The sequence below is a fragment of the Salvelinus fontinalis genome, chromosome 3, assembly GCF_029448725.1.
Source record: "Salvelinus fontinalis isolate EN_2023a chromosome 3, ASM2944872v1, whole genome shotgun sequence".
NCBI lineage: Eukaryota > Metazoa > Chordata > Actinopteri > Salmoniformes > Salmonidae > Salvelinus > Salvelinus fontinalis.
In genome coordinates, this window is record NC_074667.1 from 45,763,541 (window position 1) to 46,271,114 (window position 507,574).

The following is a 507,574-nucleotide window of genomic DNA, read 5'->3' on the forward strand; positions in this document are numbered from 1 at the left end:
TATATTTCTTGAACTACATTGTTGGTTAAGAGCTTGTAAGTACCCATTTCACGGTAAGTTCTGTTGTATTCGGCGCATGTGACAAATACAATTTGATTTGAACCATTCATGAGAGCACCAGCTGTTCCGGACGACTGTGTGTTCACGCTCTCCGTAGCCAATGTGAGTAAGACATTTAAACAGGTTAACAGGATGCGTACTCAGAGCATGCAGTGACCCAGTCTGTAAAACCTATATGTTTCAAGCAGACCTATTGCCCCGCAGCACTCATGAAATGCTTTGAAAGGCTGGTCATGGCTCACATCAACACCATTATCCCAGACACCATGGGCCGACTCCAATTTGCATACCGTCCGAACAGATCCACATATGACACAATCTCTATTGCACTCCACACTACCCTTTCCCACCTGGACAAAAGGAACACCTTCGTGAGAATGCTGTTCATTGACTACAGCTCAGCATTTAACACCGTTGTGCCCTCCAAACTCATCACTAAGCTAAGGATCCTGGGATTAAACACCTCCCCCTGCAACGAATCCTGGACTTCCTGACGGGCCAAACCCCCGGGTGGTGAGGGTAGGCAACAACACATCCGCCACGCTGACACTCAACACAGGAGCCCCTCAGGGGTGCGTGCTTAGTCCCCTCCTGTACTCCCTATTCACCCACGACTGTGTGGCTGTGCACAATGCGAACACCATCATTAGGTTTGCCGACAACACGATGGTGGTAGGACTGATTACCGACGACGATGAGACAGCCTACATGAAGGAGGTCAGAGACCTGGCAGTGTGGTGCTAGGACAACAACCTCTCCCTCAACGTCAACAAGACAAGACAAAGGAGCTGATCATGCTATGGGGATGTTTTTCAGCGGCAGAGACTGGGAGACTAGTCAGGATCGAGGGAAAGATGAACGGAGCAAAGTACAGTAAGATCCTTGATGAAAACCTGCTCCAGAGCGCCCTGGGCCACAGAATAGGGTGAAGGTTCACCTTCCAATAGGACAACGACCCTAAGCACATAGCCAAAACAATGCAGAAGTGGCTTCGGGACAAGTCTCTGAATGTCCTTGAGTGGCCCAGCCAGAGCCCGGACTTAAACCCGATCGAACATCTCTGCAGAGATCTGAAAATCAAATAAAATCCAATAAAATGTTATTGGTCACATACACATGGTTAACTGATGTCATTGTGAGTGTAGCAAAATGCTTATGCTTCTAGATCCAACAGTGCAGCAGTATGTAACAGGTAATATCTAACAATTCCACAACAAACCTAATATCTAACAAATTCCACAACAAAACCTAATACGCACAATCTAGTAAAGGAATGGGATAAGAATATGTAAGTATACAATATATGGATGAGCAGTGACAGAGCGGCTAAGATGCAATAGATAGTATAGAATAGATAGTGTAGGATACAGTATACAGAATATACATATGAGATAAGTAATGCAAGATATGTAAACATTCTTAAAGTGGCATAAAGTGACTAGTGTTCCATTTATTAAAGTGGACAATAATATCAAGTCTGTAGGTAGGCAGTCACTTCTCTGTGCTAGTGATGGATTAACAATCTGATGGCCTTGAGATAGAAGATGTTTTTCAATCTCTCTGTCCCAGCTTTGATGCATCTGTACTGACCTCGCCTTCTGGATGGAAGCGGGGTGAACAGGTAGTGGCTCGGGTAGTTATTGTCCTTGATGATCTTTTTTGCCTTCCTGTGACATCGAGTGTTGTAGGTGTCCTGGAGGGCAGGTAGTTTGCCCCCGGTGATGCGTTGTGCAGACCGCACCACCCTCTCGAGAGCAGTTGCCGTACCAGGCGGTGATACAGCCAGACAGGATGCTTTCGATTGTGCACCTGTAAAAGTTAGTGAAGGTTTTCGGTGACAAGCCACATTTTTTCAGCCTCCTGCGGTTGAAGAGGTGCTTTTGCACCTTCTTCACCACACTGTCTGTGTGCGTGGACCATTTCAGTTTTTCGGTGATATGTACACCGAGGAACTTAAAACTTTCCACCTTCTCCACTGCTGTCCCTTCGATGTGGATAGAGGGGGTGCTCCCTTTGCTGTTTCCTGAAGTCCACGATCATGTCTTTTGTTTTGCTGATATTGAGTGAGAGGTTATTTTCCTGACACCACACTCCGAGGGCCCTCACCTCCTCCCTGTAGGCTGTCTCGTCGTTGTTGGTAATCAAGCCTACCACTGTTGTGTCGTCTGAAAACTTGATTGAGTTGGAGGCATGCATGGCCACGCAGTCGTGGGTGAACAGAGAGTACAGGAGGGGGCTGAGAACGCACCCTTGTGGGGATCAGCGGAGTGGAGATGTTGTTTCCTACCTGTACCACCTGGGTTAGGCCCGTCAGGAAGTCCAGGACCCAGTTGCACAGGGCGGGGTCAAGACCCAGGGACTCAAGCTTAATGATGAGTTTGGAGGGTACTATGGTGTTGAATGCTGAGCTGTAGTCAATGAACAGAATTCTTACATAGGTATTCCTCTTGTCCAGATGGGATACGGCAGTGTGATGGCGATTGCATCGTCTGTGGACCTATTGGGGTGGTAAGCAAATTGAAGTGGGTCAAGGGTGACAGGTAGGGAGAAAGTGATATGATCCTTGACTAGTCTCTCAAAGCACTTCATGATGACAGAAGTGAGTGCTGCGGGCGACAGTCATTTAGTTCAGTTACCTTGGCTTTCTTGGGAACAGGAACAATGGTGGCCATGTTGAATCATGTGGGGACAGCAGACTGGGATAGGGATTGGTTGAATGTGTCTGTAAACACACCAGCCAGCTGGTCTGCACATGCTCTGAGTACGCGGCTAGGGATGCCGTCTGGGCCGGCAGCCTTGCGAGGGTTAACAAGTTTAAATGTTTTACTCACGTCGGCCACGGAGAAGGAGAGCCCATAGTCTTTGGTAGCGGGCCGCGTCGGTGACACTGTACTGTCCTCAAAGTGCGCAAAAAAGTAGTTTAATTTGTCTGGAAGCAAGACGTCATTGTCCACGACGGGGCTGGTTTTCTTTTTGTAATCCATGATTGTTTGTAGACCCTGCCACATACATCTCGTGTTTTGAGCTGTTGAATTGCGACTCCACTTTGTCTCTATACTGACACTTTGCCTGTTTGATTGCCTTACAGAGGGAATAACTACACTGTTTGTATTCGGTCATATTTCCAGTTGTCTTGCCATGATTAAATGGGGTGGTACGTGCTTTCAGTTTTGGCGGATGCTGCCATCAATCCACGGTTTCTGGTTAGGGAAGGTCTTAATAGTCACAGTGGGTACAACATCTCCTATACACTTCCTTATAAACTCGGTCACTGAGTCAGCGTATACGTCAATGTTGTTCTCTGAGAATACCCGGCCATATCCCAGTCCACGTGATTGAAGCAATCTTGACGCGTGGAATCCGATTGGTCAGAATAGCGTTGGATAGACCTAAGCACGGGCGTTTCTTGTTGTAATTTCTGCCTATAGGAGGGGTGCAACAAGATGGAGTCATGGTCAGATTTGCCTAAAGGAGGGCGGGGGAGGGCCTTGTATGCATCGTGGAAGTGAGAGCAATGGTCGAGCGTGTTGCTCGCTTGTGTACTGCAATCAATATGCTGATAGAATTTAGGTAGCCTTGTTCTCAAATGAGCTTTTTTTAAATGCCCAGCTCAATAAATACAGCCTCAGGATATATGGTTTCCAGTTTGCATAAAGTCCAGTGAAGTTCCTTGATGGCCGTTCTGGTATCTGCTTGCGGGGGAATATTTCACGGCTGTGACAAAAACCGAGGAGAGTGATCTTCAAATCAAATCAAATCAAATGTATTTATATAGCCCTTCGTACATAGCTGATATCTCAAAGTGCTGTACAGAAACCCAGCCTAAAACCCCAAACAGCAAGCAATGCAGGTGTAGAAGCACGGTGGCTAGGAAAAACTCCCTAGAAAGGCCAAAATCTAGGAAGAAACCAAGAGGTATGAGGGGTGGCCAGTCCTATTCTGACTGTGCCGGGTGGAGATTATAACAGAACATGGCCAAGATGTTCAAATTTTCATTAATGACCAGCATGGTCAAATAATAATAATCACAGTAGTTGTCGAGGGTGCAGCAAGTCAGCACCTCAGGAATAAATGTCAGTTGGCTTTTCATAGCCGATCATTCAGAGTATCTCTACCACTCCTGCTGTCTCTAGAGAGTTGAAAACAGCAGGTCTGGGGCAGGTAGCACGTCCGGTGAACAGGTCAGGGTTCCATTGCCGCAGGCAGAACAGTTGAAACTGGAGCAGCAGCACGGCCAGGTGGACTGGGAACAGCAAGGAGTCATCAGGCCAGGTAGTGCTGAGGCATGGTCCTAGGGCTCAGGTCCTCCGAGAGAGAGAAAGAAAGAGTGTGCCAACCCAGACAGGAAGATCACGTCAGTGACTCAACCCACTCAAGTGACGCACCCCTCCTAGGGACGGCATGGAAGAGCACCAGTAAGCCAGCCCCTGTAATAGGGTTAGAGGCAGAGAATCCCAGTGGAGAGAGGGGAACCGGCCAGGCAGAGACAGCAAGGGTGGTTCGTTGCTCCAGAGCCTTTCCGTTCACCTTCACACTCCTGGGCCAGACTACACTCAATCACATGACCTACTGAAGAGATGGGTCTTCAGTAAAGACTTAAAGGTTGAGACCGACTCTGCGTCTCTCACATGGGTAGGCAGACCATTCCATAAAAATTGAATTCTATAGGAGAAAGCCCTGCCTCCAGCTGTTTGCTTAGAAATTCTAGGGACAATTAGGAGGCCTGCGTCTTGTGATCGTAGCGTACGTGTAGGTATGTACGGCAGGACCAAATCGGAAAGATAGGTAGGAGCAAGCCCATGTAATGCTTTGTAGGTTAGCAGTAAAACCTTGAAATCAGCCCTTGCCTTAACAGGAAGCCAGTGTAGGGAGGCTAGCACTGGAGTAATATGATCAAATTTTGGGGTTCTAGTCAGGATTCTAGCAGCCGTATTTAGCACTAACTGAAGTTTATTTAGTGCTTTATTTAGTGCTTTAAGTTTATTTAGTGCGTTTTATTTGAGATGACTGTACAACCATCAAGATTAGTTGTCAGATTCAACAGAAGATCTCTTTGTTTCTTGGGACCTAGAACAAGCATCTCTGTTTTGTCCGAGTTTAAAAGTAGAAAGTTTGCAGCCATCCACTTCCTTATGTCTGAAACACAGGCTTCTAGCGAGGGCAATTTTGGTGCTTCACCATGTTTAATTGAAATGTGCAGCTGTGTGTCATCCGCATAGCAGTGAAAGTTAACATTATGTTTTCGAATGACATCCCCAAGAGGTAAAATATTTAGTGAAAACCATAGTGGTCCTAAAACGGAACCTTGAGGAACACCGAAATGTACAGTTGATTTGTCAGAGGACAAACCATTCACAGAGACAAACTGATATCTTTCCAACAGATAAGATCTAAACCAGGCCAGAACTTGTCCGTGTAGACCAATTTTGGTTTCCAATCTCTCCAAAAGAATGTGGTGATCGATGGTATCAAAGGCAGCACTAAGGTCTAGGAGCACGAGGACAGATGCAGAGCCTCGGTCTGACGCCATTAAAAGGTCATTTACCACCTTCAAGTGCAGTCTCAGTGCTATGATGGGGTCTAAAACCAGACTGAAGCATTTCGTATACATTGTTTGTCTTCACGAAAGCAGTGAGTTGCGTCACTTTTTCCCACAAAAAGTGGGTTGAGTCACTTTTTTAAAAAAAATTGAGAGGAATGGAAGATTTGATATAGGCCGATAGTTTTTTATATTTTCTGGGTCAAGGTTTGGCTTTTTCAAGAGAGGCTTTATTACTGCCACTTTTAGTGAGTTTGGTACGCATGCGGTGGATAGAGAGACGTTTATTATGTTCAACATAGGAGGGCCAAGCACAGGAAGCAGTTCTTTCAGTAGTTTAGTTGGAATAGGGTCCAGTATGCAGCTTGAAGGTTTAGAGGCCATGAATATTTTCATCATTGTGTCAAGAGATATAGTACTAAAACACTTGAGTGTCTCTCTTGATCCTAGGTCCTGGCAGAGTTGTACAGACTCAGGACAGCTGAGCTTTGGAGGAATACGCAGATTTAAAGAGGAGTCCGTAATTTGCTTTCTAATGATCATGATCTTTTCCTCAAAGAAGTTCATGAATTTATTACTGCTGAAGTGAAAGCCATCCTCACTTGGGGAATGCTGCTTTTTAGTTAGCTTTGCGACAGTATCAAAAATAAATGTTGGATTGTTCTTATTTTCCTCAATTAAGTTGGAAAAATAGGATAATCGAGCAGCAGTGAGGGCTCTTCGATACTGCACGGTACTGTCTTTCCAAGCTATTCGGAAGACTTCCAGTTTGGTGTGGCGCCATTTCCGTTCCAATTTTCTGGAAGCTTGCTTGGGAGATAATACCGTCGGCATTTGATTGTGAGGAATTCTAGGTCACGTGAACAAAAGGACTTGAGTTCCTGTATGTTGTTACAATTACATCATGAGTCATTAATCATGAAACATATACCCCGCCCTTCTTCTTACCGGAGAGATGTTTATTCCTGTCGGGAATGCTCCCTATCCAACCTGACAGAGCTTGAGAGGATCTGCAGAGAGGAATGGGAGACAATCCCCAAATATTGGTGTGCCAAGCTTGTAGTGTCATACCCAAGAAGACTTGAGGTTGTAATTGCTGCCAAAGTTGCTTCAAAAAAGTACTGAGTAAAGGGTCTGAATAATTATGTAAATGTGATATTTTAATTTTAATTTCTTCACAAAAAAAATAATAAACTGTTTTTCTTTGTCATTATGGAGTATTGTGTGTAGAATGATGAGGGGGGGGAAACAATTTAATACATTTTAGAATAAGGCTGTGAAGTAACTGAATTTGTGGAAAAGTCAAGGGGTCTGAATACTTTCCGAATGCACTATATGTTTTACAAGTTTGGACATCACAGTACAGCACAGCAGAGCACAGTAGAGTACAGTTACAGTACAGCACAGTTCAGTACGGTAAAGTATATATGTTCAGTACAGTACAGTTTAGTACAATACATTATACTGTACTCTACTCTATTGTGCTCTACTGTACTGTACTCACCTTTTCTTTACTGTTCTGTACTGTGCTGTTCTCTACTGTGCTGTACTGTAATGTATTGTACTGTCCAAACCTTCTCATTACACAAATTTGCAATTTGGAAAAGAGTAAACTGAAGGCCATGACATGCCAGTACTCATACCCAACAATATTCAGCAAATGTTTTCAGTGCTGTAAATATGAATGCATCAATTCGTTTAGATGTGTAGTAAAAATGCACATACAAAACACTTCTATCAGGAACATTAAAATTGATAAGGAGCGTATAAGGTCTTATTGTTCAAATCAAACTACGCAGCAAAGTAATGACAACTGGTATAGGTCTGTGTTTTCGCTGTATCATATTGCCCTCTGCTGTATTGAAGAAGGCATTACAATAACAGTTTAGGTACACTGAGGGACTTCGATTAGACTGAACTGGGGTGAACCGAACTATGGCCCGTCAGCGGGCAAAAGCGGCGAGGCAGGATTGCTCAAATCGAGAATCACCAGGCCATAATTTTAAAAAAACTGCATGATGAATTGTTGAGAAACATGAAACATGTATTTTCCGTAAAATATTTTCAAAATAGTTTTCCTTGGGAAGTCAGGTAATGCGTTTTTATTATGAGCAGTGAGGGAGGATCGCCCTGCTCAAATCGAGAATCACCAGGCCATGTCAACAAAACTACATCATGAATCATTGAGAATCATAGAACATGTATTTTCCATCAAATGTATGTTAACATTTTCAAAGTCATTTTCCTTGGGAAAACTGAATCTAAACTCATTACTCCACGTGCTTTACGTGCACTTGTTTTCAGCCGACATCGCTGTTGGCTTTCAATATGGTACTTGGCTCACCCCCAGGGTGCAGGCCAGTTTCAAAACTAATGCAATCAGTTTTAAAACGTCGCAAACTCCTCTCACTGGGTGAAGCGGCGAGGTAAATCGAACTCCCTCACTGGCACATGAACTTTCCTTCCGGCTGCCTGCATACCAAAGTAAAACTTTCTCCAATAAGCAATTGTCCCATACAGATTATTTGTATACTAACACAATAAGACATTGTGTAATATCCCCCCACATAAAAAAGTAATTATGTAAGACACTATAACCTATAGCCTCCTACTTACTATAAGCTTCTAAAATCCTATAGGCCTATTTTACTATCACACATTATGGAGGATGGTATATCCATGTGAAGATGTTTATTTTGAAGCCTGAAGGGTTTATATAAACCCCCTGCAGGCCTACTTGCATTAGTTCCAATCGATGCGTTAACGTCGAGTGGTTTGCGGTAAACTGGGTCCCATCGCCATGTGATGTCTTCCAATGTTTGTAAACATGCGTCAACCACATGTGATTCCAACGTAGGCAAAATAATACCAGAATCTGGCCAACTAGCGAACGGAGGCGTGTCATGGGCGGGGTTCGCTTTGGAAAAGTCGATGGGGATACTGTAACAATGTGAGCAGTGCTTCAAGATAGAAAATAATGACAACACGTTCATAGAAACAGGTGACAACCCAGTTTATTGAAAACATAATCTAGCTGAATGGGTCCCCAAGGGAGGAGAGAAAACATACTTTGAGGTAAGCTATTTCAGGCTGTCCAAGTAGGCAAAGCCATGTTTTTATTCTAGGAAATACAGAAATCTATAACCTATTTCAGTAGCCTAATTCAAACTACATAGCCTAGTAACGACTGTTAAATTACTAAAATGTAAATGTTATTTCAAACCATTTCTTAACAAAGTGTATAGGGTATAGCATATAATAAAGGCATTATGAATATGATGGTCCTCTCAAAATGTTCTTCATCTTCCAATCTGAAAATGGCAATTTAGTAAACGATACATAAGTGGAGGTAGACATCAGTCAAATAAAAGTACTATTCTCAATTGGTTATGATCGATAGGTAACTAGGTACATTTGACTGCGTCAGAGGAGCAAGTGCTATTGCGACAAACGCAATGGAATCCGGTGGGAATTGAAGTCAAACCACAGATCCTGGAAACCGCTTAGAAACATACCTTGGGGCGATTAAACCTTTACTGAATATAGGATATTTTTTTTGAATAAAGGAATGTCAGGTAGGCTAAAATGTTGTCGACGAGATGGCGTGTGAAGCCGGGATTGGGAATAGGATGCTGCGCAAGAGATGAATGTGTGTAAATAATGTGTTGTAGGAGCGAGGAGGATGTTACGCACTTCATAATGGCAGGTCAATGATGTCCTCGTGGCCAGAAACATTATTATCAAACACAACACATTTCAATGATAAAAATAAGAGATATAGAAAAAGAACATGTTATAATATTGTTATAACAAATAATCTGTTGATCAATTAAGATGGTACCTATTTTTATAATCAGTAAATTCGTGTTTGTAAAGGACTATCGGTGATACTAGCGTTGTTAAATATTACTATTATAGCTGTATATGAATGAAGGCCATAATGACACTTATTTTGTTGGGATTGCATGACAGTGCGCACTTGATCAGCATCTGCTAAATGACCAAAATGTTAAATGCAAATATAGATGTAAAGAAACCAAAACACCTTGTTCCTATAAGGATGGGGGCGCTGTTCAGCAATATTCCCATGACGGTGTTGCCTTTTCTCCATTCATGGTATCATATTATCATCTCTAGGTAGGTACTTTTCATATTAAAGAGATTTTAGCACCATATTACAATCATTTACATACATAATAAACAACTGAGGGGGCCTAAATAAGCTCAGTTTTATAAATGTGAAAAATAATAGAAGCTAAACCCCTAGATTTCTCCCCTTCTGTATTGGAGGCATGACGGGGTATCCAGACAGGTTAAGTCCTTTAGCAGGCTTGGCTCATTTCTATTGGGAGCAGAATAAAACTTACACATGCCAGAAAAAGCCCATATCACAATAGGAGCTTGACACACCTGTTGTGATGCCACTATTGTTGACAGTCAAGCCACAAGCTTCCCAGTCCTGGCTAATGACCCAAACGGTCGATGTCTAGCACCACCCCACTGCTTCCCCCTGGGGGGAAGGTCATGAAACTACACAGGTGAAAATGTCCCACAGTCACAGTACAGGACCATCACTGACTACACCTGCCAAGTAGATCTTCCCAGTCAACAATAAGAGGCAGTCCGAATGCTTTATGCCACCTCAGGCTAGAAATCTTGTATATGAAAAATAATGGTGTGTTAAAAGAACTTCCCCTGTTATATTCTGAATAGAAATATGCATTCAGCATCTGTGCATTGAAAGCTTGCAAGATGTCGTAGACTCTGTTTCTTCAGATTTTGATATAAAAACCAACACAAAATAGTTGTTTCATAACAAATGATGCAAATATTTATCATATCCTCCCTCTACTGACCAGTTTATGAACTGACCCACTTTCAGAGACAATACTTGACCACAGTAGCAGTTTTTCTATTATTCTGGGAGGCTGCTGTTCCTGCCAAACAAAAAAGCAGACACACATGCATATCTTTTATCTTATGTTTGTTATTTAGTAAGTATTTCAGCTTTTATTTTCATTGTTTTTTATTTGTTTTTTTCCCTGTAAAGCACGTTGCGTTGCATTCCATGTCTGAAATGTGCTGTATAAATAAAGTTTGATTTTGACATCGAACATCAATGCTTTTGTTGAGGACTATGAAAGAAAGACATGTGCAACTAAATTGAGTTTAGAAATAGTAAATGCTATTTTTGTCTGCCAATACTCAGTATCTCTTAATCTGTAGCAATGGCAAGAAAACATCCAAACTAAATGTTGTTGTTTACTGCAGGAACTGAATCACCTGTAAATTCAGTTTAGAGAAAACAGCGACCCTGGCACGTGTCTTTACAACGGAGCCTTATCCCTTCTACATGGAGATGAGAGTTTGGGAGGTGGAATACTGCTGAGAGATGAAAGTGTTAAAATTAAACCCCACTGCCTGCTGGATGATGATGTATAAATAGACAAGTGGGAAGAAGCAGTGTTCGTTCACAGGCATCATAATCAGCTATGCACTTAAAGTGCTGCTGAGGGGAAAACCTATTGTGCCCATATTATTAAATGTGCATCGCTTTGTTATTTTCCCTGTTAAAAATACCATTCTTTCCAATACGTCAGTAAGATGCACAACTCCATTCCAGTAATTCCCTGCATATACAGCAGTAAGTTCTTTCATGTTAAGCCTAGTGAGTTTATAGACTACAAAGTATTTGTACGAAACAGATAGACCTCATAGGCAAAAAACTGCAGACAATTTGTCTTCCACTCTGTGATGCACACAAACCACTGCTTTGATCATGTGATGTGCAGCTTACATTTCACTACAGACAGAGCAAGAGGTGGAACAGAGTGTACAGAGTGTTAGCCAACTCTTCCGTCAATAGCCTCGCTGCTAACCCCACCCTCCTGCCAGCAAAACACAATGTCACGCTTATCAGGAGCCTGAGCAGGTTGCCCACTATCTCATCTCTCACAGAATATCTCAATTCGTTGCTTTTCCTTTCAGAGTCCCTGGGGTATCACTGCACCTCAGCAACGTAGACAACAAAGCTTTGCTACACCTTCTCTCCTTCATTGCAGAGTGGCTGATGTCTAGAGAGGGTAGCTATTTCTGTAATTTACCATATAAATCAATGTGCCCCCTCCCTCTTACATTATACAGCATATAAAACATGGGAATATATTAATCATATTTTTTCATAGGATTAACTTTTGAATGTACATGTTTGAATGTTATTATAGTCTCTGTCATCTCATTGCATGGCAGATAAATTAGGACCTCTAATCTATAAAAGGATAATCTGTCTATGCTTTTTTGTCACCTGCCCCCCTCCACCCAGCCCTCCATGTTACGTCTGGAGCCCATGCAAATGCTCTAGCCTTGAATGACCTGTACCAGTGCCTTTCCTCTTCTCAACAACAGCCACTCCTGCCTCATCATAGACAATGGGATGTCCTAAAATGAGTAAAGTATGCCTTAAAGTATAAATGGCTCTACTAATAATGTACGTACGCTATATCAAATGACATCAAATTGTATTGGTCGTGAACACATTTTCAGAAACAATTGCAGGTGCAGTGAAATGCTTATGTTTCTAGCTCCAACAGTGCAATAGTTAAAACTATAGGTTTTGCAATAAAAACTGGCACCCTGTTGACCGCCTAAAAAGGGCCACAAAATGGCCTCACAAAACCAAAACAGGCCTTTGTTTTGGTTTAAAAGGGTACGATGCGCCTTTAAAAGCAGTAGACAGTCAGGTGACTTGGTAAGCAGAAGCAAACTCAGCTCTGAAGCAGAAAACAGAGCAACTGCGAACAGTAGAGAGAGGGAGCGCGAGAGACCCAGTTCACGATGACAATGTTAAAGCTGTGAGGAAAGAGAAGAGCAAAAACAGGGAGAGGGAAGAGAGAGTACGAGCTCGAGGTGGCTCTTAAACTAGATGACGATGTAGTGGTGAGTCTGCCAGCCTGAGTAGTTCAAATAGCTGCATTTGTTTTTAGGTATACAGTGGGAATGCTTGGAGAAAGAACAACTGCATCACCCCATTGGAGAGACTGTGTTTCTGTTTGTGAGTGAGGCTAACTGTCAGACTAAACTTGTATTGTTGACGTGAGAAAATTAAACAACCGTAGCAGTCAGTGTAGTGAGAATATGGCCAGATGGGGGAGAGACAGGAAATTGTGACAGGGAGATAGAGGGGGAGATTTTGGAATTAGTTGCTACGTCAGTTTTTCCACATCCGCAGGGCAACAGCATGTTGAGACCAGGGTCATTTTATTTTTGATCAGGCAGAACTTTAAAGCCTGGGTTTACCTTGAGGGTTTACCTTGCTGTGCATTTGGTTATGTTTGTATTTATTAACTGTGCTCTACTGCATTGTCATTTGAGATTCTGTATTCTTCCAAGGAAGAGTGTGGATAAGCTGCAGGATGCTGATTGTGTGGTGCACATTACCCGGGTTGCAGCCAGATTTTCAGATGTACTTATTTGGAATGAATATCCTTGCAGTGAGAGATATGTTTTCTTCTCATTCCAGATAATTTCTCCTCTGAACGACTCTCACACCTGTAGTGAAAACCTTGATGGGTCAAAAAAGTACACGCATGTCGAGTGGACAGAGGGAGGCTCAGGGGAGGATACATGTACAAGGCACGTGTTGATTTTCAGGAAATCCGCAGGAGACCATGAAGAGATGGGTAGAGGACATTTTTTTACACTGGCTTGGGTTCGTCCATGGTGCCATCCAGTTGCACCCGCCCACCGCTTTTCCTGCAGTGAGCTCTGGGGTGAGTGGCGTACTTCTCCTGCCAGGAAATTAGTTGCTGTGTGGCTCTTGAAGGCCCATGCCTTGATGCAGTGATCTCTACTTCTCTCCTCCTCAGTGTGCCAGCAGAGGGACAAGCTGGATCTGTGCCTTGTTCTTCCCTCGTCTCTCTCACTTTCTCCCGTCCTCTCTTGCCATGTCAGTCAGTCAGGGGGGGATCCGAGTTGTGCTTCCTGGAAGAGCTTCTCTCTTAAAGCGGCACAACAGAGTCCTGTATATCATGGTTCCATATGAGAGGAGTCGTTAAACTTGCTCGCTTGGGGACTCAACATAAGCAGCAGTCGTAATCGGATGGGATACTTTCTCATGCAGCAACTGGACCACAGGCTAAGTGGATGCATTTTCCCCCTATTAGTCTATGAGGAGGACCCTGTGTCCTCTTATTGGATGACAACAAGGAAGTGGAAGATGGCCACTAATTGGCTTTAGAGGCATTGGTTTTTTTTGTTTTATGGGAGAGATCTTTTAAAATGTAGCCTGATTGAGAAAGACAGTTAATATTTTAACCCAGATATTGTGTTCCTAGTTCTGCGTACAGTTAGATACTTTTATCCTCTTTCTCTCTCCAATTCTGCATAACCAACACAGTAACTCATTCCTTGAAACACACACTCACTTAAACAGTGAAGATGACACTCATCTCTCTTATGTTGTCTCTGGCAGTGCTGAGATCCCGTCGTGGCCAGAAAGATGGGATGTATCCCAGAATGCTATTAAGCAGAGAGATGGGCCTGCAGTTCTCTACTTGACAACATGCATCTGTACAAGGTAATCAAATGTTCTCTCATACAACTTGGAGCTGAAATCAAATTCAAGCTTACCAACAGACTTAGTGAAACTCTACACATGATTCCAAGCCATGAACCTCTGTGATTTAGTTAACTCCATAAGGCCTTACAGTTTGATTGGCTAAATAGTCTCTTGAGTTTCTCGTCATCATATCTGGGAGATTCTATGCCAGCGTAGCCGGAAATTATTTTTGGTATCACAAATTGTTCTGGCAATTTTAACATAGAAACTTAATTGGGAGGAAGGATGTTTGACATGCTTTTTACATTTGTATCACACACAACAACAAAAAATCATGATGAAAGGGGCCATTTTAGGCCATTTTTAGACCTATACATGCCTCCTGTAAGAGATTATGATCTGTAGATCGTACATGATACAGAAAAATTATCTATTTTTAAAAAATATATATATATTACTATCTCAAAAGTACCCTTTTTGATTGTGTTTATTTTAAGACATATTGTTTGGAACAAGTACATACAAATTTCAGAGTGGGCTCTCTGCAAATTCTGAAGGTATGATCAATTTTATGTGTACCACCAACACAGTGGATGGGAAAATGGATTCAAAGGGAACTCCCTCTGCTGGTGATTTGCTGAAAATGCAATTCTAAAGGAAGGAATCATGTTTAAAAATATATATATATATATTTCACCTTTATTTAACCAGGTAGGCTAGTTGAGAACAAGTTCTCATTTGCAACTGCGACCTGGCCAAGATAAAGCAAAGCAATTAGACACATACAACAACAGAGTTACACATGGAATAAACAAAACATACAGTCAATAATACAGTAGAAAAATATAAAGTCTATATACAATGTGAGCAAATGAGGTGCGATAAGGGAGGTAAAGGCAAAAAAAGGCCATGGTGGCGAGGTAAATACAATATAGCAAGTAAAACACTGGAATGGTAGATTTGCAGTGGAAAAATGTGCAAAATAGAAATAATGGGGTGCAAAGAAGCAAAATAAATACAGTAGGGGAAGAGGTAGTTGTTTGGGCTAATTATAGATGGGCTATGTACAGGTACAGTAATCTGTGAGCTGCTCTGATAGCTGGTGCTTAAAGCTAGTGAGGGAGATAAGTGTTTCCAGCTTCAGAGATTTTTGCAGTCCGTTCCAGTCATTGGCAGCAGAGAACTGGAAGGAAAGACGACCAAAGGAGGAATTGGCTTTGGGGGTGACCAGTGAGATATATATATATAGATATATATCTATATATATATATATGTCAATTTCATCATTAAAAGTAACAGAGAGCCCACTGTTGAAATCGTACGTGTTGTTACGAATTTGACGTATTGTATTGTTACAAACAATGTGTCCTGAAAGAAGCTAATTCAAAAAGGGTCATTTTGAGATATTAATGTTTAATTTTGAATAAATTAACTTGAAAATATTTATTTCAGAATCTAGACATACTCAATATTTGAGAGAACACTATAAGGAGTATAATGACACCAATAATTTTTTTTTTTTACCAGGTAAGTTGACTGAGAACACATTCTCATTTACAGCAACAACCTGGAGAATAGTTACAGGGGAGAGGAATGAACCCATTGTAAACTGGGGATGATTAGGTGACCGTGATGGTATGAGGGTCAGATTATGAGGGTTAATTTATCGTAACACCTCTACAATAAGTGCCATGGGATCTTTAGTGACCACAGAGAGTCAGGTCACCTGTTTAACGTCCCATCTGAAAGACGGCTCCCTACACAGGGCAATATCCCCAATCACTGCCCTGGGATATATAAACAAAATTACCAGAGGAAAGGGTGCCTCCTACTGGCCCTCCAACACCACTTCCAGCAGCATCTGGTCTCCCATCCAGGACCAATGCTGCTTAGCTTCAGAAGCAAGCCAGCAGTGGGATGCAGGGTGGTATTCTGCTGGTGGTGTCTGTATGTATGTATGGTTCACAGAACGTAGGGTCTTACAGGAGGCATGTATACGTCTAAAATGGGCCTAAATTGCTCTTTGACAAGATCAAATCAAATTGTATTTGTCACATGCGCTGAATACATCTTACTGTGAAATGCTTACTTACAAGCCCTTAACCAACAACGCAGTTAAAAAAATTGAGTTAAGATATAGGAAATTATATATTTACAGATCAATCGTGATGTTAAATTGGCCATGCTATAATAATTGCAAGGGGAAAGTACTGAACATATAAGATATTGTTAAAACCTCTTAAGGATCATACCCTTTTTTAAATTTCCACCTAAAATGACATACCCAAATCTAACTGCCTGTAGCTCAGGACCTGTAGCAAGGAAATGCATATTCTTCATACCATTTGAAAGGAAACACTTTGAAGTATGTGGAAATTAATGTAGGAGAATGCAGAGATAGCAGGGGTTCAAACTGTAGAACCCAGTTCCTACATTTGAATATAAAATGTATTTTATCAAACAAAACTATGCTACATTTTATCTCTGGGACCCTCAGGATGACAAATCAGAGCACGATTACTGAATGTAAGTACATTATTTACCTTCAGAGGTGAATGTATCAATCTAGTTGCCGTGATAATTTTTTGTTGTTGTTGTGCACTCTCCTCAAACAATAGCATGGTATTTTTTCACTGTAATAGCTATATTATGTCCATATAAGACATGTCTATGTCCTGGAAAGTTTGCTGTTACTTATGTCATTCTAGTCACATTAGGGCACGTTAGCAACAACCCTCCCAGTATAGGGGCGCTGATCCCGTAGATCCTTAAGAGGTTTTAATGGGGTGGCGGTGTTGTACCTAACCAACTGTGGAGGCGGGATGATGGACAACTGCTCAATTGGTGACACTGGGCATCATCCTCCTTGTAAGGTATCCATGATGATGGTACATGTGCACCCTGGCTTTGGTACCCATCCTGCAAAGATGTCTTAAATCAAAACCTGTTGATACAGTGCATTCGGAAAGTATTCAGACTCCTTGTCTTTTTCCACGCTTTGTTACATTACAGCCTTATTTTAAAATTGATTAAATAAAAATATTTCCTCATCAATCTACACACAATACCCAATAATGACTAAGCAATGACTTAGAAATGTTTGCACATTTATTTAAAATAAAAAGCAGATATTTACGTAAGTATTCAGACCCTTTGCTATTACACTCGAAATTGAGCTCAGGTGCATCCTGTTTTCTATTGATCACCCTTGAGATGTTTCTACAACTTTATCTACAACTCTGTAGCCTCTACCAATCAGGCCTTTATGGTAGAGTAGCCAGATGGAAGCCACTCCTCAGTAAAAGGCACATGACAGCCCACTTGGAGTTTGTGGGCTGTCATGTGCCTTTTAAAGACTCCCAGACCATGAGAAATAATGTTCTCTGGTCTGATGAAACCAAGATTGAACTCTTTGGCCTGAATGCCAAGCATCATGTCTGGAGAAAAACTGGCAGCATCCCTACGGTGAAGCATGGTGGTGGTGGCAGCATCATGCTGTGGAGATGTTTTTCAGTGGCAGGGACTGGGAAACTAATCAGGATCGACAGAAAGATGAACGGAGTAAAGTACAGAGAGATCCTTCATAAAAACCTGCTCCAGAGCACTCAGGACCTCAGACTGGGGTGAAGGTTCACCTTCCAACAGGACAACGACCCTGAGCACACAGCCAAGACAATGCAGGAGTGGCCTCGGGGCGAGTCTCTGAATTTCCTTGAGTGGCTCAGCCAGAATCCGTACTTGAACCCGATCTAACATCTCTGGAGAGACCTGAAAATAGCTGTGCAGCGACGCTCCCCATCCAACCTGACAGAGCTTGAGCGGATCTGCAGAGTAGAATGGGAGAAACTCCCCAAATAAGAGAGGCTGTAATCGCTGTCAAAGGTGCTTCAACAAATTACTGAGTAAAGGGTGTAAATGTGATATTTCAGTTTTTTATCTATAATACATTTGAAAACATTTCTAAAAACCTGTTTTTGCTTTGTCATTATGGGGTATTGTGTGTAGATTGATCATGGAAAAATAATAATTTAATCCATTTTAGAATTTAATGTAACGTAACAAAATGTGGAAAAAGTCAATGTGTCTGAATACTTTCCGAATGCACTTTACATGATAGTACTAGTAATAATTTTGACAAATTCAAAAGAAGAGATGAGAAATGCAAAAATCTGTAATTAGTTTTTCTGCATGATGCCAAAAGTGATACATTGATGACCTGATGATGGTTGAGTAACTGAAACGTTTGTCTATGCACTTTTTAGCCCTTATGATTGACATCATGCTATGATAAATTGCACTTGCCTTTTAAACCTATTTTCATGCAAATGTGGCTGATACTGTTCAATAAGGACTGAAAGCAATGCACAGACAGCACCCACTGTTTATTCAACACTTGATAGTAACCATTTTTATTCTGAAACTTCTAAAGGGCTGGATGACTTGGGAGGCCAATGCAGACTCATACACAGCCCTGTTCATAACTTCCCCTGGAAACTGGTTTCAGACAGTGTTTTAGAGTATCAATAACATATCTAGCACCATTTGAAATCAGTGGTCTTGGTGTAAGAAGGACACAGTTTAAAGCAGGATGGATGAAGGCATACAGTAGGCCTACATGGTGGGTATGGTGGGTATTGTTAACGTAATTTGTTGACTGGAACACATGACAATAAAAACATTGCATTCCGTGTCCAATGATGTAAATGTCATATGTATCACTAAAATATGTTCTGGGAATTGTAGCGCCACCACAGCCGGGGGGGCTGTGGTGGCGCTACAATTCCCAGAACATATTTTAGAGATACATATGACATATGTACATATATACATATGACATGCGAGCGTCAGCAATCTCACGATCACACCTTGCCGCCCCCCTTCATGACCCCTCTTGCCAAGGTTGACCATTTTCTTTTGGTGTTTAGAGTCTCCTCTATTTCTAGCACCATTTGAAATCGGTTACAATGTCGGGGGAATATCATCTGAACAGAAGATGAAAAACACCCTTTGATTCACCCACACATTTAAGAGTTGTCCTTGACCAGCTCACATTCTTTTTGCTCAAAGTTCAAGTAGACTTTACCAAAGGTGAGCCAAGGGCCGCAGTTGTGAAATGTTCCTTGACTTCACCATGCAAAGCTTTTTAATTTTAATATTTTTTCATGTTGCACATTATGAGGCATAATGAAGGACATGTCGATGCAGGTGAGTGGTTTTCAGGTGAGTTAGCTGTTACCATAGACTTCCAGTCATTAGCATTGACTTTAACTTAAAAATGGAAGAAGATAAAGGGCTTCCATGCCAATATCCCAAAGGATCCCTTTAAGCCGTTTATCAGGTTTTGACCACAGGTTTATACAAGGGGAGGGAGAAAGTTTATTGTGTATTTGAAACATGAAAGCAAACCATCTACGACAGGCATGCACCCCTTTTTTGAAGGCCCTCGGATCAATTCCCCCTCCCCCCAGGCAGGGTCTCAATTTACTGTTGCTAGTTAGAATGGTATAATACACAAGGTGCAATTTCAAAACTTGGTTGTGCATCAGCAGTTTTTCTCTCATGTCATTCACTGATTGTCACTCTATAAGCCCATGTCAGCTAAACATTTTTAACATTTATCTCCACCCAATGACAAAAAGTTGTAGAATTGCAGGAAATTAGCTGTAAAACTGCTAATTTTCCTCTGCCCAATGGCAAAATGAGTAGAATTACATGAAATTTGTTGTGAAATTGCAAACTCTTCCCTCAGCCTTATGGCAAAATGTGTATAATTTCAGCATGTCACTGCAGCCCCTCATGATGAGTTCAGATTTTTTTGTGGCCCCCACCAACATCAAAGTTGCCCAACCCTGATCTATGGTGTTCCAGTTTGCATTCGCACAGGAACTTTCTGGAAAGTTGGACACGTGGATGGAGGGAAAGCCTTGCTGAACCAGAAGTGTATTCATTACATAGATTCTGTTGCAAAATCTTTCACAACAGAAACCGTTTATTCCAAACGTAAAATGTTTTGCATCGAAAACAAGAGTTTCTATTGGTCAAATTCAGGTAGTTCCATCCCCGTTTCGCTCTATTTGGTGTTTGCTTCCGTTTGATTCTTAAACGGTTTTCGGTGCAACACTTACAATGAATCCCAAACCATCCCCTCATTCACATTACCAATAAGCATTCCGTTATGTTGCGCCGGATGTCATGCATTTCAATGGGGATGTCCAGAAAGGAGTGGAAACGTAACACCCTTTGCAATTGAAGCTTCCATTGCGAGACGTAATCCACATATATTGAAAATGTTTAAACTTTTCAGTCTTCATTCCAGCCAGAGTCCTATGGAGTCAAATTCACACCATATGTATTGAATTCAAAATAAAATAAATCCTGAACATGAAAAATAAAGTTGAGAATGTAATCATTATATTTTCAAGGACTGGTGAAATAATGCATGTTGAAATCAAAAACCAAACAATTGGAAGCAAAATGTATATAATTGTAAACAAAAATAAGACATCAAACCCCAAAACTTGCAAGCAAATAATTTTAAAGCGAGAGCAAAACTCTGACAAATGACTCCCATCAGCCACTCCTTGGGCTATAATACCTATTTTACCAATTGGCCTGGACCCCTTTTACTGCCGACATGGAACCCCGCTGACCCATCACGACTGGACTACCGACGTAATTCGCCCAAGGTTTTTTTTCAACTGGCTCCTTCGTCGCGACGTCCCCTGAATGCCCATCTGCTAGCCTGCTAGTCGAGGCCCACTAGCTGTCTAGAGCATATCGGACTGTTAGCTGAAGAGGCGCATCGGACAAATTCTTTGGCCACTATACCTATTTTGCCAATTGGCCTGGACCCTTTTACCACACGGAGCCCTGCTGATCCATGACGACTGGTCTGCCGACGTAACAGCACGAGGGGGCTACAACAGACTTCTTCCGTCGCAACTACCTCTAAGGCCCTTCTGCTAGCTTGCTATCCCTGGCCCGCTAGCTGTCTGAATCGCTGTGTCTCTGGCCCGCCGAGCTACTCACTGGAACCCTATAATCACTCGGCTACGCATGCCTCTCCCTAATGTCAATATGCCTTGTCCATTGCTGTTTTGGTTAGTAATTATTGCCTTATTTCACTGTAGAGCCTCTAGCCCTGCTCAATATGTTAATAGTTAACCCTTTAGTTCCACCATCCACACATGCGGTGACCTCACCTGGTTTAAATTATGTTTCTAGAGACAATATCTCGTTCATCGTCACTCAATGCACAGGTTTACCTCCACTGTATTCACATCCTACCATACCTTTGTCTGTACATTATGCCTTGAATCTATTCTACCGTGCCCAGAAACATGCTCCTTATACTCTCTGTTCCAAACGTACTAGACGACCAGTTCTTATAGCCTTTAGCCATACCCTTATCCTACTCCTCCTCTGTTCCTCTGGTGATGTAGAGGTCAATCCAGGACCTGCAGTGCCTAGCTCCACTCCCATTCCCCAGGCGCTCTCATTTGTTGACTTCTGTAACCGTAAAAGCCTTGGTTTCATGCATGTTAACATTAGAAGCCTCCTCCCTCAGTTTGTTTTATTCACTGCTTTAACACACTCTGCCAACCTGGATGTCCTAGCTGTGTCTGAATCCTGGTCTAGGACCACCAAAAACCCTGAAATTTCCATCCCTAACTATAACATTTTCCAACAAGATAGAACTGCCAAAGGGGGCAGAGTTGTAATCTACTGCAGAGATAGCATGCTGAGCTCTGTCTTACTATCCAAATGTGTGCCGGGGAGAGAGGGATGAAGTGAAGGAGAGAGACAGTTATTGAGAAAATAAGGTAGTTAAAGGGACTGTGTTCAAAAGGAATCTGTGTGTGTGGCCTCACCTGGTGTCCACACTAAGTGGCCAAAGAGTATTTTATGCTGAAAAACATGCATACACATGAGAACAAACAATATAGCGTAGTTATAGAAATAATGAAGTGTCTTACTATTCTGTAGGGTTGGCCCTCTTGCCTATTCTTTGAAAGTGGAAGGAGCCACAGTTATACACCTGAGCCTGAATACTGCACTACACAATCCATCAATCCGATTGATATATGTGTGTAGGTGTGGGGTATAAGGTGCCTAATTGTTCAAAATGTTTTTTATTATGGGTGACTTTGTTTTTGTACAGACATCACACCCTTACCTAAACAGCACCCTCACCTGAGAAGTGGAAATCAAAGGGAGAGAAACTGGGAATTTAATAACTGCAGTTTACATAGCTAAGTAAAAGGAAGAATACTCTTATTGAAATATGGATGGCTCTCAAAAGAGCCTTAGGTTGTGCATAGTGTAGTCTATGGTGTTGCCAGGGAACAGCACCCTCTTCCAAGAAGTAGGAGGTGAAGATCTCCCGCACACAGATTGCCTCTCTTGCTGCGTTGTTGGACCCCATCATTAAAACATCCTGCAGAGCAGCAGGCTTCTCCTCTGGCACAAGGTGGCGAGCTGCAGATCCCCATCTGGTCCTCGTGTCCATCCTCATTAAGTTATGCAGGACACAGGTAGCCTTCACAAGCCTGAATTCCTCCAGGACACAGTCCTAGATGGCCCTGGCCACCCAACCTTGCAGTCCCCTACATGGTAACTGTAGGCAATCGTTTTGAAGAAATTTCCAGTTACAAGGTATCTGTAGGAATATGGAAGATAATGTCATTATTAGCCTTTACATCACCAGGCCATTGTGGATTACTAAAGTATAATATACATTATAACAAATCATGATAACATTGGATTGATAGATGCATGTGACAATAGTAGGCTGTATCAAGGATAGCATCAAATTTGATTTAACTAGGCAAGTCAGTTTAGAACAAATTCTTATTTTAATGACTGCCTAGCAACAGTGGGTTAACTGCCTAGTTCAGGGGCAGAACAACAGATATTTACCTTGTCAGCTTGGGGATTCGATCTTGCAACCTTTCAGTTACTAGTCCAACGCTCTAACCACTCAGCTACCTGCCACCCCACTGAATGAATGAATACATGAATATCACTTGAAGCTTGATGATGAGTTGATCATTTTAATCAGCTGTGCAGTGCTAAGGCAAAAACAGAAATGTGCACCCCTTTGAGTCCCCAGGACTGAGAACCACTGGTATTCAGTGGGACCTCTTCATCTGCAGACAGGCTTTCACAGCACTGTATCTGAGGACAGAAAACCTCACAAGAAACAGACTTCAATATACTCAAATTAGACCGCACTGAATATTATGTTACTATTATCTCTGTCCTCACTTCTAGGGACTGGAACTACACAAAGTACCTGCCCTATCCAGAATAGCCTACTCTCTCTGTTTGACAGTTGGGGCTGCTATCCTTTCACCCTCCTCCATGGCTGTTAGCTAGCTACCGACAAATGCATTTTGAGTTTTTTCCCCCAGTGATAAATACATCAGGATAGCTAGCTAATATGAAGTTAGTTAGCTGGTGATATTTAATTCACTTAGCTAGCTATCTATATAATATGTAAAGTTTGCTATTCACAAGAGGCATTGCCTGATGTGAACCATGCCTCGAACAAAAGCAATCTCAGAAGACCTAAGATTAGGAATTGTTGACTTGCATAAAACTGGAAAGGGTTACAAAAGTATCTCTAAAAGCCTTGATGTTCATCAGTCCACGGTAAGACAACGTGTCTATAAATGGAGAAAGTTCAGCACTGTTGCTACTCTCCCTAGGAGTGGCCCTCCTGCAAAGATGACTACAAGAGCACAGCGCAGAATGCTCAATGAGGTTAAGAAGAATCCTAGAGTGTCAGCTAAAGACTTACAGAAATATATGGACATGCCTACATCTCTGTTGACGAGTCTACGATACGTAAAACACTAAACAAGGTTGGTGTTCATGGGAAGACACCACAGAAGAAGCCACTGCTGTCCAAAAAAAACATTGCTGCACTGAAGTTTGCAAAAGTGCAGCTGGATCTTCTACAGCACTACTGGCAAAATATTCTGTTGACAGGTGAAACTACAGTTGAGTTGTTTGGAAGGAACACACACACTATGTGTGGAGAAAAAAAGGCACTGCACACCAACATCAAAACCTCATCCCAACTGTAAAGTATGGTGGAGGGAGCATCATGGTTTGGGGCTGCTTTGCTGCCTAAGGGCCTGGAGAGCTTGCTATCATCGATGGAAAAATGAATTCCCAAGTTTATCAAGATATTTTGCAGGAGAATGTTAGGCTATCAGTCTGCCAATTGAAGCTCACAGAAGTTGGGTGATGCAACAGGACAACAACCCAAAACACAGAAGTAAATCAACAACAGAATGGCTTCAACAGAAGAAAATACACCTTCTGGAGTGGCCCAGTCAGAGTCCTGACCTCAACCCGATTGAGATGCTGTGGCATGACCTCAAGAGAGCAGTTAACACCAGACATCCCAAGAATATTACTGATCTGAAACAGTTTTGTAAAGAGGAATGGTCCAAAATTCCTCCTGACCGTTGTGCAGGTCTGATCCGCAACTACAGAAAATGTTTGGTAAAGGTTATTGCTGCAAAAGGAGGGTCAACTAGTTATTAAATCCAAGGGTTCACATATTTTTTTCACTTTTTCCACCCTGCGCTGTGAATGTTTACATGGTATGTTCAATAAAGACATGAAAACATATTGTTTGTGTGTTATTAGTTTAAGCAGGCTGTGTTTGTCTATTGTTGTGACCTAGATGAAGATCAATCAAATTCTTGCCACTGTATGTTAGCAGCACATTTGAGTTAGCCTGCACTGTAGCTAGTTAGCTACTAATGCATCGTGTTTTTTACATTTTCAAAATGTATTTACTTACTTGAATAGGTTCTCCCAACCATGTGGACGATTGGAAACAGGGCAGCATAGCTAGCTAATTTGTCCTGGTACATAAACATTGGGTTGTTATTTTACCTGAAATGCTCAAGGTCCTCTACTCCGACAATTAAACACCTCTTAAGGATCGAACCCCTTTTTTCAATTTTCGCCTAAAATGACATACCCAAATCTAACTGCCTGTAGCTCAGGACCTGAAGGAAGGATATGCATATTCTTGATACCATTTGAAAGGAAACAATTTGAAGTTTGTGGAAATGTTAAATTAAAGTAGGAGAATGTAACACATTATATCTGGCAAAAGATAATACAAAGAAAAAAAGGCAATTTTTGAGGGCTAGATGGGATGCTAGTGCCCCACCTCGACAACATCCAGTGAAATTGCAGAGCGCGAAATTCAAAATACAAAAATCGTAATATTAAACATTCATGAAAATACAAGTGTCTTACATTGTTTTAAGCTTAAATGACTTAGGACTCTAGGCGCAATTTAGATTTTGGCCACTAGATGGCAGCAGTGTATGTGCAACGTTTTAGACTGATCCAATGATCCATTGCATTACTGTTCAAAATGTTGTTTCAAGTCTGCCCAAATGTGCCTAATTGGTTTCTTGATACATTTTCAAATTCATAACTGTGCACTCTCCTCAAACAATAGCATGGTATTCTTTCACTGTAATAGCTACTGTAAATTGGACAGTGCAGTTAGATTAACAATACTTTTCTGCTTTCTGCCCATATCAGGTATGTCTATGTCCTGGGAAATTGTCTTGCTACTTACAACATCATGCTAATCACATTAGCGCACGTTAGCTCAACCGTCACGCAGGGGGGGACACAGATCCTGTAGAGGTTTTAATCCACAGATAAAACGGTAAACCGAATTCGTTTTTCATCATCTCTCCTTCCTTCAGGCTTCTTTTTCTTCTTTGGACTTTATATGGCGGTTGGCAACCAACTTTACAGCATTACTACAACTGACGAGATTGTGGACCTAAATTCATCTTTCAATCACCCATGTAGCTATTTGCTCCTAAAAACCAATGTGGAGATGACATGTGGGTATATGCTCCTAAAAACCAATGAGTAGATAGGAGAGGCCGGACTTGCAGCGCATTGAGCGTCACAAATAGAACCAATTTCTATTTTAGCGCCTGGCCACGCAGACGCTCGTGAGCAGTGGGGGTGCAATGAATGAATAACATGTACAGTATGTGTAAATGTATTTTGCATTGCTCGCACACGTGACGTTAGCAGTGTGGTCAGCATGTAAAGCCGAAACCACACAGAGACGTCAACAGGGTCAAAATTTGCGTGCGAGAGTAAAGAGTGTCAATTCCCATACACTGCATAGTGTATGCCAACTTCATTCTCATGAATGTCCATAATAAACAGTTGTATTTATGTTCGCTATGTACCAAATGTGACCGATCGCCTTGATTTGGTCTTAGGTTAAAGAAAATGTGCAATTGTTTTTTACATTTCATTGGATTAAAGCAGAGACACAGAGCTACAACATTATACATCATACACTGTATTTTGAGGAACAATGGGAAAGTAATTCTGCTTTGAAAGTTGATAAACTTGTAACCTCACGTTTGAGAAAATAGCCTTTGAATGTTTTGGTACCTACTGGAGAGCTCTCCTTTGTCTACATCCATTCAGCATTGTTCACACCCTCTTAAGCCAGCCCCACCCATCTTTTTAAGCATTTACGTGTGAGGTTACGTGCTAAACAGTGAGTAGTGTAGTAAAGATTTAGACTAAAAGTGGTACGAGTAGTAGCCTACAATAAGGAAAAATTCCAGGTAAACAAAGGGTCCAGATAAAAATATTTTATAAATATTAGATGACGCTTACCCAGACACACTTGTCTAACTTGATGTGTCATGTGAAAGAAATGCTATAACCCCCAGCCACATCTTGCTAAATGGATGGGTCTCTACAGGAGGTGTAAACGATACAGCCAAATGGTTACTTGCATAGTAGCAACATCAGATATGTATAGTGTCAATATATAGAAAATAATATACAGTATGTACAAGAACAATATCAATGACGATATCAGGGATAGATGAGGTAGTTAAATGCATACAATCAGGGGTAAAGTGGCTGAGCAACAGGATAAAAACATAAATAGTAGCAGCAACGTATGTTAGGAGAGTCATATGAATAGATGCACTGCAGATAGTGCTGATGGCAGATCCATCCGAACCACACATGGAACAAGGGAATCTATATTCGGAGAGCCTGTTTCTGTCCTGCCCTTGACTTTGGTGCAGGGCATATGATGACCCCTGTCACAGTGCTGTTTCACAACACCAGCAATCTCAGACAAAGTGTTCACTCTGGTCTTTCTGAAGCGCTGCTTGATGAGGCCGGAGCACCAGTCGGAGACAAACTTGATGTGGCCTGTGATCAGGAAGTGAGGGTCCAGACTGTGGTGGAGCCTCTGGAAAATACAGAAATAATGTGAGGTCAATAAAAGTAGTACCAATCATGTTGGAGGTCAATGAAATAATCAAAACGTGTTTATGCTTTACATACCAAGTGTTGTCATCGATTCCTTGTAGAGATGCCACATCACTGCTATTGTCACATGGGATGGCAGCAGCTTTCCACCGAAGTGTTTGTGTCCTGGGTGGTGTCCTGGTAATATTATTGCATTATCCTGTGTAGTTGTTGATTAAGTTCACAACTCGCTGCAAGTCCTAATGCTTGCTTAGGCCAGCTCTCTTTTCAATTGGAGGCATTAGACCATTCTCCATGTATGACTGGTGGAGGAGAGCCAGGTGTGTTCTACTGATGCTGAAAGACAAATTCCAGATACAAATATTTTAGCATTATTATACAATAGCCGTATTCACCGTCAGACACACCTGGCTAACTTGATGGGTCATGTAATCATCTGCTGTGGCAAATAAGCCATCCAATATTTTGTTGACCTAACTTTACACTCATTGACCTCCATGCAAAAACTCCTTGCTTGGTGGGCAGAAAAAACGCCACCTGCATACTGCAGTTATACTGCACTCTGACTGCAATCTTTTATTCGTAAGGGTGGGATCGGTTGCTTGTCTCCCGAGTGGATCTATTTTACTTACCCTTTGGAAACATCACTCGGTATGCAGAGCAGTGCAGTTTTCAGATTTATCACTAACCCGTACTAATACCACAAGGTGGAAGCCTTTCACTGTGAAGACAGGCAACACAGCCCATCACCATCATACACTAAGTATGGTAATAAAAAATGTCTAATCAGTCTGTCTAATTGACAGACATTGATTAATCTAAATTGGCAAGAATATAATTTGATTAATTTGTTAAATCCAAATATTTATTATGTGTATTAACCTTTCAACTGCTATGCATTAGCCTACACGTTGTCCTCCCTCCATCCAGCCAACCAGATGACAAAGGGGGTTCTTATCTACTTCAAAACACTGTTCTACCGCTCCATCAGTTTTGAGGTTATTGTTTGTACCAACCCAACCCCAGCTGCCTGTGAAGTGCCTATACCCCAGATTTGAAATGCAATGTTTTTATAACACAGATAATTTGACTCTGTACGCTAGTGTGATCTTGCATATACGGCTGTGTTCTTGTACATCTGTGCACACAGTGTTAGACCCCAGCTGTACTGTATGTAACAAAATAATGTATCCAGGAAAGAGATGGCAAAATGTGCCTTCATAGGCACAGCTGTTGTTGTCTAAAAATACTGATTAAGTTTGTTAGAGTACTCTTAAAAAGATGATTGTGAAGAGATGGCTAAGACAAAAAATGGCCATCAAGAGAAACTAAATTTAACAGGTAGTGAAAATATAAATATTTACATTCATTTCCCCACCTCTTAACTGTGTTTTTCTACTAGGAGGGTGAGTGTCTAGCAAGGGGTTGCAGCCAGCCTGGACACCCCTTGGGCACTGATGCTGGAGACAAGGCAGTCTGTCCTTCTTGCTCTGCTTACTCGCAGGTCTGTCAGCACATTTAATAATACTGGAGAAGGCACTATCAACACTTGTAGGTTGCCAACGGTAAGCCTCGTCTTATATACCGAACAAAAATATAAATGCAACATACAACAATTTCAACAATTATACTAAGTTACAGTTCATATAAGGAAATCAGTCAATTGAAATGGAATTCATTAGGCCCTAATCTATGGATTTCACATGACTGGGCAGGGGCACAGCCATGGGTGGGCCTGGGGGGGGCATAGGCCGACCCACTGGGGAGCCAGGCCCAGCCAATCAGAATAAGTTTCCTCCCCTAGAAGGGCTTTAATACAAACAGAAAAACTCCTCAGTTTCATCAACTGTCTGGGTGGCTGGTCTCACGACTAAACCGCAGGTGAAGAAGCCGGATATGTAGGTCCTGGGCTGGCGTGGTTACACGTGAACTGCGGTTGTGAGGCCGGTTGGACGTACTGCCAAATTCTCTAAAACGACATTGGAGGCAGCTTATGGTAGAGAAAATAACATGAAATTCTCTGGCAACAGCTCTGGTGGATATTCCTGCAGTCAGCATGCTAATTGCACGCTCCGTCAAAACTTGAGACACCTGTGGCACATTTTAGAGTGGCCTTTTATTGTCCCCAGCATTAGGTACACCTTTTGAAATGATCATGTTGTTTAATCAGCTTCTTAAAATGCCACACCTGCCAGGTGGTTTGATTATCTTGGCAAAGGAGAAATGCTCACTAACAGGGATGTAAACACATTTCTGTAAATTTTGAGAGAAATAAGCTTTTTGTGCATATGGAACATTTCTGGGATCTTTCATTTCAGCTCATGAAACATGGGACCAACACTTTACATGTTGCGTTTGTATTTTTATTCAGTATAGATGACTGGACTACAGAGCGGGAGACAAATCTCTACACTCTTGATGACGCTATTTATATCAAGGCGTCTGTAACTGGCCAAGTCACCAATTCTTCTGGATGCCTTCCGCTTTCAAAACATGGACATATCAAAAGTGAGATAAAATAAGTTATGAAAAAAGTCACACACGCCTAACATCATATACTGTATCTGTGGTGGCCTATCGGTAAAGACCCATGGCCATTACTTGTTGCCTTATTGTTGTGTTGCAGGTTTATATTAACTGTACCTTGAGAGCAGCTTTTGCATTTAGCCCTATAACTGCTGTCAACAAAGCCTACACATATAACCAGTCTACATCCAGGTGAGGGGGAAGGTACAGTATGAAGGTACTTTTAGCATAATTTCCTGCCAAGTTTTGTACTTACATTCACATGTGTTTTACCACTTCAATACCCATAATTGTTGTAAAATGTGACATGAGTGAGCAGTCAGACCATCAGAGCAGGGTCATGTGGCCTCCGTTTCCATAGATGGCTGTCTGTGCATGGAGCTGAGGTGTGTGAATGCTGTGACTCCGGCTGTGAAAACATAAGGACGAGAAGGGGCATCTAGACGAGCGACTGAGGGTAATGCAAGTTTTTTTGTACAATAACATACTGTAGCCTACATGTGTACATTTGTTTATTTTGATGATCCATGAAATACATATGTAACCAGAACAGAAAAAATTATTTGCATCATTTAGGAATTTACAGTACAGTCCCCTGTTGTGAAGCGTTACTTATTGATGTTTTGCCTCAATGTCTCCATTGCATCAGATACCAGAAGCCTCATGCAGGGACCTGCAATCACAAGAGCCACAGTTCAAGGCTCTAAGACCGTAGACAGACACACAATGGAGGAGTGTAAGCACAGTGCAACGAGGGGCTTTTCTGGCCATGTGTTCAAAGTCAGGTTTATATAATGGCTTGGTTCTTCCCAGTAAGCATGGTTGTGAACGTATCTATTGAGTTTCTCCATTTGCCAGTGATTTGGTTATTTTGTTAGACTGGTTTAACATGCTTTAGTCTTTCTTTACACCCGTCATAACAGACATATCAATTGACCTATCATGCATTCCTTCATTGCAATGGTTTATAACGACAACATGTTTGTCATTTCTGCAAGCCGATGTGAAAATGGTGTTTAATAAATCAAAGGCAGCAGTCTGGCATGGTTGATCTCCTCTCTCATGGCTATTGTTGTGGCCACCGTATTACTGTGCAGCTTTCTGCTTTTGAGCAACAGAAAGAGCCTTCTAAACAGCACAGACGTAAAAAGTATTATTTTAACAAGTCCCTGCAACCAAAACTTTCGTAATGTGTTTATCTTGAGAAAACAAACCCCATCATTAGAAAATGTACATACTACTTTAATATTTACACAAATGTCTCAAAAGGAGAAAAAGCAGTTTATCATAGAATGACTTGAGAGATTTTAAAAAGGAATTAAAATATTTTAAAAATCCACCCCAAAACACTAATTCACTGTGTTAAACACTAATATGAGAACAATATTTTTTTGTGATTTGTTTTAATTTTGGCGTTATAATAGTTGGGAGCAACATAGAAAGTCGACAAAAAAAAAATGCAACGCTCTATGGGCTAGCCTGCAAAACGTAGCTACACACAATAATACCAAAGACAATATCAGCATGTAACGTAGCTAGTTAACTGTAAAGTCGCCTAAACAAACTACACTATCAATTTAAGAGTCTACGATCTCATCATGTTCAACCTGCAGATCGATGTGCCTCACAGAATGGAGTATAACATTCGCAACGGCAGATGTACTTTTGAGGAGATAGGAAACGCTGACAAAGCGACACCAAGGGGCCGCGCGGTGCATTCTGGCCAATTCTGCGACAAGACGCGCTCTCCTTGATGTGAATGCGAGTCTATTGGGCACTAGCTAGACAAAACGACATTAGCACGAATTTCTATAAGATCTTTGGCAACAGCACCATGGACTAGAGGCAAATAGGAACAATATGCTAGACCATTCGTCAAATTATACATTTCTCAATGTAGAAATATCGCAAAAATATGATCAATGGCTCATTCGAAAGACATCCTCCCGAGTTATGACGTCGGCCAGTATTACAATCGGACATGTATGATAGACATTTGCGATCTAAAAGTTGTATTCCTATTAACTTCCAGTGTAGAGGGACTTTATCACGGTGCTACGTAATACCGGCCACGTCTGCCTGCTTGAACGCCATTAACTCGGATACACGTGAAAAGACCCAGGGAATCGATAGAACATCACTCAGATGCACCAAAAAAAATATAACATTCAAAATGGGCGAACCTTTCCTTTAAATCACACATTTGGGGCGAGGAAATGAACATGAGCTGGTTTCCCTGACCCACGTTGAGCCTACTTGAAAATAAATACAGTAGATTTAACAGGAATGTCCACTTTACCAGACCCAGATTATTTTCCTTTGAGCCGCAATCATTCCGTACACATTTAGGAATGTCAGAGATGATCAGCCTGAGGATTTCCTCAATCATACATTTTGTTTAGTGCATTAATCTTATTACAGGGCCTTCTGCCCACTCAACACAGCTGACTAGCAACTTGTAGACAAATATGGTATTTGACAATGCAAAAAGCTTTTTATTACACATGTTCCAGTTTTGAATATAAATACATAAAAAAATATTTAAATATTATTCTTCAAACATTGGGTTAAAACATTTACACTGACTTTCAAAAAATATTTACATCTTCATGACAAAAGTACAATTATAACTTTCATTCGATAATGTCACATACGTAAAGGCACTGTAAATTAAGTGGCTTTGTTCAACCAGGGAATGGTCTGAGACAATTACTGGGCACTTCTTTTCAAGGACACAGATGCAGACAGGAGCAGTCCTAGCCCTGAAAATAAATTAGATATTTTAGACAAAGCATTGACTCAATGGAGCAGTTGGCAATAGTTTCACTATTTAGATTACTCAAGTTCAAAGACAACCACAAACTGTATAGTCATACGAGTAAGACTTTGGTTAAAAGATAGGACATTTGTTTCATAATGGGTTTAAGAGAATCATGTATGAATTGTAGATACCTTGGGTAGGCATTCAACTTAGTCATTTTGAAATTGTAATAACTCCTCTTTTCTTCTTGAGTCTTCTCCTGTCTGGTAGGAGCTATGCAACATTTTCAAATAATGAAATTGTCAGGATTATCATGTTTACATATAAATAATAGTGCAGTAAGGAAACACAGTAGATTATGCATGCCAATCTCAGTATTTTAGTGCTTAGTTTGGTAGCTGTGTTCCAGTGTGGTAGTCAGCTGGTCAGTTTAGCACGGTGTATGGTAGGTCTAGCTTCCTAGCCACCTCCCTTTTGAACACCATACTATACTCTCTTTTTCAATACCAATATCTCTGTCCGAGAGTGCCTTTGGAAAGGATTTCCCAACTTCCTTGATTTTTCAACACCCAGCAGGAAAGACAAAGCTTTAGCGGAATGGCCAAAAACAGGCAAAGGCAACTATGGCATGTACAGTAGCAAGTTGAAGTATCTAGCAAAAAGTTTGATCATGCAAATCACAGGTATCGTAGGGAATACATGAATATGAAACGCCAGACTGAATGTTAGTTCATGGGTTATGTAATTCCGTAAACAGCATTGTTTAGTTCAATTAATTGGCCAGCCGTATGGCTAGTTTATCCAAATAATTCATTTGTGTAATGAACAGTGTAAAGTACATTAGCAGAAGTTGTAGTGAATGCATATATAGTTAGGGGGAAAATAATAGCTGTGATTCAGTTGTAGGTGAAATCGTGCACTATTTTCTAGTAAGAGAAATGATCAAATGTAGGTTCTCACCCTTTCATCTTCTGAAAACGATATAATACGAACAGCACAATAAGTGTAACTGCAAAAGATAAGGAATCAATCATAAGTCCCCTGTATGATCGTGGTCAAGAGGTCAAAAATGGTCAAGAGAAAGTGTAATACAAATCTGATAAACATGGTAACATTGGAAAGTCAGCAGTTTGACTAGGCCTACTAGTGTAACAGATCAAGTAATGTGAAGGTAATTCTTGATGAGTCACAGAAGGGAATGTTTTCCCCAGTACAGTATACAACAAAGAATCCGGTTAAGTTAGAACACATCCTTACATGCTGACTATAGGGCACGTGAGTGCATCCGCATGTTGATTTTGTCCATCCACACTAGACGCGATCAGAACGCCAGGTTGAAATATTAAAACAAAATCTGAACTATATTAATTTTGGGACAGCTTGAAACATTCATGGACATTAGCTAGCTAACTTGCTGTTGCTAGCTAACATGCGGACGAACTGGGATAAACAATGGGTTGTTATTTTACCTGAAATGTACAAGATACTTTTTTTTTGATGGATCTTTCTAGAATTTTGAGTCACATTGTGTGTTCTCTACTCTGACAATTAATCCACAGTTGAAAAAGGGGAAACCTTGTTAGTTTCTAGTGTTAGATTCTGGGTGAAACTTGGAACATTGTTATACGCAGAAGCATATTATATAAAGGAGTGAAAGGGACTGGTTTTACATCAGAAGTTAATGGTTATCTGTAGGAAACAGATGGCTTTGGAATGTGTTGGGTGGACGGGAGGAAGTCACATGATTGCTATAGGGAAAGCGGATGGACATCTATGGATTAGGCGAAGGAGCTGTTGAGGTCAAATCCCCTGAAGTGAGAAATTATGGTTTATTACACTCTTCCTGTCGAACCATAAGATGTAAGGATCGGAGAGGAGGAGGAGTGCCTAAAGTGGAGTATATATATACAATTTGGTGGTAGAAACATGTTTGTCTGAATCCAGCTGTATCGACCCTTTGGGAAGAATTAAACTTGGGTTAAGCTTCTCTAGTGTCTGTGAGTTATTTACTCTAAACATTAGAACCTAATACTAGTAATATGTCCTTGTACAGTCTTCTTCTGTGTATTTTATATGGTGGTTGGCAACCAACTTTAAAGGTGCATTACCACAACCGACTGGAGTCTGGACCTCATTCATCTTTCAGTCGCCCCCGTGCGTATATGCTCCTAAAAACCAATGAGGAAATGGGAGTGGCGGGACTTGCAAGAACCAAGTTCTATTTTAGTGCCTGGCTACACAGATACTCGTTCACACATGCAAGCAGTTTGAATAACCTCTATAATTTCATCCAATGTCTAAATGTATTTATCAACGCTCGCACATGCAACCTGGGCAGTGTGGTCAGCATGTTAAACTCAAAAGCCTATTGGACAAATTTTACCAGACACATATCTCCCTCTCAATTGTGATTGTTTCAAATGATTTATTTCTTACCTATGACGAAGCCGATCACACTTCCCACGACTGCTGCATGTGAGCTGGAAAAATCTATAACGACAAAATAATAAATCACTTGAAATATCTTACTTGTAGTTGCGTTGATGTCATGTTCACCAATACCATGATGCCTCCCTGAAACTGCAAATACAAAATTACTATATAAATCATGGATAGGGAGTGAAAGTTATTACCATGGTCTAGACTCTAGAGAACTCTAAAAAAAGTTGATTCATTTGATCATCAAGCCCTTGATTATATTGGGCTAGATTTACTCTACCTTGTATTGTTGGTGGAACAGTCGATGTTGTTATTGGTTTCAAAGGAATGGCATTGACATCTATGAAATAGAAATGCACAATGGTTATTTTGTATTGCACCTTCATGCAGTGCTGTCATTTTTGTTTATATGTGTACACCTAGTACTATGGTCACTGATGCAGACCTCTGGAACATCTACATTTTAAAAAGTCTAATAAATCCATGTAATATAGCCTACACCATCACAATCAATCCATTATTTATTTTAGACAGGTCTACAGAAACATGATATGAAGAAAATGTAGTAGATTCAGAAGAACAGAATAGCATACTGACTTTTCCTTATGTTAAGCACTGATCTGGCTATGCCATATGACTGTGGGCGAGACTACCATAGTTAATTTAGCAGACAAGATTTGCTTTATATTCCGTGGCATTATTTTATAGTATGAAGAATACAATTGAACATAGCTGAATAGAAACAATATTTTCTCAATGATTTGAGGGATTTGCAACTATTCTGTGTTGAGTGGTTAAAAAAGAAGTCCTCCTACAGTTGAAGTCGGCAGTTTACATACACCTTAGCCAAATACATTTAAACTCACATTCACAATTCCTGACATTTAATCCTCATAAAAATTCCCTGTTTTAGGTCAGTTAGGATCACCGCTTTATTTTAAGAATGTGAAATGTCAGAATAATAGCAGAGAGAATTATTTATTTCATCATTTTCCCAGTGGGTCAGAAGTTTACATACTCAAATCGTATTTGGTAGCATTGCCTTTAAAATTGTTTAACCTGGGTCAAATGTGTCAGATAGCCTTTCACAAGCTTCCCACAATAAGTTGGTTGAATTATGGCCCATTCCTCCTGACAGAGCTGGTGTAAATGAGTCAGGTTTGTAGGCCTCCTTGCTCGCACACACTTTCAGTTCTGCCCAGACTTTCTATGGGATTGAGGTCACGGCTTTGTGATAGCCATTCCAATACCTTGACTTTGTTGTCCTTAACTTCACTAGGGTAGGGGGCAGCATTCGGAATTATGGATGAAAAGCGTGCCCAAATTAAACTGCCTGCTACTCAGCCATAAAAGCTAGAATATGCATATAAATTAGTAGATGGAGAGAAAACACTGAAGTTCAAACTGGTTGAATGATGTGAGTATAACAGAACGCATATGGCAGGCAAAAACCTGAGAAAAAAATCCAACCAGGAAGTGGGAAATCTGAGGTTTGTAGTTTTTCAAGTTATTGCCTATTGAATATACAGTGTCTATGGGATCATATATTCCACTAGATGTCAGTCTTTAGAACCTTGTTTGATGCTTCTACTGTGAAGGATGGGGGAATGAGAGCTGAATGAGTCAGAGGTCTGCCAAAGTGGCATGAGCTGATCACGTGCGCTCACGTGAGAGTTAGCTTGCGTTCCATTGCATTTCTACAGACAAAGGAATTCTCCGGTTGGAACATTATTGAAGATTTATGATAAAAACATCCTAAAGATTGATTCTATACTTCGTTTGACATGTTTCTACGAACTGTAATATGACTTTGTCTGGACTTGCCCGCGCCTCGTGAATTTGGATTGTGTACTAAACGCGAACAAAAATTTGGTATTTGGACAAATGGACTTTATCGAATAAATCAAACATTTATTGTGGAACTGGGATTCCTGATGAAGATCAAAGGTAAGTGAATATTTACAATGCTATTTTGACTAATGTTGACTCCACAAAGTAGATGTCCTAACCGACTTGCCAAAACTGGCTTTTTCCTTTGCAACTCTGCCTACAAGGCCAGCATCCCGGAATCGCCTCTTCACTGTTGACGTTGAGACTGGTGTTTTGTGCGTACTATTTAATGAAGCTACCAGTTGAACACTTGTGAGGCATCTATTTCTCAAACTAGACACTATGTACTTGTCCTCTTGCTCAGGTGTGCACCGGGGCCTCCCACTCCTCTTTTGGTTAGAGACAGTTTGCTCTGTTCTGTGATGGAGGTCGTACACAGCGTTGTACGAGATCTTCAGTTTCTCGCCTGGAATAGCCTGCATTTCTCAGAACAAGAAGACTGACGAGTTTCAGAAGAAAGGTCTTTGTTTCTGGCCATTTTGAGACTGTAAGCGAACCCACAAATGCTGATGCTCCAGACACTCAACTAGTGTAAATTAGGCCAGTGTTATTGCTTCTTCAATCAGAACAGTCTTCAGCTATGCTACCATATTTGCAAAACGGGTTTCTAATGATCAATTAGCCTTTTAAAATGATAAACTTGGATTAGCTAACACAATGTGCCACTGGAACACAGGAGTGATGGTTGCTGATAATGGGCCTCTGTACACGTACGTAGATATTACATTAAAAAATCTGCCATTTCCAGCTACAATAGTCAACATATGCACTGTATTTCTGATCAATATGTTATTTTAAATGGACAAAAAAAAGAAGCTTTTCTTTCAAAAACAAGGAAATTTATAAGTGACCCCAAACTTTTGAACGATAGTGTATGCCTGTTAGGTTCTACACCTGTTGTAGAACTGATTAATGTGCTTACTTTTAAGAAGGTATTTGGCCACTTAACAAAACATATGCCTACATGAGGTGTGCGACTATGATTTTTAAAAGTCGCAGTTTCTTGCCTTACTGCACACAAGCTGGGCATCATTCACAAGTGATAGGCTAATATTGTCACCCATCAGACTGTTCTTGATTTAATCTCATCTTTACATACAGTGCATGCGGAAGTATTCAGACCGCTTGACATTTTCCACATTTTGTTACAGCCCTATTCTAAAATGGAAATCGTTTTTTCCTCTCAATCTACACACAATACCCCATAATGACAAAGCAAAAACAGGTTAAAATGTTTAGCAAATGTATAAAAAATAAAAATACAATTTTCATAAGAACTCAGACCCTTTACTTTGGCAGGGATTACAGCCTCTAGTCGTCTTTGGTATGATGCTACAAGCTTGGCACACCTTTATTTGGGGAATTTCTCCCATTCTTCTCTGCAGATACTCTCAAGCTCTGTCAGGTTGGATTGGGAGTACAGCTGCATAGCTATTTTCAGGTCTCTCCAGAGATGTTCAATCTGGTTTAAGTCCGGGCTCTGGCTGGGCCACTCAAGAACATTCAGAATTGTCCCGAAGCCACTCCTGCGTTGTCTTGGCTGTGTGCTTAGGGTTGTTGTGCTGTTCGAAGGTGAACCTTCACCCCAGTCTGAGATCCTGAGCGCTCTGGAGCAGGTTTTCATCAATAAATCTCTAATTTGTGCAATTCATCTTTCCCTCGATCCTGACCTGTCTCCAAATGTAAAACTTGGCATTCAGGCCAAAAGAGTTCAATCTTGGTTTCATCAGACCAGAGAATATTGTTTCTCATGATCAGTCCTTTAGGTGCCTTTTGGAAAACTCCAAGCCGGCTGTCATGTGTCTTTCACCGAGTATTGGCTTCGGTCTGGCCACTCTACCAGGCCTGATTGGTGGAGAGCTGCAGAAATCGGAGAACCTTCCAGAAGGACAACCATCTCCACAGAGGAACTCTGTCAGAGTGACCATCAGGTTCTTGGTCACCTCCCTGACCAAGGCCCTTTTCCCCCCAATATTTCCCCCCAATTAAACCGGGCGGCCAGCTCTAGGAAGACTCTTGGTGGTTCCAAACTTCCTCCATTTAAGAATGATGGAGGCCACTGTGTTCTTGTGGACCTTCAATGCTGCAGAAATGTTTTGGTACTCTTCCCCAGATCTGTGCCTCGACAATCCTGTCTAGGCGCTCTACGGACAATTCCTTTGACCTCATGGCTTGGTTTTTGCTCTGACAAACTGTCAACTGTGGGACCTTATATAGACAGGTGTGCCTTTCCAAATCATGTCTAATCAATTGCATTTACCACAGGTGGACTCCAAGTTGTAGAAAATTTCATAACAAAGGGTCTGAATACTTAGGTAAATAATGTATTTCTGTTTATTATTTATAAAAAACAGTTTTTGCTTTGTCATTATGGGGTATTGTCTGTAGATTAAGGATAAAGTTGTAATCTAACAAAATGTGGAAGGGAAGGGGTCTGAATACTTTCCGAATGCAATGTATACTAAATAATATGTTTTGATTCATAATGGACCATTATCACGCACCTGTCTCAAGACAGGGGCAGGGGAAAACAATACATGTTATCGATGCACTTATATAGGGAATAGAGGACGCTTTTCCTGTGCCAGCCAGGTAGGCTATACTTCTGTTGCTTCTCTTTACAATGTGCTTAATATTAGGAAAGTTTAAATAAATAGTAGCTGATGGGATCCTCTTTTTAAGAGGCCATCACTCAGTTTTGTCACGCAATTGCATAGCTTATAGAAATGTTACGCAACATGCTCTCATGAAGTGTTTAATTAGATTTTTGAATACATTTGCATTGATGTCAGTGATTAGAGGGACAATAGAGTGCGGAGTACCAGGCAGTTAGCAAGTTTGGAAGGCTACTAATGACCATCAGCAGCATCAGCGCTTGGAGAAGCCTAATTACTGTGACTAAACGGTCAAGTGGAATTTGGCTGCCGTCATGACTCGTGATCGCCAGTAATACGGTCACCATAACAGCCCTATGTACACAAATGTTAACATTAAAATAATCACTTGAATTAGCTTACTTGTAGCTGTGTTGGTGTCATGTTCACCAATGCTATGATGCGTCCCTGAAACTGCAAATAATTATATAATCATGCATAGGGACAGAATGTTATTACCATGGTCTAGACTCTAGAGAAATCTAACGTAGTTGATTCAACTAATCGTCAAGCCCTTGATTACACTGGGCTAGATTTACTTGGATTTGCTCTACCTTGTATTGTGGGTGGAACAGTCGATGTTATTGATGCTGATATGGTTGTTGGTTTCAAAGGAATGTCATTGACATCTATGAAATAGAAATGCACAATGGTTATTTTGTATTGCACCTTCATGCATACACCACTGTTACATGTTACACAGAGGGATTTAAAGAAGAAAGATCAATGACAATGTTCCTTATCATAGTCTGATGGTGCAACCCACTGGGCACGCAGTTGAATCAACGTTGTTTCAAAGTCATTTGTCAACCTATTGTGACATGGAATCTATGTTGAAAACACATTTACCAAAAGGAGTCACTGTTCAAGCAGCAATCGTTGGACTATGGCTTCACATTTTACTTCAATATACCTCTTTAGTTAGTGGCATGACATTGAATCAATGACTTTGATTCAAACATACCATTTTACTATCAACATTGAAAGGTCAAATAAATATGTCTAATCAAATATGAAATTAATAATAATTTCAAACACCCAATCTTGACTATAGACCCTTTTCCAGTACACGACACACTGATGTCATGCACAGATGCTCGCGACTCTTGGCGGCAGTAAGAAAGCAATTGCCATCTGCGCCCATTCAACATAGCCCAGATTTAGGTTTTTATTACTTCTAAACAAAATGTTAGGGTTCTCATACGCTTACAAATACGTCTTGATTCTTGCTTGAACAGTCTAATATTATTTTTTGGTTGTGATCTTTGCAAAATAATTATTTTGGATGCAGTAGTTAGCTGGAATGGTAACGCTCATTGACATTGGCTAGCTTTTGCTACAGCCTAAGAGACATTTTACTAGTTGAAGTTGAAGTGTTTTTAAAAAAAGTATAATGCAATTGATATGCAATGATAATGACAAACATTATATTCATACAAGCAGGACATTCATACGAGCCATAAAATCCAATTATAATCCAAAAGTAATGTGAAATGCACTCGGAAGCAACATGTAAAGAGGCTTTTTTTTGCTGGCGTTCTATAAGAACTGCATATTCTGCCACCAACTTCCATGCATCGCCCTCATGCAGCAATGTTTGCAAACACAGAAAGGGTTCTATAGGAAGGAAAAGATTTTACATTTCTACGTGGAATTTTCTATGCAAATTTCAATAAACATTGTTCTGATGATTATGTTGAAATTTGATTGATGTAACAACCTGTTAGTCAAGTAATTAATTGTATTTAATTTGAAGTTTTAGCTAAATTACAATGTTTACAACACTGGTTGGAATAACAAACAGTACTGGTTGATTACCTTTTGCAAATCCAAATGTGTTTTCCATGTCACTCACAATAGGGTGACAAATTACATTGAAACAACATTGATTCAACCAGTGGATGCATGCAGTGTCTAGATGTAGGGTGTTCGCAGATCATTTATCAAACATAAATGGAATTCATACCTTTGCATTCAGGACGGAATGAGTTGTATTCACCATCTTCATCGCACTCAATGGATTTGTTTCCAATGAGGGTGTAACCTTCATCACAGGAATACTGTATGACATCCCCATACTCTGGAAACTGTTTGTCAGGCTTCTCTGAGATCATTCCATTCATTATATCAATAGGTTCTTCACAAGTTACCACTGAGGGAGACATACATGGGTGCATTATATTTGTTAGTGCTGAGCGACTAAGCAAATGATAATTTTTGGGCTATTAAACTACTAATTGACCAAAGTCTTTTTTGTGAGCCAGATTCGCCGTTTCTCTAGACCGAAATCAAATCATTCACAATAGAAATCAAGTCGAGGGGCAAATCGCAATTGCATACTCCTTGCGTCCCATCTCCTCCTCAAACCCTTTTTTCTCTCTCATCCAATATTTTTGAGAAGGAGAGGACGTGAGGACCATGCAATTCAGATTCTCCCAAGAACTATGTGGGATGCTGGGCTAAAGGAAGTTGTAGTTTATTAACACTACATTCATGTGAATTGCAGGGCCCTAATTTTCTGCCTGATTCCATTGAATTTCCCCCAAAATTCTATTCTGTTTTTTCCAGGTTTCTGTTTCCCTCTGTTTTTCAGGTTTTCCACAAAAAAAAAAAAAAAATCGCTTTAATAGAAAAAAATATTCTGAACAAAATGCAACTATTTAAGATTTTACTGAGTTACAGTTCATATGAGGAAATCTGTCAATTGAAATAAATTCATTAGGCCCTAATCGATGGATTCAACATGAATGGGAATACAGATATGCATCTGTTGGTCACAGAAAAAAAAAAAAGCCTCAATGGGGCTCAGGATCATCACGGTATTTTTGTACATCCAATTGCTAATCAATAAATGCAATTGTGTTCGTAGCTTATGGCTGCCCATATCATATTTTTCACAATATATATATATTTTTTTAATAAATAAGAATTAATTCTCTGGCAACAGCACCGGTGGACATTCTACAATCAGCATGCCAATTGCACGCTCGCTCAAAACTTCTGTGGCATTGTGTTGTGACAAAACTGGACATTTTAGAGTGGCATTTTATTGTCACAAGGTGCACCTGTGTAATGATCATGCAGTTTAATCAGCTTCTTTATATGACATACCTGTCTGGTGGATGGATTATCTTTGCAAAGGAGAAATGCTCACTAACGGGATGTAAACAAATTTGTGGGCAAAAGTTAAGAGAAATACGCTTTGTGTGTGTATGTAACATTTCTGAAATCTTTTATTTCAGCTCATGAAACGTGGGACACTTTATATATTTTTGTACAGTGTAATTTTGATTTTCTAAGTCCGCAACAGTGCTTCAACCACAACAGGAGACCACTTTTAAGGTCTGGGATTATTATTAAATTGTACTTGTTACCCAATTGGTAGTTACAGTCAATGTTTTGGTAATTGAATGGTCACTATTTTTGGCTCTAAAATAATAATCGAACGGAAACGGCAGTAATTTGTGTTATTCTTTCAAACAAGTTCAATGCCTTAGATGTCTAAGGTGTGTCAATGGCAAATATGTAAGATTTACCTTCACATCTTGATCTTCCACTCCAACCTGTGGCATAACACTGCCTGTAACTTGATCCCTGAACTTGATAGCTAGAGGTGGAGAGAGCATGTGTGTGTGAGAGAGAGAGAGGGGGGGTCTGGCATTGAATCTTTGTGCAAAATAATTCCCCCATACTATGATGATACATCAGATATTGAAGCATACTCACCCTTTATCACAAATTGCTCTTGCTGAAGCACCAAAAAGCGTCCCTCCCTTATCAAACTCATATGTCAAATGTGGCATCTCCTTGGGTGCACCGCAGTCTTTATCTGAAATGAATAATCAGCGAGGTAATGGAAGCATTAAAACAATCAACCAACAGTAAACGCTCAACAATCGCACTTGACAGAAGAGGGGCTAGTATTTTGCCGCCTACTTTTGCAGATTAATTCCAGGGTGCTCCACTCTCCACTCGTGCAGGTGATGCTTTCAGATCCTTGCTCTTTCATGTAGCCGTTGGCACATTGAAACGTGACTTCCGAGCCCTCCGGAAAATCGTTCTTTAGGAGCGCATCATTCGTTAGAAAGACATTTTGATTTCCTTCCACTTGAGGTTTGGGACATTCAGCTGAGGATATGATACAGTAAAATAGGTAAACTCCACACACAGATAGAATTACGTTAGCCAGTTCAAGTTAGCAACGTATGTAGCTAGCTAAGCAAAACATTTTCAGGTAAAACTTCTATCAACCTTATCTAGGAAAGGGTTACCATGGCTAGAAACTCACTCACAATCTCCACTTGTTATAAAGATAAGGTATATCAAGCACTTGGTCCATGAATTTGAATAAAACATTTTAAAGTCGAATTTATGTGAAGACAAGTCAGTGTCTCGACCTAACAATTTCTCTATCCTTGTTGAGTATCTATAGCTTACTAATCAGTCCCAGACCATCGACGACTTCAACTGTGTGTTGATCATTTTACTTTATAGCAACTGTGCGGGGCTTGACGTAACACCACGCGCAGCGTGCCCCTCCCGAACCAGTGACGTACGGCGGTGAGTTAATCTTTGTTACTCATTCCAATTCTTTGGACACGCCACACCTCTATAGATTAATGCCAAAGTCTAGACCAGTTTGACTAATTCACTACGCAAACACCATATAAAATAATTTGTATCTGAATAATTTATTGGAGACCGTAAAAACGAAGTGAAACGCACTCTGAGACCATCAAGACCCATTTCTCACCCCATTGGCCCTTGGTATAAAGGCTAATAATAATAATAAATTGAAAGTAATAACCTAATAATACATCCCAACGTGGAAATGTGGGTAATATTTGATTGACATGTTGATCAATGACATTTCAACCAACCTATTCACCTATTTTACATTCCCAATGTGTTATAACTATATGCTTTCAGCCATCTAAAAAAAAGCACAACAAAATTCCAATGAAAACGATCAGATTTTTGGTTTAGTTGTCATCTAAATGTGTTATCACTGTGCTTTCAACCATTTGAAAGCACAACAAAGTTCAAATGGGAATATAATGTCAGATATGTTGTATTTATACAACAATTGAATGTGTTATGACTGTGCTTCATCTAATAGCACATACTGTAGTGCAAGTGATCAGTGCTGTTTGAGATTGTGCCGATTATTATAGCAATTGTGAAGATCTCCACAGACCTGCCACCTTGCATGCAATCCAACCTGGTCTCAGCGCAAAACGTATTATATTATAATTAGCAACTACTTAGTGAGTTAGCTAACCCTTCCCCTAACCCTATATTTAACCTAACTCCAAACCCTAACCTTAAGCCTAACCTAATGTAGCATATCATACTAAAGTAGTCTAACATAACATATCATACTGTATTAAACAGTGGTGGCCGTTGCCGTTTAACATGCGGCAGGATTATTTTTTAAATTTATTAGCATGTTCTTATTTCTATTACATTATATTGGATGACTGTCTTTCATATTCCATTCACCCAGCTCAATGTAACATCGATAGATTTAGGCTACTACATGATACTTGAATTTTGCCTATACAACGTAGGTGCACAGCTTGAGAGAAATTTGAATAATCAAGGTGACAGACATTGACACATTCAATACCGCCTTGCACAATCTTGCCTGCATGTAGCTGATCTAGGGTGTAGTCATTCGTCCAACAGTTGCAAACTAGTGTTTCTATTGGACAAATTCAGGCATGTTTATCGCCGTTTCATTCCGTTTGCTTCTGTTTACGAAACGTTTTTCAACAGAATCGGCGGAATGAATACACTCATGATCACAAACAAAAACAGTTAACATTCATAACAGCCACATACAAACACCATGATCCCTTTCATCATTAGATCATTTATTCTCGCATCAATGCGCTCTCCTCCTCACCTTTTCACTTTGCTTGTGGACTTCAGTGCAAAACACATCAGCTGTCTGTGACCAGGCAAAAAAATAATAATAATTCCAAGCCAAAACATCATATCACAACCGCTAAACGCTACACACAGCCTACATCGTTGTCACCATATTATCTAAAGTCTAGTCAACATAGCTACTAGAACTAAAGCGTTAGTAAACCCGCTACAATCATGCAGTACAGTGTACAGTTAGCAAGCAGTTTAGCAGTTACACTGGCGAGCCTCAGTGGCAATAAATTAATAAAACCAAAAGTATCATGGCGCCGGAGGGGATTGCTGCTGTCTTATCAGCTTATTAACCAACCATGCTATTTTTTTTACATCGTTCATAACTTGTTTTGTGCATAATGTACACTGCTACCGTCTTTTATGACCAAAAAGAGGGACATCAGAATTGCGATTACTCACCTCAAATTGGACAAAGAGTTTTTCTTCAATGAGTCCGCCAGGAGGGATATACTACAGACACCCGACCAGGCTCAGATCCCCGCCATTCACTGAAGAAGGACACTAAGATTTCGCAGAAAAAGATCAGGATGCCTTGTGAGGATCAGGCGACGAGTGGCTAATCTACCTTTGCCTTCCGTCCTGCTAGCTAACTTTTAATCGCTGGAAATTAAATATGATTAACTGAAAGCCCGAATGTCCTACGAATGAGACATTAAAAACGAATATCTTATGTTTCACCGAGTCGTGGCTGAACGACGTTATTAAGAGCATACAGCTGGCGGGTTATACACTATCGGCAGGATAGAACAGCAGCCTCTGGTAAGACACAGGGCGGGGGCCTATGCATATAGGTAAACAACAGCTGGTGCACAATATCTAAGGAAGTCTTGAGGTTTTGCTCACCTGAGGTAGAGTATCTCATAATAAGCTGTAGACCACACTATCTACCTAGAGAGTTTTCATCTGTATTTTTCGTAGCTGTCTACATACCACCACAGACCGATCCTGGCACTAAAACCGTGCTCAATGAGCTAACCCCATAAGCAAACAGGAAAACGCTCATCCAGAGGCGGCGCTCCTAGTGGCCGGGGACTTTAATGCAGGGAAACTTAAATCTGTTTTACCTCATTTTTATCAACATGTTAAATGTGCAAGCAGAGGGAAAAAAATTCTAGACCACCTTTACTCCACAGACAGAGACGCGTACAAAGCTCTCCATCGCCCTCCATTTGGCTAAATGATTCCTGCTTACAAGCAAAACATTTAAGCAGGAAGCACTAGTGACTTGGTCTATAAAAAAGTGGTCAGATGAAGCAGATGCTAAACTACAGAACTGTTTTGCTAGTACAGACTGGAATATGTTCCGGGATTCTTCCAATGGCATTCAGGTGTACCCCACATCAGTCACTAGCTTTATCAATAAGTGCATCGAGGAAGCCGTCCCTACAGTGACTGTATGTACATACCCCAACCAGAAACCATGGATTACAGGTAACATTCTCACTGAGCTAAAGGGTAGAGCTGCCGCTTTCAAGGAGCGGGACTCTAACCCGGAAGCTTATAAGAAATCCCACTATGCCCTCCAACGAACCATCAAATAGGCAAAGCGTCAATACAGGCCTAAGATTGAATCATACTACACCGGCTCCGACGCTCGTCGGATGTGGCTGGGCTTGCAGACTATTAAAGACTACAAAGGGAAGCACAACCGTGAGCTGCCCAGTGACACGAGATTACCAGACGAGCTAAATCACTTCTATGCTCGCTTCGAGGCAAGTAACACTGAAACATGCAATAGAGCATCAGCTGTTCCGGAAGACTGTGTGATCACGCTCTCCGCATCCGATGTGAGTAAGACCTTTAAACAGGTCAACATTCACAAGGCCGCAGGGCCAGACGGATTACCAGGATGTGTACTCCGAGCATGCGCTGACCAACTGGCAAGTGTCTTTACTGATATTTTCAAGCTCTCGCAGTCTGAGTCTGTAATGCCTGTGTGTTTCAAGCAGACCACCATAGCCTCTGTGACCAAAAACACCAAGGTAACCTGCCCAAATGACTACCAACGCGTAGCACTCACGTCTATAGCCACGAAATGCTTTAAAAGGCTGATCATGGCTCACATCAACACCATTATCCCAGAAACCCTAGACCCACTCCAATTTGCATACCGCACCAACAGATCCACAGATGATGCAATTTCTATTGCACTCCACAAGGCCCTTTCACACCTGGACTAAAGGAACACCTATTTGAGAATACTATTCATTGACTACAGCTCAGCGTTCAAAACCATAGTGCCCTCAAAGCTCATCACTAAGCTAAGGACCCTAGGACTAAACACCTCCCTCTGCAACTGGATCCTGGACTCCCTAACGGGCCGCCCCCCAGGTGGTAAGGGGAGGTAACAAGACATCCGCCACGCTGATCCTCAACACAGGGGCCCCTCAGTGGTGCATGCTCAGTCCCCTTCTGTACTCCCTGTTCACTCATGACTGCACGGCAAGGCACGACTCCAACACCATCGTTAAGTTAGCTGATGACCCACAGAGGTATCACCGACAACGATGAAACAGCCTATAGGGAGGAGATCAGAGACCTGACCGTGTGGTGCAAGGACAACAACCTCTCCCTCAACGTGATCAAGACAACGGAGATGATTGTGGACTACAGGAAAAGGAGGACCGAGCACGCCCCAAATCTCATCGATGGGGCTGTAGTGGAGCATGTTGAGAGCTTCAAGTTCCTTGGCGTCCACATCACCAACAAACTAACATGGTCCAAGTACACCAAGACAGTCATGAAGGCACGACAAAACCTATTCCCCCTCAGGAGACTGAAAAGATTTGGCATGGGTCCTCGGATCCTCAAAAGGTTTTACAGCTGCAACATCGAGAGCATCATGACAGGTTGCAATCACTGCCTGGTATAGCAACTGCTCCGCCCCCGACCGCAAGGCACTAAAGAGGGTAGTGCGTACGGCCTAGTACATCACCTGGGCCAAGCATCCTGCCATCCAGGACCTCTACACCAGGCGGTGTCAGAGGAAGGCCCTAAAGACTCCAGCCACCCTAGTCATAGACTGTTCTCTCTGCTACCTCATGGCAAGTGGTACTGGAGCACCAAATCTAGGTCTAAGAGGCTTCTTAACAGCTTCAACCCCCAAGCCATAAGACTCCTGTACAGCTAATCAAATGGCTAACCAGACTATTTCCATTGCTCCCCCCCCCCCCCTCGACGTTGCTGCTATTCTCTGTTATCATCTATGCATAGTCACTTTAATAACTCTACCTACATGTACATATTACCTCGACACCGGTGCCCTCGCACACTGACTCCTGTATATAGCCCCGCTATTGTTATCCCTTAATTTTTAGGTATTTTCTTCAAACTGTTTTGTTGGTTAAGTAAGCATTTCACTGTAAGGTCTACACCCGTTGTATTCGGCGCATGTGACAAATACATTTGTTTTAAAAGCTTACCTTGACTTCCAGTGTTGGATAGCCATAGCCAGCTAGGTAACATAGCATCCCTCTGTTAAAGCTGGGTGTTTGAGTAGGCTCTATTAGCTAGCTGCATTCGCTAAGTAAGTGAAAGTGAGAAAAAAAAACTAAATATAGCTAGCTCTCACATTCTCCTTCAATTTTGAAGAAATTCATTTGTTCAAAACTGTCGAACTTTTACCTTTCTTTTTGAGTCATCTACTCACCACATGTAATGCACTGCAGCGCTAGCTAATTGTAGCTTTACTTTCAGTACTAGATTATTTCTCTGATCCTTTGATTGGGATGTCAGTTCATGCTGCAAGAGCTCTGATAGATTTAAAAAAGTAATTAGGACATCCTCCAACCTATGGAAGGGGCTGAGAACCACGAGCCTCCTAGGTTTTATATTGAAGTCAATGTACCCAGAGGAGGACGGTGACTAGCTGTACTCCGGCTACACCTTGGTGCTACCGTACATATTTCTGTTTAGGCTACTGTACAGTGTGTTTTAATCAATTATTTGGTGATGTGAAAATATTTAATATAATAATTTTTTATGATTCACTATTTTGTATTTTTTCACTGAGGAGGATGGTCCTCCCCTTCCTTAGAAGGGGAATGTCAAATGTAATATATCATACTAAATGGGTCATAGCAAACTGGTGCGATCAAGATTTTTTATTTTACCTTTATTTAACTAGGCAAGTCAGTTAAGAACAAATTCTTATTTATAATGACAGCCTAGGAACAGTGCCTTGTTCAGGAGCAGAATGACCGATTTTTAAGCTTGTAGATTCGATCTAGCAACCTTTCGGTTACTAGTCCAATGCTCTAACCACTAGGCTACCTGCTGCCCCAATGGTGTTTGCGTAGTGAATTAGCCAGCAACTAGTCTAGACTTGGCATTGAAATCAATAAACAGAGGTGTGGCTTGTCCGAAGAAATGGAATGAGTAACGAAAATGAATTCACCCCCGTAGGTCTTTGGCTTGGGGAAGGGCAGAGCATTGATGTCTATGAGGCAGAATCACTGTTAGAACCACTGTGCTGTTACATCAAGTGCAAACACAAATGTCCTAAGGGTTGGGTATTCGGTTCGGTTGCGTATTCTAACCCTTCCCCTATAGTTACAGTGACCTCAAAATGTTGCCATGGATAGCTTACCCATTTTAAGGTTGAATAAGTACTGTGACATTTGTCACAGGCCGGCTCAGCCTGTGACAAAAATGAGGGGACAAGAACAGGTATAGGCCAATTAAAAAGGTTCTTTATTCTAAACCAAAACTATTAACTTTAAACAAAGAAAAAGGAATGAGGTGTGGAAGTATCATAATGTAGGGTGTATGTAAAGTGCAGGGATGCGTGAATCTGTGTGTGTGAATATGACTGAGTAAAAACTATGTACAACTACAAAGGAACAAACAAAACAGGATCATACCTGGAGGAGCAGAGAGAGAGAGAGAGAAGTGATTAGTGAAACAAGTTTAAATACCCTGAGCCTAGGTGGCTCCAATCACTAACGACCCTCCTCTGCCTGCAGGAGGAACCGCAGTTTCAAATCAAATCAAAGTATGTGTCACGTGCGCTGAATGCAACATTTCACCTTACAGTGAAATGCTTACTTACAGGCTCTAACCAATAGTGCAAAAAAGGTATTAGGTGAACAATAGGTAGGTAAAGAAATAAAACAACAGTAAAAAGACAGGCTATATACAGTAGCGAGGCTATAAAAGTAGCGAGGCTACATACAGGCACCGGTTAGTCAGGCTGATTGAGGTAGTATGTACATGTAGATATGGTTAAAGTGACCATGCATATATGATGAACAGAGAGTAGCAGTAGTGTAAAAGAGTGGTTGGCGGGTGGTGGGTGGGACACAATGCAGATAGCCCCGTTAGTAAATGTGTGGGAGCACTGTTTGGTCGGCCCAATTGAGGTAGTATGTACATGAATGTATAGTTAAAGTTACTATGCATATATGATAAACAGAGAGCAGCAGCAGCGTAAAAAGAGGGGTTGGGGGGGGCACACAATGTAAATAGTCCGGGTAGCCATTTGATTACCTGTTCAGGAGTCTTGTAAGATAGTCTTAACTTTAGGCTATTTACTGTATTACAAAAGTAATATTGAATTGTGTTTGGTTGACAGAGCAACCAAATATAATGCTTGGATAGTTTCATCTGAGCCACTGGCTTAATTCTATTCTTTAACTTTAATTTTGGTTTAGTTAGAGACGTGAATCCAACATATCATTCGTTAACTTAACAAATTAATAGGCTATTTACTGCAAAAGTGATATTGAATTATCTTTGGTTGTCAATGCAACCAAATATTACCATTTGAAGGAGATGTATCTTTTGTTTCACTGACTTAGTCTGTTTTTAATTCCAGTTTGTCTACAAATTAATAATTGATATGTTGGAGTTAAAGAACAGGACTAAATCAAATCAAACATTTAAAGTTAGATTTGATTTAGTCATTTAGTTGAGATGGAGATATGGATCCAACACATCAAGTATTAATTTGTAGAAAAACTGGAATTAAAGCCAGACTAAGTCAGTGGCACTATCTAAGCAGAAGATACACCTCCTTCAAATGTTGATATTTGGTTGCATTGACAACCAAACACAATTCAAAATCCTGTTTGTGTACATTATATGTTGGATTTACATCTCCAGCTCAACCAAAATCAAAGTTAAAGAATAGGACTAAATCAAGTCTAATCAAACTTTAAATGCACTTTAATCCTTGAAAGTCTATTAAAGCCGATGGGAAGGGGGGGGGGGGGGGGGGTCTAAGCTGACATGTGGAATTGTTTGAAGGTCATGCCATGGACCATTTACCTATTTGATTTAGAATTTTAGGACCTCTTTAGGTGTAAAAACATATTTGATAAAATATTGAATTTGGCCTTTACTTTAGTAGCCTATAGAAACGCATTGAATAACACATTCATAAATAGCAAAAAAAATACAAAGAAAATGTATCATAAGGAGTAAGGTTTTGAAGTGTCTGTCCTATATTTTGAAGATATAGGAAATATGTATTTTTTACACATATTTAACCACTTATTTTTGTTGGCACAAAACTACCTCCATACTTCCATTCATTTGTATAGCTTACTTTTAGACGAGTCCAGTGACACTTGTGGGGGTAGTGCAAAACAGAGAACAACATCCTGTTTGGATGCAACAGATGGTTTTGTGAGAAGTCCTATTCTTTGTTTTATTTTTGGTTGAGATGGAGATGAGAATCCAGCCTACAGTATTGATATTAACTGAAGATTACATTTGAAATCAACCAAAGCATGAAATACTAGGCCTATTGTCTATTTTTAGTTGAACCCTGGGTTGAATTGAAACAATAGCTGTTGATGACTTTGCAAATGCGATATAGGACTAAATAGTATCATTGATGATATATGACTTATAAAGTATGGTTACATTTCATTTTCTCTTTTAAACTGACCCAATTGAATGACTTTGATAGCAACAGTGAATCTAACTTTCATGACACACAGCTTTACATGACACACAGCTGTACATTTCAATGAAACATGGTGAAGCTCCAAAATTGCCCTCGCTAGAAGTCTGTGTTTCAGACATAAGGAAGTCGATGGCTGCAAACTTTCTACTTTTAAACTCGAACAAAACAGAGATGCTTGTTCTAGGTCCCAAGAAACAAAGAGATCTTCTGTTGACAATTATTCTTGATGGTTGTACAGTCATCTCAAATAAAACTGTGAAGAACCTCGGCGTTACTCTGGACCCTGATCTCTCTTTTGACGAACATATCAAGACTGTTTCAAGGACAGCTTTTTTCCATCTACGTAACATTGCAAAAATCAGAAGCTTTCTGTCTAAAAATGATGCAGAAAAATGTATCCATGCTTTTGTTACTTCTAGGTTAGACTACTGCAATGCTCTACTTTCCGGCTACCCGGATAAAGCACTAAATAAACTTCAGTTAGTGCTAAATATGGCTGCTAGAATCCTGACTAGAACCCAAAAATTTGATCATATTACTCCAGTGCTAGCCTCCCTACACTGGCTTCCTGTTAAGGCAAGGGCTGATTTCAAGGTTTTACTGCTAACCTACAAAGCATTATATGGGCTTGCTCCTACCTATCTTTCCGATTTGGTCCTGCCGTACATACCTACACGTACGCTACGGTCACAAGACGCAGGCCTCCTAATTGTCCCTAGAATTTCTAAGCAAACAGCTGGAGGCAGGGCTTTCTCCTATAGAGATCCATTTTTATGGAATGGTCTGCCTACCCATGTGAGAGACGCAGACTAGGTCTCAACCTTTAAGTCTTTACTGAAGACCCATCTCTTCAGTAGGTCATGTGATTGAGTGTAGTCTGGCCCAGGAGTGTGAAGGTGAACGGAAAGGCTCTGGAGCAACGAACCGCCCTTGCTGTCTCTGCCTGGCCGGTTCCCCTCTCTCCACTGGGATTCTCTGCCTCTAACCCTATTACAGGGGCTGGCTTACTGGTGCTCTTCCATGCCGTCCCTAGGATGGGTGCGTCACCCTAGGAGGGGTGCGTGATCTTCCTGTCTGGGTTGGCACCCCCCCCCCTTGGGTTGTGCCGTGGCGGAGATCTTTGTGGGCTATACACAGCCTTGTCTCAGGATGGTAAGTTGGTGGTCGAAGATTTCCCTCTAGTGGTGTGGGGGCTGTGCTTTGGCAAAGTGGGTGGGGTTATATCCTGCCTGTTTGGCCCTGTCCGGGTGTATCATCGGATGGGGCCACAGTGTCTCCTGACCACTCCTGTCTCAGCCTCCAGTATTTATGCTGCAGTAGTTTATGTGTCGGGGGCTAGGGTCAGTCTGTTATATCTGGAGTACTTCTCCTGTCTTATCCGGTGTCCTGTGTGAATTTAAGTATGCTCTCTCTAATTCTCTCTTTCTCTCTTTCTTTCTCTCTCTCGGAGGACCTGAGCCCTAGGACCATGCCTCAGCACTACCTGGCCTGATGACTCCTTGCTGTCCCCAGTCCACCTGGCCGTGCTGCTGCTCCAGTTTCAACTGTTCTGCCTGCGGCAATGGAACCCTGACCTGTTCACCGGACGTGCTACCTGTCCCAGACCTGCTGTTTTCAACTCTCTAGAGACAGCAGGAGTGGTAGAGATACTCTGAATGATCGGCTATGAAAAGCCAACTGACATTTACTCCTGAGGTGCTGACTTGTTGCACCTTCGACAACTACTGTGATTATTATTATTTGACCATGCTGGTCATTTATAAACATTTGAACATCTTGGCCATGTTCTGTTAGAATCTCCACCCGGCACAGCCAGAAGAGGACTGGCCACCCCTCATAGCCTGGTTCCTCTCTAGGTTTCTTCCTAAGTTTTGGCCTTTCTAGGGAGTTTTTCCTAGCCACCTTGCTTCTAAACCTGCATTGCTTGCTGTTTGGGGTTTTAGACTGGGTTTCTGTACAGCACTTTGAGATATCAGCTGATGTAAGAAGGGCTTTATAAATACATTTGATTTGATTTGATATTTAGTCATTAAGAGATCTCTCCATAGTCATTCTCAGGATACCACGTTGGTAGTAGTCAGTGACGAATATCAAAGATAAGCAGGGCTTGGTTAAAACCCTGGATGGGACACCACATTAACAGCTGTACATAGATCAACTTACCAGTAGGTTGGTGCTGCCCTCCAATAGGCTGGGTGCTGCCCAGTCTATGGTTTCTTTTTTGTCTGATAGTGGACATAACATTGAAGATCTGAAGTTGTTTCAAAAGTACAAATTCAGCATATTTTATACAAGGTTTGTCTATGTTGAAAATTGGTTACCATGATGACACAATCCTGTTGATGAAATTTCACCCTCAAAACAACAGTTTACGTTCCTTTGCTAGAAACTGCACAGGATAGAGGTCAGGGATTTGGGCAGATTTGGTTAAAATATAAAATACCCACAGCACCCTTCTTCCCGTGGCTATGGGAACAAGTATACAAACTTCCATTCTGAGTGACAACAATTAATTTCAAGTAATCCATCAAATAACAATGATATTGTATTTTCAATTTCAAGCATTGGAATAGTTGAGCTTTTTCTTCCCAACAGTTTGAGAAATATAAGTGGATCCTCCCCTAAACTGGTGGAGATGTCTCCAAAACATCCCCATTGCCATGGTAAGTAAACAGTCTTTAGATGAAGTCTCCATGATGGGGAACTCTGTGTGTTTAAAAACAGAAACAGATTTATTACGTAAGAGCCACTCAAGGGTGTTGCCTGTATTACTCTAAAAGAAAAAAGAGGGGGATTTCTATAGCTGAATAATTTGTTTTTCATGTGTCCATGTTTAATTTCCTTTCCATCCACTTAGTCTCACTGCTCTGCCACTGTACATTCTCCACTCTTAATTCAGAAAACTGAAAGAGAAGTAGTTGGCTAACACAAAACTGCTACATTAATTAAATTACCGTCATGTTCATTTTTATCCATCTCTAACTAGATGACAATGGTGAGAACTTATACAGGTCAGGCACGTTCTGCATATTGATATTGTGGTCGAAAGGACTGTTAAAATGTAAGTGACACCTTGTAGTTATGTAGGCCAAGTTGTTTGAATACATCAAAACATGTGGGAGGCTTGTTGATGAGAAACCGGTCTACATGAGTGACTCTTATGAGACATACTAGCCTCAGAATACAAACACATACACTGAGGTCTTGTAAAAACATTAAACAGGAATAGTTTCCATACGATCTCAACCACCATCAACTATTTTGGCTATGAGTCACTCTCTGAGGTTGTGGCTTCCATTGTCATGGAAACATTACATCATTTACAGTAACATGAGGATCCCTACCTCAAAGACTCTTGGGTAAATTTAAGGGTGTTAACTCCAAATTCATTAAAACCTGAGTAGCTTGGTGACAACTGTCCTCTGTCCTACATTTAGATTCGCTTGATAAACCTGGCTCAAAAATAGTTGATAAACTACATGCTGTGTATCATATGAGGTATTTGTGATGGCTCGACAACAGCAGAATCTGAGCAATGTGTATACAGTATGTTGATAGCTCTCATATGAGGGAAGCTCTGGAATGAAAAGAGTTCACCATTTTAAGTGAAGTTAGTCACACTCCCTTAGAATTTAACATGATAAACCTTCCCCAAAGGCATGCTGCCACATGATAAATTTAAAATTGAAATATGATGAAACTGCTACAAAATTTCTGGAGTTAACAGTCAAGATAATGTTTTAGCATACTAAATACTTCTCCACATGCTAACCTGTTATTGGACAGAACTTGTTCATCGTCCCAGTCTCTCTATTGTCTCATAAAGTCTCTTCCCTTCCCAGATACTTTTACCTAGCTGACAGTCCCTTGTTCACCTTTTCATGACCCATATATCCCAATCTCTTTATAAGGCTTCATCATTGTGTTAATGTCAGTTTTTAAATAGTCACATTCTGTGCCCTTATAGAGTGCTGACACACTGCAGGCACCACTGTTATCTGGCCCTGGATGTGAGGACAGGGCCTGTTGCTACTCATTGATACTGTGATGGGGAATTTATTAACTCCCATCCGCCCAAAGGGTTTGAGTAATCTAGGCCTAGCTGGATTACCCACACTCAGGCGTGCTGAGGATGACAACTGTTAGTAGCTGCAATGCCATTATGAGGAAGTTCAATTTTGGAACCATCAGTTATGTTTCAACTTTCTTGCTGACATTGATGCTTATTGACCTCCTATTTACATAAATAGACTGGAATAGGATATGACCGTGAGTAGCACAGCGTTTGAATGCAATTCAATAGTTCACTTGTTAAATGCAGTGACATCTGGTGGAATTAAATGAAAGTGATACATGTGAAACACTAGGCTCCCTGTGTCAGTACTTTAAAATAAATGATCACTTATGACAAAGTTGTTCCAAATATGCATGTCAATAATACATTAGTTCAATAGCTATTTGAAATAAAAATGTCTATTGAATATTCCCTTCAAGATTAATTCTAAACTGTCTCTCAACAATTGTTTTTTTAAATGTTTTTTTAGGTCTTGTAATAAATCAATAAAAAATTCTGTGGTTGTACTTTTTTCTTGTAGCTTCCGTAATCAACCCACTTATCTATAGAAAATGACACATGTGTTTGGTACATAACTAAAAAAGCCTATGATTTTGGGCAAATTTTAGGATGTGTAAAGAGTCAGCGAGGATGTCGTCAATGTATGCTATCCTTCCACTGTGACATTAAGTTTCCTCTGCTAGAGAACTGATAACCAAACTACTTTGCATTGAAGTCACTCCCCGTGTCCACAATGTGCAAACTCAGCTCTCATCACAAGACTGAAGTTGAACTAATTCATTATTGAGATCATCTGCCTCTGAGTTCTGTTGTAAGAATGTGCACTTGCGCAAAGCCTTATTTTTCTCATTCCCGGAGGCAGTGGTTCGTAATTGTCTAAACATTGAGACAGTGCAGACAGAAATATATAAACTCAGCAAAAAAAGAAACGGCCCTTTTTCAGGATCCTGTCTTTCAAAGATAATTAATAAAAATCCAAATAAATTCACAGATCTTCATTGTAAAGGTTTTAAACACTGTTTCCCATGCTTGTTCAATGAACAATAAACAATTAATGAACATGCACCTGTGGAGCGGTCATTAAGACACTAACAGCTTACAAACGGTAGACAATTTAGGTCACAGTTATGATAACTTAGGACACTAAAGAGGCCTTACTACTGACTATGAAAACCACCAAAAGAAAGATGCTCAGAGTCCCTGCTCATCTGCATGAACATGCCTTAGGCATGCTGCAAGGAGGCATGAGGACTCCAGATGTGGCCAGGACAATAAATTGCAATATCCGTACTGTGAGACGCCTAAGACAGGGCTACAGGGAGACAGGACGGACAGCTGATTGTCCTCGCAGTGGCAGACCACGTGTAACAACACCTGCACAGGATCGGTACATCCGAACATCATTCCTGCAGGACAGGTACAGGATGGCAACAACAACTGCCCGAGTTACATCAGAAACGCACAATCCCTCCATCAGCGCTCAGACTGTCTGCAATAGGCTGAGAGAGGCTGGACTGAGGGCTTGTAGGCCTGCTGTAAGGCAGGTCCTCACCAGACATTACCGGCAACAACGTCGCCTATGGGCACAAACCCACCGTCGCTGGACCAGAGAGGACTGGCAAAAAGTGCTCTTCACTGACGAGACGCGGTTTTGTCTCACCAGGGGTGATGGTCGGATTCACTTTTATCGTCGAAGGAATGAGCGTTACACCGAGGCCTGTACTCTGGAGCGGGATCGATTTGGAGGTGAAGGGTCCGTCATGGTCTGGGGTGGTGAGCCACATCATCATCGGACTGAGCTTGTTGTCATTGCAGGCAATCGCAATGCTGTGCGTTACAGGGAAGACATCCTCCTCCCTCATGTGGTACCCAGCCGGGATCAGGGCTATTCCCCCCAGAAATGTCCGGGAACTTGCAGGTGCCTTGGTGGAAGAGTGGGGTAACATCTCACAGCAAGAACTGGCAGATATGGTGCAGTCCATGAGGAGGAGATGCACTGCAGTACTTAATGCAGCTGGTGGCCACACCAGATACTGACTGTTACTGTTGATTTTGACCCCACCTTTGTTCAGGGACACATCCCCCCCCCCCCCCCCCCTCTCCACTGGGATTCTCTGCCTCTAACCCTATTACAGGGGCTGAGTCACTGGCTTACTGATGCTCTTCCATGCAGTACCTAGGAGGGGTGCGTCACTTGAGTGGGTTGAGTCACTGACGTGATCTTCCTGTCTGGGTTGGTGCCCCCCCTTGGGTTGTGCCGTGACGGAGATCTTTGTGGGCTATACTCGGCCTTGTCTCAGGATGGTAAGTTGGTGGTTGAAGATATCCCTCTAGTGGTGTGGGGACTGTGCTTTTTGTAAAGTGGGTGGGTAATATCCTGCCTGTTTGACCCTGTCCGGGGGTATCGTCGGATGGGGCCACAGTGTCTCCCGACCCCTCCTATCTCAGCCTCCAGTATTTATACTGCAGTAGTTTATGTGTCGGGGGGCTAGGGTCAGTCTGTTATATCTGGAGTATTTCTCCTGTCTTATCCGGTGTCCTGTGTGAATTTAAGTATGCTCTCTCTAATTCTCTCTTTCTCTCTTTCTTTCTCTCTCTTGGAGGACCTGAGCCCTAGTACCATGCCTCAGGACTACCTGGCCGTGCTGGTGCTCCAGTTTCAACTGTTCTGCCTGCGGCTATGGAACCCTGACCTGTTCACCGGACGTGCTACCTGTCCCAGACCTGCTGTTTTCAACTCTCTAGAGACAGCAGGAGCGGTAGAGATATTCTGAATGATCGGCTATGAAAAGCCAACTGACATTTACTCCTGAGGTGCTGACCTGTTGCACCCTCGACAACCACTGTGATTATTATTATTTGATCCTGCTGGTCATCTATGAACATTTGAACATCTTGGCCATGTTCTGTTATAATCTCCACCCGGCACAGCCAGAAGAGGACTGGCCACCCCTCACAGCCTGGTTTCTCTCTAGGTTTCTTCCTAAGTTCTGGCCTTTCTAGGGAGTTTTTCTTAGCCACTGTGCTTCTACACCTGCATTGCTTGCTGTTTGGGGTTTTAGGCTGGGTTTCTGTACAGCACTTAGAGATATCAGCTGATGTAAGAAGGGCTTTATAAATACATTTGATTTGATTTGGATTTCATTTCTGTTAAGTCTCGTCTGTGGAACTTGTTCAGTTTATGTCTCAGTTGTTGAATCTTGTTATATTCATACAAACATTTACAATGTTAAGTTTGCTGAAAAAAATCGCAGTTGACAGTGAGAGGACGTTTATTTTTTTGCTGAGTTTACATATGCATTGAGATAACATCCTCATTTTAAACGTTTCAGAGGTTCATGTCAGGCCACATGGGAAAACAAAATGTGGATATATGAACATTCTTCAGAGACAAATTTAACCCTATAGAGCATATCTATACGCATGATATCTAAAAAACAACATGGTGATGTAATATTGTTACAGCTACATTAGATCCCTTACATACTGTACAGTGACAAATGCATTACTAATCCTAAAAATATACTGAACAAAAATATAAACACAACATGCAACAATTTCAACAAATTTACTGAGTTACAGTTCATATAAGGAAGTCAGTCAATTTCAATGAATTGGTTAGGCCATTATCTAGGGATTCCACATAACTGGGCAGGGGTGCAGCCAATCAGAATGAGTTTTTCGCCACAAAAGGGCTTTATTAGAGACAGAAATACTCCTCAGTTTCATCAGCTGTCTGGGTGGCTGGTCTCAGATGATCCCGCAGGTGAAGAAGCCTGATGTGGAGGTCGTGGGCTGGTGTGGTTACACGTTGTCTGCAGTTGTGAGGCCAGTTGGACGAACTGCCAAATTCTCTAAAATGACATTGGAGGTGGCTTATGGTAGAGAAATGAATATAAAATTCTCTGGCAACAGCTCTGGTGGAGATTCCTGCAGTCAGCATGCCAATTGCACGCTTCCTAAAAACTTGAAACATCTGTGGCATTGTGTTGTGAGACAAAACTGCACATTTTGTACTTTTATTGCCTCCAGCACAAGGTGCACATGTGTATTTATCATTCTGTTTAATCAGCGTTTTGATATTCCACACCTGTCAGGTTGGATGGATTATCTTGTCAAAGTTTAAATGTTCACTAACAGGGATATAAACAAATTTGTGCACAGAATTTGAGAAAAATAAGCTTTATGTGCGTATGGAAATTTTCGGAGATCTTTTATTTCAGCTCATGAAACATGGGACCAACACTTTACATTTTGCATTTATATTTTTGTTCAGTTTAAATCAGGCAAAAAAATAACCTGGACCCACTGTCAAAAAATAATTCTGCCATCTCTGGCCGGTAGCCTATAGAGCATTTTCTATAATTGCGGGTTTGATTACATATAGTCCTGCGGTTGCGGATGGGTTATCAGCAATTGCAGCGAGTGCGGCTGAACAAACAGCTGACCGCTAATATGGGTAGTGCAGTTTTTAGGGAATAGTGTGGCTTTTGGGACAGTACTATAAAGTAGGTCATCATGGAGGATAGTCCTCTCATCATACCCTTCACACAGACTATCAGCCATCCTTCATTCCAGCCATAATCAGACTGTTAATTAGACAGGTAGTATGGAGAGGGGGGGAGGAGAGAGAATAGAAGGAGGAGAGAGGAGAGCGAGGGAAAGAGTGGTTCAGTACCAGCCCAGCGATCCCTGGTGTGGGAGTTTTAGAGAGATCGGGGGGTGGAGAGAGTTTGTGATACTTTTGAGTACCTGTTTGTGGTACTTTTGGGTACCTGTTTGTGGTTGTTTGAGTTGTTTTGGGTATCTGTTTGAGGTGGTTTTGAGTAGTTTTAGGTTGTTTTGGGTCTCTGTTTGTAGTTGTTTGGGGTATTTGTTTTTGTGGTTCTTTTGAGTTGTTTGGGGTGTGTAGTATGAACAGCTACACCATCACCAGACACCATTTCCATAGACTTACAGTACACTTCATGGTTGTAGAGCCAATAAGTAAAGAGCTTTGGAATATTTACTATGGATGGACCAGTCCATATACAATACATGTTTTCAGTAAAACTTTATTTTTTTCAGTGCATGAACAGAACACCATGTCAAACTCATTTCCTTTTAATCTACTTTAAATAAAAAAATAATGGAGCTTTCTATATATCTCTATTTTCTTCCCGAAAGAGCACTCAGCGAGTTTTTATAAAGGTGCTGTACAATATACAAACATTTACAACTACTGTACCCACATAATGTAGAGACCACAAGGATTCGTTTTTTCTAATGAAGCAATGAAAGGCCACATTATGATACAGAGACTAGATAAGAGACTGGGTATAAATTAATTTGAGGAGCCATACCATGGTGCAGAATACGTAAGTACTGTAATATATGAATTATTTATTTCCAGTCTGTAACATGTAATTGCTTGCTACTAGCAGCTTCAAGAATCACTGGAGGTTGAGGGTGCTCATTCATACAATCAACAATCTATTGCGCAGAAAATGCCACTGGATGGCTCATAATGAATAGAGTATGTCCACTCAGAGGCCTAGACCTTTCTATCATCACACACTGGACCAAATTCAGAGCAATGTTGATATCCGGTCAAATCTGGCTTTAAATTGTAACTTCATCACCAGTCATCATTTGCTACTTTATTGCATTCCCTGAGCTCAGTTATAAACATGTCTTGATCCTAACTTAATTTCAACTTTTGACACAACTTATGTCCACTCCATTGTCCGTCAAGGTATGACCCCATACAAAAACAATACACACAATCAGTTTTCGATATAACATTTCTGTCTGAATGTAGCCTTACTTAGCCTAATCTGGTGTTTAACACAATCACATACCAAAACTCTCACATACCAAAACTCATTGCAGACAAACTACAATTTGAAATTATGATATTGGCCATCAACAGTAAAACTACTTGAAGGGACATGGTTCCATAGTCGCAGGAAGTAAATAAATCACAAGAAAAAAAAGAAGAAAAAAGAAGAACTCAGGCTTTATTACTCCTGTATGAGCGGAGAAAATTCTCCTCAGCAGAGCGGGGACAAAAAGACCCCCCCCCCCCCCCAAACAGCTTCCCGCGGCCATGCATGGTTCTGGTAATTTTATCAATAAGCAATCATTTTGGCATTTAATAACAGAGAAGTTACTTATCAAAATCATTGCTAATAGCACTGTAATGCATTGGCAACAATGTTAGGCATAACAAATGGTTATTTTCAAAGGAATCAAGCTTATCATAAAAAATATATATTGTAATGCTACAAGTAGTTTATGTAAAATATTACGACGTTCACATATTTTTCCACAATAACACATTTAGAGCAATGGCAACTTCTGAAACATATGGCAGTCTGCATGTAGTACTGCACTGTATAAACAGTGCATTCGGAAAGTATTCAGACCCCTTTATTTTTTCCACATTTTTTTACTTTACAGCCTTATTCTGAAATACATAATTATTTTTTCCCCTCATCAATCTGCACATAATACCCCATAATGACAAAGGAAAAACAGGTTTATAGAAATTTGATCAAATGTATAAAAAATAAAATACAGAAAAATTACTGACCCTTTACTCAGTACTTGGTTGAAGCACCTTTGGCAGCAATTACAGCCATGAATCTTCTTAGGTAGGACCCTACACGCTTGGCACACCTGTATTTGTGGAGCTCCTCCCATTCTTCATTGCAGATCCTCTCAAGCTCTGTCAGGTTGGATGGGGAGAGTCGCTGCACAGCTATTTTCAGGTCCCTCAAGAGATGTTTGATTGGGTTCATGTCCGGGCTCTGGCTGGGCTACTCAAGGACATTCAGAGACTTGTCCCGAAGCCACTCCTGCATTGTCTTGGCTGTCTGCTTCGGGTCATTGTCCTGTTGGAAGGTGAACCTTCGCCTCAGTCTGAGATAAGGAGCTCTCTGGAGCAGGTTTTCATCAAGATTCTCTCTGTACTTTGCTCTGTTCATCTTTCCCTCGATCCTGATTAGTTTCCCAGTCCCTACCACTGAACAACATCCCCACAGCATGATGCTGCCACCACCATGCTTCACCGTAGGGATGGTGCCAGGTTTACACCAGATGTGACGCTTGGCATTCAGGCCAAAGATATCAATCTTGGTTTCATCATACAAGAGTATCTTGTTTCTCATGGTCTGCGAGTCTTTAGGTGCCTGAGGAGTTCCTTCCATCTGGCCACTCTACCATAAAGGCCTGATTGGTAGAGTACTGCAGAGATGGTTGTCCTTCTGGAAGGTTCTCCTATCTCCACAGAGGAACTCTGGAGCTCTGTCAGAGTGACAGTCGGGTTCTTTGTCACCTCCCTGACCAAGGCCCTTCTCCCCAGATTGCTCAGTTTGGCCTGTGTGCCTTTCCAAATCCAGTCCAATCAATTGTATTCACCACAGCTGGACTCCAATCAAGTTGTAGAAACATCTCAAGGATGATCAATGGAAACAAGATGCACCTGAGCTTTTGAGCTTTCGAGTGCACCTTTCGAGACTCACAGCAAAGGGTATGAAAACCTATGAAACCTAAGCTAAGCTAAATAAAGTATTTCTGTTTATTTTTTATGAATTTGCTAAAATAAAAAAAATAAAAAACAGTTTTTGCTTTGTCATTATGGTGTATTGTGTGTAGATTGATGAGAAAAATAAATAATTTAATACATTTTAGAATAAGGCTGTAACGTAACAAAATGTGGAAAAAGTCAAGAGGTCTAAATACCTTCCGAATGCACTGTATGTCATGAACGATGAAGACCCATGGCAGTTGCTACCACTAAAATGCATTAGAAGGATGGCACAAGATGATTCTGGGCAACCTTTGAACTCTATATCAAAACATGGAATGGCCCAGTATGGCTACATACAGTATACATACAATATATATATATAAATATATATATATATATATATATATATATACACTACCGTTCAAAAGTTTGGGGTCACTTAGAAATGTCCTTGTTTTTGAAAGAAAAGCACATTTTTTGTTCATTAAAATAACATCAAATTGATCAGAAATACAGTGCAGACATTGTTAATGTTGTAAATGACTATGGTAGCTTGAAATGGCTGATTTTCTTTATGGAATATCTACATAGGCGTACAGAGGCCCATTACCAGCAACCATCACTCCTGTGTTCCAATGGCATGTTGCGTTAGCTAATCCAAGTTTATAATTTTAAAAGGCTAATTGATCATTAGAAAACCATTTTGCAATTATGTTAGCACAGCTGAAAACTGTTGTTCTAATTAAAGAAGCAATAAAACTAGCCTTCTTTAGACCAGTTGAGTATCTGGAGCATCAGCATTTGTGTGTTTGATTACAGGATCAAAATGGCCAGAAACAAAGAACTTTCTTCTGAAACTCGTCAGTCTATTATTTTTCTGAGAAATGAAGGCTATTCCATGCCGAGAAATTGCTAAGAAACTGAAGATCTCGTACAATGCTGGGTACTACTCAAATCAAATCAAAGTTTATTTGTCACGTACGCCGAATACAACAGGTGTAGACCTTACAGTGAAATTCTTACTTACAGGCTCTAACCAATAGTGCAAAAAAGGTATTAGGTGGACATTAGGAAAGTAAAGAAATAAAAACTACAGTAAAAAGTGAAAAATAGTAGCAAGGCTATATACAGTAGCGAGGCTACAAACAGACACCGGTTAGTCAGGCTGATTGCGGTAGTATGTACATGTAGATATGGTTAAAGTGACTATGGATATATGATGAACAGAGAGTAACAGTAGCGTAAAGAGGGGTTGGCAGGTGGTGGGTGGCGGGACACAATGCAGATAGCCCGGTTAGCCAATGTGCGGGAGCACTAGTTGGTTGGACCAATTAAGGTAGTATGTACATATGTACATGAATGTATAGTTAAAGTGACTGTGCATATATGATAAATAGAGAGTAGCAGCAGCGTAAAAGAGGGGTTGGGGGGGGCACACAATGCATATAGTCCGGGTAGCCATTTGATTACCTGTTCAGGAGTCTTATGGCTTGGGGGTAAAAACTGTTGAGAAGCCTTTTTGTCCTAGACTTAGTACTCCGGTACCGCTTGCCATGCGGTAGTAGAGAGAACAGTCTATGCCTGGGGTGGCGGGGGACTTGGACAACTTTTAGGGCCCTCCTCTGACACCGCCTGGTGTAGAGGTCCTGGATGGCAGACAGCTTAGCCCCAGTGATGCCCCAGTGATTTACCTTGCGGTTGGAGGCCGAGCAATTGCCGTACCAGGCAGTGATGCAACCGGTCAGGATGCTCTCGATTTTGCAGCTGTAGAACCTTTTGAGGATCTCAGGACCCATGCCAAATCTTTTTAGTTTCCTGAGGGGGAATAGGCTTTGTCGTGCCCTCTTCGCGACTGTCTTGGTGTGTTTGGACCATTCTAGTTTGTTGGTGATGTGGACACATGGGGGCGTACTCGGTCCTCCTTTTCCTGTAGTCCACAATCATCTCCTTAGTCTTGGTTACGTTGAGGGATAGGTTGTTATTCTGGCACCACCCGGCAAGGTCTCTGACCTCCTCCCGATAGGCTGTCTCGTCGTTGTCGGTGATCAGGCGGTTGTCGGTGTCCCCTCATAGAACAGCGCAAACTGGCTCTAACCAGAATATAAAGGAGTGGAAGGCCCCAGTGCACAACTGAGCAAGAGGATAAGTACATTAGAGTATCTAGTTTGAGAAACTCACAAGTCCTCAACTGGCAGCTTTATTAAATAGTACCCGCAAAACACCAGTCTCAATGTCAACAGTGAAGAGGCAACTCCGGGATGCTGGCCTTCTAGGCAGAGTTGCAAAGAAAAAGCCATATCTCAGACTGGCCAATAAAAATAAAATATTAAGAGGGGCAAAAGACCACAGACACTGGACAGAGGAACTCTCGAGTTTCAGAAGAAAGTTCTTTGTCTCTGGCCATTATGAGCCTGTAATCGAACCCACAAATGCTGATGCTCCAGATACTCAACTGGTCTAAAGAAGGCAAGTTTTATTGCTTTATTGCTTCTTTAACAGTTTTCAGCTGTGCTAACATAATTGCAAAAGCGTTTTCTAATGATCAATTAGCCTTTGAAAATGATAAACTTGGATTAGCTAACACAACGTGCCATTGGAACACAGGAGTGATGGTTGCTGATAATGGGCCTCTGTACGCCTATGTAGATATTCCTTTAAAAAATCTGCTGTTTCCAGCTACAATAGTCATTTACAACATTAACAATGTCTACACTGTATTTCTGATCAATCTTATGTTATTTTAATGGACAAAAAAATTCTAAGTGACCTCAAACTTTTGAACGGTAGTGTATATGTATATATATATACAGTATATACAGTACCAGTCAAAAGTTGACACACCTAGTAATTCAAGGGTTTTTCTTTATTTTCTACTGTTTTCTACATTGTGGAATATTAGTGAAGACATCAAAACTATTAAATAACACATATGTTAAACAAATGAAAATATATTTTATATTTGAGATTCTTTTTTTCTTTTATTATTATTTATTTTTTTACCCCCTTTTCTCCCCAATTTTCGTGGTATCCAATCGCTAGTAATTACTATCTTGTCTCATCGCTACAACTCCCGTACGGGCTCGGGAGAGACGAAGGTCGAAAGACATGCGTCCTCCGAAGCACAACCCAACCAAGCCGCACTGCTTCTTAACACAGCGCGCCTCCAACCTGGAAGCCAGCCGCACCAATGTGTCGGAGGAAACACCGTGCACCCGCCCCCCTTAGTTAGCGCGCACTGCGCCCGGCCCGCCACAGGAGTCGCTGAAGCGCGATGAGACAAGGATATCCCTACCGGCCAAACCCTCCCTAACCCGGACGACGCTAGGCCAATTGTGCGTTGCCCCACAGACCCCACGGTCGCGGCCGGCTGCGACAGAGCCTGGGCGCGAACCCAGAGACTCTGGTGGCACAGCTAGCGCTGCGATGCAGTGCCCTAGACCACTGCGCCACCCAGGAGGCTTATTTGAGATTATTTAAAGTAGCCACCCTTTGCCTTGATGACAGCTTTGCACACGCTTTGCATTCTCTCAACCAGCTTCACCTGGAATGCTTTTCCAACAGTCTTGAAGGAGTTCCCACATATGCTGAGCAATAGTTGGTTGCTTTTCCTTCCCTATGCGGTCCAAATCATCCCAAACCATCTCAATTAGGTTGAGGTCGGGTAATTGTGGAAGCCAGGTCATCTGATGCAGCACTCCATCACTCTCCTTCTTGGTCAAATAGCCCTTACACAGGCCGGAGGTGTGGTTGGTCATTGTCCTCTTGAAAAACAAATCATAGTCCCACTAAGTGCAAACCAGATGGGATGGTGCATTGCTGCAGAATGCTGTGGTAGCCGTGCTGGTTAAGTGTGCCTTAAATTCTAAATAATTCACAGACAGTGTCACCAGCAAAGCACCCCCACACCATCACACCTCCTTCTCCATGCTTCACGGTGGGAACCACACATGCGGAGATCATCCGTTCAACTACTCTGCGTCTCACAAAGACACGTGGTTGGAACCAAAAATCTTAAATTTGGACTCATCAGACCAAAATAAAGATTTCCACCGGTCTAATGTCCATTACGCATGTTTCTTGGCCCAAGCAAGTCTCTTTTTCTTATTGGTGTCCTTTAGTAGTGGTGTCTTTTCAGCAATTCGACCATGAAGGCCTGATTCACGCAGTCTCCTCTGAACAGCTGATGTTGAGATGTGTCTGTTACTTGAACTCTGTGAAACATTTTTTTGAGCTGCAATCTGAGGTGCAGTTAACTCTAATCAACTTATCCTCTGCAGCAAAGGTAACTCTGGGTCTTCCTTTCCTCTGGCGGTCCTCACAAGAGCCAGTTTCATCAAATCACTTAATGGTTTTTGTGACTGCACTTGAAGAAACTTTCAAAGTTCTTGAAATGTTCCAGATTGACTGACCTTCATGTCTTCAAGTAATGATGGACTGCCAATTCTCTTTGCTTATTTGAGCTGTTCTTAGCATAATATGGACTTGGTCTTTTACCAAATAGGGCTATCTTCTGTATACCACCCCTACCTTGTCACAACAAAACTGGTTGGCTCAAACGCATTAAGAAAGAAAGAAATTCCACAAATTAACTTTTTTTAAAGCACACCTGTTAATTGAAATGCATTCCAAGTGACTACTTCATGAAGCTGGTTGAGAGAATGTCAAGTGTGCAAAGCCGTCATCAAGGCAAAGGTTGGCTACTTTGAAGAATCTCAAATATAAAATATATTTTCATTTGTTTAACACTTTTATTTCTTACTACATGATTCCATATGTGTTATTTCATAGTTTTGATGTCTTAACTATTATTCTACAATGTATAAAATAGCAAAAATAGAGAAAAGCCCTTGAATGAGTAAGTGTGTCCAAACTGTTGACTGGTACTGTATATCTATATTAATCTATAATTTCAATAAATTACACATAGGTTATCATACACATGGTAAACAATATCTTAAACCACAAGTCTCTGGTCTTTTGTAATGATATATTTTGTATTCACGAATCATGTCTATTGTCTTAGAACAGTCTAGAATCCTTCGTAAAGCTACTGCTTTCTGAATAAAGTCTGAAATTTCTACATGGTGTTAAGGTCAGAACTTCGGCATCAGTATTTTCACATCAGGTGAAAGGATCATACTCAGTGGAGTGGTAAAGGCGTGCAATAAAATAAACGTACGGACTGCATGCAGTTGAGCAAATCCCTTGGGAAAAGAGTTCCATGTGAAAAGGCCAATCCCAAGGTGCTTGATGTAGATACCCAACATGAAAATAAAACCTTTACTGACAGCTTAACTTTGTGTGTGTTAAAGACCTTTCTGCTTGGTTGCATATGGGATAATAATTGCATTATAATGGGTGAAGTATGGTTAGTATTCATTCCACAGGATGTCCAAGAATAGGCCCTAAACATTCCAAACATGCGTATGGCGCAGATCAGAGATGTCTGAAGCAGCACACGAGGCAGGAAGAGAGATGACAGCGTTGGCTTTACATGCCATTCCTAATGTCAAAGGCCAATAGAGCTTAAAAAAGTCCTCTTCACGGACACAGGTGGACATGACACATGGCCGATAAGGTTGCCTGCCATTCCTTGTCCATCCCTCTCATTGGAGAAAGAAACAGACAAACAATATACAGCATGTTGTGGTACAGCTCAAGTCTGTGTGATTATGTGTCCACACAGTGTTGTCCATACTGTATCAGTAAGGGGGATTACGCAGCACCTCAGCCTGGGAGAGGATTCTGCCTGAGCTGGGGACTTTCCAGGGGCCAGGGCTAATCTGACCCTTTTGGTTCAGAGGATCCTGCTGAATGGCATTTGGAGAGGCCTGTGTGTCTTTTATACTCGTTTCCTCTGTTGTAGAGGCCCCATAATATTTTCTAGTCTTTCCCTCTTTTAAGGAAGCCCCGATGTATTTTTTGCTTGTCTGCTCTTTGCGTTTTTCCTTTTCTCCATCTCGAGGTTTACTCTTCTCTAGAGTAACTTTCAGAATAGCTCTCCATGCCCCTGTCTCCATAGAGGTTGGCCTGTGATGTCCTGCCTCTGTCCCCACTTTCTTTTCAATACTGACCTGGCCATGGGCAGCCGTGGTTGTTCCCGTTATCCCTTCTCTCTCCTCTGTGCTTTTCCTGCCCTTTGAATCTCCCCTTTTGCTGTTTTTGTTTTCATCAAAGGGCTCCTTGCTGGAAAGCTCCTTTGATGTGCTCTGCTGTACCTGCTGTTTCTTTACATGCAGCTGGCTCGAGGCTTCCTGTCTTTTTCGAGAAGACTTCTTGGGGCTGGGTGACCGACTTCCTTTCTGTCGGTGGGACTTCCTGTCTTTGCTTGGCTCTGCTTCCTGTGCCTTCCTCTCAGACTTTTTGGGACTCTGTGAGTGCTCTTTGGCTTTAGAGAATGTTTCACCTGTTTTCTTTGGGCTGCTGGGCTCCTTGGAGTCTTTAGACCTGGTATGACCTGGTTTGATCTTATAGAGGTTGATCTGCTCAGGGGTGATGGGAGAGAGCCTGTCAGCCTGCCTGTCTGCCCACTCTCCATTCCACTCCACTGAGCCAGTGCCCCTGCTGCACTGGGGATGGAGCGTTCGGGGGGACAGGGAGTTCCAGTCAGGGGTCTCGCTGGTGAAAGAGGAGGAACCTGAGGTGAAGGTGCAGGTGGAGAATGGAGAAGCGAGAGGGGATGTCTCTGAGACAAGCGCCTCTCTAGGAAAGCTTGTGGATGAAGCGACAGTTGGATCCAATTTACCTAGAAGTAAAATAAGTCATTACACAGATGTAAAATATTTATAGAGTGGCTCACAGATCCTTATGAAAATAACGTACAAGAGCAAAATTTAGATGAACTAGTTTAGACAGATGAAAGGAGGAAGCAAGAAGAAAATTATAGGAATTACCAAGGTAAAAGAGGACAGGCCAGTAAAAACAGTGAAGTGGTTAGTGGTGGTGTTCGTTTGAGTAATAGCACACAGTAGAGGGGACGCAATCACCTGCAACAGGGGGAGGAGAGGAAGTGCCAAGAGTAAGCAGTTACAGACAGCAGAGGACTCCATTCATGAAACAACAAACATCCCCAACATAGTTAGGCACTCAGTTTGGGTGACATTTCACATTAAGGGTACAGTACATTAATTAACATAAATTAATGAAGTAGCCAACAGAGATAGCTAAATCATTAATTAACGTGTTTACAAGGCATTGCTGCGTCAGTTCATGTTAATTAGCTCACCCTTGTTAAATGCTAGTAACATGTTATAACGCGCAACAACAAACAAGTATATTCAAACACCCTGCATCTCATACCACAAAAAAGGTAAATATGATCTTCTAGATCTAGACTTCTGTGTGTACTTACTGTTGTCTTGTACCAGACCCTGCCCTGGCCTTAACAGGAGCAGCACTTTGCTGCCTCCAGCCTGGATCAGCTCGATGGCGCGGGTATGGGTGATCCCCTGGGTCGGCTCTCCATTGATCTCCACTACCTGATCCCCCACCTGCACATACAGGCACAATCTAGATGATCAACTCCTCAATGGCAACAACATATGTAATTAGTCTGTTATAAGACATGACAGAACCTTGATATCATGAATAGTCTAGTAACAGTCATTTGTGTGGATGTTTCCTAAGGCACCGGGGGTCAGACTTACATGGATCCTGCTGTCCAGCAGGGCAGGCCCCTCCTCAGCCAGTCTCAGGATGTACAGGCCCATGTTGTACTCTGTCCCTCCCCTCAGACTGAAGCCAAAACCCCGGGACCCCCGGTCCAGCTCCACCGTGATACAGCCCTGCGTGGCGCATGCGTACACACACACATATGTACACACACACACACACACACACGCAAGCATGCACACACACACACACACACTCACATGCACGTAAGCACATGCACTCACACACACACACGCACGCATATGAACACACACACAAGCACACACACAAGCACGCACACAGACGTTATAACTTAAGTTATAACTTAGTGCAGTTTTTTCTGAGTCATATATTATTTAATTGATGTAAAATCTCTAAAACACCAGATAAAAACAATGACAGTAATAATGGTATGAGCCTTGCCTGTTTGGGGCCTGTAACACACATTGTTCCCTGTTCGCTCAAAGGCAGAGTTTTGTAGTCAGCCCAGGTAACTCCCTCCCTCTTCTCCTCCTCCAGATCTAGGTTATAACTAGAACAGACAACAGCATTCAGTAACACTATGTTATATTTTCAATAATGTACAGCAGTGTCTCCGCTGGGGGCACAGAGAACAAAGCAATTTTAATCATTAAGATGTTGTGTCAGACATAAGTCTTTGGGTTGTTCTGCTAAATGCTGAAGCAGGGATTTAATCCGTGTCTTGGTGTAGTAGTGAGATCAGGACCTTACCGCTCGTCATGCATAGCTGACCTCTGACCCATAGCTCTATGATGAGGGGCGGGGCTCTGCTTGGCTGAGCTGGCTCCAGAGGGAGGGCCCTTGTATTCTGGAACAGACAAATACAAGTCACACCATTATGATAACAAACACAAACCAACCATCCCACACAGAGATCATTGGTGTATGACTGGGAATACTAGGCAAACCAACACAGTCCCATCCCATGGGTGATACTACTGGTGAAGCTTACCGTCCTCGGGGACCACAGTAAGGGTGACAGCATTGCCAGCATCCTTGATGAGTTGAACAATGTCATTGTGAGACAGCCCCACGATGGACCGCCCGTTGACCGCTGAGATGCGGTCGCCTACATTCAGCAGGCCACAGCGGTCAGTGGGGCTGCCTTCGATGATGCGCCCGATCTTATGAGGGATCACTGCAAACAGAGAGATATCTAATAATAACACACCCATCCCACCTGATAGATTCAGTCAGAAATATACAATAGGTATTTAAGGGACTATATTACTCAATAGTAAAGAAGTAATAATCTTTTCACAGGAAGAACCTTCAAACTCTGTTCCCGGCTAATTTGGGTGATATGATGGTATAGAGGAGAGTGGTGTGTGTGTGGTTGTGTCTGGGATAAGCAGTGGTAATGCTGGGCATCGGGTCCATTCTCACCTCCTAGCGGGGGCTTGCTCTTGGAGGTGAGGATGACGAAGCCGAAGCCCTCACTGTCCTTGCGGTGGAGGGTGATGTCGAAGGACTCGTGGTCCACCACACTGGGCATCTGGATACGAGGGAGTCTGGGGGAGCCGTTCACCAACACTGGAGCCATGTGGAGCCCTGCCTCCTCCTCAGTCATATCTGATTGAAAAATGCATGGAGAGTATAGACTGAAGTGCAGTATCAAACACATGTGTACTCTGTGTGTGTGTGTGTGTGTGTGTGTGTGTGTGTGTGTGTGTGTGTGTGTGTGTGTGTGTGTTAGAGATCAAGGTGTAGAGGTTCCAGGCAGTCAGTGAGTGAGTGCTCACCTCTGTAGATGACTTTCCGACGCACGGTCAGCATGACCTGACCATTGCGGGCAGCGTTGGTCATCAGGTCCAGAACCTGCTTGTGGGAACGGCCCTTGACCATGATTCCATCTATGCCTATGAGCTCATCACCAGCCCTCAGGCGTCCATCCTTCTCAGCTGCACCAAGGTGCACGATGGCACCAATATACACCTGTCAGAGAGAGTTACACTTTGAGTCAGAAACACTGTCCATAGAAGACACAGTAGGCAATAGGCTTTCCTGGGTGTTGAAAATTAACAAAGACAATCTAACAGGGAGGAAGTTCATACTTCGGTACTCACTGGCTGCTCTGGACCTTCTCCTCCCAGAACACGGAAGCCAAAGCCAGTCTCCTGGTCCCTCATGATGAACACATCCAGGTCTTTGGTGTGAGGCTCTGTGGACAGGGGTTACTGTGGTTAGATAGGGTATCATAGAGGTGAGCACCACCCAATCATCCGGTCAGCAGGGTGAACTCACAGGCTTATCTTGCAGCTCATATTGATACTGTATTCACAAATGTAGGGTGACCCTTAACAGATGGTCACGAACTTACAAATTAAACACTGGCATCCATTGCAGAGCTATGGATGGAATAACTGAGCATAGGAGTACTAGGCCTCCTCTGTCTGTCTGTGCAGCTACAGTATGTGCACTCACGCTTGCTCTCCAGCAGGGCCTTGGACTTGAGGTACATCTCTGTGGCGTCTCGTTTGGGGGAGTTGTTGCGCAGGGTTGAAGTGTTGGAGTGGTAAGGGAGGGCCTGGGGGACAGAGTCTGTGACACAGTCCAGAGTCTCTGTGCTAGATGTCATTTCCTGCCTCTGATGGGGCCACAGGGCCACAGACAGCACAATTAGAGCACATTAAAGACCACACAGTCTACGTACATCTCATTACCCAGACACATGTAATCGCGATTGAATACTAAAGGAACAAAAGGTCATTCCACCGCAGGCTCCCGCATTGCTTTCACATTACCACCGCAAGCTCAAAAGTAAACCTAAGGCCGATGGGATTTGAATGTAATTTACCATTCCCAGGCTAAAAAAGAGTTCCCTATGGCGCTGACAGGCTTATTCTGTTGAAAAGGCCAGCTTCATAAAGCTGTCATACTGATGTACAATATTATCTAAAGAGGCTATGTGCTTGATTACCATTGAAATCCCCAGACAAAAAAAGGAATGCTGAATAGAAGTAATTAAGAACATTTTCAAAGCAAACATAATCAATATTCAAATGTATAGTTATCAATTAATGTGATGCAGTGGGGCTTACTGGTTAACTGCTTTACACTCAAGGACAAAAGGCTTTAATAAGAAATTGGGGGATAAGCGTCTGGGCACACAATAATAAAACACAGAGTATTATAAAACTGTGTCTGCTTTTACTCACAGGTTTCAGGCTCTTCACAGGAGATGCCTGACCTGTGAGAAACACAAGGAAGAGTCATGGGAAGTTTTTTTTTTTTAAGTACTAATGAGACATCAACCAGTAGATGGCACTGTCTACCTAACAGAGAACGAGAGCAGTGAAGGAATAACAGTTTCAATAGTCTAGACTCAGGAGGTTTAAAACAGTGTTGTAGCCTAGTCCATCAAGAAGTATGACTACACTGTGTTAAAGATAAATAGGAGATATGTACATTTGAGAGAGAGGGGACCTACATGAGAGAGGACTAGCATAGTGAGCGAGACAGAGAGAGACAGAGAGAGAGAGTCATGCATAAAAACCAATGAACAATAATGTTAACTGTACAGTACACACACATGTTCCATCTCTCACGCTCAGATTGTTCCCACTGTTAATATAGCTCCAGCATTAAATTGATTCACGAGCATGATATAAGATGATAATGTTCACTCACTCTCTCAATTCAATTCAAAGGGCTTTATTGGCATGGGGAACATGTTTTTACATTGCCAAAGCAAGTGAAATAGATAATAAACAAAGGTGAAATAAAAAATTAACAGTAACCTTTACACTCACAAAAGTTCCAAAGTAATAAAGATATTTCAAATGTCTTCTGTCTATATACAGTGTTGTAATGATGTGCAAAGAGTTAAAAGTACAAAAGGGAAAATAAGTCAACATAAATATAGGTTGTATTTGCAATGGTGTTTGTTCTTCACTGGTTGCCATTTTCTTGTGGCAACAAGTCACACATGTTGCTGTTGTGATGGCACGCTGTGGTATTTCACCCAATAGATATGTGAGTTTATCAAAATTTGATTTGTTTTTGAATTCTTTGTGGGTCTGTGTAATCTGAGGGAAGTATGTGTCTCTAATATGGTCATACATTTGGCAAGAGGTTAGGAAGTGCAGCTCAGTTTCCACCTCGTTTTGTGGGCAAGCCTGTTTTCTCTTGAGAGCCAGGTCTGCCTTTGGAAGCCTTTCTAAATAGCAAGGCTATGCTCACTGAGTCTGTACATAGTCAAAGATTTCCTTAATTTTTGGTCAGTCACTGTGGTCAGGTATTGCTAGTTAGGAATTGCGCTAACTCTAGTTAGCAACTTCCTTCAAACTGCACGCAGAGACATAAATATGTATCCACAAGTTCATCTGACTATGGGGAAGCAGACAAAATACTTTATAGTCATAATCTTGAAGAGTCCATTTAAAGGGCCACGGATATAGAAGCATGCAGAAATTCTCCGTGCCTCCGATGATGATCAAAGCCAATCCGGGCTCATCGACTTGTGTACCATTTCCCCAGGGTGACTGGAGATGGATGTGTGAGACGTTTGAAGGGTGCTTTCCCCTCCCTCTCTCCCCAGGAGCAGAGCAGACAGAGACCCGTGCTTATGCAACTTCCCTTCCCAGGCCTGCAACAGACTGCAGTATGAATGTCTGACTGAGAGAGAGCCTTAGTAGAGGCTGTGAAGCAGCCTGAAGAGATACAGTATATATCCTGTACAGGGAGATGTGGTAGAAATCTGTGCATACAGAGAGGTGTTTATGGGAATATGTGAAAGGTATATTTGACAGGAGAGTTGGGTTGCATAGGGTGACTCTACAATTGTCATTACTACGTGATAATTTATGCCAAAAAGGCAACAGTCCCTCATGCGTTCACCTATTGCAGACATAGTGACATCATCAAGATACCATACCATAGTGTGTGTGTACATGAGTGGTAGTTGACCCAATCTCTCACCTCCTAGTATCAGCACATTGACCTGACTCACCAAGGACACTGAAGAGGTCACATTGAGATATCACTGTATCACACTGATGCTGCGGCAACAGTGATGTCGTAGCAGTGGTACATGCACAGTGTTGGTGTTATGTAACCACAAGGCAGTGTTAATAAGAGACTCTGTGACTCACCTCCTCTGAGCACCAGCACGTTGACCTCGCTCCCCACCTGTAGGTCTTTGAGGATGTCCACCACCTGGGCGTGGCTCAGAGTCTGAACATTCTGACGGTTGATCTCCTTGATCACGTCCCCTTTATGCAGGCCGCGGCACCACTGGGCGTCTAGGATCATCTTCACCTTCTGGCCAAGGGGACAGTCTGCGATGGCAAAGCCAAACCCTCCCGGGCCCTTCACCAGGGGCACGCTCACCAGCTCGGGCTGCAGCAGGCCTGTTCCCCCCTGCTCAGAGAGCCTCCCGTTGGGCAGCGCGGCCACCATGGGCCGTCCGCTGGCGTCGGTGGTGACATAGTGGAGCTCCTGGGAGGAGCCGTGCAGCACGTCGCCCTTCACCAGCAGGGGCTGGCCATTGATGAGGGGCACGGCCGTCACCACCTCGCCCCCCTGTAGGGGCGGAGGAGGTGGGGGGTTCTCGGTGTCCTCCGCCACGTCTGGGGGCAGCGGGTAGCCGCGGCACAGCACCATATCAACATACTGACTTACTGGGATGGACTGGAACATCTGCACCACCTCAGGGTGGGTCTTCCCCAGCACACATTTCCCGTTGATTTCCACGATCACATCGCCTGGCGGGGAAAACCACAGAGCGAGAGAAAAGAGAGAGGGAGAAGAGGGAGAGGAGAGAAAGGAAGAAGAGAGAAGGGTTGGAGAGAGAAGAAACAAGCCTTAGCAAACAGTGAGAATATACAGACATATCCATGGGCGATGTAATGATTGTTATGGCAATATAGTAGCTTGTTAGCTAGATGACTGTCCTGTTTGTGACGGACTGAATTGACCATTCGCTAAGCCCAGCCCAGAATTTTGGGCAACCAATTGCAGAGCTCCAAGGGATAGCAACTGTCGCTGAGTCCGACACCTCGGACAAGCTCAAGTTTAAATTGCATGAAAGCCAGTGAGGGCATTAGCAAAAATTTAGTTTTATTCAAAATATAAATGTTTAAATGGCTAAATAATTTAACAGTGCACCAGGAGTACTTGCTATTGTGATTCCTGAAATGCAGAGCCTGTTGATGGAGTATTTTTCTAATCCAAAATTATACTTTTGTTACATTGTTTGTTAGCTCAGCAGTTTAGCTAGCTCTCAGTCTCCTTAAATAAAATAGTCATTTAGCAGAACCTCTTATCCAGAGTGACTTACAGGAGCAATTAGGGGTAAGTACTTTGCTCAAGGGTATATCAACCAATTTTTCACCTAGTCGGCTCAGTGAGTCGAACCAGCGACCTTTTGGTTACTGGCCCAACGCGCGTAACTACTAGGATACCTGCCGCCCAATGACCACCAAACGTTGCCAACACTAGCTAGCTAGCCACATAATATAGCTCTTGTTTTCTCAAAATGTATGTTAGCTAGCTAAATTAGCAATGATGTGAATACTCCCATCTGCTGTCAACATCAGGATACGATTTGAGAGTACTACAGTCAACTCCATCAGTGATTATAGCTTTGACTGCAAGCTGAGAGTGAATTCAGAGCCATTAGGTGGTAGCTACACTAGCTACAAAACATAATTTTACCAGGTTTCTGTGTAGCAATTGTAATGACAGTCCACCACAACATACCCAAGAGTTTCCTGATTAGCAAGTGGAAGTACGTGTTTCATTTCATTGTGTATTAGAAACACAGTTTGAGATTATTGTGATAGTTGCCACCCCATCTTTTCTTCACGTTCATTCATCCTCCCATCTCTCCCAATCAGGGTTTGGCCCAATTCAGAATTGAATTGAGAATGCCTCAAATTTCAATTAAATTCTTGAATTTGAATTGAAGTAGTTAATAGGATACAGAAATGCAATTTGAATTTGAATGAAAGCAAATATAATTGAATTCAGTGAAATTCAAATGCCTCTTCTATTCTATATTAGGTGTAGTCTATACAAATATTAAATCAAATTGTATTAGTCGCATACATATATCGCGGGTGTTGCGAAATGCTTATGTCCCTATCTCCAACAGTGCAGTAATACCTAACAATACCAAACAATACACGCAAATTCCAAAAATCTAAAGAAAGGAATCAAGAAATATAGAAATATTAGAACGAACAATGTCAGAGTCCGGGATATAAATATATATGTATATGATGGTGTGTATAGACATTATGGACAGTATATGACTAGAAAAGGTGTGTTCAGCATTAGTTATATAGGATGAGCCTTGACAAGAATACAGTATATGCATATGAAGTGGGTAAAACAGTATGCAAACATTATTAAAGTGACCAGTGTTCAATGACTATGTACATAGGGCAGCAGTCTCTAAGATTCAGGTTTGACCGGGTTGTAGCCGGCTAGTAACCGTGACTAAAGTTCAGGGCAGGGTACTTGGGCGGAGGCCAGCTAGTAGTGACTATTTAACTGTCTGTTGACCTGGAAATAGAAGCTGTTTTTCAGTCTCTCGGTGCCAGCTTTGAATGACCAGTACTGTCTCTGCCTTCTAGATGGTAGCGGGTGAAGAGGCTGGTACTTGGGTGGCTGAGGTCCTTGATGGTCTTCTTGGCCTTCCTGTGACACCGGGTGCTGTAGATGTCCTGGAAAGCAGGCAGTGTGCCCCTGGTGATGCATTGGGCTGACCACACCACCCTCTGGAGAGCCCTGTGGTTTCCATACCAGACGGTGATACAGCCCGACAGGAAGCTCTCAATAGTATCTGTAGAAGTATCTGTAGAAGTTTGTGAGGGTCAAGACAAATTTCTTCAGGTTCCTGAGGTTGAAGAGGCGCTACTGCTATTGTGCCTTCTTCACCACACTCTCTGTGTAGATGGACCATTTCAGGTTGTCAGTGATGTGCACACCGAGGAACTTGAAGCTTTTCAGCCTCTTCACTGCGGCCTGTTGATGTGGATCAAGCCATGCTCCCTCTGCTATATCCTGAAGACCACGATCAGCTCCTTCATTTTGTTGACGTTGAGGGAGAGGTTATTTTCCTGGCACCACTCCACCAGGGGTTCTAGCCAGGCAAATCATTATTGCATGTACTGTGTCCTTTTACATCTTACCCTGACAGCTGGCTCAGAGAACAGCAACCTCCAGCCCCTCTCAGCTCACACAAGAAAAGCTGCTGAGGATGCAGAGCCCCAGACAGCATCAAAGCTAAAGGAAGATCAGAGTGTGCAACAAAGATACTGGGCTACACACAGAATACACCATAACCTGTCTCTCTGACATAGCCGCGGGAAGTCGTGTGGGGGGGAATGTTTGCCCAGTGCACTACTTTTGGGGGAAAAAATAAAATTTAAAAATATGTATTAATAATAAAAACATATATATATTTCAGGGGGTGCTACAGCACCATCAGCAGCAATACTTCCAGCGGCAATGCTCTCTGCCTAAAATGATCCCCTTGAACAGAATTTCTGCTCTCCCTTTCACTGTATCTCTTGGGGAAGTGTTAGGGTAAGTGCAGCCCCTCTATAGGGACCAACCAGGTTTTAATTAAGTTCACTAGCTACCTTTTGAGCTGGTAAAAGTGTGTGGCTCCGCACAGGGCAGTGCAGCAGTGTACTTCTCACCGGAGGAGATCTTGTTGTCATGGGCAGCAGGGCTGTCGCTGAGGACGTTCTTCACCTGCAGGAACTCGTCATGGCGGTCGCCCCCTATGATGGTAAAGCCAAAGCCCTGGGAGCTTTTCCTCAGAGCAGTGTGGAACATCTCCCCCTGCAGCTGGGACGGGTCTGGGGTGAAGCCTGACGCACCCCCCTCACCTGCAACGTAAGTATGTCACAGTGGGAGAGTTAGAGGAAGTTGCATAACTAAATAAGGCGTGAAAACATCAACATAGTAACAAAGTAACAACCTTAAGACCAATGTAGTCACAAAAGTCACATTTTCTTTGACTAAAACACTGCCCTGTATGATAACTAAAACAGTAACAGACAAAAGATTATACTATAGCTTTAGTAGCTACATTATTAGTCTGACGTTCATTGTGGGATTCATTAACATGCTGTGGATTCAAACAGTGACATAACACCTCTGAAATTGTTCAGTTAAGCATGAGGTCCTTTCTCATTTTCTCCCTATAGAGCCAGACAAATAAAGAGTCAGACAAATAAGTTTTGAACGACATAAGGTCATTGGCAGCATAAATATGACAGTGGACACACAGTCCAGTAAAGAACAGGCTGTCAGAGGTATACTGCATTAAATGGGCCAGCTGAGCGTTTCCCTCACTGGCTTTACTGTCCTATCAGCACTTTATAATAGAAGCATACCATATTTTCTCTCTGCTTGACTGTCTCTAACTCTGTCCAGGCTAAGGTGGATTTGAGATACATTCCAGTCCTATATGATGTAGCAAAGCAGCCCTGTGCTGACTGTATGGTACTGTATGGCCCATAGAGAAACTGAGGGGAATTAAATACAGTGTGGATGGACTCCAGCTGTCGTGTTCAATGGATCAAGAGAATCTAATTTACATATTCACAGTCAAATTGCTTGATGAACTCAACATGGCGATCTCGTTTTTCAAACTATGACAGTGATAAAAACAGTAATTCTGCGTATGTCTAACGTGTGTGTGTGTGTGTGTGCGTGTGTATTAGACACAAGACAGCTCTCTGTGATAACATGTTGACAGCATTTGAAGGCCAGAACAGAAGAGGCCAAATCATCCTCAACAGCCATGATGTGTAGAATATTTAATACATTTCACCACAGACATCAGTCACCATGAGCACAGACAGTCTTGTTCATTTGATTAAAATAAAGCTGCTGGTCGTGTTAAAAAAAGTTGGGGACTGAATAATAGCCATATAAGGCTTGTCAGTGTCAGTCTAGTTGAAATGCTGAGGGATTACCATGGCTCTAAGTAGTATGGGTCTCTAGGCAGGTTGGAGTGGGGAGCCATGTCAAAACACTTCTTAAAGAGCATCTCATAGGCATCTCAACCATCTCACCTATACAGCCAGTGTCTGGTCTGATACATAGACCATGGTCAGTAAGGTCCAGAGGGTGTAGTATTGCACTGTGGGGATCTGTAGGTCAAGATCATGTTGTTGAAGATTTGTGTTAGAGGAAGTAAAGGTCAATCCAGGGGCGCAACTTTCACTGAGGACAGGGTGGACATGTCCCCCCCACATTTTGAAATTGCATTTGTCCACCCCCAAGTTTTATCATTGGAATGGGATACAAAACAGGCCAACAGTGTGCTTTAGGACCATGTGGATGCCTCCGAGAGGTCGGGTAGGGTGTTTGAAGTGTTTATCCGACTGGATAAAAAAATATATAATTATGTCCGCCCCACTTCTAAAACCAAAGTTGCGCCCCTGGGTCAATCCAAGCTGAGGTATGATGAAATGGTCTCCACTCAGCTCCCTTGGCTGGTAGACACTGCAGATGAGCCTCTGTGTGGCATTAGATGCCCTGGGAATCTGTGGGCTTGGAGTATTGTAACGGGGGAACTCTAGCCTGAGGTGCAACTGCTGTTGTTTTGGGTACATCATAGCAACCGTCTGACAACAGTCTGGTGCAATCACAGGGTAGATGCCTATCTCAGTCCCTCCCCACCTGGCTAGCAAGTAAGCTAGTTGAGAGATGGCCCTAAAGATGTGCTGTTCCAACAGCTGTCACAATTTCTAAGAGCCGCTCCCCTTCCCTCCCTACTCTCAACCAACCCATATGTGTAAGCTTCAGCAGCAAAACATGACTGTCAATCTGTACTCCCGCACTGTAATGAAAGCATGTGTAATTCATATTGTTTATTATGGCAGAAGAGTGGCTTGTCTTCCACCCCAACCCTAGTGTGAGTGGGGGAGAACTTGTCCTCTCTTGGACACAGAGTTGATCATACATGGCTAGCTGCAAACGGCTATTTATGCATGACACTTGACACGACATCGCTCCTACAACCTTGAGCAAGGAGATGGCTGTTACATTTTTCAAACCTATTCAACACAACACAGAATTAATGAGGTGTAGGAGGTCAACACACAATCATGGCATTGTTGAGTTTGTTTTCAATCTGTCTGTATAACAGCCTTCAGACAGCTATCCAGAGCTGAATAAAGATGGAGGTAAAGAAAAAGTTAGGTGAGCAGTGTCTACCTGGAGGAGGTGGTGCCCCCTGCTGGATAGAGACAGTAGTCTCCTGACTCAGCTTCCTCTTAGCCTCCAGGACTGGGTTCTCAAACTGGGTTCTCTGGTTGATGTGACTGAAACAGAAACAATCCATTAAATGATTTACATTTTTGACACCAATTTACTGACACAGACACATACAAGTTACCATGAACCATCTGTGTGTAATTCTGTGAACCACCTGTGTGTGAATTATTCTGAACGAATTATTCTGAATGGTTAAAGCATGTCTTATAGAAGGGACTATACGTTAATTCTCAATCCATTAACAATAGGGATTCTCTTTAGTGAGATAATAACTGTCCCTCTAACATAACAAAGCTAAATTGTTTTACACAGAGTTAATTTTGAACTGGAACACTGGCAGCAATAAGTCCCCATCCATTTGTCTTTGACGCTCCTTGTAAAAACAAACATTGTGAGTTCCTCTCTCTCCCCCACGGCCTCTACCAAGGAGGGACTTTTCTACAATACCAGTAATAAAAGAAAGAGTTTCCTTTCCTTTTCATCAAAACAGACTCCTCTACCTCTCCTCGCACCTCCTCTCCCTCCCTCCTTGATAACTCTCACAACCCTCCTTCTCTCCCTACTGCTGCCATAATGACTTGGTTTCAGAGATGTCCTGCTGGAGCAGCCAGTACTCACACATCTTCTGTAAACAGACTCACACACACACACACACACACACACACACACACACACACACACACACACACACACACACACACACACACACACACACACACACACACACACACACACACACACACACACACACACACACACACACAATCAATGCTGTGTTTTCACCTGGGTAAATGTCATGTAACCAACAGAGCTTTAGTTTAGCACCCACTGAAAAACCAATACAAGCCTTGATCATGGAATAGTATTGTTCTCAAAATGTCTAGTAACACGTTGCATCCCTGCTATCTATATATACTGAGTGTATAAAATATTAAGAACACCTTCCTAATATTGAGTTGCACCCCCCCCTTTGCTCTCCGAACAGCCTCAATTCGTCTGGGCATGGACTCTACGAGGTGTCGAAAGCGTTCCACAGGGATGCTGGCCCGTGTTGACTCCAATGTTTCCCACAGTTGTGTCAAGTTGGCTGGATGTTCTTTGGATGGTGGACCTTTGGACTTTTCTTGATACAAACAGGAAACTATTGAGCATGAAAAACCCAGCAGCGTTGCAGTTTCTTGACACAAACCAGTACGCCTTGCATCTACTACCAAACCCCATTCAAAGGCCCTTAAATATTTTTTCTTGCCCATTCACCTTCTGAATGGCACACACACAATCCATGGATCAGTTGTCTCAAGGCTTAAAGTCTCCTTCCCTTCATCTACACTGATTAAAGTGGATTTAACAAGTGACATCAATAAGGGACCATAGCTTACACCTGGATTCACCTGCTCAGTCTATGTCATGGAAAGAGCAAGTGTTCTTAATTTTTTGTACACTTAGTGTTTAGTGTAACTATAGTTAGTTTTTGATCTATGGTATTGCTGGGGAATACGAGTTTGCGGTATAGTATCTCTCAGATGTACAGGCAGACTGAACAGACTTACTCTACATAATATGTTCCATACTGTGGGTCCTCTATCTCCTCCCAGCCATACGGAAGCTCTGTGGATACAGGAAGAGACGCATTGTGTTCAAGTACTATCACACAAAACATGCAAATGTACAGCACTGCAGGATAACAGGGCATAGTGACGAGAAGAGACTAGCAGACACCCGACACAATGATTTGGTTAACATTTTACAGTTTTTGCAGACAGGCAGTCTGGCTCTTCACGCAAGAGAGAGCTTTGGAGCTGCTTTTCAGAGGCAGCACACCAACTAGCATTCTGCCTGCCTTTAAAAATCCATTAGAAACAGCGGACCAGAGCCCTGTGTATCCCCCATACTCCCCACTCTCTCCCTGCACTTAGCCCAAGTCACAGCCACACACCCTGGGAATGGACAGGCAAACGAGTGGGCACTCCTGGTACCCCTGGCATTCAAGTTAATCAGTCAAGCTGATTAACTCCTTGTTGAATAAAAACTCAACATATACAGTGCCTTCAGAAAGTATTCATACCCCTTGACTTATTCCACATTTTGTTGCGTTACAGCCTGAATTCAAAATTAATTTAAAAAAAAATAATCTCACCCATCTACACACAATACCCCATAATGACAAAGTGAAAACATGTTTTTAGAAATGTTTGCACATTTATTGATATTGAAATACAGAAATATCATATTTACATAAGTATTCACACTATTGAGTCAATACTTTGTAGAAGCACCTTTGGCAGCGATTACAGCTGTGAGTCTTAATGGATAAATCTCTTAAGAGCTTTCCACACCTGGATTGTGCAACATTTGCCTATTATTCTTTTAAAAAAAATTCAAGCTCTGTCAAATTTATTGTTGATCATTGCTTGACAACCATTTTCAGGTATTGGCATAGATTTTCAAGTAGATTTAAGTCAAAACTTTAACTCGGCCACTCAGGAACATTCACTGTCTTCTTGGTAAGCAACCCAAGTGTAGATTTGGCCTTGTGTTTTAGGTTATTGTCCTGCTGAAAAGTGTATTAATCTCTCAGTGTCTGGTGGAAAGCAGACTGAACCAGGTATCCTCTAAGATTTTGCCTGTACTTAGCTCCATTCTGTTTCTTTTTTTGTCCAGAAAAACTCCCCAGTCCTTAACAATTACAAGCATACCCATAACATGATGCAGCCACCACTATGCTTGAAAATATGGAGAGCGGTATTCAGTAATGTGTTGCATTGGATTTGCCCAAAACATAACATTTTGTATTCAGGACAAAAAGTTAATTGCTTTGCCACATTTTTTGCAGTATTATTTATTCAGTGCCTTGTTGCAAACATGATGCTTGTTTTAGAGTATTTTTTATTCTGTACAGGCTTCCTTCTTTTCACTCAGTCAATTAGGTTAGTATTTTGGAGTAACTACAATGTTGTTGATCCATCTTCAGTTTTCTCCTATTTAATGGCTCACAGCCATTAAACTCTGTAACTGTTTTAAAGTCACTATTGGCCTCCTGATGATATCCTTGAGCTGTTTCCTTCCTCTCTGTAATGACCACGAGTGGAGACAGAGAGCTGGGTTCAAGCGCAGGGCGCAGCAGGTGTTTATTGCAAAGGACCACAGGAGGAAGCAGATAGCTGGGCCCAGGGGCAGGCAGAAGGTTATACACAAGGGATCCAAAAGGGCAACAGTACAGGCAGGGAAAAGGCTAGTAATGTAGTCCAGGAGATCAGACAATAGGTAGATAACAGGAAATGCAATAGGCCAGAGTACAGGCAGGGAATAGGCAAAAACTATCATACACAAGACAATCACAGGAAACCCAGCTCTCCAAAAGACATGTGTCCCAAAACAAACAATACCTCACAGTGATGGGATGCAAAGAGCTGAACTAAATAGTGTGTGACAATGACATACAGGTGTGTGAACAGGTGATTAGAATTCAGGTGATTGGGATCTGGAGAGTGAGCTGCGTTCAGGGGATCTAGGTGTTTGAGAGTTTGAGCTGGAAAGTGGGCTGGAAAGTGAGCTGCGTTCAGGTGATCTAGGTGTTTGAGGGTGTGAGTTGGAAGCAGACGTTACACTCTCCGGCAACTGAGTTAGGAAGGACGCCTTTATCTTTGTAGTGACTGGGTGTATTGATACACTATCCAAAGTGTAATTAATAACTTCACCATGCTCAAAGGGATATTCAATGTCTGCTTCTTTTTATTTATACCCATCTACCAATATGTGCCCTTCTTTGCGAGGCATTGGAAAACCTCCCTGGTCTTTGTGGTTGAATCTGTTTTTGAAGTTCACTGCTGGACTGAGGGACCTTACAGATAATTGTCTGTGTGGGGTACGGAGATGAGGTAGTCATTCAAAAATCATGTTAACCACTATTATTGCACACAGAATGAGTCCATGCAACTTATTATGTGACTTGTTAAGAAAATGTTTACTCCTAAACTTATTTAGGCTTGTCATAACAAAAGGTTTGAATACTTATTGACTCAATACATTTCAGCTTTTCATTTATTAATTAATTTGTTAACATTTCTAAAAACATAATTCCACTTTGACAGTATGGGTTATTGTGTGTAGTCCAGAGACACAAAATATACATTTAATCCATTTCTAACTACCACAACATAATGTGGAAAAAGTCAAGGGGTGTGAATACTTTCTGAAGGCACTGTACATGTAGGCAGCCCACATGACACTGAGCTGGGGACATTTATTAAGGAAAGTACCATCATGTCAGAAGATGTTATACAATCCTGTCTGTATGGGAACGTAAAACTCATAGGAATAGGTGTCTATCTCCTGTTTCTGTAGTGTGAGGCAGCTTGATGTACAAGTACACCCCCTGGAAAGGAAGCATGCCCTACCCCCAATCTATCTCCTTAATGCTGAGTGCCAGGTCTTTGGTATGACTCAGCCGGGTATCAAACCCCCACCCTTCCAATCTCAGGGTAGATACTCTAACCACAAGGCCACTGAGTTGGGAATGTAGTCAAACAGTACATATTTATTAAGCTGTGTGTATAGTATGTGTATGTGGGAAATAATGCATAGTATACTGTAGGGCAGGGGCTGATAAGCATAGCCATGTGTAAAGCTCCATGTGTGTTCTGCAAGAACTTCGTGTATGTATGGTCCATTTATACCCTACAGAGACAGAAGTTTCAGAGTGTAGCGCAGTGTCGCAATATTGTTTTTCGTCACAAAAGGGGCGGCTCATTGTAGTGCACTCCGACATTCAATGTACTCCCGTGCCACATGCTAATTGTAATGTAAAGCCTTGTTCACAATACCCATAAGCACTCCGTTACGGTTTGCCTGATATCATGCATTTCAATGGCACCGTCACAACGGAGTGAAAACGCAAGCGTTAAAGGCTCCGTTGTGAGACGGAACCACATACTATGACTTTTTTCAAACTTTGAGGTTGTCTTCAGTCCAGTCAGAGTCCGTTGAAGAACAGGAAGTTTCCAAAACAGTGAAGTAGATGAGAATATGTGGTTTTCGGTGAAGGCTTTATGGGATAGCTAGCAACTTTTACCCATTCCTATAAGTGAGTAGTATACAGTATATTTTAATAGTAATGTTAAATAATACACAATGGCTTTTAGGTGGAGGTCGCTAGCTACAATGGTATCTTAAACCTAGCCTAGCTTTTAGCTCTCTAGCTAGCTGCTCTACACTGCAAGCTAGCTTTACCCGCAATAAAGTTAGAGAATGAAGTTGAGGAAAAAGTTAAACAAAACATTTTATTATTGCCTATATATGCCTATATATACAATATATGTATCCTGTCTTAAATGAAAAGGTCATATTTTGCAATTTCCCCAAATATATGAGAACTAGAAGTACAAGCATTTCGCTACACTCACATTAACATCTGCTAACCATGTGTATGTGACAAATAAAATTTGATTTGATCTCTGACGAGAGAGGCTCTCCTCCATCTTGCGTTACAAACATTGGACTGGTCCATTCAGTAGCAGGGCAAGACTCTGTGAAGATGACGTACAGCGTAATGAAATATGTCAAGATGTGAACAGGGCATAACGCGCCATATCATTCCTATGAAGCTCGCTCGGTAATGAAGCTTGCTTGGTTCCTTGATCTGATTTATAGGCTATACATCAAAGTAGCCTATTTTGCATTGATAAGCAAATATAATCTCAGCGACTGTTCAAACAATAAACCAAACAACATTGTAGCCTTATTAGAATCCCCCCAAAAGGTATTTTGTTTCGAAAAAATTACTATTTATTCCAGTCTATTGGTAAAAACAACAGCGAAAAATGTGCTTTTTCTCTGCGACCAAAACATGATGACGTTCTATTTTTAGCTGATGGGAATGAATACAGTCAAGCAGCATATCAAACTGGGATAACATTGTAGGTTACACCGGCAAGTAAAATAATATTTATCAGGGATTATTCCACATGGAGAAGTGGGAAGCTGAAAGGCTAGCTAGCTTTTAGCTAATCAATAAACGAAACAACATTGTAGCCTTAGAATTAGGAATTAGAATAAAAATAATAATAACGAGCTGAGTTAGTGTGGGGGTGCTGACTAACGGCGAATAAACTATAAACGATCAAAATAAAGAAAGTCGCACACTCCATGTATAATCTACCAGCAATTTAATGGGTATTTACCAATGACTGTGCCAATGACTGTGCCTTCCTCAGGGTAATGTCATAAATACTTGAACCAGGTTATGTAGGTACACAGTGTAATTAGTGTAACCAATGACAGTGGTGAGGAGTGTGTCATAATGATTAAGTTAATTAAAATGAATTAGTGAAAATGTTAACAAAATAGTAAATGGCATATTAAATATATTATGCTATTGTCATCATATAGAAACATAATGGAATATTGTACATCATATTAGCGTCAACATACATTATTGTTTCATTCAATTTCACATAATTTTGTATTTCATTTTTGTTACATGTAATATTGATTCAACCTTAATATATAATGAACATCCTCAACAGGGGGAACATATTAGGTGTACGCTAATAAGCTTTAAAAATATTTTTTACATTTATAAGACTTGTTCATAAAGGAAAATGTGTTCATAAGAAGGGCTTGAGATCAAAGTCAATATTCAGACCACTAGGGGTCAATGTTTTTAGATAGGATATCCAGTAAGCCTCTCTTTGTAGTAGTGGGATCTCAATGTTACCTCATTCACCTCCTCTCCTTGGTAGAGCAACATGCTCAATGCCTGTGTATTTGAGAGAGGGGATGGTTAGCTTCAACAAAGTGAGCTCCTACTGGATAGTCAATGTTCTTACACCTGATTGAGCTGCGGTGTTAGTAGAATCCCCCAAAAGTTATTTTGTTTAGAAGTGATAGCGTTATTCTAGGATATTTTAAAACATAAAAACAGATAGCCATGTGCATTAAAATTATGTTTAACCCATAGACATTAAAACCAGTAGATAGTGATAGCGCTGATGTCATCCAAGTGTTTCTGTAGAAAAAACCCTTGATGACACATGAAGCCGGAAGAACTTGAATTTGAAGCACACCATATTGTTGAATGGGGCTGAATGGCAACAAAAAATGGTTAAAGTGGCCGTAGCTAGCAAAGGATCATAGTCGATGTAGTCGTTTTCATCCTGCCTGAGGGAGTCGATCTTAATGTCTATGGCATGAGCCTCATTGTAGCCTGCCGGCCTGTGATTTGTCTGTGTCAGCACGTAGTCCTATGTGACGACGAATGTAGTAGTCAGAATGGATCACTATTTCATTAAATATCATGATTTGTAGCAAACTTTAAAATAATTCACCGTGGGGATCGAACTTGATCATAATAAACCAAATTTAGAGCCCAAAACAGCCTTCGGGGCTGTTGGCGATCGTCATTTTAGGCTTTATAGGTCAGACCAGGGATTTTGACACCGCTAAGTCGCTAATCAGTAACCGACCAGCAGAGCTTGTGACTTCACGCTCCAGACTGGACACTGGGGGCCTGGTTTAGCCAACTTGCTTGCAAAGGAAGACAACAAGACAACAAGAGAGACTCTTCTTTAGCTTTCACCACAAACGAGAAGACAAGAAAACCTCTGTTGCCCCATTGTGAATGTTGCTATTTGGGAGTCTGGACCGGCAAGGTATCATGTTACCAAAAGATCTATGCACATAAAGCTTGTAGAGTCCCTGAAGTCTTACCTCCATCCTCACACTTCTCTGGGGGCTTGGCCTTCTTGGCCAGGCGGGGGTCCAGCCAGGTGGTGGTCTTGCTGTTGTGACTGTTAAGGGCAGATAAGAGAAGCATTCAAAAACCTGAGCCAGCTACTGACACTGGTATTTTCATGATAGTAAAGGTAGACAGTCATGTACCCACCTACTCTATATTCTGTTATACTTTCTTTGAAAGCTACACAAGTTATATATAACTGATTGACACATTTATACATCCTGCTATGCATTCAAATGAAGGAAAACTGAAACAGAGTATTCATTATGATATTGTGGCGATTTTTTATTTTATTTTACCGTTATTTTACCAGGTAAGTTGACTGAGAACACGTTCTCATTTGCAGCAACGACCTGGGGAGTAGTTACAGGGGAGAGGAGGGGGATGAATGAGCCAATTGTAAACGGGGGATTATTAGGTGACCATGATGGTTTGAGGGCCAGATTGGGAATTTAGACAAGAGTGGCTGGAAGTAGAGCATTGTACAGGCATGAATTTTAAGCCTGAGCCCTACCCATGCCGGCGACGTTCAGGCCCTACCTTGCCAAGGCCAGATTGCTTCTGCCAAATTCAAGGCAGAAACCCGAAATCAGAAATAATTTCCATCTTTAGTAAATTCATTAGCTGTTCTTCTCGGCCTGTCACTCGCTTCCTGCACACAGTTCGCTCTGCATGCGCTCTGCTCGTGGCACTCTGAGTCTGAGTATCCATATCAACGGCTCCACTTGGGCTGCTCAATGAAGAGACATGAGAGAGCTGTTAGCTACTTTTCGTCACTCTAAACTCCAAAACTCAAGGAACATTATTATTTTCTATGAAATAATCTCTCCTGTCTTATATTTGACAAGGTTGAAGCACTTCTGACACCATGTTATGATCTTAGTCAGATATGACTGTACTGCTCAGCAGAGCATGAGCAAACGGCTCAGCTTCAAAATGTTAGTGATCAATTTAGTGATACCCAAGCTCTACCCGTAACTAGTTATTGATGAAAGAAACTGCCTCTAAAAAACTGCCTAACCCGTCGGGCTCGGGTCGGGTAACAGAGAAATAGCTGGAAGCTAAATCTGTTTACAAAAAACTCAAGGGCTTCTGAGAGAGCTATATTTACTAAATTGTTCCTAAAACACAGTATTGATTTGTCGGGAAGTTGTCTTGAAGAGAAACCATCAAATTCATTAGCTTAGACCAGAACCACTTTCGGAACAATCATGTAGGCTAGGGCTGTAAGTCAATATAAGTAGATTTTAAAGAGACCCACACCAGTCCAGGCCTTGGCTTGTTTACCTAAATAACCCAAATCCTCTGTCTGTTCGGCATGGCTTATGTAACACCTGTGCTGTGTGCTTCACTAATCTAATCAACAATGTCATGTCATGATACTTTGCATGATGCTGATCAGTTATAGTCATCCATGCATAACCTGTAACGTACATAACATTCCACATTCAGTCTAGAGCAGAAATGCATGTTCTGCATTTCAAACATATTAAGCTCATATTAATGAGCTTTGAACTCTGGAGTTATCTATGCACGTACAGTGTAGTAGCACTGTGTAACCAACCAGGACTAAAAGGTTGTCTCTTTGTCCTGTCCCTGAGTAGATATACAGGAGCTGGTGCAGTACTCACTCTATGAAGTAGACCATGCCCGTCTCAGTGTAGGCCATCTCCCAGTTGAGAGGCAGGGGTTCCAGGCTGTCATCGCCGGTCAGAGAGCTCCACATACGGAAGTCCATGGCACTGCTGGACTGGGTGTAGCTGGGCACCGCCTTCCTCCACGATGCCCCTTCTTTGTGCTCTGTAGCCCAGGAGAGAGAGAGAGAGAGAGAGAGACAGAGAGAGAGAGAGCAGAAGGTTAGCCTGCATGGACACCTCCAGCCTCCCAGCATGCAGTGGGAGGGGGGAGGGTTTGATGTTGCTACAGGATTTGCATGCAAGAGATGGTGTGTTCTGTTCACCAAGGCTCTTTTTCATTTGCATGTACGTGTGAGCGTATTTATGCATATGTGGTACCCTCCCCCTGGATTTAAATGATACAAGTAGCTGGGGTGGATTCATAGTAAAAATGCCATTTGAGGCAATTTTGGCACAATAATACTGTCCCAATGCTCTTTATGGTTATTTCTATGTAAAAGAAAATGTGTGTATTAAGTTAATGAGAACTGCAATAAAAGCACACCAATCAACTTTGCACCCAATTGGTCCTTGCAAACTTCGGCCTACAAAAAGCTGCCAAATGAAACTTATACACAAGAGTCTTCTAATGGAGGGACTGTTTGTGTAATGCTAACCTCTGCACAAGTATATGATACAATGAGGCTCAAGGCCATACAGCTTATTCTAGTGTATTCCCCAGAACTGATGCAGCCCATAAGCGTGTCAAATTTGTGCATGTGATTCTGTATTTCAGTAAATACTACACTACCGCATCCATAAGACTTGCTAATATTTACAACATATCCCCTATCTACTTGAAGGGTGGGGAGGAACTGGCAAACATCTCCAAATTAGTCTGACTCCCCATGCTAATCTGACACACACACACACACAGTGGATGCTTTGACTGGCATCATGTAAGCATGCACAATTGGCAGCCTTGGGGCAGCTCCTTGTGGAGAGTTCAGAGGGCTGAGAGCCTGACAGCTCACACTATACTGACTGCACTAGACCAGGGCTCTCCAACCCTGTTCCTGGAGAGCTACCCTCCTGTAGGTTTTCATTCCAACCCTAGTTGTAACACCTGATTCAGCTTCTCAACCAGTTAATTATTAGAATCAGGTGCGTTAGATTAGGGTTGGAGCGAAACCCTACAGGACAGTAGCTCTCCAGGAACAGGGTTGGATAGCCCTGCACTAGAAACATACAGGAAGTCAGCCAGGGGTCAGGGTTTGTCTTTCACACAGAGACCAGGGAAGTTCAGTCAGGAGTTTGGGCATTACGCTTAATTTTTCCATGAAACTTCTGACCCATTCATAACTGTTTCCATCTATGGTTGGTTTAGAATGAAAAGTTCCTAACACCCACATTGCTGCAGTACAGCAGACATGTGATTTATTTTACTTAGAAATACTTGTTCCTGTCCATCGTACATGCCTGATAATAAAACAGCAGAAGGCATACTGTAACCCATTTCTCTTAAAGTCAGGCTATCCTTGGGCACATACTTTAATTTGTTAGTCTTATTTTATTTATTTTTTTAAACTGCATTGTTGGTTAGGGCTTGTAAGTAAGCATTTCACTGTAAGGTCTACACCTGTTGTATTCGGCGCATGTGACAAATAACATTTGATTTGATTTGATTTTGACTGCTCCTTTGAGAGAGAGGTCCTGATTGATCACACACACAGAGTCTCTGGTCTCTGGGTAAGAAGTCTGCTGCCTTCAAGGTAACCTGCACTCCAGTAGAAAGTGTTACTGATACTGAATGTGCTTGAGGCATAACTTTGAGATGGAGCCTGCGGGAAGTGGCTGGCTATACAGACAGAGCATGACAGATAGCACAGACTGGGAGTAATGGGGAAGATGATCAGAGCTCCATAGGTCAATATATATAGGGCAGAAATGTATAGAGCAGAAATATATTATAGAGAAAAAAAATTATATTGTCCATTGCAGGGGTTGGAACAGTTTCAGGCAAAAGAACAAAACAAATCTCAGAACGGAAACAGATCTGTAGTGTTCCGGAACAGAATCGTTATTTTAAAATCTTGAGAATCGTTTAATAATGTTATTTTTTGTTCCAAAAATATTCTTAATATCTAGTATATATTTATGCAATTCAGTGTAGTTCTGATGGTAATAATAGCCGAAACACATTCCAACTCATGTCAGGTAATGATGTTCAGCGCTTCATGCCAAGCCCCCTACATGTCCATCCCTCTTTCTCACTCTTCCCATCTCGCGCCTGCACTTCTATGACCAATCAAACATGTAAACAACTAGCTTACCCATTCCGTAGCAAGTTTCTCTATCTACTGTAAATGTAAAAACTATTCTTTTTTGTAGGTTCAGAACTCTATGCTGGTCGGAAACACTGGAACGGAACGAAGAAAATAGGGGTTCTGTTCGGAGCGGAACGATTGGAAAATAATTTTGCTTCCACCCCTGGTCCATAATCATCATAATGTAGAGCTAAAAGTAGAACATGAGAGACAGATACTGGGAGATATATGTGAGGTACAACAGAGGACTATCCTGAGGAAAGAGAGAAAGGGCAGGAGAGGGGTTTTGAGTATGAGATGTACTGACCTGGGAGGCCGTTGGCCAGAGGTGGCCTCTCATCATCGTCTTCTTCCTCAGGGACCACGCTGTCCTTCCTGTCCATCTTGCTGACGGACGTGGTGCGTTTACGCTGGACCTCGTTGTCATAGTCCTCATCAAACAGCACCTGATCCACCAGGTCAGGCTGCACCAGTGTGGGCTCCGCTGGGGGCTTTGGGGTCCCATAGTAGTTACCTAGAGATAGAGAGCGAGAGAGAGACAGAGACAGAGAACGAGAGAGAGAGAGAGAGAGAGATATGAGTGTCTGACACGTTCCCTATTCTCAACCATACCTGTAGCTGGTATGCAACGCTGGTATGCAATTGCCATTTATTGTGCATTTAGGCTATCTGAAAAATAACTGGTTAAGTAAGGGGACCACAATCTTGGGATCACGGTACTGTAACCAATATGGAAAATGGTCCTCATTTTGTACATGAACACGTTGCTGTCTTTTAATACCAATATGCATGTCAATTTTCTAGTGTCACTGTTCAGTAGCATGTTAGCTAGCACAACAGCTAAGGTAGCAACAATATCAGCTGACATCAAAGCAAAACTTCCCTTTTCCAGATGGATCCCCTTCCCCTACCCGTGGTGTTGGAAGAAGCTGCATTGGGAAAAGGATCGGTAAACACCCAGGAGTAATGTTTATGGTGCACTCACTCATAACCCTTTTTGTGAGGGATAAATTAGTGTATCGTCTTCAATCTTGATAAGGTAAGAAAATGTCTTATTCTATAAATGGAGCCTATACATTCCTTATTTGTAACAATTAGATCTTTCATTGCTTTAAACTAGCAGCTAGCTCATCTTGATCATGTGTTGTTCCTTCTTTCTTTCTTTCTTTCTTTCTGGAAGCAATCAGTTACAAGGCAAAAGGACAGATTGAGGCCTTCAATCAAACTGAGGACCGAGAAATGTGTGCACCAGGTCATGGCTTCTTACATATATGGCTTTGAGATGTAAGTTAACAATTAGTCATTTTGGAAGAATAATATGATTTGCCAAATTAGGCTAAACTAAATTTGATGTTGCTTTTGTATTGTTATCACAGGCTGAACACTAACATTTTTTGTAGCTTTCATGAGGCTTACACAAGTGTATGGTGGCAATTCCACCATTTTCAAACTCATTTTCACTCCAGCACAATACCAGTGTCTATATTTGTGAAAATGTAACATTCTCTACATTTTTTTTAACTGCCTAAAAATATACAGTGAAGATAACAGAACATCATTTGCTAATTTAGGTCATGGATGGATCAATCTCTGACTAGCTGCTGAACACTCTCGGTATCTACATTTATGCAGAAAAAACATAATTTTTCAACATTCATTAAGATAGTTGAACACCACCATTCTTTTAGCTTTCATGAGGCTTACACAAGTGTATGAGTTCCTTAAGAGCCTATAAGAATACCAATGTTTGGATAGTTACCACTTTGATACATTATGTAAATAATACTATTATTATCAGTATTATTATTATATTGCAATATATAACGTGCAAAAATATTCAAAGAACATTTTCATTTGCAGCATACAAACTTAAAGGGCAACTTTTCAACCTAATTTTCATTATCTCTAGCACAATACAGATTTCTACATACAGTACCAGTCAAAGGTTTAGACACACCTACTCATTCAAGGGTTTTTCTTTATTTTTGCTATTTTCTACATTGTAGAATAATAGTGAAGACATCAAAACTATGAAATAACACATATGGAATAATGTAGTAACCAACTAAAGTGTTAAACAAATCACAACATATGTTATATTTGAGATTCTTCAAAGTAGCCGTCCTTGCCTCGATGACAGCTTAGCACACTCTTGGCATTTTCTCAACCAGCTTCATGAGATAGTCACCTGGAATCCATTTCAATTAACAGGTGTGCCTTGATAAAAGTTAATTTGTGGAATTTATTTTCTTCTTATTGTGTTTGAGCCAATCAGTTGTGTTGTGACAAGGTAGGCTTGATACACAGAAAATAGCCCTATTTGATAAAATACCAAGTCTATATTATGGCAAGAATAAGCAAAGAGAAATGACAGTCCATCATTACTTTAAGACATGAAGGTCAGTAAATGCGGAAAATTTCAAGAACTTTGAAAGTTTGTTCAAGTGCAGTCGCAATAACATCAAGCGCTATGATGAAACTGGCTCTCATGAGGACTGCCACAGGAAAGGAAGACACAGAGTTACCTCTGCTGCAGAGGATAAGTGCATTAGAGTTACTAGCCTCAGACATTGCAGCCCAAATAAATGCTTCACAAAGTTCAAGTAACAGACACATCTCAACATCAACTGTTCAGAGGAGACTGTAAAATCAGGCCTTCATGGTGAATTGCTGTGAAGAAACCACTACTAAAGGACACCAATAAGAAGAAGAGACTTGTTTGGGCAAAGAAAAATGAGCAATGGACATTAGATTAGTGGAAATTTGTCCTTTGGTCTAGAGTCCAAATTGGAGATTTTTGGTTCCAAACGCCATGTCTTTGTGAGACGCAGAGTAGATGAACGGATGATCTCCGCATGTGTTTCCCACTGTGATTTATTTAGAATTCAAGGCACACTTAACCAGCATGGCTACCACAGCATTCGGCAGCGATACGCCATCCTATCTGGTTTGCGCTTAGTGGGACTATCATTTGCTTTTCAAGAGGACAATAACCCAACACACCTCCAGGCTGTGTGAGGGCTATTTGACCAAGAAGGAGAGTGATGGAGTGTTGCATCAGATGACCTGGCCTACACAATCACCCAACCTCAACCCAATTGAGATGGTTTGGGATGAGTTTGGAAGGCAGAGGGAAGGAAAAGCAGCCAAAAAGTGCTCAGCATATGTGGGAACTCCTTCAAGACTGTTGGAAAAGCATTCCTCATTTAGCTGGTTGAGAGAATGCCAAGAGTGTGCAAAGGGTGGCTACTTTGAATAATCCTAAATCTAAAATATATTTTAATTTGTTTAACACTTTTACTCCATGATTCCATATGTGTTATTTCATAGTTGATGCCTTCACTATTATTCTAAAATGTAGAAAATAGTCAAAATAAAGAAAAACCCTTGAATGAGTAAGTGTGCCCAAACTTTTGACTAGTACTGTATGTGAAAAAGGCGCTTTTCCACGTTTTGTAGAAAAATATATAAAGTAAAACATTTATGCCTCAACATTTTTTAAATATGTGATTTTCAAACACTTTGAGATTCGCAGTGACATGGAGATCAAGAAAATACCCTCCTTCTGGCTTGAAACTCATTGCAGGTTTTGAAAATCACAGTTTTTCTTACTTTTAATCCTACCCTGTGATGTCACAGAGAAGCACTTTCTTCTTATCTTTTTAACCACAGATCATAGAAACACATATGTAGACATTGCTATGGTGCTGGAGATAATGAATGAGGTTGAAAAGTGGCGGAGTTGTCCTTTAATATGATGAACAGGAATAACATTTACTCTCACGGGTGGCCAGAAAATAACTATATGAAAGCTACGCCCCTGAAAATAAGCCACGCCTCCTGAAAATTCTATAAAAAAATACCCAGCTGCCGGGTCAAACCAGCATGAAAGTGAATGAGCGCATTTGAGTGGTAAGCGTAAAACTAGACCAAAGTCTGGGTAATTCCAAATTTGGGTAATCCCAACAACCCAACTGGCTGGGTCAAAATAACCTGGTGTGTGTTCTGTCCAATATTTACCCAGTGTTGGGTTACCAAATAACCACATTTGTAACCCAGCATTTTTTTGGTGTAGTTTTCACATTTCATCTAAATGTTGTAGCTACATAAATATATGAAATAAACAATTTATTTTGGAAATATCTCGTCTTTGTTCTTTTCTTCATTGGAATGCTGATGATTTCAAGTTGTATTGGATTTATTTTTGACCTGTTAAGGCATTGAATACATGTTGTTTAATGTATTTAGAAATGTTTTGTATTTTTAGTTTACTCTGTGAGAAGCAAGTTCTTTTAAAGTTATATGTGATTTGGTTTATGTAGATACAACATTTCAATGTTGTTTATACACAAAGTTGCCAAAAACCTGATTTAATTTCCATATTCATAATGAGTTTGCAGCAATTTTTTAGCAATCAGTTGAATGTTCACCACAAGTTTCTCAGAATTGCTTACCAGAAGTTTGCAAATCTCCGCAAATTGGCCGCAACAGTTTGCCACAAAACTAATTTGCATGTGAAAATATGATCTTGCTGTAAATTTGCATCAAATTGGGCCAAAGATTTGCCACAAATGTTTGTCAGAAGCCTGTCTCCCCACTCCCCACTAGAGATTTTTTTCAGCAAACAATTGCACTGATCATTGAATATAGCAATGAACTATCTATGAGAGTTTTTTCTCCCATTGAAGAAAAACCCTGTGACACTGCCTATAAATATTTTGTGAAGATAATAGAGCATAATTTGTGAATTTAGCTCATGGGATGATCAATCTCTGACTAGCTGTTGAACACTGTGTATAAAAATGAATGCACAGAAAATGTTATTATTCAACATTCATTAAGATATTTTTTTATTTTGAGAAGCCGACAATATTTGATGTGTATTTGTTTGCTAAACATGAGAATATGTTCATGGGAGTAATATGGAATTATATTTAGGCAATATTACATTTTAAGGTCAAATACTTACATTGCTTTACAAAAAGTAACAATTACACAGAGCCTATTCAGTGGAAACATATTTAATAAGCAGCTTAATTAAAGAACCGGGAAAAGATGCCACTGGGAAATAGGGTTTTCAGCAAAATAATTACCCCTTGTAAAATTGATCTCCTTTTCATTTGAACTGCGCTTATTCTCATCTTATAAACATTTCATCTATCTCTCCACCTATTAAAATGTAAACATTGCAGGTACGTCTATTATAGAAGATATGCACAAACTCAAAACACAGCTTTATTTTCTCTTTATAAGGTAACAAAGTGGGGAAATAGGACAAAGACTTAAAAAAAGCAGTGCAGCAAATACAACACAATGCTTGGTGGAAAATCCTTCCATTTCAATGACCACGCAATACTTGTTCAGTTGTGTCTTTAAAAAGCCCCATGTCAGTCAAGAGCCCCTAACACGCAGAATGACAGTAGCTACAGTATGGTAAAGTGGGTTAATGCAGATGTGCTCATCTCCTTCATAGCAGTGGGGATGAGAAGCCTGGATCAAAACATCTCCCTCCAATTGTCATGTCTCGTGCTACGGGCTCACCACTCACCACCGTTCTCCAAATGACACTCATCCGCATTTTTCAGAGATGGATTCATTAACACCGGTGGAACAGAGATAGCAGGGAGAGATTGGGGGCCGCTCGCTAATCCCTGCCTGTCTCCTGCCATTCATCAGTCAGATGCTGTAGCACGTTGATGAATTACTTACAAAAACATATCTCTGGGTAAATGTGTGTCATAAATGTGAAGGAGTGTGAAAGCGCCCAGTCAGGGGAGATTTCTGCTATAATGTGTTATTTTAAACTACGGGGAGGCCTCATAAACTGACAAGCAGAGGGGTGGCTTGTTTGACATGACTTAAACATGGCAAATGCCAAGAGGTTTATGAGTCACCTTACTGTATAATTTCATATGTACACTCATATTGTATGTACTCACAGTTCTCATAGGAATCAGAATCATGAACACAGTGGGATTCCCTGGCCCAAGAACATTTGACAAGAATTTGAATTAGACAGACTCTCCCATTTCCTGGTAACAGTTATGTCAGCAGCCCCAAACCATGTGCTTTGTTCATTTCTGGGCAGCTGTCCCTGTGCTGTGCTGCCTGACCCGACCTGAACCACACAGAAGAGCAGCGCCAGAGTGAGGGTTGAGCCCAGACGGACTCCCTCTCAGAGCCTGGCACAGATGGCTGTGTCTGCTTGGCATGAAACCTGGGACCCTGTGGGCCACCCTGGCACGAACTGCATTCCAGCAGCACCGCCTGGGTGAAGGAAGAGGCCTCAGCTCACTGGGCAGGGCAGGTCTGGTATTGCACTGGGTGAGTCTGTGTGACAAAGCCCCTACTTAACAATGGGGGATATACAGTGCCTTGCAAAAGTATTCATCCCCCTTGGAGTTTTTACATTTTGTTGCATTACAATCTGTAATTTAAATAGATTTTTATTTGGATTTCATGTGATGGACATACACAAAATAGTCCAAATTGGTGAAGTGAAATTAAAAAAATGATAAAAAAAAAAAAAACGGAAAAGTGGTGGGTGCATATGTATTCACGCCCTTTGCTATGAAGCCCCTAAATAAAATCTGGTGAAACCAATCACCTTCAGAAATCACAAAATTTGTTAAATAAAGTCCACCTGTGTGCAATCTAAGTGTCACATGATCTGTCACATGATCTCAGCATATACACATGTTCTGAAAGGCCCCAGAGTCTGCAACACCACTAAGCAAGGGGCACCACCAAGAAAGCGGCACCATGAAGACCAAGGAGCTCTCCAAACAGGTCAGGGACAAAGTTGTGGAGAAGTACAGACCAGGGTTGGGTTAAAAAAAATATCAGAAACTTTGAACATCCCACAGAGCACCATTAAATTCATTATTAAAAAATGGAAAGAATATGGCACCACAACAAACCTGCCAAGAGAGGGCCGCCCACCAAAACTCACAGACCAGGCAAGGAGGGCATTAATCAGAGAGGCAGCAAAGATACTAAAGATAACCCTGAAGGAGCTGCAAACCTCCACAGTGGAGATTGGAGTATCTGTCCATAGGACCATTTTAAGCCGCACACTCCAGAGAGCTGGGCTTTACGGAAGAGTGGCCAGAAAAAAGCCATTGCTTAATTAAAGAACTGCCAAAAGAGGCAGAGTTAGCCTGCAGAGTTCTGTCATACTATCCAGGTCTGTGCCCAAAGAATTTCAGCTTCTATTTTTAAAAATCCACCTTCTGCCCCCAGCTGTGCCCTGGACACCATATATGGATTGACTGCCCCCTATCTATCATCAGAACTCGTACTGTTTGGTGACCTAAACTGGGACATGCTTAACACCCAGTCCATCCTACAATCTAAGATAGATGCCCTAAATCTCACACAAATTATCAATGAACCTACCAGGCACAACCCCAAATCCGTAAACACGGGCACCCTCACAGATATCATCCTAACCAACCTGCCCTCCAAATACACCTCTGCTGTCTTCAACCAAGATCTCAGCGATCACTGCCTCATTGCCTGCATTCGTAATGGGTCTGTGGTCAAAAGACCACCCCTCATCACTGTCAAATGCTCCCTAAAACACTTCAGCGAGCAGGCCTTTCTAATCGACCTGGCCCGGGTATCCTGGAAGGATATTGACATTCTGTCAGTAGAGGATGCCTGGTTATTCTTTAAAAGTGCTTTCCTCACCATCTTAAATAAGCATGCCCCATTCAAAAATTTAGAACCAGGAACAGATATAGACCATGCTTCACTCCAGACCTGACTGCCCTTGACCAGCACAAAAACATCCTGTGGCGTACTGCATTAGCATCGAATAGCTCCCGCGATATCCAACTTTTCAGGGAAGTTAGGAACCAATATAGACAGGCAGTTAGGAAAGCAAAGGCTAGCTTTTTCAAACAGAAATTTGCATTCTGTAGCACAAACTCCAAAAAGTTCTGGGACACTGTAAAGTCCATGGAGAACAAGAGCACCTCCTCCCAGCTGCCCACTGCACTGAGGCTAGGAAACACTGTCATCACCGATAAATCCACGATAATTGAGAATTTCAATCATCCTTTTTCTACGGCTCAACAGCCATGCACCCCCCACAGCAACACACAAGCCTCCCCCATTTCTCCTTCACCCAAATTCATTTAGACGATGTTCTGAAAGAGCTGCAAAATCTGGACCCCTACAAATCAGCCGGGCTAGACAATCTGGACCCTCTCTTATTAAAATTATCCACCACAATTGTTGCAACCCCTATTACTAGCCTGTTCAACCTCTCTTTTGTATCGTCTGAGATCCCCAAAGATTGGAATGCTGCCGCGGTCATCCCCCTCTTCAAAGGGGGAGACACTCTAGACCCAAACTGTTACAGACCTATATCTAGCCTACCATGCCTTTCTAACGTCTTCGAAAGCCAAGTTAACTAACCTCCAGACGAGCTTCAATGCCATACAACTCTCCTTCCGTGGCCTCCAACTGCTAAAACGAAATGCATGCTCTTCAACTGATCGCTGCTTGCACCTGCCCTCCCGTACAGCATCACTACTCTGGACGGTTCTGACTTAGAATATGTGGACAACTACAAATGCCTAGGTGTCTGGTTAGATTGTAAACTCTACTTCCAGACTCACATTAAGCATCTCCAATCCAAAATGAAATCTAGAATCGGCTTCCTATTTCGCAACAAAGCATCCTTCACTCATGCTGCCAAACATACCCTCGTAAAACTGGCTATCCTACCGATCCTTGACTTTGGCGATGTCATTTACAAAATAGTCTCCAACACTCTACTCAGCAAATTGGATGCAGTCTATCACAGTGCCATCCGTTTTGTCACCAAAGCTGCATATACTACCCACCACTGCAACCTGTATGCTCTCGTTGGCTGGCCCTCGCTTCATATTCGTCGCCAAACCCACTGGCTCCAGGTCATCTATAAGTTTATGCTAGGTAAGCCCCGCATTATCTCAGCTCACTGGTCACCATAGCAGCACCCACCCATAGCACGCGCTCCAGCAGGTATATTTCACTGGTCACCCCCAAAGCCAATTCCTCATTTGGCCGCCTTTGCAACCAATGACTGGAACAAATTGCAAAAATCACTGAAGCTGGAGACTCTTATCTCCCTCACTAACTTTAAGCACCAGCTGTCAGTGCAGCTCACAGATGACTGTACCACTGCAGCCCATCCAACTACCTCATCCCCATACTGGTATTTTTTTGTTGCTCCTTTGCACCCCAGTATCTCTACTTGCACATTCATCTTCTGAACATCTATCACTCCAGTGTTTAATTGCTAAACTGTAATTATTTCGCCACTATGGCCTATTTATTGCCTTACCTCCCTTATCTTACCTCATTTGCACACACTCTATAGACTTTTCTATGGTGTTATTTACTGTATGTTTGTTTATTCCATGTGCAACTCTGTGTTGTTGTTTGTGTCGGACTGCTTTGCTTTATCTTGGCCAGGTCGCAGTTGTAAATGAGAACTTGTTCTCAACTAGCCTACCTGGTTAAATAAAGGTGAAATAAATGTTTTTTTTAAAGAAACAAATAAGCAAATATGTTTGGTGGTTGCCAAAAGCCATGTGGGAGACTCTCCAAACATATGGAAGAAGGTACTCTGGTCAGATGAGTTTAAAATGAGCTTTTTGGCCATCAAGGAAAACACTATGTCTGGCGCAAACCCAACACCTCTCATCACCCCAAGAACACCATCCCCACAGTGAAGGATGGTGGTGGCAGCATCATGCTGTGGGGATGTTTTTCATCGGCAGCGAGTGGGAAATTGGTCAGAATTGAAGGAATGATGGATGGATGATTGACATGGATTTAACAAGTGACATAAATAAGGGATTATAGCTTTCACCCGGATTCACCTGGTCAGTTTGTCGAGGAAAGAGCAGGTGTTCTTAATGTTTTGTATACTCAGTGTAGGACACAGGGGAAGGAAGGAGTCAGTCGGTGTAGGAGATGGGGGGTTAACGGCCAGGGATGACAGGAAGTAAGGGAAGTGAGAGAGGATAATAGTGCTAGTTCTCTGATGGTGGATTGTCTGGCATGTTATTACAAATCAGCCAGAGAGCAGGGATGCAAGCTAGCTAATGACTAATGGGTATTGGAAAAAACATTAAGATTAGTTACAGATCACATTGAAGAGTAATATGATCACAACCTACTCTAAAAGTCAATTGGGCGAGTCAAATCTATGGGTATTTAATGTAGGACATAAAATAAACTAGAGGGCTCAAATACAGCAGGCGATTCCAGCGGAATTGGGTCTTGTTTGTTGCACACACTTACTCAGAATGTATACTCAATTTGGCAAAAAATCTAAATGGAAAAAAATCCCATATAATTTTACGTTGTAATAGCTCTGTACTGTACCTAGTTTACTCATTGTGCAGTGAGACCACAGCTATGTGCCAATACCCAAACATGTTTGTGCTGTCTCTGTTTCTTTGGATAACGTGTCACTATCAGGGCCTTCAATGCACTCCAGCGGACAGCAAAGTGCAGCCTAGAACCCTGGAAAGTCAATACACACATTTGCACCCAGCCAAACACTGCTAGTGTACAGCTTTGAGAGCTTGCCATCAAGAGCTGACTCTGGGCACAGCTCAGCTGAAGTCCTTTAAATCTATCCTTGGCCCTCTCCCTTTCTCCTTCCCTCTCTCCCCTAATCTCTCTCTCTCTCTCTAGCCTAATCAAATCATTCAGAATATGTGCTTTACCGTGTTATCTGGCTGCCTGTAAAGGTGCAGAAATCCCACAAGTCTGGCTCCAGCTCAGAGATGAAGGGCAGCTAACAGCCGTGGGTGGCTGTCCCTTGACTTGACAGCTTCTGAAACCTGCAGCCCCTTTCTTACTTTATGTGATCTCAATTCTGTCTTCCCCAACAGGGCTGGGATTAGCTCAAAGTGTGTGTGAGGAGGCGTCAATGCCAACCTGCTGTCTGTCAGCTGGGGGTTGACTCACAGGGAGAACCTCAGGGAGTATCTGGAGGGACATCACATCAGAGGGCCCAGGAGACGTGGTGTGTGGTGCCGGAGCAACAATCTCTCCCTCAACGTCAGCAAGACATTGATCAGAGCTGATCGTGGACTACAGGAAATGGGGGGGGGGGGGTGAGCACGCCCCCATCCACATCGACACGGCGGCAGTGGATCATGTAGACAGCTTCAAATTCCTCGGTGTCCAAATCACTAAAGAATGAAAATGGTCCAAACACACACTCACAGTTGTGAAGAAGGCACGGCAGTGCCTCTCCCCCTCGGGAGGTTGAAAAAGATTGGCATGGCCCTCAAATCCTCAAAAGGTTCTACAGCTGTACCATTGAGAGCATATTGACTGGCTGCATCACTGCTTGGTATGGCAATAGCACCTCCCTCAGAGGGTTGTGTGGACAGCCCAGTACATCACTGGGGCCGAACTCCCACCATCCAGGACCTTTATATCAGGCGGTGTGAAAAGAAGGCCTGGAAAATCGTTAAAGACTCGAACCACCCAAGGCATAGACAATTTTCTCTACGACCCCAAGTAATACGATAAATAGCTAACAAAATAGCTACAGACTATCTGAGTTATTGACCTTTTAGTTCTCTATGCACACTCACAGGGCCCTACACACACTGTCACTCCAACACACACACAAACACTCACTCCATCATTTTCAAACACAAACACTCACTCCATCATCACCCTTGACTATTTACACATTTTGTTACAGCCTTATTCTAAAATGGATTAAATTGTTTTTCCCCCTCATCAATCTACACACAATACCCCATAATGACAAAGCAAAAACAGGTTTTAAGAAACACACAAAAAGAAAATATCACATTTACATAAGTATTCAGACCCTTTACTCAGTACTTGGTTGAAGCACCTTTGGCAGCGATTACAGCTTTGAATCTTCTTGGGTATGATGCTACAAGCTTGGCACAACTGTATTTGGGGAGTTTCTCCCATTCTTCTCTGCAGATCCTCTCAAGGTCTGTCAGGTTGGATGGGGAGCGTCGCAGCACAGCTATTTTCAGGTGTCTCAAGAGATGTTCGATAGGGTTCCTGTCCGGGCTTTGGCTGGGCCACTCAAGGACATTCAGAGACTTGTCCCGAAACCACTACTGGATTGTCTTGCCTGTGTGGCTTAGGGTCGTTTTCCTGTTGGAAGGTGAAACTGCTCCCCAGTCTGAGGTCCTGAGCGCTCTGGAGCATGTTCTCATCAAGGGTCTCTCTGTACCCTGCTCCATTCATATCTCCCTCGATCCTGGCGTGTCTTTCAGTTCCTGCCACTGAAAAACATAGCGAGGTTTCCTCCAGATGTGATGCTTGCCATTCAGGCCAAAGAGTTCAATCTTGGTTTCATCAGACCAGAGAATGCTGTTTCTCATGGTCTGAGAGTCCTTTAGGTGCCTTTTGGCAAATTCCAAGCGGGCTGTCATGTGCCTTTTATTGAGGAATGACTTCTGTCTGGCTCTATCATAAAGACCTGATTGGTGGAGTGCTGCAGATGTGGTTGTCCTTCTGGAAGGTTCTCCCATCTCTACAGAGGAACTCTGTCAGAGTGACCATCAGGTTCTTGGTCACCTCCCTGACTGAGGCCCTTCTCCCCCGATTGCTCAGTTTGGCCGGGTGGCCAGCTCTAGGAAGAGCCTTGGTGGTTCCAAACTTCTTCCATTGAAGAATGATGTAGGCAACTGTGTTTTTGGGGACCGTCAATGCTGCAGATATTTTTTGATACCCTTCCCCAGATCTGTGCCTCGACACAATCCTGTCTCGGAGCTCTACGGACAATTTTTTGCTCTGATATGCACTGTCAACTGTGGGACCTCATATAGACAGTCGTGTGCCTTTCCAAATCATGTGCAATAAATTGAATTGACCACATGTGGACTCCAATTAAGTTGTGGAAACAGCTCAAGGATGATCAATGGAAACAGGGTGCGCCTGAGCTCAATTTAAAGTCTCATATCAAAGGATCTGAATACTTATGTAAATAAGGTATTTCTGTTTTAAATGTTTAATACATTTGCAAACGTTTCTAAAACCCTTTTTTGCTTTGTCATTATGGGGTATTGTGTATAGATTGATGGGTAAAACAAATATTTATTCAATTTTGAATAAGGCTGTAACGTAACACATTTTGGAAAAAGTCTGAATACTTTCCGAATGCACTGTATCTACCTCCATCACTCCAGTATCACTGCGCATTGCAAATATGGTATTGGAACTGTATATTTCCTGTATATACTATGCTTACTTACTTTATTGTGTATTTCACATTTCTTATTTTACTTTTTTTCTTGTAATAATGTACGTTATTGGGTTTTGAGTTGTGCATGAAACTTGAACTTGAAACTGTCAACAGTCAGGACCTGCCAGTGCCAAGCTCCTTCATAGACCCTGTGCGTCTGGTTGGTAAGACTCTTACTCCAGATAAAAGACACTGGAGAGAAGGATATGTGATATGGGCCAATCACTAGATCAGAGGTGCTCCTCTAACATTCAAAGCCTGAGTCCATTCTGATTCCACAGCAGGTAGCTAGAATTTGGTGTATGAAAGACTGAGCTTAAAGAGAAGAGATTATCATGTTATTGCCATTATCATCGGACAATGTGAGAAAAATCCTCGGCTCCAATTCTTCATGACATAAATACTCTGAGACTATTCAACCCCATAATGCAGGGTGAGTACTTAATGTGCCATTGAAGTGCTATTAAAAAGTAAAACTGTAAAACTGATTCAACTCATTCAACTGTGAGTGACTACATACAATAGCAGGAAAACCCAAAAACAGCCATTCTTGTGTCAACACTGCAAATAAAATATATATGTATTTTACTATGTATGAACTGTCGTCTGCTGCTATAACAACATTTGCTATGGTTACATACAGGAGTTCACACAACAGCCAAGTTCAGTGTGTCATCACCAAGGCACAAACTAAACTGATTTTCCTTTATAAAGAGGACACCTCTTTTGTCGGAGAGGATACCGGAAGGATGGGAGGCCATATAAAGAGATCTGGTAGCTGCCAGTAGTTTTTGGAAGCATGCAACCTCATAGGTAGAGAGGGCCATCAATACATGAATAAACCATAGATAGCTTCTCCTCTGCCTCTGCAGTAGTGGAGTCAGCTGGCCAGACACAGTTCAGCAGGTTAAAACATCTACAGAGGATCTACTGAGGTTGGTGATCAGGTGGGGCAGCCTTTCAGCACATTGCCGCTCTACAGATTAAAGGAGTTCTTAATGGATAGAGCAGCTCAAGGGCTCTTGAGTATCCTCGCCTCCTTTGAATCGAAGGTTTCAGTTCTAACAAGCCTCTTAATAATGTTTGCCTGATAAATCTATTTAGCCTTGGCCAATGCAATTCACTCTTGCCAACTGTAATTAATTCAACAACTGACTACTAAGTTTATTAATCAATTATTGAACGCTTTAGTGAATCCTCACCATCGTAGGTTCCACTCTCCAGCAGAAGGCCACTCTCCTCCAGGATACGGAAGTCTTCCACGCTGATGAAGTTGTAGTCCACACCCGGTACCTCCCGTTCTCTGGGCAGCCGCGTGGTGCCTGTTAATCACACAAACAAATACAAACATGAGCATATGAGAATGCAACAACAATTGAATATAGAATGAGCCCATGAACACTGATGCAAAGGGTAGGAAACATATGGAGGGAGGGCCTATTTAGTGCTCACTGGTATCACAGATAGATCAAAGAAAAGGACATGGGGATTGTGTGATATTAGCATTAGGGGGTTCACAGCATTCTCTCATTAACAGGATGTCTGTTTCTGTCTTCTTATGCCAACTTTAGTCCCTGAAAATGTCCCCCATAAGGCAATTACTGAGGGCACCGCTACATGCCAAGCCTCTATCTCACTTGCAGCATCATTTAGATGTCACACCAATATTGCTGCTACTGTAACTATTCCATTGTCAACCTGTTGAGGGAAACATGAGGATGAACTGTGCTTTGCTTTGAGGGTGCTGAGTATCTACTTGGGAGCAGAGTCTTTGAGCACACTTTTAACTTTTTACCCCCAACACAGTCAATAAGGTCGTTCCATATGAATTTAATCACTTTCGCCTCCACCCATTTCATTTGAATGAAATATTCCATACATGTTTGCTAATGGTAGAAGTGATGATACAGTTACTTTTTGGACCTGAATGTCAAAACATTCAGGAGATAGAGGTGTTCAAAGTTGACCCATTTTGCATACTTCACCCAACCATCAGATATCCATGTCTTCATCACTGAAAAAACAGTTGAGTTTGATATCATTTGAAAGTTTACAAAGTTTACAAACAGGGTTGTCAATCTATTTAATGATTTATAAAAAATATATATATACACAGTACCAGTCCAAAATTTGGACACCCCTACTCATTCACAGGTTTTTTCTTAATTTTACTATGTTCTACATTGTATTATAATAGTGAAGACATCAAAACTATGAAATAACACATATGGAATCATCTAATAACCCAAAAAGTTTTAAACAAATCCAAATATATTTTGGATTCTTCAAAGTAGCCACCCTTTGTCTTGATGACAGCTTTGTGCACTCTTGGCAATCTCCCAACCAGCTAAATGAGGAATGCTTTTCCAACAGTCTTGAAGGAGTTCCCACATATGCTGAGCACTTTTTGGCTGCTTTTCCTTCACTCTGCGGTCCAAACTTATCCCAAACTATCTCAATTGGGTTGAGGTCGGGTGATTGTGGAGGCCAGGTCATCTGATGCAGCACTCCATCACTCTCCTTCTTGGTCAAATAGCCCTTACACAGCCTGGAGGTGTCCTGTTAAAAAACAAATGACAGTCCCACTAAGCACAAACACGATGGGATGGCGTATCGCTGCAGAATGTTGTGGTAGCCATGCTGGTGGTAGCCATGCTGTGCCTTGAATTCTAAATAAATCACTGACAGTCTCACCAGCAAAGCACCCCCACACCATCACATGTCCTCCTCTATGCTTCGTGGTGGGAACCACACATGCGGAGATCATCCGTTCACCTATTCTGCGTCTCACAAAGGCACAAAGGTTGGAACCAAAAATCTACCAAATTTAGACTCATCAGACCAAAGGACAGGTTTCCACCGGTTTAATGTCTATTGCTTGTGTTTCTTTGCCCAAACAAGTCTCTTCTTCTTATTGGTGTCCTTTAGTAGTGGTTTCATTGCAGCAATTCAACCATGAAGGCCTGATTCACGCAGTCTCCTCTGAACAGCTGATGTTGAGATGTGTCTGTTACTTGAACTCTGTAAAGCATTTATTTGGGCTGCAATCTGAGGTGCAGTTAACTCTAATGAACTTATAGTCTACAGTAGAGGTAACTCTGGTTCTTCCTTTCCAGTGGCGGTCTTCACAAGAGCCAGTTTCATCATAGTGCTTGATGGTTTTTGCGACTAAACTTGAAGAAACTTTAAAAGTTTTTGAAATGTCCTGTATTGACTGACGTTCAAGTCTTAAAATAATGATGGACTGTCGTTTCTCTTTGCTTAAGGCTCCCGAGCTTGAGGCTCCCGAGTGGTGTAGCGGTCTAAGGCACTGCATCTCAGTGCAAGAGGCGTCACTACAGACCCTGGTTCGATTCCAGGCTGTATCACAACCGGACGTGATTGGGGTTCCCATATGTTGGCGCAAAATTGGCCCAGCATCGTCCGGGTTTGGCCGGGGTTGGCCGTCATTGTAAATAAGAATTTGTTCATAACTGACTCGCCTAGTTAAATGAAGGTTACATTTTTTTTTTTTTATAAACATTTAGTTGTTCTTGCTATAATATGGACTTGGTCTTTTACCAAATAGGGCTATCTTCTGTATACCACTCCTACCTTGTCACAACACAACTGATTGGCTCAAACGCATTAATTTGTGGAATTTCTTTCCTTCTTAACTTTTAACAAGGCACACCTGTTAATGGAAATTTATTCCAGGTGACAACCTTATGAAGCTGGTTGAGAGTATGCCAAGAGTGTGCAAAGCTGTCATCAAGGCAAAGGGTGGTTAAGAATCCCAAATATAACATATATTTTGATTTGTTTAACACTTTTTTGGTTACTACATGATTCCATATGTGTTATTTCATAGTTTGATGTCTTCACTATTATTCTACAATGTAGAAAATAGGAAAAATAAATAAAGACCCTGGAATGAGTAGGTGTGTCCAAACTTTTGACTGGTACTATATATACACTACCGTTCAAAAGTTTGGGGTCACTTAGAAATGTCCTTGTTTTTGAAAGAAACGCACATTTTTTGTCCATTAAAATAACATCAAATTGATCAGAAATACAGTGTAGACATTGTTGTAAATGTTGTAAAGGACTATTGTAGCTGGAAACGGATGATTTTTTATGCAATATTTACATAGGCGTACAGAGGCCCATTATCAGCAACCATCACTCTGGTGTTCCAATGGCACGTTGTGTTAGCTAATTCAAGTTGATAATTTTAAAACGCTAATTGATCATTAGAAAACCCTTTTGCAATTATGTTAGCACAGCTGAAAACTCTTGTGCTGATAGAAGAAGCAATAAAACTGGCCTTCTTTAGACTAGTTATGTAATATGGAGCATCTGCATTTGTGGGTTCGTTTACAGGCTCAAAAAGGCTAGAAACAAAGAACTTTCTTCTGACACTCATCAGTCTGTTCTTGTTCTGAGAAATGAAGGCTATTCCATGTGCAAAATATATATGTCACTTTTTACGTCAATTATCCAAAAATGCATAAACTCCAATTTTTCATGTTTGTATACTACATTTTGTATCTTAGACCCTCATTTACATAATCTGAGGTGTTTGTGTTGTGCCCGCCATCTGTGGAGACACAGCATACTCTTGAATACAAACTGGGTGTCATGATTTGGCTAATACATTTACTAAAATGTGAATTATATTGAAATATCTACTTTTAAATGGTACAACAAAGATGGTTGGAGATCCACACACCAGAGAATGCTTACTTGAGTGAAAATATCCATTGTTCTAAATTAAACTGTCCATCTTCCATAGGAAGAAATCACATAAATATATACATCATAGAATAATAGAATAGAATAAGACAATGGTGTACCAGCTATTGCAGTGGTCTGAAGGGATAGGTTCATTCTATGAATTATATTTCTATGATTGAAATGAAACCCATCCTGTATTCAAGAGTATGCTGTGTCTCAACTGATGACGGGCAGGGTATGCAGATTGGGTCATGGGTCAGGTCATAGGTTAGGTACGGTTTAAATGATGAAGTCAATCTTAATGTGACTTGGATTTTAAAGGATTAGCGCCTAGACTGGTGCAAGAAATATGTTGGACCAATCACACATGGAGCAATTACACAACAGCGCCTCTTCTACCGTCGACTGAAGAAATTCGGTATGGGCCCTCAGATCCTCAAAAATGTCTACAGCTGCACTATCGAGAGCATCTTGACTGGCTGCATCACCGCCTGGTATGGCAACTGCCCCGCCCTCAACCGCAAGGCTGTACAGAGGGTGGTGCAGATGATCCAATACATCACTGGGGCATAGCTCCCTGCTCTCCAGTACATCTACGCCAGGCGGTGTTTGAGGAAGGCCCGGAAGACCACCAAGGACTCCAGTCACCTGAGCCACGGACTGTTCACTCTGTTACCATCTGGCAAGCGGTATCCGAGGAATGGGTCTCAGACCAACGGTAGAACACAATAAAATGTACGTTGTGGAGAACGTGGACAGAATCATGAAATCCAGACATTAGAATGGAATTCAACAATGTTAAAAAAAAATTGAACTTATTAGAAAATGCATTAATTTGGCCAAGATTATTATAAGACATGAACAAACTGCATCAGTGATCCATATTTTCCTTCAACTTTCTGAAGAGGCAATGGCATAGGAATGCCTCTGTCTCTGTGTGAGTGCTTGTCTGCCTTTTTGTGTACTCGTTTGTGATGTTGCTAATGTAATGACAACTGACTTCTAGTAGAGGGAAAGGTCCCCAAAAACCTTCTCAATGAAATGCTAACTACAAAGTAGCTATGCCTACCTGGCAGAATGATATCATGATTATTTTCATCAATACAGTGGCCATTTGTTTTGCAAACACTGCAATCACATGAGCGCTACAGAATCATCGCTAACCAAACAACAGTCTCTGGCTAGTGTGAAGTTGAATTAAGGGCGACTACACCCAGACCTCAAAAGTGGTCTCCTGATGTGGTTTAAGCATTGTTGAGCACTTAGAACATCCAATTTGTCTGTTTTTCTATTTAAAAAGTGTGATTTTGAGACCAAAAACCATGAACAACAAAACACAGAAAACCGATTTTGAGAAAAAAATAAACGGAATCAAGCAAAAAAATCTAAGTGATTTTATATGGCCCTACAACAATGATCCGAGACAGCTTCTACAACCAGGACATCACTGCTGAACAGCTAACCATATCTGTCTCCCTGCACAGACCTGCACCTTAGTGACTATCTACACCTAAGAGACTATTTGCACAAAAGAGACTAGTTCATTGAGAAGGTTTTTGGGGACCTTTCCCTCTACTAGAAGTGAGTTGTCATTACATTAGCAACATCACAAACGAGTACACAAAAAGGCAGACAAGCACTCACACAGAGACAGAGGCATTCCTATGCCATTGCCTCTTCAGAAAGTTGAAGGAAAATATGGATCACTGATGCAGTTTGTTCATGTCTTATAATAATCTTGGCCAAATTAATGCATTTTCTAATAAGTTCAAAACATTTTGAACATTGTTGAATTCCATTCTAATGTCTGGATTTCATGATTCTGTCCACATTCTCCACAACGTACATTTTATTGTGTTCTACCGTTGGTCTGAGACCCATTCCTCGGATACCGCTTGCCAGATGGTAACAGAGTGAACAGTCCGTGGCTCAGGTGACTGGAGTCCTTGGTGGTCTTCCGGGCCTTCTTCAAACACCGCCTGGCGTAGATCTGTGGAGGATCTGAGGGCCAAGCTCAACCTATATGAAATATCGCCAACACCTGGCATTGTTTGCCGGCAAGATTCAAAAACTTGAAAACCCCATTAGATTTTTTCCTAAAGTTTAGGGGGACCATAATTCATGATGGTTTTTATTTTAGTTAGTTTTTCAGTCAAATAAAATCATTTCTGTATAGTTTTAGTTTTCTCAAACTGTTTTGTTAATTATTTTATTTCAGTTTATAAAATAGTTTTTTCATGATTAATCTTTTGTTTTCATTTATTATAATAATCTTGATTCACATGGTCACGTTCATCTGAAGCAAGCACTTCTCCCTCAGCGGTGTAAATCTTGGCAATGTGTGTGTGTGTGTGTGTGTGTGTGTGCTACTGTGTGTGTGTGTTTGTACAGTATGTGTGTGTGAGAGAGATAATGAGAATGCATGAATATGTGTCTACCTTGGACCCAAATTGGCACTCCATCAAGTCTTTCATAATCTCTCCCTTTCATATACTGCGGTCCTACTTTTTTAAGACCTGGCTAGCATCGATGCCACAGACACAGACAAAGAGTCACGCCACAGCAGGGACATCAGAGGCGGTTTCACTCAGAAAAAGAGAACCAGAATAATAACATGGCATTTTTTTGCATTGTTTCATCTTGGCACTTGAAAATGCCACTGGGATTCGTGTGTCAAATACAGAGGGGAAAAAGTATTGCAAAAACGAGGAGCCTCAGTGCTTTTGTGGCCATAGCATTTACTTTGAAGAAGAGAAAATGGGTTAAAGATACATTTTTTATAAGTGTGCAGGAATTTAAAACAGCTTATTCAAGAACTGTCCCACTGGGCACACACTGGTTGACTAAACGTTGTTTCCACGTCATTTCAATTAATTACATTGAACCAACGTGGAATAGATGTTGAATTGGCGTCTGTATCCAGTAGGGTATTACGTGAAAACACAAATTCAGGAAAATCATGTAATTCAAGGCCATGGCCTGTTTCTTATAAAGATCTCAGAATAAAATCTAATTTTGCGTGGCACTGAACTATATTCATGCCAAAAACTAAACTCAATGGTATTATATCACCAAGAGCACAATCAGCAGAGCCAGTTGCCTTTCGACAGCCTAACTGATGCCACACACTGGCCGGGTGCAGTACTGCACTCCCCTCTCACCAAGTCAACATAAGCCAGCAGAAAAAGAGAGTGCACTGAGAGGGAGCTCAGGAGGCTGTGTCTCCTCAGGGAAGGGAAGTCGTACTGGGACTGAGTGCGACCAAGGGCCCTTTTCCCTCTCGGAGACTGCCTCCCATCTTTGTCCCCTTATGAGCTCTTAAGAGCTTCCTGCTGCGCCTTTGTTATATTGGAAGATGTGGAGGCAGTCTGAGGCAGTCTGAGGCCCAATGAAGGAGACTCAGGGATTACCATGGCATGCGGTAAGGTCCTGTGAGCACTCTTTCTCTCTTTCTTTCTCCCACTCTCTCTCTCTCTCCCGCTCCCCTCCTGATTGTCCCATCTTTCATTGCCCTCACAGAGCCCATAATACTGCTGTGCCATGGTCACGCCAAGGGGAGTGGGTAATGTTTGGTTTTATAACAGAGCATCATCTTTATTATCATCCCAAAGTGATAGAAAGCTAGCTCTCAAAAGCACAAGGACAGAGTAGCCTTCCAGGACTGTATACTACACAGATGCAAAGGACAGATAGATAGATGTTTCTGACCAACAGCACTTAGAGCTGTGGAATTAGGTCATTGGCACAGTGACATGGGAGCACACCATATTTACTACCATCCCACAAACCAACACAAAAGGTATGTTGGTTTGTGTGGTAGCAGTGTATTCTAGATGCTGGAAGCATAGACATGAATAAAATGCATGTTTGAGTGAGGCTTGTTAATCTCTGACTTCTATTAATCTCAGCATATTGAATTAAAAAATATTCAGAGTGAAAGAGAGAAAGAGAGAAAGAGAGAGGGATAGAGAGGGAGTGAAAGTAAGAGATATGGAAGGCAAGAATGCCAAAAACAGAGAGACGGAAAGGGGTTAAAAGAGTGTGATGGAGAGTAATTTAGTCTTTCTGTCTCAGTCACTCTAGTCACTCACTCATTAAGACTAATTCACAGAGGGAATTATGGATTCACAGTGATGCGGTGAGGCTACAGAGGCTGATGGATGGTGGATTGCAGCTCTGTGATCTAGAACCTTAACTGTAGGACTGGGAGAAATATAAAACAAGATACTGTAAACGTGTGGAGGAAGACAAGTAGATCCCTGAAATAGACATTTAATTCTGCAATTAACAATTGTCGCCATCCGCTAATAAGTCTGTAAAATTCCATATAGCCATGAGATGAGTTCTAAGGAGCTGTGTCCATCCCCTGAGAGATCTGGCAGGTTAGTCTCTGGAGAAAACACACCAACTGTCACGCTCGTCATCCTCCTCATCTGAGGAGGAGAAGTTTGAAGGATCGGAGGACCAATATGCAGCGTGGTAAGTGTTATCTTGATATTTATTAACACAGAGAACATTTAACGAAACTATACAAAAATAACAAACAACGAACTTGAAGCTAATGAATAATAGTGCTGACACAAAAACACTACACATAGACAATCACCCACAACCCACAATGACAAAACAGGCTACCTAAATATGGTTCCCAATCAGAGACAACGACTAACACCTGCCTCTGATTGAGAACCATATCAGGCCAAACACAGAAACAGGCAAACTAGACATACAACATAGAATGCCCACTCAGATCACACCCTGACCAAACAAAACATATAAACATACAAAGCAAACTATGGTCAGGGCGTGACACCAACAGAGAGACACAGTGAATTCTATTACAGCACAACATAAAACATTCAGCACTGATAGAATGATGCACTTACTAGCTCAACCTTTAACCTGAGAAAGAACAGTTTTCACTCTGCCAGCTAAAGTAAGAAAGACGAAGGAAGTATACAAACTAGGAGCACAGACTGGACACAGAAACTGTCAGGCACAAACAGGTGTACAGTGCCTTGCAAAAGTATTCATCCTCCTTGACGTTTTTCCTATTTTGTTGCATTACAACCTGTAATTTAAATGGATTTTTATTTGGATAACATGTAATGGACATACACAAAATAGTCCAAATTGGTGAAGTGAAATGAAAAAAATTACTAATTTCCCCCCCAAAAATATTACAACGTAAAAGTGGTGTGTGCATATGTGTTCACCCTTTGCTATGAAGCCCCTAAATAAGATCTGGTGCAACCAATTATGTCCAGAAGTCAAATAATTAGTTAAATAAAGTCCACCTGTGTGCGATCTAAGTGTCACATGATCTCTCACATGATCTCAGTATATATACACCTGTTCTGAAAGGCCCCTGTAATGGCTTCTAGGAGTAGTGGGTGGAGGAGTCAGGCGCAGAGAGCAGGATAGTTCAAAACGTGGATCTTTATTCCAAGAACAGAGTAACGGTCCCGCCAAACACAAGGGCCCATAAAATACCCAGTCCAACAAATAGGACGAAACTGTCCAGGAAAACAGAATCCATAATAATCCACACACCATGAACAGAAAATCAAGCCCGCACAAAAGCCGGCGGGCCTACCGGGTTTAAATAGCCCAAAACAAAACCGAAACAAGAAACAGGTGAAACTAATCAGACAAAACTAACTGAAACAGAAAAGGGGATCGGTGGCAGCTAGTAGGCCGGCGATGACGACCGCCGAGCGCCGCCCGAACAGGAAGAGGCACCATCTTCGGCGAGATTCGTGACAGCCCCAGAGTCTGCAACACCACTAAGCAAGGGGCACCACCAAGCAAGCGGCACCATGAAGACCAAGGAGCTCTCCAAACAGGCCAGGGACAAAGTTGTGGAGAAGTACAGATCAGGGTTGGGTTAAAACAAATATCAGAAACTTTGAACATCCCACAAAGCACCATTAAAACCATTATTAAGAATATGGCACCACAACAAACCTGCCAAGAGAGGACCGCCCACCAAATCTCACGGACCAGGCAAGGAGGGCATTAATCAGAGAGGCAACAAAGAGATAACCCTGAAGGAGCTGCAAACCTCCACAGCGGAGATTGGAATATCTGTCCATAGGACCACTTTAAGCTTACACTCCACAGAGCTGGGCTTTAAAGAAGAGTGGCCAGAAAAAAAGCATTGCTTAAAGAAAGAAATATGTTCACCAAAAGACATGTGGCATGTGAGACTCTCCAAGCATATGGAAGAAGGTACTCTGGTCAGATGAGACTAAAATTGAGCTTTTTGTCCATCAAGGAAAACGCTATGTCTGGCGTAAACCCAACACCTCGCATCACCCCAAGAACACCATCCCCACAGTGAAGCATTGTGGTGGCAGCATCGTGCTGTGGGGATGTTTTTCGTCGGCAGCGACTGGGAAACTGGTCAGAATTGACGGAATGATGGATGTTGCTAAATACAGGGAAATTCTTGAGGGAAACCTGTTTCAATCTTCCAGAGATTTGAGACTGGGACAGAGGTTCACCCTTCAGCAAGACAATGACCCTAAGCATACTGCTAAAGCAACAATTGAGTGGTTTAAGGGGAAACATTTAAATGTCTTGAAATGGCCTAGTCAAAGCTGAGACCTCAATCCAATTGAGAATTTGTGGTATGAATAAAGATTGCTGTACACCAGCGGAACCCTTTCAACTTGAAGGAGCTGGAGCAGTTTTGCCTTGAAGAATGGGCAAAAATCCCAGTGGCTAGATGTGCCAAGCTTATAGAGACATACCCCAAGAGACTTTGAGCTGTAATTGCTGCAAAAGGTGGCTCTACAAAGTATTGACTTTGGGAGGGAATAGTTATGCAAGCTCAAGTTCTGTTTCTTTGTCTTATTTCTTGTTTGTTTCACAATTAAACATATTTTGCATCTTCAAAGTGGTAGGCATGTTGTGTAAATCAAATGATTCAAACCCCACAAAAATCTATTTTAATTCCAGGTTGAAAGGCAACAAAATAAGAAAAATGACAAGGGGGGTGAATACTTTTGCAAGCCACTGTACGTACGTTGACTGTCCAAGAGAAGGCAGAAATCTTCAACTCACATATGATCGAAAGTGGTTGAGAGAAGGGATTGATTGATAGTGGGATAAATATTCCTCCTCTCCAAAAATGTAAATATACATGAGAGGTAAGTGGCTTACTTCCCATAAAAATGTCCCCCTTCTGCCTACAATTCCCCACTCTACAAGAAAGAGCATCTTCCAGCCCTGTGGGGGAGAGCAGGGAGCCTATCGCTGTGTTTGTGACAGTGCAGTGCAGAACTGTCTGCCATAGCCTGAGGAACAGTGGGACTGTGTGTGACTAAAACCAAGAGGTATGCTCAAACATGTTGCTGTTCTTATTGGAGATGGTCCTTCTTTGGAAAAATGAAATGGTAAATATTATGCTCTAAATGTTGTCACATAATGTGTGTTAATAATGACATAATTACTACATCATTTGGAGATAAGGTTTCTGTTCTCCATGAATGTTCATCCTGTCTTCTATCAGAACCACATTCCTTTCCTACTCTTAGCACACATCTATTATGACCATTGAGGAGAGGCTAGCACCTCTATATCTATTCTTAACTGAAAGCTCTAACGGTCATTCAGACCAAAGTTAATGCAAATTGAAAGTAATTCTCATTGAAAGTAATTCAGATTGAAGGTCATTCAGATTGAAAGTAATTCAGATTGAAGGTCATTCAGATTGAAAGTAATTCAGATTGAATGTAATTTGCAGATTGATTGTTTCAATAACACACATCTTGCACCACTCAGAATAAAAGATTTCGTATAAAAGACCACAATCACAGACTGCAATTTGGAGCAACGTCTGGGTTTATGAGTATTTCTTCGTTTTTGCTGTCATGTTGAGCTTTAGGTGTGTGTGCGAGACCTGGCTCGATGAAGTGTGTTGTGTGAGGGGTGGTGTGAGTTGTGGTGTTGTATGGGGTGGTGTGAAGGGTGGTGTGAGGGGTGGTGTTGTAAGGGGTGGTGTGAAGGGTGGTATGAAGGGTGGTGTAAGGGGTGCGTATGAGGGGTGGTGTGAGGGGTGATGTTAGGGGTGGTGTGAGTGGTCCATGTGAGGGGTGGTGTGAGGAGTCCGTGTGAGGGGGGGTGTTAGGTGTCTGTGTGAGGGGTGGTGTTAGGGGTGGTGTTAGGGGTCCGTATGAGGGGTGGTGTGAGGAGTCCGTGTGAGGGGTGGTGTGGGGGTTGGTGTTAGGTGTCCGTGTGAGGGGTCATTGGGGGTGGTGTGAGGGGTGGTGTGAGGGGTGGTGTGAGGGGACCGTGTTCGGGGTGTTGTGAGGGGTGGTTTGAGGAGTGGTGTGAGGGGACCGTGTGAGGGGTGTTGTAAGGGGTGTTGTGAGGGGTGGTTTGAGGAGTGTTGTGAGGAGTCCGTGTGAGGGGTGGTGTGAGGGGTCCGTGTGAGGGGTGGTGTGAAGGGTGGTATGAAGGGTGGTGTAGGGGGTGCGTATGAGGGGTGGTGTGAGGGGTGATGTTAGGGGTGGTGTGAGGAGTCCGTGTGAGGGGGGTGTTAGGTGTCTGTGTGAGGGGTGGCGTTAGGGGTCCGTATGAGGGGTGGTGTGAGGAGTCCGTGTGAGGGGTGGTGTGAGGAGTCCGTGTGAGGGGTGGTGTTAGGGGTGGTGTGAGGGGACCGTGTGAGGGGTGTTGTGAGGGGTGGTGTGAGGGGACCGTGTTCGGGATGTTGTGAGGGGTGGTGTGAGGAGTGGTGTGAGGGGACCGTGTTCGGGGTGTTGTGAGGGGTGGTTTGAGGAGTGGTGTGAGGGGACCGTGTAAGGGGTGTTGTAAGGGGTGTTGTGAGGAGTCCGTGTGAGGGGTGGTGTGAGGGGTCCGTGTGAGGGGTGGTGTGAGAGGTGGTGTTGTAAGGGGTGGTGTGAAGGGTGGTATGAAGGGTGGTGTAAGGGGTGCGTATGAGGGGTGGTGTGAGGGGTGATGTTAGGGGTGGTGTGAGTGGTCCGTGTGAGGGGTGGTGTTAGGGGTCTGTGTGAGGGGTGGTGTGAGGGGTCCGTATGAGGGGTGGTGTGAGGAGTCCGTGTGAGGGGTGGTGTGGGGGTTGGTGTTAGGTGTCCGTGTGAGGGGTGGTGTTCGGGGTGGTGTGGGGGTTGGTGTTAGGGATGGTGTGAGGAGTGGTGTGAGGGGACTGTGTGAGTGGTGTTGTGAGGGGTGGTATGAGGAGTCCGTGTGAGGGGTGTTGTGAGGGGTGGTGTGAGGAGTCAGTGTGAGGGGTGGTGTTAGGTGTCTGTGTGAGGGGTGGTGTGGGGGTTGGTGTTAGAGGTGGTGTGAGGGTTGGTGTTAGGGTTGGTGTTAGGGGTGGTGTGAGGGGTCCATGTGAGGGGTGGTGTGGGGGTTGGTGTTAGGTGTCCGTGTGAGGGGTGGTGTTAGGGGTGAGGGGTGTTGTGAGGTGTGCCTCTGAAATGTCACCCTATAACTTCTAGTGCATTACATTTGACCATGGTCTGCATAAGGCTCTGGTCAAAAGTAGTGCACTAGGAGATAGGGTACCATTTCACATGCAAGCCTAGGAGCAGAGATTGAGGAGACTTACAGGGGATGGTGCGCAGGTAGAGGTTGTCTCGGATGACCTGCTGCAGCTTGTGATCCAACGAGCCCTTCTGGAACTGCAGGCTAAGGTAGTGGCGCAGGTCTGTGTTCAGAACCTTCCCTGAGCAGACAGAGAAACACAGTGTTATTACAGGGCCAGTGTACTAGAGTTACAGTGTCAAGAGGTTAGAGGTCAAACAAGAGGTTAGAGGTCAAGCAATATGCCTTCCCTTTCCATCAGTCACTCCTGTGAAGGCCCCTCATCTACACAATAAAACTGACAACAAAAAGATTTTATATAATATGCATACAATGATAGACACTCACCGCAACAATGACAGCCAAACATAGGCCAAAAGCTTATATTCCAAAGGAACTGTGAAGTCTCAATGGAAAGATTTGTGTGAGAGTTTTTAACGGAAAACTCTCAGGAGCATCTCCTAGCCAACCCCCCAATGACTTTGTAAAAACAGAGGAAGTTCACAAAGTTTGAGAGGAGACAGGAACTTGAGAGTCATCCTGTGAAAGCAGGTGAAAGTTTGCTGGGAGTCGGAAAAGATGAAGAGGAGAAAGAAAGGAAAGAGTGGAGCGAGAAGGAAGAGACAAGATCTTCAGTGTCTTGGATGTGAGCCTAGTCCCCTGGCTGACAGTGGGGGGAAAAGTGGCTTTGAAATGGCTCGACTGGCGCTGAGCTTCAGTAATCATCATGTTCCCTCTCTCTCTCCTCTCTACTCTCTGCCGGGCGGACAAAACTCTGCTTAACACAACTCTGTATGCATGGCTATGAATACTAATACATCCTTTCAGAAAGGAACAGCCCCCTACAGTAGATATAGCTGGTGATACATTGGGGATGCAGCGTAGGGTGTAATATACTGAACAAAAATAAAAAAAAAATTTTTTTACATGCGCCGAATACAACAGGTAGATGTTAGGAGGGGAGGGGAGCAGTTTTACGACCTTACAACCACGTCGTAAATACCACAGAGACTCTCCCTGACCATGCAATTGAGAGAGAGTTTCACAGTAAGACAAAGGGATTCTCCCGCCCAATTCCACTACATCCCAGAATTTGAGAATTGAACAATACTCCTATTTTGGAGAATGTGTAATCAGTCGGTGGAGAAGCCAACTACGACCTGGTCCGTTTTGTTTGTGACCTTATGAAAGACAATACAGCCACATTACGCTAACTCTGTTCATACAGGTCCCTCAGTTATGAGGTTTGCATCTAATTCTTGTATAAAATGAATGAGTAAAGATGAAGCTATTTGCGAAATGATATAATGTGATGTTAACTTTTAAAATTAGAAAATCATCTTCCCAGTAAAGTTTAACTACGTCAGTAGCCACACCCAAGCGAATAGGCATTCGTTGGAAATTATGAACCACCCTGTAACGGTCGTCCTCCTCCTCTTCGGATGAAGAGGAGGAGTAGGGATTGGACCAAAGCGCAGCGTGATAATTTGACATAATGAAGTTTATTAAAGTAAAGACGAAAACCGAAATAACACTTCAACAAACTACAAAATAACAAACGAACGTAGACTGACCTAAAACATGTGAACTTACATATAACGAAGAACGCACGAACAGGTACACGACTACAAACAAACAATACAGTCCCGTGTGGTAACATATACGGACACAGGAGACAACCACCCACAACAAACAATGTGAAACAACCTACCTATATATGGTTCTCAATCAGAGGAAAACGTAAACCACCTGCCTCTGATTGAGAGCCATACAAGGTCAATTAACACTGACACTAAACATAGATACACAAAACATAGAATGCCCACCCCAACTCACGTCCTGACCAACTAAACACATACAAAAATAACAGAAAACAGGTCAGGAACGTGACACAACCCCTTTTCTACATTTCTATAAGAGCCCCCGTGACCCAATTTACGTTGAACTAAGTAAACCCCAGCGTGAGCTGTGGTGGCGAAAAGTTGAATATCCACTCTACATAACGAAAAGTCACTCAAGTTCCGAATACCGTTAGGATTTGTCCTCACGTTTAAAAGGGCTAATTCTAATGTCAACCATACAGGCCAGGAAACATGGGAGCTTGCTCTCCACGTGAAATGGTAGGAACTCTGAACTATTGATCACTCAAGAAGAAGTGAGTCCTAGATGACAGCCCTACAGACTGCAGCTGGAACGGTAGCAAATCTAGTACGAGAACACTGACCGACGTGGACCAATCTCTAGAGTGAGATGAACCTCTCAGACCATGTGAACTTCTCACACGATGACCCGGAAAATTCCACAAAGGACAGGGCAAACCAGAGCATCACATCACCAGCTTCACGTAAATACAATGCATTGCTTTTCCGGATGAGCGATCATTAGTGGCATATGTATTTATGTGAGAATAGCTTCCCAGGTCCGATAAAGACCAATGTTCCTTAGTCTTCCTTCCAAAACCCCCTTCTCTTCTCTCTGAATCTATAGTGTTATAACCTAACTGTTTTTGTTTAGTCCACTAGGGATGGTATAATGTTATTATGTATTGTATATTCTGTGATTGTTTAATTAGTTAGTAAATAAATAATTGGGCCAATTGGTGTATGGATGATTTATAGTAAAGACTGGGTTCGTGCAGATAACCAACAATTTACGACGTTCAGATGAGACTGACGAAGGTACTAATAATAATTAATTATTATAAGAATAATTGATCAGATATTAAAGTATCTGAAGAGTTATATTAAGAAAATTCTAACTTTGTAATATGAAAATTTTCCGTGGTGCCCTGACATCCTGGTTAATTACATTTACATGATTAGTTTAATCACGTAATAATAATAATTACAGAGAATTGATTTGATAAAATAACAGTCTTCACCTTTAACGATACTAATAACACGACAACCCCCCTTGGCATTTTTCCTACTTTGTTGCCTTACAACCTGGAATTAAAATTAATTTTTGGGATGTTTGTATCATTTGACTTACACAACATGCCTTCCACTTTAGAGATGCAAAATATGTTTAATTGTGAAACAAACAAGAAAGAAAAAAAAGAAAACTTTAGCATGCATAACTATTCTAACCCTTCCAAAGTCAATACTTTGTAGAGCCACCTTTTGCAGCATTTATGTCTCTATAAGGTTGGCACATCTAACCACTGGGATATTTGCCCATTCTTCAAGGTAAAACTCCTCCAGCTCCTTCAAGTTGGAAGGGTTCCGCTGGTGTACAGCAATCTTTATGTCATTCCACAGATTCTCAATTGGATTGAGGTCTGGGCTTTGACTAGGCCATTCCAAGACATTTAAATGTTTCACCTTAAACCACTCAAGTGTTGCTTTAGCAATATGCTTAGGGTCATTGTCCTGCTGGAAGGTGAACCTCTGTCCCAGTCTCAAATCTCTGGAAGACTGAAACAGGTTTCCCTCAAGAATTTCCCTGTATTTAGAGCCATCCATCATTCCTTAAATTCTGACCAGTTTCCCAGTCGCTGCCGATGAAAAACATCGGCAGTGTTCTCGGGGTGATGAGAGGTGTTGGGTTTACGCCAGACATAGCGTTTTCCTTGATGGCCAAAATGCTCAATTTTTGTCTCATCTGACCAGAGTACCTTGTTCCATATGTTTGGAGAGTGTCCCACATGCCTTTTGGCAAAACACCATGTTTTTGCTTATTTATTTCTTTAAGCAATGGGTTTTTTCTGGCCACTCTTCCGTAAAGCCCAGCTCTGTGGAGTGTACAGCTTAAAATGGTCCTATGGACAGATACTCCAATCTCCGCTGTGGAGGTTTGCAGCTCCTTCAGGGTTATCTTTGGTCTCTTTGTTGCCTCTCTGATTAATGCCCTCCTTGCCTGGTCCGTGAGTTTTGGTGGGCAGCCCTCTCTTGGTAGGTTTGTTGTCGTGCCATATTCTTTCACATTTTTAATAATGGATTTAATGGTGCTCCGTGGGATGTTCAAAGTTTGTGATATTTTTTTATAATCCAACCCTGATCTGTACTTATCCACAACTTTGTCCCTGACCTGTTTGGAGAGCTCCTTGGTCTTCATGGTGCTGCTTGCTTGGTGGTGCCCCTTGCTTAGTGATGTTGCAGACTCTGGGGCCTTTCAGAACAGGTGTACTGTATATATACTGAGATCATGTGAGAGATCATGTGACACTTAGATTGCACACAGGTGGACTTTATTTAACTAATTATGTGACTTCTGGACGTAATTGGTTGCACCAGATCTTATTTAAGGGCTTCATAGCAAAGGGTGAACACATATGCATGTTGGGGTATTTCTAATGATTGCAGTCAGCCAAGGTGAGAGAACTTCACCTCACATTCTTTGCTCTACCAGCTCTCTCTCTCTGTGCACTTCTTTACACCCCCCCCCCCGTCCTCTGTACCTGTCTCTCTCTGCCTCTCTCTGTACTCTTCTTTACACCCCCCCCCCGCTCTCTGTACCTGTCTCTCTCTATCTCCCTCTGTACTCTTCTTTACACCCCCCCCCCGTTCTCTGTACCTGTCTCTCTCTATCTCTTTCTGTACTCTTCTTTACACCCCCCCCCTCCCCCCCCGTTCTCTGTACCTGTCTCTCTCTGTCTCTCTGTGCACTTCTTTACCCTCCCCCACTCTCTGTACCTGTCTCTCTCTATCTCTCTCTGTACTCTTCTTTACACCCCCTCGTTCTCTGTACCTGTCTCTCTCTGCCTCTCTCTGTACTCTTCTTTACACCCCCCCGTTCTCTGTACCTGTCTCTCTGTATCTCCCTCTGTACTCTTATTTACACCCCCCCCCCCCCCGTTCTCTGTACCTGTCTCTCTCTATCTCTTTCTGTACTCTTCTTTACACCCCCCCCCCCCGTTCTCTGTACCTGTCTCTCTCTGTCTCTCTGTGCACTTCTTTACCCTCCCCCACTCTCTGTACCTGTCTCTCTCTATCTCTCTCTGTACTCTTCTTTACACCCCACCCCGTTCTCTGTACCTGTCTCTCTCTATCTCTCTCTGTACTCTTCTTTACACCCCCCCGTTCTCTGTACCTGTCTCTCTCTATCTCTCTCTGTACTCTTCTTTACACCCCCTCGTTCTCTGTACCTGTCTCTCTCTGCCTCTCTCTGTACTCTTCTTTACACCCCCCCGTTCTCTGTACCTGTCTCTCTGTACTCTTCTTTACACCCCCTCATTCTCTGTACCTGTCTCTCTCTGCCTCTCTGTACTGCCACAGTACCTATCCATTTCCTCCATCTATCTACAGTGACTCTTTCCATTACCGTACACGCTATTGGAAGCAACAAGGGGAACCAGAATCCTTTCCAGGTATTTCAATCAGGGCATGATTCATAAAGATAGATTCCTTTGATTAACAGCTTTTCAGTCAGTCTCTATTTTTGTACCTGTTTATTACACTCCCTTTTCATCCTCAAATTCGTTACAGATGAATGAGTCACTCACAGGAATTATTCAATATCTCTTTGGAGTTTTCTTTAGCGTCAGCAACCCAGTAATCCTCTGTAGAGCCTGTAGCATCTCAGGGCAGATGCCAGCAGAGGGGAGAGAGGAGGAGCAGACGGAGCTGAGTCAGGTGTCCCTGGTGAGGTGCTTGACTCAGAGCCTCCACACTTACACTAACACCTCGCTACTGAGGGAAGAACATGCTCGCAAGCACACACACAGACACCCACACAAAACACACACACACACACACACACACACACACACACACGGCAGCATCTGACTCATGCAGAGAAGAGCAGGGCTGAGGGATGTAGAGCTGGCACTGGGTAAAGGAGAGACAGATATCACAGTCACCTAATTGGTCTGTTTCCAAACGACACAGCTATGCAGCTTATGGTGACTTGTTGTTCTGTTCCACATCTCTCGTATGTGGAATTCTTCAGGGAGGTCATTTATTCTGTTATCTGAATGCCACAAACTGAAGATTCTCCTAAACCAACAGGTTTAGTACCAGACCGCAACATACCAAGGCATCTTCTCCATTTGGCCGAAAGTCTTTCCTAGATAAGTCCCAAATTTGTGTAATACAGAGGACATGCACATCCATTCCTTTCCTCCATATGGCTGAGTTCTTGCTGGCCCCAAGGCGTTTACTAGCATAGCAGTGGGTGTTGTGAAACGGGCTGTAACACTGTTGTGCTCCTCCCTGTGAGACATAAACTAGCTCTATGCCACAACACGGTGAGGCCCAATCACAACACTACATCATGTGATTAATGGCAGGCTGTTGGTGTCCTGTTCATCATGGCTTCATATTCCTCTCTCTCTCTGTAGGTGCAATGCGGGTCAAGCTGCAACAGACAGTAAACGGTGTCTGGATTGAGCCTGTGTAGGAGTAGGAAAGGCTATCGTCTCACTTCAGCCCTGTAAATGAATTCTCTACGCTTATATAACCAGCACTGGGTGTAGGCTTCAGCAGCTGCAACTATCTAATTGAGTACAAGCCCTAGAATAGAGCCTCAACCTATAGCAGTATTTGCAGAGCTTGCTGAAGCAGGCTCACATGGTCACAGCTGCACCCATATTAAAGTTAACCAACCATAAGCTACCTCCATACCTCCCCCCGCTGAGCCAAAGAGCACTGGAGAGGAGGGATGACCTTCCTCCTCTCAGGTTCATGATTAGCAGCAGTCAGCAGAACAGTGACTGTAATAATGTGAGGAGAGAAAGAACAAAGGATCACAGCATCCGTGAGGGGGCGAGAGGGAGGAGAGGGTTACCCTCGGGACACTGACTCGTGGTGTCGCTCTCTCTCACTCTTTATCACATTTCCCCCCTCTAACTTCTGTTCTAGTTTGCTCTCCTTCTTCCTCTCAGTCATTCTGCCTCTCTTCATTGTACATCTCTCTGTCTCCCTGCTGTAGGCGGTCCCTTCTTGTTATATCATTTGTGGGTCCGTGGAGTCTGATACAGCTGGAGAGTAAAACACACACACCGACCCCATCCCAGTGAGGAGCCTCATTTAGCATCTGGCTCAGATCGACAGAGGAATCAGTATGACTACACTCACATGTGAATGGAGCACATTTATCCACCCAATCCACTACAGTGTAACATATTGGCCCATTTCTCTCTCACACACACACCCAGACAAACATGCACGTACGTACGCACATACTCATATTACCGCAGCACACTGCTGAAGAGAGACAGATGTGAATTTCATAGTTCTATCCAAAAACAAGTGTGACTCAAGTAGACTGTGTTGTTCAGTATGGTTCAGAAAAGGCCTTCGTCCTAATCCCAGGCCTGTTGTCAACTCATGTCTCCGTAAAAGTCATGTTTCTGTGAAGCAAGAACACGGCCAGATGTACTCCATAATTGAAAAGGAAAAAAAGAGAAAAGAAATGAGGGAAAGCAAACCGGCATTGAGAACACGGTGAGGAACATGGGAGAGAGAAGCACAGTGATGCACAAACCCTGCCACTTTCCCTGACTTCAGTTGACACATCATCAGACAGAGTGGCAGAGTCACTTCCCCTCCAAGCATGCCCCTTTCCAACCACAACACATACCACAACAGAGAGAACATAACGTAACACTCACATCAGGATGTAATCAACCTAGCAGGCAGCTGCAGGAAGAGAATATGATTGAATCAGAAAGCATTTACAGGGCTGTTTATTTGTTGCTATTATACTGAGTGTCTAAATCAAAACACTAAAAGGCCTTAATTTGCAATCTCTTCAACTGCATCTCATTAGCTTTGGCACATATGGACTAAAACAGTAAAAGATAATAATGAGAATAATGTGGTTGAGTCAATCAATCAGTACCATCTCCCGCTGGCTGGCTGGCTGGCTGGCTGGCTGGCTGGCTGGCTGGGTTCAGCATTAGTGCTGTCATCCGCTAGTGAATGATGAGGGAAATGTGGGATTATATCACAGTCATCATCCTCAATGGCCTCAGATATGAGCCTGACTGCAACGTGCTTATTAACCGCGTGCCATTGTGACGGGGAACTAAAGGCCAATCAGAGGAGATGGATCCTGGTCTGAGGCATGACTGAAGAAACTCCAATTATCATCGTAGCCATTGCTGTTACGAACATATCTGCTCCAGTTACTGTTTTGTGGCAGGCAGCCCTTGAGTGATGCACAGGCTTCATTTCCTCTGTGAACTCTCCACTCACTCACTCACTCACTCTCTTCCATTGTGAGAACACATCCCTTCCAAGGCTACTGATCTATGTCAAGGTTTCGACTGAAGGAGCTCATTTCTAAATGAATTTAGGTGCGTGCTTCTTGACATTTAGATGAGACTGAAACAAGAGTAAAGGATCTGTGCAGCAAAATAAGTGTCTGCTGCTACTCTCTCTGTTTGACCACAGGCCACTGCTCCTCTGTCTTTTGTCAGCGTCTCGTTGCGGGAGAAGGGCATTATTTATGAGCCTCTTGAAATGATAGGTTATCGTCCCCCAATGCTGTGCATTTCATTGTTGAGTGAGCAAAAAGCATCCCGAGGGCTAGCGGCCGTCTTCAGGAGAGTGAGGGATTGTTGTGAGAGCTCGACCCCACTGCCCCACCTCTTCCTCAGTCTTCTCACAACATAATGTTGTGTTGCTTGGTGCAGAGATCCTTTGTTTGGCTGTAGCGCTGACTTGAGAAGAAGTTCAATCTGAATGAGGCCATGACGAGTCAGATGAGACCATTCCTAAAATGGGTCCTCTTTGGCTGTGGACACTCCTAATGTTCATCTCATCTTAATCCCTATCCAAATCCTATTACCCAAGATTAATCAAAAATCTGTTTTGAAACGATACTCTAGGTGAAACAAGTAAATGGTTTAGGACTTTACAAGACTTGAATATATACCTTCACATTCATTAGGTGTTAAACCTGGCCTCTCCTGCTGTTACTGTAGGAGAGGGAAGGAGAAAGGATGGTGTTGTGTGCCAGGTTAATAAGACAGCAGATGAATAGCACAGGGACGTTTGCAGCAGCCTAGCTCTTACCTGCCCATCCCCATCACAAGGCCTTATTGGGGGGACTAAGCTGGTTAGCTAAACCCATAGGGAAACATTTGGACTGGAAACAGAGAATGCACATCTGTAATTGGCTGGGTGCTGGGCCATCCACTACTGCTGCAGACACCTTAGACACCTCGGCAGGAGCGGGATAACGAGCTCTATGAACCACAGTCAGGCCTAGAAAAGCACATGGACATGTAAAATGAGTCAAAATATAGCTGTATAGTAGCTGCACTTGATTCACTAACCATAGCACAGCAAATGAGTGCAGAAGGATGTGGTGGCTGCAGAGACATGATTGCAACATGGCTGCTCTGCTGGTTGTGTGGCTTGCTGGCAGGCAGAGGTAGGCCGTGGTACACAGCTGGGGATAGCCCTTTAAAAGAGAAATGCTCCACTAAGCCACTTCTCTCCAACACCACCTAGCTCTGAGATGTACCATAGACCTGCAGAGAGAGTCCCTAGGCAGACCCTTAGCCCTGTGGCGCTGTAAAGTGTAAGGCGGTTATCATGGCCGCACTCAGAGGCACTCAACTGATACTCAACACATGACAGAAAAGGGATTTCATGTTTCCAATGAGGAGCTGAGGAAAATCAATCATGTGCTCCGACGGCCGGGGACGGGGGCCTGCCTGCCACCCAGCTCCCTGCTGAGGGAGCTCTGCCAAGTGTGCTGACACTTACAAGCCTGGAAGTGGATGGGAAAGCACTGAAGGCTTGTCTCTACAGTCTATGTCTGTTTCTTAGTGGTGCTCTTGGCCCTACTGGACCCTGTCAATTGTAATAGACAAAACGCAGAGATAGAAAAGGTGCTGACTGTCTCCTGGGGTCATCTCTGTATGACTCGTATGAAAACCTGGCTCAAAGGTTCAACTGGAAGGCCAGGTTTTTGACATGACCTTTGTAAAGGTGGTGAGTAAAGAGTGGTGAGTAAAGAGTAGATGTGTTGTATGATAAATGGGAGAGAATACTGAGAGGAAGAGAGATGTACTCAGAGACACCAGAGATGGAAACTTCCCTCCCGAGGACTACAAATGTTTCCACATGGGCCACTGCACACACAGATACGCACGCACACATGCACAAACACGCCTGTGTACACACACACACACACACACACATGCATGCATACACTCTCACTTTCACACACACACCAGGTTTCAGGGTTGGTTCCACCGCAAGCTCCACTTTGACCACCAGAAGGATGCCCACAGCTTATAGGAAGCCTTGCGCTTAGAGCGTTGGGCCAGTAACCGAAAGGTTGCTAGTTTGAATCCCTGAGCCGATAAGGTGAAATGTCTGCCAATGTGCCCCTGAGCAAGGCACTTAACCCTAATGTCTCAAGGGTCGCCGTTGATATTGGCAGACCCTGGCCGTGACCCCACTATCTGAGGGTGTCTCAGGGAGAGAGGAGATATGCAAAAAACACATTTCCAATTCACATGTGTAATAATACACACTTGTACATGTGTGAAATAGGATAAATATAAGTCCCCAACAAATTATTACAAACAAACATACACACAGTCTGTAGCTGTGATCTGCCATGTAGAAATAATATGTTTTCATATGAAAACCTGATCTGCTGTAAACATTAAGAAGAATTCAATTTCTGTCTCCAATTTCACGTGGCCAAATTCATAGGGCCTGCTAATTCTCTGAGGGGATTTCGATGATAGATGCATAGTCGATGGAGACATATTCAGGTGCGGGCCATTGAAGGGAGATGGAACAAGCTCTTTCTGCAGACACATTACGCAACAGACCTCTCCTCTGGTATTCTTAGAGCAGTCTGACTTGAAAATGCATTTCAGTAGGAATGTCTGCTGAGCAATTGCATGATATAACGTGATGAATCCCTGGAGACATGAGGGATGAGATGGAAATTTGGACATTTATGAAAATGCACACGTCTCTCTCAGGCTCTTCTGCATGCGCTGATGCAGAGGGCATGCCTCTCTCTCCTCACTCCCCTCACTACAAGGGCCTCCAACCTTCTACTACCATACACAGACAGGGGGATGAAACAAGGAGTGTTGGCAGCCATTATCCTAATACTCATGAGGGGGGATGACACTACGAGTGCTGCTGAGGAGTAATTGCTCCGCCATAGTAATTATCAGGCGTAAACACTACTGGCTGCTTGGCCCTTCAGAAGAACCACCAGCTGTAATTATTTCCTTTGAAAGGGAAGTTTTGATTTCCTTCTATGAAATTACTTAACAGGACTGTAACTTTAGGTTTTCACTAATGTAATGAAAGGATTTTACTATTTAATACAGCCTCTGCAGCCGTATGCTCTGCCATGGCACAGATGAGCTGGCTTCAGATCAGAGAGAGAGAGAAGAGGAGGAGGAGCAGGAGGAAGGAGGGTGAGAGAGTATGAGAGAGTATGAGAGAGAGAGAGTATGAGAGAAAGAAAGAAAGAGAGAGAAAGAGAAAGGGAAAGAGAGAGGGAGAGAGAAAATGAAAGAGAGAGAGAGAGAGAGAGAGAGAGAGAGAGAGGGGAAGAGCAGGGGGAGGATGAGGAGGAGGGACAGTGTTTATCTTGATCATCTCAAGGTTAAGTTAAGTATCCTATCTGTAAAGCTTCATTGGGCATGTCCTCTCTTTATGGGCCATAACACCCATAAACCCCCCACATCCCATAGCATGCCTCCTGTACAGCACCACCCCCCCACCCTCACCTCACAGTGCTAATCAGCCTGTAACAGGACAGTCTATCATATCCATAGATTAATACTAATAAGTACAGAACATAGCAGTCAGTCAGTGTGGCAGAACCTCAAACACATGCAGCATTCATCAGAGCACAGAGACCACAGCAATCTAATGGTCAATCAATATATAAGACACATTTATGTGACGAAAAGTATTTGATCAACTGACAGCTTTTTTCTATTACAGCTGGAAATCAGTTTGCCATCACTATATACAACACTGCCACTCACTCTTAGCTTGGTCTTCCCCTGGTGTGCAAAGGGAGCATACATACAATACATCACACCCAATTAACATAATCAATTAAAACCTGTTATTAGCCTAGGAGCAGTTATTTATGAATCAAGTATGAGTGAACTTTCATCCAGACCATGCAGCTCCATAACATAATCCTTGCAGCTCCACAACATTTCACACAGGATTAGCACCCGAGGGAGCCTGGCTGTGAAGAGTGAAGAGGGACGGATGCAGAGAAAGGGAGTTGAGAGGGAATGCAGTGGAAGAGAGGTAGAGATGACATGGGTGGTGAAGTGGTCTGAGGGACCCTATGGGGGATGAGAGAGGGAAGTAAGGCCCTAATCCACACATAGCGGGCTATGGAATAGGAAAAGAGAGAAGAAAAGATGTGTAATGCTTACAAAATGTACAGCTGTATGTGTAGATAACATATTCACATTGGTGACTTGCAGGCATGAATAAATTATTTAAATATTTGGCAGATGTTATCGCGGGTGTAGTGAAATGCTTATGTTCCTAGCTCCAACAGTGCAGTAATACGTAACAATACACACAAATCCCCAAAAGAAAAAGAAAGGAATTAAGAAATATAGAAATATTTGAACGAGCAATGAGTACAGCATATAAATATATATGCAGTGCATTCAAACAGTATTCAGACCTCTTCCCTTTATCCACATTTGGTTACGTTACAGCCTTATTCTAAAATTGATTAAATCATTTTTCCCCCTCTAGTCTCCCAGTCCCTGCCGCTGAAAAACATCCCTACAGCATGATGCTGCCGCCACCATGCATTGTAGGGATGGTGCCAGGTTTCCTCTAGACATGATGCTTGGCGTTCAATCTTGGTTTCATCAGACCAGAGAACCTGTTGCAAACTCCAAGCGGGCTGTCATGTGCCTTTTACTGAGGAGTGGCTTCGGTCTGGCCACTCTACCACAAAGACCTGATTGGTGGAGTGTTGTAGAGATGGTTGTCCTTCTGGAAGGTTCTCCCATCTCCACTGACAAACTCTGGAGCTCCGTCAGAGTGACCATCGAGTTCTTGGTCACCTCCCTGACCAAGGCCCTTCTCCCCAGATTGCTCAGTTTGGCCTGGCGGCCAGCTCTAGGAAGAGTCTTGGTGGTTCCAAACTTCTTCCATTTAAGAATGATGGAGGCCATTGTGTTCTTGGGGACCTTCAATGATGCAGAAATGTTTTGGTACCCTTCAACAGATCTGTGCTTCGACACAATTCAGTCTTTCTGAGCTTTACAGACAATTCCTTCGATCTCATGGCTTGGCTTTTGTTCTGGCTTGCACTGTCAACTGTGGGACCTTATATAGACAGATGTGTGCCTTTCCAAATCATCTCCAACCAATTGAATTTACCACAGGTGGACTCTAGTCAAGTTGTAGAACCATCAAAAACATGATCAATGGAAACAGGATGCACCTGAGCTCAATTTCGAGTCTCATAGCAAAGGGTGTGAATACTTATCTAAATAAGGTATTTCAGTTTTGTAAAACCTGTTTGCACTGTGTCATTATAGGGTATTGTGTGTAGATTGATGAGGAAAACAATTCATTTAACATAACAAAATGTGGAAAAAGGAAAAGGGTCTGAATGCTTTCCGAATGCACTGTATATGTGTATGATGGTGTGTATAGACATTATGGACAGTATATAAATAGAAAAGGTGTGTATAGAAGTAGTTATATAGGATGAACCTTGACTAGAAAACAGTATATACTGTACATATAAAGTGGATAAAAAAAAGTGTGTAAACATTATTCAATTGACCACTGTTCAATGACTATGTACATAGGGCAGGAGTCTCTAAGGTACAGGGCTGAGTACCGGGTAGTAGCCAGCTAGTAACAGTGACTAAAGTTCAGGGCAGGGTACTGGGCAGAGGCCGGCTAGTGGTCCTCCTCAGACTAATATTATTCTGTTTGTCCTGTGGGTACCTTTGCCACTGTTCCACCCCTTGTGTATTGCTCTGTCATGGTGTCTAACAGTCTGATGGCCTGGAGATTGAATCAGTTTTTCAGTCTCTCGGTCCCAGCTTTGATGTACCTGTACTGGCTCCGCCTTCTAGATGATAGTGGGGTGAACAGGTCATGGCTCGGGTGGCTAAGGTCCTTGATGATCGTCTTGACCTTCCTGTGACACCGGGTGCTGTAGATATCCTGGAGGGCAGGCAGTGTGCCCCCGGTGATGCGTTGGGCTGACCGCACCACCCTCTGGAGAGCTGTGCAATTGCAGACAGTGGAGTTGCCGTACCAGGTGGTGATATAGGCCGACAGGATGCTCTCAATGGTGCATCTGTTGAAGTTTGTGAGGGTCTTAGGGGCCAAGACGGATTTCTTCAGCCTCCTGAGGTTGAAGAGGAGCTGTCGCACGTTCATCACCACACTGTCTGTGTGGATGGACCATTTCAGGTTGTTAGTGATGTGCATTTCGAGGAACTTGAAGATTTTCACTCTCTCCACTGTGGCCCCGTCGATGTGGATGAGGGCGTGCTCCCTCTGCTGTCTCCTGTCCACGATCAGCTCCTTCATTTTGTTGACGTTGAGGGAAAGGTTATTTTCTTGGCACCACTCCATCAGGGCCCTCACCTCAACCCTGTAGGCTCTCTCGTCGTTGCTAGCAATCAGGCCTACCACTGTTGTGTCATCTGATGATTGAGTTGGAGACGTGCGTGGCCACACAGTCATGGGTGAACAGAGAGTACAGGAGGAGGCTGAGCACGCACCCTTTGGGGCCCCAGTGTTGAGGATCAGTATAGCAGAGGTGTTGTTGCATACCTTTACCACTTGGGATCGGCACATAAGGAAGTCCAGGACCCAGTTTCACAGTACGGGGTTCAGACCCAGGGCCCAGAGCTTAGTGACGAGCTTGGAGGGCACTATGGTGTTGAAGGCTGAGTTGTAGTCAATGAACAGCATTCTTACATAGGTATTCCTCTTGTCCAGATGGGATAGGGCAGTGTGCAGTGTAATGGCGATTGCGTCATCTGTGGATCTGTTAGGGTGGTATGCAAATTATAGTGGGCCTAGGGCAGTGGAGGCTGCTGAGGGAGGACAGCTTATGTAATGGCTGGAACGGAGTGAATGCAATGGCATCAAACACATGGAAACCATGTGTTTGATGTATTTAATACCATTCCACTTATTCCGCTCCAGCCATTACCACAAGCCCATTCTACCCAATTAGGGTGCCACCAACCTCTTGTGTCAGGTAAGCTGGAAGTGATGATCCTCTTAACTAGCTTCTCAAAGCACTTAGTGATGACAGAAGTGAGTGCTACGGGGCAATAGTCATTTAGTTCAGTTACTTTCACATTCTTGGGTACACAAAAATGGTAAGTCGGGACAACAGACTGGGATAGGGAGAGATTGAATATGTCCGTAAAACACTCAAGCCAGCTGGTCTGCACATGCTCTGAGGATACACAAATGCTATGATGCTCATGCTCTGGTTCACACATGAGTCATTCTGTATATCTGGATTACAGATATGAACATGGGTAGTGTTGCCTACAGTATGCGATTGCAGTAGAGTTTTTCTACGTAGAGAATTAGAAAGTGTCATAACTGATTACTCTATTTACAGTATGCAAGCTTTCCTTAATTACAGTCAATTATGTCTGTCGCTTGGGGCTCAGCTCTAGAAGGCCCGCCTCTGGCATATAACTCAACTTCCTATTTAAAGCAATCAGGCAGAGGTGTGATACTGCCAATGGGGGTGTGCCGGGTTGGCTGGGGCTGGCTGGGCCGGGTGCTGGAGCCTTTGATTAAAGCCCTCCATCCCTAGCCTCATGTCCTGCCTGCCTTCCCCTGAATTATTCACTGGCTTTGTGGAGTGGGCTGGGGGTGTGTGTACTGCATGCTACAAGCCTGCTAAGTGTGTTAGCCAAAAAACATAATGCAATAAAGCTCAGCCATGCATAATGGCTGGGATCCCAGGACCGCCGCCCGCCATGGGAATCCACAATTAGAGGAGGGATCAGGAGAGCTCAACGGCAATGTCACCAAAACATTGGTCTCCTGTGTCGCCCCCGTTCTCCGTCCATCCATCTCTCCCTTCCTCCCTAAAACACAGTTTAAAATGCTCCATCATTGGACAGTGATTCGTCAAAGTCAGCATAGTTTTCCTTTCTTTGCCTCTTTCCCTTCCTCACAACCACTATCTGTAAGTGCACAGGGCCAAAGCACTTATGTGGGGTTCAGAGGTGAAGGGTGTGTGTTTGTGTTTCTTCACCATATAGCATGTGGAGGCTACAGTAATGAGCCCTACTCTCATCTCAGGTGGGCAGCATCCTCGGCTGTGCCTCACATAAAGGAAATGACCCTTCTGACACACAGACAAAAAAATCACCTAACAGTGGCTCCCTCTCCCACAATCACTAATTCACACTCTGTGTCTCAGACATCACTGGTATTAATGTACTCTAGTTGAGGAACGCCATTCCCTTATATCGAGGTGGAGTTGAGTATTGATAACTGGTCGCGTGATTTTCTATTAACAACAGTGAGTCACCATCAGTCGTAAAAATGTAAATTCTAAAAACGCTTACCGGTACCTATGTTTGTCCTGTACAACTGTGGCCCCTCTGCGGGGTGCTGAAATTCATACTTTTGATTAAAACTTTTATTGATTACAACCACTGACTTTTTCCTTGAGTCAGAGATCTGTATATAAGGACGAGATGCTCATGTCTCTGCCCTAACAATGGGAGTCGTTGTGCCAAGGTCGGGAAGGCAGGCGACAAGCTTAGGTCCAAAATAAGCCCATAGAAAAGCATTGGGTTATTTTTGACAGATTTTGGCAAGAGTGAAACCTTTCGCTTCGCCTCTTCCTCTCTGCTTGTGTTGCTCAAAGTTTTTAATAAAAGTATGAATTTCAGCACCACGCACGTGGAAGGACCGCAGTTGTACAGGACAAACAAACAGTGCCTTGCAAAAGTATTCAGACCCCTTGGATTTCTTCATATTTTATTATGTTACAAAGTGGGATTAGCATTTATTTAATTGTCACTTTTTATCAACAGTCTACTGAAAATACTCTGTCAAAGTGGAAGAAAAGTGGAGGAAAAAATATATATTTTTAAAGATTAATACAAATTTGACAACTAAAACATTATCATGGCATAAGTATTCAGCCCCTTTGTTTAGGCAAACCTAAATCACATAATAAGTTACATGGACTCACTCTGTGTGAAAATATAGGAGTTTACATGATTTTTAAATGACTAACCCTTTCTCTGTTCCCCATACATACAATATCTGTAGGGTTCCTCAGTCAGTTATTGAATTTCAAGCGCAGATTCTACTACAAACACCAGGGAGCTTTTCAAAAGCCGCATAAAGAAGGGGAGTGATTGGTAACAAATCAGATATTGAATATATCTTTAAGCATGGTCATATTAATAATTATGCTGTGGATTATGCATTAAATCACCCAGACACATTAAAGATAGTCATCCTTCTGAACTGAGCTGCAGCATAGTAATGAAACTGATAAGGGATGTTACCATGAGGCCATTGGTGATTTTAAAACAGTTACAGAGTTCAGTGGCTGTGATGGGAGAAAACTGAGGATGGATGAACAACATTGTTGTGACTCCACAATAATGACCTAAATGACAGAGTGAATAGAAGAATACAAATATTACAAAACATGCATCTTGTATGCAACAAGGCACTAAAGTAATATTGCAAAAAGAAACACAGCAAAGGAATACACTATTTGGCCTAAATGCAAAGCCTTATTTTTGGGTCAAATCCAACACTTCGCTTAACTGAGTAACTGCTTCCTTATTTTCAAGCACGGTGGTGGCTGCATCATGGTTTGGGTGTGCTTGACATCGGAAAATACTGGGGAGTTTTTTGGGATAAAAACAAATGGGATGGAGCTAAGCACAGGCAAAATCCTAGAGGAAAACCTACTTCAGTCTGCTTTACACCAGACATTGGGAGAGGAATTCACCTTTCAGCAGGACAATAGCCTACAACAAAAGGCCAAATATACACTGGAGTTGCTTACCAAGAAGACAGTGAATGTTCCTGAGTTGCCTTGAAAATCTATGGAAGGACTTGACAGAGCTTGAATAAGTCTGAAAATAATAATGGGCTAATATTACACAACCCAGGTGTGTAGAGGTCTTAGAGACTTACCCAAGGTGTTTCTAACATGTATGGACTCAGGGAGATGAATACTTATGCAATTACTATATATTAGTTATTTCATTTCTATATTTAACAAATCTCTTTTTAAATCTTCCACTTTGACATTACAGAGTATTTTGTGGAGACTGACACATTTTTTTCAATTAAATCTATTTTAATCCCACTTTGTAATACTTTTGCAAGGCAATGTAGGTATAGATAAGCGTTTTCAGAATTACCATTTTTACGAGTTTCAACTGATGATGGTGACTCAATGTTGTTGCTAGCAAATCACGTGACCAGTTATCAATACTCAACTCCACCTCGATATAAGAGAATGGAGATGAGAGTTCCTCAACTAGCATTATTGTAGGTTAGAGGACTACTAAACATAGACACATTTAAGGGCATTGGACAGGAACATGGGATTGGTAGGAGAGCATTACATCTCCCAATCAATGTGCGGGTAGTAGAAAAGCTCCATCAGCAATTCATTTAGTCTGGCAGCTGCCAGAGAGATGGCAGTGTTGCTGTGAATGCAGGGCCTGGGGTGTCTATGTAGGAGCTGACCACTCAGACTGGGGAAGATGTTTTATATGCTGTGCCAGGTAGAGCTGTTAGTGAAATGACCAACAAAATCAAAGCCACTGTTGAGGACCCTGAATACATCCCTAGTAAGTCACAAAGAACTGTGAAATACTAGTATGTGTATGACAGTATCCAGACACGGACTGGAATAGGCGTATGCACTATGTACACTATGTAAATATTGAATAAACTAATGTAAAGCCTAGCAGAATGTTACTGAGCATGCATAAGCCCTTTTTATTCCTTCTCAGATCTTCTTTTACATGACCATTTATGAACAAACACACCACGTCTGTATAAGAACATGTCACAAATAATTATAATTTAGAGATTATAGAACAACTCACAATGACAAAATCCATAATAATAATAATAATACCTGGGAATTATATAGTGCTTTTCAAGGACAAAACATTAGACTAAACAAAAACAGGAATAAAGAGAGGCAAGGTGGTGAAGGGTTTTGTGGGTCAGAAGGAGGATCTTGTAATCAATGTGTTGGGAGCCAGGGAGCCAGGGGAGTTCACAGAGGACAGGGGTGATGTGCTGCCAGGACAGTGTTGGCGAGGAGTCGAGCTGGAAAGTTTTTAACCATTTGGAGCTTATGGAGGGCGCTTGAGTTGATGCCAGAGAGTAGTGAGTTGCAGTAGTCAAGACAGGAGGAGATGAATGCATGTGTGAGGGTTTCAGCGGCAGGGCGGGAGAGGGAGGATCTGACTTTGGCAATGTTGCAGAGCTGGAAGAATGAGGATTTGACAGTCTTATGTGGTGATTAAAGGAGAGGGTGGAGTCCAGGGTGACGCCAAGTATGTGTGTAATACTGCAAACTACAATTACAGACGTGTTAGAGTCATCATGGCTAAAACTCTGTCGGGCTTGGAAGCTTCTTAACTTACTGAATAATGTTCCCCTGCAACCCAGACATCTTCCAGTACTTAGTCTGACAATGCTCTGCTAAGGAGAGTAGCTGTTGGCATAATATAGTACATTAGCCTTTCACTATACTGTAACTGGCTGGCTGCAGAAACTACTTCCCTGGGAATATCCCATCCTCTACACTCAACTGCATTCAAATGTCTCATCTATTTATTTAAAGAGAGCTAACTAAACAGGGTCCCAGGCTTTTAATGGCTGCCTCACTAATCATTTCAGCATAATAACATCATTTATCTGGTCCCAGATAAAAACACAAGGCAATTATTCAACACAAAGGAAGTAAAGCTTTAAATAAATATCCCAAACCCCTCCTGTGTATTTGTCAGAAGTATAAATAAAAGGGGAAATTGGCAGCCGACGCATGTTCCCCAGCAGGGTTTGAGACAAAACAACGCTGTCGAAACAAGAGGAAGCGAGTACACATTGAGCAACAGTTTATGATAAAAAGAAAAGTAAGAAATCAACTGGCAACATGCGTGTCGAGAAGAAGAAGAAAACAAGCGGAGGATCAATGGTAGATGAGTGTTGAATGGGCATCCGTGTTAGGCCTGCTGTGGTGATACTGGCAGACAGATGGGGTGCTATGAACGTCTGCTGCTAACGCTTGTGGACACCACTGTGACGCCAGTCTGGAGCCGAGAAGCATCCCAGTCACACAGCAACATGGCGGAGTGTGTGAGCGTTTGTGTGTACATTATGTGTGTGTGGATATGTGTGTGTTTGTGTGTGTGCATGCGTGCCTGTGTGTCCGCATGGTGGAGTCATGGCCTGTCACATCCTGTTGGAACAAAGACCCAGCACCCTGGGGAAAACAGCCCTGGGGAAACAACCAGGTCATGGATTAGCAAACATTTATCCACCCTGCTGCCCTATCACCAAGCTGATTGGAATAAAACATGGAATAGAGCATTTCATTGGTACTCTATGGTTATCTGTTATTCTTCCACAATTAAGAGGTTGACATTCAGGCTGGCGTCATGTCAGAAGTGAATTCAAATTAAAGGGTATTGGGGTAGAAGATTTTTTGAAATTATAAGATAATTTCACCATCTCTGTCTCTGGCCGGGGGACAGGTGCAGCGGTCAAACCAATTGGCCTGCGATAATTAAGGTACGATACACTCTTGACCCTCCAGCCTGGAGAAAAACAAAGGCCTAGTGAGGTTGTCATCCTGGCATTGTTTACTGAGCTCATTAAAAGGCTCTGTCTGGTCAACAAGACAATGAGCGGTAGAACAGACAGACAGAGTGAGGAAGCGATAGAGAGAGAGAGAGAGAGAGAGAGAGAGAGAGAGAGAGAGAGAGAGAGAGAGAGAGAGAGAGAGAGAGAGAGAGAGAGAGGAGATAATGCATATCAATATATGTGATACATCCCATGTACACTGTAAAAGAGGTAACAATCCTTTGCATGAACAACTTACATTTTTACAAATATGAATTGTTAATTATGGAAATTAAGATCAGCAGGATTTGTAATATATATATATATATATATATATATATTGTAATATATATATATATATATATATATATATATATATATATATATATCTTTTTGAATAGCTATACATAATGCAAATTGAGGTGAGGGCGATGGAAATGCTTTTTGCGGTTGATCTGCCTTTGTTCTGTGGGTGGCACTGTGTGCTCTTTTCCAAGGATGGGTCCCAGTTTTTTGGGGATCCGGGGGGACGGGGGTGGTCTGCCCGTAACTGGGATAACAACCCAACTTGGGATGGGGAGGGGTTTTAGCTGGTGGAATAGGGGGGAACAATTGGAGGTTTACTTAGTAGCAATGCAAATATCATGGTATAGCTATATGGACACTCAATCACTATGGTCCTTTTAATGGTGAGTTTATAAATATATATTATGATAAATAGATTTTAAACTTGTATTTCGTTATGGTAAACAAGCTATAATTGTAATGGCTTAGCAGATAATAAGAAAAGACGGTCAGTATTTACCTGGCAAAAAGAGGAAGGAATATAATATCTATTGTTTACTCATTTACAGGAAACTCTGTGAGGAAAAAAGACTGGGGGGGCGAAATATATTTTTCACATAGGCAAAGAAATTCAAAAGGGGTGATGATATGAATTAAACAGTAATTTTGATCCAAATTAGCAAATTGTCCAAACAGATCCTCAAGGTAGATGGATTATTTGAAATATATTATTGGTCAATAAACAGATACTGCTCATTAACCTTTCCGGACCAAATAACGATGATCCACACTTCTTTGAAAATATATATAATAAATGGTCAACCTTACAAGCAATACAATACTCTATTATTATGGTGGGAGATTATAATACAGTTTTAAATATCTCTATCGACCAAAAAGGAAATCACACTACAAACTACCTCATGCACTTAAGGAAATCATGAATGTCATGGATATATTGGAATTAGTGGATATATAAAGGCTTAAATATCCTGACCTAGTGAGATATACAAGGCGGAGGCTTAATCAAGCTAGTCGTCTTGATTACTTTCTTATGTCATTTTCTCTGGCACCAAAAGTTGAAAAAGTGTTGATAGGGGACAGAATGCAGTCGGACAATCGCATAATTGGCATATATAGTACTCTTACAGAATTTCCACGTGGGTGAGGATATTGTAAATTTAATCAAAGCCTATTGGATGATAACTTGTTTTTAACTAGGACAGAATAATTTATAACTAACTTTTTCAAACATAACATAGGTACAGCAGATCCCCTTATTGTATGGGACACTTTTAAATGTGCCTTTAGAGGCCATACAATGCAGTAGTCATCTATAAAACAAAAGCAATTTAGATCAAAAGAGTCTTTACTAACAAATGAAATAGAAGGTGTAACAGAACATATAGATAGCAATAAAAACTACCATTGAGGCTCAGAATAAGTTTGAGGAAAAACAAAAAGAAATGGAGGAACTTATTCAAGAAAGATCCAGTGTAATATATTATAAAATAAAGTGAACTGGATGGAATATGGGGAAAAATGCACCAAATTATTTTTTAAATCTTCAACACAGAAATGCTACCAAAAATAATTTACTGGAACTTGTCACAAATGATGGAGTAACCCATGATTCACCAAACAATATTTTGAAAGAGGAAGTAAAGAACTTTACGCATATGATTTTGTTTTCAGTCTCCTCCATCTCCACTAACCAATGCTAATTGTATGAAATTGTATGGATTTCTACCATTTGGCCATACCGTTTACACCTTCTGTAGAGACACATCCACTTAGCATAATATTGATATATAAAATAAATATTGATATCTGTGGTCGTAACATGATTTTGTGACATCCCACACAGACTCACTAAACACAAATGCTTTGTTTGTAAATTATGTCTGAGTGTTGGAGTGTGCCCCTGGCTATCCGTAAAAATGAATAAATAATATATATATATATATATATAAATAAATAAATAAATAAATACATAAATAAATAAATAAATAAATAAATACATAAATAAATAAATAAATATATATATAAATAAATAAATAAATATATATATATATATTTATGGACACTTTCTGTTTACCTGGAGTTTTTCCTTGTTGTAGGCTACTACCACTTTTAGTCTTAAACTTTACTACACTACTCACTGTTTAGCACATGACCTCACATGTGAATCCTTAAAGAGATGAGTGAGGCTGGCTTAAGATGTCACGCCCTGATGTGTTTCACCTGTTCCTGTGATTGTGTCCACCCCTTCCAGGTGTCGCTTATTTTCACCAGTGTATTTATCCCTGTGTTTCCTGTCTCTCTGTGCCAGTTCGTCTTGTATGTTTAACTTCTCTAGGATACGGGCAGCATTTTCACTTTTGGATAAATAGCGTGCCCAATTTCAACTTCCTTCTACTCATCCCCAGAATATAAGATATGCATATTATTAGTAGATTTAGATAGAAAACACTGAAGTTTCTAAAACTGTTTGAATCATGTCTGTGAGTATAACAGAATTTATGTAGCAGGCAAAACCACGAGGACTAACCATACAGCTTTTTTTTTTTGAGGTCACTGTCTGTTCAATGATGTTTCATTGGGATACTAGATTTCTAAGGGACTTGTTTGCAGTTCCTATCGCTTCCACTGGATGTCACCAGTCTTTGGAAATTGGTTGAGGTTATTCCTTTGTGCAATGAAGAAGTACGGCCAGCTTGAATCAGTGTAACGTTATGTGTACTGTTTGAGAGTTGCGCAAGACTAGAAAAGTAGAGTTAGTTTGTTGTCCTCCTGTATTGAAAACAGATAGACCCGTCTTCAATTTGATCGATTATTAACCTGTTGGGGATGGGGGCGCTGTTTAGACTATTTATGCTAATTTGGCTAATTTTTTAAACGGCTTCCCACAAAATCCTTGATCGTACAATATGCATATTATTATTATTATTGGATAGAAAACAGTCTATAGTTTCTATAGGAGTTGAAATTTTGTCTCTAAGTGGAACAGAGCCCATTCTACAGCAATTTCCCTGACATGGAGTCAGATTTGAGAAATGTTGGCCACTCTTCTGAAGTCAGTTAAAAGGGCACTGTCGTTGCTATGACTATACGGACACTTCTTACGTCTTCCCCTGGATGCCTTTACGTGATGACGATTCCAACGGGGTCGATTGCGCGTTCACAGGCCCTACAAATGAAAAAACCCTGAAGCTAGTCATTCTTTGGGAGCTGCGTCATGAGCCTAGAGGACACCGGCGCGCACCTGTTCCAAGCGTTAGTTTAGCCTGTTATATTTCTCCGGTCATCTTTTCACTCGTTATAGGAGGTAAAAACATCATAAGGTAGTTAATTTAAAGCGTTTTATAGCAATTTATATCCGTTTAGTGCGATTTTGGGACATTTATTTTTGCAACGATGTGAAAAGTTGGGCACGCTTTTCAGTTCATCCCGAACGCAGTTGACATTTCCACATGGCAAGAGGACAGCTTTCCACCAAAAGACGATTTCTCCCAAGAAAGGATCCTTTGCCCAAGATACTGATGGAAGAACAGCTCAAGGTAGGACATTTTTATTATGATAAATCGTGTTTCTGTCGAAACATTTTAGTGGCTTAGGACGCCATGTTTTTTGACGTAGCTTCGCTTGGCGCAAACTGTATTGAAAAGTAAGGATAAATTAAAAAATGTAATAACGCAATTGTATTAAGAATTAAATTGTCTATCAATCCCTGTCCACCCTATATTTTTTAGTCACGTTTATGAGTATTTATGTATAAGAGTAGATCACTGTCTAAGTGGCGCAAGGACTTTTTCTTTACCAGCTTGTCTACATTTCACATTGTCTAACCATGATTTTGGTGGCTAAATATAAACATTTTCGATCAAACTGTATATGCATGTTGTAATGTGATGTTACAGGAGTGTCATCGGAAGAATTCTGAGAAGGTTAGTGAAAAAATTAATATCTTTTGGCGATGTTGACTTTTATCGCTCACTTTGGCTAGAATCAATGCTGGGCTGCTAATTGCTATGTGCTAAGCTAATATAACGATTTATTGTGTTTTCGCTGTAAGACACTTAGAAAATCTGAAATATTGTCTGTATTCACAGGATCTGTGTCTTTCGATTCGTGTATGCTGTGTATTTTTACGAAATGTTTGATGATTAGTAGTTAGGTAAACACGTTGCTCATTGTAATTATTCTAGTCCATTTGTGATGGTGGGTGCAATTGTAAACTATGCCATCTACCTGAAATATGCACTTTTTTCTAACAAAACCTATCCCATACCATAAATATGTTATCAGACTGTCATCTAATGAGTTTTTTTGTTGGTTAGGGGCTATAAATATCTTAGTTTAGCCGAATTGGTGATGGCTACTGGTGTTGGTGGACAAATAAAAGATGGTGGATTATGCTAATGTGTTTTTAGGTAATAGATGTACATCTTTACATATTGTGTCTTCCCTGTAAAACATTTTAAAAATCGGACAAGTTGACTGGATTCACAAGATCTGTGTCTTTCATTAGCTGTATTGGACTTTAATGTGTGAAAGTTAAATATTTAAAAAAAATATTTTTTTTGAATTTCGCGGCACTGGTTTTTCAGTGGGGGGGGGGGGGGGGTGTGCCGCTAGCGCCACGCTGATCCTAGACAGGTTAACGTTTTAAAATACCTAAAGATGTATTACAAAAGTAGTTTGAAATGTGTTGGCAAAGTTAACAGGTAACTTTTGACATATTTTGTAGTGACGTTGCGCAAATTGGAAGCTGTTTTTTTTCTGGATCAAACGCGCCAAATAAATGGACATTTTGGATATATATGGACAGAATTAATTGAACAAAAGGACCATTTGTGATGTTTATGGGACATATTGGAGTGCCAACAAAAGAAGCTCGTCAAAGGTAAGGCATGATTTATATTTTATTTCTGCGTTTTGTGTTGCGCCTGCAGGGTTGAAATATGCTACACTCTTTGTTTACTGTTGTGCTATCATCAGATAATAGCATCTTATGCTTTCGCCGAAAAGCCTTTTTGAAATCTGACATGTTGGCTGGATTTACGAGTGTAGCTTTAATTTGGTATCTTACATGTGTGATTTAATGAAAGTTAGATTTTTATATAATTTTATTTGAATTTGGCGCTCTGCATTTTCCCTGGCTTTTAATATCCCAGAGAGGTTAAGTCAAGTCAACCAGCGTGTTTTTCCCATAGTCCTTTTGCTATTCTCCTTTTTCTAGTCCTCCTGGTTTTGACCCTTGCCTGTTTTCTGGACTCTGTACCCGCCTGCCTGCCACTCTGTACCTCCTGGACTCTGATCTGGTTATGACCTTTTTGCCTGTCCACGACCATTCTCTTGCCCACCCCTTTGGATTAATAAACATTTTAAGACTCCAACTGTCGGGGTAGCAACAATACCTCTCGAAGTTCCCCCTGTTGGCGAGACACCTGATACAAAAGGTTATTCTTGATTTGGAAATGGGGGTATCGCCAGTCACTCACCCCCGGAAGTAGCTGTCCATTCACTGCTATCACTTGGACTGCGGCGGCTTTCAAGTTAGGGTCCTCCCACTGGGCCGTCCTGAATTGTCCCCTCAGTTGACCCCCAGGCGGTGTCTCGACTGGCCCCTCGAAATCGAGGAGGGGGAGGCTGGTCTCTTCCTCCCGTGGTTCCCCAGAGGGGTCGGGTTCCGGCACCCCCTCCGACTCCAGACCCATAGATACAGGTTGGTCAACCGTTTGCTCCCAGGCCGCGCAGGCGATGGGTCATCCTCACTCTCATCTTTGGACGGCTCGTACCTTCTTCCTCAGCTCGTGCCCCCACAGGACTGCAAACAGTGGACAATCTCGTCCCACTAGGAGATGTATCGGCAACTCTGGTACTGCACCCACCATCATCTGGCAGTTTACCTTGTGGCGTCACGATGTTGGCCCATACGGTTGTCCCCGTGAACACAGGAAATGGACATCTCCCTACCACGTTCGGTCTCCTGGTTCAGCAGGCTCGTGTTTACGAGGGTAACCATACTTCCGGGCTCTAATAGAGCTTCCTTGTCGTGTCCGTCAACCTTCACCGGGACCATGGGTGCAGTTGATTCGTGGTGTGTCCAACAGGAGGTGACGTAGTTCACTGCGTGACCTACCTCGCCTCCGGGGCTTGCTGATGGCATCGACAACTCTCGAGCTGGGCAATTCCAGGCAATGTGCCCCGGGGCGCCACACTCAAAACACCTCCTTTGGTCTCCATCTACTTGGGGTCGTAGGTGGCGCGTCGGCCCTTCCCCAGCCGTCTCTCCACGGGTTTGCGGTGTTTGGCCCTGCTGACTGTCGGTTCGGAGTACCCAGCAGTGGGGCTGTCTTTCCGACTTCTTGAATGGGTCGCCGACTCGGCCCTGCTCCCACTAAGCAGGGCCTGAGTGTTCAGATGCTGTCCACTGCTTCCAGGAGGCCCTCCAAGGTCTGGGGCGCTCATAGACTCGCTGCCCTCTTCATGTCGTGGATAGTGCCCATAGGAAGCCATCCAGGACCACTTTGTCTAGGATGGAGAGGGTGGGTACGTTGGTTAGGAGCCATCCCCTGGTGACGCGCAGTAGGCCACTCATCTGGGCTCGGGAGGATGCGTCGGCTACGACCTCCAGTTGTGGAATAGCTGAGCCCAATGGGCCAGGCTGTACCCGTATCGGCTGAGTATCTCCCATTTGAGTCTGTCGTAGTTAGCCGCCTGTTCATCGTTCAGGTCGAAATACGCCTTTTGTGCATTCCCAGAGAGGAACAGAGCCAGCAGACTGGCCCACTTCTGCCTTGGTCATCCTTCCCGTAGTGCTGTCCGTTCAAACGTACAGAGGTAAGTTTCGATGTCGTCATCTTCTGTTAGCTTGATTAAAAACTGGTTTGGATGTGATTCAGTAGACGCTCCTCCTTGTAGCTTCCTGATTTCCTCAATGAGGCGTTTTGTAGCCACTGTTCCTCCAGCATTCATTCCTGAACTGCCTGTTGGGCTTGTTGGGCCTGTTGGGCCTGTTGGGCCCGGATGAACTGAGCTATCAACTTGTCTATCAACTCGTCCATGCTGATGCTGCATAAACGTCAACCCTGATCTGACCACATTGTCAGAGTGCCTGCATTCTCCACCACTTGTGGCAGACCAGGGGGTTGGGTCAAAACGTTTACACAGATCAGACACGGACAGAGTAGGATTAACTCAGTTTCAAAGGTGTTTATTAATATAATTGTCCAAAAGAAAAGAATAGGTCTCCCCCAAGAGACCCTCTCCAGGATACCGTCTTCTGGGCTCCGGGTCTTGCTGTATCCTGTGGGGATCAAAACTGAACTCCCTCATGTTACCTTTGGTACCGTCCCTAACTATATGGGAGGAGTCCTTCTCTCCCCCAGTCCCTCTCCTTGTGTGTTGCCCTTCTGGCAGCTTTATGTGACTTGTACAGCTGGTGAGCAATCAGCCCTTGATTACTCACCAATCCCCAATCAGCCCCAATTAGTCCTGGCTGGAGAGACCGTCGAGACCTGGCACGTCCAGCAGATGAAGCCATCGCCTCGTGATGTATATTCCGTCTGTCACCAGGCCTCGGCGAGTCGTTTGCCCCTGGTGATGCGTTGTGCAGACCGCACCACCCTCTGGAGAGCCCTGCGGTTGTGGGCGGGGCAGTTGCCGTACCAGGCGGAGATACAGCCCAACAGGATGCTCTCAATTGTGCACCTGTAAAAGTTAGTGAGGGTTTTCGGTGACAAGACACATTTTTTCAGCCTCCTGAGGTTGGAGAGGCACTGTTGCGCCTACTTCACCACACTGTCTGTGTGTGTGGACCATTTCAGTTTTTCGGTGAAATGTACAGTACACCGAGGAACTTAAACTGTCCCGTTGATGCGGATAGGGGGGTGCTCCCTTTGCTGTTTCCTGAAGTCCACGATCATCTCTTTTGTTTTGCTGACGTTGAGTGAGAGGTTATTTTCCTGACACCACACTCCGAGGGCCCTCACCTCCTCCCTGTAGGCTGTCGCGTTGTTGTTGGTAATCAAGCCTAACGCTATAGTGTCGTCTGCAAACTTGATGATTGAGTTGGAGGCGTGCATGGCCACGCAGTCGTGGGTGAACAGGGAGTACAGGAGGGGGCTAAGAAAGAACCCTTGTGGGGATCAGCTTTGAGGATAAGCGGAGTGGAGATGTTGTTTCCTACCTTCACCACCTGGGGGCGGCCCGTCAGGAAGTCCAGGACCCAATTGCACAGGGCGGGGTCGAGACCCATGATCTAAAGCTTAATGATGAGTTTGAAGGGTCCTATGGTGTTGAATGCTGAGCTGTAGTCAATGAACAGCATTCTTACATAGGTACTCCTCTTGTCCAGATGGGATAGGGCATCAATAAGGAATCATAGCGTTCACCTGGATTCACCTGGTTAGTCTATGTCATGGAAATAGCATGTGTTCCTAATGTTTTGCACACAGTGTATGTATCTTCTCTGGATTAGTATAATTCCTTACAGTTCCAAGACATAGCATCCATCATCCCTACTCTGAGACAAACAACGAGCTCAAACCCACTGTTCTCCATCATCATCTGTGACAGCAGAATACAGATCTCTGGCTCTCTAGCTCTGAACCATGGAGTGAGTCTTTGGCAGACAACTGCATTCTGGGAGCCCCCTCACACCTGTACTGCACTAACGCAAAATGAGCACCCCCTTCCACAGGGATGTTGGCCCATGTTGACCCCAATGCTTCCTCCAGTTGTGTCAAGTTGGCTGGATGTCTTTTGGGTTGTGGACCCAAATGAGCACCACCTCCACTGATTTATCAGTTTCATGTAGATGGCTATTAGTGTAATATACTACAATAATTACTTCTCCAACCTATAGGAAATAAATCCTATGTTAGGAAGATATGGGGTTGTCATATCTCTGTGGTTGCCTTCCCGCCTGGGGGTTTACACATCTTTGCACCACTCCAAATGTTTGGAGAGCAGTATCAGTGTGGGGCTGGGCTAAGAGGGGAGGTGGTGAAGGTGTGATTTGACGCCCCCCCCCCCCAAGACCACCCACTCCAGACTCACGTGTCTCCGGCATGGCCAAGGCCATTCACAGGAGATGCCACAGAGGCAAGAGAGAGCAGCAGGGCATACACACACAGACACCTCTGGCATCTGCCAAAACGCCTGGCGTTTTAGGGAGTGAAGCTGTAGAGGGAATGCCAGCACTCATCAGCTGCTGTCAGACATGTATCAGGCTCCACCCCCTTCCCGCCCCTTCTGTCACCCACCTCCTTCCGCCAATAACACCCCTATGGTGTGTCTGCTACTGCACCTCTCATGGTAACGCATGCAGATGGGGACAGATGTGTTGTTTCACAGGGACTGGTGGAGCTTCACCAAGCGATATACTGCTGGAGCATCTGGACTTGATATGACACCCTAAGAGGCATCACAGTAATTATCACAACATCCACCATGTCTGAACACCATGCAGCTAACCCAAACACAGAGGACTGTACTGCAGCAGTGTACTGCACTTAACCACAGCTGTTCACGTGCACCCTGTCTACTACTCCTCCCTCTCTCCTCCTCATACTCTCCCCCTCCCTATCACTTCCCCCCTTTCTCCTCCTTCCTCTCTCCTCCTCCCTGTCACTTCCTCCCTTTCTCCTCTTCCCTGTCTCCTCCTCCCGTTGATCCCAGACAGAAAAACATGGAAAATGTTTGATATTTTTCCTCTCTGGCCAAACAGAACCCACCGTACCACCAACACCACCATCCCTCCGTCTCTATAGCCCTTTACTTCCCTCCATTCCACTAATAAGGCTAATCACCCCTCGGGCTGGTGCAGCCCTGGGCCTGGGAGAACATGTCAGAGAGGGGAGATCAATGGACCACATCAAAGGCTGGAGCTGCACACAAACCACCCCTTGCAAGGCTCTGAAGATAAGGCTGCTCTCTACATTTTTCATGAGCTTATCCAGAAGCGCTGTTCTGTTCCTTGCCTGTGGATGGAGCGGAGCCTGCCTATTTTATTGAGCAGGGGGCTGCAGCCCAGTCATACAGCATGTGAGTATACACACACACGGGTGTGCACGCACACGAACACAAATAAAATTTGCTTGGTTGCTACACACCCACATGCAGACGTATTCAGTGCACACACACGCACATACACACAAACACTCAGGAAGTAAAATAAGCAAAGGCTGAATAATATTATGACAGGGGAAACTAAATAATGTAAGGTGAGGGTGTGTTTCTCAGAGTGCATGTGATTTCTGCCCTAGAACATTGGGTGCCAGTATACTAATTTATACTCTTCGGAACACTGAATAGATGTTATACTCTGAGTCGGTATTCATGTCATAATAAGGAATTCCCCTTGACCACGCCCATTTAACCTCATTGTAGAGGGGCCAACTTCGTAGTCAATTTTTGTTGTTCAGAAATAACAAACATGCCGAAAAGCTGCTCCCACGTAGGGAAATACAGCCTGCGAGAAGAACCCTGTGGCTTCAGGCTATTCGATGTGGAGAGTGAGAAATTGTGGGGAAAGGCAAGACATTTAACTCGTTTATTATTGTCCGTTTGTAATTCCACTCACTACTTGTAGCTTTATAGTCCGTTTGTTTGTGTTGTTGGTCTTGGCTAGCTTAATGTTTCTGGTTGGTAGCTAGCTAGCACTCACGTGGCTAACGATACTGCTGTCGTGAAAAGGGGGATGAGGGAAGCTCTACAATATACGTTCTTCTAAGTAGTGAGAACGCTTGGGAGTGTTGAAAAGTAATCTTTTGACATGTTGTACTTTATAAAATGTAGTTGTGTAATTGACTGAAACAAGCAGACAACAAAATAATTAAATTTGAAAAACATTTATTTTTGCTGTGAGACAATTGGGTAACCAAGGTAACCACAGGTTGCTTTCCCCACAGGTGAGCGGGGCCGCAACATTGTATTTAATACCGACTGGAACTATGATACATTCTGAGAAGTGATCCCTTTTCACATATGACACCTTGGTCAAATTGGGCCAAGGTGGAAGATCTACATCTTGTATTAGCTAAGAAAGGTCAAGCTGCGGACCTCAACAACGTAAAGAAGCATCTCATTAGAAGGAGCCATGGAGCTACTGTAGGGTGTGTTTCACCACCAGACTGAAAAACATGTCTCTTCAACACAGCCATAAAGCTGCCTTAAGTCTCAGTCTAAATATATCACCATGCTGTGAATGGAACATACCACCACCACTGGTAGGAGGGGGACACTTTAACTAATGGAATACACAGAGGAATGAGTGGCGTTTGATATCCACCTCTTCCACATCACACCTTATTCGCAAGCAGGTTGTTTTCTGCTGATAGAGGAAACAAATATACTTTAATCAGGAAATTACATTTTGTGACATTTTTCATATGTCTGAGGGAAATGCCATGAACTGCAGCAAATAGTTCAGATTTGATTAACAAATATTGACAGAAATGATAATTAAAAGTAACTGAGAAGGGCAGATTTTGTAGATGGTTTTATACCATACGTGGCCATGCACGTATGTAAATGCAGCAGATCCTAAATCTCCCTATGTTCATTATATGATGTCAGTCAAACTCCCTGTGCAGCTGAATCAGTGACAGGTACTAAACAGCTGTCCGTCCCTGTTAGGCTCAAACTACAGGACTAAACACTGTTGTGTCAGATGTAAAAATTAAATATATCTTTGTTTGACTTTTTATCTGTTGGATGTCAAGTCCTCATCTCCACTGATTTTCACATGAACTCGTCCGCATGGACACACACACACCCACACACAGTGAAGAGCAGCCATTCTGAAGACTTTACTATACTGTGTTCCTCATTACTGCCCAAGTTCCATAACTACAAATGTACACTCTCTCGCTCTGATGCTTCCACACAAACAACCCTGTATCTCTCTGATCTCTATCTCATCTTTTTATGTGAATATAGAGCCTGTCAAACAGAGCTTCCTTACCATATAGCCAAACTCCCTTGTAAATCCTCCAAACCCGTGTGTTGAAATGTAAACGAATCCGGACCATCGCTCTGGACAGAGCCTTACTGATTTACTGAACACACATCATACACAGGCCAAAAACACCCAGATTTTACATTCACCAGCACACACACATTGTTCACTCTAAAAGCTGTCTCACCAAGCCATTCATGCATTGTGCTTTTTGTAATTATCAAAAAACACATTTCCTGTTGTGAGGATAAAATCCAACCTCATTTTATGTGATGTAAGTTGAATGTGAATCAATTAATTCACGCACTGGATGCATGGCCTACTTACAGTGCCTTGCAAAAGTATTCATCCCCCTTGGTGTTTCTCCTATTTTGTTGCATTGCAACCTGTAATTTAAATTGATTTTTATTTTGATTTCATGTAATGGACATACACAAAATAGTCAAAATTGGTGAAGTGAAATTAAAAAAATTACTTATTTCCCCCCCCAAAAAAAAAAGTAAAACAGAAAAGTGGTACGTGCATATGTATTCACCTCCCTTTGCTATGAAGCCCCTAAATAAGATCTGGTGCAACCAATTACCTCCAGAAGTTACATAATTAGTTAAATAAAGTCCACATGTGTGCAATCTAAGTGTCACATGATCTCAGTATATATACACCTGTTCTGCAACACCACTAAGCAAGGGGCACCACCAAGCAAGCGGCACCATGAAGACCAAGGAGCACTCCAAATAGGTCAGGGACAAAGTTGTGGAGAAGCACAGATCAAGGTTGGGTTAAAAAAAATATCAGAAACTTTGAGCATCCCACAGAGCACCATTAAATCCATTATTAAAAAATAAAAAGAATATGGCACCACAGCAAACCTGCCAAGAGAGGGCCACCCACCAAAACTCACAGACCAGGCAAGGAGGGCATTAATCAGAGAGGCAGCAAAGAGACCAAAGATAACCCTGAAGGAGCTGCAAACCTCCACAGCGGAGATTGGAGTATCTGTCCATAGCACCACTTTAAACTGTACACTCCACAGAGCTGGGCTTTACGGAAGGGTGGCCACCATCCCCACAGTGAAGCATTGTGGTGGCAGCATCATGCTGTGGGGATGTTTTTCTATCGGCAAGGACTAGGAAACTGGTCAGAATTGAAGGAATGATGGATGGCGCTAAATACACAGAAATTCTTGAGGGAAACCTGTTTCAGTCTTCCAGAGATTTGAGACTGGGTCGGAGGTTCACCTTCCAACAGGACAATGACCCTAAACATACTGCTAAAGCAACACTTGAGTGATTTAAGGATAAACACTTAAATGTCTTGGAATGGCCTAGTAAAAACCCAGACCTCAATCCAATTGAGAATCTGTGGTATGACTTAAAGATTGCAGTACACCAGCGGAACCCATCCAACTTGAAGGAGCTGGAGCAGTTTTGCCTTGAAGAATGGGCAAAAATCCCAGTGGCTAGATGTGCCAAGCTTATAGAGACATATCCCAAGAGACTTGCAGCTGTAATTGCTGCAAAAGGTGGCTCTACAAAGTATTGACTTTGGAGGGGGGTGAATAGTTATGCATGCTCAAGTTCATTTTTTTTTTTTTCTTATTAATTGTTTGTTTCACAATAAAACATATTTTGCATATTCAAAGTGGTAGGCATGTTGTGTAAATCAAATCATACAAACCCCACAAAAATCTACTAATTCCAGGTTGTAAGGCAACAAAATAAGAAAAATGCCAAGGGTGGTGAATACTTTTGCAAGCCGCTGTAAGCCATATACACAAACACACGTACACTCAAATACACATGCATGCAAACAAACACCCGACTGAAACTACAGTGTGGTGTGGTGACCAATTTATGTCAGCCTACACAGCACATTGCGGGTGTTAAAATCTCAGTGTTGAGGTAAAAAGTGTTATCTGAGGGTTGATTCCACTGGGGTTAACACCAGTGGGATTGCAACTGACACCACCTGCAGTGAATTGGGGAAGTGTTATTTGAATCACAGTGGAATCACCACCGCGTGGTGTTGTTGTTACTCAACTGTGTTGAGTTCATTTCTGTTAAGGGCAATCTCCCTCAGTTTTTTATGTGTCCATTTTAAACTATGTCTGCAGAAAGAATGGAGTGCCAATTATGACATGACACACTGATTTTGAAATATTTTATTTTATTTTATTTTATTGAACTACAGTAAGTGAATTGGATTTACAATGACATTTCATCATGGGTCCCTGATCTGTACTACACAGAAATGCATAGTTATGGATATGAATGTCGTTCTCTTCATGGTGATGTATCATAAATAGGTACACAAAGGTATAAATATGCACTATCCTCCTTTGCATATTTGGATATTATTCTACACACTGGCTATTATTTTCAGCCAGATCACACGCGATACAAGTCAGTATTCAATGTCCATCCATGTCTGAGGATGTTGGGAGATGACGTGGAAACTGTCCACTAGGAGCAACAGTGAGCGCTGTTACCTTCAAGTAAGTTTGCAAGGTTGAATTCTGCGATTTCTTTAGATTTATGTTTAATGCCTATCCCAAACCGTAACCCTTACCTTAACCATTTGTAGTTAATGCCTAACCTTAAAATGTCCTAGTTAATGCCTGAACGTAATCCTAACCTTAAAATTCAGAGTTAATGCCTAACCTTAAACACTTCAAAAGTTGAAGTTAAAATTTGATGTTTGAGAAAAATAGAAAAATAATTCTGACATGAGACAGTGAGAGCTAGTTGATTCTTTTAATGAACTCTGACCCCAAACAACACCAAATTAGTTTGGTCCAAACCGGACCAAATCTGAACCAACCATAGATATCTATGTTTTACAAGTTTAGACATCAAAATACTGCACAGTAGAGCTCAGTAGAGTACAGTATGGTACAGCACAGAACAGTAGAATTCAGAACAGTACAGTAGAGTTTAGTACAGTGCAGTAGAATACAGTAGAGCAGGGTTTTCCAAACTCGGTCCTGGGAGTTTGTTTTTTGCCCTGACACACACAGCTGATTTAAATAACCAACTCATCATCAAGCTTTGATTATTTGAATCAGCTGTGTAGTGCCAGCGCAAAAAACTAAATGGAATTGGAGGCGTGTAACTGTATCACACAATTTATTATGGAAATCCCTTATTAGGAAGAAAGTATGTTTATGTTTGAGAAAAAGAGAGGAAGAAAGAGAGAGAGAGAGACAGTGGGAGAGGGAAAGAGAGAGATTGTGTTCCTGACTACAATTGTATCCTATTTGTTTCTCCTTTCCTCTCCTCTCCCTTGGTTACTCTGTTCCTCTGGGTCAGTGAAAGTGAAGGAAGTGATGTGGAGAGTCAGGGCTCAGCATCAAAAGGCAGGGAGGAAGAGGAGATAGAGATGATGGGAGGGATAGAGATGTGGAGGGAGAGAGGGAGAGTAGAGGAAGAGGAGAGTGAAGGAGAGGAGGGAGAGGAAGAGGAGAGTGATGGAAGAGGGAGAGGAGGAGGAAGTTGAGGAAGCAGGGGGAGAGGAGGAAGCAGAGGGAGAGTAGGAAGCAGAGGGAGAGGAGGAGGAAGAGGGAGAGGACACCTGAGAGGGAAGCCTACGTTTCCATGGCATGTGTCTGCCCCAAGTCCCACCATTCACCCTTGTACCACAGAGCCTGGGCCTAAAGTGACAGAGGCAGGGGTTTTAAAGATGTTTTAAAAAGTGATAGGAACTTACAGTTGATGTCGGAATTTTACATACACTTAGGTTGGAGTCATTTAAACTCGTTATTCAACCACTCCACAAATTTCTTGTTAACAAACTATAGTTTTGGCAAGTTGGTTAGGACATCTACGTTGTGCATGACACAAGCAATTTTTCCAACAATTGTTTTCAGACAGATTATTTCACTTATAATTCACTGTATCACAATTCCAGTGGGTCAGAAGTTTACATACACTAAGTTTACTGTGCCTTTAAACAGCTTGTAAAGTTCCAGAAAAGGATGTCATGGCTTTAGAAGCTTCTGATAGGCGAATTGACATAATTTGAGTCGATTGTAGGTGTACCTGTGGATGTATTTCAAGGCCTACCTTCAAACTCAGTGCCTCTCTGCTTGGCATCATGGGAAAATCAAAAGAAATCAGCCAAGACCTCAGGAAAAAAATTGTAGAACTCCACAAGTCTGATTCATCCTTGGTAGCAATTTCCAAACGCCTGAAGGTACCACGTTCATCTGTACAAACAATAGTACGCAAGTATAAAGACCATGGGACCACGCAGCCGTCATACCACTCAGGAAGGAGACGCGGTCGGTCTCCTAGAGATGAACGCACTTTGGTGCAAAAAGTGCAAATCAATCCCAGAACAACAGCAAAGGACCTTGTGAAAATGCTGGAGGAAACAGGTACAAAAGTATCTATATCCACAGTAAAACGAGTCCTATATCGTCATAACCTGAAAGGCCGCTCAGCAAGGAAAAAGACACTGCTCCAAAACCACCATAAAAAAAGCCAGACTACGGTTTGCAACTGCACATGGGGACAAAGATGATACTTTTTGGAGAAATGTCCTCGGGTCTGATGAAACAAAAATAGAACCGTTTGGCCATAATGACCATCATTATGTTTGGAGGAAAAAGGGGGAGGCTTGCAAGCCGAAGAACCCCATCCCAACCGTGAAGCACGTGGCAGCATCATGTTGTGGGGGTGCTGCAGGATGGACTGGGGCGCTTCACAAAATAGATGGCTTCATGAGAAAGGAACATTATGTGGATACAGTGGGGCAAAAAAGTATTTAGTCAGCCACCAATTGTGCAAGTTCTCCCACTTAAAAAGATGAGAGAGGCCTGTAATTTTCATAATAGGTACACTTCAACTATGACAGACAAAATGAGAAAAAAAATCCAGAAAATCACATTGTAGGATTTTTTATGAATTTATTTGCAAATTATGGTGGAAAATAAGTATTTGGTCAATAACAAAAGTTTATCTCAATACTTTGTTATATACCCTTTGTTGGCAATGTTGCTGGTATTTTGGCCCATTCCTCCATGCAGATCTCCTCTAGAGCAGTGATGTTTTGGGGCTGTTGCTGGGCAACACGGACTTTCAACTCCCTCCAAAGATTTTCTATGGGGTTGAGATCTGGAGACTGGCTAGGACACTCCAGGACCTTGAAATGCTTCTTACGAAGCCACTCCTTCGTTGCCCGGGCGGTGTGTTTGGGATCATTGTCATGCTGAAAGACCCAGCCACGTTTCATCTTCAATGCCCTTGCTGATGGAAGGAGGTTTTCACTCAATCTCACGATACATGGCCCCATTCATTCTTTCCTTTACACGGATCAGTCGTCCTGGTCCCTTTGCAGAAAAACAGCCCCAACGCATGATGTTTCCACCCCCATGCTTCACAGTAGGTATGGTGTTCTTTGGATGCAACTCAGCATTCTTTGTCCTCCAAACACGACGAGTTAAGTTTTTACCAAAAAGTTCTATTTTGGTTTCATCTGACATTCTCCCAATCTTCTTCTGGATCATCCAAATGCTCTCTAGCAAACTTCAGACAGGCCTGGACATGTACTGGCTTAAGCAGGGGGACACGTCTGGCACTGCAGGATTTGAGTCCCTGGCGGCGTAGTGTGTTACTGATGGTAGGCTTTGTTACTTTGGTCCCAGCTCTCTGCAGGTCATTCACTAGGTCCCCCCGTGTGATTCTGGGATTTTTGCTCACTGTTCTTGTGATCATTCTGAACCCACGGGGTCCCAGATCGAGGGAGATTATCAGTGGTCTTGTATGTCTTCCATTTCCTAATAATTGCTCCCACAGTTGATTTCTTCAAACCAAGCTGCTTACCTATTGCAGATTCAGTCTTCCCAGCCTGGTGCAGGTCTACAATATTGTTTCTGGTGTCCTTTGACAGCTCTTTGGTCTTGGCCATAGTGGAGTTTGGAGTGTGACTGTTTGAGGTTGTGGACAGGTGTCTTTTATACTGATAACAAATTCAAACAGTTGCCATTAATACAGGTAACGAGTAAGAAGTTACAGGTCTGTGAGAGCCAGAAATCTTGCTTGTTTGTAGGTGACCAAATACTTATTTTCCACCATAATTTGCAAATAAATTCATTAAAAATCATACAATGTGATTTTCTGGATTTTTTTTCTCATTTTGTCTGTCATAGTTGAAGTGTACCTATGATGAAAATTACAGGCCTCTCTCATCTTTTTAAGTGGGAGAACTTGCACAATTGGCGGCTGACTAAATACTTTTTGCCCCACTGTATATTGAAGCAACATCTCAAGACATCAGTCAGGAAGCTAAAGCTTGGTCGCAAATGGGTCTTCCAAATGGACAATGACCCCAAGCATACTTCCAAAGTTGTGTCAATATGGCTTAAGGACATCAAAGTCAAGGTATTGGAGTGGCCATCACAAAGCCCTGACCTCAATCCCATAGACAATTTGTGTGCAGACCTGAAAAAGCGTGTGCGAGCAAGGAGGCCTACAAACCTGATTCAGTTACACCAGCTCTGTTGGGAGGAATGGGCCAACATTCACCCAACTTATTGTGGGAAGCTTGTGGAAGGCTACCAGAAACGTTTAACCCAAATTAAACAATTTAAAGGCAACTCTACTAAATACTAATTGAGTGTATTTAAACTTCTGACCCACTGGGAATGTGATGAAAGAAATAAAAGCTGAAATAAATCATTCCCTCTACCATTATTCTGACATTTCACATTCTTAAAATAAAGTGGTGATCCTAACTGACCTAAAACAGGGCATTTTTACTAGGATTAAATGTCAGGAATTGTAAAAAACTGAGTTTAAATGTATTTGGCTAAGGTGTATGCAAACTTCTGACTTCAACTGTATATCTGTTCCAGAGCTTGTAATGGATTACAATAAGAAAATGGGCGGGGTTGACCATCTTGACCGACTGAGGATATTACAAGAGAGAGAAAGAGAGAGATTTGAGAATAATTTGGCATGCTCCTGTGAACTTCACATTATGGTGCTCATGGGTCCTTTTACATGAAAATTACGTTAACTCTCTCAGAGTGAAAAAGACATGGGAGGGGCCTCATTATAATATTTTCCAGCATGCTTTGTTGCAGGTTGCTTTTTAGAATAGTTTGTTTAATATCTATGTTTCTGCATGCACATTGTTTGCTTCATTGATCTTATACTACACAAAGATAAATAACAAACTTTTCTAAATGAATCCAATCTGTAAGTGGTTGGATTTATTTAATCCGTTATTGAGATTGATGTTCCAATTTAGATAGTTTAGGTAGTCTATTTTATCAACATTCTTAACCCTGGCAATCATTTTAACTATAGTTGAGGGTGATATAAAATTCCAATTGTTGGAACTTCTTAACTCTGGCTGGATTCCAATAGGAATTATGTAACACTTTGCAAACCAGCATGATCAATCAAATTCAATCACATTTATTTATCAAGCCCCTTTTACATCAACTAAAACCCCAAAGAGCAAGCAATGCAGATGTAGAAGCATGGTGGCTAGGAAGAACACCCGAGAAAGGTGGGAACAAACTTTTTAAGGATCGGTGTCCCATCAACGTGACAATTGTAAATCATGTAGCGCGTTACGTCAAGATCGCAGATTTTAGAGAAACAACAAATGTTGGTACATATAAGTGTCTTATATCGTCTGAAAGCTTAAACTATTGTTAATATAACTGCACTGTCCAATTTACAGTAGCTATTACTGCGAAAAAATGCCATGCTGTTGCTTGAGGAGAGCTCCTAACAACAAAACACTTTTTTCACCACGATAGGTTTGATAAATTCACCTCTGAATGTGAAATGTATAATTACATTCTGAAATCTTGCTCTGATTTATCATCCAATGGGTGCCAGAGATAACATGAAGTGTCGTTTTGTTAGATAAAATCATTTTTCATATGCTAAAAAGGTCCACGATCGATTTTGTATTTCCACTCGTTCAATTTGCAAAGAAAGGAATCTGGGAAAATCTCACCCTAAACGTTGTTTCAACAAGTCAAATCGCATTCGTGTGTATTCCTCACTGATGCTAGAAGGTAATAAGACTTCACTATATCATTAGGGGTGTAGTATATCCTCATAATTTTTGTCCAAATTGAAAAGGCATGCTGTCGTACAAGGTTAGTAGCTACATTTTACGACTTATACATGGTTTCCGGTTACTGCCGTAAAGCCCAGCTCATTGGCTATCTTGCTAGCTTTGACCCCGATTGGTGCTTATTTGACAAGGATACAGTCATTCAAGTGATGACCGCCCGCGTCATAGGCATGCCATGAAGGCGTCGCTCTCTGACCAAATATGGTGTCCTATAGGATATTAAGTTGTGAAGTTATGAAAACTGGTTGTTTGCAAATGTTGAACTTATAATATGGCTACTAATACTTGGAAGGTTAAATCAAAGTCCAAAATGTTTCCTTTCAAATGGTACCAAGAATATGCATATCCTTGCTTCAGGGCCTGAGCTACAGGCAGTTAAATTTGGGTATGTCATTTAGGCGAACATAAAAAAAAAGGGGGCTATCACTAAGAAGTTTAAGAAGGAACCAGGCTCTGAGGGGTGTCCAGTCTTCTTCATAATGTGACTTGCAATTGTGGCCTGTAAACCAGGAGTTTCAGACCACTCTTTTTGGGCAAAACTAAGCTGTCAAACGGATGAAATTGTTCAAAAAAAGTAATGTATTGTAATAAATAAATAATTACATTTGTATAATAAAATATTCACTTAGGCACTCACTTGGTGAAGGCTACAGGACTGAACGTCATCGAATGCAACAATTATGTCTCTGTCACTTGCAAATACCGTCATGGGGGATACTGTTACTATAAAATTCACTCGAAAAGCACCCTGGGAAATAAATATGTAAATAAGGCTTTACACCCTACAGTGTAAAAATAACACCCCAAAACATGTTACTGTAACACCACATGTGTTAATCCCCTAAAACTGAGAAAGTGTAACAGCATCAGCTCTAATAAAGTGTTAATTTAAGTTGTGATTTTCAACACCCATGGTGTTAGGGACCCAACACTCTTTGGGGTGTTAGTTTAACACTATTTGAGATGAGCACATATCATTTCTAAGAAAGTGTTCAATATAACACTGTGGGTGTTACAATCCGATCACAAATTTGCTGTGTAGAGTGGATTACTCTTTCCATCTGTCAGAGGAGAGAATCCAGCAGGATAACTAGATCCTTGTAGTACCAGAGAGAGCTCTCCTGAGACACTTTCACCTGGGCTGCCATAGGCACATTCTTCTCAGCCAAACACTCATCTGTGTACTACCTACTCTCCTCAGCACCAATCAACTTTTTTTTTGTTCTAATTTATTTTACCCTCTTTTCTCCCCAATTGGTAGTTACAGTCTTGTCCCATCGCTGCAACTCCCGTACGGACTCGGGAAGGTTTTTGAGCCATGCATCCTCCGAAACACAACCCGCCAAGCCGCACTGCTTCTTGACACACTGCTCACTTAACCTGCACCAATGTGTCGGAGGAAACACCATACAGCTGGTGACCAAAGTCAGCGTGCATGTGCCCGGCCCACCACAAGGAGTTGCTAGAGCGCGATGGGACAAGGACATCGCGCTCATCGCGGCCGGACAAACCCTCCCCTAACCCGGACAACGCTGGGCCAATTATGCGCCGCCTCATGGGTCTCCCGGTCGCGGCCGGATGAGATGCAGCCTGGGATTGAACCTGGGTCTGAAGTGACACCTTAGACCACTGTGCCACTCGGGAGGCCCAGCACCAACCAACTTACAAATGACTCCCGAGTGCATTTTGAAAACCTGATAAAAATTCTGCAACATGCCATGATAAATGTTATCCCGGATAGCATCTCCTTCAATAACTAACAAATGAAATTGGTACTTAAATGCTCAGGTTATTTCTCTAACTCAAAAGGTCTATTTCTAAGTGTTAATCGGAGCAGAGTCAGGTTGAGAGCCATGTTGGTATGTCTGTTATGGAATGTGACTGTTTACATTTTTTTTTTTTTTTTTTACTTGCTGTGTTGTACTCACTTCGCCTCCATGGCCTTTTTATATTTTTATTTATTTATACATATATCTGTTTGCCTTCACCTCCCTTATCTCACCTCACTTGCTCACATTGTATATAGACTTATTTTTTTTTCCACTGTATTATTGACTATATGTTGGTTTTTACTCCATGTGTAACTATGTGTTGTTGTATGTGTCGAACTGCTTTGCTTTATCTTGGCCAGGTCGCAATTGTAAATGAGAACGTGTTCTCAATTTGCCTACCTGGTTAAATAAAGGTTAAATAAAAATAAATAAAAAAATAAATACACCTGAGACCTGGAACTGGCCTTAGCAGAGGGAAGGGGTGTGAGTGAACATGTTCACATGCACAAGTCTGTGTGTATGAGACTGAAATATGCACCTCTTTCCTCTCCATGATTGCAGCCCCCACCACTTCGCTCTCCTCTACTTTCTCATTTCCCTCTTCTCTACCTCTCTACCTGTCAATGCCGCGCTTTCTCTCTCTACCTCTGTTTAGCTCTCTCTCTACCTCATTTTATCTCTTTCTCTACCTCTACACCTCTGTTTTTCTCTCTCTCTCACTTCCTCACTCTCTGAACTGTGACACTACTCATCCAGAAGCTCTATCCCTCACTGGCAGCCCCATGTCGGCTGCCTCCCGCTTGCCATTTCTTAACTGTGGACTTCATTACCTGTTCTTCCATTTCATACAACGGTCATTTACCCAAATGTCTACCATGCTGAGGGAATAACAGGTGTAAAATGACAGGCAATTATTGATAATTGGGAATGTGAATGTCAGCATCGCAGCGGCAAAAAAAAGAAAGAAGCTTCCATAACTTAAACATGGTGTCCTTATGCATTTACTGTGCATAGCACTGGGGGGAGGGGGAATACAAGGTGAAGGTCAGCAAACATCTGCTTTGGCGGCAATTTCCTTAGAATACTCCTCCCTAGAACACTATGATAATGTTATCCAATGACCGTAGGCTGAGCATAAATAGACATGGATTGTACTGTTGTTGTGACAGATGAGCAGTGTTGGTCAGATCTCCAGTGTAGAGAGCCTCGGGTGATAGTGACGATGCCGTAGCTCTCACCCGTGCCCACTCTGTGGTAGTGATCCAGTGGCGGGTTAGACCAGGCTGTCTTCGGGGTGACCAGTGCATTTCAATGGTCTGATTCATCATTTCTGATGGATATGTTAAATTTCTAAATTCACAAAGCTATTGGTTTTTGCCACGTCTATGTATTCCAAATTGCATCAACTAGAAATGTGTATGTATACATTGGTTTATGTGTGTTTGGTGTTTGTGTGAATGTGTGTTTGTGTGAATGTGTGTGTGTACTGTACGATGAGTGTCAACCATACTGCTTAGATTGTCTTTCTCCACCCCTCTATGCATGCCCATGGCAGTCACAGGCCCCTTCTCTACCTGTCCCTGGGGACTGTAGCTCCAACAGAACCATGTCCCTGCCATGCTGTCTGCTGTTACAATCACAGAGCCATATGACAGCTCTGCCTGCCACCTCACCACCTAACCAACTCCTGGTGGCTTTGATCGACTCCATCTCTTTGAGTCGATGCCTCGCCCCTCCAGGTTGTCTACCAGGACTAATCCTGGCCATCTGGAGACTTAAGACGATGGATTCACAAGCCTTTGGCTCAGGCTATAGACACGAAATCACGTCAGTATTGTCACAGGAGCCTCTGAAATTCCAGTTTTGCTAAGCTCCTCAGAGTACTTTTCATTGAGATGTTAGCTGGAAACCTGGATCCCTTTATGGCAAAGTAAGGGTGCGTTGAGAGAACAAGCTTTGTTTCAGATCTGAATCAGTTTGCTTCATTTGAGGAAAAGCGTGAACAGCGTAGGCTAGTGCTGCACAAACAAAGGATGTGCCAGTTACCAGTGTCTGTTAACTTATGAAACATAAATGAATGAAGACTGTAGTTGTTGCACAGCCCCGATGTTTCCACTCAAAGAGAATTCTGAGTAGTTAAAAACTTTAAGTAGGTCAGGTTTGTGAGGAGAATATGAGTCTGAGTTGAACTTGAAGCCATGTTGTGAGGAGGCATATTGATTGTCAACTTCCTTCTATGTCACTTCACATTGAATTGCCAGTGGTAAGCATGGAAAAGTCAGACAGCATGTGTGTGAATGATTTAACAAACTTGAGGGGCAGCAAGAGCCAGACAAGATGAGAGCTACCTTTCTTCAAGAACACAGGTTCAGAGTTCTCAAAGCAGAAAAAGCCCTTCAGGCTTAGTCTGAGCACTCCCAGAGAAACCCTGGGGACTTAGATGTTATTGGTTGAGGTGCAGGGAAGCCCCTACACAGCCTTAAAGTGTTATTTCCCTTAACCTGGTTAATTCCATCATGACAGATTGCCGCAATGAAAATAATATCTAACATTTATAAGGGAGTAGCGATCCCTACCAACCTCTGCTGCCTATAAGCGGCTGTACTGTGCTTTGGTAGAACTGCATTCCGACTGGGCAAACGTTGTTTCCACGCCATTTCAACGTTGTTTCCACGCCATTTCCATGAAATTACGTTGACTCAATGTGGAGTAGATGTTGAATTGACGTCTGTGCCCAGTGGGTTGGCTGTGGTTGATAGAGGATGTCTTTTAATAAGTCCACCTGACTACATTTGACCTTTGACCATCAAGAGCACAGTAGGGCATCCTCAGTGACATCATCTACCACCTTGAGGTGCTCCGTGCTGGATATCCAATCAGCGCTGTTCATCTTTTACAACCAGAGACATGGATTAATACATGGTGGCTCTGGTTCCAACCACGGTCCATGTCTATTCATGGCATATTAATGATGTCTGATCAGTTACATCATAGGCTTCTTCTGAGAGACAGAGGGGCGAGTAAAGGGGAGAGGGGGGAGGGTTGATGAGTGGGTTCCTGAAGAGAACACCCTGGCTTGTTCCCTCACGCTCCCTGCTAATCGTTCAAAGTGCAGCTCTAGGCCTCCACTCCCTGTCCGTCCGCAGCACAGAGCAGAGCAGGATGTTAAAGCTCTTAAAACACTGACATTTGCGACTCGCTCAACTGATGAGAAAAATTTCCTGCACTGTCCCTGGAAGGAGAGGGGGAGGAAAAAGGAGAGAGGAAGATGTGGATAGACCTAGCGTGAGGCCTTTGAGGGAGAGATGCAGAGAGGCAGATAGTTGTGTGTGTGAGAGAGAGGGAGAGTGAGTGAGAGAGAGTGAGGGAAAGAGACCCAGAGTGACAGAGTGAGCGAGCAAGAGACAGAAAGAGAGAGAGGCAAAGCGAGAACCCGTGCTGTTCCGACCCCAGCTCCACTGCAACAGATAGATCTTTATTTTAAAACAACGCTGCAGGACGTCTAGTTAGGAAGCAGGCAGCAGCAACATCTCAGTGGCCCTGCTGAATATCCATACTGACTGATTCATTCCGTAGGAGTCGCCTGTCTGACATGTTCCAACGGCTATCCAACCCTATCCTGTGAATAGGCTGAGCAGCTGTATGGATCTGTTGCTGGGCTTACTGCATAAGGGAGAGAAGTGATCATGCTAAACCAATTTCTACATTCATAACAACAAAAAGGGCATTTTCATATAATACATATTTTTTCATTTTTGAAATGTAACCTTTACTTAACTAGGCAAGTCAGTTAAGAACAAAGTCTTATTTACAATCCCGGCCTACCCCGGTCGAACCCGGACGACGTTGGGCTAATTGTGCGCCGCTGTATGGGACTCCCAATCACCACCGGATGTGATACAGCCTGTATCCGAATCTGGGACTGTAGTGACACCTCTTGCACTGAGATGCAGTGCCTTAGACCACTGCGCCACTCGGGAGCTCTACTTAAAAGCCAGATCAGTGATTATTGCAAAAAAAAGCAGGTTAAACTATTGTAATACAATAGTACAATTATTAGTCGGTCTTATGGTTGTGGAAGGCTTATATTCAGCCTAAGTATATTTTCACAATCTCTGAATTCATTAGATTATTGCTGACTGTTTGAAATGGAGTGCATTTTACCTTTAATTGTACAACACAGCCTATTGAGAGAAAACATATTAAATAATTGAGATACTGTACATTCATGGGTTGCACTGCCGTCACTCTGTAGACGTCATTCCCATTGTTATCAACGTTCTACAGATGTCGCAGCATATTGATGTCCAACTGATGGTTGATGCTCAGTCTTTCTGAACTGGAGCTAATAACTGTTTTGTCAAAATTACACTAGTGGCCTGGAAATACAATGACATTTCTAAAGTAGACAAATAATTTGTAGAAAACAATATTGGCATCAATATGATGTCATCAAGTTTACTTTAGACAGATGACAATGTTGCCATCAGCTAGCAAAGTTTGTCAGAAATAGCTAGCAATGCTAACGTTTGCTAGCTAAAATGTCAGTGCTCTTAGCTAGCTAACTAAAGTTATACTGCATCTAAAGTCAATCTGGTGACATCACAATGATGACAAAAGCTTGTCCTACTAATTATTTCCCTAATTTTAAATGTCAGTGTTTCCAAGCCACAGTAACACACTTTAGATGAAATCTTCATCAGCACCTATTGAGACTCCATTGAGTAGAATGCTCTGCTGGGCATCAGTCCTAAAACGAACGTTCAAAACAACATTTTGATGAATCGTGCACCCATAAATATTATGAATCGCCCATAAGTAAAAAAAATAAAAAAATAAAAATAAAGATTTTTAGGCCATATCGCCCAGGCCTAGCAGAGATCCAAGAACTTTCTCTCCATGTTGCTGTATTTGTTTGTCTGTGTTTGCATGTTCCCGTGCTTCTTGGATTGATTCCAAAGAAGCTTGTGTTTGAACACAGAGTGAGCATCTTGGAGCGGAGTCTGATGCAGTTACCCTATGAGCCAGGGGCCGTCATTCCATACCAGTGTCATGTGGCACATTAACATCCTGCTGGTACTAGCAGCCTGCCAGGCCGGCGCTCAAAATGGAACCTTGGAATGACAGCCAGTTGACTGATGTGCTGTTGTTTCAGCCATGCTATCTCTGCCACTCCTCACACACTGCTCTACTGTCACTCTGCTCGGCTCCTACAGATAGCAATCTCACCTCACAAAACAGAGAGAGATAGGGTATGCTAAGCGGTGGGGCTTTCTATAAGCCTCCCTGGAGTAGGGGGAAGGGGAGGAATATTTCCATCCAAAAAAGTTAACTATTGTTATGCTTTGTCACATGGGATCAGCAGAGAGACAGAGTGATACTGAAGGAGTAGAAGAGGGAGAAGAGAGAGCAAGAGAGCGAGAAAGGAGAGATGTCACTAAGGACACAGAGTGAGTGACAAAACCTTATTGAATTTGTTTGTCTTGCTCAACGGCTGAGATGAATCTCATTTCTTGTGGCTGACAGCTAGGGACGAGCACATCAAAGACGGGCCTCACACAGACAAATGTATTTTCCTTTAATAAGGAATACGAGGAAGGTTGCCCTAAGGAAACCAAACGGTGATAACATGTCTCTCCCAGGGAACAGGGCAAAGGGAGGCTCTACACAAAGATACCCCATTATCCTGGAAGCATGCACTAAAAATAGGCCTCCCACTGACAAACCATTAGTGGAGTAGGATGAGGAAGTGAAATGGAGGACAGGGAAATCAACCAGGGATCTTACGCTACAAAGGGCCTTATACTTCGATCTGATGATAGCAAAGAAATTCATGGTGCACAATGCACATCACTACCAGGAAATTCTACTGTTGCACAGGCAAAATTGAATGGTGATAGGTTGATCCAACTGGTCGTATGCCTTATCATAATTCTTTGTCTGATGTAGACTGTAAGGATGTAATGATTCACCGGTACGCATCGGTCCTCAATTCAAATGTTTAAGATGCAAGTGCATCGCCGTGGACCCCAAACCCATCCAAATGCAGTAGCAGTGTGTGGGTAAAATCAATGGGAAAGTCAAGCGTGTCGTCTGAGATCCCCAAAGACTGGAAAGCAGCTGCGGTTATCCCCCTCTTCAAAGGGGGGGACACCCTTGACCCTAACTGCTACAGACCTATATCTATCCTACCCTGCCTTTCTAAGGTCTTCGAAAGCCAAGTCAACAAACAGATTACCGACCATTTCGAATCCCACCACACCCTCTCCGCTATGCAATCTGGTTTCAGAGCTGGTCATGGGTGCACCTCAGCCACGCTCAAGGTCATAAACGATATCGTAACCGCCATCGATAGGAAACAATACTGTGCAGCCGTATTCATTGACCTGGCCAAGGCCTTTGACTCTGTCAATCACCACATCCTCATTGGCAGACTCGACAGCCTTGGTTTCTCTAATGATTGCCTCGCCTGGTTCACCAACTACTTCTCTGATCGAGTTCAGTGTGTCAAATCGGAGGGTCTGTTGTCCGGGCCTCTGGCAGTCTCTATGGGGGTGCCACAGGGTTCAATTCTTGGACCGACTCTCTTCTCTGTTTACATCAATGATGTCGCTCTTGCTGCTGGTGATTCTCTGATCCACCTCTACGCAGACGACACTATTCTGTATACTTCTGGCCCTTCTTTTGACATTGTGTTAATAACCCTCCAGGCGAGCTTCAATGCCATACAACTCTCCTTCCGTGGCCTCCAACTGTTCTTAAATACAAGTAAAACCAAATGCATGCTCTTCAACCGATCGCTGCCTGCTCCTGCCCGCCTGTCCAACATCACTACTTTGGACGGCTCTGACTTAGAATATGTGGACAACTACAAATACCTAGGTGTCTGGTTAGACTGTAAACTCTCCTTCCAGACTCACATCAAACATCTCCAATCCAAAGTCAAATCTAGAATTGGTTTCCTATTCCGCAACAAAGCATCCTTTACTCATGCTGCCAAACATACCCTTGTAAAACTGACCATCCTACCAATCCTCGAATTCGGTGATGTCATTTACAAAATAGCCTCCAAAACCCTACTCAATAAATTGGATGCAGTCTATCACAGTGCCATCCGTTTTGTCACCAAAGCCCCATATACTACCCACCACTGCGACCTGTACACTCTCGTTGGCTGGCCCTCGCTTCATACTCGTCGCCAAACCCACTGGTTCCAGGTCATCTACAAGACCCTGCTAGGTAAAGTCCCCCCTTATCTCAGCTCGCTGGTCACCATAGCAGCACCTACCTGTAGCACGCGCTCCAGCAGGTATATCTCTCTAGTCACCCCCAAAACCAATTCTTCCTTTGGACGCCTCTCCTTCCAGTTCTCTGCTGCCAATGACTGGAACGAACTACAAAAATCTCTGAAACTGGAAACACCTATCTCCCTCACTAGCTTTAAGCACCAGCTGTCAGAGCAGCTCATAGATTACTGCACCTGTACATAACCCATCTACAATTTAGCCCAAACAACTACCTCTTTACCTACTGTATTTATTTATTAATTTATTTTGCTCCTTTGCACCCCATTATTTCTGTCTCTACTTTGCACTTTCTTCCACTGCAAACCAACCATTCCAGTGTTTTTTTAGTTTTTATTTGACTTGCTGTGTTGTACTCACTTCGCCTCCATGGCCTTTTATATTTTTATTTATTTATACATATATTTGTTTGCCTTCACCTCCCTTATCTCACCTCACTTGCTCACATTGTATATATAGACTTATTTTTTTTTTCACTGTATTTTTGACTATATGTTTGTTTTACTCCATGTGTGTTGTTGTATGTGTCGAACTGCTTTGCTTTATCTTGGCCAGGTCGCAATTGTAAATGAGAACGTGTTCTCAATTTGCCTACCTGGTTAAATAAAGGTTAAATAAATAAATAAATAAAAATAAAAAAAGCCAGGAGTATTATATATTTTTTTACATCTTATGTTGAGATATTTGCTCTATAACCCGTTAGAAATGCATGTATACGTCATCGTGATAGCCTATATAAGGCTGATAAGCCATAGCCTACATCGTTTCACAGACAATTCCAAAAGACAAGTGGCACAAATTGGCAGAATACATTCAACCACACATTTGTGTATCATCACAGTTAAAACCGGAGAGCAACATCTGTCCTGTTTAAGTCTACAAAGAAAATATTGCATGTAAAAAAATAGTTACATGATCTGCACAGCATGGTCAAATGCAAGTCAAAGTTAGTAAAATTTCCCACGATTTGCTCAATTGTAATAATGTCATTACTAAAATGGTTCTGAAACAGCAAGATTAAAATAGTGTAATGTCAAACACAATCGTAATGCACTTCAACTTTGATATGTTGTAGGCTAACTATAGGGAGAAGACACCGGAATACTGATGTTAACAAGTGAGTAACACCCAAGACGTGCATTAAAACAGCACACTCTAACTATTGATTCAGGACCACGGAGAGTTACCGGAGATCGTGACCTACCGCTATCAGCACCACTAGCTGGACAGCGCCTCTCAGGCGGAGGCAGCATTTCAACGAGCACATTCACACTGACTTTTCAAAATAATATTTGCAACAATAAACATGTTGAGAATATATGCCCACAGTCCAGACAAGATATTACCATTTTGCGGCGAAGATGGAAGCAAACATGAAATAAACCGAGCTGAAACAATAAAAAACATGGTACGCACATTGTAAACATTTCGACGTTGATCATCTTACGACGAAGATGAGAACACAAACCATTGCATTTTTATTTTCGTCACGCTATGGAGAGTTGTATCCCTTTGAGTCATGCAACAGCACCTCTTCAACCTCAGGAGGCTGAAGAAATTCAACTTGGTCCCTAAAACCAAGTGGAGACAGTACAGGTGCATCAAAGCGGGGACTGAGAGACTGAACATCTGCTTCTGTTTCCAGGCCATCAAATGGTTAAATATTCACCACTAGCCAGCCGCCGCCCAGTACCCTGCCCTGAACTTTAGTCACTGTTACTAGCTGGCTACTAACCGGTACTCAACCCTGCACCGTAGAGACTGCTGCCCTATGTACTGTGGCGTACAGCAGGTCAGCCACCAGGGGGAGACTCGTCGAGGCCTGGTGTACTGTGGCGTACAGCAGGTCAGCCACCAGGGGGAGACTCGTCGAGGCCTGGTGACAGATGGTGTATACATCACGAGGCGATGGCTCCATCTGCTGGACGTGCCAGGTCTCGACGGGTTCTCCAGCCAGGACTAATTGGGGCTGATTGGGAGTTGGTGAGTAATCAAGGGCTGATTGCTCACCAGCTGTGAAAGGCCCATAAAGCTGCCAGAAGGGCAGCACTCAAGGGAGAGTGGGGGAAGAAAGGACTCTCGTATAGTTGGGGACGGTTACAGAGGTAACAGGAGTGAGTGCAGTTTTGATCCCGAGAGGATACAGCAAGACCCGGAGCCAGGAAGACGGTATCCTGGAGAGATTCTCATGGGGGAGACCTATCCTTTTCTCTTTGATTTATTATTTAAATAAACACCTTTGAAACCGAGCTAATCCTACTCTGTCCGTGTCTGATCTGTGTAAACGTCTTGACCAAACCCCCTGGTCTGCCACAAGTGGTGGAGAATGCGGGCACTCTAACGTCGTCAGATCAGGGTTGACATTTACACAGCCTCAGCATGGAGGAGTTGATAGCTTAGTTCATCCGGGCCCAACAAGCACAACAAGCACAACAGGAACGAACGCTGGAGGAACAGGAACTACAAAACGTCTACCTAGTTGAGGAAATCAGGAAGCTGCAAGGAGGAGCGTCTCCAGAATCACATCCGAACCAGTTTTTAATCAAGCTAACGGAAGATGATTACATCGAAACATACCTCTGTACGTTTGAACAGATAGGAACTACAAAACGTCCACCTAGTTGAGGAAATCAGGAAGCTGCTAGAAGGAGCATCGCCAGAATCACATCCAAACCAGTTTTTAACCAAGCTAACGGAAGATGATTACATCGAAACATACCTCTGTACGTTTGAACAGACAGCGCTACGGGAAGGATGGCCAAGGCCGAAGCGGGCAAGTCTGCTGGCCCCTTTCCTCTCTGGGAATGCCCAAAAGGCGTATTGGGATCTGAATGACGAACATGCGGCTAACTACGACGGACTTAAATGGGAGATACTCAGCCGCCACGGGTACAGCCTGGCCCATCGGGCTCAACAGTCCGACGACTGGAGGTTCGTACCCACGCATCCCCCCGAGCCCAGATGAGTGACCTACTGCGCATCACCAGGGAGTGGCTCCTAACCGACGTATCCACCCTCTCCATCCTAGGCAAAGTGGTCCTGGATCGCTTCCTACGGGCACTACCCCGCGACATGAAGAGGGCAGCGAGTCTATGCATGCCCCAGACCTCGGAGGGCCTCCTGGAAGCAGTGGAGACGCATCAGAACACTCAGGCCCTGCTGATTGGGAGCCGGGGCGAGTCGGCGATCCGTGCGAGGAGTCGGAAGGACAGCCCCACTGCTGTTGACCCCAAACTGACAGTCGACAGGGCCAAAGGATAGCAAACCCCTGGAGAGTCGGCTGGGGTAGGGCCGAACCGCCACTGACGACCCCAGGTAGATGGAGACCAAAGGAGGTGTTTTGAGTGTGGCGCCCGGGGACACATTGCCTGGAATTGCCCGGCTCGAGAGGATGCCATCAGCAAGCTCCGGAGGGCGAGATTTTTTTTTTTATTTATTTATTTTTCTGCGGGGGTGGATCAGCTTAATATTGCGGAAAGAATGTTGCTTCCAATGTAATTGTCTGCATCATTTCCAATCCCCCATATTTTTTTGGGTAAATATATATATATCCATTCACGTATGCATACATATACACATATATACATACACATACCTACATAGACATACATACTTTTTTAAAGAGTATACCTTTATTATTATTCCCCGCAAACCCTACCACCGATCCCCCAATTGGAGTAAACTGATAAACATTTCAGTTTTTACCTTCAATTTATACATCTTATACACATTTTACAGACAGTCTACTTTATAATAGTTCTCTCTTGTTTGTTCTTAGCCCTTCCTCTATTTCTGTTGTCCATCCAGTTTGATTTCCACTTGTAACTGTGCTATTTCACAATAGCTCCGCACCTATACACATTTCACAGATCCCGTATGCCCTACATTGTTTATCTTGTTATTAGTCCCACCCTTCAGCTCCACTCAACCTTTCCCATCTATCTTCCAACATCATCCATTTCGGATTTTTATTTGCCATATATTTTTCAACTGTGCTGTGATGCTTCACAAAAGATTTGAATCTTCCTATTCTCATAGCTTCCACGGATTGTAAATTAAAAATAAACATTTTTGCTAAAATAATTATTATATTATTGATTGATTGACTATGGCTTTTCAAATCCCCCAGTATTGCTATCTGTATCGTTAGTTCTACGCAAATGTTGCAATTCTTCAACCATTCCTGGACCTGTGACCAAAAACGAGCTACATGCGGACAATACCAAAATAAATGGTCTAATGACTCTGCCTCCTCACAGCAGAATCTACAGAGCTGGGAAGATTGTATCCCCCATATATATAACATTCTATTAGTTGCAAGAATTTTGTACAATAATTTAAATTGAAAAATTTGAAGTTTTGAATCCGGCGTTGTTTTGCGTATCAATTCATAAACCATGTGCCATGGAATGGGTACATCGAAAATCTCTTCCCAACTATTTTGCAATTTATATGGCACAGCTGTAAGTTTTTTGGTCCTTAAATGAAATTGGTATATGTTTTTATTTATCACACTTTTCTTTAACCATTTATGTTCTTTAATATAAGGCCGACATACAAGTTCCTTACTTATATCCCCTTCCACCTGCCTCTTCCATTTTTGTGGTAATGCCACAATTAATTGGTTGTAATTTTGGGTAGAGCAGACATTTCCATATGTCTGTGTTAGCTGCATGTGTGACATTACTCCACCAGTCCTATTTATGATATCATTCACAAAAATTATACCTTTTTTAAACATTTCTTCGATAAATACAGTTTTTTTATCAATTACTATATTTGAATTTAACCACAAGATTTGTTGTACTATTTGTTCCGTCCTTTCAGGTGGATTAAACTGAAATTGCAACCAACTTTCTAAGGCTTGTTTAAAAAATAAAGATATTTTGGAAATTATTTCCTTTTCAAGCAACCGAAAGTGAGCAGGTGTAATCTGAATAAAGGGAAATAGGATGAGACATTCGTACCAATCTACTAGAGAACCAGTTTGGATTTAAGTATAACTTTTGTATGACTGATGCCTTTAGTGAGAGGTCTAATGCTTTAATATTTAATAATTTCTGCCCTCCGAATTCATATTTGTTATATAAATAGGCCCTTTTAATTTTATCTGGCTTGCCGGTCCAAATAAAATTGAATATTTTTTGTTCATATAATTTAAAAAGCAGGTCACTAGGTGTAGGCAAAACCATAAGCAAATAGGTAAACTGTGATATGATTAAAGAGTTAATCAGGGTGATTTTCCCACAAATAGACAGGTATTTTCCTTTCCATGGTAGCAAGATCTTATCTATTTTTGCTAACTTTCTATAAAAATTTATTGGAGTGAGATAATTTCTTTCTTTTGGGATTTGTATACCGAGTATGTCCACATCACCGTCAGACCATTTAATTGGTAAACTACATGGCAATGTAAAATGTGTATTTTTTAGTGATCCAATACGTAATATGGTACATTTATCATAATTTGGTTTTAATCCAGAGAGGATAGCAAATGTATCTAGATCCTCTAAGAGGCCGTGGAGAGTTTCTAGTTGTGGTTTTAAAAGAAAACATGAATCATCAGCGTACAATGACACCTTAGTTTTTAGGCCCTGGATTTCTAATCCCTTAATATTAATGTTTGATCTAATTTTAACAGCTAACATTTCGATGGCAATAATAAATAGATATGCCGATAGTGGACAACCTTGTTTTACTCCTCTAGATAGTTTAAAACTTTCTGAGATGTAGCCATTATTTACTATTTTACACCTAGGGTTACTATACATAATTTTTACCCATTTTATAAGAGATTCCCCAAAATTGAAATATTCTAGGCATTTATATATAAACTCCAGTCGTACTTTATCAAAAGCCTTTTCAAAATCAGCTATGAAAACCAGGCCTGGTGTCCCCGATATTTCATAGTGTTCCATTGTTTCCAGTACTTGCCTTATATTATCTCCAATGTATCGTCCATGTAAAAAACCTGTCTGATTAGGATGAATAATATCTGACAAAACTTTTTTTATTCTATGCGCCAAGCATTTTGCTAGGATTTTTGCATCACAACACTGAAGTGTAAGAGGTCTCCAATTTTTTAAATGGACTGGATCTTTATATATACCACTTGGGTCCTGTTTCAGTAATAATGATATCACACCTTCTTGTTGCGTGTCTGATAATCTATCATTTATATAGGAGTGGTTAAAACAAGCTAATAATGGTCCTTTGAGTATATCAAAAAAATGTTTGTATACTTCCACTGGTATGCCATCCAGTCCTGGAGTTTTCCCATCCTTAAAGGCCCCAATTTTATCAAGTAGTTCCTCCTCTGTAATTAGGCCTTCACATGAGTCTTTCTGTACAGATGTTAATTTTACATTATTATTAGGGAAAAAATCCATACAATTAGTTTCAGTTAGTGGAGATGGAGGAGTCTGAAACGAAAATATATTCTTAAAGTACTTTACTTCCTCTTTCAAAATATCATTTGGTGAATCATGCGTGACTCCATCATTTGTAACAAGTTTTAATACGTTTTTTTTGGTAGCATTTCTATATTGACGATTGAAAAAGAATTTGGTGCATTTTTCCCCATATTCCATCCAGTTCGCTTTATTTTTGTAATATATTACACTGGATCTTTCTTGAATAAGTTCCTCCATTTCTTTTTGTTTTTCCTCTAACTTATTCTGTGCCTCTATGGTACCGTTTTTATTGTTATCTAACTGTAAGTCCTTCAATGTCCTTTGTTGATATGGACTCTTTTGATCGAAATTGCTTTTGTTTTATAGATGAGTACTGAATTGCATGGCCTCTAAAGGCACACTTAAAAGTGTCCCATACAATATGGGGATCTGCTGTACCTATGTTATGTCTAAAAAAGTCAGTTATAAATTCTTCTGTCCTAGTTCTAAACAATTTATCATCTAGTAGGCTTTGATTAAATTTCCAATATCCTCGCCCACGTGGAAATTCTGTAAGAGTAATATATATGCCAATTATGTGATTGTCCGACCGCATTCTGTCCCCTATCAAACACTTTTTAACTTTTGGTGCCAGAGAGAATGATATAAGAAAGTAGTCAAGGCGACTAGCTTGATTAAGCCTCCGCCATGTATATCTCACTAGGTCAGGGTATTTAAGTCTCCATATATCCACTAATTCCAATACATCCATGACATTCCTGATTTCCTTAAGTGCCTGAGGGTGATAGTTTGTAGTGTGATTTCCTTTCCGGTCCATAGAGGTATTTAAGACCGTATTAAAATCTCCCACTATAATAATAGAGTCTAGTGTTGCTTGTAGAGTAAGCAAACCTCCAATTGGTCCCCACTATTCCACCCGCCAAAAGCCCCCATCTCGAGTTGGGTTGTCATCCCAATGCCCGGCAGACCACCCCCGACCCCCCGCATTGCACAGCCCCGGACCGACTGGGATCCATCCTTCGAAAAGTGCACACAGCACCATCCACCGAACCGAAGCAGATCCATTGCCAAATGCATTTCCATCGCCCTCACCTCGATTTTTATTACATATTGCTGTGAATCATCCTCTATAGTCCCTAACATCTTTAACTTCTTCCTTCGCAACAGTTGTGGGATACACACATACACCCACACACATTCAGCCCTTACCCCCACACAACCATAAGCTCACCCTCTCAACAATTGCACCATCCCAGAGCCCAACTCAAGATGGGTCATGATTTACAAATGTACTTGCAGTTGCAGCTGCATGAGAAGGCCTGCAAGACCGCGCAAAAAATGAGCATAAATGTAGAGATTTATTTACCATTGTCACATCCTAGATGATGGAGGTCAAATGTACACCTTCTTCCTGAAACACCCACAATACGGTCATCCATTTTGACCATGTTCCCAAGCATCTCCATGCAGTCCGATTGGTTTCGTGCCACCAGGGCCACAATAATATACCCCCTCTCTGAATGTCCGAGTGTGACCCCCTCCCCATGGGTTACTGCAGCTAGTGTTGCCAGCACTGCCACTGCCTGGGTGGGGGCACCCCACCGGCTAGGTACAAGGTCGTCAAGGTTCTCATTAGCAGCTTTGAGAATTTCCTTGTTTATTATGCTCTCCCTTTAGGGGGCTTTGGCTTTGCAGGACCAACCTTGCCAAGCAGGCTCAGAATCTTGAGGGGGCAGTGCTGCTCATGGTCCCTGTCCTCATTTTGGCTGCATACAGACCGTTTACAGCATGCACATAAAACAGTTAGGGACTTCTCCTTAGTATCTGGGCCATTCATGTGGGTGTCTAGGGTATAGGGCCATGGACCGTACCATTAAAATAGGATAATAAATAATTAGATATAATTTATTTTAAAAATGTAGTTCCCCATGATAGGACAATAAATAAATAAGACGTATAATTCATTATAAAAGTATATCCATCATTTGAACAACATTGAAAGCCCTCTCATACCCGGCCCACAGCAATACACTGGCTCTGGGATATGCAACTATTTCATTACTCTCTCACTCAACTTTCCAAACAAAACAAATAAAAATAAAACACACACCACACCATCCACACATACTGTGCCTTCTGTTTACTTAGTTTTTATCTTCACTATGTAGAAATAGTGCTTGTGTTCAATTAGTTATATGTGAAGATTTATAGAAAAGCTATATTTTGTATTGTATTGTTACAATCAGTAACCGGGCTTGAATTGTGTTTATTTTCCTCATCTATGAGAACTTTGTAATTTTTAAAATAACCATGGAGTAATCTTTGTGTCTCTGAACAACTGGTTATCAATATATAGTTTATCCACGACGAGAGCTACTCGTTTCGCTTTTAATCTATTTTCTTTGAAAATTGGATACAGAACTTTGCGCCGTTCTGCAATTTCTTTCGGAAACTGATCATTCATGCCAATTTTGGTCCCAGCAAGTCTTTTACCCAGGCTTTTAACCATTATTTTATCTTTAAATGAAGCAAATTTGGCAACGATTGGGCGTTCATACCTCTGCCCTCTCTGTCCGAGGCGGTGTACACGTTCAAGTTGGATCTTATCGATAACTTCGCGTGGAATCTGAAGCGCTGCAAAAAGGAACTCTCTAACTACAGATTCAGGAACCTCTCCTTCTTTCTCTTGGATACCTGTAAGTACCAAATTCTCTCTCATGGATCTAGTTTGTATGTCCAGTAAGCATTCTTTCAGAACGTTGTTCTCCTTTTTAAATTCATTCATTTCGGTTTCAATCTTATTGACCGTCACTTTTAGCGCGTGTGTTTCCTTCTCCAATGTCGCAGCTTTTTCATCACTCATCTCTAGGCTTGCCTTCAAGTCTTTTATATCTTTACTAACTAATTCAAGTATACCCAGTTTGTCATTTATTGATTTTAACAGATCGGTTTCGACCTTTACCATTGCTGGTGTTGAGAATATTAGATCATCCGTGTCGGTTGAGGAGTCACGTTTTCGTTTTTGATTCGGTTCCCCTGTCTTATTCTCCGTCATGTTTGGGTATTGCTTGTTTTCGTAATATTTGTCGATAAATGTCTCTAGTCTTAGGATTTGTTTTGTGTTATTATCCAGATTGAAGGTTATCACCCACCAGATTATTTAGTGCTAATATTTTAGTCTAATTTAGCAGATATTTCAAATATTATGTTTTATCTTGAGGTGCTCTACATAACTTCGTTCAGTCCGCCATTACCTTTACGTCATTACCTTTACGTCCGCGAATCTCGGAGGGCGAGATTTGTCACGCAGTGAACTACGTCACCTCCTGTTGGCACACCACGAATCAACTGCACCCATGATCCCGGTGAAGGTTGACGGACACGACAGAGAAGCTCTATTGGACTCCAGAAGTATGAGTACCCTCGTAACCACGAGCCTGCTGAACCAGGAGACCAAACGTGGTAGGGAAATGTCCATTTCCTGTGTTCACGGTGACACAAAGCGGTATCCAACTGTATGGGCCAACATCGTGATGCCACAGGGAGCTGCCAGATGATGGTGGGTGCAGTACCAGAGTTGCCGGTACCTCTTCTAGTGGGACGAGATTGTCCGCAGCCCTGTGGGGGCACGAGCTGAGGAAGAAGGTACGAGCCGGCCAAAGATGAGAGCGAGGACGACCCATCGCCTGTGCGGCCTTGAAGCAAATGGTTGACCAACCTGTTTCTATGGGTCCAGAGTTGGAGGGGGTGCCGGAACCCAACCCCCCTGGGGAACCATGGGAGGAGGAGCCCAGCTTCCCCCTCCTCAATTTCGAGGGGCCAGTCGAGACACCTGCGGGGGACCAACTGAGGGGACAATTCAGGACGGCCCAGTGGGAGGATCCTAACTTGAAAGCCACTGCAGCCCAAGTGATAGCGGTGGATGGACAGCTACTTCCGGGGGTGAGTGACTGGCGATACCCACATTTCCAGATCAAGAATAACCTTTTGTATCAGGTGTCGTGCCAACAGGGGGAACTTTGAGAGGTGTTGTTGTTGCCCCGACGGTACGTGGGAACCGTTCTTCAGCTGGCCCACACCCACCTATTGGGGGCGCACCTGGGAATGGAGAAGACCCGAGAACGGATCGCCGCCCGGCTCCACTGGCCCGAGATGAGGAGGGCCGTGGAAGACTACTGTCGCAGCTGCCCGGAGTGTCAAATGACTGCCCCAAAGGCACACTTCCGAAACCCACTGGTCCCCCTACCGATCATCGGGGAGCCCTTTGAACGCATCGCCATGGACATAGTGGGACCCCTGGTAAAAACAGCACGAAGACACAGGTACATCCTGGTAATACTAGACTATGCCACCCGGTATCCCAAGGCCATTCCCATACGGGTTGCGGTATCCAAGGGAATCGCCCGGGAGCTCATCCACGTTTTTATCCGGGTGGGCATCCCGAACGAGATCCTGACAGACCAAGGTACGGAGTTTGTCCCGCGTAATGAAAGAGTTGTGTACCCTCCTGCAGATCAAGCAGATCCGGACCTCCGTTTTCACCCACAGACTGATGGGCTCGTCGAGCGATTCAATAAAACGCTCAAGCAAATGCTGTGGAAGGTCATCGAGCAGGACGAGAAGAACTGGGACCAGCTACTACCCCACCTAATGTTCTCAATCCGAGAAGTACCCCAGTCCTCTACGGGGTTTCCCCCTTTCGAACTCCTCTACGGGAGGAGGCCACGCTGCCTATTGGACCTCAACAAGGAGTTGTGGGAAGCCCAACCGACCCCATTACGCAGCGTGGTAGAGCACGTGGAGACGATGATGGAGCGGATGACAGCCATATGGCCAGTCATGAGGGAACATACGGAGAAGGCCCAACGCGCCCAAGCCCAGGTCTACAATCGGGGAGCCCAGCCCCGAGAATTCCAGGTGGGAGACAGGGTGTTGGTCTTAATAATCCCCACGGCCGAAAATAAGTTCCTGGCAACATGGCACGGACCATAAGAGGTGATCGAGAAGCTGGGACCTGTCAATTACCGCGTACCGCAACCGGGAAGACGGAAACCTCAACAGATTTACCACGTGAACCTGTTGAAGAAGTGGCACGAGAGGACAGCCTTGGCCGTGTTATGGTCAGGACTCAGGACGCCAACGGTACCAGTGGTGGTCCCGAGCATAGAGGACCTCGACTCGGCCCAGAAGCAAGAGCTCAGGGAGCTTGTCGATCAGAACACGGCGGTGTTCTCTGAGAATCCGGGCCGCACGACCCTCATTGAACACCACATCCGTATCCGGCCCGGGGAAAGGTACGAAAGAGGCCATATCGGATTCCAGAGGCCCGAAGGAAGGCCGTGAAACAAGAAGGAGGCTATGCTGAGGATGGGAGTCATTGAAGACTCTCTCAGTTCATGGTGCAGCCCCATCGTGTTGGTGCCCAAACCGGACTGTGCCTCCGCTTCTGTAAAGATTTTCGGGGTGTGAACGACATAAGCTTATCCGACGCCTAACCCATGCCGAGGGTGGACGAGCTCATCGACCGATTGGGAAAGGCCCGGTACATCAGCACCCAGGACCTGAGCAAAGGATATTGGCAGGTACCGTTGGCAGCCTCCTCCCGGGAGAAGACTGCGTTCTCGACACCTGACGTTTGTATCAGTACCGGGAGCTCCCATTCGGTCTCCATGGAGCCCCGCCCACCTTCCAGCGACTGATGAACAGAGTGCTTCGATCCCACCAGCAGTACGCAGTGGCATATCTGGATGATATCATCATCCACAGCCAAGGTTGGGAAGAGCACCTGGCGCGTCTCCAGGCGGTGCTGGAAGCGATCCGACAAGCCGGGTTGACCGCGAACCCCAAGAAATGCAAACTAGGTGGTGGAGTACCTGGGGTATTTGATCAGACGGGGGAACGTCAAGCCCCAGGAGAGGAAGGTTCACGCGGTACTTGACTGGCCCGTTTCACGCACCAAGGATATAGCTTCCCCCCTCACCGATCTAACCAGGGCCCTCCTCCCGAAAACAGTGAGATGGACGAACGAGACAAAAGCGGCGTTCAGCCGTCTGAAGGAAACGTTGTGCTCTCATCCGGTTCTCGTAACGCCCGATTTCAAGGTGCCGATGGTGGTCCAGACGGATGCATGTGATACGGGACTAGGGGCTGTTCTGTCCCAGATACACAATGGGGAGGAGCATCCCATCATGTACATCAGCCGAAAGCTGATACCTAGAGAAAATAAGTACTCTATTATTGAGAAAGAGTGTCTAGCGGTGAAGTGGGCGCTAGACACTCTCAAATATTACCTGTTAAGTACCCACTTCACCCTGGTCACGGACCATGCTCCCCTGGTCTGGATGGCCAGGGGAAAGGACACAAATGATAGGATCACCAGGTGGTTCTTGTCCCTTCAACGCTTCTCTTTCTCTGTTGTGCACAGGTCAGGGGCGGAGCATGGAAACGCAGATGCCCCATCGAGAAGGGAGACCTATGTCGCACTGATGACAGTCCCTTCCCCGACAGAGCTAAGGGGGGTGTGGCGTACAGCAGGTCAGCCACCAGGGGGAGACTCGTCGAGGCCTGGTGACAGATGGAGTATACATCACGAGGCGATGGCTCCATCTGCTGGACTTGCCAGGTCTCGACGGGTTCTCCAGCCAGGACTAATTGGGGCTGATTGGGAGTTGGTGAGTAATCAAGGGCTGATTGCTCATCAGCTGTGCAAGGCCCATAAAGCTCCCAGAAGGGCAGCACTCAAGGGAGAGTGGGGGAAGAAAGGACTCCCGTATAGTTGGGGACGGTTACAGAGGTAACAGGAGTGAGTGCAGTTTTGATCCCGACAGGATACGGCAAGCAGAAGACGGTATCCTGGAGGTCTCATGGGGGAGACCTATCCTTTTCTTATTGATTTATTATTTAAATGAACACCCTTGAAACCGAGCTAATCCTACTCTGTCCGTGTCTGATCTGTGTAAACGTCTTGACCAAATCCCCTGGTCTGCCACGGTACATGCATAGTCATTGAACACTGGTCACTTTAATAATTACATCCTTTTTTACCCACTGTATACTGTATTCTAGTCAAGGCTCATCCTACATAACTACTGCTGTACACACCTTTTCTATTCAAATATTTTTATCTGAGTGTTTTGTATTGTTATGTATTACTGCATTGTTGGAGCTAGGAACATAAGCATTTCGCTACATCGTCAAAATATATGTACGTGTTCAATACAATTTTATTTGATCCCTGTATCGTATCGGAGCCCATGTATCTAGATAAGTATCGAATCGTCTTGAAAGGAAAAGACGCACATACTTAGTAGACTGCACTCTACAATACATACCAATGTAGACGTTACAGTAATGTGATTGCAGTAGAAAGAGGCTGTCTACATTATCTATACAAAAGGTCTGCATAGATGGAGGCTGTCCGCTTCATCTGAGCAATAAGCCTGTGCACCTCCGGCTATTGTGTCCATACAGACCCTAGAGGCGCTGTGGACATTGCAATATCATAGGTGGTGAGGTATGAAAGCTCCAGGCAGTATGAGGATGTTACATATGTGTCTGCAAGCAAGCAGCAGTGTACTTTCTAGTTTAGATTTTTTTCTAAAGGCCTTATGCCAAACCTAACAACACCTGTTGCTCCACCCAAGCTACAGTACCTCTGAGGCCACAGAGGATCACCAAAGATCTGTGGTACATTTTCATTCTGCTCCTCTCCTCCTGTGGTGGTAAAAATCACAGCTGCATGCATTGTTGTTAAGTAGCTAATTATGGTGGACTGTCTGTTCTGAAAGGCCTTTTTCCATTTGGGCTTTTCTCCAGGACCAGTTCATATTGCGCTAATAATGATGACAACTGAAATATTCTTCAGCCATGGAAACTGAAACGCTGCTTAATTTCTGCCAACATGTCATTTGTCTGTTGCTTCATGGAACACCAAACCCACAGAGTCACAATAACTCCATGCATGGGCCCAGATATGAACCACCCTTTATTCCAAACAATACAAGCTGTGGTCTAAAGCAGAGGCCCTCAGGCTGCTGGTATCATGGGAGGTGAACACACTCTGAGAGTTTTGTTTTTATGAAGCTTACGCAGGCTCTTACAGAGAAGATCTTTGTCCCATGGTCAAATACTGTAGAAACCTACTACTACTATTACACCGGGTAGACTTCTCTCAAGTAGATGCTTCCAGTTTTCAGAATAAGAAGTGTGTGTGTGTGTGTGTGTGTGTGTGTGTGTGTGTGTGTGTGTGTGTGTGTGTGTGTGTGTGTGTGTGTGTTCGTGGGCAGTTATAAACAAAGACACTGTGTAAACATTACTATGGTGGGTCGCTTCCCCTAAATTCAGTAAATACCTGTGAAACAGGACATGGGGACGTTGGCTCTGATGAACACTTTGTCAAAAGGCTGGAAAAACACAACTACAGATGACACGGTTTGCTAAATGCCAACCATTGGCTCAAACAGTGTTTATTTGGGGTTAATAATGTTTGAAGACAAGTTGCAGGAGCTGGAGAATATTTAGGGTGTGGAATTCTAGCTAACAACTGGCTGCCTCAATAAGCACAGTTAGTTTGCTGCTCTATGGTAGGGAAAGCAGATTGTTGTTGAGGACTCGACATAAATCAACAATCAGCAGCAGAAACCATGCGGACCTTGGGTCTGCCAAGGAAATCATGAATTTAATTAAGTCCTATCTTAAAAGGTGTGCATATGCTGGGAGTACTGTAATGAAACCCTAATGCCAGCAGCAAATTGGTCTGACATGCTGCTAAAACAGATGCCTGCCAGTGCGCTCATATAGCCCTTATCGATGGGGCCAGCCAGGCAACCAAGCAGCTAAATTGCAGAGTTAAGGTATGATGCATGCTCAGAGATATGGTCTAACAGATAAGTCCCATGCTGTGTAATTAAGCTCTTATACCTGGTCCGGTGTGTGGCTCTGGAAACACTAAAGCAGACAGGACTTTGGCCTTCACACCTGACTGGGGTAAAGGGCCGACGAAGGGCTCCACCTACTGTCCTTCCCACAGGTCCATCAAATATTTCATTTCATCCTCCCTTGTAATTCAATACGTGTCAATGAGTGAAGGTGCTCTCTGACCAGTCCTGCAATAACGGTGCCTTTTGTTTTTATCAGGATTTCTTTTTAAACCAAAAGTTTTATTCATTTTGTAATTTTCTTTGTTGGGGGGGTTACATTTACATGTACAATATCTACAGTACATTCTGTGGGCTGCCGTGCAAAAAGAAAAGAAAATAAGTCAAAAGTATTGAATAATTTTAATTTGGAAAAATGTTGCCTACATCACCGACCCCAATAATGGTTTCATTCCTTAAAATAATTTTCAGATAGGAAATCATAGAGTGGATCTAATAAACTTACGTAAGTCTTTACAATGGCCTGCTGATGGTGATTGCTAGATTACTCTGCTGCCCATGCTGAATCCCAACCAAGAGAAAGACTGCTTACGCCAATACTCCAGTCACTTCTGTGTTCTCTCCAGGAAAGGCAATACAATAAGAATAGGGCAAAACAAATGCAATACAGGTAAAGCTTCCTTTAAATGACTTGCATGATATTACATAACAACACTCCAAGTGATGTTTTGCTACTTCATATTACTAGCAAATTAATACGAGCATAAAAGAAGAGAACATTTGCATTTATGGATATTTATGCAATGCTTCATATGGAATACAGATTACTAACTTCTGTCTAACTGTTGGAGAAAAACAGAACACTGGGTGATTTGTCTTACCTTTCTCCCCTAGGCTGTTCTATGCCAATTACCACTGGCAGCATTCAATTCTGGACTGGGTTAATTTGATCCATCTCATATTCATGAGTGTTGGCCAACAGTGTTTCATTATTGTCGCTATGACTGCATTCATCACAGCCTCCGTGCCTACCTCCACAGTGATTAACGTAGCACCACAACAGTTTACCCCCAAAAATATTCAATTTCAGAATCTGGCAATAACAGGGTAATTGGTGTGATGGAGAGAGACGAGATAACAGAATAAAAGAAAAGAAGGAGAAGCGGGGAACTGCCAGAGAGCTGAGAGAGATATTTGCCCAAGGTCATGAAGTCTCTTTCTCTGTTCCTCTCTCTATCTCTTCCTCTTTCTCAAACAGAAAAGTATTACCCCAGAGAGATGAAACACTGAGCCTCTATCATCGGCTTTGTTTCACATTTGCATTTTGAGTAGCCTGGGTTTCCATGGGGATGTCGTCGGGGTTGTGAATGGGGATAGGAGGATGAGAAGTGGGTTAATAAAAGGAGTAGGGGGGTCTTTGATCTGACACCTGAGGCTGTCCGCCTTCATCTCTGATGAGGTTAGATGAGTCACGTTTTCGACTGACGACAGGCGGATTGAAGGTTAATGAAGCGTCTCAGTGTTGGCGTGCCTAGCATGCTGACAGTAGAGGTGTCACACAGCTTTAGGTCCACAATCATAATAATCATACTGATCCTGTGAGGTGGCACTTGTCTCTTAGCACCTTCCCTCTCCCTTCCACTCACTGTAAAAAAAAGATAGTTTTTTCAACAAAACATTATTAAGTAAATGGTTCCACAGCATTTTCAGTTAAGTGTTACCCGAAAAAAAAATAGGAGTATTTATGTCTTTAATAAAGCCTTTTTACGGGGGGAAAAAATATTCTGATTGGCTGGGCCTGGCTCCCCAGTGGGTGGGCCTATGCCCTCCAAGGCCCACCCATGGCTGCACCTGCCCAGTCATGTGAAATCCATAGTTTAGGGCCTAATGCATTTATTTCAATTGACTGATTTCCTTATATGAACTGTAACTCTGTAAAATTATTGCATGTTACCATACAATGTTTCAATATATTTGACACACATTATTATATTGTGCATGTTCATTAATACAGTAATTCATATTCAACATGTCCTCAACTGGGATTTGAACTCACAATCTCTTGGTTCACAGCATTCCAATTTACCTGCTACTCCACCATGTAAATCAAAGTAAATCTCAGTTCTCTTAAAAATGCACTCAAGAAAAACAGAGTAACATTAAAACAGAGTAATATGCTCCACCAACAACAGACAACTATACAGAAAGACCTAAAATGGCTTAAATAAGTAAATCCAATCAATGATGAGAGAATAGTCAGATTCATTTTTAATTGACACAGACATGGTGGTGTAGCAGGAAGATCGGAGTGCGATAGACCAAAATGTTGTGAATTCAAATCTCAGGTGAGGACAATAATTACTGCACAAATGAACCTGAAGATGCACAATGTAATCAAGTGTGTGAAATATTTAAGTTGAAAACATTCTATGTTAAAAGCATTGTGTGTGTAACCAGTTGTACAGCCTTTTTTTGTTAATCATTTATAGTTGAATTAACATAAAGTATGAGAAGTTCAGCAAACACATAATTTTAAATTGATTTAATTTTGCCAAAGTTATCAAGTTTGAGTCAATTAATTTTTCTTTTGTTCAGGTAACACTTGTACTGAAAATTTGAGTTAAAAAAAGGCTTTGGAACCAGTTACTTCATTATAATTAGTTGAAACAACTAGATTTGTGGGTGTTCTTTTTTACAGTGCTTGAACCAAATCAACAACAAATTAGGTACAAACTCCACTGATACTCATCCTATCAGGTGTTGAGTTATTATTATTATTTTGTGCTGTTCTTAACGTTTTTTTGTACCAGAATGTATCCGCCATCGTTTCCTTTGAGCAACAAGAGCTGCTGGACATCAGAACAGCGATCACTAACCTCGATTTGGATGAAGGTTTGTACTTCAGCGAGTCTTAGACGCAGGACATACTGCTCACGCTGGACCAGGCTCTAATCCCAGAGACACGGAAAAGAAGAAGATGGCGTAAGAGAGGCCGACGTGTGGGCACCCAGACGAAACCCTGGCGAACGTACAATCACTGGAGCGCAAACTGGACGAGCTCCGTTCGAGAACATCCTATCAAAGGGACCTGAAAAACCGTTATGTCCTATGTTTCATGGCGTCGTGGCTGAACAAGGACGTTAAAATATATACACTACCGTTCAAAAGTTTGGGGCCACTTAGACATTTCCTTGTTTTTGAAAGAAAAGCACAATTATTTTCTATCAAAATAACATCAAATTGATCAGAAATATAGTGTAGACACTGTTAATGTTGTTGCAGTCTTAGTGCCAGCATCGGTAGTAAATAGACAGCTACGAAAAATATAGATGAAAATTCTCTTGGTAAATAGTATGTTCTACAGCTTATCATGAGGTATTCTAACTCAGGCGAGCAGAACCTCGAGACTTCCTTAATATTAGAGATTGCGCACCAGCTATTGTTAACAAAGTGACACACACCTCCTCCCTTGAGCTTATCTGATGCTGCTGTTCTGTCTTGCCGGTGTACAGAAAAGTCCCCTAGATGTACACTACCGTTCAAAAGTTTGGGGACACTTAGAAATGTCCTTGTTTTTGAAAGAAAAGCAATTTTTTTTGTCTCCCAGTCCCTGCCACTGAAAAACATCCCCACAGCATGATGCTGCCACCACCATGCTTCACCGTAGGGATGGTGCCAGGTTTCCTCAAGACGTGATGCTTGGCAATCAGGCCAAAGAGTTCAATCTTGGTTTCATCAGACCAGAGAATCTTGTTAGATGGTTGTCCTTCTGGAAGATTCTCCCATCTCCACAGAGGAACTATGGAGCTCTGTCAGAGTGACCATCAGGTTCTTGGTCACCTCCCTGACCAAGGCCCTTCTCCCCCGATAGCTCAGTTTGGCCAGGTGGCCAGCTCTAGGAAGAGTCTTGAAGGTTCCAAACTTCTTCAATTTAAGAGTGATGGAGGCCACTGTGTTTTTGGGGACCTTCAATAGTGCAGAAATGTTTTGGTACCCTTCCCCCTGTGCCTCGACACAATCCTGTCTTGGAGCTCTACGGACATTTCCTTCGACATCATGGCTTGGTTTTTGCTCTGACATGCACTATCAACTGTGGGACCTTATATACACAGGTGTGCTTTGAAAGGCTGGTTATGGCTCACATCAACACCATTATCCCAGACACCATGGACCCCCTCCAATTCACATAGCGCCCCAACAGGTCCACAGATGACACAATCTCTATTGCACTTCACACTGCCTTTTCCCAACTGGACTAGAGGAACACCTATGTGAGAATATTGTTAATTGACTACAGCTCAGCATTCAACACCATAGTGCCCTCCAAGCTCATCACTAGGGTAGTGTGTACAGCCCAGTACATCCCTGGGGCTGAACTCCCTGCCATCCAGGCCCTCTATACCTAAAAATTGACAAAGACTCCCGCCACCCAAGTCATAGACCGTTATCTGCTACTGCACGGCAAGCATTACCGATGCACCAAGTCTGGAACCAACAGGACACTGCACAGCTTCAACCCCTAAGCCATAAGACTGTTAAATAGTTAGTCCAGTAGCTATTTGGTTAACTATTTAAATATCTGCATTGACCCTTTTTGCACAAACTTTTTTGTCTCATCACATACGCTGCCGCTACTGTTTATTATGTGTCACTTTATTCCTAGTTATATGTACATACAGTATCTAACTCAATTACCTCGTACCACTGCACATCTACTCGGTACTGGTACCCTATGTATATAACCAAGTTATCATTTCTCATTGTGTATTTATTACTACTTTTACTATTACGCGTTTTACTTTTCTAGTATTTCTCTATTTTCTGGGAAGGGCCCATAAGTAAGCATTTCACTGTTAGTCTGGACCTGTTGTTTATGAAGCATGTGACAAATAAAATTGTTTTTTTTTTCATTTAATTTAAAGAGGCAGGAGTGAGAGGCATTAGATAAGGAGCCAAAGCCATCTCACTGGGGAAGTGGTGTTGACACATACCTTAATAGCCTCAGCACTGCTTTGTGAGACCTGCTGGCTGGGTAGATGATGAGAGATGATGAATGTTGTTGTTTTTTTGACACTGCAATAACTTAAGGTGTCAGCGTTCTGCAAGGGAGCTTTAGTGGAAATAGGGTGGGAATTAGGCTCTGTATCTTACGATGATTGGGGGAGACAGATCTCGAAGGTGGCAATTGAACAGTATGCTCTCTGGAAAACACATTCATTAAAATTTGAAATGAGAACCAAGAACATGGGTTGGAGGGGATGATCCAACACATTAAGTCTAAACTACTATGTGACAGGAAATGAAGATGGTTGGTGATCTTAGATCTCAGACCCCTAATACAGCCCTAATAAGACTCTATTATTACCTATCACTGTCTGAAATCCTACAAAATGGGTTTGGCCTTCTGAAACGTTATCATAAAATATTCATCTAATGTAAGAAAAATACCTTTTCTTTTCCACCACACAAACAAAGAAATAATGAAATCCCTATGAAAAGTTCCAGCCAAAACATATTACAGTAAATAGACCTCTATGGGCTTTTAAGAATACTTTAAAAACACATCTGTGAAGCTCTAAGAGTAACCGTTGGATGGCCTTCTCTTGTCTCAACTCATTTCCAAGAATCTGCATTGTTTATCAGCCACACTCTGAGGTCTCTCACAGAACAGAGTTGTGCCCAATGGCAAAGCTTGCAGCTTGCATGAATGAAGGGCAATGACTTTAGTTATTTTGCAATACATTTCAATGTTGGGTTCAAATACAGTACAGTACAGACAATGAAAACTGACCAACTCACCCCCCAGTATGCATTACATTTCCCTAGACATGTCCTCCAGGCCAACGGGATCCTTTGGATGACTTTCCCCTGAACAGCTACAGATGTCGAATCTTAATATGACCCATTTTGTCACAGGAAGAGAATAATCCTGCAGCAGGAGGATTTGAATAAATATTTCAAATGTATAAATCGCCGCCAGGGGGCAGCTGGAAGCGATGTTTGTAGGCTATACAATGCAATACCGTACCTAAGGGGCCATGGTTTGGGGAAGGCTCTACAAACCAACCGACCTTATACCATCAAGAATAATCAAGTACTGTATTCTCACGGCTAGATAGACCATTGTGAACTGTCGAGCGCAGTGGTCTGAGCAGCATGCTTTGGCTCCTAGCATCACGAGTTCACGCCCAGTGCTGGGCAATCGTTTTGACACTTTTTATGAATGGAAACTAATGTTGGTGTAGCATACTGAGTGTTATTATTTTATTTGTTTCCTATTTATGTTATTCAAAAGTGTCTGGTATGGTCAATTCTTGTCAAGATCGGGGGTAAAATAAACCTGGACTGTCCATATTTGAAATGTGTAACTACATCAAGTCAATCGGGGGATTTAGTTATTTGTGCCAGAAGAGTGTGGGCCGGAATGAAACCCACGCCAACAGGGTAGGCCTATATGTGCACGCTGGAGGTAGTAGCCTTGACTGCTAGACCACCCCAGACCTTAGGATACAAGTGTCTAGTGTATGTCATAGCCTAGTGGAGACCAATATGTACAGTATCTTGTGTTATTAAGCTATACAAAATGATGATTGTGGATGTGCATGCCTGCATTTCAGATACATTTTTGCACATTTGAATGTTGCAGTAATACGACCTAGGCCTAGCATTTGAACGAGCGAGAGAGAACATCATTTTGATAGCAAGCCCTGATCCCAATGACTCGACTGCCCCCGCACGGAGAAATGCTCATTTTCAGCCACTCACGAGGCTCATTTGAATTTTCTGATGCAAAAGAGTGATCAAGTTAAGCTCCGACATCTATATCACAACAGGGACTAAGTGAGTCCCTCGGTCTCCCGGTATCCAGCCATCACGCTTTGCCTGTGTGTAATGAGATTATGGCCAGCTCCTGGCTAATCTACTCTGGACCAGATGAAACCAATTAGTCTGTTGTCTGCCCCAAAGAGAGACTGCGGCTGCCACTAAAGTGATTACTTGAGTACAGTTTACTACACACCCTATAACAAAAGTCCTCAAATAAAGAAAGAGAGTGCCTGTTTGTGTCAAATTGATGAGGAAGCTTCTTATCATGTCCACGGTTAAAGAATGTAAAACATATATAAAGAAATCTGCAAATAATATATCAGAGGACAACAATGCCAGATTTGTCCTTTGTCCTCTGACAAAGGACCCATCCTCTGTGAAACTTTGACACCTCCAGTCTATTTCTCTCTTTCGATCCTGTGACAGTGATCTTGTCAGCGGACAAGCACACCAATGGGTGGCAGAGCTCTGTGCCTCCACAGCAGGCCCATGGCTGTCTCCCTGAGGCCAGCGCTACAGTAGGCAAGATGTACAGCACTGGACCCGGTCTGTCAGTCTATGAGCTAATTAGCCTCTGCCCTTTGTCTTCTTCACTTTAACCTTTACAGGCACCAACGATCAATCCTGTAATTGTAAAAGTTTTAGGGCCACGATCCCAGGTAAGTGCTTCTTTTGAAAGTCTCTTAAAATGTCTGTTCAAAAGCCCCTTGGTGTAGCCCCTCTCTGAGAGGGGTTGTTTAAGATTTGGGTTGTTGAGACAGACACACACAGAGATGGGCTTTGGGATATAATTAAAACTCAATGTGAACCATAAAACCAAATCATTTGGAGTCCATGAGTGTTCTCATTACACCCTCTAACCCCATTACAGAATCATGATCCATATCTCCAGTTGTAATAAACATTTGTATTGCTCTGGCAGGCCTCTGGAAGACACATGAAACATAAAGGGGCTGTTGCTCTTCAAATAACTAGACGTTCAGTGTACTGGGTATCATGGTGAGAATCAATAGTAGAGTGAACAAGCGTAGAGTTTGTAGGGGATTACTTATTCCCCTAATTGATCAATCAATCTATCCAATCCCCAGGAGAGCTGCGGTCCACGGCTTCACAGTTGTTCTGCAGCAAACTCCAGCAGGGGCGGGTAACAAGCAGAGCTTGTGTTCCAAATCCCCCTGCCTCCAAGAAGATATGCTTCCCTGGTGTGTACAGTTGGAAGTCGGAAGTTTACATACACTTAGGTTGGAGTCATTAAAACCTGTTTGGGCTGCAAACCCGATGTCGGAACGAAAATGCCAACAGCTGCAGGGCGCGAAATTCAAAATCTATTTTTTAAAAATATTTAACTTTCACACATTAACAAGTCTAATACAGGATTTGAAAGATAAACATCTTGTCAATCCAGCCAACATGTCCGATTTTTTAAATATTTTACAGAGAAAACACCACATATATTTATGTTAGCTCACCACCAAATACAAAAGTGGACAGACACGTATGATTATGATTATGATGTATGAATTATGAATCAAGTAGTATGCACAAGCCAACCGAAATAACCTAAAACCAACCTAAAGAACCCAGAAAAAACTACCTCAGATGACAGTCCTATAACATGTTACACAATAAATCTATGTTTTGTTCATAAAATGTGCATATTTTAGCTATAAATCAGTTTTACATTGATGCTACCATCATTGCTACAGCATAGCTACAGTCTGAAATCAGACGGGAGTAGCCAGAGAAAATACAGACACCAACGTCAACTACTAATTACACCTCATAAAACATTTCAGAAAAACATATGGTGGATAGCTAATGAAAGACAGATATCGTGTGAATAGAGCCAATATTTCCGATTTTTGAAGTGTTTTACAGCGAAAACACAATATATCGTTATATTAGCTAAGAACATAAGCTAGCATACGGCAGCATTGATTCTAGTCAAGCGCTAGCGTAGCACAGTTAGCACAGTTAGCATAGCACAGTTCGACAGATATATGAAAAAGCATCCCAAATTGGGTCCTTATCTTTGTTGATATTCCATCAGAATGTTGTAACGGGGTCCAATGTCCAGTACAGTCTTTAGTTGGGTTCCAGAACGAAATATTTCCCTCTTTGGTTAGCAAGCACCACGGCTGTGCGGCGCTAATCTTTCTGTCTTCAAAAAATTCTTCCAAAACATCACGTCTAAAGTCCAGAATAAATTGCAATAATATAATTAAAGTATATTGAAAAAACATACTTTAGGATGATTTTGTGACATGTATCAAATAATATCGTAGCAAGAGATCATATTCACCTTTATCGACCTTCTTCCAGGAGCCGAGTCAAAATTCTGCCTCCCGCCCGGAATTTTTTTTTAACTGCGCAGGTCTCACAAGAAGGTGTGGTATTCAGTCCATGGACGAGATATTCGACTGCTTTCAACTCTCACTTCCGCATTACACCCAGATGAAGGCGTATGACGTATTTCTACGGTCCTAAGTGTAATGACCTTTTATAGACAAGGTCTTAAAGAGACACATCGCATTTTGGAAATCTCAATTCGGCTGGGAAAAGGGCTGTAAAAATAGTTCTGTTCGACTTAGAGAAATAATTCAAACCTTTTTAGAAACTATAGACTGTTATCTATCCAACAGTAGTAAATATATGCATATTGTAAAATCAAAAATTTCTTAAGAGGCCGTTTGAAAATGTGCACATATTTTCCAGTTTTTTCAATATTCACCCTGCAGCCTGAAGAAGTTAAAACTTGTTTTTCAACCACTCCACAAATTTCTTGTTCACAAACTATAGTTTTGGCAAGTCGGTTAGGACATCTACTTTTTGCATGACACTCTGTATCACAATTCCAGGGGGTTAGAAGTTTACATACACTAAGTTGACTGTGCCTTTAAACAGCTTGGAAAATTCCCAGAAAATGATGTCATGGCTTTAGAAGCTTCTGATAGGCTAATTGACATCATTTGAGTCAATTGGAGATGTACCTGTGGATGTATTTCACGGCCTACCTTCAAACTCAGTGCCTCTTTGCTTGGCATCATGGGAAAATCAAAAGAAATCAGTCAAGTCGAAGAACACCATCCCAACCGTTAAGCACAGGGGTGGCAGCATCATGTTATGGGGTGCTTTGCTACAGGAGACAGGAGGGACTGGTGCACTTCACAAAATAGATGGCACCATGAGGAAGGAACAATATGTGGATATATTGAAGCAACATCTCAAGACATCAGTCAAGAAGTTAAAGCTTGGTCGCAAATGAGTCTTCCAAATGGACAATGACTCCAAGCATACTTCCAAAGTTGTGGCAAAATGGCTTAAGGACAACAAAGTCAAGGTATTGGAGTGGCCATGACAAAGCCCTGACCTCAATCCCATAGACAATTTGTGGGCAGAACTGAAAAAGCATGTGTGAGCAAGGAGGCCTACAAACCTGACTTAGTTACACCAGCTGTCAGGAAAAATGGGCCAAAATTCACCCAACTTATTGTGGGAAGGTTGTGGAAGGCTACCAGAAACGTTTGACCCAAGTTAAACAATTTAAAGGCAATGCTACCAAATACTGATTGAGTAAACTTCTGACACACTGGGAAAGTGATGAAAGTAATAAAAGCAGAAATAAATCCTTCTCTCTACAATTATTTTGATATTTCACATTCTTAAAATGAAGTGGTGACCCTAACTGACCTAAAACAGGGAATTTTTTACTAGGATTAAATGTCAGGAATTGTGAAAAATGGAGTTTAAATGTATTTGGCTAAGGTGTATGCAAACTTCCGATTTCAACTGTATGTAAGGGAGTGGAGTTATGGAGAGCGAGTATCCCACTGACTGGGCAGTCAGTCTTTTGCTCTGAGCACCATGACTATTTCTGTGTCTCTCTGAGCACCATGTGGATCTATCTGCCTGTAATGCCTGCCTCTCCAGTGTTAACAGCTCTGGGCTTACTCTGTGTCTGATTGATAACGTATTAGAGCAGGGTTTTATCTCACTCACACTTCACAGTGGAGTCGGCTATGTCACCTCCTCCCCTGCCCACACAGACAGCACTTACTGTTCCAGAGAGACGAAAAGCTATCCTACTCTTAGCCATGCATGCTCTAGCTACCTGAGAGTGGAGCGGGGGCTGAGCCAGATAGGCAGGCAGGCAGGCTGACTGGGCGCTGCAGTGTGACCTGCATGAGAAATTAGTAGATTATACAGGCTGCTGCTGGGATGTCTGGCACTGCAGAGGTTAGATAGATGACGGAATATGGGAATGCAGCTTTGGCTTTGCCTAACTGATATGGCCACTTAACTCCTAGAGTAAAGCCACTAGTGACGGGGCAAAAAATCGATGTGGTTCAAATTTGCATTATTTTGGACGATATTATATCGATACTTTTTGTAAAAAAAAATATTCATAATAATAATTTACACTACCGGTCAAACGTTTTAGAACACCTACTCATTCAAGGGTTTTTCTTTATTTTTACATTGTAGAATAATAGTGAAGACATCAAAACTATGAAACAACACATATCGAATCATGTAGTAACCAAAGTGTTAAACAAATCAAAATATATTTTATATTTGAGATTCTTCAAATATCCAACCTTGATGTAGTAACCAAAGTGTTAAACAAATCAAAATATATTTTATATTTGAGATTCTTCAAATATCCAACCTTTGCCTTGATAACAGCTTTGCACACTCTTGGCTTTCTCCCAACCAGCTTAATGAGGTAGTCACCTGGAATCCATTTCAATTAACATGTGCACCTTCTTAAAAGTTAATTTGTGGAATTTCTTTCCTTCTTATTGCGTTTGAGCCAATCAGTTTCTTTGTAACAAGGTAGGGGGGTATACAGAAGATAGCCCTACTTGGTAAAAGACCAAGTCCATTTTATGATAAGAACAGCTCAAATAAGCAAAGATAAATGACAGTCCATCATTACTTTAAGACATGAAGGTGTCACACCCTAATCTGTTTCACCTGTCTTTGTGCTTGTTTCCACCCCCCTCCAGGTGTCGTCTATCTTCCCCATTATCCCCTGTGCATTTATACCTGTGTTCTCTGTTTGTCTGTTTCCAGTTCATCTTGTCAAGCTTACCAGCGTGTTTTTCTTACTCCTGTTTCCTTGGGCTCCTGTTCTCTAGTTTTCCCGGTTGTGATCATTCTGCCTACCCTGACCCTGCCTGCCGTTCTGTACCTTTTGCCACTGAGCTGGATTACTGACCTCTGCCTGCTCCTGCCTTAGGCTCTGTACCTCTGGAACTGGACTACCAACCCCTGCCTGACCTTGACCTGTCCTTTGCCTGCCCTGTTCTGAAACTTTTGACCGGTAGTGTATATGTGTGTGTGTGTATATATATTACAATTGAAGTAAGAAGTTTACATACACCTTAGCCAAATACATTTAAACTCAGTTTTTCACAATTCCTGACATTTAAACCAAGTAAAAATTCCCTGTCTTAGGTCAGTTAGGATCACCACTTTATTTTGATAGCGTAGCTCATGGTTATTTGTCAATGCAGATGTAGACAGCTGATTCCAGTACATTCACATCAGTTGGATATCTGTACCTGTTACCTTGCCTGCTTTCCATATCACCATTTAGATCGCAAAATGTACCTCTGAAAGATGAGAACACATGAGAACACTTTCTTGAATTAGCGGGACAGGGGTGTTGCTAAAAGTTGTAATTTTGTAAAGGCATTGTTATTAGTGATGGGGGGGAAATCCATAGTTATTATATTATTTTTTACCTATGTATCGTTTTGACAATATCGCTATATTATTTTTGGGCTAGTTGACTGTACCTGCACCAAAACTCTGATATTTTCCCATCATAACTTGTTCTCTATCTTCTTTTTAGATATGGAGACAATTTGTTTTCAGCACTTTGATTTCCATGACTGATCAAAATGAATTTTCTCATGGCTCTCTCTTATTCCACTGCAGCAGACATATGATGAGCATCGAATTCCAATAAAATTACAGTATTGAATCGCTGTGCATAGAATCGAAATACATATCGTATCGGCACCTGCGTATCGTGACAATGTGAGGTCCATGGCAATTCCCAGCCCTAATAGTTATGATTGCATTCCAGAGCGTGATTGAACACCAGACAGGTATGAAACAGAACAAATGTTTTGCTCAGTGTGTTTGTCACCTGAGTTTAAACCCCCCCCCCCCCCCCCCCCCCCCCCAGCGATGGGCATGAACAGTACACCGCTTGAGTTGATGATCCTGTTTCCTAAGCTTATGATTAAACCCATTGGTATTCACATCCACCCAGCCTGATAGAAAACATTCTCTAGCCTCATCTGAACTCTTATGCCCTGTCTATACCTAATCCATTCACAGCTGCTAACCCATAATATTCTCCCAGTTGTAATGTGGCACTCTATGACAATTATGAACATAAAATGTTCCCAAAACATACTGTCGGTGCTTGTTATGAGTAGAGAGGTCTATTCTTTTCTGTAATGCTTATGTTTTTGTCATCTTCCTGGACTGAATTTCACAGTGTGTCATGGATGTCTTTGTCTGAACTGAAAAGGTATTGGAGGAGTGATAAAGCTGGATTTTATTTTTCTCTCCTATTACTGATTTTACTCTGACTATTATAGAGTTTAATTGAGACATGGGAGACATCCCAGCAGCCTTATTGTACTTGACCTGAGTTGAATGTACACTACCGTTCAAAAGTTTGGGGTCACTTAGAAATTCCGTTCTTTTTGAAAGAACAGCAAATTGTTTGTCCATTTAAAATAGCATCAAACTGATCAGAAATTGTGAGGTTTTTTTTACCCCTTTACCCCTTTTACCCCTGGGCCAATTGTGCGCCGCCCCATGGGCCTCTCGGTCGCGGCCTGCTGCGACAGAGCCTGGGCTCGAACCCAGAATCTCTGGTGGCACAGCTATCACTGCGATGCAGTGCCTTAGACCACCGCGCCACCCGGGAGGCCCAGTGTAGACATTGTTAATGTTGTAAATGACTATTGTAGCTGGAAACGGCTGATTTAAGGGAATATCTACATAAGCGAATGGAGGCCCATTATCAGCAACCAATGTCACGTTGTGTTAGCTAATCCAAGTTAAGAATTTTAAAAGGTGAATTGATCATTAGAAAAACGTTTTGCTAATATGGTAGCATAGCTGAAAACTGTTGGGCTGATTAAAGAAGCAATAAAACTGGCCTTCTTTAGACTAGTTGAGTATCTAGAGCATCAGCATTTGTGGGTTCGATTACAGGCTCAAAATGGCCAGAAACAAATAACTTTCTTCTGAAACTCGTCAGTCTATTCTTGTTCTGAGAAATGAAGGCTATTCCATGCAAGAAATTGCAAAAAACTGAAGATCTGTTATAATGCTGTGTACTACTCCCTTCACAGAACAGCGCAAACTGTCTCTAACCAGAATAGAAAGAGGAGTGGGAGGCCCTGGTGCACAACTGAGCAAGAGGACAAGTACATTAGAGTGTCTAGTTTGAGAAAACAGACGCCTCACAAGTCCTAAACTGACAGCTTCATTAAATAGTATCCGCAAAACACCAGTCTCAACGTCAACAGTGAAGAGGCGACTCTGGGATGCTGGCCTTCTAGGCAGAGTTCCTCTGTTCAGTGTCTGTTCTTTTGCCTATCTTAATCTTTTATTTTTATTGGTCAGTCTGAGATATGGCTTTTTCTTTGCAGCTCTGCAAAGAAAAAAATGGTCTTTTCTTTCAAAAACAAGGATATTTCTAAGTGACCCCAAACTTTTGAACGGTACTATACATTAGCTCAGCCTGAAAACCCCCACACACACCACTCTCTATTTCAGATTATCTTCCTCATGGCAGAATGTTGTGTGTGCAAGTGGCCAGCTAGCCGCATATCGACTTTGAGACAATGGCACATAGTAGTCTTGACCAAATTCTATCTTCTGGCGACATTTCAGAGGTGAATGACGGCAGAGGGATAGCGTAAAGAAAGGGAATAGCAAGCAGATGAGAAAACAGGTCACATGGTGTTAGCGCTGCTCTGTGAGCGTCCATGGACCCATTGTGGCAGGACACTGAGGGGAGAGGAAGAGAAGGGGAGATGAGAGGAAGGAGGAGGAGAGATCATGTAAACCTTGTGCCATTGTATAGTGTATGGGCTCTTATGAATGTGAAGGACTGTCCTGTTTCTCCCATCCACAGTGCTCTTCCTAGATGTGTATGTGCTCCTTTCCAATCCAGGGGTTTATTCCTGGCCAAACGGTTTCTATTATTGGGCCACTCCTGCATTCATCTGTCAGTCCCTGCTCCGTGATGCGAGGTGGCAGGCCGCAGAGGCAGTGAAGCAATTTCGCGCCAAGTGCCCCCTATCTCCATTTTTCCTTCTCCCTTTCTCTCCTAGCCTCCTTTCTCTCACTCTCTTTCTCCAGTCTGTTTTCTTCCCTGTGCCACACACATGTATTTCCTCCTCCTGTTTAGGCCCTGGGGGAACATGCCAAGGTATGTGTCTGTGTCTTAACCACAAACCCTTGAGTCATATGGTTGATCATTCAAGCGTTGCCTGTAAAAAAATAACTCTTTCTTCTTCCCTCTTCTATTGTGAGCACACTGATGGAATTGAATAGAACATTGTGTTTTACATGTACATTTGTGCATCTGTGTGTGTGTGTTGGGAGGGGGGAGGGCCGGCTGATGGCAGGGTCCAGAGAGCTAGAGGATAAAGCGATTGCTAGATAAATAGGCCATTGTGTACTGAAGAACTGGACAGATTCAAAGGGCTGAGGAGAACTGGCTATGCTCGTCCGTCTGTGTTGATTTAGTGGGAGGGAGGCTCTAAATGTATCTAGTTTCTGTTATAAGCATGTCTTTCCAGATTGGAGGTGTGTCAATGGCCAGGACATGTACACTCCTGTATCCATACCTGTGGGAGGACAGGGGAAATGGGACAGCCATTCTGGTGCAGACGTTCACATGGACTCCAGGGAAGGGCTAGGTCATGGGCGATAGTAGAGATGGTGGCTCTGTCACGTAGGCTACAGTCTAAGGGGAATTGTCATGGGTGTTGTAACACCATATGATGGACAGATACATCAGCACTCAAACATAGTAAATGTTGGCCAAATGGCACGAAAGTACACGCTCAAACCACAAACACCTTTTTTCCAACCAATGTCAGCTGAAATAGTTTTCAGATAAGTCTCTGAAAAGTTTTATAGAGAAATATGATATGTAACCTTGTGTTAAAGAGCTTATATCGAGCTGCTTCTGAATGTTGAGATCCTACTGTAGATTTCACGTCGCGTAAGATCAGTTCTCTTTGAGCTACCGGCTCACACTGCTACTTTGAAGTTGTCTGCTTTTCTCTGGTCCCTTTTCCCATGCTGTTACATTGCTCCACTCAAATCTGTGTTCCCATATACCTCCCTGAATAGATCTGGGGCATGGCTGCGATTGTTGCACGACTTTGTACCGAATTGGTTTGTATGGGTTTTATAATAGTAAAAAGAGATGCATCTCTTATGTATTTTGGAATCTCTGTGTAGCCTATGCCGTCTGTGCACATATACACACTGCTACTGCTGAAAGCAGCTGTTGTAGAGAGCGTGAGTGATGTTGTCCATTTGCATTGTGAGCTTGGCTCGGTAGCAGTCTTTGAGTGTGTGGAGAATAACGTGATTTGTGTTGCACTCTCATGAGGGCTTTCTCTCCTGAAGTGCTTGAACGCAAAATCAATCTTACTTCTCTATCGATGACAACATGGTGCTGGTTCAATTCAGTCCATGGGGGGACCTGGAAGTGAATTTATCCTAATTGGAAGTCATCCCCCTTTATAAATGGATGGTAGTCTAAATGAAGTCAACCTGTCCCTAATGAGGATTAATGAGACCATTAAGAATTATTGATCAGTGGTGGTAAAAACCAAACACTATCTGATATAGGCTACCAAACATACTGTAAGGAAACCAATAATGTTGGTATTATCTGGTAATGTCCTTTTGTGAAGCTAAAGGTGCATTTGTGGACTTTAAAGTGTTTTATTCTGTTTGGTATACTTTTTAGCAAGTAGTTCTGAAAGTAGCGCTCAAGAGCCTTAAGTGGTCCCCGGAAATTGCATACTACGTCACATACAGTATGTGTACCACATTGTTCTTTCTCTCGCTCTGCTGTGTGTACATCTTGCTAGCTGTAACTCAAGTTGCGAGGGGTAAAGCTAATTGGCTGAAACTCTAATTGCTAGGGGGCTGGCAACAATAAACAGTTAGTTTCAAACTAGGGATTTCGTGGTAGGGATAGGGTCTAGTTTCCTGAATTCCCGCCTGACTGACATGTCCAAAGTAAAACTGCCTGTTACTCAGGCCCAGAAGCCAGGATATGCATATAATTGGTACCATTGGATAGAAATCACACTGAAATTTCTATAACTAATAAAATAATGTCCGAGAGTGTAACAGAATTGATATGGCAGAGAAAAATCAGAAGAAAATCCAATCTGATTTTTGTTTTTTGAGGTCCCAGGCTCTTATTATGGATACCTATTGTTTCTATGTAAATCCGTCTGCCAGATTGCAATTCCTATGGCTTCCAATAGATGTTAACAGTCTTTATTCAAGGTTTCAGGCTTGTTGAAAAACGAAAAAGTATTTGGAGTTTTGGTTAGGAGACCACCTGAACAATTTGTCTTTCGGCGCGCGAGGCAGAGGGCACGTGCTTACTAATTTTCTCCTTTCATATTGAACATACTTACGTATGAAATTTTAGAATTCATTTACATTTTAGAGTACCTGAGAATAAAATAGAAACGTGGGTTTGACTTGTTTGGACGAAGTTTAGCGGTAGCTTTTTGGACTCCTTTGTCTGCATGTTGAACAAGTGGTTTACTGAAATCGATGGTGCCAACTAAACTGACTTTTTGGGATATAAAGAAGGATTTTTTTCTAACAAAACGACCATTCATGTTGTAGCTGGGACCTTTGGGATTGCAAACAGCGGAAGATCTTTAAAAGTAAGTGATTTATTGAATTGCAATTTGTGACTTTATGAAGCCTGTGCTGGTTGAAAAATATGTAATGTGGGGCGCCGTCCTCAGACAATCGCATGGTATGCTTTCAGCGTAAAGCCTTTTTGAAATCGAACAACACAGTGAGATTAACAAGAATTTAAGCTTTTAAATGATTAGACCGTTGTATGTTCAGGAATGTTTATTACGATTATTTATTTGAATTGCGAGCCTCCAATTTCACTGGATGTTGTCGGCTGGTGTCCCACTTGCGGGACATTTCGTCACGTTATAGTGGTCGCGCTTTGAGACTTTGGTTAGGGTGTTTGGTAAACAATTCGAAAGTAGCTAATTTGACATAAATAAAGGACATTAACTTCTTGTCAATATGGGGGCGCTGTTTCACCATTGGAATAAATAGTGCCCAAATTAAACTGCCTCGTACTCAATTATTGCTCGTACAATATGCATATTATTATTACTATTGGATAGACACACTCTCTAGTTTCTAAAACCGTTTGAATTATTTCTCTGAGTGAAACAGAACTCTTTCTGCAGCACATTTCCTGTCAGGGAGTGAGATTTCAGAAATCGAGGTCCCTGTTCTGAGGTCCGTTTATAAGTCCCCATGTAAGCCATCGGGCTACATGCACTGCATACGCCTTCCTCTAGATGTCAGTAAGCGGTGAGAATTTGAATGGAGTCGATTGCGCAATCTGGGGCCTTATATAAGACCGTGGAACGGAAGTACCGTCCCTTTCAACGGTGCGCCTGGCGCAAGAAGACATCACAATGGCCTCCTGCAAACGCTTTCGTTTTAGTAGTTCTATATCTCCGGTCATGTTTTTATTCGTTATAGGTGTTAAAGACATCATATGGTAGTTCATTTAAACCGACTTATAGCAGTTTATAGCAGTTTATTGCGATTTTCCTGGATTTCTTTGTGACGCACTTTCACTAGTTGGACTCCTCTCCAGTGGGTGGCTAACGTTAGCAGCTAATTCGACAGGACAAGAGGACATCTTTCAGCCAAAAGACGATTGTTCTGAAGAAAGGACACCTTGCCCAAGATTCTGATGGAAGCTCAGCTAATAGTAAGCAGTCTTTATGCTGATAATTCATTGTTCTGTTGAAAAAAGTCAAATGCATAAGACGCCATTACTTGCAGTGTAGCCTTGCTTTAGCGCACGCTGTATGCTTGAAGTAACGTTAATTTTAAAAACTTAACCCAGCGATTGCATTAAGAACTAATTTGTCTTTCAATTGCTGTCCAACCTGTATTTTTTTAGTCAAGTTTATGAATAGTTTTCGATAAGAATAGGTGCCTTTCCAAGATGGCGCCGGACAGATTGCTTGAGATTTTGGACACTATTCTCATTGTATAAGCACGATTTGTGCCGCTAAATATGCACATTTTCGAACAAACTCTATATGCATTGTGTAATATGATGTTACAGGACTGTCATCTGAAGAATTCTGAGAAGGTTAGTGAAAAAATTAATATATTTTGGTGGTTTATACGTTATCGCTCTTTTTGCCTTGAATCAATGCTGGGGTGATGTTTGCACATGTGGTAAGCTAATATAACGCTATATTGTGTTTTCGCCGTAAAACACTTAGAAAATCTGAAATATTGGCTGGATTCACACGATCTGTGTCTTTCATCTGCTGTACGCTGTGTATTTTTAAGAAATGTTTTATGATGAGTAATTAGCTAATACACGATGGTCTCTGTAGTTTGGTGAGAGTTTTGATGGTGGCTGCAATGGTAAACTCTGATTTATACCTGAAATATGCAAATTTTTCTAACAAAACGTATGCTATACAATAAATGTTATCAGACTGTCATCTGATGAGGTTGTTTCTTGGTTAGTGGCTATTTATATCTTTATTTGGTCGAATTTGTGATAGCTACTGATGGAGTAAAAAAATGGTGGAGTAAAGAAGTGGTGTCTTTTGCTAACGTGGTTAGCTAATAGATTTACATATTGTGTCTTCCCTGTAAAACATTTTAAAAATCAGAAATGATGGCTTGATTCACAAGATGTGTATCTTTCATTTGGTGTCTTGGACTTGTGATTTCATGAACATTTTATTATATGATATCCCTGTGGCTTTAGGCTAGGCTATGCTAGTCAGCTTTTTTGATGGGGGGGCTCCCGGATCCGGGTTTGTGAGGCGTTAGAGGTTAACAAACAAATCAAGCATTTATTGTGGACCTGGGATTCATAGGACTGCATTCTGATGAATTCATCAAAGGTAAGGAAACATTTATCATGTATTTTCTGGTTTCTGTTGAGTCCAACATGGCGGCTAATTTGGCTATTCATCTGAGCTCTGTCTCAGATTATTGCATGGTTTATTTTTCCTTAAAGTTTTTTTGAAATCTGACACAGCGGTTGCATTAAGGAGAGGTATATCTATAATTCCATGTGTATAACTTGTATTATCATCTATATTTATGATGAGTATTTCTGTTGAAACGATGCCGCTATGCAGTCACTTGATGTTTTTGCAACTAGTGAATCTAACGCCTCAATGTAAACTCAGATTTTTTTATATAAATATGAACTTAATCAAACAAAACATGCATGTATTGTGTAACATGAAGTCCTATGAGTGTCATCTGATGAAAATAATCGAAGGTTAGTGATTCATTTAATCTCTATTCTGGTTTTTGTGAAAGCTATCTTTAGCTGAAAAAAATGGCTGTGGTTATTGTGGTTTTGTGGTGACCTAACATAATCGTTTGTAGTGCTTTCGCTGAGAAGCGTATTTGAAATCGGACACTTTGGTGGGATTAACAACAAGATTACCTTTAAAATGATATAAGACACATGAATGTCTGAGGAATTTTAATTATGAGATTTCTGTTTTTTGAATTTGGCGCCCTGCACTTCGACTGGCTGTTGTCATATCGATCCCTTTAACGGGACTGCAGCCATAAAAGGTTAACAAACTATAGTTTTGGCAATTCGGTTAGGACATCTACTTTATGCATGACACAAGTAATGTGTCCAACAATAGTTTGCAGACAGATTATTTCACTGTATCAGAATTCCAGTGGGTCAGAAGTTTACATACACTAAGTTGACTGTGCCTTTAAACAGCTTAAAAAATTCAGGAAAATTATGCATTGGCTTTAGAAGCTTCTGATAGGCTAATTGACATCATTTGAGTCAATTGGAGGTGTACCTGTGGATCTATTTCAAGGCCTACCTTCAAACTCAGGGGGAAATCAAAAGAAATCAGCCAAGACCTCAGTAAAAAAATTGTAGACCTCCAAGTCTGGTTCATCCTTGGGACCAATTTCCAAATGCCTGAAGGTACCACGTTCATCTGTACAAACAATAGTATGCAAGTATAAACACCATGGGACCACGCACCCGTCATACCGCTCAGGAAGGAGACGCGTTCTGTCTCCTAGAGATGAACGCACTTTGGTGCGAAAAGTGCAAATCAATCCCAGAACAACAGCAAAGGACCTTGTGAAGATGCTGGAGGAAACAGGTACAACATTATCTATATCCACAGTGAAACAAGTCCTATATTGACATAACCTGAAAGGCCACTCAGCAAGGAAGAAGCCACTGCTCCATAACTGCCATAAAAAAGCCAGACTACAGTTTGCAACTGCGCATGATGACAAAGATCATACTTTTTGGAGAAATGTCCTCTGGTCTGCTGAAACAAAAATAGAACTGTTTGACCATATTGACCATCGTTATGTTTGGAGGAAAAAGGGGGATGCTTGCAAGCCAAAGAACACCATCCCAACCGTGAAGCATGAGGATGACATGTTGTGAGGGTGCTTTGCTGCACTAGGGACTGGTGCACTTCACAAAATGAATGGCATCATGAGGAAGGAACATTATGTGGATATATTGAAGCAACATCTCAAGACATCAGTCAGGAAGATAAAGCGTGTTCGCAAATGGGTCTTCCAAATGGACAATGACCCCAAGCATACTTCCAAAGTTGTGGCAATATGGCTTAAGGACAACAAAGTCAAGGTATTGGAGTGGCCATGACAAAGCCCTGAACTCAATCCCATAGAACATTTGTGGGCAGAACTGAAAAAGCATGTGCGAGCAAGGAGGCCTACAAACCTGACTTAGTTACACCAGCTGTCAGGAGGAATGGGCCAAAATTCACCCAATTTATTGTGGGAAGGTTGTGGAATGTTACCAGAAACGTTTGACCCAAGTTAAACAATTTAAAGGCATTGCTACCAAATACTAATTGAGTGCATGTACACTTCTGACCCACTGGAAATGTGATGAAAGAAATAAAAGCTGAAATAAATCACACTACTATTATTCTGACATTTCACATTCATAAAATAAAGTGGTGATCCTAACTGACCTAAGACAGGACATTTTACTAGGATTAAATGGCAGAAATTTTGAAAAACTGAGTTTAAATGTATTTGGCTAAGGTGTATGTAAACTTCCGACTTGAACTACGCATTGACACATCCAGCCCAAAGCGGGAGGTTTAAAAACTCTTCGGTACGTGAGACGTTAGCGTCCCACCTCTTCAACAGCCAGTGAAACTGTTGGGCGCCAAATTCAAATACAGAAATACTCATTATAACATTTCAGAAAACAAAACATATTTTACATAGGTTTAAAGATTAACTTCTTATGAATCCAACCACGGTGTCAGATGTAAAAAATGCTTTACGGCGAAAGCATACCTTACGATTATTTGAGAACATAGCCCAGCAGACAAATCATTACAAACAGTAACCAGTCAAGTAGAAGAGTTACACAAGTCAGAAATAGAGATAAAATTAATCCCTTACCTTTGATGATCTTCATATGGTTGCACTCAGCAGACATTCATTTACTCAATAAATGTTCCTTTTGTTCGATAAAGTCTCTTTATATCCAAAAACCTCAGTTTTGTTCGCGTTTTCTTCAGTAATCCACAGGCTCAAACGCAGTCAAAACAGGCAGACAAAAAATCCAAATTGTATCCGTAAAGTTCTTAGAAACATGTCAAACGATGTTTATATTCAATCATCAGGTTGTTTTTAGCCTAAATAATTGATAACATTTCAACCGGACAATAACGTTGTCAATATAAAAGTTAAACAAGAAAGGCATTCTCTCAGTCGTGCGCATGAAAAAGCTCTGTGACACTTTAGGGTCCACTGATTCAGACTGCTCTTACTTCCTCATTTTTCAGAATACAAGCCTGAAACAATTTATATATACTGTTGACATCTAGTGGAAGGCATAGGAACTGCAATTTGAGTCCCAAGTCAATGGATACTGTAATGGCATTGAATAGAAAAACAAACAAACAAAAAAACTACTTCCCAAATGGATTTTTCTCAGGTTTTCGCCTGCCAAATCAGTTCTGTTATACTCACAGACACTATTTTAACAGTTTTGGAAACTTTAGAGTTTTCCATACAAATATACCAGGTATATACATATCATGTCTTCTGGGCCCGAGAAGCAGGCAGTTTAATTTGGGCATGCTTTTCATCCAAAATTCCAAATGCTGCCCCCTACCCTAGAGAAGTTAAAAATATTACTAGTTGCCAAAGTTCCAGAGCATGTCTTTCTTTGTGTTACCAGTTAGCAGTCTCATTTTGAACATCATTTTTATCACTGGGACCTTGGTTACATCTTAGGGGGTTCTGATCTGTGGCAAATAGATTTCCAAGGAATGATTTCCAACTCAAAGTGAAATAATTAAGCTGACATTCCCTCCCCAATGCAATTAACAATGAATGCAGTACAATCTGTGACCTGTTAGCTGTTTGATTCCATTGGCTGTGTTTCTTATTACTTGTCCATGACGCATAGCAGTTTTTAATACAGCGAGGCAGCAGCATGTCACACTCAGGGATATGTTTAGTTCAGTGCAATCTGCCCATGAGACATATCTGGTTCAATGATCTGGTGTTGTATGCTCGGCATGCTTGTGTACAAATTAGCCTGCTGTCAGATATGTGAGCTGCTCTGAATTGCATTAGCATGTGTATTCATTAGCTTGTCTATTCGAGTGTGTGTGGGAGAAAATTGTGTGTGCCTATATTTAGGTGTTTGTTAAATAATGTATTCTTATGATTTGCTTGTAACCCCACTACGTGTACTGTAGATCTTTCTTTTCTTTTTTATTTAACCCTTATTTTACCAGGTAAATTGAATGATAACACATTGTCATTTACAGCAGCGGCCTGGGGAATAGTTACAGGGGCGGGATGATCGACATCTAGCTGCTACCTACACACCACTCAACCAGTGGGCATGGTAAAGGCTAAGTAAACAGCTTCAGAGGGAAGGGATGTACTTTTATTGGTGAACATTATACTTCAAGTAATAATTTTAGGGAGAAGAATGTTCAACCACCTGGGTCCTTACTGATCTAATATGAAAGCTAAAGGAGTACAGGCAGTATAAGCACTGTTTGGAAATATTGCTAAAATGATTGTTAATCTTGTTTTCTACAGAAACTTTTGGTACTGTAAGGGGCCAGAATGCAGCAGAATCTGACTGTTAAGCCCAGGCTCAGACTCCGTATGTGTTCCACTTTGCTTTTCAATTTCCACATGAGAACCATGAATATTGTAAACCACTAATTATAAGCTTATTAGTGATTAGGATAATATATTGTTGCTTGATAGGGTGTGCATGTCCAATGAATTTTCAGTTATTTTGAATACCATGTGAAAATGTGTTGAACGTGCACTGACAATGAACTTGTTACTTGTCCAATGCTGATTATTTTTGCCTATTTGCGTGATCATAAAATAAAAACAATGAAATTGAATACAGGGTTAACTGAATGACAACAGAGACAGAATACAATCTGGAATGTTATTGAATAGTTTGGGGTAGGCCTCATCTCCGAGGAACGCTCCTCCGAGCCAGATGCTGATGACAGGTTGCCCTATGCTGGGCGGGCGGGCGGGCCTCCCCCCAACCCCCCCCCCCCCCCCCCCCCCCGCCCAGGGATCCAATGACGGGCCTTCAGTTGGTGGTGGTGGGGAGATGGGTGGTATAACATTATAAACACTACCCTATAAATACTGGCTATACTGACAAGGTAACATTATAGGCACTACCTTATACCTGTTATACTGATCATGGATCATTATAGTCACTACAATGTAAATACCTGATATACTGATGAGTGAGATAGGAAGCGATGTGAAATATGTGTTTACTAGATTAATAAAAGTGAGTCATTCAGACCAGCCTTCCTGATTGAACTTTCGTAAACTACATTTATTTTTATTACCTCATTAGTAACATGTAGCGGGAGTGACTATGGAAGGCAGGTAACTGAGTGCTGTAAGAGATACAGGAAGTGGAAGGTACTACTCTACTACGTCTAGTTCAGTCTGCCTGTAATGTCTGTGTCTAGAGTCACTGGCCCGCCCTCTAACTGTCCTGAGACCCTCTGTCCAGCCCCAGAGCCTCAGTAGTCACAGCTAAACACCTGTCACATCTGCTCTCTGCCCTTTGTCACCGGCGGCAGGGGGGCTTTTGATAGGCCACGTCCTGTCAAGTTTACATCAGTGTGTCTGGAACAGGAGCACATGCAGGAAAGAACCAACCCTCGGTTCCCTGGCCGATGCAGTGAGGAAGAGGAATCACCAGTCTGGAGAGTTAAGCACAGAAGATTAGAGCTGGATTTAAGGACTGGGCCTGATTACTGCTGGGGGTTTAGGAAGTGTGTTGTGAAAATAAACACCCTGCTTGTTGTGCAGCTTAAAGGACATAAGGATATTTAAGGGTATAATCTTGTAAGCTCTCAATAGTCTGATACCACCCCAGAGTGGCTAGTAAGTTACTGCCGTAATGCCACTAGAGGAGATTTGCGGGCCATCGTTTCAGTGTACCGCTTTCATTGGAAGCGATTGCTCTGCCAATGCTTCACACGCGGGGAAAGGTTGTGTGTGTGTGTGTGTGTGTGTGTGGTGTTAAATATTCTAACTCTTCAGAGAAGAGCATCAGAATGTTTGCAGCAAAGAATCCAGAGCTCAAAGCCAAGTATGAAGGGAAGAAGCAGCAGGATAAAATGGGCCAACCACATTATTACTGTCCAAGAACAGGGTGTGTGTGTCACGGTTCATGAATCCACTGCCTCTCTCTCTCTCTCTCTCTCTCTCTCTCCTGTGTTTGTGTGGGCGTGGTTTCCAATCTTGGTCTGATTGTCTGCGCCAGCTGGAATTAATTATCTTCCCCTTTATATGTTCTGTAACCTGTGTTTCTTGTTGTCAGATCGTTGTTTCTTCCCTGAGGTTGTGTCGTGTGTCAGTGCTCTTTCTCTCGCAGCCCTTGTGGGGATTATCTGCTGTGCTCCTTCCTACCCAGCCGGACTCACTCCCTTGGATTTCTCAGCACGCTATCATCAGAGGATGTGCCCTAGGCCCTGGGTTGGATTCTGTCTGAGTATATTCTGTCTGTCCTGTTGATGCTGTAATCTATTTCATTAAACCATCGTTGCTTGCATCTTGCATCCGCCTCTGTATTGTGACAGTGTGTGTGTGTGTGTGTGTGTGTGTAAACCACTGAAGAGCAGAGAAACATTAGTAATTTTCCTGTGTGAGGACAGATATCATTCTGTTTCTAGTCTGTTCTGCTGCTCTATGGCTGCAGCCATTCTTTGCAGGAGTAATTGGAAGTGTAATTGGAAGCTCTTTGATATGTTTGTAGGGAATGCATACTCTCAAAGCGTCCTTGGTAACATATCTAACCAGCCTCTCTTGTCATCTGATGAAGATCATCAAAGGTTAGTGATTAATTTGATCTCTATTTCTGCTTTTTGTGACTCCTGTCTTTGGCTGGAAAAATGGCTGTGTTTTTCTGTGATTTTGCGGTGACCTAACATAATCGTTTGTGGTGCTTTCGCTGTAAAGCCTTTTTGAAATCGGACACTGTGGTGGGATTAACAAGAAGTGTATCTTTAAAATTGTGTGAAATACTTGTATGCTTGAGGAATTTTAATTATGAGATTTCTGTTTGAATTTGGCGCCCTGCACTTTCACTGGTTGTTGTCATATCGATCCCGTTAACGGGATTGCAGCCATAAGAAATTAATAAACCAATTAGGCATATTTGACCAGTCTTTTTGAACATTTTGAACAGAAACGCATTGGATCAGTCTAAATCTTTGCACATACACTGCTGCCTACTAGTGGCCAAAATCTAAATTGCACCTAAGCTGGAAATATACATTATGGCATTTCTCTTGCATTTCAAAGATGGAACAAAAAATAAATAAAAAATATGCATGTTTTTTCTTTGTATTATCTTTTACCAGATCTAATGCGTTCTATTCTCCTATATTAAATTCACATTTCCACAAACTTCTAAGGTGTTTCCTTTACAATAATATCAAGAATATGCATATCCTTGCTTCAGGTCCTGAGCTACAGGCAGTTAGATTTGGGTATGTAATTTTAGGCAGATATTTTTTTTTTTAAAGGGTCTGATCCTTAAGAGGTTTTAAGGGACTGCAACTCTTAGACTCGACCAAAACATCGGTAAGCAACTGATTACTGACATATCCGTGGTGCCGTGTTTTAGTATTGCGCTTGGCGATGTAAATGACACTGCCCAATTACATGTTTGGGTCCGCTTCCCTCAAAACGAGTCGTTCAGAGAGGAACTTATGTTTATTGACCCTTCAGGGACAAACACGAGGAGAGGATATTCTGAAACAACTTGTTACATTTTTGCTGATAATAATATTGACTGGTCAAATCTGGCATCTGTGTGCAATGACGGCACCCCAAACATGCGAGGGAAGGAGAAGGGACTCATAGGCCTGATGAGAAAGAGAGAGGATATTCCCACATTTGCTACGTTTCATTATATCATTCATCAAGAAGCACTTGTGGCTAAACTCAAACACTGACTTACAGAAAGTGATGCAGCAAGTCGTGCGCGTGGTCAACATTATTATTATTACTGCGAGGGCACGAAATCACCGGCAATTCCGACAGTTGCTGGAAGAATACCAGACAGAATACTGTGACTTGATATTTCACAATGAGGTGAGATGGCTGTCTCGTGGCAGAGTTTTGGAAAGATTTCTCTCCCCTCCCTTAGATTCATGAATTTGTTGCAAGCAAAGACATGGAGGAGCCAGAGCTGGATGATCCACAGTGGATATTAAATCTTTTAACTGACATCACCTGCCACCTGAACACGGTGAATCTCCAGCTCCAAGGGAAAGCTAAAACTCTGGGCATAATGCTGCGTGTGGTCACAGCATTTCAAAATAACATCACCACACTGTTCATACCTGACAGACAGTTTGTTCATTTGTGCGTGTGTGTGTGTGTTGGAAGAGTTGGAGTCAAAATTCAAGGATATAATGGAGTACAAGGAGTTTTTCAACTTTATTGAGAACCTCTTTCATGTGCCAGTGTCATCTCTGACCCAAGTCATCACAGCCTTCTGTCCTGACCGTGCTGGAATAGAGAGTGAGATAGTGGAGCTGCAGGCAAATTACACAGGTGAACTAAGATCAGGTGTTACACATTTCTGGAGCCTTGTGTCAGACAGAGTATCCACTTCTGAAGCAGTGTGTGCAAAAGGAGACATTTTTTGTCAGCACTTATTCACGTGAAGCAACATTTTTAACAATGAACATTGTGAAACAAAAACAGAAACAGACTGACCAATGCACACCTGGATTGCCTGACAAGGATAGCAACAGAAGACTATAAATGTAGAATGAATTCAGTCAAGGAGCAAAGGGTCACTTTCGCTCATCCAACTAATAAGGTAACCCTTAGTATGGGTCTTATACATGTGATGTAGCCTATTTGATGTGTGTATGTATATATTTGTGATGTGCTGTACTTCAAATCAATTGCATGTGCTCTATTGCTCTGAAATGATAATTGATAATATTGGAAGAAAAAGTACAACAAATGAAACATCTGTGCGGCCCTCTGAATGATTGTCTCAACCCAAAGTGGCCCCCTCACAAAAACATTGTGAGTAACACTGGTCTAAAGTATACTGTGAAAAGCCCAAAGTACAGAGAACGAATCGAACTGGAGTATCCAACACTGTCCTTTGAAGAGAGGCATGAGGAGAGCAGAATGTTGTTGATTATGGGGGTAAGAGAAAAGCCCAGTGCTCCTGGATGTGAGGATCTGGGAACCCATGTCGTCCTGTAAAGGACTCTTCAGTCAGTCTGAGGCTCTGCCGCTGCCTTGGCCCTGTATCGTCTCATTGGCATTCATCAACACGCGGCCAGTAATAGAGAAAACATATCGCTCTGGATGACAGCCTACAGTTCATCTGCCATTTGTTCGCTCTTCGTTCGCTTGCTGAAGGTAGGCGTCTGATGCCCGGCATTTTCTCTGGTTTCTACATGTAGAATCGGTTTGCAAATTATGGCCGGCACTCTATTGAGAGGTGCTAAGTACTCATTGCGCTAACGCTAGTAGCAATGCAACTCTCCCCACCCGCTTCATGTGTGTACTGCCTGCCTGGACACACACACACACACACACTAACACTGCCCTGGCACTAACCCTGAGAGAGCCATCTCCCTCCCTGGCCCCCTCCTATCATCAACATCATTGCCACACTGAGCTGTATCACTGGCAGGTTTCCCATCACAAGCTTCACACACACACACATACACACAAAATCTCCCAATGGCTGATGTTTATAACGGCCTATCAATTGGCCAAAGTCAAAAAACTAAGCTGGTGGCTAATGTTCCTTTAAAAGAGCACAGTAATGTCCAGGCCATTACCTTCGAGCGATTTAAAGGTGGCCTGAGTTCATCTTCCAGTGGATGAACACCAATGGGGAGGGGACATAATAAATGCTGCTGGATTAAAAGTGACACTCTGGTCTGGGTAGTTAGTCAGTAGTGGCTATAGTGACATCTCACATCGCTGGCCCATGCTGAAGGGGAGAATCAATGACAGTTGTTCCTAAAGCAGCTGGCTCTCACTGTTGAATAAAGATAATGTCCTTCATGATGGGAGTGTTTGGGTCAGTGACTGTAGAGAAACAGTCAGAGGTGCCCAAACATTTTTATCCATAGAATGGTCCTTTGGAAGAATGATAGTTGTATCAATTTGTATCAAAAATTATAATAGAGAAATAATTAATCAAACTTGGCAGATAACATTTATGGCCGTACCCGTAAGACTCCACAATATTTAATCTGTAGGTGCTACAAAGCAAAAATGTGTGTCATATCAAGCTTTACTGTTTGCCTGTAATATGAGTAGTATTTTTATTTCAAAATTATAATTGTTTACATCAATTTATGAATATTGAAAAATATTAACATGAGTATTGAAAAAATGTAATGTTTGATTTGGTAAATGTTTCTATATATTAGTAGAACATAATATACTTTGATATATCCATAAAGTTGCAGAGTGGGATCTCTGCTAGTTTTAAAGTTCTGCACCATTTAATACAGAGAAATTGGCATAGTAGGCAATGTAACCAATCACAGCGGTCCTTTTACTTCTATCATTGCACATCCTACAAATCACCAGCAGTGGGCAACCATTTTGAATCCATTTTCACATTCAGTCTGTTGGTAATACTTACAAATTGGATCATAACTCAACAATGTGCACAGATCCCACTCTGGAACTGGAACTTTGATATTGTTTCAAGAGTATATTGTGTTCAACAATATATTGAAAAACTAGCCAAATCAAAAATGGTGATCTTTCAATATTCATGTGAATATTTTTCAACAAATGTCAAATATACTGTATGTGAACAATCCTTCCTCCAATGGACCATTCTATGGATAATATTTTGTGAAGATCCCCCAAAGAACGGTATTCTTTTGTCCTGTTTCGTGAGGAATCACTCAACCAGTGACGCAGACCCATCACTCAACCCAACCCGATAAGGACCAACCCTGGTGACTACACTTTATTATTACATTTACATTTGAGTCATTTAGCAGACACTCTTATCCAGAGTGACTTACAGGAGCAATTAGGGTTAAGTGCCTTGCTCAGGGGCACATCGACAGATTGTTCACCTAGTGGTCTCGGGGATTTGAACCAGCGACCTTTTGAGCACTGGTCTATTGCTCTTAACCGGTAGACTACCGGTTATTATGTTATGTTTATTCTAAAATACAGGATGAATGATGGTGATATTTCAGTAAATTATTCCATTAGAACCAGATGCACTGCTACAGGACAAAGCAGTGTGGTTATACATCACAGTCCGTGACAAGTAGAATCAATCAAAATGGAAAATACAGCAGCTATTAGCTATGTCATCTTTGCTGACTGAGAAAGACAGAGAGAAAGAGAGGCAAAGAGGGGACCTTCCAAAAAAAGAGAGATTGAGGGAGAGAGTGAGCCATCGCATAGAGAGAGTCAGAGGGCAAAGAGACACAGGACTCTTGGTCTGAAAACGTACAAAATGTACTCACACTATCAAACATTGTTAGTTCATATGACAATGTGAACCAGAACAATACAAAGAAAAGGTGCTCTCACTGGGAGGGATTTCATTGCATAGGGTGATCATGCAATTTCCCATAATGTATTCATCTAATAGAGCAGGGATTTGTGAGATTATGTTGTTGGTATATCCTATTCATCCGTGACCCCCCACCCCCCCTCCTCCTCCATCCTCTCTCTCATTGCTCATTAAAACAGTGACATTGTGACCTATGAATGTCGTCACTGTTACATGTAATTCCCCTGGCACTGGAGGACTGTGATATCCCAGCAGCCCCAGTGACTTACTATATATCCTTGCAGAGGCTGCTGATAGACAGGATGCTTGAAAGGCCAATTATACCATCAGCCAATCCATAACCAATTAAATCTTACATCAAATAAAGATGAACAAATGATGCCTCTATGGAGGCTGCATTGTGCCTGTAATATTGTAAAATCTTCCTTCGTTCTATTTCAGTGATTTAAGAATGCAACCAGTTCCACATAGGAGCAGCTCCAGTAAATCTACACACACTGTGGATCAAGCCATCAGTCACCGTCAAATCTTCACACAGAAGCTATAACTATAAACGAATCCCACTCAGGAGCTCCAGCCATCATCCAATCCTAACGTAGAAGCTTCAGCCGTCACCCTATCCTCACAGACTATAAGCCTCCTTTTCCCCATGTTTTCTATTCCAAGGCGATGCTGGAGAGAGAGCAACACCAATTTGATTATGGTGGGACTAATTAGACAGCACTAGGGACCGCAATGTACTGTAATACCACCAGTACGCACCCCACACACACACAGGGGAGAGTCTGCAGAGTAGCTGCCTCTCCTAAATGAATTATTGAGCACTAGGAGTAGGGTTGGAATAGACGTCACGCTTGTTTGTTTTTGTTCCGTCTTACTCTTCCCCGCCACGACATACACAGACCATTGCATGTGAGACTGGGTTGTGTTGTAAACTGAGATGTTTAGATGATGTCTGATGAGAGGGGAGTGTTCTGGGAAGGACGGGGATGTAGAATAACTGTGTGATGTAAGCCAGTAGTGAGTGCCTAGCGGCAGCCTGTCTTAACTGTCCTGATCAGGTCAGGTTACAGGAGACCACAACCCTACAGATTATCTCTCAACCCCAACAGAGGAGGAGAGATCTAGGGGTCTGAAGATGTGTGGGTTTTATGACCCCTCACACCCATGGTAATTCTGAGACCACGGACAACATTCCCTTGTCCCTTCCCTCTCACTATGGAGAACCAGCCTCAGAACTGTAAACATGCAATAAAGGGACTTTGGAACAATGGTTTCCGTCAACTACAATGGTGGTCATGACGATAGATGGAATATGAAAATGTATGTCATTTTTGTTTTGTTATTAAAGGTTAATAGATTACGTTATTATGAAAACATTGTAACGTTAAGAGTTTTCCTCGTATATGCTTGATGTTTATACATTGTACATTGTGTGGAAAATGTCCAAATCAAAGAGAATGTTTCGGTAGAGATGAAATGTGAAGTTAGTTGTCTAAAATTGGATTTGAGTAAAATCTAAACCTTGCCCCTCAAACTTGGTACGCCCAGAGAATTGCCCTGAAGGCGGTTACGCCCACTTCTGACCCGAGGGTATAAAACCTGTGAGTGCAGAATTAACAGATTAGACTAAGTGACCCGAGCTGCAGCCAAAGGTCTAAAAGGTCAACGCACCCAAAATGCAACAGTTTGAAGACAAAGAAATCTTTTTCTACCCAAACTACGGATGAGTAGCGTGTCTAAGCAGGTGTATTCAAGCCGAACCACCTAGCCTCCACTCCCCATCCAATCGTGGTATCTACACTCTTTCATCTTTACGCTGTGAGCTCTGAGCTATAGAGCTATCTGTCCTCCGAAGACCCCTTCCAGAGCGAGGACAAAGGAACAGGCCAGTAAAGCCAAAGGACACGGACATCGTGAGGACACCTAGAGAGGTGCGCAGGAGAAGTGCGTCATTGAGCAGCTTGAACGGTCCACGCGGGAAAATCCAGAGAGACCTTCCACAAGTAATTACATCATTATATTCTGACTCATAACAGCGGCAGTTTGGGGCAAGGCTAGGGTTAGAATGAGCATAGCTGACAATTTCACCCAAATGTATATTCCTCTTGTGTATTTTCTCTCTTTCTCTCTCTTTTAAATCCCCATGTTGGGTAACACGCGCCCTAGTGTGTTGGCCCGTTATACAAAGTTCTAATCAATAGCCTAGAATGTGTTTTTGTGTATGTGTATCTTTTATCATCATTTTAGCTTTTTAGTAAATAAACATTCAACTAAGATTGGTGTGGTGCGAATTCATTAGTGAGACCTGGGTCCGTGCAGAATCCCGGGCTATACGACGTTCAGAACGAGACTGATAGAGGCAACTGGTTAATTAGCGGCTGTGGTAAAATCGATATTCTGATATTCTTTGAGTTAATTTGGGAAATAGAAACTCAATAAAAACTAGTTTTCCCATGGTGCCCCAGGTTAATGAGTTAATAATTGCTTGATTCAGTTAATCACGTAATTAGAAACTTGTAATCATTCGATGAGCAACAGTCGCCACGTTAACGAATACAACGTCACGACAAGCCTAAGGCTCTGATGGCAGACGGTAAAAGAAGCAGAAACAGAAGTAAAAACAGGAAGTGAGCAGGATGTTTAAAGAAAGATATTTTGTGTGAATGGGTATCCTTGGTGATTGAAGTAGACTACAGAAGACTGTCATGCTTCTGGAGAAGAACATTGCCCACACATTCAGTGATCATTACTTTGCCTTCCCCTCGTTCAGATAGCAACCACAAGTTTTCCTGAACAACTGGTTGCTGGTGTGCAGTTTATTCTCTTAGAACCACCAATAATAAAGCAAATAGGGGGGGGGGGGGGGCAAGTGTGTGTGTGAGAGAGAGTGATTGTGTGTGAGAGAAAAGAAAGAAAAATAAAGAGATAGTCATTCATGAGGAAAGGTTGATCAGAGTGGGACGCTTCGGGCATGGAGAAACACTTGCACAACTTATTGTCATGCTCCAGCATTGCGGCAGCAGCAGCAACCTTCTTAGTTCGTGACAGGCACACATGTCCCTCTGTGGCACGGATGTTGGTGATTACAGTGTTAGTGGCCTGCTGGTAGTAGTCTCTGAATAACGATGTGACAAAGTGCTTCAAACATGCTATTTGTAGAAGATTAGATCCACATATTGGGCCCCATTGTAATCATCATCAGCGCCTGCTGCTAGGAACACAGCTAGGGTTGCAGAGCTACGGGTAATTTACCAAAGTTCTTCTGTAATTTTGGTCATTAAAACAGGTAATCTATGGCAATTTATACTAGAATAACTTTTAAAACATTTATCATATATAATGTAATTGATTTAAATACCAATGGTATTCACAAAGTTGATGGTTTATATTTAGGATAATGTTTTACAGCTTTGTCATTATATTTTGTATTTTAAAATCTTATTTCATCATTTTATATTTTAAATGTGATAAGGCCACACAGAGCACCAGAGATTATAGACACCTGTGATAATCTGAAGTACCCAAAAAAGGCCACTAATGTCATTTTATAAAAGTCCCAAAATACCTTGAAAGTTACCAAAATGCTGGTAGTTTACTGGTAAACTTCAAAAGTTTCCAGTAATACACTCTCCCTTTGCAACCCTAATCACAAGACAAGCTCTATCAAATGTGTGAAGCTTGATGCAAAGATGAAGATGCATATATCTGTACTGGGCCTGTAGGACCTCAATATGCTTTTCACATCACGTTGACTGATGTACATATCTAGCCCAATAAGCTCTCTACCTCTATGATGTCAGAGTTGTCATTCCAAGTGAGATCAATAGGATCTCAGCAGCGGTGGCATAGTTTGGGAGTGGCTAGCTAAAGTCGACACCCTCTCCACCTGGGTCGTTCTACAAAAAGAGTGCCTTCGATATTCTAGATAGAAATTGTGAACCAATATTGCATTTTAAAAGCCTGTATTATTAAATGAAGTGCCCTTTAATATAGACTACATGGAGAATTCAATAAAGCTGATTTTTTAAATGAATAAAGGCTTGCTAAAGTGCCAAAATTCAGTGTAACTTCTAGGACGATTTCAACCCACTTAATGAAATAAAATCTCCAAGTTTCACAACCATTGCAAAGCCCTAGCTATTTTGTTGCTTTGACAGTAATTTCTGAAGATCATTATTTCTTTCATGTGATTAGTGATTCATTAATGTCTGTCCCTCATTTTAAGGTCAACCCTGTTACATGAACTGAACTCTTGTTTTAAGATGGTGAAACTTTTGCTTTATTATTATTTTGCGCCATTTTCTCAACAGGTCGAGCAAAACAAATTTAACTCTGTTACCCATAGATAGAGAGGTAGCATTTTTTTTCTGAAGCTTGCATTCAATTGCCACTCCCTGTCACAAGGGGATTTAGGGATGATTTAAGATGAAATCGTCAACTCTGTTGTTATGGTCAACACTTACTATAAGTATATACAGTACAAGTCAAAAGTTTGGACACACCTACACATTCAAGGGTTTTTCTTGATTTTTACATTGTAGAATAATAGTGAAGAAATCAAAACTATACAATAACACATATGGAATCATGTAGTAACCCAAAAAAGTGTTAAACAAATCAAAATATATTTGAGATGAGATTCTTCAAAGTAGCCACCCTTTGCCTTGACAGCTTTGCACACTCTTGGCATTCTCTCAATAAGCTTCATGAGGTAGTCACCTGGAATGCATTTCAATTAACAGGTGTGCCTTGTTAAAAGTTCATTTGTGGAATTTCTTTCCTTCTTAATGCGTTGGAGCCGATCAATTGTGATGTGAAAAGGTAGAGGCGATATACAGAAGATAGCCCTATTTGGTAAAAGACCAAGTCTATATAATGGCAAGAACAGCTCAAATAAGCAAAGAGAACAACAGTCCATCATTACTTTAAGACATGAAGGTCAGTCAACACGGAACACTTCAAGAACTTTGAAAGTTTCTTCAAGTGCAGTTGCAAAAACCCCCAAGCGCTATGATGAAACTGACTCTCATGAGGACTGCCACAGGAAAGGAAAACCCAGAGTTACCTCTAAGTTCATTAGAGTTACCAGCCTCAGAAATTGCAGCCCAAATAAATGCTTCACAGAGTTCAAGTAACAGACACATCTCAACATCAACTTTTCAGAGGAGACTGCGTGAATCAGGCCTTCATTGTCAAATTGCTGCAAAGAAACCACTTCTAAAGGACACCAATAATAAGAAGAGACTTGCTTGGGCCAAGAAACTTGAGCAATGGACATTAGACCAGTGGAAATCTGTCCTTTGGTCTGATGAGTCAATTTTAGATTTTTGGATCTAACTGCTGTGTCTTTGTGAGACGCAAAGTAGGTGAACAGATGACCTCCGCATTTGTGGTTCCCACCGTGAAGCATGGAGGTGGTGTGATGGTGCTTTGTGGGTGACACTGTCAGTGATTTATTTAGAATTCAAGGCACACTTAACCAGCATGCCTACCACAGCCTTCTGCAGTGATACGCCATCCCACCTGGTTTGTGCTTAGTGGGACTATCATTTGTTTTTCAACAGGACAATGACCTAACACACCTCCAGGCTGTGTAAGGGCTATTTGACCAAGAAGGAGAGCGATGGAGTGCTGCATCAGATGTCCTGGCCTCCACAATCACACGACCTCAACCCAATTGAGATGGTTTGGGATGAGTTGGACCGCAGAGTGAAGGAAAAGTAGCCAACAAGTGCTCAGAATATGTGGGAACTCCTTCAAGATTGTTGTAAAAGCATTCCAGTTGAAGCTGGTTGAGAGAATGCCAAGTGTGCAAAATTGTCAAAGCAAAGGGTGGCTACTTTGAAAAATCTAAAATATATTTAGATTTGTTTAACACTTTTCCATATGTGTTATTTCATAATTTTGATGTCTTATTCTACAATGTTTTATTCTACAATGTAGAAAATAGTACAAATAAAGAAAAACCCTTGAATGAGTAGGTGTGTCCAAACTTTTGACTGGCACTGTATTTATTTTTTTACTTCTTGAGATGGGAAAACTTGTTTTTGTGTGAAGTTGAACATGTGCTCTTTATGACAGAATGCTAAGGCACCAGATTGGTGGAACGACCCAGCTAAAGCAGAAGCCAAATGTGTGCCTGACCAGAGGGCCTCTCAGCTTGTGTTTCCATTTCTTTAGGCAAACGAACCAACATGAATCTCATTCCAATGACAGGTCCTGCTTTATCAAGACTCTAGAGCCACTTTCCAGATAGATATGGAGTTATGCATTAAGGTGATTAACCCACACCCACCATCTCCATTGGATACCATTACAAGGTGGAGAATAGGATCCACTCACATTGCTCTGTATTGCTGTAATCAGCAGGTAATGTGAAATATGGTGGTGTGTGTGAGAGACAGGGCTGTGAGAGCCAGGCTGCTCCACCGCCTTCAGTCCACTCATTAGAGGGACCCACTGTAGACAAATGCAGCATGCATACCATTACAGAGATGTGGTTACATCTGAGACCCCCCAAAAATACAGTACTGCATTAAGTCAATAGCCAGGGCCATGGTGTCTCATTTGGGGAAATAAAGGCTTTGCAATTGAATGAATGTGTTCATCAGGGCATGACACCTATAGGTGTGATTAGGGACTGAAAGTTATTTTATAGGAGTAAATTGTATATTTTCTGCAGTAATTATATGTAGGTGATATGCAGCAACACTGAACAGAGGAGGTAATGCAGTGTAGTACACTCAACATTTCCATCATGAATTCTAATCCCTAGGTGGAACCTGCAGAAACATACATTTATTAAAGCAAAAGTTTCATGATACACACATATTTCTGTCGCTTTTCATAAAAGCATTCCCCAGTTTAATCACATTCTCTATTGAATAAAATGCACACATGCCACAGGTTCTTGCCTTTGGCTCTATGTGCCACCATCATCAAGTTTAAAGATGACAACAGTGGTAGGCCTGATCACCAACAACGACGAGACAGCATATAGGGAGGTGGTCAGAGACCTGGTAGTGTGGTGCCATGATAACAACCTCTCCCTCAATGTGATCAAGACTAAGGAGATGATTGTGAACAACAGGAAAAGGAGGACTGAGCACGCCACCATTGTCATCGACTGGACTGTAGTGGAGCAGGTTGAGAGCTTCAAGTTCTTTGGTGTCCACATCACCAACAAACTAACATGGTCCAAGCACACCAAGACAGTTGTGAAGAGGGCATGACAAAACCTATTCCCCCTTAGGAGACTGAAAAGATTTGGCATGAGTCCTCAGATCCTCAAAAAGTTCTACAGCTGCACCATCAAGAGCATGCTGACTGGTTGCATCTCTGCCTGGTACGGCAACTGCTTGGCCCCCGACCGCAAAGCACTACAGAGGGTAGTGCGTACGGCCCAGTACATCACTGGGGCCAAGCTTCCTGCCATCCAGGACCTCTATACCAGGCGGTGTCAGAGGAAGGCACTACAAATTGTCAGAGACTCCAACCACCAAATTCATAGACTGTTCGCTCTACTACCGCACAGCAAGCGGTACTGGAGCACCACGTCTAGGTCCAAGAGGCTTCTAAACAGCTTCTCCCCCAAGTCATAAGACTATTGAACATCTAATCAAATGGCTACCCAGGTTATTTGCATTGCCCTCCCCCCTTTTTACACTGCTGCTACTCTGTTATTATCTATGCATAAATCACTTTAATAACTTTACCTACATGTCTATATTACCTCAACTAACCGGTGCCCCCGCACATCGACTCTGTACCGGTACCCCCTGTATATAGCCTCACTATTGTGAATTTTACTACTGGTCTTTAATTATTTGTTACTTTCTTTAGATATTTTTCTTAAAACTGCATTGTTGGTTAAGGGCTTGTAAGTAAGCATTTCACTCTAAGGTCTACACCTGTTGTATTCGGCGCATGTAACAAATACAATTTGATTTGATCTACCAACGCTTTCCAGCACAGCTATGCCTTACTACAGTAGCTACTTCGACCAACATGTAGGCAGGTTCCTTAAGATTTAAAACTTCTCAAACAGCCTAATTCCCACACAGTGATTAATACTGCGATTATACTACACTCCCAACTCCTCCTCCTAGCTCTTCCTTCCAGCTGTCAGCAGATACAGGAAGTCCACCAGCTCCATGGTCCAGGGAAAGAGAGCAGAGGACCTGGCAACAGCAGCAGTAGAACATCTGGTGGACCAAGCTCTGTCAGCTCCATCCCCTCACCCTCTGCTCTCCCCTCTCCCGCCAGCCATTAGCACTATATCACAGCTTATCCTCCTGGCCCATCGCCACTACATACCGCACCGCCCCCATCAGCATGGAGACAGAAACACTTGCTGCCTCAATTATGCAAAAGGTGTGAATTAAACATGAGCTTACCGCACAGGAAACACTGTGTGCCCACCGTGTGTTCATCCACGTGCGCAAAGACACACACACAAACTATTACAGCATAGAATCAAATACTGATCATACAAAAAGCTGTTCGTTACAGGCGTTTCTATGTGAGATTTGACCATTGTAGCAGCAAACATTGCTAAGGAGGAGCCTCTGCAAGACAGTAGAAGCCCTCACTGTCACCCGTCATATGGATGACTGATATATTCACGGAATAATAAAGTTAGCTCAGGCCATTGTTGCTGCTGGTGATGATGATGAAAGTAGAAGGTGATGAGGAATATTGCCATCACTACCAACTTAAGAACAAAAACAACATTGTGTGGGAGTTGAACCTCGAACCAAAGGCTGAGCTGATTCCTTCTCTCTACCATGCCCTTTATTAATCAACCTTGGTAAGTGGAGCATAGAGTGTGGTGTGAGGAGCTCTGTGGGCATGCAGTGGAGGACACACACAAACTCTCACTCTCCCACACACAGCTGAGGTTCAGTGCTACTGGCCTGGAGGCCAAAGAATCAGACGCTGCTGATGCAACGTCTCAGTTGTTGTTTAAGTATTTCAATTCAAATACACAGCACCCCTTCCCCTATACCAGATAAACAGACAGGCAACCATCCAGCCTGGCTGACACCGGAAGCCCGTAGAGTTCATACAGACTGCAGAAACCAGCATTCTATTAGGCCCATAAGATAGGAATTCATTAAACCGGCATATAGCCCTAAAAGTTGGAATCCATAGCTGCTACATCCATTTTTGGACGTCCCAATTAATGATATACAATACCCCATCAGAGTGGTACACTATGAAGCAAGCTAGATCTATTCAGGCTTTTATAAAGCTAGCCAGCTTCAGTTAGCTTCACATTCCATGTCAGGCTTCATCCGTACTACGACGGTGGACACCGCTTGTTGTCCTGCCGCAGACTCTTGGAAGCTTGTAACTGCGAGTGCATGTTGCACATGGCTAGTTGAACACCAAACTCTTCAGAGACAATGCTGAAACATCAGGTTGAGTAAAAGGCAGAACAAATAACACAAGAAATAAAAAGAAATACACGAGAAAGTAAGAAGCTATATATACACAGTTGAAGTCAGAAGTTTACATACACTTAGGTCGGAGACATTAAATCTAGTTTTTCAACCACTACACACATTTCTTGTGAACAAACTATAGTTTTGGCAAGTCGGTTAGGACATCTACTTTGTGCATGACACAAGTAATTTTTCCAACAATTGTTTACAGACAGACTATTTCACTTATAACTCACTGTATCACAATTCCAGTGGGTCAGACGTTTACATTCACTAAGTTGACTGTGCCTTTAAACAGTTTGGAAAATTCCAGAAAATGATGTTCCCTCCAGCATTTTCACAAGGTCTTTTGCTGTTGTTCTGAGATTGATTTGCACTTTTCGCACCAAAGTATGTTCATCTCTAGGAGACAGAACGCGTCTCCTTCTTGAGCGGTATGACGGCTGCGTGGTCCCATGGTGTTTATACTTGCGTACTATTGTTTGTACAAATGAACGCGGTATCTTCAGGCGCTTGGGAATTGCTCCCAAGGATGAACCAGACTTGGAGGTCTACAATTTTTTTCTGAGGTCTTGGCTGAGTAATTTTGATTTTCCCATGATGTCAAGCAAAGAGGCACTGAGTTTGAAGGTAGGCCTTGAAATACATCCACAGGTACACCTCCAATTGACTCAAATTATGTCAATTAGCCTTTCAGAAGCTTCTAAAGCCATGACATCATTTTCTGGAACTTTCCTAGCTGTTTAAAGGCACAGTCAACTTAGTGTATGTAATCTTCTTACCCACTGGAGTTGTGATACAGTGAATTATAAGTGAAATAATTTGTCTGTAAACAATTGTTGGAAAAATTACTTGTGTCATGCAAAGTAGATGTCCTAACTGACTTGCCAAAACTATAGTTTGTTAACAAGAAATGTGTGTAGTGGTTGAAAAACTAGTTTTAATGACTCCAACCTAAGTGTATGTAAACTTCCGGACTTCAACTGTATGTACACACACACACACACAAACACACACACTTCAAATACCATATTTACAATATACAGGGATACTGGAGTGATAGAGGTAGCTATGTATAGGGGTAAGGTGACTAAGCATAAGGATATAATTTATGATAAACAGAGTAGCAGCAGCGTAAATGATGGTACCAGTAATCCATGGGCGAGTCAATGCCACATTTTCATTTGTGCCAAAATCAAAATGAAATAAGTTATCTTGCAAATTCAGCAGGCTATGGTGTGAAATAGGTTTTTATAAGTGTAGTCTTTATTTTATTACTTATCATTAATGCAGTCTTTGGTGTGCTTATCAATGCACAATCACATTTTTTCCAACTCCTATTGCTTCTTCTGTGGAACAGCTTGATATGTTCTGGCCATAGACATACACTATATATGCAAAAGTGTGTGGCCACCCCTTCAAATTAGTGGATATTTCAGCCACACCCGTAGCTGACGGGTGTTTAAAAATCAAGCACACGGCCATGCAGTCAAAGACAAACATTGGCAGTAGAACGGCCTGACTAAAGAGTGCAGTGACTTTCAACGTGGCACATCATAGGATGTCACCTTTCCAACAAGTCAGTTTGTCAAATTTCTGCCCAGCTAGAGCTGCAAGTGCTGCGATTGTGAAGTGGAAACGTCTAGGAGCAACAACGGCTAAGCCGCGAAGTGGTAGTCAACACAAGCTCACATAATGGGACAGCCGAGTGCTTTAGTGCATAGCGCATAAAAATAGTCCTGGGTTCAACACTCACGACAGAGTTCCAAACTGCCTCTGGAAGCAACATCAGCACAAGAACTGTTCCTCGGGAGCTTCATGAAATGGGTTTCCATGGCCAAGCAGCAGCACACAAGCCTAAGATCACCAAGCGCTATACCATGCTTCGACCTAGAATGGTGTTAGCTCCAGAGTCCAAAGACGGTGAGCTTGTGGAAACGGGTACTCTGTAGTGATGAATCACGCTTCACCATCTGGCAGTCTTATGGACGAATTTGGGTTTGGCGGATGCCAGGAGAACACTACCTGCCCCAATGCATAGTGCCAACTGTAAAGCTTGGTGGAGGAGGAATAATGGTCTGGGGCTGTGTTTCATGGTTCAGACTATGGGCTTTGGGATGAATTGGAAAGCAGACTGCGAGCCAGGCCTAATCACCCAACACCAGTGCCCGACTTCAGAAATGATCATGGCTGAATGTAAGTAAGTCCCGGCAGCAACGCTCCAACATTAGTGGAAAGCCTTCCTAGAAGAGTGGAGGCTGTTATAGCAGGAAAGTGGGACCAATTCCATATTAATGCCCATGATTTTGAAATGAGACATTATTTTTTTATTTTTTTTCACCTTTATTTAACCAGGTAGGCAAATTGAGAACACGTTCTCATTTACAATTGCGACCTGGCCAAGATAAAGCAAAGCAGTTCGACACATACAACAACACATAGTTACACATGGAGTAAAACAAACATACAGTCAATAATACAGTGAAAAATAAGTCTATATACAATATGAGCAAGTGAGGTGAGATAAGGGAGGTGAAGGCAAACAAAATGCAAAGGAGCAAAATAAATAAATAAATAAATACAGTAGGTAAAGAGGTAGTTGTTTGGGCTAAATTATAGATGGGCTATGTACAGGTGCAGTAATCTATGAGCTGCTCTGACAGCTGGTGCTTAAAGCTAGTGAGGGAGATAAGTGTTTCCAGTTTCAGAGATTTTTGTAGTTCGTTCCAGTCATTGGCAGCAGAGAACTGGAAGGAGAGGCGGCCAAAGGAAGAATTGGTTTTGGGGGTGACCAGAGAGATATACCTGCTGGAGCGCGTGCTACAGGTAGGTGCTGCTATGGTGACCAGCGAGCTGAGATAAGGGGGGACTTTACCTAGCAGGGTCTTGTAGATGACCTGGAGCCAGTGGGTTTGACGACGAGTATGAAGCGAGGGCCAGCCAACGAGAGTGTACAGGTCGCAGTGGTGGGTAGTATATGGGGCTTTGGTGACAAAACGGATGGCACTGTGATAGACTGCATCCAATTTATTGAGTAGGGTTTTGGAGGCTATTTTGTAAATGACATCACCGAAGTCGAGGATTGGTAGGATGGTCAGTTTTACAAGGGTATGTTTGGCAGCATGAGTGAAGGATGCTTTGTTGCGGAATAGGAAGCCAATTCTAGATTTAACTTTGGATTGGAGATGTTTGACGTGAGTCTGGAAGGAGAGTTTACAGTCTAACCAGACACCTAGGTATTTGTAGTTGTCCACATATTCTAAGTCAGAGCCGTCCAGAGTAGTGATGTTGGACAGGCGGGCAGGTGCAGGCAGCGATCGGTTGAAGAGCATGCATTTAGTTTTACTTCTATTTAAGAGCAAATGGAGGCCACGGAAGGAGAGTTGTATGGCATTGAAGCTCGCCTGGAGGGTTGTTAACACAGTGTCAAAAGAAGGGCCAGAAGTATACAGAATAGTGTCGTCTGCGTAGAGATGGATCAGAGAATCACCAGCAGCAAGAGCGACATCATTGATGTATACAGAGAAGAGAGTCGGTCCAAGAATTGAACCCTGTGGCACCCCCATAGAGACTGCCAGAGGCCCGGACAACAGACCCTCCGATTTGACACACTGAACTCGATCAGAGAAGTAGTTGGTGAACCAGGCGAGGCAATCATTAGAGAAACCAAGGTTGTCGAGTCTGCCGATGAGGATGTGGTGATTGACAGAGTCAAAAGCCTTGGCCAGGTCAATGAATACGGCTGCACAGTATTGTTTCCTATCGATGGCGGTTAAGATATCGTTATGACCTTGAGCGTGGCTGAGGTGCACCCATGGCCAGCTCTGAAACCAGATTGCATAGTGGAGAAGGTATGGTGGGATTCGAAATGGTCGGTAATCTGTTTGTTGACTTGGCTTTCGAAGACCTTAGAAAGGCAGGGTAGGATAGATATAGGTCTGTAGCTGTTAGGGTCAAGAGTGTCCCCCCCTTTGAAGAGGGGGATAACCGCAGCTGCTTTCCAATCTTTGGGAATCTCAGACGACACGAAAGAGAGGTTGAAAAGGCTAGTAATAGGGGTGGCAACAATTTCAGCAGATAGTTTTAGAAAGAAAGGGTCCAGATTATCTAGCCCGGCTGATTTGTAAGGGTCCAGATTTTGCAGCTCTTTCAGAACATCAGCTGACTGTATTTGGGAGAAAGAGAAATGGGGAAGGCTTGGGCGAGTAGCAGAGGGGAGGGCAGTGCTGTTGACCGGGGTAGGGGCAGCCAGGTGGAAAGCATGGCCAGCCGTAGAAAAATGCTTATTGAAATTCTCAATTATAGTGGATTTGTCGGTGGTGACAGTGTTTCCTATCTTCAGTGCAGTTGGAAGCTGGGAGGAGGTGTTCTTATTCTCCATGGACTTTACAGTGTCCCAGAACTTTTTTGAATTTGTGTTGCAGGAAGCAAATTTCTGCTTGAAAAAGCTAGCCTTGGCTTTTCTAACTGCCTGTGTATATTGGTTTCTAGCTTCCCTGAAAAGTTGCATATCACGGGGGCTGTTCGATGCTAATGCAGAACGCCATAGGATGTTTTTCTGTTGGTTAAGGGCAGTCAGGTCAGGAGAGAACCAAGGGCTATATCTGTTCCTGGTTCTAAATTTCTTGAATGGGGCATGCTTATTCAAGATGGTGAGGAAGGCATTTTTAAAAAATATCCAGGCATCCTCTACTGACGGGATGAGATCAATATCCTTCCAGGATACATCGGCCAGGTCGATCAGAAAGGCCTGCTCGCTGAAGATGAGCAGGTGGCAACATACTTTTGGTCATGTATAATCCATAGAAGGGTTTTGGAACCTCTAACCCTGGCAATTTGACTGTTAAATCTACAATATGTAACTTTTTGGGCGACCTGACCAAATTCACATAGGAAATGTGAGTTATAGATCTGTCACTCTCATTGAAAGCAAGTCTAAGAAGTGGTAGATGTGTTCTATGTGCACCATTTCTATGCTTCACATTTTAAAGTTTTTTTTTTGTGTCTTTTACTTTTGTTTTCATACAACAGCTTCAAACAGTTGAAAATGTTTTTTTAAATGTGGTTATGGAAAATATATTCCACAGTGGTTTAGATGGTAAAATTATTATCTATACAATGACTGCCTGTTTTGTCACAAACTGAAATTAGGCAAAGTATTAGAATTTTTGCAACCAGGAAACGGAGGAGCGATTTCTGCAGTGCACCTTTAAAATACTAATGCGTACGATAGCAATGGCTGCCAGTCTTGAACTGAATGGGAACTGCCATCTATTGATTATAGGTCTATGGTTGGTTGCAGCTGTCAGTTTGCCTTTAGCAAATTTCTAAATACAAATCAGCCAAAAATGTACAGTTTGCTGTCATTTTAAATGCTGTCATTAACTAAATGTATAATGTATTATAAAAATATACTACACACAAAAAAACATTGGATTCATAAAATATTTCATCAGTCGTATTCCTCAAATAAAAGGGGATGATGACACAATCTTTGCGAGATGGAGGGTATTTGATTTCTTTGGTCCTCAACTCGTGGCTCAGACACTTAATTTAGGATAAATGGAGTTAGCCTGCCGTGCAGCAGGTTAGTTCTGAAGGATTTGTTGCCATACAAATTTACCTGGCTAAAAGGTGAGCCACTTTTGTGGTACAGGTTGTCTCGAGTTGAACCCAGAGTTGACCAAAGTTACCTAGCTAAGTCCTCAAACCTGATTCGTAGTATAGGGCTCTGAACCCAAATTACAAGCTTGTTTACGCCAATGACTGTAAGCAAATATAAACAAACCTGTATAGCCTCAAAACACGGTTAAAACTATAATGTTGATATCATGGATGGTCAGTCCTTGCATCCATAGCTCGGTCTATGAATTTGACAGTGGTTACATTTACTGTTGTATTATTTTTTTACCTACCTATTGTTCACCTAATACCTTTTTTGCACTATCGGTTAGAGCCTGTAAGTAAGCATTTCACTGTAAGGTCTACACCTGTTGTATTCAGCGCACGTGACAAATAAACTTTGATTTGATTCTCCAGGCCCATCCCTCAACTTTTTACCAACACACAGGCCGGGTGGCCACTTTGTTATTGCTTCAATAGTCTTGCTAGAGGTAGGCGTCCATGTCTGTACAGTGGGGTTAAATGACTTGCCATGCCACTCACATCACAACCAGCAATGTGAGAGGGATTGGCATTTATCAATAACAGAAAGCAGACTTGACCAACGCTCAAAGCCAAATGGCATATGTGATGAGCCCCAGTAAGGGATGGACAACGACTCCTCTGTATGACAGTGTAGTCACTCCAAGAAATATGTAGGAATAATAAAAGGGCACTACGTTTTACATTGAATTATAGCTAGAACAACCGGTACAATTAAGTATGCCATTTTGTTATCCGAGACAAAAAAAAATTAAGTGATAGAATAAATGGTAAATACCACCATAAAATATGTACTTACTTATAAAAAATAATTACACACAATTATTCAACTGGGAACGTTAGTAGGTTGACTACTCTGGCATAGAGCATATGTAGGCTAATGTAGCGAGGCCAATTTTGTATATCAAATACTTGAAGTAAAAAAGAGGACGCACCTGGTTTGACGGTCTTCAAACGAATGGGCTCCCGAAAGTGGCGAATGACAGCATGCGTGTCGCGGTTTGTAAGTCCACTGACGGGTGTTCCGTTGATCTCCAACAAAACGTCACCAAAATAGGGCATTGTACCGACGTGGCACAACATCACATCCAACTTCATCTGGCCAAGGTAAGGGAACTCTCCGTGTTCGGCACCCCCCAGCACCTCCACAACATTGCCGAATTCTCCGAGGCTTCCCCATGACACCGCACACTCCTGCACCTTGCTGGACCAATGTTTCTTCTTTTTCAGTGTTCTGGACATACTGTATCTTTTTGATGTGGTTCGTCACTGATCTGAAAGTGTGTCTTTGGTTTTGCTTCGTTTCACAATCACTAATGCAGGAGAAAATATGGGCGAACAGAGATTTCTGATATTGAGTTATTCACTGGATCTGGTCGGAGTTTAATTTCTCTGTTGTAATTGAGAATTCACTTTTTCCAGGTAATGTGTAAATACATGTCGTATTGTCCAAGAAACCACAGTGACGCTGGAGTAGCATGACTTCCAATAAAATTCACTATGCGGGCTACATTAGCTGGCTATTCCACTTAAAATACGTCCGTAATATTGCAAAACTCTCAATGGTCTTTGTGCGTAAAACAGTAAATAAGACAGCAATACAGTGCCTACATAAATGCATCAATGTGTTTCAGCCTCCCCATCACCTTATCATAGGTTGGTTCTTCTCCTAAACCTTTGGATGGAAGTTGTCAAAACAAGCTATCCACTCACCTCACCATAGACTGCGTGAGAGACAAATCTTCTCGGAGATTTGGGACATCGGAAGCCGTATATTTAGTGCGTCAACGAGTGCCTTTATACCTGTGACAGAAAACTGCTGGTGTCGTTATCACAGCATTCACTTAATGGTAATTTATTCTCGTTCCAGGTCGTAGTTCGCATCCCACACATTTTGATGATGACAACCGCGACTGCATCCCTCGCCGCAGGTTAAACACACCTGGCACGGTGGCAGCGCCAAGCAAGATGCGCGAATCCCGGAACGCCCATTTATGCAGATGTCACTGCGCTCCGCTCAAATCAACAACCTTTTACACGGGCTCCATCCCTCGGTGTATTGTAGCAGAATGAACACTAAAAATGATTGCATACACATTATAGTGGGTCACTTTAGCAGTCTTGTATAATAGTAGGCTAGATAACGCAACGGTAAAGTAGTGTTTAACTGTATAAATCTTTTGCCAACAGAAAATGGCATATGCCAGCAAAACAATCAGAAAAAAAACGTGTTATAAACTAATAACTTAGTTTGTATAAACTACGTATAACCCCTTTATACATCCTTATTACGTTTTAGCAAAATATATAAATACATGTAGCATTCTTGCTCTCAATACAGACAAGACCTACACTTATTGCATGGCAGAATTATTTGGGTGGAGGTTGAATCCTGTAATGGATAACAGGGATCTAAATACGGGCTACACAGTTGCTGTTAAAATTCATACAATTTTGAACACAAATTGCTTATAATCCAGGTGTGTATTATTCCCTGTCTCCACAGTGCCACCATCTGACAATTATTTTTATATAACTTCAACCCAGCAGAAGTGGAGAGGTAAGGCACATTCATTCAATAAAAGAAAAATGTATACAGTAAATTGTCATTACTCTCTCTTCCCTGTGATACATATATTTGCTAAACTGACATGGACCGTGTGATTCAACAATAGGCCTAAGTCAACCTCAACAAATTGCTGGCATCATGTGATAGTTAACTCACTTTGTAGTGGCAGAGAAGTCAAGAAATGTCAAAGAAATCCAGACACACCCAGATATTTATTAACTTACTCTCTGCACCTACACGGTGTGTCACGTTCCAAAGTGCTTGCTTCTGCATCCCAGCATTTATCTGGATGAAACATAAAATCGTGAGATGTGTGTTTGGTTAGTGAGATGTCAGCCTGGACATTGTATTTAATAATTAGTTGACTGGTGGAGGGTGGTGAGCAGCACTGCCATGATGATGCCTTTGGTGAGGTCTAGGAATTGACTCACTTACACCCAGTTCTGTTCTACCCAACCTGAAAAGTAAAGACTCAATGATTAGTCAAACTCTGATACTTCTCTACATACTCTGTTCAACAGCAGCAACATATGCACCTAATGGTGTTGGTGTGGGAGGAGAAGGCGGCATACTTTTTAAGACCAAGATCTGTGAAAATACCTTTTAAAGTTGGCATGGACTCATTGCAGATGGTCTGACTATTGACAATTTTTTTCTTACTTCTTCAAAGCCTATTTCCACATAGTACATTTTAAATCACATCTGGCCAGAATGATCACATTTGTGATTGTTTTAATGACAGCTACATATCAAGAAACAAATGTTCTTTACAGAATATACAAGTAGTCAAGATACAAAAACACACTTGACAACAAAATGCAAAACTTTGATAACACAGAAAACAAGCAGCATTTTAAATATTGCCAGAGCATTACTAAAGAAACTTTGGTATAAAGAGAAAAAAAACAAGATAGAGTAATACAAAGCAAAGATAAAGATGTGTTGGTAAAAAAAAGTTGGTTTTAAACACAAATGCATGTCATGTGGACATAGTTGAGCTCCCATTAGAAAAGAACAATCACCATACAAATCCATATATACACTGAACAAAAATAACCACAACATGTAGTGTCATTTTTCATTGGCTGAAATAAAAAGATCCCAGAAATTTCCCATATGCACAAAAAGCGAATTTCTCTCAAATTCTGTGCACAAATTTGTTTACATCCCAGTTAGTGAGCATTTATTATTTGCCAAGATAATCCATCCACTTGACAGGTGTGGCATGTCAAGAAGCTGATTAAATAGCATGATTACACAGGTGCACCTTGTGCTGGGGATATTAAAAGGCCGCTAAAATGTTCAGTTGTGTCACAACACAATGCCACAGATGTCTCAATTTGAGGGAGCGTGCAATTGGCATGCCGACTGCAGGAATGTCCAACAGAGCTGTTGGCAGATAATTGAATGTTAATTTCTATACCATAAGATGCCTCCAATGTCACTTTAGAGAATTTGGCAGTACTTTCAACCGGCCACACAACCGCAGACCACGTGTAACCACACCAGCCCAGGACCTCCACATCTGGCTGATTGGGGAGCCAGGCCCAGCCAGTGGGTGGGCCTATGCTCTCACAGGCCCACCCATAGCTGCACCCCTGCCCAGTCAAGTGAAAGCCTTAAAATTAGGGCCTAGTTAACTTATTTCAATTGACTGATTTCCTTCTATAAACTGTAACCCAGTAAAATCATTGAAATTGTTGCATGTTGCTTTTATATTTTTGTTCAATATAAAATCCAACATTCAGTAGAGCAAACCCATAATGGACTCGGTTTAGAGAACTGTTTCTACCGGATGCATGGAGTGCGTTAAAAAGGGGGAAAAAAGTGATTAAGCTATCGGCAACAATTACTACCTTGAATTGAAATGCTTTAATTATCCAGCAGAAAATGCAATCTGTGTATTAGCTCTATTCATGCCAATATTGAATCCAGTGGCATGGGGTTGGAATGATTTATTTTGGTATACAGGGGATGACCTGGTTTATAGAACTTCAAAACCATGGACTTTTGAAAAGAAGCCACAACAAAAATCAATTGTGTACAAGATTCATGTGCAAATTTTGTAAGTCACGTACCAGAGACAAAGAACAGTTTGAGACCAACTGCAACATTGACAAAAGGAGTCCTTTTTGATCAAACTCAAAATACAAAAATGTACCAGATGCATTATCATGCAAAGTCACACGGAATGTCTTATCAAAAAGCTACGATTTTAGCATGAATGCATTGTGTAACATAAGAAACAATCCTACATGGAGATGTATAACTGTCAACATGGTAGAGGCAGGAATAAAAGCATAGTAGTTGACATACACGTAAAAGAAACCAGCAATGAAAGTGTGCACGAGAGAGGAAATGCAATCATGTTTTGCTGAATCGGAAGTGCAATAATTGTGAGATTTCAAAAGGTGAAAAAGAATGACTAAAGGACAGATTCAACCAAACCTGTCAGGGCAATGTTCATGTACTATCTTTGTTTGTATAGCCTTCACACATCTACATCTTATTCTGAAGTATCTATGTTCCATTGCCAAAATGATTGTTCTTTTATTTGAGCAAAGGAAACAGGTGTGATTTAAATGAAAAACAACCCTTATTAAACAACTTGGTTTTAGCTAGATTAAATTTGTACCAACATTTTGGGCCAAATCCTGACTTGAGATCTACATGCTTTCCACAATGTTGCGGAAGTCAAGTTAGGAATCACCCTGGAGTGACTACAAACATTCTGACATACACACAAAACCAAATCTAACTTACTGCAGGTCAGGACAAAAATAATTCCAACTACCTTCTTAGGGTTTGAGGGATGTAGTTGTGAAAAGACAAATGTTTAAATCCATACAATACATTCTTCACAGTCCCAAGGTTAAATCTGGCCAGTATCTAGGGTTGATGAAATTGGGGGTAAAGGCATATATTATCAATTAGGAATCTAAAATGGCATACTGCATAATAAAACACACCAAGTATGAGGTAAGTGCCTGTAAAATAACCTTTTGAGAGGAAATGATGATCAGTGCATATGTGATTAGAAACCATAGGGTTACCTGATGGAGGGTTACTGAGAATGCCGGTTGAAAACCATCTGAAAGATGGCCATTAAAAAAAGGCCACCTGAACCATGATTGTCAAAATTATGTGCAATACCCAATATTTTCTTTGCTTGGATAGTGTGTTTTCATACGAAACAAAACATGAGCAACGACTGCCTCTATTACGACTGCCTCTATTTGACCCAAGGCAAAACAATCTTAGCTTAAGAGACATAGATAATAGCGGAAAATTATATCTCACACACATCTAGGGCTATTGTCCCTGGGTTTGCATAATAGTAGACGATTACATTCAATACAGATGGCTAGAGGGATTCATTCAGTGATCCTATAGGTATGTACCATTCACTGCTGAACAAGAAACAACTGGGGTCTCTTTGACCCCTCTAGTCCTGGACGAGAGGAAGCTATGTCCTGGACTTTTAAATTAAATCACTAAGGTTGCTCCAACAAGACTTTACCAAGAATGTGGCATCTGCAAGCAAAAAGCACAACAACTGGGGCATCCATCAACACTGCTGCCATTCCACCTTCCAGACAGTATGTCGTGAGAGCACGTTCAAATGTCTGACATCTTAAAAGTCAAAATGGCAGCATCCAACATGGCTCTTTGACACATACATTCATAGCTTCCTCTAGAATGAGGGGGAGGAAGGGGAGGTGGAGGGAATCAGGGGGCGTCATTCACCTGTTCAGTTCTCAAGCCCTAGATATGGTCCTTTTTCAAAATCATAGGAGCAAATATTCTCTGCGTGACTGAAATAATCTAAATATACATGAAAGCATTTTTGGCAGAGTGGTCTTTTTGGAGGTAGTGGCTAAAGAAGAGGACCCAGTGAGAGAGGATGGCAGTGTGTATAGGGAAGGGGGCTGAGCTTTATGTGGGGGCTTGGATGTGCTCCTGAGACGTAGTCCTATAAGAGGCACTTCTGTGGTACTGTGTGCTCTGGGGAAGGGAGAGCTCCACCTCCACACTCCTCTCCTCCCCTCCCTCAGCAACTGAAGATGCATAGGGAGTTGGGTGCAGCGTCACTGGCTGCTGTGACAGACCTGGTTGGGGCACTGTAGACAAGTCCTCCCCTTCGCCCCAAAACGACCTGGGGGGAACATCTGCAGAGACCAAACAGACATCAAATCAAAAAAATGTAATTGTATTTGTCACATGCGCCAAATACAACAGGTATAGGTAGACCTTACAGTGAAATGCTTACATTACTCAACAGAAAGGATTTGCATCCACAAAGAGGAGCTCAAACTTGAACGTGTCGGTGTCTGAAAGTCTGCGAGCTCACGGTTTAGAATTCATGTCTGTCAGTTCACAGTATGTCTGAGGTCACTGTTAGATAACAGGTCTGTGAGATCACTTTCCAAACATATCTCTGTGAGCTCACTGTTGACATGCATGCCACTAAGGTCTGTCAGACAGTCTGTAGCTGATCTCTCACCGGTGCTGTAGTGTTGTTCTGGGGGCCAGAGGGCTTTGCTCAGCCTCTTGGTGAGGAAGACTGAGGAGTTGTGGCTGGTGAGGAAGACTGAGGAGTCCTGGTTGTTGATGAGGCTCTCCAGGGCTGTGTCCTCATGCTGGCCTCGCTGCTCCCCATAGGGCTCCTTGGGAAGGTGGGCTATGATGCCAGAGAGACCCTTGTCCAGGGGGTCATCCTCGGCCAGGCAGGCATAGTACTCCCGGGTCCGAGAGTACATGTTAGCGTTGTCGTAGCAGTCCGAGCAGATGACCAGCGGCCCTGCACCACCTGTTGAGGACAATCTATTTCATCAAACTCTTGCGCTATAACAAACCCCACTATCTGATGGAGACATAGACCTTTCAACAAAGCCTTTCAACAAAGTGTGATGAAAAAGACATTGTTCATCTGTGCATTTAAGAGGATACATACAAGAGATTAATAAGTTGTTTGTTGGTTCTCATAACTAAACCGACCTGTCGACACCCCAGCCAGTCCCTCGCAGGGCTGCCCAGGATGGAAGCTGCTTTGTCCCGTGAACAGAGAGCCCACACGGCAGTGCAGCATCCCGTTGGCCTCGGTGTCCACCTCGCTGCCTGTGTCACTGGAGCACACACCTGGACAACACACAAACAGGATGGTGACTCACTCAACCTTCTTTTCACTGGTCAGGTGCAATAGTTGACCTGTCATTTAAAATTCAGAACAAGTTCAAGTTAGTTGGGAACAGATCTATGAACTGATATATAAAAACAATAATTGACATCAATCCATTCATTTCCAGCCATTACATTAAATACTTGCTAAAAAGAAGAATGCTCAATATATATGAGTCATTGAACAAGTCAGCCTTGTGCAGACTCTGCCACGAGGAAACAGAATCAATAGATAATCTTTTCTGTCCATCGGTGGTTCGCTTTTGGAGTCAGGTCCAGGAATAGTTGTAACGTCATAATGTCAGAGTTCAGATGGACCTGCAAACTGTATTGTTAGGGGATCTGAAAAACCACGATCAGTCAATGGGAAATATCGTTATACTCTTGGGTAAAGTATTGATTTTTAGGTCAATATTAGTAGAAAGAGGAAATTAGGAATACATGCATATTTAACTACATTAAGTAATGTCCGTTAGTTTACTCCAATCAGGGTAGGGATGGTAGGATTGGGCGAAAAAAAAAAAAAGTATATAATTTTTTAATCATCACAAAAATAAAGGGGGATTAGAAATGATGCAAACAATTAAATTGATAACCCAAAATCCATCTGCAATATTAAAGCTGATCTACCCCCTAAAAAAAAATATCAGAATAACAGTCGGACTGAGTACAAAAACAGATGGGCCTCAGATGAAGGAGACAGATGGTGAATCTGGGAAGTAAGTATAGTTAAAGTTACCGTCAGTTCCCTTGTGGACGTAGCCAGTTCCCTTGTGGACGTAGCCGTTGGACAGTGGTGGCAAGAGCTGCTGGTGGCTCCCTGCTTCAGAGTTGCTGTATCCCTCCTGAGGCTCAGACAGCGTTCCCTGAGAGGACAGGTAGCTGGGGATGTCTACCGGCAGGTTCATCTCATCTGAGTTGGTGATGCTGTAGTCCTCGCTCTTCCTTCGCATGTGGTAGATGACGATGACCCAGACTAGCGAGGTGCCCACCACGCAGCAGACTACCACGATCACAACGATGCCCACCGTGTTCCAGCTATCCTGGTCGTAGCCGCCCGCAGTGTCACAGTTGGGAGAGGGTAACACGCTGAGGTAGATGTGGCCGCGCTCCGTGCCCAGCGTGTTGGACATGATGCACGTGTACTTCCCTGTGTCCGCCCACCCCGCGTCCACGATGATGAGGAGCTGGTTGGCGGCGGCGAAGAAGTGTCGCTCGGTGAGGACCAGGGGCCCGTCATCCTTGGTCCAGTTGAGGCGGGGTGCTGGGCTTCCGCCTGCGATACACTGGAGCACTGCCGTCTCCCCACGAGCTACCGCCCTGTCCTTCAGGGGACGCATGAAGGACGGAGTTTCTGGGAGGAGCGAGATTTACATTTAACATACAGTAGTTCACATTCAATGATCATTTATCAAATTATAAACAGATGTGATTCATAAAGAAACTCTAAGGTCAGTAAACTATGCCGGGCAGGTAAGAATAAAGCTCACCTAGCACAGTGAGTGTAGCGTTGGCAGAAAGGCTCCCTGCAGCGTTCTGGGCTGTGCAGCTGTACACCCCCATATCCTCCGTCTTTACATTGGCAATGAAGAAGATGTCATCGTCTGGCATGACGTGCATCCTTCTCTCCCGGGCAGCAGGGAAGTCTGTGCCCCCGTCTTTCTGCCAGGCGATCTGGGGGGATGGGTGACCCTCGGCAGCACACTCCAGCCTGGCCATGGTGCCCGTGCGGATGGTCAGGTCCATCGGAGTCTTCAGAAAGGATGGCAGCTCTGAGGGAGAGGGAAAACCAAAAAAAAGAAGTTAAGAAAGGGATGAAGACAGCTTTCAATAGATGTCTATCGAAACAACCATGCAAGCTCGAACGTCAACAGCTAAATACCAAGGAACAAGTCAGATATTAGTCAGTAAAAACTCTTTAGGAGAGAAAACCAAAAGTCTATTCACCATTGACTGTGAGCTTGGCCCTGTTGGAGTAGTTAGAGCCAAAGTGGTTCGAGACAACACACTGGTAGCGTCCCTCGTCTGTGAAGTTGACGTTGAGGAGATGCAGCACGGTGGTGTAGAACAGCTTTCCCTCCTGGTAGCGGGCGTAATTCTGCACCTCTGCATCGTACAGCACCTCCCCGTCCTTCCTCCAGGCCGTGGCCATGGGGGAGTCACTGCTGCTTGAAGCCAGGCAGCTCAGAGTCACATTGGTCCCACGCAGGGCGGTGGCGGTCTCAGGGTGGTCAGTGATCCGGGGCTTTGGGAAGTCATCTGTGGGAAAGAGTGGACAGAGGGGGCCATGATATTAAATAAATAAGTTATGGGATAATTGTCCCAGTACGTGAGATCTGATCCAGACTAGATAAAGCAGGGTAGGTAGCTAGGTGACTGACCACAGACCAGCTCCTCCAGGCTGACAGACAGGACGTTACGGCCCAGCAGGCTGGCAGGGTGAGCACACATAGCGGAGACAGACTGCAGGAAGCGGTTGTCAGTCAACCATGGGCCCAGCCATTGCAGTTGGCAGTCACACAGCAGGCTGCTAGTGTTCAGAAAACTGAGGACAGGACACACAGTCATAATATCACATTATTCCATCATTCTTGAATTTGTGAATGTATTCTATACAGAAAATATTATTGTAAAATCTGCCACAAGGACTCCCAAGACACCACCTCAGAAATTAGTACTTCTTACTCACAACACTTTTAAGTTCATGTGAGACAACGAATCAGGGTGGATGGACATGATCCCATTCTTGCTCAGGTCCCTGTTGGTGAAAATAAATATGAATGAAGTGCTTTGCTAGCACCATGACACTATCAAAGTGGCATCTTATGATACTAGCACAATAAAACAGATGCACTGGGGTAATCAGAAACATCCATCTCGGTCTTGAAGTGATATCTGCTGAATCGTCTTAATGGAGACCAACCATCCCTCAGAGTGGCTTGGCTATGGCGGTACTTACAAGTGCTCTAGTTCCTCCAGACTCTCAAAGGCTTCCTTTGTGATAGATTTAATCTTGTTCCGCTGTAGAATCCTGGGGAATAAACAGATTAAATATGCCAACAAATATTCTGCCAATATCAGTATCCATAGCAACAAAAGTAATATATTATGCAGATGCAGCACGGTGGTGTAGAACAGCCTTACAATGTGTTCAGCTTCTTCATTCCAACAAACACACCAATGGAATCCTCAATGGCCCAAGAGATCTCATTATTCCGTATGTCTCTGAAACGCAAACAGAAATATGTAAGAAAAATATATATTTTCCCCAGAATAAGAAGCACAAAGATCACCCTGATCTGCATTGCTTGCTGACGACACAGTACAAGACAGATAGAAGTTAATTTCTGCTCCGGGTGTCCAAACCAATTTGATTCATTTGGCAAATGTGAAGTGGCATACTTTCCAGAGTGTCATACCTCAGTGCTCCTGCAGTTCTGATGAGGGGATTAATTGGCTGTGTTTAGCATTGAACGGTTCATGTGTCCTAAACCCACAGAGGGCTTGTGTTCACAGGACAGGTCATGGGCGCTTTTTCTCCTTGCTCATGCCTTGGTGGATCTCAAAGGGCCTTAACTCTCTAATTCCCCCTGCTACGGACAGCCCAGGGATGTGTGCTGACCCAGAGCCCTGACCCCCCTCTTTATGCAGCTCAATGCCTTCTTGGAACTCAGCATGTCAATGAATGTGTTTGTTCCCCCTTCTCCACTTCCCAGAGGGATTTTGGATGAAAAGGTAGTATTTTGTTAATTGAGCCTTTCTGGTATTCTTCATGCCTCAGAGGTCTTAAAAGCAAAATTATGCGAATGAGGGGTTCTATACTACATGTAAAGACAAAGACATGACGACGAGAACATAAACGTTCTACTTACTATACTGCAGTTTAGTGGTCTACCATACAACAGTCTAATAGAGTACCAGTACACTAGGGTACTACTAATTTAACAAAACGAAGACAGGACCAATCTGATATATTAAAAAGCAAAAGGTTTTTAATAGAGTGGTGCGAGGTTCTTACAGTGAGCGCAGATTGGCCAGACTGCTGAAGACTCCCTCTCCCAGGTGGCTGATGGTATTCTCTCCTAGGTTCAGGTTCTCCAGAAGGCCCAGTCCAATGAACGCGGTCTCCTCCAACCGGGTGAGGTGGTTGAAGGACAGATCTCTAAGGAGGACATCCCCAGAAGACAAGCTTGGACAATAGTCTTCGGCAATCATACTGTACTAAAACATCTTGGCCCCTTAAGAATGAGCTGAAATCCATGTGTTAACATCAACATAAATGATCTGCAATACACCCTCCCCAAGTCTCAAATAGATACTGGTCTTTCAGCTTCATAAAGGGGTAACAATAAACCCTAACGCACTCCAGTCTCCAACAGTGGGAGAAAAGTGGGGTTGGGGTTAGAAAGAGAACACTCACAGCTCCTCCAGCTTTTGGCAGAACTCCCAGGCGTCTGGTCGGATGATGCTGATGGTGTTCTGGTTGACCCGCAGAACATGCAGCATGTGCAGACCATACAGCCAGCCTTTGTTGACCTCCGTCAAATTGTTGTGCTCCAGCTCTCTTAGAAAACATACAATTATTTTGTTCCCAATAGAAATTACTGGTAAATAATATAGTGTCATTTTGGAGTCACTTTTACATTAATGTGGATACTACCATGATTACGGTTAGTCCTGAATGAATCGGGAATAATGCGTGAGAAAGTTACAGATCACAAATATCATACCCCCAAGACATGCTAACCGCTCACCTTTACAATAACAGGCGATGTTAGTATTTTTGGGGGAGGGGGGGGGGGGGGATTTGTGCATCTAACTTTCTCATTCATCATTATTTACGATTCATTCAGGACTATCCGTAATCATTGTAGCATCCACATTAATTTAGAAGTGTTTAGAAACAGATTATATTCTTATTAAGAAAATGAAACAATACATTGTTTACCATTAATTTCTACTGGACACAAAATAATCTGAAACACAACCAAAACAAACAGCAAATGCATCCAACAATCATTACGTTCTAGGAATATGGGACCAAATACGAAACTTCAAACTACTTTAATAGACATAAGTTAATTTGTTCCAATACTTGTGGTCCCTTAAATGGGAGGACTATGTATAAAATGTGCTGTAATTTCTACTGTTCACCCGATATGGATGAAAATACCCTAAAATTAAACCTGACAGTCTGCACTTTAACCTCAGTCATTGTATCAAAGTGCTGGAGTCAAAACATCAAAATGTGTAACTGTCCCAATACTTTGAGCTCACTAGGGTTGGACGATGCCTGGAATGCACATCGTCCCATCCAAACACCTTTGATATACGATTGTATCGTCAATTTATTTTTTTTACCCGGGGGTGGGGTGCATCGTTGTGTTGCCTAGCAACACAGTAACCAATCTGTAATGCAGCCTGTGTCAAGCATAAACCTCTGCTCATTAGACTACATTGTGGAAATGATCTTACCAATAGTGTATTTTCTTGTGTGCAAATAATTAAATAAATAAACCAATCAATATGGTGATATGTGGTACCGATAACTTTGAATGGTGATTTGGAACCAAACGTTGTAGGCCTACAGTGATACGAGACCCCTTTCATTGGTGATTTCGTACAATTTCAACTGAGATCGAGTACGCTTGTTCACCATAGCAGACGTCGCTGGAAAGTCTTCTTGGGAGAGCTAAGCAAACAGTCACTCAGTGAGCAATAGCAGGCCAGCACAGGAGGAGATGATGACACACTGGCATGGTGGAGGGGGAAAAAGGGTTGACTTCCACTCTTGGACAACGTCGCCCTCAAATACCTCCATCTGTGCGAAAAAGCGGTCCGTCTTAACGTGTTTTCAGTAGCCCCATAGCATGTAATATTGTTACTCAAGTCCAGAATCTATTAAAGCCAGAAAAAGTGAACAGGCGTGTTTTCCTTGCCAGAAACCTTTAGAAAGGTTACCATATAATGAAAAGAAAAACAGTCTGGATGGTTATTCATTGCACTTTTTAATTTGTTTAATTTCCAAAGCCTGTATCCACAGACGCCTCTTATTTTAAATAAATGTAGCCTAGGTTAGAATATCTGTTGTATGCCTTACACTTTTTTGCACTGTAATTTGTGGTTAATTTAGAACTTATTTTATTTACTTTATTTATTGTCATTTGTAGCCCATCCAAATGTGGGTTATTCTTTTTATAAGCGGCATTTATTTATTGTTCCTGCTTATCGAAAGCACTGCTGTGGGAGCTTATGTAATGAGCACCAACAGGTGATCAGCTCACTGGTTACCATAGCAACACCCACCCATAGCACGCGCTTCAGCAGGTATATTTCACTGGTCACCCTCCAAAGCCAACTCCTCCTTTGGCCACCTTTCCTTCCAGTTCTCTGCTGCCAATGACTGGAACAAATTGCAAAAATCACTGAAGCCTTATATCTCCCTCTCTAACTTTAAGCATCAGCTGTCAGAGCAGCTTACCGATCGATCATTGTACCTGTACAAAGCCAATCTGTAAATAGCACACCCAACTACCTCATCCCCATATTGTTACTTATCCTCTTGCACCCCAGTACCTCTACATCATCATCTGCACAGCTACTACTCCAGTATTAATGCTAAATTGTAATTATTTTACCTCCATGGCCTATTTATTGCCTTACCTCCCTACATTTGCACACACTTCATATACACTTTCTATTGTGTTATTGACTGTACATTTGTTTATGTGTAACTCTGTGTTGATGTTTTTGTCACACTGCTTTGCTTTATCTTGGCTAGGTCGCAGTTGTACTTGTTGCAACTGGCCTACCTGGTTAAATAAAGGTGAAAAAAATTAAATAATGAAATGCCCATTGCTCAATTCAAGGATATGAATAAACACCTCAGTGCTTGAGGCGTCACTACAGACACCCTGGTTCAATTCCAGGCTGTATCACAACCGGCCGTGATTGGGAGTCCCATAGGGTGGCGCACAATTGGCCCAGCGTCGTCCAGGTTTGGCCGGTGTAGGCCGTCATTGTAAATAAGAATTTGTTCTTAACTGACTTGCCTAGTTATATAAATAAAAAAGGCTACATTTAAAAATATGTATATCCCACAATAATATAAATATCTGTTTAGAAGTTAAAAATGTACAAGTTACATTTACTGCACATTTTATTGAATTACATTCTTTATTTAGTGTAGGCCTATATTATTGGCTGTTTGGTTTGCAAGGATTTTCCAGCGGCACACAATTTATTTTTCCTAAAGCTTTGGTCAGGTAGAGGCCAGAAACTTATAAGGTTTGTTTAAACTTCCCATTCGATTATTCTATCTTGCAATTATTGGTTCTCTCCCTCATTATTACCATATCATGTTGATATTTAGGCTATTCACAAACATTTCTGAGATCGAACTCTTTTACTGGGCTCCCAGATTCATTTGAAAGTAAATCATGAAATATATGCTTAGACCAACAAGTCATATTCAAATAAAATCGAGATTGGGAGAAAAAAAGGGAAATTATGCTCATAAAACAAGCCAAAACAAAGACGTGTCTGCGGTAAAAGGCCCATGATCATCTGACATTGGCAAGGTGAGCGAGATAAATGTTCTGACATTTTGCACAGCTTTTGACACTCTCCACTCCGTCTACAATATACATACATTGTAGGCCTACTCTTGCATTATGTTAAATAGTAGGCTAAGTCTACCTACATATTTATTGAAAAAGGCTTATGGCAAATAGGAATTAGTAGGTCATTTGGCTGCGAGCTGCACCGTTGTGCGCTGCCCGACTACAGCGGTGCCAGACATGTTCAAATATGTAAAAAAAAGTTTTCATATATAAAAACTATCATCTGTCACATCACGTTTTCGTCGACAACGTCTGTCAAACATAGTTGATTTCCGATTGTATCGTAATATCACCCAACCCTTAGAGCTCACCATCTCATCGGTGTCATTTCCAATTGGAGCAAATTAAGCATAGTGGGAAGAACAAGCAAGGAGGTGGGCATAACCAAGTACAATCTAGCGAGAAACTATTGGCTTTTGTAACACTCCTACACAATGCTATTTTTTTTTTTTTTACTTTGGCAAAGGGTCAAGTCCACTAAACTTAGTGCACTCTGTAACAGATTGGAGTTTTGGGAAAGAAAACTGAATTGGGAGCAAACGTTTCAAAATGAGAAAATTTGCAGAATGTCGGACAAGTATTATCTAGCTCCATATTCATATTCACTGGACTTTCTCTTATCACCATATTTGATGAACAGATGCTTCAGATTTATACATCCTGTGAGACATCTGGCTCCTCCCATCTGTGCAAATACTGTACTGATCTTTCTTATAAAAGACTAAAAGGCAGAAGAACTCACAGCTCCTCCATGTTGTTGAGCCCAAAGAAAGCGCCATCCATCAGCTTTGTGATGCCATTCCGCTGCATCTTCAGTGATTTCAGTAAGTCCATCCCTTTGAAGGTCAGGCTGTCCACCATCTTGATCTTGTTGCGCTTTAATTCCCTAGGGAAGAGTCAGAATCAGGCAGTTTAGAATAAGTTGTTTCAACTACTATAAAACAGTACTACATACTGAATCTGTGAAATTTAAAAATTCACAATCACGAATGCAAATTGTTTAAAGAAAATATATTTAACTAAGGATAGTCCCTCATACAAAAGTATTGAACACATTCAAAATCTTAACATATGTAGACTAAATCATGTAAGAAACCAACCATCTAGCGAGGGTCTGGTAATTAGGTTTGCACACTGCTCATCATTGCTATGGAAATAGTTTGACTGAAGCAGAACATTGACTTACAGGAACTGCAGCTGGGGAAGCCTGAACACTTTGTATGGTAGCAGTGTTATTCTGTTCCTGTTCAGCTTCAGAACCAGCAGGGAGCTGGAGATGTTGTCAAAGCAGCCAGGTTCAAGGACACTGATCTTGTTATTGCTTAAATTCCTGGGAGATAGAGATGCAGAAACATTCAATCAGGAAGGGCAATCAGTTTACTTTTACATTACACCTGCATGTATACATTCCAAACACATTAAGGTCTTTATTTTGGATTAAGAAGTCACATTAATACAACATTAATAAGCCAATAACAAGTAAAGTAGAACACACCCTTTTTAGTTGTAGCTGAACCAACCATCTCCTCCCTCCTTAGAAGTTGTCTACTATAGTTGGAAAACAATGCCACAGGCAGGACTCACAAGTATTTCAGCTGCATGAGTGGGAAGGCTCCAGCCTTGATCTCTGAGATGGAGTTAGATGACAGGTCAAGTGTCTCCAAGGAGATGTATGGATGCAGCTGATGCATCCACAGCTCCGAGATCCGGTTGTGGACCCTGTGCACAATGAGCAGTAATGTACATAATAATCAACATGAGTCTACATAAATATACCATCAATGTGTATTTATGCCCAAACCATGGCATAAGAATGCAGGGTAGGACAGAAGTTACCCGGCCGGTGATTCCTTTCTTCCGAAACTTCCCCTATTGCATAGTGATGGGAAGTTCAGCTCTTTTTACTGACTTATCTTTTCAACTCATTCAGTCAAAATAACAAATCTTTCAACTCATTTCATTCATTGGAGTCAGTCATGCCCATAGCATGCGAACAATGAACTGACAACTTGAAAATCGTGTCATGATTCTACAAGCCTCTCGTTTACCATAGGGGGCTTATTGCAGCTCTTATTCGTGACAGACGTGTAAAACGTGTGCTTTAAACAACGTACATTTGTTGATAAGCATGCAAACACATAAGATTATTCCTTGATACATTAGAAACAAGGTCGAGACCAGTTGTGATCGCAACTGGACTAGGTTGGGAACGACTCTTGGCGGAATGCATTGCTTGACTGAGATGAGGGTGATAAGAACAATGTCGTTGGCGAACTGCAGCCCTCCAAATAATTATGTCCAAAGTTTGTTGAGCAGAGGCTGTGTATGTTTTGGTTCTACAAAGCTGTGTCCATAACCGTCAATTAATTGCATTCATTCTTGCACCATGCGATTAATTGTCAGTTCTAAACATGCATTTTTCTTCTCTTTGCTCATGATCTACACTGAACAAAAATATAAATGCAACATGCAATCATTTCACAGTTCATATAAGGAAATCAGTCAATTTAAATGAATGTATTAGGCCCTAATCTATGGATTTCACATGACTGGGCAGGGGCGCAGGCATTGGTAGGCCTGGCTCACCAATCAGAATGAGCTTCTCTCCACAAAGGCGCTTTATTACAGAGAAATATTCCTCAGTTTCATCAGCTGCCCGGTCTTAGACGATCCCGTAGGTGAAGAAGCTGGATGTGGAGGTCCTGGGCTGGCGTGGTAACACGTGGTCTGCGGTTGTGAGGCCGGTTGGACGTAGTGCCAGATTCTCTAAAACAATGTTGGAGGTGGCTTATGGTAGAGAAATGAACATTAAATTATCTGGCAACAGCTCTAGTGGACATTCCTGCAGTTAGCATGCCAATTGCACACTCCCTCAACATTTGAGACATCTGTGGCATTGTGTTGTTTGACAAAACTGCACACTGTCCCCTGCACAAGGTGCATCCTGTGTAATGATCATGCTGTCTAATCAGCTTCTTGATATGCCACACCGGTGGGTGGATTATCTTGGCAAAGGAGAAATGCTCACCAACAAGGATGTAAACAAATGTGTGCACCAAATTTTGGAGAAATAAGCTTTTGTGTGTATGAAATATAAGACCCCAGAAATGATTCAGTTTATGAAAAATGGGACTAACAATTTACATGTTTCGTTTATATTTTTGTTCAGTATATCTTCCTTCGAGCATATGGCAGACAGTTGGTGGTCAAAACAAGTCTCTGGAGCCGCTGAGCCGGAGAAGCGTGTATTAATCCTGCTGTAGGACTCATTGTGACCAGCACTCGCAGGTCAAACTACTTCAATGAAGGAGTTGCTCAAAAAAAACTAATCATGACTCAGTAAAAAGAGTCATTTGTGAACTGCACATTACTACTATGGCACGCATACTATGACAGGACACCTAGGAATCACATCACACAACTTACAGAGAGGAGGAGAAAAATGTTTGACTTACAATGAGAGTGTTGTGATGTTTGGGGTAACTTCTCCAAGGTATGGAACAGTTGTCAGATCATTATGATTCATAGTGCTGAAAAAGATTCCATTAGTTATTACAGAGAATTCTAGACACCTTTCAGTGGACCTTGCAGCTGCTTTGGCATCTTTACAAGAAAAACTAAAATGATCACATCCAGATCAGTGGCAGTAAGTGCCTGTCATTCATATTCCATTCACCCAGCTCAATGTAACATCAATAGAATTAGGCTACTTCATGAGACTCAATTTCACAACACTCATCATGAGGTTGCTACAACCTAGTCTACGAATTAAAGTTTACAACGTAGGTGCACAGGTCGAGAGAGAAATTACTAATCCAGAACAGAGTGACACATTCAATACCGCCTATGCACACACTTGCATGCATCTAGTTGATCTAGGGTATAATTATTAGTTCAAACAGTTAGAGTTTCTATTGGACAAATTCAGGTATGTTTATCCCCGTTTGATTCTGTTTGCTTCCGTTTAAGAAACATTTTTCAAGAGAATCTGCGTAATGAATACCTGAATACATTGATCACACAAACACAGTTCACCTTCATAGCAGCCACATACAAACAGCATGATCACTTTGCTAGTTTTATAATTTATTCGACATCTACATGCTGTCCTCCTCTCACCATTTCCTTTCGCTTGTGGACTTCAGTGCACAACACAGCTGTCTGTGACCAGGCGGAAAAAAACTTTCCAAGCCAAAAAGTCATACCCTAACTGCTAAACACAGTCTACATCATCATATTAGCTAACGTCATAACCAACACAACTACTAGAACTAATGTGTTAGTAAACCCGTTACAATCATGCAGTACAGTTTACAACAGCAAGGAGTTTTGCAGTTTATACCTGCGGGCCCCGGTGGCAATACATTTATAAAACCAAAAGATTACCTTGACTTGGAAGAGTTCCAGTGTTGGATAGCCTTGGCCAGCTAGCTAACATAGCACCCCTCTCTGTTTGAGTAGGCTAAACGAGCTAGCTGCTTACGCTAACTAAGTAAGTGAAAGTTAAGCAAATACAAAAGATAGCTAGTGCTCTCTCCCTCTTGCTTCTTCATTTTTTAATCAATTAATTTGTTCCAAACTGTTCAACTATTGTCTCTCTGAGTCAACTAACTTACTCACCACATTTTATGCACTGCAGTGCTACTAGCTAACTTTAGCTTATGCTTTCAGTACTAGATTCAATATCTGATCCTTTGAGAGGACAACATGTCAGTTCATGCTACAAGAGCTCTGATAGGTTCGAGCCGGACGTCATCATAGTTACTGTATAAGCCTTTGAAAGGGAGTATGAACCATGAGCCTCACGTTTTGTATTGAAGTCAATGTACCCAGAGGAGAAAGGAAACTAGCGGTCCTCCGCATACACCATGGTGCTATCCCAGAGATTGCGGTTGAGGCTACTGTAGCGCGTCATTGCAAAACAGTGTGTTTTAAATCAATTATTTGGTCACATTCATATATTTTGTATCGTTTTCTGTTTCACTGTTTTTATTTTTCTGAAATTCACTGAGGATGGTCCTCCCCTTACTCCTCTGAGGAGCCTCCACTGATCCACATATATATCTAGCTAAAGAACTTGACATAACGTTAGACCTCGCTAGCAAACTACCAAGGCCATGTAGCTTGAGGAGCCACTGCAGCTTGTAAACAAAGGTGCTAGCTTGTTACCGATAGGCTAGCTAATATTGGGCTACTTACAGATGAGTTATCCCATGAGGTGGATCCAGGGGGGCCGCTGACAACCTTTTCCTATTGCAATCCAGGATTTGGATTTCGTCTGACCCCCTTGGACAAGAGCATGGAGCAGGGCAGGAATCCAGTGCCCAGCAGGCACTCAAACTCAACAACAAGAGGGTCGGGGGGATGGGCCAGCCTTCCGCCATTTTAAAAGTCTAACTATCAATACGAGGCTAGTTAGCTTCTGACAATTATAAAATGTCTAACCTACAACACCAACCGATTCATATAACTTCATATTAATAAAATAAACCCCCTCTTTCACATGAGTCGCATAACATTGCGAAAGTTTTTCTTCCAACTTGCCCATGGCAGCCCAGCTCAGATTTTTCCTCCTTTCCCTTAGAATTTTCTTCCGCTTCCAATCTCATCACAAATCCCAAGATAAGTGGCTAGCAGCTAGCATTCTTAAAGTAAACCTGAATGTCGATGTTTCCACGGACCAAGTTCATTTGACTTCATATCAAACAGATGTGGATCGTGCAAAGTGTTCTGACTAAACATATTAATTATCTAGCTACCAAAGTATGATTATCCCGAATTATGTTTCGAAGGAACAACAATAGCGATAAAATATAGTGAATCCTGCCTCTTTAGAGCATGTTTACAGCTGTCCTATTGGTCAGTATGCATGCTTCTCAATTCTTTTCTCTTAACTGATTCGATTTTCAATAATAAATAGCTAGGTACTGGTTGAGAGAACGTCAAAAGCTCTAATTTTATAAAAAGAGCTCATGTCATGCACACATTTATTTTTGATGTTTTACAAAAGTAGAAGTTGTAGACCAGTCTGGGCTGGGCTATATTATTATCCCGATAATAAGGCAAACTCAAACGGCCTGGCCCCGGGCCACAATCAGTTGCAAAACGTTCTCGAACGTTGCAGATAGAAAACCATGAATAGAGCCGCAGTGATTCTTTATTCGCAATGTGGTTTCAGAGCATGTAGTATTATTCTGTATGTAAATTCGAGACACCAAATTTAGAGTATGTTACCCCCTTTGTATGGTATGTATTTCACATTTTAGTCATTTGGCAGATGCTCTTATCCAGAGTGAGTGTATACATTTGTGTCAATTTCTTATATTTTAGGATTTGCAATTCGTAAAACATGTTACGAATTGCAATACGGACAATATGTTAAGAATTTGTTGTGGCTAACATTAGCTAGCTCTAGGGGTTATCAGAGGGTTAGGGTTAGCTAACATGCTAAGTAGTTGCAAAGTTGCTAATTAGCATGACATTTGAACATGCAACCTTTGGGTTACTAGACAGGTATTATAGACCCACTTACATACCTTTTTTCATGTTTGCCTTAATAAGTAACCTATCTTATGTAACCATAACATATTAATTTGAGTGTCCTGGATTTACGTGTGCTATGTTACAGTGGGGCAAAAACGTATTTAGTCAGCCACCAATTGTGCAAATTCTCCCACTTAAAAAGATGAGAGAGGCCTGTAATTTTCATCATAGGTACACTTCAAATATGACAGACAAAATGAGAAAAGAAAAAAAATCCTGAAAATCACATTGTAGGATTTTTAATGAATTTATTTGCAAATTATGGTGGAAAATAAGTATTTGGTCACCTACAAACAAGCAAGATTTCTGGCTCTCACAGACCTGTAACTTCTTCTTTAAGAGGCTCCTCTGTCCTCCACTCGTTACCTGTATTAATGGCACCTGGTTGAACTTGTTATCAGTATAAAAGACACCTGTCCACAATCTCAAACAGTCACACTCCAAACTCCACTATGGCCAAGACCAAAGAGCTGTCAAAGGACACCAGAAACAAAATTTCAGACCTGCACCAGGCTGGGAAGACTGAATCTGCAATAGGTAAGCAGCTTGGTTTGAAGAAATCAACTGTGGGAGCAATTATTAGGAAATGGAAGACATACAAGACCACTGATAATCTCCCTCTATCTGGGGCTCCACACAAGATCTCACCCCGTGGGGTCAAAATGATCACAAGAACGGTGAGCAAAAATCCCTGAACCACACGGGGGGACCTAGTGAATGACCTGCAGAGAGCTGGGACCAAAGTAACAAAGCCTACCATCAGTAACACACTACGCCGCCAGGGACTCAAATCCTGCAGTGCCAGACGTGTCCCCCTGCTTAAGCCAGTACATGTCCAGGCCTGTCTGAAGTTTGCTAGAGAGCATTTGGATGATCCAGAAGAAGATTGGGAGAATGTCATATGGTCAGATGAAACCAAAATATAACTTTTTGGTAAAAACTCAACTCGTCGTGTTTGGAGGACAAAGAATGCTGAGGTGCATCCAAAGAACACCATACCTACTGTGAAGCATGGGGGTGGAAACATCATGCTTTGGGGCTGTTTTTCTGCAAAGGGACCAGGACGACTGATCCGTGTAAAGGAAAGAATAAATGGGGCCATGTATCGTGAGATTGAGTGAAAACCTCCTTCCATCAGCAAGGGCATTGAAGATGAAACGTGGCTGGGTTTTTCAGCATGACAATGATCCCAAACACACCACCCGGGCAACGAAGGAGTGGCTTCGTAAGAAGCATTTCAAGGTCCTGGAGTGGCCTAGCCAGTCTCCAGATCTCAACACAAAAGAAAATCTTTGGAGGAGGTTGAAAGTCCATGTTGCCCAGCAACAGCCCCAAAACATCACTGCTCTAGAGGAGATCTGCATGGAGGAATGGGCCAAAATACCAGCAACAGTGTGTGAAAACCTTGTGAAGACTTACAGAAAACGTTTGACCTCTGTCATTGCCAACAAAGGGTATATAACAAAGTATTGAGATAAACTTTTGTTATTGACCAAATACTTATTTTCCACCATAATTTGCAAAGAAATTCACTAAAAATCCTACAATGTGATTTTCTGGAATTTTTTTTCTCATTTTGTCTGTCATAGTTGAAGTGTACCTATGATGAAAATTGCAGGCCTCTCTCATCTTTTTAAGTGGGATAACTTGCACAATTGGTGGCTGACTAAATAGTGTTTTGCCCTATTGTACGTCTAGTCTATGAGACCAGTCTGTTATTCTACATGTCAGAGAGGGATGTTTGTGTAAAGGACATCACACTGCATTGCTTAGCAAGTAACACTTCCTCCCGATTCGGCCCATACCTGGCATGAACTCGAGACATCTTAACCAATCCGCAACCTCAAAAGCTAGCTAATGAGGCGATTCAAGCGGGAGAGGAATACGTTGCACACATCCCCATGTGCTACTACATTCACCCCACAAACTTACTCAACAGTGACCCCAGCGTTGAGCTGAGAGCAACTGTAGATACAGGTCACGGTACCACTGTAAAGGCTGGCATGCTGCTTGCTTAGCAAGTACCACTTCCTCCCGATGCAGCCCATACCTGGCACGAACTCGGGACCTCTGCCTCATAAACACACTTGACCACAGTCCTCAAGCGTCTTAGCCGATCATGTCACCTTAAAAGCTACCTAATGAGGCAATACAAGAGGGACACTTAAGGCTGAGGATATAGTTTCACACTGTATCTCAGTGCTAGAGGCGTCACTACAGACCCTGGTTTAATTCCAGGCTGTATCACAACCGGCCGTGTTTGGGATTCCCATAGGGCGGCACACAATTGGCCCAACGTCGTCCAGGTGTAGGCCGTCATTGTAAATAAGAATTTGTTCTTAACTGACTTGCCTAGTTAAGTAAAGGTTATAAAAATTAAAAATAAATTGAAATGTGCTACATTTGTTCTATAGCATATTTTTTATCCAAAACCTTAACTCCAGCTGAACATGCCCCGAGTTCCAAAAGCATCATAAAGTGATACTTCCCCCAAATTTCCAAATTACATAGGGCGAATTCAGAATAACTTTTTGCATTCCTGTCTTCTGTAACCTCTTTCGACATCCATCTCACATACATATTAGCCAACACGTGATACATTTTTTTTATTTTTTATTTTATTTCACCTTTATTTAACCAGGTAGGCAAATTGAGAACACGTTCTCATTTACAATTGCGACCTGGCCAAGATAAAGCAAAGCAGTTCGACACATACAACAACACATACAACAACACATGGAGTAAAACAAACATAGAGTCAATAATACAGTGAAAAATAAGTCTATATACAATGTGAGCAAGTGAGGTGAGATAAGGGAGGTGAAGGCAAATAAAATATATATATAAATAAAAATATTAAAAAAGGCCATGGTGGCGAAGTAAATACAATATAGCAAGTAAAAAAAACACTGGAATGGTTGGTTTGCAGTGGAAGAAGGTGCAAAGTAGAGATAGAAATAATGGGGTGCAAAGGAGCAAAATAAATAAACACAATAGGTAAAGAGGTAGTTGTTTGGGCTAAATTATAGATGGGCTATGTACAGGTGCAGTAATCTATGAGCTGCTCTGACAGCTGGTGCTTAAAGCTAGTGAGGGAGATAAGTGTTTCCAGTTTCAGAGATTTTTGTGGTTCGTTCCAGTCATTGGCAGCAGAGAACTGGAAGGAGAGGCGGCCAAAGGAAGAATTGGTTTTGGGGGTGACCAGAGAGATATACCTGCTGGAGCGCGTGCTACAGGTAGGTGCTGCTATGGTGACCAGCGAGCTGAGATAAGGGGGGACTTTACCTAGCAGGGTTTTGTAGATGACCTGGAGCCAGTGGGTTTGGCGACGAGTATGAAGCGAGGGCCAGCCAACGAGAGTGTAAAGGTCGCAGTGGTGGGTAGTATATGGGGCTTTGGTGACAAAACGGATGGCACTGTGATAGACTGCATCCAATTTATTGAGTAGGGTTTTGGAGGCTATTTTGTAAATGACATCACCGAAGTCGAGGATTGGTAGGATGGTCAGTTTTACAAGGGTATGTTTGGCAGCATGAGTGAAGGATGCTTTGTTGCGGAATAGGAAGCCAATTCTAGATTTAACTTTGGATTGGAGATGTTTGACGTGAGTCTGGAAGGAGAGTTTACAGTCTAACCAGACACCTAGGTATTTGTAGTTGTCCACATATTCTAAGTCAGAGCCGTCCAGAGTAGTGATGTTGGACAGGCGGGCAGGTGCAGGCAGCGATCGGTTGAAGAGCATGCATTTAGTTTTACTTGTATTTAAGAGCAATTGGAGGCCACGGAAGGAGAGTTGTATGGCATTGAAGCTCGCCTGGAGGGTTGTTAACACAGTGTCAAAAGAAGGGCCAGAAGTATAAAGAATAGTGTTGTCTGCGTAGAGGTGGATCAGAGACTCACCAGCAGCAAGAGCGACATCATTGATGTATACAGAGAAGAGAGTCGGTCCAAGAATTGAACCCTGTGGCACCCCCATAGAGACTGCCAGAGGTCCGGACAACAGACCCTCCGATTTGACACACTGAACTCGATCAGAGAAGTAGTTGGTGAACCAGGCGAGGCAATCATTAGAGAAACCAAGGCTGTCGAGTCTGCCGATGAGGATGTGGTGATTGACAGAGTCAAAAGCCTTGGCCAGGTCAATGAATATGGCTGCACAGTATTGTTTCCTATCGATGGCGGTTAAGATATCGTTTATGACCTTGAGCGTGGCTGAGGTGCACCCATGACCAGCTCTGAAACCAGATTGCATAGCGGAGAAGGTATGGTGGGATTCGAAATGGTCGGTAATCTGTTTGTTGACTTGGCTTTCGAAGACCTTAGAAAGGCAGGGTAGGATAGATATAGGTCTGTAGCTGTTAGGGTCAAGAGTGTCCCCCCCTTTGAAGAGGGGGATAACCGCAGCTGCTTTCCAATCTTTGGGAATCTCAGACGACACGAAAGAGAGGTTGAAAAGGCTAGTAATAGGGGTGGCAACAATTTCTGCAGATAGTTTTAGAAAGAATGGGTCCAGATTATCTAGCCCGGCTGATTTGTAAGGGTCCAGATTTTGCAGCTCTTTCAGAACATCAGCTGACTGTATTTGGGAGAAAGAGAAATGGGGAAGGCGTGGGCAAGTAGCAGAGGGGAGGGCAGTGCTGTTGACCGGGGTAGGGGTAGCCAGGTGGAAAGCATGGCCAGCCGTAGAAAAATGCTTATTGAAATTCTCAATTATAGTGGATTTGTCAGTGGTGACAGTGTTTCCTATCTTCAGTGCAGTTGGAAGCTGGGTGGAGGTGTTCTTATTCTCCATGGACTTTACAGTGTCCCAGAACTTTTTTGAGTTTGTGTTGCAGGAAGCAAATTTCTGCTTGAAAAAGCTAGCCTTGGCTTTTCTAACTGCCTGTGTATATTGGTTTCTAGCTTCCCTGAAAAGTTGCATATCACGGGGGCTGTTCGATGCTAATGCAGAACGCCATAGAATGTTTTTCTGTTGGTTAAGGGCAGTCAGGTCAGGAGAGAACCAAGGGCTATATCTGTTCCTGGTTCTAAATTTCTTGAATGGGGCATGCTTATTCAAGATGGTGAGGAAGGCATTTAAAGAAAATATCCAGGTATCCTCTACTGACGGGATGAGATCAATATCCTTCCAGGATACCTCGGCCAGGTCGATTAGAAAGGCCTGCTCGCTGAAGTGTTTCACGGAGCGTTTGACAGTGATGAGTGGAGGTCGTTTGACCGCTGACCCATTACGGATGCAGGCAATGAGGCAGTGATCGCTGAGATCTTGGTTGAAAACAGCAGAGGTGTATTTGGAGGGCAAGTTGGTTAGGATGATATCTATGAGGGTACCCGTGTTTACGGAATTGGGGTGGTACCTGGTGGGTTCATTGATAATTTGTGTGAGATTGAGGGCATCAAGCTTAGATTGTAGGATGGCTGGGGTGTTAAGCATGTTCCAATTTAGGTCGCCTAGCAGCACGAGCTCTGAAGATAGATGGGGGGCAATCAGTTCACATATGGTGTCCAGAGCACAGCTGGGGGCAGAGGGTGGTCTATAGCAGGCGGCAACGGTGAGAGACTTGTTTTTAGAGAGGTGGATTTTTAAAAGTAGAAGTTCAAATTGTTTGGGAACAGACCTGGATAGTAAAACAGAACTCTGCACGCAATCTTTGCAGTAGATTGCAACACCGCCCCCTTTGGCCGTTCTATCTTGTCTGAAAATCTTGTAGTTAGGGATGAAAATGTCAGAATTTTTGGTGGTCTTCCTAAGCCAGGATTCAGACACGGCTAAAACATCTGGGTTGGCAGAGTGTGCTAAAGCAGTGAACAAAACAAACTTAGGGAGGAGGCTTCTAATGTTAACATGCATGAAACCAAGGCTATTACGGTTACAGAAGTCATCAAAAGAGAGCGCCTGGGGAATAGGAGTGGAGCTAGGTACTGCAGGGCCTGGATTCACCTCTACATCACCAGAGGAACAGAGGAGGAGTAGGATAAGGGTACGGCTAAAAGCTATGAGAATTGGTCGTCTAAAACGTCTAGAACAGAGAGTAAAAGGAAGTTTCTGGGGGCGATAAAATAGCTTCAAGGAATAATGTACAGACAAAGGTATGGCAGGATGTGAATACAGTGGAGGTAAACCTAGGTATTGAGTGATGATGAGAGAGATATTGTCTCTAGAAACATCATTGAAACCAGGTGATGTCATCGCATATGTGGGTGGTGGAACTGAAAGGTTGGATATGGTATAGTGAGCAGGGCTAGAGGCTCTACAATGAAATAAGCCAATAAACACTAACCAGAACAGCAATGGACAAGGCATATTTACATTAAGGAGAGGCATGCTTAATCGAGTGATCATAAGGGTCCAGTGAGTAGAGGTTGGTTGGGGTCACGGCGATCCAGACAGCTGGCCGGGTAGCTGGCTATGGGTAGCAAGATAACATAGGATGGAGGTCTATTTTTAGTCACCTCGTGCGTTTCCATCGGTAGATTAGTGGGGCTCCGCGTGGTAGAGGGGATCGATCCAATTGGCAAAATAGATATAGTGACCCAAGAAAAAAAATTGTCCGATATACTTATTCAGATAGCAGCCGATAAGACAGCTAATGATTAGCAGATGGGTCTTCGGAAACATCGCAACGGAAAATCCTGTTGAAACCACATCGGACAATTACGTCGGCAGACCAGTCGTGATGGATCGGCGGGGCTCCGTGTCGGCAATAAAGGGTCTAGTCCAATTGGCAAAAGAGGTATTGTAGCCTAAGAATTCGCTGGTAGACCTCTTCGGCTAGCCGGCAGATGGGCCTAGCTCGAGGCTAGCTCAAGGCTAACTGGTGCTTGTTTCGGGACAGAGGTGTTAGCCAGTAGTAGCCACTCGGTTGCAGCTAGCTAGCTGCGATGATCCGGTGTAATTGTCCAGAGCTTGCGTCAGGAATCCGGTGATGTGGTAGAGAAAAAGCAGTCCTATATACTCTGGGTTGATATCGCGCCTGCAGACTGGCAGGTATTGGCCCGAGCTGAAGCTGGCTGGTGTCCGAGTTAAGGGTGAAGACCGCAGCAGTGGCTAACTGACTACTAGCTAGTAGCTAGTTATCTGGCTAGCTTCTGATTGGGGTTACGGTTCTAAAGTATAAAAAATAGCAGATCCGTACCACATTGGGTGAGGCGGGTTGCAGGAATGTATATTCAGTTCCTAGATGGAAAGTGAAATTAAAATATATACGAAATGTATACGAAAAATACGAGGACTATTTACGCGGGACAAGACGGGACAAGACAAACACACGTCCGACTGCTACGCCATCTTGGAATAATCCATAATACATTTCTGAAATTCTCATGTTTCCTACTCACACACACAACAGTTTTTGTTTGTATAACATATTCACAGGAGGCATGACACATCAATTTGTGTACACTGAGTCAAAACCATATTTTCACTTCGCATTTGGTAGACTAGGACAGCAGGTTAGATAAACTGGGACACCGGTATTATAGTCCTAATTGTACCCCAGGGACAATTCAATTTTGTGTGATTAAGAAACATCTGATCTATATAGACCTATATTTATATTGATGTCTGAAGCGGTTACAGAAGATGGAAATGCCAAAAGTGTCCCACTTTTTCTGAATTAACTCAAATAACAGTACTAATTACAGTACTACGAGTAAATGTTTTAAGAATATAGTACTACAAAAACCAGAGCCCCGCCTAACCTAGGTACAGAGGGTCCCTAACGTAAACTGGATCTCTTTCTTCTGTTGAAAAAGCCTATAGACTGTCAAACTTTAGCTACTCCTTGCTGTCCTACTTTAGCTAGCTATGGCTGGTAAAGCTGAACAACAACAAAAAATGACTGAATTACAAAATGTAAACCTGATATTGGCAATTATGTATTTTGATGCACCAGTACACAGTATGCACATTTACATCACAATTTGGCACAGTGCATTATTAATGACAGTTTTATAATCTTAACATCAACTGAGAAAAAAACTACAATATGTCACTGAGTTTACCATGTGCTTCGCAGGGTGAGCTTCCTGTTTGAAGCTTGCTCTGCACCCTTTTATATCAAGTGATATGATTTTTATCATGTGGTTTCTCTGCAAAAGCTTAGAAACAATAGTTTATATTGTCTTTTGTCAGACTAAGAAATAAATGTGCAAGGATTAAACTGTCTCAGTTTATATGATGTCCCACTCTTTCCCGAATTCACTGTTTTGGTTTCCTTACCCTGTAAGCAGTCTATGGACTAGGTATGACAGCAATCCATGCTTTGGTTTTGTTTACCTAGCCATTGTTTCAAATGCTACCATTTTAGCACTCGCGGCACAAATCCAATGCAAGCCAATGGTACCTATATTAGCATTTCCACGCTTCATGTCCAAATCATCTATGATGAATGAGAAAGTTTCAGACGCACAAATATTATACCCCCAAGACATGCTAACCTCTCACCATTACAATAACAGGGGAAGCTAGCATTTATGGGAGGTTATGATATTTATGCCTTTGTAACTTTCTCACTCATCATTATTCACGATTCTTTCAGTATTGTCTGTAATCATGGTTGCATCCACATTTATGTAGAAGCTAATGTAGAAGTGATCATAGTGATTCCAGAATATAATTAAAACAGGTTAATATGCCCCACCAACATTAGACAAAAAACTGTAATATCTTATGTTTCACAGAGTACTGGCTGAATGACGACATGGATAACATACAGCTGGCGGGGTTTTCAGTCCATTGGCAAGATAGAACAGCTGCCTCCGGTGAGACAAGGGGTGGCGGTCTGTGTCTATTTGTAAATAACAGCTGGTGCACAAGACATTTTGAGGTTTTGCTCGCTTGAGGTAGAGTATCTCATGATAAGCTGAAGACCACACTATTTACCAAGAGAGTTTTCATCAATATTTTTCATAGCTGTCTATTTACCACCACAAACCGATGCTGGCACTAACACGGCACTCAACGAGATGTATAGGGCCATAAGCAAACAGGAAAATGCTCATCCAGAGGTGGCGCTCCTAGTGGCCAGGGACATTAATGCAGGGAAATTTAAAGCAGTTTTACCTCATTTCGACCAGCATATTAAATGTGCAACCAGAGGAAAAAAAACTCTAGACCACCTTTACTCATAGGCGGAAATCCCAGGGGGGACAAGACCCCCCCATCCTGGGGAAAATATGATTTGTCCCCCCCAATATATCACTGTAAACATAACTATGTAATTTCAATAATATTAATAATACGCAATGAAAGCACTTGTGCTGATTATAGACACTTAATAGCGCGTTTTTAAATTTCACAAGATTGCGACCCCCCCGCCCTTTGCCTCACAATGGTTTGATCCACTGCCAGTTCTTTAGCTGGCAAGGTAATAGAGGGCTCGTATCTACTGTCCGAAAGGCACTCAATGTACGTAACTGACGTGAGGTAATCCAGTCAATCGCGCTTTAGCAATGTATATATTTTTTTCATGTTGCAGGGTTCACACACTAGCTGAATTTGCAGAGCTAGCGCGCAAACTAAAGCAAACATTAACTATCAAGCTAGCTAGTACCTATTCCATTTATGTGGCGTCGTCAAAGATGGAATATTTGCTATCGTCAGTTTATTCCAAGATTAGCATGCGGCTGTTCAAAGTCCCTGTGATAAGGTTAGCGATAAACTGAAGTCCAAACTGAACAGAACTACACTCTCTTATACCATTGTCTTAAATATATTTAATGGTCTCGTTGCAAAAGCTAAATTGTCGCTAGTGAATTTTTTATTTTTTTCACCTTTAACCAGGTAGCAAAGATTATAGCAAACACCACAGAAACGGAATTGGTGCTCGCTAGCTTTGCAAATTCAGCTATTGTTGGAAGCCTGCCAATATGAAACAAACTATGTTAAAATTTCAAAACGTTGCAGCATGTGTTGTGTAAATGTGTGTGCAGCTAGACCGGTCAGCCAGCCAGCCAGGTAGAAAAATGTCAGAAAAAAGTAAAAAGACGGACATCAGAGTATTTTTCAGTACACCAAAACGCAAAGTAAGAACTCTAGTAGCCTAATATCTCAAATACCAGTTGATAAAATGTTCATAAGAAATAAGTGAAATGCTAATGGAAATATTTCACAATGATGTCATTAGGCAGAGCAGGCAACAGATGGCACACAGACAGCAGAGCTGGGGACAGATATGCAGGGACAGACTGGCAGAGACAGGGAGTCTCAGGTAAGTTTGTTGAGTCTTTGTTTGGCAACATTATGAAAGGTTCTCAATTTTTTTGATTTGTAAAATAGGGACATAATTGGAAAATGCCATGAATACCCCCACTCAACTCAAACTGGTGACTAAACTAAGATTTGTTTACGGCAATGGTATTGCTGTTGTGATTAATTGTGTAGTTTTGGGTACCGGTAGTTAGGAGTACAGCAAACACCTTATTTCTTTTCTAGGAGACAGACTGTGAGTCAGTGAGGGTGGTGAAAGGGAAAGAGCCAAGGAGAGAGACTTCAGAGGACAGTGTCACAGCCACGGCAGGACCAGGTGTCACCCTTGTTGCCAGCAGCACCAGTATAGGGGACAGTGGCACAGCATCGTCCAGTTACCTCAGTGATGACACAAAACCATATCAGCCACACCCACAATTTATAGAACTGCAAACTCTTGCAAACGTTTCAAGAGAGAGGAACACTGCACTGATAAGGAACATTGCTATAACTATTATTATTAGTAGTATTATAATGATTTAAACAAGTTGGGACAACCCTTCAGTTAACTACTGTACCTAACAATTATCCAGTAGTAGTGATTATGGTCCCTCAATATACATTTAACATATTACAACATAGTCTATGTGTTACAGCACTACTTGGTGTCCCCCTCAGGAATTGCTCCTGAGAAAATTTCATGTAATTGTCCCCTCCAAGGTTGATATCAGATTTTCGCCCCTGCCTTTACTCTACACACAGACGCGTACAAAGCTCTCCCTCGCTCTCCATTTGGCAAATCTGACCATAACTTTATCCTCCTGATGCTAAAGCAGGAAGTACCAGTGACTCGCTCAATAAGGAAGTGGTCAGAGGACACAGATGCTAAGCTACAGGACTGTTTTGCTAGCACAGACTAGAATATGTTCCGGGATTCTTTTGATGGAGTTGAGGAGTACACCACATCAGTCACTGGCTACATCAATAAGTGCATCGATGACATCGTCCCCACAGTGACCGTACGTACCACAACCAGAAGCCATGGATTACAGGCAACATCCGCGCTGAGCTAAAAGGTAGAGCTGTCGCTTTCAAGGAGCGGGACTCTAACTCGCTGTGCCCTTTGACAAACCATCAAACAGGCAAAGCCTCAATACAGGACTAAGGTTGAATCGAACTACACCAGCTCCAAATCTTATCGTATGTGGCTGGGCTTGAAAACTATTAGGGACTACAAAGAGAAGCACAGCCACAAGCTGCCCAGTGACACAAGCCTACCAGACGAGCTAAATAACTTATATGCTCGCTTTGAGGCAAGCAACACTGAAGCATGCATGAGAGCATCAGCTGTTCCGGATGACTGTGTGATCACACTCTCCGTAGCCGATGTGAGTAAGACCTTTAAACAGGTCAACATTCACAAGGCAGCTGGGCCAGATGGATTACCAGGAAGTGTACTCTGAGCATGCGCTGACCAATTGGCAAGTGACTTCACTGACATTTTCAACCTGTCCCTGACCGAGTCTGTAATACCAACAAGTTTCAAGCAGACCACTATAGTCCCTGTGCCCAGGAACACTAAGGTAACCTGCCTAAATGACTACCGACCCATAGCACTCACGTCTGTAGCCATGAAAAGCTTTGAAAGGCTGGTCATGGCTCACATCAATACCATTATCCCAGAATCCCTAGACCCGCTCCAATTTGAATACCGCCCGACAGATCCACAGATGATGCAATTTATTTTGCACTCCACACTGCACTTTCCCACCTGGACAAAAGGAACACCTACGTGAGAATGCTATTCATTGACTATAGCTTAGCGTTCAACACCATAGTGCCGTCAAAGCTCATCACTAAGCTAAGGACCCTGGGACTAAACACCTCCCTCTGCAACTGGATCCTGCACTTTCTGACGGGCTGCTCCCAGGTGGTAAGGATAGGTAACAACACATCTGCCATGCTGATCCTCAATACAGGGGCCTATCAGTGATTGTGCTCAGTCCCTTCCTGTACTCCCTGTTCATCCATGACTGCATGGCCAAGCAAGACTCCAACAGTATCATTAAGTTTGACGACGACAGAACATCACTGACAACCTCTCCCTCAACGTGATCAAGACAAAGGAGATGATTGTGGACTACATAAAAAAGAGTACCGAGCACACTCCCATTCTCATCGACGGGGCTGTAGTGGAGCAGGTTCATTAGTGTCCAAGTCACCAACAAACTATCATGGTCCAAACACACCAAGACAGTTGTGAAGGGGGCACGACAAAACCTATTCCCCCTCAGCAGACTGAAAATATTTGGAAAAGTTCTACAGCTGCACCATCGAGAGCATCCTGACTTTGTTGCATCACCGCCTGGTATGGCAACTGCTCAGCCTCCGACCATAAGGCACTACAGAGGGTAGTGTGTACGGCCCAGTAGATCACTGGGGCCAAGCTTCGTGCCATCCAGGACCTCTATACCAGGCAATGTCGGAGGAAGGCCCATAAAATTGCCAAGGACTCCAGCCACCCTAATCATAGATTGTTCTCTCTGCTACCGCACAGCAAGCGGTACTGGAGCACCAAGTCTAGGTCAAAAAGGCTTCTTAACAGCTTCTACCCCCAAGACATAAGACTCTTGAACAGTTAATCAAATGGCTACCCGGACTATTTCCATTGTCCCCACCCAACCCCCCATTTTTACGCTGCTGCTACTCTCTGTTTATTATCCATGCATAGTCACTTTCCTCTACCTACATGTACATATTACCTCAATTACCTTGACTAACCGGTGCCCCCGCACATTGACTATATACTGTAACTCCCTGTATATAGCCTCGCTACTGTTATTTTATTTTTGCTCCTTCATTATTTGTTATATATATATGTATTTTCTTAACTACATTGTTGGGTAATGGCTTGTAAGTAAGCATTTCACTGTAAGGTCTACTACACCTGTTGTATTTGATGCATGTGACAAATCAAACTTGATTTAATTGATAAATCAACAATAAAAGTATATGATCAATGAATCTCAAATCAATGATGAGAGTATAGTCAGATTAACTGATACCTGATTTGGGAGGATGGGCTCGTGGTAATGGCTGAAGCGGACTCAGTGGAATGGTATCAAATACATCAGTGGAATGGTATCAAATACATCAAACACATGGTTTGAACAGTTTGAACATGCATGTAACATTAGTGTGGGTTAAAACTCTACTGGATCGGTGTCCCATCAACGGGACAGTTGTTTCTGAATATACTATAACAACGTTTTAAACAACAACCAATTTTCAGGTACATAGTCTTATATGGGCAGTTTTTACCCCCTCATCAATCAATACACAATATCCCATCATGACAAAGCAAAAACTGTTTCAACATTTTTGCTAATTTATTAAACATAAAAAATGGAAATATCAAATTTACATAAGTATTCAGACCCTTTACTCAGTACTTTGTTGAAGCACCTTTGGCAGCGATTACAGCTTCTAGTCTTCTTGGGCATGACGCTACAAGCTTGGCACACCTGTATTTGTGGAGTTTCTCCCATTCTTCTCTGCAGATCCTCTCAAGCTCTGTGAGGTTGGATGGGGAGCATTGCTGCACAGCTATTTTCAGGTGTCTCAAGAGATGTTAGATCGAGTTCAAGTCCAGTCTCTGGCTAGGCCACTCAAGGACATTCAGAGACTTGTCCCAAAGCCACTCCTGCGTTGTCTTGGCTGTGTGCTTAGGGTTGTTGTCCTGTTGGAAGGTGAACCTTCGCCCCAGTCGGAGGTCCTGAGAACTCTGGAGCAGGCTTTCATCAAGGATCTCTTTAATTTGCTCCATTCATCTTTGTCTTCATCGTGACTAGTCTCTGAGTCCCTGCCGCTGAAAAACATTCCCACAGCATGGTGCTGCCACCACCATGCTCTGTGAGGGATGGTGCCAGGTTTCCTCCAGACGTGATGCTTGGCATCCAGGCAAAATAGTTCAATCTTGGTTTCATCAGACCAGAGAATCTTGCTTCTCATGGTCTGAGAGTCTTTAGGTGCCTTTTGGCAAACTCCAAGCTTGCTGTCATGTGCCTTTTACTGCAGAGTGGCTTCCATCTGGCCACTCAACTATAAAGGCCTAATTGGTGGAGTGCTGCAGAGATGGTTGTCCTTCTGGAAGGTTCTCCCATCTCCACAGAGGGACTCTAGAGCTCCCTCAGTGACCACCGGGTTCTTGGTCACCTCCCTGACCAATGCCCTTCTACCACAATTGCGCACTTTGGCTGGGCAGCCAGCTCTAGGAAGAGTCTTGGTGGTTCCAAACTTCTTCCATTTAAGAATGGTGGAGGTCACTGTGTTCTTCGGGACTTTCCAAGCTGTAGACATTTTTTGCTACCATTCTCCAGATCTGTGCGTGGACACAATCCTGACTTGGAGTTCTACTGACAATTCCTTCGACCTCATGGCTTGTTTTTTGCTCTGACATGCACTGTCAACTGTGTGACTTATATAGACAGGTGTGTGCCTTTCCAAATCATGTCCAATCAATTGAATTTACCACAGGTGGACTCCAATCAAATTGTAGAAACAGCTCAAGGATGATGAATGGAAACAGGATGCACCTAAGCTCAATTTCGAGTCTCATAGCAAAGGGTCTCAATACTTATGGAAATAAGGTTTTTCTGTTTTTAGGTTTTAATAAATTTGCAAACATTTCTAAAAACTTGTTTTCGCTGTGTCATATGGGGTATTATGTGTAGATTGCTGAGGAAATTGTTTTACTTAAATGATTTTAGAATAAGGCTGTAACGTAACAAAATGTAGAAAAAGTCAAGGGTCTGAATACTTTCCGAAGGCACTGTATAACTAGGAATAAAGTGATAGATAATAAATGAGTCCAACAATGACGTGCAAAAAGGCAAAATGCAGATTGTCCGGGTAGCTATTTAACTAACTATTAAGTAGTCTTATGGCTTGGGCTTAGAAGCTGTTCAGGGTCCTGTTGGTTCCAGACTTGGTGCATCGGCACCCAAGTTATACAGTCTATGACTTGGGTGGCTGGAGTCTGACAATTTTTAGAGCCTTCCTCTGACACCGGTATAAAGGTACTGGATGGCAGGGAGTTCGCAGCCAGTGATGTACTGGGCCGTACGCGCTACCCTCTGTAGCGCTTTGCCGTCAGATGCCAAGCTGTTGCCATACCAAGTGTTGATGCAGCCAGTCAAGATGCTCTCAATGGTGCAGCTGTAGAACTTTTTGAGGATCTGAGTGCCCATGCCAAATTTTTTCAGCCTCCAGAGGGGGAAGAGGCGTTGTCCTGCACTCTTCACAACTGTGTTGGTGTGTGTGGACCCAGAAAGATCCTTAGTGATGTGGACACGAGGAACTTGAAGCTCCCGACCCACTCCACTACAGCCCCGTCGATTTGAATTTGGATGTGGGTAGTCCACGATCAGCTCCTTGTTTCGATTTGATCTTAGTCCTGTATTGACGCGTTGCCCATTTGATGGTTCGTCAGAGGGTGTCCGGATTAGTGTCCTGCTCCTTAAAAGCGACAGCTCTAGCCTTAAGGATTTTGCCTGTAATCCATGGCCTCTGGTTTGAATATGTATGTACGGTCCAGGTGAGGGGACAATTAATGGTGCCATGAAGGTGCAGACTCCTTGGCTCTATATAGAGGCCTGTGCCTAATGTCTAGTGACTGCATAGCCTTTGGGGCAGGGATTGATTTTTAGGACATATTTTTGTGATTCAAATATAGCCTTCAACATGACAATCAGTGTGACAACGAAATTATACTGAGGCCTAGTTTAGGCCTATGCCTACATTATCCTGTTGCTATTCAATTGCCGACTGCTATGACAGTGTGCACGTTTGGTTAGCTGGGTAATTGCAGCCTCCTCTGCCTCAAATGACTATTATCAAAAGGGCCAAGCCTACCCTCCACTGCCATATCTCATTCCATCATTCTGCTCCTCTGCAATGTACTGTATCACCATGGATGTTTCACAGGAACAAGTTTCTATGACCAGACACCCTAATCTCCTTCAGCACCTTAATAAGAGAAAAGCAACCGACATGCCAGTACCGTATCAACAGACATTTCGTCTCGACATTGAGAAAACTTTGAGGGCTCTATATGTTGTTGGCACAGTGTTGAAAGCGAACCTAAACAGGTGAGTGTGTATCTATGCTAGGCAACTGCACCAATAGATGTCTTCAGGTGGTAGTAGGCTTTTGTTGGCTACAGTGTAGCCTATAACACGGTAGCGTGACAATACTATATTTTACATAGAAAAATATTTTTTTTATGGCAATACATTGTTTCACCTGTTATGTACTGCTAGATAAACTATTTGGGGAGAATCTCTCAGTAGCCTACCCAGCTAGTACATTTGGTTTCTTTTAAGTTGTGAGAACATACGTTTTTGGTCATAAGATTCCTGACGGTTAAAACTGAACGTTTTTTAAGCTTCAGAGAATGGAAATTAACATTTTGCATGTTCTAAGAACATACATTTTTAAGTTGAAGGGAGGTTCTGAGAAAGTTTTTCTATGGTTCCCTAACAGTTTTCCTGTGAGGTTTTATTAACATTCTGAGAACGGAAATTATAGGTTATTTGAAGGTAATTAAATAAAGTTACGAGAACATGTTTCAATAAGGCTGTTAACTTAATTTGTGTTAACTGTTTTGAACTACAAGCACAGATGGAAATCCATAGCTCCAGGATGGAGCTAGCATGCCATGTTTTTTTTTTTTACTCAAACAAAGCTGTTAATTTTTGTCTATTCAAAGAAAGCAAGCACTCATTAATACAAGCGGTAGCTAATTAGTGGGCGTGGCCAAAACACCGGAACACACTTAACAAGATAGAGGGGAAAATTTGTTTTGTTGATGCTGAGAACTGATTGTATAATGTTTTCAGTTTTTTTTATGGAAAGTTTTCTTAATGTTCTGAGAACATGACTTTAAATATAACCACGAGGAAACCTGTAGAAAACAGTATGCTGAAGTACTGAAATTCCCACAGAACGTTGTTTCTTTGCATTCTCTGAATGTTCTGAGAACATGACTTTAAATATAACCATGAGGAAACATGTAGAAAGTTATGCTGAAGTAATGAAATTCCAACAGAAGACCGTTATTTCTTAACATTCTAGGACAAATTTGACAACATTACTTTAAATAGAACCATGAGGAAACCCGTAGGACATGTTATGGGAAGGTTGTATGCAAGATAACCGTACGACAACCACGCCTCACCAAGCTCTAAGAATTATATGGTTCACATAATGTTATAGGCTAGCTGGGTAATTTGTCCCCGGTTTGGAGGCACACAATACTGAATAAACCTTTTGCTTTATTAAATGTGTTAAGGCGGATACAATATTGCACCTCTGTCATGTCTCGTATTGCCGACTGGAGCTGGCTGCATACATACAGTTACAGTAACTGCGCGAGACCATTTGTAACCAATCATCAGATGACGCGAGACATTCACCTGCGTTATAATCAGCTGGTCACTAGAGCCAGCCCAGCAGCATGCAGTTACTTCCTGCCAATACTGTATATCAGGGTGAAGGAATTGCGGTACAATTCTATTTTATCATAGCCAACAGCAAACAACTAATTTTACCGCTGCCGCAGGGAAAGTCATGATCATCCACACTCGGACACTGAGAATTGAGTATGGAAAAACGACCAAAGTCATGTGCGTGGTTGGCACGGAACTTACTGTAAACATGGACAGGTAACGTTAGGCCAGTTCTCCAAGGCATCAAGTATGGGTCGTCATTTATTGATTAATTTATTAGAAATATAATCAAATATTTACTAATGTCATGCATTGGTAAGGACGGTTGATTAACATTAATCTCTGTTATTGTTTGGAAAATCGTACCCCTCGTGTTATTATTCACAGTTATTATTGAAATGACAATTCATCTAATGTAAAGGGGTGTGGTGCTGTTATTTATATTAAAAATATAGCCTAGTAACTTAAATCAAATGTCAATAGTATTTCTCTCACACCTATTAATAATTTAATTGCTTTTTAATCTTATTCCACTTGTAGGTCCTGCAGTGATAATGTATTTTTTAATTATTGATTACATCCACTGACTATTTTGTTGTCATTTTACTTCTTGGATATTCCAACTGCAAAAGGAGTTGGATGATCATGCCCCGATATTGGGCTGAAAGAACTGTTTGTGGATGGCATTTGTATTCAGCGGAGGAGGCAGACCTTTGTTCTTAGCGGAGGGAGTCTGCATCAGTCACGTCTTTCTGCTAGTCAACAGACTCTCGTTTGTTGTCCTTACAAGCTGTCAATTCATATGACTCCAGTGCAACATAATTCGATGGGTTATAATCAGTTACTATGGCCTATGATTTCCAAGTTAACATGATAGATGATTTACAAAGTTAGATAGAAAAGAGTGGTAAGCCCAACACAAATCGCCAACCTGAAAAATTAAACATATTGTGGTACTATCATGACTACGGCTGCAGTTAGTTTATCAGACACTCCACATGGTATGATTACACAGCAGATACAGATGGTTTCACAACATCGGTGTGTGTAACAACTTCAATACTTATTGTTAAGAAACACTTCCCTTTGTGCTATTGCTTAGAGAAGCAGAGGCTCTGTTTTGGCAAATATTATCCCTCCTCCAAAAATCTAATGTTCCTTTGGTGTGGACCACCTCCAGGGCTTAGCCTGGACTCCAGGTGTTAGGTTTTACAGCTAAGCCTAATGTTTATTAACAAGTGTCACACTGAGTATAACAACTTGGGATGTTGGTTGATACTTTGACATATAAGTACAATCCTTTTTGCCAGTATTCTTGTGTAGGTTGATAGTCCAGTATTTCTCCCTCTTTGGTACGTTACTCATTGTAGAGGCATGTAGAAGACATCATATCTCTCCGATTACTGTAGCAATGTAACTTTAGAACTAGCACTGCCACCTGTTGCTTCTGGAAATAGGGGATAATGAACTGCACTCACTGCTGGTGCTCCACTGCAGTATAGGTATGTCCTCTTTGTGTTTTCTGTGTTATTGCTATGGATTTGTATGAGAAAAGTATCATGGTGTGATGTGTAACTGTCACATGTATGTATTGTTCCCCAAGGAGTGCCCCTCCTACTTCCAAGTACTTCTCTGTACAATGCAGTCCCAGAGTGCAGTACAGGATCACCCCACCCCCACTGGAGAGTGGGACCTTCCCCACCACTCTCAATGGTAATACAATGCTTCTTATCACCATGGACACTGCCAGCGAAGTGGGAAATGATAGCAAGGTAAATAAAGTAGGCCACTCCCACAGCCATGATAGCTACACTCTTAGAAAAAAAAGGTGCTATCTAGAACATAAAAGGGTTCTTTGGCTGTCCCCAAATGGGAACCCTTTGAATAACAATTTTTGGTTCCATGTAGAACACTATTGGGTTCTATTTAGAACCCTTTCCCCCGAGGGTTCTGCATGGAACCCAAAATAGTTCTACCTGGGGACCCTGGAACACTTTTTTTATAAGAGTGAACCCTGAGACTTCAGTGTGTTAAATCTTATTAATATAATCCTGATTTGAATATTTCCTTTTGGGACTGAACACGCTACAGTGAATTATGTTAAGAAGAAACACAGATCAAGTATTTGCTGCTCCTACACCTCTTAAGAGTGGTGTGCAAACAACACTGAAATAATGCAAATGTGGCACTCTCAACCTCCTACCACAGAGATGTGGTTAATCACAGTGCCAGTTCTATTGATAAGGAATTGAAGGAGACTTTTTGTCAGTTCCAGAATGGGCCAGTTGTTTAGATTCTCCTCTGAAATAATGTACTGTACATATCTGGACATGAATATATCATAGAAGACCCCATCAAAACACAACCACTGCTTAGTCACCAGTGTTCTAGATGTTTAACTTTGTAAATGTTGTCCTTTGTTGTGCAGCTATCGGTCATGTATTATGGAGAGAAGACGGAGGTGTTAGGGAAAGCTGTCGTTCACCTCACCGCTGTTGGTATGTTGTGTTATGCTTAGGACAGGAGAGCACACCCATATAAACTATCACCCGCCCCCACCTTCAAAGCATACCTTTGTGAATGTCATTTGTACATTTTTATATTTCACTTGAGACCCCAAAGCAGCTCATGAGCTTCAGTGACACCCAGGGCCTCTCTGTCTTGTAGAGATTTCTCTGGACGTAGATGCTGATCGAGATGGCCAGGTGGAGAGGAACAACCCCAACAAGGTGGGTTATGTCTGCTGGGTCTGTCCAGGCAGGTCTCTTTCAGCTCAGAGGTCACTATCTTTGTTTCCTAACACAGCAGGGTACATAAGGAGATGTTCTAACATGAATAGGCATGTCAGAAGACTAGTGTTCATGCTGTATTCCAAAACACAAAGGAAGATTGCCAAGGCACTTCTAGGAAATTATCTGTCAACTAACACAGGGCACAGCCTTCCACTGATATTAATAGGTATATCAAAATACTGTTCATACTATATTCCTGGAAGTGGGAAATTCTTTTGAACGTTGTGCTTTTCCACTCAGCTGTAAGTCTAATCTTACTTCATGCAAACACATTGGTAAAATATAAATTGGCAGGGCAGTGTTAGTTCTTGTCTCTGAATAGCGAGTGTCCATCTCTCTACAGGGATCCTGGATGTGGGGGCCTAATGGCCATGGTGCCATCCTACTGGTCAACTGTGACTCAGAACGCACCTATGGGAAGAGGCGGGACAGTGAGTGTGCTGAGGTCAGCAGGGTCTCAGGTATATAACAACAGCAACAGCCAAGTCATCCTGGCCCACAAGGCTGTCTTTTGTGATAAGGCTGTCTTTTGTGTGTAGTCAGCAGAGGAGCAGTAGGGGTGTGTGTTTTTGTGTTAGATAAACACAAAATGCCTGAGCTAGGGGTGTGTCTGGTGTGGTTTGATGGTTCCTTCACGACCACCATCCTCCTAGGATAAGTAGTTGTATTACACACTGTCCTACCTATGTTGTCATTGAGATGAGGTCACATTGATTATGATATTGATGGGTTGACACTTGATGTACAATAATGTCAGTATTTGTGAAATGTCAGATCTGAAAGACATGTCCCCAATGGTGCTGCGGACCAGTGGCCCTGCCAAGCTCCCAGAGGGCTACAAGCTGACCATGCACATCTCCCAGGGGGATGCAGAGAGTGTCAGGGTCTTCAGGACCAGGTCCACAGCAGGCATGCACCAAACACTGAGTGAGTCAAGGACATTTTGTCCAGTCAGATCTTTTATGTGTTCTTGTGGCTGTCCATGCATGTATGATGTGTATACAATAAGATTTTAATGCTGCATATGCATATAAATGGAGATACATTTGATCATCATTATAAAAAATGATTTACTGCTGCAGAAAACCTGTTCTACAAGAGCTTTGTGAAGGACTACCCGCTGGTGCTGGGCAGTGAGGATTTGTCCAAGGAGGTCCCGTACCTCGGGGGAAACGCTGAGATGAATTTCTACGTTGAGGGCCTGAGATTCCCTGACAAAGACTTTGAGGGCCTCATCAGCATCAGCCTCAGCCTGCTGGAGCCCAGCTCTCAGGTACATTGCAACTATTTCACTGTTTGTAGTTTAAAACTTTGAAGGGTATACTGTACCTCTGTCGTGGAATCTATCGTTCATGTTTTTGTTCTGTTATTTTGCCAGGGCTTTCCTGAGACGCCCATCTTTACAGACAGGGTGGTGTTCCGTGTGGCTCCCTGGATCATGACACCCAACACACTCAACCCTGTGGAGGTCTTCGTCTGCAGGTGAGAGATGATGATGAAGAAGAAAATGATTATCAAATCACATTTTATTTGTCACATAAACATGGTTAGCAGATGTTAATGCGAGTGCAGCGAAATGCTTGTGCTTCTAGTTCCGACAGTCCTGGCATTGATGTTGATGGAAATAATGATGGCGCTGTCTGTAAACGTACTCAGACAACTGTTGCTGTGCATTTGGTTACCCAGCACATCTGATAACTACCAGTTCCTAAAGGGAATGAGGAGGCTGGTGGAAAACAATGGGTACAAGCTGAAGGTTTGCCATGAGTACATGAACAGAGGAGACCGCTGGATGCAGGTAAGCAGTGGGATTCAGCTCCTAGCCTATCATGCAGGGTTTTTTTTTTTCAATTCAAACCTTTTTTTAAACACAATTTATTTCACATCCTTTTACATCAATGTAAATCATTGTCAGTCTTGTCTCTCGGTTTTAAATAAAAGAAATCAGAACATAGACCGGTGTCTTTTTTTCTAACTGCATGAAAAATATAGAAATGTAATAGAGATGTAAAGAAGGTTTCTCTCTCAGGATGAGATAGAGTTTGGCTACATTGACTCTCCTCACCAACGTTTCCCTGTTGTGCTGGACTCCCCCCGAGACGGAGAACTACAGGATTTCCCTTATGATGTGCTACTGGTAAGAAAAGGCATTCACAACACCTGCAGTTAAAATGTTCTTATTTCCATACTGTGAGGGATGTGGTGGAACTCTTTCTCAACCTCTCTCTGCCTGGTGCCCTCAGGGCCCAGACTTTGGCTATGTGACGAGGACAGCATATAATGAGGAAGTGAGCAGCTTGGACTCGTTTGGTAACCTGGAAGTTAGCCCTCCAGTCACTATAAATGGAAAGAACTACCCTCTGGGCAGGATCATAATTGGAGTGGCTTTCCCCACGTGAGTGTAACTTGCTTCAACGGAAGAGATTCTGGTTCTTAGATCCCAATATTTTCCGTTATTCCAAAGTTTATTTATTAATTAAATAACCTTGATGCTACTTTCTTCTATAAATCTTGAATATTGATTCATAAAAATTTGGAACAAAGATATGGGCTCCCAAGTGGCGCAGCGGTCTAAGGCACTGCATCTCAGTGCTAGAGGCGTCACTACAGGCACCCTGGTTCGAATCTAGGATATATCGTAACTGGCAGTGATTGGGAGTCCCATAGGGCAGCGCACAATTGGACCAGCGTCGGCCGGGTTTGGCCGCTGTAGGCCGTCATTGTAAATAAGAATTTGTTCTTAACTGACTTGCCTAGTTAAATAAAGAATAATTTAAAAAAATGTTTAAATGGCTGTGAGCAGTGGTGATAAGGCTGTTTAACTTTTCAGGGCAACCAAGGGCCGCAACATGACCAAAGTAGTGCAAGACTTCCTTTGGGCACAGAAAGTCCAGGAGCCCATTGCACTGTTCTCTGATTGGCTTCTGGTTGGGCATGTGGATGAATTCATGACTTTCGTCCCAGCTCCTGACAAAAAGGTAAAAAAAAATCTCAAGGAAAGTATAGTTGCCCCCTCTATTAGAACATATGAGTAAAAACACTATGCTCTTTAATATAGAGTAGAAATGACAGAGAGCAAAGAATTGTTAATGCTGTCCATTTGCACATAAAGCATTTAGACATGACGCAGGCTGTGGCTACCCTGTGGTTATGTGATAATGTAAAGTTGTCAGGAAGTCAAATGAAGCGCACAGCCAATGTTGTCTTTGTCCTCTGTTTCTCTGTGTAGGGATTCCGGCTGCTGCTCGCCAGCCCCGACGCAGGCTACAAACTATTCAGAGGCTTACAGAATGACGGGCATGGACAAGCCAAAATGTTTGACGGTAGGCCTTCAGTTAGGCAACTAATTTCACTGTGTCTCAGTGTGTATCACTGTAGTTATAATTGTATCAGTGGAGGCTCCTCAGAAGAGGAAGGGGAGGACCATCCTCAGAGAATTTCATAAAAATGGTGAAACATTGAAAAAGTTATCCTTTTTAGATAACTATACTAGATATATTCACATCAACAAAGAATTGATTAAAACACACTGTTTTGCAAAGAAGGTCTACAGTACCCTCAACAACACTCTTTAGGGTAGCACCATGGTGTAGCCGGGGACAGCTAGCTTTTGTCCTCCTCTGTGTCGTGACGTGACTATCATTAATGTGATGACTGCTATTTGTAGAATAATTGCCTACTATGTTTAATTATTACTCGATTTAAATTAATTTAACAATTAACTAATTAGGAATTTGGGGCATCATGGGAACAGTTACTTTCCTAGTTACTATCTCCCGACTTAGACTCTAAAGATTATCTAAATATCATTAACAGTCAGTTATTAATTATTACATTCTGAACGTCACATAATCCTTGGATATCTGCACGAACCCTAGCCTAAGTGATGAATCAGCAATACACAAATTGGTTTAATGATTTATTTACTAACTAACTAAATCATCACACAAAATACGTAAACACACACAGCATAGGTTATTGATTACATACATAATAGAATGAAAACAGGTTCCTAGTGGACTAACAAAAGCATGACCGTTTGGTTACGCAATGGAAAGGGGAGGGAGAGACAGTCAACTTCTCATATATACATTTGGAAGCTACGCTCACGGGATTATGAATACTTTGCACATGAACGACCGCTCATTCGGATAATAAATGCAATACAGTTGAGGTCAGAAGTTTACATCCATCTTAGCCAAATACATTTAAACTCAGTTTTTCACAATTCCTGACATTTAATCCTCGTAAAGATTCAGTTAGGATCCCCGCTTTATTTTAAGAATGTGAAATGTCAGAATAATAGTAGAGAATTATTTATTTAATCACATTCCCAGTGGGTCAGAAGTTTACATACACTCAATTAGTATTTGGTAGCATTGCCTTTAAATTGTTTAACTTGGGGCAAACGTTTCGGGTAGCCTTCCACAAGCTTCCCACAATATGCTGGGTGAATTTTGGCCCATTCCTGGTGTAACTGAGTCAGGTTTGTAGGCCTCCTCGCTCGCACACCTTTTTTCAGTTCTGCCAACAAATGTTCTATTGGAGTGAGGCCAGGGCTTTGTGATGGCTTGATAGCTTGACTTTGTTGTCCTTAAGCCATTTTGCCACAACTTTGTAAGTATGCTTGGGGTCATTGTCCATTTGGAAGACCCATTTGCGACTAAGCTTTAACTTCCTGACTGATGTCTTGAGATGTTGTTTCAATATATCCACATAATGTTCCTTCCTCATGATGCCATCTATTTTGTTAAGTGCACCAGTCCCTCCTGCAGCAAAGCACCCCCACAACATGATGCTGCCACCCCCGTGCTTCACGGTTGGGATGGTGTTCTTGAACTTGCAAGCCTCCCCCCTTTTCCTCCAAACATAACGATGGTAAGTATGGTCAAACAGTTCTATTTTTGTTTCATCAGACCAGAGGACATTTCTCCAAAAAGTACGATCTTTGTCCCCATTTGCAGTTGCAAACCATAGTCTGACTTTTTTATGGCGGTTTTGGAGCAGTGGATTCTTCCTTGCTGAGCGGCCTTTCAGGTTATGTCGATATAGGACTCGTTTTACTGTGGATATAGATACTTTTGTACCTGTTTCCTCCAGCATCTTCACAAGGTCCTTTGCTGTTCTGGGATTGATTTGCACTTTTCGCACCAAAGTACGTTCATCTCTAGGAGACAGAACGCGTCTCCTTCCTGAGCGGAATGACGGCTGCGTGGTCCCATGGTGTTTATACTTGCATGCTATTGTTTGTACAGATGAACGTGGTACCTTCAGGCGTTTGGAAATTGCTCCCAAGGATGAACCAGACTTGTTGAGGTCTATATTTTTCCCCCCCTGAGGTCTTGGCTGATTTCTTTTGATTTTCCCATGATGTCAAGCAAAGAGGCACTGAGTTGGGAGGTAGACCTTGAAATACATCCACAGTTACACATCCAATTGACTCAAATTATGTCAATTAGCCTATCAGAGACTTCTAAAGCCATGACATCATTTTCTGGAATTTTCCAAACTGTTTAAAGGCACAGTCAACTTAGTGTATGTTAACTTCTGACCCACTGGAATTGTGATAGATTATTTCACTTATGACTGTCTGTAAACAATTGGTCGAAAATTTCCTTGTCATGCACAAAGTAGATTTACTACCCGAATTGCCAAATCTATAGTTTGTTAACAAACAATTTGGGGAGTGGTTGAAAAACTAGTTTTAATGACTTCAACCTAAGTTTATGTAAACTTTCGACATCAACTGTATATATTTATGCGTAGATGTCTTTCTCTGTTGAAACCACTGGATCCGTCTATGGGAAGTGGTTCGATTGAAATCTCTGGTTGTTCACCAGGGGTCACAATGTCCTTCTTAGTTGTAGGCTTCTTTTGTTCTGGAGTATCCATTAGAGTAGATTCTACAGGTGTACCACGCGGTTTTCAGAGGGATCTGTCTACCCTCTTGTCTTTGGTCAAATGTTTTAGACTACTTTACATGCAAAGCTGCAGAAGGTGCATGTTTTGGTCTGGTTCACAAAGTTTCTCACCATTTTAGAGTGTGGACCGCGGCCTCACGTTCTCTGGTCTCAATGGTTGACTATTCAGGGTACAGCTAGGACCACTTAACATGCCGGCAGCAAATCGGCATGTTTTGGTCTAATGTAAATTTTGTTAGCAAGTCCTTTTAAGCACTCTGATCTTAGGGGCTTTCCAACATGCCAACACAATGTCTGTGCTCACATGGGCATGGTTACTGACTGGGCTCAGGTTTATATGAAGGCCATTATCTCGTTTCGAAGGCTAAAATCTAATTTATATCATTTCAAAAATGTTCATATTTAATCATAATTTTTACATTTAGATGTAAATCTGATATGTACAGTATGCAAGCTCTTAAAGTTACAATGTTTCCGTTATAACGTCTTTCTGATAATTTTAATGACATCACAAAATGGACATTCATTTTCCATCTCGCATCATTCCCAACATTCTTTGTTATAAATATTGTTTCATTATCCACTTTTGGATGTTGGCGTTTTGGCGGCAAAGCCTCAAATATTTTCACCACTCATACTGCAGGGCAAGAGAGAAAGTTTACGACTGGCTGTTAAGTCATAAAACCGGCGAGGGGGGTCTGGCTATGTGTGGAGCTGATCTGGCACCTTTTGATCCTCACCAAGGAGAGAGCGTCATGACGTCTGGGTACATTGACTTCAATACAAAACCTTGGAGGCTCATGTTTCTCACCCCCTTCCATAGACTTACACAGTAATTCTGACAACTTCCTCCAACCTATCAGAGCTCTTGCAGCAGGGAACTGACATGTTGTCCACCGACTCAAAGGATCAGAGAATCAATCTAGTACTGAATGCATAATCTACAGCTAGCTATCCCTGCAGTGCATAAAATGTGGTGAGTAGTTGACTCGGTTATGATAGTAAGGTTTGGCTTGGAAAGTTTTTTTTGCCTGATCACAGATAGCTGATGTGTGTGCACTGAAGTCCACAAGTGAAAGGAAATTGTGAGAGGAGGAGCGCGCGTATATGCAAGAAGTAATTATACAAAGATCAAAGGGATCATGCTGTTTGTATGTGGCTGCTAGGAAAGTGAACTGTGTGTGTGTGTGATCAGGGGTGTATTCATTCAGCCGATTCTGCAAAATGTTACTTAAATGGTATGAAACGGGGACAAACATACTTGAATTTGTCTAATAGAAACTCTCGTTTGCAACTGGTGGACTAATGATTACACCCAGTATTGAATGTGCCAATGTCTGTCACTTTGATTACTCACAAAATTCTCTTTACCTGTGCACCTACGTTCATAGGCAAAGTTGTAACAACCTCGTTGGGTATAGGGAACGTTTGAGTATCAAGTAGCCTTAACCTATCAATGTTACATTGAGCTGGGTGAATGGAATGCATAATACTGTATATGTTACTAATTAACACTCACTTCCTTCTCGATTCTAACAGGTCTTGGTGCAGAAGAAGAGATTACGGTAGATGAGATTTTGAGTGATGACAAACTCAGAGCAGAAAACGACTATGTCCAGGTGAGGGAAACTAAACGCCAGATGAACTAGTTACTCAGAGAGGCTAACAGAGCATTGCAGTGCTTGGTGAAATAACCATGTAGATGTTGTGACTGCTGCCGTCCCACAGAGCTGTATAGACTGGAACAGGGATGTCCTTAAGAGGGAGCTGGGTTTAGATGACGACGATATCATTGATCTGCCCATCCTTTTCCATGTGATGGAGGAGAACAGGGCAGTGGCCTATTACCCAGACATGGTGAGCATACGCAAGTTCTACACTAGAACACCTCCAAACCAAAAGTACTTCTTATTTTATTTGTTATACATTTTACATTACATAATGCCAAAGCTCAAAAATGTTGCCAAATCATTTTAGACATTTTGTGATTATTTTCTACATGTGATTAGGAAGTATGCTCAAATCATCTACTACCCAAGTAGCGCAAGAAACAAATCCTAATTGAGGCATACAGTGGGGCAAAAAAGTATTTAGTCAGCCACCAATTGTGCAAGTTCTCCCACTTAAAAAGATGAGAGAGGCCTGTAATTTTCATCATAGGTACACTTCAACTATGACAGATAAAATGAGAAAAAAAATCCAGAAAATCACATTGTAGGATTTTTAGTGAATTTATTTGCAAATTATGGTGGAAAATAAGTATTTGGTCAATAACAAAAGTTTATCTCAATACTTTGTTATATACCCTTTGTTGGCAATGACAGAGGTCAAACGTTTTCTGTAAGTCTTCACAAGGTTTTCACACACTGTTGCTGGTATTTTGGCCCATTCCTCCATGCAGATCTCCTCTAGAGCAGTGATGTTTTAGGGCTGTTGCTGGGCAACATGGACTTTCAACTCCCTCCAAAGATTTTCTATGGGGTTGAGATCTGGAGACTGGCTAGGCCACTCCAGGACCTTGAAATGCTTCTTACGAAGCCAGTCCTTCGTTGCCCGGGCGGTGTGTTTGGGATCATTGTCATGCTGAAAGACCCAGCCACGTTTCATCTTCAATGCCCTTGCTGATGGAAGGAGGTTTTCACTCAATCTCACGATACATGGCCCCATTCATTCTTTCCTTTACACGGATCAGTCATCCTGGTCCCTTTGCAGAAAAACAGCCCCAAAGCATGATGTTTCGAGGGAGATTATCAGTGGTCTTGTATGTCTTCCATTTCCTAATAATTGCTCCCACAGTTCATTTCTTCAAACCAAGCTGCTTACCTATTGCAGATTCAGTCTTCCCAGCCTGGTGTAGGTCTACAATTTTGTTTCTGGTGTCCTTTGACAGCTCTTTGGTCTTGGCCATAGTGGAGTTTGGAGTGTGACTGTTTGAGGTTGTGGACAGGTGTCTTTTATACTGATAACAAGTTCAAACAGGTGCCATTAATACAGGTAACGAGTGGAGGACAGAGGAGCCTCTTAAAGAAGAAGTGTCACGAACCGGCTCAAAGCCCGTAACAAAAGGGAGACCACATGGAGATAAGGAATAACAAAATATATTTATTAACTAAGGTAAAGTAAATACAATTAACAATGGTGTGTGTGTAGTCAGTAGTGTAGGTGAGTGGTTGCGTGTATACATGTGAAAAGTTGGGGTGTTGAAGGGTGCCAACACAAACAAACCAAATAACCACAACAAGGTCACAACCAGAATCTGTCTGTGTCTGAATGGAGAGAGTCCCCCCAATGACTGTGGAAGAAGTCTATTTATCGTGGGACACACCTGGGCCCAGGTGTTTCCCATGTAGCTGACGACCCTCCATACTCCGCCCACCAACATCCTAATAAGGAAACAAGAGCAAAGAGAGAGAGAAAACGGTAGACAGAGCAACAGTGTGTGAAAACCTTGTGAAGACTTACAGAAAACGTTTGACCTCTGTCATTGCCAACAAAGGGTATATAACAAAGTATTGAGATAAACTTTTGTTATTGACCAAATACTTATTTTCCACCATAATTTGCAAAGAAATTCACAAAAAATCCTACAATGTGATTTTCTGGAGAAAAAAAATTCTCATTTTGTCTGTCATAGTTGAAGTGTACCTATGATGAACATTACAGGCCTCTCTCATCTTTTTAAGTGGGAGAACTTGCACAATTGGTGGCTGACTAAATACTTTTTTGCCCCACTGTATGTCTCTACCTCCAGGTGAACATGATTGTGTTGGGGAAGAACCTGGGCATCCCTAAACCGTTTGGGCCCAAGGTGAATGGCTGCTGTGCCCTGGAGGCAGAGATGACCTCCCTCATGGAGGGCCTGGGACTCAGCTGCACATACATTGATGACTTTGCCTCCTACCACAAACTGCTGGGAGAGGTTCACTGTGGCTCCAATGTCCGTAGGGAACCCTTTTCCTTCAAGTGGTGGAACCTGGAGATGTGAGGGATTTGGGGCAAGGAATGGTTGTAGTTAGAAAGAGGGAATAATGCTTGATGTTAACAGCAGCAACAATCGCCAGCAGCAGTCATCTTCAAACAACAACAGTAGTCCTTGTACTGTATTACCCCTTTGTCTTTATTAAACATGTATTTGCCTTTTTTTTTACAAAAGGATGAAAAACTGTATTTATAAACAAGACTTTTGAAATTTAACAAGGGCTTAAGCAAATTATCAACGAGAACAGAAATACAATCATCTGAATTAAGCACATTGCAGGTTGGATCTGTTGTTTGGATTGGCTCCGTGCTCAATCCAAGTGTTGTATTTACATGTACTAAAACCAGTACAGATGAACAGGACCACAGAGAAATGTGCAAGTATAATCTGGAGCTACCAGAGGGTGTGATCCAACTATTCAAGCATTTCTGAAGACTAGTGAGAGTTTTTATAGATTTATCTTAAGCTTTGAGGTGAAAATATATTTTGAGTTTCCATGCCTGGAATGCACACTATGACTCCAAAGGCTCTCTTAACCTGATGAAACTTCCAATCACATTTCAATTAATAGTATTTTGTTGAATCATAAACTTTAGAATGGTGTTTGATAATAATACATTATTAAATAAATGGCAGACTAACTGTATTTTGATGTTGTGTTCCTTACTTATGCAGATATCCTTCAGCTTCAACAAAGATTTCAAAAGAATTGTAAACGAAGGTTTATGCACTAATGCCACAACTGACAAAGTGCAACTAAATTCAATGTTGGCTCTTGTTCATTTCATTGAAATTAAACGTCATGATAACAATGCCTTCATATCAGTTATTTTCATTATATAAATCTGAGACGAGGGAAAATGTCTCTAATCAGGAAATGTAAAACATTACACAAGATACCCAGGTTCCATTCATTGAGAGCAGATGTCTACAAATTAATACATATATCTGTTTAATTTTACATTCAAACCAGTTGGTGATAGATTCCATTTTGCAATATCCCCCATGGGATAGATTCCTTATATGAAAGGGGATACCCTCCTACAAAGCATCTTACTTAACACAATCATTAAAAAGGCAACTTCACGACTTGTCACAGTGTAATTCTTTTTAAAAACCAAGTCAGATTTTCAAAAGATCAGCAATTACTTGAAAATGTAGTGCCGGTTTCCACATCTACACTTATGTATCCCCATATTTCTCTATCGAAACTGATGTAAAGAAATAACGACTCTTTATCTGTCTGCTTTTCTAGAGAAGTTTGACTGTTTCTTCAAACCAATCTATTTCCAGCATGGTACTGTACAGTTGACATGGGTTTGCAAGCAGATTTACACCATGCACCATGTATACACATCCAAACACATACTCTAAATCAAACTAGAGGTTTTAAAATGATAAACTGAAGACAGTAGTCACTGGACAGTAGCTTGGCTTTGGAGGCTGTGTGCTTTGGTTAGGTCACCTTGGAAGAATGTCTGACTGTGTGGTACAATCTACAGTATGGGACAGTGATGAAGACTGATGAGTAATTTAGTTTGGACACCAGACCTTATCAGTAATTCAATACTTCATGTTTTTTTCCTCAGCTTATAGGGGAAATCTGTGATTGCTACATCAATATTTGGACTATTTTATTAATGATATATATCCATTGATTCTTGAAGAATTTAACTTATAAATGGCTCATGAACTTAGTTGTCGTACCCCTCAAAACCCAAAACATATGTTTGTTTTACTAATTTGCTTGTAAACAAGGTAACTGGAAACTAACACTATATAGCCTCAACATGGTTAAAAGTAAAGTTTTGCTATCATGGATAGTCAGTCGTTGCATCCATAGCACTGTCTATGAATTTGAGAGTGGTTACTTTTCGCCAAACCCATCACTCAGCTGGTTATCAAAAACAGTTTGTTATTGTTTGAACTGCAGATTACCCCTTAAATGGCCTGAAATACATTGACTATAATTATGGAGTCAGTAAAATATTGTCCGTTCATCAACATAAACTGTGAACTGCAATTGTACAGTTTGTCAGGGGAAATGAATAATGGAATCAAAACCACCAGCAGCATGATGATAAAAGTACCTTCTATCAAAAACATGCAACATTTACTAAAAGTTTCTAGTCAACATCCACCATTACACTCTTAATTGACCATTAATAAAACACAAGGCTTAGTGTGACATCAAAGGATCCGGGACACCAAGAGTAACAAATGTACAGTATCATGGTGGGATGTGAGGTTGATGGAAGCAATAATGTCAGTTCTTCCAACAATGACAACAGGACAACACCCTCTTATCCTCCTCATGCATTTCTCTTTAGCCTAATAGAAAACTTCCCCTAATGCATGATCATTGGAACACGAATCTGTCTAATGCTTAAGATCCATCCCCTCCCTCCACCTTCGAAACAAAACAAAAACAATGCCATAGAGAGGACAAGGGAGAGTATACTATGAGTTACCACATGAGCAGATTCAGATTTCACAGAGCTCATGGAGCAGAAATTTATGCAGGCTAAGCGAGCCAACAGACAATAGCCAGAAGCGATACTGTGTGAGTGGCACTCCTTTTGGGAATGGGTGCTGTCCACTCCTCTCCTTCACCTCTCTAGGCATGCTAGGAGTCAGCCACATAGAGTTGGGATGAGGGATGGCTGTAAGTGCATGTCCATGGACCTGGCTGTTCAGACTGGACTGTGGTGGAACACACGTGCGCTTGCTTCATCTCCTGCAGGGGGTTCCTCTTATGGGAATGCTGTGGGAGGAGGGACTGGGGTCAGACACTATCTTTACTACTACAGATCGCACACAAACATCCAAATACAGACATGGGTAACACATGGTCAGTAAGCTACATCTACTGAGTTGAACAACTACAGGTACCTGCTAATGGACATCCATGTAGTGGTCAATGGGGAGAGGCTAACAGTTCTGGACGCAGACACAGAAAGAAAATGACAAGGTTAACAAAGACCACAATTACTGAACAACAATGAAGAGGAAAAGTTTAGGACATTTGTACATTTATCAGCAGATTCATGAATGTAATAAGACTTAAGATTTCCTGGGGTAACAGTGTAAGAAATAATACATAAAAAACTGAATACTGCATAGTTTCCTAAGAACGTGAAGTAAGGCGACCATCTCTGTCGGCGCAACGTCAACTTACCAACATTATGCCAAGGAATACGACTTTCCCGTTGCAGATCCTCTGTTTGGACCACCACCCAGGACAATGGATCGGATCCCAGTAGGCGACCTAAAACAATGGTGCCGCGGAAGGGCCAGACGAAGCGGTCTTCTGGTCAGGCTTCGTAGACGGGCACATCGTTCACCGCTCCCGAGTATACTACTCGCCAATGTCCAGTCTCTTGACAACAAGGTAGACGAAATTCAAGCAAGGGTTGCCTTTCAGAGAGACATCAGAGATTGTAACATTCTCTGTTTCACGGAAACATGTCTCACTCGGGATATGTTATCAGAGTCGGTCCAGCCACCCGGTTTCTTTGCGCCGACAGAAACAAACATCTCTCTGGTAAGAAGAAGGGTGGGGGTGTATGCCTTATGATTAACAAGTTGTGGTGTGATCATAACAACATACATGAACTCAAGTCCTTTTGTTCAACTGACCTAGAATTCCTTACAGTCAAATGCCGACCGCATTATCTACCCAAGAAAATTCTATTCGATTATAATCACAGCCGTGTATATCCCCCGCTCAACGGCCCTGAAATAACTTCATTAGACTCTATGTAAACTGGAAACCACATATCCTGAGGCGGCATTTATTGCAGCTGGGGATTTTAACAAAGCTAATCTGAAAACAAGGCTCCCTAAATTTTATCAGCATATCGAATGCGCGACCCGGGCTGGCAGCATTCTGGATCATTGCTACTCTAACTTCCGTGACGCATACAAAGCCCTCCTTTTGGCAAATCTGACCACGTCATTTTGTTGCTCCCAGCCTATAGACATAAACTAAACAGGAAACGCCCGTGCTCAGGTCTGTTCAACGCTGGTCCGACCAATCTGATTCCACGCTTCAAGATTGCTTCGATCACGTTGTGGTGGCATATTTCTGCTTTACCAAATGAGAAGAGTTACAAACTACACACCAGTCAGAGTTACACTTAAACTACATCTTTAATAATAATAATAAGCTTTAGCATTTGACTTTCAACAATTCACTATTTCTAATGAACCGTTGAGAAGTGACTACAGAAAAATACAAAGATCTTTTATAGCCAAGATACACCCCTCTCAACTTACATGACGAATCACAGATCTTAGGAACTGTTCAAAGAAGAAATACTTTTTCTTGAGAAAGTAGTATCCCTTAGCCAGATAACATTCGCTATAAATTATCGTTCAGTTTGGTGCCTCAAACGAGGTTCTAATCTCGTTCCTGGTACTTCATAGTACAAAAACACCAACTCATCCAATGGCATATATCAATTATCAACTCTAGATACTCCCATCTCAAGTAAACCCCCTCTTGACCCCACTCCTGGACAAGCTCACTGAGGGGAGTGAGCCTCTAGGTCATACACTATCCCAGGATAAGTGTAAGATCAGAGAGGACATACAATGTTTCCAGACACTGCCATACACCTCCCCCCAATGGGAAAAGGAGGGAGTGACTGGCGCACAGACATTGTGGAGACAAGTAATTGGTTCCCCATTAATCACGCCATCCCTTCACATGGTTTAACCTGTTGAGGCTGGGGGCGCTGTTGTCACTATTTATGCTAATCGTGTAATTTTTGAAACGGCTTCCCACAAAATTCTTGATCGTACAATATGCATATTATTATTATTATTGGATAGAAAACAGTCTATAGTTTCTATAGGAGTTGAAATTTTGTCTCTAAGTGGAACAGAACCCATTCTACAGCAATTTCCCTGACATGGAGTCAGATTTCAGAAATGTTGGCCCCTGATCTGGAGTCAGTTAAAAGGCCACTGTTATTGCTATGAGTATACGGACACTGCTTACGTCTTCCCCTGGATGCCTTTACGTGATGACGATTTGAATGGGGTCGATTGCGCGTTCACAGGCACTATAAATTAAAAAACCCTGTAGCTAGCAACTCTTTTCTTGGTGCGTCATGCGCGTGGAGGACACCGACCCGCACCTGTTCCCAGCATTAGTGTTGGGAGTAATCTTTCTCCGGTTATGTTAAGACTCGTTATAGGAGTTAAAAACATCATAAGGTAGTTAATTTAAAGCGTTTTATAGCAATTTATATCCGTTTAGTGCGATTTTGGGACATTTATTTCTGAAACGCTGTGAATCGCTGGGCACGCTTCCAGTTCATCCCGAACGCAGTTGGCATTTCCACATGGCAAGAGGACAGCTTTCCACCAAAAGACGATTAGACCCAAGAAAGGATCCTTTGCCCAAGATACTGATGGAAGAACAGCTCAAAGTAGGAACAATTTATTATGATAAATCGTGTTTCTGTCGAAAAATGTTAGTGGCTTAGGACGCCATGTTTTTTGACGTAGCTTCGCTTGGCGCAAACTGTATTGAAAAGTAAGGATAAATTAAAAAATGTAATTCCGCAATTGTATTAAGAATTAAATTGTCTATCAATCCCTGTCCACCCTATATTTTTTAGTCACGTTTATGAGTATTTATGTATAAGAGTAGATCACTGTCTAAGTGGCGCAAGGACATTTTCTGACCAGCTGAGCTACATTTCACATTGTCTAACCATGATTTTGGTGGCTAAATATAAACGTTTTCGATCAAACTCTATATGGAATGTGTAATATGATGTTACAGGAGTGTCATCTGAAGAATTCTGAGAAGGTTAGTGAAAAAATTTATATATTTTTGGCGATGTTGACGTTATCGCTCACTTTGGCTAGAATCAATGCTGGGCTGCTATGTGCTATGCTAATATAACGATTTATTGTGTTTTCGCTGTAAGACACTTAGAAAATCTGAAATATTGTCTGTATTCACAGGATCTGTGTCTTTCGATTCGTGTATGCTGTGTATTTTTACGAAATGTTTGATGATTAGTAAGTAGGTAAACACGTTGCTCTGAGTAGTTTTTCTATTCCATTTGTGACGGTGGGTGCAATTGTAACCTATGCCATCTACCTGAAATATGCACTTTTTTCTAACAAAACCTATCCCATACCATAAATATGTTATCAGACTGTCATCTGATGAGTTTTTTTGTTGGTTAGGGGCTATAAATATCTTAGTTTAGCCGAATTGGTGATGGCTACTGGTGTTGGTGGACAAATAAAAGATGGTGGATTATGCTAATGTGTTTTTAGGTAATAGATGTACATCTTTACATATTGTGTCTTCCCTGTAAAACATTTTAAAAATCGGACAAGTTGACTGGATTCACAAGATCTGTGTCTTTCATTAGCTGTATTGGACTTTAATGTGTGAAAGTTAAATATTTTTAAAAAATATTTTTTTTGAATTTCGCGGCACTGGTTTTTCAGTGGGGGGGGGGGGGTGTGCCGCTAGCGGCACGCTGATCCTAGACAGGTTAACTCAATCGCTGTGGCTATGAGTGGTTGCGGGTAACTATACCTCACAGTGATCTGGTTAAGACCCCAATAGTCAATACGTGGGTGCAGACCCCCCTCCTTCTTCTTCACAAAAATGAAACTCGAGGAGGCGGGTGAAGTGGATGACCGACTGTACCGCTGATGCAGGGATTCGGAGACATATGTTTCCATAGCCACCGTATTAGCACCAACGGAAACCCCTGAACACCTCCCCGAGCACTCTCGCGACCACCCGTGAGAGCCCTCTGTGGCCAAGAAACAGTGGGATCATGACATGCTAACAAGGGTAGGCCTAGCACCACGGGAAACGCAGGAGGGTCAATAAGGAAGAGACTAATTCTCTCCTTGTGACCCCCCTGCGTCATCATGCCCAGAGGAGCGGTGGCCTCCCTGATCAACCCTGACCCTAATGGTCGACTATCTAAGGCGTGAACGGGGAAGGGCACAGCCACGGGAAAAATGGGGATCCCTAAACTATGGGCGAACAATCTATCTATAAAATTCTCAGCCACGCCTGAATCGACGAGTACCTTATGCTGGGAAGGCGGGGAAAACTCAGGAAAAGTGACATACACCAACATATGTGCGACAGAGCGCTCTGGTTGAGAATGGTGCCGGCTCACCTGGGGTGACGCCAGAGTGCCCTGCCTGCTGCCTCGATACCCAGAGGAACCAACCCGGCACCGACCGGCAGTGTGACCTCTGCGGTCACAGATGGTGCTCGAGCTGGAACCCCCTCCGGTCTCCCTGCGCACCGCCTCTTCCAGCTCCATGGGTATCGGAGAGGGGATGGGGAGGATAGAACCAACAGACCCCGATCTGAACGTCCGCGGGTAGCCAGCAGGTTATCCAGCCAGATGGACAGGTCCACCAGCTGGTCGAACGTGAGGGTAGTGTCTCTGCAGGCCAACTCCCGACAGACGTTCTCGCGCAGACTGCAGCAATAATGGTCGATCAGGGCCCTGTTGTTCCATCCCGTGCCGGCAGCTAGGGTCCGAAACTCCAGGGCGAACTCCTGGGCGCTCCTCGTCCCCTGCCTCAGATGGAAGAGGCGTTCACCCGTCGCTCTACCCTCGGGTGGGTGGTCAAAGACTGCCCGGAAGCGGCGGGGGAACTCCTCAAACTGGTCAAACGCCGCATCTCCCTCTCTCCACACGGCGTTGGCCCACTCCAGGGCTTTCCCGGTGAGGCACAAGATGAGGGCGGACACCCTCTCACGGCCCGAAGGAGCCGGGTGGACGGTTGCCAGGTGTAAGTCCAGCTGCAAGAGGAACCCCTGGCAGTTCGCAGCCGTCCCATCGTATTCCTGGGGAAGGGAGAAACAAATCCCACTGGGACCAGGAGAAGGAGGGGCGCGTAGTGGAGACCCCGGCTGTGCTGGTGGAGGCTCTGGGAGAACTCCCCATATCTCCCAGTGGTCCATTGACTGGACAACGCGGTCCATGTCGGTGGCAAGATGGTGGAGCATTGCTGCGTGCTCCCGGACGCGCTCCTCCACTCCTATACCCGGGGTACCTGCTCCTGCTGACTCTGGATCGGTGATAGGTAGAAGACCGGTGATGTCGTCCGCTGAACGTCGCCCGAACAAGAAGAGGGACCGCCCTCGGAGGAAGTCGTGACAATCCAGAGAATGCCAGACTTTGATGACAATCAAATTTGCCATTAATGGACCGCCGCGATGTCTTGTCTGCTACTGCATAAATTATGTAATATGCAAGGGAGATATGTATACCGTAGCTAAGAAAGTAATACTAAGTGCATGTTGTGTAGTAAGCTGTTAGTAGCCCATGTGCCTCACCCTAATAATTTGGTTCACCAAAGCGTTATTGTACACACATCGTTCGTGGCCGGTGTGTGTTTGTTTTGTACAGCTTTGACAGTGCTACTGATAGTAGTGGTGGTGCTTGGATTGCACGTGTAAATTCAGCATACACATTATTATATAATAGAATTGTGTTATTTGAGGTGTCAAATTAAAAGCTTATTTAGCGCATCAGATAGTGTTATATGACGTGTATCTTTGACACACAAAGAACCAAACAGCGTTTATTGTGCCCCACCCTAATAATTTGGTCTATTTTCACCTCTCAATTTCGCCTAGTGTTCTAACTTGTTTGTGCACATGTAGCCTATAACCTGTTTTAGAGAAACATAATCATTGAATATTGTAAGAGCTTTCATTGTCTTTTTATATGCCCCCTTTATTTATCCTATGTTTCTGACTTGTTGTACAGGGAGCAGAGGTGGGACCAAGTCATTGTTTTACAAGTCACAAGTAAGTCTCAAGTCTTAGCACTCAAGTCCCAAGTCAAGACCGTCAAGTATCAAGTCAAGTCTTTCTAAACTTTGAGTTTCGAGTCCTAAACAAGTCATAATGTGCTCTTCACCAAATGTAATGCCATTTCATATTTTTAACAAGAGTAATGGTATATTACATTTACGCAAATCATGAATGCTTTTAAAAATATCTATATCTCACACACACACTCTCTCTATGTGGTTACAGTAGGCTACGTATGTCAATGGTTTTAGCGCTCTCCTGGGCTACGGCAGTTTGGGAGCAACAATCTGCCATTTGTGGTCATCTGGAGGAATTTATGGAAGAGGTGAGAAAGGCATTTGAGTCTCCAGTTTCTAGAGAGAAAGGCGGCCATTAAACTGCTTGACCTACGTCAGAACTCCCGCAGTGTGGCAGACTACGCGGTTGATTTTCGCACGTTGGTCGCCGAGAGTGCCTGGATTCCGGAGTCTCTGTTCGATACTTTTCTGCACGGATTATCTGAGGATGTAAAGGATGAGCTAGCTGCTCGGGAATTGCTGGTGGACCGCGACTCCCTTATCGCCCTAACCATCAAAATCAATGGACGCCTAAGAGAACGTAGGAGTGAGAAGAGGTCTGGTCTCGGACACACTCGTGCACCCGCTATGGCTCGTTCACTTTCGAGGGAATCCGGAAGTTTCCGAAGACAGCTTTTCCGAGAGGATTTGAAGCCCGAGCCCTCGCGTGAATCTACGATGGGTGAGTTGGATACTCCTGAGCATATGCAGTTGGGAAGAGGTTATCAGTTGGGGAATGCTCACGGAGGATGAACAGTAACTGTTGTTTGTACTGTGGAGGGGCAGGGCATTTTATAGCTACCTGCCCTATTAGGAAACCCTGTCTCTAGTGGGTACCAGCACTATGGAGTCAGACTGGGAGTTCCCTAATTCCCATCACCCGCACACCCTTTTTTGTGCTTGTGCTGTGGGGAGACCAATCTAAGTCTCTCCGAGTGCTCATTGACTCTGGGGCTGATGTATGTCTTACGGATGCCACTATTGCTTCGGAGCTTGGTATTCCCACTCAACCTCTCTCTCTTCCCATGGATGCTAGGGCACTGGATGGCCGCTCTATAGGGGAAGTCACCATAGTACTGTGCCCGTTCAATTACGTGTTTCTGGTAACCACAGTGAGACTATACAGTTCCTCCTCAATGCATCTCCCCATGTTCCAGTCGTTTTGGGATTTTCCTGGCTACAAAAGCACAATCCGGTGATTGACTGGACCACAAGCTCCATCCTGGGTTGGAGCCCATTTTGCCATTCCCACTGCCTTTAAGCAGCACAGCCTTCCCCAAGTCGTCTTCCTCAGGATGTTAGCAAGACTGTGGATGTCTCAGCTATTCCTACTGAATAACATGATCTCCTGGAAGTGTTCAGTAAGGCACACGCTACTTCCCTTCCCCCGCACCGTCCTTATGACTGTGTCATTGATCTTCTCCCAGGCACTACACCACCTCGAGGTCGGTTGTATTCTCTGTCTGGGCCAGAGACCAAAGCTATGGAGGACTACATAGAGGAGTCTCTGGCCACTGGGGCCGTCCGTCCGTCTGCATCTCCTGCTGGCGCAGGGTTTTTCTTTGTGGAAAAGAAGGACAATACCCTGCGTCTGTGCATTGACTACCGGGGACATAACGACATTACGGTTAAAATATTGTTATCCCCTACCTCTCCTCTCCTCGGTGTTTGAACCTCTCCAGGGAGCCACCATGTTTTCCAAGTTGGACCTTCGGAATGCCTACCACCTGGTTCGGATACGCGAGGGGGATGAGTGGAAGACAGCCTTCAACACAGCCAGTGGACATTATGAGTACCAGGTCATGCCATTTGGACTCACCAAATTTTCACTTTTTTCCAGGCTTTGGTCAATGATTCTTTGGGACATGTTAAACCGGTTAGTGTTCGTGTACCTTGACAACATCCTGTTCTTTTCCCGATCTGTACAAGAACATGTTCTTCAGGTCAGACAGGTCCATCAGCGCCTCCTGGAGAACAAACTTTTCGTGAAAGCCGAGAAGTGTGAGTTCCACCATTCCACAATCACCTTTCTGGGACATGTCATTGCTGAGGGCAATGTTCAGATGGATCCTGGAAAGGTGAAACAGTGGTAGATTGGCCTCAACTAACGTCCAGGGTACAGTTGTAACGGTTTCTTGGTTTTGCAAACTTATACCGTCTTTTCATTCGGGACTACAACACCCTGGCATCCCCCTTCTCGGCACTCACCTTGCCCAAGGTACCGTTTAAATGGTTCCCAGCTGTCGACAAAGCCTTTGTGGACCTGAAGCATCGGTTCACAACAGCTCCCATTCTCATCTATCCGGACCGCTCGCACCAATTATTTTTATCCCCTTTTCCCCCCAATTTCGTGGTATCCAATTGTTAGTAGTTACTGTCTTGTCTCATCGCTACAACTCCCGTATGGGCTCGGGAGAGACAAAGGTCGAGAGTCATGCGTTGTCCGAAACACACCGCAACCAAGCCGCACTGCATCTTAACACAGCGCGCATCCAAGCCGGAAGCTAGCCGCACCAATGTGTCGGAGGAAACACCGTACACCTAGCGACCTGGTCAGCGTGCACTGCGCCCGGCCCGCCACAGGGGTCGCTAGTGCGCGATGAGACAAGGATATCCCTACCGGCCAAACCCTCCATAACCTGGACGACGCTAGGCCAATTGTGCGTCGCCCCATGGAACTCCCGGTCGCGGCCTGCTGCAACAAAGCCTGGGCTCGAACCCAGAGTCTCTGGTGGCACAGCTAGCACTGCGATGCAGTGCCTTAGACAACTGTGCCACCCAGGAGGCCTCCCTCGCGCCAATTTGTGGTGGAAGTTGATGCTTCAGATGTTGAAGTGGGGGCCATCCTGTCACAGCGATCTGCCCAGGACCTAAAGCTTCATCCCTGTGCCTTCCTGTCCCATCATCTCAATCCTGCAGAGAGGAACAACGGTGTAGGCAATCGAGAACGCCTGGCAGTTAAGATGGCGTTGGAAGAGTGGAGGCACTGGCTGGAAGAAGCAGAACAGACATTCTTGGTCTGGACCGACCATAAAACTTGAAATACTGTACAGCCAAGCGCCTCAACTCCAGGCAGGCCCGGTGGGCCCTCTTGTTTACCAGATTCAACTTCACCGTTTCCTACCGCCCAGGGTAAAAATAAAATGAAACCTGAAGCTCTCTCCCGCCTATACAGTTCCTCTGCCACACCCTCGACCTCCGAAACCATTCTCCCTACCTCATGTCTTGCTGCCACTGTGGATTGGGTTATTGAGAACCTGGTTTGCGAGGCGCAATGCTCCCAGCCTGGACCTGAAGGGGGCCCGGCTAACCGGCTGTTTGTCCCTAACCCATTCCGGTCCCGGGTACTGGAATGGGCTCATTCCTCCAGGCTGACCTGTCATCCAGGGTCCCGTCGTACACTAGCCTTCCTCCGACAACATTTCTGGTGGCCCACAATGGTTCCTGACGTCTCTGCCTTCGTCGCCGTATGCACAGTGTGTTCTCAGAACAAGACTCTACGGCAAGCTCCTTCTGGCCTCTTTCAGCCAGTCCCTCATCGTCCCTAGTCTCACAAATCTCTGGACTTTGTCACTGGGCTCCCTCCGTCTGATGGCAACACCCTACTTTCCATGTGTCCAGAATTAAGTCCGTGTCTCACTGTCCTTTGTCTTCTGTTTCCAGGACCATCCCGCCCCCCCGGGTAATCGATAGCAGCCAGCGTATACGGTGAGACACCTCCTGAAGGTTCGACCACGGGGCAGGAGTTTCCAGTGCCTGGTTGACTGGGAGGGTTATGGCCCGGAGGAGAGGTGCTGGGTTCCTGCTAAAGACATCTTAGACCCAGCCCTCATCGCCGATTTCCGCCCAGGTACGACGCCAGGTGGCGTCCCGGGGGGGGGGTACTGTCACGCCCTGATCTGTTTCAGCTGTTCCTGAGATTGTCTCCATCCCCTCTAGGTGTTGCTGATCTTCCCCAGTGTATTTATCCCTGTGTTTCCTGTCTCTCTGTGACAGCTTGTCTTGTATGTTTTTTCCAAGTCAACCAGCGTTTTTTCCAAGTCAACCAGTGAAACAACTCACATGGAGAGCTGATCTGGCGGGTGGCACCAGTACTGCTCACACTATCCTCTACCCAGGAGACATACGCAAATGAGTCCCTCTTGTGTGGTGTTCCAGAAAAGGACAGGCCTGCAACAAACAAAAGCACAACAGAAATTGTCAGGATCTTTAGCTTTTTGTTCATGTGAGGGTGTGCTGTATGCTAGTGATTGAGGGTTGAAAAAGAGGGGTACCAGTCCTGTGTCGTACTCCTTGTTGCCCTCGTTATTGTGTTCCTCCACCACGCCGGCAAAGCTGCTGCCATTGGACAAGGAGCGGGACAGGTCCTGGGCCTCAGGGATAGACAGGGCCCTGCAACACATGGCCAAACTACACACCTGGGTCACTCTGAAGAGGGCACGACAAAGCATATTCCCCCTCAGGAAACTAAAAAGATTTGGCATGGGTCCTGAGATCCTCAAAAGGTTCTACAGCTGCAACATCAAGAGCATCCTGACTGGTTGCATCACTGCCTGGTACGGCAATTGCTCGGCCTCTGACCGCAAGGCACTACAGAGGGTAGAGCGTACGGCCCAGTACATCACTGGGGCTTAACTGCCTGCCATCCAGGACCTCTACACCAGGCGGTGTCAGAGGAAGGCCCTACAAATTGTATAAGACCCCAGCCACCCCTGTATAGACTGTTCTCTCTTCTACCGTATGGCAAGCAGTACCGGAGTGCCAAGTCGAGGATAAAAAGACTTCTCAACAGTTTTTACCCCCATGCCATAAGACTCCTGAACAGGTAATCAAATGGCTACCCGGACTATTTGCATTGTGTGCCCCCCTCAACCCCTCTTTTTACGCTGCTGCTACTCTCTGTTTATCATATATGCATAGTCACTTTAACTATACATTCATGTACATACTACCTCAATTGGGCCGACTAACCAGTGCTCCCGCACATTGGCTAACCGGGCTATCTGCACTGTGTCCCACCCACCACCCGCCAACCCCTCGTTTACGCTACTGCTACTCTCTGTTCATCATATATGCATAGTCACTTTAACCATATCTACAAGTCCATACTACCTCAATCAGCCTGACTAACCGGTGTCTGTATGTAGCTTCGCTCCTTTTATAGCCTCGCTACTGTATATAGCCTGTCTTTTTACTGTTGTTTTATTTCTTTACCTTCCTATTGTTCACCTAATACCTTTTTTGCACTATTGGTTAGAGCCTGTAAGTAAGCATTTCACTGTAACACCTGTTCTATTCGGCGAACCTGACAAATAAACTTTGATTTGACCACTCTAATATGCACACACACACACACACACACACACACACACACACACACACACTGCTAACCTTGTGGGGACATACAATTCAGTCCCATTCAAAATCCTATTTTCCCTAACCCCTAACCCTAAACCTAACCCATACTCTTACCCTAACCCAAAATCCTAAACTTTATCCTAACCCTAAACCTAACCCTAGCTCCTAACCCTAACCGTACAACTAACCCTAGCTCCTAACCTAAATATTTAACTTAATTCTAACCCTAACACTAATTCTAACCTTAACCCTAAACCCCCTAGCAATAGCATTTGACTAACAAAATGTCCCCAGCTGGTCAATTTTTACTTTGTTTACTATTCTTGTAGGGACTTCTGGTCCCCACAAGAATAGTTAAACATGTCCACACACACACACACACACACACACACACACACACACACACACACACACACACACACACATACACACACACACTACACACACACTACACACACTACACACACTACACACACTACACACACATACTATACACATACTATACACATGTTCTTCGGCATGGGCTTGACAGCACTATTAAATGCTGTCTGTTCAACTGTTCTTTGTTGTGGGCATCTCTGGTGAGCTCTGATTGCACGAGTTCTCTGATTTGGGGTCCTGGGAGATGTGTCCACTGTCTGGAGTCTTCTGTGTGCTGGGGGACACTTCCCGACTGAGGTAGGAGGGGATAGAGAGGTATCAGGATGGGTTCATAGACATTACTGCTAATCAGTGGAGTTTCCTCAGAGGAGGAAGTGGAGGACCATCCTCCTCAGGGAATTTCATTTAATAAAAATTGTAAAACATTGAAAAAGTTATCGTTTTTAGATTAAACTATACTAAATATTTTCACGACACCAAATAATTGATTAAAACACACTGTTTTGCAATGGATCTACAGTAGCTTTAACAGCACTCTGTAAGGTAGCACCATGGTGTAGCCGGAGGACTGATAGCTTCCATCCTCCTCTTGGTACACTGACTTCGATACAAAACCTAGGAGGCTGTTCATTCTCAGCCGCTTCCATAGACGTACACAGTAATTATGACAACTTCCAGAGCATGTCCTTCAACCTATCAGAGCTCTTGCAGCATGATCTGACATGTTGTCCAACCAATCAAAGGATCAGACAATTAATCTAGTACTGAAAGCATAAGCTACAGCTAGCTACCACTGCAGTGCATAAAATGTGGTGAGTAGTTGACTCAAAAAGACAGAAAGACAATAGTTGAACAGTTTGAACAAATTTATTTCTTCAAAAATGAAGGAGAAGCAAGAGAGAGAGAGAAAGAGAGATTTAGCCTTTTTTTCAATTTCAGTTTTACTTAATAAGCTAGCAAATGCAGCTGGCTAGTTTAGTTACTCAAACAACAGGCTCAAACAAAGGGATGCTCTGTTAGCTAGCTGGCTATGACTATCCAACACAACACTGGAACTCTTCCAAGTCAAGGTAAGCTTTTGGTTTTATTAATTTATTGCCACCGGTTTAACTGCTTAATGACTACACACTGTAACGTTACTGCATGATTGTAGCAGGTTTACTAACGCATTAGTTCTATTTCCTATGTTGACTATGACGTTACTTTGGCTAATATGGGGACAACGATGTAGACTGTGTGTAGCGGTAATGACATTGTTTGGCTTGGAAAGTTTTTTTTCGCATTGGTCACATACAGCTGATGTGTTGTTCATTGATGTCCACAAACAAAGGGAAAAAGTGAGACGAGGAGAGTGCATAGAGCCGAGAAGGAATACAACGTGGCTGCTATGAATACTATGTTCCTCTAGCATGACTTATAAAGTAAAAGACAGAGGCTACTGTAGGGCTATAATACACAACTTGGTCTGTTTTACATTCAGTGAAAACATGAACTCCATTCAAATAGGCATTTGTTGATTGGCATTTGTTGAATGTCATTGAGATTCTGCAGCACAATGACTCAAATGCCTTACGTATTTTATACTTGCTATCTACAACACGTTATGGGTGAACTAAAATGTCGTGACAGTGGCTTGTTGGTGAAAGACTTTGAGTATGTTGTATGAGTGAAAGAGAGGAATTGAGACACAAAGGAAGGTAATAAACCAGTAATTATTCTTACAGACGTTTCTATTTTTGTGACGAATACTCTTCATAAAATCTTTTTACATAAATTATAGCTTTCTTACAACCCAGTGGTTTTACACCGCACTTGAGTAGTAGAAAATGATTGCTTTTTAAATGGCTATAAAAAATATTGGTTTCAGCAGAAAGCAACGGTAATTGAATCTTGCAAAGAAACATAGAACCACAAAAGTAAGCAAATGAAATAGCTGAAGAATTAACACACATTAGAAGGGAGATTAGATACATGAACCTCTTCTATTGTTCCTATCTCTATGGCACTGCCGCGACGTCCATGACACCTACTGGGATTTTCCCTGGGACAAGTAATGACTGAACCACACAGGGGAGGAGGAAGCAGAGAAAGAGAAAGGGATAAAGAGAAAGAGGATGAGAGTAGAAGATACAATAATACAACATTTGAACAGCATGGTACAAATTAGAATGTGAGCTCACAGTACACCATACGATACAGAAGACAGGAGACATATGAGCACATATTTAAAGGCCATTCACATTGAAAGCTGCAACTGCAAACACAAAAGCACAAACAACATTGTCACCATTACGGACATAAACTTTAACACTACATTTATGTCAGCCAAGAATACCTATATACGTTGAACAAAAATATGAACGCAACATGTAAAGTGTTGGTCCCATGTTTCATGAGCTGAAATAATAGATCTCAGAAATGTTCCGTATGCACAAAAGATTATTTCTCTCTAAATTTGAGCATACATTTATTTTTCGGCCCAAATCAAGATAATCCATCCACCTGACAGGTGTGGGATATCAAGAAGCTAATTAAACAGCATGATCATTACACAGGTGCATCTTGTGCTGTGGACAATAAAAGGCCACTCTAAAATGTGCAGTTTTGTCACATAACAGAATGCCTCAGATGTCTCAAGTTTTGAGGGAGCGTGCAATTGGCTTGCTGATTGCAGGAATGTCCTCCAGAGAATTGAATATTTGTTTCTCTACCATAAGTTGCCTCCAACATTGTTTTAGAGAATCCGTCAGTACGTCCAAACGGCCTCACAACCACAGACCACGTGTATGGCGTTGTGTGGCTGAGCGGTTTGCTGATGTCAATGTTGTGAACAGAGTGCCCCATAGTGGCGGTGGGGTTATTGTACGGGCAGGCATAAGCTACGGACAATGAACACAATTGCGTTTTATCGATGGAAATGTTAATGCACAGATACTGTGACAAGATCCTGAGGCCCATTATCGTGCTACTCATGTTTCAGCATGATAATGCAGGTCCCCATGTCGCAAGGATCTGTACACAATTCGAGGAAGCTGAAAATGTCCCAGTTCTTCCATGGCCTGCATACTCACCAGACATGTCACCAATTGAGCATGTTTGGGATGTTCTGGATCGACGTGTACGACAGCGTGTTCCAGTTCCCTCCAATATCCAGGAACGTCGCACAGCCCTTGGAGAGGAGTGGGACAAAATTCCACAGGCCACAATCAACAGCCTGGTCAACTCTATGTGAAGGAAATGTGTTACGCTGCATGATACAAATGGTGTTCACACCAGATACTGACTGATTTTCTGATCAACGCCCCTACATGTTTGTTTTTGTATCTACCAACAGATGCGTATCTGTATTCCCAGTCATGCGAAATCGATAGATTAGGGTCTAATGAATTTATTTATTAAATGTAATGATTTTCTTATGAACTGTAACTCAGTAAAGTCTTTGAAATTGTAGCATGTTGCATTTATAAAGTCTATTACAGAAACAATTTGTGATTACTAATTGTAAATATGAAACATCTCTCTACAAGCACTTTTCATAAAACAGTGGCGGTCATGTGATGCATATTGAAAGGCCTATAACCCATTCAGTGATTGGAGACTGAAAAAGACAGGACCTATTTCCCTGTACTGTGATTATAGGCCTCTGCAGCTTAGCTTCCTGCTCCCTAACATGTGTTGACTCACTGATCACCAGTTTCCATGTTATTCTGCACACCATTGTCAACATGGGGGAATTGTTTTACACAGGAGGACCACATGACACCTGTTGATGAATGACATTTACTGCAGGGCAAAGTACTGTCAAAAAATAGCACAGATCATATTGATTGTATGAATAAAACATTAAGGCAAATATTTATTTTCAGGGCTTTATGGATATTTCCTCTCTTATTAGATGCTGAATTGCTTTATAGTCTGTCGCTCCCTGATCTGTTTCACCTGGCTTTGTGTTTGTCTCCACGCCCCTCCAGGTGTCGCCCATCTTCCCCATTATCCCCTGTCTATTTATACCTGTGTTCTCTGTTTGTCTGTTGCCAGTTCGTCTTGTTTGTCAAGCTTACCAGCTTTTGTCCTGTCAGCTCCTGTCTTTTCCCAGACTCTCTTTTTCTCGCCTTCCTGTTTTTGACCCTTGCCTGTCCTGAACCCGTCTGCCTGACCACTCCGCCTGCTTCTGACCCTGAGCCTGCCTGCCATCCTGTACCTTTGCCCCTATCTGGATTTCTGACCTCTGCCTGACCTGACCCCAAACCTGCCTGCCGTCCTCTACCTTTGCCTCTGTTGTTGTAATAAACATTGTGACTTCGACACGATCTGCATCTGGGTCTTACCTTATCCTGATATAGTCGTGTATTATGGAGTTTTACACATGATAACAATCAACCATTTGTTTCAAGCTCTGAAGAAATAAGGAAGATTTGGTATTGTCATAGAGGCTTTATCTATTCAATAATCTCATAAAAAATTAAGTGAGAGACTCAGGACTGATCACCTGACAAGGCATATGTAATGCTCAAACAAGCCCTTTTATACAGTGGTAGAATTATGCTGAGCAGGGTTCTTGTGTTGCATGGTTGGTCTGGCTCTTGGGCAGTAGGTACTCTGAAGCTTGTTATTGACATTCAATAATGAACTCAACACAGGCTCAACACCAGGTCAGCCTCAGCTTTAGACTGCTAGTTGTTTTCCTTCCTCTTCCTCTCAACACATTGTGTCTGTTCATCTTTGCCTTTATGTCGTTGGTGTCACAGTGAATCTCTGATCGTCTTAGCCTACAAGGGTATCTCCTGTGGCTTTACGTGTGTCTGTCTGTCCACATAGCTCAGCCCTGCTGCTCATTCATCGCTTGAGAATAAGAGTCTCATTGGGATGGTTCTCCCAGGGGGGCAGGTGAGGTAGCTGAGGTCATTCAAAGCAGCAGGAGAAAGCATCAAGTCTCCAAACTGTGTCCTCAAATGAGAAACTACATGTTGCCCCACGTTTATCTTCATGGAAGTGACAACTTTTCATGAGAAATATCCCCTTCAGGTCAAAGCAGACAGATTCACTGAGCACACCAACAGGAGAAAAGAATAACAGTTTTGTTCATGGTGGCTAGCCCCTGGGGATTTTTCCCCCTCAGATTTTACAAACCGGTACTGATTACCCAGTGATGTTTCTTGATTGAAATGAAGTAGATATACTATACATCCAATCTAGCTACTGACAGACATAATGACAGACAGGACAGGGCCTGAGAGCTAGTTACCTGCTGAGAGTCTCCCTCTGTGTATGGCAGCTTGGTGGACACGTGGAACATGATTTCCTTGTTGTGAAAGTTAGTGTAGACAGACTCTGTTCCTGTCTGGCCGTGGGTGACGTCCAGTCCTCCTCTGAACCTGCAGAACCAGAGTGTGAACCAGACCGTTACATCACCAACAGCAGTAGCACAGGTCGTCTCAGACTCAGTGCAACCAGCCAGCGCATCCACACCACTCTTTCTCATCCATCATAGAGTGAATGCCAAGGGCAGTTATCCCCTTCTACTCAATCATGATGTCCGTATCACTCAGAATATTATATTGCTCTAAATCGAGAGAATCAGAGCAGATCTACCATAATAAACGAGGCTTTAAACGTCTGAAGTGTCATCATTCAGGGAGACATGTCAAAGTCAATTGTAATCGAGAGACATGATCAGTCTTTCATCTGCCATGTCAATACCATTTTAAGGCCACCCTTACCCTTTAAAGTCATGGAGCTCAATCGTGTCCCCCAGAAACTTCAAGAACTCCATAAAAGCAGGACTCTCGTCGCTGTTCTCAAATAGCTCCTCCTCTGTGGTCTGCAGGGAGAAACACAAGGCTGTGAAGAGGAAGTATTACATCTGAGCTCAACAAGAAATCAATCAGGGTTCCTCTGGAGGAAGGACAGCAAATCCTCTTAGTTTGGGAAGGAGGGAGAAGCTCACACACCTAAACTCTCCTGAGAATGGCTAAGCTGGCGTCCTATGATGACCAGGAAGTAGCACAGTCATAATAATACTCCAAATACAGGACAGGACCAACTGTTATAAATGTATATGACTTTATATGATTTTACCACCACAGGCTATATAAACACTTACCTGGCCAAACTTCTGATAAATGACTCCAAACTTGAAATTGCTGCTGATGACATGCTCATCAACGGTAACAATGAGCCTCGAGGCCTTTACCAAATATAGGACAAAACACACATCACGACAAGAGGGACACCACAACAATACATAAAGAGAGACCTAAGACAACAACATAGCATGTGAGCAATACATGACAGCACAGCATGGTAGCAATACCACATGACAACAACATGGTAGCAACACAACATGGCAGCAGCACACAACATGTTACAAACATTATTGGGCACTGACAACAGCACAAAGACCTTCTTAGGGCTAGGCCCCTTTTTTCTCCACTTCCTTCCTGAATGACGTACCCAAAGTAAACTGCCTGTAGCTCAGGCCCTGAAGCCAAATGTTAAAATAATGTAGGAGAATATAAAACAATAGTTATGGTAGGAGAAAATCCAAAGAAAAAACAACCGGAAATGTTTTTATTTTATTTTATTTTATATTTTATTTTTGCATTTTCCAATTAAGAACATTCAAAACAAAAGTGAAAAGATATTAGACAACAATAGGACAAAGTGACAGTAACAGACGAGCGTAACAAAAAAATTATTATAATTATATATACAAACATACAATAAAAAAATATATAATGAGACATTGGATCATATGGTCACCTGCCGTAGGCTACATATTATACATTACGTGTGAAACATTATATGAGGATTATATAGAGATTCAATCAATGTGATGTGGGGGGAGATTCTCCATATAGTCAATAAAAGGTTGCCAAATTCTGTAAAATGTCTTTAACTTATTCCTCTAGCAGTAAGTGATTTTCTCCAGTGGGATACAACTATTAACTTCCGATAGCCACATTGCAACTGGCAGGGAGGAATCCAATTTCCATTTCAAGGCAATACATTTCTTGGCAATCACTAGCAATATTTCTGTTAGCTTTATAGTATGGCTTTGCCTAAGATTGGTGTTAGTAAAGTTGCCCAGTAGACAGACCTCCGGGTCTAAAGGGAATGCAACCCCGTGAATTGAGGATATAGTATCGCATACCCCCTGCCAGAAACCGTGTAGTTTTGAACACTGCCAAGTGGAATGGAGGAATGTTCCTTCATCTGAGCCACATCTAAACATAGGGAGGAGATATCAGGTTTGAACTTGTGCAGTCTAGATGGGGTGATATAGAGCTGATGGAGGAAAGTAAACTGGATCAGTCTGTATCTGGAGTTCAATGTGGATGTTACACCATCCCTGCATAGGTCACTTCATAGACCCTCATCAAGATCAATACCCAGATCTTTTCCCCATCTAAGTCGGGGTTTATCTAGCTCAGGCACTGTTAGTCCTGACATAAGAGCATCGTAAACACGGGAAACGGTCTTGAACAGTGGTTGGTCTTCGTGGCAGAGTTGTTCAATAGGTGACATCTTAGGTAGGTTCCATTGTCCCTTGAGAGTCACTCTAATAAAGTTTCGTAGTTGTAGGTAGCTAAAGAAGTCCCTGTTAGGCAAGTGGTATTTCTGTTTCAGCTGATCAAAAGACATAAGAACTCCCTCCTCGTAACAATGTTCCAGAAGAGTGATCCCCTTATCACACCATGGTCTAAAGTTACTATTCTGGGAAAACATAGGAATCAATCTATTGCTCCATAAAGGGGTTTTAGGGAAAGGAATCCCCCTCATCTGAACAGCTCATGCAGTTTGCACCATGCCAGGACAGAATGTATGATTAAAGGGTTGTCTGTGATGGTTTTTATAGATTTTCTGTCCCATTTGTAAAACAATTCTGCCCCAGTGTCATCATTTACCTCAAGCTTTTCAATGTTCAACCATGAGGGAGAGGGACCATTGTCAAACCTCTGAGCCAGAAACCTAGACTGTGCAGCACAGTAGTACATTCTAAAATTGGGGAGGTTTAAGCCCCCTTGACTGTAATCAAGGGTCAGTTTATCCAGGCCAACCCTAGCGGTTTTGCCATGCCAGATAAACCGTCTGGTCAGCTTGTCGAGAGAGGAAAAGAATGCTGCGGGAACAGGGATAGGGAGAGATTGAAACAGATATAGAAATCTGGGCAGGACATTCATTTTAATTACATTGTTCTACCGAGTAGGGTGAGAGGTAAGTCCATCCATTTACAAAGGTCACCCTCCACCTTTTGCAACAAACTGGCCAGATTGAGTTTATAGAGGTTGTTGAGATTACCATCCACCATTATGCCCAAATATGTGAAGCCCATAGGCGACCATCTAAAAGGAAACTTGTGCTTGATGGTATGATGGTCAAAGACAAACAACGGTAAGATTTCGCTTTTATCAAAATTGACCTTATATCCAGAGAAAGAACTATAACACTGTAGTAGGATCTGTAAGTGAGAGAGGGAGTGTTCTGGGTTTGTTAGAAATAAGATAAGGTCGTACGCAAAGAGTGATAATTTATGGGTATGGGGGCCAACCTCAAAGCCATGTATGTCAGGGCACGTTCTAACAGCCTCAGCCAACGGTTCGATGGCGAGGGAAAAGAGGTGGGGGCTAATTGGGCAACCTTGTCTGTTCTCCCTATAGAGAGGGAAAGAGGAGGAAGTAATCCCATTGGTAGCAATCCTAGCTTTAGGAGATTTGTAGAGTGATTTTATCAAATTTACAAACACGGTACCTAAACAAAACTTTTCCAAGACGCGAAAGAGTTATGGCCATTCAACCCTATCAAAGGCCTTTTCAGCGTCGAGGGAGACTGCGACACTAGGTATTTTTGTTTTTGTTAGCAAGGTGAATTATATCAAAGAACCTTCTGAGATTATTGGAGGACAATCTATTAATTATGAAGCCAGTCTGATCTGGGTTGACCAACAGGGGAAGACATGACTCCAGTCTCTTAGATAGCATCTTGGTGACCAGTTTACAATCTGTGTTAAGGGGAGAGATTGGTCTATAGGAAGCGCACTTTAGCGGGTTTTTCCCTTTCTTGTGGATTACAGTAATCACTGCTTGAGAGAAAGACTCTGGAAAGCAGTTGTCTTCCCTGGCTTTTTTAATTACCTCCATAAAGGTAGGAGACCAACAGCTCCCTAAATTCTTTATAGAACTCTGGAGGGAAGCCATCCTCCCCAGGAGATTTATTAGAAGGTAAGGATTTAATGGCCTCCAACAATTCAGGAACTGAGAAGTGGTCACTCAGGCGCTCGCTGTCTTCCCCTGACAGGCATGGGAGGTTGAGAGAGGAGAGAAAGTAGTCGATCTCTGATAGATCATCGCTTGATTGGGAAGTGTAGAGTTCTTCAGAGTATTTCTTAAAAGTATTATTCATTTCAGAAGGGTCGAAAGATATCTCATTAGTAAGAGTTTCTATAGCAATTGTCCTCTTACTTTCTTCTGCTTTCAGTTGCCATGCCAATACTTTGTGAGCTTTCTCTCCAAGCTCGTAATAACGCTGTTTTGATTTAGTGATGGCCCTCTCAGCTTGATATGTGTTCAGAATATTATATTTCAGTTTTTTATTTATCAAAAGCCTGTAGATTTTTAGTCAGGCCTCTCTGGTAGGTTTTCTCTAGCTCGGAGATTTCAGATTCAAGGGCACTCAGTTCCGCACCGTGTTTTCTCTTCAGCCCTTTAGTATAGGAAATGATCTGTCCCCTCAGATAGGCCTTCAATGTGTCCCAAAGAATGAAACTGTCAGGAGCGGAGGGTTTGTTTGTCAAAGTAAAAATATTGATCTGCTTTGATGAATGCACAAAATTCAGGTTGCTTTAGGAGTGTAGAATTTAGTCTCCATCTATATGCTCCATTTACCTTGGTAGGAATGGAGATTGATAATACCAGAGGAGAATGGTCACTAAGCAATCTGGGGAGATACTCGACATCTAACACTCTATGAAACAGTTGTGTCGATAGTAAAAAGTTATCTATGCGTGTGTGTGTCTTGTGTGGGTGTGAATAAAAAGCGTGGTCCCTATCCTGTGGGTGCAACTGTATCCAGATGTCTAGTAAATTGAGATCTTTCATGAATGACATGGTGAGCTTGCCGGCTTTGGTAAGAAGTGAGGGTTCATCAGAGGACCTATCAAGAACTGTATCTAAACAAAAATTAAAATCTCCTCCAACCAGTAGCCATCCTGGTGGTGCTTGAGCAACCTGAAGGAAGACATTCTGAATAAACATACGGTCATCGAAGTTAGGAGCATAAATATTCAATAGGGTCCAAGACTCTGAAAACATATGCCCCTGCACCAAAACAAACCTGCCAGAGGGATCAGAGATGGTGTTGTTGACGCAGAAGGGGATGTGTCTACTTATCAAAATTGCAGTTCCTCTTGCTTTGGAGTTAAACGAGGACGCAAAAACTTGTCCTACCCATTCCCTCTTCAATTTCTTGTGTTCACTGGCTGTAAGATGTGTTTATTGTAAAAACACAATATCAGCCTTTAATTTCTTAAGGTATGTATAGACTCTTTTCCTTTTAATCGGGCTGTTAAGACCTTTTACGTTGAATGTGACATATTTTTGTGGATTAAGCATAGGTTGGTTTTCAAATATGTAACTGAATGGAAATCTATCATATGTAGATAGTTAGGAAATCTTTCAAATTTGGTTTGAACACAGGAGTGACCTATGTGTCTCTTTAGGAAGGAAACAATAAACATAGAAAAAAGGAAAAAATAAATAAATAAAATCCCGCCCACCCCGATTGTCAGACTAAAACAACAATCCCAACAATCAAACATGAATACACTTGTAGAGATACGTTGCTGCTCGCTTTCCATCTTGCTCTTACTAGCTAAACCTTGGCGTAAACTAAAACCTGCGAGCTCTCTAAGTTGAAAACAAACGTTGTGAATAGACATTTATGGCTGAATATTTAATACTGCCCACGCTAAGGGCTGCTTGAGTCTCTTTTCAAAAGATTAACATAAATGAGGGGGAAAGCAGTGGGCCTAAGCCCACTTATTTGCTTTGCCCAGTGGATATGGACTAAACCAAAATATAATCTCCTGTAAATGTAATAGAACTCACCCCGGAAAGATACGGTTAGTTGAAAATGTACGAATCAAATATAGCGACCGGAAGATATCAGCAGTTCAGTCCGGATAAGAGAAAACAAACAAACTGCATCTTATCCCCCAGAGAGACCGTCCGAGCTCAGACGTTCAGTTCTTTGAGAAAAGTGTACACTTCTCCCGGTGTGTTGAAGAGATGGCTTCAGCCTTTGTACTGAACTTTCATCCGCGCAGGGTGGATGAGGTAGCCGGTGATGTTCTTCTCCTTCAGTGCTTTGGCCACAGGTCTGAACTGCTTGCGACGTCATCAATGGTGATGCCCCCTTTTGCTCTTGCAAGTTGCAGTATCTTCTCTCTGTCTTGGAAGCGGAGGAACCTGATCAGGGCGGCCCGTGGGGGCTCATCTGGCCGGGGTTTCGGCGCTGATGTTCTGTGGGCGCGTTCGATTTCCAGTGGCTTGGTTAAGTTGATTATGCCTAGGACATCCGGGATCCATTGAGTGAAGAAACGGACCGGGTCACGGCCCTCGCTGTCCTCTTTCAATCCCACCACACGGATATTACTACGTCTACTCTGGTTCTCCTTCTGATCTACCTTGTTTTTGAGGTAGGCATTATCCTTTTGCAGTTGTATCAAGACCTGGTCATGTCGAGCGATGGTATCTTCAACTGTGCTAATGCGCAACTCTGCCTCAGTCATTCTCAAAAGGAGATCATTCATGGAGGATTTCAGGTCGTTAATGGAAGAATGGAGTTCAGCTGATTTCTTATCAATTTTCATAGAAAGACCTTTGTTACCATCCTGAATTTCCCGGAGGAGAGTAGCCAGCATGTTGGCAGGCTCGGAAGAGACAGTCTGGAACTGTCGTCTGAGTTACGAGGGCTAATGCTAATCTTGCTAGCTGTAGCGTTATCGTTATCTTGGGAATCAACAACGTTTTGGTCGTCCTTCTTGCCTCTCGGTCGGAGGTCCATGGCTCTTTGGGAAGGTAAGTACTTGACAATTTATCAGCCGATGTTAGAATATTGTTTCAACTTTGTTATTTAGGTAATAATAGAATAACTTTGAAGAGCTCGGTTCGTCAACGTCTGCTCAGCTCCGCGGCATCACGTGCTCCTCGGAATTTTTTTGTTTTTGTGAGAAAATCCTCTTAGGAATGCAAGAGAAAGGTGACATTGAAAATTGGACGCAATTCCTATGGCTTCCACAGGGTGTCAGCAGTCTATGTTCAAGGTTTCAGGCTTGTAACTTCAAAAACGAATAAGAAATAACAGTTTTAGTAGAGGGACACAGCCTTGGAAATGTGTGTTTCCGCGTGCCTTGAAGACATTACGCACCTGATAAAATCGGTTTCCTATTGAACATTGTTACGGCTTTCACATTCCTCCTCGGACGAGGAGAGGCGAGAAGGATCGGACCAATACGCGGAGTGGTTAGTGTCCATAATTTATTAGCATCGAACTGAACACTATATGAAGCAAGATAACAAATAGAAAATCAAACCGACAAACAGTCCCGTGTGGCACAACGACTACACGAAAGACAAACACCCACAAAACACACGTGAAACCCAGGCTGCCTAAGTATGATTCTCAATCAGGGACAACGATTGACAGCTGTCTCTGATTGAGAATCATACCCGGCCGAACACAAACATCCCAACATAGAAAATCAAACATAGACAAACCCACCCAACTCACGCCCTGACCAACTAAATAAATACAAGAAAAAGGAAAACAGGTCAGGAACGTGACAAACATACTTCTTTCCGAAAGAAATATTCAAGTTCTATTACATTTTAGGGTATCTGAGTAGTAAATGAGAACGTATTTTGACTTGTTGAAACAAAGTCTATGGGTAGATTTTCGGATGCGTGTCTCTGCAAGTTGAACGAGTGGATTACTCAAATTGATGGCGCCAACTAAACTGACTTTTTAGGATATAAAGAAGGATTTTATCTAACAAAACGACGCTAAATGTTATAGCTGGGACCCTTTGGATGACAAATCAGAGGAAGATTTTCAAAAAATAAGTGAATATTTAATCGTTATATGTGAATGTATGAAACATGTGCAGATGGAAAAATGTTTTGATGTGGAGCACCGCCCTCAAACAATCACATTGCATCTGATTTGCTGTAATAGCTACTGTAAATCGGATAGTGCAGTTAGATTAACAAGAATTTAATCTTTCAGCCGATATAAGACACTTATATGTACCTAAATGTTTAAAATCCATAATTTTCATGATTATTTATTTGAATTGCGCGCCCTCCAGTTTCACCGGAAGTTGTCCCACTAGCGTGACACCGATCCTTAAGAAGAGACAACAATACATCACGCGAAGCAGCCACAACTGTCAGTCAGAGTGTCAATGATTGAGTCTTTGAATGAAGAGATGGAGATAAACTGTCCAGTTTGAGTGTTTTTTGCAGCTTGTTGCAGTTGCTAGCTGCAGTGAACTGAAAAGAGGAGTGACCCAGGGATGTGTGTGCTTTGGGGACCTTTAACTGAATGTGACTGGCAGTACGAACGTTGTATGTGGAGGATGAGGGCTGCAGTAGGTATCTCAGGTAGGGGGGAATGAGGCCTAAGAGGGTTTTATAAATAAGCATCAACCAGTGGGTCTTGAGACGGGTATACAGAGATGACCAGTTTACAGAGGAGTATAGAATGCAGTGATGTGTCCTACGAGGAGCATTGGTGGCAAATCTGATGGCCGAATAGTAAAGATCATCTAACCACTCAAGAGCAACCTTACCTATCGATCTATAAATTACATCTCCGTAATCTAGCATGGGTTAGCTGGTCATCTGAATCAGGGTTTGGCAGCTGGGGTGAAAGAGGAGCGATTACGATAGAGGAAACCAATTCTAGATTTAACCTTAGCCCACAGCATTAATATGTGCTGAGTGTCAAGATCGTGTGGCGGATTAACGGACCAAAATGCAGCAGTTGGAAAATATGCCATCTTCTTTTATTTTAACACGAAGATGAACACGACACAAAAACACTTTAACAAAACAACAAAATAACAAAACGACCGTGAAGCTACAAACGTTGTGCACAAACATACAGGCTACTAACGTTCTTACATAGACAATTACCCACAATTAATGAGAGCCTATGGCTACCCTAAATAAGGCTCCCAATCAGAGACAACCGACATCAGCTGTCTCTAATTGGGAACTCATTCAGGTAACCATAGACTCTTCTAGATCACTCACCAACATAGACAACGCTAGACATCTACACTAAACACAAAACCATATTTTACACCCCATAACCCCTTTACCAAATAAACATCCAAAACCAACAAAACATAAACATTACCCATGTCACACCCTGACCTAACTAAAATAATCAAGAAAACAAAGAATAATAAGGCCAGGGCGTGACATAACCCCCCCCTTGAGGCGCGAACTCCGGGCGCACCATACACAGTCTAGGGGAGGGTCTGGGTGGGCTCCCCTCCACGGTGGCGGCTCCGGCTCTGGTCGTAGTCCCCACGTCACCACAGTACCTAACCACCTCCTAGGCCTCCTCCAAACGACCCCCCTCCACATTAACCCCATTGCATTCAGGGGGAGTTCCGGACTAAGGGACAGCTCCGGACTAAGAACCAGTACCAGGGTCAGGGGCAGTACCAGGATAAGGGGCAGTACCAGGATAAGGGGCAGCACCAGGGTAAGGGGCAGCACCAGGGTAAGGGGCAGCACCAGGGTAAGGGGCAGCACCAGGGTAAGGGGCAGCTCCAGGGTAAGGGGCAGCTCCGGACTGAGGAATGGCAGCTCCGGACTGAAGGACTGCAGCTCCGGACTGAGGGACTGCAGCTCCGGACTGAGGGACGGCCCATGGCTGGCTGACAGATCTGGCTGCTCATGGCTGGCTAACGGATCTGGCTGCTCATGGCTGGCTAACGGATCTGGCTGCTCATGGCTGGCTGACGGATCTGGCTGCTCATGGCTGGCTGACGGATCTGGCTGCTCATGGCTGGCTGACGGATCTGGCTGCTCATGGCTAGCTGACGGATCTGGCTGCTCATGGCTAGCTGACGGATCTGGCTGCTCATGGCTAGCTGACGGATCTGGCTGCTCATGGCTAGCTGACGGATCTGGCTGCTCATGGCTAGCTGACGGATCTGGCTGCTCATGGCTAGCTGACGGATCTGGCTGCTCATGGCTAGCTGACGGATCTGGCTGCTCATGGCTAGCTGACGGATCTGGCTGCTCATGGCTAGCTGACGGATCTTGCTGCTCATGGCTAGCTGACGGATCTGGCTGCTCATGGCTAGCTGACGGATCTGGCTGCTCATGGCTAGCTGACGGATCTGGCTGCTCATGGCTAGCTGACGGATCTGGCTGCTCATGGCTGGTTGGCGGCTCTGGCAGATCCTGTCTGGTTGGCGGCTCTGGCAGATCCTGTCTGGTTGGCGGCTCTGGCAGATCCTGTCTGGTTGGCGGCTCTGGCAGATCCTGTCTGACGGACGGCTCTAGCGGCTCCTGTCTGGCTGGCGGCTCTAGCGGCTCCTGTCTGGCGGACGGCTCAGTGGGCTCATGGCAGACGGGCGGCTTTGCAGGCTCATGGCAGACGGGCGGCTTTGCAGGCTCATTGCAGACGGATGGCTCAGATGGCGCTGGGGAGACGGATGGCTCAGATGGCGCTGGGGAGACGGATGGCTCAGATGGCGCTTGGCAGACGGGCAGTTCAGTCATTGCAGTGCAGACGGCAGACTCCTGCCGGCTGAGGCGCACTGTAGGCCTGGTGCGTGGTGCCGGGACTGGTGGCACCGGGCTGGGGACACGCATCTCAGGGCTAGTGCGGGGAGCAGCAACAGGACGCACAGGACTCTGGGGACACACAGGAGGCTTGGTGCGTGGTTTAGACACTGGTGGTAAAGGGCTGGAGACACGCACCATATAGCTAGTGCGTGGAGGAGGCACTGGTGGTACTGGATTGGGGTGGGGAGGTGGCGCCGGAAATACCGGACCGTGCAGGCGTACTGGCTCCCTTGAACGCCGAGCCTGCCCAACCTTACCTGGTTGTATGCTCCCCGTCGCCTGACCAGTGCGGGGAGGTGGAATAACCCGCACCGGCCTATGTAGGCGAACCGGGGACACCATGCGTAAGGCTGGTGCCATGTACGCCGGCCCGAGGAGACGCACTGGTGACCAGATGCGTTGGGCCGGCTTCATGACATATGGCTCAACGCTCAGTCTAGCCCGGCCGATACGTGGAGCTGCAATGTACCGAACCGGGCTATGCACGCGTACAGGAGACACCGTGCGCTCTACTGCGTAACACGGTGTCTGCCCGTACTCCCGCTCTCCACGGTAAGTACAGGGAGTAGGCGCAGGTTTCCTACCTGACTTCGCCACCCTCCCTTTAAGGCCCCCCCCAAGAAATTTTTGGGGTGTACTCACGGGTCTCCAGCCTTGTCTCCGTGCTGCCTCCTCATATCGCCTCCTCTCGGCTTTCGCTGCCTCCAGCTCTTCACGAGGGAGGCGATATTCTCCAGGTTGTGCCCATGGATCTTCTTCCAATTCCTCCTCCCAACTCCAGAGATCCTGTGTAGGTATGTCCTGTTGCCGCCTTCCATGCCGCTTGGTCCTATGGTGGGTAATTCTGTCACGATCGTGTGGCGGATTAACGGACCAAAATGCAGCAGTTGGAAAATATGCCATCTTCTTTTATTTTAACACGAAGATGAACACGACACAAAAACACTTTAACAAAACAACAAAATAACAAAACGACCGTGAAGCTACAAACGTTGTGCACAAACATACAGGCTACTAACGTTCTTACATAGAGAATTACCCACAATTAATGAGAGCCTATGGCTACCCTAAATAAGGCTCCCAATCAGAGACAACCGACATCAGCTGTCTCTAATTGGGAACTCATTCAGGTAACCATAGACTCTTCTAGATCACTCACCAACATAGACAACGCTAGACATCTACACTAAACACAAAACCATATTTTACACCCCATAACCCCTTTACCAAATAAACATCCAAAACCAACAAAACATAAACATTACCCATGTCACACCCTGACCTAACTAAAATAATCAAGAAAACAAAGAATAATAAGGCCAGGGCGTGACACTGAGAGAAGGACAGTGTACCATTTAGCCTTACTCCCAAGTACTTGTATGAGGTCACTACCTCAAACTATAAACCCTCAGAGGTAGTAATCACACCGGTGGCGAGAGGGGCATTCTTCTTACCAAACCACATGCCATTTGTTTGGAGGTGTTCAGAACAAGGTTATAAGGGCAGAGAAATCTTGTTGGAGACTAAGAAAGCTTTGTTGTAGAGCGTTTAGCACAAAATCCGGGGAGGAGCCAGCTGAGTATAAGACTGTATCATCAGCATATAAATGGATGAGAGTGCTTCCTATTGCCTGAGCTATGTTGTTGATGTAAATGGAGAAGAGCTTGGTGCTTAGGATCGAGCCTTGGGGTACTCCCTTGGTGACAGGCAGTGGCTGAGACAGCAGATGTTCTGACTTTATACACTGCACTCTTTGAGAGAGGTAGTTAGCAAACCAGGTCAAAGACCCCTCAGAGACACCAATACTCCTTAGCTGGCCCACAAGAATGGAATGGTCTACCTTATCAAAGACTTTGGCCTAGTCAGTGAAAATAGCAGCACAACATTTCTTAGAATCAAGGGCAATGGTGACATCATTTAGGACCTTTATTAAGGTTGCAGTCACATATCGGTAACCTGAGCTGAAACCAGATTGCATGCAAGAGAGAATATTATAGACATCAAGAAAGCTGATTATTGACAACACTTTTGATAAACAGGGCAAAAATAGAAATTGGCCTATAACAGTTAAGATCAGCTTGATCCTTTAAATAAAGGATGCACCATGGCTACCTTCCAAGCAATGGGAACCTCCCCAGAGAGGAGAAACAGGGTGAAAGGGTCAGAGATAGGCTTGGCAATGATAGAGGCTGTAACCTTAAAGAAGAAAGGATCTAAACCATCTGACCCAGATGGTTTTTTGGGGTCAATTTAAGGAGCTCCTTTAGCACCTCAGACTCAGTGACTGCCTGCAGGGAGAAACTTTGTAGCGGGCAGGGGGGGAAAGAGGCTGGATCATCGGGGCTAGTCGCATTAGAAGGGGTGGGAGATGAGGAAATGTTGGACGGGCAATGAGGCATGGCTGACTTAATGAAGTGGTGATTAAAGAGCTCTGCCATGTGCTCTTTGTCAGTAACAACCACATCATCTACATGAAGGGACATGGGCAGCTGTGAGGAGGAGGTATTATTCTCCAGGTCTTAAACCATTTTCCAGAACATCTTGGGGTTAGACCCACAGAGAGAGAACTGCTCCTTAAAGTAACTAACTTTGGCCTTCTGGATAGACTGAGTGCACTTATTTCTCATTTGCCTGAACGAGAGCCAGTCAGCCTGAGTATGCATGTGCCTTTCGCCAAATGGAATTCTTGAGGTGGAGTAACTCTGCCAGATCACGGTCGAACAAGGGGCTGAACCTGTTTTTACTTCTAATTTTCTTTATGGGGGCATGTTTGTTAACAATACCACTTAAATTATCAAAAAAGAAGGCCCAAGTGTCTTCGACAGTGGGGATCAAGCTGATTCTATACCAATTTACAGAGACCAGGTTATAAAGGAAGGCTTGCTCTTAAATGTTTGCAAGCGTCTATGACAAATCAGGACATGTCATTTCACTGAGCAGCCATTACGAACACAGGCTGTAAAACAGTGATCACTAAGGTCATTACAGAAAACACCAGACTGATATCTATCAGGATTAAGGAGAGTCAAGGAGAGTAGCATCAAGGATTTTCAGGGTGTTTGCAGTCATACCTTGTGTGATTAATAATAATCAGCTCTATCCTTAACTTAGTGCGGATGTTGCCTGTAATCCATGGTTTCTGGTTAGAATATGTACGCACGGTCCAAGTGAAGGAACAATTAATGGTGCCATGAAGGTCCAGAATCCTAGGCTCTATACAGAGGACTGTACATGATGTCTAGCGACCACATAGCTTTTAGGACAGAGATTGATTTGTAGGACATACAGTTGAAGTCGGAAGTTTACATACACTTAGGTTGGAGTCATTAAAACTTGTTTTCAACCACTACACAAATTTCTTGTTAACAAACTATAGTTTTGGCAAGTCAGTTAGGACATCTACTTTGTGCATGACACAAGTAATTTTTCCAACAATTGTTTACAGACAGATTATTTCACTCATAATTCACTGTAACACAATTCCAGTGGGTCAGAAGTTTACATACACTAAGTTGACTGTACCTTTATACAGCTTGGAATATTCCAGAAAAGGAGGTCTTGGATTTAGAAGCTTCTGAAAGGCTATTTGACATAATTTGAGTCAATTGGAGGTGTACCTGTGAATGTATTTCAAGGCATACCTTCAAACTCTGTGCCTCCTTGCTTGACATCATGGGAAAATCAAAATAACTCAGCCAAGACCTCAGGAAAATAATTGTAGACCTCCACAAGTCTGGTTCATCCTTCAGCAATTTCCAAATACCATAAGGTACCACGTTCATCTGTACAAACAATAGTACGCAAGTATAAACACCATGGGACCACACAGCCGTCATACCGCTTAGGAAGGAGACGTGTTCTGTCTTCTAGAGATGAACATACTTTGGTGCGAAAGTGCAAATCAATCCCAGAACAACAGCAAAGGACCTTGTGAAGATGCTGGAGGAAACAAGTACAAAAAACTACGGTTTGCAACTGCACATGGGGACAAAGACCATACTTTTTGGAGAAATGTCCTCTGGTCTGATGAAACAAAAATGGAACTGTTTGGCCATAATTACCATCGTTATGTTTGGAGGAAAAGGGGGGAGGCTTGCAAGCCAAAGGACACCATCCCAACCATGAAGCACGGGAGTGGCAGCATCATGTTGCACTTCACAAAATAGATGGCATCATGAGGCAGGAAAATTATGTGGATATATTGAAGCAACATCTAAAGACATCAGTCAGGAAGTTAAAGCTTGGTAGCAGATGGGTCTTCCAAATGGACAATGACTCCAAGCATACTTCCAAAGTTGTGGCAAAATGGCTTAAGGACAACAAAGTCAAGGTATTGGAGTGGCCATCACAAAGCCCTGACCTCAATCCCATAGAAAATTTTTGGGCAGAACTGAAAAGGCGTGTGCGAGCAAGGTGGCCTACAAACCTGACTCAGTTACACCAGCTCTGCCAGGAGGAATGGGCCAAAATTCACCCAACTTATTGTGGGAAGCTTGTGGAAAGCTACTGAGTGTATGTAAAGTTCTGACCCACTGGGAATGTGATGAAAGAAACAAAAGCTGAAAGAAATAATTCTCTACTATTTTTCTGACATTTCACATTATTAAAATAAAGTGGAGATCCTAACTCAGCTAAGACAGGGAATGTTTACTAGGATTAAATGTCAGGAATTGTGAAAAACTGAGTTTAAATGTATTTAATTAAGGTGTATGTAAACTTCTGACTTCAACTGTTTTTATGTGATTCAAATATGGCCTTCAACATGACAATCAGTGTGACAACAAAATGTATACTGCAGGCCTAGTTTAGGCCTATGCCTACATTATCCTGTTGCTATTCAAGTGCTGACTACAATGCAAGTTGGCACATGTTTGGTTTTCGGGGTAATTGCAGCCTCCTCTGCCTCAAATTACTGGCAGGAAAATACCCCCTTAACAATAGGGCCAAGCCTACCCTCCACTGCCATTTCTCATTTCATCATTCTGCTCCTCTGCAATGTACTGTATCACCATGGATGTTTCACAGGAACAGGTTTCTATGACCAGACACCCTAATCTCCTTCAGCACCTTAATAAGAGAAAAGCAACCGACATGCCAGTACCGTATCAACAGACATTTCGTCTCGACATTGAGAAAACTTTGACGGCTCTATATGTTGTTGGCACAGTGTTGAAAGTGAACCTAAACAGGTGAGTGTGTGTATCTATGCTAGGCAACTGCACCAATAGATGTCTTCAGGTGGTAGTAAACTGTTGTTGGCTACATTGTAGCCTATAACACGGTAGAGTGTATGGCAATGTATTGTTTCACCAGTTATATACTGCTGTATAAACTATTTTGGGATTATCACTCAGTAGCCTACCCAAATTTAGCCCGTTCTGGGAACATACATTTTTAGGTTGTAGGGAGATTCTGAGAATGTTTTTCTATGGTTTCCTAAATGTTTTCCTGTGAGGTTTTATTAACATTCAGAGAACAGAAATTCTGGGTTATTTGAAGGTAATTAAATAAAATGATGATAACATGTTTCAATAAGACTGCTGTCTTAATTTGGGTTAACTGTTTTGAACTACGAGCACAGTAGTCCAAAGCTGTTTACTTTAGTCTATTCAATCAGACCCTAATTTCAAAGAAAACAAGCACTCATTAAGATCAGGTGTGGCCAATTAGTGGGCGTGGCCAACACACCTGAACACATTTAACAATATAGAGGATAGATATAGTTTTGTTGATGCTGAGAACGGGGTGTATATGTTTTAAATAACATTCTTACAACATTCTTTATACCATACTAATGTTTTATCTGGTGTTTTTTATGGAAAGTTGTCTTAATGTTCTGAGAAAATGACTTTAAATAGAACAATGAGGAAACATGCAGAAAACACTATGCTGAAGTACTGTAAGTCCCACAGAATTTTTTTATTTCTTGATGTTCTCTGAACAATTTGAGAACATTACTTTAAATAGAACCATGACGAAAGCTGTAGGAAATGTTATGGGAAGGTTGTATCCAAAATAACCATAAGACAACCACGCTCTGACCAAGCTCTAAGAAACGTGCAGCAAGATGGCAAGATGGAGCCGACAGAGAGGGTCGCCTCGCTTCTAGTCCGTAGGAAACTATGCAGTATTTTGTTTATTTCTGTATTATTTCTTACAGAAAATTTTAAGTGTTATTACATACAGCCGGGAAGAACCTTTGGATATCAGAGCGACGTCAACTTACCAACCTTACAACCAGGAATACGACTTTCTCGAAGCGGATCCTTTGTTCGCATCACCACCCAGGGCATATGATCTGATCCCAGATGCCGACCCAAAACAATGTCGCCTCCAGAAGAGGTGGACGGAGCAGCCTCATGGTCAGACTTCGGAGTTGTGCACACCACCCACCACTTCCGAGTATATTACTCGTCAATGTCCAGTCTCTAGATAACGAGGTAGACGGAATTAGGGCAAGGGCTGCTTTCCAGTGAGACATCAGGGATTGTAACATACTCTGTTTCACGGAAACATGGCTCTCTCGGGATATGTTGTCGGAGTCGGTACAGCCATCAGGATTCTTTATGCATAGCACCAACAGAAATAAACACCTCTCTGGGAAGAAGAATGGCGAGGGTGTAGTTTCCATGATTAATGACTCATGGTGTAATCATAATAACATACAGGAACTCAAGTCCTTTTGTTCACCTGACCTAGAATTCCTCACAAACAAATGCCGACCATATTATCTCCCAAGAGAATTCTCCCCTCAAGCCGATACCAGGACGGCCCTCAAGGAACTTCAATGGACTCTATGCAAACTGGAAACCATATATCCCGAGGCTGCATTTATTCTAGCTGGGGATTATAACAAAGCAAATTTGAGAACAAGGCTACTGTCACTGTAATGATCTGAGTGTCGGGAGGTGCGAAGTCAGACGCAGGAACAGCAGAGCTTCAATAGGTTGAGTCTTTAATACCCAACTAACAAACGAAATGTCCAACACGGACGTACTGGGTGTCATACACAACGGTCCAATGACACGCGAAACAAACCCAGTCCACAATAATCATAAACACTCCCGAAATCCCAAAAGCTACAATGAAACAATCCCGCACAAAGAAGCGTACGGGCTGGCTGACTAATAAAGCCACACTAATTAACAATTAACTAAACACAGGTGATACAAATAAACACATAAGGAGGGGGAGGAAAAAGAGTCAGTGGCAACTAGTAGGCCGGTGACGACGACCGCCGAGCGCCACCCGAACGAGAAGGAGAGCCTGCCTCGGTTGAAGTCGTGACAGTACCCCCCCCTCTGACGCGCGGCTCCCGCAGCGCGCCGACACCGGCCTCGAGGTCGACCCGGAGGACGAGGCACGGGGCGATCCGGATGGAGGCGATGGAAATCCCTTAACATAGATGGATCCAAAATGTCCTCCACCGGTACCCAGCACCTCTCCTCCGGACCGTACCCCTCCCAGTCCACGAGGTACTGCAGGCCCCTCACCCGGCGTCTCGAGTCCAGAATGGCCCGTATCGTGTACGCCGGGGACCCCTCGATGTCCAGAGGGGGGGGAGGGACCTCCAGCACCTCACCGTCCTGCAGGGGACCAGCTACCACCGGCCTGAGGAGAGACACATGAAACGAGGGGTTAATACGATAATAGGAAGGGAGTTTTAATCGATAACACACCTCGTTTATTCTCCTCAGGACTTTGAAGGGCCCTACACACTGCGGCCTCAGCTTCCGGCAGGGCAAGCGAAGGGGTAGGTTTCGGGTCGAGAGCCAGACCCTTTCCCCCGGTACAAACACGGGAGCCTCACTGCGGTGGCGGTCAGCGCTCCTCTTCTGCCTCCTAGTGGCTTGTTGAAGGGACTCCTGGACGGCCCTCCAGGTCTCTTTGGAGCGCTGTACCCACTCCTCCACCGCAGGAGCCTCGGTCTGGCTCGGATGCCATGGTGCCAGGACCGGCTGGTACCCCAACACACACTGAAAGGGGGACACATTAGTAGAGGAGTGGCGTAGTGAGTTCTGGGCCATCTCGGCCCAGGGAATGTATCTCGCCCACTCCCCTGGCCGGTCCTGGCAATAGGACCGCAGAAACCTACCCACCTCCTGGTTCACTCTCTCCACCTGCCCATTACTCTCGGGGTGAAAACCGGAAGTCAAGCTGACCGTGACCCCCAGACGCTCCATGAACGCCCTCCATACTCGGGACGTGAACTGGGGGCCCCGATCAGAAACGATGTCCTCCGGCACCCCGTAGTGCCGGAAGACGTGAGTGAATAAGGCCTCCGCAGTCTGTAGGGCAGTAGGGATACCGGGCAACGGGAGGAGATGGCAGGACTTAGAAAACCGATCCACAATTACCAGAACCGTAGTGTTTCCCTGAGAAGGGGGAAGATCGGTCAGGAAGTCCACGGACAGATGAGACCATGGCCGTTGTGGAACGGGGAGGGGTTGCAACTTCCCTCTAGGAAGGTGCCTAGGAGCCTTACTCTGAGCGCATACCGAACAGGAGGAGACATAAACCCTAACGTCACGAGCTAAGGTGGGCCACCAATACCTTCCCCGAAGGCTCCCCACTGTCCTCGTCACCCCAGGGTGACCCGAGGAGGGTAGGACATGAGCCCACCGAATCAGTCGGTCCCGAACACCAAGCGGTACGTACTTACGGCCCGCCGGGCACTGAGGAGGCGCGGGTTCCGCCCGTAACGCCCGCTCGATGTCCGAGTCCACCTCCCATACCACTGGCGCTATCAACCTCGAGGCGGGGATGATGGGAGTGGGCTCGGTGGTCCTATCCTCCGTGTCGTAAAGGCGAGACAGTGCGTCAGCCTTTACGTTTTGGGAACCGGGTCTGTAGGACAACGTGAACCTAAACCGGGTGAAAAACATGGCCCACCTTGCCTGACGCGGGTTCAATCTCCGAGCTGCCCGAATATACTCCAGATTCTGGTGGTCGGTCCAGATGAGAAAAGGGTGCTTAGCCCCCTCAAGCCAGTGTCTCCACACCTTCAGAGCCCTGACCACCGCTAACAACTCCCGATCCCCCACTTCATAGTTACGCTCCGCTGCACTGAGCTTACTAGAGAAGAAAGCGCAGGGGCGGAGTTTTGGTGGCGTACCCGAGCGCTGTGATAGCACGGCACCCACCCCAGCCTCGGACGCGTCCACCTCCACTATGAATGCTAAAGAGGGATCCGGATGCGCCAACACGGGAGCATCCGTGAACAGAGCCTTCAACCTGTTGAAAGCTCCGTCTTTCACCGTGGTTGGAGTCGGCCAATTGCGCACGGCCTTTATGCGGTCACTCTCCACCACCACCCCCGAGGTGGAAATGCGATAACCCAGGAAGGAGACGGCTTGTTTGGAGAACACACACTTCTCAGCCTTGACGTATAGGTCATGCTCCAGCAGTCTGCCAAGCACTTTGCGCACCAGAGATACATGCGCGGCTTGAGTAGTTGAGTTGATCAGAATGTCATCGATATACACAACTACCCCCTGCACGTGCAGGTCCCTGAGAATGTCGTCTACAAAGGATTGGAAAACAGCTGGAGCATTCTTTAACCCATACGGCATGACGCAGTACTCATAGTGGCCCGATGTGGTACTAAATGCGGTTTTCCACTCGTCTCCTTTCCGAATACGCATCAGACTGTACGCGCTCCTGAGGTCCAGTTTTGTAAAGAACTGCGCTCCGTGAAATGATTCCACCGCCGAAGCGATGAGAGGTAGTGGGTAACTAAACCCAACTGTGATGGCATTTAGACCTCTATAATCAATACACGGACGCAAACCTCCCTCCTTCTTCTTTACAAAAAAGAAACTCGAGGAGACGGGTGAGATGGAGGGCCGAATGTACCCCTGTCCCAGAGACTCCGCGACATATGTCTCCATAGCCAACGTCTCCTCTTGGGACAAAGGGTACACGTGACTCTTGGGAAGCGCAGCGTTAACCTGGAGATCTATCGCACAATCCCTACCCGGTCGATGTGGTGGTAATTTCGTCGCTTTCTTTTTACAGAAAGCGATTGCCAAATCGGCATACTCGGGGGGAATGCGCACCGTGGAACCCTGGTCTGGACTCTCCACCGACGTGGCACCAATGGAAACTCCCAGACACCTTCCAGAACACTCCTCTGACCACCCCTGGAGAACCCCCTGTCTCCACGAAATACTGGGATTGTGCCGGGCCAACCAGGGAATACCCAGCACCACTGGAAACGCAGGCGAATCAATAATAAAGAGACTGATACGTTCCCTATGATTCCCCTGCGTCACCATGTCCAGGGGAACTGTGGCCTCCCTGATAACCCCTGACCCTAATGGCCGGCTATCTAGGGAGTGCACGGGAAAGGGAGAATCTATCGGCACAAGCGGAACGCCCAACTCTCGGGTGAGTCCGCGATCCATAAAGTTCCCAGCTGCACCTGAATCGACTAGTGCCCTATGCTGGGAAGAGGGGAAAAAATCAAGGAAAAAAATTGAGACAAACATGTGACCGACAGGGGGTTCTGAGTGAGTTTGGTGCTGACTCACCTGGGGTGATCGAGAAGCGTTCCGCCTGACATCTCGACACCCAGACAGACCCCCCCAGCACCGATCGGCCGTGTGTCCTCTCCGACCACAGCTGGTGCAGGGGAGGCCTCCTCCGATACCCCTAGGCGCGGCCCCTCCCAACTCCATCGGGATGGGAGCCGGGGCGCTGGGTGGTGGAACGCACAGGACCCTCTCCGAACGCCCGCGGGCAGCCAGCAGATTGTCCAGTCGGATGGAAATGTCGATAAGCTCATCCAAAGACAGAGCGATGTCCCGACACGCTAGCTCCCTGCGGACGTCCTCCCGGAGACTACACCGGTAGTGGTCAATAAGGGCCCTGTCGTTCCACCCTGATCCCGCGGCCAAGGTCCGGAACTCCAGCGCGAAATCCTGTGCGCTCCTCTTCTCCTGCCTGAGATGGAATAGTCTCTCACCCGCCGCTCGGCCTTCTGGGGGGTGGTCAAACACGGCACGAAAACGACGGGTAAACTCCGGGTAGTGCTCCCTCGCTGAGTCCGGGCCATTCCAGACTGCGTTGGCCCACTCCAGAGCACGACCCGTTAGGCAGGAGACGAGGACACTCACCCTCTCCGCTCCCGAGGGAGTGGGGCGAACAGTGGCCAGGTATAGCTCCAGCTGGAGTAGGAACCCCTGGCACCCTGCCGCCGCTCCATCATAATCCCTCGGGAGCGTAAGACGGAGCGCGCTGGAGCCGGGGGATGGAGAGTCCTGAGGAAGGGGAGCCGAAGGTGGAGAGAGGAGCCCACTCCTCTCCCATCGCTCCATTCTCTCCATCATCTGGTCCATGGCTGATCCGATCCGATGGAGGACGGTGGTGTGGTGGAGAACCCGTTCCTCCATCGATGGGAGAGGGTTGGCTGCTGCTCCTGCTGACTCCATTTAGTGGTGCGGGATTCTGTAACGATCTGAGTGTCGGGAGGTGCGAAATCAGAAGCAGGAACTGCAGAGCTTCAATAGGTTGAGTCTTTAATACCCAACTAACAAACGAAATGTCCAACACGGACGTACTGGGTGTCATACACAACGGTCCAATGACACGCGAAACAAACCCAGTCCACAATAATCATAAACACTCCCGATGGCGGACGGACTGAACGAAGTTATGTTGAGCACCTCAAGATAAAACATAATATTCGAAATATCTGCTAAATTAGACTAAAATATTAGCACTAAATAATCTGGTGGGTGATAACCTTCAATCTGGATAATAACACAAAACAAATCCTAAGACTAGAGACATTTATCGACAAATATTACGAAAACAAGCAACACCCAAACATGACGGTGAAAAGACAGGGGAACCGAATCAAAAACGAAAACGTGACTCCTCAACCGACACGGATGATCTAATATTCTCAACACCAGCAATGGTAAAGGTCGAAACCGATCTGTTAAAATCAATAAATGACAAACTGGGTATACTTGAATTAGTTAGTAAAGATATAAAAGACTTGAAGGCAAGCCTAGAGATGAGTGATGAAAAAGCTGCGACATTGGAGAAGGAAATACACGCGCTAAAAGTGACGGTCAATAAGATTGAAACCGAAATGAATGAATTTAAAAAGGAGAACAACTTTCTGAAAGAATGCTTACTGGACACACAAACTAGATCCATGAGAGAGAATTTGGTACTTACAGGTATCCAAGAGAAAGAAGGAGAGGTTCCTGAATCTGTAGTTAGAGAGTTCCTTTTTGCAGCGCTTCAGATTCCACGCGAAGTTATCGATAAGATCCAACTTGAACGTGTACACCGCCTCGGACAGAGAGGGCAGAGGTATGAACGCCCAATCATTGCCAAATTTGCTTCATTTAAAGATAAAATAATGGTTAAAAGCCTGGGTAAAAGACTTGCTGGGACCAAAATTGGCATGAATGATCAGTTTCCGAAAGAAATTGCAGAACTGCGCAAAGTTCTGTATCCAATTTTCAAAGAAAATAGATTAAAAGCGAAACGAGTAGCTCTCCTCTAGCTCTCCTCGTGGATAAACTATATATTGATAACCAGTTGTTCAGAGACACAAAGATTACTCCATGGTTATTTTAAAAATTACAAAGTTCTCATAGATGAGGAAAATAAACACAATTCAAGCCCGGTTACTGATTGTAACAATACAATACAAAATATAGCTTTTCTATAAATCTTCACATATAACTAATTGAACACAAGCACTATTTCTACATAGTGAAGATAAAAACTAAGTAAACAGAAGGCACAGTATGTGTGGATGGTGTGGTGTGTGTTTATTTTTATTTGTTATGTTTGGAAAGTTGAGTGAGTGAGTAATGAAATAGTTGCATATCCCAGAGCCAGTGTATTGCTGTGGGCCGGGTATGAGAGGGCTTTCAATGTTGTTCAAATGATGGATATACTTTTATAATGTCACGCCCTGGCCTTAGTATTCTTTGTTTTCTTTATTATTTTAGTTAGGTCAGGGTGTGACATGGGGAATGTTTGTGTTTTGTTGGTTTTGGGTGTTTCTATGGTAAAGGGGTTGTTGGGTGTAGTATATGGGTTTGTGTTGAGTTCATGTGTCTAGCGTTGTCTATGTATGTTTAGTTATCTAGGAGAGTATGGTTACCTGAATGAGTTCCCAATTAGAGACAGCTGATTTCGGTTGTCTCTGATTGGGAGCCTTATTTAGGGTAGCCATAGGCTTTCATTTGTTGTGAGTAGTTGTCTATGTGATACGTTTGTAGCCTGTGTGTGCACATCGTTGTTTAGCTTCACGATCGTTTTCTTGTTTTGTTTAGTTCGTAAGTGTGTTTGTTTCGTTTGCCTTCTTCGTAAATAAAAAGGACATGGCTTATTTTCCTAAAGCTGCGTTTTGGTCCGTCAATCCACCACACGATCGTGACAGAACTACTCACCATTACAGGACCAAGCGGCATGGAAAGCGGCAACAGGACCCACCTACACAGGATTCGTGGACATGGGAGGAGATACTGGATGGTAAGGGGCCGTGGGCACAACCGGGAGAATATTGCCTTCCTCGTGAAGAGCTGGAGGCAGCTAAAGCCGAGAGGAGGCGATATGAGGAGGCAGCACGGAGACAAGGCTGGAAGCCCGTGAGTACAACCCAAAAATTTCTTGGGGGGGGCCTTAAAGGGAGTGTGGCGAAGTCAGGTAGGAAACCTGCGCCTACTCCCTGTACTTACCGTGGAGAGCGAGAGTACGGGCAGACACCGTGTTACGCAGTAGAGCGCACGGTGTCTCCTGTACGCGTGCATAGCCCGGTTCGGTACATTTCAGCTCCACGTATCGGCCGGGCTAGACTGAGCGTTGAGCCGTATGTCATGAAGCCGGCCCAACGCATCTGGTCACCAGTGCGTCTCCTCGGGCCGGCGTACATGGCACCAGCCTTACGCATGGTGTCCCCGGTTCGCCTACATAGGCCGGTGCGGGTTATTCCACCTCCCCGCACTGGTCAGGCGACGGGGAGCATACAACCAGGTAAGGTTGGGCAGGCTCGGCGCTCAAGGGAGCCAGTACGCCTGCACGGTCCGGTATTTCCGGCGCCACCTCCCCGCCCCAACCCAGTACCACCAGTGCCTCCTCCACGCACTAGCTATATGGTGCGTGTCTCCAGCCCTTTACCACCAGTGCCTAAACCACGCACCAAGCCTCCTGTGTGTCCCCAGAGTCCTGTGCGTCCTGTTGCTGCTCCCCGCACTAGCCCTGAGATGCGTGTCCCCAGCCCGGTGCCACCAGTCCCGGCACCACGCACCAGGTCTACAGTGCGCCTCAGCCGGCAGGAGTCTGCCGTCTGCACAGCGATGCCTGAACTGCCCGTCTGCCAAGCGCCATCTGAGCCATCCGTCTCCCCAGCGCCATCTGAGCCATCCGTCTCCCCAGCGCCATCTGAGCCATCCGTCTGCAATGAGCCTGCAAAGCCGCCCGTCTGCCATGAGCCTACTGAGCCGCCCGCCAGACAGGAGCCGCTAGAGCCGCCCGCCAGACAGGAGCCGCTAGAGCCGCCCGCCAGACAGGAGCCGCTAGAGCCGCCCGCCAGACAGGAGCCGCTAGAGCCGCCCGCCAGACAGGATCTGCCAGAGCCGCCAATCAGACAGGATCTGCCAGAGCCGCCAATCAGACAGGATCTGCCAGAGCCGCCAGCCAGCCATGAGCAGCCAGATCAGTCAGCCGGCCATGAGCAGCCAGATCCGTCAGCTGGCCATGAGCAGCCAGATCCGTCAGCTGGCCATGAGCAGCCAGATCCGTCAGCTAGCCATGAGCAGCCAGATCCGTCAGCTAGCCATGAGCAGCCAGATCCGTCAGCCAGCCATGAGCAGCCAGATCCGTCAGCCAGCCATGAGCAGCCAGATCCGTCAGCTAGCCATGAGCAGCCAGATCCGTCAGCTAGCCATGAGCAGCCAGATCCGTCAGCTAGCCATGAGCAGCCAGATCCGTCAGCTAGCCATGAGCAGCCAGATCCGTCAGCTAGCCATGAGCAGCCAGATCCGTCAGCTAGCCATGAGCAGCCAGATCCGTCAGCTAGCCATGAGCAGCCAGATCCGTCAGCTAGCCATGAGCAGCCAGATCCGTCAGCTAGCCATGAGCAGCCAGATCCGTCAGCCAGCCATGGGCCGTCCCTCAGTCCGGAGCTGCAGTCCCTCAGTCCGGAGCTGCAGTCCCTCAGTCCGGAGCTGCAGTCCCTCAGTCCGGAGCTGCAGTCCCTCAGTCCGGAGCTGCAGTCCCTCAGTCCGGAGCTGCCGTCCCTCAGTCCGGAGCTGCCCCTTATCCTGGTGCTGCCCCTTATCCTGGTGCTGCCCCTTATCCTGGTGCTGTCCCTTACCCTGGTACTGCCCCTTAGTTCGGAGCTGCCCCTGACCCTGGTACTGCCCCTGATCCTGGTACTGCCCCTTACCCTGGTACTGCCCCTTAGTCTGGAGCTGCTCCTTAGTCCGGAACTGCTCCTTAATGCAGTGGGGTTAATGTGGAGGGGGGTCATTTGGAGGAAGCTAAGGAGGCGGTTAGGGACTGTGGTGACGTGGGGACCACGACCAGAGCCGGAGCCGCCACCGTGGATGGAAGCCCACCCAGACCCTCCCCTAGACTGGTTAATGGTGCGCCCGGAGTTCGCACCTTAAGGGGGGGGTTATGTCACGCCCTGGCCTTAGTATTCTTTGTTTTCTTTATTATTTTAGTTAGGTCAGGGTGTGACATGGGGAATGTTTGTGTTTTGTTGGTTTTGGGTGTTTCTATGGTAAAGGGGTTGTTGGGTGTAGTATATGGGTTTGTGTTGAGTTCATGTGTCTAGCGTTGTCTATGTATGTTTAGTTATCTAGGAGAGTCTATGGTTACCTGAATGAGTTCCCAATTAGAGACAGCTGATTTCGGTTGTCTCTGATTGGGAGCCTTATTTAGGGTAGCCATAGGCTTTCATTTGTTGTGAGTAGTTGTCTGTGATACGTTTGTAGCCTGTGTGTGCACATCGTTGTTTAGCTTCACGATCGTTTTCTTGTTTTGTTTAGTTCGTAAGTGTGTTTGTTTCGTTTGCCTTCTTCGTAAATAAAAAGGAGATGGCTTATTTTCCTAAAGCTGCGTTTTGGTCCGTCAATCCACCACACGATCGTGACATATAATGAATTATACGTCTTATTTATTTATTGTCCTATCATGGGGAACTACATTTTTAAAATAAATTATATCTAATTATTTATTATCCTATTTTAATGGTACGGTCCATGGCCCTATACACTAGACACCCACATGAATGGCCCAGATACTAAGGAGAAGTCCCTAACTGTTTTATGTGCATGCTGTAAACGGTCTGTATGCAGCCAAAATGAGGACAGGGACCATGAGCAGCGCTGCCCCCTCAAGATTCTGAGCCTGCTTGGCAGGGTTGGTCCTGCAAAGCCAAAGCCCCCTAAAAGGAGAGCATAATAAACAAGGAAATTCTCAAAGCTGCTAATGAGAACCTTGACGACCTTGTACCTAGCCGGTGGGGATTCCGGTGGGGTGCCCCCACCCAGGCAGTGGCAGTGCTGGCAACACTAGCTGCAGTAACCCATGGGGAGGGGGTCACACTCGGAAATTCAGAGAGGGGGTATATTATTGTGGCCCTGGTGGCACGAAACCAATCGGACTGCATGGAGATGCTTGGGAACATGGTCAAAATGGATGACCGTATTGTGGGTGTTTCAGGAAGAGGGTGTACATTTGACCTCCATCATCTAGGATGTGACAATGGTAAATAAATCTCTACATTTATGCTCATTTTTTGCGCGGTCTTGCAGGCCTTCTCATGCAGCTGCAACTGCAAGTACATTTGTAAATCATGACCCATCTTGAGTTGGGCTCTGGGATGGTGCAATTGTTGAGAGGGTGAGCTTATGGTTGTGTGGGGGTAAGGGCTGAATGTGTGTGGGTGTATGTGTGTATCCCACAACTGTTGCGAAGGAAGAAGTAAAAGATGTTAGGGACTATAGAGGATGATTCACAGCAATATGTAATAAAAATCGAGGTGAGGGCGATGGAAATGCATTTGGCAATGGATCTGCTTCGGTTCGGTGGATGGTGCTGTGTGCACTTTTCGAAGGATGGATCCCAGTCGGTCCGGGGCTGTGCGATGCGGGGGGTCGGGGGTGGTCTGCCGGGCATTGGGATGACAACCCAACTCGAGATGGGGGCTTTTGGCGGGTGGAATAGTGGGGACCAATTGGAGGTTTGCTTAGTGGAGATGCAAATGTCATGGTACAACTATATAGACACTCAATCATTATGTTACTTTTTAATAGGACGTTTACAAACATATATTTTGATAAAAATAATTGAAAGGTGTGTCTCATTATGGTAAGTGGTGAAATAAGTATAGCCAGTTACAATTGTAATGGCTTAGCAGATAATAAGAAAAGACGATCAGTATTTACCTGGCTAAAAGAGAAGGATTATAATATCTACTGTTTACAGGAAACCCATTCGACAGTTTTAGATGAAGTTTTGTGGAAAAAGAACTGGGGGGGCAAAATATATTTCTCCCATGGGCAAAGAAATTCAAAAGGGGTGATGGTTTTAATTAATAATAACTTTGATCCAAATGTGCAACTTGTCCAAACAGATCCTCAAGGTAGATGGATTATTTTAAATATGTTATTGGACAATAAACATATATGGCTTATTAACCTATACGGTCCGAATAATGATGATCCAAGCTTCTTTGACAATATATATAAGAATGTATCAACTCTACAAGCAACACTAGACTCTATTATTATAGTGGGAGATTTTAATACGGTCTTAAATACCTCTATGGACCGGAAAGGAAATCACACTACAAACTATCACCCTCAGGCACTTAAGGAAATCAGGAATGTCATGGATGTATTGGAATTAGTGGATATATGGAGACTTAAATACCCTGACCTAGTGAGATATACATGGCGAAGGCTTAATCAAGCTAGTCGCCTTGACTACTTTCTTATATCATTCTCTCTGGCACCAAAAGTTAAAAAGTGTTTGATAGGGGACAGAATGCAGTCGGACCATCACATAATTGGCATATATATTACTCTTACAGAATTTCCACGTGGGCGAGGATATTGGAAATTTAATCAAAGCCTACTAGATGATAAATTGTTTAGAACTAGGACAGAAGAATTTATAACTGACTTTTTTTAGACATAACATAGGTACAGCAGATCCCCATATTGTATGGGACACTTTTAAGTGTGCCTTTAGAGGCCATGCAATTCAGTACTCATCTATAAAACAAAAGCAATTTCGATCAAAAGAGTCCATATCAACAAAGGACATTGAAGGACTTACAGTTAGATAACAATAAAAACGGTAACATAGAGGCACAGAATAAGTTAGAGGAAAAACAAAAAGAAATGGAGGAACTTATTCAAGAAAGATCCAGTGTAATATATTACAAAAATAAAGCGAACTGGATGGAATATTGGGAAAAATGCACCAAATTCTTTTTCAATCGCCAATATAGAAATGCTACCAAAAAAAACGTATTAAAACTTGTTACAAATGATGGAGTCACGCATGATTCACCAAATGATATTTTGAAAGAGGAAGTAAAGTACTTTAAGAATATATTTTCGTTTCAGGCTCCTCCATCTCCACTAACTGAAACTAATTGTATGGATTTTTTCCCTAATAATAATGTAAAATTAACATCTGTACAGAAAGACTCATGTGAAGGCCTAATTACAGAGGAGGAACTACTTGATGCAATTGGGGCCTTTAAGGATGGGAAAACTCCAGGACTGGATGGCATACCAGTGGAAGTATACAAACATTTTTTTGATATACTCAAAGGACCATTATTAGCTTGTTTTAACCACTCCTATATAAATGATAGATTATCAGACACGCAACAAGAAGGTGTGATATCATTATTACTGAAACAGGACCCAAGTGGTATATATAAAGATCCAGTCCATTAAAAAAATTGGAGACCTCTTACACTTCAGTGTTGTGATGCAAAAATCCTAGCAAAATGCTTGGCGCATAGAATAAAAAAAGTTTTGTCAGATATTATTCATCCTAATCAGACAGGTTTTTTACATGGACGATACATTGGAGATAATATAAGGCAAGTACTGGAAACAATGGAACACTATGAAATATCGGGGACACCAGGCCTGGTTTTCATAGCTGATTTTGAAAAGGCTTTTGATAAAGTACGACTGGAGTTTATATATAAATGCCTAGAATATTTCAATTTTGGGGAATCTCTTATAAAATGGGTAAAAATTATGTATAGTAACCCTAGGTGTAAAATAGTAAATAATGGCTACATCTCAGAAAGTTTTAAACTATCTAGAGGAGTAAAACAAGGTTGTCCACTATCGGCATATCTATTTATTATTGCCATCGAAATGTTAGCTGTTAAAATTAGATCAAACATTAATATTAAAGGATTAGAAATCCAGGGCCTAAAAACTAAGGTGTCATTGTACGCTGATGATTCATGTTTTCTTTTAAAACCACAACTAGAAACTCTCCACGGCCTCTTAGAGGATCTAGATACATTTGCTATCCTCTCTGGATTAAAACCAAATTATGATAAATGTACCATATTACGCATTGGATCACTAAAAAATACACATTTTACATTGCCATGTAGTTTACCAATTAAATGGTCTGACGGTGATGTGGACATACTCGGTATACAAATCCCAAAAGAAAGAAATGATCTCACTCCAATAAATTTTTATAGAAAGTTAGCAAAAATAGATAAGATCTTGCTACCATGGAAAGGAAAATACCTGTCTATTTGTGGGAAAATCACCCTGATTAACTCTTTAATCATATCACAGTTTACCTATTTGCTTATGGTTTTGCCTACACCTAGTGACCTGCTTTTTAAATTATATGAACAAAAAATATTCAATTTTATTTGGAACGGCAAGCCAGATAAAATTAAAAGGGCCTATTTATATAACGAATATGAATTCGGAGGGCAGAAATTATTAAATATTAAAGCATTAGACCTCTCACTAAAGGCATCAGTCATACAAAAGTTATACTTAAATCCAAACTGGTTCTCTAGTAGATTGGTACGAATGTCTCATCCTATTTCCCTTTATTCAGATTACACCTGCTCACTTTCGGTTGCTTGAAAAGGAAATCATTTCCAAAATATCTTTATTTTTTAAACAAGCCTTAGAAAGTTGGTTGCAATTTCAGTTTAATCCACCTGAAAGGACGGAACAAATAGTACAACAAATCTTGTGGTTAAATTCAAATATAGTAATTGATAAAAAAACTGTATTTATCGAAGAAATGTTTAAAAAAGGTATAATTTTTGTGAATGATATCATAAATAGGACTGGTGGAGTAATGTCACACATGCAGCTAACACAGACATATGGAAATGTCTGCTCTACCCAAAATTACAACCAATTAATTGCGGCATTACCACAAAAATGGAAGAGGCAGGTGGAAGGGGATAAAAGTAAGGAACTTGTATGTCGGCCTTATATTAAAGAACATAAATGGTTAAAGAAAAGTGTGATAAATAAAAACATATACCAATTTCATTTAAGGACCAAAAAACTTACAGCTGTGCCATATAAATTTCAAAATAGTTGGGAAGAGATTTTCGATGTACCCATTCCATGGCACATGGTTTATGAATTGATACGCAAAACAACGCCGGATTCAAAACTTCGAATTTTTCAATTTAAATTACTGTACAAAATTCTTGCAACTAATAGAATGTTATATATATGGGGGATACAATCTTCCCAGCTCTGTAGATTCTGCTGTGAGGAGGCAGAGTCATTAGACCATTTATTTTGGTATTGTCCGCATGTAGCTCGTTTTTGGTCACAGGTCCAGGAATGGTTGAAGAATTGCAACATTTGCGTAGAACTAACACTACAGATAGCAATACTGGGGGATTTGAAAAGCCATAGTCAATCAATCAATAATATAATAATTATTTTAGCAAAAATGTTTATTTTTAATTTACAATCCGTGGAAGCTATGAGAATAGGAAGATTCAAATCTTTTGTGAAGCATCACAGCACAGTTGAAAAATATATGGCAAATAAAAATCCGAAATGGATGATGTTGGAAGATAGATGGGAAAGGTTGAGTGGAGCTGAAGGGTGGGACTAATAACAAGATAAACAATGTAGGGCATACGGGATCTGTGAAATGTGTATAGGTGCGGAGCTATTGTGAAATAGCACAGTTACAAGTGGAAATCAAACTGGATGGACAACAGAAATAGAGGAAGGACTAAGAACAAACAAGAGAGAACTATTATAAAGTAGACTGTGTCTGTAAAATGTGTATAAGATGTATAAATTGAAGGTAAAAACAGAAATGTTTATCAGTTTACTCCAATTGGGGGATCGGTGGTAGGGTTTGCGGGGAATAATAATAAAGGTATACTCTTTAAAAAAGTATGTATGTCTATGTAGGTATGTGTATGTATATATGTGTATATGTATGCATACGTGAATGGATATATATATTTACCCAAAAAATATGGGGGATTGGAAATGATGCAGACAATTACATTGGAAGCAACATTCTTTCCGCAATATTAAGCTGATCCACCCCCCCAGAAAAAAAATAAAAAAATAAAAAAAAAATAATAAAAAATAAAAAAAATAAAAAAACACTCCCGAAATCCCAAAAGCTACAATGAAACAATCCCGCACAAAGAAGCGTACGGGCTGGCTGACTAATAAAGCCACACTAATTAACAATTAACTAAACACAGGTGATACAAATAACACATAAGGAGGGGGAGGAAAAAGAGTCAGTGGCAGCTAGTAGGCCGGTGACGACGACCGCCGAGCGCCACCCGAACGAGAAGGAGAGCCTGCCTCGGTTGAAGTCGTGACAGTCACGGTCGTCATAAGGAGTAGACCAAGGCGCAGCGTGGTAAGCGAACATAACTCTTTAATAAAAGAGATAACACTGAACAGAACTAAACAAAAACAACAAAACGAACCGTGAAGCAATATGGCTAGTGCAGAACAGGCAACTAAACATAGAATAACAACCCACAAAATACCCAAGGAATATGGCTACCTAAATATGGTAACCAATCAGAGACAACGATAAACAGCTGCCTCTGAGAACCAATCTAGGCAACCATAGACATATAAACACCTAGACTAGATAAACCCCTAGACATACAAAAACCCATAGACAATACAAAAACTAAACAAACCACCCTTGTCACACCCTGACCTAACCAAATAATAAAGAAAACAAAGATAACTAAGGTCAGGGCGTGACAGCTACCTAAACTCCATCAGCATATTGATTGTTGTACTCGTGCGGGCAATACACTGGATCACGGCTACTCTGGCAAATCTGACCACGACTCCATTTAGCTCCTCCCGTCCTATAGGCAGAAACTCAAACAGGATATACCCGTGATGAGAACAATTCAATGCTGGTCTGGCCAATCGGAATCCACGCTTCAAGATTGTTCTGTTCATGCAGACTGGGAAATGTTCCCAGGAAGCCTCGGAGAATAATATTGATTTATACGCGGATTCGGTGAGTGAGTTTATAAGGAACTGTATTGGAGATCTTGTACCCACTGTGACTATTAAAACCTACCCTAACCAGAAACTGTGTATAGATAGCGGCATTTGCGCAAAACTGAAAGCGCGAACCACAGCATTTAACCATGGAAAGATGACTGGGAAAATGGCCGAATACAAACAGTGTAGTTATTCTCTCCGCAAGGCAATCTAACAAGCGAAATGTCGGTATAGGGACAAAGTGAATTCAATGGCTCAGGGTCTACACGCAATCCCGGACTACAAAAAGAAAACCAGCTAAGTCACGGACACCGATGTCTTTCTTCCAGACAAACTAAACACCTTCTTTGCCCGCTTTGAGGACAATACAGTGCCACTGACATGGCCCGCTACCAAGAACTGTGGGCCCTCCCTCTTCTTCTCCTTGGCCGACGTGAGTAAGACGTTTAAAAGTGTTCACACTCACAAGACTGCCGGCCCAGATGACATCCCTAGCCGCGTACTCAGAGCATGCGCAGACCAGCTGGCTGGTATGTTTTTCGGACATATTCAATCTCTTCCTATCCCAGTCTGCTGTCCCCACATGCTTCAAGATGGCCACCATTGTTCCTGTACCCAAGAAGGCAAAGGTAACTGAACTAAATGACTATCGCCCCATAGCACTCACTTCTGTCATCATGAAGTGCTTTGAGAGACTAGTCAAGGATCATATCACCTCCACCTTACCTGCCACCCTAGACCAACTTCAATTTGCATACCGCCCCAATAGGTCCACAGACAATGCAATCTCCATCACACTGCACAGTGCCCTATCCCATCTGGACAAGAGGAATACCTATGTAAGAATGCTGTTCATTGACTACAGCTCAGCATTCAACACCATAGTACCCTCCAAGCTCATTATTAAACTTGAGGCCCTGGGTCTCAACGCCGCCCTGTGCAATTGGGTCCTGGACTTCCTGACGGGCAGCCCCCAGGTGGTGAAGGTGGGAAACAACATCTCCACTTCGCTGATTGTTAGATTACTTGTTAGATATTACTGCACTGTCGGAACTAGAAGCACAAGCATTTGAACATATGGTTCTCAGAATGTTATGCACTAGCTGGATAGTTTGTCCGTTTGGAGGCTTCACAGTACTGAATTGCTTTATTTCTTTAAGTGAATTGATTCTAATAGTTTAATAGCTTTATAATCTTATTCCACTTGTAGTTCCTGCAGTGATAATATATTTTTAAATGACTGATTACATCCACTGACTATTTTGTTGTCATTTTACTTCTTGGATATTCCAACTGCAGAAGGATTTGGATGATCATGCCCCAAAATTGGGCTGAAAGAACTGTTTGTGGATGGCATTTGTATTCAGAGGAGGAGTCAGACCTCATGTTCTCAACAGACTCTCCTTTTCTATCAATTCATATCATTCCATTGCAACTGAATTCAATGGGCTGTCAGCAGTTATTATGGCATATGATTTCCAAGTTAACATGATACAAAAAAGTGGTAAACCCAACACAAATCCCCAACCTGAAGAATTAAACATATTGTGGTACTATCTTGACTACGGCTGCAGTTAGTTTATCAGACTCTCCACATGGTATGATTACACAGCAGATACAGATGGTTTCAAAACATCGGTGTGTAACAACTTCAATAATTATTGTTAAGAACTTCTCTTTCTGCTATTGTTTAGAGTAGCCTAGACTCTGTTGTTCGGGCGAATACTATCCCTCCTCCAAAAACCTAATGTTCCTTTGGTGTGGACCACCTCCTGGATCCCCTGGTACTGCTGCTCATTCCGTTCACCAGCTTCGAAAGTCTACGTCACCGGCTTTCTAGGCATCACTGAATTGGATTCATAACCACCAACCCCAGACTGTCTTGTCTCATTACGCACACCTGGTTCCCATTTCCACTGATTAGTATGTATATATATGTGCCCTCTGTTCCCCATTGTCCTGGTTGATTATTGTCCCATGTCCATTCATCTTGTGCTCTGCTGTATCGGCTTTCATGCTACGTGTTTTTGTGCAGCTGTTATTACAGGTCTCGTCCCGTGTATTATTTAGAGGTTTTGTTTGGGTTACATCCCTGCGTTATATACACGTGTTTGTTTTGGTCTTCATCCCCGTCGTTTTCATGACGTACTATAATTTGGGTGGAGAAATAAAATCCCCAATTACGTATTCCTGCGCTTGTCTCCTATCATTATACAGCGTGACAGGCTCAGCCTGGACTCCAGGTGTTAGGTTTTACAGCTAAGCCTAATGTTTATAAACAAGTGTCATAATACTGAGTATAACAACTTGGGATGTTGGTTGATACTTTGACATATAAGTACAATCCTTTTTGCCAGTATTCTTGTGTAGGTTGATAGTCCAGTATTTCTCCCTCTTTGGTACGTTGCTCATTTTAGAGGCATGTAAAAGACATCATACCTCTACGAATACTGTAGAAATGTAAATTTAGAACTAGCACTGCCACCTGTTGCTTCTGGAAATAGGAGATTATGAACTGCACTCACTGCTGCACTATAGATATGTCCTCTTTGTGTTTTCTGTGTTATTGCTATGGATTTGTATGAGAAAAGTATCATGGTGTGATGTGTAACTGTCACATGTATTTATTGTTCCCCAAGGAATGCCCCTCCTACTTCCAAGTACTTCTCTGTGCAATGCAGTCCCAGAGTGCAGTACAGGATCACCCCACCCCCACTGGAGAGTGGGACCCTCCCCACCAGTCTCAATGGTAATACAGTGCTTCTTATTACCATGGACACTGCCAGCGAAGTGGGAAATGATAGCAAGGTAAATAAAGTAGGCCACTCCCACAGCCATGATAGCTACACAAAAGGTGCTATCTAGAACCTAAAAGGGTTATTTGGCTGTCCCCGAAGGGGAACCCTTTGAATAACCATTTTTGGTTTCATGTAGAACCTTATTGGGTATAGAACCCTTTCCCCAGAGAGTTCTACATGGAACCCAAAATAGTTCTACCTTAAATCAAAAAGGGTTCTCCTAAGGGGACCCTGGAACCCTTTTTTCTAAGAGTGTACACTGAGATTCAGTATGTTGCATCTTATTCATGGAATCCTGAGTTGAGTATTGCCACTTGGGACTGAACACGCTACAGTGAATTATGTTAATAAGAAACACAGATCAAGTATTTGCTGCTCCTACACCTCTTAAGAGTGGTGTGCAAACAACACTGAAATAATGCAAATGTGGCACTCTCAACCTCCTACCACAGAGATGTGGTTAATCACAGTGCCAGTTCTATTGATAAGGAATTGAAGGAGACTTTTTTGTCAGTTCCAGAATGGGCCAGTTGTTTAGATTCTCCTCTGAAATAATGTACTGTACATATCTGGACATGAATATATCATAGAAGACCCCATCAAAACACAACCACTGCTTAGTCACCAGTGTTCTAGATGTTTAACTTTGTAAATGTTGTCCTTTGTTGTGCAGCTATCGGTCATGTATTATGGAGAGAAGACGGAGCTTAGTCACCAGTGTTCTAGATGTTTAACTTTGTAAATGTTGTCCTTTGTTGTGCAGCTATCGGTCATGTATTATGGAGAGAAGACGGAGGTGTTAGGGAAAGCTGTCGTTCACCTCACCGCTGTTGGTATGTTGTGTTATGCTTAGGACAGGAGAGCACACCCATATAAACTATCACCCGCCCCCACCTTCAAAGCATACCTTTGTGAATGTCATTTGTACATTTTTATATTTCACTTGAGACCCCAAAGCAGCTCATGAGCTTCAGTGACACCCAGGGCCTCTCTGTCTTGTAGAGATTTCTCTGGACGTAGATGCTGATCGAGATGGCCAGGTGGAGAGGAACAACCCCAACAAGGTGGGTTATGTCTGCTGGGTCCGTCCAGGCAGGTCTCTTTCAGCTCAGAGGTCACTATCTTTGTTTCCTAACACAGCAGGGTACATAAGGATATGTTCTAACATGAATAGGCATGTCAGAAGACTAGTGTTCATGCTGTATTCCAAAACACAAAGGAAGATTTCCAAGGCACTTCTAGGAAATTATCTGTCAACTAACACAGGGCACAGCCTTCCACTGATATTAATAGGTATATCAAAATACTGTTCATACTATATTCCTGGAAGTGGGAAATTCTTTTGAACGTTGTGCTTTTCTACTCAGCTGTAAGTCTAATCTTACTTCATGCAAACACATTGCTAAAAGATAAATTGGCAGGGCAGTGTTAGTTCTTGTCTCTAAATAACGAGTGTCCATCTCTCTACAGGGATCCTGGATGTGGGGGCCTAATGGCCACGGTGCCATCCTACTGGTCAACTGTGACTCAGAACGCACCTATGGGAAGAGGCGGGACAGTGAGTATGCTGAGGTCACGAGAGTCTCAGGTAAATAGCAACAGCCAAGTCATCCTGGCCCACTGAGCTGACAGGCTGACAGTGCTGCAGACATCGCAATAAATCAACATTTAAAGGCTGCAGGTCTGTCTTTTGTGTGTAGTCAGCAGAGGAGCAGTAGGGATGTGTGTTTTTGTGTTAGATAAACACAAAATGCCTGAGCTAGGGGTGTGTCTGGTGTGGTTTGATGGTTCCTTCATGACCACCATCCTCCTATGATAAATAGTTGTATTACACACTGTCCTACCTATGTTGTCATTGAGATGAGGTCACATTGATTATGACATTGATGGGTTGACACTTGATGTACAATAATGTCAGTATTTGTGAAATGTCAGATCTGAAAGACATGTCCCCAATGGTGCTGCGGACCAGTGGCCCTGCCAAGCTCCCAGAGGGCTACAAGCTGACCATGCACATCTCCCAGGGGGATGCAGAGAGTGTCAGGGTCTTCAGGACCAGGTCCACAGCAGGCATGCACCAAACACTGAGTGAGTCAATGACATTTTGTCCAGTCAGATCTTTTATGTGTTCTTGTGGCTGTCCATGCATGCATGATGTGTATACAATAAGATTTTGACCTGTCTAGCCCAGGCGTTCCGCTAGCGGAACTCCTCCCACATTCCACTGAAAAGGCAGAGCGCGAAATTCAAAAAATATTTTTTAGAAATATTTAACTTTCACACATTAACAAGTCCAATACAGCAAATGAAAGATACACATCTTGTGAATCCAGTCAACATGTCCGATTTTTAAAAATGTTTTACCTCGAAAACAGCACGTATATTTATGTTAGCTCACCACCAAATACAAAGAAGGACAGACATTTTTCACAGCACAGGTAGCATGCACAAAGCCAACCTAACTAACCAAGAACCAACCAAACTAACCAAGAAACAACTTCATCAGATGACAGTCTTATAACATGTTACACAATAAATCTATGTTTTGTTTGAAAAATGTTTTTTTTCAAATGTTGAAAAATGTTTTTTTTGAAAAATTTGAGGTATAAATCAGTTTTACATTGCAGCTACCATCACAGCTACCGTCAAAAATAGCACCGAAGCAGCCAGAGTAATTATAGAGACCAACGTGGAATACATAAATACTCATCATAAAACATTTCTGAAAAATGCATTGTGTACAGCAAATGAAAGACAAGCATCTTGTGAATCCAGCCAATATTTCAGATTATTTAAGTGTTTTACGGCAAAAACACAATATAGCATTATATTAGCTTACTACAATAGCCTACACACAACCGCATTCATTCATCAAGGCACGTTAGCGATAGCAATAGGCACGTTAGCGTTAGCGAATAAACCAGCAAAAGATATTAATTTTCACTAACCTTCATAAACCTTCATCAGATGACAATCCTATAACATCAGGTTATACATACACTTATGTTTTGTTCGAAAATGTGCATATTTAGAGCTGAAATCAGTGGTTATCCATTATGCTAACGTAGCTTCCTTTTCCCAGAATGTGCGGATATTTCTATTAGACTCTCACCTATTCTGACCAAATAGCTATTCATAAACATTACAAAAAAAATACATGTTGTATAGGAAATGATAGATCCATTAGTTCTTAATGCAATCGCAGTGTTAGAATTCTAAAAATATCTTCATTACGACAAAGGCTTATGTTATAGCGAGAGAGTGGCCAAAACCTGGGCGCAAAACTACTAGTATACAGTTCGACAGATATATGAAATAGCATCATAAAATGTTTCTTACTTTTGGTGATCTTCCATCAGAATGTTGGACAAGGGGTCCTTTGTCCAGAACAGTCGTTGTTTGGATTTAGAACATCGTTTTTCCCTCTTGAATTAGCAAGCACACTGGCCAAGTGGCGCGAAGCTCTCCTTTCTGAAAAAAAGGCACACAACGCAACACGCCTAACGTCCCGAATAAATTTCAAAAATCTAATAAAACTATATTGAAAAAACATACTTTACGATGATATTGTGACATGTATCAAATAAAATCAAAGCCGGAGATAGTAGTCGCCTATAACGACGGCTTTTCAAAAGGCAATTCCAGGTCCATCTGCGTGCTCTCCAGAAAACAGGAAATGGATGACTCGTCGTGCCAAGAGGATATATTCCACCTCAGACCAAGATAAACACTTCATTTCTTCTCTCACTTCCTCTTGACATCTAGGGGAAGGTGTATGACGTGCATGTATACTCATACGTATCATGCCCATTTATAGGCAGGCCCTTGAACAGAGCATCATTTTCAGACTTTCCACTTCCTGGTCAGAAAGTGTGCTGCCAAATGAGTTCTGTTTTACTCACAGACAAAATTCTAACGGTTTTAGAAACTAGAGAGTGTTTTCTATCCAATAGTAATAATAATATGCATATTGTACGAGCAAGAATAGAGTACGAGGCCGTATAAATTGGGCACGTTTTTCCCCCAAAGTGTAAATAGCGCCCTCTATCCTCATCAGGTTTTAATGATGCATATAAATGGAGATACATTTGATCATCATTATAAAAAATGATTTACTGCTGCAGAAAACCTGTTCTACAAGAGCTTTGTGAAGGACTACCCGCTGGTGCTGGGCAGTGAGGATTTGTCCAAGGAGGTCCAGTACCTCGGGGGAAACGCTGAGATGAATTTCTACGTTGAGGGCCTGAGATTCCCTGACAAAGACTTTGAGGGCCTCATCAGCATCAGCCTCAGCCTGCTGGAACCCAGCTCTCAGGTACATTGCAACTATTTCACTGTTTGTAGTTTAAAACTTTGAAGGGTATACTGTACCTCTGTCGTGGAATCTATCGTTCATGTTTTTGTTCTGTTATTTTGCCAGGGCTTTCCTGAGACGCCCATCTTTACAGACAGGGTGGTGTTCCGTGTGGCTCCCTGGATCATGACACCCAACACACTCAACCCTGTGGAGGTCTTCGTCTGCAGGTGAGAGATGATGATGAAGAAGAAAATGATTATCAAATCACATTTTATTTGTCACATAAACATGGTTAGCAGATGTTAATGCGAGTGCAGCGAAATGCTTGTGCTTCTAGTTCCGACAGTCCTGGCATTGATGTTGATGGAAATAATGATGGCGCTGTCTGTAAACGTACTCAGACAACTGTTGCTGTGCATTTGGTTACCCAGCACATCTGATAACTACCAGTTCCTAAAGGGAATGAGGAGGCTGGTGGAAAACAATGGGTACAAGCTGAAGGTTTGCCATGAGTACATGAACAGAGGAGACCGCTGGATGCAGGTAAGCAGTGGGATTCAGCTCCTAGCCTATCATGCAGGTTTTTTTTCAATTCCAACTTTTTTTCAAACACAATTTATTTCACATCCTTTTACATCAATGTAAATCATTGTCAGTCTTGTCTCTTGGTTTTAAATAAAAGAAATCAGAACATAGACCGGTGTCTTTTTTTCTAACTGCATGAAAAATATAGAAATGTAATAGAGATGTAAAGAAGGTTTCTCTCTCAGGATGAGATAGAGTTTGGCTACATTGACTCTCCTCACCAACGTTTCCCTGTTGTGCTGGACTCCCCCCGAGACGGAGAACTACAGGATTTCCCTTATGATGTGCTACTGGTAAGAAAAGGCATTCACAACACCTGCAGTTAAAATGTTCTTATTTCCAAACTGTGAGGGATGTGGTGGAACTCTTTCTCAACCTCTCTCTGCCTGGTGCCCTCAGGGCCCAGACTTTGGCTATGTGACGAGGACAGCATATAATGAGGAAGTGAGCAGCTTGGACTCGTTTGGTAACCTGGAAGTTAGCCCTCCAGTCACTATAAATGGAAAGAACTACCCTCTGGGCAGGATCATAATTGGAGTGGCTTTCCCCACGTGAGTGTAACTTAGCCAGGGGTTAGTTGCTTCAACGGAAGAGAGTCTGGTTTTTAGATACCAATATTTGCCTTTATTCCAAAGTGTATTGATTTATTAAATAAAATTGATGCTTCTTCCTTCTATAAATCTCTTGCTAATGATTCATGAATATTTGGAACAAAGAGATGGCTGTGAGCAGTGGTGATAAGGCTGTTTAACTTTTCAGGGCAACCAAGGGCCGCAACATGACCAAAGTAGTGCAAGACTTCCTTTGGGCACAGAAAGTCCAGGAGCCCATTGCACTGTTCTCTGATTGGCTTCTGGTTGGGCATGTGGATGAATTCATGACTTTTGTTCCAGCTCCTGACAAAAAGGTAAAACAAAAGGAAAGTATTGTTACCCCCTCTATTAGAACATGTGAGTAAAAACACTATGCTCTTTAATATAGAGTAGAAATGACGAAGAGCAAAGAATTGTTAATGCCGTCCATTTGCAAATAAAGTATTTAGACATGACGCAGGCTGTGGCTGCCATGTGGTTTATGTGATAATGTAAAACTGTCAGGAAGTCAATTAAAGCATACAGACAATTTTGTCTTTGTCCTCCGTTTCTGTGTAGGGATTCCGACTGCTGCTCGCCAGCCCCGACGCAGGCTACAAACTTTTCAGGGGCTTACAGAATGACAGGCATGGACAAGCCAAAATGTTTGACGGTAGGCTTTCAGTTAGGGGTTTCATTTCAGTGTGTCTCAGTGTGTATCACCTTAGTTACAACTGTATCAGCGGAGGCTCCTCGGAAGAGGAAGGGGAGGACCATCCTCAGTGATTTTCATAAAAATAAAAATAATGAAACATTAAAGTTATCCTTTTAAGATAAAACTATACAATATATATTTACATCACCAAATAATTGATTAAAACACTGTTTTGCAATGAGGGTCTACAGTAGCCTCAACAGCATTCTGTAGGGTAGCACCATGGTTTAGCCAGTGGACAGCTGGTTTCCGTCCTCCTCTGGGTACATTGACATCAATACAAAACCCAGGAGGCTCATTGTTCTCACCCCCTTCCATTGACTTACACAGTAATTATGACAACTTACTCCAACCTATCAGGGCTCTTGCAGCATGAATTGACATGTTGTCCACCCAATCAAAGGATCAGAGAATCAGTCTAGTACTGAAAGCATAAGCTACAGCTAGCTAGCACTGCAGTACATAACTTCTTGAGGCACGTATCCCGGTACCGGGATCATTTATCAACAACAATACTAAACTGCAGAGCGCCAAATTCAAAAATAATACAACAAATATTTATAATCATGAAATCACAAGTGAAATATACCAAAACACAGCTTAGCTTGTTGTTAATCCACCTATCGTGTCCGATTTAGAAAATATGCTTTACAGCGAAAGCAATCCAAGTGTTTGAGTTTATCAATCACTAGACAAAACAGTAAGAACAGCTAGCCCCAAATTAGCATGGTCACGAAAGTTAGAAAAGCAATAAAATTAATTGCTTACCTTTGATAATCTTCGGATGTTTGCACTCACGAGACTCCCAGTTACACAATAAATGTTCTTTATGTTTGATAAATATTCGTTTTATAACCAAAAACCGCCATTTGGTTTGCGTGTTATGTTCAGAAAACCACAGCCTCGTTCCGTTCCTGAAAGGCAGACGAAAATTCCAAAAAGTATCCGTAATGTTTGTAGAAACATGTCAAACGTTTTTTATAATCAATCCTCAGGTTGTTTTTAACATACATAATCGATAATATTTCAACCGGACGGTAACCTATTCAATAAAAGAGGGAAAGAAAATGTCGAGCTACCCCTCTCGCGCGCAGGAACTAATCAAAGGACACCTGACTCGTTTTGAAAAACCTCGCTCATTTTTCAAAATAAAAGCCTGAAACTATGTCTAAAGCCTGGTCACAGCCTGAGGAAGCCATTGGAAAAGGAATCTGGTTGATACCCCTTTAAATGGAAGAGAGGCAGGCAACGGAACAGGGATTTTTAAAAAAAAGCACTTCCGGGTTGGATTTCCTCAGGTTTTCGCCTGCAAAATCAGTTCTGTTATACTCACAGACAATATTTTGACAGTTTTGGAAACTATGGAGTGTTTTCCATCCTAATCTGTAAATTATATACATATTCTACGATCTGGGCCTGAGAAATAGTACGTTTACCTTGGGAACGTTATTAAAAATTAAAAATACAATTCTGCCCCCTAGCTGAAAGAAGATAAAATGTGGTGAGTAGTTGACTCGGTTATGATATGAAGGTTTGGCTTGGAAAGTTTTTTTTGCCTGGTCACAGACAGCTGATGTCTTGTGCACGGAAGTCCACAGGTAAAGGGAAAATGTGAGAGGAGGAGAGCGAGAAGTAACTATAGTAATTAAAGGGATCATGCTGTTTGTATGTGGCTGCTCTGGAAAGTGAACTGTGCCTATAGAAAGTGAACTATGCTTATAGACATAGATTAGGAATCACTGGCCACTTTAAGGAAATTAAATACTAGCCACTTTAATAATGTCTTCTTATCTTGCAGTACTCATCTCATATGTGTAAACTCATATGTGTAAACTGTACTCTATACTATTCTACGGTATCTTAGTCACTTTAGTTGTTTGTAAACATTGCATCACCCATCTCATATGAATATACTGTACTCTATACTATGCCACTGTAGGGGCGGCAGGTAGCCTAGTGGTTAGAGCGTTGGACTAGTAACCGAAAGGTTGCAAGATTGAATCCCCGAGCTGATAAGGTAAAAATATGTCGTTCTGCTCCTGAACAAGGCAGTTAACCCACTGTTCCTAGGTCATCATTGAAAATAAGAATTTGTTCTTAACTGACTTGCCTAGCTAAATAAAGGTAAAATAAAGAAATAAAAAATCTTAGTCCATTGCCGCTCTGACATACACTACCGTTCAAAAGTTTGGGGTCACTTAGAAATGTCCTTGGTTTTGAAAGAAAAGCACATTTTTTGTCCATTAAAATAACATCAAATTGATCAGAAATACAGTGTAGACATTGTTCATGTTGTAGCTGAAAACGGCAGATTTTTTATGGAATATCTACATAGGCGTACAGAGGCATATTATCAGCAACCATCACTCCAATGGCACGGTGTGTTAGCTAATCCATTTTAAAAGACTAATTGTTCATTAGAAACCATTTTGCAATTAAACAATAAAACTGGCCTTCTTTAGACTAATTGAGTATCTGGAGCATCAGCATTTGTGGGTTCGATTACAGGCTCCAGATACTCTACTAGTCTAAAGAAGGCCAGTTGTATTGCTTCAATCAGAACAACAGTTTTCAGCTGTGCTAACATAATTGCAAAATTAATTGCAAAACATAATTGCTTTTCTTTCAAAAACAAGGACATTTCTAAGTGACCCCACACTTTCTAACAGAGGTGTATATATTGTCTTAATCCATTCTTTACTTAGATTTATCTGTATTTTGGGTATATGTCATGAAACTGTTAGATATTACTGCACTATCAGAGCTAGAAGCACAAACATTTCACTGCACCCGCAATAACATCTGCTAAACACATGTATGTGACCAATACGATTTTACTAGGCAAGTCAGTTAAGAACAAATTCTTACTTACAATGACAGCCTACCCCAGCCAAACCCAGGTAATGCTGGGCCAATTGTGCACCACCCTATGGGATTCCCAATCACAGTCAGATGTGATGCAGCCTGGACTTGAACCAGGGATTGCAGTGATACCTCTTACGCTGAGCTGCAGTGCCTTAGACCGCAGCGCCACTCGGGAACCCATAATTTGATTTGATTTGTATGTGATCAGGGGTGTATTCATTCTGTTGAAAAGCTTTACTGAAACGGAATGAAACGGGGATAAACATACGTGAATTTGTCTAATAGAAACTCTCGTTTGCAACTGGTGGACTAATGATTACACCCAGTATTGAATGTGCCAATGTCTGTCACTTTGATTACTCACAAAATTCTCTTTACCTGTGCACCTACGTTCATAGGCAAAGTTGTAACAACCTCGTTGGGTATAGGGAACGTTTGAGTATCAAGTAGCCTTAACCTATCAATGTTACATTGAGCTGGGTGAATGGAATGCATAATACTGTATATGTTACTAATTAACACTCACTTCCTTCTCGATTCTAACAGGTCTTGGTGCAGAAGAAGAGATTACGGTAGATGAGATTTTGAGTGATGACAAACTCAGAGCAGAAAACGACTATGTCCAGGTGAGGGAAACTAAACGCCAGATGAACTAGTTACTCAGAGAGGCTAACAGAGCATTGCAGTGCTTGGTGAAATAACCATGTAGATGTTGTGACTGCTGCCGTCCCACAGAGCTGTATAGACTGGAACAGGGATGTCCTTAAGAGGGAGCTGGGTTTAGATGACGACGATATCATTGATCTGCCCATCCTTTTCCATGTGATGGAGGAGAACAGGGCAGTGGCCTATTACCCAGACATGGTGAGCATACGCAAGTTCTACACTAGAACACCTCCAAACCAAAAGTACTTCTTATTTTATTTGTTATACATTTTACATTACATAATGCCAAAGCTCAAAAATGTTGCCAAATCATTTTAGACATTTTGTGATGATTTTCTACATGTGATTAGGAAGTAGGCTCAAATCATCTACTACCCAAGTAGCGCAAGAAACAAATCCTAATTGAGGCATATGTCTCTACCTCCAGGTGAACATGATTGTGTTGGGGAAGAACCTGGGCATCCCTAAACCGTTTGGGCCCAAGGTGAATGGCTGCTGTGCCCTGGAGGCAGAGATGACCTCCCTCATGGAGGGCCTGGGACTCAGCTGCACATACATTGATGACTTTGCCTCCTACCACAAACTGCTGGGAGAGGTTCACTGTGGCTCCAATGTCCGTAGGGAACCCTTTTCCTTCAAGTGGTGGAACCTGGAGATGTGAGGGATTTGGGGCAAGGAATGGTTGTAGTTAGAGGGAATAAGGCTTGATGTTAACAGCAGCAACAATCGCCAGCAGCAGTCATCTTCAAACAACAACAGTAGTCCTTGTACTGTATTACCCCTTTGTCTTTATTAAACATGTATTTGCCTTTTTTTTTACAAAAGGATGAAAAGCTATATTTACAAACAAGACTTTCGAACTTAAACAAGGGCTTAAGCGGAATATCAACGAGAACAGAAATACAATCATCTGAATTAAGCACATTGCAGGTTGGATCTGTTGTTTGGATTGGCTGGGTGCTCAATCCAAATGTCTTGCATTTACATGTACAAACACAGGTACAGATGAACAGGACCACAGAGAAATGTGCAAGTATAATCTGGAGCCACCAGAGGGTGTGATCCAACTATCCAAGCATTTCTGAAGACTAGTGAGAGTAATAATTCATTTATTTTAAGCTTTGAGATGAACATAGTGTTTGATATATTTTGAGTTTCAGTGCCTGGAATACACACTGACTCCAAAGGCTCTCTTAAGCTGATGAAAGGTTACTTTCTCATCTTTCCAATCACCTTTCAATTAATAGTATTTTGTTGAATCATAATCTTCAGAATGGTGTTTAATAATAAATATATGTCAAACTAACTGTATTTTGATGTAGTGTTACTTACTTATGCAGAGATCCTTTAGATTCAACTGAAAGATTTCCAAAGGAGTGTAAAAGGTTTATGCATTAATGCCACAACTGACAATAAAGCACAACTAAATTCCATATTAGCTTTTGTTCATTACATTGAAATAAAAAGTAATGGAAACCATGCCTTCATATCAGTTATTTTCATTATATAAATCTGAGACGAGGGAAAATGTCTCTAATCAGGAAATGTAAAACATTACACAAGATACCCAGGTTCCATTCATTGAGAGCAGATGTCTACAAATGAATACATATATCTGTTTAGTTTTACATTCAAACCAGTTGGTGATAGATTCCATTTTGCAATATCCCCCATGGGATAGATTCCTTATATGAAAGGGGATACCCTCCTACAAAGCATCTTACTTAACACAATCATTAAAAAGGCAACTTCACGACTTGTCACAGTGTAATTCTTTTTAAAAACCAAGTCAGATTTTCAAAAGATAAGCAATTACTTGAAAATGTAGTGCCGGTTTCCACATCTACACTTATGTATCCCCATATTTCTCTATCGAAACTGATGTAAAGAAATAACGACTCTTTATCTGTCTGCTTTTCTAGAGAAGTTTGACTGGTTTGAAGAAACAATCTATTTCCAGCATGGTACTGTACAGTTGACATGGGTTTGCAAGCAGATTTACACCATGCACCATGTATACACATCCAAACACATACTCTAAATCAAACTAGAGGTTTTAAAATGATAAACTGAAGACAGTAGTCACTGGACAGTAGCTTGGCTTTGGAGGCTGTGTGCTTTGGTTAGGTCACCTTAGAGGAATGTCTGACTGTGTGGTACAATCTACAGTATGGGACAGTGATGAAGACTGATGAGTAATTTAGTTTGGACACCAGACATTATCAGTAATTCAATACTTCATGTTTTCCCCCTCAGTTTATAGGGGCAATCTGCGATTGCTACATAGATTTTTTACATTTAAATTAATTATATATACCTATTTATTCTTGAAGAATATTACTTATAAATGCTTCATGCGCTTAGTTCAACTGTCGAATCCCATCAAAACCCAAAACATAAGCGTTTTTACTCATTTGTCAGTTAACAAGGTAACTGTAAACAAACACTATATAGCCTCAACATGGTTAAAACTATAATTTTGCTATCATGGATGGTCAGTCCTTGCATCCATAGCTGTGTCAAGGAATTTGAGAGTGGTTACTTTTATCCAGCCCCATCACTCAGCTGGTTATCGATACAGTGGCGGGGTAAAGACTTTGTTATTGTTTAAACTGCAGATTACCCCTTTAAATGGCCTGAAATACTTTGACTATAATTATGGAGTCAGTAAAATATTGTCCATTCATCAACATAACCTGTGAACTGCAATTGTACAGTTTGTCAGGGGAAATGAATAATGGAATCAAAACCAGCAGCAGCATGATGATAAAAGTACCTTCTATCAAAAACATGCAACATTTACTAAAAGTTTCTAGTCAACATTCACCATTACACTCTTAATTGACCATTAATAAAACACAAGGCTTAGTGTGACATCAAAGGATCCGGGACACCAAGAGTAACAAATGTACAGTATCATGGTGGGATGTGAGGTTGATGGAAGCAATAATGTCAGTTCTTCCAACAATGACAACAGGACAACACCCTCTTATCCTCCTCATGCATTCCTCTTTAGCCTAACAGAAAACTTCCCCTAATGCATGATCAACGGGTCTCTTGCAACACGAATCTGTCTGATGCTTAAGATCCTCCCCTCCCTCCACCTTCGAAACAAAACAAAAACAATGCCATAGAGAGGACAAGGGAGAGTATACTATGAGTTACCACATGAGCAGATTCAGATTTCACAGAGCTCATGGAGCAGAAATATATGCAGGCTAAGCGAGCCAACAGACAACAGCCAGAAGCGATACTGTGTGAGTGGCACTCCTTTTGGGAATGGGTGCTGTCCACTCCTCTCCTTCACCTCTCTAGGCATGCTAGGAGTCAGCCACAAAGAGTTGGGATGAGGGAAGGCTGTAAGTGCATGTCTATGGACCTGGCTGTTCAGACTGGACTAGCCTACACCAGGTCTGTCTGTCTGTCCCAGCGACTAGCTCTGGTCCTCCTCTGCATCTGTGGTGGAACACACGTGCGCTTGCTTCATCTCCTGCAGGGGGTGCCTCTTATGGGAATGCTGTGGGAGGCGGGACTGGGGTCAGACACTATCTTTACTACTACAGGTCGCACACAAACATCCAAATACAAACATGGGTAACACATGGTCAGTAAGCTACATCTACTGAGTTGAACAACTACAGGTACCTGCTAATGGACATCCATGTAGTGATCAATGGGGAGAGGCTAACAGTTCTGGACGCAGACACAGAAAGAAAATGACAAGGTTAACAAAGACCACAATTACTGAACAACAATGAAGAGGAAAAGTTTAGGGCATTTGTACATTTATAAGCAGTTTTATAAATGGTTATATATACCTGTATGTAAGCAGAATGAAATCTGTCTTCCAATGTACACAGCTAGTACAGTGAACGAGCAGAGATGTTACAGAGGATCTGATTATTAAATTAGTAAAACCGATCTCACCGATGATGACTGCTCTGTCTTGTCTCGGCTCTCCGCCTTTTTGAGCTCTTCCCCTTTGCCCCCCTCAGGCTGCTGGGACCGTGCAGGTGCTGTCAGGAAGGGGTAGACAATGAGCCATCATGACAAACAAACTCAACTTTTTGTACCTTATGGCAGTATTGAAAACATTAATGAAACAACTCACCTGGAGAGCTGCCCTGGCTGGTGGCACTAGTACTGCTCACACTATCCTCTACCCAGGAGAGGTACGCAAATGAGTCCCTCTTGTGTGGTGTTCCAGAAAAGGACAGGCTCTCCTGCAACAAACAAAAACACAACAGAAATTGTCAGGATCTTTAGCTTTTTGTTCATTTTGAGTGTGTCATTCTTATATTGACATGACCTCTATGTGATGGTGTGCTATATGCTAGTGATTGACGATCGAAAAAGAGGGGCACCTACCAGTCCTGTGTCGTACTCTTCGATGCCCTCGTTATCGTGTTCCTCCACCACGCTGGCGAAGCTGCTGGCGTTGGACGAGGAGCGGGACATGTCCTGGGCCTCAGGGATAGATGGGGCCCTGCAACACATGGCCAAACTACACACCTGGGTTACTCTGACGACTCTAACATGCACACGCGCACACACACACACACACACACACACACACACTACACACTACACACTACACACACACTATACACATACTACACACATACTATACACATACTATACACATACTATACACATACTATACACATACTATACACATGTTCTTCAGCATGGGCTTGACAGCACTATTAAATGCTGTCTATTCACCTGTTCTTTGTTGTGGGCATCTCTGGTGAGCTCTGATTAGATGAGTTCTCTGATTTGGGGTCCTGGGAGATGTGTCCACTGTCTGGAGTCTTCTGTGTGCTGGGGGACACTTCCCGACTGAGGTAGGAGGGGATAGAGATGTATCAGGATGGGCTCATAGACATTACTGCTAATCAGTGGAGTTTCCTCAGAGGAGGAAGTGGAGGACCATCCTCTTCCATGAATTAAATTTTTTTTTAAATTGTAAAACACTGAAAAGTTATGCTTTTTAGATTAAACTATACTAAATATATTCACATCACCAAATAATTGATTAAAACACACTGTTTTGCAATGACGGTTTACAGTACTCTGTAAGGTAGCACTATGGTGTGGCCATACGACAGCTAGCTTCTGTCGTCCTCTTGGTACACTGACTTCAATAGAACACCTAGGAAGGAGGCCCCTTCCATAGACTTACACAGTAATTAGGACATCCTCCAACCTATCAGAGCTCTTGCAGCATGTTGTAGCAACCTCATGATTGATATCGGGAAAATTAGAGTATCATGTAGTAGCCTAAACCTATTGATGTTACATTGAACTGGGTGAATGGAATATGAATGAGTCACCCAACATGCTGTAATAGAAATAAGGCCGTGCTCATGAGAAAAGAAAATCGTCCCTCATCATAAACGACACTGACCGCCACTGCTGCTATAATGCATATCAGTTTATCAATTGGAAGAGTCAAACACCAACACGTCTCTCCAGTCACCTGGCATATCTTTGAATGCCTCATCTCTTTACCCCAAAGGTTGTGTGTTCGAATTGCGTCGGTGACAACTTTAGCGTCTTAGCTAATAACCAACTTTAGCTAAACACAACAATGCGTTTTGCAAGTACTTTATCATGTTAGCTAGCCATACTTTAACATATCCCTAACCCTTAACCTATCCCTAACCTTAACCTACCATTAACCTGCTAGCTAACATGAGCCACTAATGTTAACGCAACGGCGACACAGTTGACCGCCATTCAGAATGACTTGGTATTGGACCATACTTCTGGTATGTTTCATATCTCATCTTCTATGCTTTCTCTCTGACACCCCATTTTCCTCTTTCTTCTCTAGGTAGCCCAAGAAGCCCTCCTCTCACCTCCTCTCCTGCACCTCCTGGATGTTCTCGATCCCGATAGCGCTGCTCCGTCTTGCACTGAAGGGCCCAGACTTCTTCCTGGTGGGGCTCTTCCCAGGAATGATCAGAGACTGGGGAGGAGTGGCTAGGTTAGTCAGCCACAATACTATATTCCTCTAGCATGACTTATAAAGTAAAAGACAGAGGCTACTGTAGGGCTATAATACACAACTTGGTCTGTTTTACATTCAGTGAAAACATGAACTCCATTCAAATAGGCATTTGTTGATTGGCATTTGTTGAATGTCATTGAGATTCTGCAGCACAATGACTCAAATGCCTTCCGTATTTGATACTTGCTATCTACAACACATGAGAAACGTTATGGGGGGATTAAAATGAAGTGACAGTGGCTTGTTGGTGAAATACAATTTGAGCTACTCCATCATGTTGTATGAGTGAAAGAGAGGAATTGATACACAAAGGTAATAAACCAGTAATTATTTTCACAGACCTTTCCACTTTTGTGACGGATACTCTTCATAAAATCTTATTACCTAAATTATAGGTTTATTACAACCTAGTGGTTTTACCCCACACTTGAGATGTAGAAAATGATTGCTTTATAAATGGCTCTAAAAAATATTTGTTTCAGCAGAAAGCAACAGTAATTGAGTCATGCAAAGAGACATAGAACCACACAAGTAAGCGAAGAAAAGAGCAGAGAAATAGCACATTAGAAGGGAGATTTATACATGAACCTCTTCTATTGTTCCTATCCCTATGGCACTGCCGCGACGTCCATGATACCTACTGGGACTTTTCCCTGGGACAAGTAATGACTGAACCACACAGGGGAGGAGGAAGCAGAGAAAGAGAAAGGGATAAAGAGAAAGAGGATGAGAGTAGAAGATACAATAATACACCATTTGAACAGCATGGTACAAATTAGAATGTGAGCTCACAGTACACCATACGATACAGAAGACAGGAGACATGAGCACATATTTAAAGGCCATTCACATTGAAAGACCATTCATATTGAAAGCCCATTCCCATTGAAAAGCCATTCACATTGAAAGACCATTCATATTGAAAGACCATTCATATTGAAAGGCAATTCCCATTGAAAAGCCATTCACATTGAAAGCTGGACTAAAGTTAGAGGCCACAGAGTGCGGAAGGAAATTGAATAAGATACAGCATATGGGCAGAATAGCCCGTGTAGCTTGGTCTCACTCTTCTTTCCTTGTCCTGACAATGAACAAACACAAAGAGGAGTTTGTCAAATCACAGAGTGAACCTGTTTAAATAGGTAGATGAGAGGTAGAGAGATGGAAAGGAGGGACTGGCACAATCCAAAGGGCAGATTTACTTTTTGGAATGTAGGAAAAAGTAATTAGTAAACCAATAGTAAACCAGCAGCTGTTTCTTTGGATTGCATGCCAGAGTACTTGCAACCTGTAAAGTGACACAAAGTGGAAAAAGATGCATGCATACACTTCTTATCTCCACAACTGCCTTCCATGCACAGCTCCATGCCAGACTGGCTTCCTGCAGCGCCCATGTAACACTCATGACAGCAAGGTAACAAGGGAGGGCAAGGTAACAGTCATGACAGCAAGGTAACAAGGGAGGGACTCTGGGTAGTCTGACAGCTAAACTCAGCTCTTCTCAAATGGCTCTCAGGTTGCCAGAGAAAGCAAATCAAGCTTCACAATCTTAAGAGACTCAAAAGCCCACAAAGTCTATGAAGTGGCACAAAGGGTTAAAGGTTCTTTGAGATCATTCACATAAAATCAACTTTCCAAAAAGCACACCACCACCTACTTATAGCCTCAACAGGTCTGTGAGCAGATTATACCATCATACCAAGTCCAGCTACATCTAACATCTCTGATAACTGGATTTAACTATATGAAATGAATATGATTTAGGGTTGAGCATGACTTTGAATGACATGGAAGACACATTTCAGATTAATGTATTCAGTTGTACAACTAACTCGGTATCCCTTTTCCCATTCTCATGACATGGAAATAAACACTACTGTAAAATAAACAGTGGTTCATATGAAAATGCCATGGAAAAAGTTATGGAAAATGGCAAACTATGGAGGTGACTGATATGAGGGTACCATATATGAAACATTGTGTTTAATCAAGGGATTTGAGCACAGGTAGGTACAGGCGGTCAATGACTATCCCACAGTGGAGAGAGGATAGTGTATGCAGTAGTTGGTATTGGGTGTTGTTAGAGGAGGGTCTGTGTCTACTACAGGGGAGTCAGTAGACAGGCCCACGTGGGCCTCTGGTAATACCAAAAGGGTTACTTACTATCCCTGGGGTTTTGGGAGTCTCGGTAAAGCTGCTACTGAGACTAGTGGAGACAGTGTGTGGCTTCTTGTTACTGAGGCCCATGGCATCCATAGACTGGCTTCTGCTGCGGATCACCCGCTACAGAGTACAGAGAGAGATGAGGAGACACGATCGGTGAGTGTGTATGGACCCTAAACCTCACCTCAACCACACTAACCCTGAATTCTAATGATAACCTGTGATTGAGATTGTGCAGGACCGTATGTGAACACTTGAGAGCAGTGTAGATCAGTGAGAGTTAAAGAGTCTAAAAGAGAAAACATGTCTTTTAGTGGAAGAGAGGAGACAGTTCCAGTGATTCACACTGACAGGTAGGTTTGAATGAAGTCTGAGGGTGGGTATTCAGAGGAGAGTGCATAATAATCCTTCAATGTCTTTCAAGTGTTCAGTAGACTCATCCATGAATGATGTGCAGGGCTGGAGAGAGACTGACAGAGTAAGAGAGATGCAGAGAAAGAAAGAGAGTGGAAAAGACAGAGGGAGAGAGAGAGTGAGACAGAGAATAAGAGAGAGGCACAGACAGAAAGAAAGTGGGAGGAACAGAGAGAGAGGCACAGACAGAAAGAAAGTGGGAGGAACAGAGAGAGAGACAGAGACAGAGACAGAGACAGAGAGAGAGAGAGAGAGAGAGAGAGAGAGAGAGAGAGAGAGAGAGAGAGAGAGAGAGAGAGAGAGAGAGAGAGAGAGAGAGAGAGAGAGAGAGATAAACAAGACAGAGCCAGAGAGGAAGAGAGCAGAGTGGCAAATGGGGAGCCATGCGGGCAGGCTCATCCGTTCCCTAATGAGAGGCCATTACAGTGTTCGTCAGAGACACACAATCACAGCTCCTCCACTGCCATGGCTCACTGCCCTGCCCAAACTCCACCACCCTAATGGTCATTGATGGAGGACTTAGAGTCAGAGTGCTGGATGCACATTGACAGGGACGCTCCCAACTCTCTGATCCTCCTCTGGTCACGTGACACAGTGGGATATGATATGGTAACAGCCAATCTTCAACAGCATCAGCGCACTTCCAGAGAGCAAAAACACTTCCTTTTCTGTGCCTTATTTTTCATGCATGAATACCCAGAATCCCTTCCAGGAAATAAAGAAAGCATTTATTTTTCAATATTCAACCTCTTTCATGCAGGTCAAGTTGCCCAATTAAGCTTGCACCTCGCATATTAGGGGGTTACCTTAAAGGACTCAAAGAAGCCCCCTCCCCCCCCAGCCCCATTCTCCAGTTTGTCCTCGTCCCCTCCCAGGCCCATCATGGACTGGCTGTTGATGTGTAGCTCCTCATACAGGGTCTCCAACAGGGCCGACCGCGTGCGCTCCTGACAACAACACACACTCATCAGTCAGAGGATAGTGTCCTCAATAAAAATCAATGACATGTAAACACTTGTGCAGACAATTCTGCAGGCATTCAGTGTACAATACAGTTCAACACATGAACGCACACACAGAGACACAAACATGTGCCTTTACAGAGATACAAACAAAGGAACATGAGCTGATAGTCTGCAAACGGCCATGATCCAGTCATTCACCCTCACATACAGCATCCACACTAACACAGACAGACGGTACGGTAAATGGTGCAGCGAGAGCAGCGTGACTCCGCCCCCACACTGCATAGCATGCCGTGGCACGCTCCTGCTCTCACCTCCAGTTTTGCAAACTTCTCAGCCTTGTAACAGGCATACTCCGCATTGATCAGCTTAGTGAACAGGAACTCATGGAACTCATAACCCTAGAGAAGAAAGGGAGGGAGGAGGAAAGTCTGAATTAATATATGTTGTCCCTCGCATGGGCTCACCTAGTTTATCCAGTATTTAGATTCATGACTTCTCACCTTTTTAAAGATGGCTGGGTCCGGTAGAGCGGGTCCAAAGAAAGGCACATCATCTCTCGCTGTCACAGACACCTGGAGGGGTAGAAGAAAGGTAGAATGTACCCAAATGACAACAGTCCATATGACACCACTAAATGACATAACACTGACTAGCCTATATAAACATTTAAGAGGCAGGTAGTAGGCAGGAACAAGCAGGACAGTTAGTTGCCAGTCAGTTACTGATTGATCTCTAATAAGGAATATGCAGGTTGCTTTGTGCCAAGCCTCTATGTATTGAAATAGGAGGCTTGAACAGGTTTATAGACTGTGAGGAGTCCAACTATCCCTCGGCTAACAGTACCTTGTACGTGACATTGTCTGAGCAGGCATTCTCCACCTGCACCACCACGTAGGCATGCAAGAAGTTGGAGGCTATCATGTCTGGCACAAAGGGTGTGTTTTCCTCCTGAAACAAGATGGCCACGATGTCGTTGCCTATGTGCCTCTTCCTCTGCAACTGCAAACACAACATTGTCACCATTATGGATATAAACTTAACCACTACATTTAGGTCAACCAAGAACACCTATGTAGATTAATTAAATAGGTAAATACTCCACTAAATGCATAGTCTACTACAGAAACAATTTGTGATTACTAATTGTAAGTATGAAACATCTCTCTACAAGCAGTTTTCATAAATCAGTGGCGGTCATGTGATGCATATTGAAAGGCCTATAACCCATTCAGTGATTGGAGACTGAAAAAGACAGGACCTATTTCCCTGTACTGTGATTATAGGCCTCTGCAGCTTAGCTTCCTGCTCCCTAACATGTGTTGACTCACTGATCACTGATCACCAGTTTCCATGTTATTCTACACACCATTATGAACATGGGGGAATTATTCTACACAGCAGGGCCACATGACACCTGTTGATGAATGACATGTACTACAGGGCAAAGTACTGTCAAAAAAAATAACACAGAGCATATCGATTGTATGAATAAAACATTAAGGCAAACATTTATTTTCCGGGCTTTATGGATATTTCCTCTCTTGTTAGCTGCTGAATTGCTATATAGTTGTGTATTTTGCCACTGTGTTTTACACATGAAAACAATCAACCATTTGTTTCAAGCTCTGAAGAAATAAGGAAGAGTTGTTATTGTCATAGAGGCTTTATCTATTTAATAATCTCATTAAAAAACTAAAGTGAGAAACTCAGGACCGATCACCTGACAAGGTCAAAGGCAGATGTAAGGCTCAAACGAGCCATTTTATACAGTAGTATCATTATGTTGAGCAGGGTTCTTGTGTTGCATGGTTGGTCAGTGGGCAGTCTGAGACCTGTTGTTGATGTTCACACACACACACACACACGCACGCACGCACGCACGCACGCACGCTAGTAGGGGCCAGATGGTACCAGAATATCCTCTATGCATGAGAGCAGATGGACAGCGAGGGAGTGAAAGCTGCCATGTATAACCATGGTGAAACACAGACATTCTATAATGAACTCAACACAGGCTCAACACCAGGTCAGCCTCAGCTTTAGACTGCTAGTTGTTTTCCTTCCTCTTCCTCTCAACACATTGTGTCTGTTCATCTTTGCCTTTATGTCGTTGGTGTCACAGTGAATCTCTGATCGTCTTAGCCTACAAGGGTATCTCCTGTGGCTTTACGTGTGTCTGTCTGTCCATATAGCTCAGCCCTGCTGCTCATTCATCTCTTGAGAATAAGAGTCTCATTGGGATGGTTCTCCCAGGGGGGCAGGTGAGGTAGCTGAGGTCATTCAAAGCAGCAGGAGAAAGCATCAAGTCTCCAAACTGTGTCCTCAAATGAGAAACTACATGTTGCCCCACGTTTATCTTCATGGAAGTGACAACTTTTCATGAGAAATATCCCCTTCAGGTCAAAGCAGACAGGTTCACTGAGCACACCAACAGGAGAAAAGAATAACAGTTCTGTTCATGGTGGCTAGCACTTGTGGATTTTTTACAAACCGGTACTGATTACCCAGTGATGTTAAAAAAATATATATATATATTTAATTTATGAATTTTCAGTTTTACAAACAGACAGATTGTCACGCCCTGTCCGTAGATTGCTTTGTAATTTTCTATTTTTAGTTTGGTCAGGGTGTGATGTGGGTGGGTATTCTATGTCTGGGTATTCTATGTTGTAGGTCTAGGTTTTCTGTTTCTTTGTGTTTGGCCTGGTGTGGTTCCCAATCAGAGGCAGCTGTCTATCGTTGTCTCTGATTGGGAGCCATATTTAGGTAGCCTGTTTTCCCACTTTTGTTTGTGGGTGGTTGTTTCCTGTTTAGTGTTTTGCTTCACCTTTCAGGACTGTTTTTTTGTTGTTTGTCAAGTGTTTTCGTTTTTTATAAAAAAAATATGACCACTTACCACGCTGCACCTTGGTCCTCCTCTCCTTCCACCAACGAGAATCGTTACACAGATAATGACAGCAAACAATACATTGAGAATACCCCCCACCCCTCAACTGGAGACAAAAAAATAAAAAAAATAAAACTACAGAACACAACATTGCTCTTAAGAAATTGGCACCCTGCTTCATTGATATTTGTACAGTATAAGGACTATGCTCGGCATTAGTGGATCAGGGTTGGTTGCAGGTTGTATGTTGTGTTTCCCATCATCACGTGAAAGATACGCGATAAAGGGCTGCATATCTTAACAAATGTATTAGGTCTGTCAGAGATATCATGTCAAATCCTTTCTATATGTAGCAAGCTGGTGACTTCAGCTAACCAGGTTTTAAAAACAGGTACAGTCTCCTTATTCCAAAGGCTTAAAATGTTTATTTTTACAATAACCATGCCATATTGTAAAGTTTTTTTGTTCCCAGTGGGTTAAAGTCGTAAGGTGCTGTGACCTGCCTAAAACAGCCGTATCAGGGACTGGTATGAGGTTGCAGCTGTATACTTCTGAGAAACACTTCAAAATATCCTGCCAGAATGCGTGCAGTTTGGTGCATGACCAGAAGAGGTGACCCAGGGTACCCTCTGCAGGTTTGCACTTAGGGCATATCGGAGAGGCCGAGGGGTAGAATGAGTGTAATTTGGTACTGGAATAGTGTAGTCTGTGACTCACTTTGTATTGAATAAGTTGGTGTCGGGAGTTTGCGAATTTGCAAGTTTCAATGGAGTGTTTAAACATCCTCAACATAAGAGGAGTAACCTTTTCTGAATAAGCTTTCATAAAACTCGATACCAAAGCCGTCAGGGCCAGCCACTTTTCCATTAGGGAAGGAACGTACTGCAGAGACAACCTCATAAAGTTATCTCTGCATTTAGCTCCATTTGAGCAGCGCCGCATAATTTAGGCAGGGAAAGGGCATGGAGGAAATCAGAAATGTTTGCGGTATCTGCAGTGGTCTTTGAGGGGTAGAGGTCTTGATAAAACTTTGTGAAACATGCATTCATTTCTTTTGGGTCCGTAGTAACAGCACATGTACTAGATTTAATTCAATGAATAGTTCTATTGGCCTGTATACCTCTCAGCTGCACGCCAGTAGTTTATCCGGTTTGTCACCCAACTCGAAGTGTTTTTGTTTAATCTTTAATAGCATTGTGTATACTTGGTTAGAGAGAATAGTATTGTATTCATATTTGCGTTTTATTATGTCATTCAACTTGAAAGATAATGGCGCTTCCATATAGTCTCTCTCAAGCACCAGGAGCGGGTCCTCGATTTCTAATAATCTTCTCTGCCTACATTTTTTCATGGTAGCCTCATATGCTATTATATGCCCACGTATAACAGCTTTAAATGCCTCCCACAAAGTGGAGTCGGATACATCAGCTATCATTCTGGGATATATAGTCCGTAATTAAATTGGCTGTTTGTTGGTGAAATTGTTCATCATTGAGTAATGTTGGAATAAAGCTCCAACTGAATTGAGGCTTTGTTCTGCCGAAATCCATTTGTAATAAAACGAGACTGTGATCGGAAATTATTATATTATGCTACTTGGTAGAGGTGACGTTAGATGTCAATTTAGAGTCTGTTAAAAATGTGTCAATTATTGTGTATGATTTATGCACATGTGAGAAGAAAGAATAATCCTTATCCGTAGGGTGTTGTAATCTCCAAATATCGACAAGGTTCATTGTTCCGATTAAATTATTCAAGACAGTAGTGGAATTCAGTGAAGAGGTAGGGCGAGCAGGAAACCTATCCATATAATGGTCCAAAATGCTGTTAATAAATCTGGTAAGAGATTGACGACATTCCGAAAGAACCCTGGGTTCGGTGCATAAAGATTTAAAAATGTTACATGTTGTGATAGAATGTGGCCTAGTACTATAATACTAGGGGTCGCTTATAGTTGAAATGTGTTTGAATGGGACAGTTTTTCAAAATACTATGGCTACACCTCTAGCCTTGGATGAAAAAGTTGATTGATAAATACCCAACTACATTTTAATCTCCATTGCTCTGTATGTTTTATGTGAGTTTCTTGTAAAAACATACTATCTCCAGATAAAGACTTCAAATGGGAAAAGACTTTTCCTCTTTTCAAATTCGTTCTCAAACCTCGTACATTCCTGGAAAGAAGGGTAATGTCGCCAGACCGTGGCGAAGTAGTAGAGTTATCAGTAGCCATAAGAAATATTTATTTGGTCCTCAAATACATTAGAATTGTAGCAGTAGGGTTGGCGCAACACGTAAAGAGCAAAGGACAAATGAAAAACACAAAAAAACACTCCCCCTCCCTCCCCCATCCACTTACCCAAACGAAGTGGAATATAAATTCCCCCATAGACACTGTGAAACTGCTGGACACTACAGGGAGACATACAGTTGAAGTCGGAAGTTTACATACACTTAGATTGGAGTCATTACAACTAGTTTTTCAACCACTCCACAAATTTCTTGTTAACAAACTATAGTTTTGGCAAGGCGGTTAGGACATCTACTTTGTTCATGACACAAGTCATTTTTCCAACAAATGTTTACAGACAGATTATTGCACTTATAATTCACTGTATCACAATTCCAGTGGGTCAGACGTTTACATACACTAAGTTGACTGTGCCTTTAAACAGCTTGGAAAATTCCAGAAAATTATGTCATGGCTTTAGAAGCTTCTGAGAGGCTAATTGACATAATTTGAGTCAATTGGAGGTGTACCTGTGGATCTATTTCAAGGCCTACCTCCAAACTCAATGCATCTTTGCTTGACTTCACTGGAAAATCAAAAGAAATCAGGCAAGACCTAAGGATTATTTTTTTAGACCTCCACAAGTCTGGTTCATCCTTTCCAAACGCCTGCAGGTACCACATTCATCTGTACAAACAATAGTACGCAAGTATAAACACCATGGGACCACGCAGCCGACATACCGCTCAGGAAGGAGACGCGTTCTGTCTCCTAGAGATGAACGTACTTTGGTGTGAAAAGTGCAAATCAATCCCAGAACAACAGCAAAGGACCTTGTGAAGATGCTGGAGGAAACGGTTACAAAAGTATCTATATCCACAGTAAAACTAGTCCTATATCGACATAACCTGAAAGGCTGCTCAGCAAGGAAGAAGCCACTGCTCCAAAACCGCCATAAAAAAAGCCAGACTACGGTTCACAACTGCACATGGGGACAAAGATCGTACTTTTTGGAGAAATGTCCTCTAGTCTGATGAAACAAAAATAGAACCGTTTGGCCATAATGACCATCATTATGTTTGGAGGAAAAAGGGGGAGGCTTGCAAGCTGAAGAATACCATCCCACAAGTGAAGCACAGGGGTGGCATGTTGTGGGGGTGCTTTGCTGCAGGAGGGACTGGTATACTTCACAAAATAGATGGCATCATGAGGCAGGAAAACTACGTGGATATATTGAAGCAACATCTCAAGACATCAGTCAGGAAGTTAAAGCTTGGTCGCAAATGGGTCTTCCAAATGGACAATGACCACAAGCATGCTTCCAAAGTTGTGGCAAAAAACAACTTAAGGACAACAAAGTCAAGATATTGAAGTGGCAATCACAAAGCCCTGACCTCAATCCCATAGAAAATTTGTGGGCAGAACTGAAAAAGTGTGTGCGAGCAAGGAGGCCTACAAACCTGACTTAGTTACACCAGCTGTCAGGAGGAGCTTATTGTGGGAAGCTTGTGGAAGGCTACCAGAAACGTTTGACCCAAGTTAAACAATTTAAAGGCAATGCTACCAAATACTAATTGAGTGTATGTAAACTTCTGACCCACTGGGAATGTGATGAAAGAAATACAAGCTGAAATAAATCATTCTCTCTACTATTATTCTGACATTTCACATTCTTAAAATAAAGTGGTGATGCTAACTGACCTAAGACAGGGAATTTTTACTGGGATTAAATGTCAGGAATTGTGAAAAACGGAGTTTAAATGTATTTGGCTAAGGTGTATGTAAACTTCCGACTTCAACTGTAGGCATGCTAACCAATTTATAATGAAATTAAATTAGCGTTCCTTCAGGTGGTCCGACTGGGCCCCCTTACCCTGATGTCTATAACAATTGCTCTAATAAAATAACTGAATTGAGCAAAACAATATCGTCAATATGTCCCCACTGGAACAGGGAAATCGGTCAGGTGCAGTTTTACCCGCCTGTATAGGACAATCACATCGCTGTCATATCTGAAAACAGTGGGGTAATCCGCCCTACCGATCACGGTGAACAGCTACTCGGGACGGCCCTATCGGGTCCTAGACGTTAGTGGCTATAGTAGTAATCCTGTCAACGAAAGACTCGGCATCCTGTGGTTTTCCTAACACCTTCTTTACCGTACCATCGGTAAGAATCAGCCGAGCAGGAAAGAGGTGGCCGTGCAGGAAAGAGTTTCTTCCTAGCTCCATAAAAGGCCGAGCAGGAAAGAGTTTCTTCCTAGCTCCATGAAAGGCCTGGCGCTGGTTACCTCAGCTGTGTAGTGGTGGTACATGTTAACCCGAGCTCCGTTGAAGGACAGGGGAATTGCTGGCGGGACAGGCACAGAATATTTTCCTTCTCGGGGTCGTGGTGTATTTTGGCAATCATGACGCGGGGCTGCGTAGCGGAGAGCAAACCGATGCGGTGCGCTCAGTCCACTTTTAGGCCTTGGGGGAAATTGTCGATCCCTAACAGTTTTGGTATAAATTCTGCCACAAACTGTGTTGGTCTGCCTCTCTCAATTTTTTCTTCCAAGCCTGTGATTTTGATATTCAAACGCCTTGAACCTCCCTCAAGGTCAATTAGCTTGAGTTTCAGAGTTTTGTTTGCTGTTAGTAGCTCTTCTTACTGTCCCTCGAGGGTGGCGATGCGTTTCTTGTGGTCACCTGCGTTTCCTTCCAGATCAATAATGCGGGTTGTATGTTCAGCCAGGGAGGCTTGCACCGATTGTAAGGATGGGTTGAGATGATTAAATTGAGTGTTCATGTCCTCTTCCATTTTTTTGACAGCTGCTAATATAATAGTCGGTGAGGGCTCTGAGTCAGGGTTAGCCATGCAAGCTGAAGAACACCATGGAAAATGGCGGGACAGGCATTATGGCCAGGCTAACACAAGCATCGCCATCCTCATCTTGTGCTGTGGTGGGAACTTTGCCGTCTTTCTTTCTGGTTGTATTTGGATTAATTAGTTTCCCCTTGGCCGTGTTTCTCATGGAGTTGCTCATTGTAGCAGTTTGGTCGGGCAAAAGTAATAGCATTGTGTATAAATGAAATTTAAGCAAGTGTGAGGAGGAGGTAATCGGAGAAGCGTCTACTCCATGTGGTTCTCACTAGTGCCCCCCGTTCCCCAGTGATGTTTCTTGATTGAAATGAAGTAGATATACTATACATCCAATCTAGCTACTGACAGACATAATGACAGACAGGACAGGGCCTGAGAGCTAGTTACCTGCTGAGAGTCTCCCTCTGTGTATGGCAGCTTGGTGGACACGTGGAACATGATTTCCTTGTTGTGAAAGTTAGTGTAGACAGACTCTGTTCCTGTCTGGCCGTGGGTGACGTCCAGTCCTCCTCTGAACCTGCAGAACCAGAGTGTGAACCAGACCGTTACATCACCAACAGCAGTAGCACAGGTCGTCTCAGACTCAGTGCAACCAGCCAGCGCATCCACACCACTCTTTCTCATCCATCATAGAGTGAATGCCAAGGGCAGTTATCCCCTTCTACTCAATCATGATGTCCGTATCACTCAGAATATTATATTGCTCTAAATCGAGAGAATCAGAGCAGATCTACCATAATAAACGAGGCTTTAACCTGTCTAGGACTAGGGTGCCGCTAGCGGCACACCCCCCCCACCCCCACTGAAAAGGCAGAGCCGCGAAATTCAAAAAAAATATTTTTTTTAAATATTTAACTTTCACACATTAAAGTCCAATACAGCTAATGAAAGACACAGATCTTGTGAATCCAGCCAACATGTCCGATTTTTTAAATGTTTTACAGGGAAGACACAATATGTAAAGATGTAAATCTATTACCTAAAAACACATTAGCATAATCCACCATCTTTTATTTGTCCACCAACACCAGTAGCTATCACCAATTCGGCTAAACTAAGATATTTATAGCCCCTAACCAAGAAAAAAACTCATCAGATGACAGTCTGATAACATATTTATGGTATGGGATAGGTTTTGTTAGAAAAATGTGCATATTTCAGGTAGATGGCATAGTTTACAATTGCACCCACCGTCACAAATGGACTAGAATAATTACAATGAGCAACGTGTTTACCTAACTACTAATCATCAAACATTTCGTAAAAATACACAGCATACACTAATCGAAAGACACAGATCCTGTGAATACAGACAATATTTCAGATTTTCTAAGTGTCTTACAGCGAAAACACAATAAATCGTTATATTAGCATAGCACATGTGCAAACATTACCCCAGCATTGATTCTAGCCAAAGAGAGCGATAACGTAAACATCGCCAAAATATATTATTTTTTTCACTAACCTTCTCAGAATTCTTCAGATGACACCCCTGTAACATCACATTACAACATACATATACAGTTTGTTCGAAAATGTGCATATTTAGCCACCAAAATCATGGTTAGACAATGGGGAAAAGTAGCCCAGCTGGTGAGAAAATGTCCGTGCGCCATATTAGACAGTGATCTACTCGTATACATAAATACTCATAAACGTGACTAAAAAATATAGGGTGGACAGCGATTGATAGACAATTTAATTCTTAATACAATCGCGGAATTACATTTTTTAAATTATCCTTACTTTTCAATACAGTTTGCGCCAAGCGAAGCTACGTCAAAAAAGATGGCGTCCTAAGCCACTAACATTTTTCGACAGAAACACGATTTATCATAATAAAAATGTCCTACTTTGAGCTGTTCTTCCATCAGTATCTTGGGCAAAGGATCCTTTCTTGGGTCTAATCGTCTTTTGGTGGAAAGCTGTTCTCTTGCCATGTGGAAATGCCAACTGCGTTCGGCATGAACTGGAAGCGTGCCCAGAGATTCACAGCGTCTCAGAAATAAATGTCCCAAAATCGCACTAAACGGATATAAATTGCTATAAAACGCTTTAAATTAACTACCTTATGATGTTTTTAACTCCTATAACGAGTAAAAACATGACCTGAGAAAGATTACTCCCTACACTAATGCTTGGAACAAGTGCGGGTCGGTGGCCGCCGCGCGCATGACGCAGCTGGGAAAGAGTTCCTGGCTACAGGTTTTTTTTTATTTATAGTGCCTGTGATTGCGCAATCGACCCCATTCAAATCGTCATCACGTAAAGGCATCCAGGGGAAGACGTAAGCAGTGTCCGTATACTCATAGGAATAACAGTGGCCTTAAAACTGACTCCAGAACAGAGGCCAAAATTTATGAAATCTGACTCCATGTCAGGGAAATTGCTGTAGAATGACTTCTGTTCCACTTAGAGACCAAATTTCAACTCCTATAGAAACTATAGACTGTTTTCTATCCAATAATAATAATAATAATATGCATATTGTACGATCAAGAATTTTGTAGGAAGCCGTTTCAAAAATTACACGATTACCATAAATAGTGACAACAGCGCCCCCAGCCTTAACAGGTTAAACGTCTGAAGTGTCATCATTCAGGGAGTCATGTCAAAGTCAATTGTAATCGAGAGACATGATCAGTCTTTCATCTGCCATGTCAATACCATTTTAAGGCCACGCTTACCCTTTAAAGTCATGGAGCTCAATCTTGTCCCCCAGAAACTCCAAGAACTCTACAAAAGCAGGACTCTCGTCGCTGTTCTCAAATAGCTCCTCCTCTGTGGTCTGCAGGGAGAAACACAAGGCTGTGAAGAGGAAGTATTACATCTGAGCTCAACAGGAAATCAATCAGGGTTCCTCTGGAGGAAGGACAGAAAATCCTCTTAGTTTGGGAAGGAGGGAGAAGCTCACACACCTAAACTCTCCTGAGAATGGCTAAGCTGGCGTCCTATGATGACCAGGAAGTAGCACAGTCATAATAATACTCCAAATACAGGACAGGACCAACTGTTATAAATGTATATAACTTTATATGATTTTACAACCACAGGCTATATAAACACTCACCTGGCCAAACTTCTGATAAATGACTCCAAACTTGAAATTGTTGCTGATGACATGCTCATCAAAGGTGACAATGAGCCTTGAAGCCTGGAAAAAAATTGAATAGTACATTCAGCAGAGTCAAGGTGAAGGGGACTTGCAATGTAAAACGGTGAGGGGGGAACATAAATACACTGTAGTTGAGAAATAAAACATTAAAACAGCAATAAATGCTCCTTGTTATTATTGTATTGTAAAATAGTTATAGTTAGCTACTACATTGTAAATGTACAGAGCTGACCAGGTAACTGAATACTTTCAAGATTAATACAGAGCCTACCTTTGGGTAGAGGACTGGGTAAAATCTGTCCACATTTACCTCTTCAAACACCAGCTGCAAAATAAAAAAGTACTTTAAACTTTTCCTCCTGCCATTGCAACTTTATACAATAACTTTATTTCAACTTTACATCCAGTAAATCCCTTTCCAACCATTCTCCACCGGGCTGGAGCATTCACATCTCCTTCTGGACTGTCTGTCACCCTACCTTGGCCATCTGGACCACGTTGGGGAACTCAGTCAGGCAGGAGATAGGAATCACATCATGGTGAGTTTTTAATTTGGTCCTAAAAGACAAATTGATGGAACAGTCACATAGATATTCACCATTCTGTCTTTAGAGATAGGATTCTCATGTCAACACATTGGTTCCATTTTTTTTTTTTTTTAAATCCTTCCCATTTTGTTGACATCCCTGTTGATGCAAATGTGACGCAAAACCAATGTGGATAATCTTTCTAAGGATGCTGTGGAGACACAATAGTGATTTGCATAGCCAACCTTGCCACAGTCAACTATGAGCAACACAACCTGTTCACACCTGCTGTCTTTTCAGTGACAGCACAGCAGGCACATGAACCGACATACCTAGGTACTCTCTGGCATACACCCCCTGCAAACTGAGTACACTAACTAACAAAACAACCATTACAGCTGGAGTGCACTCTCTAGGGTTGTAAAATTAATTCACAGCTTTTATGGAATGGTACTACTCTATCATTAGTGTTATAACGTGGTGGAATTGATCATTTCACAGTGAGTGAGCATGTTGGGGAGAGGTGGGTGTGTTTGTGTTAGCACAGTGTACAGGCTGGCCTGGCCAGTGTTTAAGGCTAGAGTGCTGCCATGCCGAGCTAAATGAACCTCTCCCTGAACACATAGTAGGGGATGGAAATGTGGACAGGACTGCTTAACAAACACTATTAGAGGCTGAAGCAGACATATGTCCTCTGCTCTGGGCCAGGTGTCATTGAAAAGCGCCTACAGACCTTTAATGGCTGTATTGTCCTGGAACAGTTTAAAGAGAGCCTGAGAGGAGGCCACAATGAAAGAAGAGAGAGAGGGAAAGAGAGAGAGAATAAAGAGAAAGAGAGAGTATAATAAGAGAGAGAGAGAGAGAGAGAGAGAGAGAGAGAGAGAGAGAGAGAGAGAGAGAGAGAGGGGCACATGGGGAGAGAGATAGCAAGAGTGGTGAAAATAGAAGAGAATGGGGGAGAAGGGCAGTGGGCAATAGAGAAATGAAATAAGAGACAAATAGTGTGTAGCACAGGAGGCTTGTGATGGAGGACTTCTCATAATAATCCCTGGAATAGAGTGTGCATGGAATGTATCAAAATGTTTTTGTTTTTTTAACCAGTCCATTTCTTATTTTCCATGCATTACTATGAGCCCGTTTTCCCCCAATTAAGGTGCCACCAGCCGCCTGTGGTGTGTAGAGAGAAAGAGGAGGCATGGGAGAGATAAAGATAATATGAATGGTACCTTAGCAGCAAGCAGAGATGCTCCTGGTCCCCAATGACATCATACTTCATGGAGAAGACCAGGTGGCCCAGGCCGATGTCCACGGAGTAGTAATTAAAGTGTTCCTATAGAGACATCACCAGAAGGTACACTCAGATAACAAATAATCCACACTTCAGGCAATGTTCATTATTCCTCTTACTGGCCCAGTCCCCCTCAGCCTAGTCCCCCTCAGATTGACAGCTCAAACAGAGAAGCTCCTCCAGCTAACTCAACAGTGGTACATACAGATAATACTTTCATTTGTTATAAACACAGTCCCCTGCCAGGAGAATTAATGGACTGAGCCTCAGCCTGTGATGTAAGCATTTTGAGGGACTCTCAGCTAGCAAAGAAATATGCTACTTCCTTCTATTCTATTTCTATTTCAATCTACTTAAATTTCAGCTTGAATGAAATCTCCAGAAGAAAAGTAGGGAGCAGAATGGTGCTTATCAGATGATGCTCACCTTGCCCATGAACTGTTTCCTGTAGATCTTGGCCGTGCTGTTGGTCTCCAGCTTGATGTGGGAGGCAGCACATGGCTTCTGCTCAGGCTCAGGTGTGGCACTGGATTTGTGATTGGTCCCCTCGATCCAGTAGCCTCCGAACTGAGGCAGCAGGATTAGGGGGAAGGGGCTCCTACGACCCAGGACCTGATTCCAACCAAGATGATGAAGTTAATGAAGTTAAATGAAAATAAGCACAATACATGGGATTCAATTCAATAGCAGATAAAGGGCAACCACACGTTGGGTTCATTCAGACTGTTTATGATGTATCAAAGAGCTCTATTTGTGATACAGATTTCAGTTTCCAATGGTTTTTATCATATACAGCTCTGTATGTGAGTCAGTTTTAGATTGTTTGTACCTCGTGAACGCTGGGGTAAGGGATATAGTCCTCCTCTGTCTGCAAGAAAACCACATGTCATAATAATACACAACATTTTTCCATTTACCATCATAGTCCCCTCATTAATGCAGCATGAGACTTTTATGTTGACAGCACAATCAACCAATATGTAAATGCTCAATCTACAAAGCACATAACTAGAATGAAAGGAACCCACATTAAATCATAGATTGAAACTACATTGACGATATTGGGTGGGCTAACCCAACTAATGCCACCCAATTTTTGGAGTGACCACCACAATAAACACAACAATGTATTCACATCCTTATTGTCCACTAATTGTGACACTCAGAGCCTTGGCGAGCATCCCTTTAATCGGACACAGACTGCCGACCCGCCGAGGATATGCTACACAATCCAGCGTTCCAACACTGCAGTAGTCTGGCTGCGTGATAAGAGTGATGAGTTTGGGGTTCTAATTTGAGCGGTGTGTGTCTGAAAGCCTGTCTGGCGGGAGACAAGGAGAGGTTCAAGGCTCTGCCATAATGGAGCCTTTGTCCACAGGGAGTCTGTGGGGAAATGTGAGGATGGACTAGACTCACTTTGAGAGGTGGAGGGAAGGTGCATCTCTGCTCGTCCATTCTGCTGCCCTGTGGAGGGAAATAGAGGCATGCCAGGGGCCAGGTGATATACACAGCACACACACACACTCACACAGCTGCACAGAAATAACATAGACTTCTCACTCCAAGTTAACTTCAAAACAATAATAATATTCAAGAGCATAATGTTTTAAATGTTTCTCTAAACCAATCTTGGCATTACAGGTACATAGGAAAAGAGAGACATAGGAAGATTTCAGATTAAGGACAATAGATTGCTTCAACATATCAACTAAACATAGCATGAAGATATAGCAAAGGGAGAGAGAATTCAAATGTCAGAGGAAGAAAAAAGATAGGGTAGTAACTGAAGCAGAGGAGTGAGTGTGTGAGAGACAGAGGACAGCAGAGAAGGCGTCACCAACAGCCAGGCCCAGACCACACACATCATTGAGTCAGAGGGAGTAAACCTACTGAAACAGAACAGTTAACACCATCGTCATGAGGCGTCCGAGGCTTCATCCCTGGATGTTTTTGGTCCAGCCTGAAACCTTTATTTTACATTTCAGTCTTATATGAGTTTCCATAACCACATATCACTTGCACTATGCGGTATTAAAAAATAAATACAGACATTTTTATGACAAAAATCAACAATGCAATATAGATGCGCTAGGCAGTAGCAGGCACTGCAAGAAGTCCCTGGAGTGACGCAGTGACTGCTGTTATTGGTAGAGATTTCACAACTTTACTAAAACATTATATTTAACCCATTTTAAAAATAGCAACGTTGAGGTAGTAGAATTGACCAAATTAATTGAATTATAGAGGTCTAATGATCTATTCCATTCAACATGCTTGGCTCATGTCTGGTTTTTTCAACATATTTGTAGGTATGTAACTATTTGTAAAAAGAAAATGGCCCAATAGGTGAAATTATTTTATTGAGCTTTTATTTTTATTACTATTTCTATTCACTGAGCTACTTACTTTTTCTAATGTTGTTGCATTGTCGAGAGGTTAACTTGCAGGTCAGCATTTCATTGTACTGTGTACTCCATGTACAGTTGAAGTTGAAAGTTTACATACACCTTAGCCAAACGCATTTAAACTCAGTTTTTCACAATTCCTGACATTTGATCATTGTAAAAATTCCCTGACTTAGTTCAGTTAGGATCACCACTTTATTTTAAGAATGTGAAATGTCATAATAATAGTAGAGAGAATGATTTATTTCAGCTTTTATTTCTTTCATCACATTCCCAGTGGGTCAGAAGTTTACATACTGTCACGTTTGTCGTATGAATCGGACAAAGGCGCAGCGTGGTATGCGTACATTCTTTATTATAATAAGAATGAAAACTGAACAAACTAACCAAAAAAACAAAACGACACGTGAAGCTATACAAAACGAGTGCTGACAGATAATTTTCCTCCTCATGATACCATCTATTTAGTGAAGTGCACCAGTCCCTCCTGCAGCAAAGCACCTGTAACGGCTGTCTAATTCCTCCTCGGATGAGGAGAAGGAGTAAGGGTCGGACCAAAACGCAGCGTTGTATCATGACATAATGAATATTTATTAAAGCAAAGACGAACATACGAAGAACACTTGAATAGAAACAAAACAACAAAACGACGTAGACAGACCTGAACTTGAGAACTTACATAGACACGAAGAACGCACGAACAGGTAAGACTAGCCAAACGAACAAACAAACAAAACAGTCCCGTGTGGTGCAACAGACACAGGAACAATCACCCACAAACAAACAGTGAGAACAGCCTACCTTAATATGGTTCTCAATCAGAGGAAACGTCAAACACCTGCCCCTAATTGAGAACCATATCAGGCAACACATTTAACCCAACATAGAAACACATAACATAGAATGCCCACCCCAACTCACGCCCTGACCAACTAAACACATACAAAAACAAGGAAAACAGGTCAGGAACGTGACAGCACCCACACAACATGATGCTGCCACCCCCGTGATTCACTTTTGGGATGGTGTTCTTCAGCTTGCAAGCGTCCCCCATTTTCCTCCAAACATAACGATGGTCATTCTGGCCAAACAGTTCTATTTTTGTTTCATTAGACTAGAGGACATTTCTCCAAAAAGTACGATCTTTGTCCCCATGTGCAGTTGCAAACTGTAGTCTGGCTTTTTTATGGCGGTTTTGGAGCAGTGGCTTCTTCCTTGCTGAGCAGTCTTTCAGGTTATGTCGATATAGGACTGGTTTTTACTGTGGATATAGATACTTTTGTACCTGTTTCCTCCAGCATCTTCACAAGGTCTTTTGCTGTTGTTCTGGGATTGATTTGCACTTTTCACACCAAAGTGCGTTCATCTGTAGGTGTAACGATCGTCTAGCTCTTCCTCCTCCTCGGACGAGGAGAGGCGAGGCGAGAAGGATCAGAGGACCAATGTGCAGCGTGGTAATTAGACATAATGAATTTAATAAAACAAAACAAGACACTATACAAACTGACAAAACACACTAACCGTCACAGTCCCGTGTAGCACTGACACAGGAACAATCACCCAGAAACAAACAGTGAGAACAGCCTACCTTAAGATGGTTCTCAATCAGAGGAAACGTCAAACACCTGCCTCTAATTGAGAACCATATCAGGGAACACATTTAACCCAACATAGAAACAGACAAACTAGACACACAACATAGAATTCCCACCCAGCTCAAGTCCTGACCAACACTAAACAAGCAAAACACATACGAACTCTGGTCAGGACGTTACAGTAGGAGACAGAACGCATCTCCTTCCTGAGCGGTATGACGGATGCGTGATCCCATGGTGTTTATACTTGCGTACTATTGTTTGTACAGATGAACGTGGTACCTTCAGACATTAGGAAAGGATGAACCAGACTTGTGGAGGTCTACAATTTTTTTTCTGAGGTCTTGGCTGATTTATTTAGATTTTCCCATGATGTCAAGCAAAAAGGCACTGAGTTTGGAGGTAGGCCTTGAAATAGATCCACAGGTACACCTCCAATTGACTCAAATGATGTCAATTAGCCTTTCAGAAGCTTCTAAAGCCATTACATCATTTTCTGGAATTTTCCAAGCTGTTTAAAGGCACAGTCAACTTAGTGTTTGTAAACTTCTGACCCACTGGAATTGTGATACAGTGAATTATAAGTGCAATAATCTGTCTGTAAACAATTGTTGGAAAAATTACTTGTAGTTTGTTAACAGGAAATTTGTGGAGTGGTTGAAAAACTAGTTTTAATGACTCCAACCTAAGTGTATGCAAACTTCTGACTTCAACTGTATATCATGTGTATATGACAAATAAACGAACTGGGACTTCAAAGGGAAGGTGGAGGGCAGCCAGAAAGAGAGGGGAAATGATGGCCAGCTTTGTGATTGTTTGTGATTGTAGGTAAGCAAAACATTGAAACTACATCGGCCCTTAAGTTATGTGTCCACAAATGTTATGTCATCTAAATATCTCACATTAGCTGGTAGAACTAACAAAGTTCTACAGGACAATTGTTCGGGCTCATGTCTCTTAATATTCCTAATGCCTAGGGGCTATATAGCTTCTTATATGTTTGTGGACACGTTTTTCTTTACAGTTTAGTTACCCTGGTCGTGTCAGTATACAGTAACTTTCAAAAAGCGGCTGCCCCTAAAAACCAACTTGTCATTTAGAAAACAGCCAATGTGGCACCGATATGAGTCAGAAACATTCATTCTACTGTCAATATTTACTACAAAAAGTCAATCCCATCCAAAACTGAGTTTTGTGAGACTTGTGGTCGTGATTGCATCACAACTTAAATAAAGGTTGGGTTTGTTTCAATCGTAATTGCCTGTGGTCGTAATTCCTGTGGTCGTAATGCCTGTGGTAAATTTGAGTTGACTTCGGATATCCCTATGGGCTAGTTAGGGACCATTGGCAAATTATGAAATGTACATGGCATTATGTTACAATTCCAATAGCCTCAAATCTTTATGACTTAAACCCTCAAACCAACTATAAATTGTTGAAATGCATATACAAATATTGAAACAATTAATGAGAAAGCTAAAAGGTGTGCAACATGAACATTTTATAATTTACATTGTGTAAATGTATTGACGGGTTCTATCTAGCCCCGGATATAGGCTATCCTAAGCCTGAGTCAAATTCAGGTTGCACATCAGCTGGCTCAAGCTAATTGGCAAAATTATTTGGCTAACTCTTCCCAACTGCGAACATACACATCAAACCACACCACGAAACAAACTCACATTTGAATTCAGTCATGGCCGCTAGCATTTCTTAATTAACCAAATCTAAAAAAGGCCAAATCAGGAAGTGTAGTCACCCTTTAAAACTAACTAAAGACATGTTGCACCTTTACCTTGCTACCTTTCAGATGAGCCATGGAGTAGGACAGATAAGAACCACAGGCCAGTGGAGCACTTAGAACAGTAGCAGCCAGGGGCAAATGGTAGGAAAGAGGATCATTTAAGTGACCCAGACACAGGCCCAAAACAAGTTAAGCTACCCCAGTATCCCCTTGACTGTTTTGAATTGCAAAACTAAGGAGACACACCAGACAAGACATAGAGACAGCAACAGAAGTGTAGGATATGATGGAGAGAGACACACCAGACAAGACACAAAGACAGCAACAGAAGTGTAGGATATGATGGAGAGAGACACCAGACAAGACACAGAGACAACAACAGAAGTGTAGGATATGATGGAGAGAGACACCAGACAAGACACAGAGACAACAACAGAAGAATAGGTGTTGGAGAGAGACAACGGAAGAACAGAACAGACCATAACAGAAGAGGATAGACAAAGGAGACAGAAACAAACAAGAACCTGAGACAGCAACAGATAAGACACAGACACCAACAGACAAAAAGCAGAGAAGGTGACAGAAGAGGGCAGATGGAGAGAGAACAGTGGTGGGTTGAGCACACATTAGAATGTATCATTTGAAGTTGCTCTATAGATTTTATTTAGTTTTATTTATTTACAGGAATAATAACAGGTGAAATACAGACCCTTGAAAAGTAAAGCATGGTTTACAAAGAATTTGCAGGTGAGGTGAAAAAACCTGTGAAATTACTATTAAAACAATTATTTACTTTCACACTTTTTACAACTGGGACAGGACGAGAGAGGAGGGTAGACAAGAGACAGCAACATAAGAGGGCAACAAGAGAGACAGCAACAGACGACACAGGAAAGGCTATGGAGAGGAGGGGTGAGCACACAGTAGACTGTATCACTTAAAGCTGCTCTATGGATTCTAATTACTAAACAGTGTGTGTGTGTTTAAACATTTGACCAACTGGGGGACATTTTGTTAGTCTCCACAAGGTCAAATGCTATTTCTAGGGGGTTTATGGTTAGAATTAGATTTAGGGTTAGGAGCTAGGGTTAGTTTTATTGTTAGGAGCTAGGGTTAGGTTTAGGGTTAAGGTTAAGGTTAGGTTTTTGGGTTAGGGTGAAGGTGAAGGTATGGGTTAGGGTTAGGGTTTAGGGAAAATAGGATTTTGAATGGGACTGAATTTTGTGTCCCTACACGGTTAGTGTGTGTGTGTGTGTGTGTGTGTGTGCGTGCGTGCGTGCGTGCGTGCGTGCGTGTGTGGGTGTGTGTGTGTGTGGACATGTTTAACCAGAAGTACCCACAAGAATAGTAAACAGAAAACAAATTGAAACTACAAAGAAGACAAAGCAGTGAGTACAGTATACAGCAAAGATCTCAGACAATTTACAGTACCTGCATCCTCTCGATCATTGCAAATAGGTCTGATGTCTGAGGGAGAGAGACAGACAAATCGAAGAAGGAGAGCGGTTTACTGGTTGGTGAAATATGCTGGCTCTACAGTCTTCTTCACATGAGATTTTTATTGTGTTCATCCCAACACATTTGTGGATGTGGAGCTGGGAGTGTAGTTGATCCAAGCCCTCTTTACATTCCAACCAGCCTCTGACTGCATGCTCCTTGGCATCAATGTGTTGTGCTTCTTTCCCAGGCCAGTCACACCCCCCGAGCACACCATCACCCTCACTGAGGCTCCATTTACTACTCACTGAATCGCTCCTAACGAAAACAATCGCCTGGAAACAATGATATTCTCCTCTGAAGGAGTCGGCAGGGTGAAGCCCAGTGCCTCTAAAGGTGGGGAGGGAATATTAACGTTGCAAACAGCCACTAACCATCTTAACACACAGTCTCAGGCAGGCAGCTAACTCTGTACACTCAGGATGTATTGATGCGTGACTGTAACACACTTAGCCCATTAGATCAACACAGAATGGGGAGAGGAGATATTAGTCAGAAAATGAAAATAAATTAGATGCATGGGTTTACAAACTGGTTCTAATAGTACCCTCCATCTGTCAGCTCTGTTAATTTCTAATCAATAGTCGTCTACAGTCCTGCAGGAAGTAAGCCAAAGATACATAACTTCCAGACTCCTTTAACCAAAAATCAACACAAGTGCTGTAGCCTCATTACAAACTCCATTCACTATCAGCTCCCATTAACTGCATAATCCATTTTATCCCAGATAAGGTAGTGGCAGGTAGCCTAGCGGTTAAGAGTATTGGGCCAGTAACTGAAAGGTCGCTGGTTCAAATCCCTGAGCTGACTACGTGAAAAATGTGTCATTGTGCCGTTGAGCAAGGCACTTAACCCTACTAATATCTCTAGATAAGAGCATCTGCTAAATGACTCAAATGTAAAAATATGAGAACTCATGAAGAGAAAGGATACCCACTGTCAAGCAGTTGAACTCTACTGAGGCCTGAGGATCTACTCTATTCAAGATAAGGGACACTCGTATAAAGTAAGAGAAGGAATAGCCACAGCCAAGCAGCTGTTCTCCGCTATCCTGATGCTGGGCAGTTCCATCCTGACCACAACGCATGGAATAGGGAAGTTACCAATGAAAGACTCTGTGCTATTGGGTGAGATAGCCAATGACAGCCCAGTGAGGCACTCTCTGTACCATGTAACACAAGTGGACTGGGGTGTCAAGCTAATGTTTCCACATGACAACATGAATTTACTATGGGTACACTAAAATGTACTGTTTGGGCACATTCACACATATTGACCAACACTGGCTTGTTTTAATAACCCCTGGTTCACCGTGTGAACAAACAGTGTCATATGATACGCTGGCCGATCCTGCTGCTGCCTTGAAAGCAAACGAGTGCAAACTAACACGGTCAGTGAGGATCAGAACCAAAAACAGAAATATTACTGTTTTCCATACACAAATATTCACCTCACCAACCCCTTTACCAAAAATGTGAGTGCAGTAGTAACCTACACATGTGGGGTGACTGAACTCTCTGCCAGAGACAAACAGACCATTGAGAGGTACTGCCATGGTAACGAGTAAAAGTGATGGGACTGGAAACAGCAGTAAAGACCAACCCTGATCTAATGATCTCCTTTCCTAGCCTCTCCACTGTCTCTGTAGCTACTGGAAACAGAGTCCTACCAAAACCAATCTCTGTCCACATGAGAAATTATACATTAATATAGGTAATAAGACTAACAGTAAGAGACACAGCTGTGCCTTCAAGTAACGGACAGCTGTACTGACTGCAACAGAGTAATGGTGAACAGATGTGGATTTACAACACTACACTGTAAGATACCTAAGATCACAGTTATCTGCACTACATTATCTCTTACTCATATGCAACAGCAAGAATGAATACTTACATCACTTTGTCGTCTCCTCTGGCCCCATGTAATAACCGAAGGACTGAGGAACACATGGCCACTCTTAGTCATCCTGAAGTCACTCATAACTCAAACTCCAACTCCAAAAACAGAGTATGGGTATATTTGTTTCTGTGTGTATATTGACCAGACGAGTGTCAGAGGTTTAACTACTACTGTCACATTACACTGAATTCTACTGCCCCTAAAAACAAGACAGGAACTGCTGTGTCTCAGGTCTCTTAACAGGTCTGCATACCCATTAGCATGCATGGGTTTGTATAGGTCTGTATGTACAATATCTGTGTGAGCATGTGCCTGACTGTAAAGATCCTCTTCCCTCCCTTCCTCTTCTCACACACTCTGTCTGTTTTCAAGGAAGAGCGTTTCTCCACCTCCTCTCTCGCTTTGTGGACTTCTCTTTTTTACCCTTTCATATGGTAAGCATATTGTTCTCTCTCTCTCTCTCTCTCTCTCTCTCTCTCTCTCTCTCTCTCTCTCTCTCTCTCTCTCTCTCTCTCTCTCTCTCTCTCTCTCTCTCTCTCTCTCTCTCTCTCTCTCAGAATGGTCTGTGCTCAAAGCTTTTACACTGCAGAAGTAAAGTAAGTCCACCTTTTAGTCTGAATAACATGTATAAACTGCTCTGTAAAGACCTTGATGTTACAGTAAGACCCCCCTTGTTCCTTTATTGACACAGCACATTTCTTCAGGGGCCTTTATTGACCCTGTGAAAGTTTTCATGAGCCGGGTCTGAGAGGAGTCAGCAGGCTGCAGGAGCCCAGAGAGGGTCTGCTGACACAGCCAGGTCCAGGGTCTGAGATCAGGGTCTCATCATCTCATCTTTTCAACTTTCAGAACAGAAAGAAGGGTAGTCATTCTGTAGTATGTTGGATTACATGTTTGAATAAGAAGAAGAGAAAGAGCGAAAGAGGGAGGAAAGGGGAAGAGTAGTTGTATTATTATGTAAAGTGTACACTGTGGAACTCCCCCTCTCGGAGGTACTCTCCCACTATCACATGTCCAACCAATACTGCCCTACTTCATACCACAGGGAAACACATTTCAGGAACCTCTCAATGAAAACAGATTGGACTCATTTTATAATGGTCTGCATTTATACAATGAGAAACACTATCAGTTCTTCCACCAAAATTGATTTCAGCAGAGAGAAATCAATGGGCAAAACACTCGAGCAGGGAGAGATCTGAGGTTCTATGATGAGGAGGCTACACAGTGCCTTCGGAAATTATTCAGACCCATTTACTTTTTCCACAGTTACAGCCTTATTCTAAAATGGATCAAATAAAATCCTCAGCAATCTACACACAATACCCCATAATGACAAAGCAAAAACAGTTTTTTAGAAATGTACAGAAGTATTCAGACCATTGCAGTGAGACTCAAAATTTAGCTCAGGTTTGTCCTGTTTCCATTGATCATCCTTGAGATGTTTCTACAACTTGATTGGAGTCCACCTGTGGTAAATTCAATTGATTGGACATGATTTGGAAAGGCATACACCTGTCTATATAAAGTTCCCACAGTTGACAGTGCATGTATACACAAGATGGCGTAGCAGTCACACGACTTTGTCCTCATCTTGTTGTGTCCCATCTATATATATTTTCTCTTCGCATATCTTTTTATATTTTTCTAAACCTCAACTTCCAAATACTCTCCTGCAACCCGCCTCACCCAATGTGGTGTGGATCTGCTTTTTCTGAAGTATTTTTCTTTACTTCTGAACCGGAACTTCAACAGAAGCTAGCCAGCTAACTAGCTACTAGCTAGTAGTCAGCTAACCACTGCTAGCGGTCATCAGCTAACCTTTAGCTAGGAAAACTCTCGCCAGTTTGCACAACACAATTCAAACCTGAGCATATGTATTGGATGTGATATGGCTAGCTAGTTAGCGGGTACGCGCTAATAGCGTTTCAATCAGTTACGTCACTTGCTCTGAAACCTAGAAGTAGTGTTTCCCCTTGCTCTGCAAGGGCCGTGGCTTTTGTGGAGCAATGGGTAACGTCGCTTCGTGGGTGTCAGTTGTTGATGTGTGCAGAAAGTCCCTGGTTCGCGCCCGTGTCGGGGCGAGGGGACGGTCTAAAGTTATACTGTTACATTGATGCTGTTGACCCGGATCACTGGTTGCTGCGGAAAAGGAGGAGGTTGAAAGGGGGTGAGTGTAACGGATGTGAAATGGCTAGCTAGTTAGCGGGTACGCGCTAATACTGTTTCAATCAGTTACGTCACTTGCTCTGAAACCTAGAAGTAGTGTTTCCCCTTGCTCTGCAAGGGCCGCAGCTTTTGTGGAGCGATGGGTAACGACGCTTCATGGGTGTCAGTTGTTGATGTGTGCAGAAGTTCCCTGGTTCGCGCCCGGGTCGGGGTGAGGGGACGCCATAAAGCTATACTGTTACATTGATGCTGTTGACCCGGATCACTGGTTGCTGCGGGAAAGGGGGGTGAGTGTAACGGATGTGAAATGGCTAGCTAGTTAGCGGGTACACGCTAATAGCGTTTCAATCAGTTACGTCACTTGCTCTGAAACCTAGAAGTAGTGTTGCCCCTTGCTCTGCAAGGGCCGCGGCTTTTGTGGAGCGATGGGTAATGACGCTTCGTGGGTGTCAATTGTTGATGTGGGCAGAAGGTCCCTGGTTCGCGCCCGTGTCGGGGCGAGGGGACGGTCTAAAGTTATACTGTTACATTGATGCTGTTGACCCGGATCACTGGTTGCTGCGGAAAAGGAGGAGGTTGAAAGGGGGGTGAGTGTAACGGATGTGAAATGGCTAGCTAGTTAGCGGGTACGCGCTAATACCGTTTCAATCAGTTACGTCACTTGCTCTGAAACCTAGAAGTAGTGTTGCCACTTGCTCTGCAAGGGCCGCGGCTTTTGTGGAGCGATGGGTAACGACGCTTCGTGGGTGTCAGTTGTTGATGTGTGCAGAGGGTCCCTGGTTCGCGCCCGACGTACTAAAGTTATACTGTTACACATACCGGACTTATTTTCTCTCCATATCACCAGATTCCTACCGCAAGTTCTGAACCTTTTCACCTGGATCATCGCAGCTAGCTAGCTGCCTAGCCTGGAGCTAGCCCATGCTAGGGCCATCTCCCAGCTAGCTGAAGAGGTCCATCAGCCACTCCTGGGCTACAATACATATTTAGCCAATTGGCCTGAACCGCTTTTCCTGCCGTTCCGGAGAGTTGCCGATCCTTCACGACTGGACTACCGACGTAATACACCCGAGGAGGTTCTTCAACTGGCTACTACGTCGCGACGTCCCCTGAATGTCCATCTGCTAGCCTGCTTGGCGCAGCCCGCTAGCTGTCTAGAGCATATCGGACTGTTAGCTGAATAGGTCCATCGGCCAATTTCTTGGGCCACCATACCTATTTTGCCAATTGGCCTGGACCCCTTTTATTACACGGAGCCCTGCTTATTCATCACAACTGGACTACCGACGTAATCTGCCCGAGGGTTCCTTTTTTTTCAACAGGCCCTTCTGTTGCGATGTCCCCTGAATGCCCATCTGCTAGCTGCGGCCCGCTAGCTGTCTATAGCATATTGGACTGTTAGCTGAAAAGATCCATTGGCCAATTTCTTGGGCCACTATACCTATTTTGCCAATTAGACTGGACCCCTTTACTACACAGAACCCTGTTAATCCATCACGACTGGACTACCGACGTAACAGCACGAGGAGGTTCCGAGGCTATAACAGACTTCATCCGTCACGACATCCCTCTAAGGCCCTTCTGCTAGCTTGCTAGCCCCGGCCCGCTAGCTGTCTGAATCGCCGTGTCTCCAGCCAGCCTAACTACTCACTGGACTCCTATGATCACTCGGCTACGTATGCCTCTCACTAGTGTCAATATGCCTTGTCCATTGCTGTTCTGGTTAGTGATTATTGTATTATTTCACTGTAGAGCCTCTAGCCCTGCTCAATATGCCTTAGCATATTCTAGCCCTTTAGTTCCACCTCCACACATGCGGTGACATCACGTGGTTTAAAGGATGTTTCTAGAGACAATATATCTTTCATCATCACTCAATGCCTAGGTTTACCTCTACTGTACTCACATCCTACCATATCTTTGTCTGTACATTATGCCTTGAATCTATTCTATCGCGCCCAGAAACCTGCTCCTTTTACTCCCTGTTCCGAACGTACTAGACAACCAGTTCTTATAGCCTTTAGCCATACCCTTATCCTACTCCTCCTCTGTTCCTCTGGTGATGTAGAGGTTAATCCAGGCCCTGCAGTGCCTAGCTCCACTCCCATTCCCCAGGTGCTCTCATTTGTTGACTTCTGTAACCATAAAAGCCTTGGTTTCATGCATGTTAATATTAGAAGACTCCTCCCTAAGTTTGTTTTAGTCACTGCTTTAGCACACTCTGCCAACCAGGATGTCCTAGCCGTGTCTGAATCCTGGCTTAGGAAGAACACCAAGAACCCTGAAATTTCCATCCCTAACTATAACATTTTCCGAAAAGATAGAACTGCCAAAGGTGGCGGAGTTGAAATCTACTGCAGAGATAGCCTGCAGAGTTCTGTCTTACTATCCAGGTCTGTACCAAAACAATTTGAGCGTCTACTTTTAAAAATCCACCTTTCCAGAAACGAGTCTCTCACTGTTGCCGCTTGCTATAGACCACCTTCTGCCCCCAGCTGTGCCCTGGAGACAATATATGAATTGATTGCCCCCCATCTATCTTCAGAGCTCGTGCTGCTAGGTGACCTAAACTGGGACATGCTTAAAAACCTTTTCTCAATAGGGGGTGCTGTTGGGACTTTGTAATATTTACGTTCCCAAATTAAACTGCCTCGTACTCAATTCTTGCTCGTACAATATGCATATTATTATTACTATTGGATAGAAAACACTCTCTAGTTTCTAAAACCGTTTTAATTATTTCTCTGAGTGAAACAGAACTCATTCTGCAGCACATTTCCTGTCAGGGAGTGAGATTTCAGAAATCGAGGTCCCTGTTCTGAGGTCAGTTTATAAGTCCCCATGTAAGCCATCGGGCTACATGCACTGCATACGCCTTCCTCTAGATGTCAGTAAGCGGGGAGAATTTGAATGGAGTGGATTGCGCAATCTGGGCCACTATAAATGATCATGGAAGGGAAGTACCATTCTTTTCAACTGGGCATCTGGCGCAAGGGGACATCACAATGGCGTCCTGCAAACGCTTTCGTTTTAGCAGTTCTATATCTCCGGTCATGTTTTTATTCGTTATAGGTGTTAAAGACATCATAAGGTAGTTAATTTAGCAGTTTATATCAGTTTATTGCTATTTTCCTGGATTTCTTTGTGACGCGCTTTCACTAGTTGGACACCTCTCCAGTGGGTGGCTATTGTTAGCTGCTATTTCTCAATGAGAAACCAAAAGACGATTTCAACCAAAAGACGATTGTTCTGGAGAAAGGACACCTTGCCCAAGATTCTGATGGAAGCTCGGCAAATAGTAAGCAATCTTTATGTTGTTAATTCGTATTTATGTTGACAAATGTCAAATAATAATTCCGCCATGAATTTCGGTGCGGTCTCGCTTTAGGGCACGCTGTATGCTGAAGTAACGTTAATTTAAAAAATGTAACACAGCGATTGCATTAAGAACTAATTTGTCTTTCATTTGCTGTCCAACTTGTATTTTTTAGTCAAGTTTATGAATAGTTTTCGATTAGAATAGGTGCCTCTCCAAGATGGCGCCGGACAGATTGCTTGAAGTTTTGGCCACTAATCACATTGTATAACCACGAATTGTGCCGCTAAATATGCACATTTTCGAACAAACTCTATATGCATTGTGTAATATGATGTTATAGGACTGTCATCTGAAGAATTCTGAGAAGGTTAGTGAAAAAGTTAATATATTTTGGTGGTTTATACGTTATCGCTATTTTTGACTTGAATCACTGCTGTTGTGATGTTTGCTATTGTGGTAAGCTAATATAACGCTATATTGTGTTTTCGCTGTAAAACACTTAGAAAATCTGAAATATTGGCTGGATTCACAAGATCTGTGTCTTTCATTTGCTGTACGCTGTGTATTTTTAAGAAATATTTTATGATGAGTAATTAGGTAATACACGATGGTCTCTGTAGTTATTCTAGTTGCTTTGGTGAGAGTTGTGATGGTGGCTGCAATGGTAAACTATGATTTATACCTGAAATATGCACATTTTTTCTAACAAAACATATGCTATACAATAAATATGTTGTCAGACTGTCATCTAAGGAAGTTGTTTCTTGGTTAGTGGCTATTTATATCTTTATTTGGTCGAAATTGTGATAGCTACCTATGCAGGAAAAAAATGGTGGACAAAAAAAGTTGTGTCTTTTGCTATCGTGGTTAGCTAATAGATTTACATATTCTGTCTTCCCTGTAAAACATTTAAAAAATCAGAAATGATGGCTGGATTCACAAGATGTGTATCTTTAATCTGGTGTCTTGGACTTGTGATTTAATGATATTTAGATGCTATTATTTACTTGTGACGCTATGCTAGGCTATGCTAGTCATCTTTTTTACTGGTGGGGGTGCTCCCGGACCCGGGATTGGGAGGAAGTAGAAGTTAACACCCCGGCCATCCTACAATCTAAATTTGATGCCCTCAATCTCACACAAATAATCAATAAACGTACCAGGTAAAACCCCAAATCCGTAAACACGGGCACCCTCATAGAAATCATCTTAACCAACTTGCCCTCCAAATACATCTCTGCTGTCTTCAACCAAGATCTCAGCGATCACTGCCTCATTGCCTTCGTCCGTAATGGGTCTGCGGTCAAACCACCACCCCTCATTACTGTGAAATGCTCTCTAAAACACTTCAGCGAGCAGGCCTTTCTAATCGACCTGGCACGGCTGGCCATGCTTTCCACCTGGCTACCCCTACCCCGGTCAACAGTCCTGCACCCCCCACAGCAACTCGCCCAAGCCTCCCCCATTTCTCCTTCACCCAAATCCAGATAGCTGATGTTCTGAAAGAGATGCAAAATCTAGACCCCTACAAATCAGCCGGGCTAGACAATCTGGACCCTCTCTTTCTAAAATGATCTGCCGAAATTGTTGCAACCCCTATTACTAGCCTGTTCAACCTCTCTTTCGTATTATCTGAGATTCCCAAAGATTGGAAAGCAGCCGCGGTCATCCCCCTCTTCAAAGGGGGAGACACTCTAGACCCAAACTGTTACAGACCTATATCTATCCTATCCTGCCTTTCTAAGGTCTTCGAGTCAAGTTAACAAACAGATTACCAACCATTTTGAATCCCACCGTACCTTCTCCGCTATGCAATCTGGTTTCAGAGCTGGTCATGGGTGCACCTCAGCCACGCTCAAGGTCTTAAACGATATCATAACCGCCATCGATAAGAGACAATAATGTGCAGCCGTATTCATCGAACTGGCCAAGGCTTTCGACTCTGTCAATCACCACATTCTTATCGGCAGACTCAACAGCCTTGGTTTCTCAAATGATTGCCTCGCCTGGTTCACCAACTACTTCTCTGATAGAGTTCAGTATGTCAAATCGGAGGGCCTGTTGTCCAGACCTCTGGCATTCTTTATGGGGGTGCCACAGGGTTCAATTCTCGGGCCAACTCTCTTCTCTGTATACATCAATGGTGTCGCTCTTGAAGCTGGTGATTCTCTGATCCACCTCTACGCAGACGACACCATTCTGTATACTTCTGGCCCTTCTTTGGACACTGTGTTAACTAACCTCCAGACAAGCTTCAATGCCATACAACTCTCATACCGTGGCCTCCAACTGCTCTTAAATGCCAGTAAAACTAAATACATGCTCTTCAACCGATCGCTGCCCACACCTGCCTGTCCAGCATCACTACTCTGGATGGTTCTGACTTAGAATATGTGGACAAATATGTGGACAACTACAAATACCTAGGTGTTTGGTTAGACTGTAAACTCTCCTTCCAGACTCGCATTAAGCATCTCCAATCCAAAATTAAATCTAGAATCGGCTTCCTATACGCAACAAAGCATCCTTCACTCATGCTGCCAAACATACCTTCGTAAAACTGACCATCCTACCGATCCTCGACTTCGGCGATGTAATTTACAAAATTATAGGCTAATTGCCTATAATTTCCACCTTTTGTCTATTCCATTTGCACAACAGCATGTGAAATTTATTGTCAATCAGTGTTGCTTCCTAAGTGGACAGTTTGATTTCACAGAAGTGTGATTGACTTGGAGTTACATTGTGTTGTTTAAGTGTTCCCTTTATTTTTTTGAGCAGTGTATATTTACTCTGAGCTGCGCTTCGATAGATGGGTCAAAGATGGATGACTGGTTTACCCAGCAGAGATCGCCATTATCCTTTGAAGAATCTTTCTTGTCGTTGTGTTGTAGAGCGGATAAGTTAAAATACCCTGTCGTTCTTCTGAGATTGTCTGTCCTTTCCTAGGCCACGTATGTTTACAGCTGCAGCTGATAACTCGACATCTAGAAGGTATCACTTCTTCTTTAGTGAATAAACGTTCAAAGTTCATACCAAGTTGCCATAATCAGCTCACGCTGTCTTCTGGCTGGTCTAGTCGAAATTCACCCTTTTAAACTTTAGGACAGCAGTCTTAACATTTCTGGAACTAAATGTTAATTTTGTTTGGTTGTAGTTGAAATTAGCCCTTTTAAACGTATGGACACCAGTCTTCACGTCATCGGTAACAAAGTTTGACTTCCGTCAACGGGCTTTTGTACTGGGAGGAGAAGGGCATGTTTCATAGTTCTCAACCAATTTCTGTTCACTTGGGCATGGCCATTGAGTGGGCCTACATTTTACTATGAAACAATTATCTTATTTAGGAGGCTAAAATTACATTTAATCTTTTCACAAATAGTTTCACATTTAAACATTTAAATTGCACAACAATTCCATGTGAATCCGATAACTAGAATGTGTAGATGTCGCGCCCTGACCATAGAGAGCTTTTATTCTCTATGTTGGTTAGGTTGGGGTGTGATTTTGGGTGGGTCATCTAGGCTTTTATATGTCGATGTTGGCCTGTTATGGTTCCCAATCAGAGGCAGCTGTTTATCGTTGTCTCTGATTGGGGATCATATTTAGGCAGCCATTTCCCCTTTGTGCTTTGTGGGATCTCGTCTATGTATAGTTGCCTGTGAGCATATTTATAGTTTCACGTTTCGTTTGTTCGTTTTGTTGTTTTTGTTCTTTAAAGTTTTTAATTCCAAAATAAAGGATGGAAACATACCACGCTGCATTTTGGTCTACTCCTTATGACGAACGTGACAGTAGACATTCCAAGATACAATTTATGTCGTCCTGTCATCAGATATAATGTCCCAGACAACAACTGATCTGACATCATATTCTTTAAGTACCAATGGACACTTTCAACTGGTTGAGAAAGGGAAATATTGTTCATTCCCCAACCTTTTGATGGTACAATACTTTCTCTGTGGTAACACAGGGCTTTCCAAGAGTCCATTCTGTAGAGTGGAGAGAAAAGGGGGAAAGGTATTTATGGGGGGGGGGGGGGGGGGGGGGTGTCATAAACCTCACCCAACAGGGCAACGTTGTGAGAGCTCCTACACTGACCCTATTGACCACAAAACAATGACTATGATCACTATAAGGCTGTTGCATAAAAGGACTTGACACTTTCAGCTATTCCAGACTATTTCAGATTATTTCAAACCCATAGTATAATGGAAGGGACCTGACAAACTGGGCTGAGGAAGATGGACCTGATTCCCTGGTCTATTTCATCACCACTATAACCCATAGCCCCCATCACAGTTTTCATCTCGCCCCACCACTCCAATACCAGATACCTGAATTTCCCATCCTCTACCTGTGGTGAGACCTACCAATGTTTTGGCCACGCCAACTTACCGTCCACTCCTCTCCAATAATGTCCTCTGAGAAAATCCATCATTCATCGTGGCCGTCAGTGGCAGGCTCCTGCATGACCTTCCTCTGGCCAGCAGCAGTAGAGCACACCGTTTACACTACAGCAGCTGCTCTGGTCTGGTCTGCTCTGCTCTCCACACATCCTTCCATCAGAGGGATTGACTGATGCAGTGGGCAGCAGTGTCTCCAGGACCACCACCACCACCAGAGAGACATCTGCAGGCGGAGGTACTAAGGCACTGAGCCACAGCACACAGCAGTGAAAATATGCCTAGATACAACAGCAATACAGTCTGGACCAAAGGCATTTACCTGATACAGCTACATTGATGAAGAACTCTGTGATTTATAGTCTGCTGAATTTGTTTATATATTACAAGATAATGCATTATGCATAACTATCATTGACAGCTTCTTGACAAGGACATTCACCTATAAATGTGTGCATTACTGCAGATTTAATCATTGAATATTCCTCATATCCAAACTAATCACATCACCTGGGTTAGTAGATCAGCATAAATGAATTCCCATGAGCCAAAACCACAGAGAGTGATTCAGTCATCTGAGTGAGTGACAGCAGGTTTACAGAGGTTGAGGACGGACCACCAGAGTCTAGACCACTGAATCTCTCTTTACCTCACTCTAACACTCCAATTCCCCCGAGTTCCATAATGTAAGGGGTAGATGTGGGTTTTGAGACACAGATATTCTTTAGGAGACCCTATGCACCTGTGATGAGCTGGGACCCAAGAATGAAAACAATTTGCTAAAATATTTATGTATATGTGTAAATTTGAGAGCATTCTCTATATTCCTCAGCCCCCAGTATCATATAATTATTCAAGGTGTTTTGTAAGTGCACCTACTAGCATCTTCCGGACTATAAAACAAAAGCTTTGTCCTTGGCTGTTGGAACAACCTATATATTATTTATCTAAAAGTAGTATATCATAGGCCCTTGATAATTACTTTGATTTTAATAAATAGCCAACCTAACCCCAGCAACTTGTGGCATATAGGCCATCACTTCCATGTGAGTTAAGTATCAGAGCAGACTATCGACTAGATTACAGCTAGATAATAAAAATAATAATAATAATAATATTCATTTTGTGGATGCTTAAATTTGTCCTATTTGTAAATGTTTTTTTGTGTTGCATATCTCAACTCTCCCTGAGAAACCCTCGGAGAGTGTTGTCACAGCTAGGGTCTGCCATTACCAACGGTAATGGGTTAGGTGCCTATAATGGGTTAGGTGCCTTGCTCAAGGGTACATCGACAGATTTTCTTTTCACCTTGTTGGATGGGGGATTCGAACTAGCAACCTCCAGTAACAAACGCTCTAACCGCTAGGCTACCTGCCACCCCTGTCTGATTGGTGACACCTTTCACCTGCACACAGAGTAGGGCAATAGAACAACACAGGGAGGAGTGGGGATGAATAGAAAAGAGGAAAGAAAAAGACAGGCAAGAGAGAGACTTGTGAAAATAGGTGAGAGGTCAAGGTTCAATACTAGAGCTGACAGGGTGCAGTTGGGGCTTGGACCCCACTCCTACCTTTGATAACGAGCGAGCGCGATACGGAGGATGGGAGTGTGACAGCAAGGGCTCTAGTGTGTCAGAGATACGAGGAATCCTTCCATCCTGTTTGCTGTGAATCACAAAAGAAAAGTTTGAGTTATTGACATGGATATATTATGACATTATGGGTTATTGTTAGGGGTAGGGTTGATTACATTGGAAAAATCATGTTTGGTTGGTTTTGAGTTCAACATCTCCGGTAGAGATCAGAGAAACTGTAGCATAAATTCTGGCAATCACGGAGGTGCGAGATTGGACCTCACCACATTAAAGAAAGGTGCACACTGTAGATGATGTGACTGAGCTGACTGTCTTTCATGTCTCTCCCCAATAAATACTTGGGATTAAGCCATAATTGTCTTTCTGTCTTGCTCGACTGGCCTACAGTGTTGTCTCCTGAGCATGTGAAGTGGTGAGGACAGGCTATAACTAGGGCTGTCAGGCAACTGGAATGTCTGAACCATTGAAATAGAATTTGAAATTACTGGGTTGTTCTTTGGTTTGAACAACACAGAGTGAAAAGGGAGGTTAAGATCTCCTCTTCCATCCTTCCCTCTGTCTGATCATGTTTTCTCTGGTGACAAGATCTTATTAGCAGCCTGGCCAGAGCTGTATGATTGAGTCAAAACATGTTACTTCACACAACGTCTCACAAAGCAGTCAACTGCTGGATCGACTGGCAGTCAGGCTTTTAACGGCCCATTTTAAATAAATGGAAGAGCCTTCTACACGCAGAACCTTGAACAGAGGGCACCACGCTGAGGCTTGAAGCAGGAGGCATTCTATGAAGGAGTAAGGCTTGGCACAACAACCTGGCTGGCAGGGAAGGTGAGCTGCTGAGAATATGTAAATCTCTCTCTCTCACATACGCACATACAGGCACGCACACACACACACACATACACATGCATGCACACTTTTCAATCACATGGCACAGGGGGTGGTTTGGAGGTTCAATAAGCCTATTTACCAAGTGGTGTTGTTATCCTTAAATTGCAGCTCTACTCAGCTGACGGGTTCCCTGCCCATTAATCCTACAGAAACCGCCAGTGCACACCACTGAACATCACTGGCAACACACTGTTGACCTGGAGCAGACACTCCTTTAACAGCATTATTTCATATCTTCTATATGAAAACATTGCAGAATCATGTCGGAGAGCTCAATTCAAATGCTTTTCTTAACCAAAGCATGGCACATCGTAATATTGCCCCACTACAAAGCAGGGCCTTGCAGTGCTTATTCCATCCTACAACAGTACGACACGTTGGCATCTGTTATTAGGCTGGTTTCGATGGCGGCTGGGTAAAGCAGGCACTAATACACAGGGTTCAGAGGGTTCAGCCTGACAACTGGTCACCTCACCCCAGGAACGCACACAGCCTGCTTAATGGATCGGATTACGGGAGGTGTGTGTGTGTGTGTGTGTGTGTGTGTGTGTGTGTGTGTGTGTGTGTGTGTGTGTGTGTGTGTGTGTGTGTGTGTGTGTGTGTGTGTGTGTGTGTGTGTGTGTGTGTGTGTGTGTGTGTGTGCGTTTGGGTGTCCCACACTGACCGTGGACACTTCCAGTCAAGGAGAACATTTTAAACCTGAAAAGCCTTCCTCCACACAGTACTGCTGGGTCATGGGCTCTGATAAGATGATGCAAATTAGCTCTCTCTACTCCTCTGGTGGGTGTGGAGTATACCTGGAAATACAAATGAGCAGGACTGGTTTGCATATATTGCAACACAATGGAATGACAAATGCATTTCTCTAGTCCCTGAGCGGCAAAGAAGGAGTGAGAGTGAGAGAGCATGTTTGCACCAAGACAATAACTCAATATCCTCAGTAAGGTGCTCCCTGTTTGGTATAATCCATACCAGTCAAAATGTATAAACACATCTCCTGCAGAACATTGAAAAGGTAGCAATGTTGAGGGCAAACATTCACTAATTATTGGTGCAATCAACAGATCGATACTATGGTTCAAGATGCAGTAAAAATCCAATTTGATCTAGTGTTTAACTTCAGCAGCAAACCAAGTCTGTTGAGGAGGGCTTATATTATACAGTGTCATATCAACATGTACTTAATGAGGTATAGTATCAATGTAGGGGTCTGGGACATAGTCCCTAATAAAGTTTCATGAAGACATTGAGTATTTAATGCGTCACTGACTGTTATCTCATCAGGACTGCACAACAAAATCTCCAAAGAAAACACCATATCTGGCCATAACTACAGCAACAGAGATATGGCATGGCTGGCCCTTTTAATTAGGGCAAGTGGGGCCGTTAATTATGGCTTGTGGGGCTGTCTGTGGTGCAGTCTGCAGATTATGGAGTGTGTTGCCATTTTAATTATGGCATATTTTGCAGTATGGTAACTGTCATATGTCAGCTGTCAGTGAAACCAAAACTAACCTTGACAGTTAAGTTTAGGTATAAACTCTGAGTGGTTAAGCTTAATGTTTGGGATAGGGTTAACCTTGACGATTAAGTTAAGGTATTCATTCCGAGTGGTTAAGGTAAGGGTTAAGGTTTGGGATAGGGCTAAAACAGAAAAACAAAAGATGACAAAACACGTACCTAGTACTGGGATTGAATTTGCGATCCTCTGAGCTGTAGCTCACGGTTTGAGCCCGTCATCAACCCCACCCAGAACACCCTAGCTCGTCGTGAACCTACTGGATGGTCATAGGCTCTCGCGTTGCCTGTAATGATGGTAGGAAATTGCAATGGAAATAAAATGACACCCCATGCCATAATTTCAATATGCCTAAATACGTCATAATCCACCAGAGTTTGGCCTGGGATTGCAAACATAGCCAAGAGACATAAAACCATGAATCCAAGCACTATCAGATTCCTGGATCAACATCAAGTATACAAACACCCCTCTACTACACCAACATACTCCGTAATCACCTGTCTTCTTATAGCTAACATCTAGCATAATGGTCCCGTCTTTCTCTTTCTCTTCCACTGCCCAAACCCACCTGTCCTCTACCCACACACACTGATAGTTACCGGAGCTTAACCGGCCAGTCCAGCCAGACAGAACACAGACAGATAGCAGGCTATCTAATCAACCGCAGCAGCTAATGCACAATGAAAGCAGGGTTACTTACTCTAGACACCAGTGTGAGCAGAGCAAATGGAGTGCAGAGGCAGGTCCAGCATGAGATGGAGAGATCAGTGGACGATCAGCACTGCTCTATGCAGCAGAACCTAGCCCGGAAAGTATTGGATACAACTATGTTCTCTCCCTCTCGCTGTCTCCGTCTCTCACAGGCTCTTAGTTTCTGCCTCTCCTCTCATTTTACTTAATTGCTTCAGAGTGGTATTTTGCTATCGCTCACCTCCAAATGTCTTCCCCTCTTTCTCTCTTTCCTTCTCTCCCTCTACTTCTCTGTCTGATTCAGTGTTAGCGCTCTAACACCTACTGTTAGATCTCAGCCTCTCCTGTCAGATGATGCTGTGGAAAGCTCCCCTCTCTCCCCCTCCCTTCCTCATTACTCTCTCTCCCCCTCCCTCCCCCGCTCTCTCCTTCTCTCACATGTACACACACACACACACACACACACACACACACACACACACACACACACACACACACACACACACACACACACACACACACACACACACACACACACCACATGGACATGAGTGAGCAGAGTGCAGTGGGTGTATGGACATTAGTGAGATTCATGATGCGAAGTGCTAAGAAGGACAGTATCTACCATACAAGATATCAAATCACTCAGTCCCCATTATCTACCTCATCCCTCTGACAATAATTATCCCATCCAGCACATGCTCCATTTGACTCTGTAGCGGACAGCTGAAAAGCGCAAAAAAATATCTAATCTCAAACATAAATGGTGGATTCACATATGGAGATTAAAATAGCATAAGAGGCAAGAAGACAAAGTCAGCTATTAACCAATGATTCTGCTGAGATTCTGTCTTTCATAGAGTACAATTCAAATAAAACACAGTCAAATGCATCTGTAAATAAAATAATCTTCAAATGATGTCTACCAGGACCAGAAGTCTATCTCATTCCCCACTGAGCCAGACTTCAGTCTCTTTCCACCTCCCCTATGAGTACTTACCAGATATGCTGCACCTTATGGAGGATTGTGTCAGAGAAGCTCCCTCTCCTGGTTCCAAGGCCCATGCTACCTGCTCCTGTCCTCCTGCTCTGAGGCATGTTCTCTGGCTGCTGCCTGCTGCAGCTCTACACTGGAAGAGGGTTCCACCTGGACTTACCTGGACCGCCCAGGCTCAGCTAGACAAAGGACCAGGGTGGATTCCCATTGGTGAGGAAACCAAAGGCCATTGACGGGAGGAAGACTTAGTCCTGTGGTCCACACCCAGCTCAGAGTTTAGTCTTACAGGCCTGCCCAGAGCTCCCTAAAGCCCATTGTTTGGGTGTGGTTCCACACCAGTCTCAATAGACACACAAAACCATTTTGGCTTAGTTTTTCACAGCCAGTAGTTTCCCCCTGTCTATCTCCCAGGTGAACTACTTTGGAACTCACACAGGGAAGATCATTTTACCTGCGATAAACTTTCCCCTCAGGAGACGACAACCAGACCGAGACCCAGGCAGCCTGGAAGGGTCTGATGAGGTGCGTGGCATGTGAGGCTAGACATATATCTCAATCTGGGCCTCTCCAATTGGCAAGGCTGACAATAGGATGAACAGGGTATCATTGTTCCCAAACAGAGTGAGAATGAGGGAGTCAAACCAGGTCATGGGGAGTCAATATCCTAAATCACTCTCATTGTCAGCCCAGACAAAGATCAATGTATTTGAGTAATATTTAGAAAAATAATGCTCTTTGGCCTGTGCTAATACTAATTAAAGGGATGTATAATACCCCGTTTGCCTGGAGTTTAATCTCTCTCACTCTCTCTCCCCCATTCACTTCCTCCCCATTCATTCACTCACTCACTCCCTCTCTCTCTCTCTCCCGTTCACTCCCTCCCAATTCACTCCCTCCCCATTCACTCCCTCTCCCACTGTCTTTTCAGCCCCTGCAGTCATCTGTGGAGCCAGCTAGGCTACATTTCACATTTACACACTGTCATACTGCACATACTTCACTCCATGCTGAGAGACTAACAATCCCTATGTGGGAGGAGGCACAGATACTATATTGAGTGTGTGTGACAGAGAGAGGTAAGGAGATGGGCAATGGCCTCCTCACTGAGTGTGACTGAAGGAGTCAGTAAGTAACCCCTGTCTGGTCTGTGGGATTCATCGTTCCCTCTGAGTCTGCTGGGACTAGGAGGACTACACATGGCTGGACGCACAGCAAATGAGAACCCTGTCAACCCTGCTTCCCACCGCTGCTTCTCATAATTCAATTGTGTTTGGAACTCTAACTCCATTGATTTTGTTAGCCCTGTGCTGGAAACAGTGTGGTGTGAGACAACACGACAGCCGGGCAGACAGACAGGCAAGGCCATGGCCCCTGTCCCCAGTCCCATGAAGCCCAACGTGATGATGGAATACAGGCAGCAGTCTCGTAGTTCATTCCCAGTGTCAGCGCCAGTCACCCTGACCACTGGGGATGGAGGTAAGCTCCTCTGCTCCGTAATGAGCTCCGGCCCGACCCAGGTCATCCTTTGTCCCTGTGCTTCAGTGTACTGTACTGCTCTGCTCTGGTCATGGTCCGATGGGAGCCCAGCTCAGCTATGGCTTTTGCTCTGCTGACAAGGTGACTAATTAGGTGATTACAGTCATTAAGAGGATGGCCAGTGATCTCAGCAGGTGCTCCAGGTGGACATCAGTGGCTGACTGAAGTGCATTCAACTCCAAAAGCAGCAAAAACCAAAGCTAGCCATGACTATACCACCAGTTGAAAGCAGCAGAAATATAGAAATTGTGTTCAAAACAAATGTTAGAGATGTAGCTGAACCACCCAGGTATTGTTATGCTGATGCATCTAGCCACACAATCCCCAAAGCACTGTGATTTTTTTCTTCAAACTGCTTCAAACAAATCAATCAAATCAATTTTTTTTGGTCACATACACGTTTAGCAGATGTTATTGCGGGTGTGTCACCTTCCTGACCTGTTTTCTTTTTTTCTTGTATTTATTTAGTTGGTCAGGGCGTGAGTTGGGTGGGTTGGTCTATGTGTGTTTTTCTATGTTGGGGTTTTTGTGTTCGGCCTGGTATGATTCTCGGTCAGAGGCAGCTGTAGATCGTTTGTCTCTGATTGAGAATCATACTAAGGCAGCCGGGGTTTCACGTGTTTTTTGTGGGTGGTTGTATCGCGTGTCTGCATTCGTGCCACACGGGACTGTTTGGCGATTGTTTCATGGTGTTCATTTGTTTCGTGTTCAGTTTCGTTATAATAAATAATCATGGACACTAATCACTCTGCTTATTGGTCCGACCCGTCTCGCCTCTCCTCGTCCGAGGAGGAGGAAGAGTACGACAATCGTTACAGGGTGTAGCGAAATGCTTGTGTTTCTAGTGCAGTAATATCTAACAATTTCACAACAATACACACAGATCTAAGTAAAGGAATGGAATTAAGACTATACAAATATATGGACGAGCAATGTCAGAGCGGCATAGACTCAGATACAGTAGAATAGAATACAGTATATACATATGAGATGAGTAATGCAAAATATCTACACATTATTAAAGTGACTAGTGTTTCATTTATTAAAGTGGCCAGTGATTTCAAGTCTATGTATATAGGCAGCGGCCTCTAATGTGCTAGTGATGGCTATTCAACAGTCTGATGGCCTTGAGATAGAAACTTTTTTCAGTCTCTCGGTCCGAGCTTTGATGCATCTGTACTGACCTCGCCTTCTGGATGATAGCAGGGTGAACAGGCAGTGGCTCGTGTGGTTTGTATTTGTATTTATTATGGATCCCCATTAGCTGCTGCCAAAGCAACAGCTACTCTTCGTGGGGTCCAGCAATATTAAGGCAGTTTATACAAATTTAGAAACATTACAATACATTCACAGATTTCACAACACACTGTGTGCCCTCAGGCCCCTACTCCACCACTACCACATATCTACAGTACTAAATCCATGTGTATATATAGTGCATATGTTATCGTGTGTGTGTGTGTGTGTGTGTGTGTGTGTGTGTGTGTGTGTGTGTGTGTGTGTGTGTGTGTGTGTGTGTGTGTGTGTGTGTGTGTGTGTGTGTGTGTGTGTGTGTGTGTGTGTGTGTGTGTGTGTGTGTGTGTGTTTGTGTGTGTGTGTGTGTGAATGCATGTGTCTGTGCCAATGTTGTGTTGCTTCACAGTCCCCGCTGTTCCATAAGTTCTTTTAATCTGTTTTTTAAAATCTAATTTTACTGCTTGCGTCAGTTACTTGATGTGGAATAGAGTTCCATGTAGTCATGGCTCTATGTAGTACTGTGTGCCTGCCATAGTTTGTTCTGGACTAGGGGACTGTGAAGAGACCTCTTGTGGCATGTCTTGTGGGGTATGCATGGGTGTCTGAGCTGTGTGCCAGTAGTTTAGACAGACAGCTCGGTGCATTCTACCTCTCATAAATAAAAGTAGTGATGAAGTCAATCTTTCCTCCACTTTCAGCCAGTGACATGCATATTATTAATATTAGCTCTCTGTGTACACCCAAGGGCCAGCCGTGCTGCCCTGTTCTGAGCCAACTGCAATTTTCCTAAGTCCTTTTTTGTGGCACTTGACCACATGACTGAAAAGTAGTCAAGGTGCGACAAAACTAGGGCCTGTAGGACCTTCCTTGTTGATAGTGTTGTTAAGAAGGCAGTGCATCGCTTTATTATAGACAGACTTCTCCCCATCTTAGCTACTACTGCATCAATATGTTTTGCAACAACATGGTGCCAACAGAGATGGTCATCTCGCTTCGCGTTTTTAGGAAACTATGCAGTATTTCGTTTTTTTATGTATTATTTCATACACTGTTACCCCAGGAAATATTAAGTCTTATTACATACAGCCGGGAAGAACAATTGGATATAATAGCAACGTCAACTTACCAACATTACAACTAGGAATACAACTTTCCCGAAGCGGATCCTCTGTTTATACCACCACCCAGGACAATGGATAGGATCCCAGTAGGTGACCCAAAACAACGGCGCCGCAGAAGGGGCAGACGGAGCGGTATTCGGGTCATCGCTCACCGCTCCCAAGTATACTACTCGCCAATGTCCAGTCTCTTGACAATAAGGTAGACAAAATTCGAGACAAGGGTTGCCTTCCAGAGAGACATCAGAGATTGTAACATTCTCTGTTTCACGGAAACATGGCTCACTCGGGATACGTTATCAGAGTCGGTACAGCCACCCGGTTTCTTCACGCATCGCGCCGACAGAAACAAACATCTCTCTGGTAAGAGATGCCTTCTGATTAACGAGTCGTGGTGTGATCATAACAACATACAGGAACTCAAGTAATTTTGTTCACCTGACCTAGAATTCCTTACAATCAAATGCCAACCGCATTATCTACAAAGAGAATTCTCTTCGATTATAATCACAGCCGTGTATTTCCCCCCCAAGCAGACACCTCAACGGCCCTGAAAGAACTTCATTGGACTCTTTGTAAACTGGAAACTATTAAAACCTTCCCCAACCAGAAACCGTGGATTGATGGCAGCATTCGCGCAAAACTGAAAGTGCGAACCACTGCTTTTAATCATGGCAAGGCGACCGGAAGCATGACCGAATACAATCAGTGTAGCTATTTCCTCCGCAAGGCAATCAAACAAGCTAAGTGTCAGCATTGAGACAAATTAGAGTCGCAATTCAACGTTTTAGACACGAGGCGTCTGTGGCAGGGTCTACAGTCAATCACAGATTACAAAAAGAAAACCAGCCCCATTGCGGACACCGACGTCTTGCTCCCAGACAAACTAACAACTTTTTTGCTCGCTTTGAGGACAAGACATTTCCACTGACACGGCCCGCAACCTAAACCTGCTCTCCTTCACCGCAGCCAACGTGAGTAAAACATTTAAACGTGTTAACCCCCGCAAGGCTGCCGGCCCAGACGGCATCCCTAGCCGCGCCCTCAGAGCATGAGCAGACCAGCTGGCTGGTGTGTTTACAGACATATTCAATCAATCCCTATCCCAGTCTGCTGTTCCCACATGCTTCAAGAGGGCCACCATTGTTCCTGTTCCCAGGAAAGCTAAGGTAACTGAGCTAAACGACTATCGCCCTGTAGCACTCACTTCAATCATCACGAAGTGCTTTGAGAGACTAGTCAAGGATCATATCACCTCCACCCTACCTCACACCCTAGACCCACTCCAATTTGCTTACCGCCCCAATAGGTCCACAGACGACGCAATCGCAATCACATTGCATACGGCCATAACCCATCTGGACAAGAGGAATACCTATGTAAGAATGCTGTTCAGCGATTACAGCTCAGCATTTAACACCATTAGTATCCTCCAAACTCGTCATTAAGCTCGAGACCCTGGGTCTGAACCCCGTTCTGTGCAACTGGGACCTGGACTTTCTGACGGGCCGATCCCAGGTGGTGAGGGAAGGAAACAACATCTCCACCCCCCTGATCCTCAACACTGGGGCCCCACAAGGGTGCATTCTCAGCCCTCTCCTATAGTCGCAGTTCACCCATGACTCCGTGGCCATGCACACCTCCAACTCAATCATCATGTTTGCAGACGAAACTACAGTGGTAGGCCTGATTACCAACAACGACGAGACGGCCTACAGGGAGGAGGTGAGGGCCCTCAGAGTGTGGTGTCGTGTCTTTACTATCATTAAATTGAAGACTTAGTTTTTATCAAAGATTCCTGTAATTAGTATTACGCGATTAAACTGAATAATCATGTAACTGTAATTAACTAGGAAGTCGGGGCACCAAGCAAAATATTCAGATTACAAAGTTATAATTTCCTAATATAACCTTTCAGATATTTTCATATCTGATCAATTCGTCTTCTTAAATTGCAGTAGGTTTACCAATCAGTTGGGCTGCCAGACTTAATTGCCATACCTTTTGCCTCATCCCTCTCAACCATACAATTTTTTATTCCTCATCAATCCAAGGGGATTTAACTTCACTAGGGTAGGGGGCAGCATTGGCAATTTTGGATGAAAAGCGTGCCCAAATTAAACTGCCTGCTACTCAGCCATAAAAGCTAGAATATGCATATAATTACTATATTTGGATAGAAAACACTCTGAAGTTTCTAAAACTGTTGAATGATGTCTGTGAGTATAACATAACTCATACGGCAGGCAAAAACCTGAGAAGAAATCCAACCAGGAAGTGGGAAATCTGAGTTTTGTAGTTTTTCAACTCTTTGCCTATCGAATACACAGTGTCTATGGGGTCACACTTCCTAAGGCTTCCACTAGATGTCAACAGTCTTTAGAACCTTATTTGAGGCTTCTACTGTGAAGTGGGGGTGAATGAGAGGGGATTAAGTCAGAGGTCTGCCAGAGAGCCATGTGCGTTCACGTGATATTTAGCTTGCGTTCCATTGCAATTCTACAGACAAATGAATTCTCCGGTTGGAACATTATTAAAGATTTATGTTAAAAACATCCTAAAGATTGATTCTATACATCGTTTGACATGTTTCTACGGACTGTAATGGAACTTTTTGACTTTTCATCTGCACCTAGTGATCGCGCCTCATGAATTTTGATTACTGGGCTAAACGCGCGAACAAAAAGGAGGTATTTGAAAATAAATTATGGACATTATCGAACAAAACAAACATTTATTTCGGAACTGGGATTCCTGGGGAGTGCATTCTGATGAAGATCATCAAAGGTAAGTGAATATTTATAATGCTATTTCTGACTTCTGTTGACTACACAACATGGCAGATATATGTTTGGGTTGTGTTGGCCTCTGAGCGCTGTACTCAGATTATAGCATGGTGTGCTTTTTCCGTAAAGGTTTTTGAAATCTGACACAGCGGTTGCATTAAGGAGATAAGGAGAAGTGGATCTAAAATTCCATGCATAACAGTTGTATCTTTTAGCAATGTTTATTATGAGTATTTCTGTAAATTGATGTGGCTCTCTGCAATATCACCGGATGTTTTGGAACTACTGAACATAACGCGCCAATGTAAACTCCGATTTTTGGATATAAATATGAACTTTACCGAACAAAACATACATGTATCGAGTAACATGAAGTCATATGAGTGTCATCTGATGAAGATCATCAAAGGTTAGTGATTCATTTTATCTCTATTTCTTCTATTTGTGACTCCTCTCTTTGGCTGGAAAAATGGCTGTTTTTCTGTGACTTGGCTCTGACCTAACATAATCGCATGGTGTTCTTTCGTCGTAAAGCCTATCTGAAATCGGACACTGTGGCTGGATTTACAACAAGTGTATCTTTAAAATGGTGTAAAATACTTGTATGTTTGATGAATTTTAATTATGGGATTTCTGTTGTTTTGAATTTGGCGCCCTGCAGTTTCACTGGCTGTTGACGAGGTAGCGTCCCACATACCCTAGTGAGGTTAACAGTTTTTACAGTCATTTTCTTAATGGCTGCGTGCTTATTAGTAACTGGAATAAGTAGTTTCATAAATGCGTCAAGTGCAGCGTCTGGTTGCTCTGCATTACACACCACAGACCAGTAAATATTCTTTACATCATCAACATATGAATCACTACAAAACTTATTGTTTGACCTCTTATACACTATATTAGGCCCAGCCTTTGGTACTTTGGTTTTCCTAGATATTGCTATTATATTGTGATCACTACATCCTATTGATTTGGATACTGCTTTAAAGCAAATATAGTAAGAGTAAAATAGAGTAAAAATGTGATCAATACATGTTGATGGTTTAATTCCTGGGCTGTTTGTAACTACCCTGGTAGGTTGACTGACAACCTGATCCAGGTTGCAGGCACTGGTTACAGTTTGAAGTTTTTTCCTGAGTGGGCAGCTTGATGATAGCCAGTCAATATTTAAATCACCCAGAAAATATACTTCTCTGTTGGTATCACATAAATTAGCATGTCACGCCCTGACCATAGAGAGCCCTTGGGGTTCTTAGTGTGGCCCTTTCCCACCTGCGTGGTGGGATATTGTTTTGTTTTGGTTTAGTGCTATGTGCGCTACGAACTGCACGTTCATTTATTCTTTGTTGTTTTTTTGAAGGTTCACTTGAATAAATATGTGGAACTCTACTCACACTGCGCCTTGGTCCGCTCATTATGTATACGACGAACGTGATATAGCAAGCATTTCACACATATTATCCAGATACTGACTGTTAGCACTTGGTGGTCTATAGCAGCTTCCCACCAGAATGGGCTTTAGGTGAGACAGATGAACCTGTAGCCATAATACTTCAACATTATTTAACATTAGATCGTCTCTAAGCTTTACAGGAATGTGGTTCTGAATAAAGATCACAACACCGCCTCCGTTGGCATTTCTGTCTTTTCGGTAGATGTTATAACCTTGTATTGCTACCACTGTATTATCTAAGTGAGTTTCAGAGATAGTCAGAATATGAATGTCATCTGTTACAAGCAAGTTATTGACTTCATGGACCTTGTTTCTTAGGCTACATTTAATAATATGGGCAATTTTTTGCACTTGTCTGGGTTGCTTGATTGTTTTTAATGCTTCACTGGGAAGCTTATCAGAGGTAGACTTACTCATGTTAATTAGATTGGAGCTGATAGGGCAGGGTGAGCAGCATAATGTGGTCTTCCTACTATTGCACACCGCCTCAGTGCTAACAGTGTAACTCTGGTTTAAAGGCTCATGATTACTGCTTACAATGGCTGAAGGATATACAGATGTATTCGGTGCAATTTGGGGTACATAAATTAAATGAATTACATTGTGTTTGCCAATGCCACTAAGATCATGTACATTTGATGCAGCATTGTCCTTGATGATCTTTTTGGCCTTCCTGTGACATTGGGTGCTGTAGGTGTCCTGGAGGCCAGATAGTTTGTCCCAGGTGATGTGTTGGGCAGAACGCACCACCCTCTGAAGAGCCCTGCGTTTGCGGGTGATGGAGTTGCCATACCAGGCGGTCATACAGCCCGACAGGATGCTCTCAATTGTGCTGTAAAAGTTTGTGAGGGTTTTAGGTGCCAAGCCAAATTTCTTTAGCCTCCTGAGGGTGGACCATTTCAGCTTGTCAGTGATGTGTACGCCGAGGAACTTGAAGCATTCCACCTTCTCGACTGCGGTTCCGTCAATGTGGATAGGGGGGTGCTCCCTCTGCTGTTTCCTGAAGTCCACGATCATCTCCTTTTTGTTGATGCTGAGTGAGATGTTATTTTCTTGGCACAACACTCCCAGAGCCTCCTTCTTGTAGGCTGTCTCGTCATTGTTGGTAATCAAGTCTAGTACTGTTGTGTCGTCTGCAAACTTGATTGAGTTGGAGGCGTGTGTGGCCACGCAGTCATGGGTGAACAGCGAGTACAAGAGGGGGCTGAGCATGCACCTTTGTGGGGCCCCAGTATTAAGGATTAGTGAAGTGGAGGTGTTGTTTCCTACCTTCACCACCTGGAGGCGGCCCGTCAGGAAGTCCAGGACCCAATTGCACAGGGCGGGGTTCAGACCCAGGGACTCAAGCTTAATGATGTGCTTGGAGGGTACTATGGTATTGAATGCTGAGATATAGTCCATGAACAGCATTCTTACATAGGTATATTCCTCTTGTCCAGATGGGATAGGGCAGTGTGCAGTGAGATGGCAATTGCATCGTCTATGGATCTATTGGGCGGTAAGCAAATTGAAGTGGGTCTGGTTGTTAGGTAGGGTACAGGTGATATGATCCTTGACTAGTCTCTCAAAGCACTTCATGATGACAGAGGTGAGTGCTACGGGGCGATAGTCATTTAGCTCAGTTACCTTTGCTTTCTTGTGTACAGGAACAATTGTGGCCATCTTGAAGTGTGTGGGGACTGCAGACTGGGATAGGGAGAGATTGAAAATGTCCGTAAACATACCAGCCAGCTGCTCTGAGGACGCGGATAGGGATGCCGTCTGGGCCGGCACCCTTGCTAGGGTTAACACGCTTAAATGTCTTACTCACGTCGGCTATGGAGAAAGAGAGTCCATAGTCCTTGGAAGCAGGCCAGTCACCTTGCCATGGTTAAATGCGATGGTTTGCGCTTTCAGTTTTGCGTGAACACTGCCAAATATCCACGGTTTCTGGTTAGGGTAGGTTTTAATAGTCACAGTGGGTACAACATCTACTATACACTTCCTGATAAACTCAGTCACCGTATCAGTATATTCGTCAATGTTATTCTCGGAGACTATCCCAGTCCGAGTGATCAAAACAATATTGAAGTGTGGATTCCGATTGGTCAGACCAGCGTTGAATAGTTCTTAGCACAGGTACTTACTGTTTGAGTTTCTGCCAATAGGAAGGGAGGAGCAAAATGGAGTCGTGATCAGATTTGCCGAAGGGAGGGCGGGGGAGGGCCTTGTAGGCATCCCACAAGTTGGAGTCGCAGTGGTCGAGTGTTTTACTGTAGCAGCGCGAGTACTGCAGGCAATATGTTGATAGGACTTTGTGTCACGTCCTGACCATAGTTCTTATGTGTTTTGCTTGTTTTAGTGTTGGTCAGGACGTGAGGGTGGGCATTCTATGTTGTGTGTCTAGTTTGTCTGTTTCTGTGTTCGGCCTAATATGGTTCTCAATCAGAGGCAGCTGTCAATCGTTGTCCCTGATTGGGAATCATATATAGGTGGCTTGTTTTGTGTTGGAATTTTGTGGGTGGTTGTTTCCTGTCTCTGTGTTTTCTCTGCACCAGATAGGGCTGTATCGGTTTGCCACATTTGTTATTTTGTATTTGTAAGTGTTCACGTTTTTTTGTCTTAATTAAATATGTTGAGCACAAACTACGCTGCGTCTTGGTCCGATCCCTGTTACACCCTCTCTTCTCGTGAAGAGAGGGAAGGCTGCCGTTACACTTTGGTAGCATTTTCCTCAAATTTGCTTTCTTAAAATCCCCAGCTACAATAAATGTGGCCTTAGGATATGTTCATTTCCAGTTTGCATAAAGTCTGCATAAAGTTTGCATAAAGTTCTTTGAGGGCCATCGTGATATTGGCTTGAGGGGGAATATACAAGGCTGTGACTATAACCGAAGATAATTCTCTTGGGAGATAATACGGTTGGCATTTGATTGTGAGGTATTCTAGGTCGGGTGAACAAAAATTGACTTGAGTTCCTGTATATTATCACAATAACACTATGAGTAGTTAATCATGAAACATACACCCCCGGGCCTTCTTCTTCCCGGAGAGATATTTGTTCCTGTCTGCGTGATGAACTGAGAACCCAACTGGCTGTATGGACTCAGACAGTATATCCCAAGAGAGCCATGTTTCCGTGAAACAGAGTATGTTACAATCCCTGATGTCTCTCTGGAAGGAAATTCTCACCCTCAGCTCTTCAACTTTATTATCCAGAGACTGAAAATTAGCGAGTAATATACTCGGAAGTGGTGGGTGGTGTGTGCGCCTCCCGAGTCGGACTAGAAGTCCACTCTGAGAACCTCTTCTCCGCCGGCGATGTTTTGGGTCAGCCTCTGGAATCAGTTCAATTGTCCTGGGGGGTAGGAACAAAGGATCCGATTCAGGAAAGTCGTATTCCTGGTCGTAATGCTGGTAATGCTGATGAGTTACCGCCCCTCTGATATCCAAAGTTCTTCCCGGCTGAATGTAATAACACAAAAACATTTCTGGCCTAATAATGTAAGAAATAATGCATAAAAAAACGAAATACTGTAAAGTTGCTTAGGGGCTAGAAGCTCGACTGCCCTCTCTATCGACGCCAGATTCTTGACAAACCAGACCAGATCCTTGACATTCTCCTTGTATCATTAACTGAGGTAGCCTACACGCTTGAATTCACCTGGCAGCTGCTACTCTGGCCAATCCTCTGTGCTCATACTAAACCAATTCTAACGACCCTTGATTAGATGAGAATTACCCCCAGACTATAGGGAAGGCTCACAACTGACTGCAAGGGACATTACTCCCTCAATGAGTTTCATCTTATTGATTAATAGCATGAATATATGGACCCTGGGTGGAGGCCCTCTTGACAGATTAACTAGATCACAGCTTAGTGAATGCACTCCCAAATGCAAATGCAGAAAGCTAGATGCCGCAAATCAGCAAGCCTCTACGGCGGGAGTGACGGGAGAGGGGGTGGATGGAAGGGAGTGATGGAGGGATGGGGTGAAGAGGACAGGACACACTGAGGCGCGAAAGAGTTTCCTCTTCAATCCACTCAAATAGACGCTCAAGGGAGGCATTTGTTAGTGATATGTGGTGTTACTGAGAAGCATTAACCTGCATGATTAGATGCTATTCACAGCCCCATGCATTATCATGTCATCAGATATGAGGGGAAACTGGAGAGGGAATGTGATGAATTGGCATCGAGTCATTAAAAAGAATGGGAAGGGAAAGGTCACATCGCTTTAGACCGCTCCCTCCCTATGTCAGTCTTCAACACATAATCCTCCTAAGTTAAGATGATGTATGTAGATGATGATTTAAAGGTAAGTGGTCTGGTGGAGACAAATGATCCTTGACTAGTAATGTGGGTGCTGGTGATTGGGGAGTTTCTCCCTATGGTATCTACAGTAGCCTATATAACTATAACAGGGCCCATTGGGGATATCAAGTTGGTCATATTTATTTAAAACCTGCAGCTGTCTGGTATTGTGGGGATGGGATTGGCACACCAGTTGAACAGGGCACGATTGGTGCGATTATCAAAAGGGGCGAATGTGTGTGTGTGCCTCCCCCTCCAGCTGCCTGCTGTCTAGCATGCTTTAAACAGAACAGGTGCTTAGACAAGAAGTGTAAAGACTTCTGCTCAACACATTTTGTTCCTTGTTGCGTCAAAGGTCTGTCTTTTCTACAACCTCCACCAGGGTCACCTCATGGTAATGGAGGTCATACAATCAAATGGGTTTTTATCTAACTAGCCTAGACACCACTCCGTCTGAGTCACCACTCAAACGGAATGCTCAGTGAATACTCAGCTTTCTCTACTGTCCTCATGAGGCCTAAGAGTACATGCTCAGTGACTTACAGTACCCCCAAAATAACCAGACCCCATTCCGATGTATAATCCGAAACACTCAAGTAATCAGCATCTTAAGCACTCCCAGTAGCAATTGAATAAGTGAGTTCCGCCCTCACCTTCTTTCTGTGTCATTAGAGATGCCAAGAGGACTACAGGGACCAGTTTGACAGGTAAGACACACTGACACTGGTGCCCAGATCCACAATTGTTCTTTCTGGGGCTGGGTTCAGCTTTCCCCTAAATACCTGCTGCTGCCTGCATTCTTGCATTTGGGCGGATGGCAGCCATTACAGAGCTCAGGAGTAAGACATCCTGGTAATGAGGTTCTACTTCAGCTCCCCCTCCTCATCACTCACCATCACTTTATGACTTCATGACACAGCGCTCTGGGGCCTGAACGGGAACAGGGCGTCGGCAGCAGTCAGAGGAGATCCCCATGAGGTTCACTGACTCGCACACACACACGCATGCATGCATGCATACTCACACACACATACTCACACCACCCATGAACACTCTCTAACACTCACACAATCAAACTGTTATACACACACAAACTGAGTACTTTACCATGGTTTATAGCTGAGTTATGTCCTTGGGGAAGTGTTATTTCCAAAAGCAAAGTTAAGACTAACACAAAAAAATGTAATTCAGAAGAGTCTATATGGTTATATATTCAGCATGGCAGTGAAGAAGATTTAGAGGGTAAGCGGTGCCATAATCAAGAGTAATGAAGTTTACAACTATTTCACTGCAAGAAGAACATTGAAGAATATTGAAGAACATTATGTTTCTGAGATGGTCATGATTGATCATTAACCACTAGAGGGCACTTGGCAGACATACGCTGAGGGATAAAAAACAACACAACCTACATGGACGGAGTTTACTATGTAGTGTGTGTCAAGTTACCATTATCACTGCTAACCATGAGAAGAAAAACGACACACACACACACACTCACACTCACACTCACACTCACACACACACACACACACACACACACACACACACACACACACACACACACACACACACACACACACACACACACCTACCTGCCGGCTGCTGAGAGAAAGGATGACTGAGGCTCTGATGGATTTAAGAGGGATGCGATAGCATACTGTGTCTGATTTAAACCTGCTCTGGTAAATCTGATTATCAAGCTGCTATTCTTATTCAGTGACAACTTTCAGTCCTTTATAATGGAGATGGAGTCAGTCTGGGACATCCTTCCTATGACTTCTTAGTAAGTCATACATGGCCAGTCTTCCTAAATGATTTATAGCAGTAATGAATGCATTTAATAAATACAGAAGAATGTTTGTCTTATTTCTCAAAAATACAACTTTCTCACATACAAACCCAAAAAAGGCTTTTCATGACTATGGGTTTCTTATCTGCCTGCAGGTAGAGGCCGATATAATCCAACATAATGACTTACTGAGTGCAGCGAGAGCACTGTTCAGAGCAGCACTGTTCAGAGCAGCACTGTTCAGAGCAGCACTGTTCAGTGGCTAGAAGGCATTCCCTTCCTTTGGTGTCCCGCTACATTAGCATGCGCTACAGACCTGTTTGGAACAGAGTGCAGAATGATCCCCCACATCCCCTCTTAATTAAATTCAGCAGCAATACGGTCCCAACGTTACCCTCTGATGGTCTTTCAAAACCATCCTGCACCTCTATTGGCCCTGTTCACATCCCCCCCATCTTCACCCCTCTCCCTCTCTCTTTTCTGCATATTATAAGCCCTTTCCAAAGCTGTTATAAGATTGCTTTACACGAATATATTACATTTCAGATTATATAATGTGCTGTGTCAAAGGTAATCTATTTCATGCTTAAACACTGCTTGGCCAAAAACTGTACAGACAGCGGTAGAGTGGCCTACATACATTAGGGTCCGGTGAGACAATGGTGATTCAATCTCTTACTACGCTCTAGTACTATGTTAAATCACTCATGTTTCACCCTGTGGCAGTGGTAAAAGAAGAATGTATCTGTAATCAGACTGGGTTGTGAGTGTGTCTGTTTGTACCTGTGAAAGGGACATGTGTGAGACACACACACAGCTCCTTGCCCGCCCTACGCCACTCTGGCAAAATGAAAGATGTCTGATAAGTGCAGGCCTTCTTTCCAAACGCTCCATTTCTCTAGCACCCTCTCCATCTGTTACCTTGCCTGTATTTACAGGGAACACATCTTTCTCTCATGCTGCCAAGGATGGAATATTACATTGCCCTCCTCAATATTAATTATGTTACCAGATGGCCTGATCCACAGCCATGACATTAGGCTTCCTCAGTGCCCATATATGTTACTGCCTGATGTAGCAGTTTACTGAAGGAAACCCAATCGTGGCTACACCAGCAGTATGGCACATTGAGCATAGACATATGTGGTACAACATACACAGTAAATAAAGACATTGGCTGACATCCATGTGATGTTTCATGCCCTGTTATTATGACTGGAATCAGTACTTAACCAGGGGTGGACAGCTTAGCTGGATAAAGAAAGCTACTGTATGAGGAGGCCTATCTTAGAAACCTCTTAAATTAATATGCAGTACTTTTAAGAGTGATCTAGAGCCACCTATGCATGACATTAGGTTATCCCACACAACATGAACTCACCATAGACTTCTGGTCCTGGAGAAGGTCTTGTCGACACTAGAAAGAGAAAGAACAAAGAGAGATATCAGATCAGACTTCTTGTCTCCCACCATCTTCACTGGTCTGGTTTAATCAATGGGTTCCACTGAGTGTCAGGTCATATCAGACTAAAGAAGAGTCTAGAACAATGCCATAACCAAATGACTACCAACTGACTGACTCAGTTGGTAGAGTGTGGTGCTTGCAATGCCAGGGTTGTGGGTTCCATTCCCATGGGGGACCAGTATGAAGATATATGCTCACTACTACACTCTGGATAAGAGCATCTGCTAAATGACTAAAATGTAAACAGAGTTTCATCTAAAAAGGTGAAAGCATCACGGATTTTGGCTGAGGACTAATTTGGCTGAAAATAATATCTACGACATTCGCATGCCTGTAAAAATCATCATTTAGAAAGAGAATTTAACCATAGTCTGTATTTAAAACAGCATCAACCTCCATGAACCCATGCCACCAGATTACTTGGTCAATAATTGAATCTCCCTCTGCCTGACAACCAGCCGATGGGCACACTATCAGGTTGAGGCTGGCACCATCTCCTAGGTGAGTAGGCAGTCTGGCTGAGGTGCCAGTCAGACAGTCAGAGCCCATTGTAGCACCCAAGATATGAGAAAAGCCACAGCGGATAGGATGACGAGAATCATAGAATTAGAAATTAGAATACTAGAATGGACATGAACCTTCTTATGATGGGATAAAGATCAGCCATTTAGGCCAAGCGGTGGATCAACCATGGTTTGCCAGTGCTGTGATAAGATATTCTGTAAATCAATGAATTTGAAGAATTAATCTGCACTGTATGTTTGTTAGCTAGCTAGCCAGAAAGTTTTAGAGGAATTATTCAAATTAAATGGCAATATGACAACAGAAAATGCAGTCAATCCACAGCCATACACTGGCTGAAATCAATTGATGATAGGACTTAGACAAGTTTTAAATGCAACAAGTACTGATATTGTATTATATAATAGCACTCACATCTTTCCAAGAAAACATTGAGACATGTATGCCTAGCTTCCAATATATGTTTTTTACATTTCTGGTCTGTTTACATATATTTTAGAGGCTATTCATACAGAAAATGTGTATAAACTGTATTTATAATGATATGACAATATTTTAGGTTGACAATAATTATATTACACAATTTCTGATATATCACATACTTTTTATTTTCCTGCATAAGTAAAATCAGGATTTTGTCTCTACGGCCATTCATTCCAATTAGACTAGTTTGGATTTCTCCCTGGCCACAATGGCTATCACCAACCCATTCTGGAACTTTGAGGGTATATGACATAGCCCCTCTAGTAATTTAATAGGATCTCTATGGATGAGATAGAGAGAGCAACAGCCCATTTTATTCTCTTTGCCATTTTCCATGGATTTGTTTGTGGTGTTTGCACAGAGAGAGATAGCGGTTCAAATTCTGACTACATTTACCATGCTGCATACAAATCAAACAGGGCAAATGCTCTGCCTGGATCAATCACAGGAGCCGCATGGAGTAAATGCTGAATAAATGCTGAATACGGTCAATCAATCAACTGCTAATCACCATTTATCCCTGCCACCCTGAATCCTAAGCCAATCAAACAAATGTCTGTCATTCATAGCAAATCAAACTCAAACGAAAGCCACCCATCAGAAAGTATCAGAGAGAGAGAGAAAGAAATTAAATAAAAGGTACAGGTACCCTTCACACAACCCATCAACAGGAGATTACTCTTTAGAACACAGCAGGTATTCTAGGTTAATATAGGATGGCACATCAGATTGAATATGCTTTTTTTAGTGAAGTCATACAATCTGCTGGGCATAACTAGCATACTGCTGCAGACCTCATCAATGCTAACTAGGTGACATTGGATGGATGACATTCATCTACCCTACCTTTCTACCTCTCTTTTTATACAGGCCCTATCAGGTTGATGAATGTGACAAGCGACGGCCCCTGAAGCAGTTCAGATTTTCCAATGCCAAGCCCGTGACACAACGTGCATCCTAATAGCATACTTTAAGCCAAGCATGGTTTAATATTATCTCCCTTATCTAATCTATTCTGAGAGCATTTTCTACAATTTAAACTGATCCATTCATGCCTTGTTTGAGGTCTAGGGGATATTAGCAGCAGAGATTAGATGAATCCCTGTCCTGAGGACAGGACAGCGCAAAGGGATGACTGCCGTTACTACGTTTTCCAACCAAGGTGCATGAATTGAGGAGCAAACTGAAGTCAACAGGATATTCATCAAGACTTGGAGGACAATTAAATAAAAAGGCTTCTTTATTGTTAAAAGTAGAACCAACACATTTTGGCTTCTGGCCTTCTTAAGGGTTTTAGGACAGGACAGGCAGGAGGAGTGGTGAAACATGCTTTAGATGTATGGGTGCATCTTGCAGTAGAATGGCTGTGCCACTGGATGGCTCAGTAGAGCTGAAGGTTCAGTCTGTTACACAGGTTGGGGAGGATGGGCTCATAGTAATGGCGGGAACTGAATAAATTGAATGGTATCAAATACATCAACAACATGGTTTCTATGTGGTTGATACCATTCCATTCCAGCCATTATTATGAGCCGTCCTCCCCTCAGCGGCGTCCTGTTGTCTGTAGAGAAGAGTGATAGGTTCCCTCAGGAGCTTTGTCTCTACATGGCTGAATATACAGTATGAGGAACTACCTACAGACCTACTACCTGTTTTATAAGATAGGTAACGTGAAAACTGCAACATTTTGCTTAACAATCCAAAAACCAGAACCAACTGTTAAACTCTCTCGCAAGATGTGTTTATAGTTGTGTTTTTACAAACAAGCAGTCCCACCTCATTGTTACATTATGACATTCTGCACAACTTGAAAGCTGTTGTAAGACAACAGGAAACGGCCATTCACGTTCTGTTTGTGTTTGACTGTTAGTAATAACAAATATCACTCAGGAGTCGCTCTCTGCTCCTCTTTCTGCTGACTGAGGGGAAATCTCTGTTTTGGTGTTAACAGTACACAGTGGAAAACACTCCTGCACAAAAACAGTCACAACCAGGCAGCCACCATAACAATAATAATAATAATAATAATAATACATATCACGGTATCAAACCAACCATAATAATATAAAACATTTCTTTTTATCTTATCAAATAAATGGCAAAGGCATAATTAGGAAGTTATATCTAAAGCCTACTGAACCTAGCGGTTTGCCAAGGGAATCATACTCTCTTGCATGACACCTTTATCTTTCTGTGTGTGTGTGTGTGTGTGTGTGTGTGTGTGTGTGTGTGTGTGTGTGTGTGTGTGTGTGTGTGTGTGTGTGTGTGTGTGTGTGTGTGTGTGTGTGTGTGTGTGTGTGTGTGTGTGTGTGTGTGTGTGTGTGTGTGTGTGTGGTGTGTGTGTGTGTGTGTGTCAATATGCACTCTCATGTCTGACTGCTATATACACTGAACAAAAATATAAACGCAACATACTATATTGTACAATGTTACAATAACACAAGCTTTTTGGGGGGTTTCCTCTTAGAATGTACAACATTTATAAATTGCTTATATGCAAATAAAAAGTAGAAGGAAAATAAATGTTTAGGTACAGTAACACAAAGATAAGAGCATTTCTGTCATTTAATATATGATAGTCAGCTATGCATACAAAAAGGACAATGTCACCTTTACCCTTTTTATGTTGGGATAGGGAGAGGAAAAGAAAAATCTAAACATAATGAGACCTCCCCAACTCCTTCCCTCCCAGGGTTGTACTGCTCCCTCCCTACCTATCTCCGTAGCTCCCTTCCGTCCCAGGGTTGTACTACCCCATCTCCCTCCCCCCCTCCCTTCCTGCCTCCCTCCCTTCCTGCCTCCCTCCCTTCCTGCCTCCCTCCCTCCATTCCTGCCTACCTACCTCCCTTCCTGCCTCCCTCCCTCCCTCCCTTCCTGCCTAACTCCCTCCCTGCCTGCCTGCCTCCCTCCCTCCCTCCCTCCCTCGCTCCCTACCTACCTCCCTCCCTCCCTCCCTTCCTGCCTACCTACCCTTCGTGCCTCCCTCCCTCCCTTCCGGCCTACCTCCCTTCCTGCCTACCTCCCTTCCTGCCTCCCTCCCTCCATTCCTTCATACCTCCCTTCCTTCCTCCCTCCCTCCCTTCCTGCCTACCTCCCTTCCTGCCTCCCTCCCTCCCTTCCTGCCTACCTCCCTTCCTGCCTCCCTCCCTCCATTCCTGCCTACCTCCCTTCCTGCCTACTTCCATTCCTGCCTACCTCCCTTCCTGACTCCCTCCCTCCCTCCCTACCTGCCTCCCTCCCTTCCTGGCTACCTCCCTACCTGCATACCCTCCCTCCCTACCTCCCTTCCTGCCTCCCTCCCTCCCTCCATTCCTGCCTACCTCCCTTCCTGCCTACCTCCCTTCCTGCCTATCTCCCTTCCTGCCTCCCTCCCTCCCTTCCTGCCTACCTCCCTTCCTGCCTACCTCCCTCCATTCCTGCCTACCTCCCTTCCTGCCTCCCTCCCTCCCTACCTGCCTCCCTTCCTGCCTCCCAGAGTTGTACTACTCCAGGGTTGTTCTACCTCCCTCCCCTCCTCCCTTCCTGCCTACCTCCCTCCCTTCCTGCCTCCCTCCCTCCCTCCATTCCTGCCTACCTCCCTCCCTCCCTCCCTTCCTGTCTCCCTCCCTCCCTCCCTACCTTACTGCCTCCCTCCCTCCCTCCCTTCCTGCCTACCTCCCTCCCTGCCTCCCTCCCTTCCTGCCTCCCTCCCTCCCTCCCTACCTCCCTCCCTTCCTCCCAGAGTTGGTCTACTCCAGGGTTGTTCTACCTCCCTTCCTCCCAGAGTTGTACTACTCCAGGGTTGTTCTGCCTCCCTTCCTCCCAGAGTTGTACTACTCCAGGGTTGTTCTGCCTCCCTTCCTCCCAGAGTTGTACTACTCCAGGGTTGTTCTGCCTCCCTTCCTCCCAGAGTTGTACTACTCCAGGGTTGTTCTGCCTCCCTTCCTCCCAGAGTTGTACTTCTCCAGGGTTGTTCTAGCTCCCTTCCTCCCAGAGTTGTACTACTCCAGGGTTGTTCTAGCTCCCTTCCTCCCAGAGTTGTACTACTCCAGGGTTGTTCTAGCTCCCTTCCTCCCAGAGTTGTACTACTCCAGGGTTGTTCTACCTCCCTTCCTCCCAGAGTTGTACTACTCCAGGGTTGTTCTGCCTCCCTTCCTCACAGAGTTGTACTACTCCAGGGTTGTTCTACCTCCCTTCCTCCCAGAGTTGTACTACTCCAGGGTTGTTCTAGCTCCCTTCCTCCCAGAGTTGTACTACTCCAGGGTTGTTCTAGCTCCCTTCCTCCCAGAGTTGTACTACTCCAGGGTTGTTCTAGCTCCCTTCCTCCCAGAGTTGTACTACTCCAGGGTTGTTCTGCCTCCCTTCCTCCCAGAATTGTACTACTCCAGAGTTGTTCTACCTCCCTTCCTCCCAGAGTTGTACTACTCCCGGGTTGTTCTACTCCAGAGTTGTACTACTCCCGGGCTGTTTACTCCAGAGTTGTACTACTCCAGGGTTGTTCTACTCCAGAGTTGTACTACTCCAGGGTTGTTCTACTCCAGAGTTGTACTACTCCAGGGTTGTTCTACTCCAGAGTTGTACTACTCCAGGGTTGTTCTACTCCAGAGTTGTACTACTCCAGGGTTGTTCTAGCTCCCTTCCTCCCAGAGTTGTACTACTCCAGAGTTGTACTACTCCAGGGTTGTTCTACTCCAGAGTTGTACTACTCCAGGGTTGTTCTAGCTCCCTTCCTCCCAGAGTTGTACTAATCCAGGGTTGTTCTACTCCAGGGTTGTTCTACTCCAGAGTTGTACTACTCCATGGTTATTCTACTCCAGAGCTGTACTACTCCAGGGTTGTTCTACTCCAGAGTTGTTCTACTCCAGATTTGTATTACTCCAGAGTTGTACTACTCCAGGGTTGTTCTACTCCAGAGTTGTACTACTCAAGGGTTGTTCTACTCCAGAGTTGTACTACTCCAGGGTTATTCTACTCCAGAGCTGTACTACTCCAGAGTTGTACTACTCCAGGGTTGTTATACTCCAGAGTTGTACTACTCCAGGGTTGTTCTACTCCAGAGTTGTACTACTCCAGGGTTGTTCTAGCTCATGGCTAAACTGAAGGTTGAAATGTTATTTGTTGAATTTTCAGGGCCTTCCTCCTCTCAGGGATTTCTCTTGATACTAAAAGCAAATGTCCCTTTTGAAAAATGAACAAATAAATACATACAGTCAAAGAAAACTAATAGAAAACCATGTCCAGCCTGAAAACTCAAGTACAGTCGTATGAAAAAGTTTGGGCACCCCTCTGAGGCTGCAAAATAATTTACTCTGTCGTCACAGAAAATGATCACAGTGGCATGCCATTAATTTTCTAATAAAAGCTGAGTACTGGGGTATTGTCCAGACAAAGATTTTTAGTGTAGCAATATTAAGTTGTATGAAATTAAATCAGATGTGAAAAATAGGCTATGCAAAAATGTGGGCACCCTTGTCATTCTATTGATTTGAATACCTGTAACTACTTAGCACTGATTAATTGGAACACACAATTGGTTTGGTGAGCTCATTAAGCCTTGAACTTCATAGACAAGTGCATCCAATCATGAGAAAAGGTATTTAAGGTGGCCAAATGCAAGTTGTTGTTCTCTTTGACTCTCCTCTGAAGAGTGGCAACATGGGGGCCTCAAAACAACTCTCAAATGACCTGAAAACAAAGATTGTTCAACATTATGGTTTAGAGGAAGGCTACAAAAAGCTATTGCAGAGATTTAAGCTGTCAGTGTCCACTGTGAGGAACATAGTGAGGAAATGGAAGACCACAGGCACAGTTCTTGTTAAGGCCAGAAGTGACAGGCCAGGGAAAATATCGGAGAGGCAAAGGCGAAGGATGGTGAGAACGGTCAAAAACAGCCCACAGACCACCTCCAAAGACCTACAACATCATCTTGCTGCAGATGGTGTCACTGTGCATCGTTCAACAATTCAGCGCACTTTGCACAAGGAGAAGCTGTATGGGAGAGTGATGCGGAAGAAGCCTTTTCTGCACACACGCCACAAACAGAGTCGCTTGAAGTATGCAAACGCACATTTGGACAAGCCAGCTTCATTTTGGAATAAGGTGCTGTGGACTGATGAAACAAAGATTTAGTTATTTGGTCATAACAAGGGACGTTATGCATGGCGGCAAAAGAACACAGCGTTCCAAGAAAAACACTTGCTACCCACAGTAAAATTTGGTGGGGGTTCCATCATGCTGTGGGGCTGTGTGGCCAGTGCCGGGTACTGGGAATCTTGTTAAAGTTGAGGGTCGCATGGATTCCACTCAATATCAGCAGATTCTTGGGAATAATGTTGAAGAATCAGGAATCAGAAGAATCAGGAATCAGAGGAATCAGTACAATGTTCTGGAATGGCCATCCCAGTCCCCAGACCTGAATATCATTGAGAATCTGTGGGATGATTTGAAGCGGGCTGTCCATGCTCGGCAACCATCAAACCTAACTGAACTGGAGATGTTTTGTAAGGAGGAATGGTCCAAAATACCTTCATCCAGAATCCAGACACTCATTAGAGGCTATGGGAAGCGTCTAGAGGCTGTTATTTTAGCAAAAGGAGGCCCTACTAAATATTAATGTGATTTTTCTATTGGGGTGCCTATTTATGCACCTGTCTAATTTTGTTTTGATGTATATTGCACATTTTCTGTTAATCCAATAAACCTAATAAACCACTACTGAAATATTACTGTGTCCATCAGTTATTTGATAGATCAAAATAAAATTGCTGATCCAAACACCCAATTATTTAAAAATGGAAATCATGGAAATTGTCAGGGGTGCCCAAACTTTTTCATACAACTGTATGTACAGTGTACAGTGCATTCGGAAAGTATTCAGATCCCTTGACCTTTTCCACATTTTGTTACGTTACAGCCTTATTCTAAAATTGATTAAATAGATGTTTTTCCTCATCAATCTATAATCATAATGACAAAGTGAAAACATGTTTTAAGAATTGTTTGCAAAAAATAAAAAATTTACATTAGTATTCAGACCCTTTGCTATGAGACTCGAAATTGAGCTCAGGTGCATCCTGTTTCCATTGATCATCCTTGAGATGTTTCTACAACTTGATTGGAGTCCACCTGTGGTAAATTCAATTGATTGGACATGATTTGGAAAAGCACACACCTGCCAATATAATGTCCCTCAGTTGACAGTGCATGCCAGAGTAAAACCCAAGCCATGAAGTCGAAGGAATTGTCCGTAAAGCTCAGAAACAGGATTGTGTCGAGACACAGATCTGAGGAACGTTACCAAAAAATGTATGCAGCAACATATGTAGGTCCCCAAGAACACAGTGGCCTCCATCATTCTTAAATGAAAGAAGTTTGGAAACACCAAGACTCTTCCTAGAGCTGGCCGCCCGGACAAAGTGAGCAATCGGGGGAAAAGGGCCTTGGTCAGGGAGGTGACCAAAAAACTGTTATTTTGACAGAGCTCCAGAGTTCCTCTGTGGAGATGGGAAAACATTCTAGAAGGACAACCATCTCTGCAGCCCTCCACCAATCAGGCCTTTACGGTAGAGTGGCCAGATGAAGCCACTCCTCAGTAAAAAGCACATGACAGCCCGCTTGGAGTTTGCCAAAAGGCACCTAAAGGACTCTCAGACCATGAGAAACAAGATTCTCTGGTCTGATGAAACCAAGATTGTACTCTTTGGCCTGAATACCAAGCGACATGTCTGGAGGAAACCTGGCACCATCCCTACGGTGAAGCATGGTGGTGGCAGCATCATGCTGTGGAGATGTTTTTCAGCGGCAGGGACTGGGAGACTAGTCAGGATCGAGGGAAAGATAAATGGAGAAATGTACAGAGAGATCCTTGATGAAAACCTGCTCCAGAGCGCTCAGGACTTCAGACTGGGGTGAAGGTTCACCTTCCAACAGGACAACGACCCTAAGCACACAGCCAAGACAACACAGGAGTGGCTTCGGGACAAGTCTCTGAATGTCCTTGAGTAGCCCAGCCAGAGCCCGATCGAACATCTCTGGAGACCCCTGAAAATACCGGATCTGAGAGGATCTGCGGAGAACAATGGGAGAAACTTGTCACATCTGCTCCCACTCTTCCCTCCCCCTGGCGCTTGAGGGCACCAGTTTACCCTGCATCGCGCACTCCTGCATCACGCACTCCTGCCATCCATCACGCACACCTGCCTTCCCTCGTCACACATATCAATGTTATTGGACTCACCTGGACTCACTTATCTCCTGTTTATTTCCTCCCCTATATTTGTCAGTTCACTAGCTCTGTTCCCCGCTACTGCATTAATTGTTTTTGTCAGTATTACTTTTGCCGATGCTGTTCCTGTCTCGTGCCATGTACGTTATTATTAAATGTTTTATTCCCCGTACCTGCTTCGTCTCTCCAGCGTCATCCAGGTGACAAAACTCCCCAAATACAGTTGTGCCAAGCTTGTAGTGTCATACCCAAGAAGACATGAGGCTGTAATCGCTGCCAAAGGTCCCTCAACAAAGTACCGAGTAAAAGGTCATATTTCAGTTTGACATTTTTTTGTAAATTTGCAAGAATTTAAAAAAATCCTAGTTTTGCTTTGTCATTATGGGGTATTGCATGTAGATTGATTAGGAAAAACGGCAATTGAATCCATTTTCGAATAAGGCTGTAACGTAACAAAATGTGGAAAAAGTCAAGGGGTCCGAATACATTCCGAATGAACTGTACAGTAATATCAGCATGGCTTTTCCCCATGCCTTCTATACAGTATTCCTTATTCTTCCCTGAGGCCCACACCTTCTATACAGTATTCCTTATTCTTCCCTGAGGCCCACACCTTCTATACAGTATTCCCTATTCTTCCCTGAGGCCCACACCTTCTATACAGTATTCCTTATTCTTCCCTGAGGCCCACACCTTCTATACAGTATTCCTTATTCTTCCCTGAGGCCCACACCTTCTATACAGTATTCCTTATTCTTCCCTGAGGCCCACACCTTCTATACAGTATTCCTTATTCTTCCCTGAGGCCCACACCTTCTATACAGTATTCCTTATTCTTCCCTGAGGCCCACACCTTCTATACAGTATTCCTTATTCTTCCCTGAGGCCCACACCTTCTATACAGTATTCCTTATTCTTCCCTGAGGCCCACACCTTCTATACAGTATTCCTTATTCTTCCCTGAGGCCCACACCTTCTATACAGTATTCCTTATTCTTCCCTGAGGCCCACACCTTCTATACAGTATTCCTTATTCTTCCCTGAGGCCCACACCTTCTATACAGTATTCCTTATTCTTCCCTGAGGCCCACACCTTCTATACAGTGTTCCTTATTCTTCCCTGAGGCCCACACCTTCTATACAGTGTTCCTTATTCTTCCCTGAGGCCCACACCTTCTATACAGTATTCCTTATTCTTCCCTGAGGCCCACACCTTCTATACAGTATTCCTTATTCTTCCCTGAGGCCCACACCTTCTATACAGTATTCCTTATTCTTCCCTGAGGCCCACACCTTCTATACAGTATTCCTTATTCTTCCCTGAGGCCCACACCTTCTATACAGTATTCCTTATTCTTCCCTGAGGCCCACACCTTCTATACAGTATTCCTTATTCTTCCCTGAGGCCCACACCTTCTATACAGTATTCCTTATTCTTCCCTGAGGCCCACACCTTCTATACAGTATTCCTTATTCTTCCCTGAGGCCCACACCTTCTATACAGTATTCCTTATTCTTCCCTGAGGCCCACACCTTCTATAGGGTGCAGTATAGTATTTTGAACCACGTGACTGATCTGAACAGTGTTGTTGTTTTATTTCTTCATATGGACAAAGGCTCTTTGTATTAGTGTTCTCGCCCTATGTATTATTCTCCCCCAATGTCCTGAGTACCATTAACCATTTACGTGCTCGGGGAGGCTGTGTATGGAAAAATGTGGTTATAAAGATGTGACAAAAAAAACAAATTAGAGGAATAAACTCTCCATTAACAGGGGGACAAGCTCCATTTCTCAAAGTGCAGATGGCGGTCAGTGGGACTATCTAATGTGCTCCACTACTCAGAGCTGTGTGTTTGTGTGTGTGTGGGTGGGGGTGTGTGTGTGCGTGTCTGTGTGTGTGTGTAAACATGCATGTGAATGGTGGTTCCTCCCCCACTTCTATAGCTGTGTAAACCTGACGCACAAAAATATCTAAGAATCTCACTCTGTCCATGGAATTCACTACAGTGCCAACCACAGCATTTAGAGCCTGAACAATCGCTTGATGCTTGGCTGGAGGGTGGGCGATTGTGTTAAAACAGTCTTGACGATCCAACTTTGAATCAAACTGTGTCCATGGAACTCCACACACACTGTACTGTACTATTCACACAGTACCTAAGGGTCAGCCAAAGGCTTAGTTTGTACTCTGAGTCTCATGAGTGAAACGTTTTCCTGCATGTAGCTGTCAGTGCCCAAGGCCAGGGCAACATAATGATGGAAGTTAGAGTTATTCCAGTGCCAAGGGGTTTCGATGCAGCTAGTCTACACAACATCATACATCATTGAATGCACATCATTGCTGTGCTAAAGTGTGTAATTTACAGTAAAAACTCACTAACCAACATTCATACCATTATAATGCATTGATGAGAGCCACATCTAGCTAAACTCTTCATATGCCATCTACCGACCACAAAAACACAATTAATTGTAACAGATCTGTCAATGTGTGTTTTACACAGAGACCGTACACTATATAGAGAACATTATTTATTTATTTTTACATATTTTTTGGGGTACTTTTTACCCCTTTTCTCCCCAATTGGTAGTTACAGTCTTGTCTTGAATGCGATGCGATGCTATGCCTTAGACCGCAGCGCCACTCGGGAGGCCCCATATAGACCGGTTTAACAGCATCCCTTGAATTCTTGTCCTTATCAATGCAACAAATTCCCAGCAGCATCTAACAGTACCCTGAATCAAACCTAAAACCTATGATAAACCTCTGTCTCGCAGGCAAACAAATAAACATACACACACCCACTATGCCTAACTTTGCGGTGCTGAGAATAAAAACAATAAAACTCACTAGTTGGTCATAAATGAAACACATTACTCTCCAACACACATTACTATTGTAATTTAAGTAATTTAAGAGGTAATGATCACAGTGGTAAATGTATGTTGGAGTATATTTCATCATTTCCCCTCTATTTCTATCTCCAACTCAACTCCTGTTTCATTGACCTCATTATGAAACCACTTCAGTAACTTTCAGAGCTAATCATAGATGTTAACGAGCTGTAGTTCAGAGCAGACACTGTTGCCTGACCTTGGTATCTTCCTCTCAACTGCTAGTCTGCTCAATATCTAAAGCATTATACCCCAGGTGATCTCATTAGATCTCAGGCCTAATTCTTCAGTGATGGAGTTAATTCCATACCAGGTATTGCTATCTGTAACACCTCCCCATTACTATCCCCCACCAAGGCTATTTCTAGCCTGCCGAGCGACACACATAAGTAAATGTTATCTGTTGTACGAATGGCTTTCATCCTTACCCTCCATATGCTCCGAAAGTGAAGCTCCTCTTTCTCTGTGACATCCTACTTGCTTGGGCTGCTGATGCTTTCTGGGGAGAATGTCCACATCAGTGGAGTTCACAGCAAGTGAGCAATGGGAGCACTCATACCTCTCCCCTCCCTCCTTCCCTCGCTCTCCCTCCCTCCCTCCTTATCTCCTCTCTGTTATACCCTTTAAACTCTCTAGGCTGACAGAGGCTGTGTGTTTTACAAGACTACATTTCTGTCAATAAACATCACTGCCCTCCACCTCCCTCTCTCCTTTCTTCCTTTCCTCCTCACTTCTCTCCTCCACTCCCTCAGTATCATATCTCCCTCAGACTAAGAGAAAGGTGCGTCCAACCATTCCGTTGCCCTGGTAACGAGCAGGTGCCCCTCTCTCCCTCACTTAGACTAAATTCATTTTTATGCACTCAGAAAGAACTCACATGTCCTCAATTCCCATCCTCATCCTAAAAAGAGGTAACTTCTAGTTTCATCTTAAAACCTCAGTCGTATTATCACTAGAATAGAATATGCAATATGTTCAATAGAATATGCCCTTTTCTCAAGTAGTGTTAATATTGTACAAGGGAAAACATTTGTATTCATTAGTAGCAGCAGCCAGATTCAAGGCTCTGACAGGTTGAATAGTGGAAGAAAATGACTTGCACTGAACTTGTGGTAATCAGCTCACCCCTATTGGAAATTGGAATCCCATGAATTTTTCCTACCCTACAGTCAAGTTAGACAAGTCTACATAAAAATAACCCAAAAAACTAAACGGCTAAGGAGGTCAAACCCAAACAAATAGCATTGCATCTCATACAGAAATGTGGATTGTACAGAAAGAGTGGGTCCTAAGCCTGTCCTAAGGTCAACCAAAGTTAAAGGGATAGATCACCCCACAGATTCCTTCTCTCCCTTCCTCTGCTCTGCCCTCTATATAAGTAGATTCCCCTCTAGCCTGCCCGCTGTCCTGTGGTCAGAGCGTCTTTTCCAGGAGTACAGAACAAACTCTCCTACTCTGTTCCCCTTCCATCAGCTGTGGTGTTGGGGTGCCCTGGCGTCCATTGAACCTCCTCTTATTCAATTAGGCCAGAATGGACGGGGGCCAGGCGTTGGCTCTTGATCAAATCACAAACATGCACAGGATAGGACTGTTCTGCCCGCACCTGTCTGCTCCCCTCCACTCCCATCCGCTCGCCTGCCTGATGCTCGTTTGCTCTCGCCATTGAGTGGAGATTGGTCAGACAACCTCCACAGCAGATATGTCTGTAGGACATGCCTTCGCTTCTGTTGGGCCACAGAAGAATGGGATGTCAACTCCACTACCATACTTCAGTAATCTCTATATAAAGTAGGCTGAGGTCATAAATTAAGAAAACCCAGGCTCTGTGTGGGATTAAAGTTAGCCTAAAGTTAGCATGTTAGAACCTCTTTAATTTGGCAACTGATTATCCAGCGTAATGGTTTATGGATCATATTTTCAAGATGAATGATAAAGATCCCATGATGTTCCCCTGGGGGAGTATAATGTTTCATGTCTAGTCTTGAACAAGAAATTTATTGAGCGATACTGTATACTGAGTCAAACTAGGTGAAATCTTAAGGACAAGCCTGTACTTTGTTCCAGCTAACCAACTGTCTGGGCGCTGTGTGTGATAGCCATAGCAACTGAAATGTAATTTCTCCAACAGAATGAAAGCAGGATCCTCTGGATCTATACTGCCGTCTCCTAACTCCTCGTCAATGTTACAAGGTAATGCACTTTGAAGAGTTATTTTGACTATTGTTTTTCCCCTCCAGAGATGACCAATGCCCCAAAAAATAATAATTACCCAGAGTAACGTGTGTGGGGCAGGTGAAAAGGGAAGGGTACGTTAGCATAATTAGTCTGTCCACCAGTCTCAAAATGCCACGGTGCTGCTTGTGCTCTTATTAAAGTGGGTCAGACGCAACTTTGAGACGGTCTCAGACGGCAACAAGGGCAGCACAGTAATGAGCGACTGCCCTCAGAGATGGGGTTGAGTACACCCTGAGACGCCTCTGTTTTTTCACGGGTTGGTAGGCCTATACAATAACATGTTTCTCTATCATCTGACGGGTGGCTTACAGAACCATAAACTATACAAATAAAGAGTCACACACTCCACATATAAACTCCCAGTAATTTATTGGGTAAATCACCAACACTTCAGCTTCACCGTACCTTCTTCAGGGTGATGTCATGAATACTTGAACAAGGTTATGTGCGACTCTATTTTTAGAGTTTATTCGCCGTTAGTCAGCGCCTCCACACAAAATCATTTTTCTGGGTGTGTGCCAGCTCATGTTTGTTTGTTTTACTTACAGAACCATAACAGCACATAGAAAGATTACTGTAAAGACAATCACTAATAATTTATCTCAGCATTATTTCTTCAAATGAAAAAGTATGCCTCGTCTAATAGAGGTCCGCAGGGCTAACAACCCATTACAGGATTGTCATGTCAACTTGTCTACTGGGAAATGCTGACATTTTTTGGGAAACACATTAAATATTTACTCCCTGTCCACACAACTACACCACTGACAAAATCTGAAAGTTCTGCACATCTAACCTGCAAAGGACTGATAATTGACACAGAGTGCAATCAAACACAAAAATCACATAGCCAAGATTCGCCATACATCATGGTTGGAAAACTCCTGTCTTGCTGGATTTTCTTGCATTGTCTATTTGTTATCGCCAGTTTGCTGTTTCTTAAATACTCAAAGGATGTACAACAGCATCAGTTACAGGCAGCACTAACAAGTGCTGCCATTTCCTTTTCATTGAATTCATTTAAGTGACAACCTCCCTTGTAATTGTCTGCCAACAGATTCTTCCTCTACCTTGATGTACTTTGTGTTCTCCACCCTCTCCACCACTGATTGACATATCACAGTTCCACACTGTTGTTTTGTGTCCCAGTATACCTAGTGCCACCCACCATCCCATCCCACCTGATGAATCAGTCAGAAGCCTTCAGCACCAATTAAATGAGGAAAAATTGGAAGAGGAAGAGACATAGAGACACAGACAGGGAGATAGCATGAGTGTGAGAGCACCTTTCCTTGGGTTGGGTCAAAAATAATGTTAACCAACCATGTGTATTGTATGGTGTATTGCACTTTTTTTCTATTTGGTTAGATTGGTCTGAATCAGAATTCATACAATGTGTAACCCGTACTATTATAGTCCTTTACTTTAAGTTTAATACTATCTACAAAAAAAAGAAGCAATAACATTCAAGGGGTAGCGGACTAATGCAGTCCTCTTAGAGCACCCCCCGACCCCCGCCCCCCCCAGTTGTGCAATGGAGTGGATCGTATCAGGGGCTATTTGCAAAGCTGTGTGAGCCAGAAAAGTTAGAATTTCATGCATGGTGTGATACGTCATTTGCAAACTACAGTTCTTTGTTTGAGCAAAAGGATCTTTCGAGAAATTCCAAGACCGCAATCAATTTCTTTAGGAGGATCTGCAGAGCTACAGTATCAGAGGCCCCTATACACCCTGAATATATCAACAGAAGGGAATTAGAATAATAAGGTGAGGAAAGACCTCTCCAGAAAACTTTTACCAATTCATTATCTGACCAAGCCAGAGATTAAAATGATATTAAAATAATATATGTTTTATTCCAGCCAGGACCTGTACACTCATTAGAGGAGTATTATAATTATGGAAGGATGCAGAAAAGCCAGTATTCCATAAATTAATGAAACAAATGAGATTCTGCCTGCCTCAACTTGCAAAACACAGATTAATATACAGACATTTTATAACCCAGTCATCAAACAGACTGCGATTTCTTAATAAGGCTATTATTGTCCAGCCTCGCCTAGTCCACTGAATGTCGTGAATTCCACAAATGTCTTCTCTTCTCGCTAGAGAAAAGTATGTATGCATATTACCACATAAATCATTGGGTTGATGAGAACAGAGAGAGAGGTGGAGCAAGAGAGCGAAAGAAAGATTGAGCAAAAGAAAGAGAAAGTGAGAGAGGGGAGATGAAGAGAGAGAGAGAGAGAGAGAGAAAAACGGGTTGGTACTGTATATACTTAGATGGTAGAGGGATTTTAAAAATTAGGTTACTGCTGGATAGAGAAGGACATTCTTGACTTTGACGTGTGAGGAGAAAAAAGGATGAGGAAGGGGTTCAGGCTCAGTGTATGTGTGAGTTGAATATCACATGAGCGGCAGGTAGCCTAGCGGTTAAGAGCGTTGGGCCAGTAACCCGAAAGATCGCTAGTTTGAATGCCTGAACCGAATAGGCGAACAATCTGTCAATGTGCCCTTGAGCAAGGTACTTAACCCTAATTGCTACAGGTACTTAACCCTAATTGCTACAGGGTCACCGTTAATGGCTAGCCGTGGCCACACTCTCCAAGCGTGTTTCAGGGGGAGAGGGATATGCAAAAAACGAATTTCCAATTCACACACTTGTGCATGTGTGAAATAGGACAAATGTAAGCGCCCACCTAATTATTATTACAAAGGCACAATTCAAGCCTGGAAAATGTGGTTGGAAATAAGGATCCATTCCCCTTTATTCTCCCCACCTTTAATGATCAGATTTACAACTGTGAGGAGGGAGGCAGAGGAGAGGAGATAAAGAAGATATATGAAGACACAAATCCTGTGGGACGTGCTAGGATTCTTTGCATGTGGCAGCAGAGCAGTGGAAGTATGGCAACACTGCTGAGAGACATGGAGAAAATCCCTGCCTGCCTGTGTGTCTCAACTGGACCAACCCACATACAGTACACACTACAGGACAACACATCTACACCACATGCAACACATTTTCAGAGGGGAATACTGAGAGGCAGAGGCCTCTAGGAGAAACAAAAGAGAGGTGGAGAAGGAGGGATAGAATAGACCAAAGCTGAACTATCTTTCAGCTCAACTAGAAAGAGAGCACCCACAAACCAAAGGCATGGGTTAATGACTCTGCAGACACATACTGGGAGGGACACAGATTTGAGACCTACTTTGATTTATCCAGGAGAGAGACAGACACAGAGAGGGACAGACAGAGTGGGGATGTCTCATCACACTGCTTTCTTAAAATAACACAGGCCTGCCTACTAGCTCTCACCAGCATTAATAAATCAAATATATTTTTACAACCTTGAGTTGGTCATAGCTACTGTAACAGCATCATATACATTTTGTAAATCATAATGAAAAGCAATCAACGACAGAACTTCCACAAAATCCCAACTGAATCCCTGGATACTTGCAATAGTGGCAATCAGACCACATGGAAAAGTAGAGGTTGAAAATACTACTGCTTCAAAAGCACTGATCTCACTGGGAGCTTTTGGAAGAATGCCAGGTGCGGTTTCCCGGCAACAAGCCACTCTTTGGGGTTTACTCAACAATGGGCTCTATTGTTTCTTCGGCTGGAGTGTGTTTCAGCACCATGGACAGCAGCACGAGCTTGGTAAGGGGCCAGAGTAGAGTAAAGGAAACATACAGTACACATACACTCTTTAATTCACAAACACAAGGATTTTCAAATAAGCACACATTAGTCTAGTGGGAGGATATATCTATGAGTATTTTCAAGATCATGAACCTGATGCTTTTCAATGCCAGCTCTATTGCAGAGGGTATGGACAGTACTGTAAAGGAATGGTCCCTGTGTGCAGTGTGATCCCTGTATCCCCCCTGAGGGAGATCACAACCAGATAACCACTAACACACTTCACACACCCGTAAAACATGGGCAATGACTGCTTTAAACCTGATCTGAAAACATGCAACATTTATTTAACTAGGCAATTCAGTTAAGAACAAATTCTTATTTACAAGGACAGCCTAGGAACAGTGGGTTAACTGCCTTGTTCAGGGGAAGAACGACAGATTTTTACCTTGTCAGCTCGGGGATTCAATCTAACAACCTTTCAGTTACTGGCCCAACGCTCTAACCACTAGGCTACCTGCCGCTCCTCCATTACTCTGACTGCAGTCTTCTTTTTAGTATACGGTACAGTATGTACAACCATCCCTGACAGTATCATGAACCACTGCGTTTCAGACCACATTCTCTGAATATTCAACAAGTGAGTCCTGGCGATGAGAGAGATAGATCATCAAACTCATTTGAAAATGCAAAGACGAATTGGCATAAAATGTCAGAAAAACATTCACTATCCATATGAAATGTAATACAGCACAATTCCATTTCGAGCCCAGAAAGCTCGAACGAACGAACTACAAAAAAAACAACAAAAATCTCTGAAACTGGAAACACTTATCTCCCTCACTAGCTTTAAGCACCAGCTGTCAGAGCAGCTCATAGATTACTGCACCTGTACATAGCCCATCTATAATTTAGCCCAAACAACTACCTCTTTACCTACTGTATTTATTTATTTTGCTCCTTTGCACCCCATTATTTCTATCTCTACTTTGCACCTTCTTCCACTGCAAACCAACCATTCCAGTGTTATTTTTTACTTGCTATATTGTATTTACTTCGCCACCATGGCCTTTTTATATTTTTATTTATTTATATATATATATTGTTTGCCTTCACCTCCCTTATCTCACCTCACTTGCTCATATTGTATATAGACTTATTTTCTACTGTATTATTGACTGTATGTTTGTTTTTACTCCGTGTGTAACTATGTGTTGTTGTATGTGTCGAACTGCTTTGCTTTATCTTGGCCAGGTCGCAATTGTAAATGAGAACGTGTTCTCAATTTGCCTACCTGGTTAAATAAAGGTGAAATAAAAATAAATAAATAAAAAGCTGACTTCATAAACATTTTTCTTTGTGCTTATTTTAAAAAAATCATCACACACACTCCATTACTCTGACAGCAGTTTTCCTTTCACTATCCGGTACGGTACATACAGTGGCTTGCAAAACTATTCACCCCTTGGCATTTTTCCTATTTTGTTGACTTACAACCTGGATTTAAAATGTATATTTTGGGGGTTTGTATCATTTGATTTACACAACATGCCTATCACTTTGAAGATGCAAAATATGTTTTATTTTGAAACAAACAAGAAATAAGACAAAGAAAACTGAAAAACTTGAGCTTGCATAACAGCTGCAAGTCTCTTGGGGTATGTCTCTATAAGCTTGGCACATCTAGCCACTTGGATTTTTGCCCATCCTTCAAGGCAAAACTGCTCCAGCTCCTTCAAGTTGGATGGGTTCCACTGGTGTACAGCAATCTTTAAGCCATACCACAGATTCTCAATTGGATTGAGGTCTGTGCTTTGACTAGGCAATTCATAGACATTTAAATGTTTCCCCTTAAACCACTCAAGTGTTGCTTTAGCAGCATGCTTTGGGTCATTGTCCTGCTGGAAGGTGAACCTCCGTGTTAGTCTCAAATCTCTGGAAGACTGAAACAGGTTTCCCTCAAGAATTTCCCTGTATTTAGCGCCATCCATCATTCCTTCAATCCTGACCAGTTTCCCAGTCCTTGCCGATGAAAAACATCCCCACAGCATGATGCTGCCACCACCATGCTTCACTGTGGGGATGGTGTTCTCTGGGTGATGTGAGGTGTTGGGTTTAAGCCAGACATAGTGTTTTCCTTGATGGCCAAAAAGCAAATTTTTTGTCTCATCTGACCAGAGAACCTTCTTCCATATGTTTGGAGAGTCTTTTGGCGAACACCAAACGTGTTTGCTTATTTCTTTCTTTCTTTAAGCAATGGATTTTTTTCTGACCACTCTTTCGTATAGCCCAGCTCTGTGGAGTGCACGGCTTAAAGTGGTGCTATAGACAGATACTCCAATCTCCACTATGGAGGTTTGCAGCTCCCTCAGGGTTATCTATGGTCTATTTGTTGCCTCTCTGATCAACGCTCTCCTTGCCTGGTCCGTGAGTTTTGGTGGGCGGCCCTCTCTTGGCAGGTTTGTTGTGGTGCCATATTCTTACCATTTTTTAATAATGGATTTAATGGTGCTCCGTGGGATGTTCAAAGTTTCGGATATTTTTTTATAACCCAACCCTGGTCTGTACTTCTCCACAACTTTGTCCCTGGCCTGTTTGGAGAGCTCCTTGGTCTTCATGGTGCCGCTTGCTTGGTGTTGCAGACTCTGGGGCTTTTCAGAACAGGTGTATATATACTGAGATCATGTGAGAGATCATGTGACACTTAGATTGCACACAGGTGGACTTTATTTAAATAATTATGTGACTTCTGAAGGTAATTGCACCAGATCTTATTTAGGGGCTTCATAGCAAAAGAGGTGAATAGATATCCATGCACCACTTTTCCTTTTTTTATTCTTTATAATTTTTTTAAATAAGTACTTTTTTTCATTTCACTTCACCAATTTAGACTATTTTGTGTACGTCCATTACATGAAATCCAAATAAAAATCAATTTAAATTACAGGTTGTAATTCAACAAAATAGGAAAATGCCAAGGGGGATGAATAATTTTGCAAGGCACTGTAGTACTGTATAATCCATTAGGGAATGGATTGGAGGACAGTGTCTGTGAAAGCTATAAATAGTGTTGGAGAATGAGAGGGCGACTAAAGCAGAGTGACAGAGGTGTGGGTCAACAGTAACATCCCATTTAATCATAATAGTATTCTGCTCAGGGATGAAAAACTCCCTCTCCCCCAGTCCACACCAAACCAAACCCAATCACCATGGGTGTGTTGGGAATGATGGATGACCTGAGGCGCTGGGAGATGCTGAGGGTAAAATACGAGTTTGGATTTGACTTTATGGCATCTAAGCTTGTAGAAATCCAACTCATCCACACAGTGATTTGGCCCCTTGATAATTGAGCAGTATTTCTACCACGGTCTAATGAAAACTAAAAAGCAAAGTGTTATTTGAATGGAGCTTGATGTTTTAATGCAGTGTAAAGTAGTGCCTTGAGACTTGAACACTTTTCTAAGACCTATTAAAGCTGTAGTAAATGTTGTTGTTTTTTAAAATCACACAGCAGTGCTGGTTTTACTACCAGTTGGATACAACAAATTAAACCGTAGCATTGGTAATAATATTCCCTTTAGTATGGTAGAAAAGAGCTACATAATGGTGAATAATCACATTGAATCAATTCATAAGTCCACTGTCTTTTTACACGCCTTACAAAACACAATAATTGGAATGGAATTTTAATATGTTGCTTTAGAAACTGCATTATTAGTGTTGTCTTGTATGATTGATTTAATAAACCATATTCTGTGGCGATATTTTCTGATGGAAATCCGGCTAGTTGCTATTAGGTCCATGATTTGGAATCTTGGTCCTAGGTTGGTTATACCCAGAGCCATATACATGGTCAGGGAGTTGGTCAACCATGGTTTGCCACTGCTGTGATAAGATAGTGTAAAATAATTAATTTGAATAATTTATCTGCACTGTATGTTTAAAAAAATGTTTTTTATTGAATATCCGAAACATACAATATACTTGCAGTGGAACCGCTCAACAACTACACCATACCAGTCATCCAACAGACTCCCATTCAGAGATCAACAACTACACCATACCAGTCATCCAACAGACTCCCATTCAGAGAGACACAAATACACCATACCAGTCATCCAACAGACTCCTATTCAGAGATCAACAACTACACCATACCAGTCATCCAACAGACTCCCATTCAGAGATCAACAACTACACCATACCAGTCATCCAACAGACTCCCATTCAGAGATCAACAACTACACCATACCAGTCATCCAACAGACTCCCATTCAGAGAGACACAAATACACCATACCAGTCATCCAACAGACTCCTATTCAGAGATCAACAACTACACCATACCAGTCATCCAACAGACTCCCATTCAGAGATCAACAACTACACCATACCAGTCATCCAACAGACTCCTATTCAGAGATCAACAACTACACCATACCAGTCATCCAACAGACTCCCATTCAGAGCGACACACAGAAGCATCCAGGGTCAATGACCTGCTCAGGCCAAAAAACGTGAACCCGAACCCTCCAAGATCCCCCCACAGTTCCCCAATAGCTGTCCCTCAACAATTCGAGACCCCTCCCACAGTCCCCCCCAAGAAGAAAAAAATTAAATCAAAAATACAATTAATTCCATCCCCCCCCAAGAACCCCCCCCCCCCCCCAATGCACCAACAACCAAGAGAATGAACTAAAGAGAAAAAAAGAAAGACAAGAAAACAGGAAACAACAATACAAAAAAAATCTAAAAGAATAATAATACATTTAAAACAAAGGACATCAAGGGCAACTAAAATCATATCATCAATGCCAACTATACAGTTGAAGTCGTAAGTTTACATACACTTAGGTTGGAGTCATTAAAACTCTTTTTTCAACAACTCCACAAATTTCTTGTTAACAAACTATAGTTTTGGCAAGTCGGTTAGGACATCTACTTTGTGCACGTCACAAGTATTTTTTCCAACAATTGTTTACAGACATATTATTTCACTTATAACTCACTGTATCACAATTCCAGTGGGTCAGAAGTTTACAAACACTAAGTTGACTGTGCCTTTAAACAGCTTGGAAAATTCCAGAAAATGTGTCATGGCTTTAGAAGCTTCTGATAGTCTAATTGACATCATTTGAGTCAATTGGAGGTGTACCTGTGGATGTATTTCAAGGCCTACCTTCAAACTCAGTGCCTCTTTGCTTGACATCATGGGAAAATCAAAAGACCTCCACAAGTCTGGTTCATCCTTGGAAGGAATTTCCAAACGCCTGAAGGAACCACATTCATCTGTACAAACAATAGTACGCATGTATTTTTAGTTTTTTATTTTACCTTTATTTATACATTTTTTTTCTCATTGAGATAATATCTCTTTTCCAAGAGAGACCTGGTCCAATAGCAGCAGGGGGAACAACGTTTCAGACAAAACAACTTACATACACTAACACAACATTAAAAAAACTAAAAACACACATACAGTACAACAATTACATATTACATTAAAAACACAAACATCTTGACTAAAAACAGCTGGCCTAAAAACAATTACACTCTTCTACGATATATACATCGATCAAGTGTTTAAACTCCACCAACGAAACTAGATCATCACATGTATAAACACCATGGGACCACGCAGCCGACATACCGCTCAGGAAGGAGACACGTTCTGTCTCCTAGAGATGAATGTACTTCGGTGCAAAAAGTGTAAATCAATCCCAGAACAACAGCAAAAGACCTTGTGAAGATGCTGGAGGAAACAGGTACAAAAGTATCTATATCCACAGTAAAACGAGTCCTATATCGACATAACCTGAATGGCCGCTAGCAAGGAAGAAGCCTCTGCTCCAAAACCGCCATAAAAAAGTCAGACTACGGTTTGCAACTGTACATGAGGACAAAGATCATACTTTTAGAGTCAATTTTAGATCAACGCTATGCATTTTCAGTCATTCCTGAACCTGAGACCAGAAACAGGCTACCTGAGCGCAATACCAAAATAAATGGTCTATTGATTCTGTATCCTCACAAAAAGATCTGCAGAGCTTTGATGATTTTATGCCGCAAATATTCAACATTTTGTTGGTGGCAAGAATTCTATATCATAATTTTAGTTGAAAAGCACGAAGTCTTGAATCTTGCGTTGTTTTATATATCAACTCATACACCTGTACCATGGAATCGGTACATCAAAAACCTCTTCCCAACTATTTTGCAATCTGTATGGCACAGTTGTCAACATCCTGGTCCTCTAATGAAACTGGTATACTTTCCTATTTATGCTATTTTTATTTCTCCGCCAGTTTTGATCCTTTATATTGGGCAGACAGACCAGTTTCCTACCTCCTCCCCCTGCCACCTGCCGCCTCCATTTTTGGGGTAATGCTGTAACCAATTGTTTGTACTCTTGGAATGAGCAGACCTTCTCGTACAATTCTGATAACTCCATGAAGGACATAACTCTACCATTCCAATTTACAATATCATTTAAGAAGAAAATACCTTTTTCAAACATCTTTCCCATAAATACAGGTATTTTATAAACCAGCACATTTGAGTTCAGCCATAATATTTGTTCTATCTTTTCAGGGGGATGAAATTGAAATTGTAGCCAGCTCTGCAATGCTTGTTTGAAAAAGAGAGATACTTTGAAAAAAGTATAATTTTCAATTAATCGAAAATGAGACATGGCAATCTGCACAAAGGCAAAAAGGCCATTTTTAAACAATGCTTTTCTTAGTAATCTACTTGAGACCCATTTAGGGTTCAAATAAAACTTTTGAATAAGTGAAGATTTTAGAGAGAGGTTTAGTGCTTTTATATTTAATCATCTCAACCCACCCAATTCAGATTCATAATATACATAGGCATGTTTTATTTTGTCTGGTTTAGCGTCCCAGATAAAGCTAAATATTTTGCTCATATCAGGAGTAGGCCACGCCATAAGTAAGTGAGTAAACTGAGATATGACTAAGGAGTTAATCAGGGCAATTTTTCCATAAATAGACAGGTATTTACCTCTCCATGGTTGCAGGATCTTGTCTATTTTTAAAGTTTTCTATTGAAATTCATTGTGGTGAGCTTAGTTATATATTTTGTGATATGAATACCAAGTATGTCTACTTCACCATCAGCCCATTTTATAGGTAAACTGCAGGGTAATGTAAAAGTTGTATTTTTGAAAGTAGGGTGTCTCCCCTAGTGGGTCTCGAACCCAGGCCACAAGCACCAATGACGAACGTCCTAACAACTGTCTCAATAAGGGATATCTGTAGGGCATGTGCTTATTAGGCCAGTATAGTTAGGCCCTTTCCAGAAGAAAACCTAACCCTTCCTCCCTAGACACTTAGATCTGAAACATCTTGATAGGTATAAGCAATAGGGTGAATGCACTTTGAAGTAAATCTCAGCTCTGTTAAAAGTACACTCGCCTCCTGAGTGGTGCAGTGGTCTAAGGCACTGCATTCAAGTGCTAGAGGTGTCACTACAGATCCGGGTTCGATCCTGGGCTGTGTCGCAGCAGGCTGCGACTGGCCGGAGCACAAATGGCCCAGCGTCGTCCGGGTTAGGGGAGGATTTGGCTGGCTCTAGCTACTACTTGTGCCAGGCCGGGTGCGTGTACGCTGACTTTGGTCACCAGGTGTACTGTGTTTCCTCCGACACATTGGTGTGTGGCTGGCTTTCGAGTTAAGCGAGCAGTGTGTCAACAAGCAGTGCGACTGGGCGGGGTCAAGTTTCAGAGGACGCATGGCTCTCGACCTTCGCCTCTCCTGAGTCTGTATGGGAGCTGCAGCAATGGGACAAGACTGTAACTACCAATTGGGGAGAAAAAGTACACTCCAGAAAAACTTTTATTGATTATGAGTCAGGAGTATCATTAAAACAGGTTAATATGCCCCACCAACATCATACAATTATAAAGAAAGCCCTTAAATTGTTGAAATTAGTAAATAATATCAATATTAAGAGAATAGTCCAACTAACTGATTACTGACACAAATATATTGGCGTAGTAGGAAAGTCTGAATGCCGTGAATCAAGAGGTTGTGTGTTCTCATCCCAGGTGAGAACATCCTGAATAATATTTACTGTATAAATGAACACGCACAATGTGTGTTAAATATGTCAATTAAAAGCAGTGTGTGTCTCTAACCTTGCCAAAGGACAAAAAAAGCCGTAAATGGATTAGGGGCTTGGCAACTGTAACAAGGCGTGATGTGTAATGCAACGTCCCATGAAACGTGTCCAGAACATATTGTATATTGTGAGAACATGGCAACCGTAAGAGAATGTTCTAACTTTAACACCAAAATATGCTTAAAAAAAGGGTTTTGCTAACATAGATAGAATGTTCGTTCCCCTAACTAATGGAAAACTCGACGCTCAAACATTATAGGTAACATTATAAAAATGTTCTCTCTTCCCTAGAGGTTTTAGCTGGGCAGGGAAACTGAAGACCTATTTCTCCTATAAATAGAACAATCATACAGCCTGGTTGGAGTTCTGAGTATAGCCCATTCTCTAAAACTCCTGAGAAGACAGGCATGGCTGTTGATGGGGTCAAATTGGGGTCACGATAGGGGCTACACCAAATGTTTGATGTATTATAATAATTGATTATAATATGTTGTATTAATAGAAGGGGAGGGGCTATGGTACCCCTCCTCTACATGTATAGGGTCCTAGACTACAGATTAACAATATACATATTAATTGTAGGGATTTATAATTGTTCCGCAGTCTTTAAGTCTGTGCCTCTTATAAAGAAATGGGGGGGGGGGGGGGGGGTATGTGAGAAAGCATTTCAAAGATAAACAAAGAGCCCTGTAGGGGAGTAGAAGAGATAAGAGGCTAGTCAGACATACCTCTATAAATCAACTTGGGGGAGTGGGATTTTACTGCTGAGGCCTTAGGAAACACTGGAAGTGTTGTATTTCTTGCAAGTTTGTATAGCTGTGTATGCATTGGCTTGGTCTGAGGAGTAGCAGGTAATGACATCACAGGGGGTTGACTACAAGCGTGATAAAAGCAACTTGGACTTTTCCTATGGGGCAGAACTCAGGAGAGACATCAGTTGTATGTGTGATGTTTGATCTTTGACTTCTGTCTACAGCTGTATTTTGATTAAAATTGTTATGATTTATAAGTGCACATTTTGAGTGTTCCTTATTTGTTAAGTAATAAAACGGAGCCCAGAAAAACAGAACCAACACAGGTCCGTGAACTCATTGCAGTTGAAAATACAGGAGGCCTTATAGTACTATAGAACATCACACAGGCAAAGCGCCGGCTGCCTCTGGGCAGATGAAACACTCACATCAAAACACAACTATCCATCCCTCTCCAAATGGATTCAGTACTGAGATGCGTGACAGACAGCAGGGACTAAAGCCATGCATACTCCTCCTGCTGCTGCCTCCATGCTGGGGCAATAATCTGAGCCTATGGAGTCACCAGACTGGCCAGACCCATTTCAAACGCCATAGGACATAACCTTGAGCCATCCTCACTGCTGCTTCCGCTGCTCACATCAAGAGCAGGAAATAGAGCAGCAAGTGTGCCTGCCTGTTCCTGGCCAACAGACAAAGCTGACAACCTCAAAATTGTCTGTCAGGTCACCAAACAAACACAGCACAGGTTCAACAAACAACTTGATTTAATTTCTCTCTCAATATTGTCAGAAGTTAAACAGTGTGATAACATGTTCATTGTCTTACCTGTTTTATGTCTGTGTATTCTCCTCTTCCTGATTTGTGGAAAATACCTTTAAATCACAAAGAAAACATAAACATCTTAATAAACACCTTACTGTGATGGGCCCATTTCAGGATTTGGTGTATTCCACTATCAGCATCATCCGTGTTGCTATAATTTTATCTTGCCTAAAATAATTGGTTGACTACACACTAAACAGCATCGTGCTTCTAATGCCATGTTTCTACACAAGTAAACTGAATTTAACTGTCAGCTGTTTGCATCATGAAAATCAATTATTCCTAGTGCTAGGAAAATTAGTGCTAGGAAAATTAGCAGGTGGTTTCATTGTGTGTGTTAATGGGAATGCACATGGGCAGTTAACATCACAAGTTAATGCCAGAGCAAAGCCACCATGACAATTCTCACGTTGGGCCCCGATACTTGATATGGAAGGCAACATAAATAGTCAAAAACACACTGTGCATGAAAATATCCACATAATTAATATACTGTAGCATGAAAAAAAACAATATGTACATTATACAGGCTACATTGTGTGTATCTGCATATGCTCTGGAGTGATGTACAAGCCAACCATGACAACTAGTATGCCTTTCAGTCTCTGGAGCCTCTGAAGATTCTAATTGTTAAAAAATGGGATTCCCATCCATATAGTATCGGGGGCTCCTGAGGTCTGTTTCACACCTGTGAGAAAGACTTATAGCTACTGTATGCATGTCGGTAAATTGAGCTGTGCTTCGATAATGCAGACACAGTTGAGACTAGTCAAATCTAAATCAGGCATTTTGAGGCATTTTTTTTAACCTTTATTTTATCAGGAAGTCATACTGATACCAGTTGAGCCCTGAATTACAGAAATTACAGAAAATACACAAATCAAAATATAAATACAAAATGCAAGAAAGAAAAACATGGTCATAAAAAACAAACACGTTCATCAGTAATGAGGTCCTCAATTAGCTTTCTGAATTGCCAAAAATTGGCACCAAAACATCAAATTTAAGAACATTTTTGTCACACCCTGATCTGTTTCACCTGTCTTTGTGCTTGTCTCCACCTCCCTCCAGGTGTTTCCCATCTTCCCCATTATCCCCAGTGTATTTATACATGTGTTTTCTGTTTGTCTGTTTCCAGTTTGTCTTGCCTAGCCTACCAGTGGGTACTCCTGTTTTTCCTCTAGTCCCTGATTTTGACCATTCTGCCTGCCCTGAGCCTGCCTGCAGTTCTGTACCTTTCGGACTCTGCTCTGGATTACTGACCTCTGCCTGCCCTGAGCCTGCCTGCAGTTCTGTACCTTTCGGACTCTGCTCTGGATTACTGACCTCTGCCTGCCCTGACCCTGAGCCTGCAGTTCTGTACCTTTCGGACTCTGCTATGGATTACTGACCTCTGCCTGCCCTGACCCTGAGCCTGCAGTTCTGTACCTTTCGGACTCTGCTATGGATTACTGACCTCTGCCTGCCCTGACCCTGAGCCTGCAGTTCTGTACCTTTCGGACTCTGCTATGGATTACTGACCTCTACCTGCCCTGACCCTGAGCCTGCAGTTCTGTACCTTTCGGACTCTGCTATGGATTACTGACCTCTGCCTGCCCTTGACCTGTCGTTTTGCCTGCCCCCTGTTTTTGTAAACTTTTGTTACTTCGAACTGTCTGCATCTCGGTCTTCTCCTGAGCCTTGATAATTTTGAAGATTGTTCCACAAATAAGGTGCAAGAAAAGTAAAAGCTGATTTATCTAACTCAGAGACCAAAGGAATTTCCAGAGTTAGCCATCCCTGAGACCGGGAATGGTAACTCGTATGTCTGGATTAGTAAAGATATTAGGTACAGTGGGACTTTTTGTGCAAGGGCTTTATAAATGAAAATAAGGCGATGTGTGTTTATTTATTTTTATGTCACCTTTATTTAACCAGGTTGGCCAGTTGAGAACAAGTTGTCATTTACAACTGCGACCTGGCCAAGATAAAGCAAAGCAGTGCGACAAAAACAACAACACAGAGTTACACATACACAAAAGTACAGTCAATAACACAATAGAAAAATAAATGTACAGTGTGTGCAAATGTAGAAGATTAGGGAGGTAAAGCAATAAATAGGGCATAGGCCATGGAGGCAAAATTTTCACGGCCGTCGTTGGAAGGAGACCAAGGTGCAGCGTGGTGAGCGTACATTTTCTTTAATTATTGTAAATGTCGCCAACAAAACATGAAACGAAGATACAACCGTGAAGCTTAACAGGGCTATAGTGCCACCAACAAAAATAACCTCCCACAAACACCATAGGAAAAAAGGCTGCCTAAGTATGATTCCCAATCAGAGACAAGGATAGACAGCTGTCCCTGATTGAGAACCATACCCTGCCTAAACATAGAAATACAAAACATAGAAATAAAGAAACTAGAATGCCCACCCTAATCACACCCTGGCCTAACCAAAATAGAGAATAAAAGCCTCTCTATGCCAGGGCGTGACAGTACCCCCTCCCAAAAGTGCGGACTCCGGCCGCAAAACCTGACTTTATAGGGGAGGGCCCGGGTGCGCATCTATTCATGGTGGCAGCTCCGGTGCAGGACGTAGACCCCGCTCCACCTCTGGCTCCCCCCACTTTGGTGGCGCCTCTGGTGCGGAACCCTCGTCGCCGCAGGCCCCGGACTGGGGACCCTCGCCGCAGGCCCAGGACTGGGGACCCTCTCCGCAGGCCCCGGACCGGGGGCCGTCGCAGGAGGCCGCGGACTGGAGGCCGTCACTGCAGGCTCCGGACTGGGGACCGTCGCTGGAGGCTCCGGACTGGAGACCGTCGCTGCAGGCTTCGTGCCATGAATTGTCACTGGAGGCTTCGTGCCATGGATCGCCACTGGAGGCTTCATGCCATGGATTACCACTGGAAGCTTCATGCCATGGATCATCACTGGAGGCTTCGGGCCATGGATCATCACTGGAGGCTTCGGGCCATGAATCATCACTGGATGCTTCGGGCCATGGATCATCACTGGAGGCTTTGGGCCATGGATCATCACTGGAGTGAGGAGACGTCTAGGCAGCCTGGTGCGTGGAGCTGCCACAGGGCTTACCAGGCTGGGGAGACATACAGGAGGCCTGGTTCTGGGAGCAGGCACAGGATTCACCAGGCTGGGAAGACATACAGCAGGCCTGGTTCTGGGAGCAGGCACAGGATTCACCAGGCTGGGGAGACATACAGGAGGCTTGGTTCTGGGAGTAGACACCGGATACACTGGGCCGTGGAGGCGCACTGGAGGTCTCGAGCGTAGAGCCTGCACAACCCATCCTGGCTGGATGGTTACCTTCGCCCGGCAAAGGCGGGTCGCTGGCACAAGACGCACTGGGCTGTGCAGATGCACCGGAGACACAGCGTGCAGAGCCGGCGCAGGATATCCTGGGCCGTAGAGATGCAATGGCAGCCAGATGCGCTGAGCCGGCACCATCCGTCCTGGCTGGATGCCCACTCTAGCCCGGCCGATGCGGGGAGCTGGAATGTAGCGCACCGGGCTGTGAACGCGCACTGGAGACACCGTGCGCTCCACCGCATAACACGGTGCCTGACCAGTACCACGCTCCGTACGGTAAGCACGAGGAGTTGGCTCAGGTCTCCAACCTGACTCAGCCAATCTCCTCGTGTGCCCCCCAAAATAAATTGGGGGGGAGTGGCCTCCCGGTCTTTAGTGCCAGCCGTGACCCTGTGTAATCCTAGGCCCTTTTTCTAGCTGCCTCCGCTTTCCTCGCTGCTTCCACTTGCTCCCAGGGCAGGCGATCCTTCCCCGCCAGGATCTGCTCCCACGTCCAGGATCCTTTCCCATTCAAAATGTCCTCCCACGTCCATTTCTCCTTACCACGCTGCTTGGTCCATTTGTGGTGGGTAGTTCTGTCAGGGTTGTCGTCGGAAGAAGTGGACCAAAGTGCAGCGTGGTGAGCGTACATTCTCTTTTATTTTAGTAAAAGTATGTATATGTAGCGAGGGTCAGCAAACGAGAGCATACAGGTCGCAGTGGTGGGGAGTATATGGGGCTTTGGTGACGAAACGGATGGCACAGTGATAGACTACATCCAGTTTGCTGAGTAGAGTGTTGGAGGCTATTTGTTAAATGACATCGCCGAGGTCAAGAATCGGTAGGATAGTCCGTTTCACGAGGGTATGTTTGGCAGCATGAGTGAAGGAGGCTTTGTTGTGAAATAGGAAGCTGTTTCTAGATTTAATTTTGGATTGGAGATGCTTAATGTGAGTCTGGAAGGAGAGTTTACAGTCTAACCAGACACCTAGGTATTTGTAGTTATTCAGGTTCAGAACCGTCCAGAGTAGTGATGCTAGTCGGGCGGCTGGGTGCGGGCAGCGATCAGTTGAAGAGCATGCATTTAGTTTTACTAGCATTTAAAAGCAGTTGGAGGCCACGGAAGGAGTGTTGTATGGCATTGAAGCTTGTTTGGAGGTTAGTTAACACAGTTTCCAAAGAAGGGCCATATGTATACAGAATGGTGTCGTCTGCGTAGAGGTGGATCAGAGAATCACCAGGAGCAAGAGCAACATCATTGATATATATATATAGAAAAGAGTCGGCCCAAGAATTGAACCCTGTGGCACCCCATAGAGACTGCCAGAGGTCCGGACAACAGGCCCTCCGATTTGACACACTGAACTCTGTCTGAGAAGTAGTTGGTGAGGCAGTCATTTGAGAAACCAAGGCTATTGAGTCTGCCGATAAGAATGTGGTGATTGACAGAGTCGAACGCCTTGGCCAGGTCGATGAATACGGCTGCACATTATTGTCTTTTATCGATGGCGGTTATGATATTGTTTAGGACCTTGAGCGTGGCTGAGGCGCACCCATGACCAGCTCGGAAACCAGATTGCATAGCGGAGAAGGTACGGTGGGATTCGAAATGGTCGGTGATCTGTTTGTTAACTTGGCTTTTGAAGATTTTAGAAAGGCAGGGCAGGATGGATATAGGTCTATAACAGTTTGGGTCTAGAGTGTCTTCCCCTTTGAAGAGGGGGAAGATCGCGGCAGCTTTCCAATCTTTGGGGATCTCAGATGATACGAAAGAGAGGTTGAACAGGCTAGTAATAGGTGTTACAACAATTTAGGCAGATAGTTTTAGAAAGAGAGGGTCCAGATTACCTAGCCCAGCTGATTTGTAGGGATCCAGATTTTGCAGCTCTTTCAGAACATCAGCTGTCTGGATTTGGGTGAAGGAGAAGCGGGGGGGGGGGGGGGGGGGGGGCTTGTGCAAGTTTGCTGCAGGGGGTGCAGAGCTGTTGGCCAGGGTAGGGGTAGCCAGGTGGAAAGCATAGTCAGCCGTAGAAAAATGCTTATTGAAATGATCGATTATCGTAGATTTATCGGTAGTGACAGTGTTTCCTAGCCTCAGTGCAGTGGGCAGCTAGGAGGAGGCGCTCTTATTCTCCATGGACTTTACAGTGTCCCAGAACTTTTTGGAATTAGTGCTACAGGATGCAGTGTATCAACCTATGTGACATCAAAGAGGGCCAACCAACTTTCTGGTAGAGAAGGCAGTGATGAGTACTAAAATTGTCGCCTGTAATAAAGCGCGGCTATGATTAACTGCATCCAACGGCTTAAATGAATTGGCAGCTGCATTCATATAGATGATGTCGCCATAGTCTAGGACCGGTAGGAATGTCGACTGAATAATCTGCTTTCTACTATTTAGCGAGAGGCAGGACCTATTTATTTCCATGGAATAAGCCAATTTTTCTTCTCAGCTTCTTAACTCATCAATATGCTTTTTAAAGGACAGCTTTTCATCTATCCAGATGCCAAGACATTTGTAAGCAGGGACACGATCATTATGGACACAATCCAAATGACATATGCTTAAATCATCAGAGTTAATTTTATGCACTCTAGAGAACAACATATACATAGTTTTAACTGCATTCAATACTCATTTCAGGTCAACGTTTTTCTGTAATACAATGAAGGCAGATTGTAGTTCAGAGAGCCTGGTCAACTGTGGGAGCAATATCATACACAACAGCATCATCGGCATACAAGTGCAGGTAAGTACAGTCGATATTGTTAATGTCAACAGTAAAAAGTACAGGACCCAGAATCGACCCCGGCCGGACACATTTCATAACATCCAGGAAATCGGATTTAACACCATCAGTAGGCCCACATTGAGTTCTATCTGTCAAATAATTTTTAAACCAGTTACATGCAGCCTGTTCTAGGCCAATTGAGGAAAGACTCTGAATTAGCAGTGAGTGATCAAAAGCCTTTTTACAGGTCAATGAAGAGTGCAGCACAATGTTGCCTTTATCCATAAAGTTAACCACATCATTTATAAATAGGGATGCAGCAGCGATAGTGCTATGACTTGATCTAACACCCGACTGATTTAGAATACCTTTCAAAGATAAGATCTTAGCTGAGAAATAATCAAGGATTCAAATATTTTAGCTAGGCAAGAAATGTAGAAATAGGGCGATAATTATTTAGGTAACCACCTTTGTGAAGTAGGAGTACATGGGCCGCATTCCAAATCTTGGGGATAGTACCAAATATAATCGTCAGGTAAAAATATGGGTTAATGATTCAGCAAATCAGGGGGGCAGAGAGCTGGATCCAGCATATCAGCCCCAGTGATTTTTTAAAACATAAATCTTAAGCATGGCATCTAGCACATCACATGTAGTCAATTGTTGAAATGAAAACAAAGATTCACTAGAAATTGACAGGTTAACCATTGAGTCAGCTAGAGGCTGTCACAGGGAAGAGCAGTCGATTGACTGAACAGGGTCAATTAAACCACAGTTTCACTTGAATAAAAAGCCTGCCGAGATAAAATGATGACTAAAAGCATCACTTATCCCATTCTTCTCAGTTATGATGTCAGAGACCGACAGAACTTGCTTATACAGGGAAGAAGAGGAACTTTTACGCTTCAGTGCATTTACTGTTTTCCAACATTTAAAAGGATCACCAGTCAGAGATAGCGCTTAAAGTAGCTTGATTTAGCTTCCTTAATCGAGATAGTACATCTGTTTCTCATGGATGGATGGACTTTGTGTGTGTGTGCCTTTCCGAGGGTGAATGGGCAAGATTTAAGTGCCTTTGAACAGGGTAGCAGGTGCCAGGCGCACCGGTTTGAGTGTGTCAAGAACTGCAATGCTGCTAGGTTTTTCACACTCAACAGTTTCCCATGTGTATCAAGAATGGTCCACCACGCAAAGGACATTCAGCCAACTTGACACAACTGTGGGACGCATTGGAGTCAAGATGGGCCAGCATCCCTGTGGAACGCTTTCGACACCTTGGAGTCCATGCCCCGATGAATTGAGGTTGTTCCGAGGGCAAAGGGGGGTGCAACTCAATATTAGGACGGTGTTCCCAATGTTTTGTACACTCAGTATATTTGCTGCAGAGATGAGTTTATTGAATCTTATTATTCTATATTTAAAACAGACAGTCACGTGTTGAACAAGTAATAAACAATGTATTCAGACAACTATTATTATGAATATAGCACCATCATCAGTTATCCTGTAATCTGTCAGCCTATATGTAATTAGTGGGAAATAATGTAGGTAATTAGTTTCTCTTATCAGGATGGAGGTTTGGGCTAGCTGCACTCATTTACTCCTTGGCAATGAGGAGCTGGAGGGGGAGACCAAGGACAGTCAGCACAAAATCGATTAAGTCAAGGGTGATGGAACAAAAACTATAGGAGAACTTTGAATGTCATAATGGGAAGGATGCCTCTTGTTAAATCAGAGGGTATTTTATTATGAAACTTAAGTCAATATTTTGACGTGCAAAGTGGTCCAACTGAGTCCAACTGATGGCTCTCTGTCATATACACTTATAAAAGACTGAATCATGAATGAGAGGCATTGCAAGTTAGAATGTTTACAAGTAGAAAAAGAAGAGGTTGAAAGGATGCTGTTGTCTCTTTCTGATGAAGTCACCAGAAACAGATCATCTTGATGGCAAACTGCTTAGAGTTACAGCCAACCACATATCCACCCCAATTTGTCATATGTTTTATTCAGTATGGGCCATTCTACTGCCAATGTTTGTCTATGGAGATTGCATGGCTGTGTGCTCGATTTTTAAACACCTGTTAGCAGCAGGTGTGGCTGAAATAGCCGAATCCACTAATTTGAAGGGGTGTCCACATACTATTGCCATGCAGTGTAGGTTCTTGATGTGTGGGCTGTGCCCAGAAGTCTGGAACGAGTTAATAAAGGCTATTCCACTAATTTGTTACGCGATGTCGCCAAACCAATAGATGGCGCTGCTGTTATGTGTATCTGAGTGTGATAGTATATAGTTGTCACGTTCTGACCTTAGTTCCTTTTTTATGTCTTTATTTTAGTTTGGTCAGGGCGTGAGTTGGGGTGGGCATTCTATGTTGTTTTTCTATGTTTTTTAATGTTGTTAGATTTCTATGTGTTGGGCCTAGTATGGTTCTCAATCAGAGGCAGGTGTCAGTCGTTGTCTCTGATTGGGAGCCATGTTTAGGTAGCCTGTTTGTCATTGTGTGTTGTGGGTGATTGTTTCCTGTTGTAGTGTTTGTTTCACATTTCAGGACAGTTTCAGTTTTCGGTATTATTCACTTTGTTATTTTGTATTTTTCAGTGTTCAGTTTTAATAAATTAAAATGGACACTTACCACGCTGCGTATTGGTCCGATCCTTGCTACTCCTCAGACGAAGAGGACGAGAACCGTGACAATAGTACCAGCGAGCCAAGTTACACATTACTTACTATGGAGCTGTATGCATGTTACCGAGTGATGCTTAAGTAAAGACTTTCTAATCAACATTACCTTGGTCTTGTACAGAACTAATAGCACACAAAACATGGTGTCAGAAGTCAGAACCAAATAGGTATATCCTAGACTAATCAAAATGACACACGGATAAATTCACAGTAGGAAGGGACGTGCCAACTTTCTAACCAGCTACAAAAAAAATAATAACGGCAACAATGGCTTACCTGGTAATTCCAGTACCAGAGCCTATGGACATGAAGGGCGATACATACAACAATTGGACATTTTTTCAAACACAATTGGGAAAACTATGCGATAGCTAGTCTGGACTAAAAGGAAGCTGAATGACACCACATCAGACACCATCATTGAATGCTGCAAAAAGCAGTTCAGCAGACATAGCGTTGCCCACACTGTTGTTTCTGATAATGGCCTCCCCTCCTGGAATGGACTTTCAAAAATGTGCTGATGAGTGGGACCTTAAACATGTGATGTCATCACCGTATCACAGCCAAAGTAATGGAAAAGCGGAATCAGCGCTGAAAATTTGTGAAAATCATGTCCAGACGCACACCATGAAAAAACTGCTCGAACCCCAAGTGGTACAAAATGTCATTCCAAGAAAACAAGCAAACAGGCTGACAGCAAAACTCCACTATGACACACATGCCTGTGACATGCCCAACATCATCCAAGGACAAACAGTAAGGGTTATTTTCCACCCCAACAACTCAGCCAGCAATTGGACGCTGGGCATATGCACTTATGAACTCAGTGACCGGTCGTATAAAGTACTTGCGAATGGTGCAAAATACAGCAGAAACAGAAAAGACATTTGTGCAGTGACTGAACAACTCAGGATCCTCCCGAACGTCCAACAAACAAACACGGGAAGGATGACTGGGGACCATGGAATGAACCTGCCATCCAAGCAGGTGGTGAAAAACAGGCTGCTGATATGGAAGCAGCACCACTTCCTGAAAATATAACTCTGAGACACACCAGAACCAGGGCAAATATCAGGCTGCCCGTGAGATACTCCAGAGACTATGATGTTTAATCTTAAAGGTTGTAAATTGTTGGTATGTTTTTTTAAGATGGAAGAGAGTAGTCTGCTTATTGACTTTAAAGGCGATGCTTATTGAAGGTACTTGAATAATAACACAGTTATGTTTTTTGTTAACAGTGTAATGTTTCACTGGTAAGGGTCTAACCCCAGTTCTCCTCTTTATGAGTCAAGGAGCAGTAATCTTCACATGTTGTTTAAAGGAAGATGATACAAGATGTCGCCAAGCCAATAGATGCTGCTGCTGTTACGTGTATCTGAGTGTGATACTATATAGTACTAGCAAGCCAAGGTAAGCATTACTTACTATGCACTGAATGGAGCTGTATGCATGTTACCGAGTGATGCTGAAGTAAAGACTTTCTAATCAAAATTACCTTGGTCTTGTATAGAACAAATAGCACACAAAACATAATTAAGGACAAAAACTTCTGCCTTCACTAGTTCTAATAGTCATCCTATAAGCTTACTGCCTGTGTTAAATAAATTATTGGGAAAAAAATGTATCTGTAGAAATCCAGGATTTTTACAAATGTAATGATCCAGCATTAATACAGAGAAGGGTATTCTATGAGTAAAGCCTTAGAGCAAATGACAGATGATTAACTAAAGAGTATGGATGACAGGAAGTTAATGGGTGCAGTGTTGTTAGACTTTAGTGCTGCTTTGATGTAATTGATCATGAACTGTTTTTAGTTCAACTAAAATGTTATGGTTTTATCCAGCTATCCAGGAGAAGGTAAAATGTTTTCTATAATGGTAGCTTTTTGGACAATAAAGAGCTACACTGTGGGGTTCCTCAAGGCAGCTGCCTAAGCCCACTTCTCTAATCTATCTTTACTAATGATTTACACTCACTAATGAACAACGAAAGAGTGGTTATGCTGATGACTCTACAATGTATAGCGCTGACCAACTGGCAAGTGTCTTCGCTGACCAACTGGCAAGTGTCTTCACTGACATTTTTATCCTGTCCCTGACTGAGTCTGTAATACCAACATGTTTTAAGCAGACCCCCATAGTCCCTGTGCCCAAGAACACTAAGGTAACCTGCCTAAATGACTACCAACCTATAGCACTCACGTCTGTAGCCATGAAGTGCTTTGAAAGGCTGGTCATGGCTCACATCAACACCATCGTCCCAGAAACCCTAAACCCACTCCAATTTGTATACCGTCCAAACAGATCCACAGATGATGCAATCTCTATTGCACTCAACACTGCCCTTTCCCACCTGGACAAAAGGAACACCTACATGTGAGAATTCTATGCATTGACTACAGCTCGGCGTTCAACACCATAGTGCCCACAAAGCTCATCACTAAGCTAAGGACCCTGAAACTAAACACCTCCCTCTGCAACTGGATCCTGGACTTCCTGAAGGGCCGCCCCCAGGTGGTAAGGGTAGGGAACAACACATGCGCCACGCTGATCCTCAACACGGGGGCCCCTCAGGGGTGCGTGCTCAGTCCCCTCCTGTACTCCCTGTTCACTCATGACTGCATGGCCAGGCACGACTCCAACACCATCATCAAATTTGCCGATGACACAACAGTGGTAGGCCTGATCACCGACTACAATGAGACAGCCTATAGGGAGTAGGTCAGAGACCTGGTCATGTAGTGCCAGGACAACAACTTCTCCCTCAACGTGATCAGGACAAAAGAGGTTATTGTGGACGCCCCCATTCTCATCGATTTTTTACTTTATTTTATTCTGTGAAACATAAGATATGACAGGTTTTAATGTCCCATTGGTAGAATAGTCTTGACCGGAGCTCATCCAGTTTATTCTCCAATGATTGCACATTGGCCAATAGGACGGATGGTAGAGGCAGGTAACCCACTCATCGACGAATTCTCACAAGGCACCCGGACCTGTGTCCCCTGTATCTTCATTTTCCCTACACGTGAATGACGGGGATTTGGGCCTGGCCGGGTATCTGGAGTAAATCCTTTGCGTCCGACTCGTTAAATAAAAAATATTTGTCCAGTTCGAGGTGAGTAATTGCTGTTCTGATACCCAGAAGCTGTTTTCGGTCATAAGAGACGGTGACAGAAACATTATGTAGAAAATAAGTTACAAATAACGTGAAAAAACACACAAAATAGCATAATTGGTCATCTGATAATGTGCCTGGCTACTCAAACTCCTTGCTCCGTCTAAACGCTACACCATGCCCACAGACTTTAGTTTCTTCACCGCAATGAGTCTGGATCTTAGTACCTCTCCAACAATTTCTAGAACGCAAGCACATTCTAACCGTTCTGATTGGTCCAGACCCATAACACACGTGGTTAAAGCAGCGTTTTGAAAATGTGTCATTGGCTTTGATACTCTGATTGGTTAGAGATGATCCAATCGCTGATGACTTTGTTCAGCACCCCTCATTTTGACATCACCACAAACTACTTCAACAATGGCAGTCTCAGACTAAAGTATGTAGCAAACATATAGCAGCGGGAAAATTCAGTTTGAGTCGTCAGGCAATCTGATAACCTCAAGGCCAAGGATAAATCTCCTCAAATCTAACATTTTATACAGAGCCATCACTGAAAGGAATTCTTTCCCAACTCAAATTTCTCAGGCAAATAGTAAATCCACCTTTAAGAAAACAATAAAATAATATCTATTGCAATCGACCATATGATTGATCAGATACTAGAATGCATCTAGTGAATGTTAAATGTATTACCTGTTACGTATTTTAATTGTCTGTAATGTCTTAATGTAAATTATAATTGTTAGCTGACGTTATGATGTCAGCTAATGGGGATCCTAATAATAATTCAAAAAAATACTGTTATTTTATTGTTTTTAAATGAATACCTTCAACATATCCTGCTTTCCAGGTGAAACTAGAAATCAATAACTATAAGGAAACTACAGAGTACAAAAACACAGAATTGCTTATATAGTGTTAACAGAAAAAGTACCACTGACCTTTCAAATTCATATTTTTTAAGGTACAATGATTACACACAATTGACACAGTGATACAGTGATATATCTGCAACCTTGATCACAATGAGAGGCTTCATAGATACTTAAATGTAATGGCAAAATGTTGATTTCTGCCTAAATAGACATACCCAAAAGTAACTGCTAATCATGTGTAATTACATGATTCTGACATGCCAAAACCTGGTATATTTGGAAAGAAGACATCTGGGAGATTTTGAGGAAATTATCAGGAGATAGGAGTTGCATAGTTCATAATACACAAGATCAAGCACACACAGAACAACCGTTTTTTTTATTATTATTTTGAAAGTCATCTTTCATTGACAAGATATAAGTGAATTATTGATTCCCAGAGCTGGAAACACATCAGATGGCTTCAACAACATGTGAATAATATCAGAAAAAAATGGTATTGATAGACCTAACAACTCGAAATGGGCAGATGTTTTAGTAAGTGGTGTCAGATGTGGTCACGGGACGTTTCCTAGTCGGGACGTTTCCTAGCCATGTAGCAATAGTTCGTATTATAAAAGGTTCTAGGCCTTGCTTTGTCCCACCCAGGTCAACTGCTTATCCCTGGAAAGCTTATCTAATTGGCTGCAAGACTGTCAAGGTGCCATAGTAGCCAATCTCCTGTGTAATGGATGCCTACAGAGTGTGAAATAGTCACTCGGTGGACATTCGATGTTGCTATTAAGTCATACATCACCAGATAATAGCTAAGACCCAGATGCAGGTTTGAAGGTAAGACCCAGATGCAGACTGTGTTGAAGTAACAATGTTTATTATAGCAACAGGGGCGAACAAACGACAGGTCAAGGCAGGCAGGGGTCGATAATCCATAGTAGTGGGGAAAAGGTACAAGACGGCAGGCAGCTCAGGGTCAGGCAGAGGTCGGTAATCCAGAGGTGGGGCAAAGGTACAGGAGGGCAGGCAGGCTCAGGGTCAGGGGCCAAGTAAGAGCTGAGACAAAACACTGGTTGACTTGACAAACAAGACGAACTGGCAACAGACAAACAGAGAACACAGGTATAAATACACAGGGAATAATGGGGAAGATGGGTGACACCTGGAGGGGGGTGGAGAGAATCACAAAGACAGGTGAAACCGATCAGGGTGCGACTGATACCCTCCATGTAGCTATAGCTCAAACACAGACCAAATTGAAGCTTACTTTGTAAGATGTTTGGTGAAAATGTTGTGTGAAATAAACATTTTGACTCTCGGAGCTGCTGATCAATAACGGTAGGTCACAGGCAGACAAATAAGATATCCTCATGATCTCTGGAGTTCCGGCTTTCGGTGTGTATCAACGTATTCCGTGTTTAATTTGTTTATGCTTCACAACGCTAACCAGAATGTAGGTCATCGGCTCAGCCTGCCTTTATTTATTAGTATGCCCATATATGGTAGTAAGTCACACAAAAGATTTGCAGGCACCAATCAATAGCCAAGATACTCAGGTTTCCGCAGACACCCAGCTTTAGCAGATAGGGGATACCGTTCTCATACCAGACTGAATTTAAAAATAAAAAAATCTAATAAGGTCCCCAAATATGGGGACTTTACATTTAAGAGGTTTAAGCAGACTAACTTTCTCTGCTTATCTTCCATCATGATGTTTAATCACATTCAGCCAAATGATAGTAGCAGCAGACATGATTTTCCATGGTGTAGTTTGAGAGGACGTGTTCGTATTAAGAATTGATCTGCCAATGTATCTGCACCTCTCCACACAGTTTCAGCAGCACACAACTAGCCCACTTCCTCTGGATGGTAAATGACATGGCAGTATTGGATTTCTTTCTAAGCCAGAGACAGGAGAAATGGCAGTGAAATACAGGGTTTACAGAGGCTGACAATGACTTTTCCTTTTGGAAATCTATACATCAGCAACCCCATATAATGCACTGCCAAAGGTTACAAAGATAAGAACTAATACCCTTATACTGTGGTAAAGAAAACAGGGATTGGGAGAGTCGGACAGAATTATTCACACGATCAAAAGCATGGAGGTTGTAGTTGTGTGCCAACAGAAAGGCCACAGCAAACTGACCCTCATTCTAGCTGAAGTTCAGAAAAAGCAGAGAACAAAGACAAGCTGGGAAAGATGCTCAAGCTTCAAGGCAGCCTCACATCTCAGAGTACATGTTCACCGCCAGATGTCTTTGTATAATACCATGACACATTCCACAAAAATAATGTTGATTATAAAACCTCACCTACACAAAACTTCTTTGACAACAGAACCCACACACATCCATGTGATGATGAGAGCTGTGATCCTACATCTGCAGGCTACAGAGAAACGTCTTCAAGCTGAGAAGAGGAGGAGAACATTACTGTTATCTCACATCCAACAAACTCCACAGAGACTGGGATGAGTGTGAAATTATGTGAACAGATGAACTGATACATGCTGAGAGCATGGGCAATTTTATAGTGTTATCCTAACTGTGGTAAAATACATGATAGGACTTGACATTACATGTGCGGTAAACATTATTCCAATAAACTGGTTTTGGCTTGTCAGAAACAATTTTTATACTCAATTAGTAAATATGAAACTGTTAAAAGTCAATGGGTAGAACTATCTATATTTTTCAGAATGGTAGCATACAAAATTGTGTACTCAGTCTCCAATGAATGAGTATTCCCACAGTTGAATAATTCAACCTGTTCAGTTGAGACATGAATCTAATAATGCTTTGTAATGAATTTCTAATGATACGCTTCGGCAGAATCTCCCCAAGGACTGACACAAATACAAAGTGAAATACAAAAGCAGACAGATGGAATAGAGAATAGCGAGGGCAGATGCCCCTGTGAGCTGCAGGCATTGGAGACATTTGGAAAAAGAGAGGGAGAAACAAAGCAAGAAATTCCAGGGAAGACACAAACATGGATATGTTGGGAGTACATTGCAGTAGCTAGTAAAGACTGTAACAAAATGTAAATATTCAGCAAGAAACACCACGGGGTGCCAATGAATATAATGATAGTGCAGGCAAAAATATATACTGAACAAAAATATAAACGCAACATGCAACATTTTCACAGATTTTACTGGGTTACAGTTCATATTAGGAAATCAGTCACTTGAAATAAATTCATTAGGCCCTAATCTATGGATTTCACATGACTGGGAATACAAATATGCATCTGTTAGTCATAGTTAAAAAAGGTAGGGGTGTGGATCAGAAAACCAGTCAGTATCTGGTGTGACCACCATTTGCCTCATGCAGCACCACACATCTCCTTCGCATAGACATTGGAAGCAGGTTATGGTAGAGAAATTAACATTCAGTTCTCTGGCAACAGCTCTGGTGGACATTCCTGCAGTCAGCACGCCAGTTGCAGGCTCCCACAAAACTTGAGACATCTGTGGCATGGTGATGTGTGACAAAACTGCAAATTGTGGGGTGGCCTTTTATTGTCCCCAGCACAAGGTGCACCTGTGTAGTGATTCTACTGTTTAATCAGCTTATTGATATGCCACACCTGTCAGGTGGATAAATTATTTTGGCAAATGCTCAATGACAGGGAGTAAACAAATTTGTGCACAACATTTGATGGGAATGAGCTTTTGTGCATATGGAACATTTCTGAGATCTTCTATTTCAGCTCATGAAACATAGGACCAACACTTTACACGTTGCGTTAATATTTTTCTTCAGTGTAAAACATACAGATAATTAAAAATGATATTTTACAAGATACAATATACTTTCTTGCCACGCAGCCAAGATTGGTGGTATGTGTTTACGGTACAGCATGGTAGCTCTGACGTGACAAATATACATATATATATACCCCAGCCTCACCTCATACAACAAACATTCACCTGTAAGGACCGACGGTGGAGACGAGAAGCAAGTACAGGGAGTGAACACTTAATGAAAAATGGACATCAAACAAAACAAGAACAGCATCTGGGTGAGGGGAACAAAACAACATTACAACAATAATTCTGACACGAGGAATGAAAATGAGGAACAGACAGATATAGAGGGGCCAATTAATGATGTGAAGGAGTCCAGGTGAGTCCAATGAGCTCAGATGCGCGTAATGATGGTGACAGGTGTGCGAAATAAAGGGCAGCCTGGCACCCTCGAGCGCCAGAGAGGGGAAGCGGGAGCAGGTGTGACATTCACCCACATTAATTTAATGTATACAGGATTTACATTCACAACTAGTACAAAGCAGCTAGCATAGCATCACCACAATTCATAAATGTACTATCAACCATTCATAAAGTCCATAAATCCATAAAGTGTGAGATCCCTGGAGTAGCCACGGAAGGGAGTAAGGGGGGAGTGGATAGCGAAGGGAGTTCAATGTTCGGACTGCTGCGGGGTAAAAAATGCTTTTAAAACATTCAGTTTTGGTGGTCATTGACAAGAAGGTAGGGCTTGGCTGATGGATGGGAGGGGTCGTTGATGATTTCCTCCGCACTTTTGGAGGTGCGCTTGTATAGAGAGCTCACAGAGGGAAGGTTCTAGCCAGTGATATTTAAAGCTTTCAACACAACCCTCTCTAGTCTTTTCTTAGTGTGACTGTCCGTGTTCCCATACCAAACTGTAATGGATGATGTGAGAACAATCTGTATGATGGCTGTGTAAAACTGAACCAGCAGCTGTTGTTTAACCCTGTACCTTTTCAGTTGTCTTAGAAAGTGCAGTCTCTACTGGGCCTTCTTGATGATGTGGTTGGAGTTGATGTCCCATTTCAGTGAGTCGCTGATGTAAGTGCTGAGGAATTTGAACAAATCTGCCAGGGTTATTGGTTGGTCAGTGATTATGATGGTGGCGTTGAGGTTCTTTCTTCTTCTATAGTCTATTAATATCTCTGTGATTTTTGAGGCATTGAGCATGAGGTCGTTGTCCTTCCACCACGTCACTGTCCGAGCCACTTCACAGCGATACTGTGTTTCATTGTTGTCTGTGATGAGGCCGACTATGGTGGTGTCGTCAGCATATTTAAAGACCTTAACTGAGGTCTCCTGAGATGTAAACTAGTTTGTGAACACTGAAAAGAGCAGTGGAGACAGCAAGCAGCCCTGTGGTGCACCAGTACTGAGGGTCAGAGAGCAAGATGTCAGATTGTTTACCTTGACAGTCTTGCTTCCTCAGGAAGTCCAGTTTCCAGTGGCACATAGCTGTCCTGCATCTTAGTGAATAGTTTGTGGGGATTAATGATATTGAAGGCCGAGCAAAAGTCCATGAACAAGATACGTGCGTAGGTGTTAGGTGTCTCCAGGTGTTGCAATATGTGGTGGAGTGCAAGGTTGACAGCATCTTCAATCAACCTATTAGCTCGGTAAGCAAACTGGAGTGGGTCTATCAGAGGGGATGTGCATGATTTTAAGTAGGCCAGGACCAGGATTGTTCAAACACTTTCATGGCCACAGAAGTCAGGGCGATGGGTCTGAAGTCATTGAGGCAGGTTGTTTTGGGTGATTTGGGGACAGAGATGGTGGATACTTTAAAGCAAAGTCGTACTATTCACTGGCATAAGGAAGTGTTAAAAATGTCAGTGAACACTAGAGCCAGTTGGGGCAAGTTGATCCGGCCCTTCGGCTTTCCTTATGTTTAGGTTTTTTAAAACAGTTCTCACCTCATCCTCCAGTATGGTGAATGGTGGCGTGGGGGGGGGGGGGGGGTACATGAAGTGGGGGGTTGAGTGTCTCTGCGCTTGTTTCTTCAAACCGCGCATAAAAATCACTGAGCTTGTCTGGGAGGTGAGGGTCCTCATTTGAAGGGGGAGGGTTGTTTTTTTGTAGTTTGTCGTCTCCTGTAAACTTTTTGGCAGTCTTTGGCAGTGAATTGCGCTTCCAGTTTTTTTGTGTGATTTGTTTTGGCCTTCCTTATTGCAGAGTGCAGTTCATATTTGACTGATTTCTTTTTTCTTTATCTCCGCTGATGTAGGCAGAGTTATTTTTCAAAAGCTAGTTCTTTTGAAAACCAGGGCTTGCAGTTGCCGTATGATGTCACATTGTTTGTGGGCTCATCGAGCATGGTACACGAGTCTCTGAAGGTATCCCAAATCATACATTCAAAACAGCCTTTCAGAGTTTCGTTTTTTAACCGTTTTGAACTTTGGTTTATTAGTTTTGAGTTTTTGTTTATACGTTGAAATGAGGAGCAGCATCGCGTGGTCAGATTTTCCCAGCGGAGCTGTAGGGAATGCACGGTAAGCAGATGAGATTTAACTATAGCGGTTATCCAGAATTGTATCTTCTCTTGTGGGGCATATCACCAGTTGTTCATAGTTAGGTAACTCGTGGGACAGATTGGAGTGGTTAAAATCTCCCAGCACGATTGTTGTGGGGTCGGGGTGAGATCTTTCCACTGTGGAAATGTGAGGTGCTAGTTCGCCGATGACATTGCTGGCATTAGCTTGCGGTGGGATGTAAACACCAGCTAGCACAATTGAAGCGAATTCCCTTGGGAGATAGAATGGCCTACAAATTATAGTTCGGGAAAGCATAACTGATGTAGTATTTTGTGTAGTTGGTACACCAGCGCTGATTAATCATGAAGCAGATACCACCGCCTTCTGATTTTAGAGAAAACTGGATTGACCTGTCGGCTCGGTGGATGGTAAAATCCAGGGGGATTTTATGTCTCAGTAAGGCATTCCCCTTAATTTCTCTTAGTTCAGATCATATGCAGGAGTTGAAACGTGATTGGATGTTCGATAGTAACAAGCCAGCGAGAGGGGGCCAGTAGGGCCGTCTCCTGAACCTGGAGAGTATGCAGGCTCGCCTTCCATGTCCGGCTGTATTCCCACATGTAGACGTGACTGCCCACGTATGTTGTTAGTCAGTAATTCCATACAATTTCTCCCTGATGTTTAGAAGTTCCAAATTACTATATATTACTAATGAAAATATCCAACACAAGAACTCATATGGGTCAACATGAAACTACAGCCTGGCCTGAAGTCAAAACAATTCATCTACAGTACATCAATACAAGAAACTCAGTAGCCTGCCTGGGGTCTTTACCATGTAAAAATAGATTGAGTCAAAACAGAGAGAAACAAAACTTTTCTAGTCGTAAAGAGCACGAAGAGGCCTACTACTGTGGTCAAACAGAGGGGTGTGTCTGTGTGTAAGTACGTACAGTACATTGGTGAGAAGTGAGCCTGCCATCTGTGAGTAGTGTTGGAATGAGCTTGCCCTCTGTGCGTAGTGTTGTAGTGAGCCTGCAGTGCAGACAGTACCAGCCCATCATTAAGGTAATTGTATCGCCGCACTCCTTGCTCCCTGGAGAGCTGCAAAACAATTTAGATTATCTCCGTGACATTTCACTTCAACATGTGCTCTTCATGTGCTGTGTGCATGCCTCCCAATGTGCCAGTGTAGCAGGATCCTCTGTGTGTGTGTGTGTGTGTGTGTGTGTGTGTGTGTGTGTGTGTGTGTGCGTGTGTGTGTGTGTGTGTGTGTGTGTGTGTGTGTGTGTGTGTGTGTGTGTGTGTGTGTGTGTGTGTGTGTGTGTGTGTGTACTGCACTATGTGGGAGTGTGTCAGGATAAAAGTGAATTTCAAATACCGGAGTGTTCAGATCGTTACGTAATGACCAATGTCACAGCAGCAAGCAGTATGAAAGAGAAACAGGGGGAGCAGAGATATGATTGACATTTGATGGCGTGGAATGCAGACAAACAGGTCATCATCTGTTCGTCACAAGAGTGACTCATTGCAGAGAGCTCCACCTAACCTTTCCTCTTCCTCCCGACGTCATCATGCTGAAGGCAAGCTTCACAGGAGTGTCTGGACCATAGAGATAGGTAGAAAACTCTAGTTCCCAAAAGCCTGTTTTAGCATTAGGACTTTCACCATTTTGAAATATTCAACTGGGTGGGACTTCCTGTGGGTTAAGGAAGGATCACATAATTCCACCCAGGTCACCAGGAAGAATCAACCAATAAATTATACTTATACAAACGTTCCATAACTGCAGATGGCAGTAAATTGCCAACCTGTCTCTATGCCTGTTCAAAGAACACACTCCAGGTGGCAGTATGCACCTTTTCAGTTTGTTTGCCAACTCATAGAAGTATTAGTAGACTAAATATACTACTTCAAAATGGAGAAGTCCTCAATGGCACTGCCCGTGCTCTCACAGACACCATAATGGGACAGATACAATGATGTGTTGTCTATGGTCTTGACCTTGGCTGCACTCTGCAGTATCCACTTCCTTATTCCACTCCAACCAGTAGGCCACGGTTACACAACCGTGACATTTAGAGGAAATTACATTTACATCACTGAGATCTTCAACTTACTTTTCTGATTGACTGATTTGGCTGTCCAATAATCACTCTTCTGTCCATTAGACTATTAGACTACAGAAAGCACAGAGTGGTGCCTTGCTGGGCCCTCAATTTGCTATAAGTGCTCACACTTATACAAAACAGTGATGTTGACTTGGGAAAGATCATGTAGCAGGGAAGCAACCCAAGAAACCAACCATTAGCTCTCTAAGTCTTCATGGACTTTAAGTGATTAGTGATATGGTGTTGGTGATAAATCCATCTGTGGTCTAGATAATGAAAGAGGTGGCAGTGCCAGCCAAGGTACCCATGTATACTGTCTGAGTAATGGTGGAGGTGGCACTGCCAAGATGCCCACTGGGCCCTGGGGCAGATAATGACTCTTATACTGGGCTCATCCTTCCTTCCTGACCTTTCAGAGTAACCATCTGTCTTCTAATACCCTTTCATGGGTAGTGTCTGTCTTCCAATACCCTTTCTCCTAGAGGTAAACACAAGGCTAGTCTATCCAGATGACTAAATCTCCTGATCCATCACAGAGGACTTAACTTGTTAAACCCTAGTCACTGGTACATGTTGAAGATCATGACATCAAAAGGAAGTACTGTACACCAGGACAACCTGCCACTGAGTGGTTATAGTTATTGCGCAAAATGGGTGGGTCAATAGAGCAAAGCGGTCCAATTTCACCCTCAAATGTTATGGCGTTGGTTGATCCATCTTCAGATTAGTGAAGCAAAGCCATAGTACAGGACTCCCAAACATACACACCTAACAGGACAGACCACTAGACTACTGTATTGAGCCTTACCTTGTAGAATGAACATGTTGAGCCATGTACAGTTGTGGGTGGTGGCTTCCTCCTCCCCAGCAAAAAGCACCATGCTCCTACTGTTTGTCATGTTATAATTTAAATTCACCCTCAGCACCACATACTGTACCTCCCTTTCAGATTATCCCCATTTCTATGCACATTTTAATGGAGAGAAAAATGTATCACTCAGGCACACTGTATAGAACATAAATGGGAGGTAATTATCATCAAACACATCTGTCATTCCCCATCTTACCCATCCTAGCATGCAATCAGTATGCATTAAATATGGATAGTTGCATGTGATTTAAAATACTAAAGTTGGGGTCAAGTCTTCACCGTCCTTGCCATCTATTGAGCACACACAACCATACTATACTAAAGGGAATCCCTGCTAGGACATGAAATAGTAGATCTTTGTAGACTGAAAGTGCTCTTTGGTAAAGGTGTTAATTGGTCATAAAAAAACAAGGTGGGCCAATTTTAATTATATGAAGACTGCCTTGGCCCTCATAATTCTATATTGTTGCTACTGTCTGAACCATTCTATACTGTACATCTATTCAGAACCAAATGGAAAAAAGCTTGAGGACACCCGATCAGAAAATATCTACTTTTTATCTAATATCTACTGCAGAGAGGGCTGAAATATTACTCCATTCAGATGCCACTGCCTCATAGAACACAACTAGAACGAAGAGAGATAGGGGAAGGAAAAAAGCAGTGGCCTTGGGTGTGTCATCGTCAGGTCCAGACTGAGCCTTGTGTCGAATCCACTCACAGCAGGTTAGCTTTGCTTCCCTGTGGCTCGAGGCTTAAGCTATTAAACTGATGAATCATTGCTCTCCATGTTCCACCGATGACCTCACTGACCCCCCAACTCCTCCAAACAATTATTCTCATAAATTCATATCTGCTGAGTCTCCTCTTGTCAACGCCTTCCCCACTGAGACTGTTCTGGGGTTACTGTCCGTTGGCAAACAAGTTGGTCTGATGTTCCAACAACATCTACAGTAGCCAATTTCATATTCTGGACACCCAGTAAACACAGCAAATTAATTAAACTCACACTAACATCAGGGGGACACGTTGACAAAGTGTTTTATAATGGTGGAGAGCACAAAACAGAAATGTAATAACATGTTCACACGATTATTTTTGATAACCTACTCTGTATCTGCCACAGTGTGTGTTGTTACCTGAAGGACAATGTATTTCATGTTTCTATTCAATGTAATGGTAAAGCAATCAAAGAACAAATCTGTGGCAGAAGGCTTGTCTCAGAGAGTCTATATAACAGCTGGCAGGCATGCAGTACACATGCAAACAAATCAGACACACAGAGAGGAGGAATGAAGAATTTGGTCTGGAGCTGCTGTCTCATTCTGGCAATAATCAGAGCCATTGTGTGATAAGGCATATAACAAGCTGCTCCCTGGAATGCTGAGCGTAGTTTCCGCTCTTCTTGAAGGCAGAGTGCGACAGTCAGTATGTCTTACTTTTCCTCTCGCCATCATAACAGATGCAGAATCAGATTCACCGCCCCAACGAGTTTATTTTTTACAGCAAAGGTTGCAGCAAAAGCGAACTCCTTTGTCAGTGACTCTTTCGTCCATTGCGCGCCCGCATGCTCGCCATTGGCTGGGGAACAATGCGTCTGCGGTGGTGGCGCCATGGGGAACCTCCTTTAAACCTGTTTGAAGGCTCTTATAAAGCCTATTGGTTCACTAATGCCGTTAACAATATATACAGTATATATTGGAATATTGAATTTTGAACATTGTATATGAATGTATTCATATGAGCAGAATATTGTATATAAATGCGTTCATATGGGCAGAATATAGTATATACATCTGTTCATATAGGCAGAATATTGTATGTACATTTGTTCATATGGGCAGAATATTTTATATCAATGCGTCCATATGGGCAGAATATTGTATATCAATTCGTTCATAAGGGCAGAATATGGTATATACATTTTTTCATATGGAGAGAATATTGTACTAAATAAATAAATAAAAATGTACTGCATTCGTTGCCTTCCTTTTAGACAAAATAAATAAAACAGGGTTATGCGAATAACTTGAAAATGTTTATCCATAAGCCTACACATTAAATCATAAATAAAAAAACATGTACATATAAAGAATCCCCAATAGCCTATGTAGTCTGTATAAATAGGCTAACAGCTGCATTTTTTTCGATATTGTCACGTTGGCATGAAGAGATTCATGAGACAGGCGCAGGAATGCGTATTTATTCAGCACAAATTACGGCGTGCGGTGTAAAGCCATGGGGACGAAGAACAAACAAACACGTACATAAAAACATAGGGTTGAAACCCAAACAAAAGAGCGAGGAGTACCTCGAATAAATAACACACACGCACAATGATTAACACACGGGACGAGACCCATAATCATCTGCTCAATCCACAATGGCTCGAAAGCCAAAACACACAGCACAGGTACTCACACGCACCAACAGACATAGTAACAATAATCGACAGATAACGGTAACCAAAGGCCACACTTATACAAGTACAAATCAGTGGGAATAGGGGACAGGTGTCCGTGATGAAAGTTCTGGAGGGATCCGTGACAGATATGAGGGACGGCAGGGTCGGCAGGGTAGCCTAGTGGTTAGGAGCGTTGGACTAGTAACCGAGCTGACAAGGTACACATCTGTCGTTCTACCACTGAACAAGGCAGTTAACCCACTGTTCCTAGGCCGTCATTGAAAATAAGAATTTGTTCTTAACTGACTTGCCTAGTAAAATAAAAAATGGAGAGGGAGACATAACTGCACATAGGAAAGTGTCCAGATGACTGTGAGCTGATTGACCAGTAGGCTAGGTGTGTGTTTTTTTCTCCCAAGCTTAACCCATCAACCAACCAACACCTTATGAGTCTATGAGATGGTCCACTATTAACAGCACCACAGCTTTATCAAATGTTCATATTAATATTTTAGATTACGCCGTGAACAGTTTTTTATGGGCACACAAATCCAATAATTACGATTGCAAAATCGAATGCTCCTAACCAAAGTCACCTAACTTGCGTGGTTCTTCAAAATGCTATGTGTAGGCTCATATACCTATTTATTGGGTGTGCATTTGGTATCCAGCTGTTTAGCTAGGCCAAGTGATATTGTCGAACAACATCCGCTGATCCAGGAAATAGTTTTCTGAATGACAGTCAAGTGACAAACAGCTGTCGTGATAGGCCTATAGCACATGATTAAAATACAGACAGTGTGGGAAAACCGTGTTCAGAAGAATGTTTGGATGTCTTGTTTGTTGCATCAGTGAAGACAGTTGTGATCCACGTTGGGTCCAATACAATAGCCCTTTATTTATGTTGATTATTAGCTATTGACTGGTTGATTTAGAGCATGGTCGAGAAGATTTAACAAATAAAGCATCAAGGTAATGAGTTCATGTTTTTATATGTTTCTGTGTGTCGGATTGGATACTGAGTCTAGGCTACTGTGTGCTATTGCGTAGGATAGCCTAGGCAATTTCGCGAACACCCAAGGTATTTCATTTCTATTATTCAAGAGATTTAATGACAACAAATGAGTAGCCTAGTGGGCTTATAAACAAAATGACTGTGAATTTGAATGATGTAAATAATGATAATGATGATGGTGAGAGCACAGTTACAGATGGATTCCGATCCCTTTCATCATAGAGGCTATTCTTATTTTGTGTCTATAAAATCACATTGTTTCCATTTCTATTGTCATGTGACAAAGAGTCTTCTTAAAATGAATCCACCAAATGTCAGCCTTTTACCAGATCTGAATATTTTAGCATTAACTGTTAATTTTCATAAATTATATGCAGCTTAGGAGCTTCAACAAAAAGTTTTGCTCTACAAAGCGACATGTAAGCGTGAAATTATGCTGCTACAGAGTTAGACAATAACAGACAGACAGAAAATATGGACAATGTGGATGTGGCAGGGCTTGCAAACTATCACGGATTACAAAGGGAAACTCGGGCTGCGAGCTGCCCAGTGACATGTGCTTACCAGACAAGCTAAATGCTTTCTATGCTCTGCTTTGAGGCAAGCAATGCTGAACCATTCATGAGAGCACCAGCTGTTCTGAACGACTGTGTGATCACGCTCTCCAGTCTGCAATACCTACATGTTTCAATCAGATCACCATAGCCCCGTTCCCAAGAATGCCATGGTAACATTTCTAAATGATTATCGGCCTGTAGTACTAACATATGTAGCAATTAATTGCTTTGAAAGGCTGGTCATGGCTCACACCAACATCACCATCCCAGACACCCTGGGCCCACTCCAATTCGTATACCGCAACAGATCCACAGATGACGCAATCGCTATTGCACTCCACACTGCCCTTTCCCACCTCGGCAAGAGGCCTAGCGGTTAAGAGCATTGGACCAGTAACCGAAAGGTCGTTGGTCCGAACCCCCGACTCAGCAAGTGCAGAATCTGCCTTTCTGCACTTGAGCAAGACCGTTAACTCCCAACGACAACTGCTCCCGTGGACGTCGATTAAGGCAGCCACCCACACCTCTCTGATTCAGAGGCGTTGGTTTAAAGACCCATGCAACTGACTAGGTATCCCCACACAACACTTATGTGAGAATGCTGTTCATTGACTACAGCTCAGCATTTAACACCATAGTGCCCTTCAAGCTAATCACTAAGCTAAGGAGCCTGGGACTGAACACCTACACCTACCTCAGCAACTGAGATGGGATGCCCCCAGGTGGTGAGGGTAAGCAACAACACATCCGTCACGTGGACTACAGGAAACAAGAGGCCCGAGCACGCCCCCATCCACATCAATGGGGAGTGTACGGGAGCAGGTCAAGAACTTTATGTTCCTCGGTGTCCAGATCACTAAGGATCTATCATGGTCCATTCACACCAACACAGTCGTGAAGAGGGCATGATAGCACATATCCCCCCCTCAAGAGGCTGAAAAGAGGCCTCCCGGGTGGCACAGTGGTCTAGAGCACTGCATCGCAGTGCTAACTGCGCCACCAGAGTCTCTGGGTTCGCGCCCAGGCTCTGTCGCAGCCGGCCGCGACCGGGAGGTCCGTGGGGCGACGCACAATTGGCATAGCGTCGTCCGGGGTAGGGAGGGTTTGGCCGGTAGGGATATCCTTGTCTCATCGCGCTCCAGCGACTCCTGTGGCGGGCCGGGCGCAGTGCGCGCCAGCCAAGGGGGCCAGGTACACGGTGTTTCCTCCGACACATTGGTGCGGCTGGCTTCCGGGTTGGAGGCGCGCTGTGTTAAAGAAGCAGTACGGATGGTTGGGTTGTTCTTCGGAGGACGCATGACTTTCGACCTTCGTCTCTCCCGAGCCCGTACGGGAGTTGTAGCGATGAGACAAGGTAGTAATTACTAGCGATTGGATACCACGAAAATTGGGGAGAAAATGGGATTTAAAAAAAAAAAAAAAAAAAAAAAAGAGGCTGAAAAGATTTGACATGGGCACTCAGATCCTGAAAAAGTTCTACAGCAGCACCATTGAGAGCATATTGACTGGCTGCATCACCGCTTGGTATGGCAGCTGCTTGGCATCCGACTGCACGGCACTACAGAAGGTAGTGTGTACAGCCCAGTACATCACTGGGGCCGAGCTCCCTGCCATCCAGGACCTCTATAGCAGGCAATGTCAGAGGAAGGTCATAAAAATGTTCAACGACTCCAGCCAACCAAGTCATAGACTGTTCTCTCTGCTACTGCATGGCAAGCGGTACCGATGCACCAAGTCCGGAACCAACAGGATCCTGAACACCTTTCTTACCCCAAGCTATTACACTGCTAAATAGTTAGTTAAATAGTTAACCAAATAGCTACCCAGACTATCTGCATTGACCCTTTTTGCACTAACTTTTTTGACTGATCACATAAGCTGCTGCTACTGGTTATTATGTGTACATTTATTCCTAGTTATATGTACATATCTACTTCAATTACCTCGTACACCTGCACATCGACTCGGTACTGGTACCCCGTGTATATTGCCAAGTTATCGTTACTCATTGTGTATTCATTATTACTTATTATTACGTGTTTTTCTTTTCTATTATTTCTCTATTTTCTTTCTCTCTGCATTGTTGGGAAGGGCCCGTGAGTAAGCATTTCACTGTTAGTCTACACCTGTTGTTTACAAAGCATGTGACAAATACAATTTTATTTTATTTTGACATATTTTCCGCACCAAATCAGTATTCTAAAAAAAGAAAGGAAATACAGTGGCCTTCATAAATGCATCTCCATATTTGCTACAATATATGATCTCTGAACATGAAATCTCTAGAGAGCAACAATAATTTGAGAACCAATTATGGAATCCTCAGATGTATTTGAATGAATTAAGCTTGCTTTTCCAAATACCATTACAGTGACAATAGGGACTCATTTTACATACAAAATGAGAATAAATCAGCTTGTTACTGTTGAATATTTATGTTCTCATAAATGTTTTCCGCATCCTCTGCATATTGCACAACATTTAATTGTATTATTGACTCCATTTTAAATGGACCTTTATTGATGTCAACAACAAAAAAATGACAGATACAACTTAAATATCACTGTGTTAAATATCACAATAAATATCACTGCCACTGTGTGGGTTACACTGAGAACATAATTAAAATTACGGACTACCTTTTACATGGAGTACATTAAGCATCTGAATCAGTTGTATGCTAGTGTTATTGTAGTAATAATACACTGCAAAATAATAAAATGCTATATTTGAAGCATGCAAAAGTGCAACCGCTGAGATCTTCAATCTAGGGCCAAACTGACAAATTCTCTCAGGTCAACTTTGCACCCGTGCAAGGCTGAGAAAATTCTGTTTTATTGATTTTCATAACAGGACCTTAACATCTGACGATAACCCCAAAACCATTCAAAATATATACATAAACACATAAAACAGTACTATAACTTACCATTATATATCAAAGGCATTAGTTGCACCACACATGAAGCCACCTTCCTCTTAAAAAAGGCACAATCAAGAGTGTGAGCAGTCAGTCATTTACCTGTGGCCAATGACACTGGTCCCTGCAGCGCTGTTGCTGAGAACAGATGGATGAGTCCATCACGGTGGACAAGCCAATTTGCCATGGAATTAAACCTATGTGTTACATTTCTGTTTCAATGGAGTGCAGGGATACAATGGATTTCCCACTGTGTAAAAAAGCCATCGATCCCCCCTCAGCACCAGCAGGAGACACGCTAAAGGAATCAATAGAAAGATCATTAACCGCTGGTTAAAAGCCACTGGTTTCCTTTATTTAGCTTTTTTTGTTAATTTTCGTTTCGTTTTCTCATGCTTGCTTCGTGGGTGACTGTTGTTGATGTGTGCAGAGGGTCCCTGGTTCGCGCCCGTGTCGGGGCGAGGGGACGGTTTAAAGTTATACTGTTACATGAGCGCTGACAGAACTTTATGCACTTGGCCAGATGATTCTGCATGTTTGTTGCATTCTTCACATATGATTTGGCACATTATTTGCAAATGTACACAGCTTTTCCTTCTACATTAGCTGCAGTGAAATGTCTCCACACATCAGATAGTGCCTGTGGCATTTTCCTGTAAATATTAGAAAAAATGTGTAAAAAAAATAACAAATACAATTCCATATACAGATAAATAGTTAAGCTGTTAGATTAAAGAACTCCTTTGTAAGTTAAATGTTTCAAATAACATGTATGGAACAGGAGAATTTACACTCCACAGTTTGCAGGCTCAAGCAAGCTAAAACCCACATGGTAGCAAAAACTAACTAGCAGAAAAGTTAGAAATGATTTAAACACACTTTGTTGTAGGCTACTATTTACTAGTTAACAATAAATCATGTATGTCATATAAAATATATTCACCCCACCCAGTATCGTGATCAAAACTTACCAGAAAGCATGTAGTCCTTGGCTCAGACAGTGTAGTAGTGTGGGCTCAATAGCATCTCATTAGAGTGCAAGATCATGAGAATCAGCTGTGATGGAAGAATGCACTGTGCATGCAGAGGGTTGCAATTCCATTGAATTGGGGATAGTTTAACCAAAATATGCCACAAGACCTAAAATTGCCTTATGTGTATCCCACAAAAAAGGTTCACATTTATAAGCTAACGTTTTTGATGAATTTAAGCAAAATTCCCCAAATTCCAGGACTTAACCTCCCATGGAAAATGTCCAGAAAATATCCGTAAATTTCCCGGAAGGTTTCCGACCCTTTACCACCCTAGATGCTGCTGTTGGATACCCAATCTAGAACAAATATAGTCCATATAGCTACACTGACCAACTGGAGATATTAGTGTTGGAGTGTTCAACTGGGGTGTTGAACATAATGGGTGAATAGAGAGTAAAATTCAGAAGGGATATAAAACTATTTAAACTGCCAACAACATTACTAACAACTGACAGATTGTTAAAAAAAAGTATTCATGTTAATATACTGTTAAACAGTCAGTCAGGTCCTGAGTTTTCATCACACTTTTTTTGTAGTATCATGATTGCTTTCATACAGTACATGCTCAATTTCAATGTCTGCATAGAAAACAAAAAGCAAAACGTACATGATTTATTTAACCTAAGAGAAACAATATCCACAGATTAACAGGGAATCGCAAATGGACTTTTCTTACTTATGCATGCAGTGTATGTAAATTTAAAAATCCATCAGGAACCAACTCAGACAGACAGAGACTCATTGGTGCATACATCCCATAATCGAGGGGGCAAATACTGCGTCATGAGGAAAGGATGCTCATGATGCTAGCCCTACGTGCCTTCTGGCACTCCATCCATCAAATACATCTTTATATAGCTATGCCCCTCTATCTTACAAGCAACCCTTTTTGGAATTGTCAAAAGATAAGGCAATCAACATATTTTGTTATGGTGACAGCTCTTTGGGTAGTGTAGCTCCAGAAATGAGTCATTCCGTTCTTACTCAAAAACATTGTTTTTAGTCCTTCACTGATTACAGCATTAATTTGATCGACACCCCAGGGATAAGAAACGATCTTTTAGTAACATCCCAGTCATTCACTTTCGTGTAACTCTATTACAGTAGGTCACTATGTAATGACATTTGCAGGCTTGCCTTCAGAGTCACAAAAGAAAATCTAAAAAATACTAATTCGGTCATATCCAGAAAATTTGAGAAAATAGATTAATGTGAAACAAACAGCTTTTGAAGGACATTGGGACTTGGAGTGTTTCCCAGTTTTTTTTTATTATCATTCAGTTACTGTTAGGAATCTGAGTCTGAGGCACAGATGTCGCACGGCTGGAGGAAAACTCTGACACCTGCAAGGAGAGATGCCGTTTGCTTACTGAATTTGGTCCTTCAGCAAGCACTGTGTAACGCCGCTGTTCTCAGACACCTCTGCTTAAAATATACTCATAGTGTAACGGCTGTCTAATTCCTCCTCCTCGGATGAGGAGAAGGAGTAAGGGTCGGACCAAAACGCAGCGTTGTATGATGACATAATGAATATTTATTAAAGCAAAGACGAACATACGAAGAACACTTGAATAGAAACAAAACAACAAAACGACGTAGACAGACCTGAACTTGAGAACTTACATAGACACGAAGAACGCACGAACAGGTAAGACTAGCCAAACGAACAAACAAACGAAACAGTCCCGTGTGGTGCAACAGACACAGACACAGGAACAATCACCCACAAACAAACAGTGAGAACAGCCTACCTTAATATGGTTCTCAATCAGAGGAAACGTCAAACACCTGCCCCTAATTGAGAACCATATCAGGCAACACATTTAACCCAACATAGAAACACATAACATAGAATGCCCACCCCAACTCACGCCCTGACCAACTAAACACATACAAAAACAAGGAAAACAGGTCAGGAACGTGACACATAGCCACAAGGCCCAGTCAAATAAATGTGTCCTTGTCCCAAACTATTAGACTTTCCTGGAGGTAGCACATTTAAAACAAACTCAATTAATTGACCCACTTAAGCAGGAGCCTACCTATGGGTATTTCTTGGAGGTGTTTTGTATTTTTGTCTTGAGTGGTTATATACTGTATGTGCACCCTCAGTAAGGAACCTAGATTCTGCATCTGCATAGAGTGTTGAGTAGGTCACAATGTTTTATGGTTAATCATAAGTTCACTGTAATTTCATTTTACATAGAAGAATAAACACACACTCTTAGAAAAAAAGGGTCTATCTAGAACGGCTGTCCCCATAGGACAACCCTTTGAAGAACCCTTTTTGGTTCCAGTTAGAACCCCTTTTTTTTAAGAGTGCAGGCTAAGATGAAGTACATGTTCCAGAATATAGAAAGAGGGCTGCATGGGTGCCAGCTCGAGTGTTTCAAAAGATGAACCGGATACTTCAAGGAGATGAAATCTTAATTTATATATTTGCTTCATTGGCAGACTTATTTCAGGAACAGTTCTGGCTGATACTAATGAGGGATGCTCAGATGGCTCCAAGTGTCCTTATATTTGCCAGCAGATCTGGATGACTTTAATTGAGTTAATTGCATAGAAAACTGCTGGAGGGAGGGAGCGTTGTAGTTTGCCAAAGAACGTTATGACAACATCTTATTATGGTAACAAGAGCAACGATGACATCATCACCAATGACAACAGTCTCTGGCCCTGAACTACACCAGGGCAAGGCCTCATGCTTACATCATCAAGTGGAATTTGCAAAAACAAACCAAAAACTTAACTAGGCCAAAAGTGGACTACAAGCATTGGCCAGCTGCAAAATTCACTCATCGGTAGATTCCCACACTGGCAGCTCAAAATAATAGTATTTTTCTGTTTTATTCCTGTGAAGTGTAGAGACCCATTACATTTATAAGGTCAGTCTAGAAGGAAACAATCAGAAAATAGCTTTAGGACTCTGCACTCCATAGCATCCAAGCAGCTGTCATTTTCTCCTCACAGAGAGGAGGGGGCAATGCAAGCTCAGTCATAAGCAACAGGGGAATGCTATGGTGATGTAAAGGCTGGGCTATAGAAAAAAAAATCTCTCAATATAAAATATCTCAATCCATGATTTTCTAGAGAATGCATTAATTTTTAAACGTTAATAGTTAACAAGCAATCAAGCCCATACTGTATCAACTGTTCATTTGTTTATGATTTCTGCTGAGACATAAGGCCGACAAGGCAAACTAACTGTGGAGAGAGACAGAAAATAGTCTGCCTGCTTGCCCCGGCTCCTCCAGAGCGGGGAGCACTGAGTCCAACTGTCAATTATATACCAAACAGATAAGAGTCAGAGTCTTGCTCACCAGGTTATAAGCAATCTGTAGATAAAACCACTGGATAGGACAGGTATTACTAATGCGCCTAAGTTTGGAGGGGGGGCAGGTAGTCTAGTGGTTAAGAGCGTTCGGCCAGTTTCTGAAATGTCGCTGGTCCGAATCCAAAGCCGACTAGGTGAAAAATCTATCGATGTGCCCTTGAGCAAGGAATTTAACCCTAATTGCTCATGTAAGTCGCTCTGGATAAGAGTGTCTGCTAAATGATTAAAATGTAAAATGCTTCCAGATTAGTGCTTTTCTGGGGAATATTACAAACTTGTGGAGGTCTTTAACTTTCAAAATTGTCCATTATGCATTATGCACTATATGAGTGGTCAAATGTGATGGATCTGGTAAGATAGACATTCCTAATTCACAGGAGATACATTTGAAAAGCGGGTGAAGAGGTGCCGCAGTTCCGAGTTGGACGACGCCTTGGGGGTGACACAACCGTAACAAAAATGAATCCCTTGAGAGGGCAAGAACAAGATACAGTCTATGTCAGCAGAAGTACAGTATTATCATAAAGAGACGTATACTACGGAGGAGGAATGGGGGGAAAAGAGAGGCAGAGGAGGTCGAATAGAGAGAGGGAGGAAGATTGTGAGCTTGAATCGGTTAAAAATGGCGGGAAAAAGGGAGATGGTTTGTTAATAATAATAATAAAATGTCAAATGTAAAGTCCCCATATTTGGGGACCCTATTATATTTTTTAAATTCAGTTCAGTTTGGTATGAAAATGGTAGCACCTATCTGCAAAAGCAGAGTATCTTGGCTATTGATTGGTGCCTGCAAATCTTTGGTATGACTTACTACCATATATGGGCATATGAATTATAAGGGTAGGTCGAGCCAATGACCTCATTTCAAGATGGCTGCTGGTTAGCGTTGTGAAGCATAAACGAAATAAACACGGAATGCGTTGATACAAACCGAAAGCTGGGACTCCACAGATCATGAGGATATCTTATTTGTCTTCCTGTAACCTACCGTTATTGATCACCAGCCGCGAGAGTCAAAATGTTTACTTTACACAACGTTTTCACCAAACAGCAAACATCTTGCAAGGTAAGCTTCGATTTGGTCTGTGTTTGAGCTATAGCTACATGGAGGGTATCAAATTAATCCCTAGGTTGGTATCCCCTGTATGTCCCACGACACCACCACAATGCTTGAGAGAGGTTGGGGTTGCAGAAATTTTGTTTTATAGTGAACAATAACTTTTAGGCACATCCAGTGTGCAGAAACAGTGGTTCTAAAGATGGCGCCGACAGACATAGCAGCTCTGCTTCTAGCTCCTAAGCAAATTTGCAGTATTTTATTTTTTGTGTGTCATTTCTTACACAATTAGTCCAGAATGTTTTTTGTGTTATTACATACAGCCGGAAATAACTTCTGGATGTCAGAGCGGCGGTAACCAGCATTACGACCAGAAATATGACTTTCCCGCATTTATCTTTTTTTCTCACCCCCCAGGGAAATGAGGCTGCTCCAAGACGCCGCTGGTGGAGAAGAGGTATTCGTAGTGCACTTCAAATCCGACTCAGGAGACGGAAACACCATCCACCGCTTCAAAGTATATTACTCGCTAATGTTCAGTCTCTGGACAATAAAGTAGACGAGCTCAGGGCGAGGATCTTCTTCCAGAAAGACATCAAGGACTGTAACATACTCTGTTTCACGGAATCATGGCTCCTCCGGATATACTGTTCCTGTCCATAAAGCCAGCTTGGTTTTCAGTACATCGCGCAGACAGGAATAAAGAATTCTCCGGAAGAAGAAGGGCGGCGGTGTATGTTTCATGATTAACCACTCATGGTGTGATTGTACAGAAACGTACAGAAACGCAAGTCCTTTCGTTCACTGACCTAGAATACCTCACAATCAAATGCAGACCGTATTACCTCCCAAGAGAATTCTCTTCGGTTATAGGCACAGCCGTGTATATTAAACCTCAAGCCGATACTACGACGGCTCTCAAGGAACTACACTGTACTTTATGCAAACTGGAAACCACATATCCTGAGGTCGCATTTATTGTAGCTGGGGATTTTAGCAAAGCAGATTTGAGGAAAATGCTACCAGAGTTCTACCAACACATTGACTGTAGTACTCACACTGGGAAAACACTTGACCACTGCTATTCTCTCTTCTGGGATGCCTACAAGGGCCTCTCCCTCCCTCCCTTCGGCAAATCAGATCACGACTCCATTTTGCTCCTCCCTTCCTATAGGCAGAAACTCAAACAGGAAGTACCCATGCTAAGGTCTATTCAACGCTGGTCTGACCAATCGGATTCCATGCTTCAAGATTGTTTTTATCACACAGACTGGGATATGTTCCGGGTAGCCTTGGATAATAACATTGAGTTCTTCAGGAAGTGTATAGGGCATGTTGTTCCCACTGTGCCTATTAACCTCTAACGAGTCACAAACCCGGATCCGGGACCCCCCCATCAAAAAAGCTGACTAGCATAGCCTAGCCTAAAGCCACAGGGATATCATATAATAAAATGTTCATGAAATCACAAGTCCAAGACACCAAATGAAAGATACACATCTTGTGAATCCAGCCGTCATTTCTGATTTTTAAAATGTTTTACAGGGAAGACACAATATGTAAATCTATTAGCTAACCACGTTAGCAAAAGACGCCACTTTTTTTACTCCACCCTTTTCTTACTGCATCAGTAGCTATTACAAATTCGACCAAATAAAGATATAAATAGCCACTAACCAAGAAACACTTCCATCAGATGACAGTCTGATAACATATGCTATACAATAAATATGTTTTGTTAGAAAAATTTGCATATTTCAGGTATAAATCATAGTTTACCATTGCAGGCACCATCACAACTCTCACCAAAGCAACTAGAATAACTACAGAGACCATCGTGTATTAGCTAATTACTCATCATAAAACATTTCTTAAAAATACACAGCGTACAGCAAATGAAAGACACAGATCTTGTGAATCCAGACAATATTTCAGATTTTCTAAGTGTTTCACAGCGAAAACACAATATAGCGTTATATTAGCTTACCACAATAGCAAACATCACAACAGCATTGATTCAAGACAAAAATAGCGATAACGTATAAACCACCAAAATATATTAATTTTTTCACTAACCTTCTCAGAATTCTTCAGATGACAGTCCTATAACATCATATTACACAATGCATATAGAGTTTGTTCGAAAATGTGCATATTTAGCGCCACAAATCATGGTTATAGAATGAGAAAAGTAGCAAAGCTGCCCAGAAAATGTCAGGAGAAATCTTTGGAGAGGCACCTATTCTAATCAGTAACTATTCCAAAACTTGACTAAAAAATACAGGTTGGACAGCAATTGAAAGACAAATTAGTTCTTAATGCAATCGCTGGGTTACATTTTTAAAATTAACGTTACTTCAAAATACAGCGTGCGATAAAGCGAGGCTGCACTGCAATTAATGGCGGCTGATGTATTTGACATTTTTCAACAGAACAACGAATTATCAGCATAAATAGTTCTTACTTTTTGATGAACTCTCATCAGAATCTTGGGAAAGGTGTCCTTTGTCCAAAAGAATCGTTGCTAGGTTTTATAACGTCCTCTTCAACGTTGCAATTAGCAGTAAACATTAGCATGTGAGAGAGAGATACCCAACCCCCTAGAACGCCAGGAAATGAAATACCCGAAAATCGCAATATACTGACATAAACTGATATAATTCGGTTTAAAATAACAAGATTATGATGTCTTTAAAGCCTATATCGAATAAAAACACAGCCGGAAATGTCTAAGATCTATAACCGATGGTTCTAGTACAATATGCCAAGGTCCTCAGTGCGTCAGAGCGAAGAGGGAAAAGAACAGACACTTCTTTGCCAAGTGATTTATAACCTTTGAGATCTACGTAGAGACTCCATTTCAAGTCTCCCTATTCGCTAACATCCAGGGGAGGGCGTATGCAGTGCATCTCAACCAATAGAAGACAGGCAGATTTATACACAGGTCTCAGAGCAGCTTGCGAAATTCAGCATTCTCACATACACATAGGAAAATTGCTCCAGTTCTGTTTCACTCATAGATATAATTCAAACGGTTTTAGAAACTAGAGAGTGTTTTCTATCCAATAGTAATAATAATATGCATATTGTACGAGCAAGAATTGAGTACGAGGCAGTTTAATTTGGGAACGTCATTATTACAAAGTGCTAACAGCTCCCCCTATTGACAAGAAGATGTCCTTTACTTAATACCCATCCCGGATCCGGGATCCTCCTCATCAAAAAAGCTGACTAGCATAGCCTAGCCTAACGGGACAGGGATATCATATAATATAATTTTCATGAAATCACAAGTCCAATACAGCAAATGAAAGATAAACATCTTCTGAATCCAGCCGTCATTTCCAATTTTTTAAATGTTTTACAGCGAAAACACAATATGTATTTCTATTAGCTAACCACAATAGCCAAAGACTCAACCTCATATTTTCACCATGTTTCTACCGCATAGGTAGCTATCACAAAACCGACCAAATAGAGATATAATTAGTCACTAACCAAGAAACAACTTCATCAGATGACAGTCTTATAACATGTTATGCAATACATTTATGTTTTGTTCGAAAAATGTTTCACATTGCAGCTACCATCACAAATAGCACCGAAGCAGCCAGAATAATTACAGAGAGCAACGTGAAATACCTAAATACTCATCATAAAACATTTATGAAAAATACATGGTGTACAGCAAATGAAAGATAAACATCTTGTGAATCCAGCCAATATTTGGCTGGATTCACAATATATGTTTTGTGAACAATATTTTACAGCGAAAACACAATATATATTTCTATTAGCTCACTACAGTAGCCAAACACACAACACAATTTACTCCCCGCAGAGAATAGGAATCAACATTTTCCACAGAAATACGAAATAACATCATAAATTGTTCTTACTTTTGCTGAGCTTCCATCAGAATCTTGTACAAGGAGTCCTTGGTCCAGAATAAATCGTTGTTTGGTTTTAGAATGTCCTTTTCTTCTGTCGAATTCGCGCCACAATGCTAGCCAATGTTGATGACGTTCCCATTTTCTCCTGGCGCAAAGAACGGAAAACTCCAAAAGTCCCAATAAACGTTGAATAATCTGATAAAACTCGGTTGAAAAAACATACTTTACGATATTATTATCACATGTATCAAATAAAATCAGAGCCGGAGATATTCACCGTGTAAACCAAACGCTTATCAGAAGACAATATCGAGGTGCTTCGCGCACCTTGGAAGAGAAAGGAAATTACTGACCCGCCACTCCAAAAGCTCTTGTTCGACCTCAGATCAAGCTAGACACCCCATTCCACCTTCCACTGCCTGTTGACATCTAGTGGAAGGTGTATGAAGTGCATGTATATCGATAAATATAAGCCAGTTGAATAGGCAAGTGTCTTCACTGACATTTTCAACCTCTCCCTGTCCGAGTCAATAATACCAACATGTTTCAAGCAGACCACCATAGTGCCTGTGCCCAAGAACACTAAGGTAACCTGCCTGAATGACTACCGACCCGTAGCACTCACGTCTGTAGCCATGAAGTGCTTTGAAAGGCTGGTCATGGCTCACATCAACACCATCATCCCAGAAACCCTAGACCCACTCCAATTTGCATACCGCCCTAACAGATCCACAGATGATGCAATCTCTATTGCCATGCAGACTGCCCTTTCCCACCTGGACAAAAGGAACACCTATGTGAGAATGCTATTCATTGACTACAGCTCAGCGTTCAACACCAAAGTGCCATCAAAGCTCATCAATAAGTTAAGGACCCTGGGACTAAACACCTCCCTCTGCAACTGGATCCTGGACTTCCTGACGGGCCGCCCGCAGGTGGTAAGGGTAGGTAACAACACCTCCGCCCCTCAGGGGTGCGTGCTCAGCCCCCTCCTGTACTCCCTGTTCACTCATGACTGCACGGCCAGGCACGACTCCAACACCATCATTAAATTTGCTGATGACACAACAGTGGTAGGCCTGATCACCGACAACAACGAACCAGCCTATAGGGAGGAGGTCAGAGACCTGGCCGTGTGGTGCCAGGACAATAACCGCTCCCTCAACGTGGTCAAGACAAAGGAGATGCTTGTGGACTACAGGAAAAAGAGGACCGGGCATGCTCCCATTCTCATCGACAGGGCTGCAGTGGAGCAGGATGAGAGCTTCAAGTTCCTTGGTGTCCACATCATCAACAAACTAACATGGTCTAAGCACACCATGACAGTCGTGAAGCGGGCACGACAAAACCTATTCCCCCTCAGAAGACTGAAAAGATTTGGCATGGGTCCTCAGATCCTCAAAAGGTTCTACACCTGCACCATCGAGAGCATCCTGACTGGCTGCATCACTGCCTGGTATGGCAACTGCTCGGCCTCCGACCGCAAGGCACTACAGCGGGTAGTGCGAAAGCCCAGTACATCCTGCCATCCAGGAAATATTGTCAAAGACTCCAGCCACATTAGTCATAGGTTGTTCTCCCTGCTCCCACGCGGCAAGCGGTACCGGAGCGCCAAGTCTAGGTCCAAGAGGCTTCTAAACAGCTTCTACCCCCAAGCCATAAGACTCCTGAACATCTAGTCAAATTGCTACCCAGACTATTCGCATTGCCCCCCCCCCCCCCCCATCTCCACACCACTGCCACTCTCTGTTGTCATCTATGCATAGTCACTTTAATTAACTCTACCTACATGTACATACTACCTCAACTAACCGGTGCCCCCGCACATTGACTCTGTACCGGCACCCACCTGTATATATAGTTATTTTTTACTACTGCTCTTTAATTACTTGTTACTTTTATCTCTTATTCTTATCCGTATTTTTTAAAACTGCACTGCCGGTTAGGGGCTCGTAAGTAAGCATTTCACTGTAAGGTCTACCTGTTCTATTCGGCGCATGTGACTAATACACATGTTTTATTATTTTATTTACAGACATATGCCACTTTGGAGAGGCTTAGGGACACTTGGAAACGTCCTGTGACCACCACTTACAAAAACATCTAGTTGTTAGGTCTATCAATCACATTTTGTATCTGATATTGTTCACATGTTGTGGAAGCCATCTGATTTGTTTCCAGCTCTAGTCATTCACTTATAGCTTGTCAATGAAAGATGACATTCAAAACAAAAAAACTATAATTTGTGTGTCCTTGATCTTGTGTATTCTGAACTATGTAACTCATAACTATCTTCTGATAATTTCCTCATAATCTCGCAGATGTCTTCTTTCCAAATATACCAAGTTTTTGCATGTCAGAATCATGTAATTACACATGAATAGCAGTTACTTTTGGGTATGTCTATTTAGGGGGAAATCTACATTTTGCCATTACATTTGTGAGTGAGGGCGATGTACTGGAGGGGGTAGGTGTGGTGAAGGTCTCGGAGTCCGAGGCTTGCACCAAGGGTCAGGATAAAGATGAGTCTCTTATGGTAGGAGTGACTTTTTAGGAAAAAAGCCATTTGTGGTTTCAGGGTGGGTGAAAACTGATTTGGATGCTGTGGAATCGGTGAAGGTAACCAGAAGTGGTCTGGTGATAATTGTTTGTGCTTCTCCTGGTAAGAGGGAGCAGGTGCTCCATGTTAAACAAATGGGAACAAGACATGTGAATTGTTTTGCTCTCAAAAAAAGGGTGCCATTGAAAGGAGTGATTACTGGGGTAGTGGTAAATGTGAAAGTTGACCAACTGAAGAGGAAGATTCACAGTGTTTGTGATGCTCGTCATTTGGTGCAACGCAGACAGGGTGGCATGAGTGGTGAAACAGAAGAGTCGTTGTCTGTTCTTTTGAGTTTTGATTTTGACCAAGCTTTTGATGTTGAGCAAGCTTTTGTGCCGAATATATTACATTGTTACAGGTGTCAAGCTTATGGGCATGTGGCAGCAGTGTGTAGGAGGGAGATTCCTAGGTGTAAGAAGTGTGCAGAAGGGCATGAGACAAAGGAATGTGTAGCATTGAGGAAAGTAGTGGTATGTGTTAATTGCAGGAGTGCCCATGGGTCTGGGGATCAGAAATGTCCGGTGTGAGAGAGGCAGGTTGAGGTTTCCATGGTTTGAGTAGTGCAGAAGTTGTAGTATGCTGAGGCAGTGAAGAAAGTAGAAGAAGGCTCAAGGGGGAGGGAGAAGTAGAGTGGTGTGAGTAGTAGATTTGTACCAGTACAGGGGGATAGGCCAACAAGAGATACAGTGCATTCGGAAAGTATTCAGACCCCTTGACTTTTTTCACATTTTGTTACGTTACAGCCTTATTCTAAAATTGATACAATTATTTATATTTAATCTACACACAATACCCCATAACGACAATGAAATATCACATGTTCTTATTTTTTCTCGATAGCGGCAGTTACGGCAGCAATGTTGTTCATAGCTGTAGCAACACGTTTGCAGTTGTCCATTTTTATTAAACTGTTATTTTGGACACAGTATTTGCTGCATTCTGCAGTTATACTGCACTCTAACTGCAGTTATACTGCAGTGTACTGCAGTTATACTGCACTGTGACTGCAATCATTTTTCGTAAGGGAACTTCATTTTATTGAAATTATGTAGAAACAATGTTGATTCAACCAGTGTGTGCCCAGTGGGCTCTTGTGTAAAACAACTCTCACTGGATTACATTTACAAGCAAAGGGCAAACATGACATCCATGATGGAGACAAACAAAAAATGTATGATTCTTGAAATATTGAACATTGTCATTGTGAACTGGATTGATATGATATAACGTCCCAAGAGAGCTGAGCAGACGAAACGCAAATGACATAGGGCCTTTTACTTAATCAAAGGAATTCCAGTCTGCTGTGAAGCATGCATCCATGTATTTGGACAAGTAAGAGTCTAAAGTTAGCTTCATGTACAGATATTATTTGTATCTCATGTTGTTATAAAGTCATTTGCATTGCTAGTTAAAGCCTTCTGTTAGCTAGCTAGCTAACGTTAGCTAGCCAACATGAAACGTAGCTAGCTAGCGTGAGTTGCTTGGTATCTAACGCCAGCTAACGTTATAAATTGTATATCATTTTGTCAGAAATCCATTTGCATTGCTAGTTGAAGCCTACTGTTGGTTAGCTTTACCTGCAGATTAATAATGCATCATTTCATGCATGTTGCCTAGCTAGCTAAGTGTATGACAAACTGTATGGGTTGCTGGCTTGCTACATTAGCCAGATGATTAGGCTCCATGAACCATAAATTTAGCCAGGTGTGTCTGGGGGTGATTATGGCCATCACATGCTTTATGAACATGTGAACAGGTCTAGACAATAGACGCATCCCCTTAGCTAGATGTGTCTGGGATGTAGTTTGATTTGATTTTATATATAATGTGTTTACCAGAGACAATGTGAAGAACAACATGTTAGGATATAGGACTAGATAGTGTATTTTTACCTGGAGATGTTATTTATTGTCGGCTACTACTTTCACTGCTTGTTTACTACACTACCTTCACTCACAGTGAATACTTAAAGAGACGGGTGGGGTTAAGGCTTAAGAGGGTGTGAATGATGCTGAATGGGCGTACTCAAAAAAGAGCTCTCGATTGTGAAAAACTTTCAAGGGGATTTTCTGGTACTTGTCTACAAAGTGGAATAACAAGTTTATCACATTTCAAATAAGCATAACATTCCCATGTTTTCCCCCAACTGCAGTGTATGATATACCATTTTGAAGCTCTGAGTCTGTACTTTTATAAAATGTACAAAAGACAATCTTGGAAATGGTACATAAGACTCAAATGGGAAATGTAGTCACAAACGTAGTGGGATGTATCTGGTTCATGGCATATCTCATTTTATTAGTGTTAACCCTCTAGGATTTTCATCAACTCTAATCAAAGTCTACCTTAAAGTGTTTATTTGTTTAGGCAATGAGCCAGTAGTGACCATGGACAAAATGCATTGGATTGCATGTAATGTACACAGTAACTATGAGGTGATATTCAATTGTTACTGAGCATCCCCATGTTGTTGTTCACTTTTATGTGAATCCATTGTCTTAACTCATCCAAGGCTTAATGTGCATACAGTAGCCTACCATCTGATTCTACACCACCAAGTGAGCTACTATGGGTATGTTCGAATAAAGCTTTATTTCCTGTGGTCATGTTTTGCCAATGTGCATTCATGAACATAGAGAGACCCCAAAAAAAATCACTTTGATACCGCTGACCTAAACCCAAAGGGTTTTGAAATGGGTTGAATGTAACTGGGAAGGAAGCCTTTATCCTTGTTCTGGATCGGGCCTTGTAGGGATATTTGGAAATAAAATAAAATGTATTTCTCTACTGTAGTTGTCATCATAGTAAGGTAATAGGTATATAACTAGAGGTAACTAGAGGCCAAATTCCTACATACAAATATATAAACTTTTCAGTTTCATTAGGACTCATAGAGGGAAATAATTTATACAACTTGAAACCAGGTATGAAACTGTGTAGACTGCTACATCAAAAATAAAGGAGTTACCACTCCTGTTGCAGGTGAAGAGGCGCTCAATAAAAAAAGACTGGACTGCTCTCTAGTTACTACAACCCGAGAAGTGAGCAAGATATAGCGTGCTACTATGTACATCAACAGAGCACGTTATGATCAGTGACTTGACTATTGCCGTTGTTTAGCCAGATCTAACCTAATTTAAGCATACTATAGAAGGCAAATAAGATGGTCGAACCTTGCGCTTTACGGGACTCGATAATCAGAGAAAGAAAAAAAATACTACAACCATAATATGGTGAAAATACAACGTACCGACTCTTCTTCTCTAAAGAATTACGGTATCTTACCTTTTAGTGGAGCCCGTGCCTCTATTGCTGAATCGGGTCCTGGATGCTGGCGCGCGACTAACCACAATACACTTGAACTCGTTGAAGGAAGGATGCTTGCATTCCTTTAAAATACGAGCAGTTCATCGATGTTTCTTCACGTCTCAATCGTCTGGGTAGGGTAGCTTGCAATGTTTAATTGTGCCCGTTCTCCCCATTCAGAAAGCCTGAGAACAGAGCAGTGTGATGTTCGAACAATCCGCTCTCGACGTATCAGCGCAGATCTGCTACACTGAGCACTCTTTTTCCTAAAATGTCACAGGACCAATCCCCACAGACCCCTCAATACCTAGTGTTCGATACACGTCAAATAGTAACCCCAGGCAGCTAAACAATTACATCACAATGGAATAATGAAGACCATCATATTCTATTATTTAAAAAAAAATCTGTTTTTTTTGTCCAATCATTGACCAACATTCACTGCTGTGGAAGATTTAATGTGTCTGTAAATTTAAGCCTTTTAATGTTTTCTCACTTTTGAAAATAAAACATCTATTTTGATAGATTTATTAGTTATTATGTTTATGAGGACACAGGATAATCGTTATTATTCTCCTTGACAGAATAGCAGTAGGAAGGGACAGATAACATTCTTATTTTCCATTTAGAAGGCTGCACTGTTTCCATACTTTCCTGAACAGCCTCGGCCAGCAGTCTGACTCACCCATTGGCCCATGGGGATACTGGCACTGTTTTGATCTGACTTCTATTCCCTATTCAGTAGGTGAGGAATATGTCTCATCATGTGTATACTCCCAACTGTATTTCCCAACTCCCCTCCTAGAGTACCTTCAACAGGACAGATTTTTATTGTAGCCTCGTACAAGCACACCTGATTAAACTTCAAGTAATCATCAGGCTCTCAATGAGCTGAATCAGCTATTTTTATCCGGGGCTACAGCAAAAATGTGTGTTTTTTGGGGTACTCGAGGACCGGAGTTGAGAACCACTAGTGTAGACTGCTGGACAGGACATGTGCAGGGTAATCTACAGATGCAGACCTGTATTCCCTCCTCCAATCCTATGCTTGGTTTTATACATTTCTGTTCTTTTACATCCCTCTCCTTCAAAGGCTCATCCATCTTCCTCTCTCCCACTCTCCCTGTCAATCACAGATAAGAACAGTGCTGATGTACTTCCCTGGCTGTGTTACGACTTAACCCAAGCAGGGTAATTGTTTTAGCCTTGGACCATGTCAGTATATGAAGCCCTGCAACAAGGGAATAACAGTATCCATCCATAAAATACACCCCAAATATTACTTCCTGTAAAATCTTAGAAAAAAGTGTACCAAAAGGGTTCTGATCAGTTGTTACAGAAACGGGAATCTTGATGTGAATCTTGGAATTGTTTCATATGACAGTCACACTAAAAAACTGTTCTAGAAAATTTTCATAAAATGTATGTCATTTTTGCTTTTCATAGAGAGTTGTAGTGTGCTACTGGTGAACATAAAAAAAAACAAGCAGATATAAAATTCCCATATCCACAGCCACATTAACGCTCTATAAATTACTCAAGACCTTTAATTCATTTTCCTGTGTCTTGAATAAGAACATTTATATCATTATATGAATGGAAGTCTTTAGGCGTAATCACACTGCACCTTAGCCCACCCAGGGCCAGCCTAGCCTGGGGCTAAGATAGCCTGGAGCTAAGAACAATGCAGTGTGAAAAGGCCTTTTGGGACAGCTGTACTGCTAAAAGTAGAACAGATTCCTGTATCTAATATGAGGGTCTTTGAGTGACTCACCATTGAGTTCCTTTGTAATATATCTTTCAAAATATAAGCAAGGTTAAAGGCCATTAAAGCACTTTAGATTTGGCAAAATAGAAAAATGTTGAGCCTATTATTAAATCATTTGCTGTGGTCTCTCTCCGGTACGACCAAGGCCGCCCATTCCATGACTCAAGTTATTAGCTCCCATACATTTTTAAAGGTTATTAAAAAGCAGAGAGGCAAATCCCCTGTTGACTGTCTTCTCAACTGTAATGCATACAAAAAATCCTCCAGCAACGGAACCTTCCCACTGGGCACATGACGTCAATTCAACGTCTATTCCACGTTGCTACAATTAAATGATGTGGAAACAACGTTGATGCAACCAGTGTGTGCCCAGTGGGTTTCTTCATGCCATGGCATCAATTAGTATAAGGTTTACTGGCAACTTAATGGAAAGCAAATTATTTAGAGCAGCCAGCTGCTTGCTCTGTGTGGTTCCTCTTTTGTCACTGAAAAGGCCTGGAAGGGTGCTTACACCCGCACCACTTGCTCGGAAATGACTGCACAGTTCAATGTGCAAAACACCAATGGTGGAAAAAGTACTCAGTTGTCATACTTACAAGTAAAGATACCAATAGAAAATGACTGAAGTAAAATCAAAAGTCATCCAGTAAAGTACTTCTGGAAAAAAAGTATAAAAGCATCTGGTTTTAAATGTACTTAAGTAAAGTGGTAGAAAAAGAAGTCAATTTTCATACTTGAGTAAAAGTACAAAGTAAAAGTAAATGCTATACATCAAATTCTTTATATTAAGCAAACAAGACCGCATAATTTTTTGTTTTTATTTATTTACGGACAGACAGGGGCACACTCCAACACTCATAATTTACAAACTCAGTAATTATGTTGAGTGAGTCCGCCAGATCAGAGGCAGTAGGGAGTACATGAGTACATGTTATGTTGATATGTGTGTGAATCTGAGCATAATTCTGTCCTGCGTTTGAAATGTAACTAGTACTTTTTGGTGTCAGGGAAAATGTATGAGAGTAAAAAGTACATCTTTTCTTTAAGAATGTAGTAGAGTAAAAGTAAAAATAGGAAAAAATATATATAAATAGTAACGTAAAGTACAGACAGCCCAAAAACTACACAGTTGTCTTTGCTATCTTTGATTTGTATTTGTTCGATCTTAGCTAGCTACTTAGCTGGCTACATAGCCGTCTTTGTATCGGTGATAATTGTGTAGTTATGAAGGTTCGCTGAGGTTCGCTAGCCAGGTATTCTCGCCCTAACGTAACGTAACGTAACGTAGTCAACCCTGCTAGCTAGCCAGCTAGCCACCGATTAGCAGCACTGTAGAAACGATTACATTACAACGGAACGACTTGACTTGTGTAGTGTTGGCTAGCTACATAGTTTTCTTTGCTATCTTTGTATCTAAGATAATTGTGTAGCTTTGAATAATTATCGGTTAGCTAGCCAGCTATTTTTCGCCTGCCGCGCTGCCGTCCTCCTACCTAGCCAACACTGCTAGCTAGCCAACTTCTACCGAATAGCAGCACTGTAGAAACTTACATTACAACGGAACGACTTGATTAGCGTAGTGTTAGCTAGTTGTCTTTGCTGTCCTTGTATCCATGATAATTGTGTAGTTTAGAGAAATTTAGTGAAATTGTCGAGGTTACCTAGCCAGCTTCACTTTCAACAACGTAGCCACTGCTAGCCAGGCTACTTCACCAGCCAGCAGTACTATATCATTTTAGTCAATAAGATCTTGTATTTTATTTTATTTTATTTTTGCAACGTAAGCTTAACTTTCTGAACATTCGAGACGTGTAGCCCACTTGTCATTCTAATCTCCTTTGCATTAGCGTAGCCTCTTCTGTAGCCTGTCAACCATGTGTCTGTCTATCCCAGTTCTCTCCTCTCTGCACAGACCATACAAACGCTTCACACCGCGTGGCCGCGCCCACCCTAACCTGGTGGTCCCAGCCCGCACGACCCACGTGGAGTTCCAGGTTTCCGGTAGCCTCTGGAACTGCCGATCTGCGGCCAACAAGGCAGAGCTCATCTCAGCCTATGCGTCCCTCCAGTCCCTCGACTTCCTGGCACTGACGGAAACATGGCTCACCACAGATAACACTGCTACTCCTACTGCTCTCTCTTCGTCTGCCCACGTGTTCTCGCACACCCCGAGACCTTCTGGTCAGCGGGGTGGTGGCACCGGGATCCTCATCTCTCCCAAGTGGTCATTCTCTCTTTCTCCCCTTACCCATCTGTCTATCGCCTCCTTTGAATTCCATGCTGTCACAGTTACCAGCCCTTTCAAGCTTAACATCCTTATCATTTATCGCCCTCCAGGTTCCCTTGGAGAGTTCATCAATGAGCTTGATGCCTTGATAAGCTCCTTTCCTGAGGACGGCTCACCTCTCACAGTTCTGGGTGACTTTAACCTCCCCATGTCTACCTTCGACTCATTCCTCTCTGCCTCCTTCTTTCCACTCCTCTCCTCTTTTGACCTCACCCTCTCACCTTCCCCCCCTACTCACAAGGCAGGCAATACGCTTGACCTCATCTTTACTAGATGCTGTTCTTCCACTAACCTCATTGCAACTCCCCTCCAAGTCTCCGACCACTACCTTGTATCCTTTTCCCTCTCGCTCTCATCCAACACTTCCAACACTGCCCCTACTCGGATGGTATCGCGCCGTCCCAACCTCCGCTCTCTCTCCCCCGCTACTCTCTCCTCTTCCATCCTATCATCTCTTCCCTCTGCCCAAACCTTCTCCAACCTATCTCCTGATTCTGCCTCCTCAACCCTCCTCTCCTCCCTTTCTGCATCCTTTGACTCTCTATGTCCCCTATCCTCCAGGCCGGCTCGGTCCTCCCCTCCCGCTCCGTGGCTCGACGACTCATTGCGAGCTCACAGAACAGGGCTCCGGGCAGCCGAGCGGAAATGGAGGAAAACTCGCCTCCCCGCGGACCTGGCATCCTTTCACTCCCTCCTCTCTACATTTTCCTCTTCTGTCTCTGCTGCTAAAGCCACTTTCTACCACTCTAAATTCCAAGCATCTGCCTCTAACCCTAGGAAGCTCTTTGCCACCTTCTCCTCCCTCCTGAATCCTCCTCCCCCTCCCCCCCCCTCCTCCCTCTCTGCAGACGACTTCGTCAACCATTTTGAAAAGAAGGTCGACGACATCCGATCCTCGTTTGCTAAGTCAAACGACACCGCTGGTTCTGCTCACACTGCCCAACCCTGTGCTTTGACCTCTTTCTCCCCTCTCTCTCCAGATGAAATCTCGCGTCTTGTGACGGCCGGCCGCCCAACAACCTGCCCGCTTGACCCTATCCCCTCCTCTCTTCTCCAGACCATTTCCGGAGACCTTCTACCTTACCTCACCTCGCTCATCAACTCATCCTTGACCGCTGGCTACGTCCCTTCCGTCTTCAAGAGAGCGAGAGTTGCACCCCTTCTGAAAAAACCTACACTCGATCCCTCCGATGTCAACAACTACAGACCAGTATCCCTTCTTTCTTTTCTCTCCAAAACTCTTGAACGTGCCGTCCTTGGCCAGCTCTCCTGCTATCTCTCTCAGAATGACCTTCTTGATCCAAATCAGTCAGGTTTCAAGACTAGTCACTCAACTGAGACTGCTCTTCTCTGTATCACGGAGGCGCTCCGCACTGCTAAAGCTAACTCTCTCTCCTCTGCTCTCATCCTTCTAGACCTATCGGCTGCCTTCGATACTGTGAACCATCAGATCCTCCTCTCCACCCTCTCCGAGTTGGGCATCTCCGGCCGGGCCCACGCTTGGATTGCGTCCTACCTGACAGGTCGCTCCTACCAGGTGGCGTGGCGAGAATCTGTCTCCTCACCACGCGCTCTCACCACTGGTGTCCCCCAGGGCTCTGTTCTAGGCCCTCTCCTATTCTCGCTATACACCAAGTCACTTGGCTCTGTCATAACCTCACATGGTCTCTCCTATCATTGCTATGCAGACGACACACAATTAATCTTCTCCTTTCCCCCTTCTGATGACCAGGTGGCGAATCGCATCTCTGCATGTCTGGCAGACATATCAGTGTGGATGACGGATCACCACCTCAAGCTGAACCTCGGCAAGACGGAGCTGCTCTTCCTCCCGGGGAAGGACTGTCCGTTCCATGATCTCGCCATCACGGTTGACAACTCCATTGTGTCCTCCTCCCAGAGCGCTAAGAACCTTGGCGTGATCCTGGACAACACCCTGTCGTTCTCCACCAACATCAAGGCGGTGGCCCGTTCCTGTAGGTTCATGCTCTACAACATCCGCAGAGTACGACCCTGCCTCACACAGGAAGCGGCGCAGGTCCTAATCCAGGCACTTGTCATCTCCCGTCTGGATTACTGCAACTCGCTGTTGGCTGGGCTCCCTGCCTGTGCCATTAAACCCCTACAACTCATCCAGAACGCCGCAGCCCGTCTGGTGTTCAACCTTCCCAAGTTCTCTCACGCCACCCCGCTCCTCCGCTCTCTCCACTGGCTTCCAGTTGAAGCTCGCATCCGCTACAAGACCATGGTGCTTGCCTACGGAGCTGTGAGGGGAACGGCACCTCAGTACCTTCAGGCTCTGATCAGGCCCTACACCCAAACAAGGGCACTGCGTTCATCCACCTCTGGCCTGCTCGCCTCCCTACCACTGAGGAAGTACAGTTCCCGCTCAGCCCAGTCAAAACTGTTCGCTGCTCTGGCACCCCAATGGTGGAACAAACTCCCTCACGACGCCAGGACAGCGGAGTCAATCACCACCTTCCGGAGACACCTGAAACCCCACCTCTTCAAGGAATACCTAGGATAGGATAAAGCAATCCTTCTGCCCCCCCCCCCCCCCCCCCCCTTAAAAGATCTAGATGCACTATTGTAAAGTGGCTGTTCCACTGGATGTCATAAGGTGAATGCACCAATTTGTAAGTCGCTCTGGATAAGAGCGTCTGCTAAATGACTTAAATGTAATGTAATGTAAATGTAAAGTATTTTTTACTTAAGTACTTTAGACCACTGCAAAGCACACACTGGGCTTTCTGAAAGCCCTTTCATTCCGGTGCTGAGTCTAGAAGGCCATACAAAGCTACTTACTCTGTTCAGAATTAACTGTGTGACTTCAGAAACATATGGTCCCTTTTTTATCTAAAAGTGAAGTGGTGAAGCACTACCCTCTCGGCTGATCCTCCTGACTTTAAAAACTCTGTAAAAGTGTATATTTGATGGAGGTCCAGCATGGTGAGGCAAGATGTGGCCTTAAAATCCATCCAGAGCAGAGCCTGCTGTGCAAATTATATTTCTTTCTCCGGCCCACAACCCCACTGTCTCTCTCTTTGTTTCTCTTTTGCTCTCTCTCTCTCTCCCTCTAGGACTCAGGCTATTGGCCCAATCAGTCCCCCCACACAGCAATGGATTTTGGCTTGAGATATGGCACTGATCATCAACAATCATGTCAAATCAATATATACACAGATTAAACATTTGCAGCTCTTCTCAGGAACTAACCTTTTTCTTTGCTTTTGAAAACTACAATAACAAATCCTTGCCATGTATAGCTTTCTAAAATAAATACACAATTGATTTGTTTGGATGATGTTATTTGTCCACAATAACTAAAGAGACCACAGAGTATTTAGTCTTCTGTCCAGACCAAAGACTGAGAAGCGCATGAAAGAATACGGTAAAGAAAGGTCTACCTCCACCCACAAATATAACCTTTGACCCTTCAAAAAACTCTACCATCTGCTGCACAACAAGGCCAATGGACTGTGATGACTGCTGTGCCATAATAAGTGGCTGCTGTGCAATAATAGCAACACTGCTCTCTGCATCAGCAGGGAGAGTCTGGGAGGCGGACGTGCCGCGTCAGGCTCATCAGCACTTGAGAGACCTGGCTGCAGATACACTAAGACAACTTAGATCCACATGCAGACCATTTAATTCTATATATTTTGTCTGGGTAAAGATGGAGGGTATCTCGTAGAACTAATATCTGGGTTAACCTCCTATATGGGGGTTTCAACCAAATTATGCCCAACAGCTGTCTAATGGATGGGATATTGAAACCCATAGGACTGAAGCCAGTGCTATTCTCCAAACCTAAATGGAAAGGCCCATTTCTTGTTCAAAACAACTACATTTTCCTCATATGATTGTTATTCCCTTTGTTATTGCCCTTTTTGTTATTGGATTGTTTTTTGTCATGGGAAATTCAATTTCAGAAATCAAAGCTTGACATTCAGAACACAAATGGTGATTATAAATTAATGTCATATTGAAAGTTGTTTCCAAGGGAAAACTCATTACATTTCCATATAAAAATGTTTCTATCGATAAACTTTGATTTCCTTACAACATGAAAGAAGTCATTACATTTGAAACGCTTAAGTGTCACTGAAGGTACATTTCACACCCAGCGTACATTCCATACTTGGGAAGCAGCGCTGCTAAACATTTCCCTCATACCAAGGAAGCGTGTTCCATCCACCAAATCAAATCAAATCACATTTTATTGGTCCCGTACACGTGATTAGCAGATGTTATTACAGGTGTAGCGAAATGCTTATACTTCTAGCTCCAACAGTGCAGTAATGTCTAACAAGTAATATCTAACAAATTACACAACATATACCCAGTACATACAAATCCAAGTAGAAATGAATTAAGATGATATACATATGGACGAGCGATGTCAGAGCGGAACGGACTAAGATACAGTAGAATAGTATTGAAAACAGTATATACATATGAGATGAATAATGCAGATATGTAAACATTAAGTGACTAAGATACCGTAGAATAGTATAGAATACAGTACATACATATGAGATGAGTAATGTAAGCTATGTAAACATTATTAAGTGACTAAGATATCGTAGAACAGTATAGAATACAGTATATACATATGAGATGAGTAATGTAAGCTATGTAAACATTATTAAGTGACTAAGATACCGTAGAATAGTATAGAATACAGTATATACATATGAGATGAGTAATGCCAGATATGTAAATATTATTAATACTGGTACCAATAAGTATTGGTACCAATGTTATTGAGGCTCTAAAGGAGAAAGAGCAGTCAATAGTGTTACATAAGTTGCTTTAAAGGCTCATATAGTGATCTGATATGGCTGGAAGCACTATAAGAATGTGAGTGGCTGTAAGCCTGATTGGGATTTCAGATGGTTTGGTAACATCTTAATGTAGAAATGAACACATTTACTGCACTCTTTTTCTGCTACTGCATTCAGCCACTATTGGAGAGTCTGACTGGCATTGTGATGTACAGTACCCCAATGTATTGATGCTATTGATGTGCATTTCAGGGGTAGAGACAGAACGCACAGTCTGCCAGTCTGTCAGGAGAAGTGTATAAAGGCTGCCTGATTGATGTAGACTCATTATTCATGTCCTGCCTGGCTACAGTGGAGAAATACGCAGAGAAATGTCATCATCATCTGCCAAGGAATTAGCTGCATTGTCATCCCATTTAGAACCATGGCTTCTGAAACAGGAGGTACACTACATTACTAAAAGTATGTGGACACTTGCTCGTCAAACTTCTCATTCCAAAATCATGGGCATTAATATGGAGTTGGTCCCCCCTTTGCTGCTATAACATCCTCCACTCTTCTGGGAAGGCTTTCCACTAGATGTTTGCTGCGAGGACTTGCTTCTATTCAGCCACATAAGCATTAGTGAGGTCGGGCACTGATGTTGGGTGATTAGGTCTGGATCGCAGTCGGCATTCCAATTTATCCCAAAGGTGTTCAATGGGGTTGGGGTCAGGGCTCTGTGCAGGCCAGTCAAGTTCTTCCACATCGATCTCGACAAACCATTTCTGTATGGACCTCGCTTTGTTCACAGGGGCATTGTCATACTGAGACAAGAAAGGGCTTTCCCCAAACTGTTGCCACAAAGTTGGAAGAACAGAATCATCTAGAATGTCATTGTATGCTGTAGCATTAAGATTTCCTTTCACTGGAACTAAGGGGTCTAGCCCGAACCAGGAAAACTGCCCCAGACCATTATTCCTCCTCCACCAAACTTTACAGTTGGCACTATGCATTAGGACAAGTAGCATACTCCTCGCATCCGCCAAACCCAAATTCCCGATGAACAGTTATTGTGCTGACGTTGCTTCCGGAGGCAGTTTGGAACTGTACTGAATGTTGAAACCGAGGACAGACGATTTTTTTGCGCTACACGCTTCTGTACTCAGCGGCCCTGTTCTATGAGTTTGTATAGCCTACCACTTTGCGGCTGAGCCGTTGTTGCTCCTAGACGTTGCCACTTCACAATAAAAGCACTTAAAGTTGACCGGGGCAGCTCTAACAGGGCAGAAATTTGACGAACTCACTTGTGGGAAAGGTGGCATCCTGTGATGGTGCCACGTTGAAGGTCACTGAGCTCTTCAGTAAGGCTATTCTACTACCAGTGTTTGTCTATGGAGATTGCATGGCTGTGTGCTCAATTTTATACACCTGTCAGCAATGGGTGTGGCTGAAATAGCCAAATACACGGATTTGAAAGCGTGTGCAAATCATTTGTATATATAGTGTACACTCTAAAACAAGTTATTTAAGTCTTGATTAGGAGAGGGCATCTCGCCTACTTTATTACACACACTCTTGAGAGAATGCCAGTGTGCAAAGCTGTCAAGGCAAAGGATGGCTACTTGATGTAAAGTATTCAGTATTTCATCCCCACATTCGAAGGGGCTGATAATAATAATGTCTTTCCACTCCATACCTCCAACTCCATACTGGGGTAATTAAGTTAACACTCACACTGACCTAATTCACCACTCTGATGTTCATGAGACCTATCTGATTGTGTGGAATAATAGCCTTTACCTCCAACACAATGATCTGAGCATGAGTCACGCTCTCTTTCCAAGTCCCAGGCAGCAGTAGCTAGTACTCTCCCGCTGAACTATCGCAGAACATTATGTCCCATCAGGAACATGGTACAGTATTAATAGGTTCCCTTCCAACCGATGTAGTCTATGAGTCAGGCTGTGCTTACATATCAGAGAGGGTTGTGAGGAGGCGTTCAATCATGCCTGCTTTTGTGGTAGGTTCTGGGAAAAACATTTTTGCTGACTTGATGATGATAACTTCCACAGTATCAGATTTGAGGTAAGACCCAGATGCAGACACTGTAGAAGTAACAAGAGTCTATTACAACCACAGGGGCAAATGACAGGTCAAGGCAGGCAGGGGTCAGTAATCCAGAAAGGGTGTAATGGGTCCAGAACGGCAGGCAGTCTCAGGGTCAGGGCAGGCAGGGGTCAATAATTCAGAACGGCGGGGTAAGGTACAAAACGGCAGGTAGTCTCAGGGTCAGGGAAGGCAGCAGGACAGTCAAAACCAGGTAGGACTAGAAAACAGGAGCAGGAAAACAGGCAGGAGCAGGGAACAAACACTGGTAGGTTTTACGAACAAAACTAACTGGCAACAGACAAACAGAGAAGACATGTATAAATACACAGGGGATAATGGGTAAGATGGGCGACACCTGGAGAAGGGTGGAGACAAACACAAAGACAGGTGAAATAGATCATGGCATGACACACAGTGCTTTCTTTGTAGTTACTTTTCCCTTAGGTATAACTGTGGTGATGCAACTGTGCAGTATGTTATCAGTGAAGGACTAATATTAAACAGCACGATGCCTGGGCCAAAGCATTCTTCTATAATCATCATCAACATCAATATAATTTATGTTTACAACAGACTCTTGTTATTATTGACAATGTTCACTTCTATGAACAGGCTGAGAAATCACATAGGAGTGAGAAAGCTCCAGCCAGCATGTCTACTAAAATTTTGTGATCATTTTTTTTGTTGCCTGGGAAGACCTTAGAAAAGAAGGATGGTTTATACTGTAGGAATGAGCTAATTCTAACAAAAATCTTTATCATTTACTTTATAATTTACATCAACTCTCCTCCCCTCACCCCCCACCCCCACCCCCCGATTAAGTCACACATTACAGTGCTGCAATCAAGGAGAGTTTGCTGTGTGTGACTGTCGATGGCTGTAGATTACGGTTGTTTTTTTCTAAGATGTCCTCTGTCCTCTCTAGGGCTGGAGGAGTGCATTTCAAATCCTCTGGGCAGGAAAGAACTGGAAGAGGAGAGGCTGGCTGCATGTTCCATTGAGCGGGGGATAAATACGTTCCTAGTTTAATCGTGGATCTTGTGTAATCAGCTAGCATATTAGTGGTGGGCGCCCCTGGGCAAAGAGCCTCACTGACTGGTGCACCCCATGACTGCAGGCAGGCCCATGAAGAGAGAGTGGGGGTGTGTAATTTTACTTTATAAGAGTTGAGGTACAAGGGGTATTTGACCTCAGTCAAGAACAGGTGAAATTTGGTAAATGGTTTGGTTGGTAGGTGAATGTGCTGTGCTGTATATACAGTATGTTTGTATTTGTGGGAGAGAATTCATTGTGGACATAGTCCTCTACCTAGTCCTGTACAACATTTTACATTTTAGTAATTTAGAATACGCTCTTATCCAGTGCAACTTACAAGAGAAATTAGGGTTAAGTGCCTTGCTCAAGGGCAGATTGTCTGATTTTTTGGAATTGAACCACCAACCTTTCGTTACTGGCCCAACGCTCTTAACCGCTAGGCTACCTGCCACCAATATCTCACAATATTAAACATTATCCTGGTTCAGATCAAAATGCACGGACGACCTGGTAGCCAGTAGTGACATGGGTGTGTTCATCATCAGTGCACTTGAACTGCTACACTTTGCATGAAATACACATTTGACATGTCTGTAAGGATTCATCAAACAAAGCTGATATTTTCTTTCTAATCATTCATCACATGACAGAAGGCGTTCTATTGACCCCCTGGACAGCAGGTCAGACAATAGAGAAACTACCTAGCAAGAGCATAGCTGCATAGATGCACTCATTGAAATGCAACATCCCTACCTCTCCCACCAACTGTGGTCATATCAGCCCTTTCCAGCATCCTACACCATCACTTCACCATCACCATGCAGCTCCTACCTCCTGAGGCCTTTCTAACCTGTATCCACAACCAGGTGGGAGCAGCCCAGCAGGAGCTCCAAACCAAAGAAGTACAAAACCAATCTGCAGTGGTTAGTCACTCAAATGTTTACATAGCTCATTGACAGGAAATTTGGCAATTACTGGGAGAACTCTGATTATTTATCTATGTAAGCTTTCTTATTAATGGGCCAGTGTGAGATGCACCATGCACCATACATTTAGCTGGGCTTCTGCTCTTTTTCTTCAGCTAGCTGGCATATTCTGATTAGTTGGCACTGTGTGCGTTAAGCCCTCTGAAAATGTGAGCAGTGATATTTGTATAACTACATCAGCAAATTCCACATAAAAACTCGTCCTATGTAATTACGCCAGAGATGAGATTGTCTTTGGAGTCAAATTGTCGCTGATACCACCCCTGTGTGTTTTCCTTTCTAATTTGTGTGCGTTGCAATGCAACATCCTGAAAACCTCTGGCCCATAGGTGTGCTGTGCCCTATGCTGAATGTTCTTCTACATTATGACTGAGCTGAGGCTCAGAGTGAATCGTGGTTGTCATGGTGACTGAGTTAGGTCCTGTCCTGGTGGTTGTGGGGTGCTGGGTTCAGGGATAATATCCCCCAGACAGTTCACCTTGGGTCTGCCACAGGCCAATCGAGAGAGAGAGAGAGAGAGAGAGAGAGAGAGAGAGAGAGAGAGAGAGAGAGAGAGAGAGAGAGAGAGAGAGAGAGAGAGAGAGAGAGAGAGAGAGAGAGAGAGAGAGAGAGAGAGAGAGAGAGAGAGAGAGAGAGAGAGAGAGAGAGAGAGAGAGAGAGAGAGAGAGGAGAGAGAGAGAGAGAGAGAGAGAGAGAGAGAGAGAGAGAGAGAGAGAGAGAGAGAGAGAGAGAGAGAGAGAGAGAGAGAGAGAGACAGAGAGACAGAGAGACAGAGAGACAGAGAGACAGAGAGACAGAGAGAGAGAGAGAGAGAGGTAGGGGGGGGCAGAGAGAGAGAAAGCGGGGAGCAGCAATGCATATGCAAGCTGGGTGAGCTGTCCTGTACTACAAGCTTAATATGGCTCCTGTGGGACAGAAAACCTCCTCTCTGTGGCAGGCCTGGTGAATTATGGATGCCTTCCACAGCATGGTGTTATGACTGTGACCAGCTTGATCTCTCTCTCCACCTCCTGAGTGGCGCAGCTGTTTAAGAGACTGCATCTCAGTGCTAAAGACATCACTAGAGACCCTGGTTCGATTTTTTATTTATTTATTTATTTCACCTTTATTTAACCAGGTAGGCAAATTGAGAACACGTTCTCATTTACAATTGCGACCTGGCCAAGATAAAGCAAAGCAGTTCGACACATACAACAACACATAGTTACACATGGAGTAAAACAAACATACAGTCAATAATACAGTGAAAATAAGTCTATATACAATATGAGCAAGTGAGGTGAGATAAGGGAGGTGTGTGTCACAACCGGCTGTGATTGGGAGTCCCATAGGGCGATGACCAATTGGCCCAGCGTTGGCCGGGGTAGGCCGTCATTGTAAATAAGAATTTGTTCTTATTAACTGACTTGTCTAGTTAAATAAAGGTTTAAAAAATAAATAAAAACGCCTCCCGGGTGGCACAGTGGTTTAGGGCACTGCATCGCAGCGCTAGCTGCACCACCAGAGACTCTGGGTTCGCACCCAGGCTCTGTCGCAGCTGACCGGGAGGTCTGTGGGGCGACGCACAATTGGCCTAGCATCGTCCGGGTTAGGGAGGGTTTGGCCGGTAGGGGTATCCTTGTCTCATCGTGCACCTGTGGCGGGCCGGGCGCAGTGCGCGCTAACCAAGGGAGCCAGGTGCACGGTGTTTCCTCTGACACATTGGTGCGGCTGGCTTCCAGGTTGGAGGCGCGCTGTGTTAAGAAGCAGTGCAGCTTGGTTGGGTTGTGTTTCAGAGGACGCATTGCTTTCGACCTTCGTCTCTCCCGAGCCCATACGGGAGTTGTAGCGATGAGACAAGATAGTAATTACTAACAATTGGATACCACGAAAATTGGGGAGAAAAGGGGGTCAAAAATGTTTAATAAATAAAAAAACACCTTACTAAACCTTCAGCCAAGCATTTCTGTATTCTGTGCAGATATTTGTATATGGACTGCTGCTACATGATAGAGATATCATAATATCTCCAAACATCCAGACCCATTCATTGAAATTAAGTGAAGGCTGTTAGCACCATGAAAGTGGGCCAGCAGATGTTAGTAATTCGCCTTCCTAATATGGATATTACTTTAACGTACCATTACCAGAATTACAGATACTATTTAGAGCACGTTTAGATCACTTTGTGCTCTTGTAACAGTTTAACTTTACGCCCGTCCCCTCGCCCCGACCCGGGCGCGAACCAGGGACCTTCTGCACACATCAACACCAGTCACCCACGAAGCATCGCTACCCATCGCTCCACAAAAGCCTCGGCCCTTGCAGAGCAAGGGGAACCACTACTTCAAGGTCTCAAAGCGAGTGATGTCACCGATTGAAACGCTATTAGCGCGCACCACTAGCTAGCCATTTCACATGGGTTACACTCTCATGCTAATTAGTACAATTCATTGCAATATGATGCTAATACAGTACTATGAAATAATTAGCACACACAAAATTAGCAAGCATGCATGCACCCACAAACACTCATACACACATGTACACTCTAAGCATTCAGTAGCGCACACACACACACACACACACACACACAACCACACACACACACACACACACAAACATAAATCACGAGTGACCAATCTTACATTTCTATCTTTCCTGGCCTGGGTGCGAAAAGAGGGCTCTAAATTGTTCTGACCTTAAAATATTGAAGGGAAAATAATATGCTTCAGGGACCACTTGTTCTCTGTGTAGCTTTTTTCTCTCTCTTACCCTCCTCTTAAATGTCAAATGTGCTTCTCACTTGCTGGTCTGCAACACAATACCACCATATATACCATCTCAATGTTTGGAATGATAATGGGGATGTGGTATACTGCTCATTGACATTCATGACGGGCCTAGCCAGAGCGCCATCTAATTAAGACATTCGCACAGCCTTCAGGGTAACTCAAGTAGAGTTTTATTCAGTGACTTGTATGAGACACAACTGTCAAGGGGAAATGGATGCTTCATAAACAACAAGCAAATGGAATTCTTTATGTCTCAGCAACCATGCTATCAAAATTACTTGATACTTTCCCCATCTTGCATCACAGTGCTGCACAGGAGATATCTGGGTTAGAAATAATCTTGGGAGAGAATGCCACCTTTCTCAGGGGATTAACCCTGGTTTCTAATACCATGGTGTCTGGCCTTACATCTATCTATGTTTTCGACAGTTTTCACTTGAATTAATTCAGTGCCACCTTCCCACCTTTTGTCTGTGGTTACCCTTTCGAACCCAGGACTCAAATCCCAGCACTGGGGACATGATTCGAGAATATCCCCTGCTGTGCTTTCAACACATAATAAGGTCCTCTATTATGTTCCCCATAGAGCTCTCCCCTCCCCCATGTCCTCCTCACTCCTCACTCAGCTCCTCAGCATCCACCCACTGATGTCCTGCTGCTGTCCTGCTTGCTGCTGCTGTCCTGCTTGCTGCTGCTGTCCTGTTTGCTGCTGCTGTCCTGCTTGCTGCTGCTGTCCTGCTTGCTGCTGCTGTCCTGCTTGCTGCTGCTGCCCTGTTTGCTGCTGCTGTCCTGTTTGCTGCTGCTGCTGTCCTGTTTGCTGCTGCTGTCCTGCTTGCTGCTGCTGCCCTGTTTGCTGCTGCTGTCCTGCTTGCTGCTGCTGTCCTGTTTGCTGCTGCTGTCCTGCTTGCTGCTGCTGTCCTGCTTGCTGCTGCTGTCCTGCTTGCTGCTGCTGCCCTGTTTGCTGCTGCTGTCCTGTTTGCTGCTGCTGCTGTCCTGTTTGCTGCTGCTGTCCTGTTTGCTGCTGCTGTCCTGCTTGCTGCTGCTGCTGTCCTGCTTGCTGCTGCTGCTGTCCTGCTTGCTGCTGCTGCTGTCCTGCTTGCTGCTGCTGCTGTCCTGCTTGCTGCTGCTGCTGTCCTGCTTGCTGCTGCTGCTGTCCTGCTTGCTGCTGCTGCTGTCCTGCTTGCTGCTGCTGCTGTCCTGCTTGCTGCTGCTGCTGTCCTGCTTGCTGCTGCTGCCCTGTTTGCTGCTGCTGTCCTGTTTGCTGCTGCTGTCCTGTTTGCTGCTGCTGCCCTGTTTGCTGCTGCTGTCCTGTTTGCTGCTGCTGCTGTCCTGCTTGCTGCTGCTGCTGTCCTGCTTGCTGCTGCTGCCCTGTTTGCTGCTGCTGTCCTGTTTGCTGCTGCTGTCCTGTTTGCTGCTGCTGCCCTGTTTGCTGCTGCTGCCCTGTTTGCTGCTGCTGCTGTCCTGTTTGCTGCTGCTGCTGTCCTGCTTGCTGCTGCTGCCCTGTTTGCTGCTGCTGTCCTGTTTGCTGCTGCTGCTGTCCTGCTTGCTGCTGCTGCTGCCCTGTTTGCTGCTGCTGTCCTGTTTGCTGCTGCTGCTGTCCTGCTTGCTGCTGCTGCTGTCCTGTTTGCTGCTGCTGTCCTGCTTGCTGCTGCTGCCCTGTTTGCTGCTGCTGTCCTGCTTGCTGCTGCTGCCCTGTTTGCTGCTGCTGCCCTGTTTGCTGCTGCTGTCCTGTTTGCTGCTGCTGTCCTGTTTGCTGCTGCTGTCCTGTTTGCTGCTGCTGTCCTGTTTGCTGCTGCTGCCCTGTTTGCTGCTGCTGTCCTGCTTGCTGCTGCTGCTGTCCTGCTTGCTGCTGCTGCCCTGTTTGCTGCTGCTGCCCTGTTTGCTGCTGCTGCCCTGTTTGCTGCTGCTGCCCTGTTTGCTGCTGCTGTCCTGCTTGCTGCTGCTGCTGTCCTGCTTGCTGCTGCTGCTGTCCTGCTTGCTGCTGCTGTCCTGTTTGCTGCTGCTGCTGTCCTGTTTGCTGCTGCTGCCCTGTTTGCTGCTGCTGCTGTCCTGTTTGCTGCTGCTGCTGTCCTGTTTGCTGCTGCTGCCCTGTTTGCTGCTGCTGCTGTCCTGCTTGCTGCTGCTGCTGTCCTGCTTGCTGCTGCTGCTGTCCTGCTTGCTGCTGCTGCTGTCCTGCTTGCTGCTGCTGCTGTCCTGTTTGCTGCTGCTGCTGTCCTGCTTGCTGCTGCTGTCCTGTTTGCTGCTGCTGCTGTCCTGTTTGCTGCTGCTGCCCTGTTTGCTGCTGCTGCTGTCCTGTTTGCTGCTGCTGCTGCCCTGTTTGCTGCTGCTGCCCTGTTTGCTGCTGCTGTCCTGTTTGCTGCTGCTGCTGTCCTGTTTGCTGCTGCTGCCCTGTTTGCTGCTGCTGTCCTGTTTGCTGCTGCTGTCCTGCTTGCTGCTGCTGCTGCTGCTGCTTGCTGCTGCTGCCCTGTTTGCTGCTGCTGTCCTGCTTGCTGCTGCTGTCCTGCTTGCTGCTGCTGTCCTGCTTGCTGCTGCTGTCCTGTTTGCTGCTGCTGTCCTGCTTGCTGCTGCTGTCCTGTTTGCTGCTGCTGTCCTGCTTGCTGCTGCTGCTGTCCTGCTTGCTGCTGCTGCTGTCCTGCTTGCTGCTGCTGCTGTCCTGCTTGCTGCTGCTGCTGTCCTGCTTGCTGCTGCTGCTGTCCTGCTTGCTGCTGCTGCCCTGTTTGCTGCTGCTGTCCTGTTTGCTGCTGCTGTCCTGTTTGCTGCTGCTGCCCTGTTTGCTGCTGCTGTCCTGTTTGCTGCTGCTGCTGTCCTGCTTGCTGCTGCTGCCCTGTTTGCTGCTGCTGTCCTGTTTGCTGCTGCTGCTGTCCTGCTTGCTGCTGCTGCTGCCCTGTTTGCTGCTGCTGTCCTGTTTGCTGCTGCTGCTGTCCTGTTTGCTGCTGCTGTCCTGCTTGCTGCTGCTGTCCTGCTTGCTGCTACTGTCCTGTTTGCTGCTGCTGCCCTGTTTGCTGCTGCTGCCCTGTTTGCTGCTGCTGTCCTGTTTGCTGCTGCTGTCCTGTTTGCTGCTGCTGTCCTGTTTGCTGCTGCTGTCCTGTTTGCTGCTGCTGCCCTGTTTGCTGCTGCTGTCCTGCTTGCTGCTGCTGCTGTCCTGTTTGCTGCTGCTGTCCTGCTTGCTGCTGCTGCCCTGTTTGCTGCTGCTGCCCTGTTTGCTGCTGCTGTCCTGTTTGCTGCTGCTGTCCTGTTTGCTGCTGCTGTCCTGTTTGCTGCTGCTGTCCTGTTTGCTGCTGCTGCCCTGTTTGCTGCTGCTGTCCTGCTTGCTGCTGCTGCTGTCCTGCTTGCTGCTGCTGCCCTGTTTGCTGCTGCTGTCCTGCTTGCTGCTGCTGCTGTCCTGTTTGCTGCTGCTGCCCTGTTTGCTGCTGCTGCTGTCCTGCTTGCTGCTGCTGCTGTCCTGTTTGCTGCTGCTGCCCTGTTTGCTGCTGCTGTCCTGCTTGCTGCTGCTGTCCTGCTTGCTGCTGCTGCTGCCCTGCTTCCTGCTGCTGCTGCCCTGCTTGCTGCTGCTGCTGCCCTGCTTGCTGCTGCTGCTGCCCTGCTTGCTGCTGCTGCTGCCCTGCTTGCTGCTGCTGCTGCCCTGCTTGCTGCTGCTGCTGTCCTGCTTGCTGTTGCTGCCCTGTTTGCTGCTGCTGCCCTGCTTGCTGCTGCTGCTGTCCTGTTTGCTGCTGCTGCTGCCCTGTTTGCTGCTGCTGCTGTCCTGCTTGCTGCTGCTGCTGCCCTGCTTGCTGCTGCTGCTGTCCTGCTTGCTGCTGCTGCTGTCCTGCTTGCTGCTGCTGCTGCCCTGCTTGCTGCTGCTGCTGTCCTGCTTGCTGTTGCTGCCCTGTTTGCTGCTGCTGTCCTGCTTGCTGCTGCTGCTGTCCTGCTTGCTGCTGCTGCTGCCCTGCTTCCTGCTGCTGCTGCCCTGCTTGCTGCTGCTGCTGCCCTGCTTGCTGCTGCTGCTGCCCTGCTTGCTGCTGCTGCTGTCCTGCTTGCTGTTGCTGCCCTGTTTGCTGCTGCTGCCCTGCTTGCTGCTGCTGCTGTCCTGCTTGCTGCTGCTGCCCTGTTTGCTGCTGCTGTCCTGCTTGCTGCTGCTGCCCTGTTTGCTGCTGCTGTCCTGCTTGCTGCTGCTGTCCTGCTTGCTGCTGCTGCTGTCCTGCTTGCTGCTGCTGCTGCCCTGTTTGCTGCTGCTGTCCTGCTTGCTGCTGCTGCCCTGTTTGCTGCTGCTGTCCTGCTTGCTGCTGCTGCCCTGCTTGCTGCTGCTGCTGTCCTGCTTGCTGCTGCTGCTGCCCTGTTTGCTGCTGCTGCTGTCCTGCTTGCTGCTGCTGCTGCCCTGCTTGCTGCTGCTGCTGTCCTGCTTGCTGCTGCTGCTGTCCTGCTTGCTGCTGCTGCTGCCCTGCTTGCTGCTGCTGCTGTCCTGCTTGCTGTTGCTGCCCTGTTTGCTGCTGCTGTCCTGCTTGCTGCTGCTGCTGTCCTGCTTGCTGCTGCTGCTGCCCTGCTTCCTGCTGCTGCTGCCCTGCTTGCTGCTGCTGCTGCCCTGCTTGCTGCTGCTGCTGCCCTGCTTGCTGCTGCTGCCCTGTTTGCTGCTGCTGCTGTCCTGCTTGCTGTTGCTGCCCTGTTTGCTGCTGCTGCCCTGCTTGCTGCTGCTGCTGTCCTGCTTGCTGCTGCTGCCCTGTTTGCTGCTGCTGTCCTGCTTGCTGCTGCTGCCCTGTTTGCTGCTGCTGTCCTGCTTGCTGCTGCTGTCCTGCTTGCTGTTGCTGCCCTGTTTGCTGCTGCTGCCCTGTTTGCTGCTGCTGCCCTGTTTGCTGCTGCTGTCCTGTTTGCTGCTGCTGTCCTGCTTGCTGCTGCTGCCCTGTTTGCTGCTGCTGTCCTGCTTGCTGCTGCTGCCCTGTTTGCTGCTGCTGTCCTGCTTGCTGCTGCTGCCCTGCTTGCTGCTGCTGCCCTGTTTGCTGCTGCTGTCCTGTTTGCTGCTGCTGTCCTGCTTGCTGCTGCTGCCCTGCTTGCTGTTGCTGCCCTGTTTGCTGCTGCTGCCCTGTTTGCTGCTGCTGCCCTGTTTGCTGCTGCTGTCCTGTTTGCTGCTGCTGTCCTGCTTGCTGCTGCTGCCCTGTTTGCTGCTGCTGTCCTGCTTGCTGCTGCTGCCCTGTTTGCTGCTGCTGTCCTGCTTGCTGCTGCTGCCCTGCTTGCTGCTGCTGTCCTGCTTGCTGT

At 42.9% G+C, this 507,574-nt stretch overlaps 6 protein-coding genes and 1 long non-coding RNA gene across 37 annotated transcripts; 2 read left to right on the forward strand and 5 right to left on the reverse strand.

Annotated features, from left to right (window-relative positions):
* Window positions 1-30,485: 30,485 nt before the first annotated feature.
* Window positions 30,486-44,238, reverse strand: LOC129850568 (complement decay-accelerating factor-like). 8 transcript variants are annotated; one of them, XR_008758827.1, is made up of 13 exons: window positions 44,027-44,237; window positions 43,671-43,862; window positions 43,461-43,563; window positions 43,271-43,341; window positions 41,701-41,886; window positions 40,289-40,363; window positions 40,098-40,148; window positions 35,471-35,530; window positions 35,188-35,241; window positions 34,860-34,919; window positions 33,712-33,760; window positions 32,943-33,024; window positions 32,465-32,752 (listed from the first exon to the last, which is right to left on the reverse strand). XR_008758827.1 is itself a non-coding variant. In XM_055916917.1 (12 exons), exons 1-11 carry the CDS (start codon window positions 44,088-44,090, stop codon window positions 32,961-32,963), a joined length of 966 nt encoding a protein of 321 aa, XP_055772892.1. In that variant the 5' UTR covers window positions 44,091-44,238; the 3' UTR covers window positions 32,465-32,752; window positions 32,943-32,960. The 8 variants fall into 8 exon arrangements, 6 of the variants coding, with proteins under 6 accessions (XP_055772894.1, XP_055772892.1, XP_055772883.1 ...); XR_008758824.1 differs by having other exon boundaries at window positions 32,943-33,760; XM_055916917.1 differs by lacking the exons at window positions 34,860-34,919; window positions 35,188-35,241 and adding an exon at window positions 35,281-35,331 and having other exon boundaries at window positions 44,027-44,238.
* Window positions 44,239-61,703: 17,465 nt separating this feature from the next.
* Window positions 61,704-236,213, reverse strand: LOC129850625 (membrane-associated guanylate kinase, WW and PDZ domain-containing protein 3-like). 3 transcript variants are annotated; one of them, XM_055916940.1, is made up of 22 exons: window positions 235,087-236,213; window positions 122,320-122,436; window positions 109,229-109,348; window positions 95,079-95,285; window positions 92,460-92,628; window positions 90,801-90,880; window positions 84,644-84,701; window positions 83,034-83,140; window positions 80,501-80,692; window positions 76,943-77,554; window positions 75,008-75,039; window positions 74,274-74,436; window positions 73,904-74,010; window positions 73,592-73,784; window positions 73,236-73,421; window positions 72,802-72,987; window positions 72,561-72,657; window positions 72,252-72,360; window positions 71,825-71,962; window positions 71,530-71,668; window positions 71,072-71,164; window positions 70,834-70,923 (listed from the first exon to the last, which is right to left on the reverse strand). In XM_055916940.1, the coding sequence occupies exons 1-21, from the start codon at window positions 235,391-235,393 to the stop codon at window positions 71,112-71,114; spliced, it is 3,372 nt and encodes a 1,123-aa protein (XP_055772915.1). In that variant the 5' UTR covers window positions 235,394-236,213; the 3' UTR covers window positions 70,834-70,923; window positions 71,072-71,111. The 3 variants fall into 3 exon arrangements, with proteins under 3 accessions (XP_055772907.1, XP_055772905.1, XP_055772915.1); XM_055916932.1 differs by lacking the exon at window positions 71,072-71,164 and having other exon boundaries at window positions 61,704-70,923; window positions 73,916-74,010; window positions 235,087-236,205; XM_055916930.1 differs by lacking the exon at window positions 71,072-71,164 and having other exon boundaries at window positions 61,704-70,923; window positions 235,087-236,205.
* Window positions 236,214-237,435: 1,222 nt separating this feature from the next.
* Window positions 237,436-255,400, reverse strand: LOC129850655 (leucine-rich repeats and immunoglobulin-like domains protein 2). 4 transcript variants are annotated; one of them, XM_055916944.1, is made up of 17 exons: window positions 254,720-255,400; window positions 252,976-253,050; window positions 251,105-251,239; window positions 250,707-250,850; window positions 250,263-250,406; window positions 246,319-246,462; window positions 245,917-246,060; window positions 245,043-245,123; window positions 244,858-244,929; window positions 244,588-244,656; window positions 244,280-244,443; window positions 243,846-244,157; window positions 243,389-243,670; window positions 242,638-243,252; window positions 241,719-241,859; window positions 241,225-241,530; window positions 237,436-240,889 (listed from the first exon to the last, which is right to left on the reverse strand). In XM_055916944.1, exons 1-17 carry the CDS (start codon window positions 254,902-254,904, stop codon window positions 240,657-240,659), a joined length of 3,246 nt encoding a protein of 1,081 aa, XP_055772919.1. In that variant the 5' UTR covers window positions 254,905-255,400; the 3' UTR covers window positions 237,436-240,656. The 4 variants fall into 4 exon arrangements, with proteins under 4 accessions (XP_055772919.1, XP_055772920.1, XP_055772923.1 ...); XM_055916945.1 differs by lacking the exon at window positions 254,720-255,400 and adding an exon at window positions 253,907-254,689; XM_055916948.1 differs by lacking the exon at window positions 254,720-255,400 and adding an exon at window positions 252,107-252,307 and having other exon boundaries at window positions 252,976-253,051.
* A 9,943-nt stretch (window positions 255,401-265,343) lies between these two features.
* On the forward strand, window positions 265,344-287,098 carry LOC129850691 (protein-arginine deiminase type-2-like). 6 transcript variants are annotated; one of them, XM_055916967.1, is made up of 17 exons: window positions 265,344-265,490; window positions 266,191-266,274; window positions 275,364-275,532; window positions 276,189-276,258; window positions 276,428-276,489; window positions 276,896-277,013; window positions 277,327-277,479; window positions 277,635-277,825; window positions 277,931-278,034; window positions 278,239-278,350; window positions 278,582-278,689; window positions 278,796-278,947; window positions 279,383-279,546; window positions 279,780-279,875; window positions 284,013-284,092; window positions 284,202-284,330; window positions 286,225-287,098. In XM_055916967.1, exons 1-17 carry the CDS (start codon window positions 265,471-265,473, stop codon window positions 286,456-286,458), a joined length of 2,046 nt encoding a protein of 681 aa, XP_055772942.1. In that variant the 5' UTR covers window positions 265,344-265,470; the 3' UTR covers window positions 286,459-287,098. The 6 variants fall into 6 exon arrangements, with proteins under 6 accessions (XP_055772942.1, XP_055772956.1, XP_055772937.1 ...); XM_055916981.1 differs by having other exon boundaries at window positions 265,456-265,472; XM_055916962.1 differs by lacking the exons at window positions 265,344-265,490; window positions 266,191-266,274 and adding an exon at window positions 271,768-272,401.
* Window positions 287,099-299,236: 12,138 nt separating this feature from the next.
* On the reverse strand, window positions 299,237-314,173 carry LOC129850859 (uncharacterized). The gene is made up of 4 exons (XR_008758874.1): window positions 306,798-314,173; window positions 306,323-306,452; window positions 299,613-304,246; window positions 299,237-299,508 (listed from the first exon to the last, which is right to left on the reverse strand). It is a non-coding gene; the product is annotated as an uncharacterized LOC129850859 (long non-coding RNA).
* On the forward strand, window positions 302,060-352,787 carry LOC129850834 (protein-arginine deiminase type-2-like). Of its 2 annotated transcripts, none has more exons than XM_055917047.1 (16): window positions 302,060-302,147; window positions 342,112-342,280; window positions 343,034-343,103; window positions 343,273-343,334; window positions 343,741-343,858; window positions 344,206-344,358; window positions 346,395-346,585; window positions 346,691-346,794; window positions 346,999-347,110; window positions 347,338-347,445; window positions 347,552-347,703; window positions 347,912-348,059; window positions 348,304-348,397; window positions 351,851-351,930; window positions 352,040-352,168; window positions 352,398-352,787. In XM_055917047.1, exons 2-16 carry the CDS (start codon window positions 342,245-342,247, stop codon window positions 352,629-352,631), a joined length of 1,791 nt encoding a protein of 596 aa, XP_055773022.1. In that variant the 5' UTR covers window positions 302,060-302,147; window positions 342,112-342,244; the 3' UTR covers window positions 352,632-352,787. The 2 variants fall into 2 exon arrangements, with proteins under 2 accessions (XP_055773022.1, XP_055773020.1); XM_055917045.1 differs by lacking the exon at window positions 302,060-302,147 and adding an exon at window positions 321,942-322,135.
* LOC129850733 (rap1 GTPase-activating protein 1-like) lies at window positions 352,736-486,934 on the reverse strand. 13 transcript variants are annotated; one of them, XM_055917033.1, is made up of 26 exons: window positions 486,600-486,934; window positions 442,555-442,601; window positions 414,765-414,800; window positions 395,048-395,141; window positions 393,470-393,703; window positions 375,857-375,904; window positions 375,270-375,308; window positions 374,867-375,052; window positions 374,379-374,482; window positions 373,105-373,183; window positions 372,897-372,950; window positions 372,581-372,664; window positions 372,198-372,298; window positions 369,898-370,027; window positions 362,375-362,530; window positions 362,032-362,103; window positions 361,843-361,929; window positions 361,370-361,510; window positions 360,150-360,269; window positions 358,575-358,655; window positions 357,835-357,944; window positions 356,696-356,812; window positions 356,339-356,474; window positions 356,082-356,193; window positions 355,898-355,986; window positions 352,736-355,487 (listed from the first exon to the last, which is right to left on the reverse strand). In XM_055917033.1, the coding sequence occupies exons 6-26, from the start codon at window positions 375,893-375,895 to the stop codon at window positions 355,404-355,406; spliced, it is 2,121 nt and encodes a 706-aa protein (XP_055773008.1). In that variant the 5' UTR covers window positions 375,896-375,904; window positions 393,470-393,703; window positions 395,048-395,141; window positions 414,765-414,800; window positions 442,555-442,601; window positions 486,600-486,934; the 3' UTR covers window positions 352,736-355,403. The 13 variants fall into 13 exon arrangements, with proteins under 13 accessions (XP_055773008.1, XP_055773013.1, XP_055772970.1 ...); XM_055917006.1 differs by lacking the exons at window positions 393,470-393,703; window positions 442,555-442,601; window positions 486,600-486,934 and adding exons at window positions 355,616-355,663; window positions 381,616-381,651; window positions 427,381-427,475 and having other exon boundaries at window positions 355,400-355,487; XM_055917038.1 differs by lacking the exons at window positions 393,470-393,703; window positions 442,555-442,601 and adding an exon at window positions 381,616-381,651 and having other exon boundaries at window positions 486,600-486,717.
* Between the last annotated feature and the right edge of the window lie 20,640 nt (window positions 486,935-507,574).

Excerpts from the sequence above, each read along its gene's own strand:
- LOC129850568 (XM_055916902.1), bottom strand. The coding sequence starts at position 44,090 with ATGTTTTATTCAAATTCATGGACCAAGTGCTTGATATACCTTATCTTT. Across the intron at positions 41,887-43,270 it reads TGGAAGATCAAGATGTGAAG|TGGTAACTTGTGAAGAACCT; the intron begins GTAAATCTTACA and ends TGTCTCCCTCAG. Across the intron at positions 35,242-35,470 it reads TGTTCCACCAACAATACAAG|ATTTTTCCAGCTCACATGCA; the intron begins GTAGAGTAAATC and ends TTGTCGTTATAG.
- LOC129850625 (XM_055916930.1), bottom strand. The coding sequence starts at position 235,393 with ATGTCCAGAACACTGAAAAAGAAGAAACATTGGTCCAGCAAGGTGCAG. Across the intron at positions 74,011-74,273 it reads GGCCCTGCTGGAGAGCAAGC|AGCCTCACACCAAAGACCTG; the intron begins GTGAGTGCACAT and ends CCCTGTCCACAG. Across the intron at positions 71,669-71,824 it reads TGCTGGACAGCAGGATCCAT|GTGGGGGATCAGGTAGTGGA; the intron begins GTAAGTCTGACC and ends CTGTATGTGCAG.
- LOC129850655 (XM_055916944.1), bottom strand. The coding sequence starts at position 254,904 with ATGGCGGAAGGCTGGCCCATCCCCCCGACCCTCTTGTTGTTGAGTTTG. Across the intron at positions 244,444-244,587 it reads CACATGAACTTAAAAGTGTT|TTTTCTGAACACTAGCAGCC; the intron begins GTGAGTAAGAAG and ends TCCTGTCCTCAG. Across the intron at positions 240,890-241,224 it reads AGAACAACACTACAGCACCG|ATGTTCCCCCCAGGTCGTTT; the intron begins GTGAGAGATCAG and ends TGGTCTCTGCAG.
- LOC129850691 (XM_055916962.1), top strand. The coding sequence starts at position 272,208 with ATGTACTGTATCACCATGGATGTTTCACAGGAACAAGTTTCTATGACC. Across the intron at positions 278,351-278,581 it reads GAGGAGACCGCTGGATGCAG|GATGAGATAGAGTTTGGCTA; the intron begins GTAAGCAGTGGG and ends TTTCTCTCTCAG. Across the intron at positions 279,547-279,779 it reads AAAGGTAAAAAAAAATCTCA|AGGGATTCCGGCTGCTGCTC; the intron begins AGGAAAGTATAG and ends GTTTCTCTGTGT.
- LOC129850834 (XM_055917045.1), top strand. The coding sequence starts at position 321,942 with ATGTACTGTATCACCATGGATGTTTCACAGGAACAGGTTTCTATGACC. Across the intron at positions 343,104-343,272 it reads CGTTCACCTCACCGCTGTTG|AGATTTCTCTGGACGTAGAT; the intron begins GTATGTTGTGTT and ends TCTGTCTTGTAG. Across the intron at positions 348,060-348,303 it reads TTCCAGCTCCTGACAAAAAG|GGATTCCGACTGCTGCTCGC; the intron begins GTAAAACAAAAG and ends GTTTCTGTGTAG.
- LOC129850733 (XM_055916995.1), bottom strand. The coding sequence starts at position 427,424 with ATGTCACAGAGAAAGAGGAGCTTCACTTTCGGAGCATATGGAGG. Across the intron at positions 372,951-373,104 it reads ACGTGGTCCAGATGGCCAAG|CTGGTGTTTGAAGAGGTAAA; the intron begins GTAGGGTGACAG and ends TTTATTTTGCAG. Across the intron at positions 356,813-357,834 it reads CAGGAGGTGCAGGAGAGGAG|TCGGGAAGTGTCCCCCAGCA; the intron begins GTGAGAGGAGGG and ends CTCCTACCTCAG.